The sequence below is a fragment of the Passer montanus genome, unplaced genomic scaffold (assembly GCF_014805655.1).
Source record: "Passer montanus isolate IOZ18808 unplaced genomic scaffold, ASM1480565v1 scaffold10, whole genome shotgun sequence".
NCBI classification, from domain to species: domain Eukaryota; kingdom Metazoa; phylum Chordata; class Aves; order Passeriformes; family Passeridae; genus Passer; species Passer montanus.
The window spans coordinates 14,167,312-14,681,216 of record NW_024356505.1 but is presented as its reverse complement, the minus strand read 5'-3'; the positions used below and the strand labels follow the sequence as shown (position 1 = coordinate 14,681,216).

The 513,905-nt window shown below is 37.3% G+C and overlaps 1 protein-coding gene across 14 annotated transcripts; it reads left to right on the top strand.

The window, feature by feature from the left end:
* The first annotated feature begins 46,303 nt into the window (after positions 1-46,303).
* HDAC9 (histone deacetylase 9) lies at positions 46,304-502,635 on the top strand. Of its 14 annotated transcripts, XM_039706402.1 has the most exons (29): positions 60,786-60,802; positions 61,405-61,508; positions 81,057-81,167; positions 227,934-227,996; positions 276,941-277,182; positions 278,224-278,374; positions 280,504-280,630; positions 282,557-282,678; positions 297,484-297,612; positions 299,429-299,544; positions 305,198-305,320; positions 306,870-306,917; positions 307,349-307,559; positions 307,971-308,188; positions 316,489-316,758; positions 356,188-356,365; positions 362,936-363,069; positions 370,716-370,836; positions 375,347-375,396; positions 389,558-389,665; positions 401,104-401,159; positions 401,402-401,489; positions 405,855-405,974; positions 406,298-406,395; positions 441,860-441,978; positions 472,699-472,832; positions 481,702-481,786; positions 486,850-487,003; positions 496,133-502,635. In XM_039706402.1, exons 3-29 carry the CDS (start codon positions 81,149-81,151, stop codon positions 496,170-496,172), a joined length of 3,324 nt encoding a protein of 1,107 aa, XP_039562336.1. In that variant the 5' UTR covers positions 60,786-60,802; positions 61,405-61,508; positions 81,057-81,148; the 3' UTR covers positions 496,173-502,635. The 14 variants fall into 14 exon arrangements, with proteins under 14 accessions (XP_039562330.1, XP_039562397.1, XP_039562336.1 ...); XM_039706396.1 differs by lacking the exons at positions 60,786-60,802; positions 61,405-61,508 and adding an exon at positions 46,304-46,431; XM_039706463.1 differs by lacking the exons at positions 60,786-60,802; positions 61,405-61,508; positions 227,934-227,996 and adding an exon at positions 46,304-46,431.
* Positions 502,636-513,905: the final 11,270 nt, after the last annotated feature.

Sequence of the window (513,905 nt, the reverse complement as noted above, 5' to 3'; positions counted from 1 at the left end):
GGGAATACTCCCAGTCTTAAGCTGCACCAGGAGAGGGTTAGGTTGGATATTAGGAAGAATTTCTTCGCAAAAGTGTGTTTAGACATTGGAGTGGCCCACTCAGGAAGGTGGCCGAGTGACTGTCCCTGGGGATGTTTAAGGAAGGCCTGGATGTGGCACTCGGTGTGAGGGTCTACTGGACGTGGTGGTGATCGGTTGTTTGGACTCGATGAACTCAGGTCTTTTCCAAGCTCCATAGTTCTGTGAAAGAAACTTATATAGCCTGTTAATATTGTTAAGTAATGGCATAAAGTATGCAACAGAAACACATCTCAGAAACAGAGCCGTGCCTGCCCCAGCTCAGGGAACCCTGGGCTGATGTGCCACCACAGTTTAGTATTTGAATACACAGAAATATTCCCGTCTTGCTCTTCCTTTAAGCACTGTTCTGTAGGCTTTTGTTTGTGTGCTTGCTTTTTCACTAGACTTTAACTTACACAGTTAGCCTTAGGTGCATTAGGAGAGTAGGAACAAGATGGGATTTTTTTGTCCTACATTGCCAGGAACAACATGCACAACAAAGAAATAGTAATGGTTTGCAGGAAAGATGGAGGAAAAGCAACACTACTATTTAAATGTGAAGAAAACCAACCTTCTTCAATTACAGTGTTTTTTCTCCCTCAATAAAAGCAGAATGTGTTTTCTTGCAGAAATGTGAAGGGCATTAAGCAGTCCTTAAGGCTGGTGGGTTTTGCAGAAGTTCTGTAATTTTCACAGGTACTGTTAAATACTTAACATTTCAAGGTTGACCACTTCTTAGTTTTATTTGTGAGTATTACTGAGTTTCAGTTTTACTCATACAACTGTTTTTCCCCTGTCAGAGACTCAGCTGTTAGTCATGTGAAGCAAAAAGAGAAAACCCTTGATACTAATAATTGTCTTTCTTAAACATTAAAAAATACTAAGTTTTCTAAGTGTCTAATAAGCTTTTTACTTCTGAGTTTGTAATTTTGAATGTTTCATGTTAGCAGTACTTTTCCCCCCAAGCTGATCCCTCAGGGAAAATCCAAATCTTACTGCACACTGAACTCTACTTTAAACCATAGGCTTAGCAATAACAGCACCATGCAGAGGTCTTGCACATCGTATTTCACCACCTTGATAAATTAAAAAATTGTTCAAAACCATTGAGAAATAGGAGTTGTAAAATACCAATTCCAGTGTATTGCTTTGGTCCCCTAAAATTTTGTAGGTGCTTATTTGGCCGACATATATGTACACAGCTAGGATACATATTTGTGGCTTTCACTGTGCTTCAAGACAAGCAAACAATGCCCTGTGCTCAGATCTGTGCTACAGAAAATCCTGAAGGTACCTATAAAATAGCAGAGTGATCAATAAATGATCAGCTGTGTGTAATTATGAAAAAACTCCAACACATACTTAGGTAGATAGGAAATAGAATCAAAATACTTAAAGCACCTGCTGCTTGACATGTCATTGAGTCAATAAATATTGCCTCTGGGCAAGGCACGGTATCATGAACTGATAAGATAAATTACCTATTTCATAAAATGTAAGGGTTAAGCAGGAAGTAAAAAAATCACATTATATTTATGAATATATATATAAATAATAGTAATTGAACCAAGGTAATAGCCTAGAAAAATAAACTTTCTAGGCACTGTATCTCTTTATCTTGTGTGTTTAGGTATAGTAGTTAAGGTTTTCAAAAGAAATAATCCCTTTTGCACTTGCTGCAAAGATGTATATATATCCTAAGTGTGCTGATGTAAAAGAAGAGCAAATCTTACACAAATCTCCCAGCAATATAATGTCACAATTAATACTTTGTACTTGAATTTGCCCCTACTTCTGCTTGGAATTTGGCAGCCCAACCACATGATAGACTGGGAAGCACCTTCTGTTCTTGCACTGCTGGAATAAACCTACGAGTACTTCTGCTGAAAACCGTTCTCTGATTTTACAGCAATCAGCACAGCTTCAATAGTGGTCCAAATTGTTGCTAATGCTAGAATGCATTGTTCTAATTTTTGGTCAATATCATCTCAGCTTCAAAAGGGAAAGGCAGTGTAATTGCAACAGCAAGGAGTGAGGCTGTGAGGAAGGACTGAACCACATAGACTCAAGGCAGAAGAAGAAGCAGCCTTATAAAGGAAAGTCAAGAAGGGGTAGCAGCTTGGGAAGAGGATGATATCAGGGAATTCTTGAAAAACTGCTGGGAGAAAGAGAAAACAAACCATCAGTTATGTTGCCAGTTCCTATTGTTAAAATAAACAGAAAAGATGTAATTTTTCTTTCCCCCTCAGGAGGAGGGCTTTTATAAATTAGTGCAAACAAGTCTGGAAATGAGGCTTCAACAGAGACTGAAAGAACTGTGAATGATAGGCCAGAAGCACTAGAACACTTGTTTCCCTGAGCCCATCTTCCGGTGACAAGAATTCCATTAGATTTGATGAGTCATCCATAAGAGAGTTTTATCCGTGTCATCCTTTTGCATTCATTACACACAGCTCAGGACAGGCACTGCAACAAGCCAGCATTTTACCAGCAGCAGGGCAGCCACGTTAGCACCATGCTCATCCAGGCAGAGCAGCACACGCCTTATTTTTCATGTCACTTCCACAGGCCCACAAGCACGGTGTGAAGTACTGTGTTAGGGCAAGTATTTATATCTGCAGTCAAAGGCAAACCTGGCAGAAAGTGTTTGCACTCCGTCCTTAAAATACTCACAGAATTTTTTTCTCTTAGGCCTAGACAAATGCTTATCTCATCTAGAAGGAGTACCTGAAAGCTGATGGCTGTGAATACTTTCATAGTTATAAAACAACTCCGACCTGTTGCCAAACATCTTGGTGTTCTTTGCACTCATTACAGTTTTCACTACAAGCTAAAGGAGTGGTCTAGGTCCACATGGTGGTCTAGATCCACATTTTGAAATCCCATGGGCTCCGACCTGTTGCCAAACATCTTAGTGTTCTTTGCACTCATTACAGTGCATTTTCACTACAAGCTAAAGGAGTGATCTAGATCCACATGGTGGTCTAGATCCACATTTTGAAATCCCATGGGGAACACTGAGAGCCACGGGGCTGTCTACTGAAATGATGGATGAATACAGCATTAAAATCTGTAATACAGAAATCTCACCTTCAGGCTCTACATCCAAAAGTTTATAAAGATTTTGAAAAGTAAAGCATAGAAAGTGTACTAAGTAAAGAGACAAAAATATAGTCATGAGGGGGAGGACACAACACTCACAGCAGCAGGGGCATAAGCAGGATTTAGCAATAAAAGAGCAACTGTGCCAACTTGCAGCAAAGCACAAAGGAGTTCAAATTATTTTCCAGCCCTGAAAGGAGGGCAGTTCCACAACCTAAATAAGTGTTAGCTCACCAGCTTACAAAAAATTAAATTGGTGACCTAATTGCCGTCATGATAACCTCTGAAAGAGCAGTAGCCTGCTTTTGGAGAGCAAAAGGATATGTTCTCATGGCCTGTACAAGAAAACAAGTGAAGACTAAGGAAAGGGGAAACTACAGGCAGGGCTGGGGGAGGGACGGACTGGGAGAACAACAGACCGATTTTGCTTTGCAAAGCAGTTTTATGAAAGCAGCTACAAGACTGTTTCTAACATCAGTAAACCTGAACTTCTGTACCTTTCTTTAAAATCTACAAAGATCTTTTACTGAATTATTTCTGAATGCTTTAATTGGTCCTGATTATCCATAACAACTGATGCAAACTGAAGTTTGGCTTCTGTTCTCTTGTTTAAGTTGCTCAACCTCAGGCTGGCAGTATGGTTAGAGTTTGCATAGGGTTGTTCAGTTTGGGATTCACTCTTGTTTGGGGAGAAGGTGAGGTGAAGATCTGAAGAATTTGTGTTGAGTCTTAACTGCTTAAGTGCATTTCTCTATGATTACATTCCATTCCGTTCCATTTCAAATAAGGTCACATGACCCTGAAAGTCTACATAGCAACATGATTGAAAGGGGAACTCAAAGTATCTTTTAAGTGTGAAATTTGAATATTCTGTTATTTCAGGATGTTGCCAATTCTAAGCTATTTGGTCTGAGTGGCCTGATCAGAAGTTTTGTTTCTGGTCAGGATCACAATTGTATAATTTCCAATTAAATATCTCATTCACTTTAAGCTTTTTTCATCATTCGTCTGAGATGCAGCACAGACAGAAGGGTGTATGTGAAAGGGCCACTCAAATCAATATGATGTGGATGTTGGGCATTAGATAAATAATTACTGAAGAAGCAACAGCTTTAATTCCTGCTTCATCATTTGTAATAAGGATACAATATCTCTCCAATGTTCATGTTCTCAGAATTGTTTATGGGAGGCTGGAATTGGAATTTCTTTTAAAACTTTTGCCAGCTTACTACTTTGCTATAGTGAATATTTTGTATTCAAACAGCTTTCTGCAGCTAGACAGACTAGACAGACACTGTTTGCCTTAGCACCTTAATCCTAGTTGTCTAAGTAAGCATTAGAATAAAGATAAGCAATATTTTTAATACACAGAGAACTTTCAAAATTGTGGTGTCTCTTTCAGAAGTCTATCAGAGTCTATCACGACTAGAGTCACATCAGAACTATACCACAGATGTTAGTCATCAGATGCATAGCTTCTGGCTGGGGATTTTTTTGCACACAAACAGGAGGCTTCCCATGCTATTTGTACACTGGTGATACAAAGGCAAGGAAGGTAGAACACAACAAACTGTTTAGAAAACTCACCTTAATTTTTAAAATTCCTTTGGAAACAACCAGTGCAATTCTTTATCTGAATGATATGATAATTTGTAGATTAAACTGTTACATGGAATTTTTATTCTATGTTATGGCATTCAATCCTACTCCTTTCAAGTGGGTCAAGAGTCATGAAAGCATATCTGTGATTTAAAGATATTTCTATTGCTCTTCAGACTATTTGCTGTTACCCAAGCTTGACCTGGTATCAACAGCTACCCATTGCAAAAGGGTTTGTATGGTTTCTCTTCAGAGATCTGAGCCCCTGAGTGTCTAAAACGTATTAAAAGGATCCTTCAAAAGGATACTTTTGGTAATCTGTCAAGCATACATATACACAATTTTAGAACGAACTGCAAACAATTTGTGCACATAGATTTTAGGTTTTTTCAGTGATGATGTTGCAGTGGACTCAGTTTACTCTTCTGGTGAGAAGAATTTCTTTGTATCATTATATCATAGTTATCCTTCCAGATCTTAGGTGTAGGTCCCAAGCCGGAATTTGGGCCTGAATTTTCAGGTTACAAATTGCTACAGTAGCAATTGCAGTGATACTGGCATTGTGATTGTTACAACAATGCATAATTTTGCCAGTGACTTAAGAACAAAACTAGGATGTTCAGTGGAACAAAGAGCACAAAATAAGGTATATCTAAAACATTTTGGAAGGAAATATCCACTTAATAAGATTAACAGCTAGTTAAAAAAAAAAAAAGACAAATAGAAAGCAAAGTTATTTATTATACATTACAAAAAATTAGCATCTTTTTCCATATTTGTATTCTGCAAAAGTGGTGTCTATTGGGTCCTCTTTACATAAATCCAGACAAAGATATCATCCTGAGAAATCTAAAAAGCCTGACTAACTGTACTGAAGTAAACGCCTGGTACAAAAGGTTCTTGGTTAGGAAATGTATTAAAAAAATAATCTGAGCACAGGGTATTAGAAATTATTCTAAAACTTTTTTTTTTCTTTAAGCAATGTTTTCTACTGAGTCATAAAGGCCTAATCCATAATCAATAAAATTTCTAGGACAGTTAATCTGCTTTTAGGGGATGGATGTGAGAGAGAAAAAGAGAAGAATATAATAGCTATGAGTAAAATAAATAGTCTGCAGTATCAGCAACCTCAGGTGTTCAGAGCCATTAGCCAGGCCCTAAGACTCATGACGTTAGAACTGGAAGTTGTTTACATTTTCTGTGTCTCCTGAACCTGTAAGAAATTTTCAAGTCATATTTTCATTAGGCTTTGCTTTGCAATCATAAACACTACAAAATCTTTTAAAGGCATATTTCCTCTGGCAATAAATGACTTGGCTGCAAAAACTATAAGAAAGAAGCTAAATATTTTAAGTCATAGTAAACTTTTAGGACTTGGCAAAAACTGTGAGAATACTGGTGAGCTTATTATTCTTTTCATTGTGCATCCCTGATGTTTGCACCTTGTCTATGTGTGAAGGACTTTATTATTACTGTATGTGCTCTCACAGCTGAAGCTTCAGACCTTTGAAGCCACTTTGGGAATTGGCTGTATTCTTCTGCTTGTTTGTTTTGCTGCCCACTTACAGCAGTTTGCTCTTAACAAACACTGATGCAACTACAAAATGTAGAGATTTAATTTAACCACTGGAAATAGCTACAATATGTTCAAACACCTGAAACAAATATGCTTGTAATGCATTAGGAAGAGGCAGCACAGAGGAGTACAACAGTCTTTGCTTATTTGAGTAACAACATTTCCTCTGTTTATCTGGGATGCTCACAGTACTCTCCCCTGTGGACTTTACAATAGAAATCTGTGTTTGCTCCCCTGAAGGAGCATTAAAAACTGGTCCTATGTCAATGCCAAATTGGTTTTTATGTATTAGAAGGACTACCAAGTTCCTCCTTCACCAGAAAGACCTGTTTGTCAGGCACTCCTCTTCCTCATTTTTGGACACACAGTCAGAGAAGCCATTATGAAGAATTTTGTTTGGGTGGATTTTATATGCAAGATATGTCCCTGAATAAAGATTTGACCCTCTAACTGTTTCCATGGTTTGTTTGCTTTAATTTTGACATTCTGTTTTTCATCCTTAAGTTTTTCACAGGTTGGTTTTCTGTTTTGGGGTTTTTTTCCTAATGTTACTGTTTGAAAAAAAAATTTAAAAAATCTCTGATTGTGTGTGTTCTTCTTCACTTTACTAGGAAGACTAAATGCCACTAGTCCTTATCCAGTTCCCAGAAAGACAGACCCATTTCTCCACAGTTTATTGTGAAAGAATTGGAACCGTGTGTGCACTACAGCTGACATGAGGACATCAGCAATACATCTAAGGTCACAAAGGATCAGTAAGGGCGTAATCTTAGTTAGGATTTTGCAGAGTGACTCACACGTCTGAGTATTAATCCTTGCAGCAAAGGCATATCCTTAAGTAGGACGGTGAAATTTTCCATGATAAATCCTATAATTTCCTGATAATTCCTGTTGTTTCTTAATATAGTTCTTCTGTAAATGCCAACTTGAAAAGAATTTGTAAGCTTAAAATGCATGTTTAGTCTTTCCCTTTCTCCTTGATGTCAGTGGGTTTAACAATGGATATCACTTTTTCTTCAGGCTGAGAATACAGCACTTCAGGCTTACTTATATCCCATATTACAAGCAGTAATGCTGCAGTCAAAATATATTCTCAAAGCAAAAGTATAATCACAGGGATTTTATTTTAAAACAATGAAGTAAACATCATTTGACCCAGACTACTCTGGAGTGAAAGTTGAGATTGCAAAGTAAAAAACTAAGCTAAAATGTCTGTAAAAAATATGCACAGGAATCTGCAATGTAGTTTTGAGTTGAAATTTAGATCTGCTTAGTCATCACAGTGATGACGATTTTGGATTTACACAGATAACTGCCAGAAAAAGCCTAATTTACTCCAAACTCATCAGTGCTTTGCAGGTGAGAAGAGAAAAGATGTGTTTTGTCAGGGCCTAATACATGACTGATCTGAATATTGTTATTTTGAATTTTTATCCACCTATTAAAAACTTGCCAATTAGAAACAATTAGGTACGTCAAGTTCTTCCTCAATATATGATGCAATTAAAAACTTATGTAATGCCTTCAGGTGTTGCCAGAGTTAAAAACCAATCAGCACCTCTAATTTAAGTTGCAAATTATCTGACAGAAGTGACAAAGAACAGGGCTGGAACAAACGTTTTCCAGTTACAAAACAGAAAGCAGCTGCACTAGATCTTTTCTTGCTTCTTTCTGGAGCAGTCCAATGGACACACAGTTAGAAAGTATATCAGGAGAAAGAACAAAACTAAGATAGAATAAAATACTTGTTAAAAAAATTAAGATTAAAAAATAGAATTAACATCCCATTTACATCCAGGTGTGGAAAATAAACATCTTCCTTGCAAAGCCTTGTGTTCCTTGCAAAGTCTATCCATTTGTAAATTCTCTGCTCACACAGTGCATTTTTATTTTTTCTTTTGCTCTTCACCCTGCAATATCCGTATGTAATATTTTCTTAATTCTATTCCTCCATTTTCATAGGGGAAATATGCTTTCTTTCAGTTCCTAGGCCCCTGGTGTGGCAACAACTTGGTATTCCTTTCAGAAATGCCTCTCTCTCACAGCTCAGCATGAACATGTCTTTTGCTTGCCACCTGGGGAAAGCACCATCCCAGGGGAGTGAGCAAGCTGCCAGGATTCATCAGTCTTCTGCCCCTCCCTCAAACCAAAGAGCTTCTATCTCTGAGAGGAAATGTGCCCTGGGATAAGGCTGAGGGTAGCTACCAAAAGCATTTCTGGATAGAATAGTCTCACTAAGGGGAAAAGGATATGTTTGCTCTGTAACTTTAAAATGTATAGCTTTTCATTAAATGTGAAACAGGTTTAAATGGAAAAATCAGAGTTCATCACTATAGCAGGTTCTGGGGTTGGTTTTGTTGCTTGACCTAAAGCTGCCATCTGTGAAGACATGTGCTTGAACCATGTGATGATGAAAGATTCTGCTGTAGGCAAGCAAGTTTTTGTCCTTCCTCTTGAAACAGAAATGCTTACTTATATGGATCCTAAAGTCTTAGAAAACTGGGTAAGTAGAAAAAAATGCATTTCTAGTTTGTGATATGGGTGCCACTGAATCCAAGTCCCTCCATCTTGGTTACTCATAATGCTTTAAATCCTCAAAAACTTTTGCATGTGTTAACTTTATCACTGGAATAACTTTTATAATCACTCAATGCACTGAAATTATATCTAAACTTTAACACAAATATGTTAAAATGTCTATAGGATTGTGACCAAAGCACATTTAGAATTCTGCCACCTGATTCTGAGAGGGTAGCTCTATTCCAAACAGTGCTCCACAAGCAGATTAATATTTAAAAATATGTGATCATTCTTCTTCTCCAAAATTTGGAGATTTCCAGGACACAGAATACCTCTTTAGCAGTCTTGATCCAGAAATAACTATAAAGAGACAGAGCTCTGTTCCACAAGGACATTTATTTCTGTGAGGATAAGGAAAAATCCTTACGTTAGGTGAGAGATGTGAATAGAATTGCATTTATTCATCCAAGTCCACAGAGCTGGGTCTAGGCTACTTACACAGAACTTGGCAAAGCCTTTGTAAACTGTTTCTTAAACTTTTACATTATATCTAGAGAAAGTTCAGTTGTGGAATTAATTACAATGAATTGGACTGAATCTAGAATGAATTGAGTCCTGCATTCAAGCTAGAGAAAGCAAAACTACATTTATTTCTATGGAACATTTTCCTTTTTTTTTTCTTTGACGTTAACACACTCATCATGTATGTAAAGTACACAGCTGCTGATTAAAAGATTGCAAGAGGGATGCAAAAAAAATCTTTTTAAACATACAGAATGAAATAGTTTGAGTGGCATTTTGTGATTTGTTTTCCAATTAGGAATGACATTTAATTTTAAGAGTTGAGCTGTTTTTAAGATAGTATTTTGTTGGCTCAGGTGCATATGCCTACTAGTGTGATTACTGATTGGAACTCCCAGGGTTTTAGGCACAGATACCTGCTCCCTTACATCTTTTTCCAATAGTCTCAGTTTTAACATGTAGGACTATACTTACTGTTGTGAATGACACAACCCCAAATTTATTTTTGCTTCCAGTTTTTATGTGCTATGTATGTTTCTAGATTATTATGGAAGCAGTAGGTTTAAGATCTTTACTGACTTCACCAGTATTGGTGGTAGATCTTTCTCTTCAACGGGGTAAAATGCAGTTTGTTGTACAGACCACAAAATGTCATAAGGTCAGTCTTGAGGTGTGTAGGCATTAGCATTGATTTGACAGTTTTCACATTAAAATCCTATGCTCAAACTAATAAATGACTAATAATGTACTTCATAGTAAATATTTTAAGTTGTTTTTTCTAAAAATGCCAACATTTACAGGGAAAATTCACTTTTTTAAAGTACCCCAACTGTATGAGATGCTTCATAGAAATAAGCAAAACTACACCTATGCTGATAACTTGCAAATAAGAGGCTGCAGTGATGGCTCACACTCATGTTAACCTGAGTTAATTGACTCTGTCTCCTCACTTGCCCAGCTGCTCACTCCTTAGTGCTGCTACAAGCAGGGAGGCTTTTGAGCGGGCACAGTCAGGCAAGTTAAAGAGCACATGCACCTATTTTTGCATGTAATCAGCAGGATTTAATCACATTAAACAGACTGTATAATCATGACCTGATTCTGCAAAACTGTGAGTTTGAGTTTTGCATCTTAAACGACTGCACATCTTAATCATGTTATAGCTTATATGATGCTAAGCACAAAGCAGGAGACCTATGCTAAGGAAATCTATTTCCACTTCAATTGGATGTAGTTAACAGCAGTACTGAAGGAAAACTGTGATGAGGAATTAGTAGATTGGATATGGGCTTTTTATATAATATCAAAAATTAGGTGTGCCATAAAATAAAAAGAGGAAGGACAGAGACCAGATTATTTCCTGTTTTGCTTTTAGAGAATTGTTTTCTTTGAAATGCTTGCATGTCTTAAAAAAATGCTTCAAGCAAACTGCCTGGATTACATCAAAACAGTAATTATGATTTCATGAGTTATTCTGTATCTTTTAGGACTGAGACTTTGATCTCTGACATACCATATTATATTAGTATTTATTACAGACCACCATGCTGCTACTTGACAAATAGGAAATCTTTCATTATGCTAGGACTTACATATAATTAAAGTATCTTGGTGGGACTATAAAAATAATCTTTTTTCCTATATAAGCTTAATTCTATAGTTCAATTTTGTTTTTTATGAGCAATAGGGAAATTTTCCAAACCAAATAAAGTGTCAGCTGTTCTTAATGTATTTGTTGTTATACAACATGCAGATTACTGCTGAAGGGTGTATTTTAAATTGTATTTTCAATTTGGTTTTTATAAGATAACAAAAATGCCTGTGTGGGCTCAAATGTATATATGTGTGTGTCTGTGTGTTGAATGTATGCACACATGCATGTTTATCTCTCTGTTTTCCATTAATGCCTTTGAGCCCTTTGGCGAATTCCAACCAAATTAACTTAGGACCATAGTTCTAAAAATAAATATGTTCCTACAAGGCTTGGGAAATGGCCAAGTGAAATAAGGTGTTCTTGTTTATCAGTGTTCTTGTTAAAGGAAAAGTTGTCGTGCAAGTGCATACATGATTAGGCACTAGAGGAGCTACCTTGAGGACACCCTGTTTAATTAATTATCTCAGATGAGGAGCTTCTTGGCTGATACCTGAACTGGGTGATGCGTGTTAAGATGTATTCAAGATGCAGAGCTGTCTGATTTTATGTCATCTTTCTTTACCAGCTTTGGGAGTGTTTCCAAGTCCTTCATTCATGTGCAGCCTTTGATGTTACAGCTGTTAAGTCCCTGGAATTCCCAGCTCCATTAAATTACTTGAAGAGTTTTAAAGGTACCTGTTGCCTCCATCCAGCCTGTGTAGATGTTTATTGCCTGCTGGTAGCAGCACCAAATAGGTTCTGTCTTTCAGGAGCATACAGCCAGCCCTGCTACCCTGTCCTCAACCCTCTGGGATGCTCTGTAGTGCATGCAGTCAGATAATTAACTGAAACACCTAAAGATAGATTTGCAGAAGCTTCTCAGCTCATTTGCACCTCTGAAGTCATAGGCCAGTCTCCATGGACTAACAGAGACTCAGTGCTGCCAGCCACCTGCAAAGGTCTCCAGAGCACCAGATTTAATAGTTTAAGGAATTGAAAATGTAAGAAATTCTGCCCTGTTTGATACTTTACAGCGGTTTTGTTGTTGGGGTTTTTTTCTCTTTTTTTTTTTTTTTGTGATGCTTCCAATTCAAATACTGTATGGCAGAATAAAAGTTTCTCATTAGTATCACATCTGGCTGTGGTACTTTTGTCAGACTTCTGGGACTTATTTTGATTTTCTTGAAACCTCTACACTCACATAAAGTTTCTTTGTTTGTGGTCAAAGAGAAAGCTTTTAGAAATGATGTAATAGCATAAAAGCAGATCAAAAAAGAAAAAAAGCCCACAACTTCACACTTATAAAAATAATTTAGGATTTTTTTTTATTCTGATTAATGAATTTGTATGTTCTTATATTGTCCTTGTATATTAATAGTGTTTCTTAACTAGATAAAGATGTTGAGGAGAACATACAGAACATCCATAGCAACAACAGTACTACAGTCACATACTACTTTAGACTTTTTTTGTTTGCATAGAAGAGATGCTCTCCATTTGGCATAGGCTATAACTACTATAAAAATGTGTTCTAAGTTGTAATTTGGTCTTTTCTGGTTATTCTTATATAAATACATTCAAAGGCTTGATGAAGTACTAAAGCGTTCTTCTATGTGCCACTGCATTTAATATAGAAATTAGGAGAAAAAGAGATTGATTTATTGCTATACTTATTTGAATATATGGACATTTCATTTTGCAACAGATTTTCCAAGTTCTAAAATACTAAGAAATATAATGACAACTATTTACCTCTTTTAAAGTAATTATGGAGGACATTTGGAGAAGTAATCATCATCCATGCATGAAACTTGCTTTAAAGGCAAATATCAGCAGCTTTTCCATGTAATGGTGCATATACAGAGTAAGAATTTGGAAGCTTTTATGGAGTTTGTGATCTTGTAGGGAGCTTTTGGGGATTGTTGGTATTTCTAAAATATTTTGCTATAGTACCTAGCATGAAAGACCCATTGACAGAAAAATCAGACTCTAATTAAAAACTTTAAATATCTGTGGATGCATTCCATAGTTCAATCATTAAAACTTATTTATAGCCAAACTGTTTTATAATTAAATATGTATTTACTTGTATACTACAATCAAAACACACAATGGAGAAAAGTTTTCTTATTAAAGATACAGTTTCTTTCTACTTCAATTAAGGCATGAGATTTCAAAATAAAATGGTGGAAGCTTCTGTAATCTCTTCCTACAAGACCTAGAACTACAAAACTTAATGTTCGTGGTAATTTTAAGTTAAAAATTTACTTTTAAAGGCTAGTTATAAATATTAAGGAGCAGAATAAGGTCTCTTAAAAACTGAAAATTAATATTAAAATTTGGTTTTCTGTGGATTTATGATGTAGCCATGAACTCTTCTAATAATCCCATGTTGCCACAGGTCCATATAACACACCCATTACAGAACTCTGGTCTTCTCCAAGACCTTTATTGGCCTCATCTTTAGCAATGTCTCCAATGTCCACCACAATTTGCAAAAAGAACCCAAATAGGCCAGCACTCAACATATCCTTAATCTACCTTAATTCTACCTGCTGTCTTTATGGTATGACTAGCTCAGTTACATCTGTGCTGGCTGGATGGCCAGTGTAAGCGGATCTGCCAAGCATTTCTGTTAAATAGGATATAAATGTTTCCATTCTATCCATTCTGTTTTTCTTCTAATGAACATTAGTAGCAGCACTTTCCTCTCTATAGGTGTAATTTTCTTTTTCACTGAGTATGAAGATATATATTGACTGTGAAACCTCAGTGCTTTTTGTGGTCATTGGTGCTACCAGCTTCCAAGTTACCAGGAGGGGAGTTTGCACAAGGAAAACCCTTTCATAACTTCTGAGGGAAGTGCACAAAAAAAACACCCCCCCCCTAAAAACCAACCAAACAAACAAAACAAAAAAAAACCCCAAAAAACAAAAACAACCGAAAAAACCAAAAAAAACCAACCCCCCCCAAAAAACAAACAAACAAACAAAACAAAAAAAAACCCCATAAAACAAAAACAAACAAACAAAAAAGCCCAATTCAAGTTTTAAAAAGTCACATTATCTTTTGATGGTCTTTCACATTTTTTTTTCATAGTGGCTTTAACATAAAACCCATGAACAGTTATAAAGAAGTAATTCTGATCATGATCTTTTTGAATCCCATGCATTCAGTTGTATGATTTTCAGTTGCAGAACAAATGAGAAACAAACTAAAGCTGAAAAAGAATGAGCCTCTGAATCAATGTATCTCATGTGAAGTCACATCGTATTCCCTGGATATGTACTCAGGGATGACCCTTGCTCTCTGGCTCAAGTGTATAATGGACTAAGCCTTCCACTTCCACAGTAGTTTTGCCATCTCAGGGTTGAGAGTACAGGGTGTCACTGATGAGCCTTTCACTTGTGAAGCTCGTTCTACATTGTCTGTCAATCCAATTATAATTATGTTTATTCATGAAAATCTGTAGTAGTTTCTGATGTTCTCCCAAGCTTCTAACATTAGTTCAGGAATACCGTAAGATTCTTTATTTTGCCAACTTCATAACAATCTGTCTGAATTTCCTTTTAATCACATTTCCTTCTTTCTTTTTTCCCATATAGGCCCCAGGAGACCTAATTTAGTGCATTACATCTTCCACAATGATGGCTCTACATTTATGCTTAGCTGAAGAATTGAGACAAAATTAAAAATAAAAACCTCTCCAATCAAAGGACAAAGCTACTGATAGGTATATTAATTCACAGAATTCTTTAAAAGTCAGAGCATATCTCTAATGCAGTTCCTATCTGTCAGACAGACAGCTACGTCAAAAACCACATTTCTTATAAATTTGGGACAAATTGTTTTCAAGAATTAATGTATCTTACTCTTCATAACAATTGCTTCGTACAGAGTCTCTTGAAGATTAAAAATTGTATTCTCTGATGCAAAGCAGATCATTACTAATGGGAATTAAATATTTTCTCAAGTCTTCATCCCAGCTGGTGTTATTAATATTTCTAAAGGTATGCCTATTTCAATTACCTTTTTAGGATAATTCTCTTTCTGAGAGGATTTCAGAGATGATCTGATTGTTTAATGTTAACAGTCGAGCCACTCAAAGCAAAAGATTGGAGTTACTTTTTTCATCATGATGATTGTAATTCTATAAGAATTCTCATGGTGAATGAAGACATATGGTTCATGTCAGGGCCCCCTCTCTCTGCACAGAGAGGCTGCAATTGCTGTGAGAATCCTTACCTGGGACCTGGACCCACACAGCTTCTTCTGTCCCTGCTCCATTTAAGCTCTGTCTTGTCCTTTATTTGAAACTTAAGGCCCTTACCATTGAGTGTTACTGGGTGCAGAACTATGCCAAAACTGTCATTTTTCCATGTGTACTACAAACCTATTCCTTCTCAAGCTGTCTTGCTTAACATCTCAGAGTTAATAAAACAAGTTCCCTGTCTAAAAATCTGCAACTAATTTATTGCTTGATGTAAGTTTCCACAGTAGCATCTGAAGAAATAGAGGAAGAAGTGGTGGAGAAAGCAGTAGGAGTGAAATAAGCAAGAATATGCTTTCCTGGAAGAATCAAAGGTACTGGATGCTTCCTTATGTTTTAAAAGGGCTTGTGTTGTGTTTCTCAACATGCACCAGGTGACGTCGGTTTTGTACTGAGTTATGACTTTTATACTGGGTGGGGCTATGAACTATGCTGATCTGTTTGGCATGTGTAATTCTCAATAAATGCTGGAGAATGGTTAGGGTTGAAAGGGCCCTTAGGGATGCCCTCCTGCCGTGGTCTCTGCCAGCGCCGTGGTGGCACTCGGCAGGGCCAGCAGTGGCAGAGTGTGGCTGCAGGGGGGGAAATGGGCTGTGACAGCCTGCTCCCTCCAGTCCTCCTACCCCAATTCACTGCTTTTATCAAGACTAGTCATTAGTTTTACTTTATTTTTTTTCAGAAGATAATGATTCTTACTGGATAAATCCACTGGTACTACTTTACTGCTGGGTGCTTGAAGAGACAGGACTTAGCTTGAGAAATTTACATGAAAGAACTTCTTTCCTCGAGGAAGGACTTTTTCCAGACTAATCCTGCCTCTCTATCAGTACTTGGTGTAAACATTAATAGTATTAGAATTTCTGAAGAAGGTCAGTAAGGAAAATTTAGTATGTGTTTGGTTTCTGTGTTTCTTCATTGTGAACTTTATCTCTTAGCCTGTTCAGTGACAACAGATGTCAGAGCAGGTTATTAACTGCTGCTTTTAGCTAAGCTCTGCAATTTGACTTCCAAATTGCAAAACAGAGGGTTCTGCAGCCAGAGGCATATTTAGTGTAGCTGCAGGTCTCTTCAGTGCAGCACTATCTCCGGTGTTATTCACATGATTTCAGTGGTCCTAGATGGAGTTGGCAAAGCATGTGACTAGTGAATCAACTCAGCTGCAGCAAAGCAAATGTGTTAGGCAGGTAGAGACAGGGATATTTTACCCCTTCTTCCAGATGGGACTGAGATTCAAAATTGCAGACTGTGGAGGTCATAGGTTGTGTTTGTTCACATTAGACAGACAGGGATATTTTACCCCTTCTTCTTTTACCCCATCTGAGATTCAAAATTCCAGACTGTGGAGGTCATAGGTTGTGTTTGTTCACATTAGAATTGGGTCATCGCAGTTTATTTTTATACTTCCTTTTTCTTATCTTGCCTGTACTTAGGCTGCTTATTGAACAAAGTCTGCATGAGCTGCTAGTAGAGTTAGAACTCAGCCTTTGCACAGATCTAATTAAAAAAAAAAGTGATCAGCTAGAAACCTATATTTTAAAGGAGTTGTCTGAATGAAAAAAAAAGCATTTTTCAAATGCTTTTTGTTGTTTTGATAGTTGTCTATCATTGAACTTATGTACAGAAATGCACAAGTCCTTGAAGAAACCTGTATGTAAATACTGCAGATGAAAGCAGTTCTATGTTTGGAAAAAAAATGTCTCTCTTCTAGGGAATAATTATACATTTATGAATAGTCCAGATATTCACACTGCTTGTCCTAGGTATCTGAGGCCTTCAAGACTGACAATCTACAAAGATAAATGTACTTTTAATACAAAGTATGTATTTCTAATTTTTTGAAAATATGTCATGTCCCTTTCAAACAGTACTAAATGAGGCTCTGATTCTGAACCTCTGAGGTATGCTCAAAACAAAGAATGGGATCCTTAGTTACTGCAGACAAGCAATACCCTTTATAATATTCCCTCTTTTTTTTTTTTTTAAGGATTTTAATGATAATGAAACTAAACAAAGATTTCCAAATGTGTGACATGGATTATCTGCCATTAATACATGTCAAAACCTTTGTTTCAACATCACCTGGCTTAAACAAAATTAGGTGGATGAAAAAGAAATTAATTGCTGTCCATGAAAGAGATGGGAAAAACTTACAAGCAGGGCAGACTTACAAAGTAGTGAAACAGTAATTTATTACTTTAGAACTATAGTTTGATAAACAACTACTTGACATGGACTGCACTGCACAGTTTCCCTCTATTTTAAGGACTAAGTACTTCAATTGCAAGAATAGATGCAGCTTTTGTAATGTTTAATGGTTTTGTGCAAACTTTTCACTATTTCTGTGTCTGTGGTGGGAGGAGTCTCCACAAACCATGATGATGATACAGCAACAGTAACAGCATGGCTTTTACAAATGCTTCTAAAGTGATGTTAGTGACAGACTTAATGCATGACAGCTCTGTAACAGGGAGTAACATGGTTATGTCATATTAACTACTGTCTGAGATAGAATTTCCTGGTGGATTTGAGGCTTGTAAGTTATTACAGAGGAACAAGGTATTATGCTTCCAGTATATAGAGACAATACAGTGAATATGCAAAAACCACCTACTTTCTTGGGTTTTTTTGTTTTTATTAGTTGTTTCACATTTTATTTTTTTCAGGAGCTCACTATTCATCCATACAGGCCCTTGCTGGACCTCCTGCCTATCAGCTGGAAAGATCCTTGAAAAGCAGCTATATCTTTTAGACCCCTCATTCCTCTGGGACTATCTATGGGATTCTTCCAAGTAACCCCCTGAAGAGGCCTGAAAGTCAGGGCTGTGATTCTGTTCATTGGATTTGTTTCCTTCTCTCAGGATCCTGAACTCCACAATGAAATATGGAGTCACTGCAGCCAAAGCTACCCTCTCTCTGTTCCTTATTTGCCCATGTTAGGGAGTGGCCACCAATGCTCTCCAGAAACCTCCTGGATTGTTTGTGTTCTGCTCTGTTGTCTGTTTGTCAGATAACTGGTGGTTTGAGTAATTCCTGATGAATAATTACAAAAGTGAAGGCATTTCAGTTGTCTGAAGAGACCTCATTGATCAGACAGTCTGTAGAGACACCCACCAAACATTGTCCATCCTGATATCTCCTCTCATCCCAGTCCATCAGCTTTCAGCTACATCATTGTCCATCCCAAGGCAGAATTCTGGGCATCCCTGTTGCTCTCACACATGAAGGGCTGTTCTTTCTCCTTGCTATCCTGAGTGTGTCCATCCTAAAAAGCCTACATCCACCCATGACAGCTCTCCTGCCATGAGCTAGCCTACCATTCTCCTTCCACCCATCTGTTCCCTGTGCAGTGGACATTAGTTCAGGAACAGAAGAGGCACTCAGCTCTGCTGATTTAAAAGAAAAAGTATCAAATCATTCCCTGTAATATTTTCCCTCTCATCAGTTCCTTCTTTCTCCTTTCTGCTTTGTTTTGGAGGTCTGCCTTACCCCTCTCTTCAAGCAGTTTTTGCTTACCAAACCTGATCTATCATTTCTTCACTCCCAAGCTGATCAGTTGGTTGCAAAAGGAGAAGGGAGGGGGAGGTAAAATGGCTTAATCTTGTTGGCCATTCCTTTGTAGGTGTTTACTAACTTTTTATTCTCTTTACTCAATCATAGATTTCTTCACAGCTTGTAGGATTTGAAATCTGTTTTCCAGTTTGATTTGTAGGGAACAATGCATTAAAATCATATTGGGAACAGGCTTCCAGACTTGTGAACATATGGCATGATTTGGTCAACTACATTGTATTGAACACTAGCTCAAAAAGAGTATGTAATAAGTTATTCTGCATTAAAGGACTGACAGGTGTTAGTGTAAGAGAAGGTATTAAAGGGGTCTAACTTCCATCCTTCTTTCTGCTATAGACTGCATGATATGCATCTTTTATCTACTTCTTGTTGTATCTCTAATAGGGAGATTTTTTAAAAATACCTGTGTAAACTGCTCTGGGAAATCAGGTTGCACAAACCATCAGTGTCTGGAGAAGGTAAGTATTCAAAGGACTGGTCAATGGCCACCTGCAGTATTCACTGCTGTCCTCAGCTGTCACAGCTGCCTTAATGCAGAGATTACTTTTCTGCAGGGCAGCAGAGGACTCGTCAGCACTTTCAAGTTACTTGTTGGGCTGGAATGAACTTTCCTCATAGCAGCACTGTGGTGCTGAGGCTGGTCTGTGTAGCCCAAGCAGTGTTGATAACACACCAGTGTTTTGGCTATTGCAGAACAATGCTTGCACAGCATCAAGGCTGTCTCTTCATCCCCCCACCACCAAAGGTCAGCAGGCTGGGGGTGGCAGGGGGTTGGGAATCTGGGAGAGCTGTCCCACCCTCACCACAGGGATTTGTCATATTATGTGATATCCTGTCCAGCAATAAAAGGTAAGGGGTGGGCGTGTGGGAAAGGTGGAAATGGGCAATTTGTTTTTAAGGTATTTGTGTTCTGAAGGGGCTGCTCTAAGTACTGAGGCTTTGCTTCCCAGAAAATGGCTGGACAATGCCTGCTGATGAGAAGAAGGGAATAAATCTTAATTTTTCTTTTGCTATTTGTTTTGCTTCTATGTACAGTCTTTGCTTCTTTTATTAAAGTGCCTTTATCTTGACCCATGAGCTTTTAATCTTCTTTTCTACCTGCCTTGATGAGGAGGGGAGCTGAGAGAGCAGCTTGGTGGGCACCTGGCAGTCAGACAAGGTCAACTCACCACATTTACTAAACATAGTTAATAATAGTTTAAATATAAATAAAAAATAAAATTCAGGATTCTTGCAGCAGGTATAGGGAGCAGTAGATATTTATTTGCTTTAAAATGCATCTAGGATGAAATCAACCAGCTAATGAATTTGTTGAGGCTTGCTAATACACAGGCAGTCCCAATGGACTGAAAGTGACTGCCAAACAAAAAACTGGCACCCTGGTTTCAATATACTTGCTCAGACTATTGATCACTATTGATTAACAGGGTGAGAATAACATATGCCAGTAATGATCTCTAGCTCCTTACTGATTTTTAAATGGATTTATATCAGTCAAGAAATTAGGCACATAATCAGATTCCATTTGTAATCTATATCTAATGTGTGCTTCCTTTGCCAGTGTTCAAAGACTATGCTGACATCTGGTACCTGGGCCCTGAATATTGTAATAGTAAAGCTGTCTATCTTGAATATAAATGTAACCAATATTAACATCAAGGACTTAACTCTAGGTGGCAGTTTATTCCATATTTTTTTAAATGCAGTCTGAGCAGAAGCATAGTGATCAGCACCCTTTTGTAAATGCAACATTATAAATGCTGAAAGAGAAAGCAAATAAAGCTGTGGTGACAGTTATTCTGAGTTTTAAAATATATTTCTTTGATAACCATGTCACTGACCAAAGGGATTTTAAAGGGTATGACCAGAATTTTACTTTCCTGGATTATTAATCTTTCCTATAATTCTGAGATTGCCAGGAAGAACCTGATATTGGCTTTAAAACACCTCTGCAATTCTTCTTTTACCATATTTTTGGCCAAACCAGTCCGTACCTACTAAATAATTAGTCTCTAGTAGTCTTGCTACTGCTGCTTCAGGTATTTGATGTTGGTTGCTGCTCCTGAGCAGTCTGCACCCTTTTTTCAGCCCCTTGCTGCATTACTTACTGTTGAAGGTTCTGATATTCATAATATGAAGGACCATAAAATAATTCAGGCTGGAAAGAAAGAGCCCTGGAGGGTTCTAGTCCCACCTTCTCCTCAAGGCATGGTCAGCTGGGAATCAGGCCAGGTTACTCTGCTCTCTGCAGGGAAGTTAATTCTGCACACTGATGACTTCAGTGTTCTGTTACACATGCAAAGAAAGCCAAGGGAAAGGAATGCCCATCCTTCATTTTAATAGGAAGTAATTACTGGGACTGACAGTACAACTCATAACTGAGAGACTTAGTGGATACTTTTGAGTGCTGTGTGTTAGGAAAACTGAACAGATTTCCTTTTCATCCTACATAGACTGAGATATATGAAGAATTTTAATAGTGGTCTCAAATGACATAAATGACATTTCAGGCATATATTTGAAATGCACCAATGATCAAGAACTGTGATTTTCAGTTGGAAAATCTAAAATTTAAAACTTCAGCAGTTATTTCTGATGGACTAAACTCTGGTGTAGTAAATGGGAAGGCAAGAAGTACAATTAAAAGAAAATGTTCAAAGTTAGGTAGAAGAGTATTAATTTGGTATATTTTGAAAGTAGAAGCCAGAGAAGAAAGTAAAATTATGAAGAAAGAAACTGATGTGTAAGCTTTTTTTTTCCTTTCCCCCTCTGTTTTTTTTTTTTTTTTTTTGGCTTTGCATTGATTCAATAGCAAACAATCCCATCCTGCTGTAACTGATTCCAGTGACAAAATATTCTGTGACTTCAGCTGTGGCCACATCAGCCTCACTAACTTCAGCACCATTAACTGAGGTGGGAACAGAATACTCTACCCAACCAACATGCAGGTTTTACCATAGGTCAGCTGTTTGGTTTTAACTGGGTAAAAGTCCCCAGCTTAGCCTGAAATTATATATTTCTTTTTGCCTTAAAATCCCTGTGGGAAAGTAATTCAGACTTAATATACTTTGGGTGATGTTCAGGATTTCTAAAATTAGCTACATATTCCAAAGCTAAATATTGCTTTTAAAAGTGGCTAAATATTTTGGGGTTAGGGGAGAGTCTAAGGAACTGTGTCTCTGTATGCATTGCCACTGATCCAAGCCTGTCATATAACATGGGTCTTGCTGATAAGACTGAGAGTTTCTAAGTTTTAATTTAAATAGATTTATAAAGATAATTCAAGTTTGTGGGTAGCTATACCTATTTCAAAATGCAGTGTTGCATTTTCGTACATATCCAATCCCAAACTCATCTCTAATTGAGATGAGTGTGATTACTAAGGAATATAATAGAGTGCTGCAAGTGATTATGGGAAGCAGTCCCAACAATTTACTTCATTTTAAGAGTCAGAAACTCTCTGTGGATGACCACTGTGATCCTTGCAAACAGTCTAAGTTCTTTAAATGAAGTAAGGGAATTTTAAATTTTCACAGTAATGAAAGTTTTCATTTTAAGTATTACTCTATTCAAAGGCATGTTAGACTGTGTACAATCCATCTGGAATAGCAAGACATGGGCATCAAACTAGCATGTGGGGAGCCTAAAATCTAACCTAATTTCTAGTGTTTATGTAACAATTGGTAAGATGCCTAAAACAAGCTCTAACAAAGCCTAAAACAAGATTTCATAGATTTTTTTCCCCACTAATGACAATTTAAATCAAGGCAAGATTCCTAATCTACTTCAATAATCTCTCTTCAGAATCCCCATCCTTTTTCTGCTCTTGTGCCTACTGGGTCCTGACAACACCACTGGTTCTTGAAGTGCTACCATTAAAAAAGGTTGGTAGGCTAGTTTTAATTCTATTAAACTTTTCCATATGGTATAGGGGTCTTTTGAGGTTCAGCTTTTTGGTTTTATTTGAATTGTGAAAATACAAAAATCTTGATCTCTCAAGCTTCCAGCTTGAAAGGACTTCATTATCAGGGTTTCTTCCATATCTGTTTCCAGATTCAGAAATTAAGTCCATTCATTATCTTCTTGCATGGGTAGACATACTGTCACTTAGTTTTTTCAAAAATACATAGTAAAAAAAAAAAAAAGATGGGCCAATTTAGCTTGTTAAATACAAGCTCTAGGTGGCATAGGTGGCACTTTTTCAGTTTTGGAAGTTTTGTGTCTACACAAAACTGTCTTTCTGTTTTGTGTCTATGGGAATGGGTTAGAAATGTCACCACCCCCATAGCAGAAAGAATGATGGTAAAACATGATTTACCATGGATTGGATTTTCCTGAAATTATATTTATAGAAAAGTTAAGGCATCCAGAGCTGGTTTTCTTTAAGGCACTCTCATTTTAAAGCACTCAGTTGTAGATCAAAACTACTCTAAACATTAATATTGATTAAAATTGTCTTGATTTATTATTACTATGACTCATCAAAACAGTGTCAAATTATCTTTATTTAACTGCTGAAATTGCAATCTTTCTATTACTACATGAAAAACTGAGTGAAATAATTTTTTAAAAGAAGCCAGCTAGGAAAGGTACAAATTTCCATGGAAAAACAAATTGCTTTAAAGCAACTCAGTAGTTAATTTTATGCTCATCTCCAGTTAAACTTTCATGCTTATTCCCTACCTCTCATATTCTGTTAATTCCCTGAATTCATACTACTACAGAAGCATGTTAGAAACTTGCCATTGATAACTAGAAATAAATAGTAAGAAAGATAAACTAAGCTAAAGTCAACAGAACAAGAATCTATCTTTCTCTGATTCTCCCTCTGTGCTAAACACATTTTTTACAACTACCACTGTACCTTTTCCAATGTTGCAGAATTCCTCCAAAGGTGCACATCTTCATGTAGGCTTCCAAATGTTCTAATAGGAAGCTTCATTCTTTGAGAAGACTCATTTTCCATGTCTCTGAATGAAAGTTAGAAAAAAATTTCTGTATTCTGAAAGAACAAATGAGGTTTATAACCTGAAGCAGCTTTCTCTGCTCTCCTTTAAACATCAGTATAGAAACACTATGCTGTGTTATCTTCTGTACAGATCACTGCTCTTAGCATTAGGCTATCCATTGCATGTAATCCTGTGTTCTCTGTCATGAAAATAAGAAATTGAGACTTTACCTGCCCATTAATTGAAATTATGACAAGTTTTATTTAGACAGAATAGTTTCGTGGATTGATTCTCCATTTTTTGCCGTTTCTATGATTTATTAATAATTTGTATTTATAATTGCTATGAAATGTGACTGTTTTCCTTAAAAACTTAAGCTCATAACATTTCTCAGAGCCATTTTAAAGATATGAAACTTTCTTATAGATGAAAATTCAAAGATCTTTTGAAAAACAGATTTTATCCCAAAGTATTCCTTTCAAACAATAAAAAATATTTGAAACATGACAGAATTCAGCTGTTTCAATAAAGATAGACCTAAGTATTCCTTGTTTTAGATACAGAATGCAAAGAGAGGTGGAAACGTCTCTCTGAAGCAGTGGGAGTTATCAGATATACACAAGTCTGAAAATGAGAGAAATCCCAATCAAAATGCAATTGTTATTACCTTTACAGAAAAGAAAACATAGATTCCCAAAAGAGAAGAATCTGTCTTGTGAATTGGGCTGCAGCAATCTACCACAAGTAGAGGAAATTAACAAAAAAATAATATCTGAGCTAATTCAAGTATTAGTTATGAGAACATTTTGACTCACTTTAAAAAGTAACTAATTTTTTTTCTGGAATTATGCATTTGCTGATGTTCTCTAAAATTTCAGGAACTGCTCAGTTACCATGAGCACCCAAACCTTTCTGAATTCTGTAGCAGTTGGGTGCTTAGGTCTTCAGAAAATTTCAACCTTAAATCAACATCTCAATGGGTTAAAGGAGAGTTATTTTTCTGAAATATAGCAAGTATTGTAATACTGCTTCTGGCAGCATTATAAAGAGGAATGGATGCAACCTTGGGAGGTGATCAAATCAATCCTTCTGAACAGAACAGGAATATTGTGCCAGGTCTCCTGCAGTCTTTATTGTTGTTAATTGATTCTACTGTGATATTTGGCTTTTTCATAGCAGCATGAAACTGCTAACTCATGCTCACTTTCTAAGAGGATACAACTCTTAGCTCTTGTTTCAAATTACCTTAACTGAAATACTGTATTTTTGCACTCTTCTTGCTCAAACATAGTATTTTTACTTTTGTAATTGTATTTAATATTTTTTTTCTCTTTTAATCTCTCAGTAGGAATTTGAGTTCTGATCTTCTGCTTCAGCATACCTATGGTTCCTTTTAGATCTGTTTTTCCTCAGATATAATAACTCCATTCCCTCAGGTCCTTTCCTTGGTCCCCACAGAGAAGAGAACAGTGCCTGCCCTTCCTCGACGACGAAGTTGGAACTGCAGTGAAGTCTCTCCTCAGTCTCGTTTACTCCAAGTGCCCTCAGTTGCTCCTTGCATGGCTTCCCCTCAAGGCCCTTCACCATCTCTGTTGCCCTCCTTTGGACACTCTCTCACAGTTCAATGTCTTTTTTATGTTGTAGTACCCAAAACTGTCCCCAGCACTCAAGGTGAGGCTGCCCCAGCTCAGAGCAGAGCAGGACAATTCCCTCCATTGCCCAGCTGGCCATGCTGTGCCTGATGCCCCCAGGCAGGGTTGGCTGTCCTTGCTGCCAGGGCACTGCTGGCTCATATTCAACCTGGCAATGCCCAGGATCCCCAGGATCCTTTCCTAGCACTGCTCTCCAGCAGCTCATTCCCCAGTCTGTCTGTACATCCAGGGTTGCTCTGTCCCAGTTGCAGAATCTGGTGCTTGCCCCTGTTTAACCTCATATGATTGGTGTGAAGCATTCCCCACCCAATTCAATTTACTTGTGTAAAAAGCCTTAGCCACAAGAACTGAACTGCTTGCTTATTCCTCACTGCATCACTTATTCATGTGTGTGAAATTCAATCTTTAGACAGATCTAATGTCTTGTGGAAAATGCACATTGGATTACTGCACAGTGTTGCTACATTCGTGTAGTGTTCATTTCAGAATGTGTTTTACTTTAGGTAAACTCGCCTATCCTGGGTTATTTTGTTCATGGAGCTGAACATTACAGAAGAAGCCTTCTGAGAAAACAACAATGAATGGTACCATTTAGGCAAATGGTTAATTTTATCTTTGTTTTGCCAAGTCACAATTCATTGTCCTTCTTGATGGTGCACAACTAATTGGCTTTTATCACAGTTACATTACCTCCAAAGGCACATAAAATTAATGCAAAATAAACATCACCATGATCAAAGACGGACTGATTAAAAAGGAAATAGATTCACATGAAGCTGATGTTGAAACCTACAACAGGCTGTCTCAGAATTATAAATCAAAAAGTTTTTCAGGTTATAAGCTACGGCTCCAGTTTATAATTTTGCATTTGCTTTAACCTTGGAACACCCTTAATGCATCTACTCTGCAGTGATTGATATGACTGATGAAAATAAACTATGGAAGAGCAATGTTATATTGCATGACTAATTACTGTATCAGGTTACTTGTTTACAGCTTTTAAAATGTTTTTGTTCATATAAATAAATCGAAGCCTGTTGAGCTCTGTGCTGTATGTGAAACACGACCATATATGACTGTGATACTTCCAAGGGTAGTCTGTAATTTCCAAGAAATTATAGTTTGAACTGCAAAATCCGCAGCCTTTTATTTTCCTCCATTCAGTTCCTCTTGCATTTGCTGTGTTTGCAGGAAGATCGTGTTTGAATATGTGAGTAATGTAATTTCTCACCTCAGAGCTCACCCTGGAACAAATTTATTTATTAAATTCCTTCTAAAAAATCTCAAATAACTTTGGCAGTTGCTATTGAGTCTGAATGAAAGAAGGCTTATTAGGCATGACCGCTGAGGGGCCAGGATCATAATTTCACTTTTTAAATTTAAAAATCAAAATGCCAGTGACTTTATGTAATCCCAGTCTTCAAAGAAGAGTACAGAAACATTCTTGGAAAAACAGACATTTCAACTTGAAGGAAATAAGCTATATTTAATCAAAGGTTAGTTTTATGTGAAGTAAGTAAAATTCAAGAAAAGTTGAAGAAAGATATATATTTATATGTGATTTGTATTTGAAGATTTGACTCTGTAGAGGATAATTGATTTTAAAAATATGATTCTTAATTAAATTGAATGGCTTGGAGACTGTTATTGGGGAAAATATCAAAGAGCAGTTAAAAGCCACACAGAAGTAGGATAAGTTCAGAAATCATTGTGGTCTACAAATTCATACACTGACACTTAACAACCAGACAAATATGTAGAAGACCACAGTAAAGAAGAAATAAATTAATTATTCCTCACATGCACTGGTGATTGTACAAGGAGTCTGGAACTTAAACTCTGAGAGAGGGTGCTCGTAAGAATGTACTCATTCCTAGAGAACAGGGAAAAGAGGAGCTTCTCTTTGAATTATTTCTGGAGAAGGCAAAGCCTAATCACCTTCATCACAGAAGATCCAAACAGGACATGTTGTTATTCAGTAAGGAATATATTGGAGATTACAGGCTTAATTAGATGTTTAATATTTTCTATTATATATAATATGTGTGATATTAAATACCTCAAAGGGAATTGATGTGGACACCTGAGTGAATCCCAAACATTAGGAAAAATGTCGATTCGGAGCTTCCCTTATGTGTGTGGCTGTAGGGAGAAATGGGGAGAAACACAGAATTTGGGGAATTAAGAAGTTACACAAGGAATTCCAATATCCATATGCAATTTTCCAGAAGAACAGCCTGTAATTATTTTCAGTGAATTCTGTTTATTTTATATATAGTTTTTCATTTCCAATGCTTCAAACCACAACTGAGGTATGCAGTTTTTTATGTTGTTTTACCAACAGCTTTTTCTATTTTCATATAACAAGGTGGGTGGGTTATGTTGCCATCAGAAAACCAATTGTGTTCTGTATTATCAAAGACAGAATTAATACATAAATTGTGTGCAGGCAATCTGGACACAACTAAATTGTAGGGGTTATGCTTTCTGAGCTGATGGTCTGCACAGAATTCACTCATAGTTCCCAGAAAATCAGCATAAAGGCTCCTTGGTCAGATAGTGGCTTTGAGGTTTGTCTTTTTTTTTGCTAGGCGAAAGGAATTGTTGCTTTTGTAGGTAACAGTGAGTCACCAAACTGCCTCAACCCTTCTGCAAAGCAGAAGCAGAGAAAGTTTAAATTAGACAGGGCCACTCTTGTGGTAAGGATTACTAAGTACTAAAATAGATGCCATGGGAGGTTGTGTAAGCTTCTCCTTTAGAGGTTTCGAGAGCAATGACAAAGTAAAATCTCTCTCAAGTCTGACAAGACACAGCTGATTTGTTTTTTCTGTGATAACTATTTTATTTTCTAAAATCCAGCACATATGACATATTATAGAAAACAAAATGCATTACGTTTCATATTGGTAACATGGGGCATTCAATATACTCACTTCCAGTTTATTGCCTTTCTCACAAAACCATGAGCATGTGATAAATAGGAACTGAACTCTTGTATTCATTTAACTATTTTTCAAATAAACAGTCTAATCTTAGAGAGAAAAACTGCAGAACAGAATTAATCTGTTGCCTGTGTATTTGTATAGTCATCTTTTTATAGTCACAGAACACGAACATCACAGTCTTTAAGGACAATAAACAACCACAGCTGCATTCCCTGCAGTCGGATCAGTAAACAGAAGGTAAAACTTTTCTCAAACAGCATCTAAGTCATCCTGTAATGAGGAAATTAATGTGGAACAAACGTAATTGGGAAACATAGCCATTTGAGATAAATATGTTTTCATCTAAGTGCTTGTTAATCTATTGTTGGCCTATTCCAAATCCGAAAATATTATTGTTGTTGTCTTTTTGACATATTTCTCAGTTCTTTGGCTTTTCTACGGCACATTTGTAAGGATTAGAGGGCAAACCTTTCAGTCCCTTTCCATCAAGATCAGCTCTTTATCTCACATAGAGAAGCTTTCTTGCAAGGACAAGCACCAAATTCCCACAGCCCTCCTAACAGATAGCTGAAGCCAGGTCCTCTGTGCTCCTCTTGTGGCCATTAGCCTGCTGGCACCATTCCACCTAAAGTTAGCATCTTTGTATCATAGCAACACAAGAGAATGCAAAGCACAAATAATACAGCGGTGTTTTGTTGCAAAGAATAATTCGAGAATTCCTGAATTGACTTTTATGTTTGAATGATTTTTATGTACAAATTCATGAAGCAAGTTTGCCCTCAGATACATAAATAATGGCATTCCAGCAGTAAGCCAGCTTGTAGATGGGAGAAGCAGCCTCTTTTTTTCTTAAAATGTATGGCTGTGTCACCTGCTCCTCAGTCACTCAAGGAGAAACAAGTTCCACAATGTTATTGTGATGAGGGCAGGTCAGCTGGTTATTTTTAGCTTGAGCAAACTCCCACAAGAGGAAACATTCTTTACCTACAGCTTATTAGCATTCAGAGCTGCACAACTCCATCCATTTGAGCATCAAAACAGCTATTTTAGTCTTATTTTTACAACCAAATGCTTGCTGTTCCGTATTAAGGAAAAGGTGACTCAGAAAAAAAGAGCATAATATGTTTCTGATCTCAAAAGCAAAATACAAAGACTGATTACTAAAGTCTCTGGCAATGGAGTAATTAGCACATAAACATAAGGACAGCTACTAGCAGACGTTAATGAATATACCCATTATACTAAATAATTAAAATTCCCCTGGAGTAGGGAATGGAATTTTCACTGCATTTTTAAAGGTTTCTTTTCATTTTTCATATCTATGTATTCAAAATTTTGATGGAAGCTAGCATTTAGGTTCAAACCCCTTTATTTAGGTCTAGTGAGGATGATATTTTAGAATAGGCAATAGGCAGGATCTTTTGTATTGTGCTCCTTGACTTGGCTGCATAGGTTCACAGACCTAAGACTTTATCTTTCTACTTTGCTAACTAGACACAGGTAGCCCAGAGGGAATTCCAAATTAGCACCTGGAAAGGTTTGGAAGTATGATCTACATTTTAATACCAATTGCATACCTATAGAAAGTCAGGTATGGGAATGTTCTCAGAAGGAACAGCTCAAAAACTCCTGTTTGCTGTCATCGCCTGGATGTATTCTCACTATAAAGGTTAGATACTGCCTGATTTAGTAGACATATACAAGGAATCATAAAAACAAAAAGACAGAGTGGAAAATCAGTACTTTCTTTAATTACTATACAGCACTGGTGTTACAGTTGATTAGAAATATAAACTTCAGTCAAATTTTTAAGTTGTTCATTGTTTACCAGTAGAGAGCAGAACTTTGCTTCCTTCCAAAAGAAAGGCAACTTACTTAAAATTTATAAAATATCTCCTTTTTTAAAAAATTACCTTCAATTCTCCCTATAGATATTTGCTGATAATACTTCTGACCATAAATTCCAGACTGACATCAAAGGGGCTCTGTCATTCAATTTGAATTTGCTGAAAATTCTTAGCATTGCATTTATCACAGACATCTTGAGGTCCTAGGTGATTCTTTCTTACCCTCATCCCACAGAAAATACTTCAATTCCCTCCTCTTTTACTAGGATTTCTCTTTTCCAACTTCCCTCTACCAATTTTATTTTTTAGGTCATTCGGGCTGCCAGTGTTTACAAGCTGCATAGTACAGATCAATAGAGAGGAGATGAAACAATTTCTCTGGAAGAGTTTACTACCTGGCAAAACCTGAGACATCCCTCTGTTTTCAGCTGTAAAGGCATTTGGAGCTGCTGGAAATCTGATCACAATGTCAGTATCTAAATTTGTCCTTTATTTTTAATATTTTCTCCTCCAGCTTCCTTTGACCCCGGTAGCCACTCGGGCAGAACTCAAAAGTTCTGTTACATTATGTACCACAGAGGAATCAGAGCATGTAGGTAGGAGACTGGCTTTGCTTAGCAAGCAACATCACTGCAACACAAGAATGCTGAGAAGTTCTCAGCACAGAAGGGATATACAATCTGAGACGAAAGGAAAGGAAACAACCCCACCCAATACCCTCATTATTATTTTCTTCAATTGAATCTGATTTATGGGCAGATATTAACTTTAAGAAAATCTAAATGAAGTAAAAGTAGTAATTTTGTATGCAAACATGAATAGATCAGATAAACAGATAAACCTGAATCAGTTACTTTCTTCCTGAAATAAGCCTTCCATTTTTTAAGGATACTCCTAAGGAAATGTACTAGGTATCAGTATCTCAGTGTAAACTCATAAAAGCTGATAGAGGCATCAACTGGTTTTCTTCCTTTAAGTATCTGATGTCATAACAAATGCCTCGCTGCAGTTGAGGATGTTGGAGATATTGGATTGTCCTTTCCAGTCACATTTAAGGAAATGCATTTGACTAATAGCAGTTAATAGTTTGTGAGGATTTTCCTGTTTCTAAACTGACTCTTTGGTGTCAGATTATTTTTTATGAGCTGTTTGATCTGAAACTGAGCTTTAGATTGACTACATAGTGTGGGCATCCTACCTCTCATTCAGGATTTAGTGTGGCGTCGCTGTGGACACCCATTATGGTCAATTAACTGTGTAAGAAGGAACCAGTAATGGTTGTAATTTGAGAGTAAGAGACCCTGAACTGGCAGTTAAAGAATATAATGTGTAGGAGTCTTGCAATTAGAATGGAACAGGAGGAGAAAGTTATTCAATGCAAGCTTGTGCTCTTACTTGTCCAGCAAATATTTTTCTTTTGGCTTCACAATCCATTTCTTAGCCAAACTGTAGTCAGGAGGAAATGTTTAGCACATTATTGATGCCTCTATCTAACAGAGGAAGAGTTTACCATGTTCTTCCTCAAAAGCCCCATGACTGCACAGTACAGAGGTACCAGGTGACAAACAGTTCTCACCAACAGGGCACCTGGCAAGGGCAGGTGAGGCAAGAATGAGCAGGTCAGGACTGAGGACCCCCAGGACTTCTCCGTATGCAGCTCTGCTGCTGTGTCTCCACTGCAGCCACCATGTATGAAAAAACACCAGTTCTAGTAACCACACTGTCCAAAGCACAGATTGTTGTTGAATTTTGTCAATGATCCTGTTAATAAAACTTGATTGCTGGATTGTTTTTGGTGAATAAACACAGAAGAACATGTATGCTGCCAGAGTGAGTTGAAGCAATACTGCCGGGGAGTGTTCACTGTAGCAGCGAGGAGTTTTAGTGCTCTGTACTTCAAGAAAGTGCATTTCAGCCATAGACCAGTAACAGCTCGTGTACTACTGATCCATTAGGGCAGTTAATTGGTTTTGCATTTGTAGCAATCCTGACTACATGCCCAAGAGACAGGTCTCATTTCCCTCATCCAAAATGTTCTTTCAATTCTCAGGCCAACAGTTCACATCATGGGATGGGGGCATATCATCAACAGCTCCCATCTCTATCTTGTACAAATGTTTATGGTAATATTAGGATGACTATATGCACAGATTAATACTATGTAACATTTATCCTGAGTAACAAAATGGCAAATATTGGGGTACTCTTCCCCCTTTTTCACCTCAGCTCATCTTGTGATATTCAGAAGAGTGCTTATCAAAACCAGCCTGACATTCAGAAATTTTCGGTGGTGTCAGTAAACATCCTTTCTGTTAAATTGCTATTGGTTTCCTCAAGCTAATAATTTTTTTTTTAGTCTCAAAAGTTCTAACTACTGTCACTGTAAAAAAACTGAAAAGAAAAAATGAACAAAAAAAATCCTTAAATCTGACTTACAACCCCTAATGAGAAAAGAAAAAAAAATCTGTCATCTCATTCAGAAGAAAGAAAAAATGCTAGCTTTTTTAAAGTGAAATAAATGCTTTCTCTAAACATGATCGCAGTTGACAAAATGCTGGATGTTTAGGTGGCAATTATAGCCCTTTCAGAGTCTGTCAAATCTTGTCACAACACATGTTATAAATGAGGACAGATTTAGACATCCTTTCTGACAGTTATGTGTAGGATGTGGATGGTTGGCAGTTAAATTTCAAATGCAGGGAAATTTTCCTTCCAATAAATCTTTGCTTGTTTATTAAGAGGGAGTTGCCGTGCACTGAATCTTGTATCTACCATGTGCAGCTTTTCATCCTTACAGCTTTTGACATTTCACTTTAACTTTCTTTGTGACAGCCATCTGAACATTGTTTTAGGTAAAAAGTAACCTACGGTGCTCTGGAGATGTAAGAATTCTTTTGGTGTTTTCATACTGTGATGAGAGTAAGAAACGTGTCGTATTATACACGGATGGATAGGTAGCAAGAAAGCAAATAACTGAGATTGCAACTATGCTGATTGAAGGGAGCAGCTTCATGATGCACACAGAAAATGGGATAAGGCGCTAGCCCACATTTATCATGTGAGATGTGCAAAATGTTGATGAAGTATTAGTAATAATACTGTGCATCACAAAGCACAATTCATGTGATGATAAACTACTTTGTGTGTCATTAAAGGCCAGACCTGACGTGGATTTCAAAATGTTTTTGATGGTAAGATGACAAAGAGCACGGGGAAAAGAGAGGTAAGAGGAAACATATTGCCATCGGCAAAAATCCTGTCTGGGTCAGAGAGAGCTTTTTTGAAGCTCTGAAGGTGAGTGTGCTGGAGCAGCCCCAACGTTGCGATGAGTACAGCATAAGCCTTGTCAACTGCCACTGTCTAAATCTGCTAACCAGAACAGATAGGGAAAAGCTATGCATTCACTCTTTCTGCAAAGGCTGATAAAGAGGTGAGAAACAGAGAGGCAACATCTCTCATTGAGGTGATGTCCAGCATATATTGCATTATATACCGTTAATGGAGAGAAGGCAGCTACATCTCCTTTAGTTCCTGCTCCAAATGCCAATAATACCTTCAAGCTCCCAGAGGCATCTCCCTCTCAAAGAAACTGGTAAGAGGAAAAAAAATCTGCTTAGCCATTTTGTAGTCCTCTCTCACTGGAATATGACATATTATAGACTAACTTTTATGAATGGTGGTGTATAAAACCCCAGTGAATTAGGTAAGTGCAAAGCTAACATTTCATAGAGACAGTGAGGAAGAGATGGAATCTATGATATCAGGACCTTGTGATTCTCTTATTTAGCTGTAGTAGCAGTTTAACATAAGACAGTTACTCACGTGCAAACTGTTAAGCAGATCTATGAGTTGTTTGCTGGACCAGGACCAAAGTGCTCATTGCGTTGGAGGATGGAACCCATAAACTGGAACACTGTGGGCAGCTATACCTTTTGCAGAGCTCAAGTTTTAGCACTTTCTATTTTCATAAGAGTGACAGTGTTATGTAACTAGCATATAGATGAACTTGTGTTCATTCGTAAAGATCATAAAATATTCAAGAATATTTGTGAAATTCTATCTTGAGTGATACAGCTTAAGCCCTTGAATTCTGAATGGGTTGCTCTCCTGTTTTTGTCTGGTTACAGACCATTCACTTAGCCTTAATGACATGCATTCAAATAAATGCTTGCTATTTCACAAATGTGAAAATAAATTTACTGTTTCTGTGCTCCAAGACATCAGCATTTATTACCTCATTTGGGAAAACAACCGAGTTACTTGGTTCATTTATACTCTATTCAAATACTGCTTTGAGAACAGGGACTATCATCTTGCTTCTCAGAGCTTTTCATGAATAGGGATATATATTCCCAGGTATCTTCCCTTCTATTCACTTGTATGAAAAAATCTTAGGGGGTAAAAGATTACAGGATGTCCTAGGTATGGATAATTAATTTGCTCATAAACTACTGAAATGTAACATGTCAACATTTTTTTAAAATTTGTTCAGTTCCTTACTCAGCTGAGCTGCTATGTCTTTACTTGACTTAATGGGTTAATTTACTATGTGTGAATAAATTCTATGTGACTATGTGTGAATAAATTATGGTGTCTCTTCTTCGCAATCATTTAACCCATGAATCTTGGTTGGCAATAAAATACAGCAAAATATTTGTCTGTTCAATAAATATTTCTGACTCTTTTTAAGGAAATGTCATATTTGCATGTATGTATTCAGAAATAACAAAAAAAGAAGAATTAGCTACTTCAGAAGTAATCTTCACATTATTGGATTGCTATGGGAGTACACCATCTAATTTTACAGCTTTAGGCAGTAATACTGATTGTTATGAAGCTTATCAGAAAATTAGAAGCATCAACAATTTAAACTCTTTAGTGTCAGAAAACTAATCTTCAGGATTATAATTGTTTGAGGTTTGTCAGATTGTTCTCCTATATCTACTCACATATTTATAATTACAGTAAAAATAAGGAAAAAATATCCCATCAGGATAAAACAACTAGCATGTTCTCACATAATGTCTATAAGGGAGCCACTGACTGGACTTAAGAAAAATTAAAATGCAATAACAAAATATTCATGTTTAAATGGAAACACTTTAAAGCTCCTTTCAATAAAAAGCTTTTCTTCAAGCCAAATAGATCTTTCACTGCTGAGGGATATAGGTATTTCTGTACTATACCTGTTCAAAATCCTGACCTCTAAATTCTTACATTGGAGAACCACATAGGCCAGTTAATGGCACTGCTGTTGATACTGAGGAGGGAAAAGGATATTGTGCCATTCTGTCACTGTGTCTGCTCTGAGTGTCACAGGGGCCACATGGATCAAGATGGTACTCTTCAATGAGAGAGAAAAACAACTTATGTGGGTACAAGTTCCTTGAAATTAGTGCTACCATAATTAAATACACAGGTGTGTGGCAGTCCTGTTCTATTTTCAGGCACTACCAGACCTTACTGACTCTGCCTTCCCTCCCATGGAGCTCACCTCAGCCTAACCATAACCCCATTTCAGCCACTTCTGAGGCTGTCATTCCTTTAACCCATGAGGAAATTACATGTTGTGCTGTGCTGCCACAGCCTTGCCATCAGCTCCACTCCCCTCAGCTTTATCCCCAGGAGCCTGCAGTCCCAGAGAGACCTCTGCCCATATGTCCATAAGGTTTCCTCCATTATGCAAAGAAATCTGAAAGGTGAAGAATCAGCAGCACGAGGAATCACATCTCGTCTCTGGGAAGCTCTATGGGAGCTACATGATGAAACCACAGAAAAAATTATCTGCTCTAAAGCCACTGTATTTCATTGACATCACACAGAAAAACATGTAACTGTCAATTTGGGTGATCAGTTCTATGTTCCTGTATTTGAAAGGATTTGGTATAAATCACAAGACCATCACTCTGTATTGAAGAAATGACTGGATGTCTCCTCGCGCTCCAGCTGCTGACAGCTGGAATTTGAAAGTTGCTTCTCAGCCTACCATACAAAACTGCCTGCAATTGCAGGTTTCTGCATCATTGGCCAAAGCACTGGCCCAAACTTCCAGAGAATGTAAGATATTGTAAGACATTCATGTCCAGTATACAATCAAATGCTAATGAGGTGTTGCTTAGATTTCTGCAAGATTTGGGTAAAAATGCAGCAGCCATTCCTTACAGTGCATTGGGAGAGGCCAACAATTTAACACAATGCTTCTAGGTGATTTCTGGTAAAGAGAAGGTAAAGAGCAATAGAGAAAACACCAGAAAATATGGTTGGGATGATTTGGTTCAGACAGAGTAAAGAGAAAAAAGGAAATTCTTTGGACCTAATGATTGCCAAAGATAACCATGTTTGAATTGTTTTATTGGTCACTGTTTGAGGTGTCACAAGCAGATCTGACACATTTTGTATGTTTTTACAGGGACTATTACTGATCACTTTTCATTAACGATGAGAGACAGTCAATAATATGAAGAAGCATTGAGATGCTAAATTTTATACCAGTCCTCAGTTCCTGCTAAAAAAGTACTTTTCTACATGTACCAAATAATTCTCATTCAGATGGTTCTATTGGCACTCGAGTTCAGATGGGGTTCTAAAAAAAAAAAGATTTTTGCATGGACTGATGATAAGGATCACCTCCTTCAAACTCAGGAGTGGTCCATCTCAACAAAGAGGAAGTCAAACAGAAGCACCCCGAGACATGCATCGAAGAACAAGGAGCTCCTGGACAAACTTACCCTATAGAGGGTGGAAGCTTGGACAAAGAACCTGAGGAGAATATAGAGAAATTGTTCAAGCAGACAGGGATCAGGCTGGGACAGCTAATAGATTTAAAGATAAGATTAAATCTGGCCAGGGGCATCAAGGGCAACAAGAAAAACTACTACAGGTATGTCAGTGATAAGAGAAAGACTAGGGGAAAATGTGCCCTCCCAGATGGAAACAGGATATGTGATTACTTGGCAGATGGAGAAGGCTGAGGTACTCAATGACATTTTTTGCCTCAGTCTCGACTGGTAAGTGCTCCAGCCACACCAGCCAAGTCACAGAAACCAACGATAGGGACTGGGAGAATGAAAAACTACCTGCTGTAGGAGAAGATAGGTTCAAGGCTATGTAAAAAACATGGAGGTGCACAAGACCATGGGACCTGATGAGATGCCTCTGCAGGTCCTAAGGGAACAGACAGATTAGGTGACTATGCCACTATGCACCATATTTGAGAAGTTTTTGCAATCTGGTGAAGTTACCAATGACTGGAAAAGGAGAAATGTAACCCTTGCTTGCAACATAAAAAGGACACAGACCTGTTGGAGTGAGTCAGGGGAGGGCCACAAAGATGACCAGAAGGCTGGAGCATCTCTCCTAAAAGGAAAGGCTGAGAGAGTTGGGTTTGTCCATCCTGGTGAAGAGAAGGCTCCAGGGAGACCTTACAGTACCTTCCAGTACCTAAAGGGGACCTACAGGAGTGCTGACTTTTTACAAGAGCATGTAGGGATAGGACAAGGTGTAATGGCCTGAAACTGGATGAGGGTAGGTTTAGAGTAGATATTAGGAAGAACTTCTTTCCTATGGAGGATGGAAATTGGAACAGTGAAACAGGTTGTCCAGAAAAATTGTGGAAGCTCCACTGGAAGTGTACAAAGCCAGGCTGGATGGACCCTAAGCAACCTGGTTTAGTGGGTGGCATCCATGACAAAAGCAGGGAATTTTGGAACAACATGATCATTAAGTCTCTTCCTACTCAAACCTTTCTATGATTCTACAATTCTATGATTTTCCATTCTTTGTCTGCTACCGGGAATAATGCTTCATCATTCTGTTTCAGCAGTGCTGACAGTATTTAGCTTTGTACTAAATCCTGCCAGACATCAGCCATGGCTACAGGCACAGACACAGAATTATAATAGCATGACAATTTTTGTAGGATACAATAGTGAAATCTTTAATTCAAGATAACCAAAAGTTTGGTCACTGCTGACCAGTACAACACCTTTAAAGACTAAATGGGTTTGAGTCATCATAATGAAGCAGTTTCCTCATAGATTTTTTTATTATGGCAAGAACTGTTTGTACTCCAAATTTTAATGGTAGAACATGAAACAACCATCAAAAAATGCACAAGTACCTTTATGAGGCATTGGCAAATGACCAAATCGTGGCATTCTAGAGAATGGACAATTGTCCTCCATTGTATTCTAGACAAGCTGTACAAATTCAAACTTATTAGGATAGGTTTGGAGAGAAAAACTGGGAAACAGAATACTCAAATTTTGCCTTACATATATGCTACTGACAAATAAGTAAGATAATAATTGTTCCATATAGTAATAGCTTTGACAGTTTATGTCATATATAGCCAGCACATTCACATAGAAATAAGTACATATTATTGTTGCATGTAGGTAAAACCTTACAAAAGGAAGGCCTTGTAAAATCAGCTAAGCAGAAAACGACTATGGGAAAGTGACTCAGCGGAATTAGAGGTAGAGAAACAAGTTATGTAACCATTGTGTGTTCACACTGGTGTATGGTGATTGGTTGAATCCTGTTTGCTATGATTTAAAACTATGTAACTGATAACCAGCTAATTGCTTAAAAAGGGTGGGTTTTGGGAAGAAAATGGCTCTCCTTTGCAGCTGCATGGGGACTACAGGCTGTCACCTCACATATTATGTTTTGCAAATAAAGTAAATAAATAGAAACTTTTAAAGGAATAAATCCTTACTTATTATGAATCTTTATAAGTGAGTTTAAGATTTTCTAGATGTTTGGTTATAGTGATTACTTATGTTGCACGGTCTTAACCTTCAAGAAAAAATGTCATAACACTTTTCATTTGAACAGACTTACACAAATAAATGTGTGTGTTAAAGGAATTCTGTAACAAATAATATTACTACTATTTCATTAATCTCACTTTTTAAAGTAGCTGAATGCTCTGTAGTAGCTACATTGTATGCAGAAAAGATTTAGGGCAGAGATCATTGCTCCTCTCCCTTACATATAAAGACAGAAATCCAGAAAGAACAGCCTTTGTCTACTTTTTTCATATATAATTCCAGTATTGTGACTCAGTGGAATAGGAGGAGTTCCAAAGGTTATGTACAGGTGAAGTTTGTTATAATCCTGAATTCTTTTTATGCAATAAAAAGACTGCAGGAAGTTGAAATAAAATTTTTCACTTTGTGTAGGGGGATGAAGAGGTAGCTTTCAGCTATGACCTGGAATATATCTGTATGTCATGCTTAATTATTATACATATGTTTATACATCTTATGTACAAATATGATATATACATTTACATGATACACCTATTTGCTAGAGATCATATGCAGACATCCATATATATTTATATTTATGTATGTAAGGTCTTATGCTGTACTGCATAATTTTTTAATAACCATTAAGGCAAAAAATGTATAAGGGTCCAAAATGTAGAATATGTCACTCCTACAGAATAGGTGGTATTCAGTGAACAAGTACATTTTTTTCTTTAGGGTACAACAGATTGTGTGAAAGCTTTCAGAAACTGGGAATTCATTCAGTAAAGTGACCTCAACAAAGTTATTCAGTTACATGAGAAAGAAATAGTAGGCTCTTTTCAGCAACATTTCCCCAGCTTCTGTAGCTGAGAGATAATAATCATAAAGACTAATGAAAAAGAAAAGAATGAAATTGTGGAGGACTCATAAAAAACCTAATGAAAAGTGATCAGTAATAGTGGAATATTTGAAACAGACTAATTACTAATAGGATTTTTTGTAAGTAAAAGTCAACCCCTTGTTAAATCCCATTTCTGACTCTTCCCCTGAAATCACCCTCAGATTTTTCAGGACCCTAGCAATGTCTCTAAATTGAATGGATTAGCATTGTTGATGTCCACTTCATCCTGTAGTGTTAAAATTGCAAAACACTACAATTTTAGAAGGAGTATCTGTTTAATATTCTTGAACACAATATATCACCTTGATGGTACATGAATTTGTAAACTAATAATAACTCCAAATCCTGAATTTATGTAAGAGTAGACATGTGTCTCCTTGGTGGTCTACAAATAAGATTTTCTTCTGGCCACTTGACTGGTAAAAAATGCCCTATAAGACTTAATGTAATAAAAAAGAAACCTGTAAAGACTGAATAATAGACAGTAGACACTGCAGATGTGTTGAATGCAGTGACACACTGACAGTTGAATGCAAAGTTGTTCCCTGAAACTATTTCTCTCTATTACTTGAATAGGGAGCTGAGAGCATGCAGTCACCTAAGTTCAGTCAGTCACCTTTCACTTCTCTGAAAGCAAGGTGCCAATACATATTGTGGTTTGGAGGATGCATCTGTTGGAGTATGCTGATCCAGTGTGATAGAGAAAAGAAAATTGGTTTTTTTGCATTCGTTGGACAATGGAAGGTTTGATGCTGCAGGCACCAAGGCTCTGTGACTCCCATTGGCTTGGATGAGTAGGGATGGTGTTTTTCACCTCACATGACTACCATGTCACCTCTCTGGGGTGTGCTGAGATCTGCTGTGAGGTGCTGAGCATCCTCAAACCTCATTAAAGTCATTGGATAGAGCCCTGAGCTATCTCATGAGATGAAGTTGCACTATTTATACTCTGAGAACATATGTATACTGTACTATTAGTGCTAATATTTTTGTCAGAACACTTTCTTAAAGCAAAATGTGAGAACATTTGTGGGCAGTAATCACAAAACAGGGTTGACAGCTCCTTCCTTCTCTTACTCAGTCACAAACGTTTTTCCTTTCAACAGATGATGAAATGTAAATGGAACTGGTCATTTTCAGAGACTGGTGTTATTTTATTGATAATACATGAACATCAAAAGGGAGCTGACAAGGCTGTTGTCAAGTAGAACTGATAATTGTAGGGTGTCTGTGGCCCTGCCTTCAATTGAAAGAGGAGTTACACAGCCTGACAGTAATACCTGTAAGTGGGAACTGCATGTTGCATTTGCAGAAGTTCATAAAAGACAGGGGGACTAAGCCCATCTCTTCCATTTCTACCAGATTAGCAGTTAAATGTCAAATTTTATTTTACCAATTGCCTTCCATATGACAGAAGTCTATCCCTGTCTGAAAATCCAAGACCTTTCCTGTTGGTTGAAAACTGCAGGAAAAGCTCTCTTTCTGTGAACATAATGGTTCACACTGCCCTGGTACTAGGATGTGGGATTTCAGGCAAGAAACAATACTGGAAATTAGCAATTCAGAACAAGAAATTACAGGAAGGAATAATAATGTCACCAAATTGTTTTGTACCCCAGGAAATGTCTTGCTCAGATACTTTCATGGAATTGTTTGTTGCACTTGATCATCAATGAATCATCGTCAGGTCCAGGCTGCCTGCATAGAGCTTTTGACAAAAGCTCCCAGCAGTAACTTCTGCCTGCTCTTCATCACACCTCTGTCATCACTACAGAGCGTGGGATAATAATAACAAAAAAAAAAGATAAATCAGAAAGCCGAAACAAATCCTACCTGATGAATCATTATAGTGAGGAAGATTTGTGCGATTTCAGACTCACTCTTTCATTCAGAATCACATATTATCTGTTATTGCATTAATTGTAATAAATGCATAACCAAACCTGACACAAGCATCCATCTGAACAAACACGATCTGGACAGGTTTAATGACAGGGTGTTTCTCAAAGAGTTCCTGTTCCCAACCTAAACACAGTTTGTTCAGTTAGAGACTTAAGAAATTCACCTCTATAACATTTTTTACCCTCTAACAATGATTATGAACAGAAAATAAAACACATCAAGTGCAAAGGTCATTTTATTTTTGAAATTATTAAGCACTTTTGCAAAGACTAATGTATCTGGAATTTTATAAGCTAGATATATTTATTATCTGTGGGCAGTTATTGATGTAGTTGTTATCTATCCTTCCATCCATGTTTTGTTTAGGGTAAGTAAAGAAAATTTTAATGCCTGCTAGCTTAGTAACAGCAAAGAATACAAACTACCTTCCAAATGGGATCAGCAGAACACAGAAAAAGGTGCTCAGTCTGTAAGCCAAGATAAGGTGTGAATACAAATGCACTCTTTTGCTGGAACTGTACATATTTATGCCAGGAAGGAGCAAGGACATCAGAATATCAAGGAGACAGTAAGAAAACACCACGAATATGTAAACAGGGACGAAGCGACAGAATTTTTTGCTCTCCCTGAGCAAGACTCCAGATGAGATTATCACTGGAGTCTATTGTCAGATGACTTTGAGAAAGACACCTTTATGCTTCAGAATGAGTAGAAGACAAGGTCAGAGATCAGAGCAGGGTTAGGATAACTGAGGGGTCCCTTGCACCAGTATAATGGGACATACCAAGAACTTCAAAACAAAGTTCAGATAGTTAGGCAACACCAAAAATGGGAGAAAAGGATTTGGACAAAAATCAGGCAAAACTGCAACAGACAGAGGTGTTTGTGATATGGGCAGAAGAACATTCAGGATCAAGAGCAGTATAAGAAAGCAAGGACAGGACTCAGCTTCAGGTCCAGTTAGTCCAAAAAATAATGGGAAATCTTCCAACAGACGCCCAAGCACTGTATTTAGATCCTCTTTTTATACGACTGTTTGTGAGTTCTGTGCTGCTCACCACAGCATTAGGGGGCACTTCAACACGCTGCTTGTGTGAGTAAAATAACCACTTTGGGGGCATGATTGTGTGCACATTTGGCATTATGAGTGAGCAGTGCAGTAAGGTCATTCATTTAATGACTTACTGCATTCACAGGACCAAGATATGTCTACATTCTCTGCATACAAATAGGTCAGGGTCAAACACCACTTGACTTTATCAGGTTTTTTAAAAGAAGCCCACAAATTTTCAAATATTGGCTAACCACTGGCAGTAAAACAAATGTGTAATAACATGTTTAATTTTAACCACCTGAATAGTCCTGTTGAATGTAGGTCTGTGTACACATACCTGAAAACCCAGGCACTGAAGTAGCTAATCACACATTAAATTATCTCCTGTGTGTGGGAAATATATTATCATAATACATTTAAATATATATTAAACAATTCTTTTTTTTAATGTTAGTCTGAAAAATCCTATTGTCTTTAAAATGTTGGCATCTGTGCTAATTTACTTAGATTGCAATTAACTGTGGCAGTTAAGAGATTATTTAGAAAGTGTGTAAAATCGATTAGCTAAATGGCTGATCTTTTCCCAGGAAAAAGAACCCAACCTCTTTCTGTAAACAAAATCAACAATTATACCCAATCTAAAACATGTAAAAATGTTTATGAGCTAGTGAGCAAGGTACTTGCTGAAAGACTGGAAGATGCACTCAAAAGACCTTTTAACTAATTCTCAGTCTAACAGACATGACAAATAAGTTACACCCCTTCACCTCACCAAATTTTGATGGGCTTCTTAAGGAAGACAAATCTTAAAATTTTAAAGGACTTAATACAATTTTTTTTTAGTAAAAGAATCTTACTCACACCCAAAATTTAATAAGCACATGTACATTGGAAGTCCAGTTTGGTCTTGTTAAATGTCCAGTGGGTTTTCTGTTCATCTTGATTGGTTTCACTTTTTGTGAACTGGATTGGAAAGGGATATAGCTGAATATCATCTTAATATTCAATGGTCACACAGTGCAGAACATCCTAGATGTTCTCTTTCAGTATCATGGTGAGAGAATTGCTCACCACTTGATGTGTCTTGGGTACTGCTTGATGAGCTGTTATACCTCAGGGCCTTTTTGATACCTAAGTTAGTTTCCAGTGAAAGCACAGAATTTCCAAAAGCTATTTCTCCACAGTATTAACTATACTAAAGTATGTTTGTTACATATGAATGAATGTTACAGTGTTTTATGTATATTAGTTTTCAATATTTTTGGTGTTCTATTTGACTGGGGAAAAAAAGAAAAAAAATGTTTATATTTTTTTCTCCTAGTGCTTTCACTAGGCACTATGTAAAGTATGGAAACATGGGGAAGACAATTTTTCTTTTTCAGTGTGGTTTCCAAAACTGTTTGTGGCCCTCCCAGAAAATGACCATTCCAATGACCTGTGTGATAAATATGCAAGTTTTTTACATTAAAAAATCTGGTAATTATTGTAAATTAGAGAATATATAAAGGGCATTGTGGCCTTCAAAGTCAGCAGAGACCAGTTCACAATGTGGCAGAGATGAAGCTTCAAGGATGATGTGTGTCTCTTTTTAGGGATACAAATCTTTTAAAGATTTCAGCACCCCATCTCAAGTTTTATAAATTAAGCTTATAATGCAGGCACAGCACATTCTTTTGTCATCCCCATGACTTTCAGTAAGTGTTTGTAATAACTCAGAAAGACAGTGATAACATAGGGAATGCTACATTTGAATGAAGAACTGCACATATTCACTCCAGCAAGTCAGTCAGGCCTATAAATCATTTTTTGGTCTGTAGGATTAGAAGTAGATAATGAAGAAATGGAACAGCATGAGTAGATATGGCAAAAGCAAGATAAAGACTGGTGAATGTAACTACAATGCATCACCACTTTATTATATTTATTAGCACTGAGTGGAAATAAGTGGGGGAAGCACAGCAGCATCCAAACATGGAGGTGTCTCAGAGATGCCTGTTATTTTCCAATATAAATTCAGGAGTTCCCAATATAGCATTAGAATGGTGACTAGTCTTTTAAAACCTAATTATAATGCTGATGCTTCCTTTGAGTAGACAGAGGGCAAGAGTATATAATGAAACAAAAGTTATGGATCAGTTTGAAGTGTATTGATCTGTCAAGGAAACAGTGCTGTGTGATTTCATTAGCCAGTCTGGACTTGGATCTGTCACATGGCACTCCATGACTTAACATCCAGCAATACCACTGAAACTGACTCCCAAACTAAAACACAAACCAAAACAAACTAATGAGATTCCTCTCCAAGTTGAAACATACTCAGACACAGTTCTATTTCTAGTTTTGAGAAGTGAGATTTATTTTGAAGGTCACAAAAACCACTGCTTACCACACTTGAGTTTTCACCTCTTTTATTCCTTGAGCAATAAATGACATTCAGGCCCAAATTCCAAACCTCATTTTTTTTATCAGCTTTACCTTTTTTCTAGCTTAAGTATGTCTTCACCAGTCTTGGAAAGAACAATTTGAAGCACTTGTTTCAGAAAAGCACATCTGAAAGTGATACAATCTAGAAAAAATAAATACAATCAACCTCAAAAAAAAAAAAATCAATTAAAATGCAGCATGAAGCTTCTAAAGACTTTAGGTGGAAGACAGAGGATTTTTTTTTCTTTTTCCTTTGATTGCTTAGATATCCAAGAACTAAACTCCTAATCTTTCCCTAGAAGGGGAGAAATAAAAGGTGACACTTTCTCTCCTGAGTAATGAAAAGGTCTATCAAAAAATTCGGATTAGAAATAAATGTGGCTAAGAGAGATTCCATTGACCGAAGTGCAATAAAAGCACTATAAAGCTGTATAAAGCAATATAAAGCTGTATTAGGAAAAGAGAATTCTGGAGACTCTAGATCGCTACCAAAGCGACTGAGTGTGCATTCAGAAAGGTGGGCATCCTCTAGGTGAAGATACTAAGACATATTGAGACTGATAAGAAGACCATGAGAGGAAGGCAGCACCAGAGAAACGTGCAATCACCCCGGGCTGTGACAGCCCAGGGGAACAGAATCCCATTCACAGCCTGTAACACCTTCCTCCTCCCTGCGCCGAAAGCCGGGACGCGGTGGAAGCGGCGCGGTGCCGTCCCAGACGCGTGTCCCCGCTCCACCCCTGCGGGCCCTGGGCCGGCGGGGCAGGCAGGTGTGTCCCCTGCCCCGAGGGCTGGCAGGGACCACCGGCGGCAAGGGTGCCTGGAATAACCCAGGGCTCCGCCGCCAGTTGGTCTCTCGGCGGCCCGGACAGCCGCAGCCCCCCGGCGCTGTGCCCCGACCCCGCTCGGCGCTGTGCCCCGCTCCCGCTCGGCGCTGTGCCCCGCTCCCCCGGCGCGATGGCCACCTAATCGCTACCTAATCGCTACCTAATCGCCACCTCATAGCCACCTCATCGCCGCCGCGGCCGCAACTTTTCCTCCCCGCGCCGCGCCGCTCCTTCCCCCGTGGCTCCGGTGGAAGATGGCAGTTGGGGGAAGCGCTGGAAGTTGCAGCCCGCGAGCGAAGAGATAAGGCGGAGGAGCGGGAAGGTGAGTGGCACCGGCCGGCTGCCCCTCCGCTCCGCTCCGCTCCGCCCCGCCCGGCTGCGGCGGGCTGCGAGTGCGGGGCCGGCCGGTCCCGCCACCCGGACGTTGTCCTCGACCTGCCGGGGCGGTATTTTTGGGACCTTCGGGGAGGTTTCGGGAAGTTGGACCGTGTAAAGGCTGGCAAGGTGGCGGGGGAGGGAGGACACAGCCGCCCCGGGCAAGTTTTACTTCGCGGGAGGGCGAGTGGAAGAGCAGCTCCCGGAGTGCTTGCCCTGCCGGGCGGGTGGTGCGTTTCTGGCTCCGGGGGATCCTCTGCGACCCCCGCGTCCTGCGGGGCCGTGGGCGAGTCGCGGGTGCCGGCCGGAGAGCGGCTGCCGGAGCTCAGCGGGCCGTGCCAGCTCCCCGGGGTCGGCTGGGACCGCCGAGCTCCGGAGGGCGCCGGGGGAGCTGGCCCGTGGCGGCCGAACAGGTGGGCGACCGGGGTGCGCCCTGCCCGGGCACCGCCGCCGGCCGGTGTCGGACTGCCCGCAGCAGGCGGCAGCCGGAGAGCGGTGCGCCCCGTCCCGTCCCGTCCCGTCCCTTTCCCGTGCCGGGTGGGTGGCCAGAATTTTGTATAATTGTGTTTACGGTGCCAAAGCGGTGCGTGCATCCCGGCCGGCAGCTTCCCGTTTGGCAGCGCAGGGCATGAGGAAGGTAGTTCCCAGCAAAGGTACAGTTGTTTTGACTCATCTAAAATGTCTGAGTTTTGATGTGAAATGGAACATAATAGTAATCAGTAATCATTCATGCTTATCACTCTTAGAGAAATAAAGCGGGTATTACTCGTAATGCACAAAGTGCGTATTCATCTTTTAATATCTACCCCGAGCCCACAGCAGTTTATATTTTTAAGTGCTCTGATCAGGTCTAAACCCACTGTTAAACAACATGAGAATTTAAGTGTAGACAAATATTTAAAACAAGCCGATCTTTGAAGAAGTAGTGCGGTGGATTGTGGAGACCTTTTGGCATATGAAAATGCATGAATGTGCTTTTTTGATGCAAAACTTGTTGAGATTTTCTGTCACAAACAGCACAGAACAAGCACTGACACAGAAACCAAGGGATTTTAAACATTTGTCTTTCAACATTGTCAGCTTTAGTTCTTTGACATTTTGTTTTCTGTGACAGAAGAATAGTTTTGTGACAGTTATTCAAGATTTAATTTGCAAGCTCACAAAGGCCTGTAGCTGTGATGAGAACTTATGAACAAAAAAAGGAAGGTATTTCACATTTAGGTTTTTCACATGTCCTATCCTACTCACATGTCTTGTCCTACTCCTATCTTCTCTCCCCACACACCTAGCTCGGCAACAGCATCCCTATATCTTTTGAAGTTATCTTGTTGCTTAGTGTCTCTAGATTTTCTCTCATGTCCATTTCTGTGTCAGTGGCCCCAGCTCATATGTGTTTTGTACCAGGAATACCTACTTTGTTCAGAAAGAGATGCCAGTTTGTTCTCTGTTATAACACCAGACCAATCTTGGAAGGTAATTCCATCCCTTCATACACTTAAGTTGCATTGTTATTTGTATGAGATAGCTGTGTCTCAACTATATGGAACTTTCTACCATGAATGATGCAAATAATATACTATTTTAACACCTCTTTGTCATGGCAAAGTTATGATCCAAAACGGTGGGAATAAACATGTCATGGCTCCAGAGAAAAGCTGCAGTCAGTCATGTTTGTGTACCACTGGTGCAGGTTTCTCCATATAAATATTGAAATAGCTGTCTTTTAAACAAAAATGTAGTTGTCAGTTCAGAATTCCAAAAAAGCAGAAAAACATGCCATTATACTTCTTGGTGACCAGCTTGATGCAAACACAGCGCCATAGTTAAGCCTACCCAAAGCATTGGTCTCAGTGTCTGATTCCTCTGAAGGTCTGTGTAAATGTGTAATATACCCAAATGTTTTGAATCTGACTTTAAAATGTTAGTTTTGAAAACAGTAGTGTTTGGTTTTCCATTAAATTGCTTTTCCACAAATGAAGCTTGGTCTGCCTGACTAAATGGGAACAGTAATTTGTAAGCTGTTGTGTATCTTCAGTTTACCAGCATCTTCCTGCTCCCAGAGCAGTTTAAAACCAAAAGCCAAATAGTGTCTTCACTGCTGGAAGTCAATACATGCTTCATTTAGAGCAGTTGTTCTATTAGAATTTATTTCTGTGGGAAAAAAAAGATAATACTATAATTAAGTGCATATGTATTTTCTAATTTCTTGATAAAAATAACATTAAAAAGAGATTCAGTTATAAAAATGATATACTTTCTAAAAAGCATGTAAACCAGAAAATAACTTTCAGTTCTTCATCTCACAAACTCAGGCCCCATAGAACTTGCTGTTATAAATATTACTTGCATACTGAAAATATGTTTCAAAGTTAAGTTTACCTGTCCTGAAAATTGTATGAATCCTGGTATGAATTACCATGAGTACTGATGGCACCTAAATGTAGTTGCAGTAGTTAGTTTCTTAGTATTCAGCTAATGGTTAGTAGAAAAAATGTAGCTTTGAAAGTAATCAAATCCTGTTGTGAATGAACAACTATAACCAATGAAAAATGACAAAAGAATTGGGATGTAGTCTAATCATCTCCAAATTGGAAAATTAAGTACATATTTACCAGAGTGTTTGCAATATTGTTCTTTTATATTCACCAGTATTCAGACTAGCTAATTTAAAGCTACTTAGGGTATGTGTGTTGAAACTGCAATAGAAAGTATTGTGGCTTGCAGCATACTCATAGCTGAACCATTTAGCTGAGAGAGCTTAGTGCATCACAGGAGTGAGGCTTTTTCCCTTTTAAAAAAGAGTGGCCAGATTTGTTGAGGATTATATGCTGTGTCCTGTAAGCATGCTGTTTACATGAACTTTCCATATAAATTCAAATTAAAGGAATAAGTATTCATCAGAGTTTTCCAGTCTCCTCAAAAGTACGAAAATGTTCTTTAAGTTGCTGTAATTAAGTAGAAGGTACATAATGCATCTGTTGAGTTAAATTAAAGATAGCTCTCATGTAAAGACAGAACATTAGGCTATTCTATGATAAAACATATTTGTCATCCTTCAAAGCCTCAGTAATGATTTCCAGATAAATAGGCAGAGAATGTTGCATTGCTGAATCACTTAATGTTATATTGTTTGTTGAAACAGATAGATGAGTAAGACAATTTAGAGCTAGCATTACTTGATGAAATCACCTTTCATTTTCTCCTTTTGGTTTTGAGTTTTTAAATTAGGATAATCATACATGACCAAAGAATTTTTTCCTTACTTAATGTAACTTGTAATGAATGCATTATTTTGTGAACGTCAGTGTGTGCTGGGTAAGACTGTGCTAGTGTTGAACTTATTGTTACAACTTTAATAATAAATTACAAAGTTTATTTGTGCTGCATAGATTCATCTTCAAGCAGCTAAAAAATTACAGTGAAATAGTGCTTAACTACCACTCAAAACTAATGTTTCAATACTTTGAGGCCAATTTTTACCTTTCTTGTGAGGATAAACCCACACTTCTCCATGCTTCTCAATTTTTTTACAATATATAGTTGTATAACTTTCTGCTGAAGAAGTTTGTCAATGTGAAAAGTTAACATGAGTTCAAAAAAAGATTGGACAAATTCCTAGATAAAAAAAGGAAAAAGAACCAAACAAAAGCTAGAAAGCAGAGATATAATGCTTCTGAATCAGAATATTCCTAACCAGCAAATATTCTGGAGGCTTCAGTGCATTTCAAGAAGGTACCATTCACATGGTTGCATTGCACTTCCTCACTTTTCCTTATGCGTTTGCCGTTGGGCATCTGGGGAAAAGGTGTTGGATTCTGAGCAAGTCTTTGGTTTGGTTAGATTCTACTGTTCATGCATTCTTACCCAGTCAAGGTGGACAAGGTGGTATGCAATTTAGACATTCCTTTATGGGGAAAAGTGATTGAAAACTTTTGTTACACAACATTCAAGAAGATGTTTACTTGAATTAATTGGCATTAACTCAATATATGATGTTGATTATGAGATGAAAAGGTAATAGAAAGCAAATATTTGTTCCTATTTTCCAGTAATTTATTGTTAATGGTATTTTTCAATATATGTTAACATTGGTCATTCACAAATCATGATACATTGTTCAAGTTTGTTTATGATATGTTGCAACTCTCCAGATAGTTTTTTTAAAATCTATTGCATAACTGTAAACTATTTTTTTTGTAAGAAAATGAAATGCTTTTCAGTCAAAGTAGCTAAGAAGTGCCAGTAAGAAGATGACTCCTATGTCTTTTATTTGTCCCCAGTTCCCCAGTATGTCTTTTATTTGTCCCCAGTTCCTCAGTTTTGGAGTTGAAAACGATGGATTCTATATGTCTTCCTTTGATTTCTGCTCTGAGACACTCAGTCTTTTAGCTCATTTCTGTTCAAGATACAGAGTACTCCTTTTCTAGAATGGATGACTGTCACTGTTGGGGTTTTATTCAGACCTGAGTCTGGTTTTCTGGTTTAGTCTGAGCATTCATGAGCCTCTATTGTCACATTCACCAAGTCCAGCTTTTGTTTCCATGCTCTATTAACCTGCAAGAGAGGTGAAGACCTGGTCTAAAGAAAAGATGATGTCCAGTGCACAAGAGAAATTGGCAGCCATGAAGGATGCCAATCTTGTGTGCATACAAGATACGTGAGCACTTGAGCCTGAACCTCTCCATAAATGAAGTGGTGCTGCACAGTGCCTTTGGTGTTTTCAGCCTTTTACAGCACCAAGAATCTTCCATTTGCAGCTGCCTTTCCATTGCAGTTGTGTCACCTTTCACCAAAGCTTCTAGGGCAGTGTTTGCATTCCTGTCCTCATGCTTTTGGTCTCATACTATTATTCTCCCGGCCTTGTACCTCCATACCGTGCTACTGCTGTTATGTCACAGAGGCGATTGACACTGCTGTAAGAGTCCAGCCCTTTCACCAGCCTTTTCTTGCACAGTTTTTTGCAGCTTTTAGTTTGCGTTAGGAGGAAGACAAGTATTTGCCCAGCGTTCTCCAACAATAGCTAATTAGTTTGCAATACCAGCCTCTGATCAAAAACTACTTTGTTTGGGGCTAATGGCATCATGAGGGGGGACAGGCAGTTGGGAATTTGAACAGATCATGAGGAAATTTATGTGGTTGCTGTGGGAAAAGTAGTATGGTGCACTACCTGATACACTGGAGAGGACACCTGGGAGAGGATGCTTGATGGGGAAACCCTGGCAGTTCTCTTCTTGACTAGGCACTGGAGCTTTCCCTTTCATTTTCTCCCTTTGCTTTTCCAGTTACCTTTCTGATTTTTCAATGTTTTTTATCTCAATGATCTCACTCCCTGCCTTCTTTTTCCCCTAAAGAAGCTTTTATTCTTGGCTTTGATGCTTGTCACCAGTTATAAACTCTGCAAGTAAATCAGGAAGGGACATAGAGATGTTTATATGGGAGAAGTTTAGGTAAATGTGTGAGTAGATTGGTACATGGTCAGTTTATACCTATGTAAATAGAAATTGTCTGATAACTTTCCTCATTTTAATTCTTGGTCAAAGAGAAGTCATACATCTGCTGAGTATTTATTTAGTCAGCCTGAATTTACTCTTCTGGTTCATTTTCACAGGAGAATATCTATATTCCACCAGATATCTCTCTTTCCTTCTCTGTATCCTTTTCAGTTTGAATTTAGATTTTTTCAGTAAATGTGATCAAAATAATAGTCTGTGCCCACAGAAATCTATTGTGTTGTCCAAAAGTCATAATACTCCATCTCCTTTTTTGAATAGTTTCAGTGATATGTCCTAGGTTGTATTAAGCTCAATCTGAAAATTTAATTTCCTGTTGCTTTTGTAATGCTCATGATTACACTAGATCACAGAAGTTGGAAGGAACCTGTTGGTCGAAATACATAGACTTTAGACAATGTTGTTTAGGGGTTAGTTCAATTCTAACCTTGGAGCCTGGAAAAGCTCCAAGGAAAGCAATTCCACTGCTTCTCTGAACAACCATACCCAATACTTAATTATCTTGGTAGCACTTTTTCTTCCTTATGTTAAGTCATAGCCTCCCAGTTTCAATTCATGAGTATTTTCTCTCATTTTTGTGCCTTGCATGCCTGTGAAGAGCCTGGCTCCATCTGTTTGGTAAAGCTCCTCCTAGGCACTGATAGGCTGGTGTTAGGTCGCTGCTAAAGCTGCCTCATCTTCAGGATGAACAGGTCCAGCTCTCTCAGCTTTCAACAGGGCAGGTCCTCCAGCCCTTTCCTACTTTGACAGACTCTGGAGGAAGCTTCATTCAGTTATTTGGAACACCAAGACTGGATGCAATATTCCAGATGAGGTCTAGTGCTTGAGTAAACTGGAAACATGAAACTTCATCTTGGTAGAGCTACCAAATAGCAAATAGCACTAAATTCTAACAGTCCAGGAATGAGACATTAGGCAGAACTTTACTGTCTTGTAACCATAAAATTAATTCAAACTACTGTACACTTTTAAGAATTTGTTATTGCATCTTACCATAAAATAAAGTCAATTTGATATTTTTTCTCAGGAAAGTTATTGAATCATGCTATTTTGGAGTAGGGAAATAATGTGATATTGGAATTTTATTTTAAAACACTTTCTATGCATTATTATATCTCTCTTATAGAAGTGTATGAAGAAAATTATATGACACAGACATTCTGTATGTCTAGGCATTTAATGATACAAAATTCTAATTACTCAAGTTTTTGACATCAAGTTAACATTAAGTCTCCAGGGTACCTAACTATTGAACTAAACCTTGCTTTGACAAGGGATGAGTGAAGTGCAGGCATGAATGTAAGATTTACAAGGAAAAAATTTAACCTAATTCAAAATAGGAAATAAGCAACATACACAAAGTAACCATTTGGCGCATAAAATGTGTAAATTATTCATTTGTTTCATAGATAGATAGCTCTTCAGTTTTCCATATATAGGTTAAAACTAAAGAAATGTGTGGACAATATAAAATACATACGGTTGCCATTCCAATGTTTTGTGTTTCCTCTTTTGGCAGTCAATAAAATCAACATTGATTAAAAAGTCATAGTATTAGTTAAGCAGATTTTTGGTATTTCATTTGGAGTTGAAGCTGTTTTACTTGAGATATAAATAATGACTCTATATATTCTATGAAAACATATTATAAATGGAAAGATCAGTGAGTTGAAATGGAAAATAATTTTCTATACCTGAAACACATCATAGTCCTCTAATGTGGTCTGCCCTCCTGACTGCCACGATCAGCACCAGGGATCTAGATGGAGGTTGCCATAAGATTCTTTTTGGCCTCACTGTACTCAGTTTTCGTTCCATAAAAATCGGAGCAATTAGGAAACAGCAGGGCACTGAAGCTGAATCTCATCCACAGGAACAGAGTAAAGACCTAGTCAAGATGCAGCCCTGTGGCAATCAGGACCACAGCCTACAAGAATGAATAGTTCAGGAGGGGAATCCAAGCCAAGGTATGAATCAGAGAAAGGTATTTTCATTTGTAAATTACATTTGTATGTTTAATTTATGGGCAGCCACTGCAGTACCAACCTAGCAGTTCCTTCCTCTCGCATGTGTACATTCCATGCTTGAAGGTGGACAGTCTGCTCAGAGCACCAAGTTCTGTGGAGCAGAGTGTAACAAAGAGAAGATAAGTAAAATCTTTAATGGGTTATAGCTCTCCTATTTCAAACATATTAGTCTCTTATGAAGACTGTGAATGAAGAAACCACCTAAGAGAATATTCAACTGCTCTCAGTGTATCCAGGTTGCTTACTCAGAGTCTCTTGGAAGACTGTGAATTGTTTATATTTGTTCTCTGCCATCGCATACACCTTGTCTTCCACTCCATCTGGCTATATGCTTTCACCTCCTCCAAAAAAAGAAATTCTGTTACGAAAATGTAGTTAAGTATTGCTATCTTTTGAACAGTTGGAGCAAGGGTTCAAAACTTCCTTTTGACTGGAAAGTGAAGTTAGCAAGTGGATTTTTTGGTGCAGAGGCTTTCTTCAGAAACTAGTGAAAAAAAAGGACAGATTTAATGTAATTAATGGGTGTTTAACCCTAGGTTTTTGTAGCATTTTAGTGAGATACATGTGACTTGATCAGTATCAGCCTACTAATGTGATGAGACTTCCTTCAGGACTTCTGAGAGCTGATCAACCATTCTTCTTCCTTGTGCTAATGCATGTCATTTATACTTATCCAGATTATGAAGAAAATGCAGTTTTCAAAAGAAGGTGAAGGGAATGACATCTAAAAATTTGCTGAGGGTGACACTAATATTAACAGTATTAGGACCTTGATTGAAGAGGTCAAGGATCTTGTCTGTGAGGAATTGTGCAATTGACTATAATGAGATCAGGATGTCACCTTTGCATGTAAAATTTTCACCTGTTTCATTGGGCTGTTGTTTGTTGTTGAAACGATCAGATTAAGAGGAGAGCTTGTGAAAGCCCTGTTCAAGGTTGAGATCTACTAAAGACATGCCTGGAAGAATGTAGTATACTCATTTCCTTCCCAGCCAGAGCAGAAATGGCACGGAGCATGGAATCTGGACTGGAGCTAGCAGCAGTGGATTGTTCCTGAATTCATTAGGGCAAACCATGGAAGCTTATTCAATTTAGACAGGGAGGCAAAGCAGCGGAGGAGCTAGAAATGTGTATAAAAGATAATTCCTGATTATTCTTTGCTGCCATCTTTTCCAAATTACCTTTAAATAAATTTAGCAGATTTTGGCATGCAGTCTGGGTACATTTTCCCTACATCAAACTGTCTGCATGCTTCTATTCCCTCCATCACTAGTTTTCCTTAGCGATGCCTAAATATAAGTTTGTATCTTCTTCAGTGTACTCTGATTACATGCAAACAGAGCGTGCTGGTATGCGTAGGAGATTTTTCTGGGCGTCTGGCAAATGAAATCGTTTTTCTTTAGGCCACAGAGTAGCAACTGAGCTGCTTCCACAATTTCACTGCAATTTTTATGGGGAGTCTGTATACAAAGCCTGTGAGAAATCTGGAAGGGTTTTGTTGTATTGAATTTGTAGTGACAAATTGACTGTCATTCCTGACACAGCTTCACAGGTACTTATCCTCAGAATGGTCATCCCTGCTTTTGAAGAGAGTTGCTGGGATGTTGGTTGCCTGTGGACTCTGTATGCATCATTTTTCCTCTCTCTTTATTTCTGTGGAGTGTTTGTATTGCTGTTTGTGTAAAAAGAGACTGAGCTGGGAGAGACAGCAGGAGACACAACTGCGAGTCTTTTTCAGCTGACATTTGGACCATAATTTAGGTTTTATGCATAGAAATGTCAGCTCAAAAGACACTTCTGTGTAGATAATGAAGCAACATAATAAATCCATTATCCTGTTAAGACAAAAAGATATGGATTTTTTTTCAGTGATTTCAGTTCTAAGTATTTCAGGAGAGAGAATTAAAAAAGGCATGTTTTTTGTATTTTAAGGCCACAAGTGTAATCAAAACAAATTAAAAGTAAACCACATTTTAAAAAGGTTTTAAATTCTGCTTGCTTACTCTGATTGAGGGTGATTATCTTGCATACAACTGATTAACTATGTGATATGTAACCTAAAGTAGTTTTCTTAAAATATCATAAGATTGCCTCATCTTTAGGTTGCCATTGCTGTGTTATGTATATGGTCACTTTATATTACTCACCTCTGTGAAAAATAACACTATATAGCTTCCTGCTCCAAGTATGTTGAAATCAATATGATGAAAATACCAACATCTGTCATTTAGGTATGTGAATGAGAGGAGTGAATTCCAGAGTGAATGGGAAATGCATAGATAGGCAAGGCCAGAACTGGAGTCTAATATATGTATCTTTTTTCTGTTCATAATTGGGTTTTAAGTCCAACATCATGACAGGATGCGGACTATGTGCTAAGCACACATAGAGCAAAGCAAAGACAATTATTTTTCACCCTTAAAGCAGTTACTGTACATCGGTGCGATGATCCGTCAGATCTCTATGCAGGCTGTTATCCTCTTGTCTAGAGATTTTTTCCAGTGATGTTGGTGCTTCAGTTAGGCAAAAGAATAATTAACTATACTGATCTTAACAGAACTGTTATTGCTGACACATATCAAGGGGAAAAAAAGAGAAAATCTGACTTGCATCAGGTTGAAAATGTGTTAGCTATTGGCTCAGTCTAATTATACAGAATTAAATCTAATTGCATATCGTCATCCAGGCCCCAGAATTTTAATAGTAAATGAATTATTCTAAAGTTATAAGGGTGATTTAAAAAAATAATGTAAATTCCATGATACGTTCTCTGTAAAATTTAAATTTCTGGAAAAAACAAACACTGTTTAAAGAAAATAAAGATTTTGGTGAGGAAGTTTTTGTCAGAAACCAGTAATTAAATATAGGGGATTAACATGAATAGAAAATAAACCTCAAGGTTTTTCACCTGTTTTATTTTATTATCTATTTCAATAATTTATTATGTAATACTGAATTAGAGAAGTTTAGTAGTTTGTTATGAAAGAAGATACTACTAACAATATTTGTGTTTTAAAAGATGAATGCTTCAGCTGAATTCTCTACATTTACCCTGCCATGTTGGCCATGGCATTCCTAGAAGTAGCAATGTAGATACAGCTTTTGTGTAGCAGATAGCTGAAGAAACAATCCTCTCTGAATGAGGATTTCACTTGGTCCTGACCATTTTGCAGCTGGTTAATTGTTTAAAGTGAAAGTAATGCTGTAATGCATATGGACAGACATAGCAGTTGGTACTTGAAACCAGTTATGTTTCATTCTGCATCAGTCATTAAAAATTGTATTGATTAGACGATAAAACCAGTGCTGCTAGAAGAAATAAAGGGTAGGTTGAGCAAAAAAAATATATTTTTTTTTCAATTTGCAATAGATGAGGAGACTCCTTAGTTTAGTCTTTGGTTTAGTAACTGCAATGTTATTCAATGCTGTGGTTCTCATTTCCTAACAGTAATAAACTGGAATTCTTTATTTCAGTTTATATTGATTTTTCTTTTGCAATGCATCTGAAAATTAATAGAAGCTTTGCCTATTTTATTACAGTTCTGGAAAAAAAGGAGAAATAAAAATTGCATGTGAGGATAAAGCCAGTAAAATCTTAATGTTTTAAATGGAAGTATTTCTGAGAAGCAAGTGGAAGCTTTGGAGCTGGATGTAAAGGCTAACAGAGGCAATTGGATTAGGCAAGTTCATCTTGGCTGATTGTAGCTGGAATCACTGTCTCTAAAAGAGAATTATCACTGAAAAGCAATGGGAAATGAATATGCAATCAAAGAACTCTCTATCTCCATCCTGCCTGCCATACCAACACCTTTGGTACCACAGAAGAAAACATCCCTTTCACATAGTTATGAGATGTACCATGAGTGAGAAAAATATTGAAAGATCTAATAAAGACAGTCTCAAAGTGAAAAATAAGAAACCCAAACAAAAAAATCACATTTTTGTTATTTGAATACCCATATGCCAGCTGTGCTGGAAATGTATACAATATACAGACTTGAATAATTTATGCTTGGATAGACAATTGCATCAAATAATAGCAAAGCCTGATTGTTTCATGTTTTGTTGTTTTTTTTTTGAAGGCCCACTCTATTTTGGTGATGAGTTCCGAATTAGAAGGAATAAACTTTAATGTTCTAATGGAAATAATTCAGTTTTAGTATTATAATAGAATTTATTCACTATTGAGTGCATAATTCCTGGAACAAGAAAGCATTGACAGGAGAGTCCTCCATTCTGTGTAAGGTTGTAAAATCTGCCATTTTGTTATAGAATGGGTGTGTTTTCCTTTTTTTCTTATTATTGGCCCACAGAAGGTAATTGCAGATTTTGTGTATCAGGGGACAGTTTGGATAACTGAATTAAATAACTGAAGTAAAGAAGCTGAAAGAAAGAAGGCACATTCAACAGTTCACTTTTTGGAACAGTAAATTGGAGAGAAGCTGTGCCCTTATAGAAGCTATAAGAGACCTAAACTCTTCATTCCTCTCTACAATAATTTCAATCTGCTGTTTCAGCAGCATGATTCATGCAGAAAGAATGTTTGTTTCTTGTTCAGATTCCAGTAACCCTCTAGTTACTGTGTCTAGTGGGCATAAATTCTATTTAGGTAAAGTGGAGTACTGTGACAATGTTTAAGACATAGAATTCTATGCATGATTGTTCATAAAGACTGGAATTCATTTTCCTGCATGGAGAAATTTAGATGCCACTCTAAAATTGTGAATCTGAGTTTATTTTTGGGGAAATTGCACTTGATGGTAACACCAAGTAGGAACTTGTGTACAACTTTATATCCTCTAGATGCCCAAGTTTACATCCCAAGTTGTGACAGCTTCCTGTAGGCTCATCAAGATGGCTAAACATTTTTAAGCATGCAAGGTGCTGGCTATACTGTCTAATAATCCAATTAATTTTCTACTCATTTTCTTTCTTCTTCTGTGCCCAGAGAACACAGCTGTTTGTTATATTGGCCTGGTGACCATGAAGCCATGTGTAATCACAATGTATTACCCATCCACAATAAGGGGACAACACTGAGCCAATATTGATACAGTCTGGGCTGGTACAAGACCTTCCAATGCATGATGGTGCTTCCTTTTGTGAGTAAGGATGTTCTTCCTTACATTTTTTCCCGTAGCTTTTCCCCACTCCCTGTGGCAGCCTGAGTTCCAGTCAGTCTCACAGCTCTGAACAGGAAGTCCTCTACCAACTATGGACAGCCAGCATGGACAAGTCTTAGATTAATTTTTTTCCTCTTGTGGGCCTGAATGATGCAGAATTTTGGATTACAGACCTCTTGGCAATTCAGAATCAAGAGGGGAAAAGGCAGAAGGAAAAAGGAAAAAAAAGGTGTTCTTTTCATGAGTCAACTCCTGCTATGCTTGGCACCCAAATCACAAAAACCTGCTGAGTAAGTGGATTCTTCCCAGTTGCAAAACATGCACCAACCACCATTCAGCCTGCAACTTCTAGTGCTTCTTGTGTAATTTTTATGGAAGTCCAGTTACAGGGGAGGTGAATGTCTTTTTGTAGCCAGCCTTTGGTGACAGGAAGGAGATGACAACCAAAGAAACCCTGTCTTGACAGACTGAAAACAGCAAAGCTTGAGCAGCACCCTGCCATTGCTCAGCATCCAAATGGTTACTAGCTCACAGGACACAATTCTGGACCAGACAAGTATAAAACTTGGAGAAAATGAGAGGCATGATTGTTTTCACAAGTGTCTTCCATTCTTGGTGCTCCATCCTTCACCTTTTATTGGTGAAGGGTGCTTAAGCAGCATGAGTATGTGCTCCTAGCATGGACAGTCAGCAGTTTTGGCCAGGTCCTGCCCATGTTACACATTCAAAAGCAGCTTAGATTTCCTATTTAATCCTCAAGTCTCTGTTTCTCAGGTAAATAACTTCCCACATGAGTCTGATCCTTTTCCTGCTCATGACCAGGAGAATACGTCTAAACATTGTCTGAGATGTTTAAAATATGGGGAAGTGAGCAGGTGTTAAGAGACAGTAGTTGTGATGTCTGGCTTTTCAGACTGGTACACACACTGGATAGGAGATCTAGAGAGAAAAACAATTTAAAGCAACTTGGTAATGCTCCATCTTTATTGTGTTTATTTCTAGACTGAGCTGAATAAGTGGCTTGAAACACTCAAGTTCCCTCCTTCACCCTGGAGTGGACACTTGAAAGGAACAGTTGTGTGCTCTGTTTGTTCATTACAATGATGCTTCACTTGATAATCTGTACCAGTCATAGCCAGGAGAGAGCTGACATAGCAACACCGTTAGTAGGATGACTGTGTTTGGTCTGAAATCAAGCCTGGATGTCCTGCAGTGTAAAAAGTGTTCAGTTTTCTTCCTTTTTCAAGTAGCTAAGTATCTACAGAGTGACAGACAACAATTTGAGTAGAGAACAAGAATGTTGGAAAAGCTGGAGTCCCTAGGGCTGTGCTCTAGAGGCCATGGTGGTACCTGAGTGCAGGGCTTAATTGCTTGTCTTGCATGGTGGAATTACAAGTCATTATTTGCAGGTAACACAGTTTGTGGTAATTGGGAGTGTGGCTGCGGCTGAGCCTCATCCCCAGTGCTGCAGCTACAGCTGTGAAAAGCAGGTGAAAAGTATTGAAGGTAATGAGCCGTGGAGTGCCCAGGTGTACTGACAAGTACTGACCAATCACTAAAGGGAACAGAAGGCACACAGGTGCAATGCATGCACATGAGGGGTATAAAGGGTTGGGCTAAAGAATAAGAAGGGCAGGTGCTTGCAGCCTTGTGAAATGGTATGTTGTAATTTCTATGGACAGATGCTTAAAGTCTTCTGATGAGGTGTGGTGATACTCTGTTATGGCCATCTCAACTGTGGCATGTGCTGTTACAATTATTTTCCTCTTATCTTGAAGCTGGGGAAAGCTTGTGTCTTCTTCTCCTGTTAGATGCAGCTGGTATGATAGATCTAAATTCCCCTAATTCTGAGGGCTGGCAATTCGGTATACATAGCATGTCACATCTGGCTCTTTACTCTGCTGAATCGGATTAAGTTACTTCTATGTGTATCTAGCCTAAAATTTTGGCATTTCTGAGATGATTGTCATGTAAGAACAAGTTTGGGAATGATGAGCTGGGAAAGGGACTGTTCTGACTTCTTCAGGTATCAACTTCCATGTTTTTACTGCTTGGTCAGGTTCCCTAGGAAATATCTAAAAGAATAGATTCTGGCCTCTAAGCAGGGCATATCTATCTTTATTCTCCAATTTTCTTTTTGCCCAGCTGGCAAAAATCAGTAGCTGTAGATGCAAACCATATCTAGTTCTTCCTTGGTAATTTAAGGGAAATCAGTGAGATCCAGGAAACTTGTCTGATGGCGTTGTGAATTTGTTTCTAGGCTGTGCCTCTGGTATAGGTCTGGAAGAAGGTCTTGAGGCAGGAAGAGGTTATCTGAATAATTCTGGTGCTTCACTGAAGATGACCCTAGGATACACTACTAAGGTTTGTGGCAGCCTCTCCGTCCTCTTCATAGAAGAGGCAGTGCTCACAATTTCTGGATGCAGAACTTTTATAGACTTCAATTTGAATGTTTCCTTCTCCTGGAACACCTGGCATTATTTGTGATCCTGTGTTATATGCAGTACTCACAATTTCTGGATGCAGAACTTTTATAGACTTCAATTTGAATGTTTCCTTCTCCTGGAACACCTGGCATTATTTGTGATCCTGATGTATGACCATGAAATCTTACTGTTAGCAGAATTATAAATCCAAATGTGGCCACATATGACACCCAGACCTCCCCTTGCTATCTAATCTGCAGTACCCGGACCGGTGCCAAGGGATTTCCTTTAGAAATGAAATGGCTGTTTGTCTCATTTTCATACACTACCTTTGGCAGAGGCTTGCTAAGTTGGTGGGGGGTGAAATATGATGGCTTGGCAGTGTGGTTGCTAACTTTTAAAGTCTTGTTCCTTGAATGTGTTTTTAGAAAGTTGCCTTTTAAGTGATATGTATTTCTTCTCAAATGGAACATTTGAAAAATTAGGGGAACACAAAGTATTTGGTAAGTGCTACGGAAAGTCTCACATCCATGAGAACATCAGTGAAGAACTTGTTAATGTCACTGCTGCTTCTCTGTTGCTCCAAGGGGGTGGACACTGCTGTCTTGAAGAGATCATTTTTCTTTGTTCAGAGTTATAACAAGTAATCCTTTCTCCTGTGGCATTTATGGATGCCTTCTGTCAGCTCTCATTTAAATTGATACACCATCAAATGTTGATATGCAGGTTGTGATATGAAAAAAGACCACAATTTAGCCTCTAAAAATGGCATAGATAAGTGACAGCACAAAGCTTTCTGGGCTTAAATCAGACTTATGCATCTAAATATTATAAGATTCTTCTTAACAGTTTTCTTAGCTTTATAAGAGAAAATTCACCTACAGTTGCTAGGAAATTAACAGTAAGCATATAACTAGATTAAAAAGAAAAGTGCTGCTTTATCTCTTTCCTCCAAGTGAACTTTTAATTTTCTGGATGAGTGCTTTTTCTAGAATACAACTTTTGTCTTTCAAATTCCTCTTTCTAACTACCTGTTTTAAAAAGTATCTTTCTCCCAAGTACTTTCTCCCAAGTAATTTCTCCTTTGTACTGCATTGTTTCTTGAAAATATTGTAAAAGAACTCATGCTGTGGTCACAGTTCCCTAGAGCAATTTCCATGGCATTTTGCCTTTATATCACAGTTATTTCTCTGAGTTGTTGCACCAAGCTGGATTACTTTTTCAGTATTTGTGGCTTAAATACTCATGGAAATTTCACTTTTCTTCTTGGGTGCTCCAGAAGGCCATGAAGACCCTTTTTTTTCCCCTCAGAATTAGTAAACACAGTATTTTCTATAAAACTCTTCAGACATCTGCAGTTTTGAATACTGCATTTTTTCACTTGGTTTATAAAATCACAGATTTATAAAATGTTTAGGGTTGGAAGGGACCTTAATGACCATCTGTTCCAACTCCCCTGCTATGGTCAGGGACTCCTTCCACCAGACCAGGTTGCTCAGAGCCCCATCCAGCCTTGAACACTTCCAGGGTTGGGGCATCCACAGCTTCTCTGGGCAACCTGCTCCAGTGCCTCACCACCCTCACAGTAAAGAATTTCTTCTTAATATCTAATGTAAACCTATGCTCTTTCAGTCTGACCCCCTTTCCTCTTGTCCTGTCACTATGTGTTTGTGGGAAAAGACCCTCTCTATCTTATAGACTCCCTTCAGGCACTGCAAGGCCACAATTAGGTTACCCTGAAGCCTTCTCTTCTCCAGCCTGAACAATCTTAATTCTCCCAGCCTTTCCTTACAGGAGATGTCTTCTGATGCCTTAAGTTTCAGATTCTGTGCTGCCTACAGGTGTAGCTCTGAGCTTCGTATTAAGTGTTAGTAGGTTCACTTCACAGGGTAAGTAGATAAAACAATCCTTTTCCAGCTTGAGAGTAAGGACAACCCTTAGCAGCTTCAGGTCCAGAAGTATAAACAACAGGTAACTGAAGAAGAGGCAAACAAGGAGGATGGGACTTCATAACCTAAAGCTGTAATTGGACAATTAACTCCAATATGCAAATGAGCCAAAACTTATAAAAGTGTGAAACCTCGTGATTGGTCATCCATTTTGTGACCATTTTGGGTCCACCTTGAGTGTAGCCCTGGCCAGGCCCTTGTATTGCCCAAGGTGTGTCCTTTAAGGCCTTTTAAGTACCTATTTTATTCTCTTAGCTCTGTCTAGTCTGTGTTCCAGGTCAGACTCTCAAGACATCACTTCCGTCTTTCTGATCATCTTCTTGGGCCTCCTCTAGATTCATTGCAACAGATCAATGTCCTGTACCTATTTTATTCTCTTAGCTATGTCTAGTCTGTGTTCCAGGTCAGCCTCTCAAGACACCACTTCCATCTTTCTAATCATCTTCTTGGGCCTCCTCTAGATTCATTGCAACAGATCAATGTCCTCCCTGTGCTGAGCATCCCAGAAATGAATGCAGTATTCCAGTATTTCAGATGGGGTCTCATGAGACTAAAATAAAGGGGCAGAATCACCTCCACTGATCTGCTGACAATGCTTTGTTAGATTGATTTCACAGGCCTTTAAACTGACCTTCCTTCTTTCTAAGACACAAGTCATACCTGTTAAAAATTAATGTTATGGAAAGTAACAGTCTCAATACTAAAGTATGCCTAAAACTGTGTTCATCAAAGCCACTTTTGCTAAATAAAATTTTTAAGCTGTTATTTATAAAACATGTGGTGAAAAGCATCTTGTGGAAAGGATTAAATACATTATTACAATACCTTGTATTCAGAAATATTGTATGTATTTGTTTGCATGTACAGGACTTAATTTCTTCTCTGCACAATTTATTTTCATGTATTTTCACATTTATTGTAAATGCTCACATAGGTGAAAGATGTCATGTGCCTAGCACCAGCAAATAGTATGCAGTAAACAAGTTATAGTCAGGAAGTAAATTTGTTATATACTGTGAGTTGATGTTATCAAAATAAATGTGTCTGTTAAACGTAGGCATATACTCTGAAATTTGATCCTTTAAAATTTCATAATTTAAAATCTTAGTCCTGCTCAGCATACATTAAAGTAACACGAAGACAAACTACAGGCTGGTGCCTTTCAAAGTAGCCGTGGCAGATACTAGACTTCAGCTCTCTGTAGAAGTAGAACTGTACCTGCCTAAATTTAAAGACACTCACCCTGCTGGTTTTGATCTTTTCCTGTCAGTTTGGTTATAGTGGTATTCTTTGAAGGCTTACTCAGTGATTTTTTTTTTTTTTTTAATATCGAGAGATTAAATGCATTTTCTCTAATAATCTTGGAAAAAGTGCGCTCAAAGCAAAGACTGCACTGTTTGAGAATTTTTTCTGTTTTTTCAAACTACAAAGACCTGTTGAAGAGAACAATGATGACATATTTAGATGGAAAGATCTTAGATTTACTTTTTGGATTTCAGTTTTCTTTTATGCTCTTTCTTTTAGTTTAAGTGATGAATGTGACTCATGTGAGATGAAGGAATCCTTTTAATATTCCTATGTTTTGGCAACAGTGGAAGTACAGTAGTCAATGAAAAAAAACCATACATAGGGCAAGACAAATCTTAATGTTTGATAACAGCAAAGGTCAATGATGAAGTGAGAGGATTTTTAAAAATCAGAATAACAGACTGGCAGCTGGGAAGCACATCTAAAGGAGACTTAGTTGTATTATTAGAAAATAAATATATGGGCAGATATCTGAAAATATATTACAGGAAAAAATTATGTAAATGTACAGATTTACTCCTTTGCCATAGATGGACATAGGTTTGCATAGATAACCAGGCAAAATACTATCATGCTTGAAACAGATTAGAGAAGCCCAGGTAGAAAGGGGCACTGGCTGAATGCCTGGGACACCCAACAGTTTGGATACATATGATCTATGAATGGAAATGTGCCAGTAAAGAGAGGAATTAGGGAAAGTTGTTAAAGCATGACCTGAGGAGCAAAATTATCAAAATTAATTAATTGTGTATAAGGCTAATGTTCTTCCTTATTTTGAGAAAATGGAGCTGTAGCTTTAAATGCCATTTTTCCAGGATGGAGGTTTTACTCTGGCCAGAAATAGTAAGATAGGAAACAGAAATAGTATGTATTTTTCATCAAAGCAGCTGCTGTAGTCTGTAATGCACTTTCTTTGGCAGATGCTGACATTTAATTGTGACTTCTCTGCCTAAACATAGGTAGTGAAAACATCTTCATTCCAAGGAAAAGGTTTCTTTCTCACTGACAGTAGTAGCAGACATTCCTGACCTGAAAAAGGTCAAGAAATCCTATCATTTTTCTTTCTGAACATTATGCCTAATTTCCTTGCTATATGGAGTACATCTTGAAAAAAACCCCTGTGTTTCTGGTATCTTATCAGTGTCAGGAGGAAAGACTAAGAACTTTTTTCTGGGTCTTGGCACATTGACTGGGTTTTTTTTTTTGTCTGCACAGGAAAATGTTTTATTTTTAAGGTAATAATAAAAAAAGTGAACCTTTAGTAGCAATATTTCTCACCTCTTCTATTTTTAATTGTACAGCATTTGAACTCTGTCAATAAATATTAAAATGTTATTAAATTGAAGAAAAAGGACATTTCTATAGAGTTGAGCAGGACTGAATTTTTATTATTACATTGATAAATATATTTGGTGCTTTCTTCTTGCTGAAATGGAAGTGTTTGCTATCTTGCTGTATTTCAACTTAAAGTACATGAAATTGAGAGTTTTGATTTTCCTACTTCTTGAGTTGCCTTTCAGCTGTCTTTTTATTTTTTATTTTTCTGTTCCCCTTGCCGCAAGCTGATGCTTTCAAACTTACATTTATTTCTGAATGGAAGATCTGCTTTTCTGTGAAGCATTCTAACTTTTACTTACTGTTTCTTTTCCTTGTCTCTCTATCATAGTAATTGGCTATTTTAGCTGAAGGCATCTCTTGGGGTAAAGTTCAGTTCCTTACATCATCTTCTGGCAGCCTAGCAAATTCTCTTAACCTTTTCCATGTCCTGTTCTTTCTCCTGTTCTGTTTATCAGCTTCTGGGCTGTTCTTTCTTGAGTGGCTGTAACTGAACCTTTTTACCTGCCTCTAGGAAACTGATTCTTTCTAGCTCTAATAAAAAAGAGGGGTTGAATGCATAACGTGCCAGTTTTAGGAGGCTTTGTCAGTTGTATTGAGAGAGAAGCTTCTTTTTGATTTTCCTAGCCATTAATAAACCCTTAAAACTTTGCAAGGTGATTAAACTGAACAGTATTCATGGACTAGTGCAATGCATGTGCTGCATAGCTGCAGCATCTGTACAGTTTTTTCTTAGCCCTGAAAAGTGAAAATTGTGTGCTGTTCACTTTCATCTGGATAGGTTCAGTTGTGTGCTTATGGAGTTTCTTGTAGCAGTGCAGAAAAACAATAAACAACTAATAAGGCTTTTCTTTGCATCACATTAGTAGCTGTTTTATCAATATTTAGGAATTTTTTTCTAAAAACAAAAAAAACCCTAAATCTCAATCCAACATTTATAACTTCAGATTTTTAGTGGAAGTGTCAACTTGTCTTTTTCTTTGCATACTCAAAAATGTATGTAAATGTGAGCTTAGAATCATTGAATGGTTTTTGTTGGAAGTGGTCCTTGAAATTCATCTGGTTCCAACCCTTGTGACATGGGCAGGGATGTCTTTCACAAGATCAGGTTGCTCAAAGCCTCATTCAGTCTGATTTTGAACACTTTAATGATGGGGCATCCACAACCCCCCTGGATAATCTCTTCCAGCATCTCATTACCCTCATTCTAAAGAGCTTTTTCCTTGTGCCCATCTTACCCTCTTTCAGTTTCAAACCACTGGCCATGTGCTGTCACTACATTTCTTGGTAAAAAGCTCTTCTGATTATCCTTATAAGTCTCCTTGATATATACTGAAGGTCTACAGTAAGGTTTATCTTACTTTACTTGTACATTATATCAATTCTGTGAGGCCAATTCTTCATTTTACTGGGAAGTCAGATTGTGAACTAGTGCTAAAATAGCTGAATGATCATTAATTGTCTCTCTGTAAGCAAGCAGAATGTAATTTTTCATTATTATTTTGGTTGCAATTTCACTACATCACTGATTTTTTTATAATTGATAGAAAAATCTTTAGTGACAAATACTGAATGTTGCTTCCTAGTTTTACTGAAAGTTTTGCTAGTCTAGAGATCCTTGAAAATAAAGCTCCATTGGCCTGGTTGCTGTTTTTGGAGCCTGAGATTTGGCTCAGGCAAAATTTGAGTGGGTTTTGAAAGGAGGTGACGTGACTACACTCATTTTTTGGGAAACCTCATCCGGTTTTATACAGGCTATTTTAGCCACAAGTTTATGGTCAGAGATTTTTATGTTCATGAGGAAAGTAGCTTCTTCCAGCTGTGGGACAGTGGAGCTGTGCTATAATTACTTGCTTTAAGCTCAAATTTTATATTGCCAATAAAACCTAGTTGAACCAAGAGCTTTCTTATTGTGAAAGAGCTTTCTTATTATCTGTGCCTTTATTTAAGTTGTCTGTCTTTATTAAATAAATAGTTTTAATTATTTAGTAACTAATTAGGTTAGGCATTTTTTACATGGCGCAGTAGAATTTTTTTTTTTCTGTTTTGCTTTCTTTCAAATTTTGTGTTAGGTTTTACTTTGTGTAGCTCTGTTTAGACAAATCTAACCATGAGGATGTTCAAGTGTCTGAAAGTCAAGAGAAATTTAATTACCGTGCTATTAAAGTTTAAAAATAAAATAAAAATTATAATAGCATCTTTATACTAAGTAAAAAAACCCCTGGTTATACTGGAAAATATTTCAATGTGATGTTTGTTTACCAGTCTGTGGTATGGCATGCATAATGCCCTCAAGCAAAATGATGCAGCATGTGTTGAAATTGTCTCTAGTTGAATTTTCAGCATGGTTGGTGTTGTAAAAAAAAAAAAATGAATTAGGTATCTGCAGTAAGGAGTCTGCAGCAGGAAGCATGCAGCTGTATGAGCAGTCATGGAATGTGGACAGGTTGTTGGGACTTTGCCAGTAAAAATAACATAGCATCTTTTCCTGTTTGTGTATGTGGACTTACTTGCTAAAAAAATTTGGCAGTAAATCCAAATGTAACAATATAATTTAAGTTATAGTCTCTTATGTTTCTTGTTGTGGGAAAAAATCTAGGGCTGCTTTCATTAACATCTCTTTTGTTATTGAAATATGGTTACCAAAGTGACTTTTGCTTGACTGGGAGTTGACAGTTCATTTGGATACATGTGATTTTTGTACAGGAAAAAAAAAGTGGAAGTTGTATTTCTCTCAGTTTAAAACTTGAGTTTTCTTAAAAGTGGACTGTTAAATTCTATACTGAATATCTTGTAAATTCGTAAACCCGCTTTCTGGTGTACTCACAAGCACTGTATATGTACTTTTCTCTTTATTTCAGTGCATTCGTAATGTACTAATATTTGTACTTGGAATGACAACCTATAACTCCTGTTTTGGTGGGATTTTTTTCTTTAGTTGGGATTATTTTTTTGCTTACTACTGGAGGATTGCTCTTGCTCAAAGTTACATAAAAAATATAGAGAAGTTTCCTTCACGTTCATTCCTTACCCCAACCATGTGCTGGAAGCCCAGTTCTGTTCCACTTCCCCCATTTATTGTGTCCCTTCCAGCCTCCCTGCCTTTGCTAAACCATCTGTGCACTTTCTTTTGAGTCCCAAAGGCTTAAGAAATGTCCTATTTTGTTGGACATTAGTTTTGTTTATGTTAATTTGACAACCGATGGTTAGATTTAGAATTACTTCTGCAACCTGAAAATATTTTTATGGGATCACATATTTGTGAGTTTCAAATTCGATTTGCCTCTTAATTTTATGCAGCAGTAATTAAAAACACTGCATTATCTAAAGTTTGTGATTAACATGATAGATTCAGATAAGTCACAGCCTTAGTGCTATGTAACTTCCCTGCTAAGACAGGGATGAAATACTCATTTTTATGTGTAAGAAAATAGCTTTTGCTATTCTTTTACCTATTTCAGAGGTAGCAGCAAGAGAAATGGTCTCATTGGGGCATGAAATGAATTCTGTGATTGTTTGACATCTGCATCTTCTGCATCTTGCTGACTGGTTGACATCTGCATCTTCTCCAAGCTGAACAAACCAAATGACCTCAGCTGCTCTTGCAAGGCAAGATTTACAAAGTCTTGCCCTCGAGGTCTTTTACCATCTTGGTCCCCTCCTTTAGAGACATTTTAATATCTCAATGTCTTTCTTATATTGAGATACTTAAACTAGCACACAGTGAAGGACTTCATAAGCACCATTAACTTTTCCCATTATTTTGTCCTGCTTCTAAATAGCAATACACACTTGCAGCAGAGGTCAGAATTTTCTTAAAAGTTCAGATTTATGAGCTGAATTGATCACCCAAGCGCATTAAGAAGTCTCTTGAATTGCTGTTAAGTTCCAGTAGGAAAGATGTATTATAATATTAATTTATAAATTATCAAAGATACAGGGGTTTTTTTCCCAGTGACCTTGGTGAAATCACAGAAAATAAACTGAGCATGAAAATAATTTTCAGTCTTCAACCCAATACAACCTGATCCAATTTAACTGCCTAATACACGGAGTCTGTTTTCTTGGTTTGTATTCCACTGCTGAAGATGCCGAAGTATTAATCAAACTTCCATCATCATTTAGTCTCTGCTGAATCATACTCTTAAAACATGTCAGTTTAGAATTAATCCTTGTCTTGTGAAAACAAGTAAGGCTCTACAGTAAAAAAATCTATTGTCAAAGGACGCTTAGTGTAAACGTTCTTCAAAGCATCATTGGAAGTGAAAGGTTTATTTTCTTGTAAGACAAGCTTTGCAACATTTGTTACTTATCAAACACTGCAAATAACTATTTCAACTATTAAAGACTTTGTGGTAATAGTTCTTTAGAATTGGAAAGACAAAATTGAAGCCTAATGTATCTAGAAGTTAGTGTAAAAGACTTGTCAATGACTTTGTGGTAATAGTTCTTTAAAATTGGAAAGAAAATTCAAGCCTAATGTATCTAGAAGTTAGTGTAAAAGACTTGTCAAATCTTTGATAAATTTCAATGACAGCAAAAAAATGTTCTTTTGGGGTAAGTTTTCATAAAATAATTAAGCTTATATGTTCTTTAGCCATCTATATGCTTTTCCTGAGGAAAATTTCACTGAAGCTTTTTCTTTAATGAACAGAAAACTGCTTGGGTGTTCAGCAACAGAAGCTTAAGGAATCTTGATGTTTATGAAGAAAAAAATCATTTTGCTGCTAAGCAGTTAAACCCACTTTTCTGTCATAAATTTAAATGGAAAATTTTGACTCATCTCAGTTACTTTTAATGCATGAAATAACACTGGACATCAATCATCTCATGTAAGAATCATAAATATGGAAATTTTACATGGAGAGGTTTCTTCTCCTTCCTTGCTGACAGCTTCTGTGTACCTATAGACCCTCCCCTGTGTCAATTATCTTGTTAATACGACTTTATCACTTTGTAAAAATCTTAAAGATATCAATCTCCACTTATCACTGTGCCTGGTGCTGCACTAAGCCCTGTTTCCCTCTCTGTCCTGTTTGCAAGGTCTTTGCAGGAGGAATTCCTGTAAGGTCTACATAAACACATGATGATGTTCTCACATGGGGTCTCTGTGTGTTACATAATGGAAGTAGCTGACTAATTCCTGTAGGTGATTGCCATGATTCCTGGCTTGTGTTTTAGGTGTGTATGTAGGTTGTTTGTAGGTGTATATGTTTCTTTGTATGCTGGGGATTCCTGACCTAAAATTAAGTTGTTGTGGGTTTGTATTTTCCGTGTCTTACTCCTGTGTAATATTTGGTTTTGTGGAAAATCGTCCATCATGTACAAGTCAGAATTAACAAACAGTGTAAATATGCCTGCAGGTTTGAAGTTCTCTGCTTTATGTTTCTTCAAATATTTGTTTCTCAGATTAATATTTTAAGATGAATAACTGATAAAATTCAGAAACCATTTAAAAATATTTTTTTCTTAAAATGGTGCCTTATATAGTGGCTAAGACTTTCCCAAAACCAGAAATACATGTACATGTGTTACATCATTTACAATTACCTGTAAATCATGTAACACTTCTACAGCTTTTTGAGTATACCTGTGTCACTGGAGTAATGCATCTGAGACTGGATACTCTTTCTTTAGAGAAGAAAATGGTATACATGAGAAGGTCATGTTTGAGACTTGTGTTTTGAAGTCCATAGAAATTTACTAATTCAAGGCCATTGAGGCATGCTGTTTCATATTCGACATTTCAAAAAAGTTTTGATAACTTTTAGAAGTCAGTTAAATAACAGGGTGTTGAATGTCTTATTAAATGTTTTGAGTCGTGGATGGGACATCTAGGTCCTAATTCAGTGGAAGTAGCAATAGTGGTTGAGAAGAAACAAAAGAGTTTTGTAGCCTCTGTGGAAGGGCTGGAGAGCAGCAGAGTATTATGATGATTCACCTTGAGGTTTGTCTGGATTTATCCAAACCAAGTGTCAAAGCAAAGCTTACAGAGACATATTGTGTTCTAAAAATATGAACATTTTTCAAATCAGGTGCTCTTGAATATGATTATCTGTGCTAATACCTATGTATAGGCATAAAATCTAACAAGAATATGGGTTTTTCAAGGGTATTTTGTTATAACTTCACTCTAGCTTTTTTATAGGCAGTAATGATATTCCCAAGTGTTTTTGATCACATCAAAATGATTAATCATTGCATACTAAGGAAGGTTTCAATGAGGGGGAGTATGTCCTTTTGCTGTAAAATCAGAAAAAATGTCAAATTCAAACAATTTTACTGACAGCAAATTTTTGGGGATTCCAAATCAAATTTTTACAATGTCCGAGGAAGTTTATACATGAAGTTGCTCTTCTGAAATTTTGTGTTTTTTCCTTTTAACTTAACCATCTCATGCTCTCAAGTTTTCTTTAAGAGCTGGAAAGGAAATCTAGACTGTTTCCTTCACAGTACCATTCAGATCACAGGCCAAGCATCTGAAACTGCCTTTGGAGGCTTTCCCTTCTAGATAAGTACTCTCTTCTTGTTGAGTCTGTCTAAAACAGACAAACTTGTATAGGGAGGCTGATAATTCTTGTTTCATAAGGGGTATTCTGTTATTCTAAATAAGTACGATGTTGCAGAAATGGAAAAGTGTTTTTTTGCATGAAGGAGGTTTTGATGTTCTGATATGTTCTAGTTACAGAGTCCTGCTGTGGTAAATATTCAAGTGCTGTGCATCTCAGATTAAATTCAAAACATAAAAAAACATAAAATAGTTGTTATACTGCCCTTCATGTGGAAAGATAGAGTAAAAAATAGGAATAGGGGAAAAGTGTGTTGCTATCTCTCGTTTTTTATAGGTAGCTATATATCAGTTACCACACTGTGCAACAAGGTCAATAACAGCTGAAATACAATTCAGTTTAAGAAAATAGAAGGGGGAGTAGGTTGAGAGAAAGTTAGTTTTCATCTGGTGAAAAGGCAAACATAAATCAAAGCTGAAGTACTGTGAGCTACACATTATAGGCTCAAAGGGTTTTGGAAGCGTTCTGTTCACGGTCTACTTCTTGTTCCTTTGAAAGAACAAGCTTGTAGTTCTAGTGCACTGAACTATATTGGTTTGCCTGAACCCATGGGAAAAGTTATAATGTAAGTTCTAATGTAATGTTTACCTACTTAATTTTTTGTTCCGGTGTACAGCGATTTATTTAGAATGTTTCGTAGCATTTTAAAATTATTCCAATTATTCTGTGTATACAGACATATCATAAAGAGTCTGCCTCCTTCTCTCCTTCCCTCTACTGTAACACATTGTTAATAGTTTTCATGGGTTGAATTTACACTTAATCTCAAGCATTTTTAGAGAAATGAATATTCTTGGATACACAGCAGACAGAGGTGGCTAAGAGTATGCACAGCAGTTGTTTCTTTTCACATTACTTGAAAGGGTGGGTTTTGGGGGTTTTCATTTCTTTTTTGTTTTAATTACCAGTGACTAAGTTATTAATGATGGCTGATAATAAATTAATGGTTATTGAAGTGTGGCCTCCCTGAAATTATGCAGAGTATAGCTCCATAGTGCTGAGCTCACAGTGTTCCTGTAAATCTGTACTCCAGCTGCCACTTAACTTTGCCTTTCCTCTCCAGAGAAGTTCATTTAAGTTTTTTCAAAGGAAAATTTAAGAATTTAGAAAGCATTTCTAAATTGAGTGCATGAGTTGTCTGATGGTTTCTTACCAGGAGCTTGATAATTAGTCTTCATAGTGCTGGGTAAGAGAGTTGAAATAAAAGAAACCTAGAATTCGTGATTTCATTCAAAGTAATCTGGACTCTGTAATTTTTTGTTGTGGCTCACTTTGTCCAGCTTTTGAGAAGTTTTAAGAGACAGATTCTTTCTTCCAGTTGTATTCCTCTAGGGGAAGTTTCTCCACAGTCTTGCATAAGGGGAGAGGACTGTACCCGTTTACATATGACCTACAAAGACTGTTCTTTGTGTGTCTTGTGTGTTCTTCAGTGTCTCGTGGCAGAATGGCTGAGACTGGAAAGCATTTCTAGAGATGTTCTAATTCACTCAGATGAACAAAGCAAAGTCAGTTACAGCCAAGGCCATTTTCATTTGGGTTTTGAATATCTCCGAGGATGGAGATGACGTCTGGACAACCTGTTTGTTTGAATGAAAAAGGGTTTTATTTCTTAGTTTCTTTCCTTATGTGCTTCAATGAACTCTGAATTTTAAGTTTGATTTTTCCCTGTAAGAAGTTTTTGTTTTCAGTACTGATTTAAAAACTGGCATAATTAAAACAAAATTAAAATCAAAATGAGGACCTAAATAGGCCTGTCTCATTTTTTTTCCCTGCTATGAAAGCACCACATAGGCCAGTCCCTCACCTACTGTGGTATCTGCTACTGCCTGGTTGTGATACAGGCCAAATCTTGTACATCAGCTCTGCTTTGGGAGGGCACATCTAGATGTGCACCCTTTTTAATTCAGACAAGGGGCTGGCATGAAAGAGGAAGACAGGACCATTTGAGCTGCAGCAGAAGTATTTCTGCAGTATTTATGTAGTGAGCAAGTTCCAAATCCTGCTTGAGGCTGAAAGAAGAAATGGTTGTTTGGCTCTTTTTTTAAAGCTATATTGTATTTCCAACTGATTTCGGTGGGAAGCAGGGCAGAAGCTTGTGCTGATTTGTTGTAAGTGGCATAGCAGAAGTCCAGCCAGCAGCTTAGCAGCACATTATTTAATCCTGTTGATTGAGGCCTTGGATTCTTTTTTGGTGAAAGACATCATCTCCTCTTGATTTTTAGGAAACTTATTTGCTTCATCTCTGTAGTAGGCAGTGAATGTAAAAGAGGTTGTTGAAATAACTGTATGGCTTTACTGCTTGCTTTAAAGAGTTTCAGGAAGGAGGATTTGCTTTACTGGACAGAAGTCTGAGCCTCTCACAACTGTGTGAGCCATGTGCTCTCACAGCATGTGTGAAGTCTAACACTGCTTAATATTGCATGTGAGTAATTGCTGAAGCGTGGTGACTTGACTTATTGGGCAAAATAAATATTTGCCTGTTAGAAGTATAGCTGAGAATTGTTTACAGATTCTGCAAGGTGTAATTTTCTGTTAGGCACATCAAAAATTACTTTGTTGGGGAAATACAAAGAGCATGAAATTCCAGCACCTGCTGCTGGAGTGGTTCTTTAATATATTACCTTCAAAGGTATGTACTACAAAATTGTTACAGACTTCAGAAAGTCTTTATCTACGTACCTAATTAAGAATAAGATGCCTGAATACCTTATGGTAAAATAATCTTGCACTGAGCTCTGGATTCTGAAGGCTTTGCTGTGAAACCACTAAATTCCCACTGAAAGCAGTTATATATCCCAGTGTCTATTGGACTAGGTTTTGGTCTTTTTACAACAAGTAAATCTGCACTGTATTTGCATATAAAGGTCACTGCTTAATTGCATGTACTGCTAATGTTTTGGTTTAGCTTCCACTTATGGTATGTTTTTAAACCAATTGTAATAGCCATTTGCTTTTTGAACTGATATCTTTGAGTACTTTGTCTTGGAATTCACACCGTTCCTTAACACCTTACCACCTTTTCCATATGCCAGCTTACTTCCTAATCAAATTTAGGTGTTTGATGCAAGGTTAGAAGGGTTTGATTTGGCACTCTGGGTTTGGCTTACATGGGTGAAAATCACTTCAGTAAAAGTTCATTGTGATTTGTCTTCCAGTCATTATGTTGTAGTGGATTTATGATTATTTTTTCCGAAGATTTATAGCTTGATGTCTTTTTAATGGGATTTTAATTGGATACTGTATGAATATATATTTAACAATTTTCGTTTGAAAAATCTTTCATTTAGAAAAATGTATTTTTTTAAAGCATCGTGCTGCTCATATTCTGGAGATAACAACTATTCTTTAATTTTTTGTTTTGTTTTAGGATTTTATATTTACTTTAATTGAGCTTTTTGCTGAACTGTTTATTGGACAACAGAATTTGTACTAATTCTTACAGCTGTTTTACATGTTTGGCTTAACACACGAGCTGTTAAGTGTGAGAACTGAATATTTCTTTCTTTTGACACTTGAGCAGTGGTGGCACTTAATGGCCTCCAGCATTTTAATCTCAATTCCAAACAACAATTTTGTTTCTATGTAACTGGAAGCTATTTTGAAACAATACATGCAGCAGAGAAACAACTAGGTGTATTATTAGGGGTGCTGACCTGTCATGTTCAGAATTTAATGAAGCTTATAATTCTATATTTTTATCCACAGAATCTTTCATAATGATTTTCTAGATATTTTTGCAAATAGATGTATTTTAGGTAAAAAGTCCTCCTGGAAGAGAAAGATCTGGAAGATACCTCCAGGATGTAGTTGAGAAAACTATGGATTAATTTCAGAAGTTCTCATGAAAAATTCATCTTGGGCATGGGGAAAATAGAAGTAGAAATATATTTTTCATCTGAATTCTGTTAATTTGTATTCATTGCATCCTATCTCAGAAACTCAATTCCCAGAAGAATTTTGAAGTATAGGCACAAGATAGAAAAAATGTAGTCAGTGAATATAGTCTTGGGACAACATAGTGAGAGATGACAGTTTAAAGGGATAGTGTTAACTTGAAATGCTTATTTGTGTTAGAAAATACTGTACCTACAAAGCAATAATGAGAAACATAAGGTTTGTGGTGCCTGGTGGGCATGAAAACCTACATTCCATCTTGCAGTCTTGTTTTGTAGCCATTTCAAAGGTGCATCAGTTGTTGAAGCATATAAGCTGTTGAATTTCCTTTGAAGAAAAAGGGGAAGGTTTATGGTTTCTGGATGAGCAAATGCAAGTTGCTTATGTGTAGCATCACCTCCAGTGATATGCATGAAGGTAGAAATTAATTTGCTGTATGTTCTTCTGTAGACTAAAATGCCAGCCTGATAATGAGTAAAGGATGAATTATCTTTCAGTTAAAATGTAGTAAAACAAACCCTTAGTGCACTTCCTAAGGCATTACACTTGAACATTTCACCATTCTTAGTCTATCCTAAATCCTGGAGCCCCTTGCTGTACCTTAGCTTTGTATCTTCAGGATCTGACTGATCAGGAATTGTTTGCTGTTTTTTGTGGGTGGAGATGGAGCACAAATTCATCTCCCAATGAGCAAAGCACACCTCATGAAATTTTAATGCCTGTGCTGTGTTTTTTTAATTTTCAGAGCTAACATTAAAAAAATGTGGCACTGTAGTTCATGGTGTCTAATTTGCACTATGACATTCCTTCAGAAAAAGAAAAGAAATGAAGGACTGTCAGCTTATCAGTAGAAGTGCATTTGAATGAGAGTGTCTGTGAATAGAGTGTTGTGAATATAATTCTGTACAGGGTGATGTGGAATTTTTTGTGTTCTAAATGGGAGCTATGACAATGTGAGCCTTGTATCATATTTACAAAGAGTTGTTAAAACTGAACCTGAACAACAACATTCAGCTTAGTGAAAGCTTTGCACTTACATGACATATATGGAAATAGAGTATCAGGAAGGATGCCAGCTGCCACCTCATTAAATAAGACTACCAGTACAGTTTAATTTACAAAATTCCTTAACAGAAATCTTTTTATGGGAATCCCAGCAGAACACTTTCTTATACTGGAGTTATTCTCTCTGGGTTTAACTGGATTGAATATTCAATGCTGATGCTGTCTTCGGTGATCTTGAAAATGAAAAATCTAGTAATAGCAAGAGTATCTCCAGACCTGTGGAGGAAGTCCAGTCTAGGCCAGCTACAGCAAGTTGTGCAAGGCTGTGTACAATCTCCAAGGATGGAAATTCAAAACTTACTGGGAAGCCTATTTCTTAGATGTTTGGCCTCAGTAACAGGGGAAAAGTACCTTCTAATGTTTAAAGGGAATTGCCCATATTTCAGTTTGTGTACATTGCCTCTTCTGTCTTTGGGGATCACTGAGAACAGTCTTGTTCTGTCTTCTTTGCTGCTTTTTACCTAGCTATTCTGCGATAAAGCACCTCCTTTCCCTCTGATCTTGGGGCTTTTTCTGTTTCTCACTTTGCTCCCTGTCACCCACCCCAGCCTTGGCACACACATTCAGTAGATCCAGTTTCTCTAGCCCATTGAAGTCCCTCTGAATGACAGCAGAACCATCTGCTCTGTCAACCACTCCTTCCAATTCTGAATCATCTGTGGAATTGCTGAGGTTATGCTCTGTACCATGAGCCAGATCCTTAATGAAAAGCAGTGCTGGCACCAGCATTGACCCCTGGGGGCTCCATTGAAGGGACTGGCCTCCAGCTGGACTTTGGCCTGCAGATCACAACCCTTAGAACTTGGCAGCACAGATTGTTTTCAGCCACCTTGCTGTCCACTTTCCTGTGTTTCACAGTTTGTGAGGGTGTTCTGCAGAACAGTGCTGAAAGCTTTTCTTTATTCAAGATAAAGAATATTCTCAGCGCTCCTCCTCCCCGTCTATTTCTGAACTATTTAATTGTAGAAAACTATCATGTGGGCCAAGCATGATTTTCCTTCATAAACAAGGGCTGCCTATTTCCCACCACCTTCCTGTCCTTCACATACTTGGAAATTGTTTCCAGGGTTTTTTGGCCCATCACCTTCCAAAATTGAGTTGAGGTGGACTGGCCTTTGGTTCTCTATATTCTCCTTGTCCTTCCTGAAGATAGGAGAGATGTTTCTTACAGTCTGTTTGGACCTGCCCTGACAGTCATGAGCTTTCAAAGCTGTTCTGGGAGCAGCTTTGCAGTGATGCTGTCCAGGTCCCTCAGGATTGTGGGGAATCCATCCCCTCAGGTCACATGAACTTATGTATGGCCAGCTTGTTCAAATCTTCCCTAACCCGATTCTTCTCCAAGGGTGAATGTTCCTTGCTCTAGAAGAGCAGGGAAGAACTAGGAAGCAGCTTGTTTCTACAGTTTCAGCACAGCTGGTATCCATAGCCCAGTACAGGGCTGGTGGGACCACTGTTTTGGGTACAGATTGTCACTCCAATGGAATATTTGCACTGTCAGGAGCATGCCAGTCATATCTACTGATCTCTCTGTCTCACACACACACAACTATCCCAATTATTAGAAATTATCTTTATTGAGTGAAAAAAAAGTGCAGTATTTTTGTGAGGAAAAAGCTTACCCATTTGAGAGTGCAGTCAGAGCTGACCATGTGTTCTCTGCTCTCATATGAGCTTCAAATATTTGCTTAGATGGGAGGTGTACATGAAGCAAACTTACACAAAATTATAGTTTCAGTTATGGGGATTATAAGTGAATTTTAAATATTAGAACATTCAAATCCTAATGCCCAGACTTTTCCTAATGCTCGAAAGTGCTATGTTTACTTTAAATGCATGCTGAAAATTCACTCAAGTAAAGCCCACAGTCATGCATCAATATCCATTTTCTACTTTCTGAGAGAAACCACATCATTCCAGCCGAGTCTAGATACCAAATGAATGGATGTTGGATTCACTGGAAAATATTTTTTTCATGATCTGTGTAACTGCTGAGATAGTCCTGAGATCAGTGAAATTAAGTAAAATCTTAGAACTCTTGAATTGTATATTGGTTGTACTTTTATTAATAAATCTTGCAGTTCTATGCCTGCTGCAGTGGATCCTTACTTATCCAAAGTAAGGATCTGCCCAAATGCATGTTTTGGACAGGGCTTAATGGTAGAGTCTGTTCAGTTTTATAGTGGTTCCATCTGATATTTGATGAATTTTGCTGCATGAGGCAAGCAAGGGAAAGTAGGATTTTCTAGTATAATCAATTTTGGTTTTACAGGTGCTGCCTGCTGGAGTGCTGGTAGTGTCCAAATATCATGCCTATTTAAGCAGTGTATGTCCAGCCTTGCTTTAGGGGGCATCAAAGCAGAAGTTACTTATCTAAATGTGTGATTTTCCTTTCTTGAATCATAATGATGCTAAACTTAAATGATTATACTTGGTTAAACTGTAATTTACTATCTCGAATTTGGCTGAGCTCAGCTTGAAACTAAATGTGCAGTTGGTAGTTTAAAAAAAGTGACAAAAGCTGCTAAAATATTCAGCACTAAGAATATCTTTGACTACTTAGATACTTCAGGAGCAGTGGCTGAATAGGATAGTCACAGTCGTAATGCACTACAACCTTCTCTCTCATTATGCTGTTTATATCATGCTTGAATGAAAATATATTTTAGTTCCCTGAAAGCTCCTCTATAGCTTTAAACTTTCAGCAGATGGGAATATTAGAGGAACATGTTTGCCTCTGCTTCTGTATTGAACTGAGAATGCCACAGGACTGTGAAAGGATTTCAGCCAAATTGCGGAACCTTCCTTTCCCTACTCTCGAGCAGCCCACGCCATTAGCAGCTCTCTTTGTGGTGTCAGAGATGTCATTAGCTTGTCATGGGAGATCCCTTCAGCTGTGCTAATTATTTCAACATTCTCTATTCATGAGCTGCTCAAACATTGGAGCTTTAGGAAGTAGTAGCTATTCCTGAAAGAGTTTTGAATGCAGATCAGTTTCTGCACATTCATGTTTTGTTGCTAACTGCAGTAAAACTGAGAATTGGCTACTGATACATAAGGGTGTAATCCAGATATTTGTGGAAGGACACAATTCATCCTTTACTTTCTGGTGTTCCTATGTGACTGTAGATGGGCTGTAATGCAGATTTCTAGTTGAGCTGCTCAGAAGCTTTAGGATTTCTGAGTTTTAGTCTTGTTTTCAGTGGTCATTGGTGCTTGAATTTGCAGCAAAAGTACACGATGAAAAGAACCTTTGGGGTGAGAAATTTCAAATATTCTTCTGTTTAAGTGTGTTTGACATAATGATAAAAAAATATTATATTGTCAACAAATAGTCAAAGGTGTTTTTTGCTTCTTTATTTTACTCAGATTCACCCCACTTCCAGAAGAATCTCAAAATCTGGACACCTTCTGCCACAGTTTGACTTACACTTTAACAAGATACCATTCCATTAAGAACAATGAGCTCCACAACACCAGGTCAGTTTGTCTATATTTATACCTCACTCCTGCATAAAACTATACCTTCTTAGGAAATATATAATCCTATGTGTTATGAAATGAATCTGGCAAATAACTGATATGCAACACTTCTTATAAAACAGGAATATGGCTGTATAGGCAGAAAAGGCAATTTTGGGGTACCTTATCACAGTTGAATTTTGAAGCCAGAATAATCCTATAGTACATTTAAAATATTTTTTAGTTTTTCTTAAGAAACGGATTAGTCATGATCTGGCATGAATAGGCATTTTGTAGCATTTTAGTTCTTAATATGTGTAATTAAACATTAATTTATTTTCTACCTTTGCACAGATGCTTCTTTTAAAGAAAGACTTCAAATGGTATCCCGTTATTTTTCTGTTTAGCTCCAACATCATCTTTGCCCATAATAGGCATTCTTTGCAGTGCTTCCTCCGTTAAACATGTGTAATTAACAATGCTCTCTGAACCTACTTTATCCAATGCCTGCAAAATGAGTCACTGAACTGCAGGTTCACTTGATAGAAAGCGAGCTATCAGTAGCTGTTTAAACTTCCAAGAAAACAGAATGCCGCATATGGAACATGCCTTGACTTCAGTTCTTTTGAGGAGTGAGAGTCCCCAATTCAAATCTCTGCAACGTCCCATATGGTTCACACTTTGTTCACCCACACTTGAAGTATCTATTCCTAGTACTGTTGGTAAAATAACCCTTTACAGGTGGCTTATTTTATGACTGCTTTGGTTTTGTGCAAACAGCCTATAAAAGCATCAGGGAAAACACTGTAATACTTTGTGAGCTGTATTTATCTGTATATACCCTATTGCATAGAAATTTAATTCAGTGAGCATTTTTTGAGAATTGTTGGTTGTAGTATTAAAAACTGACAACAGCTTTTATATCAAATGGAGTCAAATATAGCTCAGTTTCACACTTGGCCTCTTCTCTTACAGTGCAATTTGGTGCATGCAGTGAATTATCCATACAGAGCACAACGGGGCATTCAGCAGAAAGGGACATCTTTATCTTATCACAGTGGTGCTTAATAGGAAATAATCTTGTACTTCCCTAAACATACAGTTCAAATGCCAAGATACTCCAGCTGATTTGGTATCTTTCTAATGTTTCTTCTTTTGTGCTAAGTGCAGGCTGTGGAAAGAGACAGAAATTAAATTGGCTCTCACAAAAAGAAAATAAAATTTCCACTATTCTTATTGGCATGAAGAAAGAAGATAACTAATGTGAATGCATATTTGTCTATTTCTGTAGGTTACATCTAATGTAAGAAAGGGGAAACATTCAGTATAATCACATTACTTGTAAAGGTATTTAGATACTTCAGGAGCGTCACTTTTGGTAGGAGGTGCCTAAATATCTTCAAATCTACTCCTTAGTGTCCCCCATCATTAGAGTTTGCCTCTGAAAACTGAGTTGCTTCACCAACCATGATATACCTCTGTGGCATGTACAGAAATGCAGTATTCAAGGGCAGTGTTGGCCTTGAAATCCTCATTTTCTTTCCTTCAGTGAAACAGCAGGGAGGCAGTATTTATTTTTACTCTAGTCTTGCATCCTGCTTAAAGTTAATACCATGAACTGGAGGAGGATGAGCATCTCCATGCAGCATCTTTTCTGTCCCCCAGCTGAGTGAGGCTGAGATGCATTTTGTGCAGTGCTTTGTCACCTTTTGGAAGTCGCTGAAATTTCTGGATCCAGTGCAGTCCCAGTAATAGTGGTAGGAGAAGCCTGTCATTTCTCTGAGCAGTTAAAATTTGATTGGAATTTCTTAGAAGATAAACATTGCTAAATTTTCTTATTGCATCCATAGTGACTGAGTTCCCCTTTTCCAGTCCTCTTCAAGTGCATAATTTTTCATACATGGTCAATGTCTTTGTCCCATTGCATTTGTTATGGCTACTTTTCCTTTTTCACTGAGTTTTTTTTTTTAAATGAAGGTAGATCTTATGAGACAAAGAGATGGAAGGGCAGTTCAATTCAACTTTAAATGTCCCTTCCAACCAAAATTATTTTATGACTCTGTGATTCCTATGATTCAACTTCCGACTTAGGTCTAAAATATGTATCTGGTTGTAATTGTTTCACCTGTAAGATGCTCCAATAGTTGCAAGTGTCCCCAGTATTCCAAAAGAAAAGTTAATGAATTGCCAGTGACATGACCAGCTTCTTCCTGTGATGGTGAGCCTCTGGTGGCAGTTCATATATTTATGGCTTGGAATTAAAGTGGCAAAAGTCTGAATGTTCAGTAGTGTTAGAGTTGGGAGTTTTGTGGGTTTTTTTGTTGTTCTGTTTTTTTTTTTTTAAATTCCTGATAGTCTTGAATTTCTTCGGGGAATAGGTTTCTATATTATGCTACATCCAGTAGTTAGGGCAGTTTGAAATAATTTTTAAGCAGGACACTTTAAGCACATACGGTATACAGACAGTATTTATAACCCTTTTTTCTATGGTGTAACACCAAGATGCTATCTCATTTGAATACCAGTCTGTGTGTCTTGTACATAAGACCTGTGAAAATCTTCATATTATATGGTAAATGTTGATATTTTGGGTCATGGTTGTAAGTTACAACAAAATGGTGAATGTACTTTTTTTCGTTGGGTTTTTTGTTTTTTACAATATATCTAGCCTGCATGTATATAGCTTGTGTATGTACATTCATACATGCTGTTTACACAAACGATAACTATATTAAAAAAGAAGAGAAGAAAAAGCAAGAGGCAAACTGGTAAAGCAGTACTGCTCTATAGATGAATGGTACAGGCCAGCTCACTTTGTGGATGGCTTCTTCTGTCAATGAAAAACTCTGAAATGCTGTAGAAAAGATTGTATGCACTGTGCTAAATTTCTGTGGTTTTATGATGAGATGTGCTAAGTGAAAAACAAAAATATTTTTTTTAGAATTGCTTTCCCTTCAAACCTAAATAGTCTGAATAACCTTATGTGGAACAAGCGAAAATGATGCATGTTCAATTCAACCACTACCTGAAGAACCTCTTTGGATAGAGTTTGTCTGTAAAACCAAAGCAGATGAATATTTCTTTATATTGTATGATGCAATGGCTGTGGAGCCTCCAGCATAGCAACATCTACTTGCAACAACTCTGTAGCCTGTTAAATTGATCCCAGCTCTTTGAACCTTCAGGGACCAGGCTCTTGCTAATCTGTAAAGCTATTAGGTGAATGCTGAATCTCAACAGGGAAATGTTTGCTTTGCTTGTTATGAATGGTTAGATCATTAAGGAAATGTTTACATTCTGTAGCCATTGCATCTTCTGAACTGATTATTATGCATAAAAAGCGCTGGTCAGAAAAAGAAAATATTTATTTACAGAATCACAGAATTAGGGTGGGAAGGGACATCTGGAGATAACCATTCAAATCCCTCTGCCAAGGCAGAGTCATGTAGAGCAGGTTACATAGCAACTCATCCAGATGGGTTTTGAATGTCTCCAGAGGGGGAGGCTCTATGACCTGCAGCCTGTTCCAGTGCTCTGCCATCCTCAACACAAAGAATTTCTTCATGCTGACGTGAAACTTCTTGTGTTAAATTTTATGGCCCTTGCTCCCCATCCTGTACCTGGGCACCACTAAAGAGTCTGGCTCCAATCTCTTAGCACTTGCCTTTATGATATTTGTACACTTTCATGAGCTCCCCTTCTAGCCTTCTCTTCTCTGGACTAAACTGGCCAAGCACCTGCTCTTATAGAAAATAGTTAGCATCAAGTTTTGAGACTTTTTTTTAAAATACTTTCTAGTGGTGAATTAATATACTCACAGGTGTATTTTGGAGTTATGTCTCTCTGTCTACTATTTTGAAATACATCTTCTATTAACGTGGTACTGTAGTTGGAGATTGTCTGTTGCATGACTGCCAGCTCAGTTTCCAAGGATTCTAGCCTTTGGAAAGGATGCTACTTATATGAACAGGAGAGAAATTGTTTCATTTAAAGCATGCGTTGGTTTAATACAGTATTTTTTACTCAGATTTTTTGGAAGAAAAACAGCATCTATGGGGAACAGTAGATTAGAAATATTTCTGTGAAGATAGAGATCACAGGTTTTCTTTTTGTAACCTGAGGAGGGGAATGACTACATAGAGATCTCATTTCTTCTCCCTTTTTCTTCTCCTGTTACCCAGATCTTTCAGATTTTATGCTCTTTCCCCTTAAAATTAAAAGCAATATCAGAATAGTTAAATGAAAAACAAATTCTACTAAAAAAACAAAACACCAAAATCACTAAAGTTGGTCATGGAATATTTTTTTGTTAGGGTAGACAAGTTCTATTAATACATGGTACTAATAAATTATGAAGAAGGGAAAATACCTGAAACTCTTGGTGTTTATGGAAGTTTTCCAGATGCTGCAACTACTGCTAAAATAGCAGTGTTTGGTATCACAGTTTCCTGATGGAAAATCACACAGCCAGTTTATCCAGTTTCTTGCTTTTAATATTGCAGACAGGTGAAAAGCTGTTGTGGAAAGCTGGTCAGAGAGCTTTTTACTGTCCCCGGTTTTCAGCAGCATTTCAACATGCCTGCTGCTGAAGATAACAAGTTCAAAATGTGTGTGGTTTACTTACATGCACCCAGGTGAAATCAGCTCTTTAATCTATCTGTAGTTACTGAACTGAAATCCAAATGTAGTATATAATATTTAGGAAATCACTGTCCAAGCTTCTTTCTGCTCTTCAACATTACATATTTTTTCAGGTCTTTAGAGTCTTCTAAGAGCTGCTATAGTCAACAGAAAGTGATATTTCTTAGTAAACTGAGTGGGAGAGAAAGGAGCCGTATGCTAAATTCTGCCAGCTCCTACTTTTGAATCACTTTTCTGTCATCTTGATTCTGAATTTCTTTGATAGGCATTTGTTTGTTCCTCATGAGAAATGGCTTGTTTTTCCTTACTGCAAAGCTGACTCCCCCTGTTTTCTTGTTCTGCTTTTCTCTGCATTTTTATAAATAATTTTCCTCATATTGGTAAAGACTAAATATAGAAAAAGTTCCAAAATGCAATTTGCACTACTGTTTTAAAATGAAAATGCATTGAATGTAAAAATTGCAGTACTGTAACCATCTCTTCACCAGCAGTAGATGCTGTGAACAGATGAATATTTTGATGAATAATCATATATCTTACTTTAAAGTGTATTTTGTCAGCTTTTTGGTAAAAAGATGTAAGAGAACCTTGAGTCCAAAACAAAGAAGTAAATTAAATACCAGAAGGCTAAAACCTCTTCTTCACCCATAGGTCTGTTTTGGAGGTGTTTCCGTTCCACTGAAGTCAAGTGTATGGATCTTTTTCAGGTTTCTGACTGTAGACTGAAGGAATCAAATACATTTGTTCCTTGTGATGACTTTGTAATGAATTTTCCTTAGACTAAAAAAGAACTGTGTCACAGGCTGGGTTTGATATATATGGAGAATTCACTGAATATGGCCCAATAAGATCCAGGATTAATAAATGTGTTATCTATATCTATGTATGACAGAGTACTGCAGCTCTTTAAAATCTTGAAAAGGAAAAAGAAAATCTACAAGCTCAGTCTTAATATAATGTGTGTAAAAGAAGTCTTGCCTCACAGCACTCCCTGCTCTTTTTAACTTTTAATGCAGAGCACGACTGAGAGGTGCAGCTCTGCAGATTTTGACCTCTTGAATCTCCTTCTAGAACTCCAAAATAGCTTCAGTCTGACATAAATCTTAAGTTTGCCTTTATAAAATGTGAAAGATGTTGCTGTTTAGAGACTCTCTCTGTATTTTTCTCACAATAGTTTAAGCCTGACATCTTTATCTAGGCGTTTCTAGGTAAAATCCCAAGACTTTTGAATGAAAAATTTGGATTCAAAATGTGTTCTGCCACTGGGGATTTAATGTACAGCACTACCAAATAATGAATAAAATGCTCTGTGCATGCATTAGATAAGAAAGCATCATCTTGTTCACTTGCTATAATTAAAGTTGGTAAATGCATTGAGCTACTTACTATGCGTTTTTTCTTCCTCTTAGAAGTAAATTGCACTGTTTACAATGAAAATTGATAATTAAAGCATCAAAGTGTCATGGTTCTACTCTTATTTGTGCTTTCATACTTGCACATGTTCATGGGGTTCTATTATTTCGCATGCTAATTCTTCAGATTTTAAGTGAATAAATAATGATAACAACTAGACAGTAGGTTGTGGGATCAGTTACTACTTTCAGCAGATTCAGGTTAACTGAAGCAAACAAATCTGAAGGGCATTTTTGGTATAACTTTGTGGTACTTTAAGATGATACATACAGACTTCAACCTATACATGTATAAAAGATTTCAATCTCTTCAAACAGATACTGTGCTTGACAATTAGAACTACATTGCTGTTTTCTTTCAGGAGTCAGTTGTTAATGTTGGCCACTGAATGGTTTTTGACTAGGAATTTGTCTTTCAAAATAACTATTTTTGTTCTGTATAGCTAAAGCACAGGTCTGACTTTTTGACCATTAGCACCTTAAAATATAAATTAGTTCTCTGGAAATAAATCTTGAAATGTTTATAAAGCATGTAAAGGTTCTTTAGAGTGGCTTTTTTAAATTAGAGGTGAAAACTTTTTCTCATTTAAAGTACGTAATTTATCCTCAGTGCTCACTTAGAACATGCACCACTAGAAGGAGCCATCAAATTTATTGTCCAGGGGCAAAACACAGAATTCCACTGTCCCTTTTGCTTATTAGTAGTTCATTAAACCAAGGTGGCACAGTTATACTTTCATTGGAGTCTAGTGAACTTTAAATAGGTAAATGTGTATGTTTATATTTTCAGCGACCTTAGACAAGCAAATCAGAAGCTGGCATTCTCTCTGGAGAGTGACTATAACAGTGTTGATAATTAACCACTGAAATATGCTGGAAAATAGTGGAGAGGCTGATTCCTCATGTGGCTCATCGTTACAAACTGTGAATCCCAACAGCCACCTAGAAGTTGCTTTGATTGTCACCAAGTGTATGACAAAATTTTCATGTGTTGTTACCGAATAGAAGTCTGCCATCACTCTGAGTGAGTTTGGAAAGCTTCCAAATTCAGAAGTTTGGATTCCCATCTCACAGGAAATATTTAACCAACTCTGCTTTTATTACTTTGCTGTCTGTAATCCTGAAGTCATTGTGCTTGCTGGAAGCTTGCATGATGGGAGAATCCTGCATTGCCTTATGAAAGCTTGCCTTTACTTGAAGCAAACTCTTTAGCATAACCTGTAAAACCTTTCCTAAGTATAGGAATTTTCTCTAAGAAAAAAAATTGTGTGTAATTCTCAGTCAAGTCAGAATCTGAGCCTCAGCTAAAGAGATGTCCCTTCCCCATCTCATTTCAGCAGTTGACATGTGTCTTCCTGTGCTCTAATTCCATATGGTCCAAGGTCTACATTTTTATAGTATTGGAGGAACGAGGGGTTCACTATTCTCTCTGAGTTTCCTATCTAGGCAGCTGGACTGTCATACATACAGAGTATTCCTTGGACTGTGCCAAGTATAAGAAATCGTAATTCCTTAGTGGGTGAGACCAGTCCTAGATAATTGCACATACTTTTATTGTTCCTTTTTATTTTTTTCTTTTCTTTTTTGTTTATACTTCTCTCCCTCTCCCCAGCATCTGAATTCCATTCCGAATTCCTTAGTGGGTGAGACCAGTTCTAGATAATTGCACATACTTTTGTTGTTCCTTTTTATTTTTTTTCTTTTCTTTTTTGTTTATACTTCTCTCCCTCTCCCCAGCATCTGAATTCCATTCTCAGTCTTGTCATACCAAATAATCTGTTCTTCTACAGGTGATATTTGCTTTAATGTACTATCTAACATGTTGTTTAAGGAGTGTGGCACTGGGGCGGGGGGAAGTTCAGGGTTTTGTTGTGTTTGCAAGAAGACCAATATAGCTCAAAGACTATAAATAAAAAAAATTGCCGTTGTAGGTGGTTCATTTCTGTACTCTATTTGGCAGATCCGTTGGTTTTCCTAATTCTTTTCTCTGTCAATTCTCACATTTCTGTGTGGAGAATTGCTGTTTACAATGTCATTATTAGTAGGGTTCTTTATATCTTGAAAACATATGTAGTGTGGAAGATGCTAATGCTTCCTGCTTTGCTGCAATTTACCTCCTGAGTGTTTTGGCTCATCAGATAACTCTTTCACTTCAATTACTAGGTGATGTGGTGCCAAGACTCATTGCTGTGTATTTGGTGTTTGTTTGCATGGGGGAAGAAGACAGGACAGTGTCACCTCCAGGATAGGAGAGACTGTGGAGCTGCATGGTTCCGAGAGCAACCAAGGGAAGGTTACATTTTGGGAAGTCTTTTTCAGTAGCAGTGCCAGAATAAGCAACTCTAGTGACTGGCTGCCTCTTGTTCTCACTCCTCTGATCGACTGCTCAGCTGTGCCAGGTATACTTATTTGTGTGGCCACAGGATGAGATGGATTCAGGAACTAATCCAGGCTCAGCTGTTCCCAAAAGTAAGGGCTGTTTTTAGTCTGGATTTGTTTCTCAGTGTGGTTTACTACATAGCCACACAATGGTCCTGGCAAAGTTAGGAAGGAAGAGGGAAGAGAAAAAGTACATTTAACTCATGTCCTACATTGGAAAGAAAGGATCACGAGTCATCCTTGAACAAGAGAAGCATGGTCAGCCTCAATAACTGTGGGACTGCTTAGCCATAGGTAAAGCTGGAGAGAAGTGCTAAGGACTTCTTCATGCTTCTTCACTTTACTGGTCATTTCTGTTTATGGATTTTAAGAATTACCTGGTCTGCCCATGTAGAATTTGAAGCCTCAGTGAACATTTTTATAACTGAGTAAAATGACCAACCAAGTCACATCATCAGTCACATTATACAGCCTATCACTTTTAAAGTGATAGTTCAGCCTCTGGCTGCCAGGCATTCTTTCATATTCATCAAGACATAGGCAATGCAAAGCAGTTAGGAATATGTGAAATGTGCTTTGTTAAAAGAATGTAAATTTAATATTTACCTATATGAATTTATAACATCTACAGTTTGGTAAGGCTGTGTTTCTAAAATGTTGCATAATACAGAAAGTTAGATTAAACTCCATTAATAAAAAGTTCTTGGTTCTTCATGTGTTAGGTTAGCTGTATGAACACTGGTTATGTTGAATACCCTAAAAAAGGCATGTTTGCCAACTTTTAATGTTTTCACACCCACACTCCATCTCCTAATTTTGTCTCTGGCAGATGTGTTTCTGCAGAATAAGTGTTTCTGCAGTGATAATTATAACACTTATAACAGGTAATTTGCAGATTTGGAAACTTACAAAAAGCAAGACTATTTTGTTGCACCTTAATTTTGAAGCTGGTAGCAATTTCAAAAGTTCATTACAAAATCTAAAATGTTGGAGTATATGGAATATATTAATCTAGAAATAAGGAACTGATTTGTAGCATTTATCAAGTTAATGTCTAAAGGGAGCTCAATGTACGATTTAAATCAGGGTGGGGTTTGTATCATACTTTACTTCAGATGATGATGTGCACATTGTGGGTGGATCCAAGCCCTGCTAGACCAATAAAACTCATGGTTTGAACCTGCCTCAGGGTTTGTTTTTTCTTCTTAAATTATCATCTCTAAGAAGACAAGATGATTTTCAGTCTTAAAAGCTAACTCCACAGTAAGTTCCACAGTCCCCCTTGTTGAGCTGTTTCCATGTGTGACTTAGAAAAATACTTAATATATATTCTATATTTATATTTCTACTAGTTAAATCTATTTCTGTTTAGCATTGCAGTTTAGATATGCAAGATTTGTAAACTCTGAGAATATATTTTGAAAGTCTAATGAGACCTGAAACAGATTAACACAAATGATGTGGTTTTTGACTGCTATTCTCCTCTGCAGAGGAGGATTTTGATGTAATGTAATGCCCAGATGTATGTTTGTTTTAGTTAGTTTGTTTGTTTTTAATAATGACAAAGCTTGGCATCTGTCAGAGGTCCTCAGGTAACACCTAATTTTTGTGATGACTGTAGTTGGGCTGTGATGTGGGGTGTTGATGTTTCAATCTCTACGTCTGTTCCAGAAGGGAGTCTCCTTCAGGTACTTACCTCTGACAGGAAATTCTGACAGAAAGGAAGGCGACCTGAGATGGTCTGACAAAACTCCCATTAGTTAAACATAAAATATTTTGAGTTCAAAATTTCTGCTTTAACATTTTGGCAGTTTCTGCCAAAGCAAAGCACTGAGCTATTTTAGGATCCCTGAATTCCTGCCCAAAGTTCTCTTTGTTATCAATTGTAGTTAACAGCTGACCTGAAGACAAGAGAACTGGTGACCTCTGCCATGCTATTTTATCCTCTAACTTGCTCAGTGTTCTTCTCCTAGGATATCATTAGTTGTTCTTTCCAGTCTTCTCTTAACTAAATTGTAAAAATTTGTTACTTTAACCTTTTTTCCATAGATAATTTTAAATCTCTCCATGTTTTTTCTCTTAGATTTTTAAGATGCCACCTGGAAGTAAAAGTTTCTCTCCCATAGAATTAAAATTATGCAAGTACTTATTGTTTATTCATCTCCCATTGCTTTGTAACCCTCAATTTGACATTCTCAATTGTCTGGATTTTGATATAGACATTGATATAGACATTCTCATAGATAATTGATATAGACATTCTTAATTGTCTGGATTATGGATTAATAAGGGTTTTTACCCCTCAATGCTTGACTGTAGGATATTGTTCTTATATGAGTGATGGAGATGACAATTCCTTGCACGTGGCTTCCTCTGTGTACTGCTCTTTAAGGCTGCATATGTGCTTTGCAAGACTGCAGATTTTTCAAAATTCAATGTTGATATCATTCATTTGCACAAGTTTCATGTTGTCTATATTTTTGATTTTCCTGTGTTGGGAAATGGAAAATTCACAGAGAAATTCACCACGGATTACTGATCTGGGTCATGGTAGAGCAAAAAAGGGTTTTTGTAGGTATAGAGACAACAAGGTGTTGTGTGACTCACATCGCTTCTATTAAAAAAGCATCTACTCTATGTTTTAAAACAGTGCTATTTTGAGGCAGTACCCCACAATAAAGGCCAGTGCACAATACACAAACTTTAGGTTTCATGAAGAAAGCAGACATCAGATATCTTTCATGGTACCCCCTAAGGTGCTTGCAGCTGTTTCTCTAGCCTTGAAGTATATCTTTAGTGACTCAAAGTGAATACAGCTCATTTAGATATCCCCAACTCAGCTTTCAGTAGTTGCTGTGGGTGCAAAGAGCACTCTTTTATATTGCTCAAAAGCTGCCTCAGATCCTGATGAATATCTTTTTTTTTTCTCTATTGAAGCATTCAGCATTTGCCCTAGACAATTTTTTTTGTGGACAAATTCATGAGTATGTGTAAGCTAAGTCAGGAAAATCCTGAAATAGCTGCTGAGTACTTTGTCTTTTCTGTTCAGCTATTTTTAAAGAGTAGAAGAAGAGAGAACTCAAAACACAGTGCTTCTATGTGAAATACTGCATCACCTTTCCTATGTGTTATTTTTGTGACCTTATAAATGTTTTAGCTTTTCAGTCTGGTACATTAGAACATGACTTGCACCATGTTATTGAACACATTTGAGGGGTCTACTTGCCTTTCCTCACAAACCACACAAGAAATCTTGTTCCTTTGTGCACTCCTTAAGCCATTACCATCCAAGGAATCTGTGCTAGATGAAAAATAATGTTTTGATTTCAAATACTTCATAAGGAGTGCCTGTAGACTTGTAGAGGCACCATTCATTTCTCTGTCAGGGACACTAAACTGCAATGGCTGTTTTGGGGTGCAGACCCCCAAAAGTATACTGGCATTTAATAAATCAGTATTATTCCTTATAAATCCTTTCAGCAAGAAACTCACCAGCTAGAAAATTGAAAAATTAAGCAAACCCAGCACTGGTATGCAGAGGATTTAGAAGAAGGACAGTGACACAGGGGCTTGAAAACAGCATAGAGAAGGGAAAGTGAGATAGAGTAACGATGTTAAGAGCCATGGAGGTGGGAAGCACTGGCCTTAGATGAAAAGAATCTAAGAAAAAGAATGTAAGAAAAAGGTATATAGAGAAGAGGTATGCAGCAACCTAAGAATACATGAGAATAAGTGTGTCTAAAGTGTTAGTGAGGAAAAGAAATTTTTTGAAAGAACTTCCTGGGGAAATAACCTCCCTTCCTTTTGGCACTGGTGCTCAGTGTCACAAGGGAACTGGGACTAGCTTCAGTAGTGCTCTGCATGCCTAGATGATGAAATGGAGATTTGTTTCAAAGTTGACTAAGATTTTACAGCTAGTCAGTACTTTATGGTGCTGAAAGCATTCCCACTGATAGGTTTCTAAGGTGTTTAGCTGGTACTAGTTTCAAGGTTGGTTATATTAGTGATGTAGCACAGTGGATATGGACTGGAAGAGCAAATTCCTTTAATGGTACGCTAAAAGGAAATCTGGATTACTTTTGCCGTGTTTTGTATTTTCTTACCTCTGGGAAATGTTTCTGGAACAAGTAAAAACCTTTTACATCCTGGATTAATAGTCCTTTTGGTACAACTGCCCAGAACCAATTCTCGGGGCTACGCTCTGGGAGCAGATTGCCAGCAGGTCCCTTTGACAACTCACACTGGCTGGTGCAGCTGCCTGCTTTGCTTGGGAAGAGCAAAGATCTGAGATGGAGGGTGCCCTATATAAACACTGTACAATGCAATATGGCAAGTTGCAAAACAGAATTAATAATCAAAAAATTGAGCATGAATTAGTTTTAGATTAGCTGTATTTGACTTCACTCTACCAGTTTATTTGTCTTAGCCTCCCTTCACTCCCCAACTATAATGTGACAATTCAGTTATAGCATGATATGAAAAAATAAGAGACCTTAAAAAAACCCACATAACATTCTACATTTAACTTTTCTGGTGCATGTCTTTACCATTCTTTTGAGAAGGGTGTTTTAATGGTTCAAGAATTATCTGATATTTTCCAGTCAAAAATCAGTTATAAACTTTTTGTGTATGTGTGTCTATAAAAGACAGAAATATGATAATGCTGCCTGGACCTGCAGCATCCACTGTTCTGACATTTTCAGGGTTTTAGCAGCAGATTTCAGTAATTTTGAATTGTACATTGATAATTATTTCACATTAAAAAAAAAAATTTTCTGGTCAAGGTTTGGATATGCCACCTAATGTTACTTGAGAAATAAATCATCCTGTTGTCCATCACTGTCTTTTTCCCCGCTGTTCCAGCTGTCCAGGGGTGCTTTGTGCAGTCCTGTAGAGAGGCAGGAGGTGCACAAGGTCTCTTTAGTTAGAGCACATGATGTTTTATTTAACCATCCATCTATGTTGCGCAGTGACTGTGCCACAAGAATTGCACAAAGATTTTAACTGTAGGCGGTTGTTCATTTATTAATGTAAACACCATGTGCCTTGGATGTGCGAGCACTAAAAATAAAGTTGCAGAGTTAAAAATAGATCTCTGGTAGTACTGAGATGCTGCTTAATCAGAACCAGCTGCAAGCTGTCTAGAAAATGTAAGTTATATGGAGCCAGATGGCTTTTGCCCTTTTTGCTTTAGACAGCATGTAATTTGGGTAACTGCAGCTACAGTAATGTATTTTCCTAGTCAAACTGTTTGATAAACATATTTGTTTCGAAGAGACACTTCCAATTACAGAGCCAGTAAAATGTTAATTTATTTTAATATTTCTCCATGTGGGTAAGCCAAAGGAAGGTTACATAATAACAAACTCAAAGGCATGCACAATTACTTCTCGCAGCTGTATTCAGCAGGAGCTGGATTATGACTATACGTCTTTGTACAGGAAAGCTCTCATTCTGGGAACAATCCCACTAAAAGCAAGGGAAGAAGGATATAAATTAAATTAATAGTGAAGTGATCAGTGGGAGCTGTGTGAAGTCATCTTGCAGGAGTAAGACATTACACAAAGTAGAGGAAGTGTGTCAGAACGAGATCTGGCAAGTGCACATCAAACAACAGCCCGTATGATTTCAGGAAGGCTTTCTAGCACACTTGCTTCTCTGACAGTATTAAAACCAAAACCTCTTCTGAGGCTTGTCAGTTTTCACTATTAACCAGCCTGTTGTTAGGGTCCTGTGTTCAGACTACATCTAGGCATCTCAGTGACTAGTCTAGGACGTGGGAAACTGAAGCTCAAGTCTGCTTTCTTTGATTTGGAACCAGTTGTCCTGGGGGATTATGCTTTGATTGGGAGGCTCAAAGGCAAACACCTCAAACTGCAGGATCATCCTAACCCTGTTCTCGAGGTCTGCTGGTCTGCATCTGGAGGAGCTTAGTGACATTGCAGACTCAGACCACTGGAGCCATGTGGGTATAAATTGCTGTTCAGTCTCATACTTCTATAGCTGGACTGGTGTTATGATTTTAGGAAATCCTGAGGGAAGCAGGTGAGATACATTTGAGGAAGTAGTCTCTTTTAGGTATTATTGTAACAAAAGCCAAGCCCTACAAACCTGAGAAGCAAGTTACCACCTTGCATCCTCTTTAAGCAAGGATGTCAGATGAAGATGGTTGTGCAGAAGATGCAAAAAACGAGTCTTGGTTTAAGCAAAGGCTTTTGATAAATGGGGTTTATTAAGGTGCCTGTTTTACAAGCAGATGATGAAAATTACTTGCAGTTGGCATAGTCATATTGAGTGATTAAATCTCTCCATGTCCTTCTCGCATCAGTGTTTTACATTTTCTGTGAAAACTGGATTTTAGCTACAGTCTCGATGTTCCTTTGCTATTCTAGGCTTTTTTTCCTGCGATCTTAGCACTATTAGGTGAAATTAAATGAATAATTGAATTTTTTGAATGAAATGCCTTTTTCTCTGTAATGTTTTCATTCTAGTCAATAAAAATTTTTCTTTCTCTTCTGTATCCAATCTCCCAGATTCAATCTCTTCTATGCAAATTATCATCATCTTACAAATTTAAGCCTCCTATGAGGAACCACACAAAAATTCCAACCTGTTTCTGAAGGTAGCACTAGCTGCCTGAACTAGCTTAGTGGTGGGTTGGTAAGATGTGTTTGTTTTATTTTCCTAAATGCTTATATTTAAATATATTTACAATGCAAATCTGTCTGAAATTGGTAGTGTGGCATTCTCTCCTCGACTTTAATTCTTTTGCACCTGTCATACCCATGAATCATGAGATTTTTTTTTAGCTGCAAGAAGTAGTTTAATCAGTTCTTTGTGGCCTGAAATTTTTTGTACTAATTGATGCCAAGCAGAGTTCTAGGTTACAAGGTTTTTTGAAAATATTTTCAGTAAGAAATTAACTTTTAAAAGTGCTTTGAAAATACAAGTATTGACTTAAAAAAATTTTGCTCCTTTTTGGTGTGTTTGATTATTGGCTGAAACTACTAACGATTTAAGAACTTGCAAATCTGTCCTTGTCTGCGTGTGATTGCAGGTTCAATTTACAAGTGGTTCTTAAAATAGTAACACTTAGAGCCAGTTTTGAAGATGTTTTAGGCTGAAATCAAATTATAAGAATTTACTAGTTTTTGACAGCAGAAGTGATAAAGCTGTGCAGATGAATTTTTAAGTAGCTGTATACATGACATTCAGTCTTAAATTGATGGGTGCCTGGATTTAGATCATCCCAGCTATAGGAGGAGCTCTGTGATGATCTGATTGTTCCAGGCTTTCTCACTTAAATATTTTGTCAGTGACCTAAAAATGATGGCTACACTATTGGAGATAATTATGACCCACTCCTAAGGAGGAGAGCAAGAGAGGAAGGGGAAATAAGATCGCCTGAGCCCCTTGGCTAAGATTTCAGTGTTTCATTTTTTAGGAATCTGGTAGAAGAGAGAATGCATTACTTATCTACTATTTTCCTCCCTTTCACACTTACCTGTGGAGGAGATTAATATTGGAGACAGAATTAGCTTTATGTTGGTTGTGCTGTTCAGCAGAATGGGTATAAGCAAACATGTCTGTTGTACCAGTAAAGATATTAGCAGCACCTAATGGGAGATAGTTACTTTTAAGGGAAAGAAAAGCAGGCAGTCATTCTTTGACCAAATTTAGAGCAAATAATTGACTTCTGAATTTGGTGATTGTGCTCTAACTTCTAAAGTTTCAAGTAATTTCCTTTACAAATGCCTCATGAAATATCTAAATGTTTCACTTAAATGGCATCACAAGGAAGAATTTTTCATTCCAACGTACTTTAGCAGAGGACACCTTCCACTAGACTGGAAAGCTCTATCCAAACCGGCCTTGAACACTTCCAGGGATCCACCCCCCTCTGAGCAAGCTGTTCCAGTGCCTCACCACCGTCTCAGTAAATAATTTCTTCCTAATACCTAATCTGAACCTGTCCTCTTTTGTTTTAAGCCGTTAACCCTTGTCCTATCACTGCATGCCCTTTCAGAAGATTGCTGTCAATAGTTTCAATATTAGGGTTTTGCTAATCTGGTACATTTTGACTGGAATAGCCTCAGAAGCATTTGCAAGAGCAGCTCACCATGCACCCAGTTAGGGGATGGAAGCCCCATCCTGAAAGCTCATGCCTGGTGCACAAGTGCAGACAGGTTACTAGGAGGTAGTGTTACCCTTCCTTGCCAATCAGAATCCTCTGTTCCTCCTTTACTTCTTGCTGTGCACAGCCTGAGAGTTATTGTAAGCCAGGTAATCTTGGTTTCTCTGTAAAAGATGGATAATTTTAGAATATCTTACTATCTGCTTGAATTTGTACATTAAATGAACATATTAATTTGTCAGGTTTAAGATTGTTTGATGCCTACGTATAAATAAGGGTTGAACGCTGAAAACAGCAAATGAGTGTGTTTTGAAAGGTTTCACGCTTTCTTTTTAGATTTTAAGAGTAAAAACTGTGTATTTTCTGGAAAATGCTGAATTTCCTATATAAAAATAAACTTTCTTAAACGTGGAAATGCTGGTTTATTATGAAAGTTTCTAGGCTTAGTTGGAACTCTTCCTCTGTGATTACTTTTAGTATTAGTCTGAAAGTAGATCTTTGTCCTCGTTTTAACACCGCTACAAGAAGAGGGAAAGTGGTTTACTACAGGAAAAAAATACAAATTTAATTGTGTAAACTCAAATATCCCCTTTGGAAAAAAAAAAATTAGGCAGAAAAAAAAATAAAGCTGTAATGAAGGCTTACACTTGTTATAGAGGGTCTTGCATACATTATGGGGTGTGCTCTTAAACCTACCCAGGTTTTCCTGCAGGATAACATTTCCAGGATGTTTGGGTTGGTTTACACAAGGACAGGCAAAAAATTAATATACACTAACCACATTTGAAGCAGATTCATTAAATTGCATTAAATCCTTGTTCAGAATACTTTTTAAATTAGCTTCCTTAATTTAATTTATATAAATTTTTTTGGAGGTGACCTAAACTGTGTGGTGCTAATTTAATCCTGAATGAGTATCCATAATGGGGTTGAACTAGTATAACCATGCTTTTTTAAAAGTAAGTCTGGATTGGTTTCAAATATTTTGATGTTCCTTTGAATTTCTTCTTTATTTTTAAGATGAAATGTCTAGAACTGCTTTTGTACATGGGTTTTTTGGTGGCTGTGTTGTTTGGAGTTTTTGGATTGTTTTCAACTTACTGTGTTACTGTAAGCAAAACCATAATTTTTTGATTTAAAATATGTTGGTATTTGTAAGCAAGAGGACCCATTATATCTATTCATAGCTAATGACCAGGAGACAGATGATATGAGAGTCTTAGGCTAGTTCTTGGAAAAGTGCTGAGCTTTTTACTCCATCTGGTAATATATTCCCTCCTGTGCAATGTATCAGTTGACGTGTATGGTTGTCTGCTTTTTTCTAGCTTTCCTTACAACCTTTTGTGTTTGAAAGGATGTTGATCTTATGGCACTTATGGCAGAATTTGTTGAGTGATTTCCATATCATTTGTCAAAAAAAAAAATTAGGAAAAGGAAAAATAGATCTGTGAAGTTCAGTAAATGAAACTGTTTTAGTATTACTTAGGGTGGATGTATTGCTACTAATTACTCTCCTAACTAATTAACATTGGAATAAATTTTTAATTAATCAGAGTCTTTCTCAAATATGTCTTCAAGGAAAAAAAAATTCCCCATACTTCTTTAATAGTATTAAATTTTTTCAGCAAGTAAATACCACAAAAAATCAGTGTGGGCTTTTTCTTTGTTACCTCTGAGAATCAAGATATTATCTTTGTGATGGAAGAGGAAAGTGTCATCACTTTTCTGGCCTTTTCTATATGTGCTAAATAATTAAATTTTCAGCAATTTTATTTTGGTATTTTAATATTTGATTTGTAGCTAATTTCATTAACTGTGATGCTCTCTGTGAACATATTAATTCTGTGTGTACTAAAAGCAGTAGCTTTTAATTCTAGGTCTGCTTTTGAGTGCTCTCCCACTCTCTGTATATCTTTATGTATACGAAGCTTAACGTATTTGAATAAATGATTGTTGCCACTTTTCCTGTCAGACAGAAATAAAATGATGGATGCATCTGACAGATCTTTTTCCTTTTTTTACATAAAATACCTCTGTGAGGACAGAGAAAGGGGTAAAAGGAAGGGTGCATGAAAGCTCACACAGTTGTAGCACACACAAAAAGTCTTCTCAGTCCTGAGTAACACTAAGACATACCTGGGCCCTCATCTTTCTTACATCATAAATATTCTATTATTTTAAATTTTTTAATCCATGTTACTGTGTATTTCGCTTGTTGATGAAAAAGTTGTAATATTTTTATTTTCTGATATTCGAAAATTATTGTTGCTATTCCTGGACAGAAAGGCATTGTTACCCCTGTTGGTGCTTATCTGATGACTGTATCCTTAAAAATTCTCATTTCCAAGCTGCTACACTAATACTTCTCTACATTCTCCCTCACATTATAATAATCATATTGAAGTCTCATTGCAATTTTCTGTGCCCAGTATGTGTTCAAAAGATTTATTTGAATTTCTATCCTGAATAAATTAAAATAATTTTGTTGGAAAATGGTTTCATAGGGCTTGCGTTTTCATATCTTTCAATTCCTGCATACTTATATTTTAATCTGCTGGAAATGCCAAAAATTTCAAGGTAAAAGAAATGCAAATACTTCTTAAACATGCATTTAACATGTCTCCTGGATGCTTGAAGAGATAAACTACTTATTAAGTTATGCTCATAATCAAACTCAAATATTTGAATTTTGTCACACCAATGTGCTATTTTTTTTCTATTGATAAAAGATTTCTTTACCAAAAAATGCAAGACTTGTGAGAGTTAACAGTATTGATCAGGGTTCTGTAACACTAGATTGAATATGAATTTACAAAAAGTTAGTTCTCTCTAGCTGGAAAACTAAATCTAGTTTGTGATGTAGAAATATACACTTAGAATGAATATATTCATACTTTATCAATAAATGTGTCATTCAAACTCCTAATACTTCTTTGCATGCCAAACTATGTTTCTGGTATCTGCTGAATAGTTTGTGATTGACAAATTCTTGGATTATTTCAATGTGAATGTAGGACTGTGAGAAAAATGCTTTCCTTAATAAGCAATATTAATTTCCTGAAACATTTGTTTTACATTACAAGGTTTTTAAAAAATATATGCAAGAAATGTAAAGTACCTTGGGTTTGTGGTTCGGTTTTTTACAGCATAAGAGATGTAATCACAATAATGTGTAACATAGGAGTTGAAACAGCACATATTTTAGATATGTGATTGATCAGGCTCTCATCTGAAGAATTGTTCATTTTCATAGCAGGCCAAAATTTATGTGAAGTCAAAGGTCCTGAAGTGCTGTCTTATAAGAATCTGTACGTTTTGCTGTATTTTCAGAATTTTAAAGACCTAGCAGAACTGTACAACTGTACAACAAAATCACTGAGGATCAATTCTAGCAAACCAGGAGAATGAGTCCCAGCAGGTGAATTAAATAATTATTAAAATATTCTAATGAATTTTCTTTGTTGTTTTTTGGTTTTTCGTTTGGTTTTGACTGGCAACCATAAACATAGCCAGGTCCTTTGCCAGTTATTTTGTTGGGTAGATCCTTACTGAACACCAGGTGCCCACCAAAGCTGCTCTATCTCTCCCCTCCTCAGCTGTGTCAGGAGAGGGAAAATATAGTGAAAGGCTGGTGCACAGAGATAAAGACAGGGAGAGATCACTCACTAATGACTGCCACAGTCAAAATAGACTCACTTGGAGAAATGAAATTATTCCCAGTCACATCAGAATAGAATAATGAGAAAGTAAACCCCAAACCTTTAAAACACCTTTCTGCCATCCCTCCCTTCTTCCAGGCTCAGTTTCACTCCTAATTTTCTTTTTCATGTGGGTACCTTCGCCCTGGGTGCTGTCCTTCAGGAACAGGCTGCTCCAGCTTGGCTCCTCTCTCCATGGCTCCACAGGTGCTACCAGGAACCTGCTCCAGCGTGGGCTTCCTGTGGGTACTTAAGAGCATCTGCCTCAAAAAGTTCCCTGGTAAGGGTTTGAACTCCTGAAGACTATTTGAGGGAGCATCACATATGTCCTGTTATTTTTCCCTGCACATCTGCTTGAGAATACTGATAAAGATATTGGTCTTACCTTATATTTCATCTAACAGCCAGCTGAAGTTGTAGCATATTTCTGTTGACTTCCCAATTCTTCAATTAAGAGGTTTTGTGTTTTTGTTGTTTTTTTTTTCAAGGAAAAAACTATAACTTGATCTTGGCTCATCTTCATTTAATGGAAAGTGACAAAGTATTATCAAGGTATTTGAAGGTTCTGTTAGATGCACAGCTTCATCTCTTTTGAATAATGAGTAGTTTCAATGGCTGAATGTTAGCTCTTTCAAACTATGGACCAGAATACTTTAAAAAATGCAGTCAGAAATGTCAGTCTAGAATTTTTTTGATTATGTTTTATTTTTTCAATCAAATGCACTAAATTCAAACCAAGCTTTGTTCCAAGCATGTCTGATGTATACTGAGGTAACACTGCTCAATTGTTTTCCCTATTTTTAATCTCTTATGAATTTACAGGTGAACCCATTCCAGTCCACAAGATCATTCATGTATATGTAGATAAATATCTGCTGCTAAATGGATTTTTGAGTTCCCTTTTTGTTGGTAAAGTATTTCTTCATCATCATATGACCAACAAAGACAACAGTGTTAAAGAAGTTTCTCTTAGCTACCTATTAATATCTAGTACTGAAAAGACTTATTCTGTTAGCCAGCAGTGCTATGGCAGCAAAAACATATTGTGTTAACCTTATGCTTCTGTGAGAAAAGAACAGGAAAATTTCCCAGTGGGTGAGAGAGAGGGGCAAGGAATACTCCAGCTTAGCCATCTCTGTGTGGCTGCATGTGGTTTAATGATAGTGGTTAAGTGATAGTGGCCCTGCTGTGCTGGGATGTGTCGCAGCTGACTCCCAGGCAGATAAATTGCCACAATAGGTTTGTAGGAGAGAGTGGATTTCTGATGACTAAATCAACATGATGACTACACTTTTTTTGCTTTTGTTCTGATGGCTTTAAGTAAGCCAAGTAATTTACTTACCAGCAGCATGTGGAATGCTGTGGAGTATGGAAGAGGAAAACAGAAGGTCAGTACATTACTGCTGTCCCTCCCAGTGAACAGCCTCAGCTTCCTTCTGAGAGCTTCTTGTATCCACACTGGGTAACGTGAAGCTCTCCTGATCAGGAGTCATGTAACAAATGTGGAAAACTCTGCAAGAGTAGCTTCTAGAATAGCTAATGTTGATAGGACAAGCTAATGATAGCACATATTTGAAAGTATAGTTTTATTTCTGGCAAATGTGGGTCTAACACCTGCACTGGTCAGACCTTCTTGTGTTATTCCTCTTGGAGCAGTTGAAGACATATTCCTGCTCCCAGGTCTTTTAGTGCTCTCCAGCTGAGGTTGTTTCCCTTACAACTCATTTGTGTCCTGGCAGTTTTACTTAATGGCCATAAACAATTTAGGATCATTTTTCCGTGGATAGACACACACATTTTGCCATGTCTGAGGGTTATAGGGAAAATAGATTAAAAGCCTCTGATATTAAAAAGTGGTAAGATGTGCGCAAGGAAAAGCAAGTTCACAGAGTTTAGTAGATTGTTTATTCGTGTTGGATGTCCAGAAACAACATTCACTGTGTGATGAAGCAACTTCATTTGCACTCAATGCAAACAATTTTTTTCCCTGTAGCTTTAAGCAGTTCTTGAAAGTAGTGTGTTGCCTCTCAGAAAGTCCCCAGATAAATGGATTTATCAGGGCAGAGATTTTATAGCTTCCTGAGGGAGGAGCTACAGAGGAAGGTCAGTGGCCCAAAGTCACCAAGTTTAGCAAGTCCATTTTAGGCTAAAAGTATTATAAAATTAGAATTCAATACATTTATAGGTTTAAAATTATATTTATAAAATTTCAAATTTTAACTTTTTTTAGATTAGAAAATATTTACATCCCTGTATGACAAATTTCTGATTCTATAGACTTTAGCTTTATTGAGTAGAATATGTACAAATAATGTGATTAAACAAATGAGATTTTTTGTTTTTGCATAAGAATGTATTACTTTATATGATTAAACTCCATGTAATATGGTATAAAATAGTTTCCTAGGACAGAAAAGAAGGCAATAAATGGTTGGTAAGAAATTTATGCATACTTAGAAAGAAAATCATCTAGGTTTTAGCCAGTACTAAGTTATCCTGCTAAATTCCTGTTTTTTCCCTATCTTTACAATTTGAATTTATCATGATGATCAAAATGGAGAGGAAGACTGTCAATTTGTTTTTTACAGCTTGTAGGAAACAAGCTGCTGCTTCATTTTGAAGAATACTGAAATATTTTATTTCTATATGAAGTGTGTGGGGTGTCTCTATTTTAAGAAATACGTAGCAAACCCCACATATCTCTGTGACTGCACTAAGTTACTTCTAAAGATAAAATAAGACTTTTTGTTGCTGAATTGTATGTCTTGTACAGTCATATTTTTGATTGAGGGAGGAAAGTGGCATTGGTGCGCTAATGCTAACAGCTGATGCAAAAATGTACTGGAACAGGTAGTACTATAGCATGGCTAAAAACTTAAAAAATTGCAGAGCATATGAACGGCAATTGGTAAGGAAATGGTAATTAATTTAAAACATTTGAAATTTTAAGTTGCTGTAGCTGAGTGTGTCATACCAAACCTTAGAAAGATGCCTATCATATTTGTGAACAGTGCTGTTAAATCTTGTGAATGTTTAACAATCTCTTTCATCCACCCTTTGATGAGACAATTGTGTAATTTGGACCACTACTATTTTCCATTCAGAAATACTTAAAATAACAGAAGAAGTCATCAGAGTTATTAAGAGGTAGGATATGATACTGTTCCTGTCTGAAGGAATTCTACCAGAGGGGAAACGTGCAAAATCTTGCATTTTTTCCTCCCCTCCATCCCCTCTAGTCAATTGGGGACTTATAAACAGCTGGTTTTGTTGCTCTCACCCAAAGCAAGCCCAAGTTCAGTGGAGGAGGTGCAGGCTTCATTAAGTAGTTTTTTTCTCTCTCATTAAAGTAACATGGAAACTAGCCAAAAAGGCACTAAGTTTATCTGAAGTAACACTTGCAGCTTTGTGGAAGTATGCAGCTGAGTAATAGTATAAAAATAGAGAGTTATTTTGAGGAAGAGCATATGTTCTGTAACAATGAGAAATTGGTATACAGATAAAAGAAATTATGTATCTAAATATAAATTTCAGATGAGAAAGATCCGTGGCTTAGTGCCATGAAGTTTAATGTAGATGCAGCCATTAAAAGTTGTTAATGCTCATTTTTCTAACATAGTTATTTAAAGATGTGCCATCATTGGTAAATTGCTGTACTGCCTTAGGGGTGCATATTTTGTAGTCCGTAGCAGTACAGATAATAGGCACTTTTTATATTCCAGTGCACACTGATATACAGGGTACCACACAGTGATAATTGCAGGGGTTTTTTTCTTACAAGAAAGGTGCATTGCAGAGCCATGGTGTTTGCTTACTATTTAAAGACACTGGCAGCCAAATGCAGCTGTCTCCTGTTAGAATTAAAAATTAAGACAACACTGACAGAGATTTTCAGGTGACTTGAGGAAGCAGTTAGGTACATAAGCTTAGACACAGGAAAATAATTCCAGTACCATCACTTGTGCAGCATCATTTAAAAGTTTTCATGGTTTGTCAAATAATAGCAAAGTTTGTTTAGAAGATAAAAGGTATTGCTTTGAGGATTAAAACTTTCCCTCATAGAAGTTGCTCTATTTCATGGAAGAGATTAGCTTCCTTATAAAAATACGAAGTGTACACCAGGTCTCTCAAAGTCTTTACCTTTAAATGCTTCTGTATCTGCATTTTTTGTTTAAGCTTCTCCTTAAACAATTAGAGATTAGCATATGTAAAAGTCATAGTGATGAGCAGAACAAGAGATTAGAAGATGAAGCTGCAGTTAGATGTTGAATAACTAGAACCTAAGACATTACCAAATAAAATCTACATCAAGCTCTGCATAATGTAAAGCTGACTGAATAGACTGAGCTGATTGAGCTTTGAAAGCCTCAAAAGTATTACATAAAATAAAATCTTCATTTTTAAAATTCTGCTTTTCAGGAGGTACCAGTTAGAAAATATTAGACCTTAGGATAGTCTTGGCAAAACAAAAATCTGTTCTTATTGGGTTTTGGGTAAGTATTTTTTGTCTTTTCTCAGCCACTTGCACTTCAAAAATCTCCGTGCTACTTACTATCTATAAGAAAGGCATGATCATGCATAACTTCTGTTTCAGAAGAGGAAAAGTGTTGGCAAAGGAGAAACATACAGAATTTAGGAGTCATATAATGTATATATTATATACAGTGTATATATTTTTAACCTGTTTGTCTTCCTCCCTCTCTCCTAATCATTGAATAACCAGCCTTATCTCATTGTACTACAAAGTACCTGTGTTGTTATTTCTGGGGAGGAATGAGAAGAAAACATTCCAAAAGGAGAAGGTTCCAAAACTGAGACAAAAAATTATTGAGAAATTGAGAGAAAATGCTAAGAAATAAATCCTTATGAGATTTTTATCCTCTGGATTTTTTTTCCTATATATTTTCTCAGTACTGCTGAAAGTATTGAGACTAAGTAAATATAGTAGCTTTAGCTCTTGCCTTAACAATTTCCTGAAAAAGAGGGATCACTTTCCTCTGAGCCAGCAGGCATCACTACACCGAAAATAGTGCCAAAAAAGGGAAGTATGGAGGTAAGGTAGTATTTCTGCTGTTAAAACTTTAATGCACAAATTTGTATTTGGTGCTTGGAGCTGTTTTCTAGAAATAAATGTAACATAAAAAAAAAATCCTAGTGATTTTCATGATCTTTCTGTGTGTTTGGGATCTGTTTCATGGCTACTTACTGATATGTTCTGCAGTTTCTGCGTGGGCTACATTACCCTGGTTTATTTTCTGTGCAGCTAAGTATGCAGAGGAATAGACCATATATGTCCAGATCTCATGCTAATACTTCAGATGGAACCTGGAAACTTAAATGATAGGTAAATTATAGACAAGAAGGCAAGATAATACAAAAATATCACCAGCCACTACAACCGTGAAATCTGGGTGTTTAGGGAACAGTCCTGTTGAGGCATTCTGGCCAAAATCAACAGTTGGAATATTGAGTTTGGAGAGAAATTGGAAGACACTTTTCTTTAATGAAGGAGAACAAAGTGTTTTGTATGGTGCTCCCTTTGTAGAGACGTTCCTAGTACTCTATTTTACTTGTTTATTCCTGTGATTTTAAAAAAAGCTCCTCACAAAATGCTTCTCATTTGGAGCTTTGTGCATCCATGCCATATGTTAAAAACATGATAAAGAGTAGTTGTAGAGTCACTTCAGCAACACTTATCCTTTATCTTTCTCTTCACCCACACTGAGATAACAGACTTATAGTCTGTTATTTTCTGCACCATTTTTTCCTCCTGCAGACATAAACTTTCTGGCTATACAAGGTCGTATAGCCAGAAGGTTTACTTTTCAAATTGACCAGAGTTTATATTTCTATTTTATTTTTCTGACTCAAATTTTGAGAATCTATATTTAGGTTCTTTAAAGCACTGGACTGGTATATAAATTAAGAATTGAAGCCTTAATAGTGACTAAAAGTGAGTACAAAAAATCACTGAGTTTTTTGAAGTACTGCCACAAGCACCAATTCTGTAACACATTTTATGCCATTTTTCATATTTTTAGTGTGTCATTTAGAAGTGAAAGGAAATTCTAAGAGTGTTTTGGGAGCCAACTTCAGTACTTCTGAATTTGTTTGAAAAGTGTAGTCTTCACGGAGAAATAATACCCAATTTGACTTATACATGCTAATATCTTGGCTTATTTCCAAAGCTGCTGCATATTCCAAAATGTGAAAGAGGGAAAAGGTTCTTATCCTGTTTGATCTAATTTTAATTTTTTTTTCACTTTGAGCATCCTGTGACAATCATTTTTAGCAATGGAATCACAGATGGACTTATTGCTTGATTTTTTTTTCATAATGACATAAAAGAAAGTGTCTAGATCATGTGTCATGAAGTTCAATGTGTGTTTAGGCATGGAAAGCACGGAGCTGTTCCACAAAATATTACAAAAGGTGGTATAATTTCACATGAAAATGCCTGAGGGCAAATATGAAATGAATAATTTTTTTTTATTGTAAAAATAATTATCACAGCATGTTAGGTAGAACATGTCATCAGTGGTGTGTTCTTGTGCATAAGGTGTTAATCTCACTGTGTTTTGATCCATGTGTGAGAAAATGTCCCCAGAAAGTATGTTTTGTACATAAGTAGTAAGTTTCACTGAAGAGTTTTACTTCATATGTCAATCCTTTGTGACAGCTTCGTTTATCTTGCTTTGGTCATCTCGTCTTTAAGTCAAACTGTGAAAAATGGCCCGGATCACATAATCAAAGGTAATGGATTATTAGACTGTAAGAGAAAACATTATCTAGCAAAGATGTAAAATCACTTTGGAAGGTCCAGCATGCTCAGTCTTTTCACGTAGCAAGGATCCGTGAGTTAAGAACAAATATGTACAAAATGAGTTTCTTTTCTGGCTGTGGAACATGGGTAACATAAGAACATAGAGAGATGCTGGTTTGTGACTATCACTCATGGCGGAGGCAGTGCTGAACCTTCTTGGAGTGACTCCATCCAGGAACAGCTTGAGGGGCCTGTACCAGCAGTGATCCAGACATAAATTGCATTTATCTCCTAGACTCTGAAAATAAGCCATCTTTGTGAAATAAATTTGCTCCTTGTGTAACCCTACACAGGATAAAGAGCATTGTCCTCTAATTTAGTGTTTGTTTAGTCTCAGAGTCTTTGTGTGTTGAAGAAGCCTCAAGGTGTTTCCAAAAAGGAAAACTGACGTTGATTCTCCTGTAATATGTATCATTCTCAAGCTTTCCTCTGATGGAGCTCTTGGCCTCAGGATGCCTGGACTCAGGGAATCGGGAGACTGGAAGGGTTTTGCTATTCAAAAAGAAACTTTGAAAAAAACAAAGTCCTCTGGGTAGCTGAAGGGCTACTCTGGCATGTACTACGTTGGGATGTGCAGTCCTGGCATTGTAAAATTAATTAGGAATATGTTCAGTCCATTGAATAGACCAAAATGTTCAGGTCAGTTTTTAAAAGATGCCATTTCTGTTTTGTCCATATGAAGACTGTTTTTAGATTCTGCTCTCCACACCCCCCCCCCCCCCTTAATGCAAAGATTTTTTAAAGAAACAGCTTAGGGAAATGAAACAAGCTGTCCATATTTGTAAAAGTTACACTTCCTCATGGAATTTCAGTAATGCACAACAACTGGTCTAAATGGGGATCATAACGGTTTAGATTTTTTTTTTTTTACAATTTTTGTATACAAAGGAAGACTGTAATGATTTCCCACAAGAGCAAGGATGACATAGTTAACAATGCTGGAAGAAAAATAGATACCTAATGTATAAAAAATGTTTGAGTTTGTAATGTTTTGTCATTTAAAATGAAACATGTAGCTATTTTTTCTGCTGCCATGGTGTTCACCTAGTAGAAATATCTGACCAAATAGAGCAATATTTGAACCATGTAGAAGTAGATTGACTGGAGTAGTAGACACTGTAGCTGACTGTTCCAAAATTTGTGAGTTGCCTGGATGTCTGGCATGTTTGCCATGCGGTATACATATTAGTTGTGCATGTTGTGACCAATGGAAATGCTTTATGCACTAGCTCTGGTACACTAATTTTTATTTGCTATCAATATTTAAAGTTTACTATTTCTTGATATGCCACTGTACAAATGAAAGATGAGATTTCAGCACATATTGAAAGGAGTTTTTAATTTATTCTTCTAGAGATGGAGGTAGTATTTTCTTTATATGATGCAATCTGGCAATTTATCTCTGTTTTGTTATTTAAGAAACTATCTCATGCTGTCCTGTAATCTGCAAAATGACACAAACAGATTGAGAGGAGACTCACAGTGTATGCTGATAAAATGTCCTACATGGTTTCTCTGATGAGTTCTAAGGACCCTGAAGTTGTGGATTTTCATAAGAAATGTTGAAGGCTTTTCATGGAATCTTGAATAATAGGTTGTTTATTTAGTAGCTAAAGATAGTTGCAGGCTGAGAGTTGGGGCTGTTCAGCCTGGTGAAGAGAAGGCTCCAGGGAGATTTTAGAGCAGCTTTCCAGTATGTAAAAGAGATTTACAAGAAGGCTGGAGAGGAACTTTTCCCAAGAGCATATAGTGGTAGGACAAGGGGGAATGGATGTGAGCTGAAGGAGAGCAGATTTAGATGAGGTGTTAGGAAGAAATTCTTTACTGTGAGGATGATGAGGCACTGGAACATGTTGCCCACAGAAGTTGTGGACACCCATCCTGGCAGTCTTCAGGGCAAGGTAGAATGAAGCTCTGAGCAACTTAATCAAGTGAAAGGTGACCTGGGATAAAAACACACCCACCTGCCCACACCCAGTTTCCCTGAATATGTGTAGGGGAAAGCTGCTAAAGATGCTCCACAGCCTAAGATTCCTTTGCACCAGTGCAGTCATTAAGTGAGAGAGAATCTGTCCTTAAGATAAAGGACAGTTTGAGCACTAAGATGCAGTGGTTACAGATAAGCTATGAATGGTCTGTGTGAACTACTCCAATGTATATGTTGAAATTCAATAAATGTTTTGACTCTTAGGTAAGTAAAACTATGGGGACAGTATCTTCATAGAGAGATAGAGGAAACAGACAGCAGTCATAGTGTGATGTGTTTATCAACGTGATGTATTTGCTTAATGTTCCAGGAAATCACATAAAAACCAGGTAGCATCACCTAGTCCACATTTCTAGTCCTGCTGAGTAAAGTCTTTTTTAATAACCTACACAAGTTACATTTTTGCCAGGTTTTGGAGGATCACATTTTCTCCTGTTTTTTTCTGTTTTCTTTTCCTCCCAAGGGAAACCACATGATTCTAGAGTCTGCTTAGTAACTAAATATTGTAGAAATTAATAGTACTATTGTAAAGTCTTCTGTGATGTCAAGCTACACCAAATGGGGCTTGGTGATAGCCAGTTGAATGCCAAGTTACTGGGGAGGTGCAGCAATAATGCTGTTAGAATTGACCTGTGGAAGGAGATGGCAATATTTCTGTCATAGACTTTTGTGGGTACATTCAAAGCTCTTACAAAATGTAGGTTCTCTATAGGTTAGATGGGCAATCCCTGTGGATAGGAAAAATAAATGTGAGAAAAAGTGAAGTATGGCATGTTCTTGCTGCTGTGTGGCCGGGTCATTCTTTCAGGAAAGCAGGAGAGCTTCTGTAGCCTGCTGGGAATGGTGTGTGGATCATGGAGCAGGATACAGAGAGTGCAATTCCTTTTGGCCTCAGTCACATGTTGGTTTTTGGATGTGAGGGTGAGTTTTTTTTTCATAGGGAGAGAAGTTGAACTTTGGTCTAGTTTATGATTTATCTCAAGTACGCAAACCTCTGGGTGTAGACACTAAATCTCTGATGTACTTTACAAACACCACAGGAAAACACCGAGTAAACCATAAGACCACAAATGTAAAGATAACTTGGGCTCTTTCTGTGGCTCAGCTTTAACCAACTCATCTTAATCCATTTTATTTTGTTGCACAGAAACAAAGAGAAATATCTTGTTTGTTTTTTCCACTGTTGCTAAAAGTGGAAATTCTTGGGGTTTAAAGGAGCTTACTAAAGGAGGACACTGAGATAGTGTTAATTCTTTTAGAGTTCCTTTAATATGTGGCATTAAACATCATGTATTAGAAAAAAAATTGTGACTCAGCAGTGAAATTGAAATGTGAAATAAATTCCACAGAACCTGATTGTAACTTGAAACAAAGAAGCATGCAGTATATGTATGAAAATATGTTAGCAAATATGGCTTTACAGTAAAAATTAAACATATTAATTTTTAAAAAAGTATATAATTTTTGCTTCTTTTCTGTCTCTTGTTACCTTTGGTCACTTGAAGTGACTATAAAATACTGATTTTTTTATTGGATAGCATCCTATATTCAGGTACAGATGCATAAGTACCTGAATAAAATCTCCTGTCCCTTGACTGAAATCAGCTTGACTGGGGCTGTTAGTAACTTGACTAATGATATATAGGGAAAATTTATTCTTCGCACTAATGCAGAATATTTTTATCTTCAGTCAAAGCAACAATTAGAAAAACTACTGTTAGGTAGATTTTTGGTTGTGATTTTTTTTTAAATTTTCCCTCTAAGTAAACAGAGATTGCCACTGCTTGGATGTGGTGTCAAGTATTTATTATGAATATAGGTATTGAACATCTGGTTTGAAACATGAATAATCCTGCATAGGTGCTGTCATACTTCTTTTAGTTTTGTTTTTTAAAAAATGAACAAAATTAAGAACTGGGATAGTGAGCTAAATTATGACCCCACAGAGGTAGGTACTGCTGTAAGAAGTGGGAGGGAATAACAGAACCAGCTAGTTGACTAACCACTTCCCTTCATTGTTGCTTTTAATATCAGAGCAGCCTTGCTAGCTTTCTAAACCACCATGAGTTACATTAGAGAGACCATGTACACCCTAACTGGTAAGTTCCTTTCATTTTATATCTAAATTGAAAGTTGAATTGAAAGCGATCCTCAGTGGTTAAAAATTGAGTAAGATGTATTGCTTTGTGTTATTATATCATAATCATTAAAAAATTATCTTCTGTGTTGTTAAAAGTAAATCTGAACACATACCTGCCTTAGCAACAAACTTCATGCAGGGTCAGAAGGATATATTCACCTAAAAAATTATAACCTAATTACCAAAATAATAACAGTTGAAAAAACAGTGTAAATTTGTAAGGTCTGCAAAGGGGGTTGATCAATGTTTTTTGAATGAGTTGAGAAATTAATGTCTGTTTCTCTCACAAGTACTATATCTTGTGCTCTGCTGTCCTTCACAAGCTAAAGCCATTTATGTTGGTTGCTATTGCTATTTGGAAGATTTGTCTTTGATGATTTCTGTTATAGGTTCTGGTAGGAATAATTATTACACTTTAAGGTCTTAAATAATAGGCTAAATAAACAAGCAAATGCATTTTAGTATGGTGTAGTTTCATTTTTAAATGCATTAAATAACCTGAAGTGAGGATATCTTACAGTGGAGATGTGAAGTCAAGGCTAAAATAAGCTTGGTTTATGATTGTTGTGCTCAAAAAACTGTCAACCAGCCATGAAGTCTGTATCAAGTTCAAGCCTGGTGTCTTGGCAGCAGTACAATGGAAGGTTCCAGCCTGCATTTACTCGCCTGAATGGGAATTAGGCTGGGTTCTTAGTATGCAGCCAAAAGTTGTAACAGGGGTTTTACTTGCTACAGCTACTTCTTTTTGTTGTACTGATCATGTGTCTGATGTGGCTAAATATATCCCAAGACTGGGGAAGGGCACATCAGTTCAGAATCTGTTTTATTGCAGTCATTCAGTGGGATGAGCTAACTTCTGCTGTCAGAATATTTTTTTACTTAATAGCTTTACTTGAAGTGTATTAGGAGCTTTTCAACAATGATTTCCCTAGGAATAGAAGCCCAAGACCAAGCAAGCAAGCAAAAAAACCCAGTAATGGGTATTATGGGAAGGCATAATTAAAAAGTTGTCAATATATCTTGGGTTCTTAGTTAATATATTTTATATTATTTCATTGCAAGCTGTCTATCCACGTTAGCACTCTGTAGTTTCTGCCGTATGTATTTACGGAGTGCCTCCTATGTATTCTTTTCATATTTGGATATTTACTTTAGAAAGATGAAAACATTAAGCCACATGTTTGAGGAGCTTCATGAGGTTCACAAAAAGTAAGGATTTGAAATTATAGTTTTATTTATAATCTCACACTGAACAACATTACAAGTAATTCCATTTGAATCTCACAGAAGAAAACATGCTGAACTGTGGATCATTCAACTGGGAGTGACCTTGTGGCTGCCAGCCACTAGTGCTCTAAGATATGGCTGTACTGTGGTGAAAAGGCTTCCACATAACTTGCCTTTAATGCTGATGCCTTTTAACAGCCAACAAAGAATAATTCTTTTTCTTCTTACAGAACTTACTGGATGTTAAGTCTAGCAAAATGTTAGAGCAGTAAAAATGTTAGAGCAGTAATACCTGCAGGAAGTGTTGCTTTTTGAGGCTATCCACATCTGTCATCTGAGCAACGTGAGCATAATTAGCAAATAATTTTGTCTTACTAAGTGAAAAAACAAGCTTGTTTTGCAGACATCTTAACACTTAATATTGCTCTCTGCTTCTGCATAGCAAATTTTATTATTGTTATTCTTTTACATGGTTCTCCAGCTACAGGAGATTCCCTTGGAGTTTTTCAAATGTTTCCCTCATTCAAGTCATTAACAAATTTCACCCCTTGCTTCAGCCTTCACTGCATTGCAATGCCTGCTGCTGGATCCTCAGCAAATTTACACAATTCTTCAAAGTCTTGGTGGACGTGTAACAAGATACATTTTAGTGAGGCATTTGGTCAATGCTACATTCGTTTCCAACTGAGCAGGAATCATGAAAATATGTGATCATCCCAGCTGTCATTAAAGGAAGCAGGACAATCAGACAAAACCAGTCTTGTCCTTTTTCCAGCCCACCTGGACCCTTGAGCAGCACAACTGCAGCAGCCTGGTCTCAGAGAGGGCAGGGAGGAGCTCCCCTGTGTTCTCCCTGATGGCTAGCAAAGGCAGCTCCACAGTGGGAGTGCTACTGACATTCCCTTTCCTCTCCCAGCTGCCATTTTTGGGAATCTAATATGTTTCACACCCTGTCAGACCTGGCAGAAATCACTCCATGAATTCAGAAGTTATTGTGATGAGGGCCTAACGGATAAGTTTCATTTCCTTAGGAAACCAGGCTAAAAATATCTTCTTAGCTCTTCTGTGTGCAGAGGAAAATTGTTTGAATGTTAGTACCAAGTTTGATGCAAAACGGGAGGCAAGAAGTGATTAAAATATGGCATTTTAGTCAATCGGTGTGAGGAATCTGTTGTTGAATTTTTAAGGTATTGGGTTATCAATTCTTTTTCCTTTCTCTCTGGCATGAAAATATGCTTAGTGCTATTCTTTAGACCATCTATTTTTGGTCTTAGAAGAAGCCATCCTGTAATTATATGTGTTACCAGAGCCTAACCTCAGGGATCCTAATTCTGTCCAGTGTTTCAAATCAACATTCCCAATCCAGTATTTAATCTCAAAGCAGTTGTTCTTTCATTCATTCAAAAATCTGTGGTGTTAAGTGTAGACTCGTTGTTCATATTATTATATGTTCAACTATCAGTGAAATTAATGAACTTCATTGGATCCTGAATACTGGGTTAGAGGGATCCTTTCAAGTTAAGAACCCTCCTTTTTGAGATCTGTTTTCAAGTATAGCTTTCTCTTAGACAGTTTTTTTTTTTCTCTTGCAGTTTGTTGTAAGTCAAAGGGTGTGCCAGCAAATGTAAAATAATTCCAGAGAAACTTTCCCTGTGTCATTTCTGTGCTATGTGGTGTTAATGTTATGGAAAAGGTTGCTGCACACCCCCCACCCCTTCCCAGATACGTTTTTCTAGTTAAAACAGTACTGTTTCTGTATCCACAACATAGGCAAAATGAATAATGTTACAAAAAGCCAGGTCAGGCCTTAAATCAAGCTTCTGACTAGAAAATATGTAGTGCTCAATGAAGTTTTCAGCTACATTAAATGTCATACGAGTCATCACACTTAATATATGGTGAAGTGTATATATATGCTGGATATTTTAGCTAATGTTTTTAAAATGTGATCCCATAATACTTCTATAGGAAAGAGAAGGTCAGAACGGTTGAGGAATGGTTGAGGGAGTCGTTGGTATTGCACTATCTATGTAGTTGTTTCTGTAGGCATGTGGAAGAAATGAAGCTGTCTCAGATTTCACAGTTTATAGGAGAAGAGACTTAGCAGCTCTGTCGGAATGTGTCCATGGCAGTTGCACATTCCTTTGTTTCGTCTGTCTGTAACTTCCCTGCCCATCGTAGGTACTGGGAAGGTCCAGCCTGCATTTGTCATCTTCTGTAGTTACTGTGGAGAGCAAAGGACACATGGGCAACGATTAGAATTTGAAATAATTTCCGTGGTGCATTCCCACCTTTGGTGACTGGCTGCTTATAGGAAATGAAACTTCAGTTGAATTTAGAGGAATGATGGGGGTTTGATGGTTCCCAGCACTTCTTTTTTAATCCAAAACAATGATTATGGTTATGAAGCCTAAAATAGACAGATTTGAAAGTCTCATACCTTATAGGAAGTAGCAGCATTTTAAAGCTTCTCTGAACTTTCTAAGTTGCGTCCTGTGTATCTCAGATAATGGCAGCATCATTCTGACAGTGTAAGTTCCAAGAGTTAATGGAGACTTTTGAATAATACAATTCACTGAATAGTATGATTTTTAAAAAAATCTAATTGTCTACCCAGTGTTGCTGGAAGATGAAATGGAATAGAATTGATTTGAAGAGTATACAGGAATTCTGTAGGAACAGAGCTGAAATTGTCAAGTAACAACTTGAGAATGTTTTAATAGAGGCTGGAAAACATTTGCCCTATTTGAGTTTCTGTTTAAAGTATCACCTATTGAGTCATAAATATTAGTAAGTAATTTTATTTTTATTCCTCATTTTTTCATCAAATATTCTTGTATGAAGCATGACTATTACACATCAGTGTTTGAAAGCAGAGGAGGCAGGAGAGTGTACAACTCTGTGAGAAAGCTCAAAAAGCCCTATATTTGCAGTTGATTTGATGTACTGTTGCAGTGAAATAGCAGATGCTGCCAATTATCATCACTCTGATGGCTCTTTAGTGTTGCTACATTTTTCAAATTATTCTCAGCTTGCTAATTTGATACTCTTACCAACGCTGTTACTAGAGCTCTCTTATTTCATTATTTATAATTACTTTTGGCTTTGTAAATGAAAACAATCCTGCTGCTGATTCTGTAATTTATAATCCAAGTAATTGTAGATTTTCATTAATTTCTTATTATTTGCTAAATCTTTGTTGTGCAAAAGGCTGTTAATGCTGCCATTTATTTAAGAAATGGTCTTGGGAGATTTCTTTCTTTCACCTAGGATCTATTTGCAAATTATATGCATTTTTTAAAAAATAAGACACAAAATGGCAGGAATTAATACATTGCTGCCATACAGAAGAAAATACTGAATAAAATTCGGGAGTAAGCAGTACAATTAATGGAAAAATTGCAAACAGCATTATTCATTTCATATTTGGTATTAGGATTCTGGTTTCTTACTGTCTTTATAGGGAGAGGGGCAAAGAAAAGAGGTCGTCAAGCAAACTATCTTAGGCAGATGAACAGAGTATTTAGGAATAAACAAAACACTGAATTTTAAAAGTGTGAGGTCATAAAAATGTTTGGGAGATCACAACCATTTTTTACTCTTTTACAGATTTCTGTTTGCAGATATTCTAGCAAGATTGTTAGCTGAGTCTAACATGATGATTTGAAAGGATGAACTTTTATATCAAAACGTATAGCAAAGTGGGAGTAAAGTTTTGAAGTTATGCCAGGAGAATCTTTGACTGACAGATGATGATTTTTTTTCTTATGAATTTTTTTCCCTGTTGTAGTGTTTTCCCAGACTGTGAAGAAGATTTTAGACTGTGTGAACCAGATTTATCCTTTCATGTACTCACTCACTCAGAATTGCTGCATTTAGAAATGTTACAGACAGTTGAATGGTGTTTAATAATAAATTGGCAAAAGTTCTAAAGAATATAATCTTTTCTCAGACATGTATTTTTCTGAAAAGGCCATGCAGTAGTTCCTTAATGAATATTTATGGTTTATAACCAAAACCTTCTCTCTCTAATGTCACGCATGTCTACTAAGAATACTTAGTGTGAAGATTGAATTTGGAGAGCTGCTTTATTTTCCATGAAGGTATGGCAAAGCTTTGAGTCTGTTTGCTGAGGACTGTTCTCCCTTAAGTTAGTTATTTGCTAATTAACTTAGGTTATTTTTCTTGCTTGAACACATACTTGTAGACCAGAACAAATGGAAGACTACATACTATTTTACAAAACCACATTTGGTGCCTTGAATTAACTCAAAATAAGTTAACTTGAAAGGGAAATAAAGAATCATTCCAGACTTTGATTTGGGCTTAAAAATAACATTTTATGTTATTGCTGTGTGACTCAGACACATAGCCTGTAGTCAGGTGCAGACTGCAGGTTGTGTATGTGAAGAATATAAAGCAAACCTTCACTTGGACAGTAATGTTGAGGTGTGTGTGTAGGCAGGATGCTCTTCTTTTCAATAACCCTCTTCCCTCAAGTACGCTTCATTGCAATAAACTGTTCCTTCTGCAAGGTAGTATTCTGGACTCTGTCTTTAGTTTTATGTGATTCTGTGAGGATCTTGCTTATGTACTCTCTGATTTGTTTGTAATTACATTAATAGACACAGGATGTATGCATGAAAGTGTGGTATTCTATTGCATTTTCCAGGAGACACATCCTATTTGACAAGCTATTTTCCTGTCCAGAATTTTTCTTTATTCTTGGAAACAAAAAACCCCAAAGTCCTGAAACCCTTCTGAAATAATAGACCTATCTTTCCAAATTATAGACCAAGAAAATCCCTCCAAACCCATGCAGAGTAAAAAATACCCTTCATTTATGTGAAGCTCTTGCTAAAGCACAGTTTGCAGCAGTTTGATTATAACACATGGCTAAACTGCTTTTTTTTGGGGGGGTGGTAAAGGTGCAAATTCCTCTTGGGCCTTTCTAAATCTTGCCTGGTTTAGGAGATACTTTGGCCCTATTTTTAATACCAAAATGTAGTTCTGCACTCCCCAGGAAGTTACCCACTTCTTTCCATCCATACTGTTTTAATAAGTCAACCTTTTACATATTTTGTCTGTTTTCTAGTTTGATTCTGCTGCTTCCAATCATCATTCCCCATTCAGCAAGATTTATAATCCTAATTCTGATTTTATAGCTCTAACATCAGTAAGTCAATATGTCTTTTTTGGACAGATGCTTGTTTACTGTTTCCATGCTGCAAACAGCTGGTAGATGATTCTTGCTGCATCCTGAGATTACAGAAAGCTGTGTTGGTACCATGCCCAAGCTAATTGAGCTTATTTCTTAGCAGCAAGGGTTCCATGGTACTCTAATTGCAGTTAAACCCCTATCTGTTAGCCCAGGAGGCACAGAGAGATTTATTGCATATGTCTTCGGAGAGGTTAATGGTATTCCCATTTAAATCCATGGCAACTCCTCTCTTCTGTACCCATCCACATATATTCTTTGATTCTGAATTTTGAAAGAAGGCATGAAGATAATAATGGATAATCATCAGTTAGGCTTTAGAATAATGGCCAGGAAACACACTTGACCAAGGAGATTCTTAATTTGGGAATTTGCAAAATTATGGACAGGACAGGACATGCAGAACAGTGTGTAACTGGTGTTTGCTGGAACCTGAGTCAGAATTGTCTGTTCTGAATTTTGGCAGCAAAGCTATTTCTCCTTTTGTTTTGTTAATTCCTTCACTGTCCTTCCCCATGATGCCTTATTTTCTATCAAATCTATTCAAAGGTGTAATATACCTTTATGTTGTAAAGAAAACCAGAAAAAACAAGCAAACCTTGTTTTGTCTTATTAATGTTCTTCTAAACAAAGAACAAAATCTGAAGTCTAAGTATGCCTGTCCATTTGGAACTGGGAATGTTGTGAATTCTGAAAAAAAAAATTAAACAAGTCAATCTTTGTGAAGTTAAACAACTACATATGCAAATAAAGGCATTTTTCTAATTAAAATACATTTGGTTATTACAGACTGAATTAAAATGACAGTGAAAGAACAGCCTCAGGTGTATGACTGTGCATTTTAAAGTGCTACATTTAATGTTTATGCAGAAGGTTTTTATATTTTAGAAAGTGATTAGCACCTTGGCTGTAGTGGTTTTGGGAGATTTTTCTTCTTTTTTTAACAGTGCATATGATTTCAAGATTTTCTTTCAACATTTGACCTACTTAGGAAAAAAGTTCTGATTAGCATCGTGTATATACTCCCTCAGTTTTGGAAGTGCCTTTGGGTAATGTATTGTAGAGAAAAGTAATCTCATCTAGTAAATGGACCCTATCACATTTTAAGATATAGATTTTTGTCTCCCATCTATTCCCTATGCCTAATTTAGTCCTCAGATGCAGCTCTGTTTAATGAATCCACGTTCAACTGTTGTGCTTTACTGATAGCTTAATTCTGTTTGCATACAAATTCTTTTCTTCCGTGGCTGATTAAAAAGAATGCTCTCTTTGAAGTTAGGTGGCACAAAGAGAGCCTAAAAAGTTTATTACAAAATTAGACTTTTGGATATTTGTTATTTTCTTTATTTTCTGAGTTCTGTAAAGCAATTGTACTTAGCAGGGCTTAAGCAACTTTGTCCCCAAAAGGCAAAAGTGACCCATGACTGTGGATTATGATCCTAGTTAGGGAAAACCTGTGGGCAAACAGAACACAAATTGGCTGTAGCCTTCCATCTAGACTGAAGTGGGAGCAGGATAGTTTGGAAAGGACACCACACTTCCCATTTTGTTTCTTTTATGTGATTCTCATAATGTGGAGCATTTGTTAATGAGGTAGTCTGCATTCATCTGGGAATTGTTGAGAGAGTTCCTAAATGTTTCTCATTCCATGTATTCAATAGCTGCTTCCCTGGAAATACATTTCAGCACCACACATTTGCAGTTATTACATTTCTTTCCTTAAATTACAGGGCTGACAAGAGGAATAACTAATGACTTAAAAAATCTGAAAAAAAGGTATCTTCTGCACTGCTTTGCTGCTTCAGCTGAGGTTAACAAATGGGCATTGGTAGGTGAGAACCTGACTATTCCCACCAGAATGCCTGATATGAGACTGGATAAATCCCCGTTAATGAGTATGTCATGTAAACAGCCATAAAGTTTTATGTAATAAATACATGATGGCTCCTTTTGTAATTAAAAGTAACCTTTGTGGCTTTAGAGGCTTATGAAGCTACAAAAGTGCAAACTAATTTTTCATGGTGTGAGATTCTGCCCAGCCCCTTTCTGAATTCAGGTGCCAGATGTGCTTATAACAATGTGGTGTAGGGATAGTAAAGGTTGAATGTGCTTAGTACCAAAGCCAGAGTGAAGGCTTGGCAAAATTGAATAAGTCAAAGTTGATGACGTAAAATAGAATGCTGCCCCTTCAGTCCTTGGTCTGTTTAAAGCAATGATTTCCAGTTTTCCCTGAATAATGAGTAACATTTTGGAATGAATAACACATTGTGGGCAGCCCTGTGCTTTGCTCTCTGTGTTAATTTGGTGGAGAACCCTGGGCACCTGCAGGTCTTGGGTTTGTGTCCTGCCAGCTGAAGTCTCTTTTCTCTGCAGCATCAGCTTGATTATATTTTCTTACATATTCAGTGTGCTGGCTTCAAATATTTTTACCATAATTATTTTAGTAATAAGTAACTTTTTAATGAGATGTTAATTATAATTTTTAACATTAAAAATATTTTCAGTGTTGCATAGAGTTGATGCTTTTATCGTTGGGTCAGAAAATTGTAGGTTGATTTACTTGTACTTTTTGGTCTAGCTGTCTATTTGTGTGTGGTAAAGGAAAACTTCTAAAGGTTTCTAGATCACGTTCCTGATTAAATGTTTCTAAGAGTACCATCCTCCAGATTTTTAAAGCTGGTTGATAGCAATCATACATAGATATATTCGGTGATTTTTCCTCAAAGTCGCTTCATGCACTACTGAGATCAGAGTCAGATGGCAGATGTTTGGAATGCATATCACTACTCCTTAGGAGAGCTGTCTTAGTCACACCAAAAGAGTAGCAGCCTGCACAGAAGGGTTTTTATTTTTGGTTTGCTGTCTTTCTCCTTTATTCCCTTCATGTACTAAGGTGGATAAGGAATGCAATACTAGATTACAGTTATTCATACATCTTAATAAATGACATCTGTGTTTAACAAGTATTTCTCTGCATTGTGTTTGTCTGCTCTGAATCTCAGATTAATATTACAAATTTGGTCATTCTAATGATAAAGTAAGGAACACTCTTTCCTGTGGGGCCTTCCTGTCATTTCATTTTGCCCTAATCATTTTACCATACTTAAAAATGCCACTTTGGTCACACCTACTTATTTTCTTCCTCAGTTTAATTGCATTTTACAGGAATTGATGTTGTAAGTGACTGTCATTTGTTCATAAACCTGACGGTAAGCAACAAAAGTCTTATCTGATTTGGAGAAGTTAATGAGCAAAATTTCAAAGCATTTGAAATAGTATTACTTGCTTCATGTTTACATTACAAAAATATTATGAACAATGTCATTATTTTCCTGGATTTTTCTGACTTTGACTATTTGTCAAAATAGTTTGTCATTTAGTAAAACTGTATTTTCCTTAATAGAATAACTAAGCCCATGCCAACAGCATTGGAAAGCATGAACTGGTGTTCAAGTCTTGAAGTACATCTGAAGGACTGTCTAATTCTGTTGTCTTGTAAAGCCATGTTCAGCAATAAATGTCTAAATATTAGGCTTTATCAGAAAATTTTTTGTTTTCATGTGTTAGGTAGAAATTTTTCTAAATGTGGATCCATGCAGCTATTGCAGACATTGCATAACTATTTATTGTAATGTCTTTTCAGTATTCAGAGTTGTAATTTCATAAAGCAATTTGCACAACTGAAAAAAGAGTTAAAATATTGTAAGAATCATCTGAATGATGCCCAAACCACTATTTTTTTATCTATTTGGGTTGTATAGCACAAGATAGTGAAAGTGGTGGAAGAAGGTGAAAGAATTGGAATTTACACAAATATCCTTTATACTGATTGTATTAAATTTGGGCATCTCTGGATTCAGTGTGTGTGAACAGGCATTTTTACTCTTCACTACCTTACAATGTAGCTGGTCTGGAAGGCTTTTCAATTACTTACTAAAAGTGAAATACACTAACTGGAAAATTTTAGATGCCTACCTATGGCAACCCATGTTGAAATCTGTCTGTGTATGCTGCTACCATTTAAAAATACGTGTGGAATGTTTACAGAATTGTTACACAATATTTTTTGTGTGTCAGAATTATCATGAGTAGAGGATGAAAAGATGAACTCATAAAAGAATGGCATTGTATGCAGTACTTTTAAAGTATATATTTGTGCAATAATTGTAGTGTTTCTTTAGTTGCTTATTTTCTTCAGGTTGTCACCTATCAAGTTTTTAGTCCTGTCTCAACACTATGAGACAGGTGTCTATCTGTGGGGCTTTTTATCAAAGGCAGTGATCTTCTTATATTCCCTCATTGAAAAATGAGATTTGTAGTATTTAAGTGCATGCTTTTTAAGTGTATGTTTAAAGTATTTTGTATGCTTATCTTAATTTCCACATCAACATAGTAGTGTAGGTGTATAAATGCATAACACAGAAAGAAATGTTACTTTAGAAGTAGGTATGCAATTAATTAATTATAGATGCAAATTATGATCACTTTTTTTTGGTGGCTTACTGACACAGTAGCAGTTTCTAAATCAAGTGGCTGTATCTCAGTTGCTTTATTGACATTACAAGTGCCTACAAAGTATTGATAATGGTAAATAAACAGAAATAATATAATTATGAAGGGTTTGTGATTGAGGATGGCTTTTCAAGTCATGGACTTTCACAGTGAAAAGAGACAAATATGCTTTGGTAGTGTCCCATAATAGAAGAATGCTACACAGACTTCCACAACAATTAGATCTCCTGAACAAAGCAGTCAGGTGCTGGTCTGAATGGTGGGTTCCTGGAACAGTGTTTTCATTCTCATTGCATGAGACTCCCCAAACCATAGTTCTGCTGAATTCTTGCAACCCAGCTGACTCATGCTCTTGTGTGATCTCCCTGGTGTGGTCATTGCTAGACAGTATCTTAAACTATATACAAATCATCTCCTAAGTAATCTTAACTTTAGAAAATATTGTATGTGACCATTTCTACATCCAGAGGAACAGGTTACTGTCTATTTGCTAAAGTGTCTTATCTGTGTGCAGTTTGGTTAATTCTGCTGCAGAAACTGCATGTCTCTGAAATGGTTAGAGACTCCATTCAGGATGGTAATCAGCACACTGAAACAGATGAGTTTATCAAGACACAGCAGGACCTGCCTGGGGAATCATTTTAACCATTCAAAATTCCCATGTGGTGAGCTCCTTTGATAATTAGTCAAAATACATATTTGCAGGAAGAGTTGTAAATAGGTCCTTTTATTTCATCCCTGTAGAGAACTCCCTGGGGAGCTCCTGTGCCACCCAGGGAATTAAGGACTTACGTGCACGGGATGTGCACACAGGCACAGCCCTGTTACCAAGCTGTGCAACAATTAGAATGGATAAGGGCCTGGAGAGGAGAGGCATCAAGAAGTGCTGGTGGATTTCTCAAGGATCTCCCCATGCAAGCTCCATCCTGATGTGTAGACAGTCAAAAAAACTGCTGGGAGGGCCTGCATGGATAAACAAAGAGGTCCTAGCAGAAATCTGACATTAAAGGGAAGCATAAGGGAAGTCTGAACAGGGACAGGTGATTCTGGAGGAAAAGGGGTATAGAGGCTTTGCAGAGCCGAAGCTCACTTGAAGTTTAATCTGGCAAGAGACATTAAAAACAAGAGCGATGAGAAGTGCTTCTGCAGGTGTATCAGCCACAAAAGGGAGATTACTGAAAATGTCAGCCCACTTCTGATTGGCACCAGGAATTTGGTGACAGGGAGCATGGAGCGTGCTGAGATAATCAATATCTTCTCCATCCTCTCTTTTTTGCCGACCTTCAGGACTCAGGTGCATGGGACCTGTCTGTATTATAGAAGACTGATCCTCAATAGAAGAAGACTGAGGCACAAAAACTGGAGTCCATGGGAGCTTGTGGGGTGCACCCATGAGTGTTCAGGGAGCTGGCCTATGTCTTTGTGAAGGCCACTCTTGATTATCCTTGAAAGAGTGGTATTTGGGAGAAAGGAAATGTCATTCCTGTCTTCATGAAGGGCAAGGAGAAGAATACAGGGAACTACAGTCTGGTCATCTTTGACGTGATTCCTGTGAGAGTGAGGGACCAAACAGCAGAGGAAATCTCTTCCAGACATAGGAAGGAAAAGAAGGTAGTTGGAGATAGTCAGTGTAGACTTGGAAAGGAGAATCATGCTTCACCAATCTCATAGCCTTCTGCAGGGGAAGAGGGGTGGGTGTTGTAGATTCTATACCGCAGAAAGCTTTGCAGTGCAGTCTCCTATAACATTCCCATGGATGAAGTATGAGGAGATAAGTGAGCAGGGAGGTGGACTACAAACAGGCTGAGCTGCCAGACTCAAAAGTTTTGTCAACTGCAGCCCATGGTCCAGCTGGAGGCCAGCAACTAATAGAGATCCCCAGGGGCTGATAACTGGTGCCAGAACTGATTAGCAGCTTCATTAGGGCCCTTGGCAGGTTGGAGAGATGTACCAACAGGAATCTCATGCAAGACTTTATATTTCTCTTGGTTGGACATCAGCCTTGGGAGTACCAGTTCTGATGGGGGCCAACTGGCTGGAAAGCAGATTGCAGAAAAAGACCTGGGATCTTGATGGAAAAGTTGGAAGAGGAGCCAGCAAGTGTGCCATTGCAGCAAGGGAGGCCAGCAGCCTCCTAGGCTGCACTAGTCAGTTTGCTGCTCAGATGTCTCCCTTTGAGAACAATGCAATACATAGTATTAAAAAAAAAATAAATATCTATATAAGATGGGGTTTTTCTTAATATAGCTGAAAAAGGAGCATGATCGTCTGTATGTTGTTTTAGTCCTGGTAGATGCTTTTTTTTTTACCTTTTTTTTTTGGATTAATTATATACCTATAAGCAGCTTTTTCAAGAGCTTAAAAATCTGACTGCTTTCAGGGAAATTGAGCTTCTTGATTCAGTCAGTTATACTTCCCATTCCTCCTCTTTCCTCAAATATTATTCACAGAAATTAATGCGTAAGAATTAAGAAGTTTAACAGAAAAAACAGTGTTTGTTGTAAGTTGCAAAAACAGATTAGCTTTATTGCATCTCTTCAAAATCTGCTGTATTAGATAAGTTATACGTCAGTAGCAAAAATCCTTGTCATTTTTTGTACTGTTATAGGGAAATACTGGAAAAGGCTAATCTAAATGACAGCTTCCATAGCTTGAAGGTCAAAGCGTGTTTCCATGGACCTTACAGTGTGTGGTACAGATTCTGTCTTCCTGCAGTCACTGAAAATGAAAGCATTGTCGGGCATGTACAAGCTGCAGTTCTCAGAGTGCCTGTTTGGCATGAATAACCTCAGCCTTTTTTTGTCTTTCTTAATTACTATCCTTCCCCCATACCCTCTGAATGTGAAAGAAAACCCACAAATCCATACCCCTGGCACAGAGATTGTGTGGAACAGTGCATGAGGAGATATGCACCATTAGATGTATTTCTGAAAAAGGGTAATGTGTAACTTGTATCATCCAGAAGCTTTTTTTTTTTGATAGTGCAATTAAAGAGAGAACTTCTTCTCAGTAGTGTTTCTCAAAGCCAAACCTGAGAATCCAACCTTTTTCTCTTGGCAGATTTTTCTTTACCCTTCAGGTACTTTCACAGATGCTTGTTAGAGATACTGAGTATGTAACTATAGCAGTAAAAATACAGGGAAAGTTTAAAAAAAAAATGTTTCTATAAGAAGAAAAAGATTATATGGGAAATCATACTGTATGAAATGGCTCTCTGCATGGAGGTTCAGGGAATGACATTCACATCTACCCTGCCCATCTTGACACATGGAAGAAGCCTTTGTAAAGTCCAGACTTAAAGAGATGTCTGAGGATTTCTTTGTCTTCAACAAAGCAAAAAAGTAGTTCTTCAATGACTATTTCACTCTCCAGTTGAGTTCTGAGGTGAATTCAGATGAGGTATAGATGTTTCAAGGTCTGAAACAGAACTTCTATACAGTTCTAAGATATCTGACACAAATTAGGGAAATTTCTATTTCTTGGAAAGGCTCTTTGAGGCTCATTTAAATGGCATGCAGTAACTCCCAACCCTGCAGTACTACATGGGAGTGAAAAAGTTCCTCTGCAGGATTCCAGGTCCACACAGGACCTGATTTAGGCATGCTGAGCAGTCACTCAGTTTTTTGGTTGTTTTGGCGTTGTTGTGTGGGTTTTTCTTTTCTTTTTCGTTGGTGGTGGTTTTTTTTTTGTTTTTTTTGGCGTTGTTGTGTGGGTTCTTTTTTTTTCTTTTTCGTTGGTTTTTTGGGGTTTTTTTTTTTTTTTTTTTTTTTTTTTTTTTTTTGTATTGCATTTCCCATCTCAGAAAAAACTTGCTATTTGGAGAAGCAATAGCCTCAGCTGAGTAAAGTTTTAGTGGAATGACTGACAGGTAGAGACATGGTCTGTTAACTAGACATGCTAACATGTCATCCACAGGGAACTGAGGCAACACCACAAGGATTATTAAGATTTTTAGCTTTGGAAGCTGGTGGAGATACTGGTTAGACATGGGTATTGGCACAGGAGAGCATCGTGGTGAAACTGGGGTTAGTGGAACTTACCAGCAAAAGGGAGAAAACTGCTCTGCAAAGCAAGGTGGTCGCTCCTCTGCACAGTGTAGATTCTCTCATATTGAAGAGATGTTGGTGAAAAGGTAAAACATGTTTCAAAGTGATTTTCTTCACCATTTTAGGGAGCTCATTGAAGAAGCGAATAATTTTGTTTTCAAAGGAGGATGTAGGTAATGTCTGATAAACTGATTTTGGAGCCTGAATCAGTGAATAAGGTGAATAAAGTATAAAAGCTTTTTGTAAAATGAGTCACATTCATCCCTTCCATAAGGATCCTAAGAAGCATAGAAACACTTAATTAAAATTTTTGCTATAATCCACATAAGAACAGCAACCAAATTAATATGTCAAAGGCAACCCTAATCCAAAGTTTTGTAATTTCAAAATGCTGAATTTTGCAGCCTTAATATTCTTTAAGAGTTTTATGTTTGTAAAATATGTATATCAAAATCTGAAAGTAGATTCATGAAACAGTGTAATTCCAACTTTTGCTTTTTCCTAGTGGATAGCTGTTGAAAGTCTTAATGGATAGGGTGTTTTATGGTTTTCTTTTCTGGGATTTTTTTTTCTTTTGGTTTTGGTCATGGGGTTTTCTTTGGTGTGTGTGTTTTCTGTTGTTGTTGTCAGGTAGGTTTTCTGTTTGTTTGTTTTGTTTTTATTCTTTTCCCCAGGAGATGTAAATGAAGGGAGGAAGTCTGTCTAGAAGTATATATAGCTTCCATGAAGCAGTTATTGTAATTTTCATTATCTAAGTTATATATGGTAAACCAGCTTTAGGCACAAAATGGGATCTCGGTTCTAACTGCCGATATATTTTGCTACTTGCATTAGTCTGTTGCTTGATCAATTCTATCCTGAATATAGCTGAATCCTTCAAACTCTTCTGAAAACATTTTGTCTCTTTGACAGCATATTCTAAGGAGCTCAGGGAGTTGGGTTTGATTTTAACATCATTTTTGCAATTAAATATTTTGACAAATTACTACCAGCTTTATTCTGCTGGCAATATTTTGACAGATGGGAGAAAAGTTTCAATTTTAGAAAAGTATTTTAAGGTAATAAAAAATTGGAAAGACTTAGAGGTACCATCTTTGAAAACACTGCATTCAGACTTCCCTAATACTGGAATGAACTAGAACCAAGACTCAATATGCTCATTGTTTTGTAGACAGATATCATTACTAAAAATAATTTAAAAAGAGAGAATGAAAGTAATTTTAAAAACTTAGATCTATGTGAACAACCTAGAAAAATCTGAAAGGTTGATCTTGGAGATATCTTATGTTTTTTTTTTCCTGACTGATACCCAGAAATATGTACAACATACAATATATACACAATATATAATACAATACAATATAGCCTTTGTGTAAAGTGTAGGAAAAAAATGTCCTGTGGGATGCATAAACTTTTATTTGCCTTAGCATTGCTAGAAGCAAAGCCCTCTATGTTTCTGACATTTTGTTAGTAGCTTTGAGCATTAGATTTCTTTTCTCAGGTGGTAGCTATATTAAACAATGCAGTGAAAATTAGATCACAAAAGGCAAGAAGCTGATGTTTATTTGTGGAACTGCTGTTGCTGACAGGTAGATGGTATAAGACTGCTAAATAAATACCTCTGTCTAAAGATCACATTGTTGTCTCATTAGTGCTTCACAGCTTCCTTTGCAAGGTGCTAAAATAAGTCTTTTAAAATGGCCAGTTTCACCTGGCAACTGCTGAAAAGAAAAAACTCTCCTAAATAGTATTGCTACAAAAGCTAATGAATTTAAGTGTCTTTTTTTTTTCTTTCCCAAGAATCAATATTTCTTGATTTAACTTTAATTTGGTTCCAAATCCAAATTGGTGTATTTCCATATGGTTACTAGGATTACAGTGTCACTGTCCTCATGAGCAATGTAGTAGATGAAATGGGTTTACCAGCCTTTCACAGGTCATTTTTTTCCTTGGGTTAGAAGTGCAAAGCTAAGTGTGATATTATTGTAAAAGGCTCCTGAGACCTCACCTTACCACTTCTTCAAATATCAGCATGCTCAATAGTTTTCAGCAATGAAGATATCTTTGAAACATCTGGTTTATAAGCTGTTCTCTCCTGGGCTAAAAATCTGTGGTACACGCACACAAAAAAAGACACCATCATTAGGCAGATTGCTTTTCTCTTAATACAAGAGAAAAACATTTCCCTAATTTCCCTCTCTCTTTGATCACTTTCTGTACCTTTAGACAGAATCAGGTATTTTTTTAATTTAACAAATGGTTGAGACTGCAGTAAAAAGTTGCAAGAAACCAGCCAAGCCTAAAATAGGTCTGCCACCAGCTCCTTAATCTGTAACAGCACTGTTTCCCAGTACTCTTCTTCCAATGCCTTTTTGTAGTATTTTGTTTCAGAGCCACGCGTGGGTGTCTGAAATAGTCATTCAGTACTGCCCTGGTTTAGATGAGAGTATTTAGCTACTTCATAATGGGCAAACTCTGGTTCCTGTAATACTTAGGAAATGAAGACAGCATTTATGCTTTTGTAACATGGTTTCTTCTGAAGCTGTGCCTTTGCTGAGTGGCTGTTTGCTTCCAGGCAGCTTTCCAAGCACTCTTTGGGCTCTTGCTACTCTGTGAACATGCCATGTAATAGCAGCAGCCCATACTTGATGCAGGATTCATAAATGTTCTGTTAAATCCATGGATTGCATGAACAAAAGGGTTAGCTAAGTTCCAGGAAAAGGGATCTGATTAGCAAAGTCCAGAAAAAGAGGAATTTTAGAAGGGCAGATATGAAAGTTGGGAAGAAGATGGAGCTGGGCCTTGGCATGGCTGAGGGTCGGCCTCTGCGTGCATGGGGGGACCAGGGGACAAGCAACAGGAACACATGACCTGCTGGAACTTACTTTTCTGTATAATCTAAAGAATGAGAAAAGCAGTCTTTTTTTTTTTTTTTCCTAATCACTTGTGTTTTGTTTGTCCTGAGTGAGTAATGCCCTGCTCTGGTGCCATCCTTTGGCTGCAGTGATGTTATTGTGTGCTAGGGTGTGGCTCGTCCTGACTAAAGGTGTTGGCTCCTTTCCCAGCCCTCTTGAGTCTCCCTTATTTGATGTGACAGTAATTCTTTTCAGCCAGCTGTCCTTCTGCTCTAAGGTGTGTTGTCCTCACGCCCTTCTTGGCTATGGAGAAGGAGAGCCTCCAGTCTCTGTTCCCTCAGTGCTGAAAGGACTGGACTCATTCCAGCATGCTGCTGTCTGTGGGATCAAGGTGTGCTAACTGACAAAAATCCCAAACCAAAGCCAGATTTTTTTGTGTCTTTTATTGTTATGGTCACTGACTTGAATGGGAAAAGCAGAGGAAAGAGGAAAATGTATGGTTTTGTAAGTGTTGAGACTTCTTTCTTCCTACTTGAGCTGATCTTTCCTTACTACACAAAAAAAAAAAATGAATGCTACTGCTGAAGTAGCAGTGGCATAGAGTAAATGCCCTTATCTGTATGTTCTAACTTGGAAATATGAGCCCTGTTTTCTAAAAAGTCAGGGTGAAAATGGTATTTAGTTGCAGAATATTCCGGACAAACGGCAAAAATAATTTAATAACAGAAATTCTGAGGAACTGTCACAAAAATACTGGCCCATATTTTATGTGTGATTGGGGAAGACATGTTTTAAGCAATGAATGAAAGTGTTTTGAGTCTTTTAGAATCACACGTTTGTGGAAATCAATTTAAGTTTGTTAAACTTTTATTATTTTAAAACTAAGAATACAAGAAAGTGAATTTACTGGCAAATCCCCTTGACCTATGATTAAAAACAAACAAACAAAAAACAACAAACCACAAGAACTACCAGAGTTTTTTAATTGGAAATTTGTTAGTACAACAAGAAAATGCTGGATGTATTTTTTTGAGTTCTGAAGCTCCTTTTATGTAGGTTTTATCAAAAAGTAGGATATATGTAAACGCTTCAATTTCCAAGGGTATTAGCCTAGTTTTTAAAGAGGAATTTAACATTTCCAGCTGGTAAGATTAGTGTGTGTACATCTTTACGCCTTTTCAGAGGCTATGATTTATCTTCAAGTTTTGGGTTGAAAAGAGCATTTAGCACATGACTTTTAAGTGTCTTTAAGAATTGCAACATGCGTACCTGGTTTTAATTACCAAAGCGATCATTAAACAAAGAGATGCTTTCTTGCCAACAGTAAGATTTAAAAAATCCCAAACAAGCTGAAGTTAGACTCAGCATCTGAAGAGCTGGGACAGTAATAACTCCTCAGCCAATATTCTGCCGAATTTTAGCCTACTGTGACTAAACAAATGTGCAGGTAGCGGTGTTTGTATTTCAGCTGCACTTAAAGGTTTCAGGATGTTGTGCCTGGTGTTAGGTGAGCATAAAAATGAAGATTCCAAACACTGAGCTCTTTAAGCACTTCTGGCGGCACAGATCTGTAAGGGTTGGCTGGAATTGCCATGTTGTCAATGTCTCTATTTACTAGCATTGCTTTAGTGTGAAAAAAGGATTCTGAAAGTGGCATAAATGTACTGCTGCTCTTCAATAAAAGTATTTGATATATTTATTGCATTTATATGCCATGTAATTATTTGGTATATGTACTGCTTTGCCATTTGTGCTAGATATATGATCAAATACTAAAGTGAAAACAATTCATACTTTTCATCATATACATATATATATTTCTCACTTTTGTTGCAAAAAGTATCTGGAAGAAACTAAAGGTTTCTATTACCACTCCACACTAGGAATTTTAAGTATGCAAACTGGAACTGTGCTAGGAGCAGCAGATCTCAGCAGTGCTGGCAGTTTTCTTCAACAGAGAACATGAGAAGGAAGATTCATGTTCTCTTTGGGATGCTTGCTCTAGACTATTCTAAGAAATGACAGAACCAAACAGAAATCCCAATGCTTTGTATCCCCAGCTCTTACTGCCTTCAAGCCAGGGCAAAGGCTGCTGTATTTGTTGCTGTGTAATGATACAGTGTGAAAGCCTTGGGGCTATGGCACTCACTTTTCCTTAGGCCTAGGAATAGTAGCGAAGATGTTTTTGTGTGAGGTACATTAGCCCACGTGAATATCCTTAAGCAAGTGAATAACTCAGATCTTAATGACATTCAAAGACAAATCTATTCTCATTTGGTCTTCCATTTGAAATTGGAGTGTCTGGTGATCTGATGGCATAACAAAGGTTTAAAAAAACAATTTGTACTTCAACTTGCACAGCAAATGCAGTAAAAGTATATCATTTGGAGTGTCAGCAGTAGTAGCACTGTGCAATACTCAAATATATCTAAGTTCAGTGCTACTCAAACCAGTTTTGGTAGAAGTATTATGTATGTGTCATAAATCGACCACTTCTAATGAATTTTCCCATATACAGACTTTTTAATTTTTATACTAGTTTGTCCAGCGCTAGCTTGGCAACGATGAACTATTGTGTGAAGAGTGAAGAAACTCTTCTGCATATCAACTTGTAAATATTTAGGAGTTATGAAGATGATAGGAATTTTTACCTCTCCAGCTACAAGCCTTATATTGACTTGCTCTATGTTACAGGGAGAGACAAAGCAACTTGGAATATTTGGAACTAGTGACTTTTTTTCCTTAAAATTTCTCTGACTCTGTTGACTTTTTATATCAACCTCCACATTCCAAGTATTTGCAAAATAATAATAAAGAACCTATTATATCACCTTTTCTTTTTTTCTTTCTTTTTTTTTTTTTGGTGGTGGTCGTGTTCTGATTCTGCAAGGAATGTTGAAACAAAAAGATGTCTCTGAAGAAATTTAGATTGTAGTTGCTAGAGATAATGTTGCAAATGGTTGTGCTCATGTGTGTAGACGAGATACAAAAAATGTCTCCCACTTTTAACAGAGGTATTGCTATAATATCAGTTTCTCTGCATCTGCATTGAAGGCACTTGAGACAGTAGTTCATGTTTGGACTCCATGTTTATTATTTCTTATCAGTAAAACAGTCTCACAACCATGAGTTTAGAAGCTTTTTATTAGAAGGCACAAAATGGCTAACTGTCTCTTGTTACTAGGTCTTTTAAGACTAAATTATCCAATTAAGAACTGGCACCTAGATTATTTTCCCTTTCAACCCAATAACTGATCCCAAAGAGCCCACAGTGTGGACTTTTCTGCCCAATTACAAAATACCACCCAAACCCATGAAGAAGAAGGAAGAAGAAGCATGAAGAAGAAACTCAGGATGACACTCTGTGCCCTCCATCTTGCTTCCATCCACAAAATACTAAAAATCCCAAAACCTAAATTTCTCACCAAGTGATACACCTACACTACTCTCTATAATCTATTTCACACTTTCGTGGATTCTAGTCTATCTTGAAGTCTAGGAACCTTTCTTTATGAATGAGGAGAAAGTGAGTGCTCCCCTTGGGGTCAGGGCACCCCAGAGCAGGCAGAGAAATATTCCCTGTGCCCTGGGTTTCCACACTATAGAAATTGTACTAGTTTCTGCATGTATTTGGTGCACTGTTTCTATTATTAGAGCCTTTATTTCTATACAGCACGTGGATTTTAGCACTATTCTGGAAGCAGTCAGCTTGCTTCCAGAATAACAAAAGACAGATTGGTGTGTGGTCTGAAGTGTGAGTTTGTCTATGAGTAAATTCTGTTTGCCCTGAAGGGAGACTTTGCCAAATTCTAACCCTGAATTCAAGAGTTTCAGTCTCCATAGCTAACGTGTTCTTGAACTTGTTTTGTTTTTTGTTTTGAAACTCACCTACTGTGTTAAGTCACAAGATAATATTTGAAAAATCTGTTTTCTGTGTCATATCTAGCTAGACAGAGTTTTGTCAGCTTTTGATGAAAATTGTGAAGTGCCTTGAGACTTGTAATGTGACAGACTCCATTTGTGTTGTACTATATTAAAAACTGTTGTTTTTTAGAGAAAAATAAATGACATTTTAGTTCCAGATCTGCTTGAATGCTTTTTTAGCAGAAAGCAGACTAGAATTTTCTTTAACTTATTTTCTGGATTTAGAAGTCGTAATTCATAAGCATTCAGTGCTGTCAAAAGATGTGCATATTCCAGAAAGAGTGAGTTGTCCCAAATGTGCCTTTGCCTTTAATGGATGCTATAGATGCATGTTGTAGTCACGTGAGTCTGCATGAAAATAGGTAAAAACCAAGTGGATTGTGAATTTTGGGAGGGAGATAGGAGGTGATTTTGAGATCTGTTGACTGAGGGGGGCAGCATATTTGAATAGAAGGACAAACTCAGTTTAAGAAATAAGACTGGGAAATTATCTGGGTCTGCTTTTTCCTGTTGTGTTTCTGTTGTTGAGTAGGGTATTTAGTTTTGGAGTAGATTTTCAGTACTTTATCAAAATATTTTCAGTACTTTACTGCAGTATTTTCAGTACTTTATCAAAGGGTACAATTTAACCTTAATGTGCTGTATTATGTATGTATATTTCATTTGCATGAAGCTACATCAAGTTTCTGTATTCATTTCTGCATTATGGAGAAACAATTTTTCATAGCTTAAAATCATTCACTAACCTAAGAAAATAAAACAAAAAACAAACAAACAAACAAACAAAAAAACTCAAAAAAACAAACCCAGAACCAGACTGACAGCTGTCAACTTTTACTTTCAACTTTCTCAAAGAGATGATTCAATTTTTTTCCTGAAAATCAGGCCTCTAACTGCTATAATTTTCATTCAGTTCAAAATAACTTGTCAGAATTACTCATCTTCAGACTGCTGGATCTTTAGACTAAAAACCCATACAATATTTTTTGCACTATCATTCTGTCAAGCCTTGTTGGACAAAGATTCTGTGCACTCACATGAAATCCAGACCAAAAAGACAGCTTCCATAATTTGCTAATTTCTTAATAGTAGTATTCTTTTGCTTATCTTAAATAATTTTAAATTCTTTCTGAAATGAGGGTTGAGGACTAGACAAAAAAAATTACTATTATTTAAAAAAATATACAGCATTTAATTTAGATCACTAAAATAATAATTCTGGCAAGTTTTAAAATGCAGAAGAAACCAAATTCATTAGTAAAATGAAACATTCGCAAACTTTGTTTAAAGATAATTCTAAATGGAAGAATATAGAAAAAAGTGAATGTCAAAATCTGTATTTTTGAAATAATAAGATGAGAGAGATGTAAACTATAACATTATGTTATATTGTATTAATAGCACTTGGATTATATGATTTGTTTTGTGTATTTTAAAATCAGAGTAAGAGTGTACCAGATTGCTTCCAAAAATCCACCCAGAATTAGGACTTGCTTCCTGAGGCCATAGAGAAGAATTAACTAAACATTCGTGTAGCCTTAGCATTGAACTAATTTCTTATGCCTGCTTGGACCCTTGCTTTTAATGTCGAATTCTAATACTCTACATAAAATGAACATAGGAGTGTTGCAATTGCTTGATTTTTTAATTTCATCTGGCTGGTGGGAAGATCTATTGAGCCAGATGAAATTAACTGGGTTTTGTGCAGCTGCCCTTTAAGCCTTGGCTGCTGAGAATGGCAAAAACCATTTTCCACTCACTGAGATAAACCAGTGTCATAGGAGGAAGAGGAGTAGAAGTAATCAGTACAAGATCATTTATTTGTGGATTAAAATTATGCTTTGATGTACTGCCATACAGTACATCATATGAACACTGCATGTATGTATGTATGTATTGTATGGCATTGTATATGCCATACAATACATATATATGAACGTTATGCTGTGCTTGAATTCTAGCTTTAAATGTTTTTCAGATCAATTGCTGAAACTTCAGTTGAGTTCATATTTCAAAGCAGTCTGTATTGTAGCTCTCAGAAATACATTCTATTATCCAAACCTTTCAATTTCATTAGTTTACGTCTGTTTTCAGGAATTTGTTTTATACATGCAATTTTTACATGGATAGAGAAAGGTATTCATGTGTCTGTGAAAACCGATCAATTCTGCATTTTTTAAAACACTCTTGAGAACTTTTCTATCCTAATTATTGCAATGCTAGTGGCTAAGGAGTGCATTCAAAAGCTGCAAATCTGCAGCCCAGCTTACCCTGCATTGGTGTGACCTAAACTATCTAGAAACTGGTGTTTGTGGCATTAAATACTTGAAAATTTTCCCCTGGGTATTTGACATGAATCTTTCTGGCCTGAGGCTTTCCTGTGTTCTCTTAGCTTTCCAGAAAAAACATGACAGAAATCAGTATGAGCTTTTCACTTGCCTTCTTGGCTTAAGCACAAATACCAGTAGGTAAGTAGGTGGGTTGGCATGTAAACATTTATTTTGAGGATGCTTTGCAGTCCATGTGAGCTAGGAATATTTCACACTTTAATGCTTCCTTTTTTTTTTTTTTTCTTTTAATCATATGGCTTCATTTGGGAGTTTAAATAAAGTGTGTGTGAGAAAGTGACCATACAAAGTTTAGTCTGAACGTCTCTGGTTAGGTTAACTGAAGAGACATATGGTTGTTTTGTATGAACCTACTACACTGTCTTGTTCTTATTGCACAGAGAGAGAGATCTCTTGAGAGCCGGGTGGATGTTATTCAATATTGATTCCTTTGGGGTTCTTCAGTTTGTTTCCAGCAAAGGTAGTGTTTTTTGGTGTGACGAATCAAAATTCCCTGCTGTTCTACAGACCTTAAAACAGAATCTCTATCAATATGGAAATCCTACCAAGAGTTTCCCTTGTACAAAAAATAGGAAAAATAAATCCTTTGTGAGAAAAAATTTGTTGACAAAAATGGAATGGACCAAAGCTTGGAAACAAATGTTACAAAACTATATGTGTGCACCAGGAAATACAAAGAAAAATGGTTGTACAATAAGAATTTAAGTGTTTTGTTTCAACCATGAAGAAAATCCATTAAGTACTTATTCTTAACATATTATGCTGCCAAACTGCATACAGTTAAGCACTGCTCAAAGTATCAGATATATTCCACTAACTGGGATGCAGTGGTGGTGAGTCTCATTCTTTATAGCACTTCCTTAGTTATGTTTGATGTGTTAACTGTTACTGCTAATAACTTTGTGGTGTATTTTTCATGCCTTCAGGTATAGGGTTCATTAAAAACATCATTATAAAGGTGATGCTGGTGTGAAGGCTATTTGCAGGGAATGTGAAAATTGTATGTAAAATCTCAGAGTTGACAAAATTGCTTGCCAAATCTAAAGTATTACACTGTTTTGAAGCTGAGTCAACTCAGGCTTGACATCACACTGACATAATTCAGAAGCAGAGGAAGAAGGAGGCTTTCCCATATTATGCCATGTGAATGTAGCCTGGGATTGTAGTGGAAACAGTTATATCTTTGTAAAATTTTAATTATGCATTCTACCTGTGCACATTGACACCACATCTGAATTATGATTTCATTATCTGAATTACTACCTTTCTTTCAGTTTTCTCGCTTTTCCCCCATATGTGCAACAAAACTAGTAATAAAAATACCCTTAATTTCCATTGTTTTTAGGTACAGGGTTAGATTGAGGCCTATGAAAACCATAAGCAAAATTTAACTTTGCACCCCCAATGCTGCCAGAGAGTAAGCATATTTTTGTTTTTCTCAGTGACAGGAAATGTCAGAATCCTTGAGCTCAGCACCCTGTGCTAGGGTCTGGCTGCCTGAGCTCAGTGCCAGTTTTGACAACATAATTGATTATGTGAAGTGATAGTGAGTCTGGAAGCCTTGCTTTGATGTGGGAGGAAAGTGAGGTTGGTTGGTTGGTTGGTTGGTTGGTTGGTTGGTTGGTTGGTTGGTTTTCAAGGAGTCTTTCAGGGCATCATTCATCTTCATTGATGTCCATTCTTTTCAGTGGCTGCCCTGGCCTGGCATCAGTGTGCACCAGCTTCTCAGAGTGCAGAATGCCTTCAGGGTCTGATCAAGGATTAAGGGACTCAAATGACTTAAACTAGAGCAATAAAAGGGTTGTGGAATTTTAATCGGTGAGAGTTAGTGTCCCTGTATCTTGGCTTTCCTGAGACTGAAGAACCTTTAAGACTGCGAGGCATGGAGGTAATTCAAAAGAGGTAGCATATAATAATAGATGAAAAGTCTGTAGGTCCTTGCTCAAGAATGCTTTTGGGTGAGGGGGTCAGAAAGTATTCTTATGACACTGATAATGTTTTAGATTTTATAATGTCATTAGTGTATGATCACTGGTTAGGAGTCCTGAAATTAGCAAATTTTTTTGAATAGACAAATCCCTATGAAATAGCTCAAATGCTTTAAAAAAATCCTGATATTTTTTCCCCCAGTATATTCAATCACAGAAAACCAACCTTTCTAAACAAAATTAATTGTCAATGTCAGTTTTTAATTCTTAAGCATCCCAAACCCAAGGGCAGAATACTACATGCATTATTTCCCTAAAAATAAACAGAACCAACAGATTCTTAAGCTCTAAGAAATGCTCTAAAAATGTCTATCTTCTATTTGTGTTTTGCATTCCTATAGGTTAATATAGCCCAAATTATTTTCCTCCTGATGTTCTGTTAACTGAATTTCCTCTGAGGCACTGTGTTCTGGTATATGCTATATTTTATCTCAGAGTAGATTTTTACATGCAAACTATAATTCTCATAAGCACACTCTGTTGACACCACTTTAAGTACACTTGCACTGGCAGTAATCTATCTGCATGGGAAGAATCCACTAAACAATAAAATTATGTAAATCAGACTATAGGAAGATTATTCATAAGCAAATGCCTAGATATAAGCTTAGCATCTCCTCTGTGGTTCATGGATTTTGTTAAAGTATGACAAACAATCCTGGCAGAAATCACAAGAGAAATTAAGATCAAAGCCTAAGCACAAACTAAAAGAAATGAAGTATTTTCTGCTGATCAATTAACAATGTGCTTTGCTGCCAGCCTGCAGTCATAAACCAAAGAGGAAATTGCATTAGGCTGCTTTTATAATCAGGAATAGAAATAGCACTTATGTATAAAAAGAGAAAAACTCATTACGTTTATCTCTGTATTGTTTTTTAATTGTTTTTTCCCCCATCATTGTTATTCCTCATCATTCATATTCAGATTAGATACCTAATTTTAGATGAGCGACCAAGTGTGTAATAAATGCATGAATTCCATTTGGTTTAAATATCCCCATCTAATTACCCCGTGCTTTTGTTATCAATCTCAGATGTTAACAGTCTAATGGCAAAGGGGTTTTAGTAATTAAATTGTTAGTAGAATTATTGTAGAGCACGCTGACATACCAAACACATGGAATCATAACTATAAATAGTTCCTAAACGCTCTCAGTGGGAGCGAGATTAAAAAGCAAAAGAATAGCAAACCAATATTATATTTCATGTTCTCTCCCTGTATTTGAAACTGCCTTATTCTTGTCTCCAGCATTCTTTACCATTTTATGGTGTATTGAGTTTTTCCTATTCTCAATTTCTTTAGCATCTCTTAGATGCTGAAGAATAGGAAGGTCCTGCTGGAAATTGCGTAGCAGTGCCCAGAAGACTCTCTTTCACTTGCTCCTGTAAACCAACGCTACAATAGTGGTACATGCAACTATTAAGTGACAATTGCCTTCTCAATATGGTGTTTTTCCTCTCTCAGAAGATATTTTATTAAAAGAAAGATGTGGGAATCTATGTTGCTGAAAGGACAGCCATGGTGTCCTTTCTTGTAGGATGGTAATATCAGTATATGTTTTTGAATGAGATGTGTGGAGTTACACCCAGTTATAAATGGTTGTATTGATTTCCATAGCAGCAGGGGACAAGTATGTTCCTTCTCATCTTCAGAATGAATATAGTGAGTTGAGTTGTGTCTTAGTTTTTCAAGTAGGAGGTGTAAGGGAAGAAAAAATAAATGTCTTCAGGCCAATGTAATTAGGGAGGTTTTTTTTTCCCCTCTGCTAGGCTCTAGCAGGCAGCTCTTCTGCTTTCCCTGCAATTAAAAACAGACAAGAGAAAGAGAAACAAAGGATAAACTTTAGTGGCCATGGTTCAAAGAGTGATATGAAGTCACTTCCCCATCTGCTGCCAGTCGTTTGCTGTGTAAATGCTCTGTAGGTAAAACTGGATGTCTTCATGAAGTGCAGTCTTACTGCTGTCATTTCAATCTCTGTGCCTGCTCCATCCTGCCACTGCCTCCCTCTGCACCTCTTTGCACACCTTTTTCTCCCAGGGCTGTTTCATTCTCACATCCCTGCCCTGCCTGCCCTTCCTTGCCCTGACCATGATGCTGTCAGAGGCACTGCAGGGTTAGCCCAAGTCAGAAAGCTCAGCTTGGCTGCAGATCTGGCTATGAGAGGTTAATGCCAAGGCTGGGTTTTGCTGGATGAGAACTGATGGTGTGAATCCTATGAGTGCCAGGAATGTGGTGGTGGTTGAGTGAAACAGATAAGCTGAGGGACTTTGCCAAGAGAAGGGAGGGGAGGAAAGGCCAGGAGCTGAAGATACTTGGCTGAATGGCAAGTCAGGGTAGACGAATGGTTTGGTTTTTGGGATAGGAAGGAATTTTGCTCTGAGTCATATTATTAGCAGAAATGAATGTGTTTCATTTTCCTTCCTTTACAGCATAGAGTGTTGTTCATTTGCAAGGGTCACCAGGTCTGTTTTACCTAATAAAATTTCTTCAACGCTATTGCAACTCCTTTTTTGTTTTTTGCTCCTTCCTTCTCTGTTTCCTGCTCTCCCTCTATCTCTTTCTTCCACTAGTTCCTTTCAGTGTACCACTGTTTTGAGGCTCATGGATCTATTCTGTGAAAATTCTGGCACTTGTTCTAAGTATTTTGAGGAAAATTCTGGGAAAAAATAATTAAATTACTTTTTTTCCTGATTTTTAGCATGCTGAAAGGCTGCATTAGTAGGTGTGCACCTACTTGGAAATCAACTTCCATTAAATCAGTCTTTTTAGTTGTAAAGAACAGAATCAAGCCACCCAGGTGTCTGTCTTGGATTCCTGTTAGCTACTTTTAGGCTGTTTCTTGCTCACTGCACCAATTTTGTGGTTTGTCCTCTGAGGTGACTAATTTTTCCATGACCTGGAATGCTCTGTAAAGAGAGAAGAAGGACTTAACACTGTGTTTTGCATTTGAGTCTGTTTACTGCACAAAATCTAGCTGTTACAACATTAATTTTTTTTATTGAATTAGTCCTTGAATTTACTTGTTTTTTCTTAAGTGTATGTATAAAGTGAAATCAGAGAGAGGATGCTACAATATACATGGCATATCAAAAGCTTTTGATTTTGAAGACTTTATTTCAAACAGGAATACAAGAGTTATATTTTTGTCCCCTTTTTGTTCAATTAAAAGAAAAATCTGGCTGATATGGTAGGAGTTGCTTCTCAATGTGTACAAAATGTACTATAGCTTACACCAAGGCATAAATCTGTCATAAATCCTAAAATCACAACAGCTGTTGAGTTGTTTGAAATGTTCACTTCATGTTTGTTAGGACTTTTATAGTTATATTTCCTAATTGTTCATCATTAATGAAGTTCCCACATCTTGTAGAGGTCATTTCAGTGCCTGCATCAGGAGATGTTCAAATGGAGTTAGATCATGTTTTTCAGTGGGCTTTGAAATCTAATTAGGCAGTTAAATTCCACAGCTCAAAATAAACGGAGCTCCATCTTTTCTGTGAGCTATTTTCAAACAATGAAACCTGCTGAGTGCAGACTAACTACAACGTGCAATGCACAGATTTTGTTCATCAAGAATAAAAATGGTGCTGAAGTATGCTTTTACAGCCTAAGAAATGTTAGGGCCATGGTTTCAAAAATTGACGTTTAGCAGTAAAATGTAATGTATATGCACAGTGTAGATAGGTAGGTCATGTATTTTGTGCAGACTGCCATTTATACTTGCAGGTGAATTATTATTATTATTTGCAGTGAAGAATGGCAAAGTTTAAAAGAATGTTTCACTTGCTCACTAAAGCAGGTCTATAGAGAGATTTATTTAAGAGATTAAATGCTATAAATGAAACAATCTCTCTTGCAGAAATGTGAAGTAGGCGATTGCCTTGACTTGACCTGTAAGTACCCAGAAACTTTAGCCTCTGATACTTCTTAGCATTTTTTCTAAAGCTTACTAACTTTTAAGGCTTATTGAAGTGCTAAGATAGACACTGGTGTTTTGGCAAATGAGAAGTCATTTAGGTTGTGTTTGGGTGTGTCTGCACTGCACTTGTGAAGGCACTGATGAACCTTTCCTGGTTGTGTGCTCACAGGCAGGCTTGACTTGCAATGAGCCTAAAATTCTTGCTTACATTTTGTTCATGTTCAGCTGTAGGGGAAAAGACGTGTGCTAAGCACTGTGCTAGAAGGGTGGATCTGTCTCTACCACAGTCCACTTGGAAACCACTGCTCAGCAGTGAGAACATTCTGCTCCAGGGCTGGAAGCTATCCAAGCTGCACCCGAGTGCCAGCTGTATTTCCATGTGGCAACAGAGCTGGGCAGGCTCTCCTGTGAGGAAGCAGTAATTTTGGTACTACCAAGCTGTTAACCAGAGTAGCCATTGCAATGAAGTGGTGCTAGAAATTTCTCCCCATCCTTTTGCATCTAGAATCATTTCAAGGTGCACAGCTTTAAAATAAAATGGAATTTCAGGAATAAATCATTAAAGATTTTTAGTTCTAGACTAAATTTGCATTGGCCCTGAAAAGTCCCCAGATTTTTTTCCAGATGATGTTGTGCAAATTTGAATGAGGGACTGTTAGCACAGCAAGCTTTCAAATGTCCTCCTTTTCATTGTTCTGTAATGTATTTATAAAATTGTTTCTCACTTGTTCCTTTTGCTAATGGGTGCCACTGAAAATGACCAAAACCAGCTTGGTACAATTTCTCTTACTGCTAACCATGCTAGTCTCTCTCTTCTCTGACAGATCCTGCTAGATTCATCTGAATGCATCACAAAAGCATATTTATTTCTAAAAAAATAAATACACAGAGAAACAGATATTGTCCAATATAGAGTTTCAGTATACTGTAAAGCTACTGTAAAGCAGTCCAAATAACTTCATTATCCACAAGAAATTAAAATGGTGGTGTTTGTATTTCTTCTTATTTAAGGAATTCTGTGGGTTTTAGTTGTATAAAACTTTGTATAAAAGTGCCCTAGCCTTTCTCATTCTGCCAAAGTGCTCCGGTCACACCAATGGGTTATTTCTTTTGGATGTAATATCTTTTAAGAAGAAATTCCTCACACTTTTACACTCACTTGCATATTTTGATAATCTTTCTCTTTCCCATCCTTATTTTCTTTGATTTTTTTTATTTCCTATGGCACATCAGTCTCTCACTTTTGAATGTCAAAGAAGTTGTGATTGTCAAAGAAGCCTCTTGATTTCTCTTTAAAGTACGTTGATTTAGTCTAGAAATTAGCTGTCTATCCCAAACCTCTCACCACTGACTGTTGAAGTATTGCATTATGTTGAATGTATTCATGTAGATGACTGATTGAGAATTAATGCATCTTCAGTCTTCAGCAAAATTGCCAAATAATGAAGAGAAGCCTACAGATGGTGCTTTAAATTAGTATTGATATGATATTGAAAAAAAATCTGCAGCACTGAGATTACTTTTGAGACTTCTCATTATCACCTAAAATCTCCAAAATTATAAAAAGATATTTTCTTTCCCACCTCCTCCTCCTTCAAAGCCACATCTACACAGATAATTTAAAGGTGAGGTTTAGTGCCCAGGTGGCCAAGAAGGCAGCTGGCATCCTTGCCTGCACCAGCCATAGTGTGGCCAGCAGGATCAGGGTGGTGATTGTCCCCTTGTACCCGGCACAGGTGATGCCACACCTCAAATCCTGTGTTCAGCTTTAGGTCTCTCACTACAAGAAAGACTTGGAGGTTCTGGATTGTGTCCAGAGAAGGACAATGAGGAGCAGCTGAGAGAGCTGAGGGTGTTTAGTTTGGAGAAAAGGAGGCTCAGGGGAGACCTTATTGCTTTCTACAGTTCCCTGAAAGGAGGCTGTAGCCAGGTGGGGGGCAGTCTCTTATCCCAAGTAACAAATGACAGGACAAGAGGAAATAGAATTCAGTTGCTGGGCAGGAAGTTTAGATTGGATATTCGGAAAAACCTCTCTGACAGTGTGGCCAGGCACTGGAATAATCTGGACAGTGAAGTGGTGGAGTCACCATCCCTGGAGATATTTTCAAGATGTGTAGATGTGGTGCTTAGGGCCATAGTTTGGTGGTGGACTTGGCAGTGCTGGTCTAACTATTGGACTGGATGACCTTAGAGGTCTTTTCCAACCTAAACAATTCTGTGATTCTGTGATAGATTCATACTAGTGGGAGGCTTTGATTTTAAATATTTAGAGGCAGATTTTGGACTAGTCCTTTCTATGGCATGAGTTGTATGTGTTACTTCAGTTATTCTGATTGACTAAGTCAAGTATTTGGTGATGGCATTTTTAAACCTCTTAAGAATGAGCGAAATCATGTTTACTAAATAGGACGTCTCCTGCTTAGCTTTAAGCCCTTCATATTCAAAGATATAGTTTCTTTTTCTTACATAGTAAACCAAACAACTCTCTTATTTTCTTCCCTCTGCAAAAATTCACAAACACTTTTCTAAGTAGCTTTTCATGTTCTATTGAAATTTTGATTCCCTGTGAAATGACTACTGTGGAGATAAATTCTTAGCATATCTCGTCTTGCTTTGTTTAAAAGAGCTTAATATGGAAAAGAAAAGAAAGAATGAAGTCCTGAGGTTTTGTGAAAACTCCTTCCAGTAACTTTTAAATCCCTTTGCAAAATAAAATCATAATATGGTAGTAATAAATCAAGAAATTGCTTGTTCTTTGAGACTGTGTGTTTCAACACATTTCCATTTGAAAAATCTTGTCTGTGTTAACAAGTTGCTGAAAAGAAAATTATTTCCTCAGCTTTTTTAGAGCAGCACACCAAAATCTATTATTGCTGAGGTATTTTTTGTTTGTTTATTTAATAGTTTAATCTCTGGCTTTTAGGACAGAGAGTTATTGTCACGCCTTACACTCTCTGGTTATCTAGAGTCCCCTGCCCAGACCCACAGAACCTGTGGTAGGTTCTGCCTGCAGTGCTCTGGCTGCTTGGGCCAGTGGTAAGACAAGGGATGCAGCAATGCCACAATGGTTGGTACTATATGCACTATTTTGAGGAAAAAAGGCAAAAATATCATGGTGACAGAATGATTGATGTCTTCCTGGTAATTTTGGAAAATATTTGCTGGAGAAGCTTTCTTTCTCTCTTTTCCTATGTTTAGGCATTTTTCAATGTATGTATAAGTTTTACTCACCATTTCATATATCAAATAAAACAAAGTCAAAAAGAAACTGCCCACCTTGAAAGACTTCTCTGCTACCTCAATGGTCAAGTGCCATCCAGTTTTTAATATTCCTCTGCTTGTAATTTATGTCAATAGATCTATGTCAAATACCATAGTGTGGGCTTTCCCCCCACTAATATCTCCAAAATACCTTCCAATACAGACTCCATCCATGTCAGAACTTCTTCTAGGGAAGGTATTTTAGTAGTGCCTAAAGTTTTTCTCTTGCTTGTTCTGCCTACTTTTTGAGGATATCATTATTCTTTTAGAATTAATTGTCATTCGTTTGCATGCAATATTTTTTTTTAATTTCTCCTCTCTTCATTTTTTTAAAATGTCATTGAATATTCACTGAATATTTGCATTTTATTTACATTTAATAGTTATACCTGGTTTTCTTGCAAAAAGAAAATTAGTTAGATGCAACCACAAATCTGAGAAAATAGTGCAAGTAGCATTGGACAGAAATGTTTTATTGGTGAGAACCCTCCTCAGATAGTGGGTTCTCAATATAGACTGGTTTCCTCTGCCATGTCCCTGATACTATGGCCAAGCAAAGTGGTAGCAGCCCCAGCTGTGGTGCTGACAGTGCCAGATGAATAGTTTGCAGTACTTAACTCCAGAGAAGAGATGACAGAACTCGTTGAGGAGTCCCAGAACTGTTTGACAGTCTGAAGAACTCTATGATAGACTTTGGAGGCATCTATCAACAAAGAAGAGGAGGAGGGATAAAAGCATTATCTGCATTGTTCTTTAAAATGAAAGTATTTTTTAAAAGTTCCTTCTGCATTAAATGGCATTAGGGCAACTGCTAAAACAGCAGCCACACTTGCTATCCCATGAATTGCCATAGGAACCATAAGTGTATCATCTCTTGTATTAATTATAATTGCCATTCATAGTGTTGAATTAATAGTCAGTATCAGAAACCACAAACATATAAATTCAGTGTAACTGTCAATGTTGTGACCTTTAAAAATGCATTCCCCTTCCCTCTCCCCTCCAGTCTTTTTAACATTTTTGTTAGTGTTGACCTTAGCCTTAGGAGCATATACTTAAAATAAAGGAGTGAACCTCAGCAATCATTCTGCCTACTGCTGCCATCTCCTGGCTGGAACCGGCCCCACGTATGGACAGTTCCTTTTCCTTCTGCAGTGCGAGAAAGCTCAGTTAGCTCAGCCTCATGCGTGTGAGCAACTAAAGGCTATATGGTATTTCCAGCCATGTGTATGTGGGCAGTTGATGCTAATGGTATAAGTGCAGCCACAGACAGTTAATTTGCTTTACATACCGATGGCGCAATTCTACATATTATTAAATATCCAAATTAAAAAGAAAGGCAAACAGCAGCCAGATTCTTCCAATTTCTTTGCATTGCTGTAGTCTTTTCCTCGAATAAAAGCTGTGATCAAGCAAAATGCTGGTTTTCATTTCCTTTTTAATTTCCATGGTTCTTGTTCCCACCAACAAACTTTACCAATTTGATCTGAAGAGAAGGTCATCTTTAACAAATTTATGTTTCTAGAATAAATATATACAACCTTCTGTATATTTATAACTATGTATGTAGGAGTGTTTTTTGAACAAAATCCTGTTGAGGCAGATGTCTGGAATTTTCTTTAGTTTTATGTCAAAGACACATGGCTCATACTTCATCTAAATTTGCTCTATCCAATTTACATTGAGCGAGGATCTGGTCAAAAGGTGCTAGAACTCACAATGGCATTAGTATGGGAAATTTCTGATGACAACTAGTCATGGGATCACTATGGGGATTTAATTCAGCCACACAGATATTACAAAAAAACTATAAATCAATTTCCAAACTGGCAGTGTTGCTTCAAAAAGAAATTAAGATAAATATTACTTAAGGGATGTACCATAGAGGTCCAGTAATGATTGTTACAGTAAAAAGGAGAGAACAAGTTACAAGTCAGTTGCAACAGATTGAAATCATAAAGTAGCCTGTATATTATTGCTCCCCTCTGTCATTCATCTCTCCTTTGCACAACATTGAGGAGTTTTCTCCAGCATGGCCTGAAACTGCAAACTAACTCTGAATTCACTGCCAGCTAGCCTAGCACTTGGAGACTCTGCTTGAAGCACTTTGTTCATGGCTATTTGCTAAAATTCCAGTGTCCAGATAAACTGCAGTGCAGGATGCTATTGGCAGTCAGTATTGACACAAATTAAAAGTTTGTCACGTTAATGACATTTAGTGGTCAAGCTAGGAGTTGAAGCAGCAATTAGATAATGCCTTGTACTGAATTTCTCATAATGAAGTGACAAGTTTAATTTTGTTGCTAGAAATGCAGATTATTGCTCATTGTTATAATAAAATAAAGGAGTATTGAGGTAAGGCTTTCTTTCTTAAATGGCTTGATCTGATTAGGTGTTGCTTTGGCTTGATGGGCTCACTCAGTCTTTCTACTGTGCTTTTGCCTTCTCATTTCCTGGGATGCTACTGTGAAAGCATCAGGAAAAAGCTGCTGTCTACAACTTCCTCACAAGGGGAAGCAGAGGAGCAGGCACTGATCTCTTCTCTGGGGTGACAGGTGACAGAACTCCAGGAAATGGCCTGCAGTTGTATCAGAAGAGGTTTAGGTTGGATATTAGAAAAAGGTTCTTCACCCAGAGTGTGGCTGAGCACTGGAACAGCTCCCCAGGGAAGTGGTCACAGCACCAGCCTGACAGAGCTCAAGAAGTGTTTGGACAGTGCTCTCAGGCACACGATGGGATCCTTGGGGCTGTCCTGTGCAGGGCCAAAAGCTGGGTCTTGATGATCCTTGTGGGTCTCTTCCACCTCAGGATATTCTATGATTCTATGTGAGGCTGATGTTTTCCAGTGGGTAGGAAACACCAGGTCTGATCAACGGAGATAAAACTAGTTAAACATTATTATTTCAAAAGCAGTTTGAATTAAGCCAGTTTAGAGAAGGTGACCACCTGACATCTTCCCTTTTACCAACTAGCCTCTGGTGGGACAAGTCCTTTGTCCTGCTGCCAAAACTGACACCGGACAGCAAGCTCACCCTCCAGCCATCCTTGGTCACCCTGATTCCCAGGCTGGCTGATTAAGCAGGAATGGCAGCAGTGAGGGATAAGAATGGAATAAAAATAATCCACTTCAGAACAACAGCACAAGGCAGTGGGCAATGCACTTAAACATCCCTCTACTGGGCAGTGCACTTAAAGATCTGCAGGCCTTGGGAAAGGGAAGGACATAGTGAAATGTGGGAAGCCCTTGGGAAGGGAGCACATAGTGAAAAACTCCTGATGACCATCCTCAAACTGCCCTCTAAACAGAAAATTCTTGCAATTGGAGAGCTGTGTGGCTGTTCCTGCCTTGTGGGTCCCTCTGCTGGCCTTAGTTGTTTGAGTGAATATTTTCAAATAAAACACCAATTTAGTTTTCTGTGTATTATCATCATTATAGCTCCAGCCATGGTCAGACCAAACCCCAGCTGGCAGCTACCCAGTCTCTTCTCCAGGTTCAGCTCCCTGGGTAGAAGGCTCCCTACAGGGCCTTTGGGAATCAGGGAGGAAACAGCAGGTCCCCACCAGTCAGTGCTTACATGATGGAGGTGTTAACAGAAGTACACGACACTTTATTTAAGTACTTCTGTGTGTTAGGCCAGGAAGAAGATACCATTTTCTCAAACCAATCCAAATGAGTTTTGCTACTATATAGAAAAATTGTGAAATACATTCGAGTTATTGTTTATTAAAGTTTAAGCTTATTCTGTTTGCCAAATACATATTTATGTCAATGCACAAATGTGTGTGTGGCAGAGAAGGATGGAAATATTCTTTTGGAGCTAATTAAATTCCGAAGATGAAAAAATGTAGTACACAATCTGTAGATTTTTTCTGGTAGGTTTGGGGGGGTGTTGGGGTTTGTTTTTTTTAACTTCCTTATGTTCTCTTGCTATATTGATGATTATTTATTCGTTTTACATCTCAGTTCAGGAGTTGTATTGCTTCTTAATTTTTTTAAAAAAGTTTATATCTGAAGCTGGTGTCATAATTCTAGAATCTTCCATTTATGAAGTTTTCTTTACTCTTTTTCACTGTCAACCTGGATTGCATTCCTCTTTTCTACAGCTGAACAAACAGAAGGCCATATCCATCAAAAACATAGTCTTGTACTGAGTGAGCTCATATAAACTAGATACCTACACAGTACTAAATTAAAATTGATTTTTACTTATAGGATGAGAGGTAATTTCAGATTTTCTATTCATCTTCTGGGATAGTTTATTACTTAGATTTAGCTTATATGACAATGGCCTTAGCAAACTAAGTTATAAACAAGAAATTCCTGCCAGAAATAGTCGTGGTGTTTTGGTTTTTGTCTTGGATGCTGTTGGTTTATTTGGGTCTGGGGCTTTTGGGGTTTTGATTTTTTTTTTGGTTTGTGGGTTTTTTCTACTTTTGCTCTTAAATCTTTCTATAAAACTGAGGTGAGGAAATCCTGTCAGATCTATCTTCAAATAAGAGCATTGGGAAAAATCCAGAACTCAATCCCACAACTTTTGCCTTGGAAAACCTTTTACACGTCTGTCACTTTTTTCATTTTTATCAGTAAAACCACCGTCTGAGCTGATACATATAGATTGCTGCAAATACGTTTCAGTTGCCAAATTCTGATTAAAACCAACTCAGGCCTGAAGGTAGCTTGAGATTTTCAGGTTATCAGCTATCCTTGTGCTTTTCGTTGTGCTACTTTGCTTTCAATATAATTTAAAGGAAATCTTGCAGAAAGAAAAAAGAAAAGTGGAAAGAAAAACCCTGTGACATTAAGGTGGTTTTAATGGAGCAAAGTAGGCTTTAGTGATGTAATGACAGGTCCCATTTTACACATACTGTTTATTTATCTGATAAAACAGAAATATCACCGCCTTGTGTTTAAATCCAATAGCTGCATTTGCATTCCCAAGAATGCTGCAGTTCAGAAGGATCTTGGGCAAGTCATTTTACCTCTTCATACCAAATCTCTCAGGATTCTGATCATGCTCAGGTTTGTTTCTCCTCCTTTGTCCTGCTTGTGGGGAGGATCTGGGCCTTTCCTCTAAACAATTCACTGTCTGCTGCTCCTCTAAGCCAAGGTATTGTGCAAGCAAACATTGGTAGTTCTGGAATACAGCGTGGATTTCTAAACTTCAAAGTGAAATTAAATCCCATGCACAAAAGAAACCTGAATATATTTCACTCCTGTCTTGTTCCACAGCTGAATTTTCATGAGAAAACAAAATTCTCATTGGTTAATATGGGCAGTAAAATGTATTGATTTTGAAATTAATTACTGTAATCTTATATTCACTTTGCTGCACTTTCATTTATGTAATTATACAGCATATTCAAGATCTAATTTTTACACCCTTATTATGTAGAAATGATGAATGACATTTATTTCTTAAAAGAGAATTTTTTCTCAGTTTGAAAAGCTAGCATTAAATTTTAAAGCAGCATTTTAATTTTTTTTCTAATGATTAATTTTATTTGCTATTTAATGTATTACATATTTCCTATTATTTATATTATTTTGCCATAAATGTTCTGGCTATGTGAGAAACACACTTCATAAAACATATTATGTGTTTATTATACATCAGTAGTGTTGGTTATTAAAATGAATGGATTTTTTCCAGTTCCTTCCTGGCTTAGATATCTGAAGTTATTTAAAATCTCCTAGATGTCATAAAAGGATTCTACAGTTAGCTAGGGCACTACACTGTGTCCCTGCAGTACATACAATATAAATAACAGAATAATATCAGATTAGTTATTGGGTGCTCCCACACCTCACTCAAAAAGCTATTTTTCTAGATGGATGGTTCACAAGATACTGATTTACAGAATCTATTGTAAAATTATAATTCAAAAGACCCAGATTAGTTAAATATGAAGGTTTAGTTCTACTGCCCCCATTAAGATTAAGCATTTCTTAACTTCTGAATGATGTCCTCTAAGGAGAAAAGATATTTAACAAACTATTGCTATTTTTAAGGTATGGTAAATAGTATTATTTCTAGTAACAGTTCTAAGCATTTATGAAAAATACTATTATTATACAAATACGTTTGTATATTTGGTGTTTTCAAGTTTATGGTAAAGAATAAATAACTGGTTTTGCTGTGTTTTCATATAGACCAAACCTGTAATTGGGATCTGAGCATGAGTTTAAATGAAATGTTAAGTAGAGTATATACAAGCTGTGGCAGGCAAGAATGCACTGTCTGTCCTTGTATTATAAAGAAAGATGAAAAGCTCATATCCTTCCTGAATCAGACCTGTGGTTTGGAGATTTTTGGTATTATACCATCTAATGAGGCATTTCTTACTGTAGTTCTAGCTGTGTAATCCATACATACAGTCTGCTATATTTTTTTAAGATACCTTATTTCACACTTTTAAAGTCCCTGCTACTTCTTAAGGATTAAAAAAAATAAATCTTTATTGGTATAGCAGCTTTGAATTTCATTTCTACTTGAAACAGTAGAGAGACGTCCTGCCAGCAGTGGTTAGCTGAGCATGGTCTATTGCCATAAAGATAAACTGCATAGGTTTCCCAGCAATGAAGGTCAAAGGACACATGCACAGCTATTTATTTGCTTTTAAAACAGAAGGAATATGATTTATGCAGGATATTAGCTAATGTCATAGCGTTGAGCTTTGCAGGTGCGGCCATGGGAGCCTGACCCCCGCTAATCCCTCTAAGTGCAGCGGGCACGCATGCAATGGCTTTGTTGTTGCCGTGCTGCTCCGTGGCTCATTTTGTTCACTGGTTTGGGAGGTGAGGCTGCATTTCCCTGGACAGGCTTCCAAACTTTTGGTTAGATTAGAATTGAGCAGATTACGGACATTTGGGCAACACTTTTGGGCAGAAGCGCTGGTACCCGGAGCTGCTTTTAGTCTCACTGCAGGGGTTGGGTTTGAAGCTGCTTCTGCTGAGTTTTGTACTAAACTTTTGCTGTAAGTGCGTCATACTCACCCAGCCATCTGCTGATACAAAGGCTGCTAAACACCCTCAGCTGATGGTCTGTATGAGGGATTCACACAAATGGGGCTGGGCTTGATCCGCACACACTCGCTCTGCAGGGAGGGAGGTGAGCCAGTGCTGACATTTCCAAGAGCTGACTGTAACTGTCAGAAATGCCCTAATAATGCATCTAATAATTCAGAGTTTCTTTTAATGATGTATCATTACCCTGTCTTACCTGTTTTCTGTAAGATGCAAAGCGTAAATGGGAAGCCCAGCACAGGAAAGAGGTGCACAGATTTTTGGGCCTTGTTACCTTGTTAAGCATGTAAGTAGAGAGCATAAATGTTTTGTAACACATTACAAACAGCAATCTTATTGCCTCTCTTTCAAACTGTTTTTTTCTTTTGTTACTCTTGGGCTTAATTTGAGGTGGAGATCTTATTCCTTGTGTGTAAACAGTGTTTATAGTTTCAAGCACAAGAATAAGCTGTGATTTTACTTTGAAACATTAAGTAAATAATGATGTTTTAACACCATTCAGAATAATAGTAATTAAAAAAAACCCTGGAAGTGGGGAAGTGTGTAAATATATGACTGATGATTTTACATAAAGAAAAATAAAAGAATGATGGTTCACATCAGAGCTTGTCAGAAAATTATTATTATGAAGATTTGAACAAAATTGCTTTGGTTTGAAATATTTTCTCACAAACATGTTGGAGATTGTGGTATTTAAAGAACAAATTCCTGTTGTATTTTTGTACTTAGGACATAGAAAAAGGGGGCTAATTATACCTTTTACCTTTCCACAGAGGGACAGAAGAAACACCTCTTCCCCAAAATGGTAACATGTATTATTTGCATATGTAATTATTTCAGAATACTATACTTCTTCTACCTTACCAGATATAAGAAAGAAATATTTTTTTAGGTCATGTTTAAAAAGTGTGTTCTGCGAAGACACATGTAGAAACCCCTAGAGGGAGCCAGAAGCCTTCCTTAGAACTTAAACAGCAAACACATGGAGTTGTAATTTTTTTTTCTCTTCTAATACAGTATTTATCCCTACTTTTTTAGTCTGAGTTTTAAGCATACTCTTTTATGCGCTATTCAGAAATATACTTGACAATTTACACATTGAATTTCATAGCTATTAACCATGATAAGGAGGGGAATGTGCAGCAGCAATGTGCACTGAATGAGGAAGGGGGCTGTGAATGTGTCCTGCTGTGCTGGCACAGCACTTGTTGGTGGATGTGTGCTACTTTGGATAGTGCTGAGGGAGATGTTCCCCTTCCTACCACAAATCACATCTGTTTCAGTTTTGAAATACAGTAGTAACACATTTTCTTCATTGCCTTACTTCTTTTCAAAAACTAAGGATAGTATGATTTGTGAATGTTTATATTTTCTGTTTAGTCCAGAAACAATGAAAAAATAATATATTTCACCTTTTCCTTCATATATTTCACCTTTTCCCTCTCTATATAAGCAGAAGCAGAGGGGGACAAAGCAGTTCCATCTTTCTACTTTTTTCCACCCTTCGTAGTTAGCATCCCAATCCTTACAGCCTGCTCATATGCTCCTTGTTGTGCTGAGAGTTTATCCCATGAACAAGTTTGTTGACAAGCTCCCTATAAAACGTGTCTCCTTCTGGGAACGCCATGCTATGCACTCAGCAAAAGTCTCCCAATACCCTAGCGAATCAGCAAAATATTTTAATAAATGCTTTACTTCTCTGAACCGAATACCCTGATGGTTATTGGATTTGTCACAGGATATAGGATTTCTCCTCTAGCCATACTGACCTTCATAAGCTATTGTGTTGCAAACCAAAGCTTAATGTAATCAAATAATGAAAAAAAAAGCTTAAGCAACAATAAATGACCCCATCTTCAAAAACAAGTAACTAATTTTGTGTACCATATTAAAGTTTGTTTTTTAAAAATTGAGTTGGTTTAGCATTTTCATCTGTGTTTTGAAAACACAACTGAATGTTGAACTATTTTTAATCAAAAAGGTATCAAACTCCTTTCAGCAGGACACCACATTTATGACTAGACTTAGGTCTTGTAACTCCTGATTGCCACAGAAATGAGCAGGTCATGAAAGGCTTTTCTCCTGGGAAAAAAATATGTGCTATTCAGCCATAAATTCTAACATACTCTCATTATAGCACAAAGAATTAAAGAACACTAAGTAAATGACTTTTTCCCTCCTTCTGTGTGCTCCTGAGTCATGTTATAAATGCTGGATTCTGTTGTTGAGTGATGCAAAAGCTACTGTCATAGCCTTTTATTGCCTGGGTGCTAAGCAGTCCTTTGCAATGTAAACAAAGGACATCAATGACTTTTTTTTTTTCTTTTTTTTTTTTTTCTGTATGATGCCTATCAAGAGCATAGAAACAGGGGGAGGTGCACAGAACCAGTAACCTGAATGCTGAACTGCCATTGTGTGAAGGCTCATGTCATTGAAGATTTAAGTAATTATTTAGTTTGGGAACCCCTTTGCACTGTTATAGTATTCTTCTAACTATTGTTGCATAATGCTTAACATTATACAATGTGCTTCTATCCTAAGCAAAGTAAAAATTCAAGACTCTAAGGATGAAAACATATTTCCAGAAGTGAGACCAATACAATTTTAATTGAATTGATTGTAGGCTTTAAAATGGCTTTAAATATGGGAGAAGAATTTTTAATAATTTTTTGCATTAAAAGTTCTCTAACTTGCATAAATTCCTTTGATGGTTGATTCCAGCTCTGAATAGTGCCTTGATTCAGTGGCTGGGCTCTGCTCTTCAGCAAACTCACAACATGTGATGTGGATGCTAGAGGGAAAATAGCCAGATTTGGGGCATAGCAATATGTTAATCTGCATTTCAGGTATATAAATTATACTTTTAGCTTGAAAGCATTGTATATTTTACAAAGGCAGAAGAAAACCTACCAGAAAGTAAGAAAAAACAAGACATAAAAGTACCCCAAATGAGAAGAAAATACAGAGATTTATAAAGCATGCTTTTAGCAACATTTCTAAGTTTCATGTGCTAAACACCTACTCTTGACCTCAAACTGACCTTGAAGTTTATGAGCTAAAGGTAACAATTATGCAATGGCTAAAATATGCAGACAGGACTTTACTGCCTAAAAAGAATTGCTGTCCTGTGTTTTGTTTGAATTAGCACGCTTTGCTGTTTATGAAACTTTGTCCTTTTGGGAAGCCAGGGGAAAGAAGCACCAGTAGCCAGGGTGCAGAAACCTCAGAACAGAGTGGGGCTGAGCACAGGAGGGTGGCACAGGCATTGGGTTAGGTAATTTCTGCAGGAGAAGTCACCATCTCTTTCTTTGTGCCATTTCTGAAAAAGAAGTTATCCCATTGAGTATCTCCCAACAGAGATTTAGTGGTGGAAAAGCTCGGTGCAATGTAAACTTTCAAGCAGGGTGAAATGAGCCTTTTTTATATAAAGCACTTGCTCAGAATAAAATGGCCTTGTCAGAGGCTTGGCTTTATTAATTTTTATCACACCTCACAACTTCTAAAAGTTGTCATGGAACTTCAGCTTTTGAGTCCGCGTGCATTCATGCAATGGTAAATGACTACTGCATTTGCTCCACGTTGCAGCTCTTTTTCTGAACACAGAAATTAGATGGAGGAAATAACGTGTTTAGACTGTTACTTGCACAGTAATCACAGATATCCCTTATAACTTAAACGGACGTCTCTGGTTTTTATCCTTTTGTAAATAGAAGGCTCATTTTTCCTGTTTAAAAGGAAAGAAAAAAACAAAAACCAAACAAAACCACCTCCAAATCTACTGCTTTGTTCTTCTGTTCCTTTGAATAATGCAATAGACAATGATGTGACATTTGGAAAGTAGAGGCACCCAGACATACATGCATAGTTTTACAAATAAACTTTCTTGTTTTTTCTACTTTCTAGCAGTATGAAATCTCAAAGCAATAAAGGCTGTTCATGACATACATGCATGCCACTAATTTTGGCAGTAAATGAAGGATTCCTCAGATCCTATTTTACTCTTTGTGTTAGCCACAACCATCTCCTTTGTCATGAGAGGCCTGTTGCAGGTGCAGTTTCAAAATTTTACTACTGTTTTTCATCCTCTAAGAACTTGGAGCAAGTCACACAGTGTCTTCATCAAGTCCACAGTGGCGTTTTTATCTACTTTTCTTGCAGATGAATTTAGGGTAGATGCTGCTGTTTGAAGAGTATTTGTAAGATAAAAAGGGCTGGAACCTTAGAGTCTTTTCATCTCAGGTAAAATCAAATGTACTCTCTGCTGCTCCAGCTCTGCAACAAGGAATGAGAAAACTAAGGAAATTCCAGGGCATTGCTTTGAACAGCAGGTGTTACGTTGCTGTGTCTTTCCCAAGCAGATGTTTTAGCTGCAAAAGAAACACCAAATGCACACACCCCTGGAAAAAACTCTGGAAAAAATTAAGTTTGTATTTTTAAATGCGTGGAGTTATTCTATGAAAACTAAAAGTACTTGAGAGCTAATTATTATTGAAGCTGTGAACTCCCTTAGGCATATTACTTATATTTAGTGACAAATTACCCTAAAAGCATTGGACAGCATTTTCCTTCACAATTTCTTTAATGCAAAGGTTTTCAATGCCTGCAAAATCCTCTAAGTAGTAATGAAATCCTCTCTTTTTATATTTTTTGAAAAAAATATGTGTAAATTCGAATATTCATTAGAAAATTATGATAAAATGAGTCCCTTTTCCCAGCTGGCTTTCCTGAGAATTAAAGGAGGTTTTTTTAGACAGAATAAAATTGTTCACTCCAGTAGTACCAGTGTGAAGTGCTGTACATCATTCTTGCTACCTTAAAAATACGTTACACTTCTGTTCTAGGTTTCATGGACCTTGAGGTAAATTATGACATATCAGATACCATCCTTTTTAAAAATTCCTATAAAAATATCTAGTTAACTCTGCATGAAAGAATTTTCAATGGGAACAAAAAAAAAAGACCCTCTTTTCCTAAGCTCCTATTGGGGTGTATTCTAATAAGCTGTGAGACCATCTCTGACCACTGCAGGTTAAAGAGAACCCTCACAGCACAATGGGCATGCTTGAAATCAAACCTTATGTGCCAATTTTACTCTAGTGGAGTACCTAGGAAATAACTTTCTTATTATATAAGATGTATCTAAATGCTGTGATGACACTCTACATTGTTTTCATGACTTTCTGCCTGCATCTCTTATTTGATAGATCCAGTAGGTGACTTTCATCCAGTGCTTCAGGTGCTCTCATGGATCCAGTACAAACTTTCTGTTTCAAAAGAACTAATTCAACTAACCCAAAACAAATCCTCAATTGGAAAGGTTTGTGTTACGTAATGGAGAAATGAAGGTTCAGCAGCCTCTTTGGCTGTGGTTACATCTGGGGCTGGCACTACAGTGTCCAGCTGTGCAGCTGCTCAACAGTTTGAGGCTGATTTTCTTTGTTTCCCCCTTTAAAGGCTTCCATTTCATCCCCGGAACAAAGTGGGAAATTTTTTTGAAGTCTAATAATTTGACAGTATGGCAAAATGCTATTTTTCCCCAGGAGAAGGTCTGCAAGGCTCTTCTCATTTGCACAGGAACTGTGTTTCAGAGAGGACCCCAGAGCCCTTTGCTCAGCAGCATCTGGCAGGCTTCAGTGAGGTTCAGAAGCCATTCTGCTGAGCCTTGGTCTTGTAATGCATCACTTATGCTCTTTAAGGAGGCTCATAAATTATTGGTGCACTGTGTGTAGATGGTGTTTCTTGTCCTTAAATCTTTAAGTCATTTACTGTACTGGCACTCCAGAACACATCATGTTTTTTTCATAGTTGAGAGTGGGGAACTTAGACATAATGTCAGTATGCTGTACTGAGTTTTACTAATATTGAAAAACTGATGTACTAGACTAATATTTTAAGTAAGTACTATCTACAGGAAAATGCAGAACTCAGGAATTAGAGTTGCTACACTTATGTTTTCCATGTGAATGCTGCAGTCTTGGCTTCATAAAGCCTGAAATTCCTTGCTGTCCCCAGGGCTAACTCCTTCAGTTTGTTGAGTGTGATGACAATGAAACACATCCTGCAATTCCTTATTCAGAGGGCTTAGGGGAACGGGCAAGGCATTGGGAATTAAGATCTGTGCATCACCTACTCCAAGCAGATTGTAGGAGTGTACACTTGTGTATGGGAAAAGCAAAAAAATGTGTGTCAAGACACCACCAGGTATAAAAGCATGTACAGATGAACAACATATATAGCACCTATAGGGTTTCACACTTGTGTCCTGTGTTTTTCACCATAATGTTTTCATCTGCTGAAAAGCAATAATCTCAGTGCGTAAAATGGCATTTAGGAGCATGAATATAGTTTAGGGTTTGGGTTTTTTTTTTTATTGTGTATGTCAACTTGTTTTCTCAGCTTCACATATGATATAGCCTTAGTTTCTAATGCATATTAATATCACCACATGCAAGAAATAAAAGCCAGAGAAAGGATAAGGGCCTTTTCCAAGACCACACAACAAGTCAGTAGCAGAACTGGAATGAAACCACAAGAATTCCTGGCTCCTTATTAGATTTTTAAGGCATTTTGGAGGGCCTCATCCAGACAAGTAGAGAACAGTCTATGTAGAAAAATAAATTTTAAACATGTCCAAAGGGTGATTTACATTAAGCTGTGTTCTATGCTATGGTATAAACAGGTGTTTGATGGTGCTGTCTACCTGCTGGCACTCTTCTGATTGATTTTTCCAGCCATTTGGTGGTACTGTGCTTCTGGTAATAAAGAAAGTCAAGGTAAAGAGGTCAGTAGTAGCTAAGTAAATGGTTAAAACACATGTCCTTAGTAGCATTCTCACAATTTGGTTGTTTAGGAGGGTTACTGTGAAAGATAGGACACAAATCCAGCCACATGCAGTCCAGTGGTATGAGGTAGGTGGTACAGAAAATAAGTTATTTTGTAACTACATTCAGCAAGTAATGGGCATTGCATCTCAGAAGCAGAAATGGACGCAGATGCTGCTGAGTCTGCAGCTGTTTATTGAGACAAAGGATGATGAAATCAACTTGTTTAAAACTTTTAATCACCTTTGATCTTCTTGAATGGGAAAAATAGATTTGTGGGGGTGGGCCGGAGTTGAAGTAAACGCTCAGCAACTTATGCCTTAGAAGAATATTTATCTTGTTTTCAAAAGCCTTCTCTTTCTAATCTAAAACATTTGCATTCATTTGCATCAGCACAAAATGATATAAAAAGTGATAGCTATCTTTTATATCCACTAAGGAGAATTAGCCCTATCATTTCTTTCTTTCTTGCTACTGAGTTCTTAAAGCAGTGTTATACAGAACTGCCCTAATTAAAGGCAAATAAATACACAGAGAACAGAATTGATGGCACCATTTGGAGTATCCCTGTGATTTGGAAAGCAGATTGTTCGTAACCCAGCGGAAAGTTTAATGAGCCGGCCTCTTCCTCAGTCTGCTGCACAAGCAGCCTGGGAACTGGTGTGCTGTCACGACAGAACCTGGCACTGTTGTGTGCTTGGCCAGATTCACTGAATACTGAATTTATGCCTTACAGCTACCCTTTTTATTTTTTTTTTCTTTTTGTAACAGCAGCAAATTTAAACTGCATCCTAAAGTCTGAGACAGTCAAGCATGAGATTCTTCCTGCTGCACTTTTTACAGACTCTTAACTCAGATGCCTTTCAGCTGGGAAAAGGAAATCGTATGTTGTTTCTGGCCTGGCCTACCTGGCAACAACCAAAACGAGGTCAGAGAACTCAACATATGTAATAATAGATGGATTTTAAGTGGTTGATACCTACTTTTTGCTTTTTAACTGAGTTTTGATTGTTAATAGAGCAAAATAATTTAATCAAGCTACTAAAAGCAGTACTGCTCCCAGGATTTTTAGTTTATCTGTATTTCACATAGGCATTTTAATATGTGATTTCCTTTGCTATGCATAGAGAGAGGATTTTTTTATCTGTGCCAGTCCTTTACTGGGAGAACTCTTAGCCAACTTCTCTTTATTCTTGAACGACTGATTCCCTTCCTCAGCTACTTTAGTCCCGTTGCAAGTGCTAGCTCAGCGCTGGCAGGCTCCCCTTCGCGGGAATGCATTCCTTCCTTTGCGGGATTTGACACTGGGAGAGCAACTGGCGCTCTGGGCTCGTCCCAGGGGATCGATAGCTCTTTCAGAGGGATGCACTTTGATGGTGAGAAAGTTGCCTGCTGTGTTAAGCTGTCCAGATGATCTGGTCAGAGACTACTCAGCACACTGTTCATCAGGCCAAATACCTGCTTCTCAAGACCCTGACCAAAAAAAGTGGAAGAAATTTTTCCTGTCAGAAAAAATATTCAGAGAGTTATGGAAAATTTTGCTGTGTCCATAAACCAAAGCTTTATCAATATCTCTTTGGGAATTAGTATTTTTTCTTGGTGAGAGGTCATGATCTTTTATGCCACCTGTAAGTCCTGTGAAGTGAAAGATGAAGATAAGGAGCTATGTAGTAATTGAAATGACAAAGAATTTGCTTTCATGCATTTGGGAAGTTTTTGTCTAATTGAATCTAGAAGTGAAATTATAGGAAGTAGAAGTAGCTGCTGTAGCTAAAATGTCAGTTGTTCCAGTTACTTCATCTTAGAAAAAGAAAATTTCATACTTCCTTGACTTCAATACTGAAGTATGTATCTGAAATATTTTTTTCTGTTGCTTCTTTTTTTAATTGGAATGTCAAGTCAAGAGTCTTGTATGACTGGAACAAACTGTTTCAGTATAATCACATTGCAAGCTATATTTATCCCCTTCTTTGACTGTTGAGATTTTATAGCAACCAAAGTTTCCCTGCTCAAAATCCTAACAAATGTTCAAAAGATGTATGATACAAGATTTTAAATCTGTGTTACAATTTTTTTTTTAAAGAAAGAAAACTAAAAGCCTGTTATAGGGCTGTGGCAGTTTTTGAACTTCCTATGAAACATTAAAAATAAAATAATCTTGAGGCTAGGCATCAGGACCTAGATCTTCCCTCACCAGTCAGCCAGAGCAAGGTACCATTTTTTGCTTGCTTTTTACCTTGTGATACCCGAACTCTCAAACTGTCTGAATTCAAGTAGGTCAATAAGCAGAAGTTGCATTTGGGACCTCCTCCAGCTGAAGAGCAAACTGGATCTAGATCTTCTGCTTCCTGCTAAACTGGGCATTCAGGCAAAGCTTAGCCAGGATCTGGAAGCTGTACTACTTTTTTGGGGAATCTATGATTTGAAAAGAAAGCTGCTATGTGTGCATTTTGAGAGAAACCTAATTTTGTTGGGGCAGCTTAGTTATGCACGGAGCACAGCTACCCTAAGGGTGATTGAGGTGCTGTTCTGCCTAGTGTCCAGGCTGGCCAGGGCTCGAGAGCAACTGAAGCTCTGCAAACCTTGGACCAAAGATGTGGTTTACACAAAGACTGACTTCTGTGCACCTGCAGCATCCTCACCCAAAGGAAAGCACTTGGTGAGCTTTGGTGCTGCTTAGACTGTATGGGAGTTCAAGAAAACTTGCTTTGGAGGTCTGAAATTTGAAAAACTTTAGTTATTTATATTCTGATCTGTGATATGGCTGAGTACTGGATTTCTCATATTGTGCAAAATAATTACTTGTAGAACCATATCCTGAATTACTATGTACCCCCTTAACTCTTAAGTAGTTTTCATGCCAGCTTGGGGACGAATGTCTGCAATTGCTGTCTCTTCCTGACCCAATATTCTTATAACAATATAGTCTCCATGAACTGTGACTGCAGAGTTCAGAAGTTTTGCTGTGCCTCTGGAATGCCTTCTTAAAGCAGACTTGAAAATGCATCACATGATTACTGCAATTCCAATTAATGTTACTGTTTGGGATGTTTTGGATCTGATCCTTGTTTTGTATGAATTCATGAAGTTCAGGACTAGAAGGGGCAAATTTATCACCACATTCAACTTCACAAATAAGAAGGTCAATATATGTTGCTGTAAAGGATTTTCTCCAGCATGCCTATAATTTTCAGCACATATTCTGCACCTTTTACCTTTCATTATGAGCTAATGCTAGTTTTGCTGTAAGGAAGTTTTGTGTCGCTTTGAAATGCAAAGTAACTGTTGGGTTGGGGACCGATGTGCATTGTGGTCTTCAGTGTTGCTGCAAACATACTGAGAAGGCAGCTGGACTGCAGTAGGCTTTCTTGCATTCAAAGTTGCTTTAATATTTCTTTTTAGAGTGAAGCACATAAAGACTTTCACTCCCAGTTTTTGCATTTTAGATAGGCTGGATAGAGCTGTTTTTAAAGGCAGGCAGAAGATGATGTCTTGTACTCTGTGGGTATTGAGAGATATTGTGGGTCAGCTGTGCTGGGTGGGAGTACATTGCTAGACTTATTTTGCTCTTGCTGGCAATATACATGAAGTTGCTTGGCACATTTTGCATGAAGATTGTATTTAGCCCACAATGGTTTGGCTAGTAAACCACCAGTCCTGTGGCAGGTGATGCTTTAAACCCTTTAGTGAGATCTCAGGTGAATTGCAGTGGCTGGCACTGATGGATGGGGGTGCTGAAGCACTGGTGAGGTGCTGGGGCAGGGCTGCTAAGGTAAAGGCCTTGTTCAGAGCTTCCTTTCCTTTAAGCAACAAAGCTGTAATTACATAAACAGAACTGCTTCAGCCAGCACAACGTGTCATTATGGATTTTCCAGCTAATCTGTCCATTCATCTTAATGGTGCAGAACTTGTGCTTCGTGTCACTCTCTGCCTTTGTTCCACTCCTTCATCTCTTGAAACGTCTGTCATGAAGAAAGTGTTTATCTTGAATTATGTGTTGAAGAAGGTTAGAGAGCACACTTCTGAAGCTTGGCATGAAATTTCCTAAACAAACCTTGCCGGTTGCTTCATGAAAATAACAGAGGTATGGATTTCAGATTAACATTGCACATTAATGTTTTTGGAAGCACTTAAAAATAACGGCTGTGGTGTTGGTGACTAAAGGAATCCCGTTGAAGCGCATGTGACAGATGCATTATTAACAAATCAGCTTATTCATTGTAATGAATATTATTATGATAAATGTTATCTTAATGCCCAATGATTAACAGTTATTACAGAGACTTTTTATTAACTGAAACATTTATTTGTATTATATTTAATTTAATACAGTATTAATTTAATTTAATACAGCACAAGATTTAAACACTTTTCTACTTGGATGTTTTTGTATTGGGCTAATGCTGGTATTGTGTTGCTGTATAAACATTTTCAGAACACACGTATGTGGGGAAGTGGAGAGTGCAGTGTGAAGGCTCAGGGATCTGCTGGAGCTTGAGGCATAAAAAAGATTATATTAGAAACAGCAAAGAGTCTCTGAGTCACAAGTAACTCACAACTCTGCAATGAAATGTTCACCTTAGCCTCTCTGTTTCTCTTTTTCCAATAGCAGTCTTCAATTTAGGATGTGATCTTTTCCTTACCCTTCAGTAAGAGATGGTCTCTGATGAATTTTTTTGAGTTACATGTAAGATTTCAATTTTTTTTCTTCAGCCAATTATGCCTATTCTAACATGACACTTTTTTTCCTAAACTTGATATATATATATATTTAAATTTAAATTTATATTAACTATATATATGAGTATTTTAAATATATATTTTGAATTAAAATACTTGGAGAATTTGTTACAAGGAGTGAAAAGACCAGCTAAATAAAAACTGAAATGTATTCAGGAGACTGTATGGATTCTTAAGGTTTTTTTTACCATATTTGTGTATAGAAACAAATAAAAGAGAACAGGTTTATTATAAACATCTGCCTAGTTTACTTTCATAGAAATGAGGAGGCTGTTTTTTCACATCACTTAAGATCTCTGCTGTTCAGTTTTCAGCAATTTATGGAAGTATATATAAAATATTAAGAATATTTATACTTCTGTATGAATCAATAGAACCACTCATACTCAGAACTGAAATTCCGTCTATGCACCATTCTCACAGGGCCATAAAAGTTATAAAATCCAATTAGTAATTGTCTACTTTTTTTCTCATACTTTGTTTTTTTTCATTTCAGAAATAATATTATTTTTTCAGTGGATTAAGGATTTCTGAATGGTTATTATCAACACTAAAGTGAATTTGGAAGTGCAGGTAGTAATTTGTAATTCAGCTAGACATGGCAGAATTAATTTCTATAATTAATGCAATATTCACAGTTTAAGTTTGGTTAAAATCTAGTCGATGATTCCTCTTTTCAAATAAATTTCTTACAATCCTGTAAAGTTCAGTGTAATTGTCATCGTATATTTGATCTCAGAACTGGTTTTCTTTAGGGTTCAATGTTAAATTAAGCAGAATATGTGTAGGTTCTGCATCTACTTTAAAAATAATATCAGGGTCTTACAAATCCTCATTAAACCAAAAAAATTGATTAAGCATTTGTGAGTTTTGAAATGTTCACATTTTTTCCAGTCTTGAAATGTAATATTATACAAAGCATGAAGTAAAACCAAGTGGTTTTTATCAACTCCCTCTTTATATATAACTAAGCTGCATAAACAGCAGTGGAAGGCATAAATAATTACACTCCTTTTTGTGAAAGGAAAAGTATTAAGAAAGACAAAACCGGAATTGTTTTCTGTAATAGAGTAGCCAACATCTAATAGGCAACATCAACATTGCTAATATCTAGGTATATTCAGGAAGTAAAATGGTGTACTACTTTGGGATTTTTAGGTTTATTTGGATGTTTATGGAGGACTTCTGCTTAAGAGAATTAAAAAGGCAGGAACAGATGCTTTACAGGATGCTCAGGTGCCAATACTTGTCAAGAGACTTGATAACAAGATTTCTCACAAAAATTTGTATATCTTTGTCATGTGTCATATGATTATTTTTGTTTGCTTTTTATTTCTTTGAGGAAATCAGTGAATTGTATAATTGCTTAGGAAATACACTGCTGATGTAGTATTTGAAATGTCAATTTTATTTGTCACTAGACCTCTTGTGAGTGAAAAGTAAGAGAGAACTAGGGTGCCATAAATGACATTTGAATAATCCAGGTCACTGACAAAACATTAGCTCTGAAAGGGATGTATTTGGTACTACTCCCAAACTTTGAACTGTTGAAGTAAATCTCTTTTATTGATCATTAACATTCCTCAGCTGTTCCTTGAAATTCCAGTTATCTCTGGGTGAGAAAGCTAGGAAATACATTATTTTTATTTTAGGATTCTAGAACTTGCAAATAAACTTCCAAAATTGTTAACACACTTACTGTTGTCCATTGAGATTCACTAGACTACATTTCCTGGAAATTAACACATCATCTTTTTTTATACTTAGTATGAGAATCATTCTAAATAGTTACAAATCCAATATAAAACAAAACTTCAGAATTAAAAAAATAGTGAAAGGCTTTGGCAGACTCCATGCTGCAGAATTCTTCTCCATTCTGTGTGCTACAGCACTTATCACTGAAATCCTTCTCTCAGCTGCTGCTGCATACAAAATTAGATCTTCAACATAGTACTGAATTAAACGTTTATTAGACTAGATTTTTCCCATGGCAATTAAGCATTGAAGCTGACCATTAAAATAAAGGCCTGTATTTTGAGTACATTTTAGACTTAGCAGTTGTTTTTTTTCTTTCTATTTTAGTCCATTTATTTGTGATATCATAGTAAATATGTTAGTGTCAAGTGCCAAGCCTGTGTCATGAATAGCATGAAGAAAGTGCTAAGTCCATGATGCTTGCTTATTAAAATACCTTCTGTACATGAAAATAGTTCTGTTGAAAACTAGCTTACTAATAAAATCAAGGCTGTTTATAGCAGCTATCTTGCACTGCCTTTGCTACACCCAGTCAGTGTGGATGACTTCACTGATGACCTTGGATGGGGAGTTCCCATGTCTTTAGGACACAAAAATTTACATTTACGTATTTACATTGAATAGACACCTATCCTTACTATTCATAGTCCAGCCAATATGAACACTGCCCCACTGTTGACTTAGACTAATCATGTTCACTTTTTCTTGTGAAATTTACTAGAATGTATTTAAACAAAACATGAATGTTCACTTTATATTTTATCACAGAACAAGAGATCATAACATTTGAAATTGGTTTCAAATTAGTCAATGATTGTGTTGGCAGAATGAAATCACATTTGAGAAGGATCTGTTGGGTGTGGTGAGCAGGGTTGTCAGTAGTACTCTGCAGTTGTAGCAGCAGTAACCTAAGTGCTGCCAGTACCCATGCCTAATGCTGTCCAGGTCTGAGGTGTGAAAGTCACCAAAACAAACCTCTCTCAACCTGTGGATGGAATGAGATCTGTTGTAGTTTAACACCAGCCAGAAACAAAGCTGTTGCTGGCAGGTGTCAAAGCCCCACACAGCTGTTTGCTCACTCACCCCACAGTGGGGTGGGGGAGAGAACCACAGAATCTTGTCTTGGATTGGAAGGGACTATAAAGAACATTTTGTTCCAGCCCCCTTGCCATGGGCAGGAACCCTTTCCACTAGACCAGACTACTCAGCGCCCCATCTGGCCTGGTCTTGAGCACTTGAATGATGGGGCATTTGCAAGGTTTCTGGCCAACCTGTTCCAGTGCCTCACCACTGTCAAAATTTCTTCTTAATATCTAGTGTAAGCCTACTCTCAGTTTGAGGCCATTCCCTTTGTCAGGTCATTACATGCTTTTGTAAGTATTCCCTCTCCATCTTCCTTTATGTCCCTTCAGATACTGGAAAGCTGCAGTCAGGTCACCCTGAGGCCTTCTCTTTTCCAAGCTGAGCAATCCCAGTTCTCCAAGACTTGCCTCACAGAAGAGGTTCTTCATCCCCCTAGTCATTTTTTTTAGCCATTCTCTGGACTCGTTTCAACAGGTCAAAGTCCTTCCTGTGCTGAGGACACACAGGAAGGACATCAGAAGGGTAACAGTGAGAAAACCTGTGGCTCGAGATGAAAATTTGTGGCTTGCGATGCTTTACCTATTAAAAAATATATCTATTTTAATAGGTAAAGCAAAAGCCATGCATACTCAAGCAAATCAAAACAATTAATTCATTCTCCACTTTCTATTGTCATGCTGGTGTTCAGCCATGCTCAGGAGAGCAGGACTCCATCAAGTCACAGCAGGCTGTGGACCTTGGGGCTCCCAGATGCAGGGAATGGCAAAGTTGGGCTCTGTGGGGCAGCTGATGGACCACGGAGCATGTGGGCTGGGACAGCTCCTGCTTTTCACAGGGCTTTGAATGTTTGTGCTGTGGCTGGTTCATATTTACTGTTTGGAAATGAGGGACTGCAAATAAAATTGTATGGCTAACAATGGTTTATTTTCTGCATGTTTAATGCGTGAAAGTAACTAGCAGGTGACTAGAAAGTTTTGTTCTCTCCCTCATGTTGATTTACTATTATGAAAGCAAACACAGATTTCCTCTCTTGTAGACTTGGTGCTTGAGACTGCACACAGGGTTTTGTACAACATTCCTAAGATGCCTGAATAAATGTGTGGACTCTCTTATATAAATAAGAGTGCACATACAGTAATAAATGCATATATAAGATTTTTTTTTTATTATTTCTACATGGATTTTGTGAAAGGCAAAAATAAATACAACATAATGCAAGCACAAGTGGAGAACTTTGCTTTTTGGTGAAAGATTTTAAGAGCAAGATGATCAGAAGATAATGTCTGATTAGAATAGAAAAAGTTGTTTCTCCCTGTGATGGAGTTTCCTAAAAGATAGATTAAATGGTGTCTATCTACAGATACATGATTAAATATCTATTTGTAGGAATGTAGAATATTTTTGATTTATTGTTAGTAACCAATGAACTGTGATAAATGGTTTTTGAGGCCCTGCATTTGATCACTTTACAAGTGTAAGTCAAAGGGCAGTAAGTTGTTGTCAAGTGTCTCATACTTGGAAAAGCTGAACTGTAAACCTATCAGTGATTCACTTACATCAGTGAGGAAAAGGTTATTCTTTAGCTGCATTTAAAATTAGAGGTTTTCAAATGCTATGGCTTTAGCTACATAGCATCAATCAAAAATATTATGTGAGTTGAAGAAGAACTTGCTCAAACACTTAGAGCAAGTTTCTGATGTCCGCTTGAATGAATTCCAGCATGAATATGCTACAATATTTAAGGGGAATATGCTACAATATTTGCTCATACATGGGAACCTGGGAACTGGTTTCTTTAGGGTTATAATTATGTGTCAGCCTGTGCTGTATAGAAATGGCACGTGACAGTAAATATGAATCTATAATTTACATACAGAATATCTATGAGTATTTTTGGAGCACAAGTTTCAGGTATAGATAAGATTTTTACACGAGAAAAGGCAACAGACAAATTACATACAGGTTTTTTTTTTTTCTTCTAGAAGGCTATTAAAAGCTCTAAATCACTCTACTTCACTGTTGAGTATTTTATATACTGACCAAGTATTAGGGAAACCAATAAACATTTTAGAAGGCTTTAAATGGTATTAGAGGTATTATTTTTGTGCTTATATAAGGTATAAGTACCTTAGTTCAAAGGTAAGGCTTAGAGAGTGTCATAAATATAATCCTAAAGGAACTAAAATAGATTTCTGACTCATAAGTATATAACAACTTTTAGAATCAACATAGTCAATCTTCTTAAGCATTCAAAATACCTATTTGCACCTTTCACTGAGAAGTTTGGGAATGTCACATTTTCGGATGCAAAATTCATGCTTTGGGCTTGCTGCTGTTACACTGTACTATTAATACATCCTTTTAGAATCAGGGCATATAACCATATGTGGGTGGATAAGGGAAACAGTTGGTGGAAAGCAGAGAAAAACATTTTGATTAAACATTTGAGTGTTTTGTTGGGCTTTGGTGATTTTTTGTTGTTGTTGTTTTGTGGTTTTGGTACTTGCGGTTTTTTGTTATTTTGTTAGGATTTTTAAGGAAGGAATGCAAACAGCCCTTTGAAGCTGCTCAGATTGTTGAAAAATATTTCAGAACTGAAAACCTCTGGACAAACCACAGATGAAGTACTTACAAAATATGAGATGCCCTATTGGTATGCCGAATAGATATGTGTGCACAAGACAGGTAGATTTATCTATGTACCATGTAACATGCGTAAGCCAACTCAGACTTCTGGAGATGTCTGTGTGATGGATCACACAGCCTCATGATAAATGAGTTCTCTCTCTGTGTGTAGCTGAATGCAAACAATGTGTGTGTTGTGTGTCCAAAAAAAACCATTGTAAGTTGCCCTTGAGACTTACTTTTAGTTAAATGGATTTCACAAAGGTAGGAATAAAAGTGGGAATAGCAGCTTTCTGGTACATCTAAGGAGGATGTTGCCATGAAGGTGGAGTTAGGTTTTTTATGGAGATGTCCAGCAAGATAGCAAGAAAGAGCTGTCATAAATTTTAAATAAAAGGGAAAAAATCTAAATGAGGATAATTAAGCAAACAGATTAATCAGGGAGGTTATGGAGCCTTGTCCTTGGAGATTTTCAGTGCCCAATGGGACTAAGCCCTAAACAATGTAATCCAAATTCAGTGTTGATCTAGCAGAGCAGAAGGTTTGGCTGGTGGTGTCCCAAGGTCCTTTTGAACCCAAGTGCTTCTGGGAATCTGCAATACTTACCATAAACTCAGTCATCATCTGCTTCCAAGTGTATGCCATTTTCTGCTGCAGAAGCTGATGACTTACCTTCCAACACAGCTTAAATAAAAGGTAGCTCTCATATTATAAAACAAAATAGAAAACCTTTATCTTCTAGATTTAAACATCACATTGAAGATAAATACATTATTTTTTTCAGTGACTTGTCAGATGCACTCTATTGAGACATAGTCTGTGGTATCAGGTTCTTTTTCATCAGAAAAATCTGCACATGTATTAAAATGTTCCTTCTATCACTGGACAACTTACCTTTTAGTTCACTGTGGTTTTGAATCCTAAACTTCTATTCTTTTGCTTCTTAGTTGTCTTTGAATTGGCTGGTAGGGGGAGCTGTTGGTCGGAGTTCAATCCATCCGGTTAGTATTGTTTTTCTTGGTATTATTATTCACTAGAGGACTGACTGTTTAAATGCTTGAGTGAAAAGACCATTTTTTCCAGTTGCTGTGTTCAGAAAATATTCATTTGGGTACAGAAAATGAGAAACCAGGAAACATGAACAAGAATCTCTGATGTTCAGCTCCAAACTGCTACAACTTAATCCTTGGGAAGAAGTCATTACTGGTGTGTTTACCTAGTATTATCATAGCCCCTGAAAGGCTGGAGTGCTGTATCTGTAAACAGGGTGTAGCATTGAACTGATACCTTGATAAAGTTCATTTTGCAGATCATAAACCCAGCAGGGTTCATTTGTATTTAGGATTGTTCTCTGTTCCAGCATTTGGAAAGTGTTTGATTTGGCTGCAGTATCCTTCCCTGATCCCACCCTGGTTTAAATTGTGCTTTTTCTCCTTTCCTTTTCTGTGCCGGATAGTGCAGCTGAAGCAGTCCTTCGCTTTCCATGCTGGGCTGAGAGCAGAATGAGAGGGTTGTTTCTTCCCTTAGGGCTGGTGTGGGAAGGAGTCAGAAATGCCTTTCAAAGAGTCTTTCAAAGTCAGGAGTAATTGATGCTTTTTGAATTCTCCAGACTGTGGTCTGTAGCTTACCAGTAGACATGTTATGTGGTTTTGTTCCCATCTGCTTGTTCCTGGCAGTTTCTAGGAGTTTATATGATCTTCACAACCAAGAAGTCTGATGTCTTTTATGAAAACCTGGAAACTAGGAGAAAAAGGCCAAGGAATGCCAATATTCAGGACTCATAATACAAAACTTTCATTCAGCTCCTGTTCTGGTGTCATTTCTAGCGTCTCTCACAATATAAAGGCACGGCTGGAAGAGGCCTGAGTGCAATATCCAAGGAAGGCATCTGTGCATGTTAGATGTACCTCACCAGGCTTGTGCCATGATGGGAAAAGGGGGAACAACTGATTTTCAGGGATGCTGTTGAAAGTAGCTTATCTTATTCATTCACAAACTATTCATGCCTCAGTCAAACCACTGACCTGTTTTAGAGTGCAGATACTTCTTAATGTACAGGGTCTTCCTTATGACAAGGTTCCAAACTGCTGCCAGTTTGACACTAAAAATGCAGGCACTTCAGATAATGTAATTGGGTTAAAGAGAAAGAAAAAAACAAAAAAACCCCACCCCCCAAAATAAGAGATTTGTCTTAGATTTATTTCCCAGCCATTAGAAGTGATCTGCTCTCTTGTGAATTTTTTTCCCACTCAGACACAGGGATTACATGCAATTATAAACTCTGAGGGTGAAATCTGCTGGCCAGAATTGCAGCCAGACCCCTGCAGAGGGAGCTGGCGCAGAGGACTTAACGCACTCTCTTCCCTGTTACCTTGTACTGCTGGAAAGATTTGGACTGTGAACAGATGAAACTTTTCTGTTCCTATTTCCTCAGTTTGAAATGTTGATTCTTTGCTCGCAGATAATCTTTCGATCCTTTTTTGTCTGGCCCACAAACTTGTAAATCATGTCATTCATGTCCTCATGGTTGCCAACTGTATTAATCTTTAAAAATAAAGCAAGCCACTATATTTTCTTATGGCAGACATCCTGGAGCCCTCTGTTTTGGATGTTACAGGCATCATGCTACACAAGGGCCAACAGAAAATTCCTCAGCATAAAGCGATGGAAACAAACTTTTATATAAGATATTCAGTTAAAAAAAAAAAGGAGAAAAAAGAGAATAAAGAAGGAAATAAGAGTTTTGCAAATTAGGAGGCATTTTTGGGCAACAGACCTTCAAATAAATGGCCTTGATTCAACCAAAACTGCAGTGACTCATAATCGCATCAGTATAACATTTCTGCCTCCCCCTGGGAGGTTTTGGCTTTTCCAACTGATTAATAAGAGTATCTGACAGTCGTCTTTATTTCTGACATACTGGAAATGTACTCAAGGACTTCCAAAAACATTTTTAATACAGGCATAGTATTATCAAAGAGCTCATGGGACCCAGATGCTATTTGCTGAACTATTTCTTTCCCCCGCTGTTTAAAAAAGAGCAACAAAGTATTTGAAATTAATTTCAGTCACTTGAAAGTATTTGACAGGCACTCTGCTGTTGAAACTCAACTAATTATTGATAATTTATTTTTCAAGGATTGTTTATTTTCAATTCTGAAACAGGTATTAAAAAAAAGTAAGTATGATAACATATTTCTCTTTGTCTATGTATGTATGTGTGTATAGATGTGAAATTCTGGATTGAACTGTTGGAGCCTCTATTGTTGGGTTGCCCTACTCTTCCCGTTGAATACAATTCCACAGTACATTTTGCTTTGAAAAGCTCTTATACATCCCTTGTTTGTAACATTCTTTAAAGTTGTGCCAGACACAAACATACTCATTTTTCTTTTAGCATTATTGACACTGTAAAGTATCAAAAATTACCTCTTGCTTTATGCCAGCTTTAATGCTACGGAAAACTGTGGGTGATTGAATAAATGGTAATCGCATGTGAGCATTCCAGAAGCCAAGGTCCAAACTGCTCTAGCAGTAGGAAGACCATCCTGGAAGCAACTGGGAGCATGGAGCCAGAGAAGTGATTGGGGAAAGGGAAAGACAGCTGGCCAACCCAGTTCTCTTACTACCCTCAACACCTGAGTATATCAGAGGTCTGCCTCTTCTTGGGGAGGACACCTGGGACATGAACTCTCCTGATTTCTGGGTTGTGAACAGAAAGCCATAACAGGCTTCCTGATGATTATTCTTTCAAATTCAGCAAGTCATAGCTGTGGTGCATCCTCCTTGACTTGTGAAAGGACAGTTTTCACTTGCAGGCCAGCTTTTTGCTCAGCACCGGTGTTGCTCCGTGGCAGTGCACTGAAGGGCTGACTACTCAGCTGGGTGGTATTTAGTGGGGTAAGGTAGCATGGCTGCATAAACCAGGGTTTATTTTTCCTTTTATTTCTGTAAACACATTCTTCCACATTTCATTTTGCTGTTTTAAAGTGTGTTGTTTGCATTGTGAACTCATGCATGCAAACTCAGGATATGCAAGTTTTCAGGAGCTGCCAGAACCTTATATATGTTTACATATTAGATTGGTCTTTAAATGTATAAATATGCACTAAGGTTTCTGGAGGAATTACACTCTGTTCAGAGCACAGGGGAATGTAAATAACGGTTACACATCTTTACATGTTGTGGTAATTTCACTTGCATAAATATCTAGTAGTGGACTCGTAATTAACAAGATAAACTTACCGGAGTGTGCAAGTTGCTCCTGCACAAGTAAGTAATTGCAGACTAAGCTTACTAAATGTGCATTTAATTTAACTGTTATATGGTATGTGCGTAATTGAGAGTTGCAGGAGAGAGGAATATCCCTGTGAAAGTTTATTTCAGAAAACTGGGATTTGAAGGATAACTGCTTGATTGAATCAATCATGACCTCATCAGATCCAAAACGTATTTGTAGGATGTTTTGATTCACCGAGTGCATAGCCATGTGCAACAAAAACTGTAAAAATTTTTCTAAACTTACTGCAATTTTTGTTGTCTTAGTAGCTTGTATTTGGATTTTGGACTACATTTCATGTACCCAGAACAATTAGAAAATGTTGCTCCTAGGACAGTTTTTACATAGCTGTAAAAGGTGCTTTTTCTGAAGCAGTATCTTCCAGTCTCTGACACTGCGATAGGATGTTTGGTTAGAGAGGAATGAAAATTGGAGGCTATTGAGTGTGGTATTCTAATTAAAACAGGAGCATTATCTAGTCCACTTCTACTCTCAGGTTCTTTCCTGGGCATCAGTTGAAAACTCTGGCTGGCACTTGGCCTAAGTACCCTCTGCCCTCTGTAGTTTCTTACTACTGCTTTAGTTAAGCCATCTCATCTCTGCTTCAGTTCTTTGCTTTTATTACAGAGCTAACATGCTGCTTCTCCCATTCTTTGACTTTTACATCTGTTTTATCTCCATTCAACAGGGGCCTGAGTTTTCTCCCCCTACTTTTTTTTATAAAGAATCTTTCTTTTTGGTAATCGCATCTCAGGTGGGCCCCCTAACTATTGCCATAATAAGTCGATCTAACAATAAATAATCATATTTTAAAGCCACAATCCTCTAAATATCTACAGGATTTTGCACTGTATCTGTGCACTCTACAGTGCAAAAAGAAAAAAGATCCTGCCTGCAGTATTCAACTAACTCATAAACATTTAATCACAATTTATGGCCATGGCCATAACCATGATGCAGTCTGAGATGTTTCTGCTGTGAATTCATTCAGTTAAGTAGTATTTCATTGTTGGTTTTGCAGAAGTCTCATATAACTTAAAAATTAATGATTTAAAGATGAAAATAGATTATCTTCACCACATTATATTAAGTTTATTTTTAATGGTTTTTATTTTTATTTTTTTTACTGCCCATGTATTTTCTGTTCCCAGTATGTCAGTCTTTTCTGCGGCTGGGCATAAGTGCTGCAAATGCATTGTTGGGAGGCTCAATGCCTTGACTTTGTTGACAAAGCGCTCAGCAATGGCCCAGGATGTGGCTGGGTGCCGTGGCTGAGGCTGGGAGCGAGGTGAGGGTGGCAGGTGTCTCCCTGCTGGCCACCTGCAGAGCAGGGCACCATGCCAGCCTCCAGGGGCATGGAAGGTGCAGGCTGGCAGTGCTGAAGCCACAGCAGCTGCCTCAGGCTCCTCTCATGCTCAAGAACATGCTGGGGAATTTCCAGCATGCTTTCAATAGGTGAGGCAAGTCAGCAAGTTAAAAATATTTATGTTTTCGGTTGAACTCTGCCTGGAATGAGGTGTCAAGTAAAGAATCCTGCCCACTGGTGGGCTTTCTGCCAAGGACAAGCTGCACAAGTATAGCAGATAGATGAGCTTGCTCCTTCCACAGAGAAGGTAGACATGCCCATCCCCTAAGGCTCGTCATTCACCCTTCCCCTAAGGCTCTTGTCATTCACATGACTCCTGGTCAATCCCAGGTGTCTGCTGAGCCAGGCTGGGCACTTTGTGTAGATCCAGGATTCTTTGCTGATCTGAAAGAATGACCTTATCAGGACTCTGGAACAACCCTAAAGACCCTCTTTTCTCCTGTCAAAGGCGTTTGGTTTGGTTCCTCTTGAGCTCAAGCTGTCCCTGCAACCTGTCCCTGCAGAATTACTTACAGTTGTGGCATGATGGGGTGGACAATTCTACTGAAGGAATTCTGTGCATGCCAATTTATTTTAAATTTGCTTCTCTGATATTAGCTACTGAGTGCTTATTCATTTCATAGCACCATGATGAAGGCAGGTTGCATTTTTACCAGTGCAAATCATGCTTAATAGTGCAGTTTTCTGAGAGGTGCATGGTGAAAATCAGCATGAGGACTTCATCAAAGTTGGATTTTTTTATTGTCACTAGATAATTGAAAGAGCAACAAATAATTCTCTTTTTAAATGAATGATATTTTTACTCCCCCAGGCTTAATTAACCAATCAAATCTGACTGCCATTTCATTTGTGGTTTAATCCAAAACAATGACATGCAGATGCAATCTGTAGGATAGATGAATTCTGGTTTCCACTGGCATCAGTGAAACTCCTACTAATTTAGTGGAGATACCATATGGTCCATGGCTTTGCTTTTCTTCTTAGATAGAATAATGTCATTTTGCAAGAACAATGGGGATTTTGAATGGATGGAAGACAGCTCAGAGAACTGAAGGAGTGTTTAATGAATTAAAATGTGAAACTGAAGAAAAATAATAAGCTGAGCATGCATCATAAATGAAACTTCTTTTAAAAAACCTGTTTTCTTAAATTAAAGCAAAAAAATATTTTAAAAAATTGTAATCCTATCGTATCAAGGGCAACCAAACTAGTTTTAAATACAGTAATTTTGGCCTTCATTCTTGAGGCAACAGGACTAAAATGATAACACCCTCTGTCTTTTCCCATCAAGCTTTGAATCTCATTGAAAAATTTCAGCCAGATTTAACAGAAGAGCAGAAATCTTGAATTCACAATAGAAAGTCTGCCGTGCAATGACTGTGTGACAGCTTGTCTTGCTAATTGTTTCCTGAAATCATTGGGATTTATAAAGCTATTAAGTGCTAGTTTTTTCTATAAGATTTCAATTAGTTCTTTTTTCAAGCAGAAATAAATTTTCCTTACTCTTTTTCTAAAATCCATAGATACACACAAGCCAAAGTAGCATGTATAGTTAGGTACAATTAGAAACTAGCCTGGAAGAGAAAATTAGTATTTTTTATGCATATTTTTTTTCCTGCAAGTGGGGACCTGTATTCCTTTTTGCTTACAATATTGTGAATATGTATATTTTGAAAGCTAAAAGAATATGCATGAAGAACATAGCAATTTTGTCAATTTGTTTTCAAATGTTGTTTGAATTTGTTTTCATGAATCTTTGGTAGATAATCATCCTGCCCTCTGTTGACACTGAAGTACACTGCAAATTCAGAAATTCATACCAGGTAACAACAACTTGAGGCTTTCTTGCTTAAATGTGTAAGTTCCTTCTTGCTACTTCCAGCAGCTGAGAGCAGTGTGCAGACCTCCTTTCATGCTAATCATTAAAGAGAAAATAATATGGTTCATTTCTTTAGACCTAAGCATTAGTCAATTTGAACAGCAAATCACTATTGTATGCCTAGCTTCTAACTCATTTTTTAATTCTCCTCATTCTCATCAGTAACACAGTAATTCTTCTTGAAGAGTATTGCTTTGGATTTTTTTCTGAAAGTGCAGTACCTCAGTCTACAGCAATAAATTTTTATGTCATTATGAATAAGAACTGTTAAACAAAGATTTTGAAGTATTTTTCTCTGGTATCAAAAATTTAGATTTTCTATTAAAAATTATATATTTTTTTTTACTCAATAGGCATCCAACACAACATGTGTGTCATAAATATATCCCAGTACATCTAAACAGACAGTTCCAGTCACTAATTTGCATAGTTGCAGTCAAAACATTTCCCAATTTGGTACAGATATTACTAACTAGTATCACTCTCTCTTATAAAAATATTTTGTTGCTATCAACTGACACACTCCTTTTGCTGCACATTTGCATTCTGAAAGCCTCTGTCTTATTTACTCCTAATTGTATGATGTGTTTTCTAAGCCATTACTTATAAACTGGAGTTTATTGAAAGATTTAATGACTTCTAAATAGTAAGAGATAGTAATGCTTTGTTAATATCCTCTAAACTAGGTTATACTTGTAGATTTTTTATACCAGTGATGAACCACAGAATAACTTGGCTGATGCAAAACAATATACAGTATGAGGAAGTACTTATGCTTTATTTTTACTTCTTACATGTGTTTCTGTAAAGCTCAAATTATCCCTTGACTAGTGGAAGACAATCTGTTAATTGAAACCTAGGGTACTTTTCTCTTTCTCAAGGCCCAATTTAGACTAGATTTCAAAAACTAAATAAACAACAGTCTGCCTGCCCATTAAAAAGAAGTGTGTCAGGTTTCTGTGTAATTAAGTCTTTTAAATAATCTCCACTTAACCGTTCACAAGGGGCCATGTAATCTTTAAGGATTTACATTGCCATCCCCTTTTGTCCCAGAATGATGGGGATATGTTTGGGTGTTGCAGGGTGGGAAGGATTTGCTCACTGAAATACAGCTGCAGGTAAATCATCAGCATGTACTGTATAGCACCAGCACTATGTGCAATAGAGAACTTTTAAAAATGGTGAGGGAAAGGTTTTGTCTACACTGACATTTTAGTTAATGCTAAGTAGCAGATGCACTGACTAGTTAAACACAGGTTTTAAATGGGATAAGATGTCCCTCTGCAATTTTTCTGCATTGCAATGGTTACTTCAGTAAAAGCACTGCAAATGCTGGTGCTTGGAGGATGCATGACCCCTGTGCATTACAGCTTTGCCCTCCTCTGTTCCCTGAATCCTAGGGGCGGGCAGGACTCTCCTGCCATTGTGTTCCTGCTGCTTGTGGTGGCCACATTGGTCGTCTGGATGGGAAATGACAGTAGGGGTTTGCAGGGAGAAAAATCTGTACAGAGTGGCTTTCTGAACACACTGAAAAGAATCTAGAGCAGGGAAGATTAACAGACCTCACAGCACACAAGCTGAAACCCAAAGGGCTGGAAGGAGCAAGACATTTGATGAAGGAGTGTCACAGTGATCTCCTGGGCAGGAAACTGGTACTGTGACTGCAGGATTGCAGCTTGGCACTGAATAGATGAGGAGACTGGGACAGAAGAAAAATCCACTGCAACACTTCACTGCAGGTGAAATGAAGAGCAACAGTACTTGGAATGCTGTAAGTGCCATGCAATGCCAACCACTGCTTGAGGACCAAGGAAATGTCACATGTCTCGTCCCACATAGGCAACCAAGTGGCTCCTCTTTATTTTCAGTCTTCTAGTGCTGCAGTGCTGCTTCAGTGGATCAGTACCCTGCTCCACATCTTATCAGACTTCACAAAACTAAAAACTGAGCACGTTGCTGCAGTGTGAATTGGAGGAAAACCTGTAAGGAAGTGTCAAGAGCCTGCAAAAAAAGTTTTTATATCTACATTGCTGTTCCATGCAAAGAATAAGCTGTGAGTATAGATTACATAATGATCAAAGAGGAGAGAGAAAAAGGTGTGATAGAGCAATGACTGCTGTGAGCAAATGTGTCAGAAGTTCTGTGGAAAAAGCCAGCACACAAAGATGTGGTTAGAAGTTTGGTTACAGCACAAGGATGTTAAAATGAAAGTTGTGCCCTTGAGATTAATCTGGTACTTCCTGCCTTTTGAATCTTTAATCAAACCTTTTAAAGTTTGTTTGGGTTACTGTGTATGTGTGGTCATATGCTGGTGCACCTGCATATAGCATTCTCTCACTGTACCTGTACTGAATTATTATAAATCATTAGCATTTTATGTGCAAAACCCAAAAAATATATTCACAAAATCAAAATTTCCAGAGAAAATTAGTAAATATTTTGCATGAAATTTTTACTCTTGCAATGGTTTAAATATATTAGAAACACTGGCTCAAGGAATTGAGCTGAAAATAGCTGGAGGCTGGGAAAACAGTGTGTTTGTTCTATTCTTACCCTTTCCTATGTGCACACCAGTTACTGCATCAGGCTGCGTGCAGAGCTAAGCAAACATACATTTTAAGCTTTAATGCAGGAACTATTGACAATTTAAAAAAAAAATTGTGCTTTTCAAAATGTAATATGCTTTTCTTTTTCTGTAAACAAACTAGAAAAGAATGTATTAATTAATTGCAGTTTTGAAAAATATACATCTGAAAGGAGGAATATTTGAGAGAAGATTCAAATATTCGTGATGTTTTCTGGAAAGAGCAGTTTTTGAAGATAGTGCTGTAGTGCTTAGGCTGCCATAATACTATTTCTGGTTCTGCTTTGTCATGGGAGAGTACTGGGCTTGGTCAGGCAGATGGTCACTGAAATGATTATTTAGATTATTTTTGGCTTTTGGGGTCAATACTTTAGATCCAGGCTCAAACCTTTGCAGGTGTGGAATTTCTTTGAATGTCTGAAATGTTACTAAGTTAAAAATAGCTAACATGAGTGTTTAGTGGTTTTTTCTCCTTAAATATTCATTGAAAAAATACTTCTGAATTTAGTCTTTACATGCCATATTCCAAGTAGATCTTTATGGCTGAATAATAAATCCCTGGAAATGGGGGTTTTAATAGAAAATTCAGCTTAACCTTTAGTAGAACAGCACCTTACAAAAACACTTTTTTGGAATCTACAAAGTTCCTTGCTTCCAAGGGTGGTGTTACAGTGAAAAGGAGTTCAATATCAATTTAATTTACCATAAATGCATAGCATAATTTATGATGATTTGATTGTGTTATAAAATTTCATCCTATAGATTTCAGTAAAGCAACCTACTGGTACACTTATTGCAGTGGCTTTTCTTTGCCTTTGACTCAGATTCTCAGCAGAGTGAGGCATAAATGACCTCATGTTAGAGGCTGGTTAATAAAAGGTAGATTTATTTTTCCTTTGACTTGTTTATGAAGCTGAAAAATGATGAGGCACATCACTGGTGTGTGGCAAGCTAATTTCTACAGTTATTAAACTGGCCATGTTATGGTCAAGCTGAATAACCCATTTTCCTTTGTGAACATGAAACACAATAAATGATCCAAGATATGCATATCAAAATCAGAAAATCCCCATCTTCAGCAAAACCGAGGAACCACATAAGTGTAAAAGGTGCTGCCTTTGGGCAGACTGATCCCTAGGAGTGACCCATACCAGGCATGGATCAGTCTCTCTTCCTTAATTTGCAGTTTTACGTCGAGAGCTGTGTTTCTTGGCCGTACTCTGCCTAAACTGAACTGATTTCAAGGACTGCCACAAATCACACCAGAATTCAGGTAGACAGTTTCCTTTCCAGGTGAATTCATGGTATCTTCCTAAAGAAATAAGGATGATTGAATTTTCAGTTTTGTTTACCTTCCCATCCTGTGTAATGTCTAAATTAGAAATTGAGAAATAGAAGGTAGAAGTTAGGTTTTTATTTTACTCTATGATGTCGTATTTCACTACTATATTTGTGTTATCTAAGTTGTTTTAATTTAGAGGAAATAAAGCTGTTATTTAGCATATTTTTTTCAGCATTGTTTGGTATCTATTAGGATTGTTTCAATTAAACTTGGGAGGACTTCTGAATCAAGCATATGTTGTACACTGACACTGTAAACTGAAAATAATAAAAATAATGGTAATAAATGCTTTGTATGTACAGTTATGGTGGTTACAAGTGAAGCTTAATACTGTATACCAAGCCCTTAAAACTTGAGAAAAAATTATCTAAAATTAATTGAATAAGCAGGGTAGTTCTGAATTAAGACTCTTATTGAACATTTAGGGAATCAGAAATAAATAGTATTGCTGGTTCCTTTTTAATCATTCTTCTGAGAGCTCTTTCCTGAGAAGCCAAGAATCTCTCCAAGCAATTCTTAAAATACCATGTCTACAAAGTGGGAATGCAAAATGATTTTTGTTGTTTTTGCTGGAATGTGAATTGACCTGATGACAAGTAATGGAGTAAATTATTGATATTATAGTGTAGATCTAGAATCAAGTTATAAATTGGATATTTCCAGAATGTCCCTTGCATTTTTTGTTGTATTGTTTTAATCTGCACTTGTAAATTACTTTGATCCCCTTTTCTCTATAATAATGAAATGAAAATTACAGTAGATAAAAATAACATGAAGTCAATATGTTTTCAATTAGGGTTTATAGTCTATGTCTGAAAATGTTTGGCCTATGGACTTTGATAGAGATTTTTTAGTTTGTTTTGGTTGGAGTTTCTTTTCATTATAAATATTGATTTTATTGTAATCTTCACAAAGAATTAAGTAAAAAAAAAAAAAACAAAAAAAAAACCAAACCTAGTCAGGAGTTAGATTTTGTTGTAGCTGTTTTTTGTTTTGGTTTGGTTTTTGTTTTTGTCTTAAAAAGCTGGATGATGCTTTGAGTATGCCATAAAGTTTACAGCTATTTCTTCAGTTAGTCTGTGATCAGGCAAGGGAGCACAAATGAGTTTCTGGGCAGTATTTCAGTTAATATTTATTTTCAGTGGTAATGGATGGTGTTCTTCTGAGAAGTGATCTTTTAGAAGCCGATGCACAGTAACCTGCAGACCTAGACTGTAAATTGGCCTGACAAAAATCACAGGAGTTTGAAAACTACTAACTATGCAATCTTTCAGATTGCTTGGTAGTTCATCATTGCCAAACACTTGTCAGGTTCTCAAGCTTTATATATTTATTTTCTGCAAAAGCAGAAAAAATGGGGAAAAGGGATAGAAAGAGGAAGAAAAAACCTAAGTTGAGATTCATGTACAGTAGAATCAGTTCAAAGCCAAGACCCTACGAAAACTTTGTTTACATTTGTCCCTATACGAGACTTAATGGAAAAAAGTAATTGCACCTCTTTTATGATGTAAATTTGGTATTTTTAGATTAATAGTGTTTATGCTTTCCTTCCTCAAGTTACCTGGAGCATTAGAAATCACATGAACCTTCATTCAGGATGTTTCCAGGACTTGTGTAGGGCTGTCAATTAGCTTCTCTGCATTGCATACACTAGTTTTGCATCTTACCAGCACTTTTGACAACCTGGATTCAATTTAATTTTTGACCCCAAGTCAAGGTGTAACTGCAACATTTGAACTTGAAGATCCTTTGTGAATGCAGCCACGTGCTCCATTGTAACCCTGCAGTCATTCTGCAGTATCTGCATCCCTGTGGTAGGGAGATGTCATGTAAATGCAACCCCTTTTCAATTTGTTGTTTAGTTTCATCCCATTGCCTGTAGGACCTCTTTTTTTTGTTTTGTTTTGGTCGGTTTTTTGCTTTGTTTTGTTTATTTGTTTGTTTTTGTTTGTTTGTTTTGGATTTTGTTTTCTTTTGTTTTGCAAGTTATTTCACTTATGTCCTAAGCAGCCTATGGCTTCTTTAGTCTCTTAGCTCCCTTTTTCTCATTTGTTTTCATACTCTTCTTGGATAGCTCCCCAAATAACTTGTGTTAATTTCATGCAGTTCTAGCCACGTTCCACTAACTTAGAATTTCTCCTTTTGTTTTATCCCCCTTATTCATGACATCTGTCCTCCAGCAGCAAAAATGTATTCTCACTTTGTTCAACAGCTTTGTTTACCAACTTGTCCTCCTTCCAGATGGACATGTCTATGCTATCTCTTTATGCTTTTCATATTTAGGAGATGCTGTATTCACCTGCAAAACTCTGAAACCTACAAAAATTAAGCACCAGTGATGGAAATGAGTTGCTGTCTATTACAGCTGGTGAACAATATTGTCTATGACCCCTTTCCTGCTAATTTGCTTTAGAATTTCTTACTTTATCATTAAAGTTGTCAGAGGTGGACCTAGGTTTCTTGGGTTTTGTATTGTTGTGGGATTTTGTTGTGTTATAGCCTTTTTTGAAGTATTTCTCAGTGCTAAAGATCTGTGATTAGCAGTGGTAGTGCCAAAATATGTATACTTTGGTATGTACCTGCCAGTCCAGATCTACATAACTATTTTGCATTACAATTTGCATATTCCTGAAAATTTTCAAAAGCTGATACATTCTCAGCTGTTTTTTAAAGAATTGCTGAAAACAAAGGTAATGTTATTTGACATCATTATCTTTTTAATGGAGTATCATAAAATACATTGAAAACTATTGCACTGTACTTCACACCTTGATTAACTTGTTGAATAGGTGAGTTCTGCCCTTACTTTCTCTCTCCCCCTTGAGAGCAAGTATTAGAATCAAAGTCTCTAATTTTTTTCTTTAATCCACACCCTTCCACCTTCACTTAACAAATAACTGCTTTTTATCCAGAGATGGATGTGGCAGGTCTACTGTCATATTAAAGAATTGATGAAATTTTTTTTATATAAAATACATTTATATTTTTCTTCTATTACCCAATTTTTTGTAGATTAGATTAAAACTCTGGGTAGAAATTTTGTGGAAATATTTTCTGGTTTTTGTGAAAAGCTCTTGGAAGTAATCAAAATATTCAGCAAGGCTGGAACTTTACCCAGTTGTTAATTGGCAGGTTAAACTTTTATGGGTTTCTGGTACCCTGGCGATACATGACTATTAAAAATTGCAGGTGGTTCAGGGGAAAGGGGGAGGTGAGTTCCTGTGCTAGTAATATATTATAAAACTATATATTTCATGTGCCTGTTGTGAAAGTGGAGACTTTAATACTTTTTCATCATATAAGCTGATTAAACAATTTTTATGGATCTCATTAACTAAAGTTTTTCTCTGTGAACATTGAAAAATGTAATGCTTATGGATAAGAACAGCAAAAATAATTAGCCTCTGTGGTACCTCCTTTGTTTTAACAAAAGCAATGTGGTATCAAATGTGCTTATTTGCTGTGAGCTTAAGTTTGCCCTCTTACACAAAACACTGTCAATTATTTGGCCATTTTCCTTAATACTGGCATGATCAAGCATAGGAAGTGAAAGGGTAAGATTGTTGCATGCTCCAACTACAATAAAATACTACAACGTGTTTCACAGAGTCACAAAATCATGAAACTGTTGAGTTTGGAGAGAACCTCTGGAGATCATATACTCTCACCTCCCTGCTCAGAGCAGGGCTGGCTACCACAGGTTGGCCTGGGCCAAGTCCAATAAGGTTTTGAACATGTCCAGATATGGGGACTTAATAACCTCTGTGGGGCACCATGTTCCACTGTTTGGCCACCCTTGCCTGCAGGAAAAAAAAAGTGTATTCTTATCTTTAACTGGAACTTCCTGTACTTAATATCCTTCCACTGCTACTACCTAGAGGAGTCCATCTCCATCTTTACAACACCATCCCTGCTCAGACTTTTGCAGACATTCATGTTCCCCCTGAGCCATCTCACCCCCAGGCTGAACAGTCCCAGACCTCTCTCTCTCATAGGAGAGGCTCCAGGCCCTTTGTGGACTGTTGCTGGATTTACTCCAGTGTGTCTCTGCCTCTCCCATACTGAGGAACTTTCTTTATCCCCAGAACCGGACACAGCCTTCCAGATGTGTCTCACCAATGTGGAGCAGAGTGAAAGGATGACCTCCCTCAACATTGTCCACCTCCCTCAGAGCTCCTGGGTGTATCCTATCAGGTCTTATGGTAATGTTTGGCCTTTCCCTATCCTGATCCTCTTCTAGGATTGGTTGGTCTTTGCTCCAGACTTTTCCAGTGGTCTCAGTGGTTCCCCTCTCCTGAACTCCATGATTTCGTGGTCACTGCAGCCAAGGTTTCCCATGATCTTCACCATCCTGACCTGTTTGTAAGTATGAGGTCCAGCAGAGCCCCTGCCTTTATCAATCCTCAATTGCCTGTGTTAAGAAGTGACCACCAGTGCCCTCCAGAAACCTCCTGGATTACTTATGCTCTCCTGCTGCTGTCCTCCAGCAGATTACAGGTGGTTGAAGTCTTCCCCCTCGAGGGTCAAGAGGCAATTTGAGGCTTATTCAAAGCCCAGAGTTGCCCAAAGATGACCATATCTACTTCTTGCGCTGATGATTTTAGAAACTGCTTTGTTCTGCTTTAAATGAACAGAGTCTTAATGTCTCATTCAGCTTTGTAATTCAGATTTTACATCACTTGAAGTGTTAATGAATGATAAAAATAGTGAATAACATTTGCAATGACCTTACTGGACCTCTTTTATATAAAATACTGTTTAATAGCAATTTATATAAAATATTGTTTAATAGCAATTAAGGTTTCCTCTTAAGAGATGGCTTTGTGTCTGTTGCACGGTGTTTAATTAAATTAATGTTACATTGAGTCAGATATATAGATTCTAATTAAGATAGAACAAAGATAGGCATCCTGTTTTTTCCACTCACAATTTCTTCTTATCTAGTATACGGCTGGTAGATTTCTCCTCATCTAAGACAAATATCCTTAGAGATATTTCCTCTACCATGTAGCATAGGTATTCAGTGGGAACTATATCCCACATATTTTTCTTGAGAGTATTGGTATTGTTATTTGCTAATATTAATTTTGATCCTGGTGTCAAGACCAAGACATGTTTGTTTGGAACAGTTCACAAAGACCATAGTGGTCTTGCCAATAGTAGCCCAACTTCAGGGGACAGGTAGATGTTTACTGGCAAAGGCTGCAGAGGTTTATGCTTCAATTTTTAGAATGTTCTTGCTCTCTCTTGTTAGTCCTGGGGCACAGCCCCTTTTGCAGAACACAGGATGCTTCCACTTGTGAAGATGTGCACCAGGAAGCAAGACAGCCCTGAGCTTTAAACTCCCCTATCAGGTCTGTACTGAGCCCCACTCATCTAAATTTGTCAATTTCTCAAACTTAGGGCGGGATCTCCCCAGAGGAGAGGATCCCCAAGGATCTCTTTCTCACTGAGGTACTTGGGCCTTCTTGACATCCCTTCAGGACTCATTGAGTCTGGGAGTATCACAGGTTGCCTGACAGAAAAAAAATCAGTTGAGAGAAGTATCAGTGTTTGGCTTTCTCTCCTCCAATAGGGAAGATGTCTTTGAAATCAGAAAAAGTGTTTTACATGTGTCTAGATAAGCATACATATCCATCAGGACAGCCTTTTTAATTAAAAAAAACGTGGGATTTGCACATGTATTTCCTTCTCTCCCTAATTACATTGAAATAAACACACACAATCCTAACATGAAAACTTGAAATCCTGGTTGGTGTTTTTACATATCACTCTGCCCATCAACTTCTATGAATTAATTCACTTTTCTGATCCCAATATAGAGGGTGTCATGGGAAGTTTGCTGGGAAAACTCTTTGTGTCACTAAACCAACTCTGAAATTTAGTTTGTTCCTTTTTGTCTTTACTGAAATTCTGATGATGAAAATTGGAAACAGTATGGAATGTGAGGAATGGCAATTCCAGAATGAAATAAGAATATTTTGATGGAAATATCAAGATATTTTGGTTATAGAAAAGATCTTGATCTTTCTCTTCTTTTCAAAATTTTTATTATTTTAAATGCAGTAAGGACTTAAACTGTGTGTCTCCAAATACCCTTTGAAAATAAAAAAAGATAAAAGATAATTTATATTTTGAAATAGCTTTACTTATAAATCATAGCTTTTCTCTCAAATTCAAATGCAAGATTAATATTCTGCTTTCATAACTTTAATGTTACTTAGTAATTTAAAATTCAATGGCTACAAACCAAAAAGCAAGAAACTTATTGAAACATATCTGAGAGCTGTTACTGTATTGGAAGGAGAGTTCTCATGCATTAGCAAAAAGAATCTGTACAAAATATAGCTACATTTTTTTTTCTTGCTCTGTGATTTTCAGAAAAGCACATGCAAAGAGTACAGTTTAAAAATACAAAAAATTAAGGAAACCAGCATCTCAATGCAGAATAATATGCTTGTGAAACACCATCAAGATACAAAAATATACAGAATTACCTCAATACAAAAAGATAAGTTGCAAGGATGACCCTATAGGCATGTGTTTCTTCATGCAAATAAAAAATTTGAGCATAATGTGTTTACTTCAGAAAGAAATTATATACTTTTCATAACATAAATATAAGAACAACTCCCAATATTACATGAGTGGGTTCCAGAAATTTCAAAGTGTGCCACCAACAAAGCACTGGCTTTTATAGACAGAAAGAATAAAGCAGTTATCCAAAAACTAGACACTCCTCAGCTATATTTAATAATAAAAAATAGAGTACTACTTTCACATTTATTCCATAGGGCCTCATTCCAGAAAGCACTTCCATGAATAGAACTCAAAAGCACTGCCTATACACATAAAGGTGCTTATGAGTTTTTCCAAGAATTGTATTTGCTATCTCTGTATTTGAAAAGCTACAAGAGTTTAATTCATTCCATTTTGAATTATTATAAAAGCCATACAAATGCACCTAAATCTTGCCTGGCTTAATTGAATAATTATCAATGCAATTTTAGTTTCACAAAAGAACTTTAAATAAGCCTTAAATTTATAATTTATTGAATTGATTTAAGTAATCATCAAACAAGTAATAAGTGAAAGTATATTATCTTTGTTGAGTTCAACCAGATAATAGTTAAAAGATTTGGGATTTTTTTCCACTTTAGAATTCAATATTCCTTATAATATCAGTGTCAAGTAAAGGAAACATGTATTCCATGTACTCTTGCTTTCACTTAATATATGCTGAAACTATAAGGGCTGTAAAAGAAATTATAAGAATTTCAAATGTGGCTAATGTTGGAACAGGAATGATAGTTCTAGGATCCTTATAAATGCTATTATTTGAGCAGTAAAATTTCCTCCTTGAATGATCAACAGCTGCATAGTCTATGAAGGAGGAACACATTTGTATCTTGTTCTTTCACTAATAGCTTTAAGCTTGTCGTCCTTCAGGTTGCTTTCAGTAGCAGCATTATAATTTCAATAGTGTGTAAAATCAGTCCTTCATTACACAAAAAGCTCTCAGTCAAGTGCAATGACACCTGCACATTACCAGCAATGAACACCAAGCAAATTTGTAATGAAAGAGAACTTCTTGTGCTGCCACACATCAACAATCCTGGCTTGTTTCCCTGCTATTTTTTGCTGTTCAAATTCTCAGCATTAAGTTCTGAGTGCTTTTGTTTCTTCATACCCATACAGAAATTACTCTTCTTGTTCCACATGTCAATGCTGTGAATTTAAATGGGCTGTGAACTAAGTTCTTGGCTCCTTTGTCAGGTGATTTCATTCTGTTCATAATGAACTGTGCTATTTCTATATGATGGACTGCAATACTGGGGGACCAGGGGAAAAATAATGACAGTCTGAGAGAGGACTTTCTGTCTCCTCCATTTTGTCCTCTGTTGCCTGAGATGTATGCACAGCAGGTTGTGTGTTGCAATTTTTACATCTGCTTATCCATCCAAGGAGCAGGAAAATTTTTTGCTGTCCATGCTGCTCACTATTCCCCCCTCTGCTTAAGTGCTGGAAATGGAAGGTAGTGATTCTCTTCTTTGAAAAAGCAGAATAGGTAAGACACAGCTGGCATGCAGCTCATCACTGGGGTAGACTCAGTCTAAGTGAATTAGACATATATTCTTTACGTGTAACGTCTTTAACAGTAGTCAGTTTTGTTTTTAATATGATTAGAAAGCAGAATTTTGTCTTCTGAGTCAGAAGAACAAGTGAAAAAAGTGGCATTAAGACACACAGAGCACAATTCAACTTGCATAATTTCAACCATCTAAAAAAAAAAAGCATCTGCTCCAGGATAGTCTGCTATGTTTTCCTTCACTAGTCATTGAAACTGGTGGTCCGAATCACACTCTGAGTGTGCCTACCTCATCCCGCTTTCTGCTGTCTTGTGAAGGCATTCTGTGAGATTTATGGTCACCCTCCAAAATGGTGTATGTGTAATTCTCTGGTAATAGCACTGTAACTGTCATATTGCTTTGCTTTCATCCTTTTAATTATCTGACAGTGCAAAGTTACCAGCAGAACACATACTCATATACTGACTCCTAGAGATCAGTGTTTTAATTCTATGCAATTCATTAATAACCACTGGTAGCTGTATGAAGGAAGTAAAAAATGACACATATTTACTGTAGCAGTCTAGTCCTTAATGAGATTTTTTTCAAGCAGATTGTGCTGTAGTCTGCTGTGGAAAGGTGAAGGATCTCTGAGTACTTTAAACAGAAGAATGCTTTGCAAGAACATGGCTGTGATGGAGATCTCCTGAGTCTTAGGAGTATCAAGTTTTCATAATAAACTCAAGTCTGGCATTCCTGTTTATATCTTTAGAAAACCACCCTTCAATTTCTGCCTGTATTTTGGCACCTCCAGGCAGTTATGTATAATATTATATGTTAGAACAAATGCTGGATAAAGCCATTGACATTCTGACAATCTTGTAAGAGGAGAGCTGTTAGGAAATTTAATATCCTCATCCCAGAACAGGAAAAGTAATCTTCCAAGTTTCAGGAGATGGATGGCTGTATACTCTATTTTATTTTTCTACATTGAGCTCAACAGTTCTAACTATCATTAATCATTTCAGAATCTCTGCATTGCTATTTTTAGAAACATAAAGAATTTCAGTATTATAACATGATATGTGCGAGAAAGAGGTCAAATAAATGGTCAGCAGTGGAGATTTGCTGCTAGAAGTTTATTGGAATAAATCTGAAAGTAACTTTATAGTGCAGAACTACTGGTGTAGAGAGTGTAAAGAAATTTGCTAAATTACAGATTTCAGCTGCTGAAACATTTTAAAATAATATTCCTATTTAGTTTTTCAATCTGGTAACCTCAGAACGCTGCAGTTTATTCAAAACGGGTATCCTGGATTTAACTCCTAAAATATTTAATAATTTTAATGCATTTTTAAAACCTAAGTGCTAAAAACTATATATAGGCATTATGGCTTTCTCCCTTTTTGTCACCTATTATGAGACTGCACAAATTATGTCAGATCACTGAATGGAGGCAGCCCTGCTTAGGGAGAAAGTTCTACTTTCTCTATGGGAACTGGTCTTTTCAAGACCATGTACAAGAGGACTTCAGCTGATGTCCCTCATTTGCATCCAGAAATTAACATCAGCCAGAGATAAATTTAGAGCTCTAGCTTTCATGAATTTACCTAAGAGCATCATGTATGTACAACACATTATATGTAATATGATGAGACTAAGCATATTCTTATAGTGTCTTAAGGCCAAGGGTAGCTCATTAAAAAATGGAGTTTAACTCTGAGTATAAAGACATCTTTACAATGCAGAATTTAACTGCAGAAAACATGTTTTTAACCAGAGCATTGCAAGTTAACTAACTCCAGGTAGTTTTTGTACAGTTTAGTAGTCAGAAGAAAAAAAAATCACAGTGGTAAAAACCAAAACAAAGCTCCATCAATTTCTGCCCTGCTAACAGATATCTTTTGGGCTTGGATCAGTTCAACTGCCCAGCTTTCTTCTCTTCTTTTCATCTAACTTTTTCTTCAGTACCAATCCTGCTGCTTCTGTCACATTGCCATAAGAGGCAGTAGAGTCTTCTAGACTCCCAGTGCCTTATGCCTGTGTGAGTTGAATACACAATAAGATTTAGGAAAAAAGAGTCTGTGCATGTTGTTATTATTTTTATCAAATTAACAATATGGATGGTAGCTAAGCATACAGATGCACTTATTGTCTTCATTAAGTAAATCAAAAGCATTTTCTCCCTGAACACAGTCCTTGGAGAGTCTGTGCCTTTTTGATGATGTAATGGAGAACAGAACAATACTGGGAAGGTGGCAGATACACTTGGACAGGGATATAGAGAAAGTTTTAATTTATCTTGAATTGGGAGATCATTTTCTTGAGTAGCTTATATTCATAGTGACTGTGTAAAATAAAAATAAACTAAAAGTTTATTTTAAAAATTAAAAAAGTTATTTCAAAGTTGTGTGTCAACACACGCTTGAGCTGTGATGCTATCATAAGTGAAAAAGGCTTGGGATTGTGTTCAAATTCAGGGGCTGATCTAGGAATTGTTTTTCTGAAAGATGGTATTTTGCTCTTTTGGGTCCCCACTAAAGCAGTGTTTGATCACATTATGGCTGCAGTTCTGGACATGCTTTTAGTTCTGCTGTAAAACAGAAACAGGGTGATAAATGTTTGGGACAATTAAGTGATCTCAGGAGTTGAAATCCTGACATAATAAAGTCAATAGCAGAACTTCCATTAACTATATTGGGGCCAGGGGTCTGAATCATCATCTTGGACATTGATCAAGGGTCATGACATTTAACCCCATTTTCATTGTAGGTAAAGCTACCAAGAAATAAGGTGATTCCTCATTGCTAATTGTTCAGAGCTCTGTTCACAGCTAGGAAAAGTAACATGTAGGCGTTTCAAGAATCTATCGAATTCTTTATATATGTCATGTTTTGAGATCTGCTGAAATGTCTCACAAGGGAAGAGAGAGAAAGCTGTTCATTGTTTCCCATATTGTTAGCAGCTATAGCTGTTATCACATTTATACATTAACATACAGAAATAGTATTCTAGACGTAAATGTATGTGTTATTTATTTTTCCTTCCTGTATTTAGGCTTTCAAGCTCAGATATTTTAAGTAGAAAAACAAAAGTGCATCACCAAACTTTACTGAAATGGCAAATCATTGGCTGCTAAAATATTTAAGATGTTAGGAATTTTAGTTCTAAAAGCAACAGAAAAGCTCTTGCTATTGCCTTTGCTTACCACCCATGTCTTTATTTTAACTGTATGCTTTATAAATCTACAGATTATTGCCTTTATTGAAAAGTTTGTGTGTTATTCAAGATGACTTGTAAACTTGACTCAATCTTCCCTAGCAAGGGAAACAGGAAATACCAGAGAACACTAGACTCAGTAAACCTATAAAATTTGAGAATGCAGCCCATTATTTCTAGAGACTTTTCACATAACACTTTGGGAAGCAATGACTAATTAGTTTTTGGCTTTAACAATAATAGTTTGAGGGGATTTTTGGTTTTGTTTTTATAGCTTTCATATTAGGTAGAGGAGGGAAAGTGACTCTGAATGATGAAATATTGGCAGTGTATACACTTGCTTCTCAGTAGGAGCTCAGGTCTTTGATCCCTAGTACAATTACATTCATTGCCCAGGTTTTATTGCCATGCCAGAGAGTTAACAAGCAGCCGCTACGCTCATGACAGCATTCTAATAGATTTTTGTTCAATAGGTAATTGAATATTTAAAATTAATGTGTTAGATTCTCTGGATTCTTGGTAGTAATTAAATGTTCACAGCATTTTTTCTTGACTGCTTCACAGCAGTAAATAGAGTATTCATATTGATCGGATCCATCCAACATTTCAACAATTCCTCTGCGTGTTAACTGCAGCTAGAGAAACACTTTAGCTATTGTTCCTTTTTTCCTGTCTGAATGCTTTGTTGGGTGTTATTCTTAGAATTCATAAAAAGGCAAAGCTCAACTGACATAAAGCTCCCCAGCTTCCTGAAGAATACTTAAATTTGTATTAATTTTGGCTTCTTCCTGTAAGAATGGACTTCTTATCAAGTACTACTGAAATTTAAAAGTTACAAATATGATGGAGGTATATGCAAATGACAATTGATACTTTTCTTTTTGTTATTAACTTCTGTTATTCATTTATTCCTTAATGATCCTTCAAGATTTTAGTTGATAATTCAGCTAATTATAGGAAATATTCTATGGGTAGCTTTCTGAAATGGAGTGAAGGAATTAACTATTATCCACTGAACAGAACAAATGACTGGAAATCAGAAAGACCTGATTTCATTTTCATTTTCTCTTATTTTGCTAAGTGGTTTTGGGAAAATGGAAAAACTACACCAGTTAAACTACAGTCAACATGTAGTTCTGTTCTTTTTAAATTAAGCTTTACATTTCAGAATGTCTCAAAAAGTTTTCATCATTTTCCTTTCTATTATAAACTCATAATGGGACAACGTAAACACATGTGCATGAACTAAAATATAAATAATTGCCCATGAATGTGAAGGGTTTTGTCTGCCAAGTAAATTATGTAATGTCATGTAGAATAGGGTGCTGGAATTTATGCTGCTAGATATAACTTGTGTCATAAGTAGAAATGTAAAGAAGTACCTTTGTGACAGAAGGCTTTTATAACATCCCAAACCAACAACACTTTCTTGTTTCCAGGTTCAACAGGCCTTACTGGAATAGAGTTCTCTGCAGATGGTTTTCATTTTCAGGGTAGTCTAATAGATTGTGCTTTTCTGTGTTCTCCACATCATCCCAGTATGATTATCATACCTTTTGGGGAAGAAAAAGAAAAATAGCATGCATATGGCTGTATTAAAGAGATGCACTTTCTATTACAATGGTAACCAAGCTAAAGCAAGACTGAGTAATATTCCATATGTTCTATTTGATCAAGATTTGATCAGTTGACAAGAAGAGATTCAAGGAAGGCAATTAGCATCAATACAAACTCCTTTCTCCCAGATTAAAGGAAGTGACTGCATAATGTCAGGTTTTTTGTGTTTTGATTATATGGAAAATGATTGCTTGATTATGACAATGGAATTATAAAAGAAAGCCTTGAAAAAAGGCCTCTTAGAACAATTTCTTTACCTATGCTAACAAACCTTCATTTTGGCAAGTGAGGAGGATCACTCCATGATACTGAATATGGTTTCAAAAGGCATAAGAAGATGTAGACTCCAGCTAATCAGCTGAGTCCATTTAAACCTGGGTAGGTTCAGAAGCAGTTTCTAATCAGTACATAAATCAGTGACTTCTCTGCTGTATTAGATGGTTTTCAGAGCAGAGCTTACCAGCTGTGAATGCCCTAAATTGGTGCTGCCTAACCTTGGTCACCTGCAGAACTGCAAGACACAGGTAATGGGCTATTCACAGTTTCCTCTTCCTCTTGGCTTTAAGGTCTTGTTTTTCTACAAACAGATTTAATCAATTTCTTAGTCAGGATGTTGTGCAAATAGTATGACTAAGTGGGATGACTGAGGTGGTAAAATTCCCTGACAGCAGCACTGCGGAAGACCTTCAAAAAATTAATGTGTTCTGATTCAGTGATCGATGTCTGCCTTATATTTATTTCATTCCTGTATTTTGCCCATTTTAAGATAAACACTTGGAGCTCAGCCCAAGTAATCTTTGTCCTGATGACTAATCCAATAATGCTGTTACAAATTACAAGTAGTGGTGAAATACTTTATGTCACATGCCATAGAAACATAGAAATAGCAGGTTTTTGGTGATGAAACATTTTCTGATTTAAGATACTGTCAAAACGAGGTTCTCTGGGTAAGAGCAGAGATAACTGAATAAGTAATAAAACTGAGTCATGCCTGTTTAGATGTATACTGAGAAAGAAAAGTGATTTTAAAAAGCCTTAGTTATTTAAAGATTCCTCTGTCTGGTTTTATGTTTGTAATTTGCCTGTAGAATTACAGGAGCAAGAGTACAGGATGCTTGAAGTTTCTGAACTCCTTTATGTTTGTAAGGATGAGATACCCCCTGTACTGAGAGCATGTCTATCTTGTAATTCAAAACCTGTATAGTTGAGCTTAGTTTCTGGGTGCTGTCTAAAAACCCTGTCCTGTTTGCTGCATAAAGTTATTGAAATGCAGTTTGTTCCTGTGAAACCTGCTACATATCTAGAGCAGTTTACTTAGGAAACTACTGACGTATTTATTTTTGTGGAATGTAAGAGGTAAAGCTGACATGATGGAAGTGAGTGGCTCCCTCATTCTGAAACCTTAGACCAGTTTGTGCTAATTCACTGATGGATGTGCCTAAACACCATTAATAAGGCTAAAATAGACAGAGGCACCAATGACGCATGCTGGGCTGGGGATAATGGACTGGCAGAGGGGTTTACTGAGGATCTGTTCCACTGGGAACAGAGCCTTTACATCCTAATTAGAGTCCTGTAAGCCTCCATTTAGTACTGGAAATCCAGTATCAGGTTTACTGAGCTGATTTTAATTAAAACTGATGTTATCCTCAACTTCATGTGGGTTTCTGACCAAAATAAACCGGTGTAAGTAATGTGTGTGAGTACTTGTGCTGGTGTTTGTATTCTGTCGTGTTGGAAACTTCCATAATTAAGAACAGATAGTCCCTGTTTTTAAGCTAGTAATTGTCTGACTTTGAAGGAAATACTGACAAGTTATTTTTACTTCTATGTTATCACCTGTCATGTTGAATCTAGTACTAGGTGAGGGCTCTGTGACACACTGGGAGAGGTGGGAGGGACGTTTGTGCTTCCCTGGTCTATAAATAACAATCTTTGTGTAACCATTGCAGAGCCAGGTGTCATGTTGTAGGTGAATAGAGCACTACTCCTACATATAGAAAGGACTGTAATATCTCAACAAAGGAAATAGGGTTAGGGTGTTTTTTTAGCTTGATTTTAGAAACCTCATGTATGAACATAGATTACAAAAAAGACAACTATAAAATCTGAGGAAAGACAGCTGCTTTTTAATTTCTAGTTAGGTAGATAGAGAAATTCTTAATTAGAAAATGTATTTTATATATTTCAGTATTTAAAGTGTGTGTGAGAGATACCCGCATGGAATTGAGGAAAAAAAAAAAGGGTGAGAAAAAGAGAGATAAAATAATGGCATGTTGAAACACAAGGATAAGTCTGCAATTTGGTTGTCTGTATACCCTTAATTTTCCTTCTTTTCTCTTTGTGCACAGCCATTTCACTTTCATTGTCATGATTCTTTTTTTTCTTCCCTATGGAATGTGGCTTGTTTGGTAATACTTGATAGATGATCTAGCTGTATAGGTGGTTCTGTGAAGATGTCTCATTCTTTCTTTTTTGGGCAAAGCTCTAGCTTTATTTCCCACCTTCCCTTCAATCCTGCACTGGATACAGAATTTTGTGTGTTTTCTAGCATTTTTGATTGTGGCTATTGACAATTTCATCAAGTGTTTCACAGATTATTTTTGTCACATAGTGGCCTTAAAAGATGAGACTGTGTTATTTGCATATTTCAATTTATAGCTAGACAACTCAAACTCAGGGCACTGCTGGTGAGTTACTCTGACTGGTTCTGGTTGGTCTAGGTAGTCAGCCAAGAGCTGTATAATCAGATGTTCTGCATTGTGCTTCCCAAATTGTCCTGAGAGAAGAACATAGTTGCACTATGTAAAGACAGGTGTTGGTCTAGGTAGTCTACCAAGAGCTGTACAATCTGTGCTTCCCAAATTGTCCTGAGAGAAGAACATAGTTGCACTATATAAAGACAGGATAGCTCTGACTTGCAGAGCATTCTGCTGTTCAGACATATCCTCAGAGGTTATCTAAAATAGCAATATAGCTACCCAACTTGAAAAATTCTGCTTCTCAAAGTACTCAGTAATAGTATCACTATGTATGAGGCCAGATCCATTCTGCTTCCATTGCAAATATCTCCTTCAGTGGAAAATCTGAAATTTAAACCCCAGGGAAATTATATAAAAAAATTCAGTTGGAAAACAGCAAAAAACCCATGTGCTGCTTGGGATAAATTTGGCTTAAAGCTTGTGTCCCAGAGAGATCCCATGCTGTTATAGCTGCTTACTGTGCTGTCCAGCTCCAGAGCTCTCGCAGCAGCATCCTGGGCACACAGACTCTAATTGTCTCCAGGGGGGACAGGAGTCCCAGCACAGGTATCTGAGGAGCAGGGAGCTCTGTAATTGGCTTCTCCCAGTTACCCACTGAGAAATACTAGTGTTAGGCATGCAATATCTGTTCCTCTCTCCTGCATTAGCATTTTATTTGATAATTCAAAAGCCTGCCTCAATCCACTGGGCAACCACAACACTGAGGTAGATGTCCAGACTCTGTCCTTCCTTATTGAGGATAATTTTGTTATTTCAAAGGAGAACCATGGTTAAAGGCTGATGTCTCACATAACAGAGTGGCAGCTTTCCTGGGGAAACATGAGCTCCCTTCCTGCAATCAACCTAAATAATAAACCTAGTGTAAACCCCAACAATTAACAGCTCAAAGGCAGAGCTGTTAGTTACTCTTTTCTTGCTGTGTGTTAATGGTTGTGCAAACAGCTAGCTTAAACCACCTTTAATTTATTCTAAGAGTAAGCTTCCTCTCTTAGGAAGCCTACCCTTCGAATTTGTTAGGGTGGGGGTTACATTGAGGTGGTGCCACCACTAGAGAGACAGCTGGCAACAGGGAGGAGTCCTGTTGATCCTCACCACTTAGCTGGAGAGTGCTGCATATCGCATCAGATTTTCACTCTACTCAGTGTCATGCCAGTGTAAAAGGAATGGAAATATCATTAATTTTGCTTTGCCATCTAGAGAGAGAAGTTCTTACAGCCTGCTCCAGTCAGCAAATGACAACCTGCAAATACCACAAGAGAGGCTCCCTAGGTCCTGGGCAAAGGCTTGACCCAATAACTTGTGTCAACACGACTTTAGTCTTTCACACAGAGGGGAAATGTCTCACATGGAAGCTATGGGGTGCTGAGCCATAGCTCTCTCCTTCCCTGGGATTTCAGGAGTCGCTGGTCAATGACTTTAGCAGCATCTGTGTAAAAGGGCAAGGAGAGAATTCAAATCGCAGGAAGTGTTTAGCTTCTGTAGTCAAAAGGAAGACTTGTAGTTTCTTTCCTTGTTCACGCAAAACTTCCGAACTCAGTGAAAACACACGGAAGTATTCCTTCAGGTGACAGTCTCCAAGCTGAGCATGGGTAGTGTGGAATTTGGAAAAGAAAAATGCTGTCTGGCACAATGCTCTGGCCTCAGACCCTGCCAGGGCCTGTGTTAATTTACCCTTGCTGAGCTCCACCAGTTGACAGCCAGCAGTCTGTAGCCCATAGACATTCTTATGGTCTGGTTCACATTTCTGGCAGCATTGCCAAACAGTAAGCTCAAGGAGAGTTCCAGTCAGCTGTGGGCTAGGTGGGCCTTTTTCAGATTACAGAAACAGTGAAAAATATGCATTGGGAGGGACCTCCAGAGGTCTTCTGTGCCCATATCTGTCTTAAAGCATATCTACTTTAGTAATATGATAAACAAACAATTTTCTTATTGGCTCACTGAAAACAGGTGTTTTTCCCTTGCACCATATTTAAATGGTGTTAGTCAGATCCATAATTCAACAAAAGATTGATTAGGTGGGAGCAGTAAAAGACACTTCTCTGGTCAAGTAATATCTTCTCTGGCAAATTGTGTTATCTTTTCTAAGACTGTAGTAGTTTTGATTCTAAGGTAGTAAAATTGTTAGTGATAGGGATTTTATATGAGCAAAATAATTTTTCCTTTTGTCCAGATTTCCCCTCCAAAATAGCTTTCTTAGCTGGCTCAGTTGTTTTATTTATTTTTTTCCTCCCCCGCACCTTGAAAATTATGGGAGGCAAACAGCTGAGGTAAGGAGCAGATAAAGTTATTTTGCAACTGAGATAAATACAGGATAATATAATGAAACCATTGGATAACCTGAATAGTAGGTTCTTCACTCACTCTATTCCTATTCCAGAATGTGCAACATCATGGTTTTAATGATGTTAAAATTGGAGTTTAATTTGAGTTGTAGTTTAATTGGAGTTGTAGTCAGTCTCTGGTAAAGTCATTGGGAGTTGAAGGGGCTGAAGCCTCTCTTTGTTGACATGGGGTCAGTTCTGAAATGGATTAGGAAGAGGAAAATCTGTTTTGATTTACTGCAGTCTACATCATGCCTGTAAAAATGATCCTGAAATGTATTATTCAGAATGCATTTTCACATGACACAGCATGTACAGACATTTTTACTGCAAGGCATATGGACAGTATGGAACTCTCAAACTCTGCAACTTGTTTTTGACTCTTGTTTTAAAAACACATAAGAACATAATGTAATAGTCTGGACTCCATTACAAATTGATACATCTCAAGTAACTTTATGAACTATATTAGAATAACTGGCTATATATTGTAAAAAAGACTAGCATGTGGGCTAACAACTTTAATGTTCATTTATTGAAAGGCCTGGAAGAATTTTATCTATGTGATATGGAATGCTGGCCTAACTGGTACATCCAAGATCAAAGCTTGCTTGCTGTGCTAGATCAGCCTGATACAAGTACAATATTTTTAAATAATTATTAGATTATATATCCAGTTTATTGTACATAATAATAATAGTCAGTAGATTTTGAGGTTTGTATTGTAGGGCTCCAGCAGATGGCAGAGGAGACAGACTTTGTATAGGTGAAGGTCTCAGGTACCCTGTTAAATTAGTACAAGAAAATAAGTATTATTTAAGCTTCAGCAAACCTGCCTGTTTCCCTTCATTTCACTCAAGTGGAACTGGTGTGCAGGGTTTATGGGGGTTCACATGCCCTTCATGGTTGTTGGACCTTAGTTTGTGAAAATAAAACATACTGTAATAGGGGTTGCCCATTTGGGATCTGGAAAGATTACAAAGGTCTTTTTTCTCCTGTAAATTTCAGTCATTGATTTTAGATTCAGCACCTGAAGGAAAAATAGCCTATGGGGACAGATCTGCTTTCTAACTTAAAAATATTTCATAAAAGAAGCATAAACATAAGGGGCTCTGATGTTTGTAGGCAAGAGCCAAGGCCTGTCTCTGTTCTCATTTAAATCACAGTAAACCCCAAATAATAAAACTGACATAGTCCATATGCATTATTAAGAGACTCCATTTGGTCGATTCCCTGTCTAATCCCATAGAACACTCAATAAAGCAGCTGTAGAAATCTCTAGGTAAGTAAGAAATTGCCACATAAATTTGTAGCCCATATACAGCCATAGGTAAAAATTAGAAAAGCAAAGTATTTTTCCTCTTTTGAAATGGGCTTTAACATGATCTGTGCTCACCTGAATGAGAACTACAAACCTCTCACCTGAGGAAGAGCAGCACAGACAGAAGTATGAACATAACAGTTTGTGAATTGTGGTCTAAATTCTCTGAAACTTAGCATGAGGAGATGTGGGAAAAACAAGGGACAACACAGAGAGAAAAGAAAAAGTATTGCAACAATTACCATATTTTTCTGGAAGAGCCATTTGTCAGTGAGATAAGAGAATCCATATTAGGTCATGCTGATATGAGAAATTACATCCTCAATGTGTCCCCTGGTATATCTCCACTTTCTCACTTAGTTTCCTCATTAAATAACTATAAATGGTTCTGCATTTCCTGTGATCTTTTTTGCAAAGCAAGATCTGTAGCTGCAGCAGTGTTTTTCTGGAGGGCGCTCCCTTCCCAGGGAAGTTACTTTATTCATCAACTTGACAGCTAAGTTAGCAAGTTTGTCCTTGGGAGATTCTGTGCTACTTTAAAAAGAGAACAACAGAGCAACTCTGTTGAATTCTTTCAGGGACCAGGAACAGCCATAGTTAAATAGGAAGTACTACTCAGGAGAATAGAATTGTTCCCCCTTCAGTCAAGAGCTGAATTAGTTTTTTCATTTTATGATATTGGTAGGATCTCTGAAATAAGTTGTTAACTTTAAATGAGCAAAGAGAGGACTAACTTTTTCTGGTGCATGCTGCACAAACAAGGCAGAGTGGGCCTTGCATTGTAGTAGCATTACACTGATGATGGAGAATTCCTTGCAATGTTTTTCTGAAGAAATTATTCTGCTGCTGGTGACCATATAGTGAAAAAACAACATATGCACAAGTGAAAAATTTAGTTGAAGGAACTACAGCTGCCACCTTCCTCAAGAACATAATACCTTATTTCAAGTACTTTCCTCTGTTAATTCTGATGAACTTTTTTGTCCTTTTTCCATTAGTAAAACCATTTGTGAGGAACTTTGATGTGTGTTCTCAATGGGGAACTGCTATCTAGTCACTGTGGGGTACCAGGGGTTTGTTGTCAAAGATTCTTTGGACAGTAGATGTCATCAGCCCTTCCTAAACTGCTCTAAAGATCCATCTGTCTTATTTATCTGATGCTATGTCTAATCTTCATGTTTCAGTCTGAGCAATCAAATAATTTGTTATGTGAGTGAATGAAATTAAATTGAATTGTGTCTAGGTAATTTCACAGTTACCATATTTACCTACATATTTTGCAATGTTTTAGTATCAAGGGAAGCCTCTGGCAGTTTTTACTTTCACGTATTTTTGTGGTATTTTTGACCAAGATTGTAAAAATGTGAGTTTACTTTGTAGTTACATTTGCTTTGTTTGAGAACATAGATCCAAAATCCACAGATTTTCAGTCCTTCACAGAATTCAGTCCACAATGAGCAATGACAAAAGTTCTTGAATTCTACACAGGAGTTTTGCACATTATAGGAGAGCATAATAATGGATGAGTAACGGAATGCTTGGCCGTGTTGCTGACCATATCTGCTAAACAGAAATCTGTAGCTGCAGCAAAACTAATTAGGCATTTTTCAGAAGGACAATAATCGTGTCAGAGCCAGCAGATAACATACTTACTTCTAATCAGCTTTCACTAATCACAGAAGGTAAAATTAGTTATTAGTGTTGAAACACAACTTTCCTTAATTAGCAGTCTAAATCTAATTACCTTAAGTTACTTTACTTTCCACTTAATACTTTATTGTTGTCCACAAAGGTTTTGGTGAACCAGAGGCTATTTATACCTGAATTGATGACGTGCTGTCTTTTTCTTCAGTATATTTTTCCAATTGATGTGGAGTGATCAGATACTAATTCAGATACTGATTTTGCAGCTGAAAAGCTCATGACTCTTATTAGAGTGAAGTCTGGCATCTTGATTAATCATTTGATGTATTTTGAGATTGGTTTCAAATTTGTGTAAACTGGCATGACTTCATGATTTTCCAAATTCAGTGAAACTCGTATCTACATTTGTAGGAAAAGAGGATTAAGCAAGAAGGGAAGAAAAAATCCAGTATTAAATTACCCAATTTTATTTCAGCAATGTATTTAATTTTTAAAATGTTAAGGTGGGACAGCTTAAGAGAGTATATCACCTTCTACCAGGTTCCTGTTGTCTTCAATAATACTATGACTGTAGCGTCTTTAGAATAGCAGAACTGAAGTCAGTGGAAACAGAATTAGACCAATGCTGAAATCTTCCAAAAATTCTGTCCTAAAAATACTTGCGGTGTCTTATGAGTTCATTCATGTGGTGAGGTCATACATTTGAACTTGAACTCAGTGCTCAATGCCTTCAGCTCTCTAACTGGGAGTGTTGGAGAGCTCACAGAAGAGGCTGCCGGATGGAGCTGTTGGTCTCCACCACTTGCACACACAGAGCCTCCCGCACAGGCAGCTCTCCCTGGGCTGGAGAAGCCTCTGTACCTGCACTGCAGAGACTGCAGCGTGACAGGGTGGGAGCCTGGGACCCTGGGCTGTCCCTGCCAGCAGCTGCTGCCCAGCTGTGGTGATGGAGGCAGCTGTGCTATGTTGGGTACTGCAGCATGTGCTGGACTCCAAGTGGCATCCAAAGCCTGCAGTCCTAGGGAATGGAATACAAATAGACAGATCTGCTGCCAAGTCTATGTTGGGGATGGAAACCAGCTCCAGGCCTTTTAACTTTGGTAATTCTGGAGCAAAATCAAGATCCCCAGTGTGTAACAGAGCCATGGCCTTGCATAATTCTGCTGCTGACACATTTGGACAAAATGAGCAGGTCTAGTTCAGACTGAGGGGTGGTGGGGTGAAGGGACATGACAACAGTACTGAGGTTTTCAGTTTTCTCCTACCTTTCATCTAATGTACATGACTTCAAAAGAACTTGGTATGTATTTGTAGTTCTGGCAGCAAGTGAACAATATATCCCTAGATGTTACAGTGATATAAAGTAAATAAAACAATTTTATGGCTCTTAGTGTGGCTGTAGTAAATACATGCTGGGCAAAACCTAGAAAGAAATATAAACTTAAAAAAAAAAATTCTCTCCCCAAAATGAGATTGTGTATAGAAGTTCCAAAATAATTTAAATTTTTTCCCCAAGTATTTAATGGAAATTTTTTGGGTTTTGTTTTCTGGTTTCTTTTTTTCTTTCTCTCCAAAAAGCAATTTGTACCTTACATTTGAATATTACTGGTACCAGCATTTGTATAAAAGAAGGTTAATATTGCTGGTAAGTTGTGAGAACAGATTCCCTGCATCAGTTCAGAAAATTGCTGAGCATTTCTCCTCCAGTCTTTGTGGACTTTATATGAAGTTGTATTATTGTAAGATTGCAAGCTCTGATCCCCATGCATAGTTTAAAAAAGCATGCTTCAACCCAGCTCAGGGAAAGTGACTATCCATATGGCAATTTTTTCACTGAAGTGCAAAGGGTCTGGATTTAGGTCTGTAGAGCAAAAAGGGTCTTTAAACCTGAACTTAGTCTGAATTTAAACCTCTGAGATATTGTTTGGCTTGAGATTTTTTTGGCTTAACTGGTGCCCATGGTGCCCATGTCTTTTCTACAGGACACTGTACTGGTTGAAGGCCACTTTATCTGTGCCAGAGGCTTGTAACTTTCCATCTGGGGCTCATTAGTTCCAAAACTTTGCCAGAATAAGGGCTTGTGCAATTTCTGCACTGAAGGAAAAAGCATCTAAGACATTCCAGTAGATCATCTGACTGGTGTTCTTCTCAAATGAAAATACCTTCTGCTTGCAGAGTTGTGCAGGCTGTGGACACCAGTGGCTGGATTGCAATGGAACAACCAATACATCAATACCAGCAGGTACTCTATTCATGGCTTGAATTTATTACCTATGTGTTTAAATTCATCAAAATAGGCTGCTTAAATAAACCTGTCTATGTTTGACCCACCATCATAAATTACTTACAAAATAAATTATAAAACCCATGAACTTTTAAGTGTAGATCTCAGGCATGAGTCTTGCACTGAAAGGTGTTCAGGTGATTTCTTGACTCATGTGGGGCACCACAAAAGATGGAGAATCTCAGTGTGAGCACAAAGGACCATTCATGCATGGGGTGTCTCAGTAAACTCTGACTTCATCATAAAAGTTTTATTTTTCCCATTAAAAAAAAAATTAAAAAAAAAAATATATATATAGTCAGTAGCAGCAGGTTGCCAGGAGTGTGTCCAGTCAGGTTTTGAATATCTCCCCAGATGGAGAATACACCAGCTGTCCTGACAAACTGTTCTACTGTTTGATAACCTTTGCAGTATATGGGGGATATTTTTTTTCTTATTTCTATACAGAATTGGCTGTATTTCAATTTGTGCTCATTGCCTCTTGTCCTTTCACTGAGCACCTCCATCTCCTTCTTTACTAAGGTATTTATATACATTCACAAGATCTTCCCTAATCCTTCTTTTTCTCCAGACTAAACATTCCCAGCTCTCTCAGCCCCTTTTTGAATGACAGATGCTCTAAAGTGTGACCCAAACTGTACTTGTAGATAGCAGACATTTTAATCAGCTACTAGGTAATAGGGTTTTACCTAAACTCTGCTTAAAAGGACTTACTGTTTAAAATTATTTAATTCAGTCAAAATAAACGACATTCTTTGAAGAGCAGAAGAGTCCGTGTGCTATTATTTGTGGAAAGATTTTTTTTTAGTCATTCTGTTTTCTTCTTTTTTGTTTTCTGTTTTGTTTGTTTGGGTTTTTTTTTTTTTTAATTTACTTATTATTTTATTTAGTTTTACTTGTTGGTAAAAATCTACAATAAACAGGAGAAAATTGTAACTGTTTTGCTAGTCCTCACCTTAATTCCTGTGAAAATCTTTCATTGCTCAGTTCTGACTTCATAGTCCAGTTAAGGAAATGCATGAAAGACAGTGAGGCTGTATTGCCACCCAGAATAAAAATCATGAGTCAGTCCCCAAAATTCAGTAAGCTCAGAAGCTATTTGCTGAATAATTATATGTTGTTTGACTATCTTTAGGACAGTCCTATGTTTGCCTTCTTTTTTTGGGTTGAAGATTAATGTCATGTTCTCAAGAATGTCAAGTTCATTTGAACTTGTGAGATTAAAGTTATACATATTACAAACAACATTTTTAAGCATTGCATTTTTTATTTCCATATGTTTATATAAGCATATATGCATACATATATGTGCATATGAGGAAGTAAATTCTTAACTAAAGTTCTAACTGTTCAATTTAGATATGTAGGGAAAAACAGAGATGCTATGCAAGGAATCTGTGATAAGCTTGTATGACATTAAGTACTGCATGATGGATGCAATTCCATTAGCCAAATGTTGGAATAGCCAAATGTAATTATTTTGCTTCAAGATTATTTGTCATGGGACATTTTGTGGAATTTGTCTCCTTTTTAGATTAAGTAATCCACTAACTACAACTTTGTGGATTTTATTATTTGAGAAAATTTTCCTTACTTTCATGTCTTTTAGATTTGATTATATGCAGGTGTATATAAGGCATAATTTATCCCTCTAAACTCAGCAGTACAACTCTGAGTAGAATAAAACCAAGTGATTTCTCTGTCATAATCTGCACTTATATCCCCTTATCTCACCTCAGAGTATTATAAACCATGCTAATATTTTACAACCAAGAAATGCAGAGTAGAGAGGTAATTCTTTACTAACACCCAGTAGAAATTCAACAAGTCCCTAAATTACATTTAAGGGATTACAAAGGAGCTTTTTTGGTTTGTTTTATTTTTCTGTGGTCTTTAATATTTTCCTTGTAATTATTTTGCAGCAGATGTGAGCATCCTTACTACCAAGCAACTATTTTTTTCTGGCTAGAATGTAAATGCACAATTCATTGTCCCTATGGAGCCTCAAGTACAAGCCTTTAATAGCATCACAGTTAATTATTAGTATAATGTTATGGTGACAGACTTTTCCTTTTGTTGGTTGGGGATGCCATTAAATGAATGAGGATGGCTCACTTAGCAAAACTGGTTAAATGTTAATTTACTTTGTCTCAGGGCATAGCTTATCTGAAAGGTGACATTGAAAACACTTCATTCAGATGGCATTAGATTTATTACATTTGTGAGGTTTTGAGATACTAGAAAGATAAAACCTATGTACATACAGGTTAAACAAACAGTGCCAAATATAGCTGCATTTCAGAGAAAAAAAGCATCTTTTTTTTTCTTGATTTACACGTACGTACACACACACACACACACACACATACATGTGTATAAATATATATTTTTTTAATCAGACTGTAAATATTAGGTCATCAGCCCAAATACTTTTTTTTGGCATGTGCTATGCATCTGACTTTTTGGCTCTACCAGATTTTGCAGCATGTAGACTTGTCCAGAGCCCACTTCATCCTTGGGAGAAATGAAATAAGGCAGGTGGGAGTAGACAGTCCCTAATGGACTAAGTAATCTATGGAAAGGAGATGCTTCTGTGTTTGAAGGCAGAATTAATAAGTCAATATGCTAGCTGATTGTTATACTTTTTGGTGTGGGAAGGACAATTATTGTGTTCCTCTATTTAATTTACTCTGTGATTTTCATCTGGACACACCTTCAGCTTACTGAAGGATGTTTTTGAGTTCTCAAGCTCCCCTTACTAGGTGAGATTCATTAGTAGTGTGTTTTCTGGTGGATGTTTTTCCATCTCTAGGATTTAGAGATGGAAAATCGTCTGAGGATTTAGCACTTTTTAGTGTCTCATTTCTATTTCATCTGTTCTTATCCTTTAACACAAATATCACTTTGGAAAAAAAAAAAAAAACTAACAAAACAGGAAGAGGGAGAAAAAAAGAAATCTACTCTGTTACCTTTGGCAGTAGTGTAGTTGGATCAGGTCCAGCCAGGACCTTGCTGCTCAGATCAGACAATTACTGTTTGTAGTTACATCTGCTTTTGTGAAGTTTTAGTTTATCAGACTTTATACTTCTGCCTTTGCAAAAGCCACAGCTTTTTATGTTTAGGAATTCATAATATCCTTACATGGTGTTCTTCAACAAGGGATTTCCCTGCAATGAAACTGTTCATACGTGCAAGCAACAGTGGGACATTTTTATGAGAGGTGAACTCTTAGATTACTTGGATGAAAAATGTGTTTTTCAATAACACATGTAATGTTTAAATAGTACAGTGCCAGTTCCTACCATGGCATTTGCAGCTATGCTGTATATTATGCAGGACTGAGAAAATAAGTAGTGTATACAAGAAATGCAGAAATATTTGATTCATTAGAGATGGTGAAAGACATAAAATTCAGCAGATGAGTCAAAATGGTAGGCAATCTGTACATCCATTGCTTGATTTTAGGGGCTCTTTTCTTATACCTGGATGGAGAATTGTAAATTGGCTGCATGGTAAAAATATGAAGAAGAGCTAGCTCTGTGGTCTGGCAGGTGTTGTAAGCCTTTGTCACGTTTTTCCGCCTTCAGGAATTCACCTCGTATTGAACTGGTGATGCTGAGGTTTGGTCACTGGCTGCAGCTGACTTTGGCTTTCACCACACATTGCAGATCCAAGCCTTGTATAGCCAGCCATGTAACCAAACCTAAATGCCAGGCTGCAGTGCTTTTACCCCAGTGGGTGTCAGAGCTCGAGCCCATGGCACTGGGTGCATGGTCACTTTTTATGGCTTGAGGCTATACTGCAGAAAATTCTGGATATAATTTTAAGGAAATAATATATAATTGGAAGTGTGTTGTTTACTTATAACAAAAGAGGATTATGCCTTGTGTTTGTGTTATGATTTCTTATAGTAAGAAGGCCATTATATCTGACACAAACAGCTGTTTTACCCAGACACATATTTTCCATATGGAGTCTTCTGTGGGACTCCAAGGCAGCCCTGCTGAGAAGGACTTGGGGGTGCTGTGGCTGAGAGGCTGGACATGACCCTGCAAGTTGCACTCAGAGCCCAGAAAGCCAAATGTGTCCTGTCCTACACCAAAAGCAGTGTGGCCAGAGTGACAAGGGAGGGGATTCTGCCCCTCTGTTCTGCTCTGGTGAGACCCCACCTGCAGTGCTGCATCCAGCTCTGGGGTCCCCAGCAGAGGAGGAACATGTATCAGTTGGAGTGAGTCCAGAGGAGGGCCAACAGGATGGTTAGAGGGATGTAGCACCTCTTGTATGAGGAAAGGATGAGAGAATTGAGATTGCTCAGCCTGAAGAGGAGAACGCTGTGAGGAGACCTAATGGTGGCCTTCCAGCACCTGAAGGGTACAGGAAATGTGGAGAGGGACTTTTTGCAAGAGCATGTGAAAGGACAGGGGGAATAGCTTCACACTGAAAGAAAGTAGGTTTAGATTAGATATTAGGATGAAATTTTCACTCCGAGGGTGGTGAGGTGCCGGAACAGGTTGCCCTGCAAACATGTGAGTGCCCCATCCCTGGGAGTGTTCAAGACTAGGTTAGATGGGGCTCTGAGGAACCTGGTCCAGGAACCTGTGTCTCTCTCCATGGCATGGGGGTTGGAACTGAATGATCTTTAAAGTCCCTTCTAACCCAAACCATTCTATGATTTTGAAAAGCCATAACATGGTAAAATCAGGCTCATACATGACTTCTACTTAGTTTTAATAATAAATTGTCAAGTTGGATTTTAGTAGTTTTGATAAGCTTCTGAAACAGTAAGAGAAATTCACTTTTTTTCATTTATAACAGAACTGTTTATGTGGCAGATTTTTATTGAAGCAGTAATTCAACCAACAATTGCTCTGTCAACTCTTATCTCTAGGTAGGAAAACAAAAGCAGGCATTTGTATTGAACACATATTTCATTGCAAAGTGTTATGTGAATTTTAATTTGCAACCTCTCAAAGGAAATAAATAACTTTTTTTCTCTTTTTCTTTAATGATTGCCCCTCCCAATCAATCAATTTTTCCCTTTGACATCAATTTTATTCTATTTTTGGAGCTATCAATTGTGGGTGGCAGCAGGCAATTTCCTATGGATTCAACAGATATGAAGTTTTTATCCTTCAAGTCAAATTGCACGTGCAGGGAGGAGACTGAAGAATTTGCACCTTTGTCTTGGGAAAGCTCAAATAGTTAGTATTGGATACTTGACTCCGTCTTGTCTGTGCCACTTTTAAGCTGGAACAGAAACATCTCTACCAAAGCTTCTCTCCTGCAGGTTCCTCTTTCCTAGCACCAAACACCATGAGATAAATTCAGATAAATCCCCAACATTAGTACAAGAAGCTTTATAGTTTGAATGAAAGCTCAGATCTTGCCATAGTTGTGAGCCAAATCCTCTGAGAATATAGTTCATATAACATATATCTTTATGAAATATGTATTCTGATAAGTAATTAAGTTTGTTGAGTTTTCAAATTTTCCTTCTTTGTCTGTATTGCAACTACTTTGAGCACTTCTCACTATTCACTGTGATAACAGTTATCATAAATGCTCACTAAAGTAAAACAAAATAGAGATGTGTCCTGATTTTTTACAGGATCTTAAGGTGTGAGGTAGACGTGTACTTCTCTTGGCTGTATGTGCCCTTTTGGATGGGATGCAGGGGTGGACTCCAGAGTTGCTTGAGCCAGTGGCAGGAAAGTCCAGGGGCTCTACCAGGAAAAACACCTCAGGCCATGTACTTTATTGAGAAGTATGAGATACAGCTGCAACTTTCACAGTCTCTCCTGGAAGTCAGACATTTTGAGCTTTGGACATCTGATATTCAACTTCTTGTCAGAAAGTGTATAATAATTACATTTGAAAGGTTTTGATGAGGTGTAATCTGAAGTAAACAAACTTTATAAAAAGAGTGATGATAAGATGTGTTGCACGTCTTATATATGGCAAAAATGTTGTCTGTCATAAATGTTCCATCAGTTTTCAAAAGAAATTTCATGCTTCATGCAACCACACATCCCCACTTAAACATAAGTAAATAAAATTTCTTTCCCCACAACTGTAGACAATTTAACTTGCTTTAAAACTGATACTGATAAAGATTTAAATTTTGTGAAATATTTTCCTTGATTAATGATGTTTATTATTATGAAGAAGAATTATTATCTTTATTTTTAACCAGTGTATTGATCATACTGAGTGATTTGCAAATGGGGTTAGTTACTGAGCTGTGTGGAAAATTTCTATTTGAAGTTGAAAGACAACAGAAAATAATGTGAAGTGGAATTCAAACAATTGCAAACTAGCTGGAATTAGGAAGTGTTTTGTTTGTTTCATAGTTTTTTTCTTCGTTATTTTTTTCATATTTCAGTGTTTCCCCCTCCCCCCCTTTCCTTTTGTGCTCTGGGATAGTTTAGAAATAGCTAGTGATCTCATCGATCCTGTCAGGTGGTGTAGTGAAGTAAATAAGGTCATTTAAGGCTTATCTTTAATATGCAATGTCATTATTTTTTCTGTGAGTCAAATCTGCAGGGCTTAGTATAATTTGAAGCAGGTTTAGTCCTGTCAGCCACTGGCTTAGATTTTGAATAGAACTTTAAAAACCAAGAGTACTTTTGTCTTTAGAAAAACATTCCCCAAGTATTGTATATAAACGGATGGCACTAATCCTGCCACTTTCTACTCTGTTTTTCCACAGTACCTTTCCTAAATTTATCTCGATTTCTTTTTTTTCCCTTGGCTTTTGGTTTGTTTGGTTTTTCTTTTTTTGGTGGGGGGGGGAGTGGGGTGGCATGTTTGTTATTTTTTTCTGTTTTACTGCTTTTAATTTGCTATTCTGCATGTGAAATCTGTGTATTGCCGAGAACCCTCAAAATCATTTTCCTGCACCTCTTGGAAGGCACTCAACATTTCTCAAGGTTAGACTCAGTGTTATAATCATCACAGTTGAGATTTGCTTCTAATTTTAGATGTGACACCATCTTTTGTGACATGATGTGACCATATATGTGAGGAAGAGGTTAGGACAGCAAGAGCCATATCTTTAGCATTGTATTTAATATAAAAACAACAAAGATGAGAAAGTCTCAAAAGAGGTGATTTTGCTGTCTCTTTAGTCTCATATAAATAAGAAAAAACATAGCAATCCAGGAACTTTTGCAACTAAACTGTCAGGATTTCCAAAAAAAGAGTGGAAAATCTACATAAAGATTAATATATGGAAATATGGAAAACAAGGGGACAGTTTGCTTGATGGCTGGTTTAGTGATGATGCTTTTCACACCAGCTCCACTAGTGTACTTGTAGAGCTCATAAAGGAGATCTTACAGCTGAAGGCAATGGTACGTTGTAGGCATGACCCAACCTTCACTGCATACCTCTATCATTAGCTCACTACAGTTATTTTAAGCTTTTCTTTTTATATAACCTAGTAATTTCTTTGCTATTTTTTGCTTAGTTGGTATAAAGCACCTGTAAACACCAGGGCTCAACATCCTGGTAGAATGGTAGACCTCACTCCCCTTTGTTATTGTTACTTCTAGAAAGTTTATTTTATCATGAAAACAAACTGAGTCACTCAGATGAGCTTTTTTTAGAAAAAAACCTTGCATGCTGATGTTCTATCTTCTCCTTGAGCAGTTTGGCTTTCTACTGCTTGATATTTTTTTACTGCTTTATTCAGCTAATAAAGGAAGACTGGTGCCAGTCTTGAGATCCATGGATGACAAGTACTGTGAGTTCTTTTCAGTCGTGTGTCAGTGTAAGTGCAAAGGTAAAAGTCTCTTCAAAATAGTCTCCTGCTGTCTCCATAGCACCATCCATGCACATTGTCCTTAAAGTGAAAATAGAAAGTGCCCTCCACAAGAAAAGACTCTTGAAAGGAAAATATAGGATTTAGTAGATTGTGATAGGAAAGAATACATAAAAAATGATAAAACTGTTGAAATTTTGAGACCTAGATATGTTCAGAATGCTTTGCTGTATATTTTGCAAGCTCATCATGTTTGGCAATATTGAACATATGCTTTTAAGTCATTGTATCTTGTTCAGTCTCAGACTGATAAACAATGTGGTTTTTCCCAAAGTGCCATTTTTCTGTGTTTGTTTTTCTAGCAGAATTCCTAGTTGCTAGTTGCTAGGGACAGTAACTGTCCCTTTTCTACAAACACCTTCCACTCCTGCTTTTCTATTCAGGGTGCAACTGCCTTTCTGTGCACAGTCGAAAGTGTGTTTTCTGTTATGGAACAAGAAGCCTACCTTTGTTTCATGTTTGCCAAAAATACAGTTTTATAGCTCTCTGTTTTCCATATAACAAAGGCTAAAGCTGCCTCTGGAGAGATTACAAATGGTGAAAATTAAGTATGTAAGCCTTATAGTACATTGTCAGTGTGCTTACATCTACTTTGACATGGTGAGTCAAAAGGAAATTACACTTTTTGGATGCTTTCCTTTTCAGTTGGGATTGCACCAATATATGACATGAAAACGTTGAATTCAAGAATAACCTCTGTTATTTAAGTGGGAAAACAGGAGAGGTATCTACCAGTTTTTTGGCTTTTAAAGAGCTAGACATTTCCAGGGGAAAAGAGACATAAGGTTAAGAGCAATGAAACTTAAAATGTGAAATTATTTCTGAATACTATAGCCACCATTTTTCTCTCAAAAGAAAAAAAAAAAAGGATGTGACAAAATTGTTTGTGTTTGAAGTTTACTTTGAATTTGAGGACTCAGAGGGAGAATTTCAGTAGTTGAGACAACAAATCCTGAAGCATCTCTATAGACAGAGGAAAGATGAAAGTTTACAAGGACAATAACAAAACAAGCAGTAAAGAACACATTCTGAATTAGATTTGATGAAGAATGTTCAGGCTGTTAATAGGTAAAGAAATTGCAGTGCACAATGACTATTAAAGGATCAAAGAGGAAGAAGCAAATGTGTGAGATATAGTGATAAATGTAGACTGATGAAGATTAAAACAAAAAATTAGTGATCAGAAGCTTCTGGGAGAAGAGATTGTGGAACACTCTTTGCAGAAACTATAGAAAGTAAATACAAGAGAAGAAACCGTAAATGAGAGAGGCATTCATCTATGCATGGAAAGAATGGCAGAGCTGATAAATGCTTGACATGAGCCATTTTTCAAGGAATGCTTTGCATCTCTTCTTGAGTTCAATATTCAGCAGAGATTATGGCAGTTAAAACCTTGTGAAGTGAATTCTGAATTACTGGGTTTGGAATAAATATGAACTGTAATGATTACAGGGTATTCTTTTAGCTGGTAGCAGACCAGTGGAAGGATTTTTCTTGTAGAAGCGCAGGCTGTTGTCAAATCTGTGAAATATCTCCCAGCACCTGGCAGTATAGGAAAGGAGCAATGGCAATGGTAGTACAAAGCCACAACCCCTTCTTTTATCTGATGGGAAGCACTTTATGTTTATCACCACCACAACAAGCTTCTTCCAGGTAATTTTTTCAGCCTGGTTGGAAATAACTTGGTTGTATGTATAAATCCATTCCCTGTCACATTGGGAAGAAAAGAACCATATTACTTGGTAATGCCAGTGATTTTCTGAGCAAAGAAGCTCAAATCCTTGTATTGACCTATCGAGGAGAGTTTTAAGCTACCTTTTGGGAGACTTCTTCACATACAAGAGAATAACATGGTAGAAACCACAGAAGTCTATTTTGTCTGAGAGTTTAGTAAGTGAAGCATGGAGTGAGTCACCATTTTTATCAGTGATTGAAAAGTGCAGTTAAAGGAGAAGAGCAGGACAGTTGTGTTTGTGCAATAATGAAGAAATACTAATACAAGGAAGGAAAACTGCACATGAGATGGTCCTCAGTTACTGTTTTTTCCTTTGGAAAACACCAGCCTTTTTGATGTGAGTAGCAAACAAAGAAGGAACATATTGCATTTATAAATGGGTCCCACAATACAAAGACTGTTCTGGTCAGTTTGAAAAGAATATCCTAACAGAAATATTTACCCTATTTGCAAATGAGGTTTCCAGACTCATGAGAAAGGCATCAAGAGGACTGGTTAATTTAATGTTGATGAGAGCAGAGACAATTTATCATGGTCAATCATTTTTAAAATATTATTATTCCAAAAATAGACCAAAGCTATCTGACCATGCCATGTCTGGGCTGGAGATGAAATAAAAGGAGCAGGGTGTGTATGGCCCCAGCTTCAGCTGAGTGGGAAGAAAGGTCCTTCAGTTGATCTCATTAACTTGTCAATGTACAACAGATTGAATGGCAGAAATGTTTACTCAAAGGCATGCATTTGGTTTTTAGGTATTTGTTCCCTTTTTTTTCAATTCATTGTCTTGAGCTCAGATTGATGTTTTCTTTTCTTTAGAATCAAACATGTAGTGTCTACATGAGTGACATTCGCTGCTTGCCACATCTATTGCTAAACTGTTTTGTTTCTCCTTGTGAATGGAAATATCCATAAATTGTAAACCTGGGAATAGAGAGACATAAATTCTTTTTAGATGTGGATTTGTATTTTTTTAGCAAGTAGCAATATTCTGTAGTTTACAGAACTACTTAAAATGTTCTGAAGAGAAGGACAAGTTAAGGGAGCACAGGTAAAACCAAAAAGCTTTTGAAATATGAAAGCAAGCAGAGCCTTTTTGTACTTGTCTCTAGCTTTTGAAGAAAAAACATCTACTCTTGTACTTTAGGGAAATCACTTGCAATTTTATTTTGGTAGTAATCAGCTATCTGAAGTAATGTAGGCTCTACAAAACATTGACAGCCACGGGTAGTAATCAGTGTTGTCAATTCCCTGTGTAAGGATGCACATTACCAGTTGCTAACTGACTGTGTGCTGTTGAAATAGTTTGGCAAAAGTATTTTAGCCTAGAGAAAGTGTATGTTCTCCACTTCCATGATGTCTGAGCATCCTTAAGGCACTTGTGTTCTAAAGAGTAATGTGAAACATATTGCTGTTTATTCCCATTGGATGGATTGGGAACTGAAACATAGGCTGTACGGGATCTCTGATCACTGAAAATCTGTGATCAGCAATTGCAACTCAAGACCTCTCAACCCTAGTCCCCTAACAATTTTGGAGTTTTTAAAACATTCATTAACCTTCCCTCATGGGCACTTTTAACAAATATATGATGAATAAATACATAGATGTAAAAATGTCACATTACCTTTTTGAATGTTACCACAGGAAAAGTAGAAATCAGTAAGAAAAAAAAATAGTAAAAAAAAAAAAAAAAGTCCAGTAGTGTTTTGTATGTATCTGGTAGCTACATGAATGAAAAGCAAATTTGCTTATTGGCACTGCCAAACTAGGACTGCTGCAGGTCTCACGTCCTGCCAGTGAAAAATTGCATTGCTTCAGGTGGAGGAAAAAATGTTACTGTGTCAAATATGGGAACTGGCCATCCATGTGAGTCAGAAACAGATTATTTTATGCCCTGAATGACAGTAAATGACACAAGCCATGTTCAGGCTGGTTTGCTGTGTTGTATGTGAAATCAGATTATGATATTGTACTTTCCATACTGTACCCTCTTACAGATTAGGTAAGATATTATCATATGTTGCCTGTAAATTGAAAATCTGAAAACTATGTTATTAATTTTAATGATGGACAAAATTAATGCTCTTCAAATCTGTGTGTTGAACAGAATAGCACATAACAAGCCTTCCTGTGTATTGCTTTACTCTTCCAGAGACAATAAAAACAAATGTGAACCTTATTAAATGGGGTGGTCAGATGATATGGATTGTTTATCAGCCTCTCCTGTGATGCCAGCAGTGTTGAGAATGTCCCTTTGTCTGCTCAGTGCATAAATGGCACACTGATTGCTGTCTCCTCTGAGAGAGGAAAATTACAGGCTGGTAGGGGAGTTTTGCACACAAGCATTTAAAGATGCAGAGGAAACCAGAGTCCATTAGCTTAGTCTAAGTCCTAAGGTAACCGAAATTTCATCTGAATTTCTATGAAAAGCAAAGGCATCAGCTGAAGTCTTTTTTGCCTAACCCAATATTCTTTTTTCTGCATCATCAGAAAATAGTGTGTTCTGTATAGAAACTAATTAAAGAATACTGTTCTCCTTTTGAAAGGAGACCTTAATTGTTTCTTTAACTAATGAAATTTAGATCTATACCAACATGGCTACAAATTGTTAGAACCTTGAGGCTCTAAAAAAAACCCTGGTTTGAGTTCTAAGATATTTTTTTTGCCCCATAGTGTCCAAAAGATATTTGAGTGCTGTTGGCTTTGTGCATATCTTTAAATAATGTTGGCTAGTTTGAGTAGTCAGTTATGCTGATCATATATATATATATGTGTGTGTATGTAGATATATATTAGCATGGCCATGTAGGTTTTCTGTGATTCATCAATGTTTTTGATATGCAAATCTTCTTGGAATACCTGCCATATCAGTTAGTAATAAGAATTCGGCATTAGTATAGCACTGTCAGGAGTCCTCTGAACTTCTCTCACTGTGCTTGAGGCTTGACAAGGCAGAGAGAGGATCTCATAAGGATAAAAAGTTCTTGCTTTTTGTGATTGGGCTTTTGGGGTCTTGTTTTTTTCTGTTTGTGCTTTTTGAGCCATACTGGAAAACTGATCTGATCTGATTTCTTTTCAAATAACATGTATAAATACATGTAAAATCCTGCAATCAGAACAAGGACAGCAAAGTATCAGGAGCACATAAGGAACTCCTTAACATGATTTTGCCACTGAAGCCTGCATCCCATCCAAATAAACACCATTCTACTGATCAGCAGTGCAGCCACGCCAAGACTGCATCAATAGCTGTTTTGATTTAAATGTTCCAAAAACATATTGTTTAGCACACGTAGTCTTCTTTAGAGGATTGTCATATTCAGGATGCTGGAGAAATGGCTGTCCTCGGATTCATGCACGAGAAACACATTCTTTCCCAATGCCACTTGAGAAGGAGTTACTATGATCATTTGATCGAGCCCTCCACAGTTGCAGGTCACTCTGAAGGAGGTACATAGCCACTAATGATCTACTGACCACCTCTGTCCTTTCCTTCTCCTCACACTGCACAAACCCCTTTGTGGCATCCTGTGACAAGCCTGTGGTCTTTGGATCAGAAGGCAAAGTATCACAAAACAGCTGAGTTCCAGAAAAAACGTGTGAGAAATGAAGGCACATCCCAAACTTGTATATTGCTGGTGCCTGCAGTGCTAAATAAGTTGGCAAAAAAAATGAAATGGGAGCCATAGGACTGTAAAAGATTGACTGATGAAATATTTCTGTTGGCAACCATCCTGGTGTATTTCCAGCCTGACATTCTTTTTGGTAGGTATGCCTTGGAGATTTCCCCTTACAAATATAGGTAGTTGCTCAACTTCTCAACTTATTCATTCTCTGTTGGGTCCCAGAATAGCACACTGTCTCTCTGAATTGCTGGAGGCTTTCTGCTGCATCTGAGAGGACAGTAAATGAACAAGAGTACATACAATGATTTAGGGCTCAAGTCAATAAAATAGTCAATCATCACATGTTTTAAATGAGACACTTGCTTAGGTACCTTTTAGATTTTTTGTTGTTGTTTACATCAATGTACTCACAGTTTAGTATTTCAACTGTGGCATGTGACACCATTAGCTGAAAGTGCTTTAAATCTGTTTAAATTTTTATACACACACACACATAGGAGGTTTATACATATAATGTCTTTATGAGAAATGTGCTTTGTATGCCTGTAAATAATGATTGAAAGAAAATCGTGTGATTAAATAGCTTACAGTAGCATTTTATTTGAAGTTTCTAAATAAAACCAGCTCTGCTGTGTTACTTCAAGTAAATTATTCCTTAAATGCAAAGTTGTTATATTTCTGTATAGTCCAAAAATGGAGACAAGCATTTCTTTAGAATGCTAACCAAATTAATATTATAAAACGCAAGGATGTTATTTTTAGAAACATTCTTACTGGCAATTAAAATAAAAAATAAAGCTTGACCAAACTTAAGCTTGTTTCATCACACTGGTAATTAACTCATGTGGGGTTTTTCAGCCCTATTATTACAGCACATCTATTTTTAGTTAAGGCGGTGCCCAATTTTGCTGCACCCCTTGTTCAGATAACACAAAACCAGTCTCATTGCTTTAGTTATCGTCTTTTGTCTTCTGAGATGTGGAAAGCTGCTAAGTCATGGCAAGTAAATAATTTGTTAACTGTATGTTCACTTTTTAGTTACCCAAGGTTTCTGTCTCCACCTTCTCAGCTTTTCTTTTTTTCTGGAATTCCAGCAGAGGTGAGCAGAGAAGATGGAGAATAATATTAAAGTTAATCTGGGATGTGATTTATTTATTCATTCCTGTGGACTCAGTCCATGGGTGATACATGCCATGTTGATCTGTCTAGCTTTTGTCCCTGGATACTTTAGCCGAGACTGCCATTTATCCTGCATATAGCATGATTTTGTGTGCTGCTGAAAATGCACTCTTTTTCTTTTCATAGCCTAATCAAAACACTTCGTTTGGATTATACTCAGATTTTAAAAAAATCCAAATCTCTGTACTTAGTATTGAAATATACTTAGCAGTTTATTTCACTGGCAAATGCTTTAACAAGAAGAGAAGGGACTGGAAATAAAGTACAATCATAGTGTGCACAGACCAGTCCATCTGTGACTGACAACTTGTGTGAGACCTGGCTTGTGGCAGTTCAGATCCTTGGATTTGTTGGCTGAAAGGTGTTGTTTTCCTACCACTATCACCTGCCCTATCACCCCGTTCTCTCAACGACCAATCAGCAAGGCATGAAGTGCATGGAGGACTACTATGATATAATTAGAACAGGCCTTGAGCCCAAGTTTGATCCAACATTTTGAATGGTCAGAAGCTTAAGGTCATCAAAAATAGTCTGTCTTCTCTGCTCATGGCATTGGGATTCCAGCACTATCTAGTTACTTTTCACTTATTACTTCATTTTTGGACTGCCCTTTCCCAGCAGCAATTAGGGTTAAAGCTATTACAAGAGCCTTCCCCTTCCAGATTCTTTGCAAGACATAAATATATCTGATTGAAGTTGATTAGAATGGGAGTATTGTCTGAATCTGGATTCAGGGTATTATCTTCCTACTCCCCCATGCTTTTAATGCAAATTATCAGTTCTGACCTGAGCAAGTTTTTAGCCATTGCACAGTGGTTTGAGGCTCAGAAGAATCTGGCAGGTTTTTTGTGAACAGTTCTCATTCTAGAAAACTAGAGCTTGGGACCAGCCTTGTCCCTTGTCCTGGAGAGCTCGAGCACCTATACCTTTCTCCTTCAAGCCAGAGATGGGGCAGATGAGGGACACATGGAAGCAGCAGCTGCCCACATCTGACTCTTGAGGTGTGACTTTGCCGGGAATTTGCTGTGGCTTCCCCCTCCATTCTGTGGGTTCAAGTGCCTAGCAAACTGAATATTGCAAGATTTGGCTAAATCAGCTTGAAGGATGGATAAAAGCCTTCTTAGGGGTGGTTTGGCCTTAGGATTACCAGTTGGATGCCTGTATTTACAAAAGTCAAGTTTGTGACACATTTTGGCAGTGCCATAGTACGTACTGTACATAGTACATACTGCATGTAAAGGTATTTTCAATTGCAGTAAGTAGCTGCATTAAGATTTTCAAAGGATTTTCACAGTGGCTTGCTCAGCTAAAGGGAGAGGTTATATTTACTTGGAAATGTTGTAAATTTCATTTCAGAGTTATGAAACCTTGCTTTCAATTGTATTTTGATTTTTTCCCCCTCTTTTGCAATCTATAAATTTATTACAGAAAATTAGGATCATATTGCTCCTCAGAAGGAATGCTGGTTCTACTGAAGTCAGGCAAAATATTTACAGTTTACCCAAGGAAGTCACAGTTTCATCCTTTTAACATTGCCCCAAATTCACCAGCAGTGTAAAATCAGCTCCCAAGCTGGTGAATATTGATTCCATTTTGAGTTGCAGATCCATTCCCTATCAAAGTTCAAGAGGATGAAGAAAATTAGATGAAACTGGATCTGGGTTCACTGAAATATTTTGAAAAAAAACCCAGGAAAGGGTTGCTGCCATCCTGGCCCAGCTAACCGTGAGGATTTTGTGCGGTTTCGTAACAACATTATTGACCAGTATGAGATATGACCTTTTCAGAGCGCAGCAGTGGTCAATTTGTTACTGCTCTCAGGGGCATGTTTGTGCATCCAGCGCTGTTTCTCCATGTGCTTGAATGCTCCCCTGTGAGGGGTGGAGATGCTGGCAGAGGAAGGAGAGCCAACCAGGCAGCACAGTGGGAGAAACTGGTGTGTGCCCACAGCCAAGCACATGGCCTGGTATCTCAGGTCCATTCTTTGGCCCACACATTAAAGGAGACCCTTTTTAGTGCTGTACGTAAAATGTTTTTTCTTGACCAAGCTTCCAGTGGCTTGTAGTAACAGTTATCTGACTTAATTTTAACTTTTTTAAATTTAAGAAAATATCTTTAAAAAAAATTAAAAGAGTAATTGTTCCAATCTACATTGGTATCTATCTGCTATAAATCTACTATAGCTTTATAATCTGCTTGTAATACATTATGTAAAGCCACCTCATCACTTCATGAATCCAAGCCTGTATTTAGAAAGACCCTATTTTTGAAATCTAATTATTTGATGTAAAAGGGCAGCTTTGAATAGCAAAATGAAACAAATATTTTGTGGGTTCTTTTTTTTCCCCTAAAGACTTTTTTTCCAAGTAATTTACAGTGTGCTCCATTGTTCTACACTAGTAAAAATTTTTCCAGTATCACAGGAAAGTAAACATAGTTTGGATAAAAATAAAAAGAAAAGGACAAAACAAAAATTAAACTTCTGCTTTTCAGGAGAGGATGATTTAAAATAATAAAATTATTTCAGATGCAGGAATAATTAGTTTAGATTCCTATATATTACTATGGAATGTATTATTCCATCAATTTCATCAATTCAGCAATATGTAGTAGTTCTTACTAGCGTTGAGGGTACCTGAAGTGGGAATTGGCTGGTGGACTTGGACATACTTACATTAATGATTGGACTCAATGATCTTAGAGATCTTTTTGAAGCAAAGCAATTCTGTAATTCTACCCACATGACTTTTTATACTCATGAAATAAAACCTGTCTTGGAGTTCTACAACAAAAGTTGCCTTAAGCTTGACATACAGAACTGTTAAAGTTTCTTCTCAGAGACATGGTCAATACTAATGTAAAACTCATTTGGAAGTTGCTGCAGTGTTTGAAGCATGCTCAAAATGCATGTCCACCTCTGGCTTGAATTTTTCTAATCAATGGATTTTTCTTAAGGACTTATTTCTTAAAATAAAGACCATTTTACTATCCCACTGGACATCTTGACCTGTGTATTGTAGACAATGCCAAGCCACCCCTGAGCTTCATCAATAAATTTAGTATCACAGGTCTTTAAGTTTCCAGTTTTCAAAGGTTTTTCAAACCTATTTTATGCATGCCTAGCGATCCTCCGTTTTTCAGCATTCTTTTTCAAGTATTTATACTGGGACAAGTTACAGTACCCCAAGATATTCTGTGATGTGTATACCATCTTACTGCTGTTATTCAATACAAACTTGTTATATTTCCAAGTATTTTATTAGCCTTTTTGGTCCTGGTGTAATCCTAGGAGTTTGTATTTGGTTGGCTGGCTTCAGCTATGATTCCAAATCCTTTGCATAGCCATTGGTTCCCACAGTTCAATTCTCCAGTCAGCATGCATGGCCTACATTTCTTGTCTTAAATAAAAAAAAAAAATCACTCAAACCTGGACATATATTACAAGCTAGAGATGGTGTTCCTATTGGTTTTCCAGCAATAGGGATTTAGTAGCCTATTGTCCAGGAACAGTGACCAGGTGATCTGACCTGCCAGACTACCCATGATTGCCCATGCAGTACAAAACCCTGCACGGAGCTCAGATTATCTGCTCATCAGGTGTGCAACAAGCTTGAAGGGCCTGGAGGATGCTGAACATATTGGCAGCTGTCCCAGGTGATGTGCTCCAGGGTTCCTTTGTGCATGTGCACCCAGATGTGCCTGGTGGAGCCAGGAGCAGCAGGCACGGCTCTAGTGTCTCTCTAAGGAAGGTGGGCATAGCCATGAAGAGGCAGGAAATCTCATATTGCTCATATCTCCTCTAAACTCATTAATGGCATAAAAGGGACAAAGTGTTTTGCTGGTCTGAGGCATTCATTTGTCATTTATCTGATGTTGCTTTGGCTTGTGTTGTTTATGTGCAATTTACTTCAGTCTTGCCACAAAACATGGAGATTTTAGTTCCAACCTGATAAACAACTTTGTCAACAGAGTAAATCAATTTTGTATGTTGTTCCTAACTTAAATATTTATTTACTACATAGTTCTATATTAGTGTAAAATGGTCTTTTTATTACTTGAACTTTGTGATTCAGGAAAGTTAAATTTAAGCATATGCTTAACTCAAGCCTTGTGCTAGTAATCAACTATATGCTGTTGAGGTGTCCTGAGTCTAAGACTTAATTTCTAGTAAATTTCTTTATTTATGTGAACAAAAAATTGTACTTTAAGAGGAGAAAGAAGTGATGTCATCAACTAGTTACAAAATCCCTGAGCTAATTTGCATGAGAAAGATGCAAGACTCTTTGTATTCTTATACAAGAGATGATAAGAAAGCCATACATTTATCTTACATAGCACTTCTTATCCTCAGAACTTTGTCAAGTTTTACTCTCCCATTGTTTGTCACAAAATCCCCTAAAGCTACAGATATGCCTTTCTTTGTCCCAGAAAATTCCTTTGAAGCTTGAATTGAGCTAAAACACTAGAATTGCAGTTTTCTCCTCACTTAAAAAATGTCCATCACATGGTTTCCCAGCCCTGCAAAGAAAAGCACTATGTATTCCTGCACAGGCAATGCCAAGGCTTGCTACACAGAGAATTGGTTGGAAACATTCCTGTACTTTGTATTTCTAAGCAAAGCAGATGGATTAAGCAATCCATTTTAACTCCTCCAGGGACTTGGAATATGGTCCCTTAGTTTCAAGAGGGAGCAGGACCAGACCATTACAGCATCTCCCTTGATTTCTTGCTGCTCCCAAACCATCTGCTTCTCTGTGGTAATAGTCTTTTGCTGTTCGTTAACATGGTTAATCCTCTAGCATAAACTGTAGTAATTTATGCTGGATGTTTGGGTTTCATGTGGTACTAATGGTATCTAATGAACTGTGGCTTCAGAAACATCTGTTCTATACAATAGTTAATTTTTTTCTTCCTTTTTTTTTTAATCCCAGTGATTGGATACACAAAAATAGTTAGGAAGTCTTTAGGCTGCAAAGATTAGAACTCAAACCTTCAGTACTGAAATAGGCCAAATTTAATTCTACTCATGCAACCTTAATTTAGCTCCCACTTGTTTATGAATTGTTTGACATTGATGCATGTTATTACTCCCTGCCTTTTCACTTGCCAAATGAAAAACAGGCTGAAAAAAGGTTGAATGGGACACCTGTAAGACTGCTATGTCCTCATTTAAGCATATGACTAGAAGCTAGAGAACATCTCTTTTTTTAACGTGTTCAATATTTATGTGTTACAATTGAGCAATATGATAAAAAAAATCTATGCAAGTATTCATTCACAAGTAAGAAAACTGCAAAAGTTGAAACTAAATTATTAATATGAATGAAGGCAATGCTCCAGAATAACATGTGAGAAATGGGCTATGCTAAAAACAATCAGTAATTTACTGTTTGTACTTTGAAAGGAAAATAAAAATTAAAAAAAGACAAAAATATTACTTAATTATAATGTTGCAGAGTTAATAACACAGTAGAAATCCTAGCTCTTTCCAATTTGACTGCTTCATTTTTTACTCTTAATGTTGCAGTAATGTGGTTTCCAGATTTAATTTCCTTATATTTATTTGTTTTTAACAACTCAGAGGGAAAATAAGAGAAGCACATTGTGAAAATGCTGTAATGAGAGCAGAGTGCTACTAACATGCCTTAAGTTTTCTATAAAGTGGCTGATTGCATTTAGAGTCACCACAGCAGCACTCAATCATTTCAGCAGTTTACCTTCACCACCAGCATCATTAAACTTCTCCAAGTTTAGGAAATGCATTTGAAAAAACAGAAAAAATCTCCTCATGTTCCTATATGAAAATGTCACCTTATAACGTCCATAGCTTTAAAAATAAAAACCAGATTTTCTTCAGGCATGAACCCTTTATCCTTCCCCTGTGGGACTCTTAAGGATCTCTTTAAATTCACGTGATTTTGCAGTTAAAGTCTGGGCTGACTCAGCAAAGTGTTTAACTATGTGTTTAAATTCTATTGCAATCAATAGAATTTGAGCATGTGCTTAAATATTATGTTGAAAAGAAATGGATTTACACGTGTGTTTTAAACCTAAGCACATACCAAAGTAGGCTTATACTATGTCAAAGCAAGTCGGAAGAATTCAGGTTGTAAAAACCCTACCTTTGTGGTGACTGATTTCATAAGTAAAATATTTTTATATAGTTTTTATGTATCATCTAAAATGTAAAGCATAATGCTGTAGTTATTACGGTCTGTGAATTAGTGAGCATAAGACAGTTTATGTGTCTGTCACTTTAAAATATATACGTCAGGATTAAGAACACTTGCAGCTAAATATCTAAATGTACATTTTCTGCTCTTGAATATAGGTTGCTTTTAGTTAGTTACTGAAGTATTTTAAGTCATTTAGAGCTGTGAACACTATCTGTTAAAATGCAGCTGCATATATAAGAAGTTATAAACACATATGGGTACCTAATACCCGATCCCACACTCCCCAGTTTTCCATGTTCTGACCTGTTTTTAACTTATTCCTGCCGTGTTTCCCTGTAATATGAAACTTGATTATTTTGAGGCACTGAATCACCAAACAGCGTCATGTTCTGTTTGGCTGAAGGTCATAAGCAATTCCACTTTTTCTATTTACTTCTGTCTATAAAAAGCTTTTTCTGCATTAGAGGAGATTTCTGTTTCTGCTGGTGATGCCTCTTGCACTGTGTTAAACTGCCCTATAGTGTGGAAAGGCCACATATTTCCCACAAAACACTGGGGTATTTTTATTTTCCAGAGAAAACGTTTGTGATACCAAACTGTCAGCAACTAATGATGCAATGGTATGTGTTGTGCTCACCTGAAATCTTGCACTGTAACACCCTACCTGTCACTGCACTGTCAGTACCACTGCCCCTGCTCGTGGCCCTTTGCAGAGCTGGGTGCAATGCCATCTGCAGGGCTTCACTGCTTCCTCAGTAGGGAAGAGAGATGCCAAGGACAGCAGGGTAGCAATAAGTGATAGGTACTGCAGGATTCTGCAGGATTTTGAGGATTCTGCAGGGAAAACCCCAGCTGCTGCCAGCTGCTGCGGTCTCGCCCTGTCCAGGGGGCAGGTCTTAACTCTCAGCAGGACCAGGTACCTGGAGGAAGAAAAGGTTTGGGATGATGGGAAGACTTGAGCCACAGACTTCCCAGGTGCCATCAAGTAGCCAAACATCACAGGAGCATCACAGTACTTTGTTATTGGGAATCTTTTATTCGGTAACACAATTGTGAGAAGTATATTAAAAAATATACTGCCCTTAGCTTTGATCTGCTATGTAAGCATACAGAAGATTCTTCACCAAAAGGCATACGAGAGTCCCAGATACTGGGAGAATTCTTGTGTCTTCAGGAGCAAAATGTTATGTTGATAGTTGAGAATTCTGTGGATTTTTAGAAAGGTCCAACATGGCTTCTGTGCTGGTTTCTTGATTATGGTGAGGAATCACATCCCAGTGGCCACTGTTGCTCCCGCAGAGCAGGAACATGGAAGCAGACTTATAATTTTGGTAGGAGAGTAGTCAAGCTGCTGTAGCAATAGGTAACAATAGGCTTTGGTCACTGGGTAAAAAGTGTTGTAAGGCAGAGTAGGGCTCTGAGAAGTAAGGTACTGTCTGTAACACTGAAATGAAAGTTATCTATGTAGGTATATTAATGATCAAATGAGATGCAACTTTTGAAATACCGGTATGAAAAACGGGCTTCACATGTGTGAAACTTGTCAAACCACAGAGGAGCATGGTGCTGTTGTCTGATACGCTGTCAAAGGCTGCTCTTCTGAAACCACATCATCTTGGAGAACTGAAAAAGACGCTGTGTAAATTGCCTAATGCTTCTAAAAATAAGTGTGAACTACTCAGCCTCTCTCCAAATTTTAGCAAGTCAACCAAATAGTGCATAGTCGGTGAGCGTGTCTAACATGCTGTGCCACAACCGGTGACTTACTATAAGAATTACACGAAGCAGGCTAAACACGGAAAGGCTGCTTATAGCTGCACGTACAAAACCCGGTCCGCATGGACCCCTGCCCCCGCCTCCTGCTCCCCCCGGCCCGATTAGCTGCGGAATCGCCTCTCCGGCGGCGGCTGCGGGTCCTGCCGGGAGCTGGCGGCCGCCGGGCTCCCTCCCCTGCCAAAGCCAACTGTGGCGTAGCCAGAGAAACGGGCAGCAAAAATAGAACAGCAGGATGGCTGCGCGTGGGCGAGGCAGAAACCACATCGCCAGCAAAACCTCCCAGCGTTATTTTAGGACCCATACGGGCAGAGGCCGTGGCGTTTTGCTCTCTTTTCACCAAACGCTCCCCGGGGGAGGGTGAGGAGGGAGAGGGGCGAGGACCGTCCCTGTCCCACTCCTCCCTGTATCCCCACTGACACGGGCTGGGCAGGGGGAAGGGGTTAATTGAGCCCGGGGCCGGGCGGCGCGCAGAGGACGGGCGGCAGTTTGAAAGACGGAGACTGGACAGCTGTGTTTGCTGTGGTATTTTTAAACGCATTAATGCAGGCTCCAATCACCCGGCCATGCTTGACCTATTTTTGGCTCAGGCCGGCCATTGTTCTATTTCTGCCGCCGCTGGGCCACGAGGGTGTCAATTCAAATGCAAATGAGTTATCGCTGCTGCTCCCGCCAACTTCGCCCAGCCGCTGGCCGAGGGACAGCCGGCCGGGAGCGGAGAGGGGCGCGGGCACGGCAACGGGGGCTAGGCTGGGGTCAGCTCGGTTAAACCCTCCGCGGCTCCGGGTCCCTGGAAAGGTGGCTTATTCGGTTTGATGGTTTGTTAGAGGCAGTTTCCCCCCCCTCCCCGCCCTGCCAGGAAGCCCAAAGCGCAGAGATATTTCTTCATTTCTTCTTCCACCTGCCGCTGGCTGCCCGAACGCAACTGCTCAAAGTCGGCAGCGCTCAGCCCCCCGCACGCTCACCGCTCCCTTCCTGCGGGCGGGGGCTGCCGACGGTGGATTTGGGCTTTTCCTTCTCCTCATAGATACTTGTGCAAATGCTTAAACACTGCTAATTGCTGAAGCGTATTATCTCACGACCCTCGCTGAAGGAGGTAGGACCGCAGAGGGTCGTGCCCGAAGCCTATGTGCAAGTGCAGTGATGAATCTCTTGTGTAGCTGAAGTGCAGACCAGTTGGAATATGCTGCAGACAATTTACGAGAGTGAATCGTGTTTTTCCTCAGATGGGGTTTCTGGACGTGAACAGCTCTTGGCTCAGCAAAGAATGCACAGTATGATCAGCTCAGGTAAGAGACAGCTCCGTGCCCTAGACTTGAGTGGCTGACCGGGAACATACAGCCTGGAATGACAAGAAAAAACCCTTCCTTTCAAGAAGTGACTTTATTTTTGTTGTTGTTATATAATTCTGGAAGTATTTTAGATTGCAGCTGCTGCTGCTTTTGCGAGGAGTTTGTCTCCTTTGGTCTGCTGCTTTCCAGACGCAGCAAAATGCTCACAACTGAAGTCGAGTTTGGGTTTCCTTGTTTGTTTTGTTGCGTGATTGCAAAATGGGGCTCATGGTAGAGGCTTGTTCACAGGAAGAGGCTTCCTCAGACAGACCTTATCAGGAGGCTGCATTTAGAGCCCCTCATAAGCAATTCTAGTCATATGTCTATTGTAAACAGGATTTGCTCTTTCTGTGAGTTTCCTTTTCTCTAGTTTGCATATGAAGGGGGTTTTTTACCAATACCTTTCTCTTTTCATTATAGTGCTATTGGAAAATGTCTTTAAACTGCATTGTTTATTTTGTTACTTTAAAAACATTTGTGAACCTGGCAATGCTAGTTACAGGTAACGACTCACTGAGATGTAAATTGGATGTGTTTTTTCATGAAGGTATTTCAAAGGTGCTCAGAAAGAGCACTGCATGTTTCCTCATGTATGTTTCCTCACAGCTACCCCTGTGTTTTCTAGTTTCTTTCCTAGCTGTGTTTGACACCTGCTACTGAGGATAAATTAACTTGAAAGAATCATTGCCATTCAATTTAGATGGGCTAAAAACATCAACATTTCAGGTTGTCTACTCTTGCCTATTCTCTCCTAAAGTTAATTCCAGTACAGTTTTAATTGGGATGAAACTCTTGTATATCGAGGCACAGTGTTTTCCACTTTATGTCTATTTAAACCTAGGTTTCTTACTTTGTTTTTCAGAAGGTGTTAGTTTTATAGATGATCCATGTGTGGAATGCAGGATTAATTATTTGCATGTATTTTAGTCTTAGTTTGTGCCCCCTTTACTTTTCCCTTCTTTTTCTTTCTTTTTTTTCTTTTTCTTTTTCTTTTTCTTTTTCTTTTTCTTTTTCTTTTTCTTTTTCTTTTTCTTTTTCTTTTTCTTTTTCTTTCCCAAAACTTGAATGACCTCAATTTATAAAGATAATTATGCATGTAGACCATACCTCTCTTCACGTATTACCTCTCTCAGTACACCTGAGCCTATGTCTGTTTTTAAACTGTTTATTTTCCTCCTTTGTAGAAAAAGAGCTAGAAGTTTTACTTGTACTCCTTTCTGACGTATAATTTTAGGTTGTTGATCACCAGTTTCAGCTCCTTTGTCAGGGACATAAATCAGGTGAAGACATGTTTATAATTTTGAACAGCAAAGCTCTAGCAAAGACTGTGGGTAAGAGCAAAAGTTTTCCTGGAAGTGTAACAGTTCTTCTGCAAAGCCATCTACAGTGTTAACCTCTTGTTCAAGAATTGTTGCTTTGCTTTGTTGTGTTTCCTTAGTTTTCCTGAACAGCTCAACAGGTGTCCAGTGCTTTTGAATTGGTTAGAGATAAGGCAGATTGCATCTTCTCCCTCCTGTTTTCCTTTTTTTAATTGTTGTTGTGTTTTTTTAGTACTAAGTCAAGTTGAAATTAATGGTTGACAAGTGAAATTTGGGGGGTTTATCTCACTATGCTACCCTCTAATTACCAACTAATATAATAGCAATTTTTTAATTTGAAACTCAAGAAAAGGAGGTGATTTTCTGTAAGTTTATAGCTCTTCATAGGAATATCATGTAACTCTTGATTTGTATCTGATAATACATTAAGTCCATATAGCATACGCAATTTCACCTGTAGTGCCAAGTAGAGTAGAGGGGGGGTTTAGACCAAAAAAATCCTCACAAAACCTTATTCAATAACATTATCCGGGTAAAAAATACTTAAGTATATATATATATATCCTGTAGAACATAAAACATTCCTGTGTTTCAGTTGGCCTTTAAAATATGCAACTAGACTACAAGTAGTTGACATTATATATAGTCTGCAGTTTCAGTTCATGTCACATGAAACCTCAAAGCCTGGTGCTGCTCTTGGTTACCTTCATCTCCCGTGCATTCAACATCTTGCAGGATAAGTTCTGGTAACTTCATTGTTTCCATTTATGATGCATATAGGGAAGAAAGAAATAGCTTTGGTATGACAGTATGCACTAGCATTTGGAGAAGCCTTGAAACAATAATTTGAATTTTCCTTTCCACAATGCTCTTACTTTAAAGTTGTCTTCACTTAAATGTACATGATTTATACTCAGGTTAAAAAGTATCATGGAGTTAAGAAAATAACAGATCCATAAAAGTTTATGCTTTACACCCTTGATGTGCTTGCTCCAAAGACTTCAAGGATAACTTAAAACAGACAACAACAGTCAGATTTTTAGGTTTCCTGGTGTCCAGATACAATGCACATATATTATGCAACTGATTTTAAGATGGGCTGGAGAGATCCTCAAAGAGGACAAGTTCACTGCTCAATGGATTGGATTTGCACAGCAAAATGTCTAAGAAATTTCTAACAAGAGCAGGCATAGGAAATATTTCTGACATGAGAATCAGTTCTCCTGGTATTCCCTCAATTACTGCCTTTCCTGTCTGTCTCCATCCTTGCTTGTAAGTCATACTATGAATGAGATGATCTGGATAGGTACCAATCAAAAGTCTAATTATGAATGGAGCAATCTAGATCAGCGCTGACTCAAGAAGCTGTGTAATTTGCAGACACCTACACCTTACTGCAGAGAGCAGTTTCAGTTGTCTTGAGAAGACTGAACTAAATTCTCCCATATGGTACTGTTGCTCTAAAATGCAGCAGCAAGCGCTCTGCAACTTTGTATGAGAAAATTATTTTAATGTATTCTTATTTGGTACCATAGTTATTTTAACATCACATTTACGAAATAAATCTGGGATCTAAAGCCTCTTATTTACCTGGAAATAATACTTATCTATTCTGTCCCTTTTACTTTACACAAAAAAGACTCAATTTGCATGTGTGTGTAGTGCCACAGTGGATTCTAACAATCAGTCTCTGGATCATGGCCTCTGATCTTTTCACAGTACAAATAATAAACTGAAAGTCCTTGAAAAAAAGGCATTTGGTGCAACACAGTCTATGGGAAAAACACTCATTAAAATGTAGTTAATAAATAACTGATGCAAGACTACATTTCTTAAATAAATGGTAGTTGTGTGAAGGAGAAGGAAGGACCTACCCAATCCTGGTATCTGTAGGTGTGGGACTTCAGGAAGTAATGCCAACTTTTGGTGATTTAGTATACAGTGCTGATTTTTCAAAGGATAAGGTTGTTAAGTCTTCCCTACTGGCCATATCTTGATGTACAGCCTTGCAGTACCCTGCCTGAATTCCACCTTGGTTTTTATTGGATAAGGCAACCTCTGCTTCCTGCCCAAAGCTGTTCTGTTGAAAAAACAAGAGTTCAAGGAGATAGTGAGCTTAATGCTTGTCTTGTCAGTGAGCTGACAGGTGACCTGAGTAAGTTACACAATCCTGCTTATGTCAGCTAATCCTTCTGTGAAACGCAGTAAATGATACCAGTCAGAACCAGGAATCGATAGAGCAAAACCATTCTAAAGGGGATGTAATGGTTCAGAATGATTCATTTGATTGGCTTCATCTACCTACAGGCTTGTAAAATACCTTCAATTTCACAGGTGTTGCAAGTGAATGTAGTGAATGTTTATTCTCTGCACCAGTGAGGAAATGTAAACTGTGTCACTTGAATATAAATGACAGAATTACTGCTGCACGCATCGTGCTGTACGTGGGTTGACAGGAGCTCATGAGCAATCTTCCCTCAGTAAACCCCAGTGTGCACAGTTTGTCCTGTATGTTGTCTCTGTCATGTGTCTGCATGACCTTGTATACATGGGGTTTGTTTTACACATGGATTTATATTGCCTTCAGGGAAAGTTCTTTGGTGTTTGCTCTCCCATATTTTTCTTCTTTTTTCACCTGCTCACCTTGTCCTGTAGAGAACCTGCAGAAAGCAAGTTCATTTAAAGTTTTGCTCTGATACTCATGAAAAACTTGACATATTTTTGTATCTGAATCAGGTAACATAAACTTCTTACATTTAACAAATGTTTAATTTATGGTATCTCAGGCAGTAACACTTTGGAGAGAGCAGGAAGAATGAGAATAGATGTGCTGAGCTTCAGAGTAATAAAAAAATTGTGTCTGGAAATTCAGTATAGGGAAGTTTTGGATAACAAACAGAGTGGCTTTTTCAATGCCTTTTGTAAAGGCAAGGTACAAGATAATCTGGTTCCTCATAATAGTAGCAGAAATATTTTAATTAATTGTTAGGGAAGTATAAGGCCTTAGCCATATACAGTCAATACAATGAGAAGAAACAAACAACATAGATCTGCAGGTCTTGTACAGTTACACTCTCACTGATTTTGAGTAAAAGCTTTTTCCCTGCAATGTATGCTGGACAAAACTTCAGTTGTGAATTCAGTTGAACATAAACATGTTAAAATGGAAGTATGCTGCTTTTTCTGTTTTGTGTTTGAGACAACATTGAATACAGGCCAATGCTTCCAATTTCATGTGTCTAATGCTGTAAAAACTAATGCTATAGCATTGTCTCTTCTTAATTTTTATTTTTAAATTCCAGTTGCAGCTTCTGATGTTATGTGTTTACCTGATGGTCTTGCCCTGTATTAGGAGGTATATTTATAGGTTGTGAGAAAAGCCTGAAATTCAAAGTACAAGACTGACAAGAATAGCAAGTTAGAAAAGCTGGAAAGTAAATAAAAAAACTATGCAAAACATTGCTTCAAAACCTCTCTCAGTGCTTTTCAGAGACCATTAAACACTGCATTTAGTACAGATGTTCTCTAGTGCTGGTGCTAGGACACTAGCTCCCCTCTCTTCAGTGTGTAGAACTAAATCTCTTTATTGGAAAACAGCTTTTTACTTCGTCATTTATTGCTTTAGCTGTTTGGCTTTATAACATGTATTGGTTTGAACTGCACTCAAACACACAGCTCCAGCCAGTGTTCCCTTCTATAAAACTGTGTGCAGAATACATTTAGTTCATTAAGGTTGCACTCAATATGTGGAATGCCTGTAATTCTTCTACTGCCAGACCCATGTTTCTGTGCTGACATTCCAGCCTCTCTCTTCTGCACTGTCTTTGCAGAGAAAGCAAAAGCTGGGTGAAAGCAGAATAGATACATAGCCTGCAAAATATGCACATTCATTTCAGGTTTTAGTGTAGATGATGGGGGAGATTTCGGATGTTGTATTTTAACCTTTCCCAGTTACTGCTGGGGGGTAGAGTTTTACATGCTGGGTAAAAAATACCATAGAGAAAGCAGTCAGCAGATATTATTGTTAAACGCATGAAAATCTAAAATGCCCTGTTCTGTGGATCTCTTTAACAGGCTGACTCCTCTGGGTCAGTTATTCTTAGCCTAGTTATTTTCATCTTATGGCATTACAGGTCTAAGATTAGCCTGTTAGGCGTTATCATGCCATCTGAGTTACCTCCTAATATAACTGTACACCGGAATGATTATTTATAGACAGAGCATTCTGTCATTTTTGCTTTATTTCTGGTAGTTTAAATAAAGAAGAGCAACATTCAAGAAAAACCACAGATTCCTTCCTGCTGCCAAAACAACATGATAACTGCCTGCTGAGGGGCAGGGATATTGTTTAAAATGTGTGCTCGCAGCAGATGCAAACATCTTACCTCTCCTACAACAAGATACCTCAGGGTACCACTGCTTCTGTCTCTTCTGGAGGAGGGAGAGGGGTGCCAGATTGATGCACCAAATGACAGAGCTGAGATGGGCTTGTGGCTGCTGATGAGAACAAGGATAACCAGGTGCTATTTTTAGAGGTTGGCTCTGTCAAGCTCCGTGTTCAGTGTGAACATGTCACATATGCACAAAGCTCCTCCAAAATGGACCCATCTAGTTTTGTTACATAAAAGTGATATCTGCTGTGCAAGTAGCCTTCTATGTGATTTTCACAAGACTTAACAGGAAGCTTCAGTAAATCGGCAAATTTTATTGAAGTACTCTTCATGATTGCTACACAAACATTTCTTCTCAGTAGAAAAACTTTAAACCTAAAGCAGAGTTGTTGTTCAAGTACACAGTGAGGCTCGTTCTCTCCTAAGGAAGTTCGCTGGGATCTTTGTGTATAACTAGGAGGAAGCTTTTAGCATTTAGAGGCAGTTGAGTAAAGAGCAGCAAAAATAGGAAAGTAGCAGATCTTCAGCTGGGTGTCAGTGCAGCCTCTGCCTGCAGTTGTTGCAGAGGGAGCAGGCAGCTGACATAAAAGGGAAGTATTAATGGATTATAATTATCTAATGAATTTCATCTTTTTTAGCTTTCTGCTGTAAATAAATGGCACGTTTCTGTCTTCATGCAGATTTTGTGTGTAATCAGGGGGCACCTGATTTGTTCTACTTTAAAATGTTACTGGTGTAAAAAGGCTGGCAAAATCGGTGGAAGCCTCTGCATGGTTGAACCAGTGCTGGTTTAACTCTCATTATATAATAAGCAGCTCTTTTTTTTTTTTTCTTTTGTCAGCCTGGCAGTTCTCTGCATGACTGTAAAGGTACTTTGGCATTTACTATAATCTGAGCATAGCCAACACATCTGTTTTATTTGTTTGATGTCTCATGGTTGTAAACTCCTTCCAGCTTGTGAAGTATACAAACATGATGAGCTCCAAGAATTCAATCCTTTTTGCAGATGAATGTGCTAAAAATGCAGGTTGCTTTATTCTAATGATAACGTGCTCTTTCTAGTAATAAGACTGAATATCATTAAAAGGAGACAAGAGAAGTAACGGAATGAATTCTTTGAAAATGCCAAATATATAAATCATGTTTTTACAATCAAAGACCATTGTTCCTCTTTCATGATCCCTGTGGTCAAAGGTATGCATGCCACAGGGAGGAACCACAGTTATTCAATTTCAGTGAAGTCTGGAATGGAATAATGAACAGGCTTAATGTTAATTTAATAATTTCGCCCAATTGTTCTGTTCTTAATCCAAGTTTCCTTTTTCTTTCTTGGTGCCCAAGGCCACCTCCTTGTTGGTGTTGTGCAGTAACAATATGAGAGAAAGCAGGGAAAACATACTGTTAGTTATTAATCTTACACAGAGACTCTTTTTGGAATTTTGTACTCATTTAGTAAAATGTTAGTGTTGGCCTTTTTATTTACTTGTTCATAACTCCATTTTTTGCAGAGCCAGTAAGTTCTTACTTCTCTACATGTACTTCCTTGATCTCTAGATAAATATCCCGGTTGAAAATGTGTATTTTTCCTAAGCCTTGTGAAGTCTTTTTTTTTACAGACACAAAAATGTAAAAGTCCTGGACTCTTCAAATTTTTTATATCCTAATTTGAATTTGACCTTGAAGTTTTGAAGTGCTTAAAATAATATATGTATTGCAGTATTACAAAGAATCATAAAGTTAAATACCTAGATTTTTGAGACTTTTATGCTAACATAAATAGTGACGGAATTAGCATGAGACACAGAATGGTGTTAGAAATAGCAAAAAGAAAATCATCAGTATTTATATTTTTACTGTCTTTATATTAGCATTTATTTATTTCATGTAGGCACATAATGCTAAAGGACTATATAGAAATTTCTAGGATGCTTCAGAAGGCTCATCGTAAAAATCCTTGCACAGCAGCTGCTGAAATCTAGTGGGACCTAAATTCAGGAGAGCATTTTACCTTGGTCTAGTAGCTCTCCAGCCTGTGTCATGCATATGCTCAAAACTGCTCCAGGCTCCAGAGAGACATCCACTCGTTCCCATGCACACATGTGAAAGTTTACGTCCTTTTATTTGCTGTCACTGTTTTTTCCTACAGGATCTATTTCAGAAGAGGAAGAAAGCTTTACTCAATTGTTTCTATTAAGTATTGTCTGTAGTTATCACAGTCATAATTCCATAAGATATAGTAAGTTTTGCTTAGGTTTTCTCAAGGAGTATGAAAGAAGGACTGGCGGAAAAGAAAGGTTTGAAGAAATGATGAGGGAATTTTATAAATGGAGTAGTAGGGCAGAAATGATCTATACAAGCACTTCCTATGTTAAAATGCTGTTGTGAGGGAGGGTGGGAAAGGCTCTGAAGATGTAAGAGAACTATGTGGGAGGTGGAAACAAGGGGATTTTGAAGCAGAGTTCTAACTGTCCATGAACACAGGAAAAATATACTTGAAAACAGTTAAGAAAATAAATCAACTGAGATGAGAGAAGTCTCTATCAAAGACATCTCTAATGCCATCATGAAGAATACATGAGAAAGTATGAATATTTTAGAATCAACAACCCAGGTTGTTTCTAAAAACAACCCAGGGCTATGTTACTCTTGTAATGACACATAAGCTAGTATTCAGGGATTTCTTTTGCCATTGTAGAGATTATTTTTCTGTTTTCTTGGTCTGAGAAAGAGGTTTGTGAGAGGGAGCAGTATAGAACACAGATTTATGCACATACTACAAATTCTGCTGCATCTCACTATCCTGTACTCTTTCTTTCCAAATGTAGCTCAGCTTTCCTGGAGAACCTGCAGAACGATCTCAGCAGAGCTTTGCCAAAAATTTCCATCCGTGTGTCAGCTGCACCATTCCTGTCCTGCCTTTTCTTCTTGACCTAGTAGGCAATTTTCTGAGCTCTGTGCTGATTTTCTGGTTTGTTTGGATTTTTCTTCTTGTGCTAGTGTATACAGGGTGATAATGGGGCATCTGGAGAACTTACTAAGAAGGGAAATTACAAATGCCAAAATCAAAAGGACATAGGCAAAGAAATAAAGAAGGAAGGTTAATGTAGCTGAATTAAGTAATGGTGATGCTAGGAATGATTAAGGATACTAATATTGACACAGCTATTTTATTTAGAAAATATATGGTTAGAAATGGGGATATTTAAAAAAAAATTACCCTTGGGCTAAAAATTTTAAACCTCATCTAAGAAAGAATGCTTCTATCTGGTTACTGGTCATGCATATTTGTCACTGGTATGCATTTACAAATATATACGCACATATATATATAAATATAAATATATATAAATATATATATATATAGCCTTATCACCAGGCTTACTACTTATCACCAGGCTTACTTGTCTCTCCTCCCTGAGGACACTCTAGTATGGCTATGTTAAAACCTGTCAAAAGTTTTGGGAACTCTGGGTTTAACAAGTGAGTTGAGGTAGGCTTGAATGAGTGCCTGAGCCAAAGTGGTTTTCCTTCTGCAGGCCTAGTAGCCCACCAGAGGCAGATGCACATTCCATAAACCTCCACATCTGTCTGCTGTTCTTCATCAGATGATATTGTGCAGCAGCATGTTTGTTTCCAAGACCTCAGAAACTCATTCTTAAGGACCTGTCTTTGTTATTTCTTCTAGAGAGTACTATTGCAGGTCTGTCCTGGTAGTGCTTAGGAGATCTAGGGGTATGGCTGGTTTTAAAACATTAGCAGCCAAATAGTCTTTAATGTTGTCCTTCAGACTCAGAAAGACATGAGTGCAGAAATCTGGACTATTCCTTTCTTCTGGGCCCTCATTCTTCTGCTGAACAGTCACAACACTTGTACCAACACAGGTATTCATGTGTCCATTGGGGCTGGTGGAATGAAGAGCAGATCTTGGTTAAAAATGTGACCCCCAGGCCCCTGTGCCACTGCAGTGGGTGCTGTAGTGTGGGGAAGGAGGGCATCATCCCTGGGGTCAGAGGGGCCACGAGCGAGGAAGGGAGGCACAACCATTCCTCTCAGCTTTAGCTATGGCATACAGCCACCTCAAAATATGTTTAACTGCTGCCTGGGAATCTTCTGGAGATTTCATCTTGCTTCTCTCAGCATTTTGCAGGACAGAGACTAAAATTTCACACTTAATTAACACATTGTTAAACTCCAGTGAACTACATAGCACTTTACCATTAAGTATAATTTCTGCTAATTTTGTCCCTGTGAAGCTGTCAATAGCTTACCTTTCATCATCCACAGGGTACATTTTATCTGCTAATGTGAAAGGAAAATCCCCTAAAAATGTACATTGTTTTGCATTAAGTAGAGTATTATATCTGCTTACCTTAGCAACCTGCACCAAAAGTGAATGTACTGGGACCAGTAGCTGTCTTCATCTCAAAGCTGTATCAGTACCAGTGCAGTGTCTGTTCCAGAAGGACCTTCATCACTCTTGCACTCAATTTCTGGTCCATTCTTTATTTGTGGAGAAAATGTTATGCCAAACATTTTCCCACTGTAGTCCCTCCTATCCTCTAGTTTTGTAACTTCAATGTGCTTTGGTGTATCCTTAGACTTCCTAGACAATCTGGAAATCAGTAAAATTCAAGTTATGGGAGAAAAAAAATTTTCCTTCATCTGATACTGTTTCCTGGTTGCTACGTAGGTACTGTTATCAAATACTTCCCAATGTAAACTAAAACCATGAAATAACTGACATGCTGGCATGTTAGCAAACACAGATCAAAAGGACCATATAATTTTCCCAGTTGTTGCTATAAATTTCTAACTGAGTGCAGTTTCAAGTTGAAGGCACAGTTTGAGTCTTGTGGCTGGCACAAGGCTGCACAGACATTTTTTGGATCAGAACCCTTCAAAACGACTGTGCTCTCCACAGTAACAGCCAGAGTAGAAGATGCCAGATCTGAAAGGAGAGAAATTTTTCACTGCTATTGCTTTGCTGTGAAAGTCTGTGCATCTGAACTGGTGACAGCCACAAACCGTGCCCCCAGTGGGGGGAAGCAGAAGCATTAGTTAGTGACAATCATGTAGGAAATAACATGTTGTGTCCAGCTCTCAGGAGGTGGTGTTTGATCAATCATCCAAACCCTCAGTAGAGAGAAGAAAACTCATCTTTCTCCTTTGATAACATGGTCAGATGCTTAAACTTCATGATTCTGAATGCAATTAAAAAGTCTACCTGAAAGATAGTAGTTACTTTCTGCAGGAGGAAAGCTGTCTATATTAATCTTACATTTCCGCACTAAATCTACTTTTTTTTTATGTAACCCTTACTTGCACTCCCCAGAAGGCCCGTAGTTATGCAAATAATTCTCATTTATAATATGTTTTTTCTCTTCCAGTATAGATGGATGGATGTTTAGGTGGATATAAATAGTATCTGTTCCATGCAGAAAAAGCGTAGTAGCGCAAATGAAAATCAGACCCTTTCTACTTATGGAAGTCTTCCCAAGCTCTTAATCATCTTAAATCCAATTAGTGTTTTCCTGTTTCTGGCTTGGCTCCCTTTGAGATGGGATAACAGAACTGGAATAATCCCGATGGCAAAGCCTCATTGATGAATATGGAAACTTACTTTTATCCTGCTTTCAGCACTTTTCAGTTTGGGATTTTGCTGTACATTGACCACATGTTGTCACTGAGCTGTCTGAAATGACAGCCATCTGTTTTTAAGGTTATATTAAGGTTAATGAAGCACAGTAAGGTATGCTCAGCTAATTCCTCCCAGTAGAAATTACTGTGCACATGCAAAAAATGAGTGAACCCTTGTATTTTGTTTCGATATCACAAAGCTTTATTAGGACCTCTGGCATTCCTCAGAGCCTTCCATGAAATATCCTGAAGAGATTTGTTTCATCTGTGGTTTTAACCCAATCAATCTTTTTTCCATTATTCTTCTTTCCAGACCTCTATTAAAATAGCAATTACTGTTGCCTCACTGCACTATCAACCTTTTCTAAAATTCAAAAAGAATATTTATTTCCCTTTTGCTTTTCATCTTTAAAACCATTTCTGATCAGCTGTAGAGTTCTTGTAACTTCACATAAAGTTACAGAACAGGGCACAAATTCCAGCGAGACACCTTGTGAAGGATGTTTTGTAAGTCCAGATAAGTCTGTGGACCAGATCCTTCGCTGGTACCAGGTGTCACAGCACCAGTAAAATCCAGGTCCTTTTTCTGTCACCATCTTGTCAACCCTTTGAAAGAATTTTTTATGCTTTTGTATTTCAAAGTATGCATGCAATTAGAATTCAAAGCTCATAACTGCGTCTTAAAAAAATCAGTTTGCATCAAACTTGATTTGTTCTCTAAATGTCTAAGATTAAAACAAATCAAGTTGAAACAGAAATTGGCTCAGTTGTGGATGTTAATGGGGGGTATAGTTTCTTAAAGAACATATGAGGAAAGAATAGCTCCCTTTTTTTCTTTTAAAATTACATACACGGCTCTCATTTGGCCTGAATAATTTTTGCTAAGAAAAAACATTAGAAATTTTAAATTCAATGTACCTAATTTTTATAGTATTGTGAGATTAAAGCAATTACAGTAGTTTATGCATTTCAATCATCATTTGTGTGTTCACAATTATAGCAATATAAACAGATCCTATTTTAAATGAACAATTTTTTTGTTTATTTCACCACTTATTTGCAATCCTGTCTGTAGCTGTGGTCCAAAGAGTTTAAAATTAAAAGAAAATATAAAGATTACAAATCTGATATAAATACTAGAGGATAAAACATATGAAAAGGGATTAAGGGAGCTGTATTTATAGCCTATAACAGAGAGCTCAAGGGACGTGAGCACTGGCTATAAATAACTTCAAGGTAATAATATAAATGAAGGAAGGGAATTATTTGTTCTCAAAAGATGGTAAAGCATGGAATAGTAGCCTGAAGCAAAGAAAAGAATAGTTTAGATGTTAGAACTTTTTTGTCTCAGTAAGAGCTATGAAGAGCAGAGACATAAATAACTAAGGTAGGAGGCTGAACCAGAAGCACCAGCTGCAGCTATTTGGCTACAGATTAAAATTACTCATAGAGGAGTTGTGTTAGGGGCTAGACTTAGTGATGCAAGCATTTTTTTTTCTATTTTCTTACCTGTTACATTTTATAATGCCCACATTTCATGGTATGTGTTAATTTCTCATGAACATTCCTTCCAAGACTGGTAGAGCATCTTTAACCAGATTAAGGGTAAAAAATGTTGTTATTCAATTCTAACCTAATTTATTAGTTGAATTTAAAGCTGTACTGTTTTCATCAAAGTAGAGGAGTTTCCTGTTGTAATATCTTCTGGACTGAAGGAAGAAGTCCTCTATTCTCAGCAGTCCCTAGATGAGATGGTGGCTGTTGAACACTGTTAACCTCAATTTGCTGGGCAGGCAAAAGAGCTTCTGTGAATTGTACATGATGGTGTCAGAACATGGGGCATTTGCTGGGTACTGCTGACTTCACTAGCATGCAATGGCCTATGTAGGTTGGGCGCTCCAAAGTGAGCTCTTCATACAGCCAGGACATTAAGAAGGAGGAGACGTATCACAAACCCCAGCATGAACTGGAGTGTTGTAACTATCCCACTGCCTACAGCTGTAGACCTCTCAAAACAATATGGTTCTAGTCTAGGTCTTCACTTGAACATATTTTTCTTGGTTCCTCCATTATTTCAATGTGTCTGAGGGGCTTCTTCATGCTGCACATTTTATTTTTCATTTAAAAAATTTTGGATGGGATTGTTTCAGTGTAACCCAGCTAAAAGACGTCGTATGACACCTGTCATCAAGGACAATGCAGGAGACTTGAAAGACTGCAGTTCTTTCAAGGTGGTGTCAAATATGCTTGAGAGTATGTAAGTGAGAGAGAAAGGGAGAAATCAATTGAGTAAAGGAGATAAACTGCACAGGTATATTTGGACCTCCACAAATGACATATCACTTTCTTGGTCTAACTTAATGTGGCTTTTTCAGTGCTCAGTAGGCATAAGAAATGCCTATGACAAATATATGTCATGAGAATACAAAAAAACAAAGTGTTTTGTTGTTAAATTAATATGGCAGCTGTTTTTATCTCTGCTTGTCTTGCATGTAATCCACTGGGCAATAATAGTTTTGAGGGACTTACAGTTTTAGCTATTATGTGCAATATCCATACAAAATATTGTCTGAGTTAATATTGATCAAGTAGTATAGACGTGTTTGGCATGCATAGCTTCAATAAGTGTCTGCATTTTCACAAGGAGAGGAATATAATGTCTACTCATTCCTGCCCAAGATGTCATACTCAATAGCCTTACACTCTTGCATTGTTAGCATTACTAGACATTCCCACTGCTGTTAAATCAAGCAGGGTCTCCACTTGAATTACAGGCTTTTAGACACACCTGAGCCTGAGGTTTTTAACTATTATTGGATTGCATTCAGTGTATAGTAGCTCAGAACACGTGTCTAAATTTCTCAGACATTTAGTCAATATTTAGCTCTTTTCCCTCTCTTTCCTCTGTACCTCTTAGCTGTTAATTTTTGCAGCTTTGAAAAATCTGTCTTAATAAGATAATTAATAATATTATTTTATGTGGATAATAGAGATAAAAAATTAAGATCTTGTATGGTAGAGGACAGCATTTGATTTCATACCTACTGCCTCTTTTTGTCATCCCTTTTGTGCCATACTCATACCCATGTTCCCTCTTGGCCAGATGACAGCACCGGAAGAATAATTTCTCACTCAGAGGCCAGCCTTTGAATCTGGTGTGCCCCACATGTAAGGTGGCTCTGGAAGTACAGTGCTGTTAGGAAGACCTGTGGTCTTCCTGGATTTGAGATATGTTTTTAAGAGAATGATTGTTGTAGCTCATGAATCAGTGGAAGTCACCTGTCACCTCTGCAGAGCTGGCACCGGCTACCTCCAGGAACAATTTGCCTCATTTCACTAAGTGGCCTTTGGATTGTACATGCCAGTGTCCGAATATTGGCAATTATCTGCTTACCAATAATTTCACTTAGATGAAACAAATGTACTTTGGGAAAAATCCAGCTCTTTTAGGAAATTAGACTTCTAGGAAGCAAGAGATCTGGTTTAATTTATGAAAACTTCAGTATAGAGTTGTATGTTTGCAGTCTGTACAAAATATTGGATTTCTTAAATTTTCTTTCTTCACGTGGCTTGTCATGATCTTTTTCTCTGTCACCTTTGAGTCTGTTGTTCTTCTTGGGGAGGTTGCAGCTCATGTGACATAAAAAAATGTTTCTCATGGTTTTCTCTTCAAGATGACCCATATAGTTGACAGCAGAGTGGCCTGATGTCTCTGCTTGGACTTCCCTGAATTGCATTGCTTCATTCTGTCAGAAAAACTCAATAGTGTTGGGACATGATGACAGCTACACAATGGTCCTTGTACAAACAAATGTTCTCCCATAGTGAAGGAAATAAGGTGAAAGTGTTAGTAATCTGTCTGGCTTGGGATTCTTTGGCCTGAAGAATATCTTCTGTGTGTAGGATTTCTGTTAGTTATGAGGCCCCTATGCATTAAAATAACTTTGAGGCTTGTTGAAAATTGGAGTGGACTAAATTAAATTAAGAAAATATTACTCTTAATTTCCCAAGATTATGAAGATGGCACTTGCATGCTTACTTTGATTTTTCAGATAAAAGAATAAAGGAAGCAATCTGCAGCCCATCAGATTTTCAATGAGTGAAAATGGCACTATGATGAAAAGTCTAGTTATTTGGCATGCATAATGTGACATTTCAGTATTTAATGTTTGTTATGTTTTGAATGCACTGTCCATAACTACTTTAATATAGTTTTCTGCCAAAAGGCATCTGTCTTACACTGTAAAAGTCCTTCTCATTTTATTTCATCTTCTTGACTGATAGTATCCTAGTTTCCTGATGACTTTTTCAAAGTTAAATAAAATTAAGCCAACTTTTCTCTTAATTTTAACTTCTACTGTCATTTTCCCTTTGTTCTTTCTCCATTCATGCAAAGCTATGGATTTAATCACAAGACCTTTGAAAGGCTTGGATTCTGCCTTAGCATGGTGAAACATGTTTTTTGAGGGGAGAAATCATCAAATGAGGAAAAAAAAGAAAAAAAGAAAATAATTTATGCTTTGGGACAAAATTATTTGCATTTTGTGTATGCAGATTGTGGCATTAATTCAAATTACTTGGATAATTTGTCAGAAAATATGAACAGCTCTCAAATATACTGGTAACAGTAACTTTCTTAGTGTTCCTTAGGGCATGTTTTTTTGCTTGATAAAATTTATAGAAAAACTGTCTGTTTAGTAGATGAGTGTCACTTCCTGTCCACTTTGTGTTTTGACTCTTATTTGGCTAAATAATGCAAAAAAGTTTATTACTTATTCACCATGACATGAATAAATATCCAACTTGTCCAAAATCTAAACATTTGTTGCTGTTCCAAAATTAAGGATCTTAATTTATATCTGATGCCAGTTGGTAAAGTCTGGAATTAAATTGCCATTTTGTTCAATTGCTTGTCTTTATATATGGAAAAATATTCAGAAAAAAGTTACTCTCTGATTTGAAGTTTCATTTGCTTGTACGTGGGCCAAAAGCAAATGTTACGCATCTGTGAAGGCTTACATACTTTTATGAACTTGAAAAGGGAAGCATGAAATTAAGTATTATTCTTACTTATTATAGAAAGAACAAAATCACATGCTGATGTTCTTCAGTCTTTCAGGAAATATTTTATCTTTAGAATGGAGGCCCCACGGCTGCCGTGCACAGCTGAGCCTGAGGCCTCTGCAGAACTATATATTCTTATGCATTTTTTTTCTGGCACCTGTGCCTACACTGCCGTTGTTTTTGCTTGAGAAGTGAGAAAGCGATACAGGCAGTAAGGCTTTGCTGAGCTCCCTCCTGCTGAAGCTACTTGGCTATAAGTGAGCAGGGAAGCAAATGAAAGCTGTTGTCCCAGTTTCATTGCTGCAGTGGGATCACGCCATTGGCAGGAGCCCCAGGATCATTGTGGGGAGAGGGACAGACTTGATTCAATTCTATAAGTCTGAAAATAAGTTATTGATAAGTAAAGCTATTAATACAATATTGTGTTCTGCCTGTTTAGCATTGTAAGCTAAAGAGCAAGCTGCTGAGTGTTTGGGGTCTGATCCAAGAAGGCCTTATGTATAAAGCTCTGATGCTTCAACACCCATGAATTTCTTCACCAATATGTGTGTATTATACCTGGACTTCACCCCATAAGTCTGTTATAAAGAAGACCTTTTGCTGACAGATTCTGGAAGTATCAGATCAGAAAAAGTTCCTTATGATTAAAGATCTAGGTGAAATTAAAAGCCTATATAATCATTTTTTACTGACTACTTTCTAAGAATGATTACAATGGCTATGAAAACTATGAAGTCTTACACTTCAGCTGTCATAATAAACGTCACCAGATCTTTAACTTAGCATGTTGAAAAGTTTTGTATATTCAAGATTTCAAATTAATGAGGGCTTTATCCAGTGGCCTTGGTAGTTGGTTGGATGTTCATCTCAATCTTAAACTTGATTGCAGCCTTTCAAAGTGCTTTATAAAACTTATGTGCCTTAAAGCAGAGGTAAATTTTTTGAGGAACTACCTTAGGTAGGAGAGGAAATGAAATTTGGTTTCACGCTCACCAAGAACTTAGTGAAATTATTTTAGTGTCATGAAATGACAGGACTCACAAGTTTGTATGAGGTTTAACCTGACTAGACTAGTGGTCAGTTACCTGGAGCTGGATTACCCAAGCTTTTCAACAGGCAAGGGAAAATGCATTTTAGGATAGCAAGGTGAAATTATTATCAAGTCTGTGAAGTTATGTTATCTTTTATTTTTAACTATCTGTTAGTATGAAAGAACTAGTAACTTGTCTTTCATTGCTGGTAACTCCTCCATTCTTACCATTCAGATATTTTTTCCTTGTCTATGCATGCCGCACTTTATAACAGAATAGAGCAGAATCCTCATTGTAGTGGTGGTCAAAAATTATAAAGCTTACTTTTAAACCAGTATATCTTTGGTATTTTCAGACTAGTTTGATGTGCTACTAACATTTATAATTTTGCAGGAAATAGCAGTAAATATTTGTGAAGCTTCTGGCAATGCTATTTAACTGTCTGCTAAAATGTGACCTTTTTTTTTCCTCCTATTATTTTTGGCTGAAACTTTTCAACCATTTTTGAAAAAGAAGCTAGACGAAAATAAATCATTCTGTCCTTGAAAAGTTCTACCTGTCTTATTCTAGAGCACGAAACTCTGATGCTCTGGTGCTTTAGATCAGGAACTTGGCATGTGATACTTGTGGCTGAAAGACGAATTTTCATTTTCACTGTGTGAATCTATTTTTGTCGGCCAAATTTAAATTGCAGATCAAGTTTTACTTTGTGTCAAGGTCTTCTGTCTTCAATTAGCATGTTGTGTTCTTGTCCTTTTTATCGATCCTGGTTTTCAAGGCAGAACAGCCAACAGTGGCCCTGGTGCAATTCCAGGTGCCTCAAGCAAAGGCAGGACCTTGTTGTATCCCTCAGCTTGTCTTGCAGACCCCTCCACCTCCACCACCAAGCATAGCAACAAGTAGACTTTGATGAAATGCCAGTCGGAAACTCGAAGCATAAGGGAGAGAAAGGGAAAAACAGAAAGCTGAATAGGGAGGAACTGACTGGTCAGCCAAGGAGGCCATGTGTGATTGAAAACCATGCAGAAGATGGAATAGGTTGGGAAGGATGGGGCTGGATGGAAGGTGGGAAGGATAGGAGCCAGGGACTGCTTGGATGGAAGTCGTAAAGAATGAATAAAGGACACGAGAAAGGACAAAGTGCAAGAAGTCAGAAGAATTAGGAGCTGTTTAATCTCATCACATTTTCTTTTTACAGAACTTTCATCTATGGCCATAGTGGATGAAAGATGAAAATGTTTCCATAACTTCATGGTTTCATGCCTGGCTACAGACATTATTAATTTCATGCTGTTTGTACCCTGCTCAGGATGCTAAGTTTGTTAATTTTTTCCTGAGCCCACTTTATACAACTTCTCTAAATATGAATATATTCACACAACACCTTCTGTGAAACATAAGGGGTTGTTGTTGTGTGTTATGGGTAGGAACTAAAGCAAACATTTAAAATACAAGCATACTGAATATCTGTGAATTCATGGTGCCCTCAATAAAAGATAAGGGTGTGAGGTTTCAGCATGCATACTTTATATAGAGCTGTTATTTAAGGTAGGGTTTGGGGCTTCATTTTTTAATCTGACTAGAGTTTTAGTAAAGTATTTAATATAAAAATGTGTCGGTCATTTATTCATCTTTAAAAAACATAATATTTTTATGAGGTAAAATATTTTTCTTATCTTTATGCAGAGTGAATTGAGCTTCACTGCAGGCAAGGAATAATTACCTGAGCCCTCTGTCTGTCTTTGTGAAAGTGCTATATATGATTTCTCAGAGTCATAACATTTTCTTCCAGCATATCAGTCCTTTGGATTTTGCTAAAGCCTGTTCAGCTAAAAATTGCTGAGAGTGAGCAGCTGATACAAAACAAGTTGGTGCTATAATATTTCTGAGAAATACTGTCAGTTCTTGTGAACTATCTTTAGTGCTACTTCTTTGTTTCTAGTGGCTTTTCTCCAACATTCAAGCTGTTGTTTTGCTGACTCACTGTTACAATTTCAGAAATATCCTGGATACAAATAGTATCACTCTGTATTCATTCACATGTTCTCCTTTGTTTTAGAATATCTTTGGGTAAATTATTGAAATGTTTATGGATACTTTCCCTTCGGATCCATAATTATCTGGCAATAGAGTAAAAACACCTAAAAGAATCTTCAAGCTTATGAAGCTTGCAAAATTGGGAACTTGGTATATGTCAGAACTAAGCTACCAGTGCAGATGGGTGACATTCACACACCTGCTCCAGTGAGCTCGTAGAGCTTAAAGAAAGGAGAGCAAGCATTAACCACAATATGAAGTTTGCCAAACACTGTACACTGTGATTACAACGGCCACAGGTTTATCCCACACCTGCTACCTCAGGATAACAAAAGCTGTCCTTCCAGTGTTTTTAGGGTGACTACCACATTTCTGATTCATTCTGCAAGAACCCAGGAATTAGAAAATTCTAATTTCTCAGTGACATTTCTTGGTAGCTTCCCAAGTTTCAACAAGAATGAAAAAACCAGCAGCTCAAGTATGATATCTATCAGTTACCAGCTGATAACAGCCTGGACAGAGCTGTAATAACAGGGTAATGCTGAAGTGGAGTGAATGAGGAAGGACGGAAAGGGGAAGGAGGAAGATATAATACTTCTCCTGTGAGTCTTTGGTGAAAATTTTCAAACAATCATGAGGAAATTATTTACTGTCAGCCTCTCCCCAGTTAATCAGCTCAATTTTCAGTGTACTGACTATGTTTGTCATTATTTTATGTTGCTCATAGTCAGGAGACAGAGAAACAGAGGTTCACTATATATGCAGTTCTGATAGGTAGAAAATTTTTCAACTTTTGTAAATAAAATGGCAGTTGTCTACATTACAAAGATGTAAATAAAGTTTATATATCTTAGAATCCCTAATTAATGGAAGCTGGACCCTCAAAATCTTTCTCTGGAGCTCAGCAGTCATTTTTACAGTAAGGCAGAAGAGAGGAACTCAGAGTGCTTCAGTTCTCCTCCAGAACACACCAAGCTGACACTTCTCTGTCCCCTCTCCCTGAATTCTGTGGAGAGATCAAGCTTTCTTGCAGCCAAAACACTTAGTCTGGCAAATATAGCTGTTAAGGAGTTGAGGAGGGATAAGGGTAAAGAGATTTTGCTTAGCTAGTTTTTGTTGGTTGTTTGTCTTTTTTAAAAACTTCTCTGTCTCCTTAGTTTCATGCAGAACATTGAAGCTTTGGGCTTACACATGGCTTACCTGGAGCCAGGAATGTACTCATTCAAATGAGTGTGAGTGGAAACTCAGTGAAACGTTCCTTACTAGTGATGCTCATGCCAGGGGTAATGAAATCCATTTGCTTTACAGCCAAAGATGTTCTGTTGCAGTCACTGTTCAAAGGTGCTTTGCTTTCTGAATTAAATTGAACTGTGCAATGAAGTTACCAGATTAAATTCACCCCTCTAAATTCTCTGATCACCTACTGAAGTTATTAACTAAATGTAAGAAATCAAGGCCTCTTATTAGCCAAGTATATAATTGCTTGATACATGGAAGAGCCTCGGCTCACTCTTTCACTTGCTGATCCTTGAGACATTTACATTGGCACAAAGATTCCTGTAATGGCAGTGACATAAGAGTGACTATTCTAGATAAGGAGCATGGAATCAATATAATATATAATTCCACATCTAACTTAAGCACACAAGTAAGCTATTTTATAACCCAGATACTAAAATTTCTCTCTGATATTTGGACTACAGGGATGTCTCATAACTTTACACAGGTCAGCTTCATTTATGGACAATGCCAGTCTTTCAAAGTAAAGCAATCAGACGACAAATCCTTTTATAAACTGCAGTTTGAGTAATTTTTGACTTGGGGAATTAATCCATGTATTTATATCCCACATGATTAGAATTTTACTGTAAGTACCTGATATTTGTAATTTCAAAGGAATTTCAACAGCCATCACCAATCTGAATTCATGATGTAAACTACAGTCATGATGCCTTGTGATAATTACACCTTCTGAGCTTCAAAGGAAAGATAAGAGACATGGAGAGAAAGAAGCTGCATTTTGTTCTTTCCCTCCCTTTCACATTCAGGTAACTTTCCACTGGGGCATAAACTAGTTATTAGTTTGTAAAATTTTTGTAGTATGAAAGTATTTATTAATAGCAATGATAACAATATTAATAACCACAGTAGAAATAGTAATAGAAGCAGTAATAAATTTGGACTGTATTGCTCTTCCCAATGGTAATAAGCCACAGGTATGAAAGGTAGAAAGAGAGGCAGGATAATGTTAGGGTGGATTCTAACTGGGAAGAGCAGTTGGAACTCTTAAGCAGTTCTGTTAGCATCAGCTCATTTTTGTGTACTTCATGGCACACAGTGCAGAATGGAAAGTCAGTGTGAAAGACACTAAAGGTTAAGAGAGAGAACAAGGTGGGAGACTGGCTTTATCAGTGGGCAAAAATGAGAAAGTGAGAATGGAAAGAAAGGAACATTGCAGAAAGTAGTGTGTAGGTGGAGGTAACTGATTGAAACTATGAGCAAGCTCAAGCCCTTTTTGAGGAGGACGAGAAGACATGAAAGAAAATGAATTATTTTCTAGTGAGTTGCAAACATCAAACTGGCAAAAAAGGGTTAATTAAGTTATATTCTGGCAATAGAAAATCAAATGTGAGATGACATTTTAGCTGTGAGGCCCACTTTAGGCTGTTGAAAAATAGTGGAGTACTAACAATGTTCTATTTTTTTCCACAGCCTCAAGAAAACCTCATGGCTGCAGTGTCGCTGCTAATTTACTTTTACATTTCATCACACGTTAGTTTTACAAAGTGTGTTGCATGTCCTCCCAAAGCTTTTGTTAAAATTTCTTTACATTTTCAAGGGTGTTTACACCTTCTTTATACTGTTAGTGTAACAGCTTACATCATGATTAACTGTCTTAGCAGAATTAAGAGTAAAGTCTATCTCCATAGAATTAATTCTATAACTTACTGGAATTTTACTGAAACAAATACCACTAACAAAGCTGCAGAGCTAAATGGAAACATGTGCTCTGAGCTTGCTGTTAGGTAACTCGGGGGCACATCTCTGCTGTTACGTTATCTCTTCTCTTGCATTTGGGTACAGGATTGTTTTCCCTATTCATTTAAAAATAAATGAGAGGAGAAGGACGTGGCCATACTGAGCCTGTATTGTTTCTACAAGGGTAGCTTATAAACAGATTATCAAAACAAACATTTGTGCCACACTTCATTCCACAAATAGAGAGCTGTCTGATAGTAGTCAGCATGGTGTATCTCGTAGAGAACTTGAATTTAATACCAGTGTTAGGCTTTATGTAAGAAGATAGCCTATAAAACTGGAGCCCTGCTTTGCTGTGTCGACATGTCTGGAGCTCAGAATAAAATTGAGTTTCCTGCTTTAGCTGTAGCTTGATCTTAAAATAACCTGCAGAAATTATAGTTCTGATTACAGGGAAAGTGAAGGACTTAGAATATTCTCCTAATAAAGTCACAGATGACACAAGTCTTAGTCATCTGTAGTCTGTCTGTAATGGGCATTTCAGAGAGGGGAAAAAAGCTTTTGAAATGAGATAATTTGATTTGCAATCGGGCCTAATTATTTTAGGAACACTGAAAACCTTTGTTTTTGACAAAAATAACAATCTGAAATTCAATTAGAGGAGAACAAGCCATTTAAAATATAAATGGATATCACACATCATCCATTGGAAAACTGCTGTCTTAGGGGAGAGCATTATGCTTGAAATGAACTCCACCTGTCATTTTTCTTATTGCCATTTCTAAAATAAACAATTGAGTCAAAGGATACATAACCCTAAAGGATAAATAAAACGCTTGTAACTGAAAGTGCACTCAAACCCAATGCACGATAAACAGTAATTTAAAAGTCCTAAGGAAGTCTTTCCATCCTATTTTGAGCATTATGTAACTTTACAGCTGCAAAAAACACTTTGGGAGAGTAATAAATACTAGAAGAAAACCTGGCTATCCTCATAAAAAATGCAGATTTGAAGCACCACTAGTGAACTGAAAACAATGTATAATTTGGAGTTAAGACAGTTTGGGTTAGCTAATATTATTAAAAGACCTTAGTCTTTCTTCTGGAATTTCTTATTGCCTTTTATAAATTTGTTAAATATTTATAAATTAATAGCAATATTTAAAAGCTTAATCAATCAGCTTTCTGTGCTTGTAAATGAGTGTATGAAATACTGAGATGCAATCCACTGAACTGGTCAAGTGATCCTACTCTTCTTATGGATTCAACATGGGGGAAAGCCAGTGCTGCTTTGGGCCTAGATAAGAACCAGTATCCAGTACAAGCCTGAAGATATTTTGCCTATATAGTTTTGCTGGAGGGGGGCCAAAGCACTGTATTATTTACACAGTGAATAAGCGTTCCTCATTTGCTCCACTAAATGTGGATAATTATCATTCATTTTAGGTTTTTCAGTATAAATGACACAGATGTCCAGACAACATATTTATAATTTCACCCCATCTGTGCTAATTTTTCTATAAATGTCCTTTCAGTACAGCAAGTATTCTGTTTTATCAACAATATCTGCAGTGTTGAACAACATTCAAAGATGTGACTAATATTCAGCCCTCATTAAAAGAAAACATACGCACCCCATCCCAGAGTCACAGCACAGTTGGAAATTCCCTGGAGTTCCTTGGTTTGTTTTGGTCTTTTGGTTTTCTTGGTCCATCCCAGACTGGCAGTGGTGCCAGAGGGCAACAGAAAACAAATCCCCACAGTTTATGTTCAAGGCATTGTGCAGCTAAATGTATTTGGTTGTCCATGAAGAAAGAAATGACAGAAATATGTGTGCATTTCTTCTGAAAGAAGGGGTTTTCTTTAGAGCCCTTAATTACAGCCCCTTCCTCTGCACATTGCTGGGTGAAGTGAGCTAGCTGGCCAGTGTGTCTCAAATCCTCAAATTGGGACCCAGCTTTGTATGCTCAGACAGGGAGAGTGTAGTGTATGTAGGGGCTGCTAAGCTGTCATTTGCTTCTAATGTGCTCTAGGTGGTTGTTTTTCCCCTCTTCTCAAAAATGTTTGCAGTTCACCAGTTCAGAGGCAAACTTGCATTGGAGAAGACCCTGCAGTGTTAAGCATGAGATCTCTTTGAGGTCTGCTTTCATAAATCACCTCAAATTCATCAACTTTGCTCAGGCTCACCTATACAAATGTTGTGTATATGTAATTATTTAGGAAATTTATGTAGGAAGTAATTAATGGTCATTCAGGGAAAGTTTATTTTTAAATGAAACTACTTGGTCATTTATAATTTTCCCATTGTGTTCCCCAATTCCTGAAAGTCACCAGTGCAGTTTACAGTTTAATGATTTAGGAAAAGAATATTTCCAGAAGCACATTAAACAATTGAAGCAAAAGAAAATAATTCAGAATTACAAAACTCCCAATCTCAAAAAATTCTCTCTCAAATTTGCAAAAACAGTTGAGAAAAGAGGTCAAGACCTCCAAACTCTCTCTTACTTAAGAGAAAAAAACATCAGAGCAATAGAAATTCTAAGTAGGATAGAGCTTAAAATGGAAACAGTGTTATCAGAATCACAGGCATCTGAATACCCTGCTACTTAAAGATGTATTGAAATACTTCAAAGTAGCATTAAAGTATGCTTTTCAAGAAAAGTAGTACCAAGCCTTATAATGTAAATTCCTTCTGCAGCTTTTGAGGTTATTTGGCCTATTATGTATTCTAGCAGGTTCACTAGCACTAGCTCCTGTTTTCTCAGGAAGTAGTAAACTGTGTAAAGATAGGGTGGTTCAATCTGGTAAATAGTCACTGCATGTAAATGAAGCAGTAGCAAAGAAAGCATGATTTTTCCAACTAAGGCTGTGTTTGCACATTTCAAGTGTATTCTGAGGACTTAGAGAAGAGCTCTACATATACCACCTTTTAACAGCCCCTGTGGAAACAGAAGGTTATAGGAATTCCTTCTCTAGGTATAGAAGCAAACTTGTTTTTTTAACAGATCTTATGTGATAAAATAGCACTTAAACACTGCAGTTTCTTCATTACTTAAGATCCACATTTCTAAATTATTGGAAGCATTAAAAAAATTGTGTGAGAAGGACCTTAGGATTCTCAAAAACACTTGGAAGGCAAATGACTGCTGACACCTGACTGTTCATCCAAGGTCTTTTAAGTAACTAAAACTTTTTAAAAATCGCCTCAAATTCTAATATATTATCTGTGTGTTGCTGCAAGTGAATTTAAAGTCCCAGTTTGTAAAATCACACTATTCCTCCTACTTTTTTTGCATCCTTATGCAATTCCTGTAAGCTGGTGCTTGTATACCAGTAAGATATCCAGCTTCTGCTTGATCTGAGTGCTAGAGGCATATTGCTGGAAGGGTAAAACTGCTTCTTCCTATTGTATCAAAAAACCCCTTTCTATCAGAAAGTTTTGGTCTGTAATGGGGTCAGAGGAAATTAAAGTAGCCTTTCATTCTGTGTTATAGGAACTTCCTCTGAAGTTTCAGACTACCAGACTAGCAGGCTAAATTCAGCAGCAGGGATGCCTTCAATTAACTGTATCTGTTCTATTTGTAGAACAAAGGATATGAACAGCCTACATAGCTTAAAAGAAAGGAGGCTAAATAGAATTTAAAGAGGTACCCTGCATATAGCACTCTCAAAGGAAAGGAATGGGATCTCTGCCAGTCAGCAGTTTAAGATCATGGCTTATGCCAAGATCTGGCTTGAATTTATACAGGTGTGCTGTCTAGTCAATAAGACATCCAGGAAGAATCTCTCTAGAAGTTGCTCATAATGTAAAGCAAACTGTTGAAAATAGTGCCAAAGTGAGCAATGTGAATGAGTTTTAGATGGAATTAGTAAATTCATTTTAGAGGAATACATGGTTAGCTCAGGGGATTGGTAGTAATCTTGGGATTTTCATCACTCGAATGCCATTATGACTTTAACCTGGTTGTTGATGCCAATCAAAATACACTGTTATTGATTGTCTGTGAAATGACTTTCCAGTGTCCTTGGAAGAAAATCCAGAACCTGTAATTTGCATATAAAAATACTAAGATAAAAAAAATCTGACATAAAGATAATTGACAAAAATATTGAATGAGCATCATGGTGACTGAATTACTACTTACCTTCCGCAGACTGACTCAGAAGGATGGACCTCTTGCAGGGAGGCTGGCACAAACTGTGGGGAATATCATGTTCCTTACCTCTCTCAACTAGCATAGGTCTTCGTGCTTTAATCTGACAGTGGAGTGAACAGCTACTGAGCTCTTAATGAAAGAGAAAGGAAAATGAATGAAAGGAGTAGCTGTATATTTTGTCATCATTAGAATGTCTTGAATCATCAGGAAGTATGAAACTTCGCTACAGTTCTCTCAATGACTGTTCCAGATCCCCTTGAAAGCATTTCTGGATTTGAGAGTCAGTCTGGTATCTCTTACACCTTTTTGTATCAGAATAATATCAAAACAAGGTTACTCGGCTTCAAGTGGCATGAACAATTAGTGCCCCAGGTATCTTGGTGCTGAACTGTCGTCTACCTTAGGATCATGGCAGAAGTATTTATTCATGATCTAGTGGTGTTTATTGGTGGTAAATGTAGATATGGAAGACAAGGTCAAAAACCCAAGGAGAACTCTTAGTTCAGAAAGCAGAGAAGAGGCTGGCATGTAGTCAAAGTGCAAAACAGGACTACAGTACTCAAGCTTTAAATTTATTTCATTTTGTCAGACATCACTCACCAGCACTAGTGGTTTTGCAAGTCATTTAATATTGCTGCAAAGTGGAGGGATTGTGGATTCCAGTTTGTTTTCATTTATCTAGCAAAATATTAAAGGTGGCACAGATTGGCAAAGTTTCCTTTTCAGTCAGCAGAGCTACTCTGTCAGTGGCTCTAGGCAACTAGATATTCACTGATGCCATTAGTTCTGACACATGATAAATATGCAGTAAATTTTCTGTGTATTCTGTAACTGAGTAAGGTGGGATTTCACTCCAGGGTAAAATGATCCAAGATTAAATTAGCTCTCTATCAGGAAATATAAAAAAACCCTTATAATTTCTATTTAAACAGGTTAATATGACTATACTGAAAATAATTTTGCTTTGGAATAGTATTGGAATGGTATAATGAAGTGAAACCAACATTGTGTGCGTCCTCGCTTGGGAAACTCCCTCAAATAAGTTTTGTCTACAGATGTCACTCGTTTCAACTAAAACAATTGTCAGTGGATTTTATTCCTTTGAAGAGTAGAGGACTTCTCCCAAAATTTTCACTAGATCACTAGTGAAATAGTGATTTCACTATTTTTCACTAGATCTCTGTTTTTCAGAAGTGTAGAGCTTTATCTTTGTGTAGGAAGAGGAAATTATTAGCCATATCTGTTGAAAATGCATGCTCTTACTGCCAACATCTTGGGAGAAAATTCACTGATGTTGCGAACTTTCAAGTTTCATCTGATGCAGGCTAATTCCAAAGATTTATGCCAGCTAAATTCTCACTACAAAAGAGGAGAACTTCGGCATCCTACACTGCCAAGCATTTCATTCTTAGAAACAAGATTGCTTGTAGCAAGTTACACGATTTTGTAACTTGATGCCATGTATTAACTTGTATCCACAGAGATCTGATAAATGTTTCTTAAGAGCAGCCTTGTTTCAATTGCGTTACCAATACAATACATTTCCTCTGCATTTTTTTTTTTTCTGTTGATGTGTTCTTTTGGGAAAAAAAAATACCCCTAGTGTTTTAATTGAGGATGTTTGAAGGATTTAATTACATTCAAAATTAGATCCAAAATAAGTATGAATATTAAGGGATCTATACATAGAGATTTTAAATATGTTGGATTTTGCTTCTCTGTATCACATTGGAATTTACTTTTTATTTTAACCTATGAGAAAGATTTTCTCAAAGGAGTAGATTAATGTATATTGCAAGAGAATTTCAGGAATTATGTAAATCAGATTTTCATCTAGATTAAGCACATCTACCTCCATATAGCAATTACCAAATTTAGGTTAAAAAACAAATATATTTCTCTGGTGTTCTCATCTCACCTACAATACAATTCATCTTCCCCAGTGAAAGGGTTTCACTGAATTCAATGAAGCGTGACTTTTGCCAAATCAAGATCTCTGAATCTCAGTGGCATCTGAATTACATTCATTAGTCAGTTATTCCGAGTATTTTAATTTCTTTTACTCTATTCCTTGATTTCAGATCATCTGCTTAGTCAAAGACTGATTTGCAGTAGCTCACCCCCACATTCAGCAAGAGTACAAACCACAGATGAGCATGGAGCTGAATAAATAATGATAAGCTACTAGGGACTGGTGATGTTACAATGGCAGGGAAAGGACTAAACAAACCCATAAAGGGCCACCTTACCTGCTTTGCTGCCATGGCCCACATACAGTGCTCGTATTAAAATTTCTGCTGATCTTGAAGAGCATGTGGCCCGTACAGGTTCAGGGGCAAAAGTTTTGGAAGTTGTTGTGGTGGTAACATACTAGTACTATCACACTAGAAAATAATTTTTATCTACTTATTCTGTAAAGATCTGGCCAATATAACGATTTTTATAAAACTACCGTTTCTGTGTGATAGAATTTGTAGAGATGTGGAGATAACCTGAAGATTTCATCTCATCTACATTTGAATGTGCTCCATTTCAGAGCTCAGCTGTTTTGGTTCTTGGCTTCTGTAGGCTGAATCTGAACCTGGATCCAAGTACTCAAAGGACATCTGTCATTCCTGTGCTCAGTTAGTCTCCTTGCTTTCCCTGGGTAGGAGAGAGAAAAACCTGACAGGATAAACTGGAACACTGAGCTTGTATTGATGGCTAGGAACTGAGAATTAGAAGCTGAGTGCAGGGAATGTGGTGAGAGTTGGGGAACAGATGAGGGAAAAAAGCCCTTTGGAAAAAACAAGCACTTGTGATTCAATGTTTGATGTAGACTAACAGCCATAAAACTACTTTTTCCTGTTCTTGAGTGTCTACTTGAAGTTAGTGCCAATTTCAAATCTAATTTAATAACCATATCCTATTTAAATATATATCTGTGCTGTTGATTAACATTTTCTGTTACATTCTCTATACCAGTTCACTTCTCAGGAAATAAAATGTTAAGATGATTAGCAGTATGAATAGTTAGTAGTGATAGCCAAAAAAGCCAATATATTGCATTAAATGGAATTATTCCAGATGTCAAAGAATTCGGTTGAAGAGCCTTTTAAAGCACATCAGTTGGAATCCACATGAATGAAGATACATTTTTGAAGGAAAATACTGTGTCTCCATGTGTTTTCAACTGGCAATTGATCTCTGGCAGTATTTATTATTTCTTACTTCCCCTGTATGGTCTTCTGCTGAGGATTGTGGCTGTGGCATTTTGACCAGTGACTGAAACGCATGAGGAGAATCTTTTTACTCTTTCAAGAGGTGAACCTAATGGGGACTGTTCTGTGAATTCATATGAATCTGTGATAGCAGTCAATCTAGAAGATATTTCAACTGGTTGTTAGGAATTTTAGGTGTAAATTAGACACCTGTTGAAATTTACTTCTCTGGAAAACACTGATTTCTTGATGCTCTGCATATTCTCTTCCTATCTTCTTCCTGACGAAGCAGAGCAAAACTAAAGAAACCAAACCAAAGGGGAATGAAGTTATATTATACTCTGACTCCAAAATCTTTGGCTTCTCCTTGGACACTGCATAGTGGTGGAAAGTACTGTTTGTACATGTTTTCCACCCTTCTCCCTTTTTTTCTGCCTTACAGAAAGCAAAAGCAGAAGGAATGAGAAATACTAACTGCAAAGGAAAATCTGCTCTTTTGAAACTCTGTGACTGAGAGAAGCAAGGGTTTGATATATGTAATATTTTCCATGATTATCAAGATATTGAACTTTATAGCATGGTAAGATCTTTGGAACTATTAAAAACAGTGCCATCTGTAAGAAGTGTGGTGAGTATGTGAGTGTTTTCCTGTGGTTGGTTTGGTGCCATACTCTCCTATTTAGTGTTTCCTTTAAAGAGACTGGCAAGGCAAGGACTGAAGAATGCTGTGTCCAAAAGACGAATCCGAGGAGGAGGCAGACAGCCAGGATGGTTCTTCTGTTATGCCTTTTAGGAAAGCAGTTGGCAATCTTTGGTGGATAGTGGCAGTCATAACTTATTTGGTGCCCATCCCAATCCAGATAGGTGAAGAAGAGCTGTGCAATTAGGGTTCTCAAGAGCATCCAACCACACTGTGCTCTTTGGCATTAATAAACAAAATTCCCCTTGGAAAATCTGCCCTATTGTATACCTGAATTTCCCTAGCTATGTCTGTTTTCTAGGAAAAGCAAGTCTCCCTTTTCTGTGTAGTTTCTCAGCTAGTATTGGTAGTTATTAGGAATATGCAGTCTTCTTTTATTATAGGCACACATCACAGGTGTCTATTCACACCGACCACATTAAAAATTTTTCTGTTTTCTGACTTATTACTCCCTTGAGATAGAAATATCTAAAGGAATAGAGCTATGTCAAAGATTCATGCTGTGCTGTGAAATGACATGAGCTCATTCAGCACTGGTGGCAGCTGATTTGTATTGATGGAGACTTCCTACATGTTGAACACAGACATAATCTGTATTTGTGCCAGAAATCATTGTTTCCCACCTGTACAGTATAATCTGCTTCTAATGCCTATGACCTATTTTAAAATCTATTTCTTTATAGCTGCTCCTGTGCCATATTTATAGAAACACTACTGAAATGGTCAGTAAAGAGTGCAGATACCAGGCGTGTACTTCTCCCTATTTTGTGGTACATTCTTAAAAAAAACCACAAACCAAACAGTGGTACAGCTATTTGTTATGCACACTTACCACTCTCTGGAAGAAATTATATCTTTCATCATTTATCCACAAAGAGCTGTCGTGCTCTGAATTGTACATAACTTCTGCTGTCTCTTGCATACCTGTCTAAGCAGAAAATACCTGCTCTGTGTCTTTACTTTCATGTAGTGCTGACTGCTCTGTTATCTGTAGTTTGCCATCAAAATTACAAACAAAAATGTGGCAGGGAAATACTGACTGCAGATGAAAGTGCTTATAAATTAAACATGCCATGCAACAGGACTTTCAGATTAAAGACCATTTTTTTAAGCTCTGAAAGCATTTCGTAATGGAGATGATGTTAAATTGTACACAAACTGCATGGAAGTTAGTAAGACCCAGCAGTTTGCTAACAGCATAACAAATAACAAATGATAGCAATTTAATCCAATGATGGATTCATTAATATGATCTGAAAAGCAAATTGTATGGTGGTTTACAGAAAGGAAAGTGGCATTGGAGAAGACTGTCAAAAATAACACCACATTGCAGCATTTCTGACTAAAGGATTACACAATACTCACAAAAACTGCAGCGGTAACACATTAATAGATTAAAATGGTAGCTGAAAGGTGCAGTTTAAAATCCAGAAAGACATTTCAGTAGATGATTTTAAGAGATGACAAATTCTTATTTATCAATCTAAATATTAAGAAGTAGTAGCAGGAAGATTTCCAGTGTAATCAATCAGGTTTTATTATGTATGTGCTCAAATATATATGCCCAGATAAGAGAGATTGCAAAATGTCCATATGAGGGTGAATATGCTCACAGTGTGAATAACTAAGGGCTTCTGTCTGTAGATTTGTCACTGTCTTTCTCTACTCTGTCCCTGAAGAGTGTGGAGAGCAGAAAAGAGGCTCCAGCTTGGTCATGTGGTCCCCCTTTTCTGAACATGCTGAGTAGCATTACTTTTAGGGGACTGCCACAGTCTGGAGAGTAGTGGCAGACTGACTCTAAGCAGGACTCTGCTGAGAGCATGAGTCAAAGGAGGCAGGAGAAAGATTAGGAATTAACATGAAAGGCGCAGAGTTTCTTTTGAATGCTTTTTATCTCTGTAAATACTCTAAAAACTTACAGATCTCTGGACATCTGTTTTTTAAGGCAGTGTGGTTAAATGCATGACTTCCCTCAGTGCTTTTTCACCCATTTAACTTTTTCTCTCTGAAATTACCTGCTCTATCATATATCAGCAAAGTAATGTGAAATGCCTGTTGGGCTAAGAGAACTATTGTACAGGTGAGTACTCTGGTAAGGTTTAGCAGCCAGACAATGTTGACCAAAATATGTTAGCAAAATCTGTAAGAATGAAAGCAACAGGTATTTACTTGTGATCCTTAGTTACATATTTAGACTGAAGAGAGACTTAAAAACTTTTTGTCCTTTAAGGTATGTAAAAGTCATAACAGAAAGATATTGGCAACAAGGCTATGGGTATTGGTAAACAGTTGGCAGACATGGATTGTTTTAGTCCAGACCCAGACTTCTACCACAGTGCAGAGGTTCACTACAGCTATCAGCTTTAGATTTGGAATTGGCAGCCCTTTTTCATTATTCTATCTTATTAAAATCTCTGAGGTTCTCATGCTCCCTTCTTCTCCACCTCACTGTTTTTACTGTATGCCCATAAGAATCACAAAGGATATGAAGAAATTATTTTGATCATTCCTCTGTCTTACTACATGTGCTGGTTCCATGAAGCCATCTGTAAGCTGGAAAGTACAGGGAGAGGACCAAAAGCAGTCTTAGCAAGACCAAGAGCCTGATTTCCACTGCTCTGTCCTTAACTGACTGTTTCTGCCCTACATTGCATCCACTCATCCAGTGGGGAGTGGCAGAAAGGAGGGTTCAACAGGAAAACCGGTTTGTCAGTGGGGGAGCAGAGCTTTGTTTAGCAGTGCAGACCCCCTTCTCACCCCACTGGCTGTAGTACACAACCCCAGTGGCAAACAGCCCCAGGAAAGCAGTTTAGCAGCCCTGTGGCTGTCTGGCTGAGTTTTCTTGCCATATGGTTTTCTTTACTTAGTTTGCAACTAGCTGAAGATTATTAGCTTCATGTTGGTAGCTCTGTGTTTGAGAGGTCACTGAGATGGCTGGGAGGCTGCTACTGGAAGTTGTCAATATCAGTTATCATGGGCTATTTTTTGTTCTGAAGTGGTCCTCCTCTGCTGCAAGAGTTCTGCTTAATGTAAGAGTGGTTTTGTCATTGCTGAGTGAAGGCTGTTCCCAAGGCGCTGGGCTGTCCCACTCGACAAGTTTTTAAATAGTGTTCATATGGTGTTAATTGGCTTAATTTTATTAAAGACGGGATTATGTTTTACTAGCTAAGTGTGGGGTGTAGGATTCATATTCATCCATGAAGAAATAATTCTTTGCAGTCCCTGCTTACTCAGCTTCTGCTTGTTTCACAGCTCTTGCACTTGCTTCTCATGGACTCTGATTATAAATACTGGTATTTTAAGGCAATCAGGCCTATCACTGTCTGTTTCTCATGTGACTGTCACTTTAAGTCTCAAACAGCACGTACTCAGAGTGACTTCAGCCTGTGTCTCATCTCCTTTCCTAAAGCAAGACGAGGGAGCTCTTCCTTTCCTCCGGGGAGAGGATTATGGCAGCAGATCTGTTACAATCTGCACCCTGCTTGGGAGGGCTGCTGGGAACTGCTGCGAGAGGAGATGTGCAGCTTATGCACAGCGTGAAGCAGCTTAGCTCCCTGAGGTGTAATTTTAAGCTCTTCTTGGGTTTAATAATGGTTATACTTGAACAATTTTTCTCTAGCTTTCCATACTAACCCTTAGCTGGAACATTATGTAAGAAGAAATACTCTTTTCTAGTATGATCCAAATGGTTCTTTATTTTACAGCACTTGGTGGGGCCTTAGAGTGTTTGTTTCTTAGTCTAGCTCTCTTTGCATATCAATAGATATTTATATTTATATATAAAATGAAAATGTAAACTTCAAATTAAGTCAGTGTTACTTTTTTCTTAGTTTTTCTTTTTTACTTTGATTGATTTATGACAGCAGACCCCAATGTTTCTATAGTTTTTGAATAAAATGTTTGTAGCATGTTTTAATGGCAAAATAAAATAAGATTAATATTAAGATCAATGTAAAAATATTTATAGTTTTACAAAAAATCTAAATGGGACAAAATTTCAAGGGTTTCCCTTTTCCAAGATACTTTTCAATTAATATTACTTTCACCTTAATGACATTTCATGCTGTGGCCAAAAAGGTGTTTTGAGAAGAAACCTTTGTAGATTGTGTTTTATACTAACCTTTTATTACAAGCTACAGATTCTAAAAAGCCTAAGAAAATGGTTAGGCCATACTGTATCAAATACAGGTTTTTCAATACATCAATCATTGTACTCAGCAACTCCAGTAGCATGTTGATACATCTGTACTCCAGAGACTGTGGTCAGTCCCTGGTGCCCTAGGTTGGGCTGAGGAAGGGAACCACAGTCCTTTTGCAGTAAGTTTATACTGCTTCAGGCTGTGCCTTGGAATATTGTGGGAAAGGAAACCACAGCGAAGGGATCAGAACAGCTCTACCTGCCCATGCCAAGGTACACTCCTGGTTCAATGACCCTACCAGTGAAGTTCCACAGCAGGAGGAGGCACTAGCAAATGTTCCATAGTCAAAAGTAGTACCTGGAAAGGATGGTGAAGAGCTTATAAAGTGCATGGGAAGGAGCAAATACACACCATCTGTTCAAAGCATACACAAAAAAAAAAAATCTGAATTTCACTACATCATCTCCTTAAATATGGTTGTGTTTGGCTGGAGTTTTTTCCGCAGTTCCATTGCTCTTTTTACTGTCTGTGCTGTGATCTTCATATTCTTTCAGCAGGTTTCTCTGTATTTGAGGGTTTTTTCCCTGAAAATATTGCAGTATGGAAGAGGACTTAGGTAATTTAGTTTAAGCAGAAAATAATGAGACAAGAATAATAACTATGCACAGAGTGAATTTGTGGAAAGTGGATTCCTTTCACTCCACTGGGTTTTTTTTTTGAAAATACCATATATCATCTTGAAATTACTTTAACATGATGTCCACTGTATTACAGGAAGGAAGAAGTGCTTGTAATCCAATGTGACAATAATGGTGAACAGACAATCATTTATCATGAAATAGTTACGGATCTGTTTCTTGGAAGGAGATCAGTTTTGACCTTTATTTATGAATAATAAATTGGAAGCTGTTTATAGTACAATACATTTATTTACAATTGCTAATTTTATCTTAAACACCTTTATACTTTGCTCTTTTTCAGCAAGATTAGAAAGTCTTGAAAAGTAAATTGCATTGAGGCCCATCTTTGAAGGTTTTGGATTTTTTTCCCTCTGGAAAAACCACTGTACCTACATTAGAAAAAACAGCCTTGGTTTCGTTAGTCATGTTTGTATCTTTCTAGCCTTTGCTAATATGATTCTCATTTAGAAACAGGAACTGTGAATTGTGGTGAGGAATAAATAGATCTCTTCTAAATAGACATTGTCAAGGAAGAGCTAAGGAAGTGAATTGTGCAAATTCTTAGAACCGAGTAACGCTTATTTCAGAAAAAGACATATTTCTCTGCTCTCTATCAGAATGTCCTCTAAGATGAGGTGGAGCAAACTCTGTAAAAGATGGTACGGATTCTGGAAATGGATGAATAAAGATGATAGTGGACTGTAACCTTTGGTTGTTGTCACATTTTTTTAAGAAAGGTCATACACTATTTTTTTAATCATCTCTGGTGTGGAAGTTGAACCATTAATTTTAACTGAATTCAAAAGGCAGTTAATGTCAGAAGCTGTTTTACATGTGTGTTGACTAGCAGCTTCAGTTTTCTTTTTTGTCTGTCAGATGTAGATGTGATTGGAAATGAAATGGAATTTTATGGGTGCATAAGCTAGCTCTTTCTAAACCAAGAGCATTCATTGGTCACTATAGGACTCTGATTTATTGAGAAAGATAATTGCATTGGGTATCAGCTTTTCTCTGAGGTGTTTCATCAGGTGCATAGCTCTCAATTGACACAATAAGTACTCATATACTTGGAATGAGTGAAATGAGTGTAATCTCCATCAGCTGCATTTCCAGACATCCTTTCCTGCACATGGACTGACACTTGGTCTTTCTCTCCCTATTTATGCTGTGTCCAGACCCTACTGTAACTGTGAGTTCTGCAGAATGCTTCTGTTCTCAGTGATGAGTAGCTAGTGATTGTGTAGATTTTGTGTTAGTTCTGGGATGTGGTGGTTTATGCTGGTGAGCAGGGGGAGAAATTCATCTTCATGGGGTGTATTAATCACCTTCAGTTCCTAGGACATGGTGTGAAGAATGCTTTATGGATGTTACCATGGTCTAAGCATTCATTTAATCACTTGAATGTTACAGTCAGCAGAGAGAGTGCTTGGCCAAGGCTGGCTATTGGGAAATCCATAATAGTGTAGAAATTTCAGTTCAGGTGTGCCCTATCAGATCCTAATTAAGGGGAAAAAGCCCAAACACAAGCACATCTAAAAATAAGTGAAAATAACCTCATTTGCCAAAATAAACTTCTGTTTCTTAGCAGCATAACTCTTAAGATATAAGTGTGCATGGCAAAAATATATAAACCACAAGAAGGGAAGCAGGAAGAATTTTCACATTTCTGAGAAAAAAAACCCCATTTTTCTGAAAGAAGAACTTACTAAGGTATGCTGCTAGTGCAGCCTTCTACAGTACATTGATGAGAGCGGAGCCTTGATGAGGATGATTCAGTCTAGATTCCAGTTTGTCTTGTATCTATGTGAACACATTAATAAATTCTTTATGGTAACAAGCCTACTCTCAGTGCTTTACCTTAAAATTAGTGCTAGAGCTTTTCCATGGCAAACCTTCAATTGGTTGTGCTGCCTTTTTCTCCAAGTCCTGAATATGCAATTCCCGATGCAATAATTCCATAACATGGAATGCCATTTCATTGATCACAAAAAGTTCTGCTTAGAGTGCAGAATTTAAGCACTTACTTGCAAGTTGCCTCTTGTATTGCAGAATTTTATCTTGTTGTAATGATGTTTCCAGCCAGGTTCAAAAGCTCAGTCAACAGGACTACATGTGCTGGGAGTTGTTCATCTTAGGTCTGGTGAGAGGGAACTTCTTCTCTGAGTGATTGGTGTGTTAAGTGAGGGGTGGGAGTTTCCATATGACTAGGATTTATTTAAATGATTAGGCTGAGATTCTCAAAGGACCCAGAGAGTTTCTTGAGGAGTAATTTCTAGTGCTTGACTCCGTTATTCTAGTGTTCCAAGCCTGATCTTGGGTTTTCAAAACTTGAGTTTGAAATTTGAGAAGAATTCCCACTGATTTTTGTGGACTTCTTAGTAGGAAATTTAATTTCTTTCAAAACTTGAGAAAAAATTTCTCATTTGAAACTGAAGAAATGCTCATTGACTTTCTGCACATCAGATGACATGAAGAGAGAAAAAACCAACCCACTAGTAAGAAAAATGGACCTGCTGAAATGCGGAAAAACAAATATGGGTAATAACTTTTGGCTTTTTCAGTTTTCTGAAATGCACTTGCTAAGTGGCATCAGAATTGTGTAGAAATTTTCAATATCTGTTGTTTCTTTGACATCCCAGATGATTTTTAAAAAGAGTTATGTTACTGTCTGGAATATTACAGAATGCAGAGCTATTTTTTCAGTGTTTATTTAAAATAATAATCACAGAAAATATCTCCAGCTAATATACTGGGAAAGTTGCTGTCTTCTTAATAATTTCTATAGTTTACTTTTCTAGTTCTTAAAAATTACAAAGGCAAGTGTATATCAGAGTAAGGAGTAAATGTCTGTTTGTTTCCTCTACTACCATAAATCCATAACTGTACTTACTGATTGAGTTGACTGAACCATAAATAAATTGAAGAAAACTTTATTTTTACCAGCTGTATTTACAGCTGGTAAAAAGGCCTTTGGAGTACAGCAGTGTCTTGAACTTAAGAAAGAGTAGTAGCTTGAATATAAATATAAGTATTGTTCTTACATAAAATATTATATCTTTATTCCTTAAAATTTTATTTATATGAAGTTATAAAAGAAAAGTGTACTTGTAGGAATTTTGTTAATGATCAATTGAAGTGAAAAAGGTATTTTTCTTATCTCACTGAAAGGAACCCAAATTAAACTCTATTTTCATTATGTTTGGCATCCACCTACATTTGGACTAAATAGTGATATTTGTTAGTGCTTTTTCTGTTCATTCTGATTTTGTAGTTGTCTTGAAACATCAAATTGACTCCCTCTGGTGGTTGTAACCAAGTCTCTGTATTCCAAAGAGACTTTTCAGAGATCCCTCCATTCTGGACAGGACAAATCATGAAAAATATTTTCTAAGTTTAGTGTTACATCATTATGTAAAACCATAGAAATAGTTTTAGTTGCTCTCATACAGTGTAGCATTAGTGGTAGGTTGGTATTGCTATGTTTTGAATTTCAAGCACAGATTTACAGCCCTTTTTCAAGAAATCAAAGTAGATTGTCAAAATAAAGTAATCACAGATATGGACAAAGTAGGCTTGACATAATTTACTATGGTGAAAAGTGAAAAAAATTGGAAAGGTAAAATTTAGCTATGTAGTGTAATAGTAAAGATGCTAAGTGCCTCACACGATTACATGAACAAGGAGTTTTATACCTAGCTTGGGAATTTTTTTCAGCTTGAGAACATTATTTGATTTTAAAAGTTTTAACATCTAAGAGTTTATCTTTGCCAAGACACCCTTTTAGCATAAAAGGAATAATTCTTCAATATTTGGGTTGCAGCTCTGAACCTGAGATGTCTGTCTCTGTTTTTCAAGTAATTCCTCTGAATCTCAAATGGCAAAATATGAGAAAGACTTCTTGTGATTACTTACTGCAAATGATTATGGTTTGGATCTATATTCTACAAAACCACAACTGTCTTCACATTAATGGGACAAAAATATAAGAAAGCATCCTAGACTATTGGCATTTCCTTGCTTGTGAGTTCATAATGTTTTTCATATATTTTATGTAATCTTTTTTACTGGAGTCCCTGCCTTATGTAAGGTCTCAGTAATGGAAACGAGGCCATCTGCATGGTAGTCAAAGTTGTTTTGTGAAAGACATACTCTATCTGCAGCAAAAAATAAATTGGATGAAAACCTTTAAAACCTTCACAGCCCTATCATCAAGCTGAGAGGAACTTTCCTCAGTAACTCCTCCTTAACTTTCTGTAGAGCAGCCTGTCTTCTCTGCCTACTGATGTCATTATCCATCCAGCTTTGGGGTTTGACTGCTGCCTAATATTTCCATCAGCTGTATTAGCATTGTTTCTACTTTTCACATTCTGACACTCCTGACTGAATGCCAGCATCTAATAAACCCTACCTTTCCTTTGCTTTGCAGTCACTAGGACTGCATCTTTGCCATTCATTTTCCCTGCCATACCAACAGTTTTTTCTCTATGCATCGTGTCAACTCTTCTGCTTCTGGGTATCAGTAATCCAGCAGGCAGGCTCTGAAAAACAGCAAGCCAGCAATTTAGTGTTATCTGTTCATTTTATTTCAGTCCCTGTGCAAATATGCTTGGTGTTTTATGTGAGCAGAGGGAGACAGAGTCCCCTGAGTGTGCTGCAGTTCAAGGCAATATGGTACAAAGGGGAGCAGAGTAGGAAAAAATGTGTAATACAAACAGATGCATCTTTGCTAATAAATATCTGCAACTGTTAATTCCACATAGAATATGTAAGAGCTTTATTTCTGAGCTAGCACTGTAAGTAATACTGTGTTGCCACTTTCCAACTGGCATGACATTTACTATCTCATTAGAAAGATTCTTTAAAAGGCATTCATATCCTTGTGTTGGATTTTTCCCCCTCCTCTGGCAGAGGTTTCTGTTCAGTCCTGCCTGTTTCTGTGCTTAGGATCAACACCATTTTTAGGCCACTGCTTGTCCAAGATCAAGATGTCCATAAATATTTATAAGAAACATTGGAAGAATACAAGGTCTTTCTTGATTTCCTGGGTATAATATACAGGTTGTAAGCCTAAGAAGTTATGTGCATATGCTAGATTTTGTTATGCAATAAAAATGAGAAAAACCAAACCCCTAATTATTGTAGTGTTTTGGGGAGTGCATACTTCCACAACAACAACAACAAAAGGAACTCGAAGGTTTTCAACACATTTTTGGGGTCAGTTGTCTTTTTTCCTAAAAAAACAAAGTTGCCAACAGTTCCTTGAAAGATTTGCCCTACATCTTGCCTTCCAAGGGTTTTGTTTGGAGCACTGGCTGTCACACCCCTGAAATAGCAATGCTATTTGGGGATACTTGTTCAGCAAACCTCCACCCACTGTCTTATTTGCTTGGAGCATGCTGTCCTATGATACTTCAGGACATACCTGCTGGCATGGCCAAATGGTAGCTGTTTTGATACCCTCACTTCAAGGAAGAGCTTTTCCCCCTTCTCCTCTCTCTCTGTCATCACCTTGAGATTAGAATAGTGGTAGCCTCACTGCTGTGAATTATTCAGCAAGCGTAAACTCAACAGTGCCACAAATGTGCCTGCAGCATTCACGGGTGAAGAGATGAGAAAAAAGTAAGTGAAACCCTAAGTTCTGGGTGTATTTGGTACCCTTTGTAGCAGCCTCGTATTGCCTCCAGATCAGTGATGAGGCAAACACTGCAGGTCTCTAGAACCCTCTGTGGTGCTGTTTCAGTCATCGCTAGCAACCTGGGGGAGTTGGTACACTGTCTTTTTATGTGGAATGATACTGATACAATTGAAAACATTGCCTTTCTCATGTGGGTGTAGCATCAATCATTATAGGTGTTTTTAAAACAGAGGTGAGAGGAACCTTTTGTACCATGTCTGCTCCATGATTTTTCTTAGCATTTCAGGATATTATGCAAGAATTGTGTATGTGTGCAAGTGCACAGACACAGTTATGTCACATATGCTTTCAATTCAAATAGTTAATTTTAAGTTTATATTGAAGTGACTGGAAGATACTGATAAGCTGGTACTTGCTGACTTGGAGACATTTTACCTACATAGTTCTTTAATCAGAAAGTGGCGCTGCCAAACTCTGCTTGAGTTGGTATCTTCACAGGGTTCTCACTAGCAATGGTACTGATTTCTGCACAGGAGATCCACAGCCAAAAGAATGCTGTTTTGCATTCTTCCCTGAAATTTTTTGTGCATGGATGCCATGCAGAGGGCACATTATTGTCTAATTGGTTAACCTGATTCCATAATACAATTTATTACCATTATCTAATGGAATCATCAGTATGTCTTAGATTTTGGAACTGTTACATACAAATTTGGAAAGTTACATACAAATGATACATTTTAACTATATGTGCATTTATCTTTGTCTTGTTTTATCTTGTCTGCAGCTGTAATGTCTGGAATTTAGGGAATTCATGTTCCTTATATCAAAAAGGCTTATTCTGGAAAGTGGAGATATGCCTGTGTGCTGATGGGTGTAGAGAAATGTGTGTAAGGGTTCTTCTAGGTGAAATACAAATAAAGTAACTCAGAACTCCAGATAAGATATGTCTGTGTGCTGATGGGTGTAGAGAAATGTGAATGTAAGGGTTCTTCTAGGTGAAATACAAATAAAGTAACTCAGAACTCCAAATATAGCTCAGCTTGGATTTCTTGATAACAGATCATCCCAGGTTTGAGTTTAAAAGTGTTTCATGTTCTGATGTGATTTACTGGGCACATTTGCCTTTATTCATGTGACAAAGTGGTTGGTCTGATATTTGCATGAACTCTGGCAGGCTCATAAGTGGAACTTTCACTCATGTATTCAGTATAGAAGAAACAGCAACCAGTAACATTTAAAAACTTTCTGCAGATAACAAATTAGATGGCATTTATGTTTGTGCTTGTTACAAGTGTTTGATTCAAAAGCCTCTTTGGAGAAAAGGAATCTGATTTTAGTAAATTAATGTAATAAAGCCTTTGATTTTTTACAAAAGCCAGCTAACTGTAACTTCACTGTTGGTATTTCAGGGCCTCTCACTGATATTTTAGAACTTTGTGGTTGTTTGAGCTTCCTTTCCAGGCCCTGGGGAAATAAGAGTATGGTAAATCAAAGCCCAGATCGCTGTTTGCATTTATTTTACTTCTCATTATGACATGTATGCAAACACTTAAAAGAAATAGGAAAAAGGTATAATCATGATAAGATCCCTTTTTTTCTGAACAAAGGGGAATACTTTTCTAGTTTAATTTATTACACTTCTCCTTAATACTATAAACTGAATTGAGTGCCTCATCAAGTTTGACAGTTCACTTGTACTTCTGATTCAGTGATAGTACTTTTTAAAATAATTACTGACTCTTGAGAGATAATCCAAGAAAATAACTCTGCAAAATACTTTTTATGTTCTGAAATGTGTCTTAATTTCTTGCTTTTTTTTTTCCAAGTGAGGAAGTTTTAAAACTGCAAAATACAGTTGAGTACTTAACTGCCAAAAAAAGTTATTGTGCTACCTTTGAAAGAAATTTTTCATTTTCATTTGAAGTTTTTCTACTTTCCTTGTCCATGACAACCAAAATACAGTGTAAAATTGAGGATATATAATGAATCAAAAATATTTAATAACATTCAGTGAAATAGGTGACACGTTTTTCAGTTTCTCCAATTGAGAGAGTGGAGAAAGAAACTGCTGATTTTATAAATTGCAAAAAGTTCTAGAGGTGTCATCCTAAATCTGGATGCTTTTGTCCTCATGCTAAAATGAGATGGTCTGAAGGCTGTCTTCTTTCATCCCTGTTCTCTTGAGAGAGGCTCTCTCTGCATCTAGCTTCTCAGGTGGCGTAAAGAAGCTTTGCCTATATTGAAGTTAACAGAGGAATGACAGATTATGCCAGCTGAGAATTGAGGTACAAGACTTTAGCTACCAGAGATGAAATGATAAAAGCATCCCATGGGAGGTAACCTAACCTTTCACAGTTTATTGATCATCTGACTTGTATTTCTGATGTCACTGGTTATTCTTAACATTTCAGCTTCTCATTCCTGCTGTCTGCCACGCATGTCTTGCTGTGGCACCGCTTCCCCCAGGAAGCTGCCAGCCACCTCTCCTCCAGGGAACAGGCTCCAGATTAGGACACTTTCTGCACTCTTGAACACTGAACAATTGCTGTTCAGTGGGAGTTTTCATGCCAGTCTCAGTCCTCTTTAGTCATGGCTATTGAAAACCACTTTGCTCGCTTAATTTCCCAGCATCCTCACCATGGACACATCCCTCCTGTGTTAGCTCCTTATTTACACCGTGGCCTCCCTGCCACCTTATTACTGTGCCAGGGCTGCTCTTAGATTACAGAATGAGCTGCATCCCTCTAATGCAGCTTCTCAGAGCCGAAATTTAACTCCTTTTCCTGAGTTTCATCCACTGCTCGTGTCTTATTGCCTGGCTATTCCTCCTCTGTCCCATCTCCTGCCAGTTACTTTGTGGTTCACATGGCTGCCAAAATTTCCCTCTTACTCTCTGTTCCTTACTCCTGAAACTTTCAGCCTCCTACAGTATTTCATCTTTTCAGACTTTTCAAAGATTTTTTTCAATCTGTTTCAAAGACACTGTTATAGCTTTTCAGGTATCGGTGCTTTTCAAGTCCTAAATGAGTTGGCACATAAAACTGGTTAAAGAAATTCTAGGTTTAGATTGTAGAGTAAATTTAAAGTATTATCTTCATTGGTGAGGGGGTGAATCTTCCACTCTTTTCAGCATTTAGGGCTCTTTTCTATAAATTCCTTAGTGTTCTGATTGTCATGACTTACTGATGGCTAATTCTGCAAGAAGTGTTTTTACTTTCTTTGTATGAAGAGACCAAATGGAGCCAGTTTCCTTTACACTAAAATGTGCAAAACTATTGTGGTTTTCTTTTTTTTTTTCATTTTGTGAAAAGCATATGAAAAGTATGAAAAGTACTGTACAAGTTAATAATAACTTTGGGCTCTTTTTTGTAGAACAGTTCAACAGAGTAGCACTGGTATTTGTAGAGTAGCACTCTTTTATTTGTAATACTTTACTAAGATTCTCTCTGGCAAGGTGTGGCCATTTCTTTTCATACTGGTTCTTCTAGATTTTACTTGGGTTTTGTGTGTTTTCAGGAATATGTTTTTATTACCTAATACTGCTGGTTGGAGAAGCTTGTAGTCTTTTGTCAGATGTAGTTTTATTTTCTGACTTCTGTAGTCCTCTTTGTTTACTTTATAAACCTTAACTGCTTCTTCTGTATTAGTCTGCCTTGAACAACCAAGGCAGGAGAAGGAGGCTTGCCAGCTTTATGCCCTGTTCCTGTCTCCAACCTTTTTTACTGTCCCAGCCCAACAGTGTAACTGAGACATTCCTTTGGGGAAAGGTTAACTGGGATTCCTGCAGTCCCAGGAGTCCACACAGTTCCTCTTATGTAAGAATCATAAATGTACTAGACAAGATGGTCTATAAACAAGTTCACTGGAATTCTTTTTGGTTGCATCTCAAGTCAGGAATGATGACTGTTCAGCTGATGACAACATTCCTTGTTTCACTTCCTGGATTTAAAGGTGGCAGAAATTTGCCAAGAAAGGTAACTGCCAACAAAAAAAAGGAAGATTGCCCATCTTGGGAGATGGTGGTAAGAAAGTAGGCTGGTTTATTTTCTGATGTTTTAGCATTTGTGATTTGGAAGATTTGTGTTCCTAATACATCAGGAATTGAAACCAGTCACTAGAAACAGAGATTGAAATGCCATCTCTTAGTGGAAGACTTAACAGTTGTTCAGTGTTCTCATTGTAAGGAATGGTTTCAAAATGCAAAGCCTGAGGGTTAAACCAAGCTCCTTTACCTCTTTTTACACATGCTCCAAGCATCTAAATCACTCAACAAGCATGCCATTTTTCAAGTGTCTTATTTTCTTTCCACAGAATTTCAAAAGCCCTGTGGGAAGTGCCATCTATGGAGTATAATTGATATGGACATTCTTCTGAGACTATTTTTGTTGTTATGTTTCAAGATACAGGCAATTGAGTATTTATAGGAAAAATAAATACATATGCCTTTTGCAATGTGTTATAACTGAAAATTAAATATTTTTCTACTCAAATTTTGGCATATTTCCTGGAATCACTGAGCTTTCAGGAACGTTTTTAGTTAATATTCTGCAGCCTACTGTTGTATTCACCGCAGCTGACTTGAGCTCAGAGAGTTTGTCTTTATTTAACCTTAGAGAGGAATCCCAGGCTTGCTATGTAGTTGGCAGAGCTGTTGGGAAGGATCTGCTGTGGACTGCGGTGGAGAGAGTTGAGGACAGGGTCTGAACTGTGCCTGCTACAGCTTTACTCCATTGGTGGCATGAAAATCATGAAGAATAAGTGAAGTTAGCCTTTACCAAACTCTGATTAATATTTGCCTTCATTATCAATCCCTTTTCTTCTTTGTCTAATATTTTTATGAATCCTGTTGCTTAGATCCTGCATCCCATGACTCCTTGTGATGTTTGAAATTGAGGGCATTGATGAAGACATATTTTTTTTACCTGTAGAATATATATATATTTGTGTAGAGAGAGTTAAAAAACATAAAAAGCCCCAATGAGACTAAACATTCTGTATCACCTTTGCTCTCCAGAGACTAAAAATTGCAATAGTGTTGTGATGAAGGGAAGATGCTTCAGCTACAAGTCAAAGCTTTTAATTTTTTTACCTGTAGAATATATATATTCTATATAGAGAGAGTTAAAAAACATAAAAAGCCGCAATGAGAGTAAACATTCTGTATCACCTTTGCTCTCCAGAGACTAAAAATTGCAATAGTGTTGTGATGAAGGGAAGATGCTTCAGCTACAAGTCAAAGCTTTTAGAGACACAGATTCTATTTCTTTGCTCCATTACACATTTTCCACACTGAAGTAGTTTCATGGAGCTGCTTTGTGTCTTTCTTGTCAGCTAGTAACAAGTAAGAATGTAAAGGGCCTGTGGTGTTAGGACTGTGGAACAGACAGTAGCAAACCATTCAGTTTGATTGGTGATCTTACAGTTACTTGTTTAGAATAATTTCATTGATGAGGTTGACTATTACTTAGTTCAGTTTAAAGACAGTTATTACCCCTAAAAGTTTATGAAGTATTGATGGTAACCTTGCTGTTAGCAGTATTATGCCAGGAAATAAATATCAGTAAACATTGGCACTGAAATTATATTAAATATTATCTATTGGTTTCTATGGATTTAAATCTAGAACTACCCTAATATCTGTTTTCTCCCACACTAAGAAATGAGGTTAAGGTCAGCTTGATGAAGTAGATATTCCAGTGCGAGATTTATTATTTGAGTGTGTGAAAATTCTAGAAAATGTGTAGGTTACCAAACTGAGCCTGGTTTCAGTTGCAGATTTTACTAATAGTGAAAGGAAATTTCCATTGTTAAAAAAATCTGAAGGCCTCCCCTCATGCTACGTTCTCTGAAAATGAAGAAACACAATGCTGGTCCAAGATGGGAAGTATAATCAGCCTGGATCACCGTGCAGATCTGTAGAAGTTGATTTTCAGCTTGTATCTGGAAAATAAGCTGCAGGGTTCAGTTTGCAAACACTATTGTGAACCAAACCCTGTGGGGCTCAGTTTGCAAACACTATTGTGAACCAGACCCTGCAGGGTTTGCTGAGCTCCAGTTACTGCTCCTAGTAAGGCTTATTATCCTGTCACAGAAGATGTAAGAAAATCCATCTCTCCCCTTTAAACATGATAAACCTTTGTCACCTACAATGCAATTAATGTTAAAAATAGAAGAGTGCTGATGATAAGATTGTGACTTGCAGGCAATGAGCCATTGTCCAAGTACAGGAGACTTATCTGGCAGACCAGTCAGCCTACACGGTTTGCTGTCAGTTTGCTGATTGCCATTTCTCTCCGGGTTTGATGAAATATTCATGTCTTTGCTCTGCTCTCTGCAAGCACTATTGATTTCTTGTATAAACGTGGCTATATTTAGTCTAGACAAATGGAATGTGGATTGCTGCTGAATAAATGGGATGAAAGGCTGCGAGTTTGCCTGTCCGTTTCTCTTGGTCGGTGGCAATTATTTATAATCAAGAGCAGTTTTTGTAAGTTAAAGGTGATTTTTTATAATTTAGTGATTAGTCTCAGAACAAAAGTAAGCACTTAGACACAATCATCCTGTTGGGATAGTGGGTTAAGAAGCCAAATTATGCTGTGAGGTTTACAATCATAGTTATTAAGATTTTTTAAAAAAAGGGCTCAGAAAAGTGTATGTTCTCAAAATTTTGAGAATAAAAGTGCTATCAGTAGAAAAGATTTTATGCCTTTACCCTTATTTTTATAAAATCTTCTACTAATAGATCATTTTACTAATCATCATAGAGTTAGAATTCAGTCTTCTCCATTTGCTGCAGTTTCAACTTTTGCTGCTCCAATTTTGCTGTCACTGCTTACTAGAATATTTCTGTTTCATTTTGGATTTCTCCTTGGAAACAAATACAGCTGCTGCAGAGAAAAAGGAGAAAATATGCTTAAAATCTTGTTCGAGTCATTTCCGACAGCATGTTTGTTTTCAGTTAATAATCTTATTTTCCAATGAAGATAGAGGAGGAATGGGAACTGGAGTGAATGTGTTTGTGTTTCACTGTCCTCTTGTGGATGGAATCAGAACTGCTGGGCTTTAGCAGAGACCTTCAGCTGCTATTTATTTTCCTCCTGTAGATATGCTGCTTGTTAGTCTTTTGTTCTTTTGAAATAGTTAAAGTTACATTCACTCTCTTCACTTGATATGAAAACCGAAGCTATACAAGTATTGTAGTGGAAGTGATCAAATCACTCTGCTTTTCTGCCTTTTAGTCCCTTTGAATTAAATTAGGAGATAGAAAATACAGGATCCTCCATCAAGTACTTAATGTTGGATTAAGAGTTTATAACATCACTACAACAAATCGAAGTAATTAATATTCTTATAGGCCATATATAGTGTGCTATGCGTGGTGGTCACTTTCACAAAGGCTGTATTAAAACCTCTCATTTTGTGTGTCAAATTATTTCCCCATGTTATATGTTATTCCTCTGTGTTTGCCAGCTATGTTTATATGCAGTAGCCTTTTAGCACTGAGTAGCTTTTCATGTGTAACAGTATCTTCAGAAAAATCTACACACTAGCTTTGCAAAATCTCTTGCAGTACAGTGTGAACTGCAACGCTTTCATCTTATGCTGAGAAAGTGTCCTGAGTGTTTATTGTGTAGCATAAATAGTGCCTAGGAGATTTTCACTAAATATTGCTCCACTGGGCTATGACATGGTTTTAGAACCTGGGTTGTGTGTTAACCTGTTTAGCAGAATATTAATTTGGGAGTATTTTCGCAGAGAATGGAAAGTGCTGAAGATTGCATACAGCATAAATTGCATTAAAGGTTTTGAAAGGTCTGTACATTGAAGCGGTCTTTGAGTGGAGTAGATCTTTTTCCCTGTAGGAATGCTCTCTATTCTCCTTCTCCTGTTATATTTAACATGTCTACATTTTGTTGTTTTCTTCCCACAGTGGATGTGAAGTCGGAGGTTCCCGTGGGCCTGGAGCCGATCTCACCGTTAGACTTGCGGACGGATCTCAGGATGATGGTTCCCATGGTGGACCCGATTATGCGCGAAAAGCAGCTACAGCAGGAGCTGCTCCTGATCCAGCAGCAGCAGCAGATTCAGAAACAACTGCTCATTGCAGAGTTCCAGAAGCAGCATGAAAACCTGACTCGCCAGCATCAGGCCCAGCTCCAGGAGCACATTAAGGTAGCAACATTTTTCATTTATCCCTTACTTTATCTGCAAAGTCAATATGCTTAAGCAGGCACAGAAAGGGAACATGCCTGAATAGTTTGCTGTGACTGAGAGATGGTGTTTGAGTGCTCCTTTCTCTGTATTGGGGTGATAAAAGCCTTCTAAAGCAAAACTGCTGGCAGTGACTTGCTCACAGCAGACCAAGGCAATACTGTGAGAATCATTGAGCTCATGACACCAACACATCCTCAAAAGATCTAACTACCTATTTCACAACCTGGATTTTGAGCTGAACTTCAATACACCTGGTTTTTGGTATATACTGTTTTCCGTATATTAAAAGACTTCTTTTTTGGACTACTGTTTGAGTTTGAGACCACAAATCAAATTCATAGGCAAGTGCATAGAATTTGCATCTGTAAAATGGAGGCAGTGTATATTAAAAGACTTCTTTTTTTGGACTAATGTTTGAGTTTGTGACCACAAATCAAATTCATAGGCAAGTGCATAGAATTTGCATTTGTAAAATGGAGGCAGACCCCAATAGTGTTGTATTTTCACTCTTCTCTAAGCTGCCTTGTATAACACAAAAAGAAAATGATTTATGGAATTGTATGAACTATGGCAGGATTGCTATAATGGGTTTTGACTGGGAATTTATGATCTTGCCTTTCATTTCATTTTTTCCCTCTTATCTACTTGCCATTCTGCTGCTGCACTAAGCTTCCACTCGACAGAGCTGACAAATGCAGCAGAGCACAGCAACCAGAGTTGGGTGATGCACAGGCAATGAACAGTCTGAAGTTTCCAGGCATCTTTGCCAAAAGAGAAAGAAGTGAAACCAGAGCAGCAGGCTGCTACCTGACACTAGAGTTCAATTTGGTGACAGCCAGCAATGCACTATGCTGCTTAAAAGTCAGTTAAAAGATGAAAAGAAGTGTAAGCATAAAAGCAAGCACTGGTCCTCAGTTACTCAAGGGGGTTGTTTTAACCTGGACTGACCTAGAAAACATTGCAAACTGCATTTTCTCATGTCTTTTTGTTCTGTGCAAGTTACAACAGGAACTACTAGCCATTAAACAACAGCAAGAACTCCTTGAAAAAGAGCAGAAACTGGAGCAGCAAAGACAAGAGCAGGAACTGGAGAGGCATCGCAGGGAGCAGCAGCTTCCTCCCCTCCGAGGCAAAGAAAGAGGACGAGAAAGTAAGAGCCAATGTACCATGAATCCTAATAAGAAATGAATCTATTCCCCTTTGCATTCTCCCAGCCAAAATGAACTATGAACAGGAACCTGAAGGAAGCCTATTCCTGTGTGAAATACGCAGGTCGAGAAGTCAAGACTATGCTTTGAGAAGGGCAGGGCCACCCACTGCACCTACAGAAACACATTTCTGGTTTGTGTGCAGACTTGGAAGGCTGCAGGAAAACACAGTTTGACAGACTCGTAGATATGCATCTCAAGAGTCAAGCTCTTTGTATAAAAAAACGGAGAAAATTTGAAAGCATAAAGCTTCACACGATAACTTTCTGAAGAACTTATTTGTCAATACAGAAAGCACTACAAAACAGCAAAAAATTAAATTAGTTGCTGAGATTTGTTTCAAGGCTGAAAATAAAATGAAATATTTAAGAATATCTTAGGATGGACTTCTAAATATTTTGCTAGGACTTTTTCAAACTGTCTTGTGTTTGTTCTTGATGACATTTCTTGAGACGTAACCAAGAGTTTTCTCTAGTTTACATATAGCTATAAAGAAAATAACTATAAAGGTTTGTTAGGATTTGGTGCTCACTAGAGGGAGACAGATACAAATAATTCTCTTTAGTGGGGTCAGTTGGAAAATCAGGTTGAAGTACAGTGTGAAGCTATTCAATATGAAGCTGCCAGAAACAGATACTGTTACTTGCCCTACTAAATGAGCACAAGAATTAACTGACAAAAAACAAAGAAGAAAAGAGCTTTTTTTCCTTTGTTGGAAAAAGATATCAGTTCAACAGCTGTAGGTATACCATGTTGTAGGCTTTAGAAATTAAGGTGTCCATGGTGCTTCTTGTTCTTCGAAGAACAATGAGCCCATAAAAAGTTTCCATCTTACAGACCTAGAAATGTTAGGGTGTGGAAACTGCAGGAACGAAAGGTTCCTCTAAGTAGTATTTAAAAAAAATCAGCCTCCATATGAACAGTTAGGCTTTATTAGTGCTCCTGCCAGAGGAAGAGCAGAGATGTGACCTCAATGGTTCCCTTCTCAATTTGAGCTTGCTGGGTGGCTGTTCAGGATGTAACAGCCAGCCAAGCAGCTTGTGACCCCTCCAGGCCCAGCCCCAGAGTTTGTTGGTGGTGATTATCTTTTTGATGAGTAGAGGAGGGAAGGGAGGTGTGGGCAGGGGAGCTGGGGTATGAAGCAGAGCAGTAGTAGAGGTATTTTGTGGGCAATGGGTCACATGGGACATGCTCAGCATCTCAGCTGTGGTATGTCAGGGTTGGGTAACCAAATACTTAGAGTATCAAATATGCCTTAGTGCTGCACCTTTGAAAGAAATGAGGTTTCATCCCTTTTTTGTCACTTTGATTATGGAACTTTATGTCCATCAAAGTGACTTTATGTCACTTTGATTATGGAACACCAAGATATTTTTTGTTTTCATACTTTTTTTTCCCTCAATGAACACTATTTTGGCTATGAGTAAAGAATCATGTCCCATGCTGCAAGCTTGAATTGGCAGTTTAACTTTACAATGACATGCTCTACTTTTTGTTCTCTTTTGAGCTGGCCACCAAGAGAGTTCAAAATGCAGTGTCTCCTGTCTTCCAGACTTCGCACATAGAGGCTCTTAAGGGGCTCCAATTAATAGCCTCACTGCTGGCTCTTTCTGCAGTGTTCTGTTTATAACCAAGACAGTGTTCAGAGGACAATTTTGCTGTGTTACTACTACTTTATTGAAAGAAAAAAAATTCATTACTGAAAACTCAAAGTGACCTTTTGTTACTGTCTTTTTAGTTCTATAGTTGGTTTTGTATTTGGATTGTTGGAAATTATCAGGAAATAATTTAAATTCTTTAGATACATCTGGCCTTGGATAAATGGCCTCATCTACTGTTGAAATATTCCTTATGACTTCACTGAATTTTTGGGTCATGGCCAGCTTCAGGCTTCCACAGACAAGCATTTAATCCAAATGTTATCTCATTTTGACTTTTTCTACCAATAGCTATTTTCTAGTTTACAAAACTTCCAGCAATAAGGCAAATACTCTGTTTTGGGGGTTTTTTTCTTTAAAAAGGTAATTTTTTTCAAGTTAAGATAAGATGCATTTAGCTCTCTGTTTCTTAGGGGCAGTGGCCAGTACAGAAGTGAAGCAGAAACTTCAAGAGTTCCTGTTAAGTAAATCAGCTACAAAAGACTCTCCAGCAAATGGGAAGAATCATTCCATGAGCCGTCACCCCAAGCTCTGGTACACGTATGTTCAGTATTAAGCTGCTTTCTTGTCTCGTTGAGGTATCAGCTAAAACTTGGCAGAATGCTTTTCCAGCAGGGGTGTTGAGAGTCTGCCTTCAGAGCAAGGCAGAAGTTCAACCCAGAGATTAGAGAAAAGCCAGAAGTGTTATATTTCTGGTTGAACTGAGGAGTATTTGGTGTTCAGTGATGAGAACTGTATAGAACAAGACTCTCTCAAAAATTTGTATAAATGTTTTTATTTCAGCTGCTTCATCTGTAGCATCTATATATGTTGCTATCACAAATTTTGCAACTATACCTGTCATTTTCCCAAGTATCTTAATTTTTTTGCAGTTAGAACAACTTTGTGTTTGTCTTACTTGGATTTTGAATCAATCACAAAACACGAAATCTCTTGAAGAGATGCTGCTTTGCTTCCAGTGAAGTTGCTTGAATGGTGTTAGTAATTCACAAGGATTTTGAGAAAGACTGTGGTCATTTAACTCTTCTGACTCATGGATTTTAGTATCCGAACAGCATATTCTTATGATAACTTGGCCTTGACAAGAATCTGCTTAGACCATGGAAGCAAGTGATTTTGTTGAGTCTTCAAATGGTCTATTGACATGTTAAAAGTCTACAGTTTTGCAGTTTTTATTCCCCACATAAATGAATCCAACAAAATGAACTCCATCTGCGTTTCTGAAAGACTTCAATGTCATGCCCGCATTGACCTTCAATAGAACAAACAGAAATGCATATGGTACACTAGATTTCCATCTTTTACTTATTCTTTTTAAAAAGGATTGCTGAAGGTTGGCCCTTGGAGTTTGTATTCTGAGTTAACCAGAGCATTTTGGTAAAATGATTTAATATATAGTTACATTGTGTTTGATGGAGATACAGTTATTAATTATTTTTTTCCTTCCAAATAATGTGTAAAAGTCTTTTGACTATGTAAGATTTCTGGACTAATAATCTGAGCCTCATATGACTGAGTATGAGGAGCTCTGCAGAGGATGCCTTCTGCTACACTACAGAAAGTAGTACTTCCTCTCATGAGTATTCATGAGAGTACTTCCTCTCATGGTTAATCAATAATCATATTATTGATTAACCACACTGTGTTGGAAAGACAAGCAGATTCTGTAAAAGGCCAAGTCAAATAATATTTAGATAAACTCAAAGTTTGAAAGTTTTTTCTCCTTTCCCTCTCTCCCTCTAGAGATAAAAAAAAATCAACCAATCCCCCTCCTCAACAAACAAAAAGCAAAAAACCCAACCCCTGTTTCTGAGCCACATGATGCAATTTCTACAGTTGTTCAGAAATCTCTATCTACAATATTTCTTTCATCCAGCAATTGTCAGAAAGCATTCTTCAGCTTGAAGTTTCTCTGCTGACATGAGTGCTGTGTTCACAAAATTTACAAATTGAACTTAAAGTCAAGGTTTCAATTACCTTGTCTGCCAAAGAATTTTGGGGAGGGGGGTATCCAAGAGATAATAATTCAGTATTTCTGGTTATTTTATGCAAGCCCTCCTGCCCTGAAAATCCCCCGCATTTGGACAAAGAAGACTTGATCAATATACATCTATTTGTACGTGATAAACAAGCCTTAAGTGGCTTTTGCTCTATGTCAGCTGATTCATATTAAAAAGCAACCACCTGAAATGGTCAATTCCCCAAACAGGAGACAAATCCTGTCTGTAGATCAGCATGAATCTTATCCTATGTGACTTCTGTAAGGAGTGCAAAAAATGCGTTTTAGGGAATCCCAAGGAGTTCCATAACTTACTGTAAGAGTGAAATTGGTTACATGAGCCTGTGGTTTGTGCACACTTATACGAACAAGAACATAAACACAGCTGAGACATGTACAACATGTGTGGATAGTTACTGCTGGTCACCTCAGTGACAGCTAATTTGTGACCTCTGTGTCTGCTGCAGGGCTGCCCACCATACCTCACTGGATCAAAGCTCTCCTCCCCTGAGTGGGGCCTCGCCACCATACAAATATACTTTACCAGGAGCACAGGATGCTAAGGATGATTTTCCACTTCGTAAAACGGGTGAGTTAGCGTTGTTTATTCGAGCCCCTTGCCCAGCAATTCTCCCACTCTTATTTTAACCAGGCTGTCCACCAGCAAGGCATATATCATATTCCATAAGTTAAAGATGATACTATGAGTAAGTTCAAAGATCCAGACTGCATATTTCCAAGGTCAGCCTGGCCACATGGTACCAAGAGTCGGTGTTTCCCAGTGCTGACAGCTAGTGCGGACTTCAGTTCTGATAAATTTTGTTTCTAAACAGATCATAATTTCATGGATCTTTATTTTCTTTGCCTTTCTTCTGGCTTTAATAACTCTCTCTGCCCTGCTTGTTGGATAAAGTATCTTCAGATGGTATTCTGCTTTTAGACAATGTTTTTCAGGGCATTTTGAGGGGAAATCATGGAAAGAGAAGAAATCAGATTAATATTATATTTTGTGTCATTGATTGTCAGAATTTGTATGCATATCATAGAATATTCTGAGCTGGAAGAGACCCAGAAGGATCATGGAGTCCCATACTTCAGTGAATAACCCATACAGGGATCAAACCCATGACCTTGCCATTACTAGCACTGTGCTGTATCCATTTTGCATGTCTTTTGACACATAGAAAATGTTCTTTTGAATGTTTTAGAATATTTTAGAAGATCTACAACTGAATATATTATCTTGACAGCAGGTGAATTGTAGACTTAGCTTTTTCTGCACCATAAAGAAAGCTAGAATGGCAGTGGAGTCCATGTGGCTGTTGCCTCAGGACCTTGGTGCAGTGACTGGTATCCAGGAATGCAGGGAGACACTCAGAGGAGGGGGGAAAAAGGAAAAGAAAACATTAGATCGCTTATTGCATGAGTCTGCTGTTGAGTGATATAGTTACGTTCAGAGAGAAAGTCTGACCCCCTACTGTGCTAACAGCCTTTGAATGCGATTTTGCCACTGGGAGATTGAAAACTAACTGCAAAACTGACTTGAAAAGAAGTGGCATTTGGAACCAGAAGATATTCAGAGAGAAAATCCAGCCTGTATCTAATACTTTGGGGCAGACTCTCTAAGCTCATATTATATCCCCAAATATTTTCAAAGGAATGGAAGCATGAAAAGCAAAATGCTAATTTATTCTAGCTGAATTACCCTTTGTACAATATGGTGGCAATATAACAAGATTCTATAAAATCTTGTTCAGGCTGTTCAACATAATAAACCCTTATGTGGTTCTCTGCCTAATACCACTGTATAACATATATTTTCTATGCCAATAGCCTATGTGTTTTCATTTTTTGAACAAAATTATACATTTTACATTTAAATACTGTGAATTCATCTACATGCATTTGAAATGCAAGCTTTAATTTTTCCTCCATGTTTATATATCTTAAACATTATGATTGATATTTATGATGTGTCAGCCTGTTGATCTGTAAAACAAAACATTTTCAAACTTTGTAACAGTAAAGTTCTCGTGCAGCTGCTAATACTTTTATATCTCTGTGGGGGTTTCAAAATATTCCTTAATTCAATTCCCATTGTCTGCATAAGAGGACTATAATATAATTAAATCCAGATGTTTTCTATATGTTATTCCAAATATTTGGGCATGAAGTGCATCAGTTCCAAAATTGAACAAAGGACATGATGACTCTCTGAAAAGATATCTACAGAACAAATAGACAAATACTAATATAATCATTAATATAAACGTTTCTATGACATTGACATAGTGATTCTGATAAGCAAATATAAATGAAGTGTACAGCATGTTGTATGTTACCAACAGAGGATATTTGATATGTCTCCATATCCGTGAAAATAGCAACTGTTAATATCCTGTTTACACATCCAGTCTCTCTGTGTGTTAGAGATGTTTAATTCCAGTCTTACATCTTTAATTCCAGCAACATCCCCACAAAGTTTTCAATGATTGTTCATCAGGTTGAGTGTAAAAGCAACAGGAACTAAATCGACACAAGTCAAATGACCCTAAACTGATCTGGGTGCCTATAGGGCCATCCTCCAGGCAGAGGGGACATTGTGGAGCCTGTGTCATCCTCACGGGACCTTACTAGACAAAGATGTCCCACGAACACTCATGTATATGGACAGGCTGTAAGTCTGCAGAAATCTGACCTTTGCCATGAGGGGTGAACCTCTTTTCCTTCCCTTTAGGCTATGAACTCTTATTGCCACTGGCTCCTGGCAAACCCTCTGTGGTGCTGAACCTGCATGAAGTCAGCAATTCATATGAAAGCAGACCCCACATTCCTTTCAGCCTTAAGAAAAGAATACCTGTTGTGACTTTTAATTACAGCTTTGTTTTGATTTTTAGGTTACTTTTTTTTTTTTTTTAATCTTTATAATAGAAAATACAGAGGTATATTTCTCTTCTCCAACTTTGTTAAAATGCTCTTGTAAGATAATTCTGATTGAATCAGGTACTCTGAGATCAGATTTAATAGGAAACAAAGCTAAATGATTCTTCCCTGACATCCTAATGTGCTAAGGGAACACCAAGTGTCACACACGCATGGTAAATCATGAATTTTGCTTGCTTACTTTCTTGTTCAGTAATCCATTTAATCTTTGCTTAATTAGTCCTGAAGTGACATCTTCTTTCTAACCTTCTAAAAGTTAACTCTGAAAGAACAGTACAAAGGAAAATATTTTCTGCAGCTTTTACTCTTCTAGTATCTAGAATGGTGGAATGCTTAGATAACTAGGGAAAGACTTAAGAGTCTTGCTCTGTCAGTGTTTAGGTACCAGAGTTAACATCCTAGTGCTGTGACTGTGGTTACTCAACAAATCTCAGTGATGTGGATTGTTCTTTTCTGTACAAGATGCAGCAGAAGTTGTCAGCAGTGGGCTTCAGAAAGTTTAGCTGCATGGAGGATTGGGACTGTCCTAGGGGCTAGAGGCCAGTATATGCAACTCTTTGCACAGCTGCATTCAGATGCTTGGTGTTGACAGACTTTGAAAAGAGCAGAGCAAGGGGAGCTATTGCTTCACTGTATATAGATAAATACACCATGAGAAGCTACACATCTGTAGCTACGAGCAGAATTTAGTGTAAACAGCATAAGATCAAATTTTCAAAATCCCCAAAACTTGAACCATGGTTACTAGTTGTAATGTGTTTTTTGCAAAGCACCCAAAAGCCTGAGCAGCACATGGCTCATTAACTTTCAATGAGGCTAATGTGTCTAAATTACCCAGAGAGGTTTGAAAATACCTCCCTATTACTGAACAATTTTGAAATTCATACTGACTGTTTTAAGAGCTCTGATGGGAGCCATGTACTTTTGAAAATCTGATCATTTAATAAGGGAAACTTTTGCTTGTTGAGCTTCTCTATTCTGTGACTATCTGTCCAGGAAAATATTATCCTCATTATGAGGTTACTGTAAAAATAACAAAAACACGATAAGCAACGTGGCAGGGTAGAAGAGCTTTTTTTTCCCCTATTTTTTCTTTTACCTTTTCAAAATGTAGAAATTCTGGCAAATGTCTCTAACATTTGCACTTTCTCCAGTCTTTAAAATTTAATTTTTTGTATGCAAGTGTTGATAGAAACCAGCAAAAGCCAGTAAGTTCCAACAAAGGTTAGCTCTCTGGCCAAAGCTGTATACTTTTTTAAAATGTTGCTGTAGGTGGAATTTCTGCATTTTGTTTCATGTTTTGACTTTTTTTGGAAGAAATTCCTGGGGACATCATCATATCAAGTATGAACTGTTTTTTCTTTCCTGAGTTTAGCACAATCATGGAAGAATGGGAATGTCAATCAGTTTTTCTATTTATTTTGATTTTGTGCCAGTTGAATCTTTCTTTGCAGATGGAGCTGTATGCTTACGAATTGCATTGTGCTTAGGGATCTGAAGATCTCTCACAATGTAACAATTTGAGAAGATGTTTGTGCCTCACTTTCCAAAAATTGGAAGCATATTCAATGGAAACATAGCATGGGGTTTTTTTAATAACAAATAGTATGAGGTTCTTCCTTGGATGGGGGAAGTTGTGTAATTAATACAGGAAAAAAGAGGAGATGAAGGATTGTTTAATATTGTGATGAAAGAGAGGAAGAAGGCTGTCCTGCACAGCCATGAAGATCACTCTGTAAAACCCATATTACGTTAACCTGATTAAGCAGTAGAATAACAGTGCAGCTCTTGTCTAAATGACAATGAAAGATTCCTGAAACAGAACTCAGCAAATATAATTTTTTAAGAAAAGAAATTAATTAGAATATTTGCTTACAGTTCTTTGTGCACTTAGTGACTCAGTAATTTACCGGAGCAGTTGAAAATCAGAAGAAAAACATTTCATGTGTGATGGTTTTTCTCCTTCCCCCTTTTGTGCCACCAAATTTTATTTCTGTTCACATTTTCTAGGAAAACACTCTTTTGTGATGTAACAGTATATGAAAAAGCTGGATTTCTTTTGGTTTTCACTTAAAAAAAAAGGCTTAGAGTATCCCAAACCCTCAATTACCATGTCTGCCAAAATGAGGGAGTCCAGCTCAGTGGAGAGAAGTGCTATTTTTTCTGAATTTATGAGGAGAACAATAAATGGGAGAGGCACTTTGTTTATTGAAGCAGGGAAATGAAGCAACCACAAAATTCTCCTAATTTTATCCCATTTTCCAGGGATGCTAAGCATTCCTGCCTCTCCAGAGTCCTTGTTTGCCTGGGTTGGTGAACCATCTCGACACATTTGGCACATTTAGATAATGTGCCCAGAAGAAATCAGTAACCTATCACAATGAGAAGGAGGAAAGGCACCCTGATCTTGACTCCTCTTCACCAAACATTTTCAGCCTTCTCAAATTCAGTATCAATAACTTCAGAACTTGTAATTAGTAGTAGGAATTTTTAGAAAGAGAAAAACTTCCACTTGCAATTGCAGAGTGAATAGGAGGCAAAGCTCCCAGATTCACATAATGAACAGGCCAAGCCCGTGTCCAGGCCCTGGGAGCCAGCAGCTCCAAGGAAATGTGATGTGATTGTAGCTACTGTGTGGGGCTGCTCTTGTCTCCAGCCCAACAGTGCACTGCAGCCTCCCAAGCTGGGGCCAAGGAGCGATATCCTGTCATTCTGATTGAGCTCAAGTTTGGGGAGAATTTATTTGAGATATCTTAAAACTAAATAAAAATGAATGCTAGGGTAGGCTTAATGACACTGTCAAAGAGAAAGGAACTTGTGTAGGTATGCTTTGATGTCATGAAAGCTGCCAGGGCCTGCACCAGGGTTCAGCAAGAGTCATCACCAGAATGATTTTCATGAAGACCATAATAGTCTTCCCACCAGTGGAAGGTTATTCCTCTAATGTATTTAACACTTACTTTTAATTGCAGAAAGCAAGATTTTTGTGAGCGGGTAAAAAATTTACTCAGTTTCTGGATTCAGTATCTTTCTCTTTTAGCAAAAATCCCAGTCCACGTATATATATCATGTTCTATTTTGCCAGTAATTAATTATTCTATGACATTACCAACCCTTCTTCATAATGAAGCTAATTGTTCAGTCTTGATCAAAATACCTAATTCTTTCGTGACCAGTGTGTAACCAAAATTGAATTATGAAGTTCTGCTTCATGTGAGTACATAAAACCTTTCTTACACTGTGTATGTTTTCAAAAATGCTTTATAAATTAGCATTAAGAAGTACCTTGCATAGCTTTTTGATAAGCAGCTACTAGACACCTTTTAGACTTCTGAACTGAAAGAAACCCCTTCTATAAGCAACTGGGAGCAGCCCTAAAATCTAAAGCATTTGAAGAGCATAATGTCCCTTGAAAACAAAATGGAATGTTTTCAATGGATATTTCAAAGCTTATTCCCTCTGGATAAATAAGTTACAAAATACTGCATATTAAATTTGAGACTCTTTGAAGTCAGTAGAAATTGTACTGTTTGATTTCGGTAGGACTAGGATTTTTCTTCCATGGTATCTAGAGCAGGGACAGTTGAAAACTTTTAGAAAAGTAAACAAGTGTATCTAAAGATGAAAAACAGAGAAGTGGAAAGTGGAAATCACATGGTATGGGAACATCCAAAATAGAAGATATCTTAGTTAGTAAAGACTGCACTTCTCCAAAATCCTGCAAAACATAGTTTCACTGAAAATCTATTCAATCCCACAACTCTAATTAAGGGGTTTAGCTGCCAAATAACATGTTGTGGCTAAAGCCAAGTGAGTATTACAGAGCCATTCATGAGCAAAGGCATAAGCTTTGTACTTTGCTTTTGATTTTCTCATGGGAAAGTAATATAAATGAGAGTGATACCTCCCTGTTGGCTTTAACGGTTAGAAATGCAAAGCATGCTGAAATTGTACATAATTCTCTTCCAAAGGAAAGGAAATAGCATTTCAATGGTTTTCCTCAGTGTCTCGTTGAGTTATGGTGGTGCACAATTATTCTTGTTAAATTACTCTACCAGATGGAAGGTTACATTGTGTATTTAGCTAATTAAATTGTAGGGCACTGGAATTATATGCCAGAGCATAAATAATCTATCTAAAAGTAAATTTATTTTAATTCCGTATGGTTGTGAAGGTGTAGTATGGATGTCCAACTAAGACTTCAAACAGGGATTTTCTTCTCACTTTGCTTAACATGAGGAGATGTTTTCACAAATTTGGCCTTGCCTACAGAAGTTCAAGAAGACAAACGTGCCTTGAATGTCCAAACAACTTTGGAGCCAATTTCATCTTCATTTTTCTTCAGTGGGGCTGAATTGCCTTCCTGCTTTTGAGATGAACTTGGCCAATGGTTTTCTTCTGCTAGGAGAGCAAGATATACTGTGTTTTGGTTGATTTTGTTTTCTTGGCACCCTGTTGCCTTTGGACAACTCCAGAGTACCATTCAGCAGTCTAGACCTGACCAGCTCACATTTACTGATGACACTGATGCCCTGTTAAACTGGGGGAGAAGATGATAGTGTTTCATCATGAATTTCTAAAGGTTGATGAAATACTGGACTGTTTGCCTAATGTCAGTGAGTTATCACTGCTGGATATTTTCCTAGATGAAAATCTGTGGGATTTAAGCATCCTATGAACTAGTTCCTTCTTTGGGGCTTGGGGAACAACATCATCATGAGCATAATTATTCTGTAAAAAATAAATCGTGTATCTAGGGGTCAAATGGTGACCATGGCAAAAGCCTTGACTCTGGGGCCTAGGGGATTGTCTGTGACAGTTCTTAACTGAATAGAATATTTTTTCTTGGGATTCAGTGGATTTGGGAGGAGGATTTAGACTAAAGAGTGGGATTTGCTGTATTTGCAGAAAGTGGGATATTGTATTCCCATTGCTTCTTTCCAGCTAGAACTGACTGGTGTAGATGGTCAGAAGAAAGGGTAAGAATTACCAGTGGAGACCTAACCAGAATGACTGCCAGCCATGCATATCTTAATTTATTTATTGAATTATTAGCATTCAAATGAGGGATATTCAAGCACCCGTTTAATCTTCTTTTCTCCTCTGCATCTCCTGAGAACTCAGATGTGAGTTGGCTCCAGAAAGTGCTATAAAGGTATAATAAAATTACAGAATTTGATGACGTAGAAAGAAGATGACAATTAATTTTAAACTATCCTTATTCCCTAATTCTGTGGTTCAAGCCAGTATAGTAATGTTTGCTTTTTAACCCCCTACTTATTATCGGAAAAGGATGTTATTTTACCTGTAAAAATATTAAGATGAACCTGACATAGTAGTGAAATGTCATGGTTTCAGCAGACTTGAGATGTAATAAGGATTCATAAGGTCCAGTAAAACCATGGCCTTCTTGAAACTGCTGTAGAATCCTGTGGTGCAAATGCTAGGAGATGCTGTTTTGTTGCTAAAATCCAGAATTTATTAAAAATTTTATCAAGAGAAGTGTTCTTTTGCCTTATGGGTTACATGAAGAACATATATCAACAGGAAATAATACTGTTCAGATATTCAAGATCTCAAATTTTGGCTAAATCCAAGCAGTACAGTAAGTAATTTCTACATCTAACTCAATAAATTGCGCCTAGAAATATAACACTTGTTTGCATGGATAGTGAAACATGTATTTTATGTTTCATACAGACTGCAGTGAATAGCAAAGAAAGTTAGATATTTAAAGTAGCTTCAGAGACTATTTAATTTTTGAACCTGCTTTAGAAAATTAATGAGAATTTTCTAATCTTGTTAAATTGGTTTCATTAGCCTAAAGAGAGCAGAAGGGCTGCAAGATCCCCTCTAATCTAATTAGCTCTTTTACCATGTGTTTCACTAAACCTGTTTTTTTATTTAGGGCATGGATATTTACCTTAGTCTGAAAAAATAAAGCATTCTACCTTTTACAGAAGTAAAATAAAGCAAAGGACTAAAGGGTTTCACATATGACCGGCATTCCCCATAAAGTGGATGGGTGTACAGGAAACAGTTTCAGTAGATCCTGAAAACACATTAGGTGATACAAGCCAGAAAAACAAAGCATCCATCCTGTACTGCTGTATCTGATTCTCCTGCCTTGTTGGGACCACCCAGCAGTTAGGTCCATGTAGTCCTTGGAAGAGCTTTAGAGGGCATGTGTAAATAGTTTCACTCTCATTAATCTAATTTAAAACTCTTTTGGAAGTGGCATTTTCAATCACCAGAATTGAGAAGTCATTGAACCCATAGAATTATACTACATACAGATTACTGCCATCTTCTAGTTCTGTCATCCAGTGGGGAGAATGTCCACGTGTACATTGTCCAGTGTTGTCTTCCATTGAGATATGGCCTTATACAGCAAATGTCAGTCAATCATGTATGAAGGCAAAAAGGCACCACTTATCTTGCTTTGTATAATCATGTGGAGGTGGCTGAAACACTGTGGCTGCCTACAGGAAGCCAGAGCAGCAATCAGAAACTTCATTCAGAGCAGAGAATAGTTACATGATTGTGAGAACCATGCACTGTAAAGGTTGTGAGACTACCAGGTCTCTCAGGACTCATTCACAGCTCTTCACAAAGCAGCTTAGGAAGCTGGAAGCAGCTTTTGTCCCTGACCTGTGTCTCTCTCTGCCTCTCTAGCTTTCTGTCAGGCTTTGGTTGCATCCATGATTTTGCTGAGGAAGCCCAGATTATCTTCATGTTTATCTTTTCTGGTGGTACTTAGGGCTGTCTTGTGCATTTGATTCTGCCTACTTCAGATGAAGGGGAAACTGAGAAGTTTCTCCTTAGTCCACAACTTTCAGACCAGCTTATTAGGAACCTAAGATAGGACTGTTCTGATTGGTTTTGTTGTAGTATTAATGTGGGATTTAACTTTTTCCTTGGTCTCCAGACCCTGGCATAACATAGGCTGTTTTATTGTTTATGTATATTGCCAGGGTGACTGGGAGCCCACAGCACCTGAGAACCTGTTGAGCTATGCAATGGACCTGACAAAATAAGGATCTCTTCACAGTGGGTTTTTTTTTTTTTTCCAGTTCTGCCCCTCCCGCTTCAGGATAAATCACAACAAAAATCTCCCAATTATCTCATTATCCACATGCAGTATCTTCTTGAAGATATTAAATTGCCAGAGTGCTAGAAAGAAATTTGGCAAAGGATAAACCAGTGGTGTGCTGGCAATCCCCCATTGTGTTAACCAGTGCCATCTTAATGTTTGTTTTGCAGTTCTGATGGCTTGTACCCATGTGTACTGTGACTTTGAGCTATCTTAGGCGTGGAGTGTTTATGGTTGTGTGTTGTACAGCACAAAATCCTTGTCTGTACATGAGTCTCTAGTACAATAGTATTACATTAAAAAGCAACCTGTGTGGTGTGAATAAACAGATTTCTTGACTATGTATTCAATTAATGATACCTGTTAGGTATGAGCCAGAAAAAAACCCCAAACTCCTGCATGGAGTACAGTGCAGAATATATACAAATCAGTACATACAGCTCTTCACAGCTTAAAAAAACTGTGGCTAAAGAAATAGAAAATACCTGTGAAGATTTGCTTGAAGATCTTGAAGTTTTTTGGTTTTAATTGTTTCTGATGACCTAATGATGTTAGGAAAGTTCAGGTTGCTGTTTAAAAACGATCTTAGTGATAACAGTTGATGCCTGGGCAACGGCAGACAATTTATCTTTCTTGAGTAGGATGTCAGTTTTGCCGCTGTTACTCATGCTGCTGTTGGAATCTTTTTAGCCAAATTTAGCATTATTTACCTCTACTGCCCCACAGCTTTTCTAAGCCAGCCTGCTTGTGAGGAAGAGGAAATGCTTTCACTTTAGAGCCTTTAGGAATCTGGACAAAAGCTCACTTTCTGTTCTTCAGGCTTCCTATACAGGGCTTTAGCCTCAAGATGAGGACCTGCTTGCTATGCACCCTCTCCCATCCCCCATTTCCTGCCTGGCTTCATTAAATGCTGATTTGAAGTTGGCATACACTCTTCTGATACAAAAGTACTAGTGTGTTCCAGGAACCATCAGAAAGTAATGCATTTTTGTCTTTTACATTCTCTTCATATATGTCTTCTCCCCATGCGTAAAAAGGATTTTCATTCCTTCTTCTTAAATATCTCTGTATGTTTAATAAAAAGAAACAATGAAGAAAAGCCCTGTCAAGAAAACCTCAGTTCATTTGGGAGCAATCTGGCCCCAGGCTATATTATTTAATGCTAGTATCTGCAAATTGCTAATATTAAGCAAAGTGGAGTATAGGACGTAATGACTTCACTGAATCATTTTCCTATCTCTTGTGCTTATATTTGAGCATCATGTTTTTTAGGAGAGACTAGCTTGTTTCACCTATCAGTGATAGCTCATGTCATGAAATTAATGTGTACCTACATAGAAGCCTGTATATTTTCCATTTTTAACAGTACAGTTACTTTATTCTTTCTTCTTCTGTGAAGCCACTATAAATATGAGAAAATTAATTCAGACAGTTTCTCCCCTTCACCTACAGCCAAAGTTCTGTACACATAATTACAAGTCATGGCAAAATGTTAGGTAACCTATCCTCTGATTGCCTGTGGTATCTTCTGCTGTTGTTTAAACTAATCCTTTCTGTGTCTTTCATATCTGTTTCCCACTTAGAATAATTTAAAGATCAACACCAGTCCATAATTACCAACACTAAAAAGAGAATAAGCCAGGTAATAGCAATAAAACTGAACAAGACACATTACTGCAACATTTCATTATTCCAAATTATGCTACATCTACATAAAAAAGTAATTTTCAGATTAGTCTTTCCTGAAATCCTCTGAAGTGGATCAATCAAATGGGGACCAGCTGATTCCTGTTGAGAACAATGACATGGGCTTTGACAGCCTTCAGAGAAAATAGCTGTGTCTTTTTGTTTTCTTTGCAATGAAACAGTTTCAAATAATGTATGTTCTCTTTCTCATGTGTAAATTGATTTTTAGTTGTTCCAAAATGCAAAATATAATAGAAGTGCAAAGATTTGTGCAGCAAAGAGGTTAGCTAAACAGAGACCAACTAAACCAATATCAGCTGTATACCATTTCTTAGTAAGTTTTAGAAGCACAGCCCAACCAATCAGACTGCTGCCATGAAAATTTGCCATGCTGTGTTCCTTGTCCTCATGACCACATTCCTGGCCACGTGCTCTTGTTTTTCTCTTTTCTGTGGCATTTGGGCTCCTTGGTCAGATGATTCAGTCCTCTACAGCTGGAGTAGTCAAACACAGCAAAACCCACACCATTCCACACCTCCAGCACTTAGGCCTCTTTTCCTCAGGAAGGTGAGATACAGGATGTCTGCTATATGGGGTAGAATTAATCTAATTTTGAGTTTTGGACCCCAGTGGGATGGTTAGCATACAGCAAGTTAGCCATGTGCATTAATTTTCTTGCTGTGGCAGTGTCTTAGTTCATGCTTGAATCACCATATATATTCCCTGATGGTCTTTTCAATAATTTTGTGGTATTACTGTAGCAAAAAAAGTTACTTCTTAGGGGCTTGTATTTGCTACTCTGCAGCAAGCTGGGGAATAAATCTTTAAGCCTCAAAAGTTTTTTGGCGTTGACTCCCCATATGACAGTTTTCCCCATGGAGAATGCCTTTGTGTGATGAACATAGTCAGCCGTGGCAATGGATTAATTAAGCTGAGCAAAGGAACAAATAATGTGCAGTAAAAATACTTACAGGGTGGCTAATGCAAAACAGTTATTTTGAACATTACCCCTATGTAGAACCACTTCTAAGAGCCACCAGTTAACGTATTGAGCCAAATACTCATTTGAAACATAAGGCAAATTAATTATAATTCTGGGCCATTTGCTACTAAGACTTTCCAAGTTTCTTGCAAATACTAGGGGAACAATCTAATTTAAAAAAAAAAAAATGAAAAATTTATTTTCATTTTTTTTCACTTTGCTAATGATCACATTTCAGAGTTTAAAGGACTAAACCAGTTTCTAATAGATCTTACTTCTGTGCTTTAGGGCAGTGTGTGTATAAATGTATATGTTTATAATTGCAATCCACAGCTCTGTATTTGAAGATTAAATACTTAATTTTGCCTTTTTAACTGTTAGAAGAGAGTTGACAATTATAGTTGCCTTTTTACTGCCGTCATGCAGGAGTGCACTGAAGCACATATGTTTGCTGTGGTGATGCATACCTCTTGCAGTGAATGATAATTCTGCCCCAGCCTTGGAGCAGGGTGGTTCAGTGTTCTCTACAGTCACACACCAAGCCAATGCCTCAGCCACTGCTGGGAATCAAGAAACCAGTGTTTGGTTCTACATTTTTTTCATTGCACCAGATATCCTCAGATTGCTTAGATTTGTATGTTTTGTCCACTGAAACCAGAATTCATTTTGCTAGCCGTTGCATCTTAGTAAGTACCAAATTAGGAGCTGGCAGTGTCTCAGGAAGAAAATTCAGGAAAGCCAGAATTTGAAGCAAACACTTTTCAAACATTAGCTTTAATTTTTATTGTGGAGTTTATTTTATAATCTTAAAACCACTATTGTCCATGTCATTTAACATTAAAATTTATTATTTCCATTTTTAAATTATTGCTGTTTTTCATGCATCTTCTCGGATGGCTCATAAATTCATACATTGACTTTAAAATTTGTTTTCTGTGCTTATATGATGCATTCGGATGCAGAATATGATGGGAACTTGGTAAAAATAGAAAGGAAATTGCTGTGACTAAGCATGAAACATTTAAATAGGAGTGGAGACTTTTTCCAGTGAGTGTTGCAGAGGTTTTGTATCACATTCATCTGTCAGGGATGCACAGACAGAATATGTACAGACATATTCTCCTCATTTTAAAAAGAACTGAATAGTAGAACTGGAAATAAATGTAAGTGCAAAAGGAGTGAGTGCCTTTTCTTTTAAATGTCATCACACCTGGTGAGATCTGTGGTGATAGCATATACTGTAATCATAGCCCATTATGGTATTTTATATTTTCAATTTCATTGCAAATGGTATCTGAGATAGTAAAAAAGTCATCTGTACTTTATTGTTAGAACCATCCACCTTAACAGTGATAAAAATAAATTTCTAGTTAACAGGTTTATTATTAAAGATTTCCAGTGCTGTTCCAGCATATGTATCTTGGTCTGAAATGTATTTAAGGCACAGGGTTTTCAGAGGGCAGCCCTTGCCATGTGCAATGCAGAGCATGACAAAGGTCAGCGTGTGACAGCAGGTACTGCTGGTCGCAGCAGCTCTGCAGTGAGGTGCAGCCCCCTTGCCTTCCCATCCCTGAGGGAACAGGTGGGACAGAAGGAAAAAAGGTGTGCAATGTGACATGGGGAAAGGGACTAGTATTAGAAGTGTAGGATTGAGTTCCTGCCCCACAGTGAAAAATGGTGTAATTCTGATTTGAATGAAAATGTAATGTTTATTGGTTTTCTGCTAACTCTTGCTTTTTCTTTGAGGCTGGGTTTAAGTCTGTGCATAGGAGAGAGAGCTGACCCCAGTTTTTAGTTCTCTATTTTGAGATATTGCTTAGCCAATCCTCAGTTCCCAAAAGGGAAGTATAAACAAATTCTATTCCACAATTGTCTTTCATGAGCTCTTAGCAGTTTGTTTGATATAGGGTTTATTTGAAGAACAAATGAATGACTACATGAAACACTTTATCATGCTAAAAATACTACAAAATAAAAAGCACAGCAGAGCTGGCCTTCATATCAAGAGACTGTATCCATTAAGGAAACAAAGGTGGAACTTGCCCAAGGTGCATTAAATATAATCCTAGGTTTTCTGGGAATCAACCCTACTTCTTCATTTTCAGAGCATATATTTTTCTCTGTAAATGTTCTTAGGACACTGCCATAAATCTAGTTGTTTGGTGTGTTACTCAGAAAACACTAAAGTTCTGGGCCTAGAATCGCTGACCAAGAAATGTTCTGCCAGCAGGGCTTGTTGTAATTTATATTTCTCAGAGAAATCAAAAGGCACCAGTGGAGGCTAATCTCTGTTTTTGCAATTAACCTTAATCCAGTTATAACATTCCAAGTTCCAAGATGTGTTTTCCAAGTTTTCACCTACAGGAGAGATAAAAATACTGTAAATTAAATTTGCATTCATTTGTTATTAATACATACGATAGTAACAATTATTAATGGGTAACTTCAAAGTTGCAATGGAATGAGAAAAATGCTGGGTCCCAAGCACTTCAGCTCTCTCTAACTCTTTCCTAACTTGCAGTCTAAAATGAAGTTGTATGAGGAGCAACAGGATGACTGAGAAGGTTGGGCAGTAAAATCTGTGTCTCCAGGCCCTCCTTTGATCAGATGAGGTCCTACAGGGTCAGTGGTGTCTGACACAAGCCAGGAATTGGGTTTGTAGTCATGTATTTTCTTCTCTTCATTTCCAGCTTCAGAGCCCAATTTGAAGGTACGTTCAAGATTAAAACAAAAGGTGACAGAAAGGAGAAGCAGTCCTTTACTCAGGAGGAAGGATGGAAATGTCAGTTCATTCAAGAAGCGTCTTTTTGAGGTGACAGGTGAGTAGGGATGGGGCAATTCTGTATCAGCTGCCACAGCTCACAGAATAGTGGCGGTACTTCAGAATTGAAACTGTTTGCTAAACAAAATGAGCATTTACAGTATTTGGCCTCATCCTGACTATTCTTGCTTTGACTTTGCTTTGATATTTAGTAGATTCATGGCTTTTTCATGTGGTCAGGCCATATCTTTATGCAATCAACTGTTACTAGTCTATAAGACATAAATCTGAATTCACTTGATATATCAGAACTATGTCACACCAAGATGGAATTAAAATACAACTTGAATAAACATATTGTTGTCCCTGTCATGTGTGAAACTGGAAGAGAGATGTGAATGTAAGCATGAAAGTTACTAAGTGAAGTATTTTCCTGATAAATTACTTCCAGATTATAATTTTTCTACAGCTAATTTATTAATTCCATTTACTGAAGCCTCTATGAGATTCTTGATATCCACTTCCTTAATTTAGCTGATTTCTTTACCATTTGCATACTTACAAATACGGTATAATGTGAAATATTTATCACTGGAGGTCTTTTCCTGATGACATTGAAAGAGCAGAAACATTAAAATAGATGTCTTCTTAGCTCTGACAACAACTTAAAGCCTTTTAGATTGCTGTTATAATTATTAAAATTGACTATATGATATTTTAGACCTTTCATAACCTGGTTAAACATTGTTACCTGAAATATTTTAACCCTTGCTTTTTGTTCTCTTAACTGAAAATGGCCCCTTATTTAAATGCTTATTCATACAAAAAATGCTATTTTAATTTTCAAACAATGAGAAAAAAAGATTGTGTGTCTCTGCTTCTCTGATACAGATTGAAAATACAATGCAAGAACTTCTACATGGCCATGGGTCTTGGAATCACTTCAGTAAATCAAAGAGTAAGGGATCCAAGTAACAGTTAGGAAGCCTCCTGTGGCATCAGCCAAAGTGAAAACATATTTTTGCATATGAACTAAGGCATAAAGAATAAATAAGCAAAGAAGTAGCTATAGAATATTTGCTGCTACATTTAGATATTAATTACTTCAACTACTTGAGTGCTTTAATTTGAAAGCTATCCCTTGAAAGAGGTTTACTTCCACTAGTAGGTTAAACTTACATCTTTAACCTTCTTAATTGTATCCATTACATAAATATAATTTATATTAGTGTAGAACTAGAATAACTCAATAAACAAAGTACAATGAGGTCATCCTCTCCCCCTTTGTCTTAGACAAAACTTGGGACTTTTTAAATCAAGATAGCATGCAGCCTTTGAAATCCTATTTTATTGTCTTTACATACTGTAAATATTTCTTCATATTTGTGCCAAAGATGTAATGAAGGTGTGTATTTTGCCATTAGTACTTGTAGATGTAATGATTGGTCCACAATGGGCTCATCCCCTTCCTAGACAGAAAGGATGGCAGTAGGCCTTGTGTCTCACAGAGCCAGGACTCTTTACAATTAAACAGGATAGAGTTTCTTTTCTTTACTTATCACAAGCTCTGTGTCGGTGTCTCTGCCTGATACTGAGTATCATAACCATCTTTGTGGGAAAAACAAATAGTAAATTCTTCTTATGTGACATAGATCAGAAGGGGATAGATCAAGCGTATCTTTCCTTCTTAGTTGTAAAAAGAAAACCAAAGAAACATAAGATGAATCAAGAGTCTTTAATGTAAGTAAATAGTGTAACCAATAGCTATTTTTCAACAGCAAAAAAAAGCCCTATGCTATAAAGATTGTACAATTAATCAAGATTATGTGTACCTTTCCAGAGTGAAATTCATGTATGTTTAATCTGTTTTTCAGAATCCTCAGTCAGTAGCAGCTCCCCTGGATCTGGTCCCAGTTCCCCAAGCAATGGCCCGACCAGCAGTACAACAGAAAATGACACCTCAGTTTTGCCATCTAACATTCAAGCTGAGGTAAGGTTCATTATTGTGTAGATAATTGCTTAGGTTTCTAGATTGAAGAGGATGGAAAATTTGATTTGATCATACTCACAAGCAGAGTAATTGGGATACCAGGACACTACAGGCTGACATCTCAGTATGTTATATATGAGGTATATTTTTATGTATGAGATGCATGTTCAGTAGAATCTATGATAACAAAAGTTCAGGGAAAAGCAGCGGTAGTGCTACTGGAAAAGTGGAGGGAGCTGTGAAAGGAACTTGGTTACAGAATATTGTCTTCTGGGATGACTTGAAAGAGGTGCTCATTGCTGAATGCTGACACAGAACTCCTGCATACAAAACAGTGGTTTATGCATTGGTGATCCTTACGCATAAGAGCTAAGGTGGTCCCAGGTTCAGATGAATGCTGAAGTAGATTTCTTTAATCACAGTATTTGAGTTAGGTGACTAAATACTCGTTAAATTTCCCTTTTATTTTACTGTATCTCAGTTTCCTTATCAGGGCAGTACTTAACCACCATAAATGTCATGCCAGAATTCTTGAATACTTGTTTTGTAAAGTGAGATTGTAAACGGAAGGAATCTTAACTACTCCTTATTCTGTTTCATACATACGTGCCTATAACAACAGGAATGCAGATGGTAAATCAGTTGTGATAAACCTCATTTAGCACAGATGACATGCCCAAGTCATGCTTTCCATGGCAATATTGTAAAGGGACAGTAAACTAATTTGCCTCAAGAGAGACTCAAATTCCACAATGTACTATATCCAGCCTATACTTACCACAGTTCCTGCTTTGGTGGTAAGGTTTTCTATTAATTGTTTTATGCTGTTTATGTTAGAAAAATTGCATAAGAAAATGTGATTCAACAGAGTTTTAGTTAATGGAGCTATTTCTCCAGGTCAGTGGCAGGACAATCACCTAAAAAAAAAAACCCTGGAATGGGCAGTTCAACCTCCAGCAGTGACTTTTCCCCATAATGAATTAATTGTGTGTGTGAACTATGATCCAGGGGGCAGGTGGGTGACCTCTGCACACTGATTAGTAGCCTCTCTCTGGCCCGTAACCAAAAAGAAAAAAAAATTGCATTGATGGCTAACATGTGGTCTTGTCTCATAGCCCCCCATATGTGATTGCAAAGAAATTTAAATGATGCAGAGTAAGATCCATCATTGGGATTAGATCAGATCCTAGTTCAGTGGAGTTGTGTGTTTTAATACTGGGAATGTTTTAGATAGCAGTTGATAATATGTGGGTGTTATTATGTGCTGTATGAAACAGAAAATCTTATCCAATTGGATCTTTTATTGACTTGAGGATTCTGTAAAATGAAGGGCACTAAACTCTCAGACTGATACTTGGTGCTCATGACTTTGCATGTTACAGTTTCTGGATACTTGCACCATCAGAAATGCATGCAGGCTGGTCAGGCTAGTGGTCTCTGGGGAAATTTGGAAAGGTTGTAGCAAGAACCAGTAGTTATATTCTGTTTGCTAGTAGAACATTACATTGCATATTATTTGCCACTTCTGTGCCAGACATCGAAAGTTATAACCCCAATCTACATTCAAAGATGTTCAAAGGAGCCTCAAGCGTTCCTTTAGAAGCTGAGCACTGCATGCTGGCGTCAGTCACTTGACTTGCTGAACTTGCTAAGAAGCTGAAACTACAGGCTTCCACTTCTGGATCCAGTTGGGGATTTCTTTACCTCTCTGGTTACTTGACTGTCAGTACTGTGGTCCTGTGGGTTCAAACATTTTCCATAAATCTCAGCTTCAGTGATTTTTATTTCAGTGGGATTTTCTTTGGTGGTTTAACAGCAGCCAAATTCCTACATATCTCTTTCCTAGTTTAGTGTTAGCCAGCTCTCAAAGGCTATACAGCTAATCAATTTTTAATCCAATTCACAAAGTACAGAAGTTTCTAATAATAGTTGAGTGTTCCAAAATCACCCAAAATATCACTTGTTTTTCTGTAATCCCATATGACTCACATGGCTGTTGTTTCATAATCGTTGTTGTGACATTTGCAGTAAGTGTTGTGCTCATATCTGAGTGGGTGGATGGCCGTGGTTTTCATGGCAGCAAATAAAACACTTTTTGCTGGGGAAAAACAGGTTGCTATGACAGTCATTTACCAGTAAAACATGAGTCAGTACCGTAAATGATTACACTCCAGTGCAGGGACAAAATTAGAACATTATCAGTAATTAAACTGCTTTTTAAAGTATTTTTACCACATCCATTGGAATAGTGAGACTTTTAAGTGGTTTACTCTCTGGAGCAGACAGTCTGGTGGGTAGATCGTTATAAATTTTTGAATGAACAAAGGTGCACTGCACATGCTGCAGCTTTGCAGATAATCTTTTACTATCACAGTTCCCTTAATGGTACTTTCACTACCATTTGTTAAAACACTGGTCTCATTATATGAAACTTGAAAGTTGAACTCAGGATTTTAATTGCACCTTATAAATAAAATCCTGTTTTTATTAGGCACAGTTGTCTCCAGTATCATCAAGGTTCACCGCAGTAGCTATTTGTCTCCTGTAGCATGCCATACTCTTTCAGGTCACCTGCTGTGCTGGGGCTAAATCATACTTGCCTGAGAAATGCAAGCAGAATTGAGCCTCTGCACAGCATGTCCCTTGAGTTCAGAGGGACAACCTGCTTTAGTCATGTGAAATGATTAATTTTAGGCATTCATGGTCTGGTCAAAAGCCATTGAAGGCAATGGAAAGTTTCCAGTTGGTGTTACTGGGCTTCAGATCAATTTCTTTCTTCTATTTGTGATTTGCAAAGCAGTATTTCCTAGAATAACATTTGATTATACAGGAGACATAAATTACATAAGTGACAGATAAACACATATTTGTTTTATACAACTCCACAGCCCCATGCTTTTAATACTCAGCTCCTTGAGATGATCTCTGTGGAAAAATGTGTAGGTTTCTGACTAGCTGATGAGGTTTGTGTCAAGTATGTGAAGTGAGTCTAAATTAATTTTTTCAAAGATCACCCCAAAAGCCTCAAGAAATACAGGTGTAAGTAATTGTAAATATTGAAAGCTGTGAAAATTAGCTCCGCAATTGACAAGTATTAAAGCTAAACAATTTTGTCTTCCCCTCTTAATCTATAAATGTGCATATAAACATGCACATATAGGTGTTCCTGCCTCTCAGCAGGTCCCACAGCACAAATGAAGTACAGTTGCTCATGGTTAGTTGTTGATCATCGTGCACTGTTACACTGAGTTCTTGTACTCTATTTTGAGAAAGAGGATAACTCTGTTGACAGGCTATTTTAAGCATCAGTAAGCAGGATCTATGGACCCAAGGAGCAGGTACATGGAGGAGCAAATAGGGCATGTTTCTCTTTGGGGTAATTTAGGTGCCGGTCCAAACTACCATGTCTGCGTGTAGGACACACATGGCTTAGCCACTGTGCTGCCAAATGACTCTCTTGGCAGCTCCTACATGTGCCACCATTGCAAGTTGTTGGTTGACTGTGTAAAAAGAAAAGCTGCAATTGGGATCACAAATCTCTGCCTCTGGGAGACCCTGCTTGAGTAGGGTGGCTTGATTTGATCCAGTAGTCCCTTTGAACCTTACCCATTCTGGGATTCTGTGATGCACAGAATCTATATAGGTGGGCTACTGCTTTTATTTTGGGAGATGAGGTTAAACTGATGCTTGGGATAATATTACCTGAAAATATTTTAAAAAATCAATCACTTATCCAAATGAAAACTACAGGTTATTATCAGTATTAGAAATTAAAGTAAGATGCTTTTACTAATAAACTTCTGTTTTCAACATTAAACTGTTGTGGTAAATAGCATCATCACTGCTTCTGCCTGATGAAACAATCAGAAACAACCTTAGTGTGGTAGTGTGTTTTACTCTATACACCCTGCCATTGTTATTTTTATTAATTCAGATCTTAGAAGGTAATAGTGGCATATCAAAAACCAAATATTAAACATAATCTTTCAAGTGGCTTTGTATCAATGCTTCAGTTGCTACAAATTTGATTATATTCTAGGAGGCACATTGGAATGTCCTTTTTCAATTAAATATTTGTTGATTCCCTCCATAATATCTCCATAGTTTTGATACTAAATCCATACTTGGATTTATTCATGGTCAAAGGTGGATGTTATCAAGGCAAGACACTGTTAGCCAGGAATTAATGTAATATACAAGTGGAGCTTCTTTGTTTCCTATGCTATCTGTTGATATTCCCTAGGTACCAAAAGAAAATTACAGGGATAGGCTTCTACTGTTATTGTCTCAGTGATAGGCCGTATCTCCAAACAAACTGTATGAGGAAGGTTATGTTTTGGAATAACATCCTGTGTTTTTGTGCTTAACCACTTTTCATTGATGGTCTGAAGTTGCATTGTATTAGCACGAAGTATTTTACAGAGTTAATTGATATTCCAGGTTTGTCCAGGGGAAAATCTACAGCTCCCCACAACATGCTTGACAAGTTATTATATTTACTTTAGTCAAAGCCCGAGTGTGCAGTATCCCTCTTGGAGGTGGTCTATTATTGGAGTCCCATATGCTTTTTGTTTGGGAAGAAAGCAGTCACTGTGTCATACTGTTACACAGGGTATTCTTTTTCAAGGATGTTGTTCCCTTGGGGACCATATCATGCCAGAGTTCCTAAGTCTAATAAGACCTTTGTAGCTCTTATTGAGTCAAAGTTCTGGGAGGGAAGCAAGAGTTAAACAGAAAATATAATTCAAGCAACTATACTAGACCACATGTTGAAAAATATCACTGTTCAAGCAGAAAGGCAAAGGCTTCAAAAAGATTCCTGATGTGGTAATCTTGTTATGTTTCTTCTAAATTAATCTGTGGAAATAAAAAGGGTGATCTTTATAGAATGTCTGGTTTTATTTTATAGTAATTAAAAATATATCAGCATTTCCATGTCCCTGAAAACTATATCACAAGTCTTCAAAAGAAGTGTTAAAAATTTTAACTTGAATGGATTAGGAAAACTGTGAGGGGTATCCCATTATCAAAGAATGACAGGATGCTGGTTTTGTATATGTGCAGACAGAGAGAGAGTCTGTTATTTTAAATGGCAGATGCCTTACTTTCTACACAGAATTTCCATGTTAATGGAAGCAAATAATGTACCTGAAACAGACCCATATTGTAATCTGGCTAACAAAGTATATGGACTAGTTAAAAACCACATTTTGTACCTTACAGCTGAAGTCATAACAACCCTGGTGAAGGTTTAATACATTCATATTCATGATTCAGCTGGATATAACCCTGAGTTCACTAGATAAATTCCCACTGAATTTGTTGGAGTGACTGTCCAGTTGATGAGAAGAACTGACATTGAGTTGATGAGAAGTTGATAAGATGATCTAGGAATCCTCAAGATTTCAGCTTTCCTTGGAAGTTTGATTTATTAACCAAGGAATAATCTCAGACATAAATCAGCTGTTTTCTTAAGAAAAAAATTATCAACAGTGCTTTCACAGGGACAGTAATTTTCCGTATCTGAACTCCATTGGGTTGCAAACCAATGACTGGCACATAATTGGCTTTCTGTGTGTTGGGGTAAAAGCATAAAATAACCAAGATATAAAGATTGGAGATTAACTTTCATTGGTTTTCCCCTTTATTCCAGCACTTGGTTTCCCAGCAACGTCTTTTGATACAGGATGAATCAGTGAACTTGTTGAGTCTGTACACATCCCCTTCTCTGCCTAACATTACCTTGGGACTTCCAGCAATACAACCTCAAATCAGTGTAAGTGACCAGTCTCAAGCCTTCCTGCATATGTTTGCTTCCAGAAAACCTACTTTCTGATTATTCTCTTTATATTTTTAGCGTTTTGGAACACAGGCAATTCAGAGCAGGCACCAGACCTCTCGATGCATTGGGCACAACTTGAAAGCAATATTCATTCTTGATCTCAAATAAACACGTGCCAGTGTGGATCTTAGCTAAGTACAGGCCACATGCATTGCATTTATGCCAGATAAAATATTTCAGATGTGGCAAGAAGTATATGAGGATTATTTAGTATAAAATTTAAATCATATGATAATTTCTATCTGTAGCTTTTTTATGAGAGTCCAGTAATGACCTAAACTGAGTTGGAATGTTGTAGGAGAAGAACGTAGTATTACTCTAGCGCAGTAAAACACCCGAAAATTCTGCTACTTTCAAACTTTACAGCAGGTCAAAATTTACCTGCTTTACAACAACAACAAAGTAAAAATATTGATATGTGGTGGTTCTATACAATAGTATGAGAATTGGTAACTTCTATAAAGAAATTAGGAGTTGTAAGCACAGGTTTCCATGGACGTAAAAAAAAAATCTATACAATCCACAATGGTTTGCAGTAATGCTACTTAATTCCAGTGCTAAATGTAGTTTCAAGTCAAAGTTCCATGTTATTTTATGGCTTTTGCCATACAATACATTTACCGTTCTTAGCAGTAATATATTTTTGCATTCTGAGATTTTAACATCAAGTACAGAACTTTGCAAAGAAAATTATGTAAGCCTGAAATCAGTTCTCTAGAAATATAAGCAAATTATTGTTTTTGAAAGATGGAAAAATTGAACTTCATGGAAAGTAATGCTTACTTTCTCAGAGGATATTATCAAAAACTTCTTAGCTGTTTCACAAAAAATATAACTAGCTTCAAAGTAAATTTATAACATTAAAAATAAATGAAAATCTGTTTCATTTGCTCACTCAAATTTTATAAGCTTTTGATGTGCCAACTAGCACCAAATATTACTTTTGGCATTAGAAAAAACAAAGGGATTGATTTATACAAGTAATGTTTATTTCTGTTACTAGAACAAGCAGTTGCAAATTGAATGTAAAGCTTACTTTGGTGTTTGTTTTTCAGGGGAGGGAGATAGCAGTGTGAAGCAAGCACAAACCAAAAAAAAAAAAAAGGAAAAAAATGGTGAAAACCTTATTTTAGAATTTGATGGAATTCACATTATCAGAGATACTGTTTTTACTATGACTTACAGTGGTTATCTGCAAGCCTGCATGTTTCTGTTATTATTCTTGCTGTAAGAATTGTTATTCTGCTTGAACTACCATTTCAAGATTTTTTTTAAATAGGCAAAGAACAAATTAATATAAAGTACATTTACAATGATGAAGGGCCAAAACTTCCAAAATATATAAATCAATAACTGTGCAATTTATAAGGCACTTCAAAATGCCACACACATAAAACATCTCTTGATGATTCTGTAGATGAGAGTCTAACTGTATAAGCTTGCTATGCAAAGGGTAAAAACTTACTGTTGTGCTGTCCTTCAGGGAGTCAGGGAGTGCTCCAGGAAAAGTAATAGCTTCCCACTACTGCAGGTAACTATTTTGTTTTGCTGATTGGCTTGCTGTGTGATGGAAAGTTATGTGAAAAACCAAGCCTTGCCTATTTCAAACTCAGTGCAAACTATTTCCTCTGATCCTCTGGTTTCCTGTGCAGGAGGCTGTGCATAGGTCTTTAGGAATTTTAAGGATAGGTCCCGTCCTTGCATTAATAATGCTCTAACTAGTAATTCCTTATGCTTTGGCTTTTATTGCTGACTTTTTTTTCAACTGGTTTCAGTAGTCATTTTCTCACAGCATTACTTTTAACTGGCATGTTCTTCCTTTTCATCTTGTGGTCAAAGTGTATGATAGGGATGTTAACCTTTCCTTCTATATGTGTTCATGAAGACATCTAATCAAGCAGAGGTATAAATGGCCACTTACTTCTCTGGAAAGCAGTTACCAATGCTGTTGTTCTTTGACAGGCTTCGTCATCATTCAAAGAAAAGCAGAAGGGGGAGACCCCACCACTTAGGCAAGGAGTGGCCTTGGCTGGGCAGTATGGAGGAAACATTGCTCCATCATCAACTCATCCTCACATTTCTTTGGAGGGAAAGCCAAACAGCAGCCACCAAGCTCTCTTGCAGCATCTGTTACTGAAAGAACAAATGAGACAGCAAAAACTTCTTGTGACTGGTAATGACCAAAACTCCAGCAATACTGATTTAAGATGTTTTTAATGACACTTGTGTTCTGTTTAAACTAAATGCAGTAGTGAAAATACCACACATCCTAAGTCTTGGGAAATGTGGAAGGGTGGAAGACAAAACGACAGCATCTTTGTTTTCCCTTTTAGTGATTCTGTTGCAGTCTGTTAGCCTGAAAGAATTTAATGATTACAGAAAAGAGAAAATGATTACTTCATCACATTCTTTTGTAGCAGCTGAACTTCCCAGCATAGCGAGGCACGTGATACACGTCCCACTGCATCAGTGCAGATGTAGTGTTCTGCAATATACACCCCTCTTCTCACTGAAAACTTTCTTTCCTGTTAAAGCTATTAGTTTGCTGTTTTTTGCAGGGGAGTGAAATGTCCCTGTTTTGCAGGAGCAGTTCCTCTTCATCCACAGTCTCCTTTAGCAGCAAAGGAGAGAGTCTCACCTGGCATAAGAGCTGCCCACAAACTGCCTCGTCACAGGCCACTGAACAGAACCCAGTCTGCTCCTCTTCCTCAGAGTACTTTGGCCCAGCTGGTCATCCAGCAGCAACATCAGCAATTTTTGGAGAAGCAGAAACAGTACCAGCAGCAGATCCACATGAATAAGGTGAGTTCCCAAAGTAAAGAATTTCCAGTAAATTTAAAGGTGAAAACTAACAACGAAGATTAGTTATTGGCACCATGTCATCATGGACAATAGAGACTGGTTCTTGCAGGAGTATCTTTTTTTTTATGCATAGTTGATTTATACATTCGTAAAGATCTTAATTTTAAAGTTGTGAAATAGGCTCCAATTCGACAAAATAGAGTTGCTTACAGTTTTACCTGACAGGTATTTTCTGTTGAATGGTAATTTATGTCTTAAAAATTGATGTGTACTTCTGAGCTGCAGCAATGACTCCACTTGCTGCTTTTGAATTGTATTAAAACTTTTCTTATTGTGGACTAGAATGTTGCATAAATAGATAACTCATTTGAACCCAAATCAGTTTATTAAATTGATGGTTTTATATATGAAACATCTGGAGAAATTTTTAATCTGTGTTTATCGAACTGACTTTTCTCTGTGAGTAACATGAATGTTTTTTACCTGTATGGTGATATAAAATGGCCATATAAGGAGAAAGAGAAAAATGTCCTGTTGCTGGTATCTGGCACAGAGTTGAATCGTGTCATACAAGATTCCCTGTACAGTTACACCTTTAGGTGTAAGGGAAAGAAGAAAAGGGACCATCCATTAATAAACAAACAACAGATTCTAAATATATTTATCAGGAAGCAATAATTCTACAACAAAATCAATTTGCTACCTGCTCTGAAATTAAGATATGCAAGTAATTGCATGTTTTTATTTGGAGAACATTTTTCTGCACTTAGTACACAGCTTTCCAAAATTTGTTTGCTGAAGCTCCACTAGTATTACAAAGATTTAATTACATATCTTTAGTTCTCTTCTTTTGTTTTAGTGTTACTCAATAACTATACATAAGAAGCAATGTGAAAGAAGAAAAGATGAAAACTGGGCATTCAGTTCTTGTACCTAAGGAAAAAAAAATCAATCCACCTTACTTACTGGGCAAATTTCCCAGGGGTTACTGATTCTTTGGAATCTACTAAGAATTCCCAACAAAATTAGAAACAAACCTAGAGTTTAAGTACATACTTTGTACAGTGGTTTGGTTATTAAATCTTGTCTTAATTAGGAAAAATGAAGACCAGAAAACTTCAAAGTTCAGAGCTGATCCTTGCATGTTAACCCCTCTCAGCTTGGGTGTTTTGATTACTCAGCTAGGACTCCAGTTGGCTTTTCTTTGAGTATGCATTCCATATGTTTAATCAAGATGGCATATGTATATCTCGTAGCCTCAGGTTTTGAAAATATTTCACCTTCCCTCAATTGTCTAAAAAGACTGTTTAACTGCTAAAGTGCTGAGTCTTTGTACTACAAACCCATCAATTCATGCATTCCTCACAAAGCAAAGAACCCCACTGACTTGTTTTTCTTAGATAATATGGTTATTGATATAAATTCTACCATAGCATTTGGGGGTATGTGATGTGGCATTATGAGCATTTGTCCCCAGCGTGAAAATGAAACTTGAGGCACATAACCGTATATTTCTAGTCACGTAGGACTAGGAATGTGTTTCATCTTACTATAGATAGATGGGATAAGGAAGGAAAAAGATTGGAGGTGGTTCATAATAATGCTTGTTTCAGTAATTTTTTCTTTCAGTTGAACTACGGTGAAAATACAGGCTAATGAGGATAATTCCCTCTCATACTTGAAATATGCCTTCATTCTCACATGGTTCTTTGTGATGAAGAGACAAAACCGGTGAATCTAGCTTTTATTCTGTACAGTATAGTCCATATAGATATGCAGAGAGGCCCTACCCTAGGGCCTCTCTCTGCCTTGAACCTCCATAACCTACTTTTGACTGAGAGCTTCTCAGTCTCCTTTACTCCTACTCCCAGAGCAACCAGGCTTCTTCAGGAGCACAGTAACTCCTCAGAGCAGCAAATGCCTGAGGAGGAATGAGATCATGCTGCAGCCAGAGAAGCAGTGGGTTTTCTGAGGATGGATGTGTTTTATCAGACTTTAAAGTTTGCAGCATCTAGATTCTTCTCCATGCTCAGAAGAACCGTTTTGAAAAATAGTGCTGAAAAATGTCAGTGCCCTAACCATGTGTCTGTCCTCTGCAAGAACACAGAAAGCCAGGGAGTTTCCTTATGTACTTGCAGAACCTGATTTTTATAAACTGGAATTTAAGGGTAGCCAATAGACAAGAGCATGAAAAAAGATGTAGTAGCTTTTAAATAGTAAATTTAAGGACATCTTCTTTAACCTTTTAGCTAAAAGTTCAGATTAAACTCCTGTGACTACAAAAGGTTTTTGAACTCTGCTAGAGTGGTAGAATATACTTTGTTCAGTCTTAAAACTTGCCTCTCTTCACAGTTGAAGTTCTTTTTCATTTCATAATTTGCACAGCTTTACAATCAAACTCTGCAAAGCAGAGTTATAGTTATTTTAAACTTTAAATAGTAGATATTCTAGACCAGATAGGAAAGCAGCTAAATATTTTATTACTTAGGATAAGTTTGGGCATGCATGAAGTGAGCTCGATTTTTCTGTTCTGTCCTTTACTATTCATGGGCTGTATAATGAAATCTGCACACAGATATAAGTCCTGCCTTTTCAGTCATGGGCAATGAATAGGTTTCATTTAATAAGGAATACTCAAGGACCCTAAAAGTTTTGGCAATAAAAGACCAGAACCATTTTAAACTGTTAAGGCTGTGAAATGCTAGTTGACCAAGATCTTAGAGCAAATTAATGTCTTTTTTTTTTTTTTTTGTTTTCTATTTCCCTTAGGATTTTTTAAAGATTCTTATGTTTAGGTTGTCAAGTACTTAAGTCCTTACTATTCAGCTGAACCCAAAATTTGAGTGTTTGCCCTGAGCTAAGATGACAAGGCAAGTGTCAGCACTCCCTGATAACTGGTTTTGGATTGATCTCTTTGGCTGACTTATAGGTGTAACAACAAAAAAAGTAAAAGAACCACCTTTCCTCACCCCATTGTTCTTGTAATTATATGTATTAAACAAACAAACAAACAAACAAACCCAACAAAAAAATAAAAAAACACTTTTTTTTTTTTTTTGTGAGTCAAAAATACACTTCAGCATCAAGCCAGTGCTGCTGTGAGGGTGATAACAAGCAAAATCTAACATAGGTCAGAGGTAAAGGATTCCCCTAGATCATTTACATTCTGAAAAGAAACAAATCATTGCCAAAAGGTGTGCCTCTGTCCTTACTAGCAAAGAGGAGATCCCCTAAGGATTATTTCTGGTCAGCTGTCAGATGCCTGGCTTTTGATGTGGGAAATGGTATATGTCTCCACTGAAGTCTGACATTTATACCTGTGGGATCTAGTACACTGACCTTCTGAAAACATTCTGCAAATGTTGACATCTCTTCCAAAAGTAGGTAAAAACCCTTGTCCCAGAATTAATAATGAATGTGAAGTAACCTGAACTCAGCTTGTCTTGGGGAAGACCAGCTTTGCCATTGTCAGCTTTAATATACTTCTGTCCAAATGACAGCTTATTTCCTCATAACACCCTTTGATCACCATTGCAGATCTTCATTCTGCTCAATAAAGGGAGACCAAACTCCAAAACCCCCAGTTAAAATTAGTGCAATTGGATACCAAAAGACCACTACTACAATAAAAAAATCTAAAATCTTGATATTATTGTGTATATATGTATCGAGAAAACTTTGACCCAGCCATTTGCAGAAAAAAAATGAGGACTTTGATTTAACTAATCTAAATGTAAAGCCCCTAGCAGAAAAAGAATAAAGAAAATCTCAGAAATCATAATGTGAAGAGTACATGAACAAAGTCATCTATCTTTAGAAGTTATTTTTGCCATATATGATTAATAAGGCCTGCCTCTACTGAAGCTGAAGTTTTCACTGGGTCAAAGATTTTATTTGATCAATGCAGGAACCTTATTGGTGTTCTTAAGTTGTGTTTTCATAGTGTTTTGGCAATTTGTTTTCCCTTGTAAAATTCTCTGTATTGGAGAAGTAAAGGGTAAAATGATGGGGCAGTTGGTATGTGCTCTAAAGTATGGGAGGTATATGGATAATGTTAAGGCTTATATAAGAAACACCTGAATTTCAGTTTTAATTTTATGATGTTGGTTGATTTAAAGCATCTCTGTATAGGGAGTCAGTGACCAGGAAACCCTGTGAGGTAAAAAAATATATAGGAAGTGAATATTCATTAGTACTTGGATGGTGTTCTCAGTTTACCAATATCTCTTAACAAAAAATGAAAAATAATAAAGAAATTGATGTTGACGGGAAAATGGAAGTATTATTTATTGCCAGTAGCAATATTAAAAAGATACCGTTAACCCCAGATTAACCATTCACTTCTCTGAATGATGTTTAATGGAATGTGGAAGACCAGGTTCAGCAGCAGTAAATCAATCTAGCTTCATTAAACATATTACACTGAGGTTTTGGCTTTGCAGCTTACAAATCTGATTAGCATCTTCTGTAGGTGAGAGATAATCTTTCAAATATTGCTAATAGCAGGAGATTATTTGGGAAAAAACTAAAATGAACTGTGGTCTGTTTGGAACTGGACAATGCCCGGAGCATTTTCTCCTTTATTGAAAGCTAATGTTTAAGTCATAATGCAGAAGAATGATTTTGAAAGATAAATACATCCCTTAGAAATATTGGTACTACATGAGTAACAGAGACAGCAGGAAGCAGGTGCCAAGTTGTTTTCAGTGCAGCACAGCACACATAGCTGGTAGTCTGACTGCCATAGAGAAGAAAGGGAAAAAGGTGTCTTGTGAGAATATACATGTGCTCTTAGAAATGACTGCCATGTATTTGAAATGAACAATTAATCAAGGATGGAAACGTCTTGTTTGGCTGCTGCAGGACTTTGGGATTTTGTCTCTTTGTAAAGATATCTTATTTAAAACACTGTATTTTAAAGAACATATAATTTCAAAGGAGAAAATGACAGGGTCTGCAGATGAAGGACAGATAAAATGATCTTTTGCAGTGTCCAGATTATTTATTCTTCCATATTTTTTTGTACAACCAAGCAAGTTAGGATATGTTTGATGTCTTTTTCTTTGATTGGACTCTTGCAGTTATACAATGGAGTTGATATCTGTAAATACTTCTCCTGCTGATACTATTTACTTTGACTCATGCATATCCCTGACAGCTTAATTTCCTGAGGATAAAAGCAAAACATATATAGGTTATATTAGCATGAAGACATTTTTTTAGTGACTACTTAAATTGGAATAACTGGTATCAGTAAAGTATACTGGTAAAATATAACCAATACATGCAACCCTTAAATTATTAGGGAAACAAACGATGGTTTTGTTATTATTTTTAAACAAAAACCCACTAAAACTCAGATTAAGCAATTACTTTTTCAAAATAAAAAAGAGATACATTAAAATTAGGAGGAATTCCTCCATGTAGCTACAGATAAAGCCAGAAAAAAAAGGGGAAGTGGGAGTTTAAAATTAAAGGTTTAAACATTAAGTGTGAGCAGAAGTATCCAGCTGTGCAGTGAAAGGACCTGAGCAGGATTTAATTCAGAACATTTTCTGTTGTGTAACCCTTCTTTAGATAGAGAAGATAGAAGTACAGACTCTAAACTGCTATCTTCACATGTTTCCTGATACAGTAGTATCACTAGGAGATATAATTTAAAATGAGATGTTTCTGACTTAGGAGAAGTGTCCAGTAATGCTACTAGTATAATTACTGCAATAGGATGGGGCCAAGCTGTCTTCAAATAAAACTTCAACAGATCTAAAAGCATTGTGGTGATACAGAGAAAGCAGTCAGCTGTGGCTTTACAGTCTGAGCAATTGAAGGGATTTTCAGGTTTTGGGTCATGTCCCCCCCGTTCCATCCATGCAATTTGATCATGCTTCATCATATGAGAAGACATGACTGTAATGCCTCATAGCCCCTTGCCTGAGGCTTAGTTAAAATCACAGTGGAAAGGATGTTTTTAATAAAATTTTGTAGTAAAGAAGGTAATATAAATGCACTTTTAAAACTCTATTGAGTAAATATATAAAGACTTGAATTTCACAGAGCTTTAGAAAATTTAATTTGCTTATCTGCTCCTGTTGCTGAAATCTAGAGCAAATCATCTGCTGAGTTCCACAGCATGGGAGAAGGGTCCAAAACATGAACACAGCAAATTGAAATGCACACAAAATCCACTCCAAGTCTCTGCAGCCCCCTTAGGTGTGGTTGTTCTCTTCACTGATTGCATTCAAGAAGTGTCTGAAGGTGATCCATATATAGTTTCTATACTACAGTCCATTATGTGCTGCCTCAGAGAGCTCAGCAGCAGATCTGTACCCATGCAGCAGTGCAAAGAAGAAAGAGCCTGACATAAAAGTGAAAAAGCATAAAAGAAAGGAGAGCAGTAATGAGCTAAATATGTGTCTTAACTTTACTGTGGGGATGCACTCATTTTCTCTTGGCTTCCCCTGCAGAAAAACCCACCTGGTGTCAAGTAACTGGCACAGGGAATGGTTTACAGATGGATCAGCCTCAGTGATTCTTGTGGTTTATATGATTATCTGTCACACAGATGTTTCAGCTTGTATTTGCTCACTTGCAGCCAGCCATGCAGCCCTGCCTGCTTTTATCTTCCTGCTTGAGGAGTGGGGAAGGCTCCCCACAAATGGTTAACTAATTAACAATAAAAATAAATAAAAAAATAAAAATAATAATAATGATAGTAAGCAAAAGGAGTGTACCTGAGCTGATTACATGCAGTTAGATTTAGTACCTTCTTGGTCAGTGTCATCCCCTGAGAAACAACTGGAAAAGATTTATAGGTTTGATCTGAGAAATTTTTCAGACTCTGTGTAATGAAAGGAGACTCTCCACATCAGCTGAAGTAGTAAGGGCATGCCACCTGCAGCATGCAGGGTACTCACGTTGTGATTTGCCAGTTACTACAGTAATGAAGAGGGATTTTTAATTTGTTTCTTTTTAGTAAGCCATTAAACTCCCATTACACCTCAAAAAGGAAGGTTTACTGTGACAATAGCCAGATAGGCTTCCTCTGAGAAATTTGTTTCTTCACTGATGTGAGGCATATGCATCAGAACATCAATTGGAACTGTATAAATTGATCTTTCAACTCTCCTTGTTGACTTCATTGGATTTCCTAAATCCAGCTGCAGTTTCTTGAACACAGTTTACATGACAACCCAGCATTTTTCTATATGCATTAGCAAGCTGAATGAAACAGTATGGTCTATGGTTTGTGACAAAATCAGACATCCTGCAGCCATTCATATACTCAGTAATTGAGTATATACCAGTAGTTAAAACTCAGTCTGAAAGACATGACTGGAGGGAGACAGATGGGAAGAGGAAAGTATGTAAGAGTAGAGGTAAAAGGTGTTTTTTCCCCTCAAAGATATTTGATTTAAATGATACAAAACAGTATTTACTGAAATTGGGTGGGCCAGTTGAATAAATGATAATTAGTCACTGGACCCTGCAACTTCTTACTCACATGTCTGATTTCTGGCTCTTTCAACAAAGTGGGGGGTTTTTTCAGTTTAGGTTTTTGGACTGCATTTAGAGAATTTTGGAGTGCATTGGCTTCATCTTAAACAGCAAAACACAAAGTGCACATGATTGCAACACTCAGGCATCCGGCACTTCTGCAGAGCTTTAAAATAGCAGTTACAGGGCTAGAGCTGGTGTTGCCTTGAGAGCTGTGTTATGTCATCACTGCTGGGACTGGGATACCTGTACAGTGCACCACAAAGTCATGGACAGACATGCTTGTAGTATCCTTGTGCCCCAGGATAGGGGACTGACACCAGCTCTTTGTCACTTTGCCTTTGTTGAGTTTCAGTGCCTCTTCATGCTTTAATTGATAGAGATGTTTGTGTGAAAATTCTCTAATTTGCCTATAACAAAATATTACCCAGAATACTAGTTCACTTATATCTTAGTGTTCCTTTATTATTTTGTGTTGTGGGGAATTAACTGTAAGATGGTATTTCTGCATTCATGTTTGAAGAAAGACTAAGGAAGGTTAATTTCTCTATTTACCAACTGTAACAGTCTAACAGATGTGTCATGTTTTTCATTATCTATAGACATTGTATTTTCTGCTGCAGAATAAAAAGTGGCCTTTTGCTTAGGAACTTCTGTTCTTTTTTCTGGATGCATCAGTGTTTTGACAGTGCACGGCTACACGGGTATGCTGTGGACACTTTCATTTCATCCATGCAGATCTAGAACTTCTTCATGTTTGGCATCAGTGAAAGGAGTCAGTACTTGTTCCCCTCTTCTCGTTCCAGATGCTCTCTAAGTCCATTGAGCAGCTCAAGCAACCTGGCAATCACCTGGAGGAAGCTGAAGAAGAGCTTCATGGAGATCACTCGATGCAGGAGGAGCGAGCTCCTGCCAGCAGTGCCAGCGTTAGGGCTGAGAGCAGCAGTGCTGGTGTGGATGAAAGAATAGGACAGCAGGTGGGGGCTGTGAAAGTCAAAGAGGAGCCACTGGACAGTGATGAGGATGTTCAGACCCAGCAAATGGAATCTGGGGAGCAAGCTGCTTTTATGCAACAGGTAATAGGCAAAGATTTAGCTCCAGGATTTGTAATTAAGGTTATTATCTGAACATCACATGCATTTTTTAGGCTTTGATAAGCAATTGTGTTTTGATTCACTGAGCTAGCAAATCCTGATTTATTGTTCGAAGAATTTAACAAATGCAGAAGTGTTGTATGTACACTTGAAAACATAGTGAAGCTCATCCTTATGGCCACTAATTGAGAAAATATCTGTTGCAACCAATTACGCTACATAAATCTTTGAGTAATAGCTGATAGACGTTGTATTAGCCCAGAATTACCTTACATCGCTTAGTCCTAGTGAAAGAGAACTCGTATCATGTAGCCTGTTGAGATCAGCAATTGATGGAATTAGTTTCCAGACCTGATTGATGAAACATTCTTCTGATTTTGAATCCTCTGACTTCTGCTTTCAGCTGTCTGTATATATTGTATCATACTATAGTCTTGAACACTGTTAATGTTAGGGTATTCTTTTCCCCAGTAGACAGGTACTGACTGCTATCTTGGTAGTCTCAGGCTGGTGTATAAAGTTAATTTAGAGAAAAGTACAAGGTGGATATAAAGATAAGAGGCAAGGCACTGTTTTAAAATTGCGTTATTTTCTTCTTTGCACTGCTTGGTTAATTTTTCATTCTGTCTTATTTGATGATAATGTCCACAGAGACTTCCTTAAGTTCAGCAGATACAAGTACCAGTGAGAAGCAAAATGCAGCATTAGGTGGTTCCAGTCAGTTATTAGGACATTGCACGGCAAGCACAGAACTGTTATCGTTACCATCTGCTATCCAATCACTTCTTTGTTTTTTTTTTTAATGAAGACTAATTTTACAATATCTCATAACCTTTACAGCAGTGTCTCATGGACAAATCCTAAAATAACAACTGTGCATTAAATGCTGCCTTGACGAAAGGCAGGTTCAGCTTGTCTGGGAGCTTTAGGCGGAGTTGAAAGGCGCAGCCGTGTGTGCGAGCCGCATCCCGGTCCATCCCTCAGAGTCAGCAGAGCAAGGCTGGGCGCAGTGCAAGGCCCTGTTTATTTAAGTCGATACTTTGTCAGGTCCCTGCTGTTCTCCTGCAGAAAAGTGATTTTGAGAGGGGGGGGCAGGAAATGCCTTATGGAAACAGGAAGCCCAAGTGATTCATGTGCTGAGGAATGCGGGGCAGGGGGGACGGGGCAGCGCTCCCTCTGTTTTTAAAGGCACTCTATGAATTGATTTATTGTCAAAGAAAATAACAAAGCGAGTAGGGAAATTGTTAAGGAAGCTTTCCAGTGAAACATTTCCTTCATATTCCCTTTTGATATGTTTACCTTGTTTTATAGGTTTACTTTTGTTAAGCTAGTTAAAGATTCATTGTATTAAGATCCCCTTTAATATGGATAATCCCAAACTGACCTGGACTCCTTGTCAGGTTTTTTTCTATTAAAAATATTTATATTTCTAAAGCTGAAGTATTTTAAGGTGCAGTATCCGGTTTCAAAAGAGATAGTTGTTTTGCCAAATGTAGAAATTGCTCTAAAATATGTTATTAGCATGTGTTGTTTACATTATGTTCTAATACTATTCAGTCTCTTCTGAAATGTTGCAAGTTCTAAAGATACATTATCCTTTTTCCTAGAAGGTCTTCAAACAAACTTCTAAATAGTTTCTCTTTACATAAAAGGCCTCAATAGATAGAAAAAGATTTGAGAAAAACACAGGTGATTTTTATGTGGACTTCATATTTGAAGAGAAATCTTTCTCCATCCCGGAATGAAAAAAATTACATTTACATTCAAAAAGTGAAGGCTATAAAAGTGAAATTATATGTGTTTCCCATTCTGTATACTTTTAATTTTCTTTTAAGTCTGACTTTAGCTTCATCAAAAAAGGGATAGTGCATCTTTTAAAATACATTTGGGGAGAAATTTGCAATTGAGAAGAGTTTTGTACAATATCACTCGAAAGACATGTATTCACAGAAGAAAAAAGATATTTTTATAATGTCATTCAGGTGAGAAACCCCGATACATTAGTGTACTTTAATTTCAGAATCTTTCAAATTTGGATACAATTCAAATAAGAGAAACTACCTGGAACCAGTGAAAAAGAAAACTGGGTTTAAACAACCACATTTCTAATTGATTATTGTCTCTTACATTTTAAATCTACTGTATTTATTATAATTTACACCCTTGGCGGTGGTCTCGTTTTGTGTTGTAAATATATTCTGTTTGTATGTTCCCTTTTTTTGCCTTCTGATATAAGTCTTTTCCTTTCTCAAATAAAGTTTTTTTTTAAAAGATCCCCTTCCAGATATTTGACTTTGTGTAAATTTGGTAACTTAGTGGTGTTTTTGCTTTGTATGATCAAATGTTTGCTACACAAATTGTCAAAACAATTTAAACTTTCAGGAGCAAGGTTTTTTTATTGCACTATTCTTACAATAATTACACAAAGTCTTTCTTTTTGGTCTCTTGTTTTATCCTACATCAGCCATTATAAGTTTTAGTGAATGTGGAATAGTATTGATGCATGCTCATTTTCCCATCATGGCATCTGTCTTGAACATGTGATCACACCATACAGAAAAGGTAAAAGTGAATCCCAGTTCCTCAGCTTCTAATTATCCAAAATTCAAACAAACTGTAATCATTTACATGATATTTCTAAAACCTGCCTGGACCCCTCATTTGAAAATGTGCTTGTACTCACTGCTTTGGTATTCATCAAGACCTTTGTAAAACCAAAGTCCACCTGTAGATAAGCTGGGAGAGAGGGAATCCATGAACTTGGCAGACTTTAAAACAACTGCATGAGACAGTGAAGTCCGAATGTAGAAAATTTCCATGACGATGTTACATAAGTTTGTGACATTTCCTGAACTTTGCTTAGGATCTACAGAGAAAGAGCTCGTACTGCATAATAATCCCTGTTGGTACAGTACATGAATTATTACCAAAAGAGTTTAGAAAATTATTGCATTGTAGTTCTTATAACTGTTCATTTCATTTCCAAATGCTCTATGCAGTTTCGATTCTGGTATAATTTTAACTAAAATAAAATTTATGTTTCAACAACATAAGTGTGTAAGAACAAATAGTTCTGTAAATCAAATTCAATTATTTTCACTGCTATAGCAGCAGTGTAACATTTCATCAGTAATACAACCCCCAAAAATAGATAAAAGGTCAAGTTTTAGCTGAGGAAATCCTAAAACAAGCATTAATAGTATAATATTGTACCTCTTGTCTTACTGTTTATAGTGTATTTAGAATGTATGTCTTCAAGTAAATCATGCTTTCATAACAGGAGTTTTATTTAGTGTCCTTTTGTTTAAATAGCTGTGTTAGAATTAGAAGACTAGCCATAAATGTTTTTTAATTTACAACATTCCTGTGTTGGAAACTGCACCTAGATTTTTTTTGCTGAATTATTTACTATGCAGCAAAGCACCCTTAATGAAGAAAATAATCATAATAAAATACAATTCACATATCTTATTTTCTTCTCAGGATGATGTGCATCTCTTTTTTTTTTAACCGTATGTTTTTATTCTGTCCCATTGTCCAAAAAATAAAGCCAGTATAGCTGATAGGTGACAATTTAGAAGTAATTGCTAATAAATGAAAGAAAATCCATCATAATATTTGTATACTCAGACATAGATTACTGGACTATAGATACTGTAACATTAGCCTTTTTGTCATCTTCTGGTATTAAAAAAATAGGATTAAAGGCTGAATGCTTCAGAAAAGCATGAGCACATCAGACACTGGCACCACTCATTTGTGCACTATCTTCATTCCATCTTCATTATCATCAAGATCACTAAGATTTACTCCATGTTTCTTAAGACAACTATACCCTGTTTTTATCTTCACTGGAATTCTGAGGTAAAAATCTATAAACATTAGTCCCAAACAGCAATCTAAAATTGTTTACTTATTTCTCCCCCTTATGAACACTTCACAATTTACAGCCAAAATTAGCTAAGCCAAGTTAATTTCCTTATTGTATTCTGTCCTGCTAGCAGCATGTCCTACTTATCCACTTAAGAAATGTTTGTTTGATTTTCATTTATTTGTTTAGTTTCTGATTTCCTTATGCAGTTCCCATCATCTGGGTGGCAATGGAGCTTCTGTACCTCATTTCTCCGTGGAAGAATATAGTTTAGAACACCATCTGCTGAATTACTGGTTAGGCAAACAGAAGAAGTAGATATGCTGGATGAAACTATCTTCTCTGGGATAGAGCAATAATACAAGTTATTTTTGTGGAATATTGCTGCTCTATTTGATAAGACTTTGTGCTTTGCATTTGCTTTTTTTTTTTTTTCTCTTCTAATTCAGCTTCATTTATATTAAGATTTAAAGGTAAAAAATGAGATTAGCTGAAACTGCCTAGCCAGCGGAAAACCTGGGTTTCTCAGCTGTGCTCTCACTCACACACACAAGGGACTGGGAAGGTGCATCCTTAAGGCATGTCCCAGTTTCTAGTCCCTGTTTGCTGAGCTTGAGTGTCACACTCCTGCTTGTTTTGATTGTGTCCCCATAGCTGATTTAGCCTATACAGGACAACTTCCCTGGCTACCTGTGGGTACCCACATCTGTTTCAGCCACCCAAGGATTACTTAAGCAGCAGCTGAGAGTTGAAATGAGTCCTTTTAGTAACTTGAAATCATTCAGGAATGTGATTTGCTCTGATAATGGGGGCCTTGGTCACTAGAGTTGTTTTGACAGACCAGATATTTACTTGTAAGTGATCCACTGCCTTAATTAACTGAATAAGATATTTGAATGTGGTCATGGAGTCTTTGTTGCATTCGTTTGATTTTATTTTCTATAGCTGTCTTGAAGTAACTGTGTTGATTGTTAATGGTACAGAGCCCTGAAATACGAGGGAGATGGTTTGGAGGATATGATGTTAAAAGTATCGCTCTTTACACTTGATTCTTCCAGGATGGTTACAGCATTTTTGCCCTTGAGAAGTGCTGGGAAGGGCAGGATAAATGGAAATGTAAGTTTTGAACGATGTCAGACTTATAAATAAACCTGCCCTCCCCTCTCCTCCCACCTAAATTAGATTGCCACTGCAGTCTTAGCTCACTTCATCTATTTTTTTTGTAGGCTGCCTTAGCTGTTTTCTTTAACTTTGCAGCCAGTAAGAGACACTAACCTTGCACCTTCCTGCCCTTCCTCAAGTCTGTGAGTGCACAGTCCCAACATAACTCCTACACAACACAAGCTGGCTCTATGATTTCTGGGATCAAACATAGTGTAGATGGAGCAAGGAGGTGAAGTGCTGCGTAGCTGGATTTGTTTTGTGAAATTTTTTCATTTATCTATCTTAATATTTAGCCTGCTTGGTCTCAGCCTTATTCTTAAGGGCCTGTCCATTTCTATCAAGTTTCTAGCTATGGTCTTTATAAACTATGTTACAGGAAGAATAATTATTTTTTCTTTGCTAATTCTATGTGAAAGTGCATAATAATGTGCATAATTGCAAGTAACTATACTTTGTCATCCCCAGTTAGATGGGAAAATGATTCCTTTTTTTTAAGAAAGCCTCAAATCTATTAACCTTAATAATTGCCATTTTTTTTGTCTCCTATTGTAAACTTCCAGTTACAGAAGGCAATAACACATATTTTATCATAAAACTAATTAACTGAATTGCCTGCCTGAATATGTACTATTAGAGTGTTACAAAATATAAAATTTAAAATTTAATTTTATTGATAACCTTCATGGACTAATGTTGACACTGCTTTATTTTTATTTTTAGATCCAAGATTTTATGCTTCTTTTCCTCTTTCAAATACTTAAGATATAGCACCTTGATACTTTTCTTATTCTTCCCATTTGTCAGAGAAAGCAAATGTCAGGAGACCACTGGGGCAACACTAGACAATATTCCTTAATCAGGGCTACATAACTAGCATAAATCAAAAGCCTCCGAGTCCATACCCCCGTAATTATCACTGCATATTTAGACAGTTAGATGATACTAATTTCAAACCTTTGGGCAATTTATCATTTCCTGTATCCTACAGCACAGAGTTTCATTAATATTGTCATTGAAGAGGATTATGTGTTCTTGGAAAGTTGCTTCTTTAAATGCTTCATTTTGGAAAGAATTCTGTTTGACCTCAGAATGTGCTTCTCACTGTCAGACATTCGTATGTGCACACGCACGAGTTTTCATTTTTCTCCTTCCTTTAAAATATGAGAGTGAGTTAATGCACTCCTCAGTATATTGCTGGCTAAATCTTCATGCAGCTACATTGTTTAATGTCCTGGAAGTGCAGCTCAGCCCAAATGCCTTGCAGACATAGGTGCTCTAATGCAGAAAGCAGTGCATAATGTGTCTCCTGTCGTGTTCTGACCTGTGACCCTTGGATCCCCAGGAGACCAAGGAGGTGTTTCTGTTCATCCTGCCTGTATTACCTCAGCAAAGGGTCTTGTGAAAGCTACAGCTATGAGACTGCAGCAATGCAGCAATGTCAAGGGCTTGAGAAGGCTTTGCTCAAGTTCTCTGTAAAGCAGCTAGTACAACATGGAGGATTCAGTCTCATACTCCTTCCTTAGTCTTTTCCTTTTGCTCCCATCAATAAGAGCAGCATGATAGTTTTTAGGTGGCAGCCTGCAGATTTTTAAAGCAGATCTCTGTTACTGAATAGACCCAGAAGGAGCACAGGGTAGAAGCACTGCTGGGAAATGCTCTCATGCTGTGCACAGAGGGACACCTATTGAGACCAGCTTCTTCTAAGGCTTGTTCTCCTAGATCTTGCTCTACTGAAAATAGAAGCTGAAGAGTTATTACACATCAGAGACCATAATTCCATCACTCAACTACTTGACTGCACACAGGGACAGGTGGTGACTGGTTTGCTTCATTTCTTAGCTATTTTGACACCTTGTCTTAGGGTATCAAAGGCACCCAAGCCCAATAGCACATCTCTTGGCATCTTCCTTACTTTCTAAAACTTCTTGGCTTTCACCATTTATCTAAATTTGTAGAGGTATTTTGTCATAGTTTCCCATAAGTTTCTGCATATATTTTTCTGAAGCTACTGACTTTATACAGAGAGCTTCAAATCTCCTACCATTCCTGACAGAAATTAAAACGGGAGTGCTCAATACAGGTGCCATCAGCCCAGGTTCAGTCCAGGGACACCTGACATCCATAGTTCTGATTTGGCCCTTTCTGCATGTAATTGGGTCTCACTAAGGATGCCAATTATTCGTTTAAAATATGCACAGCATTACACTTTGTGCTCTGTGAGCAATTTTTTTTTTCATAATAATCCCTTCTCAGGCAGGCTCTGAACACAGAAACACAGGCAGCTCAGGACAAGCAAGAAAAAAGAAACAGGAGGAAGATCTCAGCAAAAGACTGAGAATTACTACGGGGACTGTTCCTTACCTTTGTTGATCGATAATGCACTAACCAGGCAGGTTGCTCATTTTCCCAAGTCCATTGACTGCTTTCACCTTAGTCAGCATTATATGTCACTGTTATAGTAGCTTGGACCCTCCTGTAAAAGAATAAATCCTTTCTTTCACCTCTCTGGCCCTTTCCCTCCATCTTTTAATGAGGGAAAATTACTCAAAGCCCATCAAGTAATTTTAATTCTCAAGTTGTTCTTTTAGTGGCTTTCAAAATGCTTTCAGGCTGTGATATCAGTTGGCATGGAATGCAGTGGGTTCAGCCTGGTGGGATATCAGATCCACAGGAGCAGAGCATTTGTGAAGCCGTTGTTGTAAATGTGAGATGCAGGTGGTCACCACTGAGAAACAGTTCCATAACACAGTTTTCTTCATAGTTTTGGTCATCAGAACCCAATCCTAGAGACAACAAGTGAATGGATCATTGAAAGGACAGGTGAGTTTGAAAGGATACTGTGAAACTTAGCTGGAAAGTGATAGAAGTGAGTGTTTGGTCCTCTATCTTAATGATGTGCACATTTAGTGTCAACCCAAAAGGCTGAATATGAACTAATAGACAGCTACTTAGAGTGTGTTAGGTATATTAGATAAGAAAAAGTTTTGAAGCTCTTTACCAGGATCAAGATCTTTACCAGGATCATTCCTAAGCTGTTTTACCAGGATCAGCTCTACTGTGTCTACTGCATGATTACTTCAGCTAGTACTTAAGGAAATCATAAGACAGGACACTTAATGTTTGATGCATAGCAACATCTTATTTGTGAAGTTCTGACATTTCCTAGTTTTTTCTTTCTTCTGCTTTAATACATATGGCTAAGTATTGAAAAGACTTTTCTGGTGAGGGCTTTATAACTGGAGGAGGATTTAGCAATTTGGAAAGCAGGGACACAATTCCACTGAGACAAGTTGCATTACACCTGCAGAATCCTGCAAATGAAACAGAAATTGATGTCAAGAAGGACATATATATATATATATATATATATATGTATATGTATGTATATGTGTGTGTGTATATATGTATTTTGCTCTTCTGTGTTAAAAAGTTCATCCATTAAACTAAGAATTTCGGCCTAACAAAGCAAGGAGATTTTAAGTCATGCAGCTGACTGCACAGCAGAGGTACTCTGTGCAAAAGGAGAAGGTGGAAAGCAGCCCCACAACTTGACTCCTGTTAGAAACCAGACTCACTCCTCAGGCATTGCCATCTCCACAGATCTCTGTTACAGTGCTCTGGCATCATCAGTGAACAATTGGCAGTCAATACTGGTGCTGTGCTCAATCCCTGTTTTGTATAGATTCTAAGAAGTGCTGTGCTGGAGGAGGTCCTCAAGGCTTACAGCAGTTCTTTGGAACAAGAAATAAGAGCTAGAACAGAAAAAATGAAACTGTCCAAACCCTTCAGTCTGAGTAGTTCACCAAGGGCAAAACTGCGTTTCTTTAATGTTGGCAGAACCCATTGGACTGGATTTCATAGGTCTAAGTACAGGATAGCAGTATAAGAGCAAAGAAATGCTACCATGCTCTCTCCACACGCTTTATCTCCTCTATGCCACTGAAGCAGCTGTGGTGGTTCACAGGGATGGAGGCTCCTCACAGCACAAAGCTTGTGTCCCTAGAAGGGGTAATGCTGGAAAAGCACCAAAAGGTGAAAGGCAGAGCTGCAAAATCACAACAATTATACCCAAAGCCACCACAGTGTTTCTCCCCTTCAGTGATTAACTCCTACCCAGAAGCTTCTCCAGCCCCTTTTCCCTCCCATGCCTATCCAGGCAGGAATCCCCTGGTGTACCAGCCCAGAACTCTGGCAAGTTCTCCAGATTTGTCCCATTTCTGACACTCAGAAGGTGGTGTAAGGGAAGGGCTGTGAGCCTTTAGCTACAATTGCTTCACACGTGCTTGGCCAAGCCCTGGTGGGACTGGCTGCAGGCAGGGAAGGTGCAGTGGCTGGAGGCCCAAGGCCAGTTGTGGAGCAAGGAGGGCAGATGCAAGGGTGTCCTCCTCTCTCAGGCAATGCTGTGGGATGGCATGGTGAGGAATGCTGATGGGAGGTAGAGGAGGTGAAGCAGCAGCAGTAAAACGTGTTACAGACATCTGGTAGTTTGGCTTGAGAGCCCTCCTCGGCTCAGAGAGCAACTCTGTCCTCTCCTGGGAAGGATGACATTACTTCAGCCAGAGGCTCCAGATTTCTACCTGCTACAAAGTACTTTTCCATTGTCCTTGTTCTCAGAAGGCAGCAGGGTTTAACTTCTTTGCCTTTTAACTGATTGGGTTAACCCACTGTACAGAAACTTCAGGCTAAATAATTTAAGTTGAAGTGCACTGATCCTTTCAGGGAAGAGAAGAGTTCAGACAGTTAAAAAAAAGTTAAAACAAAAGCTCTCTCAGCTACTACCAAAATGAGTTGTTATTCTTTGCTGTCCTGCCATTGTTGTCTCCTTTAATTAGATTCACTGTTAAACAAAATTTTCCTGATCAAAAAGCAGAAATTAGTTACTAAAGAAAGCATCCAAAGGAGTAGAAGAAAAAAAGTCTGAGTTTCTAATTCTCCATTATGACTACATCTTGAATCACACTTTAATAACTTGAGAAATACCATAACTGCTAAAGATTGAACCAAAAATATCAATGCTTTATCATCTTCTACACTACTTTTCAAAAATAAATTGACATTTCTTTTTCCAGCTGGATGCTCTTATTTTGATTTAATTGAATACAATCAATTAATAAACTTAATACCATAGCTCAGTGGTGGTTCTGAAATCAGAAACATTGAAGTTCTCATCATTTAATCTCTGAGTTTTCTGGGTTAAGGAGAAAGATACAGGGAAGATGGAATATCTAAAATGCTTATGAAATTATCCAATATATATTTCATCAGAAAAGGATGAATTACATTTTTAATTTACTTTCAGTGGACATCTTTGTGCTGAAATGGTTTTCTCTAAATTCTTAATAATCTTCATGTTAAGAGCATTTTTCAGTCTTCAGAGTTTCTCATTTATAGGAAGTGTTCTGTATGTCATCCCCTAAAAAACCCAAGGATTGAGCATTTAAATGTTTAACAGCTTCAATTAACAGCTCTTCCAAAGTGATTTGTGGCCTTTTCCCTATTGTACAAAATCATTACACAGCAGAAATATCAGAGATTTGATTTGGCATCGTCAGCCACTGAAAGATGAGTCGGAAATAGATTAGCAAATGTTCTAGTTGATCTTAATAGTGTAGTGACAAGTAAATTCAAGGAATGACAGATGATCCCACTGACTAGCAATTCTTTTGACTATATTATGGCATGGATAAATATGTTGGCTTTTCTAACAGCTGGCCATGAAAATGAAGAAATTTGAGTTGATACTGCTGTGGAGAATAGAACTGAAACAAAAATTCCTTTTTAATGCATGATTTGAGTATGCACAGCTTGCCTAACTCTTGTAAAACACTGACAGAGATATGCTAGGATCTCAATGTGGAAGATAACCAAAATGTTCCCTTCACTTTACTGGGAGAATTTTTTTCCCCCCTGATTTGGAGCATCAGCACTGCCCTCCACTGTAAATCCAGTAAGATATCCCAAATGCTCACACACTCAGGGCATTTTAAGCTGCACCTTCAGTAATAAATAAATAGGGAATCAACTTCTTTGGCACTTTAGACCAGTGACCAAAGCCAGGGAGCCTGTTGAATATACTACTATATCCTTTTTATTTTTGTGGGCATCATGCATTTTCAGAATGGTTATACATTTCCCTGAACCAATGTGATATAAAAGATTTACTGTTACAGTTTGTGTGTGGCCAGGCAATGGCATATGGAAAACATGTTTCCTGCTATTTAATTTAATTACTCTAATCACGTGCTAGCCCGAGGCATGTCATTCTGGACCTCTGAGGCTCTTTGTCTGTCAAAGAGATGGACAATATCTTGGCTTTGTTTAGTTGCTCTGCAGGCTGCAGATAAAACCACTGAAATACTGACTGTTTGTTTAACCAAAACTTTGCATTTTAACCATTTGGCTTTGATTTTTTGTTTTACAAGAAAAGATGACATTTTGGCCTTGGTGAGCTGAAAAGGAAATATTAGGGATATGAAGAAGAACTGTCACTTTCAGGGCTTAATAGATGAAAAAGAATACTCTAGCCTTCTGGTCAGAAATCAGCTTTGTTAGCAGAAACCTAAGACACACATCACTGTTATTTTAGAATTGCCTATTAGCAAGGGCAGCTGGAAAAGTCCTGTTTATAACTGCTCCTTTCTAATATGGTTAGCCCTTCATTCAGCAGTTTCAGTAGATTTTTGTTTCTTTCATCTCCATAGATGAAACCGTTATGGGTGAAATTAATTCAGATTCCATGGCAAATACTTATACCAGTACTGTTGCAGCCAGGTATAAGTTAGCTTTTATGTTAACACTATACTGTTATTTTTTTGTAAGAAATATCTGCAAGTGACATCTTTAGGTCTTTAGTCAAAAATTGAAGAGCAGATAGAGTACTCTATTCATGTTATAAAACCAAATCTACCAAGAAATTAATCACACACTTAGCCTTAAGTATATGAACACCACCACTTCCTTCACTTGTAAGCAAGTACTCTACCTTTTCCTGCAACCAGAAGTGATGGTAAAAGTGTTTAAGACTGTATGAGGACACTATTTCTAAAAATCATGTTGTCAGAAGAGGAAAGAATAAGAACCATCTTTTAAACAAATTCCATCATAAAAGGTATTACTAGATATAGAAAGACTTGCCAACTCATATTTTTGGAATCTATTGAATAAACTTCAGTTAGTATGTTTCATTGTTTTATCAATAAATTAATGTACTTCTTTATATGGTAGTGTGCCAGTATCCTGCCACAGTAGTTTTTGAACTATATAATGTAGAAGAGGATGGGTAGATGACCTATGAATATGCTCTGAAGAAGTCTGCATCATCAGAGGATAAAATTGATGGGATGACATGGGATAAACATTTGCATAAAAGCAAAATGTCCACTTAACAGTTTACTTATTTCTGATATTTCTCCATCTGGCTTTACTTTTCTTTGTTTTCTATTGAATCAGTGAGATATAATAGGTAACACTTATTTCCTCTAAGGTGCACAGTACAGCAATGCAAGAATTAAAAATGTTGTTTACTATGTGCTGAATTACAGCTCCTGTCCCCTTTAGCTTTGAGCTAACCACTAGATGACACTACTTCCCACTTACTTAACAGGTGTGGGAATATATTCCAGTCTCCTCCTGTAAAGTTCATATATTTACATACTTCTCGACCAAAGGACTTCAAAAAGAACATTATACAGAATTACCTTCACTACTATACATTTTGATGAATTTTGTTTAGATACACATAGGTATTCAGGTGTGTATGTGAAGGTGTACACGACCAGCACACGTGTCTTTGCATTTATAGGAAAAACATAACTCACTGTGTGAGTCTTTAGAGTGTTGTAACTTAGCAAGTGTTGATGACAGCTCTACATAAAAGAAACCAGAGGAAGTCCAAGAAAAACTTAAGAGGCTGGACTTTGTGGACAACATTCCCCTTATCCCCTATCTCCTCCCCTCCCCCAGAAAAAGATAGTGTATTGGCTTTAGTAGTGTGATTCTGGAAAGACTGGGCAGGGAGAAAAATATCCCACTGAGAAGTCATGCAAGAGTATGCTGCACTATTCAAGTCCAAAAATGACAAAGTGTGAGGAGGAGAGAGACAGAGAAGCGCTGTCATGCATATCCATAAAGCACCGGCTGCTGCGGTTTTTTGAATTAGGAAGAATGAACTTTCCAGAAGGATGTGTGGAGAGAATCCCACGTTTTTAAAAGCCTGATTTCCAGAAATTCAGAAGCTCCAGACTACTTGAAAAACAGATCCTCCAAAGTTACATTTATGCTTCTAAATTGCATGCATGAGAGCACGAGGATATGTAAATCAAGTAATAATAGCACCTTCAGATACATTTTTATTTGGGTCTGTGTCAACAAGCATCTTGCTTTCTTAGGATTCATTTCAATTATTTATAACCCATTTTCTCTATATGTGCTGTAACTTTAACACGTGTTGTGTGATATACTTAAAGATTAATTTAAAGTACTATATTAAGCTTGTCTTCAAAATCAGTTTGTCAATTGTTAGTGCAACAATGCACTACCGAAATTCAAATTAAAAATAAGAATTACTTTTTGGTTTAATAATCTAAATGTGAAATATTATAAATATTCTTCATTTTTCACCTATTTTAATCCTGATCTCACACAGCTGTAGCAAGGTAGGCTGGCTACATCTTTATCTCCTATCACATTAGCCATGTACTTCTGTACTCCTGTTGAAGGTGCTCTGGAAACAGGGAAAATGAGATTCCTTGCTTTGGAATGATGCTCTTCTCCATTTCCACTTCAAATTTTATCACAACTCATTTTTTACCATTATTTTTTCTATTTTAATACAAAAAAATCCTAGTAAAGTGTAATGACGTGTAAGAGTCATATGAAGTCTATTTAGTGTCTATCTAGCACTACATCAGTGAGAAGGTATTTTTGCTAATAAGCTATTTATGTTATATCAAGTATATTTCATAAGATACAGAAGTCAAATTGCTGATTTGTAGGGTTTCAAGTTCCATGGCCTTAAGTGTCAGTTTTGCTGTCTCTATGCAATAGTTCAGTTAATGCAATGTTTCCTGTAGTTCTGTTGAATGTTTTAGAATTGAATTTACAAATAAAACCACTCCCACTTACAAGTAATTTCTTCCAGCTTACAACAGTACAAGTCCATGCTCCCTATAAAAGAGTAACAATATACCATAAACAGCACCATACTTGCAAAATTATGTTTTTAAGTAATTTGTCAACAAAAAAGAGATATGTTTATCTGTTTGCAGCCAACAACCTAACTAGATCCATGGAAGAATTCAGATTTTCTCTCCACAGTTTAAGCATGCTCAAGTCCACAGAAACAGCAATGGCTGGAATCAAGGCTACCTAAATTGCAACCATAAGCAAAGTAATCAAAATCAAAGATATGGTTTTATCCTGCACATGTGCTATTTAGACAGATTAATTTATTGGGGATTATGGATTTGAGGAGAAAATATAACTAATTTTAAACATATAATAAGAGAAAAGCTGAGAAGTAAGATGTTAGCCAAAGGTTTTGCTTGTTTATTAAAATGCTGTCTTGCATTTAGTCTAAACAAGTGTAATTACTTTTTCAGACTTTGATTTCCTCCACAAATCTGGTGCTTTTACATTTCATTTAAACAGGACATTTATGTGAATTGCTTCTTTTTCACCAATTTCCTGCAGTTTCTTAAATTTGTCAGTGAATATGTTTGAACAAAGCCTGCTTAGGAAGGGAAAAAGTTCTCTGCTATATTTTTGGTTAAGCATGAGCTACAGGAATTTTAGCTAGAGCATACAAAAGCAGGCAAGACAAGAAAGCAGCTTATCTTCAGACCAGAATCTGGAGCTTGCTGCAGTAAAAACACCCTGTTGATGCATATGCTGCTTGAGTAGGGAAAAGTTCCCTGCTCAGTCTGATTATAAAAGCACACAGTGTGAACTGTTGCATTGCTTTTGAAGGGGGAGAGATAAAAAGTTGTTTCATGGCACCTTTGTTCTCTCCTTCTGACAAAAGGGCTTTAAGTTATAGTGACCCAAGAAATGCAGTACTGGGGCTAGTCTCTTCCCTTTCTCAGGGCTGGGAAGGGAAAGCTTAGGAGGAAAGCAGCTTGGTTGTGGAAAAGAAATTATGATTTAATGATGTTTCATTCCTGCCCTTTAGCAAAGGAATTCTTGTTAGCTGGATCTGACACGGAGCAGAAAAAAAAATACATTGCCCCAAGTAACTAGAAAGTAAAAAAGTACAAAGTGTGCGAGTAATCAAATGGATGTGAGGCAGATTCAGAAAGTGGAAAGTAACCTATGCAGCTTTGCACAGCCCTGGAAACCAGGTATTCATAAAGTCCCCCCTCCTCTCTCACATGTGTGACTGAGGCAGCAGGGCAAGCATTTTGGAGCAGTGCAAATGCTGATGGAGGGGATGAACAGCCAAATACACCTTTGTTGTGAAGTTTCCTTCATGGCTGCAAGGACACCTGTGTGCCTTCTGACAGCTGCTGTAAAAGCTCTGGTCACATAATCCAAAGTTGCTGGATTCAGGTTATCATTTTAATTCCCTTGCTGAAACTTCTGCTTCTATACTAACAGATTAGAAAAATCTACCATGTTACAGACTTTATCATACTCTCAAGGCTAATGTATAGTCTGGAGCAATGCAGTTCAAAAACACACTTTTAAACTGAGCATATACTAGTGAAGTAGGAGTCCGTTTTATTTTCAGTAAGGAGAAAAAAAAATTTACCCTTCTGTGCACAGGTATTCAGGCAGTTTATAGCAAGGAGTTGTTAGAAGGAGTTACTACTTCCCCACACCTTTTTAAATAATCTGAAGACAAAACTATTCAGGATTAAAGAAAGCTCTATGACAATTCAGTGAGATTTTGGTCTCAATAGATATTAGTTTTGTCTGGCATTTTCAAACCTACTTTTTACCTAAGACAGCAATGGTGAGGTTCTTCCTCTACATAGAACCATGTGGTGATGTTTCTTGCAATGGTAAGGCATGTTTCTTAGCTCACAAGGAATGTCAAAGACCACACAGGAAAAACAAACAAACAAAACCATGAAAAAAACCTAAACCAACACCAACAAGTTATCAAGAAAGAAAAAAAGCAAAGATACAGAAACAGAAAAAAACCATCAGCAGACAAAAAAAAAAGAAATGGCTTCAAGCTAGCTAGAGAGAAGCCTTTGAGTGTTGAAAAATAGAAGTTGGAGCTATATGAAACTATTTCTGTGAAATGTGTTACACCTACAGCACAATCCCTTTCTAGCAGTTGCTCATTTTACCAAGATCATTGTAATAGCTGGTTTTATGCACTTGAGGTAGCCAGTAGAGTCCAAGGCAAAAGATTTATCGTTTGCTCTGGGTATAATGGTATGAGAGGAACTAGCTGCCAAAAGGGACTGTGATTTGAAGAGGGCGCCTTTGGTTTGGTAGGTGGTGTATTTCTTCTGTGGCTGGTGTTCAGTAGACAAGTTGTTTGATGCACTGGCCAACAATAACTATCTTGGGAGTGGGAGAAACCCAAATCCTCCAAGTTTCAAGGAGAGAGGAGAATGAAGTACTTAGGTATGTGGAAAAAAAAGGAGATGACAAACTCCATGGCAACATGAAGTAGATCAATTCATGGGGCACTTTGTGGTCTATCACTTAAAAAAAATAAGATTTATTGACCCCCAAACTATGGTAATTTTTAGTATTAAATGGACTTCTTTTGAAGACTAAGCTGCTTGAGAAAAGGAGACAGTAGTTTTGGAATGGAGCCCTCAGCCTTAGAAATAACACTGCTGGTTTGGCTCTGCTTCCAATATTGTTGCCTAGTTTTAAAGCTTTTCAGCAGGACTTCGCTTCAGTCTGATGACCAGCATGAATCACTGTGGAGCAGATTAACACAGTGTTTTCCCAAGTGTCTAATCTCATTTTGAAATCAGAATACAAACAGCAGCAAAGCATCCTTAAAACCCATGGGGTCCTAGGAGCAACCTGAAATTTAGCCCCAGTAGGCACTTACATTAACTTGGGCTCCAGGGCATCACTTGGACCAAAATTCTTGGAAAGTTCTGACATTTCTGCCTTGACCTAAAGTGTTACCTTTGCATGCTGAGTGCAGCTCTTGGCTTGCCTGTAAGAGTGGTGTTATATGTATAACATCTTATCCTCTAAATCCTGCCTGCTGAGTGGATTCTTCCTTTCAAGCTCACTTTTTATTGCTAGAGGGAAAGTTTTTGGAGGAGCTGTGTCTCTATTCCTTCTCTTTTGCTCCATGTTTTTTTCTGCTATTTTAGCACTCCTAAAATCAGGGAAGAGCTTTGCACTTTTGAACCAGCGTCAATCCTTCCAAGAGGCAAAGCCTGAGAGACACAAATTGAAAGTTTGCTAAGTTTGTTTACCTCTGCAAGGAGACCAGGCTAGGCAAATGCAGACTAAGGTCTTTTCAAGGTAACCAGAAAATTCTCTTCCTGTTTCTGGATTTGGCATTTTTTACATCAAGAGATTAATCAATGTAGTTTAAACAAACAAACAAACAAATCTGTGGTCCGTGTATAAAGATTAGGAGATATAAAAATAATTAGGAACTATAGCAATAAGTGATTTGAAATCACTGATGCTGAAGAGAATGTGTGCAAAAATGGACAAAGGAAAATTAGGTGGCAGCAAACAATAAAGCATCTGTAGATATGGAGAAGCAGAATTTAGGCATTAAGCGTGCTTCAACACAGCTCGGGTCATTGACCACCACAACAGACAGGAACCTCTGTGAAGTAATTTTAAGTAAAACCACAAAAATGCTTAGACCTCTATTTTGAAGACACCAACTTGCCTGTAAGTGTGGGGGTCACTGCCTTGGAGGTCCATGCAGGTGATGCAAATGCATTCTCTGGGATCTAACAAAAACATTTGTTTGTTTATTTCAGTATGCAAAAACAACAAAAGAGCTCATGTTGGAGAGGAGCCTGTATAACTTCTTGGGGCAACTGCAGGCCCATAGACTGAGGGTGGAGGTGCATCACTATCCCAAAAGTACTTTATAGACTGAGGATTATTATATAGTTCTCCGTGTATTAAAGGTTGATAGATTTGTTTAAACAAGAAGCAACAATACTAAAATCATTATGAAAAATTCCTATTCATCTGTAACAAAAGAATGAAGTGAGAGTTCCTTAAAAACATATAATATGAAAAGTTTCTAACAGTATTTTGAATATATTATAAATTAAAATGAGCACAAGTTTTTTGCATGTCACTCCACTGCCTCTTCTCATGTTACAGTTAGGTCAGAACTAAAAAAGATACAGGGACTGTAGTAAGTACCGTAATATAAAATTATATGTTGATTTTTCCATGGGCTATTAATATCTCATTACTGTGAGACTGTACTGGTTGGTGGTTTCTGGCTTAGTGATGTTTGGCTTCTAGGTAAAGGAAAAAAGGAAAAAAAAATAGAACAAGACCACCTCTGACATGAATACTGACCTCCAACTGCTATTTTATGTAACTTGTTTTTCGTTATTTCCACATTTTTACATTTAATGGAAATTAAATAGCACTACATTTTCTTAGTCTGTACACACTTTTGTGCATGCTCAAAATAATATGTGGGAAGTACTTTTATCTTGCTTACAAGTTTCACTATTATCAAGATCAAGACTATCTTAACTTCTGGATCCTGGCTGGAATTCCAAGGGACATTCCAGTGGGCAAGAAAGTAGAAGATGTACAATTGCAGGTAAAAGGGAAGAGAATAATTTTCTCTCACAATTTGTTACAAGGGAGTGTGGAGAAAGTAGTGTATGAGTGGTGCCTAATGTGCTCTCCTAAGGCAATGCCTCTTAGACACTCCAAACACACAATCATAATCCAACCTGCTCTTCTTCTCCTCTCTAAAATATCTGAACTCCTAAATATCTAACAACAAAATGTTGAAGAAATTTCACTTTTATCTTTAAGACAAACTCAAATTTCCATTTGAATGGGAAATTACTCAGAATTAGGAGGCTGAAAATGTTACCACATAGCTTGTAAAGGTTAGTGGTATTTAGTTATTGATATAAAATCCTTGGTGAGGAACTGCATTTACAAGGGGTTGCTAATAGAATACAGAACCTTTTGCCTTTGGGTCACTGGATCAAATCTGTCTCTTGTGGATAGTGACCAAAGTTCGCTACAATTTTAGTTTTCAGTGCCCTATATAAATTATATATGTAGAAACTAGAGATGGAAAAGATTTGTTACAGCTTACAGCCTATCCCCCTGCCAGTACAGAACTGTTCCCTCTAATGTGTTTCCCTATCACACATTTTCCAGTTCCTAGTTTGTCCTGTCCACCCTGCAGAGTAAAGCAGCTGGTATTAATTGATATCTGAGTTTAACTGGGTCCTGGTGAACTCCCCACTCTGACACCGCAGCTGCAGGAGGAATTTGGCAAACACCCCTCTGCTACCTGTCTCCATGGGAGCACTGCGTGGGCAGCAGCCCAGCGAGTTCCCATTATCCCCACTGCTGCCTGGCATGGGGGAAGCGAGCAAAAGTCACAGCTCCTTCCCACTCTGTGCAAAACACCTTAAAATACAGGAGGATCACTGAATCTCATTTTCACTGTCTCGCTTATCCCTCTTTGAAGACCTAGGAGTGTCCCTTCCACAACCAAACAGCTGCAGGTCATAGTTCTAAATTGTCAGGCTGATGGATTAGTTCGGGTAGCTAAAGGGAAGGCCAGATATTAGTTTGACGTTGATATGGACTAAAATTTTCCCAAAGTTTGGAAGAGATTTGGAAGCTTGAGTAGGGCTTCTTTTTGATTTAAATGAAAATATTTGAACCCTATTATCTTTTACACCTTCCATTTGCAAGTGATTAACTATGTTGCAGAATGCCCATTACGAAGTGCTACGAACTGGGTACTGACAATATTAAGGTTAATCTTTTGAGGTATTTAATGTCTACTGCTGGCTATGGTTCATTGATGTACATAGTCCAAAAAACACGCTAAAAAAGAAACCCAAATGAATCAACAAGAACCCCACAAAACCCAATACACTGACCCATTCCAAAGCAAAATAGACATATAATAATTAAAACAGTTTTTACTGTCTAAAAAAGAGTCCAAATGGGGTTACTTTGGGCTACTAAACTTGCCCAGCATTGAGTGCCTCAAGGTGCAAGTTGCAACACTGAGACAGCTAGAATTTAAGTGGGATTTCCTCAGTGCTTCTAATTTTGGCCATATGTGCCTGTCCCACAAACCTTATAATCCAATGCTTCCTGCTAAAATTCTAGTAGTATAACTGCAGCCTTTAAAGTACCAGAGTATTTTCAGAGAAAAAAGCTGAACTTTGTTGCTGTTGCTCCCTCGGTGCCCCAAAGCCTGAAATGCCAGCGAGGGTGACGTGTTGGAGCTGCCCCCACACCCCAATGTGCTGCTGCTGGCAGGTGCTGCTGGAGCTGGAGGAGCACAGCTTGCTGCTGCTGCATGGCCACAGCTCAGGACTCCCAAGTACCCCATAAAACATCAGTTTCTCCATTCACAGTGCAGCTAACAACTGCTGTGTTACCAGAGTCAACTTATTTCTGTTATTCACAGTGCCAAAGTTTCAGCTGCTGAAAAGTTCAAGCCATCCTAAAGAAAGATCCTTTGGGATTCAGAAAGTTTATCATCAGGTGGTTTAAAAGAGAAGAATTTAAAACAAAAGAACACCAAATGGGAACACAAGTAGTACCACAAAAATGGCAGTGAATCTACAAAAGGGACACTCCACATTTTTTTCCTAGGTAAAAAAACCCACAATCCTGTGTTGTGAAATGTCTTCTTAAAGACAGATTTAGAGAATGAAATTGAGGGTTATAAACTTGTAGCCAACAAAAGCAAGAAAGGCTGGAATGTTGGTAACCAATTGCAAGCACAGGATCCAAGCAAAACATCTTGAATTGCTGGTACTGTAATAAATTACAGTTTTCACTTTTGTATTCTGCAAGTGAAAACAGCACTAAGTCAAGCTTGAGAGAGGGAAAGCAAAGGATGACCTTTTTATTCACCCTCACCCATTACAAGTAGAGGAACTGCAACATGGAGCAGTGAGAAATGAAAATACAACACCTACTGTTGTGTGAAGAGACAGATTCTGCTCCCATGAAATGGGGTTTCTGTGTTGCTGAAGAGTTAATTGTCAGGTAGCAGTAGATGAAAGCCAAACCAGGCTCTGGGATGGTCTGCTGTGGTGGCTGTTATCTCATTTTCTTCCACGGATTAATTTTCCCCTCTTTAACTTTAATTAGATAAAAGTTCAGGGGCGGGAGGTGGCCCTGGAGTGCTCAAAGGGCAAGAAATGGTCAAGAGCTGTCTTCTCTCAAACTTTGATTAGCCTATTTGATAAGTGATACTAAGCACCCCAATTGGTTAATGAATGAGGGGTGCCCTGAGGTAAGTGGCTGGGAAATTTAGCCTCCCCCACAAGGATGGTGAGTATGTAAACTTCTGTCCTTCAGTTAGGTGTCTACCGTGGTTAGGAATAAGGGTGATTTATATCCTATCTGGGTCCTGGAGTGTATCTACATTGATTGACTCTCTTGATCTTGACATCAGTCACTTCAGCTTTCAGAGAAAGGGGGAACATAGGAGATAATGAAAGCTACATTAAAGAAGGCCTTAACATTTATGTAAACGTTATTCTATCTTCAAAGGCAGAACTATCTTTCAACAGAAAGGAGATTTATTTCCTAGTTGAAAATATTAGAAAGTGGCAATATATTTAATATTGAACCACTAACATTGGTGCTGGTCTCAGCCTTTAGACTTTGTCTCTTATTTCTTGACTAAACTGCATTGTAGTCAAAGTTTTAATGCATACTGCTTGCAAGTACTGATGCAGGCACACTAATGACTTGTGCAAAGATACACCATCCTCTCCCAGTGGGGAGAATAGGGAAGAAGAGAAAGACAAAATAAAGAGTTTGAAAAATAGAAGCATAAGTGTAGAGAAAATAATTTGGAAAACTCATATGTTACTTTGGATTGAATGTGGGGCTTTTATACAGGCAAACCCATAGCAGTACAAACCAGAAACATTTAAAGATTTAAATAAAACTAAAATGCACTTCTCAAATGCTCCCCTAGGGAATATCACCTAAATAGTAAGATTCCTCTGTCTGGTTGCCAGCCTGCCCTTGGCCTGGAGAAGAGGTGGTGGATTTGGGGCATGCTGGGGCACGAGAGCCTGGCAGGAGCTGGCAGTGTCCTCTCTCCACCGAGCGTGTCATCTGCCAGGCAGCTGCAGCACAAACACCAACCAAAGGACCATTTTCAACAATGCTGAGCAGAAAGGTAGTTTGTACAACTGAGAACCAAGGCCACATTATCACCGTGAGAGGCTGAAAAAGTGCACAGACCCCTCTGGGTAAACATGTCTAACTCTGCTACAGAATACCATGACATTCACAACAGCAGGAGAGCAGCAGGCAAAGTGGATGAGAAACTGTTATTCAGCAAATCCTGCAATATTGTATTTGAGAACTTTTGCTGAAATTATGAGGACATCAGTTAAAAACATGCAACATTTTGGTGTGGTGGGTTTTTTAGGTTTGGGGTTTTTTGGTTGTTTTGTTTGTTTTTGTTTTTTTTTTCCTTTGCACCATGAGTAGTGAAATTCTGAAATTTGCTGCCATGGAAGATTTGAGAATGAGCAGTACAAAATAGGATTAGACAAATTCACAGACAACAGGGTCATAAGCAGATATTCAAGGAAAGAGAGAGGGATGTGCCTCTAACATCTGCAATGTAGAAATTCTGGATGCTGGGAGGGTATGAGGGGAATAAATTAGAAAGAGTAACAATGCTCATGTGCTCTCACTAAATAGCATCTCCTATTGTCTGGGACATTATTGGCCATGATAAACTGGCCTAATGCAATAAGGCATTTCTTATGTTCTTATCATCATAAATCTGAGGCTCATCTCTTCCTTCAGTCACAGCCAAACTTAGATTCTTCTATTAAATTTGTGTACTAGTTTTCTGTCTAGCTTTAGGGTAAAACACATTTCTGTTTCCTTTTCCTTGAGCCATGAATTATCTTATCTTTATCAACCAAATAGCCAACAACACAAGCCTTTTCCGTTTTTAGCTATGAGTCCCAAAAAGCTTCAAATCTATCTTCACAACATCCAAAATACCCTAGTATTCCCAAGTAAAATAGTACAAAAAATACATAGCAAGGTGAGAAGAAAGAGGAAGTTGTCTTTCACTCAAACACAGAAATGCAGAATTACACAATCTAAATGAAAAACTTTATTTTATCTGTAATAAGAAGTCATGGAATGGGAAGTATGCTAATCAAGAAAAGTATGGTCTTCACAACCTATAAACCATATATTTTACTCAGATAAAGAAAAATGAAAGGGCTGGTATCTTGCCTAAATTCAAAATGACACGACATTAAGACACCTGGTCAGAACAAGGTAGCAGGAAATACAAATTGTTTCTTGGACAGTATTTCTGGTCAGATAACATCCATTGAGTGATGTCTCTAACATTATGCTAGTTCTACTATATTCCTTCACACTCTTTTTTCTGCAGAACTCAAACAAAGCTGGAAGTGCTAACTTCCCACCTCAAAGCACCTTTAAAAAAATATATCAAAGAATCAAAGCACAGTCAAGATGGCAGGAAAAAAATCCTCTGCAAGGAGCTGCCACTGAGGTGTCTCCCCTGTGTTAAGGGGGTTGAGCTGTACTTGACTTTGAGGTTTCAGCACTCCCACTTCCTCAGTCTTAAATCAGCAGTTCTTTCTGGCAAATGAAAGAAAACCACACCTGACTTTTCATTCATACCTGTCATTTCCTCAGGTTCACAGTGTTATTCTGAGAGAATAGACAGCCCATGAGCAGAACTGCCCATGGATTTATTGACTTATTCTTAGAGAAATAAAGAAGCCTGATTCCTTCAGTGGAGCTGCTGAGCTGAGAGATTATATCTTTGCAGACATTACCAGCGTCTAGATCAGATTTTTGATTCTTTGCTTAGTGACCAGAAGTCCAGACTCATAGAGCAATTCCTAAATTACAGTCCCAAAGACTCTTAATTGCTTGCTACAGAGCAGGCAAATCCCTGTCAGCAGCCATCAGGACATCCACTGGGCAAACAGCCCAGCTAAGCAAATAGTTTGGCTTAATATACACACAAGCCCACAGCATTAGATGAGAACCACACATGTGCATAAAATCTGCTCTAGATGAAAATGCCTACAGAAATCTGCGTTCATGCTTTGTTAGGGTGTAGCAAGTACTCAAGGTGATAAATCATCTCTGTTTCTCCACCCATCCTCCCCCAGCTGCACAGTGACTAAATACCTCTATCAACCAAGCTTTAAGTCAAATCAAGCTTTTAAAAATTCCTCTTTCTTAATGCTCTAACATGCATGGGTTCACAAAATTAAATTACAAAATTTTTATCTGTTTGGGATCAGCCCTGTTTCCTCCTCCTTGTGTTTACTTTCCTTCAGTAGCTGACATCAAAATGTTTTCTGGAATGCTGAGACTAAATAAGTTATGCTTAACTCAATATCTAATATAAATAGCCCTGGGGAAGCTCCAGCAGCACAATCATAAAAGCTACAGTTTCTTTTAATAGCTTGCCACACTTTGCTGATATAGTATTTCTCTAATCACCAATCTTTACGTGCCTTCCTGACCTTGGAGCTCCCTGTCCAACTGACTTTGTTGTATCAAAGGCTTGTGTCATTGGAAGAGTGAATGGCTTTCATTTTTCTCCCTGAAACTTCCGGTTCCTGGCATCTGCAAAGAATTATTCCAAGCAGTGTTTTGCTGCCTTGCGGCCACTGCCCTGTAGTGGCCTGACTGATGGAAGTGACTTTTCCCAAAAAGGTTAGTGATTGTGGCGGTGACGGGCAGGCGCTGCAGCTGGTGCACAACCAGCCCTGCTTTCTCAGCTGATTTGGTCTGACCACGGGGCTACCACAAACACACATTACAGCAATTCATTTCTGGGGAGTTTTGGGAGGAATTGAATAAATAGGGTATGTAATATACTGCTTTATAGTGGACTAGAGCAATAAACAAAAGCCTTCCAAAATAACCACAGATTTCAAAAGCTTTCACATTACAACAAAGGTAATCCAAATTTAAAAACTTTTATAGAAGTTATCATTGCATAGTGACATGGGGCATCAGGGTTTTCTTAACTGAACCTCATACTGTACGAATATCCAAAACCCACACTTTTGGTGCTCTATTTCCAGGTGAGAAGAATGTTGGTGCCTGGATCCACAGTCTGAGTTATGATTTGTCTTTTTAAAGCTGGATTCTTGTTCTCTCTACACCTCTCCCATCTTGTTTCCCTTCTCTCACTTTTTCTCCTTTTGCTCTTATTCCTTATATTTACCTCTTTTTTCTTTTTTTTTAATATGAAATGTAATTGGACCCATACGTACTATGCTGAAACAAACTAAAAAAAACTCATCATTTTTTCCTTTTAATTTTGTTTTTTTTGTTTTTTTTTTTTTTTTTTTTTGTAAGGAAGAGGATTTTGGAGGTAAGTTTTCATTAAGTATTATGTGCCTTAACTCCACAACTGCAGTCAAGCATCCCTAGTGTGGAGCGCTGAAATGTCTCATTGCAAAGTGCAAACTGCTTGGGATCTCCATGGTTAGCAGAGATAAAGCCAGGATGAGATAAGGTGACACAAAGAGACATTAGAAGACTGGTGTTAGCTCATACAGCTGATCAGTAACAGATAAAATTTGAAAATCCTGCTTTTTCTTCTAAGAGACAAGATTAGGACAACATTCCTCAGAGACGGATTATGTATTCCAATTACTTAAATTAAATTTTAATTCAAAGAATGAAAACAAAACATCTTCAGAGATCCAAATCCTCCCAAAGCAACCTAACTTGACCCAAACCTCTCTCGGGACTTTCAGCCCCTGGTGCAGCTCTTTCGGCAGCATGGCCCTGTAACCCTTCTTAAATGAAAAGGAGAGGCTCTCACACCCCTCTGCCCCTGGGGAGAAGAGGACAGTGTGCCCCTAGGGACACTAACATTTCACAGCTGAAAAGAGCCAGACAAGGGCCCCTGCTCAGGGCTTTTCACTCCCTTCTTTCTCATTAAAATACAAACACTAGGTGAGACAACTCACACCTCTGGTTTAGAGTATGTGCATTGGTCACCCCAAGCTGCCTCCATGGGAATGCGCTGCCCACAACAGCAGGGACAGTCGGTATTCCCTCTCCTGGGCAGAGTTACCCAGGCACCAACAGATGCCTGAGAAGTTGTCATGCTTTAATCTCAGCTGGCAACTAACTACCACACAGTCCCTTGCTCAGTTCTTCCCAGAGGGATGGGGGGAGAAATCAGGGGAAAAAAAAACTTCTTGGTTGAAATCATAACAGTTAAATAAGTGAAGGAAACTAAAATATAATGATAACTACTTTTGCCTTGGATATTCCCTCAGTCTTTTTTGATTCAATGGGCCAAAAATCTCACTGCCTTTAGGTGGTAGATACTCATAAATTAGCACTGTGTTTTCCTTCCTACCACATGAAGTTGGAGTGTATTACTTACATTGTAACATGATGAATTTTGCTCTTAGCAATCATTGCACAAGTAACAAAACTTAGTTTTCAAAAAATAGTGTTGGCCATATCAACTTGGGTACATAACACATTTTGTACTATGTCGAATCTCCAGGGCTAATTACAGATATTAGCCCAGAAATACATTCAGCTCTGAAAGGGAGCTCAGTAACCATTTACTGTCACACACACAAAAGGCTGGAGATTAAATGAGGTAGCAAATGCTTCCACCTGAATTTATACTGAAACCACATTTTCAAAGCATTTTCTGGGGTTTTGTATCTGGTGAAACTCCTGGATGTACCTAAAATCAGACTTCTCCAGCTAATTAAAAGTTTTATATAAAATTTACTCAAGTCTTGCAGCTTCATGATTCCTCCTCCCAGAGAGAATGATGCCCAGGAACTTCTTAAGGGTGCAATAACACATAGGGTGTGCTGTACTGTGATATTGGTGAATGTTGCTATATGAAAGAAACAGTAATCAGGGCTTAAATCCAGGCTGGGAAAAAAAAAAAAAAGACAAAAAAAGAACCTGGTCATAGGTTAGATGTTAGATTGATGCCTCACAATGCACATGAGAAAAACTGAAAAACAATCCTGTCTCTTATTTCCAACTGTACAGTAAAAGCCTTTTAAGTTCTCTGTAGACTGACTAAAAATAAGCAAAGAAGGCCAGGTAGCAGCTGTCAGATTCTTATGAATTAAATTATATCCATATGTAAAACAAATTTCAATGGCCAAAGAGCGACTTGGATATTGAATCTGAACTTTTATGATGAAACCCAGGGATGTTTCTAAAATTGTCAGAAAAAGACAAAAGCTTGGCCTCAATTTCATATATTTTCTCCCCTTTTGAACGTTGCTATTGTTTAATTGCTCTAACTACATTTTTGTACAAAGAGTAGCAAAGAGGAACCCCAATACTTATAGTCAGAGGGGGATTTGGAAAGGGAGAGAGGGAAGGAGCTGAGAAGCTCACTGCCTGTGCCTGGGCCTCTGGACAGCATTAGTTTCTCTGGTTGGGCTCAGGGCTAAATCTGTCATTTTTAGCATATCTGTTGATACTGCAATCAGGTCAGGTTTAACCTCGGTGGTTTCTGTGAAGAAACCTTCAAACATGCCTTGTCTTGTAGAGACAAGGAACTGCTGGGCTGGCAGCACCCAGTGCCTTGAGCCCTGCCTCAAAGCTTTCAGCCCACCTTCGCAGCTCTGCCAAGGGTCTGAGATATATTTCTGAGATATATTTGTCTGAGATATATTCACAGCATCCATTCCTTTTCAGAAGGTGCCTTGTGGCCAGCAGGGCTTCCAGGCCATTCTGAATACAATGGCATGGATGTGGGGTGCCAGCTATTTGGAGTGCTTTGGCACTACCTTGCTTGGAGTGCTGTCAGCACATCTCTTGGGACTCGCAGGGACACCAGAGGTTGGCTGTGGCATGATGTGCATGCACATCATGATGTGTGCACCCATGTTATGTGGCTGCCTTTCCTCCTGGTTTCTCTGATTAGGTTTAATGCTTCCAGAGGTTGGTAAGAAAATGGACTGGATGTTCCCAGCAAGACTAAGGACCACAATGGCCCCAAAGACACAGAAGCTGTGACGTTCCATGAGCTCTTTCCTTATGGGTGATAGGGGTGATCAGCTTCCCTCTCCTCACCCACTCTGCTCAGAGCCCTTTTGTACCCAGCTTAAAGATTTAGAGTAGGGATGCTTTAGTTTGTCTGAGCAGTACCTAAAAGCTGTGCTATTGTACAGTGTCAATTGCTCTAACCTCTTTCTCCTACCCTTTGTCAAATCCAGCACCATCAAACCAAAACAGCTTCTGACCATACCTCCATGGCTGTCAGTTATAACAAGAAACACAGAAAGCCACAGTGCTGCATTATTTCACAATTAAACCAGATGAAAAGTCAGAAATGGAGAATATTATTGATACAATGCAACTATTACTGATCCAGTAGTTAAAGAAAGGACTTAAAAATCAGGATTTCCAATCCTTGTGCACTTTGGATCTGTAATGTCTACACCTTAGCTTCTCCACACAAGAATACTGTCTATGTAGCAGATGAATTACAGATTATTTTCATTATAACTTTTAATAGGATAGTATCATGCAAGGTATATTTATATATGCATCATATACATAAAATTTATTACTAAGCAGGAAAAATAACATTCCTAGCAAAACCAAAAACTACAAAAAAAACCTTAAGGACAATACATTACATTATAAATCTGTTTGAAGAAAGAAGAGAACATTTACAAAATTATATCAGTGAAAATTCGTAACACCTAGTAACCCACTGTCAGACAATAAACAAGCACAGCTTTGTTTTCAGCATGTTAATAGCTACACTTCTGCAAGAGAGGGAAAAAAATTATTCCAGGCACTGAAAGATTTCATTTGTCACAGACCCCAAATGGAGAGCATTTGGGGACAGCTATAATGTTATCTTGAGTGAACACAGGGCCAACATAATTACGAATAAAGAGGTAAGAAGCAAGGGGAATTGTCTGCATAACTTCACTTGGTAAAATCCTCGCATAGAAGGTGGCAGGTAGGAAATCTGCATAATAACAAACTTGTCACAACACAAGGCCAACTAAATACAACAATTAGAATTAACATTTTGTTTTGACTGGTTCTCAGGATTCCTCCACTCTGTTCTCCTGGGTTTCACTAGATACAGTTAAAGTTGTAGCTATTTATTTGGTGCAATATTTTCCAGTATATATTTTTTATGTGTGTTGTGTGGCTGCAAGAATTCTGTCTCACTCCTTTGTGGGCAATGCTTTAGGATGCAGTTATTGAAGTGACAAATCCTTCTCTCAGATATCCCAGTGAAAACCCACAATAAATTTCTTGGTTCCTCTCTAGTTTATCTAGACTTACATGTGTGTAAATAATCCAAAACAGAGCCGGATGTTTTATAACTTATGATTGGAGGAGGTTGCTTTCTTCACTGACTGTCAGGTCCTTCCTTTTGAGTTACTGGAAGGTCTCTGCTTGTGGACTGCACCCAGACAGCTCTCAGGATGCTGTATTTGTGCATCCCAGCTGGCTCATCTGCCTCTTCCCCACTGCTTCTGGTCTTCCTGCTCAGCCACTAACTCCAAGACAATTTCCAGCATATGGATGTCCTCCCAAGCTGCCCTCAGACCACAGTTAGGGAGGTGCTTTAAGGGACTTCACCAGCAATGGAGTTGATCTTCAGGGCTGCCTTCCCCAAAATGTGAATTGAGACACCACTATTTCAGCTGGCCTTTAAAACAAAGAGATAATATTCCCAAATACCAAGCAGCTATCTGCTGAAAAAAAAAAAAAAAAAGAAAAGAGCCACTGGAATAAGTTGTCCAAAATTTAACTTTCCTGTGAAACAGAACAGGTAATATGGTATCTACTGAAAGATACTTTGCATTTTAAGTTTGGAGGTTTACTTAAGGAATAAGAAATTGCATAATTTATCCTGCAGTCTGCATTATACAATCTGTACTATGCTAGCATTTAACATTTTCCTTGTTTCTTTTTAACCTTCTATTTGTTCTTAAATCACTAAACATAAGGATTTTTTCCTCCATTTTAAATCTACCCATTCTGGCAATTCTCCCACTCGTTAAAAGCAACAAACCCTAGCCTGAGAAAACAAAGTAGGAAATATTTGTAAGTAAACTTTTGATGTTCAATTCAATTTTTGTTCAAATCACAAATAAATGGATCTTATCCCAAATAAAACCAAAAAAAAAAAAAAAACGTTTTAAAAATATCTTGTGATGTCTGCAGATATGCATGTGTACATATACAATTTTTCAAGAAACTCTATTTCTTACTACATATGTGTTGGAGAAAGGAAGTCTGTGGGCATTTTAACCACACTGAAGTAAGGTGTGAGATTTGGCAATATATCTCTCTGAAATCATCAGAGGGGTAAAAGTCACAGACCCACAGAATATCTTGGGTTGAAATGGAAAGTCATCTAAGTTCCAAACTCCCTGCCATGGAGAAGGACTTCTTCCTCTAGACCAGATTGCTTGGAGCCCCATCCAGCTTGGCCTTTCACACACCCAGGGATGGCACATCCACAATTTTGTGCAACTTATTGTGATGGCTCACCACCCTCACAGTAAAGAATTTTTTTCTGATATCAAATGTAAACTTACTTTTTTTTTTTTTCATTTTGAAGCCACCCCCCGTTGTTCTTTCATGCTCTTGTGAATAGTCCCTCTCCATCTTTCTTGTAGGCTTCTTCCAGTTACCGGAAGCCTGCAGTTAACTCATCCTGAACTCATCAGTTAACTCTTTTCCAGGCTAAACAATCCCAATTGTGTCAGCCTTACTCATAGGAGAGGTGCTTCAGCCCTCTGATCATCTTGGCAGCCCTCCTCTGGATACATTCCAACAGGTCCCTGTCCTTTGTTTCCAGCATGTTAATAGCTACACTTCTGCAACAGAGGGAAAAAAATTATTCCAGGCACTGAAATTATTCCAGGCACTTTGCTGGAACCCCAGAGCTGATGCAGTGCTGTGGGTGGGGTCTCAGCAGAGCAGAGGGGCAGAATCCCCTCCCTCACCTGCTGCCCACACTGCTTTGGATGCAGCCCAGGGCACATTTGGCTTTCTGGGCTGGGAGTGCACATTGCTGGGTCATGTTCAGCCTCTCATACACCAGCATCACCAAGTCCTTCTTGGATCCTTCTGGATCTGTTCACCCCCCAGCCTTGTGCATTAGATACAGGGACCTCCACAAATGCTCTATAGAGCAAGAACAGAGCTGATCAAACACCCCAGTGATGGCTCTAATATTTTCTGACCATGTGGTCCACTGGTGGTCCCCGTTCTGACCTCACTGTACCTCCACAAAAGGAAGGAGGCATCTATACACCCTCATGATTTTATACTTAAGCACTGATGTGTTAGTGTGTCCCGACTCTATATTGAAGAGCAGGGCTTTCCAAGATTTTCTCCTTATATATCAGATCCAAGTAATTTTCATTAATTCTACAATAAAACCTGAACTCAGAAGAATTGTCTATAAAACCAAAGCAGAATCTGTTGAAATATGCAGAAAACACAGATCTGTAGCAGGACTGCTAATGAACTTAGCCTGGAGAATATTATTTTTCTGTGTGAAGGCCAAAGTAATGATTCTTCACTTAAAAATAAATCATAAAAGTCTGCTAAGAAAAGTAATTCTGATGAAGAGCAGAAAAAATGGAAGTGGCTGAAATGATCTGTATAAACACCAAACTGATTTGCCAATATTGAAGAGAGATGGGTAACATTCCCCAGAGCAATGAAACATGTGGGACAGTGATGTTATCATTAATTAGTTTTGGCCAACATATCGACTTATTGATTTCAGAAAGCTACTAGGATTAGGTGGTTGTACCCATTAAATATTATTATAGAGCCTACCTATTATTCATATCAAAGTAAAGGAAGAAAATACTTGTTAATTCTGAAAGCTGAGGCAAGACATGTGAACAATTGTATTTTCCTTTTGCATTTATTCTTCCCTGTGTTCTTTTTTTGGAAAGCACCAAATGACTTCTGGAAAGTCATGTTTTTTCAGTAAAAGCAATAAAGTAACAAGAAACCTCTTCAGAGGTTTCCTTGAAGGACAAAAAAAAAAAAAGAAAAAAATCCCACAAGATATTCAGGTGGTCTATTTTTCCCCTTTATTGTACCCCCAATTACTTATACATTTGTATTAAGTATCTGGGAGAGTCAAAAACTCAGGAAAAGATTCAGCCAGGAGTGAAGCTTTTGAGGAGGTGCTGCATTTTCTTTGGATGAGTGCTGTGCACACTGCAGTCAGCACTTCAGCAGGAGTGACACAAGTCAAGTACCTGCCAATGTCGGGAGCAGAGAAGGCAGGTCTCACAGGAGCAGGAACCAGGAGTGAATCCAGAAGCTCAGTTGGACTCCTGGAATTTCCCTTCCGTAGAAGTGCTCTGACTTCAGGGCAACCTTTTCTGCCACTCCCATAATTCCTTTCTTCTTAATCAAGCCAGGCTTCAACATAATGATTGCTTGGTTCATATTTCTTAACAAAGACAGCTGAAAACTTCTCAAACCCTGTGACCACCTTGATTCCTCACTTACTTGGAACCAACATGGGTCACGTTTAGATGGTCAGGCTTCTGGAAACTATCTGTCCAAAGAGGTAATTTTTAACCTCTCTCCCTTTAACATCACAGGTCAGCAGCCCATCCACCTCCTCATGCAACAGTAGAGGTAAAAGGGAGGGTCCCAACTCTGTTATTACATCCTGCAGCCAGAGGCAAGGGTTGTGACTCCAGCCTGGACATGCACTTTAGCCATGCAACCCCATGTGCAAAATGCATCTTCTCCTATGTGCCTCGATAAAGGAGCACGCTCTTGTTACCCCATTAAGAGTCTTGGCTCTTCCCCTATTTCATGGCTTAAAAGTGTTGTAATTTTTATAATATTTTTTGTCACCCCAAAGGCGCTCCTGTGCTAGAAGGGAAGGGTGGTAGGAGAGGGACAGGGACCTCTGCAGCAGCAGCTCTGCAGCTCCAGGAACAGAGGGGGGAGAAAAAACTGGTTGAGGGTGATAACCATTCCTTGGGCTGCCACTGCAGTAGGACCAGTCTAAGTATTAAGCTGTACCTTGGCAGCAGCTGGAATAAACCATTCCCCAGTCCTTCAGAAGGCAAAGGGAAGGCACAGGGCATGGGCTTATTTTGCTGTGAGAAGCAAAGGCAAATCTCTGCCTGGGACTCCAGGAAGTTTTGGGTTATAGCTTCCATCCCACTGCTCTGTATCTGCACCTAAGATTCAGTTGATAAGACTTCATTTCTGTTTACTGATTTTCTAGTCAACACTGTCCTCCTTGGATTACAGCAAGAGAAATCAAAATTCTATTAACATCCTGATAATATGTGACCTAATATATCCAGATGCCTCAAGGCTAACTGTCCTGTTTTTTCCCATCTATGCTTTTGCTTGCTCTAAATCCATTTCTACCTATTCAATCTATGTGTCTCTAACCATACTTATAATTTACTTACTTTTCGTAAAAATGCTGATTCTGAGTTTGTGGTTGACTGTATTTCAGATGGAGATACTGGGGTTTTTTTGAAAGTGATGACCATGGAAGTTGGTGGCTGCACATGTGGTTTTGTCAAAAATAGAAACTGGTAGGGCTTCTTGGTGATGTGTTTTCTCCAAGTGACAGAGCAGTTAAAAAGATGTCACAACACATTCATTTTCAAGGGTATCTCAGACCAATTTCTATTTTAGGTTGTATATATTGACAGAGACACCTTTCCTACACTTCCACATTTGTTCACACACTTGTTTTTTTGGAAGACCCCAGGACCTATTTTTGCTTGGTTTCTGAAGTTATAGTTCTGTTTGCGGACAGTAGGAAAAACAGTACTTCACAAAAGTCCTGTGTGAAAATTGTTAAAAACTCCACTTACCCACAGTCTCTTGTCCCAAGGAACAAAACTCCTTTGTACAGGCATTCATTGCTTTCTACGTTGTTTTTTTTTTTTTCCTTCTGAGTATAATCAAGGTCAAACCTATTATATAATATATTGTATGATATTTCTGAAGGACTGTTAACTACCTACATCTGTGTTGAAAGAGAAGTTTCTGGGTGACAAGAATTTCTGACTCAGTCAGACTTTGGATGATGCTTAGTTTGGGCCAAGACTGCCTTCACAGGGACCTTAAAGCAGGACTGAGCTCTGTTTGCTGCAAGCTGAGCCCTTTTTTCTGGATGCAATCACTGGCTGTCCCTTGGATTCAGCCAGCTACAACTGCACTGGGAAGGTGGAAAGCCTAGGAGGGTGGTAGAGAAGACAAGTGGCAGGATCTGAAGTTGCTGTGCTCCCATGTTGCTAGAGTGGTCTGGACAGGGCTGAGGAGTACGGCCTCCAACAGGAGCCATGGGGTGAGACAAGGCAGCAGAGCAGGCATCAGAAATATCCTTCAAAAGAAGGAGAGAAAGGAAGGTCTGAAAGGCAGCAGGTCTTCTTTTCATCCTTACCTAGGGCAAAACTTTCTGAAGCATTTGCATGTAGGTTTCCCCTTCAGGAAATTATCCATCCTTTGGGTAATTTTGTGAAAACAATGTGGAAATTAGCAAACAGATCACCAAAAATGCTTTGAGAGGAAAAGCTTTGTAAGATTAGTAGTGCTTAAGGTCTTTTGGTAGAGGAGGGCAGGACAGGCAAAACATGAATAACTTTTACCGGTTAACAGACATTAGCACACGCTTCGTACTTCAGCAGAATACATCAAAGGCACAACAGAGGGATAAAAACCTGGCCACAAATACATGAGAGTAGTCATCTTATTATTAAGAAGTTTAAAATTTGCTATCCCTAGGAGGAAAAAATAGTTCTCTACCACAATGAAAAAAGCCAAAGTATAAACCCTGAAGAGAGGTGTGAATATGCGCATAGACATGCAGGATTATGCTACAGACATACAAATATTTGGATTTATTTAGCTGTAACTAAACTAAATATTAACATATTAAATTAAAAAACAGACTGCTAAGAGGCAAAAAAGCTTTTATGAGTGAATCCCACTTTTTTTTTTTCTCTGCACAAAACATAACAGTGCAAAGGACCGTTAATATATAGATGACTCACCTATGCTTTATTCTCCAACACAGACCATCTAATAATCCAACAGAATGTACTTGTGATTTATCAGGTCTCACACCCAGTCAAAAGAAGTAAACAGATCTCATTAAAATCCTTAGAATTTACAAAACATCATGCTCCAAAATGTACAAATCCCACATGTACGTGGAAAGAATATTCACATCAACCCAAATGAATTCAAAGCCCTGCTAAACAAACCTTACGTTAATACTAGGAGAACAACAAATATTTACCTCCCATGCTCCTCAAAGGCTCATCTTCTCTTTAGATACTGATTCTAAAATTCCTCCTCAAAATAATTACTGAGGGCCAGAGCTCATTTCTGTGGAAGGGGATGGATGGCCCTCCACTAGCTCCAGCAGAGGCCCTAATTGCTTGCCTCTACTAATAAACTAATCTCAGGCACCTGGAACTAGCAGGCTCCATGCCGGGCAGACGGGGCTCAGGTTACCTAAGAAATGCTCCAAATATATGCACACAAATCACTAGCCCTGCAGATGTGCAAATACTGCTTTTGTCATATTGCTGGAGAGACAGACATGTGTTTGCAGGGCTGTAACACATAAAACCTGAAGATGAATTCATTGTGTTCCTTTAATCCCTTCCAGAGGCCAGGTGGGCATTTGGGGAGCCAGATAAGTGTCTTGATTATCCACATTACTCATTGCATTAATCCACTTGTCTGTGACTCAGAGTACCAGAAATGCTCACAGCATAAATATATAGGTGGCTGGAAAAAATATATGTATTTCATGAGTGGCTGTTGTCTGTAAAATAAAACCTAATCAGTAAGTTAGCCTAAAACTTTGACTATAATCTAAACAAGTCTAAACTTTGCTGATGTCTACAGTTTGTAATATTACAGTTAAAGGATCTGGATGCCACGAGAGGATGTAAGCCTCGGTGTAAGCCTTGTGAGAAAAACTACTTTTAAGAAATTTTAAAATATTTTCACACGCAAATGTTTTCTGTGTCCTCAGAAATTAAAGCAGGTGTCATGGAATGTCCATGGAACCTTCCACAAATTCTTTCTTCTTCCCTGAACAGATTATGTTGATAAACATGTGTCAAACACAGTATGTGCCTGGTTTCATTTGACGAGGGGAGAATGATATAAACAGGACACACTTTAACCTGTAAATGGAGCAGGGAAAGAATAGGCTGTATTCTTAGTCTCCAACAAAGTGCTGAAATAGATGTCTAGTTTAGGTGATGTTCACTCTGGTTGATTAACCTTAAAAAAATTTCTCAATTTGTTCATCTGCATGAAAAATATTGTTACTATTGCCTACACAGACACAAACACAAAATTTAGAAACAAAGTCAGGAACATCTTCCAAAGGTATCTCTGTTATGTGATGTTCCAGACTTTTTTTTTCTTCTTCTTCAAGACACTGTAAAAATACCCCAAACCCACAAAACAAACAAACAACCCAGCAAAAATAAACCAAAACAAACACATCAAAACAAACAAATCAAACTAACAAACAAACAAAACCAAAAACCACAATCAAACCAAAAAAGCACACTTAAATTGACTTTTTTAGACCAGAGACCTGGAAAGACTGTGTTTTAGATATTGACTGAATGGCAAATTTGCAGGTTCTCCAGAAAATAAGAAAAAGTGCAGATATTGCAAAACTGAAGTTCTGGTCTGGAAGTAAAAGAAAGGCAGACAAGGCATCTCTAAATCCTCAGAGCTCAGAGTAAACCAACACTGAGAAAAGTCCTAACAGAGATAGCATCAATCTGCCCTCATTGACAGCTGAATTTCCAAGACTTCTTTAAGAAATTTTTTTCAGTAATAATGTTTGATGAAGACTACCACAATCCACTGGTGCACCTTTACTAGCTTGAAAAACATGCCAACATATCCTTTTGCCTTCTGTACTGTAAGGATTATCAGAAAAGTGAACTCAATGAATTATCAATGGTTAGTATGAACATTGAAAGATATATCAGAAAATCCCTTGATCAAAGATCTACACAGACAGCATCTATTTAATTAAGTTGAGGAGAGCAGCAGAAATAACAGTATTCCACTAATTTCCTGTCTGGCAGCAACATTCTGTGCCATGAATGGCTCCTGCAGGCAGGAGTTTGGCTTCTTCTAAACTCCTCAGCTGAGAGTTTAGAAGAGTAGGTAGAAGATTGTGGAATACATGAGCATCAGACAGACAGTGCTGCTGCCATCACTTGATCCTAGGATGCAGGGAGTAATCATGCCACAGATAGCAAAATACCTCCTGTGCCTACTTTATTGACCACTAAGCCAGCATTGAGGAAAGTGAATGCTAAATTCTCATAAAGGAATGTATCTACTTCTGTTCTCCATAGAGAGAATATTCAACACAATAGTGTCCATGCATTCTTCACTCATCTCCAATCACACACACTCCCAGACAATGTTGTAAAACATATGTATGCCTATGAGGACAAAAAAAAACCAAAAACAACTCCTCTGAAAATTAACCACAATCAAAATTATTAGCAAAACTAAGCAAAAAGAGATTTCAGGAAAAAAAGCCTGAATGTTAAGTTTTATTATGTTCATAGACGGATACATAGACCTCTTCAGATAGCTCAAGATATTTCTTGGAGTATGTAACACTATCCTGTCATTGAACATTAAAAAAACAATAAGAAAAGTTGGGGACTATATTTAAAGGAAGGAAAATTGTTCAATGACTCTAAACCAAGACAATTCTTGTAAAACCTCTTTTCACTTACTCGTACATTTTTTTCTTCATTTAGTCACTTGTGACAAGGTCCTATGTGATTTACCTTTCCCATGACCTTATGTCATTTCATTGAAGTAGTGACCCTAGATATTAATGTGGGTTTTGGGGCTGCATTTTAAAGCATTTATTCTCATTTCAGCTGTTATTGATGAGCACTTGTTTGCATAAAAGCCTGTTTTATTGCACGCAGGGTAGACATTCTCACATCCTATGAGCTGCAGATTTATTTTGCAGTGTATGATGGGCTGGGGTACTCCCACCTGCCTTCCCACACAGCCTGAACTCAGCTTCACCTCTCTAAACAGCTAGAAATCTCTCCTTGACCAAGCCAGGCCTCTGAGCTGCAGTCCCAAGCAACCACACACAGCAATGCTAATTGTTACTGGGTTTATAAAAATAATAAATTAAAAAAAAAAAAAGAAAGGAAAAAGCCACATGTGTATATATATATATTCCTGCATTTATGTATATTGAGCCCAGGTGAGGATAACAGAGCCTGCAGTTGTAAGTCACAAGTGTGAATTTCAACTGAACTCATATTAAGTGGTTTGAAAATATTTCTCTTGCATCCACTTTTGGTTGAGGTTCTGGGACTATACGCACAGAAAAAACTAAAACAGAAAGGAAAGGGGTTGAAAAGCAATCCTTCTCTGTGGAGTGATCCAGGTTCCTACTGGCTTCACAGGGTTTTAGCCTTTGTCATGTCAGCAAAAGTGACCATCTGTTGACAAAACAGAAGAGGAAATCTTCTTTTCTACTCTGTTATACTCTTTTCACACCTGCCTATTTCCCTGAAGTGTTTGCCTGTGCCTACAGCCAGCAGCAGTTATGACAAAAAAAGATGGTTCCTAAGTGGGATCTCACGTAACAATTCCTGAATTTCTAAATGATTTGTGAAAACTTATATGCAAATCATTGCTGCTTTCCAGGGAGCTCTGGGAACTGAGTTAACTGCAGAAACTTGACTCTCAGTTTCTCAGTGCATTTGGTACTGAGTAGTAAGAACATCACTTTTCACTTTCAGTGCTGTGGGAAAATTTAAATTCTATTTGTGTACAGTCATAAAATGCATGTTCTAACATCATATTATGTATTCAATATATTAGAAAAATGGTGTCTTTTATACGTCTTTGCATGTGAAGCTGTTTTTCCTGTCAGGGAGAACTGACAGGTTGCCTGCCATCACCTACTCTCCAGCAAAATCAGTAGCCCACAGTGTCAGTGTGAAAACATCTGTTGAATGGATTTATTGAGTCTTAGGTGCAAGTTGGGGGGTGGGGGTCCCCACTGTTTATTACAGCCCTGACCTAATGAACTTAATTTGTTGACATGTTTCCCTCAGTGTTTTACTTGATCCCATCTCACATTTCTTTGTACTGTGCTGTTTTCTTGGAAACAGGAGTTCCTGGCACAACGGCATGTCCACCAGTTGCAAATCTACCAGGCTCAGATGGCTACAGTTGGCATGGCAGGATCAGATAAACATCGACCACTTTCCAGGACCCCATCTTCCCCCACTGACTCCACATTACCTCACCCAGACATGGACCAGCCCAGCCAGCATGTCTACACAACTGGTAGGGTTCCCTAAAGACTGCTTTTAATAGGCAGGGCAAATGCATTTGTTCATGTGGGATCAACAGACTTAAATACCTCAAATAGCTCCTGCAGCAATGCGTTCAGTTTTAGCTCTATTGCTCCTCTGTTTTATGATGCTATACTGGCACCAACTCAACCAGTGCAGCTGATAAATCACAGGGTTAATATTCACACAGTCATAAATTATTATCATTGACTCACTCTAGCAATACAGAAACAGGTGCATTTTTGGTACCTTTAAGTCATTTATAGCTTTTTCTTTCGTTTCTCTATTCTCTGGTTCTTTTGTTTGTGTTCTCGTTGCCTGTTTTGTAAAGAGACCACCAATAAGTTGAAGAAAGGCCACCAGTAAGGAGGAAAACTGTGATGTAATTCTCAATGTCTTCATCTGACAAAGCAGTCTTTGCTTCAAGGTCTCTTTCTCTACAGAAAGAGCAAAGTGGTAGGCATGATTAAGTGCTGATGGCTACAACTTCTGTGTCATTCAACTTCACACAGTTGTGTGGAGTCTACAGAGGCAGGTTTTATGCTTAGGTCCTGGGCAATCCAGTCACTCAGGGAGCATAGGTTATCCAAAAAAAGTTATTAGAACCTCAAAAATCTTCAGTCAACGGAAAGAAAATGACCACAGAAACCTCATTATTGTGGGTAATCTAACCTTGCATGAGGGTCCATCTTTTTAAAAAGCATGGCCAGAAGTGAAGATTCACTTTGTGTACAAATCAAAATAATAGAGAGGGAAATAAATACTTGCAGTTACTGTTTATGAAGGTTTATGCCAGAAGCATATTTCCTTCAGCTGGCAGAACTTCCCATGCCTTGAAAGTTTGCATTTTTTCAGGCCATGACCATGAATTTATTAAGGATGGAGTCCTTAATGGGCACTGTATGTAACTGTGTGAGACAGTGTGCTCTCACATCTTTCCAATCAGAATGTGACAGCGTAAGTAAAAATGTTTTATTATTGTTGGGTAACAAACATTTGGGTTGTACAGAAACAAACATACTAATTAACTTTCCATGACTTTCTCCAGAAAGAACAGCCATGTATAGACAGGATTTTTAAACCAGACCACTGTATTTCTAGTTGTATTCACAGAGTCCCCAAAACATTGCAAACTCATTCTGATTTGCAGAGCACACCAAAAGTGAGCTCACTGTATGTAGACTTCACTGGCCCTTTCAAAAATCTGCAGTTTAAAAAAAACATCTGCAGTCTCTTTCAAAAAGCTGCTGGTTCAGCCTGATTGCTAAGGTTTACTGACATCTCCTTTTATAATCCCCAGTAAGGGGAGTAGGGTCAAGGGGGTTACATAGATCTGTGGACTTGTGGCATTAGTGGAACTAATCAAGAAAGAAAGTGTGAAGTTGAGATGGAAAAATAAGAGAAGGAATGAAATTGTGTACAATAAACATAGAATGGAGATGGTGATGGGAATGGGACATCCCTGGCATAAAGTGCTTGAGATGTGACACAAAGGAACCTGATAGGTTCAGCAGTGGAAATGCAGACAGTCAGATTAGGCAGAGAGTCAAAATTTACCTTTTTAGTTATTGCTACATGAACACCAGTGGATAGAGAGAAAAAGAGAGAAAAAGGGAAGGAAGGAAGGAAGGAAGGACAACTTAGTGCAACTGAGATTATCAGCCCACTGAATTCCTTTTTCAAAATATGAAACATATTTTACTTGAATCCCTGATTCTTGTTTTACTGAATCTTTTTCCCCTCCCTTCACTGCTCATTCAAGGTAATAATCTCTACTTACTACTGAAAAAAAATGAAATCCTCCTATTTTCATCTACCCTACAACTTTATGCTTCTTTTTCTCCACCTCTGCTCTGTACTCTCAGTGTTTTTTATCCTCTAGGTACTGGCAGTGTGGTGCTGCACCTGTTTGCAAGCTGCATCTATGCTAATATCCAGTACCTCCTGGCTGATTGACCAGGCCTTGCAGAGCACATAGCTCTGCAGTTAAGTTTTTCCTTTCTGCTTAAAGAAATCTATTTCCCTGACATGTGTCTAGGTTTACAGACTTACACGTGTAACCTTTATCACTCCAGCTTTTGAGCACATTGAAAATAGAGCTATTTTTTATGTTATGAGATTGATACCCTTGGAGTGACAATGAACAGAAACTTTGCAACACCAACAGTTCTAATACAGTGTCTGTGAGAAAAAACAACAACAACAACAACAACAACAACAACAACAAACCAAAATAAAACAAAAACAAAAAAACCCAACAAAGCAATCTGTGTATTATTAACATCTGGGATGTTATGGTATAGAATGACTTTACCTGTGCATACTATTTCCTGAATCTGGATGATGCCCTACCATTTCTTCATTGATCACATGAAAGAAAGAAACTCAGACCTGTTTTTAATTTATTCTTATATGGCCTTTAGAAAATCCTTTAGGATGAAAGTCCTGAGGAATGTGGTCTGACCACAGTGCTGACCTGTTCTAAGCAGAGTTGGGCTACACACCTCTGGAGGTCCCTGCCCACCTGAGCTATCCTATGGTTCTGTGATTTTCTCCCTTAAGAGAGCACAAGATGCAATCAGCAATTATCCACAGCATTTTCAACACTACCATTTGTAAAAGCATGGAAGGAAGGAATGGATGTGTGGTAAGGGAAAAAAATTCTGATCCACCATAAAGCAAGGGCAAATTCAGACTAAAAATTAATGTAATAACATATCCCTGCCTTGATTTATTATTTATTGTTAGGGTTTTTTTCCCCTATTTAAAGACAATATATGTTCGTGGAAGAGGAAAAAAAGTTAGGAGGAAAACATTTGTAGCAGATTATTACAGGGGCATCAAATTGAGCCTATATTTTTGTGAGTCATGAGAAAAATGCTTTTAGCCAAATATCTGAAGGGAATCAGAACAGTGATTGTTGTGAGAGTTAAGCAATATATACACAGTAAATGCACAAGATAATGAGTTAAAGGTGGAAAAAAATAAAGTCCACTTAATTTTCATTTAGGCAGTTTACAGAATACTTGACATTATTTAGTTCAGATTTTTTTGTTGGAATAATTTATTAGATATTCTTCCCTTGGGTTTTCTTGTTGGTACTGTTATTCTCCAGGGCAATTAATCTTCTTCAAAGCATGCTGTTAGTCAATGATTTTTAGGTCTCTAGTTCTCCCCTCTGTTTAAAATATTATTAAAAGAAACTGACCCGAATAAAGTATTTTGGAAACGAATGAGTGTTAGGGAGTCCCCACCAGGAAAATCTTGGTTTTTACTGACTTAAAACAAATTCAGTTTCTTTTGTCCTGTGTCCCCTATCATTATATGGTTCAGTGGTGGCACCATTCCCATCTGTCTTCAGGGCCACATTCTGACCTCAGTAATATTGGTGTAAATCCAGAATAAATCCACCAGTCTCAGTGGAGCTGCTCAGATTTACACAAGGAATCTGAGAGCAGAATCTGGCTGTAGGCATTTGTTCTGGAGAGACAGAATAACCATCTTTTATTAATATTTCACAGCAGTTTGCAATTGAAAACAGTTGTCTGCCTCTCTTCTTCTTTTTTTTTTTTTTTTATGTGGGAGTGGGGAGATTATTGGCTGAATCCTGTTAGGGAAATCCTACAGGCTATTTTTAGCAGTAAGCTCTACTGCTGCATTCTGGTATTGTACCGAGCACATGTGCTGTATGACCAGCAGCCATACATCTGAGTCACTTGCACATCCTAAATCAATTTAAATGCTTGCAATAAATGAAAACATATATTTCAGTCTTTTCTTAAGTCAATTAGTCCTCCTAGAAACAAATTTTACACTCAGTGGTGTGAATATCTTGGTATTTAAAAGTTTGGAGCAGATGCTTCTGCCATGCAATACTGACCTGACCTTATTAAATTGATTTTTGATTCAGACAAACTAACTCACATACAATAAAATTACACCTTTAGCTAGATTCTATTTCTGGGAAAGTGCTAAGAAAAGAAGTTTATGTCAACCAGAGGAGGCATCTGAATATGCAGTTTCAGTGTTTCACTTTGAAATTGGTTGCAACCCTGATGCAGGTAATAAAAAAGTGTCATTATTACACCTGACTCTATATAACAAAAACATAGTAATATGTTTTTTATTAATATCATTCCCATTACTTGCTATCTGGACTATTCAAATAAGAAGAATAAAAAATTAATGGAAAGATTGGCAGGTAGAAGCAACTTTCAACTTTCAGCTATTTTAATGTTTAATAATAATTTCTATTCAAATCCATTTGATATAACAGCCTGTCCTACCTAAAAGCTTCTGAAAGTCCTGGTGCCTGTACAGTTAGCACATAAACAGCTTCCCTGTGGGTCAGGGGGATGGGAGGAAATGTTTTCTTATTTGTTGGTATAATGGCCACTGCCAAACTGGACAGGCTGAGTATCCAACAGACTGCAAAAGTTAAAACTGTGAGTGCCAAGAAAAGGAAAGTGAGGTATGTGAGCATGCCCTTTTTTGTGTGCTTGCTTCCAAGTAACTTACAAGACCTGATGATAGAGCAGTGAGGAACTGCAGAGAAAGGAAATTATTAACTGCTTTGACAATGCCAGCAGATATTTTAAGCTGCATTAGCTTATTAGCTCCAGGTTTTCACTGGTTATTTCTTTCTCTAAAAGAAAACAGGACAGGAAAGTAAATTTTAAAATTTATTGCTAATGAACAATTATGTTTGCTAGATAATCATTTAGCATAAACTTTGTCATAGTGCAGTTAGGTATTATATTTGTGCTCTCCTTACGCTTAACATAAGTGTATTCTCATTTTGGCTTAAATACCAGGATCCCAAAGGATCAGTTCTAAAGTGCATGAGCTAAGAAATATGGCAGTATAAATATTTCTAGAGCAGCATAACTTCTGGCTGGCTTCTAACTGAATTATCTCAGAAACTTAACTTTGAATCACCCACGATGAACACAGGCTCTCATTCAGAAGAGCTTTTAAAGATTTTATTGATGTTCAATACCCATTAGAGAACTTTGTTAAATAAAGGTGGTGTTGAGAATTTTGTTGAATCTGGACTTTAATTTTGTATTCAGTAGCAGGTGAATACAATTTTCCCAGAACTGTGCTGGCATCCCCAGTAATGGTGGCACATAAGATGTTTCGAATGCCAAGTACTGCAGCTTGGAGAAATAGTTAATTTGAGTCCCTTTCAACTGCAAGGGAGAAAAAAAAGCCAAATATTTCCCAAATGAAAATGGTCCACATAGGGGTAAGGAAAATAATTTTTGTTCCAGACATGTCTAGGAGAAATGCAAAGAACAAGTAAATACAGAAAATCATTTCTCAGTGTTTCAGACTTGGTTTGAAAGCCTTGAAAATTGAATTTAGCTTGAGCTTACTCACTAAAATTTCTCTTTTTCTCCCAATACAGAGCTACAGAGCAATGTGATATTGATAGCTTTTTTTGTATAAAGCTGTTCTGTTCTTACATAAATAACCATAGAAAATTCAAAAGGTACCTTGCACTTGCAGTCGAACAACAGGATTTGACCCTAATTGAATAGTGGGTGGAACTTTTCTTTTTCATGAAAAAGGACTCTGGCTGCCACTGTTTTGACTCTCTGAAACATTCATTTGATTTACCTTGAGATCTGGAATTAATATAGTATTAGTTAAGCAGTAAAACTGCAGAGTGCCACTGGCATTTCGTAATTTATTTTTAAAGGTTTCTCTAAATTATATTCTTTACACTTCTATGCATAACATTTTCTTGTTGCATATAGGTCAACAGCTTTAACTAACTTTACCCACTAGAGAAAGAGAAAACAAGTGATTCAGTAAGAAGACTTTTTTTTCCCCTAGTCATAAAATCTTTCAAAAGACATCACCCAATTCTCCTTCTTCTTTTCAGTTAATTGTATATATTGATATAATATCATGAGAAATAATCTTTGCTTTATTGCTTGCACAAGATTTACCTCATAAATCAAAATTCAGAGTCTCCTAAAGGAAAAAGAAATTTAGGTCCAAAGAAAGGTAACAAAGCTGGTGAAGGGCCTAGAAAGTGACTCCTGTAAGGAGCATCTGAGTAAGCTGCAGGTGTTGAACCTGGAGAAAAGGAGGCTCAGGGGAGACCTTACTGCTCTCTACAACTGCCTGAAAGGAGGCTCTAACCAGGTGGGGATTGGTTTCTTCTCCCAGACAAACAGCAACAGGACATGAGGACATGGCCTCAGGCTGTGTCAGGGGTGGCTCAGATTCAGGTTGGACATCAGGAAGAATTTCTTCCCAGGAAGGGTTGTCAGGCACAGGAATGGGCTTCCCAGGGAGGTGGTGGAGCGACCATCCCAGGAGATCTTCAAGAAACAACTGTGCATAGCACTCAGTGGTCTGGTCTTATAGACAAGGTGGAGATGTCAAAGATTTGACCCAACGATCTTGGAGATCTTTTCCAACCCAAATGATTCAGTAGGATTTTCATCTTGCTGTAATTGCCAAATAAAATCCAGTTTTGCTAAAGCAAGGAACAGGGAAACTTGCATTTGTTTCATTTGTTTATTATTGTGCTGTCTTTGTGCTGCAGGTGTTGTGTATGACAGTCTGATGCTGAAGCACCAGTGCATGTGTGGGAATTATGCCAATCACCCCGAACACGCTGGAAGAATCCAAAGCATCTGGTCAAGACTGCAAGAAACTGGGTTGCTAAACAAGTGTGAGGTAATTAAAAATTAAGACCAGATAACTGACTTGCTAAAGTAAATGGCAAATTTATTAACTCCTAAACCTGTCCTACTTCTGTAATAAGAGAGTAATTTGTTTTAGGAATTATTTAGTCTTAACTGATGATACTAAAATAATGCATTACAGGAAAACACACTTCACAATCAGAAAATAAAGAATTTACACAGTCTCATGCATTCACATGCATCAGAATATAAAACCCTGACATGATTATTCCTCACCTTTGTAAAGGAATGTAGACAAGCAGTAGTCAAACAGTAAGTGCAGTCCTTCCAACAGCACGGTTCTTAACTTTGTCAAGCAGCTAAGGATTTTACTTCTGTAGCATAGAAAATTTTTTAAAAAAATATAGTTTTTTATCATTCTGTAAGCATATTGCATCTTGTCTTTTTTTCAGATTTTAAAGTCTGTTTTCATAGCATGATTCTTTACCTGCTATACAACAGGTCCCATGTGAAGCCTAAGACATTCAAAAACAATCTTATAGGCAATAGCAAATTTGTAATTTTTTTTCTGCTATGATTTCCCTCAAAAAATTGCATATTAAACCATGCTTCAATCACATATGGTCTGTGAGGCTCACATATGATTTGGGTTAGTTAAAGGTACATTTTTCTTACCATTCCCTGCTTCCAGTGAGTTGTGAAGCACTGTCAACTCCAGAAGCCTGTGGCAATTGCAGGTGCTTAATGCACTGCAGCACGAGTTAACAAAGTTCAGCAAAAATTTGCTAGTGTTCTGCAGGATTCCAAAATTTTCATGGCTCTCATATTCTGTTTAATTACTTTTCTTTATAACCTTATATTTTTACAAACCCCAAGGAACTAGTTCAATAGATCCCTTTGAATAGCTATTAGTGACTGTCCCTAAAGATTTTCTGTAGGTAGCTCAGTGTCTTGGTCAGTGAGATATTGCAAGCACTGTAAATGGATTTGTTGTATACACTCATCTAACTAGATGGCAGCACTCTAACAGGCTAATTCTCTTTTTTAGCTTAGATAATTTTTTTTGGTGCTGAGGAAGACTTTCTTTCAGCAAGGCCTTTAAGGCCACCTATCACATGAGTGGTTTCACTGGGGAATCACATACTTCAAAATTAAGTTAAACATGCAGCTGAGTGTTTTACTAAAACAAAGCCTGGTTACCTTCTTGACTCAGGACTCCAGATTATAAAGAAAACACAAAAGAGGAAAAAGAATAAAATGCAGTATGCTACATTGTACTGCTTTCTTTACTAACAAACATCTGTTGTTGAACAGTAAATTGTGTGGCTCCATGAAAGGTGTAAAATAAAAAGTGGTATGTGTTAGCTGGAGATGCATGCAGCGTAAGAATTTCCTGGATGATTTAGTTTCCTCTTGCAACTCTAAAATTTCAAAACCTGAAACACAGCTTATTAGGTCTTGCATAATTAAGTGAGGGGGGAGAGAGGAAAAAAGTAACTTCATGTTGTACTGCATTCAGCTAATTTTGACCCCAACTGTGTGCTTTGAAATGAGGCTGGAATGTGAAATGAGTTGTCAAAATGTAAACCCTGATGATAAAACTAATGAGTCTCAGTGTGAAGCTGGTGCATAGATCTGGCATTTATCTAGATCCTCTTATGTAGCTAGAGACAGAATTATATTTGGTGATGCAAATTGTCCTTTGTTTCACTAAATTATCTAGCATGTGCCTGACATCAAACAAGTGCTTAAAACTGTTCGCTTTCCAAAATAAGAAAGGCTACAGTGATGCATTTAATTGGTGCTCTGTTTCTTCAGAAAATCATTCAGCTGAATAGATAACTTGTGTCACTAAAGGAGTGGTTATTGCATTATCCAAGATATAAAAAGCCACAATCAAGTTGCTTTCTGAAATATACCACACCAGGAGTGCATAGTGAAAGGATCATGGGCAACTTCACCATCACTTCTGCTGAATTCTGAATGCCCCTTCATGGATACTACCATTTCTTAATATAATTTCTCAGCATAATTTCCCACACTTTTTGTTAGGAGTAGGGAGATCACTGGTCAGGTTTTGCCACGTGCATTATCTCATGCCCCAAGTCTAAAGGGCAGGCTAGCAACAGCAACCTAGAGCAGCCACTTAGGAAATCCTCTGCAGTTAATGTGGACTTTTTTTTTTTTTTTCTCTAACTAAAACAGTAGTCCCACAGGAGAGTTGCAGTCCCACTCTGTCTGATAAGGAGTTTTGGGATCAAAACTAGTTCAGTCAGAGGTAGTTCAGGTTTTTTTTACCTTGCACTGTATGCATCCTTGGGCACAGGCTTGTTTAGGGGGCCCTCCCTATTTTCATAATCTAACAAGAAACCCTTATGAAAATTAACAACTCGTATCTCTATGACCCTTGATATCTACAGCAGGGAGATTTATGTGGTTCCTAAATCCTTTAGTGTGGATTAAGTCCTCTCACACAGCTCAGGTCTTTGGCAATAGGGAAATGACTGGCTGAGTGTTCAGAACTAACTTGGCACAAGATGATGGAAGTCATACAGACTAAGGCTAACACCATGCTTGCTGCAGTTCATAGATTAATTTAGGTTGACTAATCTAAGCTTAATATATTTCCTTTATATATACCTGCAATATTACTCATGCTGACCCCAAATTATTTTTAAACTACAACTTGGCAAAATCATAACTAGGTTTGAGTGGGGTACACAAGCTGTGTATCTGCTACAAAATAAAATGTCTCTGAGACTTTTCTCTACCCCTGCAGCCAACTGGCATGGAAAGGCCCATGTTCATACTACCGGGAATGCTTCTTGGCCCATGCCAGTGACCAAACCATGTCTGGGAGTTGTTTGGGAGAGTGCTAGTTGCTGCTCAGCCAAAACAGTATGAAGGACCACTTTAGCTATTTAATAGTACAGATGATTGTGTTACTCTGCCTGGGAATGTTTCCTGGCACTGCTTAGTTTACTGCTGCAGACACAGCCAGGAGGACTTGCTTTCCCAGACTGTATTTTGTCTTTCTAGCCATAGATACTTGTACTCTAGAATTATTCAAACAACAGTTTGGGGGACTTTTCCTAAACCAAAAAATTAGTTTTAGCTCTCAGATTATTTTTTAAATCATATCCTATTTTTTAAATCATATCCTACTTCCAAACAGATAGATTAATTCCTCCATTGGGTTCCTCAAGACCAGGGAAAAATACATTAGACCATTGCCAGTCACAGAGAGCCAGATTTGAGAGACCAGTCCCTGACTGAGTTCAAGGAAGGAGAGTGGAATAATTCACACACATCCACACACACACATCCATAATGAACTTTTTTGTATGTATGTATTGGAAAAAAACAAAATTAATACACAATATTTTTGCATTAGTTTCAAAGTTTTACATATGTTTGATGAAATGCCTGTTTGGTGTTTGTTAAAGGTTGACAGTTGTTAAATGCAGACAGGGGCAGCTAAAAGATATAAAGATGGGTATAAAACCTCCATTTTTATATTTTTTTTTTACAATTTTCCCTTGGTAAACAGCAATGCCTATCTGCCCTGCCTTTGGGACAATAAAAGGACTGAATTTTGTTTTGGTAGGGGTATCTACTTTCCACTTGTTTTAGGGAGAGGAAGTATTCAAATAACTCCTTGGGGGCTGTAATTTATGCACACATGACTGACATTAGGCTGCAGTGATCAGCACACTTTCAGAAGAGAAAAGAAAATGTAGCCATGGTCCTGCTTCGTGGCCCCACCTTTAGTTCCTGTAGGGACTGTGGTCCACCAACACTTTTCTGCCTAGAACTTGTTCTGAATTTTGGTAGTTTTCTGGATTAGGGAGGCACCTTACACCTCCTGCTGTCCACATCTCATGGACTGAAGGGGAGGGAAGGAAAGAATTTAAAGCTGAGTCTGCCAGATCACATAAACTAAAACATTTGAAAAATTCTATTCTTTGAACATCAATTTTCCATTAAAGATAAAATAATGCAGGAAAAGTTAAAGAGAAAAAATATTTAGTGTTTAACATGTTCTAAATCACTCTAAATTTTAAGAGTCTTAGGCACTAGATTATCAAAATATGTGAAGAGAATAAATGCATCTCTATGTGGGTGCATGTGTGTCAGAGACATGTGAGTATACTGACTGGCACAAGACATGTTATCTGTGAGAAAACAAGAGAAAATTTAACAACTATGAGAAATCTCAGGAAGGGAGGAAAAGATCTGGAGACCTTGTTTACAAACTTGACAGCCTAAGGGAATTTCATACAAAAAGCCGCAATACAGGCAATGGACACGTTACACTAAGAGACCCGAGTGAGAAATATCCTTAATCTGTGTAACAATTCATGTTAGTTTAGCAGAGAGAAACAGCCAGCATCACTTTTGTCCTTTTGAATCTCTGTCTGTGCATGAGTTTACTCTGCTGATAGTTTAACCAAAATCTTCAGGTTAATGGAGGCTGTCTGCGTGAAAATGTAATAGTCTCTTTGAAAAAGAAGACCAGACATTGACCTAAATTCTATGAAAGGTGAAAACATTTTCCCTTTGTGGGGACAATGGATTTCTAGTTCTAGACTGATTTTTTCAAAGCACTTAGGTGTGAGTATTTTGCTCTCCTGAGATGTATAAATGTTTCTGTTGATGAGGGAACCACATATGTCAGAGGACAAAGCCAACAAATTGTCATACACATTAGAAAAGGATGAATTGCCTTCTATTAAGGATGTAGTAGAGGGGTGGATATATTGTTCAAATTCTCTGTAATGAAACAAATATTGTTGATCTGTTTTCCTATGTTAGTTCTCCTTTTTTGTTGGCTTTATGCCAATTTTCTGCCACATTTTACAATTTTGATACTACCATGGTCCATGAAAATTAAGAAAGACACTTCCAAATAAAAAAAAAAGAGATGTGGCTAAAAGTGCAGGTATAAAGTTATACAAATGCATATGTTGTTTTCTGATAACTCATGCTCGTGAGAGCCAAAAGTGAACACTTTGCATAACTGAAGTTACACGAGAGACTTTTGGCAACAAAAGAGAGACAGCACAAAAGCTTGTGTAGATTTGCTAAATCCTGACATCATTGTGTGAGAACTATTCTTAGAAATTATTACAGGTAATTTTTAATGCACTTTTTTTTCCTCTGTGTAGAGCCTTAGATAGTTGAGATTGATATGCAGAGATACTGCAGGGATGGGGTGAAAGGAGCACCAAATGAGGAGATAGGAATGCAGAAACAGCACAGACATGTGCACAGTTTACCCTTCCCTTTCCTCCTGCCATCCACAGTTTAAATGTCCTTGCTGATGTTAGAGCTGGAGAAGCCATGGAGAAAGAGCAGCTCTGGGCTCTGTCAGCCCAGCTGATGGCTGCACTCCAAGGATCTCACCAGGAGAAGCTGCCCCAGTAGGGTGTCCTCCTCAGTGCTAGTTGATTTCTGCACCAAACTGGTTTCTGCATCACCTGTTTCTACCCTAGAGAATTTGACTGGTGATACTGGGTAGGAAGTATGTTGTTGGCAAAACATTTTGGGAGATCACTTCCAGACCAGATATTGCAGAGCACCCATTGTAAAAATAATTGGCTGTGTGGTTTGTTATAGTTAAAGGGATATGGCATTCCATTTAACAACACTTAAAAAAAAGCCAGACAATTAACTGTCTTAAACATGTCTGAGAGTTTTTGTATACCTTGTAGAAAATGTGTGACCAGAGAGTGAGTATTTTGCTCAAGGTTCTTTGGCATGACCTTTATAAAATTCCTCTTTACTTTTCTTATACATTTATTCTATCAGTTTTAAAAGCCAGACTCCCTTCCCAATTTTGCCGTGGAGAATTGGGTATATACATTTTAAAGCAGCTTGTTAGAAACATGGACTTTAATGAGAATGGATGAAGGAATAAATGTTACCAGTCACCTCACTTGTGAAGAAAAATATTTTATCTGACCCAGAAGAACCATTACAGAGTTTACTGACTCCATGAAGTAACATAATGTGCTGATTTTGATTGTGCAACTGTGTGTTAAAAGGATGTGAGTGCACTGCTACAAATTCTCATGTGAGACTGGGAGAGGCTTGAAGAAATTAGAGATGAAAAAGGGTTTATTAAATCATTTAGTTCTTGGATCATAATCTAAAATGTTCTTTCCACTGCTGTGTCTAGTCAAGTTTTAAACACTGCGAGAAATAGGGCTTCCACCATTTCCCTGAGGGGGAGCTTGTTCCACAGTCATCTAGCTCTAACTCAAAGGATATTTTTCCTGATTAGTTAGAAAAAATTCCCACTGCTTAACTCAATATAAATTGTGCATGGTTCTTCTGATCCCCATCCCCCAGGCATCTCCTCTTTTCTGCAGTGCACATTCTCTTTAATATTCATAACACTGCTTTCCTCTCCTAGTGCAGAGGTTGGTGCTTTCCAATGTGCATGACAAGTTGTTGGATACAATAAGAATTTAACCTCCAAGAAAACTAGAACTAAATGCCTTTCTGCAAAAGATAAATCAGTCTAGTTGAAAATTGGGTAGTCTATTTAGATAACTGCTGTACCTGTGTATCTGTAGACCTTGAGAGTCAGACAGACCCAGTGTAAGCTCTGAGAGAGATGGCCCTCAGTGCTCATAAAGACCAGGTCTGCAAACAGGGTCCAAGACCTTACAATCAAGATGTGTTCTCTTCACTTTATCCAATATCAACAGGAATATTGGGTCCAGAACTTTCTTGACAGCGCTGTTTATTATGCCCAATCCTGAACAAAATGTGATTCATGTTGCTGTATCTGCAAAGTCTGCACAGCACTAGCACAAGAAGAAAAATAAATATTTTTATGATATGCTGTAAGTCCAAATACACACAAGGAAAAGATATGCCAAATAAGAAAGTGTTAGTTTTATCTTTCCTTTCCTGTTTTTCTTCCTTCCTAAACTGATTTCTAGAAAGAGGTCCCAGATTTTTTACATCTTACTTTGGGGCAAGTACAGGCTGGAGACCCAGTTAAAGAGACCAACTTCACTTACAAAAATGTGAGAAAGCGAGTCATCATGTGTAACAGCAAAAATATTAATCACACATGATCACAAGTGTGTATATCAGTATTGACCACACATTAAACATTTTAAAACATACACAAATATGTTACCAAAGCATTTAAAGTTTAGTTTTCTTTTTCTCCCTGTCTCTCCTCACTATGATCATGTTCCTCCTAGCAGCATAAATCACAAGTAGCAGTAATGATGCAAAACACATTAATCCTCATTCCAAACACATCTGCAGCTTACAGGTGTGAAAAATATTTTGCTCTCTAAATCAGGTTTTTTCCTAGCCAGATTTCTTACTTTAAAAATATTTTGTCCTTTGGTTTGTATCTCTTAATAAATTATGTAGAAAAGAGTCAGAATATTTTCTTTTTCTTTTATGTGAAACCCTGTATTAAGATAACTCTCCTAAGGATAAAGTGAAGCATTTTGTGATAAAGCACACACGCATTTGTTTTTCATATAGCATTACTTTCATAAACAAATCAGTGTCACATTCCTGCATGACGCAATTTCAACCCATTATTAATCATACTAAATGTTATTTCGGACCTTTACTTTTTTTTTTTTCTTCTCCCTAAATATTGTCAGTGGAATATTGTAGGCCTCTGCTGTTTTCTTTCAGCGAATTCGAGGTCGAAAAGCCAGTCTGGAGGAAATACAGCTGGTTCACTCTGAACATCATTCACTGCTGTATGGCACCAGCCCACTGAACAGACAGAAGCTGGACCCCAGGAAACTCCTAGGTCTGTACAGGCCTCTCTATTCTACTGAGAACAGCACATTCCAGCACTGTCATTAGTCATAGCTGGTGTCAGTTTAAAACACTTGGCAAGCAGTGTGACAAAAATTCACTTTTTCCAAATGCATTGCTATGTGCAAGGAGAATGTTACAATGGAAGCCAAATATAGATTAGCAAAATACACCGGCTGGAAAGCAGCGATACAAGTTTCTCCTCATTTGCTTCAAAAATCATCAGTGTTAACCTTTTGCTGTAACTTGCTCTCCATTGGAGGTCAGTGGCAAATTTGAACACAGTTGGTTTTCTACCTCCTTGTATTCTTTGATTTCAAATTAGGAATTTAAGATACACTTGCTTGTCAGAATTGTTTGTTTGCTGTTCTCATTTGCTTTATTTTAACTGTTTCAGCCCTGTCTGCAGACACTATGCCTAAGTTTTGCTAATAAGTGAACTTTATTTTAATGCCTTCTCATTATGCAGGATATATCTTTCTGAACAACATGGGGGAAAATACATTAACATATTACATGCACCTATGGTTGTACAGAATAGCAGAAAACTGACAAAAAATACCTTAATGTCCAGCCAATGCTCAGTGTATGTCTTTTATAATACAAAACTATGGGTAAAATAAGCTCTTCCATTAGTGTAGCATGAAGCAAGTCTACTTGTCAGAAACACGCAAAAAAATAGTGTATGAAAATCCATGAGTGAAATCCTTTATGTCCCAGCACACTGGATGCAACACTCTAATTCTCAGTTATTTTTATAACACTCCTTCTAAGATGTGGAGTTTTTCCTAAATGTAATCAAATCTAACCCAAACAAAAATAACATTAGCCACCAAAAGAAATTGCTGCCACAATTCTAGTAATACATAGCAATTATTTTGCTTTGGAAACTTTTACTGTTCTGTAAGACAGACTGTTGCTTCAGGAAGTCTTAAGATCATAATGTTATATAGGTTTATACATTTTCTTAGCCAAGACAACATCAAAAATGTTTACAGTATCATAGATTCTCAGGAGCTTGAATTTCTAAGTAGGAAATCCTCCTTTAAAAAGATGCTGCCAAGAAAAAGTTCTAAATTCCTGCAATTCCAATTAAATTAAATTTCCAATTAAATTGGAAACATTTTTATTTGATTTCATCAACATTGTTAAATTGTTCCTTTTTGATACAGCATAGCATTTAATTTAAATTTTGTTGGGTTTAATTACTTTTATTTTTTAGATTATTTAATATAACATACATTGATACAAAATATTGTTCCAATTTTGGATCTCAGCGGTTGAGCAGCCTCTGGGATGCTGTGTGCAGTTGCAGGTACAAGGTTAAGAAGGAATGGACCTGACCGTGTTTCTGCTGATCTACTCAGAATGCAGAAAGCTTTGTTTATCCAATCTCAGAAAACCATTTCTTGGCCCAGTTTCTTACTGGAGTTGTTTTGCCTTTTTTATTAGACCCTTAGTCCAAAATATTTACTCTCTAAGTTTATATCAAATCACAGTCTTAGAACATATTCTGAGTGTATCCTTGGCTCACTGCCCTTTCCTCTCTCCGTTTCTAGGATATTTTCTTGTTGCATCTCACATGGCCTTTGACCAAGACAAAAGTCAATAAAACACCCTTCCCACATGCTTTTGCATGTGGCTGTTTTCTGGCTGGAAGCTTTAATCATTTGGGCTTCCAGACTCTTGGATAGAGGAACCTAATTGTCTCTTACATTTTTGTCCAGATTTTGCTGTCCCCATATCAGCTGAGGTTGAACCTAACCAATCCTGACATTAAAATTAACATGTTTGTATATTACAGAAATTCAATATACATGTAGGGAAAATTATATAAAGAATTTTTTTTTATAAAAAATGTAATCAAAACAACATTGTCTCAGAAAATATTTCTATTTCAATGAAAGTGTATTTTTTTTCTACAGAAACATGTCAAAATCAAATCCATCAAATGACGGCTTTGCATCCTAATGAAAAGTAGGACCTAACCTCTTTTTCTTTACTCCTCTAGCCATCCAAAAAGACAGAAGCCCAATTGCTCACCGCTTATGCTCCAGAAAATGTTTGCATTTCCTGTTCCTTGTTGGAGGAGTGTGTCTGCCTTCTCTGAAGCTCTTTTTCTTTTGAAAGTGAGCTTTTACTCATCATTTTTCCTCATTTTATCAGACTCTTAGTCCCAAGTCATCAATCTCCCAAACAGCTTCTTTGACTTTTGTAGGGGCCTGACCTCAGTCAGTGATGGGTGCCTCAGCACCTAATTTGACAAACTAGCTTCTATGCCTTTGTGCATTGATATTCTAGAATACACATCTTGGAACATTTCTTATTCTATCAGTAAACTGTTGTACTGAATTTAAAGTGCTGGTGACTACAAACTCTGCCCTAGCACAAAGTAAAAAAAATTATCATTTAGACTTTGTCTTCTACCTTACTTAAAGTATCCTAATATCTTCTGGGACATCAACTTCAAACACCATGGGAAATTATCACTCCAATTCATTTTCAGAGTAGCTTTTTGCTATTGATTTTCATTTATGGCAGGCTGTTGTGAGCTTTCCTTTTCTGTGAGGCTAGGCAAGCAATGATCTCACTTTCTCTTAGTCTAACATTTCCCCTCTGTTCTTTTCATGAAATTTCAATGTTTTTCTTGTTCTTCAGAGTTTGGCAACTACTATTTTTTAAGCCATCATGCAATAAGAAGTGACTATTCCAGCAAGCTTCTTGATACACTGGAAAGGCTTCCATACCTGTTTTCCCCAGTATTAGTACTATCTTCTGATTGATTTTAGTGTCCTTCCTCACCATCTGCTATTCTGTTTTTACTTTATGTTTATTGTTTTTAATAGTGTTTACCATGCACAATGTGCCTGGCTGCAGGTAGAAAAATGGGAATTCATCTGCTGTCTCTTATGTGCCAACTCTGCCATGGAATTTAAGAAAAAATGTCTAGTCATTCAGTAATCTAAAAATGCCTTCTTTTATCTCAAATTACATCTTATGTTTCCATTAATGTCTTCTTTCACTTTAACAGCACTAATTTTTTTAGTTATCTGCTTGTGACTTTTTCATCTTCCCCACAGTAAAAAATGAAAAATTGGTCCCTGGATCTGCTTAGCAAGATCTGGAAACTCCAACTTGCACCTCTGACAATCTCCTGCAGCCAACATTTCCTTGCATGTCTGGGGCCATTAGGATTCACAGTATGAAAATACTCTGCATAGCTGCTGCACCTGCATTTCCCCTGGTAGCTCCACAGGAGGTTTTGTTTGGCTTCTCTCGCACACTGTGCAAACTGATCAAAGGCCTCTAGTCGGATAAAAATGCATCTTGGATTTTACTCAAAGTGTAAAGCACTTTCCTCATCCCAGACCTTGCAGTCTGGTCTCTCATACTTCAAAGATGATGGCTTATAGTTGTCTTTATGCATTTCATTGGCACCTGCTAAACATGAGTAACTGCAGCATTCTCCCCCTCCGTAAGAATGGGTGACTCCTCTAGGTAACTCCAGTGATTCACTATCTAATGTTTCCTCCAGATGGCAAAGTTACAAAGCCAGTTCTGTGATATGGCAGGGGAAAAGCTTATGTTCTCTTCCACAGCTGCCTTAGGATCAGATTACACATCAGGATAGGAACTGCATCAAATCCTGAGATCCTTACCCAGTTTTCATATTGTCAGTATCAAGATAAACCATGAGTTTAGTAGTACCAAAAAAAACCAAACCAAACCAAAACAAAACAAAATAAAAAAATTAATAAAATTTGAGTATAAATATTAAGCTAAACCCTATCATATTAGCTAATGTACAGACTACATTGGCTAGAAATTAAATTCTAAAGCCTATTTAATATAATGAATAATACCGAAAAAATAGTATTTCAAGTTATGTTTTAAAACATTAATCCAATCATTGATGTAATGTAAATGAAGAAAAGCATTTTTACATAGACAGAAAGATTAAGGCTGCAATTTTCAAAGGAGAAACTCTTTTGAAGCCAAGAAGCTGAGAAATGAGTTATCAGTTTTATGTAAACTTAATGTAGTTCCCTCTGTTGTCAGTGAAAAGAAACAGGTACTTCTCAAGCGTATTTCATCCCATCAGTCATGTAAGCTGGATGGAGGTGCCTGCCTCACTCCTCTAGCTGGAAAAGAAGCTGAGATGAGTAGCGTAGTCAAGCTGCTTATCAGCTACAGATATCAGGATGATTAGTCACCCTAGTTCAGAGTGATTTTCTGTGGAATTTTGATCATTGTATTTCTTTGAAATTACCATTTACCAGTCTTAAGATTTTTCACTGTTGCATGACAGCACCTTAAAAGTCCCATGGCTGATTTGATTTCTAAGTATTATGATTATTTTTTGTACTGTTATCTGGCACTTTCATAGTGATAATAATACTGAAATCTGAATTACTGTAAAGAATAAGGAAATACTGCTCCAGTATTTAAATGTGTTTTTTAATAAACAATGCTTATTGTTTCTTTTTTTCTTTAATATATAGGAAACGTGTCTCAAAAACTCTTTTCCTTGTTGCCTTGTGGGGGACTTGGGGTAAGTAGATGTTTGTTTTTTCATGAAAGGGACAGCACACAACATATGGGTTCTCTGGTTAATTCTTTAGCACTATCAGTTCAAAGTCTTCAGAAGCTGATAAAAAATGTAGAGATGAAACATGAGCCATTATTGTACTGTCTTTTAAGATATTACAGGAGGCATATGGAAGAGTTACGAACAAATTTTGCGTAAATGTGCCCATTTCTAGTTATCCCACTTTGGATTTTTTATATGAACACTTTTCTTGAGGAAAGTAATTGGGCACAATTGTTATAGCACAATGAGCTTTTAAGAAGCTGTTTAATGTACTATTGAAAAATAAATATGCCTCCACACTTCTCTGAAAGACAAAAAAGTTGCCAACGCTAACATTTAGCATGAAAAGGGCTCACTAGCTGCTAGCCAATAACTTGGGTACTAAAGTAACAAATGATGTGAGCATTTTTTATGCCCTGTTTTGAAACAGATTCATCCTGAAAGACCAACTTGTATTAGGACAAAGTAGACGAAAATCTGCAGAAAGAAACATGTTGCAACACCAGATAAAAAAAGTAAAGCTAAATTAGTGAAAACCATGTAGGACTTCTACTGATACTGATATCATGCTCCTATTAAATTGCAGTGAACATAACACCAAGGAAAAATAAATTTTCACATAAATTAGTTTTTCACACAAAAGTATTTAATGCTTTCGGTCCAGCTGGATCCATTATTTACTGATGTCATCAATATAAAAGTGAAATGGTAATATTCTAGATATCAGTGGGCTGGATGGTTGATGTATATTTTACTTCCCTTTTACTGCTTCTCAGTGAATTCTCTGAGTATCTTCTCTGAAAAGTCTGAGCAGACCTAAAGGCATAATCTCTGGAGGTCTTTCACTGCTACCTTATACAGTTTTATTTACCTTTATTCTTCATGAAGGATAGATTCCATACCATACTAGTATATTTATTAATTTTGTAAGGTTTTAACACACTCAAGAAAAAAATGCATTTTAACCTTCAGTATTTTGTAATTTCGGTGGATTTCTGAACTATGAGTTAAAAAAAAAATAACCAGGAAGTTGTAATCATTCCAGCTCCTCCACCTTGGGCTTAGCTTGCCGAAGATCCTGCCTAAAATTTGGAAGTTGCTGACTAGCAACTTGCCAATCTGGAAACTTGGGTATCATTTCTATATATGTTTCAGCTAACATTGACATGTAGATGTGTTTGCACATGCATCACTGTAAACTGCTTTGTGCACATGTGAACACATATATACACACACATATTACACTGGTGTGTAAAAAAGGTAAATTTTCACACTGCTGATGCAGATAAAATTGAACAAAAAATTAATAAAGTTGAAAAAGGATGTTTAGGCTTCTGAGTAAAAAGGATATTATGTAAAAGTTCTTGAAAAAATCTATTTGAGGGCCTTGAGTCTAGTAAAATACAGTATGGACTTTTCTATGAAACAGATTGTTGTGACCAGAGATGACCAGAAATGTGCTTTGAAATGCTTCTACTAATGATAATATGTTTCATTCTAAAGCTAACACAAGTCAGAATTGTGCAGTACAACTTTATTGTTTTAAGCATTTAAATTCATCTACACTTTTTTTCCAGTCTGTTTCATTTATTTCTTACTTAAATTCATGGAAATTGGATTAAAGAGCATGTTGTAGAAATGGATCTTTATTTATTTTCTAGTTGGTCTGCCTTTCTATATATGATTACTGTCAGGCTTGCTGTGGAGCTCTTTTAAGGGAATGGGTTATGACCTTTTTCAAGGTAAATAATCAGATTAGGAGCTTTCTTTCAGCGATATTTAGCTGTCTATTGGTTAAGATGAGCTCTGGGAAAGGGAGCTGCTTCTAACGATGTGGAAAACAATTCTTAAGCTTACTTTCAGAAATGATGGTGGAAATGAGGAAGAAATATTGCTACTTAGTATCTTTCAACTTAAATGAAAGGTATAAAGCAGTAATCAATGTAAAGCAGGAAGTGTAATTCATGCAAAGATTTTAGGGAGGGATGGAAGAATTTTATCTTTTTTATGTTTGTTGTATATTTTTTCCTCCTTGCTTGCATCATTACTTGTTTGCTACAGAATATAACACATGGTTAAGAAAAAAATTCCATTCTTGCAGGAGATTTTATGATTGCCTTTTGAATGAGGGTTTTCAGAGGTCTTTGATCCTATTATTTTCTAACCATACGGGGACCTTGCTGTTATTACGGAGCTCTGTCATTAAATAGATTAGTGTTTCAACTATTCATACAGGGGATGGGAAACCTAGGCTCAGTTCTGTCCACTCCCAGGCTGGATTTAATATCAGATATCCCATTTCTTAGTGAGTCTTGCTACCACACAAGAGATCAAATATTATTTCTGGTTGGGAACCCTCACAACATGCACTGAAATGAAAAAAAAAATGCACTGTTGGAAAGAGTACTGGACAAGTAAGGCTTTATCCATAATTAGGATAAAGCCCATCTATCTAAGGCTATGATCTACCTATTGCATATCATTATAAATACTGCCAAGTCCTAGTTCTAAGGCCCTGTTCCACAAACAGCTTATAAATTTGATGTGAAAGAATTACTGAACAGAATTAAAACTTCTCTTGGATCAAGGAATGGAAGCTAGGACTTCCTAAACACTGAAGACATGATCACTTGATGGGCTTATATTGTTCACAAACAAAACTCAAGTAATTTCTGTAAACCTGAATTCCACTCTATTACTGATTTTCTTACCTCTATTATAAAACTTCAGCCAACATCTGGGATCCTCTCTGGACATTACTTACAGTTACAGTGAAAGAAAGTTTTTTTCAAGAATTTTGAAAAGCATACAAGAGGCAGTCTGTGTCCATAACTAGTATTTTCTGATCCTTTACCATCACTCCACTAAATCTTTTGTAGCAATGAAAAATATGTAAAACTACAGTTTACTCATTTTGTAAACACTTTTCTTCCATATGAATTTTCTTTTATGTAGTGCTAAGGATTGCTTATGTCAGAGTCATTGGCTTAGTACATGTTATGTTTTCAGGAGAAATCAAGTATTTTTTTTTTTTGTTTTGTTTCATAAAGAACTATATAAGTAGTAATTAGCTCTCTTATCTAAGAGCAAAAATCTATTTCATCTGTACAGCTAAACTGAACATATCTCACAAAGAGACAAAAAAAATTGTCTAAACTAGCATCCTAAATTTGCCCATAACAGGTTTTCTTTCAGTGATGGTTAATATTTTATCAAAGGACTATCCAGGGTCAGGAGTACAAAATCCACTGAAGTATGGGATCTCCCTCCTGCAATAATGTCTTTTATGATTTTTTTTTTTCTTTCAAGCTTAACCTTGTTCCAGAACCAACTGTTGTTAAAGAATTCTAATACCGGGTGGATGAAATTCTTTGTATTGGAGAGAGACTAGCAGCTCTATGGCCAGCAGTTTTAATAAAAAGAGATGGTTTCTTGCAGCTGGTCAGAGGTTTGGAATGTGAAAAGTTTTCCAGGAGAGGTGGGTAGATTGCAGGTGAAGTGGCCAAATGGGGAGAATAATCACAAATTACATTTTGGTTCTGTGGATTGTCAGACCGTTCCACAATTTTTCATTTGTAAACAGCCACTAGAGCTGTAACTGATCATTTGACCAATGTATCCATCTATTGCAATTCCTCTCCTATTGTGCTGTGAAAATGACAATAAGAGAAGCAGAAATCTACTTTTAATGGGAGTAAGTTTCATCTCCTTGTCTCAGTCTGTCACTAAAAATAGTGATTGTTTTCTTGCCTATTTGACCTGCTGCTGTGTGAAGAAATCTTGAAGTCATTTCTCAGTCATATTTTTTGTCTAGTTGATAGGCAAAAAACCCCACAAAAGCAAAGAAGAGCAGGCTTTTATGATAATGTCATCATCGGCTCCCAGCTTCAAACACTTCTGCGGCTTTTGAATTGTCATTTATAACTTGGAACTGAACCGACCCATAATTCCCTTGATGCATTTAGAGAAATTGATAACAGACTGCTTCTTTTATGGCTCAGAGGAGGCAACTCCCATCACATCACTATTGGCAGTCAATATTATTTTCTGACATGGTTGTAAAAGTATAAAGGGGCTTATGGCATTTGTTTAGATGAGGAATGGGCTCTCAAGCTGTGCTGGGGTTTATGGGTCCAGATTACTGAGAAGCAAAGGGAATATGATGTTTGCAAACAGGATATGATTTTATTTAAGTTTGGGTTTCATACGTTGTTCCCTGGGGATTGTCCTGCAGACAGAAGAGAATTTCACTTTTATCATATGAAATTGGGCAGTCATCCAATCCCCCCTGCTCTCCCCCCATCCTCCCCACCAAAGACACTGCTCCAAACCTGTAACGCGTAGTCAGAACTTTAAATTGCAAGAGGAGGAGCTGGGGAGAACACTGCCCTGCAAAAAATCAGACTTCAGAAGAATTAATGTTTAGTGAGCTGAACAGAGTGGCTCTTGGGCTAAATATCAAGCCATTTGAATGGCTAAGTATGGCTTGTACTTAATATGGAATGTCCATTGCATTTCCTCTAATTTTGCTGTTACAGCAGCAAAGAGAGACAATATCTTGTAGTGGGATAAGCTGGTCTTGTTTTGGAAACTGAAGTGTAACTTCCGTGTAATCTTTCATATCAGAAAACAATTTGGCCTGTAATTACCAAGGGAAGAACTTTACAGTTATAAAATCTCTCAACATATTTACATAACTTACAAAACATTCATATTTTCTGAATGTTAAATTCCTTCCTGCCATTCCTTGCTGTGGCAGCTGACAGTGCTACTTTTTGTCCTGACCACACAGGAAGAAAAGCAATAAGAAAGGCAAGATTTTTCTAGTACACAAGTTTAATAAGTCATCCAGGAAACAAATTGGTTTTTGCTGCTTCTCATTCTTCCCTTGATCTTATCAGTCTGTGCCCAGGAAGAATTTTCAGCCTTTACATATTATGACTATTCATTCCTCTTATTTCTATAAGCGCTAATGGCACCCAACTCCATTACCATGGACAACAGTGTAAAAATCAAGAAAATGTTGCCAGTGGCATTGCCTTCTTGTAGTAAGTTTAGGTTCCAGGCTGCCTAGGTATCTCTCTTTATACCTGCACACAAATCTGTCAGTAAAGAAATTAAACTGCCTATAGTTTAGGCACTCAAATGAACCATCACCTTCACAGAGATATTAGAATTAACTTGTGCCTTTTCCCTATATTCCAGGCAATACAATAGATATAGTCCTCTCAACAAAAAGTGTGTCTGTTTCCTAGTTTTGGGAAAGCAATCTGTAATTCCTATAAGCTCATCTACTCAATATTAAGTCTTCCATTGTGAAATCATTAATATACCATGCTGCCAATATATTCACCAAATACTTTAAATTACTTACCTGACTCATTAACCTACTGAAATCTGCCAGTTTAACGTATCTTGCAACATTTTGGAGCACACTGCAGAAGGCTCCCAGGAATTAAGGACTTGATTACCTCCTAGAACTGTCAGCTATACCACCCCTAAAGAAATATCAATATTTAATCAAAAGACCAGGCACATTACACTTTAATTGACATATTTTGCAGGCTGTTTAGGACTCACAGTTACACAGTGTTGACTGTGATATTTTCTGCAAAGGTCAACAAAAATGTGTGATCAATAAGGCCACCCTGGTATCACCCCAAGGCAATTTAAGGCCACTGGGGATGGAACCATTGCTGAGATAGAAGTTAGTCTAAAGAAAAAATAGTGAATAGATAGAATTAATTTAATTAACATTTAATTAACTTGCAGTCCAGAATAACAGATCTCTGAAGATTCCCTTGTCCAGCTTTATGTACTGGCATTAGAAAGCCATATTCATTAGTAGAGCAAGAGTCATTCTACCTAAGATCAGAAGAACTGACTGGAGGTCCTTGATTTCCTTTATTGACAAAGACTTGAAACAACTAAGTTTCAAATTTTATGCACATTGATTTTAGAAAAAAAACCAAACAAGTGTGATAAGGTGAATCTTGATGATCACAGCAGGAAACAGCCAGCCTTCCTTTATTGAGGTACACAGATTTCATCTGATTCTGGGAAGTGCATCAGTGTCTCCTGGGCAGGGAAAGAATGCCACATTTATCATATCAACACCATGGCCACAAAAAAAATTTCTTCACATTACAGGGCAGATACTTCATCCCATTCTTGTTTTTTTCATGGCACTGATGTGGCCCTGTGCCAGCTACCACAGAGCTTGATGTTTCGTGAGAGGTGAAACGGTTTAGCTGAGAGACACAGTTCCTTGATATTGCTGCAGGCCCAATACAATGTTCTAGAATAGTCCCAGACTGCTTTCACTTGCAGCAGGCAAGGATAAAAACCTCAGACGTGGTAATCTCACAACACGTCAAATACACAATTTGTTCTCTCAAACTATTTTCTTTACCCTTTTTAAAAAAGGATGGTACTTACTACTGAAGCAGGTAGTACTAAAGGATGGCACCCTTGCTATTCAACCAGATTAAATTTTTAAACAAATACACATTATATGGAACACAGAAAATTATTGGGAAGTTAATGAACTACTGTAAAGCCAAATCTTTAGAGGTCTTACCTATTTTCTGCATTTTCTAAGAACTATAGTGTTGCCAAAGGCAAACATTATGCAAAGAAGCTTCTTATTTGCCAGAATAGAAAACATTGATATAGATACAGATATAGACAAATATGCACAGGTACGTTAAATGTAAATAGTGGACTAGTATCATATCCAATCTACTACTACTCTTCCCAGACTTTATCACATACAAACATTTGACTAATTCTATAATTAAAGAAGAATTCACATTTGACTTTAAAAACATATTGTGTGTTCATTAACAGAATTTAACCCCTGCATGGACAGAAGAGCTCCCTGAAGAGTAAATGTTCATGTGTTGTTTATCTGAATGAACATCAGGTTCTAGTGCAGTCCCACAGTGGCCTCTAACATAAAGATTGTCTATATACAGGTGGAAAGCTGAAATGTTATGTTTTAAAAAAAATGTGTTCAGCTGGAAACAATGAAACTTTTCAAAATGAAGGCCTGAATATTGCACAAAGAAGTTGTGTTTTCTGTAACTGTATGCATTGCAACCAACTATCCATTATTGTATCTCCTTGTCGACAAACTCCTGGAAACTACAAGATCAAACATAAGAAGGCAGTTGCACAAGCATTTTCACACACTAACCCATTAAATACTAAAACAAATGTCAAGTTAAATTAATAGACTACTTAGGGCTAGGCCTGAAAGTGCAGTAACATTTTTTACAAGCATCTGGTGATATACGCCACATATCTGAGACTTGAATCTGGGCCTAAGTGTTTTATTTATGAGTTTTTTCTAAAAACAAGTTCTAATCCACATCTAATCCATGCTATCCTCCCTCCATTGCCCCTAACAATGATCCACACATCACTGTTTCACTAAGGTTTTGAGATCCTTTACAGTGTCTAATGTATGCTTTAGAGACCTTGAGATTCTGGATGTCTGTCATAAAAGTTAGTTTAAGAGAGAAACCAAGTAAAACTTTTTCTTTTTGAGATATTTCTGTATTCAGGCTTCAGCTTGATTTAGCCTGATTTTTTTCTGCGTCTCATTTTGAATACAAAGCTATTTCTTTTCCAATATTCTTTTCCAATACTTTCCTCACATATATAATTTTTTAAATAAACTTTAAGATGAATTTCATTTTTACAGAGGTGATGCTGCATTTAAATCAGGGGATGACTACCAACATCAGTAACTCTGCTAGGCATTCAATAATTAATTAATAATTAAATTTTTTACTGAATATTTTCTGAAAATTGACTTTGATTGGCTTTTCATGTCACTTCACTATTGGCAGGTAAAACTTGAAAGACGTTAAGTATTCTACACACAACTGGTTTGTGTATTGCTCACATTCCTTGTTCTTGAAGAAAGCTTGGAAAGATGCTTTTGGGGTCAGAATTAATAGCCTTTAAAACTATTTTTAGAAGTCCTTTTCCATAAATATTATCACTGATAAATTCTCCTACTAGAATTATTCAAACACAGAAGTCAATGCAAGACTAAGGGAGTTCCATGGTTTTTGTTTCAGCAATGATTTGTGGTGGTTGTTTGAACTATTCATCTTGCTGGAGCCTAAAGATCACATGCCCTTCACAAATTACTTGTAAATCACACTGGTAGGCAAGAAAATATGCAAAGCTGCTATTCTGGATACTCTTTATGGTAGGCATTTTACATCAAAACAGCTGGAAATGCCTTTGACAGAAAACAATCTTTCATACAGCTACAATAGCAGTAAAAATAAAGGAAACTCACTGTACCTATTTTTCCTAAAGTAGTACACTTTTACACACTTCCTGTATCTGGAATTTATGGAAAAGACGTCAGCCATGCAAACCTTTTCTCCTTTGTTCCTTAACGAGTGACATGGCTGACAGGCCATTCATTAGAAGTTGTCCCTTGGAGATGATGTGCGCACCTTCGCTTCTTTAGTCATGGTGAGATGAAACAGCAGCTGAGAAGCACGTTGAGGACCTTTTGCTTCCTGGTGGAAATCACAGAGGTGATGAATGATCACCAGGACATCTGTAAGAGTGGGAGGTGAGAGCTATGAGCATGACACCTGGGAAGCTGCACTGCTCACGGTCAGGAGCAAAATATTACAAACTTATGTGGTAGCGTTAGCTGGCACCAGCTGTCTAAGAATGACAGACTCCTTGCTGGAAGTGATACTGAAATGCCACACAATTTTTAGAGATTGAAACACTTCAGAAAAATATTTAATTTTAGTTTTCATGCCAGTATATTAAAAAAAATCCAGCAATGGAAACACATTTGCTCTTGCTTAAGTGGAAGAGTGTGAGACTCTGAATGCTTTTAAAGCTAAAACATAGGAATTTACTCCGAAATATCTAAATTTAAATTTAATTCAGTATCACTGAGGAGGTCAGCACTCTCCAGTATTATTTGTTACAAATTCTTAATCAGTTTGTTTACTGCATGGAGGTACACTATTGTGAGCTGACCAGACTTCATTTACTTCTCAGTGTTAGAACCACTTATATCAAAGGACAGAATTTTTTTAACAGAATTTTTTTTCTAAATTTGTGTTGAAATATATCCATTTGAAATGCATACCTACCTAACTTTCATCCAAGAACAGTTGAGCTCAATCTCTACTCTTTAAAGAAAGGGCAAAGAATCCTTTCAAACTACTGCAAAGAACTTCTTGTCGTCCAGAATATTGTACACATAGAATATGACTGCTATCCAAGGAGCATCACAGGTCAAAGTTTCCATGAACAACTAGATGACAAATTGCATTTTTGACCTATTGTCAAAAAATTAGTATCTCTTGTGGGGATGTGTGGTATCTCTAAGAGGACTGGTTTTGATTTTAATGATGGCAACAATTGTGCAGAGAATCCACAGCAGTGTACTTTTAATTCCTCTCAGAGGTAAAATCAGAATTCCACTGCAGAAAATGAATTTACATTAAATCACAAGTTGTGTGTTTGTGGCTAGGAGGAGGAGTGGAGAGAGAAAAATTCTAGGATGCTTTGAATTCATCCCAAAGCAGTAGCTTAGGCTCTCTTTTATATTGTCATATAGTTATCAATGGGGATGTATTCAAGGCAACTTCAGAGTTAATAATAATTTAGGAAAGATAACTTGGAAAGATGAATACATCATGCAGGGTGTAAAACAATGCAATGTTCGTCAGATCACGAGCAGCATTTCTGGTATCTCTGTGATATAATGACCACTTGGCAGATCCCAGGAGGTTTCTGGAAAAAGAGGACTGAAATAGAAGATGAGGAGTAAAGAGCTGTTGTAGCCAGGAAGGACAGGTAAAACAAAATGCAGTTATTATCTTAGAAATGCTTTAGCATTATTAATCACACTCCTTTTTTGCCCCCCTGAGATAGGTTGCAGATAAATTTAAATAGCAGGACGAGGAACATTTCCAGTTTTGTCAACTGTAGTGATTTCAGAAAGATACTGAAGTAAGGAATCTCTCCCTCAGGTATATTGCCATATCTTTCCTCACCATTTTCACATATGCCACAACCTGAGCACAGCATAAGTAGCTGGCAATTTTCAAACTTTACAGCCAGTCTTCCTTAAAATTAAATTTTCCAGCTCAAAAGGGGTTACAGTACAAACTTTCTGTGTGTTGAAGTATTTCTGCTGTAAGGCTTCTTTCTTACCTTGTTTTGAGTATGCTTGAAGTCTTCATTGCTAAAGTTATCACATAGATATTTCTTACAGGAAGCATTCATATCAAGTTTTTTTTCTGCAGTGCAAAGCAGAGAATTTTTAGACACGGGGCTTGAAATATTAATTCATTCAGTCAGGAGAAGTTACCTACATTTCTTTTCACTTAAGTCATTCCCTTCCTCTTTAATGCCTCCACATCCACTTCAGGGACAGGTAGCTTAATTTCTATCATCTGTAGCTTTGCAGAGTATTAGCTTTGCTACATATGCCAATGATTGAGCTATACTAGATGTGCTCAAAAAAGCCTGCAACCTACAGTGCTCATTCAGGAAACTGGGAGTGAAGTAAATCCATATGTGTGTTAGGAAGTCAGTGTTCAGATAGGGCTCGTGTCCTCTGGCTCTTGGCGCTATCATGCACAATTCTGCTTTGAAGAACTGCAGAAGTGACAGGATTTTTGGTAACAAAATGTGTAGTATGCTCATAGTTCAACACTGACTTTTTGATGCTTTAAAAGAATGGTTTTTTTCATTTGGTTCAATTCAGAACTTTCTTCTATCCTGACAATTTTTAAAGCACTCCTAAATAAAAAAATATTTAAATATTAAACATAATTAAACAGAAAAAAAAGCTAAGATTCTGGGTTAGAATTCAGCTAAAAATGCTGTATATTCTGTAAATTTTGTTTAACATTGTCTGAAAAATGATCGTAATCCAGACAGGTTTTTCACTGAATTCTTTGGCTGCTCCAAAGCACTTAAACAAAAATAACCTCCTATAAAATTCCATCTCTCTTCATCATAGTCTGTGATTCAGAAAGCATCACATTTGTCACAAATTCATGCATAGTCAGCATATAGATGGGCTGTCAGATATATGTGATATATACATGCACTAGAACCAGAAACCACAGTGTCTAATCCTATTCCCTTTACTTGTACAAAACCTAATCATTTCATCTCACAGGAACATAGAAAAGCATATCAGTAGGATTTTAGAGCTTCATTTCCTATACAGTCTGACAACTGGGCCAGCCAGTAGCTGTAATTTTAATGCTTTTGCCATTTTTACCACTGTATTTCAACAGCAATTTACAAAGTAAACACTTACTAACACTAAAAGAAAATCTCTGTTTAAACACCTGAAACATTTAAGGGAATACGTAGAATTAAAAGAGATATAAAATGGAGTGAGATGGCATTTTCTAGTTGTTACAGCTAAATTGTTGGCTGTATGATGCTAGTTCTTCTAGGCTGTTCTTCATGAGATGTTCCTCAGAAATTCAATCTTAATTTTGCAAGAATATTAAATAGTATTTACACTTACATTTGTAATACTGTGCCTTTTCAAGGTAACTATTCATATATTTATGTTACTTTTCTTGTGTTATAGTAACAGTACATGAAAGTATGTGTCTTCAATTGGCTACCCATAGCTTTAAGACTTTACCACTCATTACAGGTACCATGCCCAAGAGATTAGCTAAAATATCCTGAATTTCCTGTGTTCATTTAGGTGGTAATTTCTGAAAAATTTCTCAGGAAACACTGTTCTGTTTCCTGATTGCCCATTTTTTCTACCAGTCCAGGTAAATTAAGGTAGCAGTCATTCAAGTGGTCCGAGGGAAATTTTTCAGTGGGAGATACTTGGTCTTACTGTCCCAGTACAGTCTCCTCACACTCAGCTGAAAGCAGAAAATGATATATGCTGTACCTTGGCCAATGCTCAGCACTCAGCGGATGGAGAGACTGCAGTCTCATGTGTCAGAGCAGACAACTGTCTTAAGGGTGGGTACTCTCAAGCTGTGGTTACAATTTTAACTTAATCAGCCTTCCTGGAAATGAATCATAGTCCCTTTGAGGATGCAGGTTGCTCCTGCTCATGCCCTTGTGTACAGAGCAGCTGCCATTGAATCATTTTCATCAGCCACTCCTTCACGTTAAGCTTAATTTGCTGGCTATAAAATTGGTAAGAAAGTACTCCCTCCCAGCTCTCTTGCTGATACTTCCTTTTTTTAAAATACTGCACAGTATTTTTCAAACTGTATTATGGTTTGATTAAATTGATTTAACCAATGACCTCTACTTATTTATCTCCTGATTAGCTTTAAAAGTGAAATTTGATTCACAGTTCCTCTAAAGCAACAGAGAGGTAACTTAAAGGTTTGCCTAATGTTACTTATATCATTACTTTTTTACTACTTGGTTTCCTTCTTGTTTCTTGTTACCTACTGATCAGTGTGCATCTTTCCAAAACCTAATTTTATTTCTTTAAATCTCAAACTACCAATATATAAAACAAGTATAATGAATCATCCCATATCAAGCCGATGATGCTTAATTGTGCTTGTACACATTTGAGTTTCTCAGATGAAAACAGTGTGCTGTCTCTACTGTTATTCTGAACTTTGCAAGCAAAATAGTTTTCTTATCCAGGTCTACTGCAAATACAAACTATTTTCATTAGTTCTGCTGCATGCACACAAAACTGATCAAAATGATAGAAGAATCACATCCAGAATACTGAAAAACTAAGATAATTTTAATAGCTTGAAATATAATATTATTGTAACAGTAATGGCAAAGACATTTGACAGGTGTAGAGAAGATCAAGCTTAGATCAAGCTTCTTTTTGTTTCAAATGACTAATCAGAGAAATTCCTCTGAACTTCCAGAGTCAAGTAGCAGTTGCATCCATTTCCAATTACTTGATTTCTTTTTTTTTTTTTTTTTTTTTTTTTTTGAATTAGGAACAGAAGATTCTGGTTCAAACTGAAAACATGTCTCAGTGTGCTTGGAAGTCATCCAAATAGCATCTGCCACAGTATTTTGTCTATTTCTAAACGTTTTTCTTTTCATGATAAATTTGTACGGTATGCTACAATTAAATGCACTTCCCATGGAGCATCAAGGAAGTCTGGCTGTCTCTTTGGATAACTTTTTCAGACTATTTAACACCATCTTGTCTGTTTTACATAATACATAATAGATATAGGGATATACAACATTTCACCTATGTGTTTTGGTATGTTTCTGTAAATAAATACTTATTAAAAATAGATTTCAAAAGTAAAGTTTCAGCACACTGATTGAAACTGTAGAGCAGTGCTACTTAGACACCTTTACATTATATTCTTTATAATATAATGTTTCACACATCACACTTTCTCATTTAGAAGGTGCAAAAGATAACTTTCTCTGCTTTAAATCCTCTTGTTCTTCTGTTACAAAATAAAGCCTTCCAGCCAAAACTTATTTGTACATCAAAACAGGAGATACAGCAAGGGTCTTGCTTTATGTAATTCCATTTTCTGTCTATGGCAAGAGTGACTGCTGAAATTATTTAAAACAATTAATTGTTCCAATTTCAGTCACTTATGCATAACCCCCTGGGAAGGAAAAGCGAGGGGTTACTACTCTTTTTAAGAAAAGGGCCATCGATGTGCCATTTGGTGGCACGGGCCGCCGGTGCCCTGCCACTGCTGCAGCAGTGGCTCTTCATTCCCGATGGCCATTCCCGATGGCCATTCCCGATGGCCATTCCCGATGGTCCCGGTGCTGGCAGGTCCCCGTCACCTCGCCAGCCAGCTTGAGGAGCGTCTGGCGAGCAGGCCGGGCCCGGCCGATGTAACACTGTTTGTAATGAGAAATCTAAACAGGGAATGGCAGCGAGGCATGACAGGAATGTGTTTCCATTGGAGAAGCCCGTGCAGAGAAAAAGCATAAGCAAAGCCATGTCCAGAAGGCCTTTCAGCTGGCCAGCACGGAAGACTGATGTTATTGTACACGGGCTGTCACGCTGCCAGCCCTCCCTCACGGGTTTGTTTTCTCTCATGCTCTCCCTCTCCCTCTCCCTCTCCCCTCTCCGCCGCCTTCCTCCCGGGGCCGGCTGTTTGCTCAGGTGGACAGTGACACCGTTTGGAACGAGCTGCACTCGGCCGGGGCGGCACGCATGGCGGTGGGCTGTGTCATCGAGCTGGCGGCCCGCGTGGCCTCCCGGGAGCTGAAGGTGAGGTCCGGGCCGCGCCGTGGGTGGGAGCGCCGGGCGGGCCGGGAGCGCGGGGGGCTCCGGGGCGGCGGTGTTCCAGCGCTCGGCTCCGGGGAGGGCGGCGGGACCAGAGCCGGGAGCGCGTCCGCGAAGGTGTGGCAGTGCGGGAGCGGCAGCGGCCCGCGCTGCTGCCAGCGCTGCGGAGCTGCAGCCCGAGGTGAAGGTAGTGCACATCTCCGGCCAGTGGCCGCGGCGCTCCCTTTCAAGTCAAGTTTTATTTGTTTTTTGTTTTTAAAAATGTGGTTGTTGAGTCACGTGCGCAGCCTCAGGATACCACCCAGCGAGAGGGGAGGCGAGGCGGCGATGGGCAGGCGGTGCCCGGCTGCCAGCCCGCCCGTGCCAGTGCTCCTCCCGGGCCCCTTCCCGCTCCTGCCTCCGTGCCGCCGGATCTGCGAGGCATGATGTACGAAACCCAAATTATCCCCAGTCTAAACAATTTATAAAAGCTCCAGACCTGACAGACTTTGACATTTTATTTGGTATTTTAACGGCCCTATTTAAAGGTACACCATATGCAGCCAGAGTGCAGGCTTGCCCCAATAAACATTGTAGGAGCTAACATGTCTCCTTAATGAAACTGTTTATTCGCTTTCCAGTCCGCATACTAATGGATTCAGTCCTATTTCCAGAATCAAGGTGGAAATAAATATTTTTAAATTAACACTGCATGGTGATTTTTTAAAATTACAAATTCTGTTTGGAAAATTTTCTTCCTGTATATTTCTCTTATTTCAACCAAAATATGTTAGGCACCTATTTGGGAATGGGTACATATACTTATACCCTGATACATTCTGTATCTATCTAAATATATACATGAATATATGTACCCATTCCCAAAGAGGTGCTAACATAGTCAGGTGAAATTCAATACTGTAGCTCTGAAATAATAAAATGCAGTTTTATGTTTATTTCAATTTTTATGTTCAGGTACTGAAGTCATTACAGTCAGGTATCACACAAAATGTACAAATTTTGAAATCTCAGATCAGGGGCAGGGTGCATTGTATGAGATCCTGTTGTGTATCCTTTCTGATGGGTTCTTCAGCCCTTTTAAGATTTTTTTGGTCATAGTAAGATTTGTAACTCTCTATGGATTGTTCCACACACAGGAATAATGAATGTGAAGCATTTTTTAGCTATCTCTTATCTTTAGAAACTGTAGGACACACACCAGTGTCTAAGGCAATTTAAAAGCAAGTTTTGGTAAAAATACTGAGATACATCCTGTGTGCACTTGACATGAGCGAGGTCCACTGCAGAATCTTTACCACTTACCTCTGTGCATTTGTGATGTGTCTCACATCACATGAATGCTCTTGCTTAAATGCGTGTGATGGGCATCTGAAAAGAATCATCAGCCATTGTGAGACTTCTCTTGCTACTGGTGTTGCAGAAGTCTGTAAACAAATGTTTTATATTTAGTACTAGGTATTCTATACTTAGAACTAGTTTGTAGTTTAATGTAATGTTATTGTTGATCCTAAATAGAATATATTTCTACAATGCAGAGAACTGAAGTCTCATGCAACTTGCAAGTCGAGACATAGGAAAGGCAATATTTCAATAGGCCCAGTAGTTGATTTAAACCAAATCTTCAGAAAAACAGAAATGGAAGGGATTTGCTGTGAAAGAGAATTGTGAATATTCCTGCCATTCCTTATAGGTGTTTATCTAACCTGCTCCTAGACTTCCAGCATGAAGCCCAGTGATTTACATGCCTCTATGAAGTCTGTATGAACTATCAGTCTGCATGTGGTATTATTCATTCAAGGCTATGGAAAGGTTATTAATGCCTGACTGTCAGTAGGAAAGCATGTTAGCAGAAGTTCTGTAAGTGCAACAGTCCTGACATTAGCTATTTTAGCACAGTCATCCTGTGTGCATTGTCACTGCATCCATTAAAACCCAGGGTTTGCTACCAAGTTGCTCTCAATGCTCTCATATCGTAAATTGCACTAGGGAGGGTTTTGCAGTTGTTTCTGGAGTTTCTACAATCTCTATATGACTGTAGACCCATATGAGTCTGTGTGTTCCAGTCTACACTTTTACTTGTTCATTTTCCATCTTCCTGCATTTTATCTGTAGAAAAATAAGTTGATCAGCTGTTTCTGTTAGGGAAAATACCAATTTTGTGGTGTGCTTTTGAAAATCTAAGGGGAAGAAGATGAACTTGACCACTTTCATGTGCATTCATTGAGCAGATATGCATGTGAGGCAACCATTTGGGGGCTGTACTGTGAGCACTGAGTGGGAGGATTAAGCTCTGATGGGAATCTAGAATGAACTGCTACAGTCTCAGAATTTTTGGATGGCAAAAAAACCACCTTCCAAGAATTGCATGCAAACTATAACAGCTCTACAGCATGTTAACAGCAAGATGAGTGCAGTAGAGAAGCACACCATAGTAGTTCCCTGGATGTTTACCACTGTAGATTGCTATCAGATGGTGTACTGGCAGTTTGGCATCAATTCAATCAATTTAAACCCCACATTTTTTTACAACAGTGCTGGGCTAGAGTGTGGAAACAAGCATCAAGTGCCCTGTATGGATGGGGATCTGACATATAAAGTTCATTTCAGGAAGGCCAGGACTTTTCAATGTCTATGCTTATTCCATGGTCCCTACTGATATTGTTTGCTATGGCACAAAGTGATAGTAGTAGCTTGGAGCTATGTTGCTAAGAAAAGAGATGAGACTGAAAAATAAACCATGAAAGTCTGTAGAACAATTGGGAGATTCATTACAGAGGTGGGCATGAGACAAACTCATATACAAGGCAAAAAGTTCTTTATTTTGAATTTCCTGAGATATCAGTCCCATTGCACACAAGTCTCATTGAGAACAGCAAGATGTTGTTCATCTGATTTGGACAGTGTTCAAAAACTTACAAGGAATTAAGAGGAATTCTCTTTGCTGTAGTTCAACCCCCTTGTGAGACATCAGATTTCTTTGATCTCCTTGATCACTGGGAAAAACATCAGTATGGCAGTACTAGGGATGTAAAACAATAGCCACAATAGTAATTAACAGTGGTGTGGGTTTTTCAGGGGAGGTTGGTGTGGGGCTTTTTTGGGGGCTTTTGTTGGTTTGTTGTTGTTGTTTTGTTTGTTTGTTTTTGTTTTGTTTTTATTTTTTAAAATTTAGACAAATTGTTGCTTCTCTGGGAAGTCTTAATCTGGATTTTTAAAAATTTAATTATATACAATTGTTAAAGCATTCTGTGGATCTGCTTAATAATATAATAAGCAGTCTTTCATATCCATGTGATACACTTTTGAGGTAGTATTTAATAGAGAATAAAGAATCACACCACTACTGAAATATATAGTACTGTAAATGTGATGTTATACTGAGTCAAATGCTATGCTTTTCCTTTTTTCATTAATTTTTTTACATGTCTGATGATGTGTTCTTGGCAATTTTACAGTAGGAGATAAGACTAATTATTGCATGAAGGTTACCTTTTCTGAGCTGTTTATAAATAGGAAAGCTGCTGATGCACAGTGAGGTATTTATGTTATGTGGAACCAGAGCCACACCTCTCCTGTCTGTTTTTATAAATCTATGTTTGGTCATTTCTCATTTCCCAAACAGATTTATGTCAAAAACTTCTAATAGTCTGCTGCCTGATTTTTAGAAGAGGGGAGTATGTGGATCTGAATGAATAGAATTCCACCACAGTCCTTAGCTGTGTCCAATAAATAATTTTATTAGATAAGAGAAGTGCTATGATACATTCCTTAGTGCTTGTGGAAGAAATAGAGATAGTGCCCAGCATATGATTTCTTGCATGCAGTGTATCTCATGAACCTGGAAATCATTGTCTCTAGCCTCTGCTTTATGACCTCACTTTCAGAAAGAGGGCCCAAAAAGATGCAGACAGAGAACATTTATTTCCTGGAAGTGTCTCCTGAGGCTCTCCTTGCTCCCCTTCTTTGCTGCAGGATGTGGCACTGTAAGGTGCTGTCCTGCCCTCCCTTCTCCTTTACTGCCTGGCCCTGTGCTTCCCTCACATCCATTGTGATGCTCAGCTCAGTGCACCTCCCCTCCCTGCTGCTTCCCTCACAAGCAGCTGTGCACCAGGAGACTCTTCCCTTGCCTCTGCATCTGTCCTACACAGCAGGCACGTCCCTCCTGCTGCCCAGCTGGACAAGAGGTTCTCCAAACCACACATTAGACAAGTCTTGGAGAAAAATAAGGAGAGTTTCTGCATCTGTGGTCTTTTGATTAGTATGATCAGATTTCATTAGTAACTGTTAGAATTTGCAAAGAATCTTATCTTTAGGACTTAGCTTGTGAAATTGTTTTTTTTTATTTTTCCTGAAAGAGTTTAAGTTGCTGATATTTTCATTTTGTTAATCAAATTATTCATGTTGATGCAGTCACCTGTTTTGTTGCCATATATTAGATGTTTATGAAATCGTTAATACTACATTTAAAAAGCTGGAAACCAGTTAGGTTAGTATGATAATTTTGCAGTAATGATACTTCATTGAATAATGAAGTCCTCCAAAATGTTATTTGTTCTTGTGGTAGTTGTTTTATTTTGTGTTGCTTTGTGAACATGAAATGTGTTTTAATTTATTTTCTGATAACAGATTGTACATTTCTCTGTCTGTCCTTAGTATCTTTAAATTGACTGGCAGGAATAAAAAATATACAGGTGAAAAATATAATTTAAAAAGAGTATACCATGTAAAAGCCTATTTTTGGGAGAGGTTAGCAAACAGGAGATAGGAGTCATTCTCCCAATGGGAGATGACTTTCAATCATCATAGATAACTCGCTGCCAAAGCAGAACATGTAACTGTTGAAAATACACAGGAATATTGCTGAAACATTTTTCTTCAGCCTCAGATGACCCCTTCAGTACTATTATAAGGTAGAATTAAGTATTTTAAATATAGAATAAGGATTACTGTCTAGTTTACTTTGGATATCCTTTAAATATGTAAATCTTGGTGATGGTAGCACTGTTCTCTATGATAGAAACACGTAGTGCTGTATATTTTTTTCAATTTGGCAAACTTGAAACAGAAGACACCTACACAAAATACTGTCAAGAGATGGTAGGATTTGTGTGATTATTCCCTGCTTAAAAAAAAAAAAGTTTGAGTGAACTAGGAAGCAACTTTTCAAAAGAACACTCAAGAAGAAAGGCATATAAGTTAAAAGTATGTCTGAGACTGTTGTGAGTATCCATTTCAGCTGAATCAAGTGAAGCAAAAGCCATTTTTCTACCTTATCATATGTGGGTGTGCATATGCACACACACACACACACACAAACAAACATGTAAATTTGCCCTGTTGGTAGCTAAGGGTCATTTAACAGAATGAAAGCAATTGAAATGAGTTTCCCCTGAACCAGAATCTGATACATTCCTGGGATTGTTCTTTCTGATATGTCAGGTTGAATCAATACCAAAGTAAACCTCCTGAATTTGGTCATTGCTATTCTGGTGTCTTTGTACAATCCATGGATGACTTAAATTGAACTTGAAGCTCTCATTCCAAATAAGCCTGGGTTTTACTGGTCTCAAGGCCTTTGTCACCCAGGGCTATGGAGGAATCATCATGTGGTAAGTAGTACTAAACTAGTGGATAAACAGAATTAGCTTAATCAACCTCCTCTTCCCCCCAAGTTCTTAGTTTTCTAGTTTTAAAAGTATTCTAAATAAAAATCTTTCAGCCATATTTCACAGCTTTATTGCTAGGTTTTCTTGCAACAACAACAACAACAAAAATTAACATTCTTAAGACAAAATAATCAAAAAGAGCAGAAAAGAAATGTCTCTCTAGTCCCATAGTGCCCTTCCTCTAGTGGAGCTTTAGGCCAGCAACACAAAACCCCACACAGCTCCTGTGGTTGCCTACAAAAATCTCCTTTCCTGAAAAGTCCTCTGTGCCCAGGTGCCTCCTGGACAGTATTTTCTCTTGCAAGCTCTTCCCTACCCTTGTTTCTATCTTTTCACCCTCTGCCCTATAAAAATCTCCCTTTGCTTGAAAAAAAATTCCAAGTTATGTGAGACAGCCACAAAAAGAGGCCTTTTTCCACACCTATTCACAGCATTTTGAACAATGCATGCGTGTAAGAAACTAACACATGAATACTTATTTTACTACTGTTAAAGATATAATTGATAAAAGCTTTCAATCAAAGTTACCAATGAAATCTTCTAGATAGTAGTTTGTATTTGCTTTTATAAATTCAAAATACAAATTTGAAATTTTCATATTAAACCATCTCTTAGATACTGTATCCCAGCAATTATGGTTATATTTATAGCTGGATGACTGCTATTATTTCATATAATCAGACAACTTTAATTATATGTGTGGTACATGGCTTACCTCCATGACCACTCTGTACTAAAACTCTTTTGTCTGCTTTCTTCCCCAATATATTTAACACTACTTGTGGCTAAACAGGCTGTCATGGTTGTATCTGAGCTAGTCTGCAAGCACCAGCTTTTCATGTGTGTTTTCTGATGCTATCCACTTAGGCCTTCAGGAAAGCAGACAGGGAGCTCTTTGTTCCCATCAAAGTTAAGTGTTTCATGTCCATTCTGTGTACTCGGCCTCTACTAGCCTCCTTTGCAAGACAAAATAGTATTCCCTCATGTCCATTATTGGTTTTTTGGCAAATCTACATCCTGCTGCTACTGCTGTGTTAAATCACAGGTTCTTGTTCACTGCATCCGTAGACCCCTGGGGCCAAGAGCTGACTCCTGCTCTGGCCATATGAGTAGCTTGTAAAATTGTCCCAAACAGGTGCCCAAGGATTGCCTCAGCCTTACACCACTCATTCTCATGCTTACCCTCCCTGATGGATGGCATAGCACATTGAGATTGTGTTACAGCCTGTGGCACTGATAACAGTATGGTTATCTTCTTCCTGGTAGCAGCTGCAAGTGGATTCTTGTAGGCAGCCAAGACTTAAAGCAGCCCTGATGTTTGTTATTGTAGGTCCTGACTATACCACAGAAGGCAGAGGTAAGGATGGCACTAAGGCTACTTTAGGGATTAGACCTGTGAGCTACACTTTATGGACCACTTTTTAAATATAATGAAATTGTTTTTTATATGACTTTATAAGGATACGAGTACGTATGTATATATATATGTAACTCGGGGAATATAAATTCTGACAGGACAAATAGATACATATCTGTATAATGATGTATTATCCATTTCTGTATAATTCTCATTCTGAAACGTGTGCACATTGAAGCAAAAATAGAATCCTTCCATTAAAAACAAGTGCATACCCAAGACTGCCTTGTTTAAGCACTGGTAGTTTTAAGAGTTAACTGCGAGATAGGTTAAGGGATTTAGACAAGTAGAACTTAAAAACTTCCATCACCTAACCTTAGGAGCAGGTTGAGCTTCAAGTGTGAAATTCAGACCCCCAGTTAGTTACCCAGTCTCCATCTAAAATACACAGAGCAGGTGAGGTTGGAAGTGACCTCAGGAGGTCATTCTGTCCACCTCCCTTGCTCAAACACAGCTGCCTAGAGCTAGTTGTCTGTGTATGTCCAGATGGCTTTTGTATATATCCAGGAATGGAGAGTCTGCAACTTTTCTGGGCAAGCCGTTGTATTGCTTGGTCACCCACACAGTAAAAGGGTTTTTTCATGTGAAGCCTCTGCTCTTTCAGTGCCTATTGCCTCTTGAATAGATGGCAAAGATGTCATTGCTAATTCATACAGAGGTTTACAGCTTAAAATAAAAGAAGACATTCAATTTATAATATTAATTAACAATTTTTTGTGTTTGAATAAAAGCTGAGGAAGAGCATGACTCCAGACCTATTGTTGGAAAATTTAAACTATAAAGATGTGTGTCAATATCAATATCTATTTTATGGACCACATAATCTAATTACACAAAGTGGTGTGGGGAAAAAAAATTACAAATTCATCCCCATGTTCAAGAAGTTGAACCTGAGTCTTCTACTACTTCAATAAGTGCACTTGGAGTACCTGCTGTGGTTTATTGCTACTTTTTGCATGGCACTGGCTTTTCTTGAAGTCTACAAAAAGCCAGATAATTTTCCTAGGGCAGTACTAAGCTGAAACTATTTTGCACTGCTTTTCAGTGAGGCTTCTCACCATACCTGGAGTACCTGACTGTCCAGGTAACTCTTGGTTCACTTGGAATTTAGGCAGAACAAGCTCCTCAAGACTGTCATGTGAATGGAAGAATCATTCACACCTTGCCACAATGAACACATATTGCCCTAGAGAAAAATTGTCTGCATCTAGTTTTACCTCCTGTGTGGAGGTAATGTAATAGAAACACCAGTGGAACTCTGCAATAGATGGTCACTTCTAAGCCCTGGATTGTCCACTTATGGTATTGTCTTGAGTACTTGTCTTGGAAAGGTTAATTGAGAGGCACAGTAGATGCCCAAGCTTGATGTAGACCAACACTGTAATCCAGAACACTAGAGAAAGGGATTAACTTGACCACCAAAGACAAGATGTACACCTCTGTTCTTTGGAGATCAAGCATCCAACTACCTATTTAGACTCATGAAAGAAGAGAATACGTAGCTGACTGTGGAAGAAGACTAACATTTTTCTTAGTTTTTATTAAAGGTACAACTCAGTAGGTTTATCTGCAGTTGATCTTCTGTGTAAATTGAGTCTGGGCAGACTTCTCTTCCTTTGTTGTTCAAATAAGCATAGATTTTAGAATATCTCTATTCAGGCTTTATTCTTAATCCTCAAATTTAAATAAAGGTAATCACATAATGGCACAGACATGAATCGTTTTTCTAATGTTCATGTCTGTCAGTCAGTTTTATGTTCTGTCTGCTTATAAAGGTGTCTGTATCCTAGTATAAATAAGGCTCTGTACAAAAACGCTTTGAATTTATGTGTGTTGGCTTCATTTTCAACGTATTGCTGTGTTAGTCTTTCTATCTTTAAAGCAGATTTTTGCTTTTCCATCTACTGTTCTACTGTCTACTGAACTTACTGTCTGGTATTTAAAATTGCCTAAGTAGAAAAAAAAATTAATGTTACATTGTAGTAGTGTATGCTGTGTTCATGCAAAGTTTGAAGGTAGGAGAAATTAAGTGTTTTATCAACTGCACAAAAAATGCCAGTAATTCTGTATGGTAACTAGTTTTCAGTGTTTGGTGTAATTCAACTATGTATTTTATCATCAGTGTAATATATGCACAGTATTTCTTAAAATATTCAGTATTTCTTAAAATAAGAAAGTTTCCCATGTGAATACTGAACCTTTTGTGATGTATAAAACTCATAAAAAGTGGTCACAACCCTGTTGTGAATATTCTGTCTGCTGGTGGGAAACTGTAATAGTTAAGCTCCGATTCCAGAAATTACCTAGATGTAATAAAACAGGGCTTCCAAAGAGCCTCAGCAAAGGGAACAGAAGAGAAGCCTACACTGGAACTGTCATATTGTCAAAAACAGCAGTGCTGATATTTTCTGTCTCTATATTGCCCCATGAAATCCTCCTAGAGATAATCATCTTAATTATATTGATCTTTTGGGAATACTGATAAAGTTAGATGATAATGAACTGTTAGCTGAGCAGGGGCAGCTGTAAGCCTTTCATGGACTTCTTCCAAATTCCTAAAAATATCGAGAGAAGAAAATGCAGGTAGCATCATGCTCTTTCTCTAGTAATACTCTCTTTGCTGAGTCTTTTTTCAGCTCATTATCCCGACGTTTATCAGCATACTTTTTTTTTTTTTTCATAAAGTCTACAAAAGAGTTTTTTGCCAAATTCTCCTCTAAGTCATGTTTTGTGTGAGAAGAAATGTTAAAAAATCCTCAGAAGGATAGGGAATACAGTTTTAGCTAAGAGTCCAAGGCTGGTTTAGTTCTGCAAATTAGTGCAGTACATAATGCTTTTTTTTTTTTTTCTGGTGTGCTTGATCTATAGGAAATTTATATCCCATCTCCAGGAATGCCTGCATGAATACTAACATATAATTTTTGTGCCTTTAATTATTGGGTTGTTGTGTTTTGTTTGTTTGGGTTTGTATTTTTAGTTTGGACACAATGCAAAATAAGTCATGATGTCAAATCCCTCAGATTCTTTAAATGGTGGCCAGAAGAACCACTGTTACACATGCACTCCCTTGGTATTCTACTTTAATTTTACTGTACTCTGATAGAACTTTGGCCATGCTCCACAAAACTTGGCAGCTGTCTGCTTGCATTACATCTAGCAGCAAATTAAATAAGACAACATGGTAGTATTTGTTTATAAATGAATGCCAGTGAAGCAACATAGGTAGACAATTCCACAGGTACACACAAGCCCTGCATTCATATTATTGTAAATAACAGATTCACAGGAACCAATGTAACTATTAACTGCCATGTTCCTCTGTATTTAAACTATTGTGAGTGAAAGTTTAATGATTGTTATGTTTTTCTCAGGTAAGAGAAGACTGAAACATTTATATTTATCAAGTGTTATTATATAAAGCTGGAATACTTTAATATTGATGAATAAAATACAGAAGTATTACAACCTTTTTCTTCCTGTCCCCTCCTCTCTGAGAACACAATGCTTGATTGGTCATGCAGGCATACATACACATCCCGTATTTGTGTGAAGCTGTGTGAAAATACAAGATATCTCATGGGCAGATATCTCACATACAGATTATAATTTCTTATTTTTATGTATATGGTAATTGTCTTACCCACCGTGGAAGGATGGAAATTCCATTTTTCTTTTATCTTCAGTGACTCCAGAGGTAAAAAATTCCTTTGGTCATCACTGATCCTAGTGCTGTACTTTATGAAATGTATATAAAGTTCCAGAAAGTGTGTTAGAAATTGACTTCAGGGAATCTATTAACTTGCAAGCATGGCAGGCTCCCAAGTGTAATTTATGGTTTGCAGAAATATGGGATGTTCATTGTCATCCTTTTTCTACTGTTAGAAATTATGTGTGTGTGTGGGTCTGAATTTATCATTTAGTCTATACAGAGGTAAGGTCAACTATGGCTAAGCATGTAAAATATATACCTTAATCTACTTCTGTTTTGAAGCATCTCAAGATAGAGCAAATTAAGATTACGTGATTTTAGATGACCTTAATTTTAAATGTGAATTCTAAACAGCAGAATTCATAAGAGGGCTTTCTCATCCTGCCTTTTTCCTTCTGTTTAGATCATGTTGTGTGCGTATGTATGTATCTATGCACATGCGTGTTTTTATATAGCTTATTTGCCACTATTCTCAACAATTATTTCTGGCAGTACTATGAAAGTGTGATTGGATAGAAAAAGTGCTCAAGAAGCTCTAATAGATTTCAATCCCATCTGCCTGCTGCTCTGTTTTGCTCTGAGTCAAGTATTTTTTCAAGCTGATAATTGAAAACCTATCTTGTTCTTACAGAATGGCTTTGCTGTTGTAAGGCCCCCAGGCCATCATGCTGAAGAATCAACAGCCATGTAAGTACCAGGGAATATTGCCCATCTTGGAGCACTAAGGTTACTGGCAATCACCTGCATTGTGCATGTCTCTGAAGAACTGTAATTGCTAGCAGATGACTGAAAAGGCTTTCTAGGTACTCCCAGAAGCAGATTTATGGCCTCAGAGATCATATAGCATTTTTTAAAATGCTCTGAACATTATTTATAGCTGTTTTCCTGACTGATTTGCTTTCTTATTTCTGTTCTTCTCTATTCCACAGGGGGTTCTGCTTTTTTAATTCGATTGCAATTACTGCCAAATACTTGAGAGACAAGCTAAATATAGGCAAGATATTGATTGTAGATCTGGTATGTATTCTTGGCAAGCATCACACTCAAAGTGCATCTAGATGAAAGATAATGAATTTGTATTAATAAGTCGGACTTTCCTGCTTTTAATACCTACAAGTTATAAAGGTGTGCATTTCCTCTGATTTTGGGAACTCATTAAAGCCAGGATGGCAGTACTGAAGCTATAAACATCTATGTTTCACTTTAATGGTGTTAACTGCAATTTAATGAGAAGAAGGCACAGATCAGGGCAACTTTTATGGTCCTTAAATGAATTGATACTTCCACTGTTAAAATAACCCTACAGAACCCAAGTTTACTTTTCCCTACAGAATAGAAACTTTAAGTAGTCAGATATTCTTTAAAGAATGTTGTTGCATTGGTAACAAAATTGACCACTTTCCCCAGTTCGCTATGATTTGACTTGTTGTGTAGCTTTGATATTATTAAACAAATTGACGGGTCATTCCCCCCAAGAAGTTTTCTAGTCATATATTCCAGGTTTTGGTGGTTCCCTGAAGAAAACCTATGTGATTAAAAATCCACTTCATTGGATTAGTCTTGTATTTTAATAGAAGGCATTTTTACACAATACTTAATACATTTAACAAATGGATTATTTAAATGCAGATGACATTTGGCATGTTGGCTATATTATTTTCATGAATAATGAATTGGAGCTCTGCCTTGCACTCAAAGGATCAGCCCAACGCACAGCCCAAGGAAAGTTGAATGCTGATTTATGAGCACCATTTTTGTTTTCCTACAGTTCATGACGAGGTGTAATAGGGTGTCTGACAAAGCATAGACAGGAAATGAACCCTGGCATCAAAACCTAACCTGTTACATCTGCACTTAATTAATTTTTGCAGGTGATAAAAGATTTAAAGACAAAATATGTTAAAGGGTTTTTGAAGTGCAGGGCTTAATAGTCTAAATCTTGTTCATATCTGCACTCATAATTAAATCTTATTGTGGAGTCATGGCCTTACCATCTAGCACTTTTGTTCAGTTAAATATGCGTACTGACTGTTGAAGAGAAGCAGAGAAAGGGGGAGTGTGGGAGAAGGAATGGTAAGTGAAAAATGAGTGGCAGACTAAGTATATGTGTAGATTAAATATTCCTAGAATGTTTTTGAAATATTTCTCAGATTGTTCTACTGTCATTTAGAAACATAATTATAAGCTGCCAGAAACTATTTTTCTGAAAAATTCATTTCTACTATATGTTATGTCTGTTTGCTGACTTGAATCTTTCAGTTCATTGCTGTAAATTCTGGTGAAAAGTGAACTCTGTTTATTCTCACTTTTTAATAGGAAAAGTCTACTCAAAGTTTGTGAATGTTTTTAAGTCTTTTTGCCTGTAAATGTTATATTTGCCTTTTTGAGAAAAAAATATCAAAACACTTCACTGGGATGTACTTAGCCAATAAGCACTTAGAAATTCAGCTTCAGTTTTTCAAGGCAAGGTTAAATGTGCAAATCATTACCTATGCAAATGATTACCTGTGAAGTTGCCTATCTTTACCCAGGAAAGAAGATAGGGAATTTTCAGCCTTTCTGCAACTGTCCCATTGACCAGAATAACTCAGTGGGTGAAAAGGAAGAAATATATGGCTGACACAGATGACTTCATTCCTGGAGCAGTTGCAGTCCAGTCCCTAGTCTGCTCCATGATCAGAGCAATGATGTACAAAAATTCATATGGAAAATTTCTTATGCATGCAAACTATGGATAAATCACAGGCCAAACTGAATGAATGAACAAGTTAATAGTGACATCTTTATTCCCACCAACAGAGTTTGGGGCATCTGAAGGAAAGAATGGAATTACAGATGTTAGACTTGAAATTAACCTTTAAGATTATATTTTGATAGTGACTAGCACAGCAGGACCTCATGCAAGTTGGCAGCTATACATGTTACTACAATATAAATATTAAAAAGTAATATCCAATCCCACACACTAAAGTGCACTCTAGTTACAAATTAAGTGTAGTCTTCATAGCTGCTACATGTCTTCATATATAAGTTCTTAACTGTGTACTTTTCAATCTTCCCTTCATCTATTTAGTCTATTTATATAGTAAAATAAAAGACCTATCTGACAGGATTTTTTTCCTCATTCCACCATTTGCATAAATCTCTGGTTTTGAACTGAGTTAGATACCCTGAATACATTTGATCTACTAAGGGCAGAATACAAACTCATTTCCCTCATGCTAACATCCACAGTCTTAAAGAACACATTCCTTTGTCTAAACAGAGACGTTACTGTCCTTCAAAAAAGAGCTCTTAGTGAAATCAAAGTTTAAACAAGAAAGCTAGCTTGAGATTTGAATAATTTTTTAAAAAGTAATAACAAAAAAAATCTCTATCCGCCTTTAACACTTTTCCTTCTGTTTTAGAAACTGTAACAGAAAGAATATATCTAAAGCCCCACATATGTATGGAAAAGAAAGACTAATTAAAATAACAAAGTGAAGTCCTATTGTGTCCCTACAGATCTATCTATATGACCAGCATAGCTTGTCAGGTTGTTGAAATCTTCATTCCAGGATCATCCATACTTGTGTTTATGTTAGTAGGATTTGAGTCTATTTTGGAGTAAACCAATTAACTCTGTCACAGGTGAAGACTGAATGGGGTTCTGGGATTAGTCTGCATGTCAGATTTTAATTCATTTGCCAGTCAGAACCATCTAACACTAGACTGGCTGCCTTGAAATCTTCAACAGCCTCATATAGAGTGTTCTCTTTTGCACGTCTCACGTGTTACATTTAACCTTGGTATTAAGGTTACAGCTCGGCTGTAACTCCATCTGTGTGTTGTTTCAAGTACTTTCAACACAGAAAAGAAATGAAATTGTTATAATACTACCCTACAGAGGTCCCAGAGGAGGTCCAAGTCAAGCACAATGCAGTACAAGTAAGACTCAATCAATGTAGAGAGTTCTGAACAATGTGGGTGAAACTCATGGGCTGCTTCAGCTGGCAAGGAGGGCAAGCAATGTTTAGTGCTTGCTGTGCTATTGGCAGTGCACACCTTGAGGTACAACTTGAGTCCTCCTGGAGTAGGCATAGTGAGGAGAATGTGACTTCTGTTGCACAGACACTAAATTGGATTTAGACCTCAGTACATACCAAATACAGACTGGTGACAGTGACAGTGTTGCCATTCAGCATACTTCATCTGTCCTCCTTAATTCTCTAAATCAGAAATTTGGGATGTCTTAAAGGAGGAAAATAAAAAATGTCTATAACTTTTCAGCTTCTTAGAAATGCCAGTGAAGAAACATTTTTTTAAACTTTTCTTTTACTGAAAGACAAGTGTATTTTCCATTATCACTTGTAAAATTTTTGAGTGTCTAACCACATAGAATAGTAGTGAACTGTGAAAACAAACTAAAAAAAAAAGGAAATGTCTGCATCATCAGCCTCTGTTTTATAGATATACTGTCAGCATTTCTTTGCCAGCCTTTTATTTAAAGACAGAATTTTATTCACTGTCATTATATAATGTTTGAAATATGGAGACTGACCAAGGTCACTCCTTGATTGTGGAAGGCACCATCCTATCTGCCAGATTATTTAATAGCTAATGAGATCATATTCCTATGTCTTCAACTGTTGCCATCATGATTTTGCAAAAATGAAGTATGAAGTCCTTTCTGCATCTGGCATCTCTTTTGATGTGGATCTAACTGCTGAGGGACTGAACAGAACTGAATGTTTCAAGAAAGCCAATTTACTCAGCTGGTCGCAGAGCCTTTGACCTCAATAGTGGAACTTGGCAAATCAATGAATACTCTTATGTTTAGTGTTCTGTCAAGAATTGTGAAAAAGCTCTGTAAACCATAGATCCTTCTGCAAAATACTAGTTTGTAGTTTAAACATTAGTCTTTCTTCAGAGGCCAATGAGGCTAGTTAATTAAGCCTGAGGGGTTATGAACTGTTGGCAGTTAATAAGTCATAAAATTCCTCCATAAAACAGGATGCTAGATTCCATCACTGAGGCAAGGAGTACAAAGAGCCGGTGTATAAATATCTAATTGTACAAAAGGACTGGGATTTCTCAATGACTGCTCATCTGGAGTCTCCAGGGCACGCTCGCTATGGTTTCCTGATTTTTAGAAGCCAGTTTAAAAAATGAGTGCATTAAAGAGTAATTTGCCTGAAAGTTCAGGAAGTATGGGGTGGTGAAGGGAGGGGGAAAGGGAAAGACAAAAGGAGGGCAAGGGAGAGGGAGAGAAACTGAGAGAGAGAGAGAGAGAGAGAGAGAGAGAGAGAGAGAGAGGAGGGGGGTGTAAAAGAAAGCAGAACTAAGCTCTCCACACTGAGTTGGACATTATTACATTTGTCATCTGTTTTCTTTCTCCTTTAGGATGTTCACCATGGCAACGGTACACAGCAGGCTTTTTATGCTGACCCCAGCATCCTGTATGTTTCCCTCCATCGCTATGATGAAGGCAACTTCTTCCCCGGCAGTGGAGCCCCAAATGAGGTTAGGTTTATTTCTTTAGAGCCCCATTTTTATTTGTATCTTTCAGGTAATTGCGTTGCATGATTACCCCTAATTTTCTTGTCTTTCTCTGGTTCTTTAAATTACACCAGATTACCAAATTGTCTACTGGGAACAGGGGACCAGTGGAGAACAAGTGCATAACCCAGAGCAGTCCTTGTCAAACAAGGCTGATCTGACATGTTGTTTGATGTTTGTTTCTAATGCACATTTGAGAAATTTTTTCTTCTCCCCTTTCCCTCTCTCTTTTCCTCCTCCTTTTTCCGCTTTTTCTCTCTTTTTGGCATTTTATTTCTTTTTTTCAGGTTGGAAGTGGCCCTGGTGAAGGGTATAACATAAATATTGCTTGGACAGGTGGCTTGGATCCTCCTATGGGTGATGTTGAGTATCTCACAGCATTCAGGTTGGTACCATTTACGTGTCTTGAAAACTGTTGGTAAAGCAAAAGTGCATGAATAAGAGCTAATGTAATATTGAAAGTCAGGAGAATAATCCATTATGAAAATAAATTAATCCTGGAATCCCAGAATATGAGAGTTCAGTAAATTTTAAAAATGGTAATTTTATAGTTGTGATCATCCATGCAGAATCAACAAAAAAAATTCTAATTATTTAATGGATCACTTGTGTTTTCATCATTATGCCATGCCAGTAAAATTACTTTGAGCTTGCTTACTTCTCTATCTATAAAAATTAAATGTAAGTATTTATACCAGGTAAAAGAAAACTACTGCTCACATTCACATTGATTGCAGTTACATGCCAGTAGAGCAGACAAAAAGCAATATGAAGTATGGTCTAAATCCAGTGTTCTTCACTCACTTAAAAGACTCATTATGATTTGACCATTAGGTTTTTTTTCTAAAAATTGCAGTAAAGTGTTATTTAATTAAAATAAATAATTTTTATATACTGCAGTAAGAATGATAGGAAATGTTGCATGCTGTATTACTCTTTGCTCACTCTTTGAATATTCTCAATAGCTCATTCATAAATGAAATTTTATTCCTTCATAGGTGATGCTTCATTATCTATTAAGTCTTATTTTCATGGGATCAGAAGAGATAAGAACAGTCCAAAACACTATCTTTTAGAGTTTCAGTGTCCTGTCTTAGATACACCATTTCCTTTCACTGTAAAACAATCCAGTGGAAGGGTTTAGTGAAGTTTAGGGAAGGTGTAGGGTTCATCTTTCAAATTTGGGCAAATGCTACGCCTCTGAAAAGGAGTTTCATGTAAAAAAGAATGATGTGGCAGAAAGGCAATAAGAAAACCCACATGTATCTCTAATGTCTTTTAAGACACTTAAAGTAGTGCAATCATCATATACAGTTTTTGACTATACTCTATTGAAAACACGCCACAAAAACCCATCAAACTCTTGTTTTGTTTGTTGGAGTTTTTGTTTGTGTGTTTTTTGGTTTTTTTCCAAAGAACTTCTGTGCAGCCCATGAAATAATATGCAGAGTTTCTAATAAACAACACACCTGAAATCAGAGAAATAGCCTTATATACTCACAGTATCCCACTGTTATTGTGGAAAAAGTTTAAACTTTATTTACATTTGTCTGTATCTAAAAAGAGTCTAAACAAATGGTAAGTGTTGGGCTCCAAATTTTCTACACTAAATAGTGCCTCAAGCTCTTTCCAAGATATTTCCTATACTTCCATAAGATTTTTACATAAGTTAAGGAACTGAATGGTTCAAATCACTGGTATTAGTGTCTGATACTAATATATCTGGTATTTCCACCCCAACATTTTTGGTTTGGATCCAAACCGTCCCACTAATGATATAGGTAATGTGGCCATGTAGTGATGCAGAGAATGGTGGTCCCACTTTATTCAACAGAAGACTCACATACTGAGACTGTAACCATAATTGGTACCCCTGTTATCCTGGTGAAAAATACCTGGGCTTAACAGTGCATTTACAAATATGTACTTCACAGTTCTATTTTTAGGCACACTAGTAAATTGTTTGGAGCAGCTAGTGTTGCTGCTATTCCTATTACTCTGCTTCAGAGTTAGAGGGATTTTCAGTCTCTGTTCCTAAGAAAAGCAGCACTATTCAGGAAAATAAAATTCATGTAACTTACTACACTCTGACTAATCATTTGCATAAACTTAACTATATTTTTAAGGCAGAAATTCAAATTTAAGTTAATAATATCCTTTTTGAAAAAAATTGCTGATGGTGAAAAATTTAATGTTTCTATTTTAATGCATCCATTTAACTTTGTGATTAATGTTGTAATGAATGTGAATGTTTTTCTCCAAGCAACAACAGGAAATGTTTCCCTACACTCTCAGCCCCTTTTGACCTGATCACAGGCTTTGTGCCCTCTGTAGGTCTCGCAGACATGGATTTAGTATTACTGGTATGACAGTTTTGAATGGGGATCATTGAAGTAAACAGCATGCAAATATTCACAAGTATTTGTGAATTACTTAGGACAGGCCAGGTAGCTGTTTCTGTAGATCTGGTCTGAGTGATAGGTAAATTTACAGGTCCTAGTAAAAAGACACTTTATCCATGGGCCAGAATCTATCCTTGCTATTATCCAAAACATCATGCATGATGTAGCCTAAGTTCTCAGTTTGGCCAGAACAGAATTGTGAGACTGGCAAGAGTCCAGAAATGTCCAGAAAATCAATAGAAGAGTTGTCATGCTCTCCCAACAAATCAGCTGTTGTTCTGGAGTTTCTGTCTACAATGAGTAAGTTTTTAAGAAAATAAGTGAATTTCAGAGATAGAAAAATGTGATTTGTTTTTTTATATTAGATTACATGCTTTGATAGACAGACTTACAGAGAAGGTCCAAACTATGGTGTGGAGAAAATTTTGAACATCTTCAAATTTAAGAGAAAAATAAGGGGGGAATAGAGATATTTTCTTTTTATACCTACCAGTAGGCAGAGAGGTGGGCAATATTCATTCCCTAGTGAAGGCAGGAGTAGATATTGGTGAAGATCCTCTCCACTGTAACTAAGGTGTGAGTAAGTTTGCAGATAGGTGGAGCCTGTTTGGAGACAAGCCAAGGTTTCATGCTGGTTCTAGAGCCTAACGCTTTGAGTTCTTAGGAAGTGAGAAATTTGCATTAAAATAATCTAAAACTCTCCAGCTAGTGCACATAGCTTTCACTTTCTCACCAGCAGAACCCTAATTTCATCCTAGAATTGCGCCAAGCACATATTTGAAGTGTCACCAGCCTTGACACTAGGTAGCTTGTTATTACTTGACTGACTGTCAAATTTCACAGCAGAGATCCTTCTAAATGATAATGTCCACAGAAAAAGAGACCAAGGTGCTTTTTTCTGTCTCCAGAGTTCAGCTCATAACCAGGTATTATGTATGATGGTGTACTTGATATCAGTTTTCAGGTCAAAATATATTTGTAGAAGCATTTACACACGTACCTATATACATGCAGGTAGCAGAATACTAGTTATTTCCCACTGCATAAATTACTAGATAAATCTATTTCATGTAAACCTTTCTCGGACTGAATAACATTCCACTTGACTCTTCATCCAAACTGTTAGGGAAAATATTTATATTTCTTCAGGAAAAAACAACTTTCATGTGTGAAAATGCAGAAAAATTTGAGCACAGAGTAATCACTTCAAAGGCATGCTGAGTGCATGGCTGTGCTGGGACTGTAGTGGAAAACAGGAAAAATTAGGGTGCTGGTTTGTGTCTGCCATTTTGATTTCAGCTACATGAAAAGTTTATTATGTCTTTGAACTAACTCTTTCTATTGCAAAATCAAATTTAAGTGGCTGTAGCCAATTTGAAGATGAAGACTGCTCATTCATTTATAAAAGATGTTTTCATGTCTTTCTTATTTCTAGTAAGAAAATAAGTTTGCATGTGTTAACTATGAGGAGGTAGTAGCAAATGTAGGATAGAGAACTTTCTGTAGAATGGAAAATAATTGCAGTAATCAAATCACTATGCCATTTAATTTTGCCAGAAAAGTGTTGTTTGATGTTTACCATAGTTAAGGAACTGGCCTAGCTACAAAAAAATCCTTGAAATAATGACAGTTTTCTAAAGGACAGGCATTCTTCTTTTCTCCTAAGATAACTAAAATGCACAGCTCTTTTCCATTATTTTTAAGCTCTGAAGTATCCCTCTAGAGAATTTGTTTCATCATTTACTTCCACCTATTCAGGTTAAATTTGCTTTAATCTCTTTGAAAGCCAAAGGATATGGTGGCTGTTTTCTAGAAGGATGATTTTACACTCGAGTTTATGAGGATGTAATCCACTCTCTTCTGCCAACAGTTCTAAAAAAAAAAAAAAAAAAGAGCAATGGTTGACTAGTAATGTTCAAATAATTATTTTCATAAGCTCCACATTACACCAGATGTGCTCAGTAAAGCAGGCAGCAGAAAGAGGCTCAGGTCTGTGTTGTACATGCACATATGTCTCTGCGTGTACTTGGAGCTTGCAGGGCACAGGAGAGATGTGTTTCTGTAGAGTGGAATACAGAAGATGCAGGAGGCGGTGAAAACAAATGAGTGCTCACAAGAGTGAAGGAGAAGCAAGAGACAGAAGGAAACTGGGCTGTGCCTTACAACTGCTTTGCACTGCTTTTATTCAACAAAGGAGCTGTAAATTTAGCTGAACCAGCCAGTACGCTCTGGCTGCTTTGCACTACTCCAGAGTAGCATAAAAGAGCCACAGCATATTAATGAAGCTGGCCATAAAAGCTTGAATAAAATGAAACATGTATGTGTGTGTGATTCTTGGAATGATTAGCAATAGCTCATGATAATATTATCTTTTAGCAGTTATGTGTTTGATTTTAATTTAAGAAGGGGAGCAAATTCAAAATAAATAGGTGGCAATAAGGCAGAGTTAAGGATGAGCTATATCCATGATTTAATTTAAAATACATTTGTAATTAGTCCCAAAATATAATTTTAAACCAAGTTCAAAATTAAAATCATGGTTGAAATTACGTGTGTTAAAATGTAAAAATGAAAAAAAAAAAACAAAGGTGTGCAGAAAATCTTCATCCTGTCTTGCAGTCCTTAGTGCTTGTTTTGGGAGAAAATCTGTGTGTTTAAAACTGTCTGTATTCTAGTCTGTGCTCAGAAATATTAACAAAAATATTCCTTGTGGCCATACAGAGCACAATTAAGTTCATTTGAATTCTTGTATTGATGTACACCATTTGGTTTTTTTTCCATAGTTTTGCATTTCCAGATCTCATGACATTTATTTTTGACATTTCAAATTAAAAGCTCTGTAAAAAGTACTTTTGATGTTTTGGTATATATTGTCCTGGTTAAGTCTGTTTCAGCATAGATATTGACTGTAGTTTTTCTCTACTATTTACATTAGAATTTAACTCCTAAATGCTAAGAAGAACACTATATTGCTATATATACAATATGTTTTTTAATAGAAGTATGCATAGCATGTATTTTTATTTATTAATTTAATTTTCCTGTAAATTTTACTTTTAAAACTTTTTTGTTGACTAAGGAATGTGAGATAACTTTTACAGGTTACATTTACCTGTTGGTATTGAATTTCATGGTTTTAAGTATGTGTGTCTGAAAAAGAAAAATTCTTTGTTTTAGCTCAAATCACTAGTCTTCCACTTTCATTAAATGTCTATTTGTTTATATATTACATGTGTAGATGAAACTCACATTCTTCCCTATCTACATTTATTATTTTAAATACATTTGTATGATCTGTGTAATGTCCTTCCTTATTTTTCTTCTCTCAAAACACAGTATTTCTGGTCTATTTCAATCTCTCTTCACTTAGAAATGTATCCAGTTGCCAAATCACTTTAATTGCTCAATGCTGAGGCTTGGCTATTTTCTGGAAATGAGCTAAATACACCACATGAGGGCGAACCATCGATTTTTATGATTTTGAATATTATTATGGCTGTCTTTGGCATCACTGCTCTGCAATGTTGTATAACTCTCTGAGTAGAAACCTTGGTTTCTGATAAACATAACAAGAGAATGTAAAAGACAAAAATTGGCATTTCCTAGCTGTAGCTAACTATTGAAAGTGAGTCATAGTACAGTGCTGTATTGTGATGTTTAATAAATTCCACCAAGAATAGATTTTGAGTATAAAGTTCTTTTAAACAATTATTCTTAATACCCACAACTTAATGCTATTAATTTTTTATTACTGTAATTTCCAGAGGCTGCTGCTGAGGCTATATGATACTAGATGAGGTTTCTGATTCAAATGTTTGATAATGTTTGATATCTCTTCAAAGAGATAAAAATACAAAAGCATGGGAGGAGATAAGAAAAAGTCAGCTACTCAGCCTCATGAGTCAATGAAAGAAGAAGTAAACTCCAGTAACATCTTCAGAACTTTAACCTATTGTGTTACCAGTGAACTCTATTCACAATAGCCTCAGAACTAGCTAAGTGCCATCCTTATCTTTGGTAATGGGAACTAATTATACTCAATATATTGCTTTTTAGTAACTGCTAAAAGTTATCTCAACTATAGTTATTTCTCTTGTCCAGTTGTTGGCAGAAATACATTCAGCATTTTACTGTGTATAGAGGAAAGCAGAATCTCTGAGTAGTGTATGACAGGCAAATAATGATTTACTCAAATGCAGGTGGACATTATTGAGACTTCTTGTTACCCATAGTCCTTCTGCATTGTAAAGGACAATGCATTTAGGAAGAAAAATGTGACTGAACAGAACACAGCTCTAGGAAATATAAAAAGTGGTTTCTGTAGGAATGTATATGGTTTGATTTCAGACACCCATAGCAATCTGCAGTTATAAGTTACTCTTTCAATCACTTTTTAATTTCTGATCTTTTCACTTCTACCAGGCATCTTTAAAAGATGCTCATGTCAACCAGAGATGTCTCTCTTTTCCCTTCTGTCACAGAAAATGTCTTAGGAGAAATCAAATAAAGGTGTACCATCAGCTCTTGAAAGGTAACGTAGGAGTGCCTGAGCAGTTTCTTTTGAAGAATTTTGAAGAAGGTAGAAGTCTGCTTGGAATAATTTTTAAATCTGCTTTGAGTATAAGTTTCATATGTAAACATTCAGTAGTCCTGATGATTTGTGACTTTAGAATTCTTTTTTGAGTGTGGTAATGAAGGTTTTGTAACAATAGTAAATTTTCATGCTTTTTTTTTCCAAATGTTTTGAGCATTGAGTCTTTAAGAAAGGGAGAAGCAGACTTAAAAGCATCTGAAACAGTGGTATAAACAGCTTTTCAGCATTTTGTTATACTTCAAAGTTCACCATAAAACTAAAACTGGCAACAGTGTTTATAACCTACAACCTCTTGTTCTTCCTACTTCTTTACTTTTATTTGGAAAATCTAACTTCTTCTGACTGAATACCCTAAATTTTCACCTTTACTGTATTGGGATTTTTAAAACTGTATATGGTGTTCCTTTAATTCACTGGAACTACAAAAGTGAAACCGTTCATTACAGAAATTAATTAGTGTTGGCTTACTTTTCTACAGATGCACAGTTTCTTTTATTGACATGGCAGAGTAGGGGGTGGAGGAGAAAGGATAATAAAATATGGCATGTGTCAGGTTTATGTGCTTCAGGTTAAAAACTATTTGATTAAAACCCCAAGCCATACATGGTCTGTAGTTTCAAAGTACTGGAAAGTGTCTGAACTCTTTTCCAATATAACCATTTTCCAATTTTTCTTACGCCAGAAAGATGAAAGAATAGAGGTGTATGGATAAAGAATTGCCATATTGTCAAATACTTTGATGGAAAAGTTGAGAAATATCACCAAAAACATCCTGGAAGAAATTAAACAGCAATAAGAGCGGAGAAGATACTTTTACCCTAAAAATCAAAATATCTGTGGTCTTTACATGAAGATAAATTTCAGATCAGAATTAAAAGTCCTACAGCAACACTGAGTGATTGTATAGATGTCCAGTCCCAATTTAAATTTTGTTGCTTTATAATAACTTTTGAGAACTACACTGCAGCCTGTAAAAAATATCCACATGTTCTCTGCTGGAACAGCTCCAGACTGTAACAGAACCACTAGATTGCACCCTGGTGCTTTATGTATTGTTTAATTGTTTTCCTTTGGTGGATATTTTTATTAAAAGCCCATTATCCAGAATCAGACAGAAGTGTTGTTTCAAGAACAGCAGAAACAGAGGCCTTTTAGCTACACAGTCCTTATTCATGCTTTCTTTAGCTAGCTTAGCTAATGAGATCTCCACTATTCTTCTTTTAATACTTAAAGAAGACAAAGAAATGGGAGTTTTTATTTTGTTGCTTTCAATTCTAAGCAGGATTGCAAAGAAGTATTGTGAGGTTCTGGTGTGCTCACACACCTGTGTCTCAGTGTGAGTTTGTGTGAGTACCTCCAGGGCATGTCTGTGCTTATAGATGTTCTCATGCTTTTGCACAAATAATTCCTTGGAGATATATTTTTTATCCCAATAATTTTGTGTGTCTGTGCTACACTTTACCTATACAATAATTGCACAAAATGAATAAGTGTTTTTATAGAAAAAATATTCTAGAAAATAAAGCTGCAGTAATTCTAAAGAAAAATAAAAAATCTGGCAAGAGTCAGATTATAAAATTGTGACATGCTGAATAGCACTGTGCTCAGTGCTGCAAGATCTTATGAGGACTTTTGTTACTGGATATTGTTGGAGCCCTAACTCCAAGTATTTAATTACTTTTTGAAGTCAGCCTTTAGTCCTGTGGAGAGATGTTTGAAACTATGAAAACATAAATGTCTCAAAAATAGATGTCTAATGAATAAGTTCAGGGAGGTCTATGACTCATCATTATGTGGTATTAGAGTATTACTTGGGCCATCAGTAATCCATTAAATCAGTGCAGCTTCTTGGATAGTAAGTCATTACCCAGTGTGAGGGAATCCATCAGAGTTCAATCTCTGAGACATTAATTTTACAAGCAGTATAAGAAAAATACTTAGTTGTAGAGTGACTTACCATTGTGTATATTTTTATTCAGGCAAAGTGGGGTCTTTGTCCTGTGATCACATGTACTAGGGTTATGGTTTAGAAGGCAATTGATCATTTGTGTCATTAGTTTATGCAGACCTCAGTTGTGCACAACACCATAATTCATAGCTAAGATACAGAACTGTTACTTACATAAAATAGTAGCTTCTTGCAAAAATCATTGTTGAAAGACTTTGTGAAATCAGAGGCTTTTCACTGAGTAAGTGTGGAAGGTTTTTATCTTAAATACTGTGACTACATTTAACCTAATTAAGCAGTCAAATTTTTAAGATTATATACAAGCAGTTTCATGAGTTGTTATGCCTTGAAACAAAGTAAGCTTTTAAAAGATCTTATTAGCTGATTCATATGCTTACCTACCACAAGCTTTTCAGTGGTATTTATATCAGCTGTTAAAATAAAGTTACCAAGATTATTAATTTATTAAAAAAAAAAAAAAAAAGGAAAATGAAAGCAGACAAATTACAGCGCAGGATAAACCAGGTTGAAAATAGCCATGTTTGGGATGCATTTCTCCTGTGTCATGCATGTAGGAGTGTACATGCTTATCAGAAGATAGAAGGAGGAGGGCTGAAGGGATGATGGAGCTTATTTGGTTCTTTTTCTCACTGTCAGTAGCTTCACCGGACTCTGGTGCTGTGTCCCTCCTGTTCAGGGGGTGCATTACTAAAGCAGAGATGACTAAAGACAGCACTTCCAGTAAGCAGCAACTGTCCGTGGTTATGACATGTGATTTTCTTCTACACTGGAACAAAACCAGAACTATTGGAAGTTTCCAAGAAAACAACTGACTGTTTTTGTTTCAAATCCTTTTATGACAGTGTTCATGTCTAACCTCTTGGTGAGGACATCACTCTAGGAAGCTAGAAAATTTTAAGTGAAAAATCCCAATGCTTTGGGATTGGATTTGGCCTTGAACCAGGGGAGGTTCAGATTAGAGATTAGGTGAAAAAAAAATCACTCAATGGGTGGTTTGGCATTGGAATAATTTGCCCAGGGAGGTAGTAGAGTCACTGTCTCTGGAAGTGTTCAAGAGGTATCTGGATGTTGCACTTGGAGATATGGTTTAGGGGTAGTTATGGTGGTGTGGGGATCACAGTTGGACAAGCTGGTCTTGAAATTCTCTTCCAACTTGAAGATTCTGTGACACTGTGAAAGAGTGAAGACAATTTCTTGTCCCCAATTCCTACAAATCAGGATTGAACCTTACTTCATAACATCTGAAATTTATGCCTTTGCTGTCAGATTATTTGGAATGTTCTGGGTTTTGGTTTTGTTTTTTTTTTTTTCTCATGATTAAAAGAAGCGTCCCTCTGAAAAATATCAAGGAGATGCAAATATACAAAAAGATTATGTTTTAGTAAAAAGTACATTTCTCAAAAAAATTAGTGTTCTAGTTCTGAATTACTAGGCTAGTAGGAGAGTGGGAGCTAATTACGACCCTATCCAGTCTAACCTTCCTACCTCTTCAATCAAGATGTTTACAGATTAAGAATGTATTGCTACGAATATACGGTTAAACCTCAGAAAGTGCTTCAGTGCCTGTCATGGGGATCTTTCATTCCTCATGCTTCATTAGCATGTGCTTCACTTTCTGTATGATGAACTCGCTATGGAAACTGATTCCCTCTGGAACTGAAAATTACAATTTGTTATCTGATCATTTGCCTTATTTTTGTAATAAAGAAAAAAAATTCAAAAAATTGCCCATCATTTTCAGTGTAATTCTTATTAGAAACTGCAAACACAGCAAAATAAATGCAGAGTTTGTAATAGCTTGAAGATCCTTTGATTTCCAAACTAATCAAAAATGCAATGATTTCATTCTCATTCTGTTCCATCAGATGGGCCACTGCTAAGTATTAACTGCCCCTGAAACTAAAACCATTACACAGATGAGTGTTCTTCAGCAAGTTTTGGTTTGCTCTGTGTTAAGTTCAGTCATTGGCCTCCATGTAAAAACTTGCTGAAATACCCAGAATTTTTTATACTGTCTTTTGTCATCTTGCAAAGCAAATTTTGGATTGGAAGTACTTGTAATGTAATAGATTGGAAGAGATCAGAAAGATCCAAAAATTGGAAATACATTTCCAATAATACCAAGCAGTGTAATTTTCCAAGATTGCTACTACTCCCTTTTCCTCTCCTCCCCGTTTATTCCCACTTTAATGTTTCTCTCTTGGAGTCGTAATTTGATCATTCATCATGTTCTCCATAGCATCTGTAACATCCCTTTTCTTCCCACAGTTCTGTCATATGCCTCTGATCACAAAGTTGCTCCTCATCTATTATTCTCAGATGCTCAGAAGTATCTGAGTTTTCTCAAAATTCTTTTGCATGTTATCAAGCCCTCATGCTCTTTCATCTACTGATCTACCTGGGACATAAGCTTTTCTCTTCCCTTATTTGTCTATTTAACCTCTCATTACCCTCACGAGAGGCTCTTGTCCCTTGTAATACAATCATGATTCATTATAAAGAAAAAGTACTGCTATGCTCTCCATCTTGCTCTTACCTTTCTTCCATCTTGGTCTTTCCTTTCTTCCTTTCTCTCCCCAAGACCATTGAGTGTACATATTGCTGTTTGTCCTCTGATTCTAGACCTCCTCCAAAAGAGCATCTCAGTCTTCCTCTGAAACCATTCTTAACTTAAATCCCTCCTAGAGCCAAAGCTCAGAGTTTATATTTTACCCTCATTTTTCCTAGCCTGTGTGTTATCTGCTTTTATTTATCCCTGTGATCTTTTTCTTGAAAAATCATCTTTCCCTGACTTCCTTGCTTGATAGTCCTTGACCTCCACCCACACTTGAACATAGAACATCTCCTTTAACTTGTCTTTTGGAAGAATCAACATTTGCCTCCTTGATCTTTCTTCAGTTGTTCCATGACATTCTGCTTTGGTCTTGGTATCTTCTACTTTGAGGTTTTCTGCAGGGCAGTTTGTGCACAATGCAGATTGAATTATTATTTGTTGACCAGTGGCTTCTCCATTCCAGGTATGCTTCCTCTGTACATCATGAAATTTTATAGTAACTTTATTATATACTAATTGAAGAAGTCTGCATTTATTTGAAACTCAACTTTACCAAACTTTTATCCCCAAGCCATTACTAATGCCACTCTCTATAGGCAAAACCATTTTTCTGCCTGTCAGTCAGGCAAGCTCTTGTGTAACCTTTGACCTGCTCTGTTGGAAGTCGCAACACAGCAATGTCTAAATTTTGCAAATTCTTTCTGTAGCGTGTCTTTGAAATACAGAATGTATTACCATTCCAACCACCTAAAGTGACTTCTAAGTTTCAGCCATTTTGTTTATTATTGCAGTGTCATTCTCAGAATGCTCTTATGAATTTCATTTTCCATATGATACCAGGTACAGATTTTCTGATTTTTTTGTGAGATAAAGTTCATACTTGTAGGGTATTCTCATGGACAGCTACAAGATTGGTTCATTAACTTCCTTGAAATATTTTATTACATTTCTATTTTGCTATATCACCTCACACAAAACTGGATAGTGATTACATTTCTGTACCGCTAAGACTGCTTCTATTTTTCTGGCATGTACAGCTTCTGCCTATTGTTCACCAAGTCTCTACCGAACATAGACATGAGCTGTCTTTGTATTCATTCTGTGCAGTGTTTTATGTGATTTGCTTTGGTTCATGACAGTACCTCCAATGCATTTTACTGATATAAATGTGTTTGTTCCTGTTGTTAAGAATAATAGTAAGAGGTAAGGAGTTAAGAGGTTAGTTTGGGAGATACAAGTTGTTTCTCTCCCCATCACGTTGCGTGTTGCATGAGAAACTCATGCATGCTCAATACTGGTGACATTGCCCACACGTGAGGCACAGGATGACTTGAGGTGGAGCACTGTGTGCTACCAGCTAGAACCAAGCTAGAATCAGGTTCTCTGATCTTATAAAAAAGGCAGTATCTTCCCAGGGTTTGAGAAAGGGAGATGGAGGGAGTAATGCTCAGATGTCTTTCATGGAAATTATCGTTACCAGAATTTATTTGGGACATGGTAACATGGATCTGTATTCTGGAGCTGTTCTTCAGTTCCAAAAGTAAGCTACTGGTAGGATTCAGTCTTTTCCAAACAGGCTTTTGAATTGTAATGCAGCCTCTCAGAAGAGTCCATCCATCTCAGAAGCACAGATATCTCTCAGCATCACATCTGCAGCATCTGTGATCTCATGAAGCCCATGAGCATACATACCTTGTTGACATCTGAGGAAACATGATGATTATCAACAAAATGTAGGGCCTGTTGTACACTGTATCGCTTCAAACACAATGAGGTTATTAAAGCTTAATTACATAAGAAACAGTAGATATGTTGTGCAAGCTTGTAGAATGCCACTTGCAGAAGTTAGGCAAGATATAAGAGTTTCCTAAGTTTCTATTATAGTTTTATTTCCAGCAGTATTCTTTGACAAACTAAATAAATTACTGCATGTATTGGACCTCTGAGGCTTGGGGCAAAGAATGGAAAAATTATTTACAAAAGCTTGAAAATATTTAATCACTAGAGGCAGGGGGCAACTGTGTTTTAATTAGAGGTTCCTCAGGCCATTGGCTGGCTGGAGGCTTTCTCAAACAACCACACAAATGCACTGAATAGCTGTTTGCCAGCCTTAGGGTCAGGCCTGAGATGAAACAGATAAGATAATTGGCTCTAATGAAATCCAGAAGGCCTTGGCTTTCTTGTTTGAGCTTGGATTTGAAAAGTGCGTGTGGAAGTGAGGCTTAATTCAAACCAGTCCTGAACTAGGCCCGTTTTTCAGTGACTTTGATATTGTTTGAAGTTCTGAAAGTGTTCGCCACACCACTAGCCTGCTGGGCTGGGCCTCCCCAGTCACCTTAATTACTGAGCTTTATTGCTGACTTTACTACACAGGAAAGGAGCCATTATATGTTCCATCAACATCAGCTCTCCTCAGATTGGAGGAAAGGGCAGGGTGAAAGGCCACTGTAGGAAGGCAAAACCTTCACTTTGAGGTAGTCAGATCATTTACCCGTGTTAAATTTCACTGTGCTATGTGTGTACATTCCTCACAACACAGAAGCCCAATTTCCATTTTTTTAAGCAAGTGATTACTTTTCAAAACATTTTGTTTGTGTCTGATTAGCAGAAGGGTACATTTATTCTTATAGGTGGAAAGAAAGCAAATTGTAACAAACGCCTAATTAATCATCACAGGGGAAAGAAATCTAGTTAAAAACTGTAATAAAGAGAAATTGTTCTTAATGCTTCTTTGAAGTGGGCATAAGTGAGGAAACCCCTATGGTGTGTTTGCAGACCTGACACCCTATGGAACTGACTCCTTACAGCCAGCCTGAAATCTTCAGGGTACCTTGTAATGGGCCCTCCAAAAACAGAAAAGATCCTGTGAAGTACTGTTAGAGCAAGCAACAACTGAGGTATTTTAGCAATGTTAGTTCTGAATTATTCTCTTCAGGATAATTGCTTTCAGAATTTGGTCCTAATCACTTTAGCTGCTCCAGCTGGTGGTGCTGCTGGAAAAAGGAGAAAGCTGAACTTCAGTGCATGAATTGGTTTTCAGATCTAGACACTGTAGCAGGAGAGGTGTCTCTCAGGCTTCAGCATCCATAGTCTGGGGCCACCAAGGTGCCTGGGAAGACTGCTGTCAGGAAACCTGGACAGATCCTGCAACTGCTTAAATGAATGTATTTACATATTAACTCATTAATAAGTCAATTAGGCTACTAGCCAGAGTAAAGTTACACGTGTGCATTCATGTTTGCAGGATTGGGCCTCCTGAGACCAATGAAAGCGTATAATATTGGTCCATTTGTGCCAGATCCCATATTACCAACACTAGCACTTAATAAAAGAAATATTGATGAAAATTAGTTTCTAGTGGGACCATAGTTCAGATCAAGATAAGAAGCATTTTTTTTCAATGAGCTCAGGAGGCAAATTAAAAAGGACTGAAAAATCAGTCCTGTTAATATCTAGTCTGTGAGATTTTTTTTGGATTTTAGTTTGTACACTTTTTGTGAAATTTTGTTTGGTTTTTTGTTTATTTTCATGGAACTAGTGTTTCTGTTTTTCTTAAATCTTGAAAATGTCTGGGAATCTTTCATAAAAATTAGAATCATACATTCCACAGAATATTCAGTCCTTTCCTTAAAGGCAGCTCTTTTTCATAAAGAAGGCTTCTGTAGATCAAGATAGTTCCACCTTGTGTTATTTTATAAATAATATAAATATATTATTTAGATTTAGATATATATTTATAAGTAATAAAAGTATATAATATTTTTAAAAAAAATAATTGTGTGTATATGTAGCTCAACAATTTTTTATACAAAGGATTCATATTTAGAATCCTGAAGGCTTCTTGTGTTTCTTCTCTTTCATATGGCCTGTCACTTTGACATGTTTTATGTTAGTAGAATGGCAAATTGGTTATATGCTTTAAAGAGAAGCAGCAGGTTTTAATATTTTTATCATCATTTGTGAAATTTTAACCTGTTAAACTCGTAGCCAGCATCACAGGGAGCTGGTTATATCTCGATGTGTATTTTATTAGCACTAATTAATCTCTTTCTGAGCTGAGAAAATAACTTTTGAAATCATCATAATTCATCACAATTATTGGAAAACAATAATTTCCCTTCTAATACAAAAGATTGTTTTGTGAGAAAACAGTGGTGTAAGTATCATAGTGAGAGAGGATGAGGGTTCTTATAAGCAATATTTCCAGATGGGCATACATTTTGATCTTTATTAAATATAAGATTTGTTTGCTCTCATTTTTTATTGTGTATAAGAGAAGACACAAATGTCCTTTTTGATACTGTGCTTTCTAAGAGGTAGTTTGGACTATTAATCATAGCCCATCATTATAAATCATGATCCTTGTCTGACTGTACTTTCAGCTTCAATCACATTTTAGAGAGGCTAATGTGATTGAGGGGATCATATATGATGGTATAATAATATTATAGTATATTGGAAAATACTTTTTGACTGGCAGAAGTGAGATTAGGTGATCTATTAGTGATTTAGTGGATACCTTGCACATATTCCTAATGATGTTTTCAATAAAAGAAATAAAATTATAAAATCTACTGGTGATTTAATTCGACCTTTTCACATCTGCCCACAAACTTTGTAAAGTTAAGGTCACATGGATGGTGTAAATCAAGCAGGGGATAGTGACTGAGGAAGTATTTTATTGCAGGAAAAAAATTCCCTGAATGCTTAAATAACTTATTTCCAAAGTTCCCAATCATGTTTTTAAGGTAGTACAATGTTTATTTATAAAAAGGGTCTTTTTTTTTTTATGTGGAGAACTGAAGATTACGCAGTTTCACAATTTCCATCTTGCTTACAATTGCTTTTTAATCTGCAATTTAATAAAAGGAAGCCCAACAAAAATATTCATAAAGTAGCCATTATCTGATGTAATGGTGTTCTGTTGTGCATTTTTCAAACACTATATAGACCACACAGGAAATCACTGGCTGGACAAAGAGTAAATGTTGGGTTTCATTACTTTCACTACTTCTGTGAATTTGCTGCATCTTTAAAATGAAAGAACTTTAAAAATGACTGTTAGATGTCGTCCTTGTATGTACCCATCTGCTCTCCTGTAAATGCTTTCAGATAGAAAATCCATCAGCTTTCTTGAAGATTTAAAAGTAGCGTTTGATTCTGCTTTTCATTATTTTTCCTTTGTATCATTTTAGAATGTGTAAAGAAGAGGTAAATTGAACCACTTGGGTTCAGTAAGTCACTTTTAGATGCAACAACCACGACACATATTTTGGCAGGACTATGTTCTGTTGTTCATTACCTGTTTTTTTACACTCTTTAATAAAAAGAGGGTAACTTGAAGATAAATGCCATAAAAAACATTTATTTGGATGCTGGCTGCTTTAACTGCTTATATAATTATAGATGGCTTTTAGACATCTTTTACCCTGGTAAAGAATAGAAAAAGAGTTAATAAGGACATTAACTACCTAAGGTATATACATGTGGCTGTTTGACAGTGCCTTTTCATTGCTGTACTCAGTAACAACAGTAGGAATAATTCACTGCAGAGAACTTTCACAGAGGATGCCATAGGTACATAATTCTTTTGACTAAAGAACTCAACTGGGATACATTTCTCATACTGCGGCATATGCTATATTGTCATAGATTACTTTTGTGTGATGTGAGAGATCAAAGGATTGTACTCCTATTTCCATGACTACAATAAAATTGAAAAGAACAAAAGGTAATACTGGTGAATATTGCATAGAACCAATGGGAACTAACATGATTTAAAGAACAGGACAATTAGAGGAAAAATGAGGACAGCATGCTTCTTTATTGTTGTTGGTTATAGTGTGAAGTCTTGCACCTGCTTGTTAACAAGGTCAGATATAGGATTAAGAAAAACTGAGTGGTTTTAGTTGCATATTTTCTCCTAATAGCTCAGTTTCCTTAATTTAATTCATATGTACAGTATTGTGAAATAACTACACTGCTTGATAGTGTTGTAATAAAACACAGGAAAATACACACAAATTCAATGTTTCTTTAAAAATTTAAAATACTTCCCATTGTATTCTATTTATTATTGTGCTTAAAATATTTTTTTCAGAACTGAACTTCAATTCTAACTGTAACATGAAGCATTATTTTCAATTAGTAGTCAATCCTATCCTGGATGTCTTAAAAAATGAACTAATATGTACAAAACTTAAATGAAAAACACATATATTTTTATTTAATGGAATCTATTGTGTAACTACAATTTCTGGTATACCAGGTTGTGTAAAGATTGTGGAATTAATTAAGTGCTAAGTCCTGTATTGCCCATGCTGTTTGTGAAAACTCTTATTAGTAAACTCCAGATAATTATTGTTAAAACTTAGTATAATAGTATTAGCTCCCCAGATCAGACTGTGACTTTTGCACTGAAAAGTAGCAATGTACAAGCTTGTTGAGAGGAAACAAAAGGTTCAGCCTGCTGTGTAGAAATAATTTGCATTAGTACCCTAAAGGAAACTCAGCCATATATTTTCAGATCTTATTTCAAAAATTTGATTGCACAGATCACAGATCTGATTCACTTCCCTATGTCCTTTCTGCTCTGAAAATGAAGAGAGATGACTTTATGTTTGAAAAAAGAAGCTTGAGTTCCTCTGCTCTGTACCCAGTACACCTTCTCTGCCCCAGTACCCTAAGACCGAATGAAGAATAGTGTTAATGGAAGGCTTCCTAGAATGGTGTTTCTGTGGGAGCTTTTAGCTTGAATGACTGAATAATATTGAAGAAATTGTGATTTTTTTGCTTCTCATTTCACACTGGGTTATGGCTGAAAACTACTCTATAAACAGAGAGAAGTTCAGGATCAAATTCAGAAATCCAACCGCATCCCTGCAATGTAGGTGTCTGCATGTCAGCAAGGTGTCTGCTTTCCCACTGTGCAGCTCTGGGTGACACAGCTCAGTTGGGTCAGCCCAACTGAGACAGCTGTGTGCCTCACCCTTAGCCAGTGATATGCACTGGTTTTCTGAATAACTTCCTAGATTTCACAGTCTGTGCTGACAAGGACCTTGATTCAGTTCCCAAAACCTTAAAAGTTGTGCCACAGGAGGTGCACTGGAGGAGCTGAGGTTTAATGCTGTGGATGACAGCTATAGAAGAGGATCTCTGGGACATTGTGCCAGGAAGGGTTCCCCAAATTCCCAAAAGCCACTAAATATCTTTATGTAGGTAACTGAACTGAATCTTTACCTCCATGCAACTCAGTGGAAGTTTAGACCCTCAGCTCCCATAGAGACTCCTACAGTATGTTGTTAGCTGTTGGCATCTGGATTTGGATGCTGTTCCTGGTTAGATGTATCTCTATTCTAGTTAATGTTTATTTACATGCTTGAGGGAAAACTCAGTTAATCATGGTTTCATCCATATATGGTTAGGAATATTCTAAGCCGGTTTCAGAACGTGATTATACTTCTATACCTGCAAAGAAAGTGCAAACATGTCCAGTCCAGCTTTAAGCTACCTATGCAATGTCTGAAGATTTCTCATGAGCTACACATGGTGATTGATTTTGTCTTTACTGAACAGTGACAAAACATAAACACACACATTGTAAGTAAGTCTGTCTGTCCCCAAATTAATCTTTCAGGCTAGAAGAAGCTTTATAGAGGCAAATATACTGTGCTGACATAACTTCCTGTTTCTTAGGAGTATGAAATAGCCTGTACAAACCCAAGTCCCCCTGACAAGAGTTTTTCAGTATCCACTTTGACTCATTTCAAACCTGCACATCTTGACATCTAGCTGCAGTATGCATTGTAGTCATATCCCTAGGCAAGGTCTCTCCTTCAGTTTTTTGATGAAGTGGGAGGTTTACCCCTTCAGTTGTACACTTCCTGTTATGTCATTGCATTGCACCTTCCGTAGACAGGATTGTTGGCTGCACTTAGACCAAAATACATGAGAACAAGAACCTGGGATGAGGTTGTGTTTTAGTCAGGTTGTACTATATAATCCTGAAGGGACTACCTCTCAACAGGGACCCTTTCCAGAAATTTAGAGTTGATAATATTTATGAGAGTTCAGAGCAGTTGAAACACTGGCTAGAGATCTTTTAAATGGCTAAATTTCAACACACTCCCTAAGGAGATGGGATGGAGATCATTTCAGACCTGTCATAGAAAGATCCTGCCTTAATTGTACTTCATTGTACTATAAAAAATGAGACCTCTCCACTAGATTTAAGAGCCTGTGGTATTGTGATCTGTGCGAAATCTTCAGGGAACTCATCTAGGACCTTACAGTGTACGTGAAATAAGCTTGTGTCATTAACAAAGGTAGAAACAGTCACATAAATATAATGGTTTCTGTAACTGATCTTTTCTAAAAGTATCTCCAACTTGACAGGGTGCATCTTTTCAGTGTGATTTATTCTGTAATACAGTACACTCCCTTGGCTGCCTTCCAAAAATGCTGTCTTGAGTACCTACTTATGAACAGAGCAGCCCCAAATCACTCAGCTTCATGACTCTGGTGTTTCATTGAAAGATGAACACTGATTTGGCTGTGGCACATATGCCAGCCTTTAGAACAGAGTGTCTCTGAAAGCATGAAGGACAAGTTACATCTTCCAGTAGCAGCTCTTACCATGACAGAGGTCCACATTAAACATCTCAGTATTAGATGTTTTACTCTTCAGAAACAAGTTTGATATGTCATGGTGTGTGAAATGACATGGTGTAACACTGCTACTTATATTTATTTAAATTAAAATCAGCTAATAGCTGCCAGACATAGGGTCCTTTCTCCAGTCTTTGATTCAAATATTTCGCAATTATAGGAAAGAGACAGAGACAGTGTACTTAGGCAACAGGCAAACTATGTCTCCAAACCTCGTTTCTATCCTCCCCGAAGTTGCATAAGTCTCTGGAGTTTCTAGAAATTTCCTTCACAGCACCCCTCTGATTTGTACGGAGTTTTCTCTTCCACTCACATTGGGAAGACCAAGAGCATTACTGTTTGTCTCTGCTTGGGGGAGTGCTTGAAAACAGTTCCTTGGATGGCATGAGGACAAAAGCAGAGTTTGAGGAATGAAAGCTTTGACTGATGCAGTTCTCTGCTGGCACAAGGGCAGAGGTGGTAAGATAAATGGGTTTTTCCTACTTCAGGAATGTTCAACTGGAAGACATTACTTTTACTTACTCCACTTACTTTTGTAAGTGGAAACTGTCCCAAGGGTAAAGGACATAGCATAGGGGACTTCACTGGAGCTGATAGTTCAGGTAAGTGTCCAGCCAGTGTTTCCAAGTCTGAGACATAGAAATGTGGAAGTAATTCTGTGAATTATGCTGAATGCACTCTTTGAATGATGGACCTGATGCTGAGGTGATCGTGTTGCCTAAGTGCCTTTGGCATTGCATCTTTGGATGGACCACAGAGATGGCAAGGTAAAATGCACAAATGTGAGAAATTATGAGGGCCAAGGAAGTGAGACCATAAGCTCACTTCTGGAAGATCAGTAACTTGCTGTACTATTATGGACATTTGTGGGGAGTTTTTCTTTATTAAGAAGGAAAACAAATAGCTAGAAGCTGGAAGTTTCTGTCTGAATTCAATTTAAGAATTAATGATTATCTCTGATCATCAGTGGCTAGATTTCTGCTTTGGAACAGGGAGTTGTGTCATTCATGTTGTCACAAAGATAGCTGTAGTGTATTAAGCCTCCATGTTAAGCCTTTTTCAGTGATGGAATAATGTGTATATTTGACTCATGATTCTAAAAGGTTTTAAATGCATGTCTAACTTTTTTTTTTTCATGAGTATTCTTCAACAGATACAGTAAGATGCAAAAATAAAATATTTGGATTTTCCCTTCAGACATTAATAAAGTAGGTAACATTGTGCTAACCTGTGAGCAGGCAGGACACTAGTGAGTTACTGTTTTCTGTGAAAAGCACAAATGGGTGTGTAGAAATTTGTGCTTCCAGGAATAACATCACAATGTACCTTAGACAACATTCAGAGAAGTAACATGCAGTAACAGGACAGTCTTAAAACTACATTAAAAGGAAAGCAATTAAAGATTGCAGGTCAAAAAAAGAAGTTAAAGTGGTCAGCATCTCTCAGAATGAAGCTCTTAGGTCTCATACATTCTCTCCTCTTTGAGATAACTGGGAAGTAAAGGGGATAATAGAGGGCTGGACTAACAGTAATGAGCAAGCAGATGAGAGAAACCAGAGTAGAAAGAGAATGTAGATGAGGCAGAGTAAAAGAAAAGATGAGAGAAAACAGATGGAAGCCAAAAAGCCAATGAAGTGAGAGAGACAAGACTACAATGATTTACACAAGACTTGGTGGAACTCCTCTAGATAAAACACTGAAAGAAACATATAGCCTCAGTCCAGCTCTGGAATAAAAGGAAAAAAACCCCAACTTTTAACATGGTTTTAAATAGATTCAGGCAGAACTTTGTGAATCTTTTCACCCTGACATTAGAAACAGAGATTCTATAACAGGATACTCTGATAGTATTAGTGACCTTGCATAGATTAGATTGAAATAAACATCAAAAATTTTGCACGTTTATTTGAACCAAACTTCAAATTCCTTGAGATCTATTCTTTGCTAATATATATTTACTTTTAAAGCTGTAAAGAGCCTTCAATCAAATCTATATTAAATATGCATGTATAACATTAATTGATAATAAGAATGCATGTAAAACAAGTTAAACAAAAGCCAAGGCTGGAACACTATTTTTTCCTCAAATTTGCATGATCTAATAATCTTCATTCCCTCAATAGTAAATCATTATTTACAATTATTTAGGATTGTGAATTTAAAAAAATTCTAATTGAATTTCTTAACTTATGGAAAGAGAATGTAGGAGCTGTTCAAGGAAGCAGAAGTCTGAAGAAATTTCTTATCAGGATTTTGATTTATTTGCAATTAGAAACAGAGCCAAATTGGAATTTGCATGTGTATCCTATTGCTGTTGAAATAACAGTGGTTTTCAATTCTAAGTGCTTTTTATCTGCACAATATCTGCATGAATTATAGAAATACTTGGTATTCTAGAACTGCAGTAGCTTTTTTAAACATTCTTGACCTGTATTAATGAATAGTTAGCAATCCTGCTAAAAGGAGATATTAGATTACAAGCTAGAGTACTTCTAATTTGTTGATTTAGTCACCACTTTTTTTTTTTTTCATGATCTGACTAGGGTTCTTTGGTGAGTCAATGGAATTTAAAGATAATGGAGTACAGCCAGAGGGAGATGAATGTATCAGCCTTGGCAGGATGAGCTTATTTTTAAGCACTCTTCTATCTTTGATACTCCTCATGTCTATCATTGGTTTTCTTGGGAGAAAAAGCACTGCAACGAGGTGATGGGAAATCTGGCTTACTTTTTATTGTAGCAAGTAAGATTTACCAGTTCTCATTCCACAATCAAGTCTCTTCAAAGATAGCTATTTCCTTCCTGACTGGGTTTTCACTTGGACTGACAGATTGCCAGTATTCCCAGTGTCAGAGCACTAACTGATGTTTGAGGTTGGAATTAATTTTAAAGATTTCCAATTAAAAGCTCAGATTTTTTAGATTTCAAGATATACAATAAAACGAAGACATTGTTAACAATTTAACAGCTGTGACATGAAATTAAAAATCATATTTTTGCCACTGTAATATCTTTTTGAATCTAACTTGGGTAAATAATATAAAAAATACAAATTATTTATTTTATGTTAGAGGGAACTCATTGAAAAACTACTCACCTAATAGTATCCATGAGGTGTGCAGAGCTGGATTAAAAAAAATAGGACAAAGACCTGAAGTATTCAATAAGTGAGAAAACAAAATCGGATATGTAGATATTATTTGATTGATCTTATGAATTATAAAAAGTCAAAAACCGTTGAAAAGAACTGCCGCTTGAGTGATTATAAAAACAGTTATTCTGTATATTTCCTTGACATTATAGTAACTTAGGATTCTGTTTTTTCTTCCAAAGACTGAACTATCTTACAGCAACGCAGTACAAAGACTGCAATCCTTTTGCAGATGTCAAATAAAATCTGCTAGGAGAAATGTTGCTTCCATAAAGAAAATAGAGCCTAAGGAAAATATTAAATCACATTGCAGTATACCTACAATTTCATATTTTGTTTTTCAGTATGAGATTCAAAGTGCTTTGCTGTTCACTATTCCTTCCTTGCAAAAAAAAAAGATTATAAAAACAGTCATTCTGTATATTCCCTTGACATTATAGTAACTTAAGATTCTGTTTTTTCTTCCAAAGACTGAACTATCTTACAGCAACGCAGTACAAAAAGTACAGTTTTTAATAAGTAATTTTTTCCTTAGCTGTTCATGCTGAAAGGCTGACAAATTCTTTTTGCTTAGGTGCCAAGAGTCTTCTAACCTTTCTTGAGGGGGTCACAACTTAAAATCTACTGGATCACCTCCCATGTATTAGCAATGATAAAAACTTCCTCCCGTTCTCTGTAATTGCACATCTCCCTATGGCAGGTTTGGAAATTTCATGTTGGAAAGGTTATTTTAAAGAGGAGTATATGAGAACAGTGTGCCAAATTTCTCAGCTGGTGTAAAATTCCAAATATTTAAATCTAGATTGGCAATTGAAATGGAAGAACTCACTGCCAAAAGTTATTGTTCAGTGTTTTGGAGACTGTTGGTAATCCAAAGGTAGCAGCATGAAAAGTGCGGCTCTTAAGTAGTCCTTGAACAGTTTACAAGATCTGTTGACAATTTCAAGTAAAGAAATGACAAAAGTATTTCCTAAAGTAATGGTAACTTCATTGCAGTAAGGACGCTAAAGCTGACTAAAGTCAGATCCTTAGGAGAGAAATTATTATGAAGTCCTGACAGGGTTTCTAAAATACTTAGAAAGTTAATGCTTTATTAAATATATTTTGACCTCAGTAAGAAGTCCAGTTTCTGGGCAAAGTGACACCTTGATTTTTTTCTCAGTCCTTCTTCAGAGGTCCTGACAACATAAAGAGTTGGTGCGAGTGATTGTATTGGCAAATGGAATAGCAATGTGTCAATATGACTCTCTTGGGCTGAGTGGGATTGCCTTTCTGCTGTAAAATGCCTGGCACAGATAAAAGGCTTAGTCCATATACACCACTGAAAGTGTTATGATGGATCTAGGACCACAAAGATGATCTTTGATCATCTTGGGTTTTGTTTCAGATATTGTTTTAATGAAGATTCTTAAAAACAAAACCAGAAAACCAACCAACCAAAAAAAAAGCCCACAAAACCACAAAAAACCCCAAAAAAACCAAAAAACCCCCAACAAAATAACAAAAAAAAACCTAGCTAAAAAAACAGTGAAACCTTTATGCAGGAGTCATGTTATTCCTGAACTCTGTGGTGCTGTGTACCGTCCTTTTTTAGAACTTTTTATTTTACCTTTTTTTTTCTGTATCCTTTTTTCCTCATTGTGCCTATGAATGGAATATATATCCTTTTGTAATATTATTACCTGAGTTTCTCTGAAGCTGATACGGTATCTTTGATCATCTTGGGTTTTGTTTCAGATATTGTTTTAATGAAGATTCTTTTACTATTTTTGTATTTTATTAAACTTCTTATTTGTGATATTGATTCCTTAATATTTAAAGTTCTTTCTGCATGAAAATGCTTCTCTTTGAATTTTATGTATAAAACCTTTTTTTTTCATACTACTGAAACCAGAAAAAAATCCTGTTCTCAACATGTCATATTTGGTTTCATATTTCCCTTAGTTCTCTCCAACCCTTTCTTTGGCTTCAATCTTTAAGTTATAAGAGTAACCCTCTTGCAGGAGAGTGTTTCTCATTTTAAAACAGCCTACCTGATGATTCTCCCTGAACAAGTCTGGTGCTTTTATTTGTGAATTGAGTCCTTCCAGTCACGTTCAATTCAGTTGATATCTAAGTGCTGACATCCAATTTTCTCTGTCTTCAAAGTCTATCAGATTTCCTCTATTTTGTTGAGTAAAATTAGTGTAAAAGAAGAACAGGGATGGAATGATATAAAAGAGACTGGATTCCTCGGAGCTACACAGAGCCAACACCAGATCACATTTCTAACCAAACAGTAGCTGAAACTGCACCAGAAAAAGTTGTAGTTTCTAACACCATGTGGTACCTTGGGATTAGTGCATTAGTGAGAGTGTTCCCTCTGGTCCCACAAACATCTCCTCTCTTTCTCTCTGAGAATTTTGTGGGAGAGTGGGAGGGAAGAGGGAGGAGGAAAGGGCAGGGATTGAAAAGTGCTTTTCTGGGTTACCTTACATTCTCTGTAAGTGTTTCTTCTAAATCCTCAATAAAATTATATCAGTATGGGTTCCATTACCTGGCAACTGATTTAGGTAAAGTGAGAAGACTTGAAGCTTTTGCACTAAATTTTTACATTTTTAATAAGCCTTATTATATGAAGGAAACTGTATTTTTGGCTATCAGAAAGAAGGCCAGCTGGTCTGTTTAAATACCTGCTAGATACATTGAGTTGGTCCAAAGTGGCCCCAGCTCCAATGACAAGGCTCTGCCAAGCATGAAGCAGACAAACATACCCATGTTTACTTATACAGAAGTGGTGAATGCTGGTGCTGCCTGTAGCATCAATAGCCTGCCTGTAGTATCAATTAAGATCAAGGGCACTTCTTGTTGGTTAATTTGGTTTGGGTGTAAGAAAATGTCTATATGTCTATATGTCTACACTTGTCTACCAGTGTATGTTGTTCTTCAGCAAAAAAACAGGAGGAGATAATATATGTCTGCATCTTCCCTCCAGAACATCAGAAAAATACTAGTCATATGAGCAATTTTCTGAATAATATTACTTAAAAGGAAAAGTAACAATACAGACTAAAATGGCAGTTGCTATCCAGAAAATTGTGAATTTCCTGCTTGATGATAAACTATAAAACCAGAGAGAAAATACCATTAAAAGTACTTATGAGTATATGGAAAAAAATATAAGACAGAGCAAGAAAGCATCTGTATGAGAAAATGTGTAGAGAACTCTGAGAAAAAAATTAAGACAACTTCATATACTTTTTATTCACAACCCTGTTGATGAATACAGAAGGTGGAAAATTATGGTTTTTCAAATGGCTATGACCTTGATAAATAATTTGATTTCTGCAAAATGGGATTTTTTTCTTTTCATTTAAATGCACTTTTCACAAATTAAGAAAATTTCTTGGTGAAAGTGCTCTTTCCAGGGGATCTCTGTGTCCTTTTATCCACTCAACCTATTCCTCTCCTGAAAACCACAACCACTCCAATTCTTCTGTCCGGGCATTTTTAAATCAGTTTTACCTTCCTTTCCCTTCCTTTCTTCCGCATCTCACTTTTGCAAGAGCTGTAAACTATTTTACACTTGTCAAGCAATAATCATTTGTGGTGACATATGGAGATGGTTTGCATTGCAAACTAAGCTGTTGTATAATCATGAAAAATAAATTTTAGGTAGCGTATGTTCTTTCTTCCTGCTGTGCATTGAAGTGTATGCTATACCCCCAGCAAGGAGTGTAGAGACAAACTGATACTCTAGAGGCCTCTTCTTTTAATTTTTTTCCAAAAAGCACCTTTTTAATCCCCGATTCTACCATTACTGTGGAATGTCAGTAAAATAGGTACTAGGCTTTCCTTTCTCTTTTACTATTCTTAGAGGGCTAAGTAATTTCAAAAATTTCAAGTACCCTAAAATATACTGAAATGTAGAATATTCTCAAAATAGTGAGCTTTTCTGTAGATGTAAGAAATTTCTTGGTGGTTATGTCATGCTGTCATTTATTTTGGGAAATGTGACACATTGAGGCAAGTTTTTACTCTGTATTTAAGTATTTCTGATAGCACAGCACTTTCTTATGAGCAATCTTATTAAGATTACTGGCAGCAGTGCACTGTTTTAGTAGTATTATTAGTTTATTTTGCTAACATTTTAAGCCAAGTCTTTTATGATAAAATACTGCTGAGACAAATTACTTAGTCAAAAGGCAAAACTGATAGTTATTTTGTAGTAGAAAATACTGTAGTATTTTCAGCCTTGATAAGAATGTAATATGTTTTCTAAACAATTATACAAATTTTAAAACAGAAGAGGTACCCCTAAATGTGGTTATTATATTTATCGCAGAAAAGCTTCTAGTTATTTACTTTCTTTTTCTTCCATAGAACAGAGTAATGAGCATTGAATTGATTATTCTGGCAGAAACATGTTACACCATGAAAGCTACATGATATCCTAAACAATACTTGGTGGTAAAATTTGGCAGTGTGTGTGCATGTGTCAGTACCATTTCCCATATAAGTTAGAATGGCTTTGATAGAAAAATAATTGTCTTTAAATGGTGGGATTCCATATTTATAGCATATTGCTTTCTCAGTGTTGGAGATACTATTTTAGGTTATTCTGTGTTTTATTTTAAACTCTGTCTTGCAAATTAAGTCTCTACTTCCTCTCTCTCATATATCATCTTCAGTTGTGCAGCTCTTGGAAGCCACATCAGTCCTTTAGCTAACAACTGGAATTTAGTAAACAAATTGTTCACAAGAATGGCATGTTACCAACCACTTATATCTGAGATCTGAGAAGTAACAAAAAGGTTTGTTTGGTTGGGTTTTTTTTCTTTTTTTTTTTGTTGGTTTGGTTGTTTTTTTTTTGTGTGTGTGTGTGTGTGTTTTTTTCTTTGTCTTTGTTTTGGTTTGGGGTTTTTTGGGGGTTTTTTGGGTTTTTTGGGGGGTTTTTTTGTTTGTTTTTTTGATGTTTTGTTTTTTTGTGGTTTTTTGTTTGGTTTTTTTTTGTGGTTTGTTTTGTTTTGTTTTTGTTTTTGTTTTTTGTCATGTAAGTGCTTCCACAGGAGTCTGAGAAGACAGAGGAATATTTAATAGAAAATGCAGATTTTCTAAACTCTGTTTTTCAGGGTAAAAGTGTTCTGTGTCCTGCTGCTGTTGGTATTATCTTGGCCTATGTTTCCATAGAAGGCTTTATATTTGTAAGCTTTCCTTTGCTACTTGCAAGCTTGCCTTTTAATGTAACCTTTTCTTTAAAGCTATACTCATTTGAGACATGCTTAGGCCCATGAATTTTGAACAAGCTCCTTTACCATGATCTTTAGCCAATCCCTTTTCCTATTACCACCTGACTTAGAATTTTACTCTGTTTTGAATATGGACATGAGTGTGCATAGTACATGTATATTTGCCCGTGTTTCAAGAAGTTGGATAATTTTACTTGACTATGCTATTAAATTTTAAGTGCATTTTGGAAAACACAAAGTACTAGTTCTCATAGTTTTTCTGTCTGTTGACTTTTGCTTATTTTAGTCTTTTTTATACTAGTTTAGAGACTCTGACTGAGGCATATTATAGATCAAATGTAGAAGAGTCCTTATAATTACATTGAATCCACGTTTCTAAATTAAAAAGTAGAAGGATAAGCAGATATTTTAGACAATATATCATATACTTTTTGACTGCATAAGATCTTGCAGTTCCAGCTTCAAGAATTGAGGAAAGTTATGTGAAGGATGCCAAAATAATTATTAATTTTAAAAGGCACCCACAAATAGTAGCCTTAGGCTCCGAAAATGTCTTTAAAAGCCATGAAATATGCAAGAAAGCAAGCAAGAAAGAAAAAAAACAACTGTGCTTCTAAAACTTTTTGATTAGTGGCACTTAGATACTCCTACAATTATAACATCTAAAATTGCTAACTTTATAAATGATCTTTAAATGGGTGCATCCATGGAAGACCTTGACCGTTTAAACATTTTGGCATGTGATTAAATTCAAAACTATATGCAAATCCCAGTGACATGAACATGCTTATAGTACTGAGGACTTTGTATTGATGTGGTACCTTTTTCCCCTTGAAGAAATAAAGAAAAATACGTTTTGTATCTCCAGACAACAAGTAAGGTAACTATAAAATAAAAGTAAGGACAGGAATACTGACTGTTCTTAACAAAAGAAATAGGGAAGAAATACAATTATTAAAAAGATAGAAGGATAAAAGAAAACATATGAAAATAAAGGCTGTAAAGATAAAACTTCTATAAAATATATGTCTTAGAAACTAATGCAGACAAAATTGGCAGAATTTTGATATGCCTTTGAGGATAAATCCAGGACAAAGCTGATGGTCAGATGATAATCATCAAGGATTTTTGAGGGAATGTTCTCAAGTTTGGCCTTGATGAACTTGGGCTGACAACAGAACTGGCACAAAGGAATGTTGTGAAATTAAACCAAAATTTTAGTGAGAGACACTATTGTAAAGTCAATTGATGCAGAAAAAAAGTATTAGGTACGAGTTGTACAGAAATTCTATGTAGCTTTCTGTGAGAACAGACATTACTTGATGCTGTGTTATATTAAAACGTGCAAACAACACGTAAAAATAATAGATACTGTATGTTCCATATACCTATAGGGGCAATCCTTTAAATGCTTTCTGATCTGTTTTTATCAGGGAACATTCAACAACTTTACCTTCTGTAATTTTAAGGTAGGGCAACATAGTGATTGATTGGTACACTATTTTATTTGCAGGATGTGACACTGAGAAACTGTAGGCAGACCTACATTATTTCAAACAACAGACTAGGTCTCCAATTGGTGGCTAAATCCCCACAATAACAGCACTAGTGCATTGTAGATATCTGTATTCTTTCAAAGTAAAAGTCTGGTATAACTGAATAAATTATAGTGCATCTATAGTTTTCTTCCCTGCTTGTAGAAGTTATGGACTTTAGAGTCTTCTGCATTTTCTCTCAAGGTTTTTCAAGAGACAACTGGGTAATTTATTTAAAGCTTTTACCAGATTTTAGTTTTAGCTGATTCATCTGTGAAGTGGGTAAAGAAATGGCTGTTTAGAGGACTAGGCAATCAGAAACAGCTATACTGATTTATACCAGCTGAAGATATGAACCTTTCTATTTTTCAGTGTTCTCAAAGTACTTTGAGATCACTGAATAAAAGCACTGGAGGATTTTAGGGAATAAGCAAATAATTTATGTTACTCAGCCATTCCAATCTGCAGTTTTAGAACAGCACGGATTATTTTTCTGTTACATAAATTATTGTCCTGTGCTGTTGTTCCCGCTTGTTTCCTTTTTAAACTAACAACACAGCAAAAGAATTGTAGCTATTTGCATAAGTTTAGCTTTCTTTGGAGATTTCCAGCTCTGTGTTGTGGTGCTTCAAGACTTGTTTCTGCATTGGGTACTTCTCTGCAATCTCTTCTGGGAGAACAAATGTTTGGTAGCATCCTAGCCATGTGCTTTGAATGTACAAAAATAGAATAGAATAAAAGAAACAGAGTCCCTTGGTAGAATCACTTTAATGTCTTGCATCTGATGTTCAGATTGGTGGGGAGGGGAAGATCACATGCCTGATGTTTTCTCTAGAACTACACCCAACTGGAAGCCATCCCTTGGCTTCTCTGCAGACAGCAGCATACCCAAATGGAACATATTAATTCTTTGGGGAAATCTCCCTAGTCTGACAAAAAGAAATTTTTTCAGCTTCCCAGATACATACTCTGTTCCCAGTACCATCAGACTGAAAGAAGAATCTGCATTACGATGATCTGGAAGACACAGTCTAACTGCAAGGTTTAGATAAATAACTTCTGCGATGCAGCTGCTCAAGCTTTCAGGTTTTGACATGTTTATTAATGAAAATGAATGAGAAAAAAAGGAAACAGTCAGCCAGGCAAGATGCCCCTGTAACTCTGCTGTCATCATTAGGTGATTATGGTATACCAAATATTTATGCTTCTATATGATTCAGATCACAGAAAATAAATATCACTTTTATGTGTTTTATTTTCTTTGGAGAAGGAAGTGGAGGAGAGTGTGAGTCATAGTGGAAGAATAAAATATATTTCTCTTCTGACAAAAGCTGCTTGTTTTGTCAGAGAAGGATCCTAGCATTAACTTTATGCTAGTTTGCTGATAAGCTCTGGAGCCTGACTGGCTTCAAAAAGAAGTGATGGCCTGCCAGTCCCCAGTCTGTACCTGTCTGGTGACCCATGGCCAGAAGCCAAATCATATTTCTTACTCCTGCTGGGCATAAGATAATCAGTGTTCCTAGCAAGGTCTGAATGCAGGCTGCTGGTGCACCCTTGCAAAGATTTCTGGTGAGTAGAATTCTGACCCTTTGCACCGTAACAAATCCTGCCAGCTGCAGCTTAACTTCTGAGCATAGGGCTGCTCTGAGGAATCTGGGAAGGTTAACATGACTATGTATTAGTGTATGACCAATATTATTTGTCTGCTTTTTAAAAAAAAACCACCCCATCATATTTGCTGTTATGATCAGATTCAGAGGATTCTCTTCTTAGGCAGCTGAGAAAGGAAGTGACATGGTTATAGGAGCTCCTGAGGAGGTAGCCAATGTATGATTCCTCCTGTTTACTACTTGCTGTGCCCTCCAGAGTATAGAAGAGATAGAAAACATGCAAGATACAGGCTCTGATGATTCTCTGCTCCCAAGAGATAGTGAAGGATCAGGAACCATCACTGCCTGTCCAACATCCTGAGGTAGGAAAAGATTGTTTGCAAGGGAGAAGTGATCATGTCGCTTTCTGTAGGCTTTCCTTACAACTACCAAGCTCAAAACATTTTTTGCCCCTGCCCATGGCAGGCTGGGTGAGCTAGATGATCTTTAAAGGTGCCTTCCAACCCAAGCTACTCTATGGTTCTATGATTCTGTGATTTTCCTAAAGACAGATATGAAGGTGCTAAAGCCTGAGCGGTGACAAATGTCAAAAGGTTTTATGTATGTCCTGGTGAAATTAAGACTATATTTAAAAATGTGTGTGTATATCATTCCTTATAGAACTTCACAATATAGGAAAGTATCTGTCATTTTTGTGAAAGAATTTTCATGTGGGTTTCTTGCCACAAAGCAGACAAACATTACAGATGTCCTACCTATATAAACTCCAAACCAAAACACTGTTTTCCAGATGTTAAGTTTCTGGTTTTTGAGTGGATATATCATAGAACTTATTCAAAAGAGTAACCACCTAAATGTAGATTAATGTGGAAGACTGGATTAGAGATTCAGGAACCGAAGGTCATATGGTCTTTGCAATTGAGAGACTTGTGGCTGTCATCTTTTTGGAAGACCAAATCGTAGCCTTGTCTCCTGTAACAAGGACTAGGGACACCCAAAGTTATGTCTTAGTGTGTTAGACAATAATACAGCAAAAGTAGGATGTTATTTTTCTGGTGAAATGTGTACATTTTTAAAAGAAAACATTATTTCTTTCAGAAAAAACCCTCTTAGCTGTTATTTTGGTAAAGTGCGTTCAGGTAATACTGAAAGCATTAACAGAACACTGAATTCTAAATGCCACCTCCAGTTATTAGTATTATAGTCTTTTCAGTTCTTGAGCTGAGATTCCTATATATCATTTCTGTAGAGATTTATGAATGTGCTACTATTTCCTGTTCAGCACTATTAAAGACGGTGTTAATAGCTATTCCTGGTTCTTTGTGTCAAAAGACCTTGCTTTCAGTATATAATAATTTTCCTATTGCTACTCAGTATGGTTGGCATTTTTAATGTCAGACATATTTATTTGACAAAAAATTGAATAAACTGTCTAAACAATTTTTGCTGCATTTATGAATGAGATTTAGGGTCAAATGCATTGTTTTGCCCCATTGTTATTAAAAAATGTGCTGACATCTTTACGCTTAAGAGCAAGGTCTTGAAATGTGGTAGAAGTGTGGTAGATTTTCCCAATGTTCCAAATTATAAGACTCTCAAAAATTTCTTTGTGTGTTAGACTGGTGAGGCTTGTTACTGCTCAGCAACTTGGGCTTGCAGAGCTTCTCTGCGCTGAACACACTCCATTGTCTGACTCCTGAGCTTAGTCTGTTCTGTACTCTGTGGTGCTGCCACTTTGTTTGACATGAAGAAATAAAAAGCAGAGCCTGACTTGAATTTGAGGAAATATGAATGGAGAGGAGGAGGACAAAAGCTCAAGTGGCTGCAGATAGGGAGGGTTCTTCATAGGATCCCTCCTTCTTTCAGTCTATAAGATGTATGGTGCTATGGGGACAGATGAAGATTGTGTATCAGCCACAGTCCTCATCAGTGATCAGGATCCATGCCACATGTGTTGCAGACGTGGGGAAGTTTGGGAAGTATATGTTGCTTCAGACAATGAATTTGTAATTAAAGTATCAGAAGGTATGTACATAAGATAAGATGTGGTTGCATAGGAGACCTTTATTCCTGATATTGTTCCCTAGCTTTGTGGAGATTAGCCTGCAAAAGCTCAGTCACGTAATGCCTAATGTAAGTATTCATATGTGTACTTTGTGTGTTAGAGAGTTCTACATCGTGGAACAATAGGAAAAATAGCCCAGAGGAGGAGTGATTGACTGCCTGCCTCCAGGCCATGTCAGCTCGAACCTGTAGCAACCTTGGTGGATATTTGTTTCAGCTATTATAAAAAATAAATAATAAAAAAATAGCTGAAACAAATACATTATAAAAAAGTCCAAGATATAGAGAGTCTCCAATTTTCTTAAGCATTTTATTTATATTATTATTTATTCTTAGTATTTAAAAGCTTGTTCCAGTCTCTGAAGTACATGTTTCCTGCTGCAGCTGCTTCAGGTCCTGTCCACAGGGTACAGAACAGGTTATTTCTTTCCTCTTGCAATGACTTACATATTCATGCACTTTTATCATGTTTGTTCCCATGTTATGCAAATCAAATAATTATACTTATATTATTTATCCATTTAAGTTATGTTTTTTAAAAGTTTTTTCTTCACTTTTGATCTCTCCAGTTGGTCTAGGTCCTTCTTGAAGTGCAATGCTCAATATCGGAATCCATATTTCAGCAGAGGCCTACTAATGACTTGTAAAAAAAGGAATATTTTACAATTTATATCACTTTGCCTGTAGATATTTGTGGTGCAATTTCAGCAAAATCACCAAACAAATTTTTTTTTTCAGCAAAACCACCAAAAATTTTTAAGTGATCTCTATCTTTTTTTAATGTAGAACTGTATTCATTGAAATGATGCATGCTCTGACAAAGACTTTTTGCTTCATCTGAATTCTCTTTTTTTGTGATTAACAAGTAAAAGGAACATTTTCCTAATACTAAAATTAAGAATAGGCAAACAAAACAAAATAAATTTTATAATGCCTAGATCAAGAATTAAACTAAAGAAAAACCTAGAGAATTGTTAATATCATTAATGCGTCTTTTTTTCTGCAGAAAACCTAAACCTTTCAACAAAAATATGGTTTCTTTGGACTAAGTTGTTTATCAAATAAACAATAAACATTGAACTTAAACAAATAGCATTACACATGTACAAAATTAATCTTCACATTCTGACTAATGTAGACCAATTGGGACTTTCTAGAGTTAATTTTCTAGGACATTCATATATGTATTTGCCTTTTAATGTTAGTTGTGTCCCCCTGATTTAGTACAGCCATTACAGGCTCAGTGTTTGTCAAACCAGTGCAAAAGGCATCCTTGCTCCTTCCCTTTGGAGTCAGCCTGAAAGAATAACATCTGCAAGTGCAGAGCAAAGGGGCTTATCTTCTCCTTCAATCCAGCATTCAGGCTTTGAGATTGGAGATGGGCAAAATCCAAGTGGTAAAATATCCACACATAAGTTTGTCAAGGAAGGGGTTAAAAAAGTGGAATCTTTGTGACTGTAAAGGGCTGAATTATCTTCCTAACACCAGCAGGGGTTGCTGTCACTAGTTCGTGGTTGTCACATTCCTGTTATGCTTGACCTTGGAAAGGCTTGACAACATAGTCTGGATTTGATTAAGGGAATTTCATGTTTTTCCTTTGCTAGAGTCACCCCCCACCTCGACAAACATTTAAAAATGTTAAGGAGTAAAAAAAAAAAAGTTTGGAAAGCAAACATTTTCCCAAAAGAAATTTATAGTTCAAATTTACACCAAGTTCACACTAACTGGAGCAGTCCGGGTTTCCAGTCAGGCTTTGAGAGCTCTCTGTAAACCATTAGTCACTTCCCTGGAAGAGGCAGCTTTTTATAGGCAGCAGGATAAAACAGACACAGATGTGTAAGTAATGTTAGAGGCTTTCACATGTACCTGCCTTTTTTTTCTCAGTCATACAAAAGAAAAAAAGAGTGATTATAGAAAGAAAATCATTGAAGCCTTGGGCTTGAACAGCTACCATGGAGATAAGTTTAATGAAAATAAAATATCTTGTGTTGTGGGTTTTTTCTGATTGTGACAATTTATATAATGAAGATGGAAGTTCTTTTAATTTTTTCACATTGGGTTCTTTGCATTCCACAGGACTGTGATTATGCCAGCTGCCAACGAGTTTGATCCAGAAATTGTCCTGGTGTCAGCAGGATTCGATGCTGTGGAAGGCCACGACCCTCCGCTGGGCGGGTACAAAGTCACAGCTAAATGTAGGTATTGCCAATGGCGTGTGTTTCTGAGTTGGTATTTTTCCTAGTCAGGAATATAAGTCCAGTTCACATCTATGTTTCTGTTTTGTGAGATAACAGCTGTGTCACTGAGGCCAGAGACTGTCCAGCAGTTAATACCCAGAGATGCCTGGAGAGCTGCAGCACTTGCCCAAGTCATGGACAGGGTGGAAGCAAACATGTTAGAGTTCCTGGCTCACTCCTTTATGTTCCTCTTGGCATTTTTGTCTTGACTTTCTAAAGTATTACTTTTCTGGCATTCAAATAACATTTTAGAGGTTTCATGCTTTTCAATAGGCCCCAATTTCCAAATGCTGGAGTAAGTTACTTCTCTTTAAATATATATCGGAGATTTTAGACTTTGGATGCCTAAATCCAATCTCATATTGCTCTTTTGTTATTGTAAAATTTTCAGCTCCGTGGCATTAATCCTGAATTACATCAGTGTTTACGAAGGCCAAATTTTTCTAAAATACTACTCTTCTGGTTCTCAATATTTGTATGTCCACTTCAGTCTTTCAAAATGTGTGCTTATGGCAGAGATGTAATACTTTTGAAAGACAGGTCTGTCCGACACATCTCATTTGTAGCACTCCAAAAACCCTGGGTCTTACCAGACATTGTGGCCAAACTGATTCTGAGCCTGGGATGTTAAGCAAGGCTGCGTGATGTAGTAACTCTCTGTACAGAATGTGCATTGAAATATTGCTTTATATCAATTGCTTTGCACGGGGGAACACAAAATGGCTTCCTAATGCAATGCTGTGAATAATTTTCCTCAGTATATCTTCTATTCTGTGTATTCAGTCTATAATATCACTTCAACCGCTATTAAATATGGACCTCTGCTGCTAATGGTAAATGTCTTGGGAAAAGTCTGGAGAAGTCAATGAGACTTAATGGCATTTAAAATACTGCAGGAATGGACTCCAGTTCAGAGGATTTTGTCCTTCTAACCTCTGCCTTTTGTTACAGATCAATAGACCAAAGCTGTTGTTTACCTCAGGAGGTTCAGTGCAGATATACATATTTTTTATTTTAATTTTCATTGCATGCTAAACAGGCTCCCCTGAATACCAATGAAAGTGATGGAGGAGCAGAGTGAGTGTCCATAGGGGTGTGCTGTGAAAAGGGAGAATGCAGAGAGCAGTGCAGGGGTCTACCCAAAGAAGCTTACACAGGTGCTAATGCACAAATGGGCTGGAAATGGAATATCCCTCTGGCTGCAAGTGAGACATATTGAGTTTTAGCACAGCTTTTCAGCCTAATGCAGTGGCTACACTGGAGAGGAAAGAAACATAGCAGGCAGTGTGCATGTTAGAGTATCATTTCCCTGTGTATTATGATTTTTAGTAAAATATTTTGCAGGAAGAGGTGAGTTATTTACTCGCTGTTTTTTTCCATGTGTGGTTCCTGGTCAGCAGCACCATCCCATGAGCTTGTATGGCAGGGAGGTGAACTTTCAGCTGGTACTAAATTAGATATTTTGTTGAACCATTGTATAACTATCTGTATTTAGCTGCTGAGAAGGTATTCTATGTGTCCCTTAAGGATGCAAGATGCTTTGGTGTATATAATACTTTGGCATAGCAACTTCAACAATTTAACTAGAAATTGCAGAAAAGAAAAACTAACATTAGAATTAGTGTTAATTTTCATTAATTAATTAATTAACTCTTAATAACTTTTTAAAATAAATCTTAATACATTTTCTAATATAAGAGGCTGCACACTACTTCTGCATATGTGTGTGTAACCAAAACAAAAGGTGACTTTTTGCTTACAGACAAAAAAAAGCCAGTGTAGGTGATTCTTGTTTAAATTAAGAGAAAAGCTGAGATAAAGTCAGATAATGATCATGCACCTGAGGGATGAATAAAGCCATTTTTACAGAGCCAAAGGAATTTATTATTTCCTCAAAACAAAATTCTCCACATTCCACCATTCTATTTTAGAACATAACATACTATATGTGGAATGTAGGAAAATTAACATTCTATTTAAAAAAATGTCCAAAGGGAAACTTTCATATTGAACATTAAAATAGATATTTGTGCAAAGTTTTAATATAATTGGTTTGTAATAATTAAGAATTGTATGCCAAGTAAAGCTGAACCTGTAAATATTCTTTCTTTATATATCTTTAGTACTTTGTGTACACTTAATATGTTGAATTTTCTGATTTCTATGATTTAGTACAAGCTTTACAAATTGGAGAAAGATTGAGATTAAAGGAGAGAAGATAGATCCTTAGCTACTAACCTTGCTCTTAAAAAGCATTTAGAAGTCACTAGATACTTGGTAATGAATTTTTTATGTCTTTCCCTCAGAGTAAAATCTAAGAGAAAAAATTAAAATTTATTAACAAATCATTCAACCCAAGTTATAAAGTAAAAATCATCGGATGAAGATAGTAGATTGAACTAATTGGAGTAACCATATAACAGGCAATTACCTTCAGCAAAAAATGGTCTAGTAAATCTGCACAGTTTGAGAAATGTAAACTGTAATCTGCTTTAACTCAGAATTTGAACTTTTTTCTATATTATCATACAATCTTATTTACTGAGGAGTTGCCATTTCTTATTAGTAAAGAAATATGTCAGCAACAAAACAATCATATATATTTATATTTGAAGCTGATTTTAAATCTGTGTGTCTGTTGTGTATGTCAGGATTTCTCACAGTGAGGTGACTCTCAACTCCTCTAGAAGGCTGTAGAGTGGAATTTGGCCAATTGAGATCAGTGATGATAGCAGAGCTTGAAGGTATCTCACTTCCTAATTTATCTCTAGTTGTGTTAAGTAATGAAATCACTAATGGTCTTTTTCCCATTAAAAAAAAAGGAAAAAAAGACAGCCTTTAAAAAAAGATTGGAAGGGAAAAAGTTTGAATCTTTCCTATCTTATTGCACTTTTCAGATCACTTTCCCTATTTTTACAAAGTGGCTTTGCAATTCCTCCTCATCTGTTGATTAGTTTTCACTAAACTGACCAATATTTAACTAAGTTTTACCTGTCTGTGAAACAGATTTGTTTGGTGCAATGTAGAATTGAGAATGAACATTAAGTAAAACATTTGTTTCAACCCCAACTCTGAGGATTTCATAGGCACATTTTTCTTTATGTTAGCTCTTTGTGCCAATCCTCTCTCTTAATGAAGTGCTATGATTTCAAAGTTGCTTGTATAATACACCTACATACCCATACACATCTTGAAATATATACTCAACCCATGCGCATAAACTTTGTGATGGATTTTATATTATTTTAAGAACAAAAAGGGCTTCAAAGATTTGATATGACTGGTGGCATATGGCAGAACTTGTTGCTGCTGGGAAGTTTTCAGTCCGTTGGTACAAGCTACATTCCTAATATCTTAGTAAGGAAAGGCAAGCTTTATTGACAACACTGATGAAAGGCCACCTAGCATAATTAGAAACAGGTATACTTTTGAATTCACAATTGCTTTGCCCTGAAGAAGGTCTTCCTCCCTCAAAAGGGTTTGTGTCAGAAAAGGACTTTGTTTTCCAAATAAAAACTTTTTGTCTGCTAAAAATATTATCTTTACTCACAGACACTGCCTTGCCTGTGGCATTATGCTATGGGAACTGCACCAAGTTTAACATCAAAAAGCAAAGAGAACAAAGTGAGGCAATTACCATGTTAAACTTCACTGTTAGTCCTCTTGGCCCAGGGTCTTGCATCAGTTAAAGGTTCCAAGTCTTGCTCAGGAGCTTATCTAATATCTGGTGTGTTCTGTCAGGAATATTCAGGCAACTTATCTTAGATTTTGCTTTCTGTGCCCCTTCTGTAATGACTCAAGTTTAACTTCGTTAGCTGAAATAGAGGAATACCTTTTGCCACGTCAAGTCTATCTTCAGTACTACCATGGCTCTGTCCCTGTTGCTTGGCTAAGTGGTTCCCCAAGATGTAAGGTGAAGGTGGGTGCAGCACCTGGAACTCTCATACTCAGCTCTTATGCAGAGTAACTATTGATGTGTTTGGGATTCTTTGTTTAGATCAGAGACTGTAAAAGTGCTTTGATTTTATTGTAAAATGTAGTCAGGTGAGAGGAAAACATGTCTCGGTTCCTGACTAGTCCAGTGGTTTCTTTTTATTATATTTTTTTTTCAATAAGATAACACAAAATATTCCCACCATGTAACAGGTATTATCAAAACACATTTTTATCAAATTCACTTTTTGTACTGGAGTAATAAAAGTTGTATTGACAAGAAAATATAACAAAAATAATGGTAGAAGTAAAGGGAATTTTCTATTTAGAATAGTAAGGATATGCTTAACGAATATTACTCTACTCTTTCCTGTTATCTTGATGATCCTTAGATAGAACTACTGAAGATAGAATTGGTACATTTTGTGCTTTATTTTACAGTTAATTTTTGCATTATCTGCTGAAATATACAGTAATATCACACAATTTGAATTTTGTTTAGTGAGCAAGTCTGATCACTACTTTTGTGTAGTGATCTGTCAGATCTGATCATAAATCTGCAAGTTGTTAGATCTTGTAAGGGAACTGTTTTTAAATTTAGCTCTGCTGGCTGAAGATCTCCATGTAACATTATCCTGAGGTGAAGTACTTTCTCTTTGTTTTATAGAACAGCCCTTAGAATAATGCTTGCTAAAGCCACTAAGATCACTTTACTGTTCAAGTAAATATTCTACATAATTGCTCATTAAATCGTGACCATTCCATAAAAAGAATAAAGTAAATAGAGAAGTGTCAAGAAAGAATGAAGACCTTTTTCAAGGTACTTAACTTCCTGAAGCACTGCATTTGTTAAGGGCTATGAGATTTACTAGAGTTTTCCTGTTGTTTTACTCTCCTATTCCAAAGATGCTATTTGACACCAGAGTGCAAAATAGAATCAGCAATTAGCAGTAGGAAAGGATACCACTGTGGGCATTTAAAGAGTAAATGATATTTTGTCTGTTGGAATATTTGTCTTGTTACGCCAAATTTGTAATGAAAAGTTGATCCAGTGCCTGGAATATGACTGATTATATCTAAGCTGATTTGAAACTTTTAATATTTTTATTTGAGAAAATTGCAATATCTCCCTTAACCTATCAAAAGCTGCATTATGTTGTAATACACTCCATTCAATTGGGACCAATGAAAAAAGTGCTGAAGTTATTAACAGTTTTCCTTCTCTTGAGCCCTGGTTATTTCCAGAGTTGATGTCAGCATAAGTGGTAGAAATTAATGTATAAGAAAGACTGCTGACTTACAAATAGGCAACAGCTCTTCTGTGAGGAATCTCTTCTCATGGCTGGAACTGATACTTTGCAGGAAACAAGTAAGAGCAACCAGGTGGAACTTGGGGGCCTGTTGGTTTCCTTTGCTTTGCCTTTCACATTTCAATTCCAGTTTCCACTGGGAGTAATGAGTTTTGATAAAAAGATCTCTGAATGTAACATGAAACGCTATAAAAAGCTAAAATACCTAGCATCTTGGCACAAGCAAATTCAGAAGTAATGGGCACAGTTGTAGTAAAGAGATGACTGATTGCTGAAACAAATGATCTAGCATGGTGTACCAGCTGTCACTGGAAGGCTTTAAAGGAGACTTATAAATAGCTGGCATCCTTAGAATTAGGTATGCCATAGCACACTCAACACACCAAAGGCTTCATGCAAAAGTTTTTATTCAATGACTCGTCTTTTCTTGAGCCTTCACAACTGTCCTGCTGTATCTTGAAATTCTTCTCAGTTTCCCCATGTGTTTTGGGCATATTATATGGGTTAGAAACAGACCAAAGGCAAATGCTAGAACTGTATATCACTGAATTCAAATGCAGAACTCCTCAGGGTCAAAGCCTGGTACTTCAGATATGTTTCACAGATGAAGTTTCCCATGTTCCAACTTCAGTATTTCTAAAACATTCTATGTGACTATTCTGAGTATTTCAAGTACTTAAAAGGCTATATATGTTCATTAGTTCTAAAACATTCTATGTGACTATTCTGAGTATTTCAAGTACTTAAAAGGCTATATATGTTCATTAGTTCTAAAACATTCTATGTGACTATTCTGAGTATTTCAAGTACTTAAAAGGCTATATATGTTCATTGTTTTGGGGTTTGTTTTTTTCCTGGAAGTACTTCGTTTCTAAAGGAGTCCCCAGATAATAATGTTACTCTCTACTGGAATTGGACAGCCTTAGACTGGCTGTGAGTTTTTTGGGTAGCATGTCTTTGAGTAGGAACTTCACTTTCTTGTGACTGTCTGTAAGTCTTCTCTGACTTTTGACTCCAAGAAAGTGTCTTGACTGGGACTACTGGGGCTAATGTAATAGGTATATGTTAAAGGAAGGCAGGAAAAAGGAGTCCCTGAAAATTGACAGCTGACTAAAGAGAATAGTAGTAGCTTGATAGCTCTTTCAACACCGTTTGATTTTCTAAAAATAGCATTGCAGGCTTTTATAATGCCATGTCTAATCTCTTCACAAGTGAGAAAGTCTTTTGACTCAGCTACAAGAAGCTGTGATCTTGGTAAGTCTGGCACTGACTGCCTCTGACTGCAGTTTCATAGCTGGCATAGCTGCTCCGAGCAGCTCCTTGCCATACAAAAGGTGGTTGCACACCACTTCCCCTTCTGACTTGTCCATTGCTTACTTTGCACCAGGTCAGCTTCTTGTCAGTCTCTCTGTAAACATCTGGAGCATTAACTCATCAACCCCTCAGAAAATAAAGTCAAAAACGTGAAGAGACTTCTATTGGGCTGAAGGTGAATCAGATTATGGAAGGACCAATGTGTGCCAGAGGCAGCAGAGAAAGGGAGAGATTGCATAGGATAATTTATGGTAGCAGTAAGCAGTTAAATTACTTCAGTTGCCACAGCTCCTTCTTTTCTGAATTCTCCTGAGTTCAGATGTTTGATTTTTTTTTTTACATAATTTGGTTATCTTTGTGATACTTGAGGTTGTAGAATGATTATCCAGCAGGATAGATCTTCAGCTTTTGACTCAGAACTAACAGCATTGGAGATGGGTTGGAGCAATGATCATTGATAGTTTTTCACTGGGTAGTGTCCTCATTGGTATCAGACATTTTTTTCTGTCCCTTTTGTGTCTTGGAAACTACATGGTACGCAATGCCTGACAGCAAGAAAATATAGCATCAAGACTTTGCTTCCAGTTATTCACTTCTGAAAGCAAAGTTTGGGTTTTCTCTGGGGTCATTTCTTGAATGCTAAATAAATGGTAGTTTGTTATGATCCAAAGGACATCAAAATAGATGACAAATTAATTGGTGACAAACCCTTCGACATGATTATTTTCACAGGATTTGCTGTAAGAAGTAAAGTATTTTGGTTGTTCTTTTTTCCTTGTAGCCCACAGCAGTCATTGCTGTATCATATCCTATGGTTTGGACATGGCCATTGGATTGCCCAGCCTCCGAAATCAGTTTATGTTTATTTACTCCTGCATTTGTCCTCTTTAGATTTGCTTTTGCAATACAGATATCAGTGACTTATTTGTCACTGATTCCAGGACCTGGTACATTATTGGCCTGTACATCACATTTACATTTATAAATATGAAATATAGAAAATTTCAGAAATCCTGTTCTCTGAGGAAGAGTCATCTGTTGGCTTCTGTGGGAGACTGGAGTTCACTATATAATTAGTGTCCTTTCTAGGACACAGCATATAAATGTAAATGTGAAGATATAAGAGGAAAAGTCCTTTTTTAAAAATTATTTCATTTAAAGAAGGGATTAGTGCTTGGGGAGATTCAGAAAAAATATGATGTTTGGTTGAAGAACCCGCTTTCTCATACTGGCAAGCAAGCATATGTCAATGGCTTGGGCTATGGGCTTGAGACATGAGAAAACTGAATAATTCACCTCATTTACTGAGACTAGGTAAATTCTCATCTTCAGACTTTGGGGCACCCATGTCTAACTGGACAATAAAACTCATCTGAAGGATTCAGAAATCTTAGTACTGATTTTGTTATTGCCCAGTGTTTTCCATGCTGTCTGGCTAACTGGTGTATCTTCCAGAAAGAGTTTACGTAAGCAGAAAGGGAGTGAAATCAGAAATGTTAATAAATAAGCTTTGATTTCACCTGCTTTTTCACTTTTACTTGGCCTTTCTTTCTGCAAATGAGCCAGGAGAGATTTCTGTTTCCATTCCCACTCCTGCCTCTCAAAGAGAAGATCTGTCTGCTGGCTAGTTAACTAATTGGTACGAGTGAAAAACCACCTGCACAGCATGTTCAGTTATGCAGTGTCAATCCATCTGCAGAAAGCATCAGGTGCCCATTCCCTTTTATTCCTTGATTTAGGGCAGTTGCTGGGGACAGGGCAGAGGATAGATTACAATGGGAAAAAAAAGAGAATCTACAGAACCATTAAGGATTATTTTCCCGTTTTGGTCATCTTCCCTTATCTCTTCACCTACTTCTTGATGTTTTTTTCTTTCATGCTGCAGTAGCAACGTCGGCTAATGACAGTAACTTATGTGAGGGATGCAAAAAAGATAAAATTGGTCATGTCTTCTCTCAATTTTGAAATTAACCTTACAAAATCTTTTTCCTTATTGAAACAAAGAGGCTGTCATTTAGTAGAAGAAAGGAAAGAACAAAGTATTTTTTTGCTTAGGCATTATTAATCATGTCAGATTACAATTTAAATAGGGCAAATTAAATATAAGTTTTTAGGGCCATTTTGAAACTAATGGAGCTTGACACAGTGTTCAGCAACTTGCCTGTGCCTTTTAGAGGACTGGGTCCTGAGAGAACATTGTTGAAAGGCATCTCCAAATGTGGATTTCTACATAACAAAGCGTCTGATCTTTTATAGCATCGTTGCATTGGGAATTAGTCTTGTCTTTGGGAATTTGTAGTCTTTAGTAGAAGAGCATGATTTATGTCTTAGAATTTAACCATTCTCTGTAATAAATAGACATGTGCCACAAGTATTTACTTGGTTGCGCCATGGGAAAATTTTTAACATATTGTTCACAGCTTCAAAATGCTATAAAAGAAGGCATGTAATTTGAAGAGCAACTATCCTTTGTGATTTCTGACCAATAGATTGATTAATATCTTTCAAAAGAGACAGCAGCCAAAATGTTTACATCTCATTAGTCAGAGAAGAAGAGAGCACACACAATTTTGATTATGAGCTTGGATGGTTCATTTCTTTGGACTTCACATCCCCACTACTTAAGGCAGACTGTAACTTTAAGATGTTATCTCTTGCCTGCACAAATAAACAGCCAGTTATGCTTTTTATGGCGGGCAGTTCTCAAACCAACAGGGGATTAAATGATATTAGCTGCAGTTTGTGGTTCCCTGCTGAACTATCACGGGCTCCATGGATTCCTGTCCTGAATATTTCACAGAGCAAACACCTCTTATCTGAGGTGATATTCTCACACTGGCCTCTTGGCCATGGACTTCAAAAGCTGATCACAGGGAGGGATTGAGAGGCAATAACCCTTAATATAACAGTCTCTCCTGATAGGGATAGACAAGGTAAAGGTAAGGCGTCTCTGAAGTTTGCTCTTGTGTGTTTAGCCCCATGGGGTGATAAGGGGCCATCTGTTTTTTCAGTCTGCAAACTCATCTTTTTCACACTATCCCAGTATCAAGTACACTTTAGGTCTGAGTGGTATCAGCACCAGCAATTCTTTAGTAATCTGAAGAGATTTTCTTGGTATTTTTAGCTTTGATCCCAGAATTGTCTTAGTTGCTGTTGTGTTGGGATATTTTACCCAAGCAAATATGTAAAATAAAATTTAAAACATTATGTTCAAGGTACCATTGTCACAAAGAAAATAAGTTATTGAAATAGGTCTTATAAAAGGTATGTTAATTACTTGTGGGTAAAGGGAAATTTTTGTGCTTACCTATGTAATTAACCTCAAACATTAATTCATGGTGGTAGTTTCAAAAAGCCACATCACCACACCTTATTAATTGTTGAAACAGAATATCAGTACTACCAGTTCTAAAAGTTAAAAACACACTGCTTCAAGCCTCATAACTATTGTAAGAGTTAGTCAAATGCTGCTCAGATTTTTTTATTGTGGAACTCTCAGAATATCTTCTTTCATCTTTTAAGCTTTTCTCTGCAGCCATTTTTTATCAATGAAACATTCAGATTCAATTGCAATCTCCTGATTGTAATAGCTTCTTATGCAAACAGTTAATACTATGAAATTTGCAATAAAATGATGCAAGTTGCCAACACTGGCACATGAAAAAAAATCCCTAATTTTTATTACTTTCATTTGTTGTTTTGTGGGGTGGGGGTGGTGCCTGTCTCTGAAGAAATTGTTCTTGCTTATACCAACTAATTGCTATAAAATTTCTGGAAATGCAAGAATGTAGATCCTAATCCCACAAGCTTTTACTCACTTTGAGCAGTCCTGTTGATTGAGATTACCCCACAAACCTGATTAAGATTTACTAAAATAAGTAATGTTTACAGGGACAGAGATTGTAAGTATTATTATGGTACAAAACACGTGCTAAAAGCTCTTCAAAAGCATATTTACATGAGAACACTGTTATTCGAATACTTCCTGAAATCTTATAGAATTAAATTGAAAAGAAATAAAAATTGTTCTATTGTAAAATATGTCCATTTGAAGTGAATTTACTAATAACTTATTTGCTTCAGATTAATTCTTTTCTCCCCATCATCCATTATGATTCATGTGCACTGAAATGGACTAAGGGAAGGATCTTGGAAGATCTTCTTTGAAAGAAGAAACTAAAATAAGACAACTGTCCAGAACAACAAAGTATTGTTAGTTAACAAAAATTCACTTACTTAATATTTTCTGTTTATGATGGCAAAATCACATATTTGTTTCCTTTGAGCCGTACTCTTATCCCTTTTCATTAAATTCCTCTCAGTAAAAAAAAGAAGGTTCTCTTTTTAATATCTGACATTGTATCCATTCAGAAGTAATTTGTTTGTGAGTGCTGTTCTCTAAATGTTTTTTACTTACTTAAAACAGATTAGCATTCTTTAAAGGCAAAATAAGACAAAACAGTTCCATTTAATAGTGGGATATGTCCTTTAATGAAATGTCTGGGTTTTGAATGCACTAGCTTTCAAAATTATTTTCCTAATATCATTAATTAACATCAGATATGAATTCAGTGATTTATTTGTATGGAAACCAGATGACTGACATGTATTGCCATATAATTTATTATTTTATTTATGATTGCAGCCAGGCATAATTTATTTGTTCTTGTTCATCATTTTCTTATTAAGCAAAGTTGGTTAGCAAAGAACAATTTAAATTGCTTTGCATAGTATTTTTATGCTGTCAAGAGAAATCACAAATTTAAAATTTGAGATATATATAAATCTCAGTAAAAAAGTATATATCTTCCCAAGATTGTTTTGCTTTTAAAATTTTTATATATTTCTTTTTAAAATAAACAAAATTATTATTTATTCCTGTTAAAGAGTTTAATTTATCCAAAACAGTGGAAAAATTTACAGAATATCTTCAATTAATTTGGGGTTTTTTTTTTGTAAACAAGGGGTATTGACTAAAAGATCAAATCCAGTTGTTTGTATCTATTTTTATTTATTATTTGTATCTATTTTTATTTTTATTTTAAAAAGTAGTATCTGTAGTCTCAGAAATCCTTTGTTTTCACTGAAAGTTATAGTAGTATCTTTTATGGTTCCTACAGGAATAGCTTTGCAGTAAAATTCTTTTCAATATGAAAATGGATCTGTGTCCCAAAAGTTTTACCAGGAATTTCAAGAAATTTTGTCAAATCATCTTTGAAATAGTAGCATAATTAAGTGCAGTGTTTTGAAGCATGTTAGCACAGAAGTAAAAGCGGCAGCATGGAACCCATTTTGTTGACATTTCCAAAGCCAACATGAACAGATCAAAATAATTTTTCATTCACTTAAATATTTGAGTAAGCAGTATTCTTAAACCTGCATCAAATCCTGGGGAGAACGGTAAAGAAAATCCATTTATCAAGTGATGTGATGCTGTTTCAAAATTGTAATTTAATTAACAAATGTGTTACATCAAAGGAATTAGTTATCCAAAAATAATTGTGGTATTTATGTCACCATGTGAATAAAACATTATTTTTCTAGTATGTTTACTGCCCCAATAATGGTTATGTAGAACATACGTGCAGACAGTGCATATGTCCTGATCCATGTGCTTTTTTTCTTTTGGCTCTTTTTGGGTGCATCTAGTCCCACAAACAGTGAACACCTCTGGGATTTTCCCAGCATGCTTTTTGAAGAAAAACATCCAGGTCACAGAAGTTGAAGACCTTTAAGGGATCTTTAAGGGAAAAATTGGTATTTCTGAAATGTTTTCATCCACCAGGAGTTTGCTTCCAATTCACTGAGAATTGCTGAAGGTTTTTTCCAAATCACATTACAAATTTGAAGGTTATCTAAATGAAGACTATTTTTATAATTATTTAGGTTACTGATTGGGAGTAAAGAAGATTACTTTAAAAAACACTTAAAAGGGTCTGTGCAGTTTTAATGGCTTGAGTGAAACAAAACACCAAACAGGATGTCCTTGTCCCCTTTGAACTTGAGGCATCACATTGACATGAAGCTACTGAATTCTCTCATTAGTTATGTGGTGCTGGAATCCCAGCAGCACTTAATGAAGATAAGTTTTTATGTAGTGCTTTCAAAAAAGAATTGGAAATTGAGTCTGATCAAATTTAGTACTCTATCACCGAAATAATAAAGTTGGGAAATCAAGAGAAAAGAAAGGAAGAAAAGAGAAAGAAAAGAAAAGAAAAGAGAAAGAAAAGAAAAGAAAAGAAAAGAAAAGAAAAGATTAAAATCTAGAACATAAAATAAGAAGTTTCTTTCATTCAGACAAAATAAGATTTTCCTTGTTGTAATTTGCATTATACAGCTAAAAGAAAAGTAAGAAATATGCTATTCATTTGCATTTTTGCATAAAATTTTCAAAAATACTTTTAAATTATTTACCTGCTTTTTTGTTATGTTTCATTATATTGGAAGAAAAATTTGTAATTTATTTTAATTGAACTAGCCATCTTACATCATAACAAGTATTTACAGCATAATCACTTTAGCATGGTGTACACTGACCATCAGAACTTGTCAAACCTGAAATCAGTATTTTTGAGAGAAAGTAGAAATAAAATCTTCTATTCCAAGGTGGTGCATGTACTTCAGGAAGAAGCTGAGAGAATATATTTAGTTCAGTAAACAGTCAGCACTGTTGTAGATATATTTCATCTGAAAGACAATAGCAGTCTTTTGGCTTTGGCTGACTACTGACAATTAGAGCATCATAAACCAGATGTCAAACATTATGTCTTGAGTAACTTTTTTCTTCAGAATTTGCCCATCCCTCTTGTCATCATGGCTCAACTATTTAATTTAGTCCATTGGATAACACTGTCCTTACCCAGTACCTGGTTTTATTTTATTAAAACTAATGAAAGAAAGAGTATCTGTAAAATATTTTGATTTGCTCTGAATGTTTCCTTAGTTTTTAAGAAAAGTGATGCACAATTAGTAGACTCAGAAATAAACATAAAATGAAAAAAAGTTCAGCTAAAAGACCCTTCATTGCTACAGGAATATTTCCTTATCAATTTTGTTATAATTGTATCACTATGTCACTGAACTGTTCCTTCTGTGTTAGTTTCGGCTCAGTGACTTTTACCACTTACTGCCTTTGGGAGATTGATCTGTAGATATTTCATTCTTGAAGCCTGTCTCTTGAGATTTGATTTTCATTTGCTCCAGTTTATCCCTCTAAAGTAGGCAATATTTTCCCTCTTTCACATGTCTCACTTTTGGAGCAATATAGATATTTATGGCAGCACTGTTTATACATATGTCAACTGCTAATCTGAAAGAAAGGGCTTGAGAGCAGCAAATTAATTCATGATGGAGGAGGACACTTTCCAGCGTTTCAGCCTGTGAAATCCCAGGTGTGAGGATGGGAAGGCTGGACATCAGACATCTGAGTTGGAATGATTCTTTTGACCAGGTTGTTTAACTGCTAAAAGACCAGGACAAATGGTCAAATTCCCTTCTTTTTCTGGGATATCTAAAAGACACCCTGGTAAATGCTTACCACTTACCAAGTTTCTGTCATGTTATTAGCAGAGAAGTGGCAGTATATTCAAGGGAGGACACTGAACTAAAAGGGTGTTAGGAGAGCTTGACCTAAGTACTGAGCAGAGCTTTAAAGAGATTTCTTTCTTGGACAAAGAAAGCAAGGTGTACAGTGGGTTGGTAGGATAGCAGATGTTTAGTGTAGTCTAAGGAATTATCACTGGGTTTAATGGAACAAACTTGGCATTGAAATTCTCTGTGCATACAATTATTTTCAACTTTTATGAATCAGCACTGATACTAGACATTCATAGATGAATAGGCTCTAAATCTCAGAAGATTATATTTATTATGACACACTAATATGACTGTGTGCTGTAAGTAGAGCAAACCATAATTTCTATGGTTTCTTTATAAAAATACCCCTGTTTGCTTGAAATTTGAGTGATTGCTAGAAATATATTAGGTAGTATTATTATATAGAAAATACTTTCTAAATAATTTCCTAGCAAGTATATAATTAATATACTAATATTATGTGATAATATTAGTATTATAACTTGTTTAAATAATACAAGGATTTGAAAGTAGGTCTCCATAACCTACAAAATCTATATCAAGAGTAATTTTTATTGAGGCACTAATGGATGCATTCATCTTTAATTTCATATTTAGCTGAGAAGCTTCTCACTGAGGATGCTGTATTCACAATGCATGACCTTGGTAGATTAAAGCATATTTTATCTGCCTAGGTGTAAATAGTCATTTGGAGCCATAAATGAGCTTTCTCTTTCTGGACATAAAACGTCTTATTAGGTCTAGATTTGTCCATGACAGGCAGTATAGAGAGGTGTTTAATCCCAAAAAGACCATCTTTTAAGAAAATTGGTGCAGCAGATCTTCCTGGGGATATTCCTCTCTTCCTACTGAGTAGTAAATAGACTGGAGGAGCAGTAGAGGCAGGACAGCTAACTTTTCCTTACTTAACGGTAGGAAAGAAGAGACTCGATAAATATTAAAATCAAGGGTTTTTTTCCCATCCATTTTCAATATGTAGAAAGGTCATAAATTTAATATGAAATTAAATGAAATTAAATGATAAATGAGACTTCTTTTAATACAGATCATGTTGCTAAAATGGGTAGTTAAATTCCCTAAAAATAAAATGAACTGCAGAATCTTCAATATTAAGAAAAACAAGTTCTTTACATGGATTTTAAGAGTAGTATTGTGGAACTCAGAGGTGTCTTTGCAGTAAGCTTATCACTGCACTTCACTGGGAAAAGCCATTTTGACATAAATTCAGCTGTCAGTGTTGGTGATAGGAAATTCTGTTGGTTTTGTTATTTTGCACTAACACATGAATGGTCTGTAATAGTAAAAGAACTTTCACCTGAGATGCAGCTTTCATTTCACTGTTAGCAGTAAGCAGTAGTTTAGAAGGGGTGCAGATATGGATGCGTGATATTGAATGTGAGGGAAGCGATACAGTGAGTGAGGAGATCCCCAGCAAACTCCCAACATGCACAGGTTAAGCTTTCTACAACTCCAGATGCCTTTGCTAGTCCCTCCTTCTCCAGCTCTTTCAGCTATCATAAATACCCTGCACTTACCCTTCTACACAAACAGATTGGTAATGTGCACCCATATATTTGGGATGACAGTTAAGAGTTATGGTGGGAGTGAGGTTAATATTCTTCAAACCTCTGGACACCTTCAGGATTTGATTGGTCCATCTAGAAACTGTTTTTCAGGTAAACTGCAATTAAAATCCTTTGCAGCACCTGGTGTTGGTACCTTTAGATGACACTACTAATGCAATAAAATTTACCAAGGAATGGAAGACCCTAAGAAGAAGAAAGACTATAAAGCAAATTGTGGTGGTTTTGTTGTTGTTTCAACAATTTGGTCTTTTAGCTGAAAGGGAGAGAAAAAAAACCAGGAAGAAGCTGGCCACAGAACAAATAAATATGGCATTGGCTCATATTAATTACAACACATTGGATAAAAATGAACAATGGCAACTATCAGCTTTCATACACTTCCTTGGAAAAAAAACACTGTTGTGTAACTTGGCCAAAATGACAACGACATGTACCAGTGCACATATACAGCCCAGAAGGGGAGTCAAACGAGCACCAGAAGAACGTAGCTGTTTTATTTGGAGGTCCTGTTTACTTGGAATATTTATTACTTTCATCAAAAAATATCTGTTTAGCATATCACTTGCACAATTTCTACTCTCTTGGTTTTCATAAGAATTCCAATAAACTCATTTTGCTACTGAATGGGAAAGATATTAGAAAGATTCAGAGACTTGGGGGGATAGAAAGAAGAAAGGTCAGCGCAGAAGAAAAGGCTTAGATGAAAGTATGTCAGAGCAAAGCTTCTCATGAAAGATTATTGAGAATAAAGCTTTTTTTTTAAACAGACATAAAAAACAATATATAAATCAAGAGCACAAAAGCCCTGTTTTATGATTTTTTTTTCTGGTGCTGTTTAATTTTTTTATATCTTTTTTTGCCATTGTTAAAAAACAGCCAAAACTTCAAAGGCACACTGCATGTGTTCTAAATCAGGACTTCAGTGCTGATGTATGACAGCACAAAAATTAAAACTAAATAAATGTGCTGTCTAAACTACCATATTTCTCAAAAAATTACTTTAAAGGCTTTAAAAAATTAGAATTATTGATTGATCTTACTTTACCAACCATAATGTTTTCACCAGAGGAAAGGACAGAATATTATATTAAAAAGAGAGAAAGAAAAAAGAGCGTTGTCTGAACATATCTGAACACCTGTATTTGGCTGTCTTGCAGTTTTGTCAGACAGGCAAGGAGGAAAATGAAACTTTCCAGTGATTTTTCAGATATGTCAGTATGGACTGCATAATTTTTCAGTTTATTCACTGTTTTCTGGAAGGCTCCTTTACAGTCAGGGTAAATTGATAAAAACAAGGCAGTATATCTGTGAAGGAAAGAATAGCATTTCTGGTCTGTCACATAAAAATGGTTGTAGAACAAATGTATTATCATTAAAAATAGTTTGTGCAAGTTTTTTTACTATTTCCTTTTCAAAATGTGAACTTTTTAACATGTTGAGCTAGCATTCCGTTTTAATTTACCTACTTTGCATAGGATCTTGCTGTTTTCTCTTAGAAATGGCATGTCTGACTCTAAAGGTGTCTGGCCACAGCACACCCATTAAATCTGCTTGCAAAAAAAAAATTGCATGACTGGGGTGTTTGTGGCGTCCCTTTTCCTCTGGCTTCTACTTTTACAATGGCCATTTGCTGTTCTTCCACTAAGTCATCTTGATTTGTATTGACTCACTTGTTTTATCAGGTTACAAAAGGGGCAAGTGGCCCAGGCAAATAAGAATGCAAATGCTGTTCTTTTTCATAAACATTTCTTTTACTTTTAGGACTCATTCATCCCATCCCTGCTAGTGTTCTTTTTCCAATTCTTATTAAGAAATAGTAATCAACTCTAATTTATATTCTTATTTATGTCTGAGGAGTGGTATTTCTTTGCAAAGGTTCCTGGAAATTTATGTGATCAAGAGAACTGGTTATTTACTTGTTATCATTTTATCTTACTTAATCCCCGCTCTGTTCTGTTCAGTTGCTTCAGTTATACATTAAGAGAGCAGATACTATAGGATCTCATTTTATGAGCACTAGTAAGAAATAGATCATTAAGTTTAGGATATCAAAGTATGCAGTGTGCTGGAAGTCTCTAAGCTGAACATACCGTCTGGCAAATACTAACATATGTTTACAGTGTTACAAACACAAAACAGGGCTACACTACCTGACCTATTCATTTACATTACTTTGGTTAGTTCTATTGCTGTATAAAAGGTTGACCATACTTAGATGTAATAGAAGGACAAGGATAACATCCTAGGGAGTTCGAGGTACTCTGGGCTGCCCCAGCTTTAACCACCTGACCCTGGTATCGCAATTGAAAGCCCAGATCTCTGAGATTGTTAGTTGTGCCTCCAGAGGCTGACTCAAGAGTTCCAGAGCCCTCCAGGAGTGGCTAACGCCAGAAGAATCTCTCAGGGTTAATTGCAGATTTTTTGCTATATGCTAAGTGCTAAAGTTGTCCCGGTGACATGTAGAATTCAGTTTGCCAAAATTCATCTTGGAGCCGGTTACTTTGAGATATTTAATGGGCACTGCTCATATAGATAACACTTTTTTTTTTTGATAAATTTTGCAATAAAGGCTTTACAGTGTTTCATCAAGGAAAGGGTTCATCACTGTTTCCATATAGACGTCACCTAGAGCACATGCATGGAAGTGATATGTGTGCTTTTCATATTGAACTTTTCAAGATGTGGCCTGAAATTTTGTTTATAGAAAAAAGAAAGATCAAGAATTTAAGACACCACAGAATTATAGTGGGAACAAGTATAAGTTACATTTATGTTGTCTAGGTTTCTGCTTCTGCCTTTTTCTTGAAGAGGTCCTCAGAATTTTTAATTAGTGGCAGTCATTTGATGACTGACAAGGGAATACTCTTGGACTGGCAAAGTGTCACTACCTTTCCCTATAATACTCTCTGCTGTTCAGTGAACTGCTAAAACCTATCATTTCTCTTCTCCTCATTTCATTCCTAATTAAAATAGTATCAGCACATAAAATCAAATAGATGAAAAATTTGAATCTGGAACCACTGAAAGTACGATCAGTAGAGACTCTTTCCAGAACGAGTTTTCCAGTTTGGCACGCACATTTATCCATATGTGGGATGAATGAGCTGCTCACTTCAGTCTTGCCTGAAATTGTTTACACCCTCTTTTTTAGAACAGTAAATCTAGAAATTGCATACAAAACTGTGCATAAAGGAACATTATTTGGGTTGTAAGGTCAATTGCTCTGAAGTTAGACCAAGAGAGATTTATGACTGCTTGCACAATGGACCCATTTGGATATGCTGTAAGATAGAAATGTTAATCAAATGAGCATCTACTATTGTGGACCTTTGCTTTTCTCTGCCTAGAGAGAGCTGGGTTTGGATTTTAACTATAAGGCAGCAGTAAATGCTAACTTCTTAATTTCTGTCTAAAGCTAAAAACTATAGGAAATAAATGTTCCTCTGTCTGTCCTCAGTATATGAGTTTTTTTCTGTTATCCGCTTTCCAATAATTAAAAGCAACCTTAAAACCCAACAAGTTCTGTGGTTGATTAAAAAATGGCACTGTGGTACCCTAAATTTCTTGTTTCTTAAATCTTAATTTCACATTAAATGAATTTTTTAAATTATTTTTCTATCTTCCAATGTATAACATCAGCTATCAGGTCACTTATGCATTACAACTGCCCATGAAAAGACACAGCCAGAAATTTGAGCCAAACTCTGATATAAATATTTATTTGCTTGCATTATATAGTAGTCCCACAGAACAGGTAATAGCCATGTCAAAGCAAATTTCTCTCGAGCGTTTCCAGACATAGTGAGAGTACAGGAAGACCCAGTACAGACTGTGCAAGAAGTAAAAAAAAATCCTGGCCTGAAGGGGTCATAATGACTATTCCTGCCTGTTTCTTGGGTATCTGAAACAGGATAGGAAAAAAAAAATTGTTTTTTACAACCTTTTTTGCCTGCAACCACACACAACCTGCTCAGTCACACCTGTATTAGCCCTGCTGGCTGCATGTGTTGGATTTCACACCTTTTGAATAGACAACATCCAGATCTTGCTCTGATTTGTATGGATTTTAGCACCAAAAAAAATGGTTTTTGTTAACAGCTATCACTGTCAAAAATCATCTTAAGTTTGGAAATGGCTTTTTTGCTTACCTATGTGCAAGCACTTGTCTTCAGACATGTTTTCTTCTGAGATCTGAGCATTCAGTCCTTGCAAGAGTTATAATAAATACAAAGATTTACTGTTTGAGTTCACATTGGGTACATGGAAAAGAAAAGAAATTTCTTTGTCTGTTATCTTTGTTTAAAAGGCTTCCAGGCCAGACTTCGAGCTATTCTAGGTTGAACTAGGTATATGCCAAGGCTTATCAGTTTGAGATGGAGTAATGCATCACTTGGGAAACAGATAGAATCCACCTTCTCCACTGCTACTAAGGATTTGTATTTGTGGAAAGGTAGTTTGAGTTTATTTGTGATGATTCATTAGAAAAATGGTCTGGGAAGATATATAAATTGCTAAAAGTTTAGAAGGGGCAACTGTTATTGGTTCCTCAAGTCCAGATGAGTTCAGGAAACTTGTGCATTCGCTTAAAATTTCTGTTCTGGTTGATAAAATGTGTATCTCCAAATATGCATTTTGAGCTTTAATGTGTATTTAGTTCAGAATTTCTAAACTTGCTTTACTATAGTTAGGAGAAGAAAATGTCTGCTTTTAATAGGCCAAGTTTTGATCACAGTTCCAGCAATATAAATCCCTTGCAGCCATTGAATTACTTCAGATTTTGTCTCTGTGACAGTGTGGTAGTATGTCTGAATAAATGGCAAGTGATGTGATTGCTCCTAGGGAGACCAGCCTGTTGTCAAGTACCTGCTTATTTCAATGTTTTCATTGCTTTGAGTGTTATCACTAACACTTTTAGCCACACATACAAACTTGTCACCCAGCACTGTGCCAGCTGCCTGTGTTTAGACCTCTTTTTGGTTAGCAGCTTATCACTGAGGAGTCCAGAGTTCACTGAATGATTTCCATGTTAATATTACTGGGGCACTTTCTCACCTTTCTCTGCAAATAAAGGATACAAAAGTATATCCCTGGAGAAAATTCAGAAATGCTCTGCATCCCCTTGTAAAAATAAGAACATAAACTTACTCTGCTCTCTTTACTTTCTGACCCTTTCTGATGGTTATAAGAAAATCTGTTTCCTTGACAGTGTTTAGTTTCATACTCACATTCATTTTTTCTTGCTCATCCTTCCATGCCTTTATTGTCTATTAGCCACAAGTATATTTATTTGTCCTCTTATGTAATAAGTCTCTTTTATTAACCAAACACTTTTATCCTTTTCCCAATTCTCTTATATCCCTTTTATTCTTTCATCTTTATCTCTCATAGGTAATTAGTATTAATAATTAATTAATTTCCCCCCAACAGAAATTTTAGCACCAAAAATCTAGGTAAAAACAGTGAGACTATGCTACAATTTTGGTCAATGGCCATTTATTTTATGAAATTAAATCAGCAATTTGGCCAAAACTGAAAATGACTAAAAAGTTATCCTCTGCTGGTGACCACTTCATGTCCTAATGAGTGGAACTGAATTCTGAATTTTATATTTTTCCCTGTTTATCTGTATTTATTTGTAGTGAGATAATTGAATGCCTTTCTTTTCTATGGTTTCTAAGTGGCTTTGCTATGAAGTTTGGATAATTTTTGCCCAAACTCTCAGCCACCATGACTCTTCAGCTTTCATCAGAGCAAAGAGTAAATTCAATCCTGATGTTGCAATTTGATTTACCTTATTTGCTAAGATTCTGGAGCCACTAGAGAGCTTTGAGCCATTGCAGCAGGTTATTTTACTTCTAGCTGTTAAAACTCTGGAGGGAGAAACAGTAGCTATTCTGGTAGTAGATTTTCAGTGACTCCAGCTAAAAAAGCTGATGTACTGTTTTCCCTTGAAGAAGAAATAACTGTTGCTGCTGAAGAAACAGTATCTCAATGTGGAAGGAATGGTTTTTGCCCTGTTGTGAACTTCCCACTTTTAAGGAGAATGACTAAGATGACTGTTGCAGCTGCAACAACATCTGGAGTCCTCAAATTACCTTGACACTAGTTAGCTGGATTTAGGTCTGAGAGTAGCACAGAAATACCATTGTTTGTCTTGATGTTTCTATTGTTCAGTGAAGATTACCATTTATTTTAGGTTTTCCAGCTTCCCTTAATACTGCTGTCATGCTATGGTAACAGCAGAGATGGTGGTAATTTGCTTATATATGGACCCTGCAGAATCAGGAGCGATTGTGCTCCTCACTCTGAGAAAATCCAGAAGGTAGTACTTCTTGACTGCTCAGGCACCTGAAGGCATCTTTCACCCATGTCAGCTTGTTGCTTTAACTTTCTCTAAGAAAAGGTAAAAAAACACTGGGTAAAGAACTCCATAAGGCTTCTGAACCACTAATTCTCAAGCTGTAATTGGTGGGTCAGCACCTGGCTGCAGAATCTCACAGAAAGACTCTTTCAGGTAACTGTATGTTGGACAACTGGAAAGACAGGGATGAGATATTCAAAATTCTAAGATAATATTTTATTCTCATATGTATTTCTTGGGGGATTTGGAGGGGGGGGTTGGGCAGCAGGGTTGAAGGGGCAGAGAGGGGTGGTGTGATAGAATTTCTGTGGAAACAAAGAGACGGGAAAATAAAAATGTCTTCTACATATTTTCACCTGTTGTGCATGACAACAAAGTGTCATTAGTCCTGCCTTCACCTGAAGCCTGGACAGCTCCCTGCCACCTTTTCTTGTGCTCCCAGCAGGTTAAGGCTCCCGCAAACTCTGCTGTGTAATAGCATGACTGACAAGGTTCTGACATAACTTCTCTATTCATGGAGAAGACTGGATAGAGTCACCTATGTCATTCAAATGGTAGCTACAGCTGCTTTTACAATTCCACCATTTCATGGCATTTCTGTGTCCTTTTAATAGTATGAAAAGGTACATAAGGGCTGTTGTCTGGGTTGAAATCCTTAATTCTTACTTGTTTTTGTAACAGAGCAACATAATAGAAAGCTGCTCAATGTATTTTACTTGGAAATTGCAATTAAACAGAAGACTGTAAGGAGTCAGACCCCAAACCTAGTTTCAATACCATTTCCTCTAACAAGTTTTACACATTACCTTTTCAATAGGTGGTGACAAGCAGTGCATTTCTGGGTGATTATAGCATGTGTCAGGTGGGGTTAACAGGCACAGGGCCAGAGGGAGAGTGAATAACTGTATGAGATGTACAGTAATCCCTTAGAAATGCAGTGCCTTATTCCCTTCTGATTTCATAAAATTATGTTTATTAAACAATGTGATACAAATCCTGAGGGGCACTAGACCTCTGATACGAATACTGAGTTCACCAGGAAACTTGTTGCCAAATTGGTCAGGAAGTAGAATGTTTGCTTCAAGTCTATCCACCTACAAGAACCTCTCCCTGATGTGCTTATTGTATGTATGTCACTAGTCTTGGAATGATGAATTGTCCACATCTGGAGGCTAGGTCTTTAGATAGTGGTATATGCTGATTAGCACTGGCTAAGGAACGAGCTTTTAATTTAATCTGATATGTTGATGTGGTAGGGTCAGTAAATGACTGAAAATGAAGTGAGAGCCTTAATTTGTATGCTCTGAGAAACTGTATAAGTTGGAAAGATCCTTTAGTCCATGTTGATTTTCTTGGCAAAATATATTAGACCATCTTCAGAAAATGGCAGTCAGTTCTTAGCTTCTGAGTGATGGGGTTTAAATCAGATCCTTTGTGTTAGCCTCCTGGGTCAATTCAGCATTAACTGACTTGGCTTTTCATCAGTTAGAAAAAGAAATAAGGCTAGATCTTCCCATCAGATCGTTTTCAGTTGTAACTCAGTGCCCACATTTCAGCTGTATAACAGCAGAAACTTTGCCCCACGTATTTTAAAAATGTGTCAAGTTTATTTTATAGGCAGTAGCATTATAATAAACTTCTCCAAACTTAATCAAGCTTACTGATTTATTTGGATAGTCAATAATAGTATCTGATTTTCATTCCAGCATGGATTAGAAACAAATTCCTCATACTATGAATTATTTTTTTATCAGATGTCTTGTTTTTTAGCCAACCCCTTATTGAGTCTAGAGTCAGATTTGGAGATATAATCATCTGTAACTTGTAACATCAGATGCATATATTGTATATCAGTTTAATCAGGCAACTTGATCAGATTTGGAAGAAGTTATTATGATAACAGTAATACCACATGCTCTATCAGCTTGGCAGATTTCACAGTATGTGGGACAGTTTTCACAGATAATTATTAGTCTAATTAGACTATCTCCACAGAATCCTTTTAAAGGATTTTTAGTCTCCAGGAAAAAAAAGAAAAAAGAAAAAACTCTCCAAATTCCATGGAGAATCTGCTCACCTCCAAGATGAAGCAACAGCCTTTTTCAGGGAGATCTGAATCCAAGTTTCTGAAATACTGACTTGCTATATGAAGTCCTACAGCTTCTCTCTTCTGGCTTCTGCTTTCTGAGGCAGAAGAACTACTTGTTTTTGAAAAAACAGGGAAGATATCTGTTGAACGGATCATCTTGCATCCTGTCTGGCTTCACTTAGTAGAGGATTTTCTAAATAGGAAGCAAAATAAAAAAAGAGAGGAAGGATAGCAGAACAGTGAAGAAATTTTTGCTTGGGCCAGCTATAAGAAAGGGCAGACATTACAGAAATGTAAGGAAATGGAGAAGAAAGGGAGGCACAGAGCTAGTAAGTGCTAGTAAGAACAGGGCTAAAAAACATCCAGCCTGTTTTGGGAATATCCAGAGATCCCTGCTTTGACTTTGGCAGCTGAAATCTGTGGTTGAATATTTTCCCTCTGAATCCACATAACAGCATTTTAACAGTTCTAAAAGCTTCATAATTATTTTGTACATTACCATGACTTTTCCTGAAGGCTGCAGAATTCCTAAAGCTTGATAATGCAAGTTACAAAATAAATGCCATCCTTTTATTTTTACCATGAATTAACTGCAAGAAAAGTTTGGGGGCGTGTTCTTCTTCCATATGTTTTCTCTAAGGAACATTTGCCTAGCAGTCAGTGCTGCCTTGTGTGGTGAAGATAGAAAAGTTCCTCCCTCATGAAGGACTAAGTAAATGCTATGGATGTATGACACACTTGGATACATCCATATCTCAAGTCAGTTGAAAATACCATCTTACTGAGCATTGCAGGGTCACCTCTTCCTGTAGTAAGACAGGTTTGCAGTATTTGACTTCCAAAGAGGTATCCTATGTATCCCTGAATATATATTGAGATTTAGTAAGTTGTGTTCTGTGTAACAGCTAAAGAGCAGCTAATTAAGAAAAACATATTACTGTAGACCTAACAGGCATGCAATAAAAACATCTATTACATAAATTGTTATTCCATAAAAATGTGTTCCTGAGACTATTGGTATTTATTTAACGTACAATTACTGTCTAATTTAATATAAATTAAATGCCTGCTTGAGACATGTAATTTGAAGTGTTACTGAGCTTCCTTCTCCTGTAGTAAAAGCAAGAAATCAGCAGCTAGTGCCTGGAGGCCAAATGTACCATTTAAATTCAGGTACCTCAACACTAACATTCGTAATTTCAGCCATTTGGAAAATGTTTTTCATAAGAATGTATTTGGCGTTAAAATCTCCTTTTCCCCCTCACTCAAGGCCATGTCCTGCCAAGTGAGTCAAGTCTCTGACTTCATCCAAATTAAGTTTTGATTGAATAAAAGGTCCTGAATTAAGAGCTGAGAATAAAATATGTTCTCTTATCATAGAACACAAACTTTGTAAAATATCCCAGCCCCTGCTAGTGCTGTAAGGGTAAATTATCATTTGACTCCTGTATGGACATATTTATTTAGGACACGTAGCCTGGTGACTCAGGAAGTTATGTAAAAACTGACCCAGTTAATTTTAGATGCTATTGTTGGAAAAATATCAATGAAAATTAATCAAATAGTCACGAAGGAGCCACAGGGAAGGAGCACGGAACACTGGTGGGTAGAATTTTGGCAGCGATCATTGCAACAGTTTTAATGAGAGGAAAACACATTGTCAAGTAAATTAGAGAGTAATGACATGATTAAATGGTAAATAATAGTTAAATACATGCTTGGAGGTCCAGGACAGAGACCGTGGAGGTTTTGTGTTTTGCATGTATTCCTCTCCAGGCTGTTCTTAGTATCCAGAGGAGCTCACCAGAGCTCTGCCTGTAATTTAGGGTTGGGTTGTAGCTTTTAAGACACTGAAGCCAAAAGAGCTGTTGGGGCCCTGCTGCTGAGGCTGAAAAAGCTGATGCTTTCTCCATAATGCTACAGCTTCTGCAACTTTTGGTTGTCAATGTGTCCTTGTTCCTTCACCAGCCATCTCCAGTGAGCAAGGGCCAGCACCATGGCTTTGTTCAGCTTGCCATCACCCAAAAATGACTGTACAGGACACATCTGCTCTCCTTATGCACAGTGTGGGAGAGGAAAGGGGTCTTTCTTCTGCTGAGGCAGGTTTAGTCCCCACTAATTTGGTGTTTGCACATTTGCTGGCAAGCAAATTGAGTTGCATACATGACTGTTTATGCAAACAAGGAGTGCTGCGGTGCTGGCTGGGAGTTCACCCCATCCATATGGTTCCTTTCCCTGTATGCTGAGGAAAGGATGCAAAAAGAATAATGTTCACAAATTGTCTTCATTCTCAAATGCTTCTTTTGCAAAATGAGAAGTTGTCCATACAAACTCTGACTTGTTAGCTTTACTCCAAGCACACGTAACACAACACAGGCTGTGTAAGGAGCCCTGTGTAAGGAGCCTGTCAGAGGCGAACTGGCCTGGATAAGAGGTGTTTTACCTGCCTTCTGCTTGCCACTGTCCATTTCAGGTTATCACAGTAAGGATACCTCAAAAACAACAAAAGAAAACTGAAATAACTCTGGATTCTCTCTTTATAGGATTTTTTTTTTTTCAGTATGTCTAGGTAGAGTACAGCTGCTCCACTGACTTTGGTGAAATAAGGCTTCAGAAACCTCATCCAAGCCATTCCTTGCTGCTTAGCAGAACTAAAAAGAGTGTGGGGGAAGCTTGTCTGTTACAAACAGAAAAAAACCCACAGGATCCTTACTGGGGCATCAGTCCACTAAAAGACGAATTACTTTCTTAGATGTTAATTCAAGTGATCAGCACATTGTGTCCTTCAATAACAGCCTAACAGCTTGCTCATTAGCGTAATAGAATAATAATTTTCTCTCTTTCCACCTTCCTACACTAGAATAATTTCTTTAAAAAGTCTGAGTATTTTATCTCCTCCAATAAAGTACTGCAGGAGGGGAAAAGGTATAATTAAAAATTACACGTTATGTTTTTGATTTGAAATTTTGTATTTTTACTTCACAGGTTGGCAAATAACAACTCCTATACAGATTATCTCTCCAATGCATAACATGGTTTATAATGGTTACAGTCTTAATCTAGTCTTCTCTGCTTGGATGTACATTTTGCACCCTGGGTTTTTTTGTGAAGAACGTATAAAACACCTGATGAGTAAGAATTTCAGAATTATTTAGTGGCGTTTTGTTTCTTGTGGAAATCAAAGGTTAATTGTAATATTTAATAGGATGATAGCAAATGAATATTAAATGCATTTGCAAGTTCTACCCAGGATACCCAAATGTTGGATCTGTTGATGAAGCAAGTTGTTTCATCTGTTGATGAAACTTTTCATGTTTAAATTACAGAAATGATGAACATAATAGTTGGCGCAAAACCATTCTCACAATTTCCTGGCACACTGCATGAGCCTAATTTTAAAAAATGCTGCACTTGTCTGAAGTGCAAAATCACTGAGCACATTTACAAGAAGATTTCAGCAGGTACAGTAGAAGGGCCAAGAACTGCTGCTGATTTCTAAATATTCATGTGAGTTGGAAGGCTCAGATTCAAAACACTTGTCTGACTCCTTTCTCACCTTAAGTTGGCCAGTGCTTGATCTCCTTATATCAGGAGAGATGACGGGTTCTTTTAATGGTACTTGTTACTATTTTCTTCTTGTTTTCATTAATTATTTGGCATGAACTACAGCCCATCTTAAAACTATTACTTCACTGGGATTCCTTTCTTTCCATTTTCTTACTTCTGCACTCCAGGGGATTTCCTTGAGGAAGCTAACATCTTTCCTATGTTGCTGCAGTGACACGGGATCCAAGTTTCTTTGTTAAGAATTTCCATAACTCATTCAGTCACTGGCAATGTTGGTACTGTTGACTAAAGTTATTTCTTCACTTTCTAGCAAGCCACCTTTACTTTCTCATGGCAGTTATGCTGAAGAAAAGCCCCATCATGTTAATTTGAAACAGTTTATCTTATTACCGTGATCTCTGTTTGGAAAGATGCTTTCTGTGTAGCTTATTGTATCCTGATTCAGTCAGAACTGACTGTTATAGCACTGATACTAGGCAAATTATCAGGAAACCAGGCAGACAAACTAATATTGTAACAATGATGGTGGGTTATATTATGTATGGTTGTCTAAATGAAGAAACGGAATAGCAAGAGTCTTTACATTTATTGCCCTACAAACCTCAGAAGATTATGATGTGGAGATAGCAATATTTGCAGTAATACAAAATTCTCCAGTGTGCAGGGGACACATGGTAGAGCTTTCCCTTCACAGAATCTGTGCAACACAAAGGATAATGTCATCTTAAAAGTGCTGTTGGATTCCTCACACACTCCAAGGGTGAATTATAGATGTGGGGAGCCTGTGCCTGTTCATTCTTCTTCATTTCCTGTAAATGTTCTATCTTTGACTCACTTTACACTGTTGGCACTCTCTTCTTATGGATCAAAAGATCTCATGTGTAACATGCAGACAGAAATGATTTCTGTAGGTAAAAGACAGCAGAAATTGGCTAAAGATCAAAGGTTACCCTCATTCCACTCCTTCCTTCACTTTTATTATCCTGTCTAAATCTGGTCTTTTGTGTGTGGCGGGGGGGGGCACGGAGAGACCTGTTTTGGTTTGGGGTTTTTTTGTTTGTTTGTGGTTTTTTGTTGGTTTGGTTTTGTTTTTTGGGTTTTTTTTTCAGGAGGGAAGGCTGCATTTAAATGGGAGTTTAAGGTTTTATTTGTTATTCAGCCCTTTATGTAACTGGAACCACGGTGTAGTTACTTTGATAGAATCAAAACTGTGGTGCTTTTAGGGTACAGAAGATTGGGCAGTGGGTCAAGGAAACAGTATTTCACCTCAAGTGTTTCTATGATCATCTATATGTTAAGTGGCAAGTAGAGGATTTTTCTTCTGTTGGGGTTTTTATGTCTGTACAGCTAAGCCAGATTTGATAAAGTTCCTATTGTAAAAACAGTTGGACATGTGCTTAATAAAGGTGGCCATTGTGCATCCCAAGATGAAAACAGAACTAAACATGTGTTTGGAAAATTTCTCTGTAAAATATGCTTGTAATATTCACAGTTTTAATTTTTGGTGGTCTTCTTCACTGGAACACAGTAAAAATATATTGATTTTCCTGTCTTTATAGAACTCCAGGGTTTAGCAGGTACTTTCTAATGCTTTATTTAAGGAAATGAAATGCACTGGAAGGAGTAGTGATGACCATCAATGGAACAACTAGTACAGATCAAGTGGAAAAGTTGAAGGTGTCCATTTTGCATCCCAAGATGAAAACAGAACCTAAACATGTGTTTGGAAAATTTCTCTGTAAAATATGCTTGTAATATTCACAGTTTTAATTTTTGGTGGTCTTCTTCACTGGAACACAGTAAAAATATATTGATTTTCCTGTCTTTATAGAACTCCAGGGTTTAGCAGGTACTTTCTAATGCTTTATTTAAGGAAATGAAATGCACTGGAAGGAGTAGTGATGACCATCAATGGAACAACTAGTACAGATCAAGTGGAAAAGTTAAGAACAAGATGTGATGCTTATTTAACATCAATAGTTTCAAATCTTTATTTATCATTTCTTACTTGAAAGAGATTAAACAAAAACAATAGCTGTCCTAGAAAACTACCACAAAAATTTTTCCAAAAATCTTCACTCCAAATTGACATATTTCATGCAATTTTTCTTGTCATTAAAAATGTAATAAATTAACTTTACTTGAATCACAGATGAAAACTTTGTGGTAATGTCTGTGTAGTTACAGATCACCACAGAAAATGGAGTACCATCATTTTTGGCTGTGGTGCAGAGTTTCTTAGAGTACTGTTGGTCAGGAGTGAGCGATGCTGGTAGAGATAGCTACAAAGTTCTAGACAGTTTCAACTTATTCCAAAACCCTGAATTAGAGTTGTTAGTGATGCTCCTAAAAACACTTCAAGATGAAGCTAAGAGGTAACATATGTTTCCACTATCTCTCAGTCCATGATTTTATATAATTCTCAAACCTCAAATAAGAAGTAATTTTTAAATAAAAAACCCTTCATCATCCCATTTGGAAAGCACAATTATTATTAATTATAGCACCATAGTTTAACTACAAATATTATTTGTCATATCAATGTCATAAGTGAACAGGGTTATGTCAAATCTCTCTAAATAATGGCTGTATGTCACACTGATATGCAAATAGAAAGACAACCCAAAGTGATAATGGTTAACAAAGTTAAGAAGAGAGACATCCTTGTGTTTCAACTAATCTCCAGCAATCAGGGATCAGCATGAGGGATATTTTCTCACATGTACCTCATAAAAAATTCCATATGCTAACTCCAAATCATCTGGTGAGGGCCATGGTCAGAAACAGGATACTGGACTAAGTATATCCTATGCTCCTTGTACAGTATTCCAGAGCTTTCTACATTCTTGTGCAGCAGATGTGAAACATGCCTGCAATGCCTGTTCTGCTTTAATTGTTTGCACTCCTGTATTTGAATACCAGGTTTTGGTCACCTAACCAAGCAATTGCTGAAGCTGGCGGACGGCCGTGTGGTGCTGGCGCTGGAGGGAGGACATGACCTTACTGCCATCTGTGATGCCTCTGAAGCCTGTATAAATGCCCTCCTAGGAAATGAGGTAAAACATAAATCGTAGCAGGTGGAGAGAATGAACACAATTTGCTGAAGCTGCTAGCTTTGGTATTCTTTTAGTAACAACGGTGTCAGTCCTTTTTTTTGTTTGGTATAAAAAGCATGGAATTTGAATATGTCTTAGAAAGAACAGGCCTGGCTGCATAAATACCTCTAAATTAGATTATTATACAAATTCTTTAGTTTATACTTAAATTATTCCAAGTTCTGAGTAATATTTAAAACCTCCAAATTGCTTTTAGTGATGTGCTGAATACCAGACTTGACATCACTGGTAGTCATTGGTGCACATATCACCTACTAGGAATGCACCTTTTAGGCATCGATCATGGGGAAAAAAAGCCTTTTTCAAGGTAACTGATAATCTCAGAAACTATATATTGCAAAGGCACATATTTTGCAGTATTTTGACACCACTTCTGAAACATTAATAAAAATGTATACAAGATTAAAAAAAATATGAATGAAGATTCAGGTTGATCTGTATGCAATTGAAATGGAGTTTTCAAGAGTTATCAAACACTATATGTTAACAACTTTTGAGACAAGACTATAGGACTAAGTAACTATGAGTATGTGTTATTTATGTATACAAATGCAAGATAAGGATTCCTATTAGTGAAAATATTTCTGCTGTCCTTTAAGAAGTATCTTTTATCCTATAAATACAGTGAGAAGGAAAAAAAATGCTAAAGATGCAGCCAAAATAATTTATGAAGGGACAAAAGCCTTTACCATAAATTGTGAATTTTGCAAGATCTTATTATAAAATGGAGTGTTCTACTTTGTTTCCCCCTCAGGGAAAGTCTTAATAACTACATAATCTCTCCAATCAGATGTATTAGGGCCAAATTGCAGGCTAGTCTGCCAGTTCCCTTCCACTTCAAGGCTTCGTACCTATGTGAATAAGGTGAAGTAACGTGTCTTCTGATGGATGTTGGGTAGAAAAATTTTCTAAGTGTTGTTTTAAACCTTTCTTTTCATCTTTATGGCACATCAACAATGCTTAGTTTTTTACATTATACATACAATGAATAAAGTGTTAGATTTTTCAAAAATATTCTCAGAAATGCTAAACAGACACCAGGAAAAAAAAAAGGTTTCAATGGGTTTTATCTACTGCCACCTTTGACAAAATCCATAAGGAAAGTTTTCCAGTGTGGTGATACATGCTGCTAAAAAAGCTGTTTGTCTCAGTGTTAGTTCTTTTATTTAGGTACTGAAATATGAATTGCATAAATCAGCTTGAGGCATTTGAAAATCTTAGTAATGCAACATTGACTTCCTGATCAGCTGCCATTCCAGGGCACTCTCATTGATATTTCTGTTGTCATCTTCCCTGTGACAGTAACTTACAACACCAATGGCTTTTCATAGCATTTCTAAACCCTGAAGTTTTCACTCTTGTGGGACTAGTGTGAATGGTTCTATGCTGATGGTGTGATGTATCCTCCTCTGTGTAGGTGCCCGGGTCCCTCTATCCAGTTATGACCATTTGGTGGTGCTACCCATTTGTGGAAACTGCCTTATTTTGTTTTACCACTGTATCAAACCCAACTTCTATTTCTGCTATCACTGAATGAGAATGAATACAAAAATCCACATGCAGTCATTTTTAATTTGTTTGTAAATGAACATAGTCCTTAAAAACTTGAAACATCTCAGGCAACAAGCATTTTTCTCATGTCCTTTTGCTAACAACATTGTCTTCTGGGACGTGCATCAAGTGGTTTGGTGCAGCAGAATTTCAAAGACAAAATATGCTATGGCTGTGAAGAAAACTACTCAAGAGAGGATCTTGCTACCAAGAGTACCACAAAAGCCCAACATCAGCTAAAAAGAATAAGTAAAGGTGTTGCCAAGGAACAGACACTGATGAGAAGTCTGATACCTAGTTAGCAGTTAGAAATAGATTTATGGCAATGTGTACCACATGGCCCACAGAATATATGAACTTGCACAACAGACTCCAACAGTGTTCTGCCAAGGACGGAATTTTTTTTTTCTTTAAACAACTAATTACTATAATTTAAAGATGCATTCTTCTCTGAATGCAATTCTTTAGAGGTGATTAATAGGATAATTATAACTTATTATCTGCCTTTCACTTTTACAAATAATGGTATATGCTGCACCCCTAGTTTAAAAACATTGGCAAGATTAACTTCAGATCTAAACACTACACATGTATTTGAACTCAAATTAGAAAGGTTGGGAAAGGCCTTTGTGAGGTACCCTGCAGTTTGTCAGATGTATTTATTCATGTGCTGAGGATTAGAATTCATAAACATTTTGCAGAGCTTTTTGAAAACTTTTTCTTTTCTCTTGTTGTTTTTGGCCAGGACTTTTCAATACAGAAATTCACTGCTTCATGTGTCCTATTACCAACAGAATAACACTTTAAAAAAAATTCTAAAAGTAGCACAACTTACAGCTTTCAGGGAATGATGGTCTTATATGTTGCCTAAGAGGTAACATTAAATTTACAAGTGCAAATGCCTTCTTTTCTAAGTTTCTCTCTGAGAACCAAGGAGAACAGCTTGGCAGCCAAAATAGATATATTTTTATTTATACATGGCTTATAGCTTAGTGATTTGTTAAGTAAGATAATTCCCACTCTTCTCTTAGAAAAAAGTGAGTGAAGACACTAGGAAAATGGTACTCTATCAAAATTGTCTTCTTTTAATAATTTGAGCATGGGAGGAGAGAATTTTGAGGAGATCCACAACACCCTTTCTGACAGCAACTGGAAAGAAGGCAAGAAACCCTATGCTATCTGAAATGGTTTGGTTTGGTTTGTGAATACCTTCTTAAATAATAAACAAACTAAAAAGGAAATTATAGAATTAATTATAAACTTCATAAAGATCAGTTTTTGCTTAGAAAGTTTACATGCAAAAGTACTTTAAAAACATTTTGATATCTTAGGTTTTTCTCTCTATGCTTCTGTTTACAAGCAGAAAGTTTCCATGTCACTTTGAGAAAAATCCATTTGACCATTTGCAGACCTAATTAGAAGCACTGTAGGTTATCTCCTTGGAAGGAAATCTTCCTAAGAGGTGAGAAGAGATTAAGCAGCTGGGTTCCCTTGAAATCCAAAATGTAAACATGGAAAACCTTCTGGAAGGTGAAAAGGCAAGATGACCATCAGTTGCCTTAAAATATCCCTGAATTTTCTCAACATGATTTGGGAACTGGTCCATTAAAAGAGCATCTGTCAAAACAAAGGAGAAGATGGATTCAGATAATTCCAAAAGAATCATTGCTTTTAAGCCTTTCTGAGATTATGATATGCATGCTGAAAATTAAATTCTTTCACTTATTGTGACACTCTTTAAAATATTCTAGTTTTTCACACATGGTTATATAGATTTAAACCTCATTTTTAAAGTGTATATAGATACACATATTACTTCAATTAAGAAAGCCATTGAATATTAAGATTTATATTTTATTCCAAGAAAACTGTGCAAATTGGGTTGAATATTGAGATTCTCCCCCAAAATCTTCATTGTGGAGTATGGAAATTCCACCTATTTTGCCCATCTTAGCTTTGGTGCTATAAACAGCTCTGCTATGACTTTTGGTGCCTCATAGTCCTGAGTGATGTTGCTTTAGACATGTTAGGGTACGTGTTCTGCTTTCTTCCCTCCACATTATTTTGAAGAGGCACTATTTTAAGAAATCCTTGGTCATCAGCTTTCTTTGAGTCCAGTATGCTAAAGCCTACACTTTATTTCCAACATAACTGCATTCATATGGGGATTCTTCTGCAACCAGAAAGAGTAGGGAAGTATTCTTTCAAGCACAAAACTCTTTGAAGCAAAACCTAAGGATTTCCTACATTCTATCCCTTTTAAAGCAGCCAGGTGTGATATCTCCGCAGGACACAGAAGTCAGTCTAACATGATGGTCCCTCTGATCTGTCTACAGGTTTGGGCTGTGTCTCTTAGCTCCCCCTGGCACAGCAGTTTTCTGTGGTCTGTAACAAGTGATAATTAGTCACAGATGGGGTCATGCTCTTCTTTGCACAGAGGAAGCAGAGAAGTGCAGTCCACAGCGCCTCTGCCCAGCGGGACCCTGCTACAAAGGCGCAGAGAGGATGCACGTCTCTTCTCATTGACTCTGGCGGCCAAGGCTGAATTTGGCCCCAAGTGTGAAAACATTTTTAAGTGGCTAAATTTAACATCTTCTAGTAAATATTCTTCTGGCTTGAATTTCAGTCTGAAGCAGAATTTCACAAAACGTTGTGATTGGTTGGCTCCCAAGTGTGCTTGAAAACTTACACCGGACAATTTTCTTGCAGAGTGTGAAGTATGTGCTTCTTTCTTGCAATCTGTTGAGCTGGCATTTAGGAGGGGATGGTAATTTAAGTGGAAGGCTTGTACTCTGCAGCTTTCCTGCTGATGATGAAAAGTTGGCATTTTCTCCTTTGTGGAATTCAGTGTCAATCTGGGGCTGCTTGCCAGCCAGGCAGTGAGCTCTGCCAAGAGGGCATTAAAAGAGGTTATTTACCAGAACAGGTAAGCATTTCTCCCTCCAAAATGAAAATATTCATAGAAGTGAATGTAGCCTGGGATCAATTTTAAATTGCATGGTAAACTTGCTCACAATCTCACATCCTCATTGTTAATCTGACTCTAATACTAGAAAAAAATTAACACAGAGTATAAAACACCTGTCAACTGCTGCTTGCATAAACCCAGAGTCTAGAAATAGTTGGATGGGATAGGAAACTGGACCAATGTGTGTGCCAGAGGTCAGCATGGTGACATCAAAGTTCCCAAGGTGAGTAGTGCTTCTCAGGAAGTGGTTTGGCCAAGGAAGCAGAGAATATTCTGATTCCAAAGTTACATAATTCCAAGGTGTTGCTTGGTTTTCAGGGACTGACAAGTGCTAATGACCCTAATGACCCTTTATGTCTTTGAGCTTATTCCCTGATGAAATCTGATTTGTTTATTTACTGTGTTGTTACCCTTGATCACAAAAATACCTGCCTGAAGTTCTTATATGTAAACAGAGAGCACAGAAGCTCTGAGAAAATTGCTAATATGAGAACATATAAGATCTTTGAACTTGCTTTTCTGTAATCATAGGCAGCATGAAGAGCCACAAAGCTCAGTCTTTATGCTGATAGGTTTTTTACATATGTAGCCAAGAAAGGGTGGTTGTGATTCTTCCCTCTGCAGCCCTGGCATCCCTGAGGAACCTGCCTGCCTCCTCCCCTTCCTCTGCTTCTGGCAGGCTCTCCGTGCTCCTTAACTTCTGCTTGCACTTGCCTCACTTGTCAGTAATCTCTAACTGCAACATTCTTCAGTCAAGCCAGGCTTGATACTTTAAAGCATGACAGTGCTAAAGACAATACAGATATTTCTAGAATTTTCAGCTCAATACAGTCTGCTGTAGTTTCAGATTCTCACCACGTTCCTAAGGATCAATTCAGATCCCTTTCTGGGCACAGAAATTTCCATCATTAATTCCTTTTTCAAACATTTGTTGATATGTCTCTGGCAAATTTTGGCATACCAAGTGATTTTTTTGCCCATTTACATTGTTTTTCCTATTTTGAGAAAGATTAGTGGACTCAGTTTCTACATTAATCTTCTGCTTTGGACACAAAAGCTCGATTCAGCCATGGAAAAGCTTTGAAAATGTGACCCTTTGTGTCTGGTCCAAACTGCCTCTCCAGTGGTTTGGTTATTTCTGCAGACTTGAGCTGTTCTTCTCTGAAAGATTTCATTCCTGGTGGTGTATTTCCAGTGCTCTTTTCATCTTCTTTTCTGTTAGCCTCCAGATTTAATAGTCTTCATGATCTGAATGCCAGTAAGTGTAGGAGGGAAGGTGACATGCCATATGTGCCAGGTGTAGAGTAATTTCTTTTGTTCAGTTGGGTCTAACTGCTGATATTTTCCAGGGATACCTCTGTGTCTATACAGTTGTATGCAACCAGTGGATAACTACCAAAAGAATCCTCCTTTTGAATGCAGACAGTCTCATTTCAAAGGGTATGGAAATAGCTGCCATAACCCAGTGGCTTTATTTCTGCAGTGATTTTGTAATGGAACATCATTTTGGGCTATGCAGGATATATGATGTAATGAACTCACTTGTGGAGCCTGATAAGAGTTCCCTGATATGAAAGAGGGTCCAAAGTCTGTGGGGTGTACTTAAGGATGAGGAGACAGAAAGGCTTAGGAGCCTGCCTCAGCCAAGCTTGGAATACAAAATGAAAGTTTTGTGGAAAAAAAGAGTTCAGGAAATGATCAAACATGCCCATTATACTCACATCATCTACAAAACTGTTAGTAGTGCTAACAGACAGAGTAATGATTGGGATAGGTGTTGGATGTTTTACCCTTTTTCTTCTTTTAGGGGTTCATCGTCTTATTCTGATTTCTAAAACCACATCTGCCATTTCTAAATATTCATCTGATATGTCTAGATATTCAAATGCAGCCTACTTATTTTAAGAAAAATTCTATACTGGTAAATAAAGAGGTGGTTTTGATATATTAGGGAAAATCAAACCTTTGGGTTTTGGCTCTTGCAAAAATCCAGCTTTAAGGAGGGCAACAAAATATCCACCTTTTAATAGAAAATCTCCTCTAACTGTCTCCACATCAGTTGTTCCCATCTTCATAATTAGTGCAAAGCTTTTGCATGTAATTAGTACAAAAGGTCTACCTAAAGCATCTTATACTCAAAGGGCAAAGCAAGACACAGGTCTCACATATTGCAGTCTGGCAATTCCATACCTTTTACTGTAACTCCTACTACTATGGCCTGGAGCTATTTTGTTCTGTTTCGGGGAAGTGAATTGGTCATCAAAGCCTTAGGAATTCGGAAATAGATGAAAAAGACCCTTAAACTATTTTTTGCTGCCCCTTATGTGTTCCTGCACCCAATATGACCAAAGAGAACTTCAGGGTTTTGTATTCTTCCTGGCCAAATGATAGATTACTTTAAACAGAAAATGACTAGTGATAAAGCAAATACTATTTATCTGCGTAAAGCAAGGTATGGATTATTAAGGTTATTATATGGATTACTGTTCTAAAACCTGTAAAGCTTGATCTGTTGGTTGACATTTTCATAAATATGCAGTTTCCCCCCCAGGTACTTGAAAGAGTTTTCCCCCAATTACCTGAAAGAGTAAATGAACAAATAGAGCCACCTATGAAGATGATAAAGTAAATGTGGTTCAAGGATTGCAGAAGTGTCTGAAATATTATGGTAATTGCTGTCTTTGTGCTAATCCATGATACATACTAGATGGGAACAATCTTTCTTTGTACTTTTCCCTCTCTGTTAACCAAGTAGCGCTGGGACACAGTCAGGTCCTACCAACACTTTTCTGCAAACTTGACCACTGAGCAGAATGGATTGATTTATGCTATGTGAAAACAAAACATAGTGCTATTGTTTCTAGCCAGAAGAAAATCTTCCAGCTGCAATCCCATATGGGCTTCTAAGGAAATAATGACATGAACAGCCCTATTCATTTTAGTTACCAAGACTCCAAAGGACTGGTGATATTTGCAATGTCTTTATTGCTGACAGGCATTCACTGCTGATTGTAGTGGCAGGATCCCAGAAGTTTTGGGATTTGTAGCTGAGCTTGCTTAAAATAGCACCACTCAGGGAGTATCCACACTGCAGTTACTTCCCACTGTGTGTGCTTGGATCAAAGTTGATTTTATCTATCTGGTGAGTAGCCATGTAGCAGTAGCAACCTAGAGGACAGTATATGATGGCTACTGAACTATTAACTTTGCAAAGGAAGCTGCTTGGGTGGGCTTCACTTGACCTAGTTTAAAATAGACCCAGGCACACTTAAGAAAGGAGTTTTGTCTGCAGTACAGATGTCTCCTGTCAACAGTGGTTGAACTTCCTTAGCATTAGAGAGGAGAGATTGGGATTGATATTGCTGGTTTTTGTCCACCTTGGCACAGTTGCTACTCCTCAGGACACAAGCCTGCACTCCCAGCCATGGCTGTTTAGGTGGGGAAGCAGAAGAGTTTCATGACTCTTAGGATAGTTCAAGGAGAATATAGTTATTGCAGTGCAAGGAGAAGCATTTAGCCCAAACAAGTTTTTACTTTTTCCCTAGGAGAAAATGTGTGGAGGGTGGACAAAAAAGCAGATGTGGGTGACATTCAAAATACAATTTAATTTTTATATTTATCCACTGCAGGGCAAAAATAACTATGCAGTAACTGAACACTTCTTTCTGCTAGTACAGTCCAACTCAAAGAATATACAGTTAAAACTAGGAAATTAAAATGCAGCTTATTCTGTAAAAAACTCAGGGAAGTTTACTTCTAATCTGCATGACCATTTTTTTATTTACTACTTTATTTGAAATTAATGTTAAGCTAGTAAAAGCAGCTGTGTTTTATAGTTTTCCCATATAAACCTTAAAATGTGAAAGATGGTTAGATGAAATAACACCAGAAAAGTAAAGATAATAGAGTGCACACTTTGGTTCCAGTGTGGCTTCAGCAAGGTTTTGTTTGGAGTGCCCAGCTGCGTATACAGACACAGTGGAATTTGGTTTGTGAGGAACCTACAAAAATTACACAAATAACTAGCATTTTTTAATGAATAATACACAGACATGCACCTGCTTCAGAGACTCCATAGATTAGTCTTGCAGCCAATAGAAAAGCCCCTTGGAATTCAATTACATGGCTGGAAAACAGAAAACAAAATCATGACTATACATTTAGAACTGATACCAGCAACATATTAACCAGTTCTTGGGCTGAGCTTCTCCTGAGGATTAGATCATTTCAGTTTGTTTTATGTCCCTGTGGCTTATTGAATATTTATATTATTCTATTCTATTCTTTCAGCTGGAGCCTCTCCCGGAAGATATTGTGCACCAAATCCCCAATATGAATGCAATAGCTTCTTTAAAAAAGACCACTGAAATTCAAAGTATGTTTCTCAGTTTGAGTTGGTGGGTTAGTGGGCTTGGGGTTATTTTTTGTTATTAATTAATGTCATAGACATTACTGTTTCAGAGAAATGAGTGGGAAAATGTTTTATGTATAAATTCACATGCTGTGTCTAATATTTATATACATACATATATATATATATGCTTTTATTTTTATTTCTTCAGCATTGCTTTGTTTCTGCCACATACTTAGCCTTGAAAAAGTAACCCATTAAAATTATTTAAACATTTCTGATTCCTGAATATTCCCAAATCTTTTCATTCCAGAGCAGCTTGGATGAAATAGGTGTTTGTCAGTGAGGGACAGGAACAGACAGGTAAATTAGAGCTCTAACAAATAGTTGTCAGATTCTGTTTTTGCAGCCTATTACAAGGTACTCACTTTGATATTCACATGAGCTTGAGATAAAGCTAAAAAGCTCCAATTGGGCACTAATTTATGGAACAGTGCTAAAAAATACATTATTTTATTGTTTCTGAGATAGAGGATACCTTATTGCTTCACTTGTGGGTTTAGACCCCAACCCTTAACTACCCAGATGCTTTAGGGCATTTGCTCACTGAAGAACTTTATGCCATCAATTGCTTTAGTCCAACTGAGCACATATCCCTTAAATTCTCTAATCTTCTTGTCTCTGCCATTTTACTGAGCCAGTGGGAGCTTCCTGACTTCTACTGTTTGCTGGCTCCTTTAGAATAACAAATTAATAACAAATGTTTTCCTTCATTTGAGATGAACCACAAGTGGTTGGGATTCGTCGATGTAAAATAAATGCAGTTTTTAAAAGGGACACCATGCCCAATTCACTGTTCATGCAGTACTTATCCGTCTGATTTAAGTTGCAAGGTGACAAAGAAAATACATTGTAAGTATATAATTCATCATGCATATCCACTAGACACCTAGATATGAAAAAGCTCTAATTAAACAGCTGTATATAATATGTTCCAATAAGTCCTTTGTGCTGAGTGGTATATCCCTGGGTAGCTCATGAGTTAAAATTCCCTGTTAATAGTCTGTTAATGATCTGGAAGGAGTCAGCAGGTTAAGGAGAATTGTGTGCTGCACCAGATAGAACAGATTTGTAAATGATAATAAGGGCAGAATGCTACATGCAGACCAGAGACACAAGGAAAAGAGATGCAATTCTGTTTGAAATAAAACATGTATGTAATGGAAAATGGATCTGAAACCACAAAAAGGGTGAATTGAGAAACAGACAAATAGAAGAGTAGGAATACAAACAAATGATGGCTGTTGAGAGAGAAGGTGTGGATTTAGGAAGAAATATACAGTGTAAATCTGAGAACATAGTCCAGAGCTCTGCAGAATGACTCAATTTTAACACAATTAGATTTCAGCTGAACTGGTACAGTCATGCAGTCTAGTGGGCTGTTCTGAAACCTTAATCAGGTTGCTCAGGGTTTAGATTTACTTAAATACAGCATTCTGCCTTTTCTTGCAACTACCTCAAAAGTTATATTTACCTCATTTTGTCTGGAGACAAACCAAGTATTAGAAAGGAATATGCTTGGATGACAGGAAGGAGCCCTGAGGAAGTTCCGTGTAGCTTTGTGATGCATATTTAGATCTAAGAGTAGCAAGTACCTGTTCAATATTTTAGAGTAGGTGGGCTGGAGAGCATTAGGCCGTTGAGTAGCACCTCAAGAGGTACTGAGAAAGCTTGGTTTGTTTGGATATTGGCACTGCCTTTGGATATTGGGTTTGGATTTCTGTGCTCCAACTTTCATAATGAATATTAGCAACATTTTATACCAAATAAGCCCCTCCTATGTGATTTTTGCAAAACCTTGAAGCTACAATACTTAGAAACTAAGACACAACTTTTTTTTAACTAGAATAGAATTTCTATTAATGTTTTGTGTTGACAGTGATCCAAAGCTCCTTTGAAAATGTAACAAATTTGGAATTAGTAGTTCCCACACCCATGTAATAGGCTATTTCTAAACAATCCTGTCCAGTAGCAGAATACCAACCCCAAGCATTGTTTTTCAAGCAAGCCAAGGTATGTCCTGTCCAAATCTTTGAAAGGCAATTACAAATGCCTATGGAAGTGACAGAAACATTCCCTCTTATTAGTTCCTGGTGATAGTCAGTGCTCACTCAAATCTTTGAGGAAGGCTTAAGCACATTTTCATGCTGAAAGCCAAAGCATACCTAGAAGACTCTTTTGGCTTGATTGTTCCTTGCAATCCATGATTGCTCAAGTTTTGTATGAATGAAACCAACAGTATGTGTCATTCTTTCTCTTGAGCTCCACCAAGTTCTTGTCAATGAATGTAATGGTGCTGGTGGAATTTCACTTCCCAGCAGAGCACAGTAGAAATGGCATTTTCAGAGTGGTTTGAGGCCAATACTTTTTGACTTTTTCTAATTGTCAATCCACAGCATACCTCCTAACAGAGCTCCTTGGCAGCTGTGTGCTGTGATTGGCTCCCCATTCCATAACTCTTTGCCTGCAAATCTTTTGGCTGAACATGCATTCAAGGCCTGTAGGTTTTGTGTGCAACAAATAAATGTTGTCCGGGATAAAAAGAAGCTTGCAAGGCTTTTCTGGTTACCCAAGGTGTTTGTAAATTACATTTTTCTGATTTTAGGGAAAAACCTATAATTGCTTTTTCACAAGCATCACAGAGCCACTCCTCTTTGCATGAGGTACCTGCTGCTACCTGGATGCTATTTCTAATTGTGACTGCTTAAACATTTTCCCCCACCAACCACAAACACCCTACCAGGTAGTTCCTGTCTGCACTGCAGTATATGGGCTGCCACCTGCCTCCTGGCCTGACTCTGCTCCCTCTGTGGCTGAAGTCCCTCTCATAACACAGCACTCAATGTGGGGAAACAAAGAACACCACCAATCACTTGGGAGTGAAGGGCAGTTAAATGGGTGCAGAGAGCCCCACTAATATGCTTGAATTGGCCCTGGGTTTTAATGTTACAAGAAAGTCAGGAGTCAGGGGGCAGCTGGTATGCAACCCTGTGTGTGAATGAACGAATGTGATGCAGCAATCCTCACTGATGCTGTTTTATTGTTGCTGCAGGAGAGCAACACAGTGGTAGCTGGGTACTAATATTTTATTTTATGAATAAAAGCCCTTGAAAACTCCAGCAGTGAACATGGGTTCATTTCTTTTATAGGCAAGAGGGGGTATTATTCCCATGCCAACAGATTTTATTTTCTTGCACATCTGTTTCTGCAACAAAAGCCCCACCCACTCTGTGAACATTTAGCTCATAAATTATAGGGTTTGAATTGGGTGTATATTGCAAAGACTGACTTTTGTACATAGGATCTGTGAGAACACTGTGGAATGCTCATATAACTTTTTTGTTTGTTTTTAGTGTATTTTTTAATGAATAGAGAATATGGTCTCTGAGCACAGTAATAATAGAGAATATTTTTGTCTTGTTTTTATAAAATTTGCCAGGCTCCAATCATTGAGCCTACTGTTATGTACATAACTTTTTAGCTCTGTCTTTCATGTTTTTGGAGCAAAGCCAACCTCCTAACACTTAATCTCAACTTTGTAGGATACTTAATACACTTTACATTTTATCCCCAGAAGGTCCCTGTTATTTAAAGATTCTGCTAACTACTCAAACGTGCACACTATTAGAGTTCAAAGAAACACTCCGGCCATGCTCACTTGTTGTTCTTGAAGATTGACTTGGGCTTTCATCTTGCAATGATGTTTTTGAATAAAGACATTTTCAGGCTTTATTGACAGCTGCTTTCTCACTGGAGGGAAAAGTTCATCCTTCCAAAAGCCTGAAACTGTGTTGAGAGCTGTGTTACCAAAGAGGGAGTTTTCAGCAGCCTTTCTTCAGCACAGGCAGCACCACTGCTGGCCTGGCCTCCCAGCTGTCAAAGCCTCCAGCTACCCTCTGGATAAGCACCTCAGCTCAGCCTGCTGCCCAGCTGCCAAAATCCTCCTTTTAGTCCTTGGAAAGGTCCCCTACTTGATCCCCTCTCTTTCACAGCTGTTGAAACCCTCTGTCTAATTCTCAGATAAGTACCCTGATCCAACCTCTGCAGCAGCTGCTGAAAGCTTCTTGCTAAACACTAAGCTCTGGTCCAGAGCTCCCAGACTTCCCAAAGCTCCTAATCCCCAGGTGTCATCCACCTGGCAATTAGTGAGTGCTCAGTGTTTTACTGGACTGTTAAGAAATATGTATGCAAATTCGTACTTATTCATGTGGTTTTCAATAATCAAACAGTTTTTTAATAGCCATGCTGCTATTTCTTAATAGCAGATCATTTTATATGTTTAGGATGAGTCACCTGCCATTATTTTTTGCATTGCTTGATGAGCTTCTTCTGTTGCAGGCAAAAATCTGAAAATACTCATGCTTTTAATCCACTGCTGTATTTTTACATAGCAGAACAGAAAGCTCTATCCCTTATGATACCTGGCAGCCTTCCAGCAACAGCCAGTTCATATATGAAAGTTTTAACTAAATTATTGTTCTAGTATACGCCCTGAGGTTGGAGGAGAAAGAACATCCAGGACTAACAAACCTGATTGTTCTGGCAACACCACTTCTGAGCTGGCATTTCTGACTTCTTTCCTTTTCAAGACAGTGCTGTGTGAGCACTTTGTACATTTTTTTTATTTTGCACAATGTACATTTTTTTTACATTTTGCTGTCTCCGCATCAACTGTGTGCCATATCAGAACTTCTAGTTATTAACCCTGCTCTGAACTCCCATCACCTTGTGTAGATAAAACCAATAGACTTCCTGACAATCTGTGTTCATTAGTCTGTGTGTTACTCCTCCAGTTTATTACCTTCTGGGGAAGGGTGTGACACAGCTCTTGGAACGAAAGCACTTTCCAACTTGGCATTCTTAGGTTCAGAAATAGACCTCTTCACTGCAGTTTGAAATTTCAACTGTACTGCTTACACCACAGAGATTTTAAACTATAATCACTCAGTGTTGAACTAAGTGATTACTGTTCTTGTACCACCATGCTAGCTAAAATTCCCATAAATTATTATGTGTGTTTTCCTTAGGCAAGTACTGGAAGTCAGTGGAGCCATACTCTGTGCCAGTGGATTGTGCTCTGGCTGAGTCTCAGAAGCAAGAGAGGGAGGAGACAGAAACAGTATCAGCTATGGCCTCTCTTTCAGTGGATGTTGAGCAGTGTATTCCTCAGGAAGGCAGCAGGTAAGTGCATGAAATTATTAAAGTCAACAAGGCTTTTGCTCCAGCCAAGTACAATTAAGAAGAAAGGAAGACTAAGGGTTGTTTCAAAATTACCTTGAGATACCTGGAATTTTTCATCCCTAGATTTCAGTTCTTTCACTTAGCCATTGGAAGCAGAGATATTAGCAGGTTTTTTTGGGTTTCATATCTTTATTTCTGTACTAAAATTCATGATTATTACAAGAACCTTGTTTTCTTCCCATGTCTACTTCTTACTACTTCATTAAAACTGCAATATCCTTATGAAGTAAATAGACATGGTCAAGTGTAATCAACCATATTGTTCTCATTAGAAGCTTTTAAAATCTCTTTTAATTTTCTAGGAAGGCATTCAACAAACAGTCAGATAAATTTAGTAACTATGGACTTAAATCACTATTAAGTGATATTAGACAGGCATTAGAAGTTACTTCCCTGGAAGAAATGTGAACAGTACTAGTATAAAACTTAAAGCTATCCTGACCAGGATTAGGGCCAACATTTTCTATGTACTAAGATCAAGGTAGACCAGCAAAGAATGAGAGTGCTGGTTTTCCCAGCTTTTCATCTGCTTTTTACATTAATGAAAATTTCTTTCAATTTGCAAATTAAGAAAATGATGCAGTAAATGCTATTGTGTGTTTTGCCAACTATATGTGGAAAAACACAGTAGCCACCAAATATTGTGTCATCTATAATCAGAAAAGCCACTGGAGAAGTTTTTGGAGTTTCCTATTATTTTCTGTTTGTTTGTTTTAAGGACAAATACTCCTGGTCTTCACCAGTAGAGAAAGACACAAAATGTAGTGGAACTACTTGGGCTCCATCTTACACAGCAAAGAGGAGAGGAGGGAGGAATGATGAAAAAAAGCCTTATAAGGAGACTCATCAGCTCATCAGGCTGTGGAACAACAGTCAAGAGAGAGCTGTGGGTAGGGACAGCAGTGGTGGGAGTGGAGCCAGAAAGATCCATGGCTCCCACATTGTAACTGCTTCTTAGTTGTTTCAGTTCTTTCCTCCTGTGTTGTGTCTTTTAATCAGAACTGAACTGATAGGCACCCAGGGGAATAGTGCAATGCTCAATGCTGTGGATGTGTTTGGCAATGAACATCCCTCACAACAGTGGCAACACTCATCTGTCAAAGAATTGAGGCATGGCTCAAAGGGACACACAGGGAGTGGAGCTAGCTAGTAAAGTTCACAGTATTTTCATAATTACCTTTCCAATTGTAATTATATTTAATATGCCATGGCTATTCTTGTGCTGGGGTTATTGCAGACAACTTCATAAAAGCTTAGAGAAGAATACATGATGAACACAAGATGTATTTTAGATTTGTGACTGTGGTAAGCAGTGCTCAACGAAGGAATAATGTAGTTTTTCATATAAGTTTCTGACAGTTACAAGACACTTCAGCTAGCTAGGGACAGAAAAAAATCCCACTTGTGTGTGCATAGCTCTGAAATATAAATAATTTTAGTTAAAGTACTGGAAATAATGTAGTGAAGCGAATTAAAGCTATAAATTATCTGGAAAAGGGCATGGTTAATTTTGTGTATTTTTACATTGCTGAGAATAACCAAAGATTTTATTTGTTATGTGCCTCCACTCAAAACTACAACTACCAAGAGCAACTACTACTCCTACATGATTTGAACAAAATAACCCTTTGACTAACACTGCACTTAATTACTGTACTTATTACCTACCAACTGATAACCTGTGACAGTTTCCACCCATCCTGAAAACAGAATTTCAGGGCAGCTCTGAGACACATGACAAAAAATGGATGTACTGAAATGTGCACAAGTGGAATTCATGTGGCTGCCAGATTCATTACACTTCATCAGTTCTGGACTCTTGTAGGGATGAATCCATTGTGATGAATTGTTTTGTGGAAAAATGACTTCGTTTGGAATATCTTCTGTGGTGCTGCAGATATTTGTCAGCTGCACAAAAAAAAGCCTACGCACGCATTCATCCTGAAATCTCTTTCCACGCTTGTAACCCTCAAAGAAGTCACATGAAGCCAAGTTGCCTTTAGAGAGTGACAGGACAAGAAAGATGGTGTCCTACTGGACCAAAATTGATACTTAGGTTTTCTGAGGCTTCTGAGCATCATTATCTTTGTTTTCTTCCTGATAAATGTAAGGAACAATATGGAATCAAAATGATCCCCCTGAAAGTTGGATTTTGAGAGTCCTCAGCTGTGAGGAAACCTGAGAGGACCTTCCTGCTCTTTTGAGTGTAAATGAAAATCCATGATGGAATGTCCAGAGAGTGAGCCTGTGACATTGCATTCTTTGGGTTCTGTATAATTTACTTCATTTCACATAAGCACACCATCCATTTAATAGGTACATACCAACACAAACAGCAGGAATGTAGAGACGAGTTCAGCTTTGCTTTTTCATGTTTTTTAATGTTTGTTGTAATAAAGGACCATGTATGCAATGCACCTACACCAGACACTTCCTACAGCAAACAGAGGGCAGCAGGGATGTGGGGAGTCATGTGGTGTCTCAAGTTCTATTAGAAGGTGTTCCTTTCCTTCTACTGGTGTAGATGGGGTCACCTTCTGAAGACCTGTTGCAAGCTTTTGCATTGAGTGTTCATTTGAGAAAGTTGCTTGTGACAGGTAGGGTGGGAGCAGAACAGGAATACCATGGCTGACAGGGCAGCCTGAAAGGTTCTTTCCTTACACCAGGAGTCAGTTTGCTTCCTCTTAATTCCCACCACGGTCAGCCAGGCTGATAGTTCTGGCCTGCAACTCTAAGCCTGTTTCACTGATTCGATGGCAGAGATCCTGTCGACTTCAGCTCTGGATGGTCAGGCCTCCAGATGAAGAGCAGCAGCAAGAGTCTCTCTGCGGGAAGTTATGTTGGAGGATATATTGGTGTTGGAGTGAGATGACTCACTTTAAACTCAGATTTTGGGCAAAGCAGTTCTTTTCCTGGCCAACTCATATCTGACTCATTTACCACTGATGGATAAAATGCTCCTGGCTAAGGCCCATATAAAGTATTTTTATTTCTTTCTTCTCTCTTTCTTTCTTTTCTTCAAGTGACAGTGCCGATTATTTTTTTACTTGATTTTCTCTGGCAAGGCAAATGAAGAAAAACGTGTAAAGCTGCTATGCTTTTGGTGTTTTATTTTACCAAAGCATAACTCTGCATCTTAAGGTCAAATTGAATCTCAATTATAGCCTTTGGAAGAGTAAAGATATAGAAAAAAGAGTTTGTGGATAGGATAGGAAACATGTATGGTGCTGACGGGGATTTAAATGGAGATGCAATTAGAGGAACAGGCATGCCCTATAAAACATTTCTAACTACCAGAACTTTTGTGTGTTGATAACTGTTTATTCCCTATGTGAGATACAGATTTAGCTGATTAGAATTTTGCTTTGGCCAGACATCTGTTTCAGAAATTGTGCTGTGAAATATTCAGTACACTGCTGTCCCTGATACCTTGGAGCTTCTGTATGTTTCTTCTTAAAATGGAAAAAGAAAAGGGTGTGGAGGGAGATCTTTTGCACTTACTATTTTTACAGGAAGCAGTAAATCTTGAGAATGACATTTATCAGAATTTGACTTTATGGCTCTGATTCAGCTGAGCATAGATTTTACTCAAATGGAAATGAAAACAAAGTATAATTTTTATTCTTAGTGTTACAGAGCTACAGTTGCAGTTTCAGTCAAATTGTATTATATTACATACTAGAGCAAATCTGGTTGAATCGTGGGGTACAGCTAGCTGGGTCACTTGCCATATTTGTCTATCCACTCATAAAGCTTCACTTGGCATTTCACTGTTCAGATATCTACCTCAGCTGTGCTGAGTACACAGCGCATACCTGGCCATACCCCACAGGGCTTACAATTCCCTCCAGGCTCAGGAGCTGCAGAACAGCTACATACCTGGCCATACCCCTCCAGGCTCAGGAGCTGCAGAACAGCTTTCCCAGGTCAGCCTACACCCTTATCTTGCTCACCTTCTCATCACCTTCTCATCATTTTGATGGTGGGTTCATAAGGAAGAGAGCCAGGAGTAGAAGAGGCTGAGAGCCAGCCTTGCCCTGGTGAGTTGATAGATCTTAACTGCTCTATCTGACCCATCCTGTGTAAAAGCCTTGAGCATACATACACAGGCATAAACTTTTCAAAACCTTTTGGAACCAGCTTACACCTCTGGGTAAGCACTTGGGTAGTGAACCCCACAGCCTCATCAGGCATCACACTGCTTTTACTAATTAACCAATAAAATCACTGGGAAACCCCTAGGTCTTGTATTGTGAGAAAGAAAACCACCTCTTTTCTTACTCATAATCTTTGACCCATATCTGGCTTTAAAGGCCAGAGCTTCTCAAGACTCTGTATTCCTGTTGGGATGGAAATAATTTCTTACCTTTGATGATTTTTGCTCTTCTCTGTGCTTTTTGTAGTTTCTTTGAGATGGAATAAAAGCTGCATGCAGGACTCCAGGTCCTGGGCATATTGTGAATTTACACAGTAGCTAATACTGGGGATGTTTGTTTCTGTGGCTTTCTGCTCCTCTACCATTAACACCAAGCTCTCAGTCATAACCATCACTGTTAATTCAGTTAAAGCTGTCCTCCCTCATTTTGTGTATTCTGTGTTTCTGTTGCTTGCCTTCTTCTCCATACAGAAATGCTGCTGTGAGCCTTAGAGCTGAGTAGTATTGGCAATTTGGTGTCATCAGCAAACATTATCACCTACATCTACTCGTAGTCTGCCTAGTTTTTTGAGATGCTCTGGAGAATTCCTCCATGGTAAAAATTCACCAATATTATTCTGTGTTTCCTACTTTTGGTGCACTGTTAATCTGTAAAAGTACCTTCTTTCAACAACCAAGGTTCTTCTAAGCATTTGGATAAAATTGTTGGAAGACCTTCTTTGCAGGGGAAAATCACTTGATCCCTCTTCCCTAATTTCCTTCAGAAACTTTTAATAAATTTGAAAGGATTGCCATCTTTATAAGTGTTAAGACCTAACTCTTACCCAAATGACTGTTACCTAAATGCCTACTAATTCCATCACTGATTGTAGCTGCTTTCAATTTTGCCATACAGGCTTACTGTACCTCCTGTGGTTTCCAAAAGGGGAATTGCTTTTCTTGCCTTCTCTACCTCTTGCTGAGTTAAGCTGTAGAATATGCTCAATAACTATTTCTTTAACAACATCCTAATCATATTCCCCTGGAACTTAGCAGACAGATATCATCTGCTCTTAGAAATTTGGCAATGTTTGGTGTATCAGTTTGTTCTAGCACTGATTCAGTTCAGGATAATTCATCTGCAAGTAATAAAATCTCACTGACACATCTCTAGTGAACCCAGATATAAATAGTTCATTTTACTTTTGTGGTCTACCTTCCTTGATGCTCCTTTTATGCTTTGATCATTTCCTCTGATGTATTTTGAAAGATCTTTTTATTATTAGCTTTTATGCCTTTAATATATTGCTTTCCAGACTTTCCTTTAGTTTGCTTCATTGAGGATTTACATTTAACTTGCCAGAGTTTATATTTTATTTAATTTGCCTTTTTCGGACATTACTTCCTCTTTTGAGAGTATGTATGTAGTTACCTTATTCTGCTCTTAAACTAGGATGGTTTTACTTTTAGTTCCTTTCCCTTTGATCCATACTAAGTCCATTTTTACTAGGATATACACTTACTCAGGATGTCTTATATAATATCTTTAGACACTCCCGAAATCACCTTCATGATATAGAAATGTATCTCTTTTTCCCCAGCTCTTTGCTACCAGAGGATCACTTTTCAATTACAACTATCTTCCCTGAGACTGCTGAGTTAAATTAGGAACAGATAATGGCATAAAATAGCCATACCATGCCAGAAAAATCTATCTTTTGTTCAGTTTCTACCTTGGAAACATACCTTGATTTTTTATTTTTTGTGTGTGTGATAATTTAGCTAAGAGGACTCTCTGTAATGCTCATTTAAAAAATAAGGTAAGAGAAACATTTTCTTTTTTGGGTGATGTCTAGAGTTTATCTACATTCTTAAATACTACTTTTTTTTAAATTGTAGATATCAATTACTTTTAATATTTTTATCATAAATAACATTTATTCTTAATTGCCACAGAACAATATTTAAGGTATCACATGTTTTGCCAGATTTTATCCATATGGTAGGATTTTTGCCTCATCTGTTTATTTTGTTTGAAGGCTTAAACAACATCATTTTATTTAGCATTAATTGCAAAGAGATTATTTCATTCTGCCATAGTCAGAATTCTACATATAGAGAGCTAGAGATGAACAGTCTTTACAGCACACAAAAGAAAAGTGAATGCAGGAGGGCTCAGCTCCTAGGAACTTGCAGTTTAAATGAGCCACAGTGAAGCCTTAGAGAAAAATCACAGTTGTGGTTCTATAATCATTGCAATCTCAATTGGTGACTTTCTGAATTTGCTGACTGCATGGAATTGGTTTTTAGATCAGACCTGAGCTCACAGCATCTCGAGGAACTGCTCCGAGCACAAATGTGGGATGGGGGTTCAGCCTGTTTTATGTTTTTATGCCAACTTCCTGTCAGCCACAGGAGGACTGACTGAACTGACATAACTCACAGTGACAAAGCTGAAGTAACACAAATTTGGCCTGTCAGACTCTGCCCCCTCGATTTTTCTTTTGACAATTTTTGATTTTGTCAGAATGGGTATATATTGATTCTCTGCTCAGTGCTATGGGATTTACAGTGTTTTTCTCTCTGTCCTTTGGCCCCAAAATAATACTGGCTCTCACACAAAACTCTAGCCTGAGGCCTTAGCCGTTATCTCATAAAAATATATGTTTTTAATGATAAACCACGGGATAAGTCCGGTGACTTCTCTGACATTAATAAAATGAAGGTAAAACATACACATAAGTCTTCAAAAGGAGACTGAAGAAGACTATGAGAGTACCCACACTGTGAGAAAACAGCTGGATTGCATGGAGCTCTAACCTTATCTCCTTTCCTAAAAAGGACCTTGCATCTGGCACTTATATATAAAAATTATTTTTGGTGCTTATGCTCTGGCTGGTGAAGAATTTCGGCCTATTGTTGGAATATATTGGAATATATTAGAATATAGCACTCAAGATCAGTGAGGGCTTCTCCTGCCCCTCAGAAGCACCTTTGTCAGTGAAAAATTTCCCTGTGAACATCCTAAATAAGATCCTCATTGTACTTTGTTCATGAGAATGTCAGTCCCAGAAGTCAAACACATGTGAACAGACTGTTGCATGTACTGTTTCCCTAGGTTCTTATGAATAGTCCAAGATCCTACTCTCACTTCCAGAGGTTTTCCAGAGCTTCATTCCTTCCTGATCTGCCAATCACCACCTGAAATCTATTGACACATATTGTTTCTCATTCGTAGAACCTAAAAACTGAGCTGTCATATGCTTCCAAATTATCTTCTTTCCAGACAGACCCATAAAGTTCTGGATGTTTAACAAGGGCTTATTGACCCTCTGTGTTATGCCAGAGGACTTTCAAGTCTCCCACAAGTGGCTGGAGAAAGTGGAAGTGTGTGGTTGGCACAACAGCAGCACACCCTATGAATTCCTCACCTGGTGTGTGATCTTTTATTGCACCTGAGCACCTCAGAGCAGGCAGGGCTCCATCTCACCCTGGCTGCCACGGTGTGCTCTCTGCTGCAAGCCAGAACAAAGGAAAGGGGGGAAAAGAGGGAGTGCAAGGGGGCTTCCCCTCACTGCTCAGGAATGAGGGAGCTGCAGTGGTTACTGTACATAGGAGACATCCTCCACCATGTGGTGAGGAACAAAAGATTTGTGATTTATCAATCAGCTTGTAGAGTTTATACCCTTTGGAAGGTGATTAGTCTGAAAAAGATCGTCTCTTTCACACATCATTCACCTGACATATTTTTCAACATGCTATCAGTGATCATTCCAAAGCAGAAAGGAATAACCTGTATAAAATAATTAAAAGACATACTGCTGATTTTTTCATTGGGAAATTCTTTAATAAATCCCAGATTAATTTAAAATTCTCTGGCTTCCTTGCTGAATAAATTAACAAAGCCCAAGCAAGCCCCCCTTATTTTTTTTCCCATGGGATCTCATGAATTTTTACTTTCTGAGGAATGTTTTACTGAAGACAGTTATTATACTGGCTTAGAAGAATTAACTGGTAAACATCTAATTTATTAATTTACATTTACTTTTCTCTCCTGATTTTAAAATTTATTAAAGTTACTATTTTAAAGTAGTTCTTAAGGCTGAATGACTGAGATGAAAAATTATTTCTGTCCAAATTATTTGCCCTTCAGTAGTGAACTCTCTCCAATATCTCAGGAGCTTCCCATTTTATAATTGCCATCATATTCCTCAGGTTCAATAGATTGTCAGATATGAGGACTTGCAAGACTTGACATCAACTCATCATATATGTCCTCATCATTTTCTTATTGGTTGTCTTAGAGAGCTCATCTTGCCTAAGCTGATAATTTCCCAGAGGTTTCCATATAAAAGGTATAGATATAATCTGATTTGCTTTAACTATTAGAAGCTTTTTCTTTGATAGCAATCTGCTGATCAGGTTCAGGATTTAGTCTCAAAAGTTGCAAGCAGGCAGGCAATATGTTTATGAAAACACAAAATTAAAAACTAGGAGACTGGAGAAGAACTTCAGAGGGAACACTACTTGGCTACTAGTGAAGAATTTTGTTTTAATGGTGTGCGCTTGAAAAAAATAAATGCATGTATTTTTAGCTGGAAAAGCTTGTAAAATATAAGTATCACAGCTATTTTTTCATTAAATTATTTTATTCTGTTGACACAAAGCATGTACATTTCTGGACAAAATGTTATAAAATATTCTGACATATTTTAATATAAACAGGAACATTTTCGGTGATTGCTTGGATCTAAAATGTTTTTCCACTTGACATTTGTTTATACTTCCTAGGAAAGAAACTCTATTTATGGATAGCTGAATAACACAAATAAACATCTGAGAGAGCTGAAAAATCAGCTTTGATTATGCATGGAAATCTACAATGTCATTGTGTACTCTTGTGCCGTATTCTGATTGCCTGTTTATTTTTACAGAGCTGCTGGTGAGCCCATGGAAGAAGAGCCAGCCTTGTGAAGTGCCAAGTCCTCCCTGATATTTCCTGTGGGTGACATCATTGTGTATCCCCCAAACGCACCCTCAGACATGTCTTGTCTGCTTCTTGGGTGGCACAGATCAGATGGAACATAAACACTGGGCACAAAACTCAGAGTAGCAGCTTCACTTGTTCTTTGGATGGAGTTGAAAGAGCCTGAAAGATTCCTTAAATGTAACCGACACAATTCTAGAGTTACAGTAAAACGGACTTGGGAGAAAGAGCCCAGAGCATGCTTTTTTAATGCTGTTTGACCCACTCACCAACACAAATTGTGAAATAGAGTATTGCAAAATTCTACATGATAGATTATAGATATGAGAAATGCAACAGCCAGCAACATACTCCGTGAAATCCGTGAATCACTTTCTGACACTTTTTACTGGATAATTTTTTTCATACCATGTTAAATTGTTAATAGAATTTGTTTTCTTTGCTCTGTGTAATGAAGGAAAAAAAAAACCCCACCCTTATTTTATGTGCCATTTTTTAACCTCCTGTAATGAATTCTTAGCTGAATAAGTGAAAAGCATTTAAATTATGATGAGGGATTTTAGCTAAAGGAAAAGCACTTCTTATTGTACTATAAATCCCCTGAAGTACTGTGCTTAGTGGTGCTTTATTTTCTCTTCCCTGTTCCTGGTCATCCCTCCCGATTTCATGTAATCTTTTCTATCATAAAAACACATTCACAATTCTCTAAAATGATCTTTTGCCTTTAAGAAAAAGTGCTGTACCCTCTGTAGTTGACAGTAGCGCTCACCATATGTGCAGCAGAGATCAAGTATGGATAGTTTTTCAAACGTGTTTTTGGTTTGTTCTGAAATGTTTCTGCGTTCTGACTCCAAAGCAGCGACCCTCAGTAACTGCGTGCAGCTCATTTGAAGCTCAGGTGTTTCTGTGGAGGCTGTGTGGGGGTGTTTTTTACAGGTCGTGTTGTGAATACGCACTGATTCTTTTATGTAGTCCTGCACCAAGAGAACTGATGTTGCTTAAGAAGCTTCAAAGGGTTTAGGCTTTATTTTAGATCCCCGAAGTGCAGCAAGATCTCCCTGCAATGTGACTTTAGCTGTTTAATTCCATGTTTGAGAACGTAACATAGAGTTGTGCCTTTAGCTGAAAATGAACGCTTAAACTGTTACACGTGTTGCCTTACTGTCAGAGAGAGAGAGAGAGATGGAGCATGTATGTAAGAGTACTTCAAATGAACAAAACTCTGCTACAGTAACTTTATTTTGTTTACAACCTTCTCACCTAATGAACCCCGTGAGATACCTTGAAGTATTCAGCTTGCAGTATTTGATAGCTTGCTCAGCTTTTAAAAGCAAGTGATGTTCATTTTTTTTATATTTGCCAAATTCAAAAAAGAAAAAAGAAAAGGATATATATTAAAGCCATAAGTGAAGACTGTCATGCTTTTTATTCTGAAATCTGAAAGGAACCTTAATTAAAACAAGATTTTGGGGAAGGCCATGATATGAAAGATATGGAACAATATGGTTTCAGTTATAGGCAGACTCAAACCTGTAAATCAAAGATGAAAGATTTCACTCAAATAGAATTATATAATTCTCTTTTGTTATGCAGTCAGACTGTATCTTTCATGCATTTGGGTTTGTTTACGATTAGCATTTTAATTTTAAAGACTTTTATTACTTATACCAAAGCTCTCCACTACAAGTTAGAAATCTGAGGCATGCTTTGAAAAGGGAAAGCTAAAAAAAGGGATGTCATTTCCTATAATGTGGAGTAAACTTTTATTCTGAAAGGTTTACTCTGAAATGAATGTATGCCCCTTAGAAAGGGAAATAAAATTCTGACCCTCAGAAAGTGAAATAAAATTCTACCCCCCATTTACAAGCCAAAACCGTGCTCGTTTTAGTAATGCAGAGTCCCATCAGGCTAAATTAACTCCTGGTGTAAGCCACCTTTCCTGACTCTGGGCTGCTCTGAAGGGGTTGTTCACATGACTAAAGCAATCAGGAGTTCCTCCTGCATTTTCAGCAGACTTCTGATGGCAATCTTACTTGCCATTTACTGCGATTTTGTTATGGTCATCAAAGAAATTTCCCTTCAAGGAAACCAAGGGCTATAGCTGATGAGTTGGGTAATTTGTAGAGCTTTTCACGTTTTGAAATCATGGCTGCAAAATTTTAATTGAGTGCATAGTAACATCGTTTTAAAATTAACCCTAAAATCTGTTTGTGTCCCTAGCTTGCATGAACTTGTATATGAATTGCAACCTGAAATGTGAGTTACAAGTTTTTCCAGAGTATGTCTTCTGAGGTGCAAATCAGCTAAAGCTGTCTTTTTTAGCTGGAAATGCTTTTAAAATGCCAGAATAATTTGAATTAAACCACATTATAAACTCACACTTATACATTTGTACAGATGTAGTCCGAGGCAGATATCTAGACATGCTGCTGGTTGAAGTTAGGATCGTTTGGATAAACAAGTGTGGTAATAAACTGCACACAGATTGTGTCCAGAACTCTGTTCTGACTGAAGTCAATAGCAAAGTCCTCTTTGATTTCGATGGGAGATGGATCAGGCCCTGCTTTTCTTTTCCCCTTTAAGTCAAGAACACCATTGCTTTTTGATTATGTCATTCCAAGGCATCTTACAGCCCTCTGGGAAATGATTGAGGCTTATGGTGAATATCAACACTTCCTTCAAAGCAGACCTGGGCTTTCTGAGAGGGCAGTTTCACTTGCTGCTGTTTTCTTCTCACAGTATTTTTTTATTACTGTCAATAGCTCCCCATGGACTGGAGTTAAAATATCTTCCAGCAATTTTAGTCATAGTTCTAGGGAAATATTGGCATAGACACTCTTAAAAATGCCCAGTTTTAACTGGATTCAACAACAGATTGCAAGAATTTCAGAAAGATGCATGAATTGTGTGTTTGAAGTGTAAAAATTCAGATTTTTGAGGAGACATCAAAGTCTCATGTTTCCCACAGACCTTTCCCACTAGGCTACAGAGATTGACACCTCTGAAAATTCAGTCCCAGATATTTCAAGTTGGCTGCCAGATATCTATGTCTGATCTTAGATTACATCTAAAATTCAGCTGAAATGCATAAACAAGATGGAGTGGTTTCTGTGTGTGATTCCATGGGGAAGGTGAGGCTGAGGAGGCAGCAGGGAGCACTCGGAGCCAGGGTGACCCTCTGCCTGGTCCTGGTGGTATGAGGGCTGCAGGCAGGCAGAAGAACATCCCATGGTACCTCCACCCCAGGCTGCCACTGCCATTTGTGGCAAATCTTTGCCTCATGGGGGAATCCTGAAGTAATTTGTGCTCTGCTCCTGAACTACTCACCAACCACCAGAAAGGGATGCCTCATCAGCACCTCCCAGTAACATTGCTCCAGTTCATTTTCTTCTCTAGCATTAGGAGCAAAGTATTAAGCTCAGTTAAGCTTTTCTTTTATCACTATGCTTTTCTTGTATTTTTCTTGTATTCTTAGGTCCTTCAGTTTGTAGTACAAACTGAAACCTAAAAAGAGACATGACTCAGGAGATCAAGAAAAGAATGATTTCTATCCAGCTTAAGGCTCTTACCTGGGCTGGAGTAAGATCAGCGATGAACAGCAAATCTCAGAACTGCTGAAATCTTCAAGTGTCTTGCACTTCATTTTTGGACTCTGTGGAGGAATTCTGCATAAGCTCATTTGGTTTTAATATAATTTGCAGCTTGATTATATGATCTCTTTTCAGGCAACATTTCTAGTGGGTAATCAGTTTGTGGGAATTTTGCCAGTGTAAAGATGACAGAATTATTCCCCTTTTTTAACCTTCCTAATTTTTCTTTCAGTGCAAATGAAGCAACTAATTCCAAGTGAGTGAATCTGAAAAAAGTAAAATCATTAAGCTATCTTAAATAAATATCATAAAAGAAATGGAAAATGTTATGCAAATAAAGATGGCTATGCCTTTACTTCGCAAAAAAGCCAACAACATGCTGCAGGCTGAATATAAGTGGCAAAACAAACTCCTCTCTGGAGTATGTGGTATTTTAGTTGGTGTCTTATCTAAGTGCAGCCTCTCTGAAAGGCTGAGAGTCATAACCGGAGATGAAATATTAGAAAGGTTTTGCTGCAGCCAACACCAGAGGTCCTGTAGAGAACAAGAATGTAGAGACTGACTAATTTTTGTAGACAGACAGCAGGACACTTTCAGGGCAATGTGTCTGGGACAAAGAATTAGAGGGAACTTTTCCAAAGGCACTGATGGCTGTAAAACAGCTAATCCTGGTTAGCTTGCAGGGGCAAGGAGGTGCTCAGCAAGCACTTATTCTTTGGAAAATGCCACCCCTGTCCCACCAGCATGCCCAAACTCATGCAGATGTGAACCTGGCTTGGCTATTTGGCTATTTTCTCTCCTAAGCAGCAGCAGCAGCAGCAGCAGCAGCCAACATGTGTGCTGATGTGTGTGCTGTGCATTTGCCCAAGAAATTTTCTGCCCCCAGCAGACACTTCATAACATGACCAATAGGGCAATTATTTTTTTCCTCAATAGTGGCCTTTCCAGAAGCATAGCAGTGCATGGTTGTTTTATTTTTAAAGGTCACAAAAGAGCTTTGTGAGCTACTATATCTTTTTTTTTGTTTTTTTTTTTACAGACTCCATGTGGAAGTAAAACAGAATATGTACCTGGGGAGGGGGGATGTGGTGTGTGGAACCTGCCACAGGAAAGGATCTCTCTTAAATCAAGTTTCTGCTACTTGCTTTTTATCTTGGATTTGAAGGAGTTTGCATTCTAAATTATCATTTAAGTTCTTTCTTTGTCATGTCACTTGGTTTTGTACCTGTAATTGAATTCACCGTTGTAACACATAGAAAACCATCTGAAGAAAGTCTGGTTTCTGACAGATTCCCCTTCCCTTGGTGTGGGAATGAGAATGCTTATCTTTGTCACTTCTCGCAGCAATTAAATGCTTCATTTTTGTAACAGATCCAAACTGCAGCAGTATTTTAAGAGTACTATTTATCTGGCTGTCTGCTGACTGTTAAAAAAAGAAATTGTGAAACTTACATTCCTCTCTAACCTCAAAAGAAACCCATTTTGATTTTAACAATGTCATTTTTTCACTTGATCTAAAAGGGTTTTGTCCCCTGAGATCTTGTTACTAGCTCAGTTCTAATCACTAGTAAATCACACACTACAGAAAGTGAAGAGCACAAAGGATGGATGTTCCAGCAACTCAGTTATGTCTCTTCTGCACAATCCTTCATCCTGCTCCAGTGCCATGCTCTGTGGTTAAGAATGTTAGCGTAGATTGCAGCAAAATATAAATTGTTCTGCATCATCAAAGATACTGCTCTTTGGATGTCAATTAACACTCTGTGAGTTGGGCTGTCATTTATAGGAGCTGTGATTTGTGACACAGACATGCTTCTGTGGGAATGGTCTAAAGTGCTGCATACAAGCAGTGGCACTGGTGCTGTGTGGTCAGAAGGATTCTGTGCCAAGATCTCCACAAATTCCCCCTTTTTCTCCAATGCCTGCATGGCCAGGGGCACATTTGCAGTAGTAGATCCATGGGATGTCCTGCTTCAAAGACAACTTAAATCCCTCTTCTAACAGGCTTTGGGTAATTGGGAGGCAGCTAGAGGGGGAATCCAAACTCTGCACTCAGACACAAAAAGTGTATAAAAAGTCCAGGTAAAAGATCTGAGCTTGCCCTCACATAATTTTTTTCTAGTATGAAGTACCAGTTCTGCTCCTAGAAAAGTGTGTCTGATAGAAAATTTACTCTGCTGGATCTATTCTACTGGCTTCCTGAGCGTGTAAACGTCATGTGTTAGGGGAACAGGTTCATCCTCATGTCTCTTGCTGCTTAGTTTACTGCTATTTTAAATTTCATGATTGGCTTAATATTCCAAGTTAGGATGCAGTAGGAAAGCATAAAGCAATACCTGGTGAAGTCATAACTGAGGCTTTCAAAGCAAGCTTACTGCCATGGGTTTTTACAAGACTGACTTTTTGGTCTAGGGATACACAGCTGAAATGTCTATTTTTTTCATAGGAAATTGATGTTGCTATCTGTTTCCATGATAAAAACCAGTCCTTTTGCTCAGAGTTCTGAAAGTTTATCTGTAATTTGTCTTTCCAGGCAGAGCAGATTCTAAGGGATAAAGCATCAATGGGACTGACCCAAAGGGCAACATTTTTAAAGGTCAATAGTAATATTTCCATAAGAGTAAAAGGAACCATTGTTATTATTCCTGATACATTTTTGTATCTGCAAGTATCCAATGAGTAATGTTAAGTAATATTGTGCTCCAGAACTTTGTTGATTATAGATATATGAGCATTGGATTGGCGTGAAATAGTCTTCAACCAAGTTGTTAAAATCCCTTTTGTTTTGTGTTTTGTATAATTCTTTGGCTATAGTCTTGTCCTAGTGTTAATAAAAGCTATTTGAAGTAAGCTAGTTCAATACTCTGAGGAGTTTTTTTTGCCTGTTTTATTTTTTAATCAGTGTGAAAAAGAAGTGGAGCTTTGAACATGCCACCCTGGTTGGATCATAGGATTCTGATTGTTAAAATATAAAGGGGGAAGCATGGTGAAGCTGGAGTGCATAAAAAAGGAACCACAAATGTTAATGTAAAAGTAATGTTACATAGCAGGCTAAAACACACACAAAGCAGAGCATTGCGGAGCTCCAGCTCTAACACCAAGCTCATATTCTATAGTTCCTTTGGCTCATTGTCCTGAGGCGTTGCAGAACACATAATTCTCCTCCCAGTGAAGCAATTTAAATAGTACATGCACTGTTTGGAAAGCTGCAAGGCCCCTGCTTGGTGGGCGGTGGGGAATACCCAGCACTCTGCAGCAATGCTCTGGGTCGCGGTACTGCTCCAGCGCTGCTGCTGTAAAACTCAGAGCTGTTACCTTGATAGAACAGACCTGTTTTGGGAAAGGCACCCACAAAAGCAGGGGAGTGAGGAGGGAGTGTGTTTGCTGTGAGCACATTTTGATCACTTGCACGTTGTTAAAAGTAGCTCACAGATTGAAATTGCTTCTGTATGTGGACCTTCATGCACCTGAACTTGAAAACTGAGCAGAGTGGAGGGTAGCTGGGAAGTACAGGCTCTTTGTTTGCACATGGAAACCCCTACCTCCTGGCACATATCCAGTGCTGCTCCAGAAGGGGATTAAAACCAAAGTGAAGAAAAACAGCATCCTATAATTTTAGCCTTTTTTCATTCTTCAGAATAACACATCTTTTCCTTTTCTAGGGAAAAGGACCCCAAACCTACAAACACACAGTTCTATTTGATCAATAAAATACTGTTTAAAAATCTGAACATGTAACATGTGATCTCCTTGGCATATTTCAAAGAAGTTCCATTCACAGAGAATCTCAATCTATCCAGTCTATCTATCTACTTCTCTGTTTTGCTTGTTTCCTGTGATTCCATTGTGATAAATTGCAGAGCCCTAGGATAAATTGCATTCATCATGTCTTTCTGGCTGCCTCACCTGCATTTTGTACATTAAAACCTCTCTCCTGGGTCTACTTCTAACATTCCAACCTTGTGAGAGATTCCAGCTAGACACCACTGCTGCTTTAAAATCAACCTGCCAGAATTGACCTTGCCTTTGAGAAGTGGAGTGGGTTATTTTGAAAGCTTCAGATTGAAAATGCTTCTAGGAATCTCCTGTAGAGGGGTGGGAGTGAATTCTTTCAGATTCCTCCTCTCATGTTTTTTCACTGCTTCCCCTGGAGATCCTCCTCCCCAGGAAAAATCTTTCTTTCCATTGGCAGCTTTAAAAGGAATAGCAAGAGTTGGATGGCTCTTTGTCAGAAAGGGTAAATAGCAAGATAAATCTGAGTGTATATGTGCTGACCCACTGCTCTTCTCCCTTATTTCCTTCTGTTTTCCTTGACAAATAAAAGGAAAAGGATATTAAAGTTATGGAATGTGGTATCAGTGTGCTAGAAATACTTTTTGTTTATTTATTTCTTTTTAAAGAGAAAAGTTTGTTTTTACCTTTGCTTACCACAGTGTGCAGGTACAGTACTTTTTTCATACAGGCCTCCTGGAGACTTGTAAAGTAGGGTTTCACAATTCTTGTTCACAATTCCTTTTCTGGGGTTGCCTGTAAAAGGGAACAGGTTCAACAAAAACCCAAAATGAAATTCTGTACTTTACTAGAAGCTGAATAAGGGCATTGATCCAGGATTTTGTGCAAAATTTATATTCTTAGCTTGTATGCTGCTTCTGGCTGAACTTCTCTGTCCACATATCACTCAAAAATACCCAGCCTGTTAATGGCTGTCACAGGAAAGTCTCCATAGATTGTTAATAACTGAATAGAACATTCCTGGTAAGATCCTAAATTACCTCTCCTGTGGTATATTTTATGTACAAACATCATTTTACACCATTCAGGTGGTTACAGCATTTGAATGAATAGTTCCTTAGCTATCTAATTTTATTAAAGATTAGTCTGTGATAAAGTTATTAGTTGTTATCAAAACAAAATGCCAATCAATCAATCAGGATAAAAACATACATTAAAAATATTTATATTGCCTCAATACAGTACAGGTTTGTTTTCCATATTCAGAGTATCTACATTAGCTGTGACAGAGGCCCAGCCTTACTGCAATTCTGCCAGACTCTACACAGGAACAAAGAGTAGGAGGATAATTGCCATAATTTGTAATACTTCCTTCTCAACTTTCTATTCATTGTCTAAATTCTGCTCTTCAACTTTGGCTGTGTTAAGCAACACAACCACTGAAAGTCTAATATTTTTCTCTGTATTTTAGGTAATCTAGTCTTGACAACCTTATTGGAACATCTGTAGATAATCTAGTCTAGTCTATAATTAATCTAGTCTTGTTAAATTTGACCTACAAGCAGGGATAAATCAGACAATTCTTTGTTCTACCTACTAAATATGGCAGAAGAAACAGCAACTGATTCTTAGAAAACAAGCCCATAAATAATCCTGTACTTTCTCTAATTCTCAGCTGCCTCTCTTTCTCCCTTCAAAATCGTGTTATAGAAATACATATTATGTCAGCTGAAATGTAAATGTGTATTGTCTGTCACCACATCTGATGTGTAGCAGTTCTGTCTCTGCCACCTGAGCCAGAAGGAACCAGTCCTGGCTCCTTTTGAGCTGCTGCCTGGAATGGGTGTTTGGGTTCATACTGGAAGTAGAGCACATCATTTAACAGCTGCAGCAACATCTGTAAAAAGCAGGAAGTGCTGAAAAACTTCTCAAATGAAAGTATACTCCAGTTCTGCTTAAAAATGTCCAACAAATTATTTCATGAGAAGTGTCACCACAGTGTAGTGTTGTTGTCTTGCAATGAAATCTTTCCATCTTCATTGACCTATGATAGCTCGTTATCTCCTTTAGAGCCTGTATCTGAACCAGAAATGTACATCTAGAGTGGCATCAGACAGCTTCACCTGAATCCTCTTTGTAATACCAAGATTTGTCCATAGCCACGGTTGCTGTCCTTTTCTCCACTGTAGGTGTAAGTAACTCTCTCTCTGGTTACTGCTTGATGGCACACCATGGAAGAGCATGGAAGGCTCTTAATAGAACTTGCTGCTTCTTGCTGTGCTGAACATGTCTTCTGTGATTGCTGTGGGAATGTAAGTGGTTTATTGATTGAGCTGATAAGGTCTGCTGAGAATTGATCATGGCTAGCAAGCATCTGCTGTGCAGAACTTTTTTTTAAGTTAGGAGAAAAAATCCGTGACAAAAAAGTTTTATTGATACTGAAGTGCTGACAAATGGTCAGTACTAGGGTACACCATGTCTCTTTGTCTTCGATTTCATTTGGAAATAGACCTACTCTGAATAGCAAAATGGCTCAAAGTGAATTACTCTTGAGCACTTTTTACGGCTGAGTGGTTTGAAGAAATAATTTTATTTCAGTGGCACTCAACATGAAAATCCAAGTTCCTTGTAAACACCCAGGGTTTTATACTCACAACAGCCACAGAAGCAGTCCAGTCATTGCCTCTTTTCACAGATATGTTTAAAAGTGTTGTTAGAGGATCCATGAAGAGCTTGTAGCTGACGGAAAAATCTTCAGAGCTACAGTCCTTATGCCAGCACCCAGACTGTCCATGTGACTATATTTCTTCCAGATGCCTTCACATTATAAAGTTAGAGTGTGTGTATTTGTGACTTCAGATGCTGAATCTGCCTCTTCTAATTTTAGCTCATTGTTTTGAGCTTGCTTTTTCTCTGGCATGTGTATTACTTACTGGAACATTACTAAACAACAAAACCTTTTATTTATTTTTTCAAAGAAGACTGTATGAGCATATAGAGGAGATGTGGGATTTTTATGAATCACATCCTGTAGTTTCTTTGTGTTTTTACTTCTGTTATTCACTCCTCATTTTTTAAATGACCTTCACAAAACAGAGAACAGTTTGGGTTGTGTAACAATCTGTGCACAGGAACCAGATCTTCTCTTTACCCTGCTAGATGTGCTGGTTGGTGTGATTTTGGGTTTAGATTGCAAAGAACAAAAAAAAGTCAATAAATGCTGCACTTGTGTAAGGGATAACAATTGATCCATTTTAGATGAGACTTCAGGGAGTTTGGAAGGAATTTATCTGAAGACTTGCAATGTTTGTAAGTACAAGATGTTGTGGTTCTTATTTTCAAGCAATAGGGATTCAGGGAATAGACAGGTGAGAACAGGCACAGGCTGCATGCACCAAGCCCTCACAAAGCAAAACCCTATACCACATTTCAAATTGAGCTGTAAAAACCTGCTTCAACAAGTGGTTCCTCAAATCCGCTTAAATCTTTTGCCTACTTAGAATTCCTCTGAGTAGTGTTAATGACTTTTCAAGGTACATTTTGTTAGATCCTCCTGTATACAGTTGTTTAAGCATATTAATGAATGCATGAAGGAAGGAGGTGGTACGTGTGACAGATTATCTGTTGTTTAGCTGTAAATTTACATTTCATCTTTCTTTAAAACTCTCTTAGGAAATCTAAGGTGTCATGCTCAGAATATATGCTCTTACCTATAGGAAGCCAAGAAGATGAAGACAAGTGTGGCCACATTTCAAGCATAATGAGACTTGCATGGATGCAATGCACCATGTCCCCATAGGATCCATAGTGATAGGGCCATCAAAGTTTAGAGCAGTAGGACATGATTCAAAATGGTCTGGGACATCCTTCACCCCTTTGCAGAATCAGAATAAGCCGCAGGAGAGAACCCTCTAAAAAAATAAGAAAAAAATCTCAGAAAAATCAAGCCCAGCCTCACACACTGTAAATCCCAGAGGTAAGGGGGAAAGGAGCAGAAAACACCACAGTTGCCCCTACTAATGGATCATGAACTGTGATATGAACAGCAGCTAGAATCTGAGGAGCTCAGAGGAAATTTTAAAGTCAGATCACGGTAAAATGTGTCTGCTGAGGTCCAACCTCATATACCCATCTTTGGTTCAAACAGAATGAAAAAGCGAGGCATGATATAGGAGGAATTATCCCAACTATGTATTACCTATCACCTCCACATATTCTGCATGTCTCCATGAAAGGTATGTTAAGGGCATTGTAAACTATGTCTAGAAATTGAAAAGAAATTATGCTTCAGGGCGACTGCCCTGTGTGCTGCACAATTCCATGACTGACTTCCTAAGTGACACATCCTTTGCTAAAGGAGGTGTGCTAGGTCAGGCAAAGATGTCGCAGGGGAAAAACACATTGATGATATTGGCTCTCCCATTTCCTTTTTTTGCACACAGTAATAACTGTGCAAACTCTCCATAGCAGTGTGCTAATGCTGAACCTCCTGACAGCAGTCTGTGAGAGTTATTATGCAGGAAGTCAGGCAATCCTGACATGGCTGGGACCCTGTCAGGAATGCGGGCGGCAGCACGTCTGTTCACTTTGCAGACTTTTAGACCAAATTAATGTGCATGTGAGGGACAGTAGACTGACTTCATACGAAAGATAAGATTTGAAACACATGCAGTATGTTGTCTGATGCTGGCATATATTTCCTCTGGCTTCTGTATTCAGTTGTGTCCATGCCTATAGTATCTATATCTAGCATCTATATTCCTGATTCACAGCAGAAGCAAACCTGTGTCAGGTCTGGAGGGTGTCTGTATACTATCCAAGGAAATTTTTATGGTAGATATAATGATATTAAGCTGACTGAAGTAATGAATCTAAACATGTAAATAATTATGATTTTTGAGGGATACTACCTGTAGAAACAGAGTCAGGGTACTGTTAAAATAAAGGTTCAGTATATCCCTTTGCTGGTGATGAAATGCATAAAAAATTATAATGAATATTTCTCTGCTTCTTGCTCACCAGTCACAAAATATAGGAATAATTTCCCTGTATCTGGAGATGTTGTTAATCACAGGAGGACTCTGTGAAGTGCACTGAAGATAGAAGATAAGATGTCCAGAATTATGTGGAAAATATAGATTTTTATAATTACAACACTATCTTCTCTAAAATCCTATGTTAACTATACTTTAGGCATTTATGACATTTTCTTGAAGACCATGCTCTTAGAGGATGGTTTAATTGGTCATAGGACATCAGGGCTGCAAAGACCAGATTCCTTGATTCCAGCATCACCATTGCCTGAAACCCTGCTGGCTGCCAGCTCCTGGGCTCCTCTGCTGCCCAAGCTCCACTATGATCCTCAGGGGATGTATTTTCGGAGATTGCCACCTTGCTCGTGCACCCCAAAGGCCTTTGTGCTGTGTCAGCATTCCTCCCCTCTGTACCCATGCTTTGGGCATTCCACCATTTTCCTGGGAAGGCGTGCAAGTGGCAATTTTAGGCATGTTCACCTGCAGTCTCCTTGGTTTGGTAGATGTCTCCCTTCTCCTGCCCAGTCACTCCCCTTCCTGCAGAGACCTTAGTCTTCAGGACATTAAGCAAAGCTGGGCAGACTTTTTCAAAAGCTGTTTTCATTCTTCTTCAGAACAAATTACTTTATCTTTTCTTTTTCAAATCCAAGAGTATAAAACCTTGTGGAAGGGGAACAAAGGGAAATATTTAGTCCTTTTTTTGTTCTTATTGTTTTTTTCACTTGGTTTGGGAAACATGGCCATGTGGTTATTCCCAGGATGAAATGTATTCCCCAGTACCCTGTCAGCTGCTGATGGTGTCCGATAGTCCTGTCAGCTCCACAGCTGCTGTTAATAGCCATACCCTGCTTGCTGTGGCACTGCACCCCTGCCTCCTGGGGCAGTGTGTAACCACTGATCCCTCTCTCACTCTCCTGATCATAATTAACCAGCATGCATTTAAGCAACATGTAAATTGAAGCTACTCTTAGTGCCCCCAAATTTCAGTTTTCTCACGTCTTTGAGAAAGCTTTGACTTGTCATTCCCCTCCAGGCAAGGAACAGAGCTGTGTCTTTCTTAAACCCTTGCTGATCTAAGCATAGGAGAAAAGACAGAAGCATGTTGCTCCAGCTGGTATTGTGCATGACCTGATCCTGGAGATATGATTGGGGAAAATCTGGCATAATGGATCCTGTGGATTGGCACAGGTTCCAGCCAGTTGCCTGGGGCTATAGGTCCTAAATCAGGATGTTGCTCTAGACTAGCACTGTAAAAGCCAAAGGCAGTTTTGAGGAAACAAGAGTCAAGTTTTCCTCCTAAATTCCAGCAAAAAAAGTCTATCACTAAAATGACCCAACACAAATACTTATGTAAACTAGATTTTGGCCCATTTGGGATCCAGATCCCAATTCAGAGCCACTGTGATACATCTTTAGCACTGCAATATGCCAAGGGAGTGAACTGTGAACTGCTCCCGAGGATCAAACAATCAATACTCTTCCAGCGTTCTCTTCCCTTTGATTTCTGATATATCTTCAAATACGTTTTACAAAGCAGACAGGGGTGCAGCAGCCAGGGAGGAGCAAGAGAGATATTTGTGATGATGTGCACAGGCACCTTCTGGGCAGGCAACTCCCAAAGTGTGAGCAACAGCAAGCTGGACAAAAAGGCTCTGGCTTCAGGGATAAATACTAATACAGCTGATATCTTCCATGGACTGGACACACAGAGAGCAAGGGACAAATATATTCTGTGCTGTGAATTAAAACAGCAACAGGTGGGACTTCTGATGGAGTTTTGGTTAGTTCTTATAAGAGTAAAAATGTTCTTTCTTATCCTTGGGCCAAGTAATCAAGTGTGAGGAAGTCCTCACTGCCTGTTTTAGAGCAAACTTTTTTTGGCTGCAGAATTGTTCTCTTTCTTACCCCCTGCTACAGTGTCTACTTCCCCCTTATCTCACACATTTTCTGTTTTGTTGTAGCCCACTTGAATAAGGACACTAAAAATAAAGTTTTATTAGCTGTATATGTTCTAAAAGGGCATGCAAAGAGAAGTTCATTGAGCTAACAGAACAAGACAGTCATTTAAGTGCCATGTTCCTCTTAACAATTAATTGATTAATTAAGAATGAGAATAAAGTATGCAGATTGAAGCTTGTCCTTCTAGATGCAGCTTTTATTCCCATTTGACTACATTTACTTTACTACCATAACCTTTGGCTCATTTGAGTTATTGTTTCCCACAATCAAACATGTTAGTGTAATAGTAAAGATTTCCAGAAGGATTTTTTTCCCTCTGCTACTTTGGGAAAGGCTCTGCATGTAAACTGCTGTGTGACTTCATGCTAAGTACGCACACTAAACATGATACGTTTATTTTATCATTTGTAGCTAAAGAGACGTAATTATTTAAGTGGGTGTAATTTAGTGTTATGGCATCCCTCAAATTGCAGTCCTGAAATTACTTTAATCTATACTTTGGCTGGGGAAATATATGAAAAATTGAAAAGCTAAACAAAAACCCTGAAGCCCAGAAAGGAGTTGTTTCTGGGGGTTGCATAGACGTCCTTGTGACATCTTTTCAGGAAGCAGTCCTACTTTTGCAAGAGTGTTGCTTTCTATTGAACTATTCATGGACTGCTTATCAGTCATCACTGATGGTGGCTCACCACCAGCAGGTTTATGTGTCGAACTCAAAATGGGTGTTCTAGGCAAGCTATATCACATACTGTGCCTTTACACCAATGGAAAGAGTGGGGGACTAAGCTGTCCTTCCTTTCAGGGACACAGAACTCTGAACTCTTGCTGCTTTTAGTCTTAACAATAGTCTATTAATTAGAAGCTTTCAATCTTTCCCCTTTGTTTACTTGCAACTTGCAAAGCCAGCAGCAACAGCAACATGCTGAGTTATGTGGAAACAGCAACAACAGACTACTGTCTTCTGATTTTTAAATATACATTTTGCAAGAAAAACCTCTAGATTCATGCCTGTGCTTTCTAGCAACTAGTCCTCTCTGTGAAAATCAGTCTGAGCTCTTTAAAGAGTGTCTTCATTAAGAATCTGTGCTTTATAACCTGGGTGTGGTATCCTGGGTTTTTAATGACTTAAGCACATTTTGAGCTAAGTAGAGTAGCTGTCTAATACTTTTGCTAGAATGGAAATACCAAAGTCAGCTCTTACTATTACCGGAATCTCTTCTATGAAAAGCCATTTCATACAGAAGTTTGTAATATCTGCATTGAAATAAATTTAGCTTCTTAGTAATTCTCTAATGACTTTGCCTACCTCCTGTTCCCATTGAAGTGAGTGGGAATGTTGCCATTGACTTCACTGAGCTTGGGACTTGGTTTCCTTTCATCAAAGATCATTCTAAATGTAGATCCCTGCAGCCTCAGTTAGGTATACATCTCCATCCCAGTTTAGCATGAAATTAAAAGGACTCTTGCAATAAACTAAAGCATTTTACTTCCTTTTAGAACCACCTCCTGCTACCACCCGTTGAGACTAGGAGAGCTGCCCTGGTTTTTTAGGTTTATGAGTATGTTTCTTTTTCCACTGTGGATGACTATGTTAACTGCTCCAAAGTTATTCCTCCAAAACCCCAGAACCTCTGTGGCAGTAGAGCTGGAGTGGTTTGTTCCTAGTCTGTTATTCTGCCTCTAAAACAATCAGGAGAGGAAAGTTCCATTTTCTCTCTAGGTACCTGGCACCAATAATAACTAATGTAAGTTGTTAAAGCAGTAAGTAGACCCTGTGAATTTAAGTTAAGAGCTAATCTGTGTGAATTTTACCTACAAAAACAAGCTGCTCATAGATAAATCTTCTGTCAATTTTCATAGTCCTGGAATAGAGGTAATTTTTTCTTACTTTTATTCTGTTTTGATATCTACCAAAAGAGCCAATCAAGCTTTTACTCAGAAAATGAAATAGCAGTTAAAAGAACCTGAATCAAAAATCTCTGTTTTCATCAGTGCAGTTTTGCCCAATGTTACTATTTCTATTGTTGCAGATGATACTAATTAATCTATCTCTCAAATCATATTTTGTACCAATTTTGGATAGTGAGATAAAACCCTTAAAAGTCTGTTTATTCAATTAATGACAAGGAGGAAAGAAAGTTGACGCAAAGCTAGTGAAAAATATTGTGAACAGTAATAGGGAACAAGAAGAAAACAACTATGTAAACTAATCTTCAAAACAGAAACGTACAGACAAGGTAGACCAATCAACCAGAGCTGAATGAAAGCATCTGGAAAAGCACCTTAATTAAACTGCTGCCTTCTGCAGTACCTCTAGAGCACAGTATGCCATCCTGTCTGCATACATGCTCTTGAGGGCTTTTACTATCATCAACAAAAATCCTTACCTTTTTGTTTGAAGGCTTTTGTTTAGGAGACTCATACCTAAACAGCTCCTTTACATTCCATGGTCTAGTGGACTGAAAATAGGTTTTAAGGGAGCAAAGTTTTAGTTATAATAAGTGTTCACAATTTTTAGTAAGAATTATTGTTCATGCAGTATGCAGCATTTCAGCAACCTGACCAAAACCTACTGAAATAGGAATAGTTCTATATTTATTGCACTCATCTGTGAATAAGATATCCAGAGGACTGAGAATTCAAATGGCCAAACTCTGAGGATGCCTACCTCTCCCACAGGGACTTATTATTGAAACAAAAGCATGCTACTGAAGGCTGCTATCACTGGCATGTTAATATGCTTGAGTTATTACCAAAGGTGTTTGATTGAGTGTTTGTATGCGTGTCTGTAATAGGTAGGTGTTTTTAATGCCTGCAGGAGAGGAGTGAGCAGTGACTCTTAACAGGGGGAGCACAAATCTCCATGGGAACCTAACAAACATGGTGCACAGCCATGATGCTTGCATTTCTAAGTATGTATCTGTTTCTTGGTGTATTTCTATCATTCTATCACCTGGATTATACATTCAGTTGCACTGTTAGCATCATTACTGGCTCACTTTTCTGCCTGCTTTTTTCATTTTATCTAATTAGGATCTAGCCCTATCCTCTATGATAAAATAGTTCCATATATTCTAGGTTAGTGCTTTTATTGCTTATATTTCTGTGTATCATTTTGCCACAAAATGTGTTTATCATGTCTTCAGTGATTTCTTGCAGAAAATGTGAAGAGCAGACTTCATCCACTGTTACATTTTGTCAAATGTTATTGCACCTTTGAAATTGCTTTGAAATTGTTTTGACAATGTAAAATAAGGATGGGAACACAATGCATACTTTGAGGTCAGGGAACAGTTCAGGGAAGGTAACTCATGGAGATGTTCTGGAAAATGTTCTGTGCTTCAATACAAGAAAGGTTATTTTCTTTGTCCTTTCTGATTATTGAATCAATGTGTGTTTTTCTGCA

What these genes read in the sequence shown, in the direction of transcription:
- HDAC9 (XM_039706369.1), top strand. Translation starts at nt 227,891, where the DNA reads ATGCTGCAGACAATTTACGAGAGTGAATCGTGTTTTTCCTCAGATGGG. An exon ending in GCACAGTATGATCAGCTCAG is followed by an intron (nt 227,997 to 276,940) that starts GTAAGAGACAGC and finishes TTCTTCCCACAG; the next exon opens with TGGATGTGAAGTCGGAGGTT. An exon ending in CATCTAACATTCAAGCTGAG is followed by an intron (nt 299,545 to 305,197) that starts GTAAGGTTCATT and finishes CCTTTATTCCAG; the next exon opens with CACTTGGTTTCCCAGCAACG.